The sequence below is a fragment of the Pelophylax lessonae genome, assembly GCF_965119305.1.
Source record: "Pelophylax lessonae genome assembly, chromosome: 8".
In the NCBI taxonomy this organism is placed as follows: domain Eukaryota; kingdom Metazoa; phylum Chordata; class Amphibia; order Anura; family Ranidae; genus Pelophylax; species Pelophylax lessonae.
Window position 1 is genome coordinate 280,516,816 of NC_138775.1, and position 576,716 is coordinate 281,093,531.

General features: G+C 44.3%; 2 protein-coding genes across 7 annotated transcripts in view; one reads left to right on the plus strand and one right to left on the minus strand.

Annotated features, from left to right (window-relative positions):
* The first annotated feature begins 40,885 nt into the window (after window positions 1-40,885).
* Window positions 40,886-300,914, plus strand: KANK4 (KN motif and ankyrin repeat domains 4). 3 transcript variants are annotated; one of them, XM_082265156.1, is made up of 11 exons: window positions 143,288-143,377; window positions 143,833-143,978; window positions 151,211-151,288; window positions 193,418-195,103; window positions 210,416-210,536; window positions 219,951-220,148; window positions 242,321-242,408; window positions 249,608-249,827; window positions 263,941-264,083; window positions 278,549-278,749; window positions 300,287-300,914. In XM_082265156.1, the coding sequence occupies exons 3-11, from the start codon at window positions 151,273-151,275 to the stop codon at window positions 300,413-300,415; spliced, it is 2,802 nt and encodes a 933-aa protein (XP_082121282.1). In that variant the 5' UTR covers window positions 143,288-143,377; window positions 143,833-143,978; window positions 151,211-151,272; the 3' UTR covers window positions 300,416-300,914. The 3 variants fall into 3 exon arrangements, with proteins under 3 accessions (XP_082121281.1, XP_082121282.1, XP_082121283.1); XM_082265155.1 differs by lacking the exons at window positions 143,288-143,377; window positions 143,833-143,978 and adding an exon at window positions 40,886-40,967; XM_082265157.1 differs by lacking the exon at window positions 143,833-143,978 and having other exon boundaries at window positions 143,293-143,377.
* Window positions 300,915-344,931: 44,017 nt separating this feature from the next.
* Window positions 344,932-576,716, minus strand: part of PATJ (PATJ crumbs cell polarity complex component) — a 483,060-nt gene continuing 251,275 nt past the window's right edge. For 3 of the 4 annotated variants that reach the window (XM_082265149.1, XM_082265148.1, XM_082265151.1), the window contains 19 exons: window positions 574,986-575,112; window positions 517,425-517,621; window positions 499,694-499,785; window positions 449,639-449,711; window positions 439,512-439,604; window positions 429,702-429,773; window positions 428,855-428,972; window positions 428,635-428,771; window positions 427,418-427,501; window positions 424,766-424,959; window positions 416,133-416,280; window positions 408,285-408,371; window positions 378,386-378,503; window positions 375,662-375,699; window positions 375,453-375,575; window positions 368,969-369,073; window positions 353,973-354,070; window positions 350,568-350,694; window positions 344,932-345,722 (listed from right to left, as the gene is read on the minus strand). In XM_082265149.1, coding sequence (XP_082121275.1) covers window positions 345,576-345,722; window positions 350,568-350,694; window positions 353,973-354,070; window positions 368,969-369,073; window positions 375,453-375,575; window positions 375,662-375,699; window positions 378,386-378,503; window positions 408,285-408,371; window positions 416,133-416,280; window positions 424,766-424,959; window positions 427,418-427,501; window positions 428,635-428,771; window positions 428,855-428,972; window positions 429,702-429,773; window positions 439,512-439,604; window positions 449,639-449,711; window positions 499,694-499,785; window positions 517,425-517,621; window positions 574,986-575,112 — 2,178 coding nt within the window. In that variant the 3' untranslated portion in view covers window positions 344,932-345,575. The remainder of the gene's footprint in view (window positions 345,723-350,567; window positions 350,695-353,972; window positions 354,071-368,968; window positions 369,074-375,452; window positions 375,576-375,661; window positions 375,700-378,385; window positions 378,504-408,284; window positions 408,372-416,132; window positions 416,281-424,765; window positions 424,960-427,417; window positions 427,502-428,634; window positions 428,772-428,854; window positions 428,973-429,701; window positions 429,774-439,511; window positions 439,605-449,638; window positions 449,712-499,693; window positions 499,786-517,424; window positions 517,622-574,985; window positions 575,113-576,716) is intronic. The other variant, XM_082265150.1, reaches the window with a different exon arrangement.

Consider the following 576,716-nt stretch of genomic DNA (forward strand, 5'->3'; position numbering starts at 1 on the left):
ATCTGGTTCCTGATTTTGGCTCATCTGATTACCTGTTTTGGCTTTCAAACTCTGGCGTCTTTTTTTTGATTACGTTCCTGATCTGTGTTATTTTTGCTAGTACATTAAAGGTGTGATTTAAACTGCATTTCTCTTTCGTTCATTGATGGACACAGCTCCTGATCTTCTTAACCATTGGGTTATACCACCCCCTACAGGAGTAGAACACAAGGCAGAAAAAAAGTCTGACTACGCCTGTCGGCAGTCCCAGCGGGTATACTCCCTCTCTCTGCTATATGTACTCTAGTTGTTTTCTGCCTAGTCAGGAGTAGGGACCTAGTTCCTTCCTAGGATCTCTGGTCCTGGCAATTTATTTCTTTTTAGATAGAAAATTTTCTCCTGTTTTTTTCCCTGTGAGATCTGCAATCAACTGCTGGACTGGGCGACGGGCTGCATAATCTAGATCCCGTGGTCACCCCAGTCTGGCCAGCGAGCGCGCGCAGACCTCAGCTTTGCTCTAGGCCCGGACGCGATATAGCCTCACCGGACGGGGGGCTGTCCTGTGAGTTAAATGCCTCGCAAGGTTGCATACTACTGGGTCTCAGTCTAAGTCGCAGCATTCCTCCTGGCCGACAGCCCCCTATTTCAATGGTGAGGGGTTCTTTCTGGAGCTGTGCCCACCTGGTTCCTGGTATGGTGACTAGCTGTCCCCCCTCTCCCCCCTCTCCCCCTGGAGGGTTTTTCTGTGCGGGGGGGGGGGGGTTGTACCTGGTGGGGGCTCCTGCCAGGGCCCCCCTCCTGCCTGGGCCTGTCCTTGAGGCTCAGGGATCCCTCCTGGGTCCCTGGGAGCCTCATGGTGCCACCCGGGGCCACCATTTTGCTGTAGCCTTGTGTGCTTAATGCACGGTGGCCATGTTCGTGTAATCTGGCGGCCATTTAGTGGTAGTTTGCCATTGAAAATAGGGGCGGCCATGACTGTGGAGCCCTGTGAGCAGCGATTTTTGGCGGTGGGAGCCCCTCCTCATCCCCTGGGGCTGACTCCTGGATCTTTTCACTTCCTGATCGCTGCACGTGGAGTGCAGATTATTCTGGTGGCTGCAGGTGCCTGTTTCTACTACTGCAGAGGATTGCTTGGTGCTTTGTGCCTGGCGATCAGGTGGTGCTGCCAGCGCGGTGGGGGTTGTCCCTTTGCAGTGTTTTACACTTTTTGTGGGGTCCCCCTGGTGACTCATGGAGTCTTTGGAGCACATCTCCCAACCTGATCTCCTTTCTGCATCCATCAATGCACTGACAGCGGTCCTGGAGTCCCTTGTGTCCCGGGTGAAGGTGGCTTTCAGGCGACGGGCTAGAAAAAAGTGCCCCCCGAATCCTGAATCTGATTCGGCCGCCGAGGACGTGGATCACCCTTCTGGGTCTGTGGCCACGTGCCCGGGAATCCTCAGATAATGAGGATGATTCCTCCAAGTCTGCAACCACGTACGAAAAGGCGCTGGTGGAAACAATGATTGTATCTGTGCATGAGACTTTAAAGATGGAGGACGCAGATGCAGCTGCAATGTTCCCTTTGGCACTCACAAGCCTTCCAGAGCAACAATGGTGTTTCTTTTTCCCGTCTATCTTGACAGAATTGTCGCTAAAGAGTGGGGATGACCAAAGCGCCCCCTTGGGGTGCCTAAGCGATTTGCTAGGCAATACCCCTATGAGGAGTCCCTTATTAAGAAGTGGACTTTTCCACCAGCGGTGGACCCTCCGGTTTCCAGATTAAACAAGGCAACCATGATTCTGGTTGAAGAGTCCCTGGCCTATAAAGATCCGACTGACAGGAAGGCAGAGGCTGTGGCCCGCGATATGTACACTCTGGTTGGTTCAGCACTGAGGTAGGTATTCACCATTGCCCTGGTGTCACAAACTCTGACTGAGTGGGCTAAGCTTTTATGCTGTGACCTGGGGGGAGAACAGCTCCCCCCTGCCTTTGCTGAGCTGGCGGACCAGCTGGTCCAGGGGCTGAAGTTTATTTGTGATGCCTCTTTCGATGCAGCTTCCCTAGTGGCTCGGCTCTCTGTTTCAGCAGTGGTCCTTCAGTGTTGTGGCTTAAATGCTGGTCTGCGGACCAGACTTCTAAAAAGCCCTTGGCTGATTTCCCCTTTCAAGGAGATCCCCTGTTTGAAAAAAGTACCTTTCTTCCGCAGGCTACTAAGGGCAAGGACCCCCATCGTAGACTTGGGCCCTCCTTCTCGACTCATAAGAAGTTTTTTCGTCCCTCAGGGTCGACTGACAAAGGCTCAAAGCCTTTCAGGGCCTCCTCTGGAGGATCAAAACGAACCTCATATGGCAAGCCAAGAGTGGACTTCTCCAGACCCGTAGACAAGGCTCCTTCAGTATGAAGGTGCGCCCTCACCCATATCGGAGGTGGAGGAACGTCTTCACTAGTTTTCAGACCCGTGGACTTCCCTGGTACAAGAAAAGTGGGTCCACAAAGTCATTCAGCCAGGCTAGAAGATCGAGTTTTTATCTTTGTCCCCTGGCAAGGTTCTTTTCTTCCAACCTGTGCCTGTCCCCGAACCGCTTACTTCTGACTTCAGAAGGTTTTCAGGGTTTTTACTCAAACCTCTTTACAGTTCCCAGGAAGGAAGGCAAGGTGCCCCCAAACCTGGACCTTAAGGCGCTGAGCGGCTTTGTGCGGGTGCAGAAGTTCAGGATGGAGTCCATTTGCACGGTGGTGGCATCCCTGCATCAGGGAGATTTTTTACCTCTAGCGACATCAAGGGTGGCAAATCTGGTCCCGCAGACAAGCCCTCGTCTGCATGAAGGGGCACCCGAGTCTGGCGGACGATTGGGATCAGTATCAGCTGATTTATGCATTTCTCCCGTTTAAACTTCTGCCCCGTCTTCTGCGCAGGATAGAGGTGGAAAGCATTCCGATCATTCTGGTGGCTCCAGACTGGCCTCGTCGGGCTATCAGGGTTTTCTTAGAGACCATTACGTCCTTCAGAAAATCGGATGCTCTTTTTGTCCTTACGGGTGGACATCGTAAGGGACTGGCTGTGTCTGCTGCAACCATTTCCAGATGGATCAGACAGACGGTGGTACAGGCCTATTCACTGAAGGGTCAGATTCCTCCTTTCCTTTTTGGCTGCAAGCGCTGATCAAGCAAACATTTTATGACAGTCCCATTCAGGAGGAGTTGATCACTAGGGCCCCTTTATCAAGGACCGGATCAGTTTTTCTCAGCAGGAGATCTTTCCACTGCTTCCCTGCTGAGCTGAGGGGAGCGGGCGGATGACAGGTTCATGCCTGCTCTTTTCTATGGGCAGCTGAATGTAAATGGACCAGCTGTATGTTTACACCTGACTGTCCTCCGATCCAGCCAGGCGGAGGGGAAAGGATCCCCCTTCTGTTTTTTTTTCTGCCAAATCAGATCAAAGATAGATGGGTGTAAACAGACAGCCCGTCTGTATAAATGCAGCTGCACATAGATGGTAATGGAGGGTCCAATCGGGACTAGCTGAAAAATGGACAGCCAGACCTGATTGGACCTCTTGTTTGAAAGGGGCCTAAATCAACTTCTCTCAAACAGGGACAGCCATACGTGGATTGAAATTTGGCCAGCTCCATGTATGGCCAGCTTAAGATAAATATAACATTTTTCTTTTGTAATTACAACGTTTGTAATGCACAAAGCAAAGTAGCGCAAAAGCAAGCAAAAATATGTGCTGTGGCTGCCCTGCGCCACCGCATTTCCCGTTTGCCACCCCCGGGAATCACACAAGCTCTCACAAGGGAGAGAGAAGCCTGTCAGCTCCTGTGGGGGAATTCTCCCCCTCCCTCCTTCTTGCATTGTACTGTGTGCAAGCGGCGCTCGCAGAGAGACTGCCCATCTGCTCTATTCCTTCCCCTGCTTCCCTATTGGTAGGGGGAGGTAACCAATGAAACTTGGGGAGTACTGCAGGGGCGCATCTTGGGACATGTAGTCTTCATCACCAAACTAACCTATAGCCTTCTATGGGAACAGAACTGCACACCCCAGCATGCTTTGGGGTAAAGAAGGAAAGTACAAAAGAGGCTGACTGGGAGTTGAGGCGAGAAGACTGGACTTTGGGGGAGAGGTGCGATTCTCCTGAGTGTGTTTGACGATCCTGCCACAGTCCAAGAGCTGGTTGGCCGCGGACATCCCATCTAAAAAAAGGCATCCCAGGTGCATCTCCAGGCTTACCTGAGGACGTGAGGGGCTCTGGTCATGAGGTAGCCAATCAGACCACTTGAAGAACCGGCTAGCCAGGACATTTGTCTGCTGGAATACCATTAAATACACTTTGCTCATGATGCCAAACAAGACACCAAGTGCACCAACGCAAGGCTAGCAGAAGATACCGGACATTTCCATTGCGAGGACCTTGTTCTGTTTTTCTTAATTCAGCAGTAACTCAGTGGAAATACTTATATTCACTAAGGAGGAACTCTAACTCTAAGTGTAATGTTAATAATTCACATTATTGCCTGTTGTATCACGTGTTTACTGCCTGGGTCTGTGGTCTCAAGATTTTAGGGCAATAGACTGACTGTCATCAAGTCAGTCCTGTCTCCTTTCATGCCTGAGTACATTGGCCACATTAGAGCCATTTAAGCCATTTAACTGTGCTATTTGAAATCTGCATATAGTTCTAATTTTTACTGTATAAAACTGAGTTTTTTTTCTATCTCTAATTACTGGGTTACCTTCTTATTGTTTTTTTTTATTGTGGGAAGTCTCCCAGTAAACAAACTTGCTGGTTCACCACAGTTTGTGTCTATTTATTACCGTGTTTGCATTTACACTGTTAGCTAGGTGTGCCAGAGAGGCTGGGACTGTTCTTGGGGTTGGGAGGCAGAGTACATGTAGCACTGTCCCTGCGGGGCCTGCTGAATGATGACTTGACGGGCTCCCCTGATTACCAGCACACGGTTACCTTGAGATATAGTTTGTGGATCCCTCCTTGCTCCTGATGGCTCGTCACACAAAAAAACAGTCTAGGGGTGTTGGTTTTTTTATGTTTATTTGGAACTGAGGAAAGGAGAAGGGAATAGTGGGATACTCCAGTTGAACTATTCACATTAGTTGAGGACTTCTATCTTTAAGCCTTCTAGGTTGATTGGAAAAAGCTAGTTTGCTTAATCCACACTGCCACAAGTGTAGAAAGGGTTAAGTCTCTTGCTTTTTACTTCCTAGCAAGACAACTTAGTGGATGATAACTTATCTTCAGGACACTCTCACTAGCATCCCCTTTCAACCACACCTGTCCACTGACTATCCTAGGAGCAGGGGTGGCCACCCTCAGGTCAGGCCCTTTGACACAAGATTTTGTACTCTCTGTACTGCAAAAATAGATCCTCCAGTGTCTCCCCTCTCAGTCAGCTTCTCTGGACCTCTGGGTTTAGTTCCTCACTGCTGCTCTCCAAGCCCTCAGGACGACCCCCTGAGGCCGCATGGCACCTCTACAGAGGAGGAGGCAGCCGCCCCCTACCTCCGGGACTCCGCTATCCAGACGAAAGACCCCGAGCACATGTGCCCCTGGCTTTTATAGAGTATCCCAAAATGCATCGAGGCACTTTCCCTCTGCCAATCATCAGGACTGTATCAAAAGCCTATGCACCTTTTCGTCAGGTTTCCTACCACTGTCCAACATGCCTCCCTATTGGACCAGTGTAAAACACTCTCTAGACAGAATGAGTTGCATCCTGAGCACAATGAGCTGACCTCACCAACAGATCCTACTTCTATGGTAGGCAGAGAACAATATAGATTTACCTGCAGCCCCTCTGGTAAGCAGACAGAGCTCAAAATTATACTTTCTCAAGAGCTCCTACCTAGGAAGGTGCTACATACAGAACCAAACATATTCAAGCAGCTCCTCCAGGGGTAGCGCTACATATGCACACACCGTATAATATAGTGTTAGAATGTAAAGTAGCAAGGAAGACTTTATAACCGGCTGTCAGAATGGCATGTAGAATGAGGGGCTCTGAGAACGGCAGAGGAACCTGGAAGAGAAGACTTTGAGTAGTGAAATAGAGGTAATGTGCAAACTAGGGGTTGGTTAGGAGGGAGATATATGGAACGACGGGTTAGGTATGGCTTTGAAGATTAGTTTATTCCTTCATTTATTTATGTCTTGAGCTGGACAATCCACAATTGTTGGAGGACCCAGCATGAAGAGGCAGCTTTAGCAGAATCAGAGGACATGTATGAGGGTTCTTCAAAACGTTTCCGCACTTTTTTTAACTCTATTATATATATATATATAAATATGTAAAAGTAAGGAAACTTTTAGAAGATCCCTCATATTTTAAAAGCAGAAATCAGTATGGTCTGTGGTGGGGTTGGACTGTTTGATGGATGAGCACAGGACAGTGTAAGAGTTGTCAGGATCTTAAATAAGAAGAACCTGCAACAACTTTCCAGCTGTACAGTATCATACATGAGCAAAAACAGACATGCGTTACCGATGTCTTCAACTATTCCTCTGTTTTCTAGTCACCCTCATCCTGTCCTTTAAGAATTCTCACAGAAGTATGTTCTGGGACTTTATTTATTGCTAGAATGCTTCGATTATTTTCCACAGTAACACATAATTATGGGTTTCACTCTCGAAAATGTGGCTTGTATTGCAGTTTTCCATAATACTCTGAATTAAGTTTGTGATATTACTGCTTTACCTAAAAATTTCCTTCTTCCTGAATCTAATCTAAATCTAACAAAAATGAAGTTTAGCATTTGAGGAACAAGAGTTAAAGGGAAACCAGAGTTTTATTTTTAGCGAGTATATGTTTTTGTTGTAACATATACCTAAAACTATTTTTTCATGAGGCGAACATTTTTTAAATTCCTGCTGTAACAAACATTAAAGCTGGACCGTGGGCAGATACAAAAATATCAAGCATCATATGATGCAGTAATGTGTTCACTAAAAATTAAATGTATTTCAAATGAAGACGCCATTGTTTTATAGCTACTGTATCTTGGCTATCCACTGCACAGCAGGATTCATACTCAGAAAGGGAAGGAAAGCACCCTGCACCAACCTGAGCACTAAAGCCTCCTTCACACAGCCATTTAGTCGCATTCCAGTGCCAAGAATCAGTGGAATCTTGTGGTTGGATCCACAGGTGCATGCAAATAGTGGCGGACATTCGGAGTACTGATGTGTCCAGGCTCAGACACAGGTTTCTAACCACAGGTGTGTGGCTACATGCGAACAGCGATGGCTGCTGTCAGCCTGCCAATACTTTGTACAGGCTGAGCAGCCATGGCTATATGCATGCAACTGTCATTCCAGTCATAGTGATTATTGCCGCTGGAATCCAGTGTATGCAGGAGGCTTTATACTTTGCATAGTGCTGCCAATTTAACACAGATAACATTCTTGCAAAATGTGTGAGCAAATGTACTGTTTTTCCTTTACTTCCCAATCAGCAGACTAGGGCAGAGAGGTTTATTAATGTAACAAACATGCAGAGTTGTATGAAGTACTCAAAACCCATACTTGAGTAATGCCCCGTTCACACTGGGGCGACGCTACTTCCCGGGGCGACCTCCGAGGTCGCGGCGCGCTGCTCGCACCGCGACCTCGGAGCGGCCGGCACGGACTTCATAACATTGAAGTCTATGCAGGTCGCCCCAAAGAAGCTCCGGACCCTTTTTCTAAGTCGGAGTGACTTGTGTCGCTCCTATTAGAACGGGTCCATAGCTTCTCTATGGAAGGCGACCTACGGCGACCTGTCAGGCGACCAGGTCGCCTGACAGGTCGCCCCAGTGTGAACGGGGGCTAAAAGTACAAGTGCTCGATCAAAAAGTGACTTGAGTAGAAGTGGAAGTGCTCAATCAAAAAGTGACTTGAGTAGAAGTACTAAAGTATTCAACATTTTTTGTACTTAAGTATTGCAAGTAGTTTTTTTTTTTACATTTTGCTACTCAAGAACTAAAAGTAAAAGTACCAGTAGTTTTGAAAAAAAAATTGCTACTCAAGTACTGAAAGTAGAAGTACAAGTACTGTGTTATGTAGTTATTAAAGAAAGAAGTCAAAAGTTTGAACATCATATTGTTTTTTATTATTTCAAATGCAGCTTTTATTTATACATACAGTAGCATTTATTTTCGTATGCGCTGATAATACACATGTTTTGAGCTTCATGAAAGCTGCCATCTACTGTTCTGGCAGTGGTAATTTTTATAATAGTAATGAGTAACTATGCAGCACAAAAAAAAAATATCGGAGTAGAAGTATTGAAATCATCGAAAAAATGTAGTGAAGTAAAAGTGGAAGTAGGAGAAAAAAATTCTACTCTAGGAAAGTACAGATACCACCTTTTGGTACTTAAGTACAGTAGTGAAGTAGTTCTACTTAGTTACTATACATCTCTGCAAACATGTTGCACTTACCTGCTCTGTGCAATGGTTTTGCACAGAGTAGCTTGATCCTCGGTCCCTGGCCAGTGTTCTTGGCTCTTCCCCCCCCCCCCCCGGTTGAGTGCTCCCACAGCAAGCTGCTTGCCTTGGGGGCACTCGTGCATGCTCGCTCCCATGCCCTGCTCGGTGTGTCTAAGCCCCGCCACCCCCACTCCCTCATCACTGGCTCTGATTGACACCAGGAGGAGCCAATGGTTCCTGCTGCTGTATCTGAGACAATGAGGAGCGAGAGAGCCTCTGCTCTCGTGCACATCGCTGGATCGAGATCGGGCTCAGGTATGTATTTGATGGGGGCTGCAGGGGGAGTTGCACGCAAATGGTTATACATGCAGCATGCAGAAAGCTTCTGCCTTTACAACCACTATAAAATTTGTTCTAAAGTCTAAATGTTTTTTACCCTAATGCATTCCCTGCATTCATGTAAAAAAAGTTCCACTATTTGTACCCCTCAGCACTTACCTGACTCCTCCACTAATCCAGTGATGTCCCGTCTGCAGCACCGCTCTCCCCTCTTCCTAGTCTCACATGACACACAAGCAGCAGTGGGGGCCATAGGCTGCTGCTGTCAGATCCTATGAGGAAGGAGTAGGGGGCGTGACTGTGCTGCGCTGTGTGTCTATTGACGCACACAGCCTGGCTAGTGAGCTTGCCTGCACAGGTGCCCCCTGAGCATACAGCTGGCTGAATGGACACTTGGCAACAGAATTTGTGAAGAGCACCGGCAGGGGACTCCAGATGAAGAGGTAAGGGACTGCTCTGTACAGAGCAGGTAAATATACCATCTTTTTTAAATGACAAATGCATTTATTATCCCTTTACTGTGATAGAGAATGTGGTGTCACCCTTCTTACAGTAGCAGTCCAGAGGCAGAAAGGTGACCAAGTTGTGTTAAGTGCATTTGAGAAAATTTAGGTCAGCAACCTGTTTTGTCTGATCACACAAGCATCTTAACCTAAGTACAACTCCTACTGTGTAACAAATCACATCTATGCATTATAATTGTGTATTTAGCCGTTTACCTGAAATTGGGCAGTGAAGCTCAATTCAATTTTGGACAATAAAGAAAAAACTGGATCCCCCAGGATGTTTGTATAATTGAAATAGAGGTCCTGGATTTTGTACTCATCTCTTCTCCGACACTGCCATTCGCATTCTCACCCACCCGCTCATGGATTCAGGGCAGGGTGACACCCAGTGTTATGCCTCGTACACACGCAACGATTATCGGCCGACGGATCGTCCGACTTTTGTCCAAGTTGTGTTTTGTTGGTTGGAATGTGCCTAGACTGCACACGAATTTTCTCGGCCAACAAAAATCTACTTCAGAAGTGATGTCATGTGCTGGTTTACTTTCCGTGTGTTTTTTCTTCTCTGAGCATGCCCAGTCTTGCTCATCAGATTTTTGTCTGCCGAAATCTGTACTGACTGACGGAAAATCGGCCGTTGTGTTGACGGCCAACAAAAATTTTATAGCCTGCACACCAGATTTTTTTCGGCCGAAAAGTCGGAGTCGGTTGTCGGAAGCATCATACTAACAAGCTGAAAATCGGCCGATCGGACGTTGGCCGAAAATTCACGGCCAATAATCGATGCGTGTGTACGAGGCTTTAGTTAGTCCACTTCCTCTGAGCCCAGGATGTCAAGGCTCCACCTCGTTCCTATACTCACAAAGAGACCCCTAACAGAGACGCCTCTTACTGTAGCATTTAGGATTTGCCAACTGCTGGAGGATGAAGAGTACCACTGGACCAGTTTGTATATTGAGTTTTCCTTTTTATATTTCAATCTGTCTGACGTTTCCACCCCCTCTTTCTTTTTTTTCTTTTTCTTTTTTTCTTTTATATAAATTCAAGGGTCCTTCAATGTAGGCGAGGACCTGGTATATCCAGAGTTGGGCTTTAAGAAAGCTATTCATAAAAACATTTTATTTTTATTTTTTTGTAATGTATTGGTATTTATTTTCACTGGCATATCACCATTTTGTGTGACAGCGTTATCGCCGTGAATTTGCAATGGATCTTGTGAACTGAGGACAAGCAAATAATCCTGGCGTTTATTTTGATAGTGTTGCTTAGAAATGGAAATAAATTCTCCGGTTGCCAATGGCAATACCTTTTTTTCTATCCTAGGATAGAAAACATTCTGTGTGTGTGACTAATCACAATCTGTGCACATCAGCAATATGTAAGCTGCAGCACGGCAGGAGCGCAGAGCCCAGTGACAGAAGCATTTATACCAATCAGTGATATAGATTATTGCAAACAGCAAAGGATGCAGAGTCTGGCTCTCTCTCATTACCTATCAGGGTACGAAGCCTGAACAATCACTGCCTCCATTACATTTCTTTCCTCTATTGTTAAGAGTTATCTCTGGCATTCAAAATAAAATAAGTTCGAAAAACTGAAATACAAAATCACTGTAATTCTGTTCTGTATTGGGCAGTTTAATAACTAAAATATAAAATGCACTGGAATAGTGTAGAATGACACCAATTTTACAAAGTATATCTAAAAGTGGTTGTAAAGCTAGAAGGTTTTTTACCTTAATGCATTTTATGCATTAAGGCAGTGTTTCTCAACCTTTTTTCAAACTGGGCGCCCTTCAAAATTATGGACAATCTTAACCACTTTAAGACTGGAAGATTTTCCCCCTTAATGACCAGGCCCTATTTTGCGATTCGGCACTGCGTTACTTTAATGGACAATTGTGCGGTCGTGTGACGCTGTACCCAAACGAAATTTACGTCCTTTTCTTCCCACAAATAGAGCTTTCTTTTGGTGGTATTTTATCACCTGTGCGATTTTTATTTTTTGCGCTATAAACAAAAAAACAGCAACAATGTTGAAAAAAAAAACAATATTTTTCACATTCTGCTATATGACATTATCAAAAAAAAATTTAAAAATCAAAATTTTTTAACATTTTAGGCCAATTTGTTTTCTGCTACATATTTTTGGTAAAAAAAAATCGCAATAAGCGTATTTTGATTGGTTTGCGCAAAAGTTATCGCGTCTACTAACTATGGGAAAGATTTATGTCATTTTTATTGGTTTTTTTTTTTACTGGTAATGGCGGCGATCTGCGATTTTTTTCGGGACTACGACATTGGGGCGGATAGATCGGACCCCAAACTGACATTTTTGACACTTTTGGGGGACCAGTGACATTACTACAGTAATCAGTGCTAACAATATGCACTGTTACTGTAATAATGACATTGGCAGGGAAAGGGTTAACCCTGTATGTGATCAAGGGGTTAAATGTAAGTCTAGGGGAGTGATTCTAACTGTGGGGGGCGTGGCTTGTGAAATGATCACAGAGACATGCGATCTTATATAGCAGGATCACATGGTCTCTGTGATCATTGCATGGAGAAGGACAGACGGCTGTGTTTACATCAGCCGATCGTCCTTCTCTGTCAGCGGGGAGAGATTGAGAGTGTCAGGTGGCAATCGGAGCCGTCTGACACACGTGCCAGCTTGCCCGCTGACGAGCGGGGTTGGGAGCGCGCCGATGGCGGCACGGGTTTGCCCCCTAGCTACCTGCGCGCGACCGACTTAGAGCTACATCGGTCTGCCCAGGAGCGGCTGCCTGCTGCAGTAAATCTGCGACAGGCGGTCGTAAAGTGGTTAAGGCACCCTCTAAAATTATACACCGTCTCGAGGCACCCCATTCTAAAATGTAAAAAACTACTCTAATAGTTTTACATAATGCATCGACATCCACACACGTAGGACACCCAACATTAGAGGTGATGTATTCTTCCAAATCCAATATACTTTTGCACACTGGCACTGACTATTATTCCAATGTTTCTCTTCTCCCTCAATTTTTTTCCATCACTCAGCTAATGTGACCCCAGTGCTGATAGAGAGGGGCAGGGGAGGGTCATTGGTTGTTGGGATGCCAGGGGCTAGAAGGCCATAATAGTGCACAATGAAAACCTGAGGCTTTGTGTAACTTAAAGGCAGGCATCATCCATCTGCTGGCTTATATACAATTTTGGGACAATTTTTAAGCATTTGGCCAAGGCACCCCTGAAGAAACCTCAAGGCACACCAGGGTGCCTGGGCACCCTGGTTGAAAAAGGCTGCATAAGGTAAACAAACCTTACGTGGTCTGCTGTCCCCCCAGCCCCCCTTATACTTACCTGAGCCAGATCTCGATCAAGTTATCTGCACGAGAGCAGTGGCTCTCTCAGCTCTCTCTCCTAATTGGCTCAGAGACAGCAGCGAGAGCCATTGGCTCCTGATGCTGTCAATCATAGCTACTGAGGAGAGGTGGGGGCGGACCAAGCAGATTTTTATGGGGGTAATCGGCAGGGAGTAGGAGCTGGGAGCACTGACGGGGCACCCCAGAAGAGGAGGATTGGGGCTGCTCTGTGCAATCGCAAAGAGCAGGTAAGTATGACATGTTTGTTATTTAAAGAAAATAAAAATTGTCTTGTCTGGAAAATTTTCCTTTACTTCCTGTCCTGTAGTCACAAAGGGAAGTACACAGAATACCTTCCAAAGTGAGAAAAGTGTCTTCATAGTGTCACACTCACCTCTCCTGGGCTCCAGAACCATGTCTCACTCTCCAGCACACGGCAGTGGGCACTTCTGGGTTTTACCTGGAGCTCCAGTGCTCCAGCCATCCGGAGATTTATGCCACTTTAAATTGCAAAGTGACGGGTAGCTCGCCATTTAGGCAACTCATCGCTACACCTAAGTCAAGCCCCCTCGATTGCAGTAACCTTACCTGCCCTCCATGGATGTCTCCAGTTCTCTGTGACATCTTCTCTCTTTGGACCCTTGTCCATCATGACACATAAGCAATTGTTACTAAAAAAAAGTATTCCTATTGAAAGAGTTTCCCTCTTTTCCAGTAACAACTCTGGAAACCGGATTTACCCTTAAAGAATGTGCTTTGCCAGCTGCCAGTGTTTACTGCACTGCCCCTCTTGCCTTAGCATCTCCAGTACACCCTGTGCGCTCCAGTGTCTCCAGTACACCTCTGTGCAGCAGTGTCCCCAGTGTGCTGTGTGCACCCTGTGACTCCAGTTCCTCTCAAAGCATCCTATGTCATCTAGTGACTCCAGTGCACCCCCGTTTCACCAAGTGCACCCCAGTGCGCACTGTGTGATCTTGTGACCCTCTGTGTCAACACGCAGCGTCCAGTTCACTTCTGCGTCATCTGCACAATTCTTCTCTCTGTGGACCCTTGTCCATGACACATAAGCAGTTGTTACTTAAAAAAAAAGTATTTCTATTGAAAGAGTTTAGCTCTTTTCCAGGAACTCTGGAAACTTCGGATTTACCCTTAACCACTTGCCGACTGCCGCACGACTATTTACTGCGGCGGTCAGCCCCTAATGGGGTACGTCGCTCGCCCACGAGCCTCTAGGGGGCGAGCGCACGCCGCCGCCGCGCTCACGCCCCCGCTCGTTCACTAATATCCCCGCACAAGTGACTGGCGGCTCCGATGTCCGCCGGTCACTCGCGATCTCCTGCTGGAGAGGGAGAAAGGCAGACGGCTGATGTAAACACAGCCGCCTGTCATTCTCCCTGGTGTAACTGCAGAGATCATACAATCCTGCTATGTAGGATCGTATGTCTCTGTGGTTACATCACAAGCCACGCCCATTGACAGTTAGAATCACCCCCCTAGGGACACACTTAACTCCTTGATTACTAATAAAGTTAACCATTTCCCTGCCAGTGTCATTTTAACAGTAACAGTGCATATTTATAGCACTGATTACTGTAGTAATGTCACTGGTACCCCAAAAAGTGTCAAAAATGTCAGTCAAGGGTCCGATCTGTCCGCCGCAATGTCGCAGTCCCGCAAAAAAAATTGCATATCGCCGCCATTACTAGTTAAAAAAAAAAAACAATAAAAATGACATAAATCTTTCCTATAGTTAGTAAACGCAATAACTTTTGCGCAAACCAATCAAAATACGCTTTTTGCGATTTTTTTTACCAAACATATGTAGCATAAAACAAATTGGCTGAAAATGTTAAAAAATTTGATTTTTACTTTTTTTTGGGGGGGAATTTCATATAAAAAAATGTGAAAAATATTGATATTTTTGCAAAATTGACGCTCTTTTTTTGTTTATAGCGCGTGATCAAAAAATCGCACAGGTGATCAAATACCACCAAAAGAAAGCTCTGTTTGTGGGAAAAAAAGTGCGTCAAATTAGTTTAGGTACAGCGTCGCACGACCGCACAATTGTCCGTTAAAGTCACGCAGTGCCGAATCGCAAAATACCCCCTGGTCTTTTAGCAGCCAAATCCTCCGGGGCTTAAGTGGTTAAATTCACGCAGTGCCGAATCGCAAAATAAGCCCTGGTCTTTGAGCAGCCAAATCCTCGGGGGCTTAAGTGGTTAATGAATAAGACCAGGCAAAACCTAACTAATGCTAAACCTGCTCTGTACCACCTTCTAAACCTAATCTATCTGTAAAGCAAAAATCACTGTACTTACCTATTCTGTAGCCAATCCGGTCCGGTGGGTGCAGTAGAGGCACTCGACCACTGAAGCCCCATAGTAACTCTATTGTTGAGGTCCCTTCCCATTCATTTCACAGCCGTTGTCGGTTCTCTCCTGCAAACAGCTTCCGTCGCTGGAGACCAGACCGGATCGGCTGCAGAATAGGTAAGTGCAGCGATTTTTGCTTTGCAGGATTAGATTAGGTTTAGAATATGACACAGAGCAGGTTTAGCATTTGTTAGGTTTTGGCTGGATTTATCCTTTACTTCAGTCTGTGTGACATTGGTGTTCAGTGAAAAAATGCACTTGTATTGTTAACCACTTGCTGACCAGCCTCTGTACATATACTGCAGCAGATCGACTCTGTCCCGCGAAACGACATACCTGTACGTAGCTTTGTGGGACCGGCTAGCCACATTCGCCACAGGGGAAGCAAATTTGCAGGCCCGGTGGCTGCGATTGCCGCCGGGCACCGGCGATCGCTCCCCGTGGAGACAGAACAGCGGTCTGCCAGTGTAAACACGGCAGACCGCTGTTCTGTCAGTTATGAACACAGGGATCCTGTGTTCCTCCTATTTAGGAACACAGATTTCTGTGCTCATTCAGTAAATACATCCCCCACACAGTAAGAAAGCACCCCCTAAAGACACATTTAACCCTTTGAATGCCCCTGGTGTTAACCCCTTCCCTGCCAGCACCATCAGTACAGTAACAGTGCATATTTTTAGCACTGATTACTGTAGTAATGTCACTGGTCCCCCCAAAATTGTCAAAAATGTCAGTTAGGTGTCTGATCTGTCCGCCGCAGTGTCGCAGTCCCGCTAAAAATCGCAGATCCCCGCCATTACTAGTAACAGATAAATAAAAATGACATATTTATGTTTATATTGCGCAAACCAATCAATATACACTTATTGGGATTTTTTTCTTTACCAAAAATATGTAGCAGAATACAAATTGGCCTAAAATGATGAAAAAAATTAGATTTTTAATTTTTTTTTATTGGGAATGTTATATACTGTAGCAGAATGTGAAAAATATTTTTTTTTTTTTCAGAATTGTCGCTATTTTTTTGTTTATAGCGCAAAAAATAAAAATCGCACAGGGGATCAAATACCACCAAAAGAAAGCTCTATTTGTGGGAAAAAAAGGACATCAATTTTATTTTGGGTACCACTTCGAATGACCGCGCAATTGTCCATTGTCCACAAGTAATGCAGTGCCGAATCGCAAAATATGGCCTCGGTATTAAGGGGGCAAATCCTTCTGGTCCAGAAGTGGTTAAAAGAGAAGTACAGTCAAATCTTGTGACCGTTGGGGGGGGGGGGGGGGGGTGTCAGCAAAGCAGGGAGCTGAGGGTGGGGAATCCTGGGAACCAAGCGATCTGCAGTGTCTGAGCCAGTGGGGGACAGATGCTGCATCCACCTAGGTAAGTATGATTCTGCACAAAACAAACTCTTCTCTTTTAAGAGCACTAAGTATCATTTCTGTCTGCTGCTTCCTTCCTCTTCTATCAACATGAATCACTTCGGACAAGTTTTCCTGACACCAAGAGAAAATTGGTGACAGGGGAGGAGCTCCAGCAGATTGATTGCCTTAGCTCTGTTTCTGTGTGCTGTGTAGAGAGGGGTGTGTCCTATCCCTCCAATCAGCGCTCAGACCTCTCCTCACTGAGCTCTGGAGAGTGTAACAGCTCTCCGCCCCCTTTCTTCCAAACTCTCAGACAAGCTTTTAAATTCAGCACTTTGATCGAATGTAGAGAAGAGAAAACTACAGATATACAACTTATTTAGAAGGATATGTTTAATTTCTGTGTGTCACCTGGGGCCAGTCACTTCACTGGGTATATGGAAGGGCTTAAAACCACTTTAAGGCACCGTAGGTGAGAATCCGCCGCAACAGTAACTAGCAGGGGAACACAAAATGCGCTCCGACTTTGACAGCACATGTTGCATGACATATAAAAATCAATTGTAGCACCCTCCTAGGTAGGTGCTAGTGAGAGAGTATGGTTTTGAGCTCTGTCTGCTTACCAAAGGGGGGTAAATCTATATTGGTCTCTTCCTACCAGAGAGCAGGATCTATTAGTGAGGTCTGCTCATTGTGCTCAGTATGCGATTCATTCTGTCTGGAGAGTGTTTCACGCTGGTCCAATAGGGAGGTATGTTGGACAGTGGGAGGAAACCTGACGAATGGGTGCATAGGCTTTGATACAGTCCTGATGATTGGCAGAGGGCAGGTTGCCTCGGTGCATGCTGGGATACTGTATAAAAGCCAGGAGCACATGTGATCGGGGTCTTTCGTTGGAGAGCGGAGTCCTGGAGGGAGGGGGCGGTTGACTCCTCCTCTGTAGAGGTGCTATGCAGGAGGTCATTCTGAGGGCCAGAGGAGTGGTTGAGAGGAGCTGAACCCAGAGGTCCAGGAAAGTTGACTAAGAGGGAAGACACTGGAGACCTTTTGGCTGCAGATCGTGAGTGCAGGGGCTCGTGTCAAGGGGCCTGACCTGAGGGGGGCCACCCCTGCTCATAGGATAGTCAGTGGAGGGATGTCAGCAGAGAGAGGATACTAGGGAGAGTGTACTGAAGATAAGATAAGATACGGTTCATCAAGTCCTCTTAAGAGAAAGCAAGAGACTTAACTACCTCCCATCCGCGCTGTAGCCGAAGTACGGCTGCAGCGCGGACTCACATTTTCAGGAGGCCGTCTTTAAACGGCCTCCCAGACACAGGCTCCCCGCGCTCCCGCGAGCGCGCATCGGGGAAAATCTGTGTCGGCCGTGTCCCTTGGACACAGCCAATCACAGATCGTGGTGAATGGCCAATCACAGCGGCCATTCACCACGTGATCGGACCGTCCAATGAGAGATGATCTCATATGTAAACATATGAGATCATCTCTCATCGCCAGCGCTCCTTCCTCACACAGAGACTGCAGTGTGAGAAAGGAGAGAGCCGATCAGCCGTCGGGGACAAAGAAAAATGTAATCAGGGCACTGATTACAACAAAGGTACACTAAACACACTAACTGCCCACCATCAATGCCCACAGTGCCCGCCATCAGTGCCCCCCATCAGTGCCCACAATCAGTGCCCATAGTGCTGCCAGTCAGTGCCCATCAGTGCCTGCTCATCTTGGCACTGATGAGCACTGACTGGCAGCACTATGGGCACTGAGTGTGGGCACTGATGGTGCTGCCTATCAGTGCTCATCAGTGCCGCCCATCAGTGCTCATCAGTGCCACCCGTCAGTGTCAATCAGTGCCACCCGCCAGTGCCCATCAGTGCCGCCCATCAGTGCCCGTTAGTGCCGCCTCTCAGTGCCCAGCAGTGCCGTCTATCAGTGCTCATCAGTGCCGTCTATCAGTGCTCATCAGTGCCGCCTATCAGTGCCGCCTATCAGTGCTCATCAGTGCGGCATATTAGTACCTCCTCATCAGTGCCACCTCATCAGTGCCCATAAGTGCCACCTCATCAGTGCCCATCAGTGCAGCCTATTAGTGCCCATCAGTGCCGCCTCATCAGCGCGCATCAGTGAAAGAGAAAAATTTATTTATTTTCAAAATTTACTCGCAGAAAATAAGAAAAACTTTTTTTTTTTTCAAAATTTTCTGTATTTTTTCTTTTTTTTTTGTAAAAAATAAAAAACCCAGAGATGATTAAATACCACCAAAAGAAAGCTCTATTTGTGTGAAAAAAATGATAAAAATTTCATATGGGTACAGTGTAGCATGACCGCGCAATTGTCATTCAAAGTGTGAGAGCACTGAAAGCTAAAAATTGGTCTGGATGGGAAGGGGGTTTAAGTGCACAGAAGGCAAGTGGTTAACCACTATTCATCTAAAGTGGCCGGATGAATTAACAGCCTGGCTGTTCCATACCTACAAGTGTAGCAGCGAAGATAGAACTCCTCAAATACTGTGAATAGTTAAATTGAAGTATCCCACTATCCCCTTCTCCAATCCCTATCACAAAATAAACAACAAAACAACCAAAGACCCCTGGACTGATTATTGAAGTGAGAGCCAATAGGAAAGTAAAAATTGCATTTGCTTATAGCCGTGTGTTGGTAACCAGAGGGACCCGCAGAGTGAATAAATAGCAGTGCTTATGGGGGCAGTGCTACACAATGTTTCCCTATGACAGCCATCTTAACTGGTCCGACTTTGCACTACTTTGGTCCAACTTCTGTCTGATTTCAGCCCATAGAATTGAATGGAAGTCACATCCAAGTTGTATCCTTATCTTAATTGATGTGATTTGGATCCGACATTACAAGAAGATTACTCGGGCATTCCCTGAAGTTGCTTCTAAGTTGTGTCAAACTTGCCTGGCAAAGTCACGCCACTTTCATGTCAGTGAAGTGTGATCCTGGGTTCAAGGGGCCTTGTTAAATTAATATAGCCAGTGATGAAACCCCTGAGAAGCTCTTATAGAATGCTACAATTTGGAAAGTCCTGCCTTAGACCATATACAGCACAACATGCCCTGTCCAAAAATTTAGATAGCCTTCCTAAAATGTTCATGCCTTTATTATGGAATATACGTTTTTTTCTATGCCACATACATTGACCAGCCCCCCATCTATTACTTCGAAATGTGTGACAGCCATTCTGATTCCATATCAAATAGAGGAATTTGAGACATGATCTCAATATATTGATGCCACATCGCAATAAAATGTATACTAAAGAGCTAAAGTGTCATGGACTTGCAATAGTGTTGGCAAGCTTACCTGTCCCTTCATGTCTGTATTCGAGGTCAGACTGCATTTCTGGTTCCTTTTTATCAGCTCTACTTCCTGTTCCTGCCCCGCCCCAGGTCATCACAGGAAGTCTATATTAACCAGTGCACTGCAGGTCTGCTTTACTGTTCAACAGTGTTTTTTTCCTGTTTCCTGTGTGCTTTATCTACTTTTCTGTGTACCGACTTTGGCTTGTCTCTGACTATTCCTGTTTGCCTGTTACCCTTACCTTTGGCCTGTCCCTTGGTTACCCTCGTCTGCCTGTTACCCCGACCTCGGCTTACCCATCACCATTCTGTGTGTCCTGAGTGGCTGCTTCCCTTCTCTCCCTACGGAGCGTGACCCGGGGGACCCAGGGGCCGCGGCCTGGGCCCAGCTGCAGCCAAGTCCATCCTCACCACTAGAGGCTCTGGTGAACACCTGCTGGGTCTTAGACTCCGCGCCCTGGGGAATCTTGGGCTCACGTTCCGGTCCATCCGCAGCAGTCTGCTATCGGGGTCACTACCTTGCGCTCCAACAGGGTGCAGTCGTCACCTGGCCACAGGTGACCTGACATAAAGGGGTAAGAAATGAAAAAATATTCATCCCCTTAGAAATGGTAGGACTTTATAGGCATCTATTTGACTGATCTCAAGAGGAATGTACACTTGGATAGATATGTATAAAAACAAATTTATTTTGTACTAAGGATTCATAAAGTTTCATAAAAAAAACATTATGCAAGAGTATATTAACAGTCATGTGACAATGTGCTCCTACAAATACTGTAGCATTGGATATATAGAATTCAGACCGTGGAAATGGTCAGACTTAACAGTTTGCAAGGTATGCAGGGTTCACATGTGGTGGGAACATGACCAGAGAATCACTACACATTTCGCTCCGTAGCTTCTTCAGGCAAATCCGTGGAGTTGTAGTGGCAGAAGCGATAAATGTCCTGTATCCCCCTCCCGTATATGGACTCAGAGGTTCGCCAGGAACTTGTGACTGTTTCAGAGGGATTAAGCCTTGTATGTCTCCTCTTGTGTAAAGCTGAAATCTGTCGTATAGAGTGCCGATCCAGGTGAGTAACTGCCAGCCTCTCCGGGAGACGCTCGTGATGTCTCCTGTTCCCTTGATGTAGGATCACATTGTCACATTTCTGTTTATATACTCTTGCATAATGGTTTTTCATGAAACTTTATAAATCTTTTGTACAAAATAAACTTGTTTTTATACATATCTATCCAAGTGTACATTCCTCTTTAGATCAGTCAAATAGATGCCTAAGTCCTACCATTTCTAGTGGGATGAAGATTTTTTCTTTTTTTACCCCTTTAGCTCTTTAGTAGCCATTCTGATTCCATAAAATCCATATATTTCCTTCAAGCTCACAACAGAATCTGCTTAAACTGTGAAACCTTTCGCACTCCTAGGCAATTTAAACGCCCTCCCATTGGATAAAATCTTCAGCTCTTGTAGAGATCTTCCTTAGCTTGGAAAAAAGTCCAGATAGCATTTTCCTAATCCACCTGAGATAATAGTTACTTCTAGCATGCAAATATGAATGCCCAGCGGATAGTTTAATTGAAGTCACAGAACACCTTGTGAAATAACATTTTTTATATGAATGTCGTAAATCCACGCATACTGTTTTATGTATGGGTTGGTATATCCCAGGAGTCAGATGGGTTTACACAGGTAAAACAGCTGACGCGTAAAGTAGCTCTGCACTAATAACCATCTAATGAAATTAAAGTGTTACTAAACCCACAACAGTAAAATCAGTCTCTATTATCCAGTAAAGCATGCTTGTTATACTCACTGTACCACCTAAGGGGTTAAGACGTTTAGAGGTGGTTAAGGGGTTTAGACTCTGCATTGTCTAAAAATGCTGTTTGATCCTGTATGCATAGATTCTCCCCTTTCTCCATCTTCTGATAGTACAGGCCTTGGGGGCACTCTGCACATGCTCAGTTTGGTGTCTATTGCTGGAGTGTTTTTTTTTATTTTTTATGGGAGGGTGCATGTGATCAGCACAGGGGGTCAGGGCTCCTGTAGCCTCATAGGACAATCAGGGGAGAATGAAAACACTGATAGAAGTCACAAGACTGCTGTATGATGCTGATGAGAAAAGGTATTTAGCAGTTTATGATTACTAAAATAATTGCATTTCTATGTTCTGTGTACTGTGAGAGAGCAGATATAATGACAGCAGGATCTAGGTTTAGTGACACTTTAACCACTTCCTGCCCGCCCTATAGGGAATTGATGGCGGAAAGGTGGTTGTGTTATCCTGACACATCATATGACAGCGGCAGGATAATGCGTTCTGCGCGCCCCTGGGGAGCGCGCAGAGTGGCGATCGGTGCTGCCGTGTGTCACTTTGGCACACCGCATCTTCGATCTCGGTAAAGAGCCTGCTGACGTAGGCTCTTTAACATGTGACCAGCTGTGTCCAATCACAGCTGGTCACATAGTAAATAGGAAGTGCCATTGATCGGCTTTCCTCATTTCGTGCCTGACAGGCACGAGTAGAGGAGAGCCGATCTGCGGCTCTCCTGACTGGGAGGGGGGTCTGCACTGGTAATCAGAGCATTGATTACCAGTGCAGACCCTTGGTGGGGAGGTGTGCCACTAGAACCATCAGGGATGCCCACCCATGACCCCACGGATGCCCACCATGGCCCCCCAGGGGTAAAGCCCGCCAAGGCCCTCCCCATCAGTGCTGCTCGCCAGTGCCCTCCCCATCAGTGCTGCCCACCAGTACCCATCATTGCCATTTATCAGTGCTGCCCACCAGTGTCCATTATTGCCCACCAGTGCCGCCCATCAGTGCCGCCTATCAGTGCCCATCAGCGCCACCTATCAGTGCCGCCTATCAGTGCCCATTAATGCCGCCTATCAGTGCCCACCAATGCTGCATATCAGTGCTACCTATCAGTGCCACATATCAGTGCCCATCAGTGCTGCATATCAGTGCCACATATTAGTGCCACCCCATCAGTGCCAGCTCATCAGTGCCTGTCAGTGCGGCCCCATCAGTGCTCATCAGTGCAGGAAAAAACGTATCTATTTACAAAATTTTATAACATAAACAAAAAAACTTTTTTTTTTTTTTTCAAACTTTTCGGTCTTTTTTTATTTGTTTAGCAAAAAAGGAAACACCTTGCAGTGATCAAATGCCACTAAGGGTCCTTTCACATGGCCGCTCCGGTTTTTTGCTCTGCTGCGGGACTTTTTTTTTTCCACGGAGCGGATGACATTTCTGTCATCTGCTCCGTATGCCCGCATATCATCCCATCCGTTTGCGGATGATATGCGGACATAATGTAAGTATATGGCACTGCGGATGTCAGCGGATGACACCGCTGACATCCGATTTTCCTTCCTTTCCGTTTTTTACACGGAAGAAAAAATGGGGTTCTGTTCCATTCGAAAAAACGGAACAGAACTGAAAGGAGGAAAATCGGATGTCAGCGGATGGTATTCCGCTGACATCCGCAGGGCCATTCACTTACATTATGTCCGCAAATCATCCGCAAAACGGATGGGATGATTTGCGGACACACGGAGCGGCCGTGTGAAAGGACCCTAAAAGAAAGCTCTATTTGTGGGGGGAAAATTACATAAATTTGGTTTAGGTACAGTGTTGCATGACCGCGCAATTGTCATTCAAAATGTAACACCGCTAAAAGCTATAAATTGGCCTGGGCGGGAAGGGGGAAAAGTGCCCGGTATTGAAGTGGTTAAGCACTGCCCACTGTATATATACCTCATTACTTTGACGTTATATACTGTTGGTATGGCAGCAGCTAGCTGCCATAACCCCGGTATTTTTTTATACAGTGGGCGATTCGACGTCTGGTAAAAGTGATCCCGGCGGCAGATTCACCATGGGATCACTTTTATAGACAGTGAGTGAGATGCCCCCCCTGCTGCTTCCCGGAGGTTTCCCCACTTACCGGAGACATCAGTAAAGGTGGAAACAATCCGATCCCCTGGAGCAATGAGTATGAAGTCAAGTGAGGGCAAGATGGCTCCCATTCAACTCTATGCCCTTGGAAGACTGGAGAAACGTCTGACGTCACTTCTGCCTAACAGCCTTAAAGTGGCAATTTTTTATTTATCAGTAAAAGTTAGATGACATATTTTTTTTCTTTTTGCTTTTAAGTGTAAATGTGAGATCTGAGGTTTTTATTTTTTTGATCCCAGATCTCAAAATAAAGAGGACCTTTCATGCTTTTTTCTATTGCAAGCGATGTTTACATTCATTGTAATAGGAATAAATACATTTCTTTAGAAAGGCAGTGGTCATCTTGGAGGTGTGTTTGGGGTGGTTATCATGTTGGAAAACTGCCCTGTGGCCCAATCTACGAAGAGAGGGGATCATACTCTGCTTCAGTATGTCACAGTACATGTTGGCATTCATGGTTCCCTCAATAAACTGTAGCTCCCAGACCATGACCATGACCCTCCCACCACCATGCTTGACTGTAGGCAAGACACACTTGTCTTTGTACTCCTCACCTGGTTGCCACCACACACGTTTGATGCCATCTGAACCAAAATAAATGTATCTTGGTCTCATCAGACCACAGGAGATGGTTCCAGTAATACATGTCCTTAGTCTGCTTGTCTTCAGCAAACTGTTTGCGGGCTTTCTTGTGCATCATCTTTAGAAGAGGATTCCTTCTGGGATGACAGCCATGCAGACCAATTTGATGCAGTGTGCGGCGTATGGTCTGAGCACTGACAGGCTGACCCCCCACCCCTTCAACCTCTGCAGCAATGCTGGCAGCACTCATACGTCTATTTCCCAAAGACAACCTCTGGATATGATGCTGAGCATGTGCACTCATCTTCTTTGGTTAACCATGGGGAGGCCTGTTCTGAGTGGAACCTGTCCTGTTATACCGCTGTATGGTCTTGGCCACCGTGCTTCAGCTCAGTTTTAGGGTCTTGGCAATCTTCTTTTAGCTTAGGCCATCCTTACTGTATGTAGAGCAGCAATTCTTCTTTCAGATCCTCAGAGAGTTCTTTGCCACAAGGTGCCATTTCAATAGTAATTTTTAATATTTTTAAAATGACACTAATTGCTATTTGCTTTTATTGTTAAAATAAAAAAGAGGTTATACTTACCTGTTCTGTCCAACAATATTGCACAGAAAAGTTACTTACCTCCTCTTCTGCCAGTCCCCCACCTGTCACCTCTGTCTCCTTTGGGCACCTTCTTATCAAGTTGAGTGCTATGGAGGCACCTGTGCGTGCAGGCTTCCTAGCCGGGCTGTGTGCATCCAGGGACACAAAGAGCACCTATAAGCCCCACCCCCCGCTCCCTCCTCACAGAACTTTGACTGACAGCAGCAGGAGCCCATGGCTTTGGTGCCCTCAGTGTTTCCTGTGAAACCAGGAGTAGTCCTGTGAAGGGAAGCAGTGCTGAAGCAATGACAAGACCCAGGTAAAATATCTCCTAAACAGTGCAAGTATAGGAGATATATACACTACCTATAGGTAGGCCTTATTATAGGCTTACCTATAGGTAAAAGCTAGAGATAGAAGTTTACTTTAACTATGCCTGGATTGCTAACTATCACATTTGCTTGTGTCCTCAACCAAACTGTTAAACCATCAAAAGGTTGGTATCATAAATGATCACATGTGCAGCACCATGGCAGTTGCAGATCAAACAGAAGCAGCTTCATTGCCTAGCAAGGATAGGAGGGTTTAATTCTGCTTTAAGGATGTCAGCAGATCGGCCTCTACAAACTCAGCAGTGCCTAAAAATAGAGAGCAACTGAGCAAGTGCAGAGCAGGGTTAGATAGTGTATTTAAAATCAAACAGTATAGACATTTATTTCTTAATGTTTTACATTCTTAATATGTTTTACCTGCAAAAGGGGCCGGCCTGAAGTCATCTAGCAGGACTTAATTTTCTGACTAAAGTTTGACTTTAATTTTTTTTTCCGGTTACAACTGTTAAATGTTTAAAACAGCATTTCAGTAACAACTGTGAAATGCGTACTGCTCTTGTCTACCAATTGCTGATCGTCTAATGTACATATACTGAGGAAGGTCCGCTGTATTGCGCGAAATCACGTACCTGTACGTCATTTCGTGCAATAGCCTCTAGAGGGTGTGTGCGTGCTGCCGGAAACTCGATCGTGTGATGATTGGACAAGGGGGAGCCAATCAGCGGGTCCTGCAGACCTGATGTCCATCGGCCACCCGCGATCGTTCACATTAAAGGCAGAAGAGCGGTCTGCCTATGTAAACAAGGCAGATCACTGTTCTGTTAGGGGAGAAGATGGAGATCTTGTGTTTCTGCTAAGCAGGAACCCGGATCTCTGTCTTCCCCTAGTCAAACCATCCTCCACACACAGTTAGCAAGCACTCCCAGGGAACACATTTAACCCTTTGATCGCCCCTGATGTTAACCCCTTCCCTGCCAGTGTCATTACTACAGTTACAGTGCATATTCTTTAGCACTGATCACTGTAATAATGTCACTGGTCCCCAAAAAAGTGTCATTTAGGTGTCCAATTTGTCTGCCGCAATGTCGCAGTCCCGCTATAAGTCGCTGATCGCCGCCATTACTAGTAAAAAAATAAATTTAAACAAATTCCAGAAAAATCATTCATCGTTTATAGACGCGATAACGTTTGTGCAAACCAATCAATATACGCTTATTGGTAATTTTTCTTTTTTTATCAAAAATATGTAGCAGAATACATATTGGCCTAAACTGGTGAAGAGATTTGATTTTTTTTACATTTTTTTATTGGATGTGTTTTTTAGCAGAAAGTAAAAAATGTTTTTTCTTTTTTAACCACTTGCCGACCGCTCACTCGAGCTCTACTGCGGCAAAGTGGCTCGTTCCTGTCCAGCGACGTAGACCTACGTCGCTGGACTCCTCCCCTTGTGGGCGGCGCTCGTGCGCCGCCGGATGCTCGCTCCCGCTGTATTCAGTCACAGCAGGAGTCGGGCCAAGGGAGGAGCGGCGGCGATCGCCGCTGCTCTTCCCCGATCGTCGGGGAATCGAGTTTGGAGATCCGCCCGCTTGTGTAAACAAAGCGGGCGGATCTCCTAAGTGACAGGCAGTGACAGATTGCAGGGTTCAGCATAGCTGAACATGCGATCTGTCCCTGACTCACTCAGTCACCCCCCCCCCCACACGTTAGTAAGCACCAGGCATACATTAACCCCTCCCTCTCCAATAAAATTAACCCCTTCCCTGCCAGTGTCATTTTTACAGTAACAGTGCATATTTATAGCACTGATTACTGTAGTAATGTCACTGGTATCCCCAAAAGTGTCAAAAATGTCAGTCAAGGGTCCGATCTGTCCGCCGCAATGTTGCAGTCCCGCAAAAAAAATCGCAGATCGCCGCTATTACTCGTTAAAAAAAAAAACACCAAAAATGACTGAAATCTTTCCCTTAGTTAGTAAACGCAATAACTTTTGCGCAAACAAATCAAAATATGCTTATTGTGATTTTTTTTTTTACCAAACATAGGTAGCAGAAAACAAATTGGCCAAAAATTAAAAAAAATTTTGATTTTTACATTTTTTTTGGGGGGGGGGGGGGGAATTTCATATAAAAAAAATTGAAAAATATTGTCATTTTTTTTCAAAATTTACCCTCTTTTTTTGTTTATATTGCACAAAGTAAAAATCGCACAGGTGATCAAATACCACCAAAAGAAAGCTCTGTTTGTGGGAAAAAAAGGACGTAAATTTAGTTTGGGTACGGCGTCGCACGTCCGCGCAATTGTCAGTTAAAGTCGCACAGTGCCGAATCGCAAAAAGTGGCCCAGACGTAAGACAGCAAAATCCTCCGGTGGTAAAGTGGTTAATTGTCGGTCTTTTTATGTTTATAGTGTAAAATAAAACTACACAGGTGATCAAATACCACCAAAAGGAAGCTCTATTTGTGGTGGGAAAAAAAGGACATTTTGTGTACAACTTCGCACGTCCGCGCAATTGTCAGGTAAAGTAACATAGTGTAATATAGCAAAATAAAGGCCTGGTCAGGAAGGGAGTAAAACCTTCTGGGGCTGAAGTGGTTAATTCAAATTTTATCATGATGCCAAAATTAGAGACAGTAGGAATCGTTTGGGTGTGTTCCTCCCTTTTGTGGTATTTTACACGCTATTAGTGTTATTTTTGTATTGGCAACCACTGGAGGAGATAATGACCTTCAACTGAATGATAACTATTTTAAGGGACTTTTCTCTTTTTGTTGTAGAAATGAAAAGATGAGCTATGGTCATATGTCTGTAACCACACTTCCACATCCTTTATCTGGAAAATAAAAAACAGAACTGCCTAAAAGATGACCTGAATATAAACTCATAAAATTCATTTTAAAAAATCACAAGTATTTATTTTTAGTTCTAAGAGAGATTATCACATGCAAATTAGCAACTCTAATTGCCTCCATGCTAGACAAGACCGATTCCCTGTGCTGTTGAGGCCCCCCCCCCCCCCTGTGTGCCCGGGCCCCCTACAGAAGGACTGTTGGTCCCCCCCTATCAGCAGCCCTGATTGCCCCCCTGCCCAATAGTACCGATTCCCTGTACTGTTGGGGCCCCCCTGTGTGCCCGGGCCCCCTACAGGAGGACTGGTGGTCCCCCCTATTAGCGGCCTTGATTGCCCCCCTCCCCAACAGTACCGATTCCCTGTACTGTTGGGGCCCCCCTGTGTGCCCGGGCCCCCTACAGGAGGACTGGTGGTTCCCCCCTATCAGTGGCCTTGATTGCTCCCCTGCCCAGTCGCAGCTTTTCCCCGTGCTGTTGGGGCCCCCCTGTGTGCCCGGGCCCCCTACAGTGGTCCCCCCTATCAGCGGCCCTGTCTTTGCTGCTCTGTCAATGTTTTAGCTCCCACTCACTCATGAGCGTTTTTCTGTTTTTTTTTCCCTATGTCTGACTACACCTGACTACACTCAACATGCAGAATTCTATTCCTTGTAATTGTCCCTCTTCACATGTGTACACTCAGTCACTCTACTCTCTGATGGCGAACCTTCGTACCCCAGATGTTTTGGAACTACATTTCCCATGATGCTCCACTACACTGCAGAGTGCATGAGCATCATGAGAAATGTAGTTCCAAAACATCTGGGGTGCCAAGGTTCGCCACTACCGTGACTATGCCCTATGTTTAAAAAAATTAGTTTTTTTTTTTTAGCGTATTCAGGCATTTTGTGCCCTATGGACTTTCACAGGCGTGTCTGTAAATGCACAACATGCACGTGTTTATGCATGGAAAATGCTAGTTTTTGCTAGAACTGCTCTACTCCCCTTTGGGACTCTCCATGCACTGAGCAAGTGAGGCTGCCCCCTTATCAATGCAATTGAATGAACAATGAAAAAAGCCAAGCAGTAGTGTGTCAGACGAGAGAATTGTGGCTAAGCAAAGCATTAGTGTGTAAGAGGAGAGATTTGTGGCTGAGCCTGGAGGATATTAAAGCTGCCCCTAGAGCACAGGTGTCAAACACAAGGCCCGCGGGCCGAATCCGGCCCTCCAGGCTATTTTATGTGGCCCTCGCGCCTCTCCTGTAGCTGCAGGAGAGCTCCAGTCCTCCTCCAGACCTTATACTTTCTGCTTTCCAGCAATGCCTCCAGCTTCTTCCCAGCAGCAGCACAACGTAATGCAGGTGCACTGTGATGTAAGGGAGGGTGGGGGACTCAACTTTTGATGGTGGAGAGGCTCTTGACATCTTATGTAAGGGTAGGGGATGCTCTTGACATCTAGTCTAGACAGATACAACCGGCCCTTTTGAGGGCAATCGTAATGCTGATGCGGCCCGTGATTAAATTGAGTTTGACACACCTGCCCTAGAGTATTATTCGTGAGACCCGATATAGACGCCAAGAGGCCTGATACCCACAACACCAGATACAAATTTGGTTGACCCCCAGACTTAAAAGCTGTGGGTCCATTCTCTCTGGTGAGTAGGGATACGAGAGGGGAGTGTGAGACGCGTCACAGCATGTTTTTACATGAAGCACTTCAGCACCTTACTAACGGAGTTTGGAGCACTTGACCACTTTATATGAGAACTTTTGAAAGACTTTGTATATGATTTTTATATATATCTTTTTTGAGCACAATTATGTTTATATGTTTTTATTGGCAAGCCTTTCTTTTCGATCCTCCCCAGACCTCCTGCTCTTTAGCTCCCTTGTCACCTCCTCCTGTGCTTGCCTCCAGGATTTCTCCTGAGCTTCTCTCATCCATTGGAACTCCCTACCCCAATCTGTCTGACTGTCTCCTAACCTATCCATCTTTAGACGATCCCTGAAAACCCTTCTCTTTAACCACTTGCCGACCGCCTACTAAGTAGTATATATACGGCGGCAGAGTGGCTCTCCCAGGCAAAACTATGTATGCATACGTGATTTGCCTGGGAGGAACTAGGGGGCGAGCGCACGCCAGCGGCGGCGCTCTCCCGCCCCCGCTCGTCAGTGGGGAAGCCGATGCGTGTGTCAGGCGGCTCCAATTGCCGACTCACACTCTCGTTCGTTCCCCGCTGAGAGAGAAGGACGGTCGGCTGTTGTAAACACATCCTTCTCCCTGGGATGATCACAGAGCTCATGTGATCCGGCTATATAGGATCACATGTCTCTATGGTCATCTCAGAAGCCCAACCCCCATGCACTCCCCTAGGTTCACATTTAACCCCTTGATCACCTATACAGTTAACCCCTTCCCTGCCAATGGTGTTATTACAATAACAGTGAAAATTTTTAGCACTGATTACTGTAGTAATGTCACTGGTACCCCCAAAAGTGTCAAAAATGTCAGTTAGGGGTCCGATCTGTCCACCGCAATGTTGCAGTCCCGCTAAAAATCGCAGATCACCGCCATTACTAGTAAAAAAACAAAAAAACAATAAAAATGACATAAATCTTTCCCGTAGTTAGTAAACGCGATAACTTTTGCGCAAACCAATCAAAATACGCTTATTGTGATTTTTTTTACCAAAAATATGTAGCAGAAAACAAATTGGCCTAAATGTTAAAAAATGTTGTTTTTTAAAAATTTTTTTGAGAATGTCATATAGCAGAATGTGAAAAATATTGTTTTTTTTTTTTTTCAAAATTGTCGTTCTTTTTTTGTTTACAGTAAACCCCCCTCCATTGCGGGGGTTACGTTCCGGACCCAGCCGCGAAAAGTGAAATTCCGCGAAATAGAAAAATCCTATTAAAATGCATTGTAGGCATGTTTATTTTACTGTCACTGTACGTGTAAAAGCATTTTAAGGTCTTTAAACACACTTTTAAAACAATAGAAACTTATTTAAACACATAAAAGATACTAAGAGACATAGCAAGAGCTATGCTAAACACAAAAATATTTCATTTTTAATGATTTATATAGTAAAATAACATTACAAAAAAAAACGCGAATTACCGGGACCGCAAAAACTGAACCGCGATGGAGCGGGGGATTACTGTATAGAGCAAAAAATAAAAACCACACAGGTGATCAAATACCACTAAAAGAAAGCTCTATTTGTGGGGAAAAAAGGACATCAATTTCATTTGGGTGCAGCGTCGCACGACCGCGCAAATGTCCGTTAAAATAACGTAGTGCCGAATCGCAAAATAGGGCCTGGTCATTAAGGGGGAAAATCTTCCGGTCCAGAAGTGGTTAAAGAAGCCTATCCGGCTTCTAACTAAAGTGGGGTACACACTAGTAGAAAATCTGCTGACAATTCCCGTCCAAGGTAAAATCGTACGATTTTCGGCTAGTGTGTACACAACTTTCAGCAGCCGATGCCGACATTTTCAGCGAAAAAAAACAAAGTTACAAACACCAAAATTTTTATCGTCCATCCCCAGACGACCAATTTTCGTTTAATGTGTATGCAGTACGTCCGCGAAAAATCGGATACGAAAGACCGCGCATGATCTGAAGTTGCTGATAACCCGGAAGTCTAGGAACAAATGTCCCAGAAAAAAAAAAATCGGACGAGAAATTTCGTGAACATTTATGCACTGTCAAAAACGGTAATGAACGCTGAGCAAGAGAGAGAAAAATTGGAGGATATTTCGTCAGATTTCCGTCAAGTGTGTACCTGCCTTAATACCCTGTTTTTTTACTTTCTCCATCAGCTCATCCCTACTGTTATTACGCATTGTATCACTTGACCCTTCCTTTTAGATTGTAAGCTCTAACTAGCTGGGCCCTCGGATTTCTCTTGTACCAAATTATAGCTGTAATGTCTGCCTTAACCACTTAAGCCCCGGAAGATTTTACCCCCTTCCTGACCAGGGCCTATTTTTCGATTCGGCACTGCGTGACTTTAGCGGACAATTGCGCGGTCGTGCGACGCTGTACCTAAACAAATTTGACGTCCTTTTTTTCCTACAAACAAAGCTTTCTTTTGGTGGTATTTGATCACCTGTGCGATTTTTTGATCATGCGCTATAAACAAAAAAAGAGCGTCAATTTTGCAAAAATAGCAATATTTTTCAAATTTTTTCATATGAAAAAATTAAAAAAAAAAAAAAAAATTTAAAAATCTAAATTTTTTAACATTTTCGGCCAATTTGTTTTATGCTACATATGTTTGGTAAAAATAAATTGCAAAAAGCGTATTTTGATTGGTTTGCGCAAAATTTATCGCGTTTACTAACAAAGGGAAAGATTTTTGTCATTTTTGTTGTTTTTTTTTTAACGCTAATGGCGGCGATCTGCGATTTTTTTTGCGGTACTGCGACATTGGGGAGGACAGATTGGACCCTTGACTTGACACTTTTGGGGTTACCAGTGACATTTCTACAGTAATCAGTGCTATGCATATGCACTGTTACTGTAAAAATACACTGGCAGTGAATGGGTTAACTTTTTTTGAGAGGGAGGGGTTATGTGTGTCCCTAGGGGCGTGATTCTAACTGTGATTGGCTGTGGCTTGAGCTGTAGGAACAATGATCAACGGTCCTACATAGTAGAACTGTATGATCTCCATTCTTACACAGGGGAGAATGACAGGCGGCTTGTTTACATCAGCCAACTGCCTTTCTCCCTCTGCACCGTCGATCGCCGAGTGACAGGCGGACATCGGGTCCGCCGGTCACACGCGCGGTGGGGTCCGTGACCACGCGGGAGCGGGAGCGTGCCTCCGGGGGCGCGCGCTCGCTCCCTAGACCCTCACAGGCTAGCGACGTAGATCTACTGCACTCTGCATGTGAGGGGCTGACTGCCGATGTAAATAGTTGTGCGGCAGTCGGCAAGTGGTTAATTTTGTGCAAACTGTTGGTGCTATATAAATCCCGTATAATCATAATAATAATAATACCCCTATTGTAGAGAACACAGATTCTGCATTATAGAACCTATTCAGTAGAGGTCTTTATGTGCGGATATAAGGACCACAACAGGGTTACACAGTTCGTCTCACTGCACTTTTGATGATTCCTTTTTGCACTCAGCCTGACCCACTAAGTTTTCATATGATTCCACAAAACATCATACACTTGACCTTTCCCCAACACAGTTGCAACACATCACATCATCCGAGACAGACGTTTGTTACTGCCGACTGAATCAATCAGTTCCTATTTCCTTTCTTGTATACTGACAAGCAGCTGTACTGACAAAAAGTGATGAAAGAACGTGGAAGATCACCGATTCATCAATTTTTGAATCACCTAGTCTGTGGAGAACGGTGCAATTTTTGGGTGACGTATTGCATTTTTCTCCAATCCTCAGAGATTGTTGCTGACAATATGATGATTAGGGATGGGCGAAAGGTTCAGGCCGAGCATAAGTTCAGCCCGAACATTGCCCGTTCGGGTATTAACAGAACACCCAAATTTTCTGTGCACGCGGCGGGATGTTTGTCTACCAAGCACACAGTCAATGGGTTGATAAGGAGCAGGGCAAGGAAGCTGCGTCCAAAATGGGTCATCAGTCAACAAATGTAAAAAAAACAATTGCCAGAAAAAAAAATCGGGGAACAACAGCATTGCCCCCCCCCCCAATCCATACTAGGCCCTTTAGATGTGTTATGGATTTTAAGGGGAAAAAAAAAACATTGTGGGGTCTCCCTCAAAATTAATACCAGACCCTTATTGGAGCATGCAGCTTGGCAGGCCAGAAAGGGGGGGGGGGCAAGCGAGCTCTCCCCCTCCTGAACCATACCAGGTCACGTGCCCTCAACATGGGGGAGGGCTACTTCACAGCCCCCCACGCCCGAAAAGCAACTGTCCCCTATGTTGAGAGCATGTGGCCTGGTATAGTTCAGGAGGGGGGGCGCTCGCTCGTTCCCCCCTTTCCTCGTCTGTCAGGCTGCATGCTTGGATAGGGGTCTTGTATGGATTTGGAGAAAGGGGGGGCACGCCTTTTTTTTATTTTTATTCTTTTGTATTGCCATCAAGGGCTTGCACCTGTGAGTCAATTTAAATGTAATTTTTTTTCCTTTAGAAATGTCAGTTTTGCTGCAGCAGGTTCTATACACGGTACAGATGCGCTACTTTACAGTCAGACAAAGGGGACCCCCCAGGCTCTATATTTAAAGAAATTTTAATTTCTATTGTTTCACTTTAAGCAATATTGAAATCACTGCTCCTGTAAAAACAATCTTTTTAAAAACATTTTTTTTGCGTTGAAACATGTCCCCCAGGGCAGTACCCGGGCCCCCATACCCTTTTTGTGGCCAAAAACTTGCATATAAGCCTTCAAAATGGGGACTTTTGATTTTTCGTGTTTGGGGCCTAAGGACTTTAACAGAGTTCGCGGCTTGGGGCCAAAATTTTTATAGTGCGAACCGAATGGGGGGAGGAGGGGGTGTTTGGCCTATCACTAATGATGATGAATATGGTCATTTTATTTCTAACGCAAAAATTTATATAGGACACACAACACAAACAATGAAAAAACAATTGCTCTGATTTCTTTGTAACTGTTTTCAAAGCTCATCACTTGTATTTTCTCACTTCTACAGCTATGGGAACAAATATACAAACCATTGTTACATAGTCAAGTTCCCCAAACATTTTACCATATCTTACATAGTGAAGGTTCCTCATTAAAAAGTAGGTTATCCCAGAGGTCTCCAAACCTTCTAAACACAGGGCCAGTTTACTGTGCTTTAGACATTAGGGGGGCCAGTCCATGGCCAATGTCCCATATTTGCTATTAGGGGAAATATTAGTGCCCCATCATTGGTGTCAGTGGGAGAAATAGTGTCCCATTATTGGTGTCAATGGGAGGAATAATGCCCAACTGTTGGTGTCAGTGGAAGAATTAGTGCCCGATTGTTGGTATCAGTAGGAGAGAAAGTACCCCATTGTTGGTGTCAGTGGGAGGAATAGTGCCCCATTGTTGGTGTTAGTGGGAGGAATAGTTCCCCATCATTGATGTCAGTAAGAGGAATAGTGCCCCGTAGCTGGTGTCAGTGGAAGGAATAGTACCCCATTATTGGCATCAGTAGGAGAAATAGTTCCTCGTCATTGATGTCAGTGGAAGGAATAGTGCCCGATCGTTGGTGTCAGTGGAAGGAATAGTGCCCCATCATTGGTGTCAGTGGGAGTAATAGTGCCCCATCGTTGGTGTCAGTGGGAGGAATAGTGCACCATCATTGATGTCATTGGGAAGAATAGTGCGCCATCATTGGTGTCAGTGGGAGGAATAGTGCCCCAATGTTTGTGTCAGTGAAAGGAATAGTGCACCATCATTGATGTCAGTAAGAGGAATAGTGCCCCATCATTGGTGTCAGTGGAAGGAATAGTGCCCCATCGCTGGAGTCAGTGGGAGGAATAGTGCACCATTATTGGTATCAATGGGAGGAATAGTGTCCCATCATTGGTGTCAGTAGGAGAAATAGTTTCTCCTCATTGATGTCAGTGGGAGGAATAGTGCCCGATCGTTGGTGTTAGTGTAAGGAAAAGTGCCCCATCATTGGTGTCAGTGGGAGGAATAGTGCACCATCATTGATGTCAGTGGAAAGAATAGTGCTCCACCATTGGTGTCAGTGGGAGGAATAGTGCCTCATCATTGCTGTCAGGGGGAGGAATAGTGCTCTAATGTTGGTGTCAGTGAAAGGAATAGTGCCCCATCGCTGGTGTCAGTGGAAGGAATAGTGCCCCATCGTTGGTGTCAGTGAAAGGAATAGTGCCCCATCGTTGGTGTCAGTGGGAGGAATAGTGCTCCATCATTGGTGTCAGTGGGAGGAATAGTGCACCAATGTTGGTGTCAGTGGAAGGAATAGTGCCCCATCGCTGGTGTCAGTGGAAGGAATAGTTCCTCATCATTGGTGTCAGTGGGAGGAATAGTGCCCCACTGTCGGTGTCAGTGCTGGAATTATTGCCCCATTGTTGGTGTTAGTGGAAGGAATAGATCCTTGTATCAGTGGAAAGAATAGTGCCCCAATGGCCAGATAAAGGTATGCAATGGGCTACATTCTGCCCCCAGGCCGCACTTTGGCGGCCCCTGGGTTAAACCATACATTCAGTTTAACAAGTTTTTTTAGCTGAAACCTCGATCATAAGCTTTCTATAGCTAAGGCCTCCTGCACACAGAGCGTTTTTACAGCCGCTTTAGGAGAGTCAGCTTAAAAACACCCCTCCATGTTATTCTATGGCCTCATGCACACACAGGTGTTTAGAAGGTGTAAGTGGCATATGGCGTTTTCAAGCTGCCAAAAAACCCAGGGCCAGTGTGTTCTGAAGACCGGCATTACAGCTGTTAAAAAAAAGTCTGACGCTGCTAAAGGCTGCTAAAACAAGCGTGTTTATTTTTTACATTTCAAAATCAATGGTTCCCTATGAGAGCCTATTGATTTGAATGGAAGTTTCATGCAAATCGGATCATGATGATCCAACTTGTGGTGTGACGTGTGCTCTGAGGATCTTGAAGGGGAACCCCATGCCAAAATGAAAAAAAAAATGGTGTGGGGGTCCCCCAAGTTCCATATCAGGCCCTTTAAATCTGGTATGGATCTTGAAACGGACCCCACGCCCAAAAAAAAAAAAACACAGCATGGGATTCCTCCCCAAGACCATACCAAACCCTTCGGAGGACATACATAGCCTGGTCCAGGGAGGAGTTTTTCTCTTGGGACCACGGCCTTCAGCTGAGAGCAGGGACCTGGCCGCTCCAGGGGATGGGCGCCGGCACCACGGCCTAGACGGCATGGAGAGTCTCCAGCGTGTGAGCGAGCAGATCCACCATTTCAGCTCTCTGTCAGCCGAGTGACTGTTGGGGGTCACTCTCATCATCACCGGTACTGACCCAGCTGAATCCCAGAGTCGCTAGGTGCATGGCCAGGCCCCCTTAGTGGTTGCAGATTTTTCAAGAGCCTGTTCCGGGACATCATTTTCCCTTGAACTTTGGTATCATCAGGATTGGTGAGTGGGCAGAAGCCCACCCTGTATACTTCCTATAAAGATACTGCATATAGACAACCCCATCCCATCTCTTTACATTAAAGCCTCAAAAACAAGACACTTTGCACATGCTTTTTTCTGTTGCTGGTCACTATTGCACAGCAATTCTTCTGGGCCCTTCTTGAGCTAGCTGAACACTGAACTACACCACAAGAACTCCTCTACTCTTCTCTTCTCCTCTCATGTAAAGGACTATGTCCACAGTATCTGCCCACTTTAGGGTAACTCTACTCAGAGATTAACTGGTAATGGACCGCCCACGAAGATATTCTACAGTAGGGCGGCCCTCCTGTGCCTGTACGTGACTTCCTGCACTGGGTCTGGGGCGTGCGCACGCGGCCGGCGACCCGCTGTGATTGGACATCAGTGGGTCCGGCAGGACAGGCAGATCATTCTGATGAAAAAGGGTCCCAGGAGTGCAGAACAAACTGCACTCCTGTGATCCATACATGTAAGCCAGTGCCGGGACAAGGCCACCTAGAGCCCAGGGCAAACATGCCAAATTGCCCACCCCAAGATATCTGGGCATTATGTGTCACTGTGTCCCCTCCACAAAAATAAATCGATAATGCTCATCCCCTAAACATAAATTCCCCCTCCTTCCAGTACAAATCTGCCCCCCTGCTAAAACCCCCCTCCCAGCACATACCTTTGCCCCCCGTCCCCCTTAGCTCAAACCCACTCTCTCCTCATATGCCCCCTGCACAAATCCCCCCCAAAAGAAAAATGTCTCCCTCCTAGCACAAATCATCTCCTCCCCCACTCCAAATCCCAAAGTCCCCTCCGCCAATCCCCCTTCCTAGCACATATCCCTGCCACAAATTTCCCCTCCAAGCATAACCCCCCCCCCAATCATAACTACTAGCATAAATCCTCCCCCCCCCCAAAAAAAAAAAACATTTCCTCTCTACTGTTTTACTTTTATAGCACAAACCCCCCCCCCTTCCTAGCGCAAATCCTCTTCCCCCATCCCCCTTCTCAACACAAATCCCACCCACCCATTCTCTTTGTGATGCCCCCCCACCTCACATGATACCCCAGTGCCCAGGGCAGCTGTCCCTCCTGCCCTCCCCTTGTCCCGGCCATGTGTACAGCCAAACGAGCTTAAGCTGTACATCGCCTTTAAATCGTGAATAAAATTTACTCGATTTAAATGAAGTCCACCCTGGCAGAAAGTAAAAAATATTGTTTTTTTTTTTTCAAAATTTTCTTTTTTTTTTTTTAGCACAATAAATAAAAACCGTAGAGGTGATCAAATACCATCAAAAGTAAGCTCTATTTGTGGGGGGAAAAAAGGACATCCATTTTATATAATTACAGCGTCACACGACTGCGCAATTGTCAAAGTAACGCTGTATCGCAAAAAATGGCCTGGTCATGAAGGGGGGTATACCTTTAGGGAGGTGAAGTGGTTAAAGCGGAGTTTCACCCAAAAGTCCTCCCCCCCTCCGGTGCCACATTTGGCACCTTTCAGGGGGGTGGGGGGAATGGGTCCCTGTTTTTGACAGGTACCCTTCCCCACTTCCAGTATGCGGCGCCGTCCCTCAGAAGTTCAGCCCCCTCCCCTTTCCCTCGCTGCCGAGCCAATAGGAATGCGCAGCGCACTTTGCGCATGCGGAGTAGGGACCCGCTCGTGAAGCCTCAAAGCTTCACTGCTGGGTTCCCTTACCGGCAATGGCGGGGGCAGCACTCGACAGCCAATGTTTCCATTGGCTGCGATGCCGACATCGCTGGACTCCAGGATAGGTAAGTGTCCTAATATTAAAAGTCAGCAGCTACAGTATGTGTACAGTATGTGTAGCTGCTGACTTTTAATGTTTGGAGGGGGAGGTGGAACTCAGCTTTAATCTATTAGATTTGCATGTTCTGCTCAATAAATTTTACAGTATTTTTTTTTCGTTGCTGAAAGAATTTACGGTATAAAGCAGGCATGTCCCACCTGCGGCCCGGGGGCCGCATGCCGCCCAGAGCCCCAGGCAATGTGGCCCACTGCCCCCTGACAATTTTTTATTTATTTTTTGATGGGGAAGAAGGAAGTTGGGTCGGGGGCACGGCCACAGCGGCTTCCAACTAACTGTAGGCAGAGGCTGCCTCCGAAGGGATCATCCTCTAGTTGTGTTAAATTAGTGCTGGGGTGGGGGGGCGGCAGCGCGGGAAGGGCGCGGCGGCGTTTTATTACTTATATCCCTTAACTATAGTATATATTTTATATGCGGCCCAAAAAAATTTCTCTACACTCAATGTGGCCCAGAGAAGCCAAAAGGTTGGACACCCATGGTATAAAGCAGGCATGTCCAACCTGCGGCCCGGGGGCCACATGCAGCCCAGAACCCCAGGCAATGCGGCCCACTGCCCCCTGACAATTTTTTTTTCTTGCTGGGGAGGAAGGAAGTCGGGTCGGGGGCATGGCCACAGCGGCTTCCAACTAACGGTAGGCAGAGGCTGCCTTGGAGGGGAGTGGGGGGGGGGGGATGTGAGCATGTGCAGTGTTTCTGACTCCTACCACCATGACCACTTCAAATCACTGAAGTGGTCAAGGTGGTTTGAGTGTTCCTTTAGTATCTCTCAGAAGAAGTAAACCTCCGTATAGTATACCTATAGTATATATTTTATATGCGGCCCGAGAAAATTTCTCTACACTCAATGTGGCCCAGAGAAGCCAAAAGGTTGGACACCCATGGTATAAAGGATCCAAGACGTGACTTTATGTCGATAACAGAAAACAACTGACATTTAGAGACAAATGTGTTTTTATTTGAAATTGCAAAAAAAGGAAAAGAACAGTGAACATCAAACAGAGCATAAATAAAGGGGGGGGGGGCAGTCCCCACTGTAGAATAAGGTTACAATATAAATAACATATATAACATTTGAGGAGGTATCGTAGTAATACATAGAAAAGAACATCTCAGCTCAAATCCTGGATACAACAACTGACATTTAGGGACTGGAATGACTACAGTAACGCTCTACTGTTTAAAGGGGATGCCTTGTGTATAACAGTGTTGTCTTTTTTTTATTTTTTTTCTGTTTTAAGGAAGGACCGGCCAGTCAGAATGCACTGAGCAAGTTTTGCAGAAAGGGGAATTTTTCATACTCCTTAAGAAAGTCATTGTCAGCATCTGGCTGTTGGACTAAGAATGCAGAGACATCCCACTTGCAAGGCACTTAACACACAGCTTCATGTACAGACTGCAAACCTGCAGCAAGCAGCAAGCGAGCCACACTCTCCGACCCCCCCAAGGTAAGGCAAATCAAATCTGCTGCTCCCTGTTTCTGTATCCCTAACCTTATCTGTCATAGATTGGGGACTGCAAAAAAAAAGGGAATAGAAGCTGCTGCAATATGAAGCTGGGATTTTCCTTTGGCGGCTACAAAATATCAGCTTAGACTTCCCAGCTGTTTCCTTGCAGATAAAGCGTCCTCTCTATCAGCCTCATGGTAAATTCCTATGTTCTTTTCCCCATTTGCACGAAACAAAAGCCTCATATCTGCAAATAGGAAAGAATGACAAGCTATTTTGTATTTTTTTGTTCTTATTGGCAACATAACTTTATTTTCTAGAGCTAAAAAAAACAAACAAAAAAAAAAAACACCCCCCAGTCATAGGAAGCTTTGCTGTGTATTGGGAGAAAGTGAGGCTGTGTTAGTTCAGTGGTCTGCTGAATATGACTGAATATAAAGACCTCTTATGGGCCCCTAATAGGAAACATCTGATTGTACGGGGGTCTTCAGCGTGGTTATACCAAACCTGAAAGGAGACAAGGAAAGCATGCAATAAGTACCTTATCCTGCTACGTTTGGGAGAAGAAATTCCTGTGTTTATTCTCTGACCTTCTCTGGCTTTCAGATAAGATTTTTTTTATTTTTTTTTATTTTGTAAAATAAAGAAGGTTTATTGAACCCTGCAGATTCTAACCCCCAGGAATGGAATATTGCTCTGCAACAGAGGTGGGTGTGTGCGCTTGCAAACAAAGAGAGAACTTTGGGATACAGTGTAACCAGTGACTATTGTTTCCCAGCCTTGCCGCTACAATTTGGGGAGTAGCCCTCCAGGTTTTGGTGGGTCGATGAGGATTTTTTTATTTCATTGTGTTGTAGCTTTGCTAGATTACTATTTTTTTTTTATTTAATATACTTTGGAGGATTGTTTAGTAATACAGTTACTATATTAATATATATTAATAATATATTATATTAATATATATATTAATAATATATTATTTATATAATAATATATTATATTAATATATATATATTAATAATATATTAATATATGTTGTTGTTGCTTATGATGCTTTCCCCTCCTTTTTTTTTTTTTTTAGCTTTTTGCTAAAGACTATAGACATTTCTTTAACCACTTCTGCTCCGGAAGGTTTTACTCCCTTAACCACTTAAGCCCCGGAAGATTTTACCCCCTTCCTGACCAGGGCCTATTTTGCGATTCGGCACTGCGTGAATTCAACTGACAATTGTGCGGTCGTGCAACGCCGTACCCAAACGAAATTTACGTCCTTTTTTTTCCCCACAAACAGAGCTTTCTTTTGGTGGTATTTGATCACCTGTGCGATTTTTACTTTTTGCGCTATAAACAAAAAAAGAGCGATAATTTTGAAAAAATAACAATATTTTTCACATTTTTTTATATGAAGTTCCCCCCCAAAAAATGTAAAAATCTAAATTTTTTATCATTTTAGGCCAATTTGTTTTCTGCTACATATTTTTGGTAAAAAAAATCGCAATAAGCGTATTTTGATTGGTTTGCGCAAAAGTTATTGCGTTAACTAACTAAGGGAAAGATTTCTGTCGTTTTTGGTGTTTTTTTTAACGAGTAATGGGGGCGATCTGCAAATTTTTTTTTTGCGGGACTGCGACATTGCGGTGGACAGATCGGACCCTTGACTGACATTTTTGACACTTTTGGGGGTACCAGTGACATTACTACAGTAATCAGTGCTATACATATTCACTGTTACTGTAAAAATTACACTGGCAGGGAAGGGGTTACTTTTATTGGAGAGGGAGGGGTTAATGTATGCCTGGTGCTTACTGACATGTGTGGGGGGAGGTGACTGAGTGACACAGGGACAGATCGCAGGTTCAGCTATGCTGAACCCTGCAATCTGACCCTGCCTGTCACTTAGGAGATCCGCCCGCTTTGTTTACACAAGCAGGCGGATCTCCACACTCGATTCCTCGACGATCGGGGAAGCGCAGCGGCTCCTCCCCTGGCCCGACTCCCGCTGTGACTGAATACAGCGGGAGCCAGCCTCCGGCGGCGCGCGCAGCCGAGAGAGGGGAATGTCTGGCGACGTAGGTCTACGTCGCCAGACGTCATGGAACCACTTTGCCGCAGTAGAGCTCTAGTGAGCAGCGGTAAAGTGGTTAATGACCAGGCCATTTTTTGCGATTCGGCACTGTGTTACTTTAATGAAAAAATTGCGCGGCCGTGCGATGCTGTACCCAAATACAATTGATGTCCTTTTTTTTTCCACAAATAAAGCTTTCTTTTGGTGGTATTTGATCACATTTGCAGTTTTTAGATTTTGCGCTATAAACCAAAAAAAGAGTGACAACTTTTAAAACAAATTCCATATTTTTTACTTTCTGCTATAAAACATTCCCAATAAAATCAATTTTTTTTTTAAGTTGAGGCCGATTTGTTTTCTGCTACATATTTTTGGTAAAAAAAATCCCAAAAAGCTTATTTTAATTGGTACAAACTATAGGATAGATTTTTGGAATTTTTATTAATTCTTTTGGTTTTTATTAGTAATGGTGATGATCAGCGTTTTTTAGTGGGAATGCGACATTGCGGCGGACAGATTGGGCCTCTAACTGACATTTTTGACACTTTTTGGGGACCAGTGACATTAATAAAGTAATCAGTGCTAAATGATATGCACCGATTTTATTATTTTACGTACTTATATAGCGCCATCAATTTACGCAGCGCTGTACATATCTCTTATTCATCTACATCAATCTTTGCCCCCAAGGAGCTTACAATCTAAGGCCCCTAACAAACATTCATACATACACATAGTAGGGCCAATTTAGACAGGAGCCAATTAGCCTACCAGCATGTCTTTGGAGTGTGAGAGGAAACCAGAGTATCCGGAGGAAAGCAGGCACAGGGAGAACGTGCAAACTCAATGTAACAATGATCAGATTTGATCATTGCCCCCCCCCTCCCCCCCAAAAAAATAATATATGTAACTACTTATAAAGTGTGAGCTGAAGTTTGTTGGTTTATCTAAATCTGCTAGTACAACTAACACTCCCCTCCCCATCCAGAGTGGAGGCGCTTTAGTACAGGAGGTGTGTTACTGTCCAGATCACCAGGTGAAAATGGAGAAAAAAAGAAAACGAATGCAGCCACATCTAATGATTGGTAAGCTGCAATATAGTACATTTTTGGTTTAATACTGCTTTAACCACTTTAACCCCGCCCACCGTACATTTACTGCGGCACTCAGCCGCTGCTGGGCAAAGCGATGTAGCTCTACGTTGCTCGCTCAGGAGACTGTAGGGGGTGAGCGCACGCCGACAGCGGCGCGCTCCCACCCCCGCTCGTTCCCTGGGGAGCCAGCGCGTGTGACCGGCGGCTCCGATGCCCACCGGCCACTCGCGATCTCCCTCAGCAGAGGGAGAAAGACAGACGGCTGATGTAAACACAGCCGTCTGTCATTCTCCCTGAAGTGATCACAGAGGCTATGCGATCCTGCTATGTAGGATCGTATGTCTCTGTGATTACTTCACAAGCCACGCCCCCTGACAGTTAGAATCACGCCCCTAGGGACACACTTAACCCCTTGATCACCAGTAAAGTTAACCCCTTCCCTGCCAGTGTCATTTTTACAGTAACAGTGCATATTTTTAGCACTGATTACTGTAGTAATGTCACTGGTACCCCCAAAAGTTTCAAAAATGTCAGTTAGGGGTACGATCTGTCCGCCGCAATGTCGCAGTCCCGTAAAAAAAATCGCAGTTCGCCGCCATTACTAGTTAAAAAAAAAAAACAATAAAAATGATATAAATCTTTCCCGTAGTTAGATAAAGGCAATAACTTTTGCGCAAACCAATCAAAATATTTTTTTTTACCAAGAATATGTAGCAAAAAACAAATTGGCCTAAACTGTTAAAAAATTTAGATTTTTACATTTTTTTTGAGAATTTCATATAAAAAAATGTGAAAAATATTGTTATTTTTTCAAAATTGTTGCTATTTTTTGTTTATAGCGCAAAAAATAAAAATCGTACAGGTGATGAAATACCATCAAAAGAAAGCTCTGTTTATGGGAAAAAAAGGACATCAATTTCATTTGGGTACAGCGTTGCGCGACCACGCAATTATCCGTTAAATTCACGCAGTGCCGAATCGCAAAATAGGGCCTGGTCATTGAGCAGCCAAATCCTCCGGGGCTAAAGTGGTTAAGAAGGGTTTTTTATGAAAAACATTCACAGTTGAATATGCAAGCTACAAAAGGGGAAATTTTCATATGCATGGCTGACTTTTTTTTTCTAAAAAAAAAAATGTAGTAAATTGCAGCTTTACCAGTCCTTAGACTTTTTCCCTTCATTTTCACCTGGAGATCCTGCCAGTAATACATTTCCTGTCCTAGGTGAAAACACTCACTCATTGTACTCATTATACTGTGTCTATGGAGAAAGAGCCTTTTCACCCCAGCAGGGGGAGTCACAGTTCCAGCACCTCCAGCACTGAATGTATGCAAAGGGTACGTTTTTTTTTTTTTTTTTTTACCAAAAATATGTAGCAGAATACAAATTGGCCTAAACTGATAAAAACATTTTATTTTTAATTTTCTTTTTATTGGGAATGTCTTATAGCAGAAAGTAAAAAAAAATTTTGTGTTTTTTTCAAAATTGTCGCTCTTTTTTTGGTTTATAGCACAAAATCGAAAAACCGCCAAATCAAATACCACCAAAAGAAAGCTCTACTTGTGGGAAAAAAGGACATCAATTGTATTTGGGTACAGCGTCGCGTCGCCATTGTTAGTTAAAGTAATGCAGTACCGAATCGCAAAAAATGGCCTGATCATTAAGGGGGTAAAACCTTCCAGAGCTGAAGTGGTTAAGTCAAGCACAGATTTAATTTAGGCCCACATCAGAATAGCTTTTGCTTATATAGTTAACATGAAATGTGGCATGAAAGAACGATATTCTGTCACATGAATGCAGATTATCTCTTTAAGACAAGAGTAATGTGATCTCTATATTCTTTATCACGTTTAAAGAAAAACTTTTCTTAGTGCTACTTACATTTATATATATGTGTATGTATATACTGTGTATATATATATATATATATATATATATATATATATATGTGTGTGTGTATATATATACAGTGCCTTGCGAAAGTATTCGGCCCCCTTGAACTTTGCGACCTTTTGCCACATTTCAGGCTTCAAACATAAAGATATAAAACTGTAATTTTTTGTGAAGAATTAACAACAAGTGGGACACAATCATGAAGTGGAACGAAATTTATTGGATATTTCAAACTTTTTTAACAAATAAAAAACTGAAAAATTGGGCGTGCAAAATTATTCAGCCCCTTTACTTTCAGTGCAACAAACTCTCTCCAGAAGTTCAGTGAGGATCTCTGAATGATCCAATGTTGACCTAAATGACTAATGATGATAAATAGAATCCACCAGTGTGTAATCAAGTCTCTGTATAAATGCACCTGCACTGTGATAGTCTCAGAGGTCCGTTTAAAGCGCAGAGAGCATCATGAAGAACAAGGAACACACCAGGCAGGTCCGAGATACTGTTGTGGAGAAGTTTAAAGCCAGATTTGGATACAAAAAGATTTCCCAAGCTTTAAACATCCCAAGGAGCACTGTGCAAGCGATAATATTGAAATGTAAGGAGTATCAGACCACTGCAAATCTACGAAGACCTGGCCGTTCCTCTAAACTTTCAGCTCATACAAGGAGAAGACTGATCAGAGATGCAGCCAAGAGGCCCATGATCACTCTGGATGAACTGCAGAGATCTACAGCTGAGGTGGGAGACTCTGTCCATAGGACAACAATCAGTTGTATACTGCACAAATCTGACCTTTATGAAAGAGTGACAAGAAGAAAGCCATTTCTTAAAGATATCCATAAAAAGTGTTGTTTAAAGTTTGGCACAACCACCTGGGAGACACCAAACATGTGGAAGAAGGTGCTCTGGTCAGATGAAACCAAAATTAAACTTTTTGGCAACAATGCAAAACGTTATGTTTGGCGTAAAAGCAACACAGCTCATCACCCTGAACACACCATCCCCACTGTCAAACATGGTGGTGGCAGCATCATGGTTTGGGCCTGCTTTTCTTCAGCAGGGACAGGGAAGATGGTTAAAATTGATGGGAAGATGGATGGAGCCAAATACAGGACCATTCTGGAAGAAAACCTGATGGAGTCTGCAAAAAAGACCTGAGACTGGGACGGAGATTTGTCTTCCAACAAGACAATGATCCAAAACATAAAGCAAAATCTACAATGGAATGGTTCACAAATAAACATATCCAGGTGTTAGAATGGCCAAGTCAAAGTCCAGACCTGAATCCAATCGAGAATCTGTGGAAAGAACTGAAAACTGCTGTTCACAAACGCTCTCCATCCAACCTCACTGAGCTCGAGCTGTTTTGCAAGGAGGAATGGGCAAAAATTTCAGTCTCTCGAAGTGCAAAACTGATAGAGACATACCCCAAGCGACTTACAGCTGTAATCGCAGCAAAAGGTGGCGCTACAAAGTATTAACTTAAGGGGGCTGAATAATTTTGCATGCCCAATTTTTCAGTTTTTTATTTGTTAAAAAAGTTTGAAATATCCAATAAATTTCGTTCCACTTCATGATTGTGTCCCACTTGTTGTTGATTCTTCACAAAAAAATTACAGTTTTATATCTTTATGTTTGAAGCCTGAAATGTGGCAAAAGGTCGAAAAGTTCAAGGGGGCCGAATACTTTCTCAAGGCACTGTATATATATATATATATATATATATATATATATACTGGTAACATTGTATATCACTAGTATAATTTCAAAAAAATGACCTTCCTCTGTGGGGTGGTCCTTGCTCCTGAATAGAGTTTTGCTCGCCTAATTACATTCTGACGCACACCCATGGGGCATCCACATAATGGCCTGGGCTCACAGCAGGTTGCACAATCACACTTAATAACTGGTGTGTTTGGACATGGGATGTGTCTTAGCCCCAAACATTACATGCATACAAAAAAAAAAAAAACGCCCAAGGGACTTTGTGAGACACATTAAAATTTATAAATAATATCTTACATTTTACAGAAAATAAACATCTGAAAAATCTCACATCAAATATAAAAACAGAATAAATATGCACTAGGCAATGATGTACATAGAATGGAAATGGTTACACAAGTTTTCAGCATTACACATAATTCATGGTAAATACGTTCTTGCACATATCTTTCGACACGTTACGCAAAGCAGCGCTTGCTTCTTCAGGAGGAAATCTATGGGGAAAAAAGCATATGGTATACCTGCAAATTCACTGAAGTATCAAAAGAAAAACATTTACTGGATGCTAATCCAAGCAGTTAAAATCAATGTAACCCCCCAAAAAAAGGGCAAAAATTAGGTGGGATTTTCCCAGGGCGATATACCGACAAGATTTAAAGGGTCATAGATCTGGTTTCTTTGTTGCGTTCCAATTGGGATGATGTAGGCACCAGGTGAGAAATGTTGTTGTCATTGGACCTACATAAGGCCTTTGATTCTTTATCTTGGCCCTTCCTTTTCTAAATATATTGAGGACAGGGTACTGTGGGCCGAAATTTCTCACTCTCCTAGGTGCGCTATATTCAAACCCTTCGGCTAATATTATTGCGTATGGTCATGAATCATATTTCCTGAAAATTAGAAAGGGGACTATCGCTTCACCTCTTTGTCATAGCAATTGAAACGTTGGCAATAGCCATTCGATCCAACCCTAATATTCACTGCATTACTAGTGGAGGCAAAGCTCATAAATGTGCTTCATTTGCCGATGACCTGTTGGTATTTATCACAGACCCCATTATGACCCTGCCTAAACTATTTGCCACCTTGTCCGACTTTGGGACCATCTCGGGATTATGGGTAAACCAAATCAGAAGCATTAGAAGTAAATCTTCCAGTCCAGTTCTGGCTACGGATGTCTTTTCCTTTAAATGGTGTACACAGGCACTCCCTTATCTCGAAGTTAAGCTTACCTCTGACATCTCCATGCTGTATTGGGTTAACTACGTTCCCCTTTACACTTCAATTAAACATGACCTAAACAACTGGCAGGCCCATGCTCTTTCCTAGATGGGTAGAATTGAGGCCATTAGGATGACAGTTCTTCCTCAAATCCTATATGATGTCTGGTCTCTGTTGACTCCACTAATGTCTGCATTTTTAGGAAACTGCAATCACGGATTTATAAATTCATCTGAGGTACTAGTGGTTGCAGGGTGGCTCGCTCTACTTTTGTATACTTCCAAGTGGTGGGGCAGTCTGGGAGTTCCCCATTTTCGGCGTTATTACGCGTTATTATCAATTTTTTTCAAAGTCAGATCAACCTGATAGGGTTCGGTTGGAGGTACAAGCTAGTACCTCTTACCATGGACCTCCTGTTTTGGCTTCCTCCAAAGGAACGCTGGGCCAATGTCGAGTCCTTCCTTGTCCCACTCTCTAAACCTTTGTGACATAATGTGCTGTGCAAACTATATCCTTTAAAAACTCCTCATTCCCCGGTGGCCCCTCTTTTTACCAATCCACATTTTCCCCTAGGACAGAATACCCAACAATTCACATGGTGGGTCAATAAGGGTCTCTAGACTTACCTTTCTCGAGGTTGTATCAAAAAGTTCCACAAAGTATGGGATATCTGGGTTGAAGCCTCCTCTACTAACACAGACTCAATAGATGAATAACTAGAATATAATCCCTTATTCAACAATGACTATTGAGATCCCATGGATATGCTTGGGATGATAGCAAACCACCTAGATATTAGGATTCTAAATTGATGTCTTAGGTTTAGTTGTATTTACCTTAAACGCATACAATTCTATGCATTATACAATGTACTGACCTTGATGCAATTCTAAAAGTACCGACACATAGAAAGGGGTTTCATTTTTTCACTTTTTTTTTTTTTTTTATTTCTCTTCTTGTTTTTGGTAGTTTTTTTTCTTTTTGAGCCTGGGAATGCCCGATAGGCTCTGTTTTGTACGATCTTAAAAAACCTGAAATAAAAAAATTAGGGTCTCCACAGGATACAATGAAAAGAAAAAAAACAATCGGCACAAACACATAGGAACTAATAAAGTAATTGATTGCCAGCTGAACACTAAGGCCCCTTTCACACTGTAGAGTCCGTCGGCGGACTCCGTTTTTCTCAGCGGGGGATCGATCTGCCGATCCCCTGCTGAGCAGGCGGATGGCAGCTGTGTCTTCGCGCTGTGTGCAGGGACAGAGCTGTCAGGTCCCCGCTGTTCTCTATGGGGGAATCGGATGAGAACAGACCGTCTGTCCGTTCTCATCCGATCCGCTGGACGGATGGAAAATAGGATTTCCATCCGTCCAGATTTGACGGACCGGATCGGATGTCAGCGGACATGTCTCCGCTGGCATCCGATGCCCCATAGCGATGCATGGGGCATCCGTTCAGATCCGCTTTAAAAAGTGACAGGCGGATCTGAACGGTCCGCTAGTGTGAAAGGGGCCTTAAAGGTAATCACAAAACCTCAAATGCAGTCAAAATAAAAAGGAAGTGCAGCACAAAACAGTCCAATCTAAAATACACAAATATTATAATGAAGGTTCACACAATATGGTAAGATGAACCACAAAGCCCAGACAGCAGCAAGAGAGATTCACGTGTGGGAAAACAGGAATTCAGAAACACACAATATGGGTGACAATCCCTCCACCACTGAGATGCTTGCTCACTCACCTTAATCAAGGGACTCCTTGGCTAACAGGGAGTCAATAGCGCGTGTCCCCTTGGGGGGTAAAATAATAGCCAGTACAGCCAGCAATAATCTTCCAGGAATCCAAACAGGCACATGTAAATAAAGGAAGATCTAAGTGCTTTCTGTTTTAGACTAATGCATCTTTTATTAAACTACATCAATATCTACTCACATATAAAATGATCAAAAACAGCTCTGAGACATAAAGCAAAGTAATGTCCGTCTCTCAGGATGGGAGATCAGCTCCTTCCCCGTACGCGCTACGTCCAATAGGTCCCCACTGATGAAGTCCTATTGGACGTAACGGGTACGACGAGCAAGGAGCTACGCGTGGATAACGTCACCCACTGCCATCCTGAGAGACGAAATTACTTTGCCTTATGTCTCAGAGCCGTTTTTGATCGTTTTAAATGCAAGTAGATATTGATGTTGCATGTCTGGTGGTTCTGTTGATTCTGGATTAGAATATAACATTTTGTATACTCGGTAAAGGGACAAAATATACCCAAAAACGCAGAACCAGCGTTGTCCGCTGATGAGATCCCCAGACACTGCCAAACCCAGCAGCTAAAATTACTATAGCGTGAGCATGTAAATCACCCGTGGTTAACATCACGCTGGTTAAACACAAAATATCCTGGATAATAATTGATGCTAAATTGACAGGTATGCTTAGAGACAAGCAAGCTAGGATGGAAAAAGTGTTGAATCCCTGGATTAAATACCTTCAAGCTCCCTAGAAACTGGGATGCTTTGTGATCGGGGGCCTGGATTGAGCGGACCAATTCTTGTCCTTCTTCCACCTTTCTTTCTTTCCTTTACATTCTCCTTTACTTTTCTTATGATTTTATGTTTTTTTTTAATATGGAATTAGGAGAGGCTCTATGGTCCCCAATGGAGGGACCATAGAGCCTTTTCTAATTCACAATATATTTGGGAGCAAGGCACCATGCCTTGAGGCACTGTGAAGATTTCCTGACATTATTGCTCCCACACCTCTCAATGTACTGTAATTGTGTTAACATTTGATCAACTGATAATGTTATGTCCTTATATAGTTATGTCAAGGGCTTTTTTTCTCAGAGAATAGGTACAGGAACGCCACCTTCTGAGCCACCCTTCGTCTGTCTCCACTTCCTACCTATCTCTAAACACCATCCCTTGGTTCCATTTACTACCCACCTCTGAGCGCCATCCCTTGGTTCCACCCCCTACCCACCTCTGAGCACCGTCCCTTAGTTCCATACCCTAAGTACCACTGAACACCATCCCTGGATCCCCCCCCTCCCGACCCACCTCTGAGCATCGTCCTTTGGTTTCCCCACCTACCTACCTCTGAGTGCCATCCCTTGGTTCCACCCCCCTACCCACCTCTGGGCACCGTCCCTTGGTTCCACCCAACCCACCTCTGAGTGCCGTCCCTTGGTTCCACCCTCTACCCACCTCTGAACACTGTTCCTTGGTTCCACCCACTACGCACTTCTGAACACCGTCCCTTGGTTCCACACCCTACCCACCTCTGATCGCCTTCCCTTTTATTCCACACTCTACCCATCTCTGAGCACCGCCCCTTGGTTCCACACTCTACCCACCTCTGAACACTGTTCCTTGGTTCCACCCACTACACACTTCTGAACACCGTCCCTTGGTTCCACCCCCTACCTACGTCTGAGCACCATCCCAACAGCATCAGACCCTCCCCAGCAAAAATAGACCCACCCACACAACAATAGACTCCCCCCCCCCAGCAACAATGGACCTCCCACAATGAAATAGCACCCCAGCAACAATAGACCTCCAGCAACAACAACAGATCTCCCATCAATAGACCTCTTCCTTAAAAGTAGATCCCTCCCAGCAACACTTGACCCTCTAGCAACATAACACCAACTCCCAACCAGCAACAATAGACTTTTACACAATGATAGACCCCAACACAAAAATAGATCCCCTAGCAGCCAGCATCAGTAGACCCTCACACCCATGCAATCTGATTCCTGTCTGAAGTGACAGTTCGCACTGCGATATGCGAACCGATCTGGGAGTGTCATTAACTTTGTATTGACACCACCCAGCGGTTCGCATTTGACAGTGGGAACTGCCTGCAAATTGGGTGCGATGCGGGAACGCAGTGGTTTCCTGCATCGTACCAATGTGAACAACCAAAGTCGAATGTTTGTAACACGGGGACTGCCTGTATTCCACTCTGTCCCCAGCAGGACAAGCAGTAATGACACCTCACATCCAGGGCAATCAGACTTAAAATGCCTGTCTAAGTGACCGGCCAAACCGCCCTCAGCATCACAATGGTGGGAAAAAGCCAGCCAAACACCAGCCAATCAAAGGAGAGTGGCCGCAGTCTTCTTTTTTTTTTTTTTTGGTTACATTGATTTTAACTGCTTGGATCAGCATCCAGTTAATGTTTCTCTTTTGATACTTCAGTGAATTTATAAGTATACCATGTTCTTTTTTTTTTTGTCTCTCTAACGACCTGTTTTTTCCCCGTAGATATATATGAGTTCTCACCTATTTACCATGAATCATATGTAATGCTGAAACTTTTGTAACCATTTCTATTCTATGTACATCATTTGAACAGTGCATATTTATATAGTTTTTATATGTGATGTGAGCTTTTTTAAGATGTTTATTTTCAGTAAAATGTAAGAAATTGTTATGATTTTCAATGTGTCTCACAAAGTGGGCATTGTTTTTTTTGTAGGTGGGTTTCCTAATGTTGGATTGCAGAACAGCAAGTCTGTGGTGGCCAATGCTGGAAAGGAAATTAGTATAGTATAAAGTAATTAGCAGTGAAAGTTACTTTTTCATATTAAACCCTGCTGGGCAATTTGTTTTTCATTGAAATAAAAAAGGTGGAGTTGAGATTCAAAGCTGAACATTAGGCAGACAAAAATACTCAAACAAATGCATCTCTGTATCAATTAATACATCATCAAATACTGTATGTATTGATACACTATAATACCAAAAGTATTGGGACGCCTGCCTTTACACGCACATGAACTTTATCGGCATCCCAGTCTTATTCCGTAGGGTTCAATATTGAGTTGGCCCACCCTTTGCAGCTATAACAGCTTCAACTCTTCTGGGAAGGCTGTCCACAAGGTTTAGGAGTGTGTCTATGGGAATGTTTGACCATTCTTCCAGAAGCACATTTGTAAGGTCTCCGACCTTTTTCATCCCTAAGGTGTTCTATCGGGTTGAGGTCAGGACTCTGTGCAGGTCAGTCAAATTCCTCCACCCCCAAACTCGCTCATCCATGTCCTTATGGACTTTGCTTTGTGCTCTGGTCCAAATCATTTGGTGGAAGGGGGATTATGGTGTGGGGTTGTTTTTCAGGGTTTAAGCTTGGCCTCTTAGTTTCAGTGAAGGTAACTCTGCGTCAGCATACCAAGACAGGAAGAGGTGGCCAACACGTAGAGAATATTTTGTAAATAAAGGTACATTGGCTACAATTTCCCATTTCCCCTATATATGGCGATTTTTGGCTACTCATGCACGCTGTGGCTCTGAGAAGGAGGGTTCTCCCTCGAAACGCGTCAGCCCAGCTAGACATTTGTGGACACCAGCATGTCATCCAACACAGGGGCTCCCTGGCTATTTGGAGACAACCGGTTCCATTGTGGTTTTATGTGCGCTATCGTCATTTGCTTGTGAGTACAATGTATATTGTCTTCGGATTTTAAAGATGTTGTAAACCCTCTCTAAGAACATGTACCTATAGGTAAGCTCAGGGCTTTTTTTCAGCGGGAACGCGGGGGAACGCAGTTCCGGCACCTCCAGAACTGAATGTATGTAATGGCAATGGATGCTCGGGTGTGCTGGTGGGTCTGTTGATGCTGGCTAATAGGCAATCTATTGTTGCTGGAGGGGATCTATTTTTGCGGAGGATGGGGGTCTATAGTTGCTGGGGAGGTCTTCTGTTGCTCATGGGGTATGTATTGTTACTGGGGTGGGTCTTGTGTTGATGGTGGGTCAGTTGTTGCTGGGAGGGATTTATTGTTGAGGGAGAGGTCTTTGCCGCTTGCTGCTGGAGGGTCTATTGATGCTGGCTACTGGGTAATCTAGTATTGCTGGAGGGGATCTATTTGCGCAGAGGATCTATTGTTGCTGGGGAAGTCTGTTGTTGTTGGTGGGGTATCTATTGTTGCTAGGGTGGGTCTTATGTTGCAGGGCATCAATCATTGCTGGAAGGTGATTTCCTGTTGAGGGAGGGGTCTAATGTTGCTGGCTGCTGGAGGGTCTATTGATGCTGGCTGTTGGAAGTCCATTGTTGCAGGGGTGGATCTATTGTCGCTGGGGTGTCCATTGTTTCTAGATCTATTATATTGCCTTTCTTGTTATTGTTAATTCTCTAAAAGGGGTGATACTGGGAGGTGGGCAAGAGGTGAAACCAAGGAACAGTGCTCGGGGGTGGGTAGGGGACGGAGTCAAGGGGTGACTCAGAAGGGAGGAGTTCCTGCACCTATTCTCTGAGAAAAAAAGCCCTGGTTAAGCTTATAAAAAGGCTTACCTATAGGTACTGTAAATATCTCCTAAACTTGCACCATTTAGGAGATATTTAATTTTAATGCAGCCGATAACGTCATTGGCGCATGCGCTCTGAAAGAATGGCCACCTGTGCCGCTCCTTCAGAGCCCTGTGCCGTGAACGGCGACTCCTGCTCGCATGCGCGGGATTGATGTAATCGCGCCTCCGGCCAATCAGATGGCCGGAGGACACGAACCAGGAAGCAGGACGGCCAAATATGTCAGCTGCCCTGGGGGCTTCGTTCTAAGGTAAGTATTTCATAATGAGCTAGTATGCCATGCATACTAGCTCATTATGTCTTTGTCTTACAGAGTTTTTTTTTGGGGGGGGGGAAAGGGGGTTTACTTCCTCTTTAACCACTTTAAGACCGGAGGATTTGGCTGCTCAATGACCAGGCCCTATTTTGTGATTCGGCACTGCGTGACTTTAACGGACAGTCGCGCGGTCGTGCGACGCTGTACCCAAACAAAATTGACATCTTTTTTTTCCCACAAATAGAGCTTTCTTTTGGTGGTATTTGATCCCCTGTGCGATTTTTATTTTTTGCGCTATAAACAAAAAAAGAGCGACAATTTTGAAAAAAATAACAATATTTTTCACATTCTTTTATATGAAATTCTCAAAAAAAAAAAAATTAAAAAATCAAAATGTTTTAACATTTTAGGCCAATTTGTTTTCTGCTACATATTTTTGTTAAAAAAAATCGCAATAAGCGTATTTTGATTGGTTTGCGCAAAAGTTATTGCATTTACTAACTACGGGAAAGATTTATGTCATTTTTATTGTTTCTTCTGCGATTTTTTTGTGGGACTGCGACATTGCGGCGGACAGATCGGACCCCTAACTGACATTTTTGACACTTTTGGGGGGACCAGTGACATTACTACAGTAATCAGTGCTAAAAATATGCACTGTTACTGTAAAAATTACACTGGCAGGGAAGGGGTTAACTGTACTGGTGATCAAGGGGTTAAATGTGACCTTAGGGGCATGATTCTAACTGTAGAGGGGCGTGGCTTGTGAGATCATCACAGAGACATACGATCCTACATAGCAGGATCACATAGCCTCTGTGATTATCTAAGGGAGAATGACAGACAGTTGTGTTTACATCAGCCGTCTGTCCTTCTCTGTCAGCAGTGGGAGATCGCGAGTGGCCGGCGGCCATCGGAGCCGCCGGTCACACACTGGCTCCCCAGCTAACGAGCGGGGGCAGGAGCGTGCCGCCGGTGGCGCACACTCGCCCCCTAGAGTCTCCTGAGAAAGCGATGTAGTACTACGCCGCTTTGCCCAGGAGCGGCTGCCTGCCCCAGTAAAACTGCGGTGGGCGGTCGCTAAGTGTTTATTAAACCTTTTAGTGGTAATGCACAAGGTCGTGCGCCCTTCTTTTGTTGTTTTTCAGTGTATTTTGGATACCCTTGGTCCTGAGGGGGCGGCAAGACCTAAGTGATGCATACAAAAACCATATAAGAACACTTATCCTTTGTCACACACCATCTGAGCGCAGGAGAATTTTGGTATGTTGACTTTTTAAATACAAACCTGCACTATTCAGCAGAAATGGAAGTAGTGTTCACGTTCTAAAATCCACATTTTATAAGCAACAGTTTGCTACATGTGATAGTTGGTGGTTACACCTCTCTAGTATCTCATGTGTTGTATATAGGGAAGCTAGTTAGGACCTGAGCACTCATAATTCCATTTCTACAGCATAGTTAGTAATTAACCACTTTACCACCGGAGGATTTTGCTGTCTTACGTCCAGGCCACTTTTTGCGATTCGGCACTGTGCGACTTTAACTGACAATTGCGCGGTCATGCAACGCCGTATCCAAACGAAATTTACGTTCTTTTTTTTCCCACAAACAGAGATTTCTTTTGGTGGTATTTGATCACCTGTGCGATTTTCATTTTTTGCGATATTAATTAAAAAAAGCGACAATTTTGAAAAAATAACAATATTTTTCTACTTTGACAGTTAAAAAATATCCAATATATTAAATTTTTGTCATATATTTAGGCCAAAATGTATTTAGCTACATGACTTTGACAAAAAAATTCTCAATGAGCGTATTTTTAACCAGCTTTATGACCGGAAGGTTTTACCCCATTCCTGACCAGGCCATATTTTGCGATTCGGCACTGCGTTACTTTAACGGACAATTGCGCGGTCGTGCAACGCTGTACCCAAATTAAATGTCCTTTTTTTCCCCAGAAACAGAGCTTTCTTTTGGTGGTATTTGATCACCTGTGCGATTTTTACTTTTTGCGCTATAAACAAAAAAAGAGCGACAATTTTGAAAAAATAACAATATTTTTCACATTTTTTTTTATGAAATTCCCCCCCCCCCCCAAAAATGTATAAATCAAAATTTTTTATCATTTTAGGCCAATTTGTTTTCTGCTACATATTTTTGGTAAAAAAAAAATCGCAATAAGTGTATTTTGATTGGTTTGCGCAAAAGTTATTGCGTTTACTAACTAAGGGAAAAATTTCTGTCATTTTTTTTAACGAGTAATGGCAGCGATCTGCGATTTGTTTTGCGGGACTGCAAAATTGCAGCGGACAGATCGGACCCTTGACTGACATTTTTTACACTTTTGGGGGTACCAGTGACATTACTACAGTAATCAGTGCTATAAATATGCACTGTTACTGTAAAAATGACACTGGCAGGGAAGGGGTTAATTTTTATTGGAGAGGGAGGGGTTAATGTATGCCTGGTGCTTACTAACGTGTGTGGGGGGAGGCGACTGAGTGACACAGGGACAGATCGCAGGTTCAGCTATGCTGAACCCTGCAATCTGACCCTGCCTGTGGCTTAGGAGATCCGCCTGCTTTGTTTACACAAGCGGGCGGATTTCCACACTCGATTCCCCGACGATCGGGGAAGAACGGCGGTGATCCTCCCCTGGCCTGACTTCCGCGCCGAGAGAGGGGAATGTGCCACTTTGCCGCAGTACAGTCAACGTGACTGGTCGGCAAGTGGTTAAAGAGGGCAGGGATACCAGAAATTGCTATTTTCGATGAGGTTATAAGTTTACGCTTACTGTGCTGTCACACGTTTGTAATACAGGGGATCCTAAAAATCGCCATATATAGGGAAAATGGGAAATTGTAGCCAATGTACCTTTATTTACAAAATATTCTCTACATGTTGGCCACCTCTTCCTAAACACACACAAAGTCTTCTCACCATTCATAATATGGGGTTGTTAATTTTTCCTATGTATGGAGACTTTTGGGACATCCTGTGTGTGTGTTGGATATATGTGTGTGTGTATAGAGCAGCCTGGATCCTCATCTTCTCGGGGCTCTCTTCGGTGCTCTTGACTCCTCCCTCCCTTTGAGTGCCCCTACAGCAAGCAACTTGCTATGGGGACACCCGAGTTGAGTCACAGTTCCATGTATCCATTCAGACGCGGAGCTGAGGTTTGTCCCGTCCCCTCTCTCCCTCCTCATTGGCTAACTGACTTTGATTGACAGCAGCGGGAGCCAATGGCGCAGCTGCTGTGTCTTAGCTAATGAAAAGGGGAGTCCCAGCCAGCTGAGACAGTCGTGGACATCTCTGGATTGAAAGGGGGCTCAGGTAAGTATTAGTGGATGCTGAGGAGGGCTGCTGCACACAGAAGGCTTTTTATCTTAATGCATAGAATTCATTAAAGCCGAGTACCGGCCTCAAAATCGACATAATCGATTTTGGGCCATCCGCTTGCTTTAGGTCACCTGAAAAACAAATGGATAGTTACGATTTTTTTTTTTTGGTGACTTACCTTATTATAGAAGAAAATATACTTACCTTCTTCCACTTCCTCCCTCTGCGGCCGCGGCCCGCACCGTCACTTCCTTCTTGCATTGATTCCTGGGAGCTGAACGTCATCACTCCCAGGAATCAATGTGCCTGCACCGGCCCGCTCGTCACTTCCGGTGCGGGCGCTTCATTCCCTGCTAAACAGCTTCTGGGCATACCCAAAAGCTGTGGAGGGATGATGCGCCTGCACCGGAAGTGACGAGCGGGGCCGGCGCAGGGCATTCTGGGAGAAGAGAACACGGAAGAGGACGCAGAAGAAGACGCGCTGGCAGCGATGGAGAAGACATTTTCAAGGTAAGTATTTCTTCTAAAAGGTAAGTGCGACCCGGGGACAGTTCAGAGGCTATCCATTGTGGAATGTACTAGCCCTGACTGTCCCGGGGTATTTTTAGCTAAATTTCACCCCTGAGGCCGGAACTCCGCTTTTAGATACAAAACTTCTGACTTTACAATCCCTTTGATTAGGTAGCTTGCTTTTATAATTCTTCTCTCTTGTCTGAAATTGATATACAGTATACTTGATTAGCATAATGTGGGCACCAACTTGATAACTTTTTAACAGATCTTTGTGCAGAAATGTTGCAGAAAAGAAGTAACTTGCAGATTTGCATTGATAAATAACAAAGGGAACTGATACAATATGTAGCAAATAGACTGGCTTGATTGACCGATCCAGTTGTAATTTTTTATGGTTACAAAAAAAAAAAGGCTGAAATCAAATTGGATGCCACAAGCAAAAGCCGAGTTTTATCTGAGAGTATTTTAAATATGGGGAATTTTTTTGTTTTATTTGTCTGCATAAATCATAAGCAATGTACCCAAATCTATATATGAAAATCTGCAGAATGCATACTTTCCACATCAGTTAATGGACACTCCTTCCCCGCTCTGGTCCATGTTTATTCTATCAGCCTAAACTGTTTCAGTCGTTTCAAGAAAATAATAAACCTGCCTGTTATTCCAAGGACGATGGAGGGGCCAAGACCGTTTTTACGGATAAGGAAAGAAGATTGTGCATTTTGGCTCCTTGCTCATCCTATTTCCTCTTAACTGGTTAACATGGATATAAAAATAGAACCTTTTTATTTTTCTAATGTCCTCTTTTATCTGATTGGATTATAAATCAAAATTCAGGCCAAATGATAACGTTTGGTTGAAGCGGAGGTCAAGTGTATTTAAGGGATTGCATAAATACTGTCTGTGTCTTATGTTTTATAAGAACTTTTTTTATGAGGCCTTATTCTGCTTCTCCAATACAAATACAGGCTTTTTTTATGTTGGCCAAGAGAAATTGGTCGCAAACTCTCAGATTCTCTGCTAAACAAAAACTTTTCTGTAGTTTCTATTGGCAAACTTCTGCAGATTAAATATATCCTACCAACAAAAACTTTTTTTTTTTTTTTGGATAAAGTGGGAAAGGGTTGTTTGTAAGACATTAGCTGACACTATAGGAAAAATCAAAAATTAAATATATGATACAGTTTGCTTTCTGAGCCTTCCCTCCCCCCTTCCCCGCTTACTTTTATTGCCTGTTGATCCTGCCAGTAAATCAGATTTTTTTTAACCACTTAAGCCCCCGAAGATTTTACCCCCTTCCTGGCCTATTTTGCGATTCGGCACTGCGTGACTTTAACGGACAATTGCGCGGTCGTGCGACGCTGTACCTAAACGAATTTGACGTCCTTTTTTTCCCACAAACAGAGCTTTCTTTTGGTGGTATTTGATCACCTGTGCGATTTTTTTTGATCATGCGCTATAAACAAAAAAAGAGCGTCAATTTTGCAAAAATAACAATATTTTTCACATTTTTTTATATGAAATTCCCCAAAAAAATGTAAAAATCAAGATTTTTTAACATTTTCGGCCAATTTGTTTTACGCTACATATGTTTGGTAAAAAAAAATCGCAAAAAGCGTATTTTGATTGATTTGCGCAAAAGTTATCGCGTTTACTAACAAAGGGAAAGATTTTTGTAATTTTTGTTGTTTTTTTTTTAAAGCATAATGGCAGCGATCTGCGATTTTTTTTGCGGTACTGCGACATTGCGGCGGACAGATCGGACCCTTGACTGACATTTTTGACACTTTTGGGGGTACCAGTGACATTTCTACAGTAATCAGTGCTATACATATGCACTGTTACTGTAAAATGACACTGGCAGTGAAGGGGTTAACTTTTTTTGAGAGGGAGGGGTTATGTGTGTCCCTAGGGGCGTAATTCTAACTGTGATTGGCTGTGGCTTGAGGTGTAGGAACAGTGATCAACGGTCCTACATAGTAGAACCGTATGATCACTATTCCTACACAGGGGAGAATGACAGGTGGCTTGTTTACATTAGCCGCCTGCCTTTCTCCCTCTGTACCGACAATCGCCGAGTGACCGGCGGACATCGGGTCCGCTGGTCACACGCGCGGGGGGTCCGTGACCACGCGGGAGCGGGAGCGCGCCTTCGGGGGGCGCGCGCTCGCTCCCTAGACCCACACAGGCTAGCGACATAGTACTACGTCACTCTGCCTGTGAGGGGCTGACCGCCGCAGTAAATAGTCGTGCGGCGGTCGGCAAGCGGTTAAAAGAGGTGCAGGATTTAAAAAAACAAAACAAACACACATATTCACCTAGGTGGATGCTGCATCTGGCCCCTGCCTCCTCTAAGACCGACAATGGAGTGGTCGCTCAGTTCTCGGTCTTCAGAGAGCTGATGACTGTCAGTCACCGGCTCTCTGCTCTGCCCCTCCAGCACTCACTGGAGGTCTGAGTTCTGAAGGCGGTGGGAGCAGCTGGCTCAGGCTTTTAGCAGCATGCTAAGAGGCCGAGCCAGCTACCATTCAGAAATCTGGGTGGATCCTGACATTACAGTCTGGATCCCTCCAGAGTCTGGGCCGGCTCTGTGACCTCAACCCACAGCGGACTTTAGCGTGCTGTCGGCTGAATACAGGTCACAAGAGAACAGAGCTAAGTGCACTCCCGTGACCCACAGGAGAAGTAGGGCAAAAAGAGTTTTGGCCCTACTCCTTTTAAGATTTCTTTAACAGACCAAGCTATGCGCCAAAGGTAGCAGTTAGAGGGTTAAGACAAATTATTTAACGCTTTGGGGGTTGCTTACGACGGTCAACTTTTATTCACTTGGTAAAATCTTTATTGCAAATAGAAAAAAAAACTGTTTCTGTAACTGCTAAGAAAGTGTTAGCTGGATATAAGCTTTAACTTGTTGGCTCTAACTTGTTGGTCACTTATGTTAAGACCATCTAAATGTAGTAGTCTATCTATCACCACTAACTTCATTGCTCCTCTATAGATAGACATATTTACAGAGGCTAGATTGGTACAAAAGTTAATCTCAGTTAAAGAATAATTCCAGACATTGGCATGTTTTACATAGTTATACGGAACAATGTAACTATATTTATGAAATAATAGTAGTACTGTGTTGCGCTCAACCAATAACAAATAATGAATACCAAATATGAATAAAGTGACTGTGCATAGGACCTTGTCTTACATTAACACCAATGTTCATAAATAATAAAGTGACTGTGCATAGGACGTTATCCTTAGTAACTGTAAACAAGCATAAAAAATAAAGTGACTGTGCATAGGACCTTATCCTTGGTAAATGTAAACAAGCATAAAAAATAAAGTGACTGTCCATAGGACCTTACAAAAAGTAATCCAACATGTTTTTTTTTAGAAAATTAAACATATAATAGAAAGCAGTAGATACTAGCCTCGGAAGACGTCTTTTGATGACGAAACGCATTCGACGGAGCATTTTGCTGACGTCATCGCGTTCCAGGAAGTTGAGGTTACATACCTGCTAAGTGTTTTCCCTACATGCACATTGCTTTAAACGACATGTAAGTGCATTTTCTCATTCAATAAACGTTTTAATAGATTTTTTACACTATGAAGGCCTTTACATGAGCAATTTGGTGCAGAATTTCGCTGTTACTACTTAAGTGTTGGTGTTTCTGACCAATCGAGGAGCGTCCACAGTGGAGATTTGGGGTCCAATACTAATGCCCATAAAAGTGCTTTATGACCACCCTAAATAGGGGGTCATGGGGAGTCGTTAAGCAAGCATTCCATCTATTACTGCTGGTGTCAGTCTTTAGGAATTTAAAAGAGACTCTATACTTGTTTGTCATGCAAAGGGGATTAAGCTTTAAATGGACTCTAATCCATATTAGTATCTACTACTTTTTTTTATATGTTTATTATTTATAAAAAAAAAAAAAAGTTTACTTTTTTATGCTTGTTTATCTTTATCTTGGATAAGGTCCTATGCACAGTCACTTAGGGCCCTTTCACACGGCCGCTCCGTATGTCCGCAAATCATCCTATATTTTTGCAGATGATTTACGGACATAATGTAAGTCAATGGCATTGCGGATGTCAGCGGATGACCATCCGCTGACATCCGATTTTCTTCCTTTCAGTTCTGTTCCGTTTTTTGGAAAGGAACAGAACCCTATTTTTTCCTCCGTTAATAAAACGGAAAGGAATCAAAATCGGATGTCAGCGGTGTCATCCACTGACATCCGCAATGCCCATAGACTTACATTATGTCCGCATATCATCCGCAAACGGATGGGATGATATGCGGACATACGGAGCGGATGACACAAATGTCATCCGCTCCGTGAAAAAAATAAAAAGTGCCGCAGCGGATAGCAGTCCGCTCCATGTGAAAGGAGCCTTACACTCAAATTATGAACATTGGTGTTGAAGTAAGACAAGGTCCTATGCACATTTATTTAGTATTTATTATTTGGTATTGGTTGAGCGTAATACAGTATCACTATTATTGCAGAAAGGATATCTTCTTAGGTGTTTGCTGCTTCACCAATTTATATTCTTTCACTATTTAAGTTTGCACCAATGCTGGGTTTTGAAAGACAAAGGTAAGAGGAGATGCGGGACTTTTAACTGTGCTGATATCTACCAAATAATGAACTCTAACATATACAAAGAGTTAAAATATCTCATATTTATTGCACAAAAGAAATATATATAATACACAATTCTATAAAATCAAAAACACATCATTGTGTTGCAATAAAACATTCTAGAGCTGGAAAGTTGTTTAAAGCAGTTGTATCCTCAAAAAAACCCTGCAGGACAAAGGCATAATGAGCTAGTATGCATCGCATACTAGCACATTATGAAATACCTTAGAACAAAGCCCCGACACGGTGGACCGGACACCGCAGAGGCAGCTGACATGTTCCCTCGGCGTCTGTTCTGGGTTCAGCGGCTCCGGCGCTGTGAGTGGCCGAAAGCCGCGATGACATCACTCTAGCACATGCGCGCGGGAGTTCACTTTCCGGCAAGGAGCTCTGAAGGTCCGGCAAGATACGCCGGAGCTTCAGAGCGCATACGCCGCTGGTGTCAGCGGCTGCATGCAGGGGAATATCACCTAAACCGTGCTGGTTTAGGAGATATTAATTTTGCCTACAGGTAAGCCTTAAAATAGGCTTATCTGTAGGTAAAAGTTAAAAAGCGGAGTATACTACTGCTTTAAAGATTTTATGCGCTCTTATTTCTACATGTTTCGCCGATATAGGCTCCTTCAGAAAATGTGCAATGTCTTCCAACTCTCTGAACAAAAAATATATACAGTATACAGAAATGATTAAGACTTATACATTGAAGGACCACAAAATCAAAGAAGAAAAAGAAAGGGAAAACCCACAAAATGAAAAAAAAAATATATATAAATGACAAGAAATCCACATGCATCCAAGTATCACCCAAAACCACAAAGGAGGATTCCCCCATGGAAATAGATATTGGGCTAAATAGCTGATGATGAGGTAAGGCCCCCTGATGTGTGTGATAAGAAGTCTGTTAACATGGTAGCACAAAGACCCATTTCTAGATAAATTAATAAACAAATAAAAAATTATTATATAGGTCAACAGGACCTAATTCCGGTTGTGACATCTTTGCTTGCATACTGTACCCTCTACTTACTTTAATTATCACAAACAGTGCACAAAAACTAGGGAGCAGGGAAGTCCGCTAAGCAGTCAATCTGGGCCAGTCCAGAATACCTTCCTCCAAGGGAACCCAAGGTCTAATTAATACCCCAGACAAAAGGTCCCATAGACCCCACTGGGCTCTGTTGTGCTGTTAGTTGCTTATGTTTATGACATATAAAACAAAGAAAAAGTGCAGCGCTCACAAAACATTGATTTGGAAGACATTGACATTGAAAAGGAAGAGACAGGTGACAGCGTATCACCTGTCTCTTCCTTTTCCGCCGGAATAGAGATGTGACATATCTTGTGACGAAACGCGTTGGGTGGGACCAGACATGACGTCACCATACTTCTCCGGCTGGCCTTTTCGTTTATGTTTGCTGCAGCTCAGTTCTTCTTCCAGATTTTGATACATGCCTTTTAACCTACGATGTTTATTAGTGCACCTTTTTAAAAATAAATTAATTGGTTTGTACTGTATTACGCTATGACTCTTTTTTATCTACGTCCATTGGAATCCCTATGCCTGTTGGAGACTCGGTGGATTGAATATTGCTGATGTTTCTACATGCTTTGGACATCTACCTAGCGCTTTTGGCTTTCCCATTAAGTTGGGGGCCATTTGATTTTGGTAAGCTGCCATCCCCTTCAGTGTTTGGTGTGGTGTTTGCGCACGTTGGAGTTGCCTTTGGAGATTACCTTTCACGCATGCTGGGACTGGTGGTGCTTTCTACATGCATCTTTGTTTTGAATTTTTCAGCATTGAACTTTTTTGACATTTTCATTTCAATTATCACTTTTGTCACATGTTCACATGGACTCTTCATGATATAAATAATTCACTGTAATTTTAGCATTTTTATGGGATTGATTTGATCACTTTGCACATTATGATTATATATGATTGATTTTTTATTTGTCATTTATGAATCAATGTTTTGTGAGCGCTGCACTTTTTCTTTGTTTTATTGTTAATTATTATTATTATATAGGATTTATATAGCGCCGACAGTTTACTCAGCGCTTTACAACTTGAGGGTTGGGTTTATCTATTGACCTGTGCTAGCTGCAACTTTATTTATCTTTTTACTTTTGTCATTTATTGAGCGCAGGTTTTTTTATTTTATGTTTATGACATATACCTGGTCTTTGCTGCTGAAAGCTGGAAATGAGTGAAGTAGACACTGCTACTCCATTGATCTCCACGTGCTTCCAGTTGGCTTCTGTCCTGCACTGTGAACACAGGAGGGTGGCCACTTGGCATGGGCGCCATTTAGAGAATTTCCTGAAAAAATGCAAAGTGTACTCTTAGAGCCGGTTCACACTAATCTGACACAAAGTCGCCCCGACTTTGGGCGCCTTTGAAGTCGCCCGTGCAGCGCGACTTCATCGTGGCTTGCAAACGACTTCTCATAATAGAAGTCAATGCAAGTCGCTCCGACTTCGCCAAAAAATAGTGCAGGAACCTTTTTTTAAGTCGGAGTGACTTGAGTCACTCTGATTAGAACGGTTCCATTGCACAGCATTGGGAGCTAGCGACTTGGTCGCCTGACAAGTAGCTCCCAATGCTGTGCAATGGAATCGTTCTAATCAGAGCGACTCAAAAAAGGTTCCTGCACTATTTTTTGGCGAAGTCAGAGCGACCTGCATTGACTTCTATTATGAGAAGTTGTTTGCAAGCCGCGATGAAGCGCGACTTCAAAGTCGCCCAAAGTCGTGGCGACTTTGAGTCGGATTAGTGTGAACCGGCTCTAATTGGACAAGGTGGAGAGGCAGGGCAATGATGTCACACTCTCACGCTAACATGTTTCAGGTGCTGCAAGTGGTTTTGCTATAGTTAATCACTGGACCTTTCTAGCAATCAAGAGACAAACTGGGATTTGTAAAATATTATTACAGAACTGCATGCAGCTACATTTCTATTTTGCGGTTGTAATAGAGCCGAAGTCTCTTAGCATTAGCTGTATGTTCCAGTGATTTGATTATTTGGTTCAGTCACATAGATGTGGTGTCAGCAGTCTGCTTAATGACACAGAGTTGGAAGATTTAGTGAGGTGTCGATCTCTATTCTTCTGGGTGTGCGCCGTGCGAAGCTAACATTTATTATGCAGATTATTACAGTGGAGAAATGGAAAGTTAACAAGGAAGTGTGCTAAATCTTGAAAAAGTAATAAAAGCTGTCGGCGCATCTCACCTAAATATTAATCCCCAGACAAATTCAGAAATACTTTTTAAATATTTTATTCACTCTAAATAAAACATTGTCCTGGTAACAGAGTAAGTAATGCAAACAGGAAAACTTAATTTCTCCAAGGGCCGTCCACACTTCTGTGCTTTAAAGATGTATGTCATTTTATTATGAATTGTTAAAAGTATTATTTTCCAGGGTTGCATTGTGTTTCAGATGCAGTGAAGGGTGTCATTGTATACAATTTTACATTTTCTATATTTGCTTTCTAGGAAATAAAAAAAAACATGCTACAGTTACAACCGTTAAAACACGTAAAATGCGTCGCTCACTTGCTTTACATGCACAATTATTTGTTCCTATGGAAGGGGCATTTACATATAAAGTCAATCTAAACGCACCCAATAAATCTCATATAAACGCGTTCATGTTTTTCCAAAAGCTTGTTCCAGTCGTTTCTAATATGCAGCTTTTAATAAAAGAAAGTATGTGAACAAATTGCAGAGCGTATATCATTTACCCCCTTCATGACTAGGCAATTTTTTGCTATTTGCCACTGTGTTATTTTATTTGAAAATTGCGCGGCCATGCAACACTGTACCCAATTCAAATTAATATCATTTTTTTCACACAAATATAGCTTTCTCTTGGTGGTATTTGATCGCCTGTCTAATGTTTTATTATACACTGCTCATAAAAATTAAAGGAACACTTTGAAAACACATCAGATCTCAATGTGGAAAAATCTCATGCTGGATATCTATACTGGTATGGACTGGGTAATGTGTTAGGATCTATACTGATATGGACTGGGTAATGTGTTAGGATCTATACTGGTATGGACTGGGTAATGTGTTAGGATCTATACTGGTATTGACTGGGTAATGTGTTAGGATCTATGCTGGTATGGACTGGGTAATGTGTTAGGATCTATACTGGTATGGACTGGGTAATGTGTTAGGATCTATACTGGTATGGACTGGGTAATATGTTAGGATCTATACTGGTATTGACTGGGTAATGTGTTAGGATCTATACTGGTATGGACTGGGTAATGTGTTAGGATCTATACTGGTATGGAATGGGTAATGTGTTAGGATCTATACTGGTATGGACTGGGTAATGTGTTAGGATCTATACTGATATGGACTGGGTAATGTGTTAGGATCTATACTGGTATGGACTGGGTAATGTGTTAGGATCTATACTGGTATTGACTGGGTAATGTGTTAGGATCTATGCTGGTATGGACTGGGTAATGTGTTAGGATCTATACTGGTATGGACTGGGTAATGTGTTAGGATCTATACTGGTATGGACTGGGTAATATGTTAGGATCTATACTGGTATTGACTGGGTAATGTGTTAGGATCTATACTGGTATGGACTGGGTAATGTGTTAGGATCTATACTGGTATGGAATGGGTAATGTGTTAGGATCTATACTGGTATGGACTGGGTAATGTGTTAGGATCTATACTGGTATGGACTGGGTAATGTGTTAGGATCTATACTGGTATGGACTGGGTAATGTGTTAGGATCCATACTGGTATGGAATGGGTAATGTGTTAGGATCTGTACTGGTATGGACTGGATAATATGTTAGGATCAATGCTGGTATGGACTGGGTAATGTGTTAGGATCTATACTGGTATTGACTGGGTAATGTGTTAGGATCCATACTGGTATGGAATGGGTAATGTGTTAGGATCTGTACTGGTATGGACTGGATAATATGTTAGGATCAATGCTGGTATGGACTGGGTAATGTGTTAGGATCTATACTGGTATGGACTGGGTAATGTGTTAGGAAGGAAAGGATGCCCCATCGTTTGATGGAAATGAAAATTATCACCCTACAGAGGGATGAATTCAAAGACACACCGAAAATCAAAGTAAAAAAAATTAAGCAGCAGGCTAGTCCGTTTTGCTGAAATTTCATTGCTGCAACTCAAAATGGTCCTCAGTAGTTTGTATGTCCCCCCTTGTGCTTGTATGCATGTCTGTAAACATCAGGGTATGCTCCTAATAAGACGACAGATTGTGTCCTGGGGTATTTCCTCTCAGATCTGGACCAGGACATCACTGAACAGACTGATGTGCAACCTTATAGCTTTGGATGGACTGAAACATAATGTCCCAGAGGTGTTCTATTGGATTTAGGTCAGGCGAGCGTGGGGGCCATTCAATGGTATCAATTCCTTTATCCTCCAGGAACTGGCTGCATACTCTCGCCGCATGAGGCCGGGTATTGTCCTGCACCAGGAGGAACCCAGGTTCCACTGCACCAGTTTAGGGTCTGACAGTCAGGGTGCCATTTTCTATCCTGTAGGGGTCTGTGCGTCCCCATGGCTATGCCTCCTTCGACCATCACTGACCCACCACCAAACGGTCATGCTGAAAGATGTTACAGGCAGCATAATGTTCTCCACGGCTTCTCCAGACCCTTTCACATCTGTCACATGTGCTCAGGGTGAATCTGCTCTCATCTGTAAAAAGCACAGGGCACCAGACCTGCCAATTCTGGTGTTTAATGGTAAATGCCAATTGAGCTCCACAATGCCGGGCAGTGAGCACAGGGCCCACTAGAGGTCAGGTTACCCTCATGAAGTCTGTTTCTGATTGTTTGGTCAGAGACATTCACACCAGTGGCCTGCTGGAGGTCAATTTGTAGGGCTCTGGTAGTGCTCATCCTGTTCCTCCTTGCACAAAGAGCAGATATCGGTCCTGTTGATGTGTTAAGAACCTGCCTGTCTCCTGGAATCTACTCCATGCTCTTGAGACTGTCAGGAACGCTCCCTGTGCACACTGAAGTACTGTCATGACTCTGCAACCTAAGGGTTAAACTAGCTCAGACTAATTTCATTAATTGGCAACAGGCTGCCTTATTTAAGCACCTCAGCAGCACAGTGTCTTTGCTGTCTGATCTGCAGCTTCTCCTGTGCTCCTGCACCTGAAACCTGTTGTATCCAGTTTGATTCCTGTTTGACCTCCTGGCTTGTCCCTCACCTCACTTGTCTGCTGCCCGCCCTGACCTCGGCTTGTTTGTGACCACTCTTTTGCCTTATCCTTGTCTCTTTATCTGCCACCGGATCCGGACCTGTTCACCTCCTGGCAGGGCAACCCCGAGGACTGCGACCTGGTGCTATACACGCAGCAAAATCCATCCTCACCATCAGAGGCTCTGGTGAAGACCGGTTGGCACTTATATTCCGCACCTCGGGTTAGCCTGCGTCTTCTGCCTAGGTGACTCATCTGTGCTCCATCCCTCGGTGAGCTAGAGGCTACCCTCTGCACGTCAGGCTCGCCTCCAGAGTCCTGAAAGAGACCTTCTGGAAATGGCACGTATTGATGTGCCATCCTGGAGGAGTTGGACTGCCTGTGCAACCTCTATAGGGTCCAGGTATCACCTCATGCTACCAGTAGTGACACTGACCCTAGCCAAAGGAAATAAAAACAGTCGAAAGATGAGTAGGGAAAAAAAATGTTAGTGGCCTCCACCTGTAAAATCATTCCTGTTTTGGAGGTCGTCTCATTGTTGCCCATCTAGTGCACCTGTTAATTTCATTAACACCAAAGCATCTGAAACGGATTGCCAACCTCCCTTGCTACTTAACTGACCAGATCAATATCCCAGGAGTTTAGTTGACGATGCTATACTCTGATTAAAAAGTGTTCCTTTAATTATGTTCAGCAGTGTATAAACGACCTAGAATTTTGAAAAAAAATATATATATTTTTTCACCTCTGATCTAAAACATATCCCAAAAAAAAAATCTAATCTCTTGATAAATTTTGGCCAAAATGTTATCTGTTACATGCCTTTGGTGCCACTTCCACCATACCACGTGAGATAACACCCTTTTGAAATTGCACTCGCCAGAAGGTGACCCAAAAAGCAATCCTCTCCATTTGGCAGCAATAGGTGATTGTGCATACAGGGGATAGAAAAACCTCACATAGCGTGATTCTCGCCCTGGGGGTGAATCCTGTACCCTGTGTATTATTATTCCGGGGCTCACACACCCTCTACAAATTGAGTGGACTAGTAGTAGTAGTAGGATAATACAGCCTTCAGCCGGGCACCACCATCAGCATCTTCTTCTAGAAGGTCGGCCGGCGGCCACGGAGGACGGCTCAGGAGCTTCTAACCGAGCTTGTCCCTCACACTTTCCATGTCCCTGTGCAGTTCCCTCTTTGTTGCGTTACAGGCAGTAACATAAATTCAGTTCCTCTAATCTTTCCTCATAGCTGAGCTCCTCCATGCCTCTTATTAGTTTGGTTGCCCTTCTCTGGACTTTCTCCAGTTCCCTGATATCCTTTTTGAGAACCGGTGCCCAAAACTGAACTGCATATTCCAGATGAGGTCTTACTAATGGTTTGTACAGGGGCAAAATTATATCTTTCTCTCTGGAGTCCATTCTTCTCTTAATACAAGAAAGGATTTTGCTCGCTTTGGAAGTGCATTATCCAAGGCTGGTTGATATAAAACACTTCCAAAAGCAGTAACAGTGCTTCAATGTTTGGGGTAAAAAAACCCACCTACACCATTTGCAGCATGTATGATGATGTCAGCGTCTGCACCTGGAAGCTCCGCCCAGCGTATCTTATAGTGAAGACATCTGCTTTCGGATGCAGATGGTGACTATTGACTCCTAGGCACCGAGGTCCACCCTTCTGGTTGCTTCAAACTCAGTGGGGATGGAAGATCTGCCACTCGCCGTTGTCTCCCTTGGATTTCACAGCAGGACCATTGGTGGAATTTATACACATGGGACGTTGTAATTTACATATTAAACAGTGGTGGAAGTGTTTTTAACATTTATTTCCTTTCACAGGGGTTTAATATGTGCGCTTCAATTTTTTCACATATATTACTATAGAGACTGACACATACCTCAGGAGGGATGTGTTGGAGGGAGTCCAGAGAAGGGCAACTAAACTGATTAGGGGATTGGAGGACCTTAATTATGAAAAGCGTCTGCAATCGCTTGATTTATTCTCCCTGGAGAAGAGACGCCTGCGGGGGAATATGATAGCAATTTACAAATATCTCAATGGGGATCTCAGCTTAGAAAAAAAGCTGTTCAGTCGAAGCGATTGCATGAGGACTCGAGGGCATACAATGCGATTAGAGGAGAAGCGTTTTAACCTCAGGCAACGTGGGGGGTTCTTTACTGTGAGGGCTACAAGATTGTGGAATTCTCTACCACAAGAGGTGGTTTCTGCGGGTAGTATGGTGGCTTTCAAAAGACTCTTAGACGTACATCTCAAGGATCAGAACATTCAGGGCTATGTGAGATGATTACAGCTACACACACCTACACAGGTTGAACTGGATGGACTATTGTCTTTATTCAACCTCATCTACTATGTAACTATGTAACTTTATATATCCATCTTTTTAACAGCTGCTATTTTATGTGAAAAAAAAATATTGTCAGATAAATTGTAAAAATCTGTAAGATACATTTTGGATGCACATGGTAGCAAAGATATTTAAGGCATGATTTGTATATTCATGAAAAGAATACCTGGTGATTCTGCCATATAATAAGGACCAAGGTTAGGTCCTTACTGGTCCACAGGTCTGATATTAGAGCTACTGCTACCCTGTTTCTACATCTATTCTCTTTTGCGCATATCAAAGTTCAAAACACAGATAGCTGAGTTTTAAATAGATGATGATAACCAATCATTATACAAGCTGTTTTGCGATTTAAAATGTACAGTGGAAGTTATCAAGTGGGAGTTATATATAGTGCATTAAGATGTCTAAATCCCAAGAGGGCACTTGAAGAAGCAAGCTGCATGCAATATTTTGTGTCGGCTACATAAAAGCCACTGATTGTACAATATTTTCAGTGGTGCAGCTGCTTATCTTGTCACGTTATTGGGATCATACAAAATTACAATTAGTGGAAAAACCCTTTAAGGGAAGGTATAGTCACTTTTATTTATTTATTTATTTTTCAATTTTCAACTTAAGCATTTAGAAAACTTTGTTGGAAAGCAAAGAATAGAAAGAAAGGTCTCCTGCAAATCGACACTTTGCATGTCCCTATTCCTATTAGTGCGCAACACTGATGCCATTTTGAAAAGTGTTCTGGCATTTTGCCACTTTGAAAAGTGTCCAGATCCTCCCAAGATGAAGAGGATTAATGGGCACAGCTTGCATATTTCAGTTCCTCTTTAATCTTAACCCCATTATTTATTTTTTAATCAGGATTTATTTTTATTTTTGCTTTCTAAGAGCCGGTTCACACTGGGGTGACTCAAAGTCGCCCCGACTTTGAAGCCACCCATGCAGCAAACGACTTCTCTAATAGTCGCCTGACAAGTCGTGACAGTGTGAACCGGCTCTAAAAGTGTGAAACATAGTTACATAGTAGTTGAGGTTGAATAAAGATATCAGTCCATCCAGTTCAACCTGTACAGGTGTGTGTGTGTCAGTGGCCTGATCATTTCCCATAACCCAGAATGTTGTGATCTGTGAGATGCACGTCCAAGAGTAGCTATACTCCCCCCAGCTACCACTAACTGTGGAGGAGAGTTCCACATTCTCACCGCCCTTATAGTGAAGAACCCCTTACGCAACTTAAAGTGGAGTTCCGGCCTATTTTGCAACTTTAGTGATTCCTGGAGTGCTCCCTATGCTGATCAAAAATTGGGCATTTTCAATTTTTTTCGGGGGTCCCTTACCTTATTTTCAGGGCATTTTTGATTGTACTTCCTCCTTCTCCCCCCACGGCCATCGACATCACTTCCACCTTTGCATTGCATCCTGGGAGCTGTTTGTCATCACTTCCAGGAGGCTGGAATCAGGAAGAACTCCCAGAACACTCCCTGGAATCAGAAAGAAGGACACAGCAGATTACACTGCGGCTTCAGATGCCTACATCCATGATGGCCACGCCCAGACAGCGTTTTTAAAAGTAAGATTTTGACTAAAATCCAATACTGTACACCTTGTAAGTATGAGAATAGCAGTTCTGTAAAGGGCGATGGATTAGTATTATAGGGGTATTTTTCGTTAAAAAAGGTACTTGAGGCCGGAACTCCGCTTTAAGGTTAAACCGCCTCTCCTCTAATCTCATTGTGTGGCCACGTGTCTTCTTGCACTCCTTGAGACTAAATCGTTTTTTACCTATGCTGGGATCACCATTGAGGTATTTGTAAATCGCTATCATGTCCCCTCTCAGGCGTCTCCTCTCCAAGGAGAATAAATGAAGCGCTTGTAATTGCTCCTCATATTTAAGGTCCTCCAATCCCCTTATTAGTTTAGTTGCCCTTCTTTAGACTCTTTCCAGTTCCAGCACATCCTTTCTGAGGATTGGCGACCAGAACTGGACAGAATACTCCAGGTGTGGCCGGACCAGGGTTTTATAAAGTGACAGGATTATAGCCTTTAATCCAATTTTGGTACTTACTTGTACTTGTATAAAATATTAAAAGACTTTAAGACAATTTAAAATTAGCACATGGTAAAAAAAAAAGGCATAGGCAGAGATTATCATCATTGGAAGCTGTATGTGAAACTGATCAGTAGATCTGGAGATATATATAGCTTATATGGAAATCTTGACTTTTTCTGTAAAAGACATAAAGTCAGTCACTAGGCAAAAAGAAAATCCCAAAGTCACTTCTTTTCACTTGCCTAAAACTGCTGACCCTCACTGCTGCCTACCAATAGTGGGGAACAGTTATCTGCTGCTACAGTCCAAGCTCACCATCTGGTCTTTTGCCGCCTCCTCAAGTTGTAACATCGTGATGCAGTCTCTTTAATGATAAAATACCCTTTAAGATGCCTTTGTTGGACTCTTTCATCAGCCAATGTGAAGTATCAATGTAATCCTGGAAGTGGCAAAGGCACTGCAAGAAGGACTCTCCCACACTACAGACCAAAGAAAGAAGAACTTCAACTCGACTTGTTATTTGACTAAAGTTTGAATTAGGGAACCAGGGCTTTTCTTTTACAAATCCAAAGGAATAGACTGACTGCGGTCTGAAGAAAATTAAAATGCTGGTAATTGTATCTATCTGGACATTATGAACAAAGTGTCCATCTGGGACCTCCTATCTGATGCGTTTCACCCACAATCCTGGGCTTAATCATAGAGATGGCAAGAATAAAGTTACCAGCATATGAATTTTCTTTTTCTGATTTTCCATGGAGGTAACCCCATTCAGGTTATACTTTTGTCAAGGGTCTCCTAGTTTCGTTTTTTTTTCTGTAGTGGTAAAAGGTAGGCTTTATTTTTTATTTTTTTAGAGGGGAGGGGGGACCTGGAGATCATCAATAACCCCCACCCTTGTTCTTATTGGTCCTTTAATATAATAGGAAACTTTAATGACAATTAGGGACAATATGGTTAAACTTGACTTTTACAGGAAAAGTTGAGCATCGCACATAACTTGGCTTAGAGGTTAGCACTTCTGACTTGCAGCACTAGGGTATTTGCTTTGAATCCCAACCAGGTGACTACCTGCATGGAGCTTGCATGTTCTCCCTCTGCTTGTGTGGGTTTCCTTTGGGTAACTCTGGTTTACTCTTATACTCCAAAGACATGCTTGAAAGATAATTGGTGGACCTGATGCAGAATTAGTTTCCAAGTTCCCCATCAGGCTCTGCATACCCCAATACTAAACTCCTCAGCCATGCATCTGTCGGCATAATGGGCTGTGGCCGGGGAGGATCACATTGTGGAAGGAAGGTTCAGTATGGACGCTCTGACTTCAGTGTCGGCCTCCGACAGAGGAATCTGGAGCAAACCTTAACAATTTTGGTGGGGAGGCTCGACAGAATTCTAAAGAGGGTTCGTCGACACCCTTTATGAATTCAACAATAAGTGATATCCCGTGCTGAAAGTGTATATCAAAGTGAACAATAAATAAGAATCAATATGACAGTAGCATTTACTGATATTCCAACACTAAATATCCAAAGAAACATACAATCCAAAATATTTGCTGTGCTCTCATTCAAAAATGAATAACTATTTGCATAAATTCTAAATTAACAATCATGTACATAAATATATTCAGCAGTATATATCAAAGTCCACCAGGAGGTTAAATTAATAAAAAGTCCACCATGAATCAAAAGATTCACACCATTAAAAGTGCACCATCCACCTTATAGTCATGCAGCAGCTTACTAAATACTCAGACCCCAACACAAAGGAGGTCTGAAAACACTCTTAGGGACAAATACCAAATGAATGGATCATCACCAATTTCACTCCTTTGCAGCGGGCTATGGCTTGGCTCCCTCTCTCTTCAGCGGCCTACCACAAATCATCACGGATGCACCTCACACAAACAGTACAAAACCACCAACCATACCAGGGAGAAAATGAGGAAGTTCTATAGCAGGGGTCTCCACACTTTCTAAGCAAAGGCCTAGTTTACTGTCCTCCAGACTTTAGTGGGGGGGCGGAATATGGCCAGTGGAAGTAGAAAATGCCCCAGCATCAATGGGAGTAAACAATTCCTCAGACTTGGTGATCAGTAGGAGTAAAAAAATTACAAACCATTTGTGGTTAGTAGGAGAAGGGATAGTGCCCCATCACTGGTACTGGTAGGTGGAATAGAGCTCAATTATTGGTGTCAGTGGGATGAATAATGCCCCACTACTGGTACCAATGGAAGGAATGGTGACTCAACCTTGGTAATAGTGGGAGGAATAATGCCTCATATCAGTGGAAGGAATAGTGAACAAAGGGCCAGAAAAAGAAAAGTAAAGGGCCACATGCAGGCTGCAGTTTGGAGACCACTGTCCTATAGTGAAGTACATTTGAACACTGTTTATTATAAAATCGATATGTACTCAGGGCCGGCCTTAGGTGTTCAGGCGCCCTGTGCGAGCTTATCCTGTGGCGCCCCCCCCCCCCCGCATTTTCTTGCACATTTTTTATGATCACTAATAACTTAGCCCCCTTACATCAGAGACCCCATACACAGAGCCCCCTTTACATCAGAGACCCCCACACAGAGCCCCCTTTACATCAGAGACCCCCACACAGAGCCCCCTTTACATCAGAGAACCCCCCACACAAAGCCCCCCTTAATTTAGAGGCCCCCTACATCAGAGAGCCCCTCCCCCACAGAGCCCCCCTCACTTCAGAGACCCCTCCACACAAAGCCCCCCTCACATCAGAGACCCAACACACACATCAGAGACCCCCACACAAAGCCCCCCTAAGATCAGAGACCCCCCACACAAAGCCCCCCTCACATCAGAGAACCCCCCACACAAAGCCCCCCTCACATCAGAGACCCCACACTCAGAGCCCCCTTCCATCATAGACCACACACACAAAGCCCCCTTACATCAGAGACCCCCCCACACAAAGCCCCCCTCACATCAGAGACCCCCTACACACTCAAAGTCCCCCTCACATCAGAGACCCCCCACACAAAGCCCCCCTCACATCAGAGACCCCCCACACACTCAAAGTCCCCCTCACATCAGAGACCCCCCACACAAAGCCCCCCTCACATCAGAGACCCCCCACACACTCAAAGTCCCCCTCACATCAGAGACCCCCCACACAAAGCCCCCCTCACATCAGAGACCCCCACACAGAGCCCCCCTCACATCAGAGACCCCATACACAAAGCCCCCCTACACACACAAAGCCACCCTCACATAAGAGACCCCCCACACAAAGCCCCCCTCATATCAGAGACCCCACACACAGAGCCCCCTCACATCAGAGACCCCTTACATCAGAGACCCCCCATACAAAGCCCCCCTTACATCAGAGACCCCCATACAAAGCCCCCCTTACATCAGAGACCCCCCACACAAAGCCCCCCTTACATCAGAGACCCCCCACACAAAGCCCTCCACATCAGAGAGCCCCCCTTACATCACAGACCCCCCACATCAGACCCCCCCCGTGGAGCCCCCCACATCACAGACCCCCCACACAAAGCCCCCCTTACATCACAGACCCCCCCACACAAAGCCCCCTTACATCAGAGCCCCCCCACACAGAGCCCCCCACATCACAGACCCCCACACAAAGCCCCCTTACATCAGAGCCCCCCCCCCACACAGAGCCCCCCACATCAGAGAGCCCCCCTTACATCACAGACCCCCCACACAAAGTTCCCTTACATCAGACCCCCTCCATAGAGCCCCCCACATCAGAGAGCCCCCCCTTACATCACAGACCCCCCTTACATCAGACCCCCCCATGGAGCCCCCCACATCAGAGAGCCCCTCCTTACATCACAGACCCCCCCTCACACAGAGCTCCCCACAAAAAGCCCCCCCTTACATTTTTTTAAAGGAGAGAGTCCTCACTTACCTTGATACCTTCCGATCTCTGCAGTTTTTTTTTTTTTTCTTTAAACTTCCCGCCCACACATCCCCGGGAGTGTGGGTGGGGCGGGAGGAGGAGAAGGGGCGGGGTGAGGAGGAGCTGACGATCTCTCCTCTGGCGTCAGTGCAGGGAGGGAGGAGAGATCGTCAGCGTGGCAGCATCAGAGCGGAGGCTGAGCTGTGTGTAATACACACAGCTCGCCTCACTGCATGTACGGGTGACCGAGGCACAGCCGCACAGCGGGAGGTAAGCGGCAGCCGTGGCCTGTGTTAACCCTGTCCAGGCCGCGGTCGCCGCTCACCTCCCGCTGTGCGGCCTGAATCACCTGATCTGCGAGCTGTGATGGCCGCACGGCGCCCTTGTTGCCCATGGCGCCCTGTGCGGCCGCACGGCTCGCACACCCCAAAGGCCGGCCCTGCCCTAATTATTTGGACTATATTTTCACCCAGACTGTTGTATTTTTGTGGAGCACAGAGGACACTTTATTTTTCCTAATATATTTATTTATATGCACTTGAGCACTTTATCTGTCGCTATTACATTATTAGCACTATAAGTGGTGTTTTATTCCTGTATTTATTTATTATTTTTAGAGTGCTGTGTCAATATTGTAGTACTGTGTAATTATTTATTCAAGTACGGATGCACTTTGCAGTTTTTATACATAGCACCTTATTTATTTATTTAATCACCCATACATGCTATAGTTCCCTCCTTTCATTGTAATAGGCAGTATTACTTAGCACAGTTCATATATTTATCTACCCAGAAGCGCAGTACTCCCCACCTGTTTATGAGTTTGACACTGTATGGTTATCAGTTTTGGTACTAGCAGCTTCAGGGATCTACACCAACCCTTGTAAATCGTTCTCCCTAGACAGCGCAGGAATCACTACACTACTATCCTACCTTCACTGCCGCCATCTGACCGGGTTTCCATCTGCACCGTCGCCGTGTGACCGGCTCTCCATTTCTTTGAATCCGGTGCCGCCGAGTACCTGGAAGTGATGTCATGAGATGACATCACTTCCGGGTACTGGCGGCGCCGAATTCAAAAAACTTACAGCATTTAAAACAGCCAAACTTGGCGTTTTGAATGCTTTTAAGTGCAGAGGAGGAGTTTAGGGTCTTTTAGACCCCCAGATCCCTCCACCACAGTACCTGTAGACATTAAAAAAAATGTATATCCAAAAATATCGGCAGATATCGGCCGATACCGATATCCGATGACTAAAATATCAGTATCGGCGGTAAAAAAACGATATAGGTCGATCAATACTCTCCGCACACCTTCCTAATTGTAGTTTGGATAAACAAGCATCAGTACCGAGCACTAATAAACAAAATAGTAATACATGGCGGTAATTAGGGAGTATAATGTAACAATAATCCTTTGACGAGGGAGAAGGACAGATCCAACACAAAATTCCTGGGAAAGACATTTGTTTAAAAAAAGATTGACTTTATCTGTTTCCTGTTAACGTGGGATAGAAAAAAAATTCAGAGGAAGAAAAAAAATAAATGAGCCCATGAAAGATATTTAGCCATCCATACGGCTAATCTTTACTTCTTTAACGACAACACGTTTCACAAAAAGGTGCGGTGCCAATGATCGGCCTATGTTAGGAGCAGCTTCCAGGCTTAGATTTTACATACTGCAGTCAATGTATAAACATTATTATAATGACTATTTATTTAGAGGGTGTTGATGTACACCATGGAATTTTGGGAGCTCAAAGAACAATGACCGTTAGTGAAACTGTCAGCAGATTCCTCTAAACAGTAAGGAAATGAGGCAGACTGATGTGTGTAGCAGAATATTGATATTTCAGGGGCTTTTGAAAGGGGTTCAAATAAACTGCCAAAGTTTCCATTTTTTTCTGTACTTAAAGCGTAACTCCACTTTTGTTGAGAAAAAAAACATTCCCCTCTGGGTGATCTCTGTACATTGCAAGGATTTTAACAAACTTTGTTGCAGATTCCTACCTTTTGTTATTCTGAAGAAATAATTGTTTGTTCCTCTATGCCTCTGTGCTGAGTGGGTCTAATGGGAGTGGTTCCATAATTATCTGTCAGCTGTGGCAGCTGCAGGGCTCTAATGAGGAAATCTGCTGGGCCTGCATCCCTTTAGACGTGTTCCTATTGGGAGTATCTCACCAACAAATGAATTTTTTGTTGCAGGGGATGCCAGAAATCTGACTTGTATCTTAGTGCAGACTTCTGGCAAAATTGGTGAGCCAATCACACAAGTAGGAAATGATTCTGGGGGTGTGGTCAGTATACATTCTGTGTACAGAACAGCTCCAGGCGGCCATATTGCATTTTCAGAAAAGTACAACAGCTGCATATTGAAAAGGAAAGGTCATTTTTAATAACATTCAATTACAATATGATTTGTGTCGCAATTGTATACGCTATATTGTTTTTTCTTTATTTGCAATTTTTTTCCCCACGAAAGTGGAGTTAACCTTTAAGGTGGACCTAGCATCAGATCTATGTTTCCATGGTAACTAGATGTAAATCCAAATAGAATAGTTTGCTAAAATACTTTGGATTATAAATTCATCTTTAAAAAATAACCACTTAAAGCAGAGCTCCACCCAAAAGGTTTTTTGCGCCCTCCACTTTCCCATTTGCCTTTTTTTTTTTTTTTGGGGGGGGGGGGAGGAGGAAAGGGTACCTGGTTTTGACAGGTACCCACTCCCATTTCCAGATAAGATCGCCGCGGCAATCTATGAGTATGTACGGCCCCTCCTCCTTCACACACAGGTCCCAGAAGACAGCGGGACCATTCAGAAAGAGCAGCGCGACTTGTTCATGCACAGTAGGAAACCGGCTGTGAAGCCTAAACCGGCTGTGAAGATGCCGGCGTCTGAACCTAAAGCCGAATTAAGAATCTATTTTTAATAGATTCTTATTCACTGCATGTTTAGTTGTTTTCATGCCACATTATTTACCATATGATTATTCATGATTGCACTATTAGGATTTAGCACCGCTTCCTATTTTCATTGATCATTTACAGCTGGTATCATAGTTGGTTAAGTTTACCTTTTCGTTCTTTTTGCTTGACCTAGCGCGTTTTTTTTTCTGGTTTTAAATTTTTTATTTTTATCTGCAAGCCCACTCCCCCCCCCCTTCCCCCCAAAAAAAGTGCCAAATGTGGCAGTGGAAGGGGGGAGGGTGGGAACAAGCGGAGCTTCCCTATTTGGGTGGAGCTCCGTTTGAAGTTTTTACTAAAACCAGTAATAATCAAATGTTGAGGGAATGATTTAACCACTTCCCGTCGGCGCACTGCCTATTTACGTCAGCAGTGTTGGCAGCTGCAGGCAAAATCACGTTAATAGGCGCCATCTCTCCTGGGAGGAGGTAGGGGGCGAGCGCACACCGCCGGCGGCGCGCTCCTGCCCCCATCGTCAGCGGGGAAGCCAGTGTGGGTGTCAGGCGGCTCCGATCGCCACCTGACACCGGCGATCTTTCCCCTCTGAAAGAGAAGGTTGGACGGCTGATGTAAACACAGCCGTCCGTCCTTCTCCCTGCAATGATCACAGAGACCATGCGATATAGGATCGCATGTCTCTATGATCATTTCAAAAGCCTAACCCCCCCCATAGTTAGAATCACTCCCCTAGGCTTACATTTAACCCCTTGATCACCAATAGTATTAACCCCTTCCCTGCCAATGGCATTATTACAGTAACAGTGCATATTTTTAGCACTGATTACTGTAGTAATGTCACTGGTACCCCCAAAAGTGTCAAAAATGTCAGTTAGGGGTCCGATCTGTCCGCTGCAATGTCACAGTCCCGCTAAAAATCGCAGATCGCCACCATTACTAGTAAAATAAAAAAAAAAAACAATAAAAACGACATAAATCTTTCCCGTAGTTAGTAGGCGCAATAACATTTGCGCAAACCAATCAAAATACGCCTATTGCAATTTTTTATACCAAAATTATGAAGCAGAAAACAAATTGGCCTAAAATGTTAAATTTTGATTTTTACATTTTTTTCTGGGAATGTCATATAGCAGAATGTGAAAAATATTGTTTTTTTTTTTCAAAATTGTCGCTATTTTTTGTTTATAGCGCAAAAAATAAAAATCGCACAGGTGATCAAATACCACCAAAAGAAAGCTCTATTTATGGGGAAAAAAAGGACGTCAATTTTATTTGGATACAGTGTGGCACGACCTCGCAATTGTCCGTTAAAGTAACGCAGTGCTGAATCGCAAAACATGGCCTGGTCATTAAGGGGGAAAATCTTCTGGTCCTGAAGTGGTTAATATGATAAAAAGTAGAAATATTTATATAGTCTTACAGATACAACTGGCCCTTTGGGAGAAACCATACCACCCCTGCTTTAGCAAGTTCCTTGGGAAATGAAAATTAAAAACAGTTCCTTTAGGGGTACAAAGGGTTGAGAAAAGCTGCTAATCTATTTGTACTGCTAAAGTATAACTAAATCTAAATTATTATTTTTTTTTTTTACTTTGGATAGAGTGGGGAGGGATTAGAACACCTGCCAGGTATTTAGGTACCTTTCTGTATCCCCTGCTTACTCCATTCTGTGCAAAGCGTAAGTGCTGTCTCCTTGTCTGGGCGTGATCCGACACTGACCTCAGCCTGTGTAGATGACAGACTTCCTCGGACCGGTTCCTGTCCTTGTCATTATTTTGTCTGTGATTGCCCTGAACTGCGTGCAACCCTTCATCTCTGCGTGCCTCTAGACTGAGTACGTCCTGTATAAATGCTCCTCAGTTGGGCCCTTGCAGCAAAGTTCTGGCTACAGGGTGGATAAAAATCAATGATTATTTTTAAAATAAAAAAATAAAATAAAAATTGGATTTTTTTTATTTATCACAATTATTTTAATAAAATGCTTTTGAAGTAAAAAAATATATAAAGTAAGATACATTAATAATTTAGTCTATTCAGCATGAAATGGAGCTTAGTTATGTAGCAAGAGGCTGTATGTTCTGCAATATTTACATTTTTGGTAAACTCATTCAATGAATCCAAGCTCTGCAAGCTGAGATAACATGCACCGTATTGATGCATTCACACAATTTTACAGTTACCATGAGAGAAAACAAAGTTCAGGAATATTCCTTTATCCCATTGTTTTGCAAATCTATGTACACTACAAACTGTATGATTGAATCGGTTCTGATATCGCTGTTTTACTAAACTGACAGCTTATTATTCTTTTTTTTTCCCAAAATGTTTATTGAAGAAAATAATGGTTAACGAACATTATACAATATGTATGTGTATGGTGTCATAGATACCAGAAGGTAAAAGCATTAACAAAAAGTATGTGTTATCAAACATGTAAGAAAAAGTTCAGATGAAGGCAATAATATTCAGTGCAACAAACAAAAAAGAGTAATTCAATAGTTTTGGGGGTAGCTTTATTATATTGCAGAATGAGATGTAACCTGAGCGGGGGTCAAGGGGAGGTCCCTGTGACCAGCATAGGGACAGTAGAAGAGAAAGGAGAAGAGATAGAAGAGAGGGGTAAGAGAGAGAAAGAATAGAGCGAGGAAAAAATGGGGAGGGGGTGGGAGGGAAGGGAAGGCCATAGGGAAGGGGGATATTATTCTAAATAGGAAACCTTCATTTTGTTTGCATATATTAAAGTTTCTAACTACCAGCAAGAATGAGTCCTTACATTCATAGAGCACCTGTCATTTCAGATCCATCATGGCAGCGCCTGTTAGCAGCACACTTGTATAAAGTACTCAAAACCCATACTTGAGTAAAAGTACAAGCGCTCTATCAAAAAGTGACTTGAGTAGAAGTGGAAGTGCTCTATCAAAAAGTGACTTGAGTAGAAGTACTAAAGTATTCAAAATTTTTTGTACTTAAGTATTGCAAGTAGTTTTTTTTATAAATTTTGCTACTCAAGTACTTAAAGTAGAGCTGCACGATTAATCGTATGAAAATCGCGATCTCGATTCACCCCCCTGACGATCTAAACCTGACATATGCTCGATTCTTTGCATAGCTGAACAGCTGTGGGAAAAAAAAAAAAAGCCTCCCGGCCCCTATCAGCATTAAGCGCCGGTTCACACTACCGCGACGCTACTTTAGGTGGCGACCTCCGAGGTCACGGTCCGAGCAGCGCGCCGCGACCTCGGAGCGGCCGCCACGGACTTCATAACATTGAAGTCTATGGCGGTCGCCTCCTGGTCGCCCCAAAGAAGCTCCGGACCCTTTTTCTAGGTCGGAGCGACTTGTGTCGCTCCTATTAGAACGGGTCCGTAGCTTCCCTATGGGAGGCGACCTGCGGCGACCTGTGAGGCGACCAGGTCGCCTCACAGGTCGCCCTAGTGTGAACCAGCACTAAGTCTCCCAGTAACTATAAACAAAATGATTACATTGTATCTTTTCCTTCCCTCTGCCAGGGAGAAAGGAAGTTTAACCTCTTAAAGACTGGACCTTTTTCTGACACTTGTTGCTTGCAAGTTAAAATCAGTTTTTTTTTGCTAGAAAAGTACTTAGAACCCCCAAACATTTTATATATTTTTTTAGCAGAGACCCTACAGAATAAAATGGCGATTGTTGTAATATTTTATGTCACACTGTATTTGCGCAGCAGTCTTTCAAACGCAATTAATAGACTTTAATGAATAAAAAAAAAAACGTAACAGTAAAGTTATCCCAATTTTTTTTTTGTTACACAGAGAATCGTGAGAGAATCGTGATCTTTATTCCAAGCTAAAAAATCGTGATTCTCATTTTGGCCAGAATCGTGCAGCTCTAACTTAAAGTAAAAGTACCAGTAGTTTTTTAAAAAAATTTGCTACTCAAGTACTGAAAGTAAAAGTACAAGTACTGTGTTATGTAGTTATTAAAGAAAGAAGTCAAAAGTTTGAACATCATATTGTTTTTTATTATTTCAAATGATTAACCTAAAGGACAATCACAATTCCTTTGGCTGTAACTTTTTGTAAACAAAAACAGATAAAGTATGTCCCTCCCTTTCCCCTTTAAAGCATCCCTCCTTCTCTTCCCTGCTTGTTTTTTTCCCCCACAGCTTATTGGTGCGCAAAATCATATATATATATATATATATATATATATATATATATATATATATATATATATATATATATATATATATATATATATATATATTTTTTTTTTTTATATATAAATATATACAATGTGATATACAACAATATATTCCAATAATGAAAACAAAGTAAGTGTATGAAATCAAAGTCAATAAAAAGTCCATATATATAATGCCATAATGCCATAATACCATATATATGTGACAAAACAAGATGAATATATTTTCAAAGGTGCAGGAATCAAACAGGTGCTATTCCAAATAATAGGTGCAGACTCCTTCCACCACCTTGTGGATTTCCCCCTTACCCGGCGGATGAAGGTAAGTGCAAAATAATATCCAAATAGACTCTTCCAGTGAAACAAAACTGCAAAACCTGTGCTCTCAACTTCCAGTGAAAAAAGCAAAATCAGCCTCTTACCAGAAAAAAGGTCTATGTACGCTTGTGACTCTCCTTGGTTGGGGGAGGTTCTCTTTTCCCTTAACAGCAGACATGTAGACCATTTTATTTATACATACAGTAGAATTTATTTTCGTATGCGCTGATTTACACATGACATTATACACATTTTTTTGAACTTCATGAAACCTGCCATCTACTGTTCTGGCAGTGGTAATTTTTATAATTGTAACGAGTAACTATGCAGCACAAAAAAAAAAATATCGGAGTAGAAGTATTGAAATCATCGAAAAAATGTAGTGAAGTAAAAGTGGAAGTAGGAGAAAAAAATTCTACTCTAGGAAAGTACAGATACCGCCTTTCTGTACTTAAGTACAGTAGTGAAGAAGTTCTACTTAGTTACTATACATCTCTGGTTAGCAGCAACCACTCACCTGCTTCCGCCACGTCCCTCACCTTGTTGTGTCACTGCCAGTGTTAATTTTGGCATCAAATTTCGATTTAGTTTTAGTCATAGTCTTTTGACTAAAATGCCATTTTAGTTTTTAAGTCCTCCTTTAGTCTTTTGACTAAAATGCTATTTTAGTCATGGTCATATTTTAGTCATCTGAATTGTTTTAGTTTTAGTCATATTTTAGTCGACTGAAATCTCCAGTACATTTTAGTCAACTAAAATCTCATACATTCTAGTCAACTACAAATCAAATGTTTTTTTTTATGTAAATTGTAATGCATTATTTAAACATTTCTCTAGGATTTCCAAACTAATTATATACTCCTGGAGTAAAAATCGAATAATATGTTATTAGTTCTGATATTAAGGTTTGAACATGCACTACAGACACAGATATAGTCATTGTGATAAATTATGTCTTTATAAATAAAACCAAGTTTCATGAACAAACAAAAATTTAGCTTTTTGACAAACAGAAGTGCAACTTTAAAATATAAAAAAAACTGTAAACTTTATTGGCTGTAATGTCATTGCACATATTACCTGAATATATTACCAACATTAAATATTAAGAACAAATATCAGAAAAGCCTTCAGCTGTTTAGTAGATGCTCCTTACTTATCCTTATGCTGTGGTGTAATACATGTTTAAACTTTATTGTGCGATTTTTACAGGCTATGGATGGAATTGTGTTACCAATTTAGAAATGATCAGCAGAGGAGTGTTAATTTTGATGTCAGTTTTCAATTTAGTTTTAGTCATAGTCTTTTTGACTAATGTCATTTTAGTTTTAGTCGTATATTAGTCTTATAACTAAAATGCCATTTTAGTTTTGGTTGTATTTTAGTCATCTAAATCGTTTTACTTTTAGTTGTATTTTAGTCAACTAAAATAGTGTTTACCACTTAAGGACCGTCCTGCGCAGATATACTGCGGCAGGGCGGCCCTCCTGCGCATATTCACGTATATGTACGTGATATGCCTTTAGGGCTCCAGGGGGTGCGCGCCCCCCGGAGTCGCGCTCCCACTGTGATTAGACACAGCGGGAGTTGGACCGTGGGATGGGCGGGCACAATCGCCGTCGGCCTCCCGCAATCGTCGGCTAGAGAGACAGGAGCTCCGTCTGCCTATGTAAACAAGGCAGACGGCTCAGCTGTCACACAGGCAGAGGGAGATTTCTCTCTGCCTGTGATTGAGTCTCCCCCCCCCCCTACACTTAGAAAGCATACCTTAGGAGCACACTTAACCCCTTGATCCCCCCTAGTGTTAACCCCTTCCCTGCCAGTGTCATTATTACAGTAACAGTGCATATTATTTAGCACTGATTACTGTAGTAATGTCACTGGCCCCCCCAAAGTGTCAAAAATGTCAGTTAGGGGTCCAATCTGTCTGCAGTCCCACTAAAAATCGCTGATCGCGGACATTACAAGTAAAAAATAAATAAATAAATAAAAATGACATAAATCTTTCCCCTAGTTTGTAGACGCGATAACTTTTGCGCAAACCAATCAAAATACTCTTATTGGGATTTTTTTTTACCAAAAATATGTAGCAGAATACAAATTTGCCTAAAATTATGAAAAAATTAGATTTTTAATTTTATTTTATTGGGAATGTTATATAGCAGAAAGTAAAAAATTTTTTTTTTTCTACAATTGTCACTCTTTTTTTGTTTACAGCGCAAAAAATAAAAACTGCAGAGGTGATCAAATTCCACTAAAAGAAAGCTCTATTTGTTGGAAAAAAAAGGACATCAATTGTATTTGGGTACAGCGTCGTACGACCGCGCAATTGTCATTTAAAGTAACGCAGTGCCGAATCGCAAAAAATGGCTTGGTCATTAAGGGGGCAAAACCTTCCTCTCCAGAAGTGGTTAATTTAGTAGACAAAATTAACACTGGTCAGTACCGCATCACCAGCCGTTCCATTAAAGTGAATGAAACTGTCAGTGAGTCTACAGAACATTATCGATTGTTTGCTTTGGGAAACTAGAGTGGATGTAAAGTGCAAGAAAATGCAACAGATTCTAACAGCCTTACTTCTTAGTGCAGCATTATGATAAACTAAAGCCAGAAATGCTTACAGGAGTGCACTGGAGAAACACAGGGACACAGGTAGAATGGGGTGCAGGCAAGTTAACAGTAGCAGGGGCTCAGCTAAGACATAGCGATGCATTGCTGGAACACTGAGCTATGCAATGCTTTTTAATTTAGGATGGTGCCTAAGCAGGAGTGTTTTCTCCTGATTGGCCATGGTGCCTGTTCAGAGAGCTGTCCCCTGATTGGCTGTAGTGCTGCAGCACTCCTAGGGAAACTCAAAAGCATCTGCAGCCATGCACCACAACAGCAGAAAGTGCAGGCTCCCTGAAAGAGCTGGAGGAGCAGAGTGTTGTGGTGAAGGTACCACCAAAAGAGACATGCGGAGGGTTATATTAGTTTTCGACGTACAGAAACCTTCAGGCAAGTTGAGGCTTATCCTGAACCTAAAACCCTTAAATGCCTCAGTTGCTTACAAAAGATTCAGGATGGAGTCAACGTTCTCGATAAGGGCTATCCTTCCCACAAACTGCTTCATTGCCTTGATAGACCTGAGAGATGCCCACCTGCACATTCCCATATTGGAAGGGTGTCAGAAGTTTCTCAGGTTGGCCATAAGGACAGCAGAGGGCACGTTAAATCGAAATTTTGGGCCCATCCCTTCGGCCTGTCCTCCCCCCCCCCCTGCATTTCCACCAATGTCATGGCAGAGGCCCTGGCTTATTTGCGGCTCAGGAGCGTTTCAGTTATTGCTTATCTGGACGATCTGCTCCGGTTTGCCTCTTCTCAGGAACAGTTGTCCAGGGACCTACTTGTGTCAAGACGATTCTTGGAGAGCCTGGGGCGGCTCCTGAATCTGGGAAAGTCCAGTCTATTGTCCACACTAAAGGTCCCCTTTCTGGGCTACAAGTTAGATGCCACACTTCAGAGAATCTTTCTTCCTTTGGAGAAGAGTCAGAAGACAGGTCTATGAGCCTATTACAGAGCAGTCGGCCTATTGTATATCAGTAAGACAGGCCATGTCGGCACTGGGGTTGCTAACAACCAGCAATTCCAGTGGTACTTCACTTCCACCCTCTACGAATGTTCATTTGGGGGTGTGGGGCCGCACTCAGCACTCTCTGGATTCCCTGGTGCATGTACCTGTATGAATAAAAAGATCCCTCTGGTGGTGAAGGGTCTCAAACCTGTCTCAGGGTCTCTCATGGGTCACGTCAGTGTCCAGAGTCATCACTACGGACGCAAGTAGCACAGGTTGGGGAGCACACTTGGACTCCAGATTGGTGCAAGGGTCCTGGAAGAGTGAAAATTCAAAGTGGTCTTAAACTGGAGAGAACTAAGAGCAGTTGAGCTGGCTCTCAGAGCCTTCCAAACAGAACTACAGGGACACAATGTGCAGGTCCGCTCGGACAATTATGCAGCAGTTGCTTCTGTCAACCAACAAGGGGGGACAAGGAGCATGCCTCTGTGGGCTCTGACAGAAGGAATTCTTCAGTTGGCCAAAGCCCAGGTGCTCTCCCTGTTGGCAGTTCACCTAAAGGGAGAATTGAACCAATTGGCCGACTTCCTGAGCAGAAAAACCTTAAAGGAATGCGACTGGACCCTCAATCAGCACATCTTCATGTTGATCACTCAGAGATGGGGGGTGCCGTGCGTGAATCTGTTTGCCTCTTGGCAGAATACGAAATAGCGTCTCTTCTTTTCCCTGAACAGGTGGGACGGGGCGCTTGGAGTGGATGCGCTTGCTCAGAGCTGGCATTTCTCCAGATGCTATGCCTTCCCCCCACCTGTACTAATACCAGTGGTCCTGAGGAAGTTTCAGAAGGAAGACACTATCCTGATCCTCATTGCGCCACATTGGCCCAGGAGACTATGGTTTTGGTCCTGAAGGGTCTGGCCGTCGAACCCCCCCTGGATTCTACCATTTCGGCAGGACCTTCTTTTTCAGGGTCCAGTTTCCTGTCCCCAGGTGGAGCGCTGGAATCTCGTAGCCCGGCTTCTGAGGAAGAGTTGCTGAAAAGCAAAGGGTTTTCAGGTTACTTGATGGGGTCTCTGCTTAGTAGCAGGAAAAAGGAAACGTGGGCCATTTACCTTAGGACCTGGAAGCATTTTAATAGCTGGTGCTCAGAGAGCTCCTTGGATGTAGGCAGCCCAGTGGTAGTGCTGGAATTTCTGCAGAGTGGGGCAGATAAAAGTTTAGCTTTCAGCACCCTAAAGAGTCAAGTCTCGGCAATAAGTGTCTTTTTAGAAGTATCCTTAGCCGAAAAAACCCTTTGGTGATTCGATTCGTTAGGGCCTTAAACAGCCAGAGACCAGTGAGCAATCCCCCTTTTCCTATGTGGGATCTATCCATGGTTCTACAGGGTCTCTTAGGAGAGCCGTTTGAACCTATTAAGTCTTGTGCAGTGAAGTTTTTAACCCTCCAACCAGTTTTTTTAGTCGTGATCACTACCGCCAAAAGGGTTAGTGAACTGGAAGCTTTCTGTTAGAGCTGCTTTTCTACAGTTTTTTTCCGAATCGCATTGAGTTTAGGACGGATCCAGCTTTTTTTCCAAAAGTGGCCTCTAAGTTTCACAGAAACCACAAAATCGTTTTACCAACTTTCTGTTTGAATCCTGTGAGTGAACAGGAGAGTAACTATCATAAGTTATATGTTAGAAGGTGTGTCCTTCAGTACATGGATCGTACAAAGGAATTTAGGAAGTCTGATTCCTTCTTTGTTCTATTTTCTGCCTCTAGTAAGGGTTTTAAAGCATTATTTAGCCAGATGGCTTAGGTTAGCTATTAGCCAGGACTTATGTTTCAAGCTGGAAGGAGGTCCTGGTGGGTATCATGGCACATTCCACTAGGGCTGTGGTGACTTCCCAGGCAGAGTGAGCTGGTGCTACCCCAAAGCAGATCTGTCGGGCAACTACCTGGTTCAGTTTTTTTACCTTCCCCAAGCACTACAGGCTGGACCTGTTGTCTGATAAAGATCAGGCCTTTGTGAACAAAGTCCTTCAAGAGGTGGTTCCACCCTAGGGGTAAGTACTCGCTTATCCTCTCAGACAGACTTGTATAAAGTACTCTAAATTTCTACTTGAGTAAAAGTACAAGTGCTCGATCAAAAAGTGACTTGAGTAGAAGTGGAAGTGCTCACAGAAAAAGTTACTTAAGTAGAAGTACTAAAGTATTCAACATTTTTTTTACTTAAGTATTGCAAGTAGTTTTTTCAAAAAATTTGCTACTTAAGTACTAAAAGTAAAAAGTACCAGTAGTTTTGAAAAAAAAATTCTACTCAAGTACTGAAAGTAGAAGTACAAGTACTGTGTTATGTAGTTATTAAAGAAAGAAGTCAAAAGTTTGAACATCATATTGTTTTTTATTATTTCAAATGATTTATTCAAATGATTAACCTGTGTTTGTTAGTAGTTTCTTGATGCACTTTAAGCGCTGTAGCACCATTTGTTTGTTTCGTATTTTCTTTTTATTGGAAAGATTTGGTATGGCAGCTTTTATTATACACAGCCTTTATTTTCGTATGCGCTGATTTACAAATGACATTATACACATTTTTTTGAGCTTTATGCAACCTACCATCTATTGTTCTGGCAGTGGTAATTTTTTTAAAAGTAACGAGTAACTATGCAGCACAAAAAAAAATACTTGAGTAGAAGTATCGAAATCATCGAAAAAATGTAGTGAAGTAAAAGTAGAAGTAGGAGAAAAAAAATTCTACTCTAGGAAAGTACAGATACCGCATTTCGGTACTTAAGTACAGTACTTAAGTAGTTCTACTTCGTTACTATACATCTCTGCTCTCAGAGGTGGCTTTCCTGAAAGACGGGGAAAAACAGAGTTACTCTTACTGGTAACGTCTTTCCCAGGAATCTTTCAGGACATCACTGTTACCCACCCAAAGAAGTTTTGGACATAAGACGGTCAGAAGAGGTTGGTATGATATGTCTTTGTGTCTCCCCAGCTGGCCAGAGGTACTCATGGAGAACTGAATAGCACTGGCAGACAGGGGGTTTAAATCTCAATGGTTGAGGTGGTGTTTACTAAGAAGGAAGGAGCCAAGGTCCCTCAGAGGTGGATGTCCTGAAAGACTCCTGGAAGAGTAATATAAGTCTGTTTTTGTTTTATTCATGAAACCGTTTTTTTTTTCCAAAATAAAAATGCATTTGAAAAATTGCTGCTCAAATACAATGCGAAATAAAAAGTTACAACGGCCACCATCTTATTCTCTAGGGTCACTGCTAAAAAAAACATATATAATGTTTGGGGTTCTGAGTAATTTTCTAGCTAAAAAAATATGGTGAGTTTTACATTTTGGGTCCATTTACACGGGTGTTCCGCTCGGCGGACTCTGCTTTGCTCAGCGGGGGATCGATCCGCTGATCCCCGCTGAGAAGGCGGATGACCAGTCCTTCTCCGCTCGCTGTTCTGATACAGACCTGTCAGAGCCCTGCTCCCCCCTATGGTAAGATCGGATGAAAACGGACCGCCTGTCCGTTTTTCATCTGATCCCATCCGATCCGCCAGACGGATGGAAAATAGGGTTACCATTAGGGATGCACCGAAATGAAAATTTTGGGCCGAAACCGAAACCGAAAATGCAGGATGCCCTTGGCTAAAAACCGAAACTGAAAATGACTTTTTCCCCCAAATAATTTTAAAATAGATAGAACAGGGGTATACACCAAAAACAGGCAGCGACGTACACCTGTCGCTGCCACCCTGTCACAGTATATGTACTGTGATGGGTTGGCAATAGGTTAATTTAATTACCATTGGTATTAGTATTAATTATGCAGCATGAGGGGTTAATGTATTGTCACTGCTGGTCACTGCTGCATTAGTGACCGACCAGTGGCAGTTAATTAACCCCTTTGTGCTGCATTAGTGCAACCAGTATCAGTGTTAATCATTTTCGGCCGATAATTTCGGTGGCCGAAATTTCGGTGCATCCCTAGTTACCATCCATCTGGATTTCACAGACAGGATGGGATCGGATGTCACCGCTGACATCTGCTGCCCCATAAGGGTGAATGGAGTGTCCGATTAGGTCCACCTGAAAAACTGACAGGCGGACCTGATCGGACTGCATGTGTGAAAGGGGCCGTAGGAGAGAAGTGTCAGAATTGGCTTGGGTGGCAAGTGGTTAAACAAGCTTAAGTTAGAAGCTGATTTGCTACCATGCACAACTGCACCAGATTTTGCACTCTCCAGTTTTAGTAAATCAACCCCCAGGAGTAAAGCCTTGCGGACTAATTTTCGTCCGCTTTTTGTTGCATGCTAGTCCCATATGGAAAGTGAAGAGATTACTTTCATACAAAAATTCTCGTACGAAAGAATTCAACTTGAGAAGTGATGTCATGTGTTGAATTGTTTCGCTTGTATTTTTTCGTCTCCAAGCATGCCTAGTCTTGCTCTTATGATTTTTTTTCGGACGAAAACTGTACTAATTAAATGAAAATCGGACGTTGTGTTCACGTACGATAAAAATTTTATAGCCTGCGCATTCAGCTTTTGTCATACGAAAATTCGTAATCGGCTGTCGAAAACACCATACTAAGGATCCAAGAATCGGCAATTTTAATTCCAATTAAAATTCCAAAATTTGAATTCCAATTTTCTTATTGTGTGTACGGACCTTTAGTAGTGTGATGTTCCTCATTCATTGCCGATGAAACAAGAAGCTGCATAGCGGAGACAGAATGTACTGGTGTCCCCTAACTGGCTAAATGTCAGAATCACAGAACTGGCAATATAGAATTACAAGATCTTTGACAGCTAGAAAAAAAAAAGATACAATATTTCCATTTGTATATTTCCAGTGTTTGCTGTTTGCTTGCAGTTCCAGCTTTCAGTTTAAGGATTGGTGTTCGTATTCTTTGGAGTGAACGTTTTATGTCCTTTTCTTTCTGTTATTTTCCAGCAGGAACAAGCTTGCCTCTGATCGTGTTCTATAAATTATCATAATGCGTTTTTATAGTTTTATTTTTTTTCACGGGGGAATGTTACAGGAAACATCCTGGCTTTGATGATGTATGTTTTGTTTATAAAACCTTCCCTTTGCTTTAAAGTATTTACGCAGCTGCAGGGCTGGCTTAGATGCCAGATATAATCTGTCAGATGTTCAGCATACAAATACATTGTTCCAGTAGTCGTTTTGTACACAAGTGTTTTGGGTTATAAACAAGACGGGACAGTGATATGTAGCAGCTATTTCTAGGTGCAGACGTGGGGTTTTCTCTTGTTGTTTTTGGAGTTAATTTCAATTTAGGAAGCATATTAGGCCTAGTTCACATGGGGATGTACAGGTGTTCCATGCGTCCTCATGCAGTCAGTCCCAATCATGTTAGTTGAGATACAGCAGCTGCATGGACACAGCTGCTGCTCCCAATTTGACAGCCATGGTAGGGCCGGCCCTACTACGGGACCTGCTGGGTCCATTGGACCAAGGCGGAACTTTGAGAGGGGCGGCAAGAAGATTTTTTTTTTCCAGCAATTTGGTGCGCACCACCAGCACCATATAAGATGTACAGCTTTCCTCCACCTGGCCCAGCGGTGCGGCAGGTCTGTCCCTTTCATAATATCACAGCACTCCCCCTCCTCTACCCCATCACGGACCCCTCTCCTTCACAGATCCCCCTACCCCAGACCACCTCATCACAGACCTTCCTTCACAGTCCTCCATCAATATTACAGACTGCCCCTTCCATAAGATTGTAGCACTCCCCCTCCTCTCCCCCATCACAGACCCCTCTCCTTCACAGATCCCCCTTCCCCAGACCCCCTCATTTCAGACCTTCCATCACAGTCCTCCATCAATATTACAGACTGCCCCTGATTGCAGCACTCCCCCTCCCCTACCTTATTTGCACAATACAGAAGCATTGCAGGTCCAGTCAAAGGGCGGAACTTTTCAAAGTATAAAGCATGTGATTGGTTACTAGACAGTGGGGTGGTCTCCCAGCAATTAATCACCTACCTTTCACATGAAAAGTCCCACCCTCTGGACCTGCCTCTTGTGTAAATAAGGTAGGGGAGGGGGAGTACTGCAATATTATGGAAGGGGCAGTCTGTAATATTGATGGAGGACTGTGATGGAAGGTCTGTGATGAGGGGGTCTGGGGTAGGGGGATCTGTGATGGAGAGGGGTCTGTGATGGGGGGGTCTGTGATGAGGGGGTCTGTGTTGGGGTGGTCTGTGTTGGGGGGGTAATATATGATGGGGGGAGGGAGTCTGTGATTGGAGGGGGGGGGGATCTGTGATGGGATGGTCTGTGAAAAGGGGAGTTTGTGGTTTGGAATTGAACATAATGGTATGTCATATAATTTTGCACATAGACAACGTGCTGTTGCATATAAATCAGACTTCCTGATAAATTTAATTTTAGTTTTAATTGTAATTATATAAAATAATGGATGTGGAGACCTTTTGGTGGGCGTGATTTTTAATTTTTTTTTTTGGGGGGTGGAGGGAGCAGCATTTCATTCTTGGACCCAGGCAGCACAATGTCTTGGGCCAGCCCTGTGCGTGTGGGTATGCTTTAAAGGAGAACAATGGCCAAATCCTTTTTGGCCATACTTCTCCTGTGGGTCACAGGAGTGCACTTAGTTCTATTCTTCACACCTGTGACCCAGATTCAGCTGACAACAGGTAAAAGTCTGCTGTTGGCTGCTACCACAGAGCCAGTCCACGCTTTGTGGGGATCCTGACAATAATGTCCGGATCTACCCAGATGCTTGACTGGCAGCTGGCTCAGCCTCTTAGCACACTGCTCCGTCCCCTCCACAGCTCAGTTCTGTTGGGTGTGTGCGCAGGGCCAACCCTACCATGGGTCCTGCTAAGTTCTTTGGACCCAGGCGGAACTTTGAGAGGGGCAGAAAATTGACACCCAAGAAGATTTTTTTTCTGGGATGAGTCACAGAACTGCAGAACGAACTGCACTCCTGCGATCCAAGGGAGAAGTATAGCCAAAAAAGCTTTGACTATACTCAAGTTCAAATATACCGGTCTAGCTAGACTAAACTAGAGTGTTTTAGCAGATCCAGAGGGATGTGGGAGGAATTCTGTCTCTTGAAAGCTTGGTAGTATCTTCCAATGCTTGAGAAAGACATTGAGTAGGTTACATAGTTACATAGCCAGGATGAAAAAAGACACAAGTCCATTTAGCTCAGCGATGGTGATCCTATGGCTCTCTGTGGGCACGCAAACTAAAGTGGTTGAAAACCGCTGTACCTTTTTTTTTTTTCTTACCTGCAAGGCAAAGGCATGATGTGCTAGTATGGCTCACATACTAGCAGATTATGTTTAACTTACCTGAAAACGAAGCGTTCCAGCGATGCGATGCCATCGCTGGAGGCAGCATCCATCTATACCCGGTTTTCCTTCTGGGTTCGCGGCTCCGGCTTGGTGACTGGCTGGAGCCGTGGTGAAGTCACTCCCGCGCATGTTTGTGGGATCTGCCAGTTACGGCACACTGCTCTGAAGAAATGGCACGGTGGTCGTTCCATTCACCAGGGATGTAACTGGCTGCTAGCTCAGTAAATATCTCCTAAACGGTGCATCTTTAGGAGATATTAACACTACCTATATAGGCTTACCTATGGGTAAAACTTAAAGATGGAAGTTTACTTCCTCTTACGCAACCAGATTGCTATCTCCCATCCTCCCCCCCCCCCCCCCCTGGCAGCCAAAACTTCTGAATTTTTTTTATATGCCTCCATATCTCTGCACATCAATGTGTTCCTCCTTATGTATCAGTGCATAATGTCACACGATTTTCCCCTACACAGGGCCGTAGTTATTTTGCCATTGCTTGGCTGGTTACCTGGGAATCAGGGACTGTCTCTACCTGGTGCATGGGGGGGGGGGGCCTTGATTGGCTCGTGTGGGGCCCATCTGGTGGTGTAATTGAGTTCTGCCCGCAGACTGGTGGAGCCGCGTGCATGCAATGGTGGGTATGGAATGCATGGTGCCGCCCTGCGAGCTGTCAGGGCGGCACCAGAGCGCTCCAAGTTTGGTTGGTCCTGGAGCCACATGTGCGGTAATCCCCTGAGCTGTGCGCTGGCGTCTGGCGCCATATTTAGGTCCCCAGGCAGGCTGTATCCACAGCGCTTTGCCTTGGAGGACACCACTGGGACATCAGTAGAAACCATTTCTATTTGCCAACAGGTAATTACCATTTCTATCTTGGATGTAGGGCCCCATGATCCACATATAGTATATATTGATTGCGTGATTTATGAAACGCACCATTGCTCATGATAAAGAAACCCAGTACTGTCAATAGCCCCGCCCACACCTGAGCATTCCGTCATTTGAAAAAGCACAAAAGGTTTTTTAATAATTGTACATTTTGGTCCCTTAGGGCTCATTCAGAGGGGTGATCAGTCCCATCCTCTGTTCAGAGCCACTGGCAGGTTTAATTCAGTGGTAGCACTTTGAATTCAATAAGTTGGTTTTGTGTTGCAGTTTGGGCACTCAGTCTCAAGACTGAAGGTTTGCCATCACTGATCTAGCTCAACCAATAAAAAAAGAAATAAAGAAAAAAGAAAAAACACAACAATACAATTCCATAGGAACAGGCAACAGTCAGAGATGGCATCATGCGGGGGCTTCATGCTCCCCGAACCCTCACTAGTTTAAATTTAATAAAAAATAATCTATTCTAATATAAGAAGTCTAGATGTACTCTCAGGCCAGCAATGAAGTATAAAGAGCCATGACTTCTGTTTGGCAAGGCCATGAGCCAATGTGGCTTTATTTAGTTGGCGTCTCAGAAACCTCCATCAACCTGGCAGCGTATCTAGCCTAAAATGTTACTAAACCCAGGATCCTGCATTCACTGAGGTGTCCATTTATGAAACTGTGAATTTTTTTCACCGTTCACTTCTCGGCAGTTCTCCGGGGAAAATGATCACCTCTGGCACCCTTTTTATGAAGCGGTGAACTTCAGTTCTCACAGGGTGATCCTCGGTGAATGGCCGAGATCTGTATGCAAGTGAATGGGGCCACCTGTAATCTCGTGAGACAAAGCGAGATTACAGTACGTTTAAGAAGCAGTGATAGATTATCACTGCTGAGAACATGTGCGTTCGACCCCCACTAATGTTAATAAAATAATTAGTCCCCCTACATAAATTTACATATATACTGCATACACACACACACACACATACACATACATTTTATATATATATATATATATATATATATATATATATATATATACACACATGAAATATATATATACATGTATGCAGGGCTGCTGATAGAAATCGCGGGGCCCATACAGACTACCTGACAGGGCCCCCCCCTCCCCAAGAAAATATTAAGGCTAGATTCACATATAGGAGTCTCGGATCGCAGGCAGAATTGCAACAAAACATTTGCAAGTTGCGGGACGCCCGTGCAATTCGAAGGTCCAACTGGCCAGCCTGTATATTTTTTTCATCTCATCTTCATTTTTATTTATTAACTCAGTTTTTTCTTTTAGATTTAGCAGGAATTATGGCACCCCAAACGCAGCGCAATTTTGCCGCAGTTGTCGCCCGACGAATCACAGTGAAATCACGCAAACAGAATTGCGGGACACCTGTCACCCATAAAAGTACAAGAGCTTCTTTATACAGGCTGGGCAGTTAGAGCTCTAGGGATCAGAGAGACAGAGGGAGAGAAACAAAGTTAGAGATAAACTCAGGAGCAGAGATAACATTAGAGCCTGGGCTTGGAGGGGGGGCCCACACAGGGTAGGGGATTAGTGAAGGACAACTGTACCTTTCTCAGCAGATAAAAGCTGGCAGCAGGGAGAGAGTTCAGCTTTTAGCTGCTGGAGGAAGAGTTCTGTATTTGTTGTCCATCACTAATCCCCCTCCCTGTGTGGGCCCCCCTGCGAGCTCGGGCCCCCTACAAGAGGACCAGTGGTCCCCCCCTATCAGCGGCCCTGCATGTATGTGTGTATATATATTTATATATATATATATATATACACATAAATATGGCAGGGGGACATGATTACTGTGTTGGGTGTCTGAACGAGGAAGAAGGAAGTCGATAATTTTCCTCCTTCCCCCTCAGTTCTCCCCCGATTCTGTCTTCTCTCCCCGATTCACCACCTCCAGGCTGGTGAATCTGGGAGTGTGAATTCTGACCTAGATCACCAGTGAAGTGCTGAGATCGCAGCTTCATAACCTGGGCGTTTCTGTGTCTGTCAATGACAGATTCTCCTGTGTAGAGATGATCAGCGGAGAACATGTTCTCCCCCGATCATCTCTGTTTCATAAACCGATAAAGATCGGAAATGAGCTGTGATCAGCAGGATCACTGCTCATCTCCGTTTCATAAAAGGACACCTATATCTGCTCTCCCTATATAGCAGTCATGACTTCTATCAGTGTCTGGTTAAAGCTTGTAGGAGGAGTTTTCATTCTCCTCTGACTGTCCTTGAAGGCTGTAGGACCCCTGATCCTCTGTCTGGACAATGCTGATTGGCCCTGCGCTGATCACATGCACCCTCCTAAGAAAAAAAAATAATAACTCTCCAGCAATACATACCACACTGAGCATTTTCCGCTTGCCCCCAAGGCTCTTTTTTTACCAGGAGATAGATTGGGGACAGTGGAAGAAGGGGAGGATCAAACAGCCTTTTTACACAATGCAGAGGATTAACCCCTTAGGTTCCACAGTGAGTACAGCACGCATGCTTTACTGCATATACACACTGATTTTACTGTTGTGGGTTTAGTAACACTTTAATAGAAAGCTGCCCAGTATGGGATTAATCTATTTGGGCGTAATTGACTTTAGGAACATAAAATAACAGGTTGTGGCAGTGCCGCATCAATAAGGAGTAGCCGTCCTATCACCTCCTCATTACAGAACCTGAAACTTGTAGTTAAGCCTTGCTCAGTTTGTTACATCTCTAAAAGCCGCAAATGAACAAGAAAAAAAGAATGACAGTACTGTAGCGTCTTTATTATCCAAATCTGTGCTATCTTAACAATCTTAATTGGAAGTATTTGTGTGAAATGCATTCAGCACATCTTACACGTAGAGAAAAAAAATGTTCTTTTGATAAAACAACCACATGTTATCTTCAGTAAATTATATTTAGCTTAATGCAGCATTCTTTTATTACTTCAACTTTTCATAGCACTTAGTGGTAAAAGCTTTGCTGAAACTGTGTGTGCTTAAAGCTTAACTCTATGCAGATCAAAAATAGATACAATTATTTCAGATCTGTAATCATCAATGCATCATTAAAAACATTTTTTTTTTAAAGTACAAGCAGTGTAAGTACCTAAATTTGAGCCAGGATCAGCTTTTTGCAATCTCTGTACAGCAAAGCTGAAATGTGAGAGGAAAAAGCAGCAGATGGCTATAAGCATGCTGATAGAAGGAGACAGCAGAGTGATAGAGAAATTAGCTAATCGCTGTCCTGCTTCTGCTTTCACTGTTCATGTACAGGTAGGGGAGGGTCTGGGTAAATGCACTGTGTTGCGCTAATCATATAACCAAATGTAAACCATATAAAAAAACAAAAATGGCAAAAAAAATATACATATAATATCCCCACAGTAATGATGCAAGAGTCCACACACTGTGTGAGCATATAGAGATATTCTACTAAAAAGATCTTGGAAGGTGTCACACCAGACAAGGACCCTACACCAGAATGGTCAAAAATTAAGCCTTGCCAAACATATACAGTATGACAATCTTAAAAAATGGCATATGGTAGAGGAATCCACATCAACAGCATCTCCACTAGTCCTCCTTAAGGCCCGGTTGTTCATACAATCTTCCCTTTAAGCCACCAGCCACACATGTTCAGATGGAAGCACAAGAGCAGAGGCTCCACATAGTGTAAAATCCTATAAAAACAAAAAAACAAAAACTATTATTGCTATATAAATTGCACTTACAGGCTTCCACAGATTACTGCACACTAAAATAATAAATCCACCTGCCACGTAGATCGAAATCTGAAATATTTCCGGTTGCACGGTGACGTCAGTATGTAGCTCCACCGTACACGTTTCGTCACCTGTGATGTCTTCCGGGGCATGCCCAAACCATTTCAGGTTGCGTGATGTCAGCATGTAGCTGTCAGGTCACCTGTGGCCAGGTGACAACTGCACCCTGTTGGAGGCAGGGGCGCAGCGCAAGGTAGTGAACCCGATAGCAGACTGCTGCAGATGGACCGAAACGTGAGCCCAAGATTCCCCAGGGCACGGAGTCTAAGACTCAGCAGGTGTTCACCAGAGCCTCTAGTGGTGTGGATAGACTTGGCTGCAGCTGGGCCCAGGTCGCAGCCCCTGGGGTCCCCCAGGTCACGCTCCGTAGGGAGAGAAGGGAAGCAGCCACTCAGGACACACGGAATGGTGATGGGTAAGCCGAGGTCGGGGTAACAGGTAGACAAGGGTAACCAAGGGACAGGCCACAGGTCAGGGTAACAGGCAAACAGGAATAGTCAGAGACAAGCCAAAGTCGGTACACAGAAAAGTAGATGAAGCACACGGCAAACAGGAAACAGGAACAAACACTGTTGAACTGCAAAGCAGACCTGCAGTGCACTGGTTAAGATAGACTTCCTGTGATGACCTGTGGGGGGGCAGGAACAGGAAGTAGAGGTGATAAAAAGGAACCAGAAGTGCAGTCTGACCTCTAATACAGACATGAAGGGACAGGTAAGTTTGCCAACCACAATTGCAAGTCCATGACAGTAGCTCTTCCCTACGCATTTCGTCACATGTGACGTCTCCCAGGCCCCAGGACAGTCTGAGCTAAAAGGAAGTGGGATGAATGATACTGGCCATCAGATTGGTAAGAAAAAGAAATACTGCGGGGGAAAATTCCAGACTAAAAGTGAAAATTGCATGTTATGTTTGTGTTAAGTTTGAATGTCCTCCTGAATGCCTTTTAGCTGCCCCCCCTTTGCCGCTCTATGAAAAGACCAAACAAACACCACGGTTTGCTTTTCACAGACAACGGAAGTGTCAATGAGCCCTAATGGATGCCGGTATTCTGCCTCTTTGACAAGCACTGTTGAGTAATCCCAAGGCCAAGAATGGGGGCAACAGAATATCTCGAAATGCATACAAAATGTAAAGATTAACTTCTTAATGACTATAAAAACAGAGGGCAGCATCACGTGAAATGAAATGTAAATTAGCTGTGCTAGAAGCAGCCATCTGCCACTTACACTTATCCAAAATATGAAGCAAATTTAATCATATCCTTTATGAGGTGGAATTAGACGTGTTACAGAGTAATTAGCACCTCTTTCATGTCTAAAACGTTGATGCAGCAACAGTACCGGAAAGCAGAACTTGCACTTCTCAAGTGAGGATACTATCATGAAGCAGAATTAATAGGCTATTTTTTCCTGCAGCCAATGCCTTGAGGAAACTGAGAGACAATTTACATTTTATGTTTAGGACTGTAGGCATTCTATACTAGATAGTTGAAGAACTGAAGGTTCTTAGCTCTCTTAGCGATCAGTAGTTCGTAACATCATCTTTCACATTATACAAAAAAATTGGACTAACTTTAATGTGTTTTTTTTTTTAAATTAGTTAAAGTTTTTTTTATTTTAAAAAAAATTGCATTTGAAAAACCGCTGCGCAAATACTGTGCGACATAGAAAATTGCAACACCCACCATTTATATAATATATACTGTTTGGGGTTCTGAGAAATTTTCTAGCAAAAAAAAGTTTGTGAATGCTGTGTTCAGTGTTCACTTCCTGTGTTATCTAAAGGAGAGTAATTGGCTCTTCCAGCCCTGCCTCTATGTTTTGGAGATGGGGAGAGTAGGTGGGTCTAAATAAAATGAATATCTAAATAAAAGAAAAATGGGCAAAGTTGGATGGTTGTGTGTTTTCTGGACTTAGTCCGGCCATAGATGGTTCAGCAGGATTCGGCCCAGATTCGAACCATGTCTGGGCAGGCTGAATATACCAAGTTGATTGACCGATCAACTAGGGTATAACCAGCCTGCTGGATTCAGTTGCTAATATCGCTAGCAGCTGCTATATATTACCCATGGTTGCAGGAAAGAAATTCGCACCATCCATGGCCTTAGAAGCTGAGTGCATTTCTGGCAGATCAGCGGTTATTTTTCTGTAATTGCAATTACCCCTTTTAGCGCCACCGTCGTATGCCATATATCGGTGGTGGCGAGGAGTTTTACATACACTGCAGCCGCTGGGAGTGTAAATCTGACAAGCCGACTTTCTATTGTCAGATGGAAGTGATCGGGTGGCTTCCACACCCCCCTCCCGCATAACTGCTGTTTCCCCCCCCCCCCTCCCCAAGCACACCCTGACCATGTTTTTCGAGCTCCATGTGTTCACCAGTTAACCCGGTAACCAGCATAGCGGGTGATGCCAGGTAGAGGGGAAGGAGATCGGGCAGCAAAGAAGCTAATGGAACACGATTTGTGCTCCATTAGCCTTATTGGATGGCAAGTGAGACATCAGGGGACTTTTAGACCCCTGATATCTCATTAATGAAAACCTTTTACCAAAAAAAATAAAAAATCACCTAGGGGACTTTCTGTTCCCTAAGTGATGAAAAAAAGGTTAGTGAAAAAAATGTAAAAATATAAAAGGTACATCCAAGTACTTAACTCTCCCCCCAAAAAAGTTTTGCCCCCCACATACAAATGAAAATGCATATGTTGGGGCACCTATGCACAGAAACATAATTTGCAATACAAATGTTACATATTCCTGTATACACCAGAGTGAGAGCAATAATTGTAGGCCCATTATTCAATGCTAACTCTAAACTGATGACCTTTAGAGGCTTTTAAAGCGTTGGCTATGGAAAATATAAGGTATCGAAGTTTGTTGCTGTTTCATAGGTGCACCCAATTTTAAGTCTTGACATGTTGGGTATCTGTTTACTGGGCACAGCTTCATCTATTATATCTTAAAGCGGAGTTCCACTGGCTTTTGTGTTTATTAAAAGTCAGCAGCTACAAAAAGTGTATCTGCTGGCTTTTATTAAACACACACTCACCTGTCCCATGGTCCAGCAATGCGGCCGGGGGGAGCCTCGGTTTCCTCCGTCTTCTCCTCGCGGCGCCGGCATCTCTAGTGTGGGCACCCGGCTGTGACAACTTGCGGCTTCACAGCTGGGTGCGCACTGCCCATGCGCGAGTCGCGCTGCGCGTCGTGACTGGCCAGGCAATCTTCTAGGACTTGTGATGTGTCCCAGAAGATTGCAGGGAGGGAGGGGGAGAGGAGAACTTCCGCCCGAGCCGTCTAGGAGGCCCGAGCAGAAGTGGGAGTGCGCACCTGTCAAAACCAGGTACCCGCTCCCCCCCCCCCCCCAAAAAATGACATGCCGGCATGTCAGGGGGTCAGGACCACTTAAAGCGAAAGTTCCAGTCTTGAGTGGAACTCCGCTTTAACAAAAGAATGGGTAATATATTGTGTTTATGTGCCCAAATATTAACTTTAATGTCTTTTTTTACAGAATTTTTGCTAATGTTGTGTGACAGAAAAATTTGGAACTACCACTATTTTATTCTCTAAGGTGTCTGATTTCAGGAAGTATATAATGTTCGGGGATTTTAACTTATCTTCGGACCCAAAATTATTTTTAGACATGTACAAAGTGCAAAATCCACTCTGGCAGCGAAAAGTATGGCTAAATATTGGGGAAATGTGCAGGTATTGCAGCAATGTACCACATATTTAAAAAAATTACTAGCCCTGACATACTTCTATTTCAGCTTTGAATAGGCAGATGGATCCACTGGAGACAGCAGATAGATTTAGTTGCATTAGTTTGAGTTTTTATCCAGTTACAAAGGTATCTCCCCCGTTATCTGTTGCCTCATGGTGGATCCATCTGGGAAGCATACAATTGTAATCGCTGCAGAATTTCTGAAGAATCTGGAATTCTGCTGAAGATAAAAACCATCTTATGGTTCAACTTGCCAGCTACCACAGAAAATTAAACATTGATATATGGATAGAGTTGGCCTTTTATGGTGCTGAACATACCTGCCACGAGGTGTGCTGAGTGTGCCAGTTGGCGACTTATTGACCTGACGCTAAAGATCTGAATTCCAATAGAGCCAGCTCAGATCTTGTTCTGCCAGATGCTGCTTTTATTTATTTTAAACACTCCAGGAAAATGATCGTTAAAATGGGATTTGAACAAAGAATATACTGCTTATATTGAAGCACTGTTTTAAAGTGGTGTTATTTTTGAGCTTGGATTCTGATAATAAGACAGGCTGGCAGATAAACAGGATTTGTGAGTGTTAAGAAAAATCCAATGCTATTTTTAGATCTTTCTATAACGTGCCAACTTAGTCTGGCATGGGTAGCTCCCCTTTTTTTTATCCCCTGGCCTTCTCAGAAGTCTTTGAAGTTGCTTTCCATGACATCTGATTATCTGTTGTCCATTTCTCACACTCTGTGAGCAAAAGACTGCTGGTCACACATTTTTACTAGAAGCAATCCTGGTAGTTTTGGGCTTGGGGGTAATTTTATAAAGTATCCATACAGGTTCAGATTTATAAATGATGTTGTAATAATAGACAAGTTCAGGTTTATACAGACAGTCCAGAAGCCCACCTTCTCTAGCCCCCTAATCCAGACACCTCCAACCCAGGTGCTTGATTACCTCCAGCTGATAGCAGAAGCCTCCTCTGGTGTTTAATGATCACACCTGTGCATTAAGCCCTGTAGACCTAAATGGAGGTATAAACCTATGCTAGAGATGCTAGGTGTATGGTCCCATTCAGGTCTAGGGGGATTACTGCACAGGAACGGCCAGCACTGCAGAAAATTTTGGGCTGGAGGAAAGTACAGCCTAGAAGGCCACTGCTGTAAGTCAAAGGTGGGACCTTACAAGATATTCTTTATTTGGCGCACTGTTTACATTTTTTTTCACTATTCCTCTTTTTTCACTATAAAAGTGTAGTTCTACCCCTGAAGGAGCCACTGACGTCTCACTGGTTCTTCCCCAAACAGGACAAAGGCCATCATTCACACAGGCAACAGTGCTCCGTTTTGGCTCAATTTAACATTCTAGGGCATGGTTTCTCAACCAGGGTCCCTCCTGTGGTTGCTAGGGTTTCCTTTAGCAATGGGCAATTTCTGCCTCTCAGATAAGTTCCCAATGACACCATTGTTCCTTTTAGCTATCGGTAAGGGGGTAATTCTTCCCAGTGATGATAAGAGTAAGGAGTATTCTTCCCACTGACTGTCACAATAATGTGTCATGAGTTGTAGATTTTTCATTTTTAGCAGGGGTTTCCAGAGACCAGAAATTTATTTCAAGGGTTCCTCTGTGTTGAAATGGTTGAGAAAGGCTGGTCTAGGGAATGTCTTGTTTGTAGAACCTCAACAAGAGAGGGGTAAGGGGCATGGGATATTCCAAAATGCTTAAGAAGTGTAGACAGAGGACAATCTTCTCTTAATAAAGCTAGGGCAGTTTAACTCTCACAGCTGGGGACCATGAGATGAGCTATTAACCACTTAACGTCTAGCCACGTAGACCTACGTCGGCTGACTTTAAGGGGTTATACCGGGATGATGCCTCTAGCTAGAAGCATCATCCCAGTACCGTGGTTTGAAGCCGACGGTCGGCTTTCCGTCGGTAACGACCGATGCGGCTCGGGAGCCGCTCGATCGTTACCCGGGGGGGGGCGGGAGGGGACGTCCCCCCCTCCCGCCGCCTTCCATGGCTTTGCTCGGGGGTCCCGTCCCACCGGGAGCCCCGAGCACCCAGCCGGCATGTCCGCCGGCTGGATGGAGTCCCGATGAATGCCGGAAACGGCATAGATCGTGTCTCCGATGACGTAACCCGGAGGCGGCGTCCATGACGTCACTTCCGGGTTACTGTGCTGCAAAAGGCGGCAGATTTGAAAAAATGTATGCAAAAATGCAGTTTTCAGCGTTTTGCATACAGGGAAGTGTAGTGGAGGGGTTTGGGGTCTTTTAGACCCTCGATCCCTCCATAAAGTGTACCTGTCACTAAAATATTGGTGTCACAAGGGATGTTTACATTGCTTGTGACAGCAATAAAAGTGATCAGATTTTTTTTTTTTTTTTAAGAAACCCGTAATAAAGTAAAAAAAAAAAGAAGAAATAAATAGGAAAAAAAAAAAAATTTAGCCGCCCCCGTCACCGTTAGCTCGTGCACAAAAAAAACGTATACGCAAGTCGAGCCGCGAATGAAATCGCTGTTCAAACCACACATTTGAGGTATCGCCGCGATCGCCAGAGCGTGGGCAATAATTAAAAAAAAAGAGCTACACTCTAACTCTAAACTGGTAACCGTTAAATAAATTTTAAGCGTCGCAGATTGAGATCTCTATTGACCGTAGTTTGTCGCCATCTCACGGGGGGGCGCAATTTTAAACCGTAACATGTTGGGTATCTATTTACTCGGCGTGACATCATCTTTCACAATATACAAAAAAAATGGGCTAACTTTACTGTTTATTATTTTTTAAATGCAGTGAAATGTGATTTTTCTAATTTTTTCCAAAAAAATGGCGTTTTAAAGACCGCTGCGCAAATACTGCGTGACAAAAATTTTTGCAATGACCGACATTTTATTCTCCAGAGTCTTTGCTAAAAAAATATATATATTGTTTGGGGGTTTTAAGTAGTTTTCTAGCAAAAAATACTGATTTAAACTTGTAAACAAAAAGTGTCAAAAATAGGCTTAGCGGTAAAGTGGTTAAACTCGCTACTCACAGGTTCCAGGGCCGACACCTGGGCGGGCATGACCCATTGATAGAGAAGACCAGCAGACAGTTTAGGCATGCCTCAGGGGCAAGCAGCCCCATGAAGCTTAGAGACCCATCCCTCACGGGGGAAAAAGACAATCTGCCCAGGCCTCAAACCTATTTACCACCTTCCCAGACCACCTTCTGGGCATATCTCTCCAGGGATTGGCCAGGGCATAGTAAACATCCAAGCCAGTTATTTGCATTTTCCGCCCTAAGTTCTAAAAGCTTCTCCTAGAGGTAGGGGAAACCATCAATCTCATAGTCTGTGAAACCATGAGCATACCAAGGCAAACAATTCATGTTCCTGCCATTACAAAGCAAGCCAAAAACGAAATTTAACTGCTGTAGCAATAGCATCTTACAGCACCTAGGAGGATGCTACAAAAGCATAAAGAAAACAAACAAAAAAGGAAAAGAACTAACACAAAATGCAATCCTCATGCTCCTCCTGTTTAAATTCCATTGCATCTTTTTACACAACCTGAATTTTGCCTTCTCCGCTGACTTCAATGCATTTTGCTGAAATGTCAATGGTGCCTTGTAGGTTGCCCATACATCTCTATGGGGGAATCGGATGGGAACAGACCGTCGGTCCGTTCTCATCCGATCCCATCTGATCCGACCCCATCTGATCCGAAAATAGGGTTTCCATCCGTCCAGATTTGACGGATCGGATGTCAGCGGACATGTCTCCGCTGACATCCGATGCCCCATAGGGATGCATGGGGGGACCATTCAGATCCGCCAGAAAAAATGGACAGGCGGATCTGAATGGTCCGTCTGTGTGAAAGAGCCCTTAGGTTTCATTTGTATTTAAAGCTAAAGTTTATGGCTATTATCATTTTTTTTTTTTAGAAACTATACATTTGTTTTTATGGTTGTGAAATTGGCAAATTGGCATGAAGTTGGCATCAAGAATGATGAACACAAAATAATCACAACAATTTTGGGAAGCCAATAGCATACCATTCATTTAATATAAAATTTAGAATTTACATTTTATATTTAAATGTTAACATTTAAAACAATTTCATTCAGTTATAACAGTGCCATTGGGGGTGGATGTGTTTTTGTTTTTTTTTTTTTTTTTTTATTATAAAGTTGTGGTTTGCAGACCTATTTACTGTGCTTTTTGTTTTTTTTCCCATCTACATACCACACCTTACATTATAAAAGCGAACAATTCATAAACACTTCATTCTTCGGTCTAATTGTTTCAAGTCATTTGCTAAACTCATTACTGCCCTGCCCATCGTTGATACTTGACGCATTTTATTGCGTTGTAAAGTTCTAGGGTAGGAAGCGTGTTCTCTTTCCTTTTCACCATACTGCAAACTCGTTACACTGATTTCCTGTGTCGGGGATACAAAAAAAGATCTATTCCCAGTGAGGCCGCAATTATTTCTGGAATTGCAACAGAAAAAAACAGTTTCTGCAAGGATTTTGTATTCACCTCCTTGGTGTATTTACACGCTGCAATTAAGAACAAGCTGGCGGTGTTCTGGAGCATGTCATTTACTTACACTTATCGGCTGTCATAAATTTTAAATTTTATGAGGCTGTACAGCTGTCCCTTTAAGTTATAGTTAAAGGCTTCTTTGTAATTTAAAACAGAGGCGTATAGATTTAGATGGCAGTAAAAAAAACAGAGTAGTGCATATTGGTTTCAGTTTTTAAGGCATGTCATTCTCGCTGACATGTGATTTTGGTGACTGACTCCCTGTTAGTCCATAATGTGCCGTGACGAATTAAAGGGTTTAAAGGGTAACTCCACTTTCGTGGGGAAAAAAAAAAAGGCAAATAAAGAAAAAATAATATAGCATATACAGTACCAGTGGTGGCTGGTGCATTGGGGGCGCAGGGGTGCTGCCCCCCCTATCCATGTGTCCGACCCCCTAATCTACATGCAGGGCGCCGAACGCATGGATTCCAATGGGGTTTTTTTTTTTTTTAAGCACGTGATTAGAGCCAAAGGCTCTAATAGGCTTCAAAAAAGGGTGCGCTCGTGCTCCCTGAGCCCACCCAGTTGTGTGACAATAGTGAATTAATATTCGCTATTGTCACACTGATTCTCCTCCTGGCCAATCGGGACCCGTTTCCCGATTGGCCGAAAGGAAAAAGCCATGCTATTGACCAAGGAGCGGAGGAGGAGGGAGGAGACTGAGGGGGAAGCCACCACCGCTGCCTGCCCAACGTGAGTGAGCCGGCGATCGAGGGGGGGGGCAGTGCGGGCTGGAGCTGGTGGGGAACTGGGGACCGGGGGACAGTGTGGGCTGGAGCTGGTGGGGGACAGTGCGGGCTGGAGTTGGTGGGAGACAGGGGACCGGGGGGTGGACAGTGCGGGCTGGAGTTGGTGTGGTGGGGGGGGGTGTGGTCTGTCTGCCACCCCGACCCATGGAGCACCAGCCACCACTGGCGTAGACAATTGCGACACAAGTCATATTGTAATGGAATGTTATTAAAAATGACCTTTCCTTTTTAATCTGCAGCCGCTGTAATTTTCTGAAAATGCAATATGGCTGCCTGGAGGTGTTCTGTACACAGAATGTAATTTCCTGCTTGTGTGATTGGCTCACTGATTTTCCCAGAAGTCTGCTTTAATGCTGGCCATACACTATACGAAATATCGTTCAAACTCATTTTCAAAAAACGAACAGACTAGAGAGCAGACAATCGTGCCATCATGTAATGACTGATAAGTCGTTCAATGGACATAAATTAATTCTGTAATGGAACCGCACCCCGCACTGTGTTTGTGGGCTTCCGTCAGTATACGGCTTCCTCCAGTCTTGAACATAGGTATCAGATATTCTAGCCGCCCCCCCCCCATTCAAAACTAGACGGAACTTAGCTTGTAGAGAATAGAATTTTTATTAAACAACTCACACCGAATATATACAGGATGAACATCTTCCTCCTGATCAGATTACCCCGCCAGGTCAGGTGCCTGATTACATTATCATATGCAGATTAAATTGTGTACAGAAATATAAATAACCTGAACTAATTATCTAAAGAATAACCAACACAAACGGTATTCTACTTTTCCATCAGTAACTAATAGCTGACAATGATTCAATCAACCTGAGCCAATTAACTAGCAGACTGCTGTCCTCGAGCTCCTGAATTACAATACACATTATCATAAGTGTAAACACAGAATCCACAGTAGATAACAGGTGAGTAAATCAGCATATTCAACAAAGTCTAGAAGACAGGTGGTTGAGCTGTTGATATTAGCATCTACTATGAGTTTTACTGTCTTGGGGAGACATGGACTTGAATCCAAAGTAACATTACTCCAAGGGCCCCATATATAATGTCTGTCTTTCATTGTGAGTACCTCCACAAATCAGTTTGTTCGTTTTTTCACATACATCTAGTGCAAACAGTTTGGATGAAAAACACATTAACCTTTCAATTTATGGTTCATTTGGCAGAAAATTTCCAAACTTGCCCTCCCTTTGTTTTTTCGGCTCAAAAACGTCACAACCGATTACCAATTTGTGCCCATTAATTGCCAAGTGACCAAATTTCGGACAATTTTTCGTATAGTGTATGGCCAGCCCAGCATAAAATACAAGTCAGATTTTAGGCACCCCCTGCAACAAAAATGTAATTTTTGGTAAAATACTCCCAATAGGAACACATCTAAAGGGATGCAGACCAAGCAGCTTTCCTCAGTAGTGCCCTGCAGGTGCACAGCTGAATGATAATTATAAAACCACTCCCACTTAGACTCACTCAGCACAGAGGCACAAACAGGGATTTCTTCAGAATAACAAAAGGTAGGAATCTGCAACAAAGTTTGTTAGAAACCTTGCAATGTTCATAGAGCACCCAGAGGGGAATGTTTTTTTTTCCCTCAACAAAAGTGGAGTTACGCTTAAAAAGGCGGATGTTGTGCACTGGGGATAATATCGATTTAATTTCATGCTTACAGGCCTGCAGAGGATTAGGTATAGTAATATGGTCTTCTAAAGTTCTAAACAAATAGAACAACTTAAAGTTAAGTTGAGCCCTTAAAATATTTTCTATAAAAGGGTTAGTTCACCTTTGACTTTTGCCATAAACCTCTCTATGCATTACAGTGTCCACAATACATTGAAGTGGATGTAAACCTCAGACATGAAAAATGAACAAAGCATATCCCTCTATAGTGTGTACTTGTCTCATTTCAGAGCACTAAGTGTCATTTATGTCTGCTGCTTCCTTCCTCTGCTATCTGTATGAGTCACTTCTGTCAAGTTTTCCTGACCCAAAGAGAAAAATGGTGACGGGGGAGGGACCTGAAGCTGATTGACAGCCCCAGCTCTTTTCCTGTGTGCTGCGTGGAGAGGTGTGTCTCCCTTCCCACTAATCAGCTCTCAGAACTCTCCTTACTGAGCTCGTAGAGTGTAACTTTAGCTCTCCGCCACCTGTTTTCTGACAGCTAAGGCAAGCTTTATAAATTCTGCACTTTATCTGCAGTCTTCTCTCTTCTCAATTAGACATTCAAACAGGTACAACTTACTGTATGTAGGAGGCTTTGTTTAATCTCTATGTATCACCTGAGGCCAGTCACTACACTGGGTAAATGTATAGGTTTACAACCACTTTAACATGCAGCATGTTTTGTAAAAGAATGCTTACTTTTTTAACTTCACATTCTCTTGTCCTCTCCTCTCCATTCTGCAGAAGGTAGGATATACTGAGAGTTGGATGTATGGCCCTAGAAACTCATGGACAAGTACTTGGCTTTGTTCCCTACCCATGCATGCATAGTCCACTCTCGCGCAGCTCAGCGTTCTGCAGAAGTGACCTGCACTTACACGAGTAGGGAAGCAAGTCAAGTGCTTGTTTGTGAGTTTCCAGGACCACGCAACCAACTCTCAGTATGTCCTTTTATCTGCAGGACAGAGGGAGGAGGGCAATGAAAGAACCAGCTGAAAAAGTAAGCATTATTTTACAAAACAAAGTACTGCATGTTAATGTACCCAGGACACTGTAATGAAGGGGTCCCCAAACTTTCTAAAGAAAGAGCTTGTTTTCTGTCCTTCAGACTTTTAGGGGTGACAGGGTGTATTCAGTCAGAGTAGAAAATGTCCCAGGATCAGTGGGAGTAAACCATGCCTAATCATTGGTGTCAGTGGAAGAGATAGTGCCCCATCATTGGTGTCAGTGGAAGAGATAGTGCCCAGGGACAGGAATAGTGTTCCATTGATGGTGTTAGTGCTAAGAATACTACCCCATCGTTGGTGTCAGCGGGAAGAATAGTGCCCCAACTTTGGTGTCAGTGGGAGGAATAGTGCCCCATCGTTGGTGGCAGTGGGAGGAATAGTGCCCCATTGTTGGTGTTAGTGGGAAGAATAGTGCCCAATCATTGGTGTCAGTGGTAAGAATAGTGCTCCATCGTTGGTGGCAATGGGAAGAATAGTAGTGCCCTATTATTGGTGTTAGTGGGAAGAATAGTGCCCCATTGTTGGTGTCAGTTGGAGGAATAGTGCCTCATCATTGATATCAGTTGGAGGAATAGTGCCTCATCATTGATATCAGTGGGAGGAATGGTGCCTCATCGTTGATATCAGTGAGCGGAATAGTGCCCCATCGTTGGTGTCCGTGGGAGTAATAATTTCCCATCATTGGTGTCAGTGGCAGGAATAGTGCTCCATTGTTGTTGTCAGTGGGAGCAAAAGAAGCCCATTGTTGGTGTCAGTGGGAGTAATAGAACCCCATTGTTGTTGTCAGTGAGAGGAATAGTGCTTCGTCATAGGCGTCAGGTGGAGGAATAATGCCCCATCATTGGTGTCAGTAGGAGGAATATTGCCCCATCGTTTTTGTCAGTGATAGGTATAGTGTCCTGTTGTTGGTGTCAATGGCAGGAATAGTGTCCCATTCTTGGTGTCATTGGGAGGAACAGCACTCAATCGCTGGTGTCATTGGGAGGAATAATGCCCCAAAGGCCAGATAAAGGCAAGCAAAGGGCTGCAGTTTGTAGACCACTGTTGTAATGCATAGAGACTTGTGGCAAAAATCCATTAAAGGTGAAAAAATCCTTTAATGTCAATTAATCAAATCCATTATGATGTATTTGTGATTTATCTAATTTTAGATTCCTTGTAATTTATCCAGACACTGGTCTTTTTTTTTTTGGAGTTTGGTGTGATGTTTGTAGCTTGACAGCAGCTGAAAGCTTCTTAGTGGCAGACACCTTCTATGTTGAGTAATCAGTGTAAATTGGCGATGCTGTCTGCAGTTTGAGATGCGTGTCCAGTGTGAGTGACAGGATCGGGACAAGACTTTTCACAGAAAGTTAACCTGACGTTAAGTCAGGAGATGAGCTTCACTCTAAGCTGACAACTAGCCCATCGCTATCCAAGGCTGGAAGGGAAGGATTGGTCATTTTAAAAAGTGATAAGGAAATTGCAAGAAAAAGTATTTGCTGTTCTTTTGTCCTTTGTATGTTGGAAAGGATGACTTAAATCCTGAGGGTGCGTCCAAACAAATTGCATAACATGTTGGTCCCCAATTATTACAAGAAATAAAAAAACAACCACATTACAAACAACAGTAGAACCCCACCAGCAACAATAGATCCCCCAGCAGCCAGCATCAATAGACCCTCCAGCACATCCCATTTACCTTTGCCATTGCATACATTCAGTGACGGCACTGCAATCCCCCACGTTCTCACTGAAAAAAAGCCCTGATTAATGTCCTTATTCTGTCTTTGGAATACGGATATCGGTAAATAGGATTACATTTACCGAGCTTATACCCTTAGTAAGCTGTCACTCCATTTGGTAGGGCCAGCCTGTTTTTTAGGCTTGGTTCCTTTGGGTTTTGCCTACAATAATCCAGGCCCTTGACCACATTTGACAGTCCATCTTTTGACATTTGCCAAATGTTTGTACTATTGTAATTTGTTAAGTCTTTGAATAAAAATCTATTGAAAGAAAAAAAAAGAGGCACAAATGTATACAGTATATGCCATCTACAAGCGGAGTTCCACCCTGAAAACATCTTTTTAGATAAAAATACCCCGGGACAGTCAGGGCTAGTGCATTTAAGCAACAATAGCCTGTGAACTGTCCCCGGTTTCACTTACCTTTTAGAAGAAATATTTACCTTGAAAATGTCTTGTCCAGCGCTGCCATCTCAGGTGTGGGCAGCTGAAGCCGGAGCGTCCTCTTTGGTGTCCTCTTCAGTGACATCAGAGTCCCAGAAAGCCCTGCACTGGCCCTGCTTGCCACTGCCGGTGCAGGCGCGTCATCCCTGCATGCCCAGAAGCTGTTCAGCAGGGAATGACGCGCCTGCACCGGAAGTGACGAGCAGGGCCAGTGCAGGCGCATTGATTCCTGGGATCAATGATGTTAATCTCCCAGGAGTCAATGCAAGCAGGAAGAGACGGCGCGGGCCGTGGCCGCAGAGGGAGGAAGAGGAAGGAAGGTAAGTATATTTTCTTTAAAAACAAGGTAAGTGAATAAAAAAAAAAATAATTTAATTATTCAATTGTTTTTTAGGTACATTAAAGCAAGCAGACCGTGAAAAGTTCATTTTGAGGGTGGAACTCCGCTTTAAGTTAAATTTGTATGTAATCTCGGAACAGGTAAATTCTCTAAGTGTGACTCAAGCCAAAAAAAAAATTATTTTAATGTTTTTTGGATAGCATAGGGAAGGGTTAACACCCTATTGCATTAGGTATTGTGCTCAGCCAAGCTTACCTTCTCCTGGTAGGCTTAAAGTGTTTGTAAAGGTTAGTTTTTTCTTTTCTAAATAACAAACATGTTATACTTACCTGCTCTGTGCAAGGGTTTTGCATAGAGCCGCCCCGATCCGCCTCTTCTGGGGTGCCCTGGCGCTACCTCTGGCTTCTCCTCTTCATCAGGTGCTCCCACTGAGAGCCACTTTCCATGGGGGCACCCGGGCGGGCGCGCTCCTGAGTCCTGCTTTTGCGTCCATTGACACAGACAGCAGGACCCGCCCCTGCTCTCGTGTCACTGGATTAATTTGACAGCAGCGGGGGCAAATGGCTCCCACTGCTATCAATCTATCAAATGAGTACCCGAGACAGCGGCAGGAGCTGCTGGGCTCGTGCTCGTCACTGGAACGTTTGGGTTTAGGTAAGAATAAGGGGGGGTCTGGGGGGAGGGGGGGCAGCGGCAAAAAAAAGAAGGTTTTTCACCTTAATGCATTAAGGTGAAAAACCTTGAGACTCCTTTAATGGTTAGGAAATACGAGGAGAGATTTTAATTTTTATTTCCTGGCTCATCATAGTGGCTCCGCCCCCACAACCTGATAGGACTGGCTAATTATCAATCAATGACAGACTCGACTTTTTGCATTTTTGAAGGCTTGCGTAAACTACCTCTCTTATTCTGGGAGGATGTCATATGACATCACCCCAGTCTTAGTCTGGCGAAAAGGATGCCAGAGCTACAGGCTTTGCACTCGAAGAGCCTCACCCAACGTTCTACTTGGACAGAATGGTCCTAAAACCCAGGGCAGTGCCAGCTCTGTGGACAGCACAGTTCTTAGTGTCCCCTGAGGCTATTTGCAAATCAGTAATATGGTCGTCCCAGAACACCTTCATCGCCCTTAATTAGGTGAACCCGGCACAGCTCACCACAGTAAATTTTGGAAAATGTATTGTGCAGGCGCATACTTGCGCTACTGACCATTACAAATTTCTTCTTGCACCCGTCCATATGGCAAGTTAGTTCCCATTGTTTGCTGCCATGATGCACCAGGAAAACGGAAAATTGTATACTCACCTTTTCATAATTTTCCTTTCCTGACGCATCATACAGATTCCCACCCAAATGGTGAGAGTTACAGAGAATGCTGCCAGCCGGGTTTGTCTTTGATTTATAGTTAACCAGTCCAATCCCAGATAGCAAGGATAACTTACCACAGTGTTCAACTGTAAGGGCCCTTTCACACAGGCGCTCCGTATGTCCGCAAATCATCCTATTTTTTTGCGGATGATTTGCGGACATGATGTAAGTCAATGGCATTGTGGATGTCAGTGGAATACCATCCGCTGACATCCGATTTTCTTCCTTTCAGTTCTGTTCCATTTTTTGGAACGGAACAGAACCCTATTTTTCCTCCGTTCAAAAAACGGAAAGGAAGCAAAATCGGATGTCAGCTGTGTCATCCGCTGACATCCGCAATGCCATAGACTTACATTATATCCGTATATCATCTGCAAACGGATGGGATGATATGCGGACATATGGAGCGGATGACACAAGTGTCATCCGCTCCGTGAAAAAAAAAAAGTGCCGGAGCGAATCGCAATGCGGTCCGCTCCGTGTGAAAGAGCCCTAAGTCTGTTAACTTGCTGAACATTTTCACTGGCATGTTGTACACTTGTAGAGCACTTGAAGAACAAGTTCTAGTTGACACTTTTCCAATTTGTAGCAAATTTGCGTGGCAAGTCTCTAGCAAGAGCAAAGTTGCAGTGGTGAGTCTACAGTAACAGCTCTGCAAGTCTACAGCATGAAAATTCAGCCACAGTGCCTCCTGTGGTGGGATGACTATTGCACAACATAACTGAACCAGAACTTGCAGCAGACGTGCAGAATGTTTGCTAGGAAAGTTGATCTTGAGTCATGCAAAGCAAACTTGCTGCAATTGTGCAACAAACTTGTGAAGCCTGACAAGTCTAGCGATAGCTTAGCAAGTCATTTATAAACTTGCAGCTTAATTTCTTGCCATCTGGAATCAGGTTTTAGGGGCGGAGCCACAACCCATTGTATGCATGCCATGAAGATGCACCGGGAAAATTACGGAAAGGAGAGTATATAATTTTCCGTTTTCTGTGAGTGGCCACTTTTCAAAGCTGGGCAGGTCTGAACAATAAAAAAAAAATGTATTTCTTGGAATGCCGTCAAGGTAATTTGGTGGCAGCAGCTGCATTGTGGTTCATGGGAATGTATACATTTTTTCGTTAATTATAAATGTGTGTTAACCACAGTTTGTAAAGGATGCTGAGTATTAAAATTAGGAAGGAATGCTTGCATTATTTGGTAATGACAAGTACACAAACCACGCAGAATGTATGTACTTTATGCTTCTGGTTTATGACTGTCAGCCTCCACAGAGAAAAGCCTTTATAAAAAGACATCATACACACTGGGCTTAACAAAATGCTGCGTATTCAGCAATTTTTGGGTTTTTTTTGTTCGTAAAAGCACCTCTATGTAGGCTTAGTTAGCTTTTGTGGTCATGCACACATAAGTGATTACAGGCATATTTGAAGAGGAGCATTTACTGGCAGAATAAAAAGAACCAAAGGTGCATTCTGAGAGGAGCTCCCCTCCTCCAGATAACAGAGAGAAAAAATGCCCATGATAACCCCTGGCATGTATGACAGAATTTTGGCCTAGACCAGAAACCAACTGAAAAAATGTAATAAACAAAAAAGTTTAAAACCAGTAAATATAATACACTATATTTCCAAAAGTATTGGGACATCTGCCTTTACTCACACATGAACTTTAATGGCATCCCAGTCTTAGTCCGTAGGGTTCAATATTGAGTTGGCCCACCCTTGGCAGCTATAACAGCTTCAACTCTTCTGGGAAGGCTGTCCACAAGGTTTAGGAGTGTGTCTATGGGAATGTTTGACCATTCTTACAGAAGAGCATTTGTGAGGTCAGGCACTGATGGACAAAAAGGCCTGGCTCGCAGTCTCCACTCTAATTCATCCCAAAGGTGTTCTATTGGGTTAAGCTCAAAACTCTGTGCAGGTCAGTCAAGTTCCTCTATCCCCAAACTCGCTCATCCATGTCTTTATGGACCTTGCTTTGTGCACTGGTCCAAATCATTTGGTGGAGGGGGGATTTTGGTGTGGGGTTGTTTTTCAGGGGATGGGTTTGGCCCCTTAGTTCCAGTGAAGGGAACTCTTAAGGCGTCAGCATACCAAGACATTTTGGACAATTTCATTCTCCACACTTTGTGGGAACAGTTGGAGGATGGCCCCTTCCTGTTCCAACATGACTGTGCACCAGTGCACAAAGCAAGGCCCATAAAGACATGGATGAGCGAGTTTGGGGTGGAGGAACTTGACTGGCCTGCACAGAGTCCTGACCTCAACCCGATAGAACACCTTTGAAATAAATTGGAGCTGATACTGTGAACCAGGCCTTCTCGTCCAAAATCAGTGCTTCATCTCACAAATGAGTTTCTGGAAGAATGGTCAAACATTCCCATAGACACACTCCGAATCCTTGTGGACAGCCTTCCCAGAAGAGTTGAAGCTGTTATAGCTGCAAAGGGTGGACCAACTCCAGTCTTGAACCCTACAGACTAAGACTGGGATGCCATTAAATATCATGTGCCTGTTAAGGCAGGTGTCCCAATACTTTTGATAATATAGTCTATCTATATATCTATGTACTAATGCTAGCAGCATAAGGATTAAAAATTGTTAATGTTGATTAAGAGACTTTAAACTGGAACATAGGCAAGGATTGAAAGATAAGAAGCTGCATAATCAGTAAGTGATTAAATGAGCTGCTGAAAGTGCTAAAAACCGAAGGTTTAATATCACTTTGGGCTCGTTCACTCTTGCTCCAGTCTCTGAAGAGCAATCTGCATACAAATGTCTCTTCAGAGAGCACTTGACAGGAAGTGAGGAGGTGTTGTATTGCCTCCCCACTGTCTACTTTAACCCCTTGAACCCTGCACTAGTGCACTGTAACCACATGCATTGCGCGCAGTTGCAGAGCAACCCTATTCACTTGAATGGGTCACGCTCAGGGGGATTACCGCCCGCTGAAAGCGTCCAGTTGTATAATACCTGCCACAAAGCAAACCATCACGGCTGCAACATGTGTACACCCCTGGCCACTGCCTCTGCAGCTAACGGGGGAGCTGTTGGGGGAGGTAAAATGCAACTTAGATGGAGCATTTTTTCTGCCCCTCAACCACTAATGTAAACTAGGGATGGGCTCTGTGTTCGAGTCGAACGTAAGTTGGACTCGAACCTCAGCTGTTCATGTGTTTGCTGAACACACAAACAAATAAGGAGCTCGGCTGGAAGTTCGCCCGCCGATGAGCGCCCCATAATGCACTGCGCTATTACAGTGCATTGATTGCTGATGATTGGCCAAAGCATTCACCTGACCTGTATGCTTTGGCCAATCACAGCACAATGTACTGTGAGCACCATGATTGGCCAAAGGCAAAGTGCCTTTGGCCAATCATGGCTCAGGGGCTAAGTCAATGCCCCACACTATATAAAACTGTTGCTTACACGGCAGCCGTGTATAGTGTGTGACGATGAAGATTAGGCAGGTAGTTAATGGACAGTGAGGTCAGTTTAGTGCAGTCAGTGTAGTGTACAGGTTATACCCCACTTTTAAAATGTACTTATGAATTGTGAGCAATGCCATGCCAAGTTAACCAAGATTTCCCATAGATGCCAATGTTAAAGAGAGAGAGCAGTGCCATGCCAAGCTGACCAGTATTTCCCATAGATGCCAATGTTAAAGACAAGGAGCAGTGCCATGCCAAACTGACCATGATTTCCCATAGATGCCAAAGGGCACTGAAAGCTGAAAATTGGTCTGGGCAAGAAGGGGGTGAAAGTGCCCTGTATTTAGGTGGTTAAGATGAACCCTATGAAAGAATTACAAAAAAAACTGGCATAGGCTTACCCCCCAAAATCTAAACCAGGCCCTTTGGGTCTGTTAAAATGTTTAAGGGGAACTCCAAAATTAAAAAAAAAAAAAAACGGCGTGGGGTCCCTTCCCAAAATCCATACCAAACCCTTATCCGAGCATGCAGCCTGGCAGGCCAGGAAAGAGGGGAGGACGAGTGAGCACCCCCAAAGCACCTTGTCCCCATGTTGATGGGGACAAGAGGACTTGTCAAAAACTGTTTCCTGTTGTGTTCACTTTTATACACATTTTTGGTGTAATAGAGGGGAAATCTTCCAATGGAGACAATAATTTTGGTGACCTGGGGGTCCTCAAGGACTTCTCCTAATTTTCAAGGATTTCCATTCACTTCCTGTTTGGCTATGGGACAGGAAGTGAAGGGAAATCTCTGCAATGGGACACAGATGAAGTGAAGAAAAAAAGCTGACAGGGGTTATAATCCTCCCTTGCTCTATCCAAAATGTAAAAAAAAAAAAGTTTTGCCTACAGTTCTACTTTAAGTCACACATATATGAATCGTTATCATTGGGAAAACATATACGGAATGACTTGTCATGCGACTTTGATGCTCAAAGACAAGTCACACAAGTGTGAATGGAGCCTATGGGCCTCTCTATTAGATCCTGCCCAAAAAACATGAGTATTCCAACCTCAATGTGCTGGGGGTGTGGACACACACATTTATTTTTATCCACACCTAGGTTTGGCTTTAATGCAGTCAATGCGCACAGGGTGAGAAGCCATAGTGCTAATAAGGCGCGATCTACGCTGGTGAAGCATAGAAAAGTTCTGAATAAAAACAAATGATCACAGCGAGACATTACAGATTCATGGTTACAGCACCAAGCTGAACAAACAATGAACACTCGTCACATTCGCACAGGGTCATGAAATACGTGTTTATGTTACTGGTAAGGTTATGTTGATGCGGACCCAGGAGCAAACGTAATGAGGAAAGGACCCTGTACTGCCAGGGGAAAATAACAAACCCCTGACATTTCCGTAAGGACATCACAAACGTGTGTGGCACTCTTGATGAAAAGGTTTAGTCTAGAAAATAAATAAGCTCACTCCTCCACTGAGCGAGCAGACAGGTTCCTGTAGATCAGGAACTCAATTTAATAGCGGGCCACATCAGCATTATGATTGCCCTCAAAAGGGCCGGTTGTATCTGTAAGACTGGATGTCCAGAGCATCCCCTACCCTTACATAAGAGGCCAGAGGAGAGCCCCCAATGGGACTTTTAAGGTCTTAGACAATCATTTGCTGCTAAAGTAGCAGTGAAAAAATAGTAGTAATAGTTTTATATAAAAAAATATACATTTTATTACAAAGATAATAAAAGAACAAAGAACGCATATATAGAACATGTAAAGACAAAACCATAGGGTGGCTAACCCAAAAATGACCACATCATGTAAATAGGGTACATAATAGCAAAACAGACAAATGCTGTAGGGATAGATACGCTCGACGCGTTTCTGGAGGTTATCCGTCTTCAGGGGTGTTGTATATTATTGTGTGGAGTATATAGTACCTATGGTGATGTTTAGGTCAATTATACGTAGCCCAAAATTAAAAACATATGTACACAGGTCCGGCCTCTGGAAGGTTTTGGAGGTGGTACATCATGATCCCAAACGCAGCAAGGGGGGAGGCACACACAAGAGGTCAATGAGACCACAAAGGGAAGGCAGGCAAGACACCAGGCCAGAGATGTTAATGGGTGCTAAACTCTATTGAATAGCACAACAGCCAAGGCCAAAGGGGGAATCCACAGAAAAAAGGAAACAAACAAAGAAACACCAGGAATGTCAAATCATTTGGAAGATGCAGGGCAAACCAATTTCTACCCTTACATAAGACGTCAAGAGCCTCTCCACCATTAGATGTTAAAGAGGAAGTAAACCCTCCTCTGCAAGTTGTACCTATAGGTAAGCCTATGATAAGGCTTACCTATAGGTACTGTAAATATCTCCTAAACTTGCACCATTTTGGAGATATTTACCTTACATGCAGCCAGTGACGTCACTGGCGCATGCGCTCTGAAGGAATGGCCGCTGGTGCAGTTCCTTCAGAGCTCCGTGCCGTGACCGCCGGCTCACACGCGCGTGCGCGGGAGTGACGTCACCACGGCTCCGGCCAATCAGAAGGCCGGATGCCGCGATCCCGGAAGACGGGCGACTGAAATGTCGCCCGTCATAGAGGTAAGCGGGCGGAACGGCGGGGGCTCGTTCTAAGGTAAGTATTTCATAATGAGCTAGTATGCGATGCATACTAGCTCATTATGTGTTTCTCTTGCAGGTTGAAAAAAAGAAATTTGGGGTTTACAACCTCTTTAAGTCCCTCACCCTCCCTTACATCACAGTGAACCCTCCACCCCCTTATTTTGTGCTGCTGCTGGAAAGAAGCTAGAGGCATTGCTGGAAAGCAAAAAATACAGGGTTTGGAGGAGGACCAGAGCAGGGCTGGAGCTCTCCTGCAGCTGCAGGAGAGGTGTGAGGGCCACTTAAAATGGTCTGGAGGGCCAGATTCGGACCGTGGGCCTTATGTTTGACACATGTGCTGTAGATAGACAGGAGAGTAAAGATGGATCAATAAAGCATGGCAGTGAACAATGATGATGTGCAAAGTACACTGCAATCAGTCAGATTATTGAAAAAATGAATACTGATTGGTTGTGTTCATTATTACACTCTAGTGCAGCAATGGCGAACCTCTTTGGGCAGGCGAGCTAAAGCGGTTGTAAACCGCTGCTCTTTTTTTTTTTTCTTACCTGCAAGGCAAAGATATAATATGCTAGTATGCATCACATACTAGCACATTATGTTAAACTTACCTGAAAATGAAGCGTCCAGCGATGCGATGCTGGAGGCAGCAACCATCTCTACCCAGTCTTACTTTCGGGTTCGCAGCTCCGGTTCCACGCTGGTTCTCACACTGCACAGCAGGGTCCCCAGCCGGCTCATCCATCTGCCCTGCTTGTTTATCACCTGTGATGCTGCTATAGACCTCGGGACCCCCCCGAGTGACTACGGATTCCCTTTCTAACTTATGCCTTGTTTATTCTTACATCATGTTAGTAGCCAATTGGCTGACAGCTTTTAATAAATGTCCTTCTTGATTTTATCTACTACACGTAGTTTGGCGCACCTGGTGATCTTCCATTTGGGGTCACGTTACCTGAGCGATGGAGAAAAACTGAGGGAGAAGAGAAACTCTGGTATACTAGTCAGTACCAGTTTGCAAAATTGTATTTGTTTTGGTAGAACTAATCACCTCTAATGCTGGGTGTCCTACTTGGACTTGTGGCTGTTGCTGCATTATGTATAACTATTAGAATAGTTTTTATGTTTTAAAATGGGATGCCTCAAGGCTATCCATCGTTTTTAAGGAGAGCCTTGACTTAAAAAAGGTTGAGAAACACTGGCCTTGGGGCAGCCCCTGCTGTTGGCCAAACCCCCCCATGTGCTACAGTTAGCTCAGTTCTGGCATCTTCGGATGTGTGCTTTGGTTGCAAAGTATTGCAAATGGCTGTTTAAAGTTTTTTGACTCCCTTGGTGGTCACTGCTTTGGGACATCCCTATGATCAAGATTCTACTGGGCTGTGTCCTTCAACAAAAGCAATAGACAATGTGATTTGTCTCTGTTCACCATAAAATCTCTTTATCTTTTTTCTATGCCCTACTTCTGTAGATGGCGTTATAACTCTCCAGTTAACCACTTGCCCACTGGCCAATACCCCCTTCCTAACCAAGCCAATTTTCAGCTTTCAGTGCTTTTACATTTTGAATAACAATTACTCAGTCATGCAACACTGTACCCATATGCAATTTCAGTCCTTTTTTCACACAAATAGAGCTTTCTTTTGGTGGTATTTAATCCCTACTAGTTTTTTAATTTTTGCGCTATAAATGAAAAAAGACTGAAAATTTTGTAAAAAAATGAATTTTTCTTTGTTTCGGTTATAAAATTTTGCAAATTAGTAATTTTTCTTCATACATTTTGGCCAAAAGTTGTACTGCTACATATCTTTGGTAAAAAATAACCCAAATAAGTCTATATTATTTGGTCTTTGTGAAGGTTATAAAGTCTATAAGCTATGGTGCCAATCATTGAAAATTGATCACGTCTGATGGACTTTTGGCTTGTTGGTATCTCATGTCTTTAGACACTAACAAGCCAGCAAAGTACAAATACCCCCCAAATTACCCCTTTTTGGAAAGTAGACATTCCAACATATTTAGTAAGAGGCATTGTTAGTTTTTTGAGGTTGTAATTTTTTTCCCACAATTCTTTGCAAGATGAAGATTTTTTTTTCCCACAAAATTGTCATATTACCAAGTAATTTCTCACACGCTGTATAGGCATACTTGCAACTCCACCCCAAAACACATTCTGCTACCCCTCCTGAGTATGGCCATACCACATGTGTAAGACTTTTACACAGCCTGGCCACATACAGAGGCCCAACGTGCAAGCAGCACCTCCAGGCATTCTAGGAGCATGAATGACACATATCATTTACTATTTGTTTGTTGCCAAATGATCGCTCCATCATTGGACCGAGTGATCACATGGTAAAGGGCTGCTGTCAGATTTCCCAGAGGCCCAACATGCAAGCAGCACCTCCAGGTGTTCTAGGAGCATAAATGACACATATCATTTCCTATTTGTTTGTTGCCAAATGATTGCTCTGTCATTGGACCGAGTGATGACATGGTAAAGGGCCGCTGTCAGATTTCCCAGAGGCCCAAGATGCAAGCAGCACCTCCAGGCGTTCTAGGAGCATAAATGACACATATATTTTATTATTTGTTTGTTGCCAAATGATCACTCCGTCATTGGACAGAGTGATCACATGGTAAAGGGCCGCTGTCATATTTCCCCAATGGTACACAGGCAGCAAACAAACAACCTTTCAGGCTGGGTTCACACTTGTGCAATTCCAGACATCGCATGTGATTCACAACCCATTGCTGTGCACATCACATGCGATGTCTGTGCGATGCAAATTCAGCTGCTCAGTTTCTATGGCTGAATTTGCATCACATTCTGACCAAAATGGTGCATGACTCATTTTTAGGCTCGCATCTAAAATCGGATCACATCCAATGCGATCCAATTCCTGTCCGATTCCACAGTTTGCACTGCATTTTGCGAACCGATTTGGGGATGTAATTAACTTTACATTGATTATATGTAAATAAACCTTGCGCTAAATAAATCTGTGCCTATACAATATTACCGTTGCTGCTGTTCATTAAATAATAAAAACGAAACCACAAACCACAGTGCAAAACAGTGCCAAATGGAGTGCAATAACATAAGCACATATAAAATTGAAGTTAACATAAAAGCAACAAGCTAGTATCAAGTGACAGTTCATTAACCACTTGCCGACTGCTCACAGTAATCCTACTGCGGCAGTGGGGCTCCCATGGGTCCAGCGATGTAGATTTTCCCTTAGCCTCCTAGTGCTTGGCGCCGTTTTCGGACGCCATCTTAAGTGCGTCCCTTTCAATGCACAGTGACCAGCGTGCCCCCTTTCAATGCACAGAGACCAGTGTGCCCCCTTTCAATGCAGAGTGACCAGCATGCCCCCTTTCAATGCACAGTGACCAGCATGCCCCATTTCAATGCAGAATGACCAGCGTGCCCCCTTTCAATGCACAGTGACCAGCATGCCCCCTTTCAATGCACAGTGACCAGCGTGCCCCCCTTTCAATGCACAGTGACCAGCGTGCCCCCTTTTAATGCAGAATGACCAGCGTGCCCCCTTTCAATGCACAGTGACCAGCATGCCCCCTTTCAATGCACAGTGACCAGCGTGCCCCCCTTTCAATGCACAGTGACCAGCGTGCCCCCTTTTAATGCAGAATGACCAGCGTGCCCCCTTTCAATGCACAGTGACCAGCATGCCCCCTTTAATGCACAGTGACCAGCATGCCCCATTTCAATGCAGAATGACCAGCGTGCCCCCTTTCAATGCACAGTGACCAGCATGCCCCCTTTCAATGCACAGTGACCAGCGTGCCCCCCTTTCAATGCACAGTGACCAGCGTGCCCCCCTTTCAATGCACAGTGACCAGCGTGCCCCCTTTCAATGCACAGTGACCAGCGTGCCCCCTTTCAATGCACAGAGACCAGTGTGCCCCCTTTCAATGCAGAGTGACCAGCATGCCCCCTTTCAATGCACAGTGACCAGCATGCCCCATTTCAATGCAGAATGACCAGCGTGCCCCCTTTCAATGCACAGTGACCAGCATGCCCCCTTTCAATGCACAGTGACCAGCGTGCCCCCTTTTAATGCAGAATGACCAGCGTGCCCCTTTCAATGCACAGTGACCAGCATGCCCCCTTTAATGCACAGTGACCAGCATGCCCCATTTCAATGCAGAATGACCAGCGTGCCCCCTTTCAATGCACAGTGACCAGCATGCCCCCTTTCAATGCACAGTGACCAGCGTGCCCCCCTTTCAATGCACAGTGACCAGCGTGCCCCCCTTTCAATGCACAGTGACCAGCGTGCCCCCTTTCAATGCACAGTGACCAGCGTGCCCCCTTTCAATGCACAGAGACCAGTGTGCCCCCTTTCAATGCAGAGTGACCAGCATGCCCCCTTTCAATGCACAGTGACCAGCATGCCCCATTTCAATGCAGAATGACCAGCGTGCCCCCTTTCAATGCACAGTGACCAGCATGCCCCCTTTCAATGCACAGTGACCAGCGTGCCCCCCTTTCAATGCACAGTGACCAGCGTGCCCCCCTTTCAATGCACAGTGACCAGCGTGCCCCCTTTTAATGCAGAATGACCAGCGTGCCCCCTTTCAATGCACAGTGACCAGCATGCCCCCTTTCAATGCACAGTGACCAGCATGCCCCATTTCAATGCAGAATGACCAGCGTGCCCCCTTTCAATGCACAGTGACCAGCATGCCCCCTTTCAATGCACAGTGACCAGCGTGCCCCCCTTTCAATGCACAGTGACCAGCGTGCCCCCCTTTCAATGCACAGTGACCAGCGTGCCCCCTTTCAATGCACAGTGACCAGCGTGCCCCCTTTCAATGCACAGAGACCAGTGTGCCCCCTTTCAATGCAGAGTGACCAGCATGCCCCCTTTCAATGCACAGTGACCAGCATGCCCCATTTCAATGCAGAATGACCAGCGTGCCCCCTTTCAATGCACAGTGACCAGCATGCCCCCTTTCAATGCACAGTGACCAGCGTGCCCCCTTTTAATGCAGAATGACCAGCGTGCCCCTTTCAATGCACAGTGACCAGCATGCCCCCTTTAATGCACAGTGACCAGCATGCCCCATTTCAATGCAGAATGACCAGCGTGCCCCCTTTCAATGCACAGTGACCAGCATGCCCCCTTTCAATGCACAGTGACCAGCGTGCCCCCCTTTCAATGCACAGTGACCAGCGTGCCCCCCTTTCAATGCACAGTGACCAGCGTGCCCCCTTTCAATGCACAGTGACCAGCGTGCCCCCTTTCAATGCACAGAGACCAGTGTGCCCCCTTTCAATGCAGAGTGACCAGCATGCCCCCTTTCAATGCACAGTGACCAGCATGCCCCATTTCAATGCAGAATGACCAGCGTGCCCCCTTTCAATGCACAGTGACCAGCATGCCCCCTTTCAATGCACAGTGACCAGCGTGCCCCCCTTTCAATGCACAGTGACCAGCGTGCCCCCCTTTCAATGCACAGTGACCAGCGTGCCCCCTTTTAATGCAGAATGACCAGCGTGCCCCCTTTCAATGCACAGTGACCAGCATGCCCCCTTTCAATGCACAGTGACCAGCATGCCCCATTTCAATGCAGAATGACCAGCGTGCCCCCTTTCAATGCACAGTGACCAGCATGCCCCCTTTCAATGCACAGTGACCAGCGTGCCCCCCTTTCAATGCACAGTGACCAGCGTGCCCCCCTTTCAATGCACAGTGACCAGCGTGCCCCCTTTTAATGCAGAATGACCAGCGTGCCCCCTTTCAATGCACAGTGACCAGCATGCCCCCTTTAATGCACAGTGACCAGTGTACCCCCTTTCAATGCACAGTGACCAGTGTGCCCCCTTTCAATGCAGAAAGAGCAGCGTGCCCCCTTTCAATGCACAGTGACCAGTGTGCCCCCTTTCAATGCACAGTGACCAGCATGCCCCCTTCCAATGCAGAGTGACCAGCATGCCCCCTTTCAATGCACAGTGACCAGCATGCCCCATTTCAATGCAGAATGTCCAGCGTGCCCCCTTTCAATGCACAGTGACCAGCATGCCCCCTTTCAATGCACAGTGACCAGCGTGCCCCCCCTTTCAATGCACAGTGACCAGCGTGCCCCCTTTCAATGCACAGTGACCAGCGTGCCCCCTTTCAATGCACAGTGATCAGCGTGCCCCCTTTCAATGCACAGTGGCCATTGTGCCCCCTTTCAATGCACAGTGACCAGCGTACCCCCTTTCAATGCACAGAGACCAGCGTGTCCCCTTTCAATGCAGAGATCATCGTGCTCATTCCCCCTTTCAATGCAGAGACCAGCGTGCGGCGTGCCCCCTTCAATGCAGAGATCATCATTCGTCCCCCCTTCAATGCAAAGATCGTCATTCGTGCCCCCCTCAATGCAGAGATCATCATTCATGCCCCCTTTCAATGCAGAGACCAGCGTTCGGCGTCACGGCGTGCCCCCTTCAATGCAGAAAGAGACCACCATGCTGCGTGCGGTGTGCCCCCTTCAATGCAGAGATCATCATTCATGCCCCTTTCAATGCAGAGACCACCATGCTGCGTGCCCCCTTTCAATGCAGAGACCAGGCCAGCGTGCTGTGTGCGTGCCCCCTTCAATGCAGACATCATCGTGCCCCCTTCAATGCAGAGTGAACAGCGTGCCAACTTGCCAAGCCCTCAGACCAGGCCAGCGTGCTGCGTGTGTGCCCCCTTCAATGCAGACATCATCGTGCCCCCTTCAATGCAGAGTGAACAGCGTGCCAACTTGCCAAGCCCCCAGACCAGCGACTTACCTGTTGTAGACTTGTAGACAGCGGCTTCTGCTCTTCAGTCCCCGCGTCTCCTAGAGTCCTCCCGCGTCCTGCCTCCTCCTGGCCAATGGCATTGGCCGAGGAGGCGGAGGATGCGTGTGACAATAGCAAATTTTCATTCGCTATTGTCACACAATGGAGGGGCTCGGGGCGCACAACTGCTCTGCGCCCCGGGTCCACCCTTTCCTTTCCTACTAGAGTCAATAGGCGGGGAGTCGGGGTCTGTCTTGGAGGCGGCGGCCTGCAGGAGAAATGGTTGACGTCACTGGTTGCTAGACGCTAAGCGGCTCTAGCCTAGCAACCAGTGACTGTGTGTGGGCTCCGGCCACCTCCCTGCAGAGAGACAGCGCCGACAGGGGAGGGAGCAGCAGAGCGATCATCGGGAGATTTTTTTTACAGATCATGGTCAAACTCAAACTCACGGTTCTGCGAACTTGCAAAAAGATAGTAACCGGTTCTATGGAACCGGTGCTAACCGGCTAAATCCCACAACTGGATGTACTCACACCTGCCTGCTGCCATTCCTCAGCAAGCTAAACTGGTGGTGCCCCGATCCTGCAGTTGAATCAACTGTAGGAAACGGTCCTGGCACTTGCTGGACTTTCTTGCCCTGAAGCCTTCTTCACAAATGAAATTTTTTTTTTTTTTTATGGGATTAAGTTCATTTTCATGGCAAAGAGGGACTTTGCAATTAATTGCAATTCATCTGCAATTTCACTTTGTGAAAATTAATATTTGTGTCATTCTTAAAACTTTTGGCCACGGCTGTACAGCTGCTGATTTTCAATTTGTCATTAATGTGGAAAAATATTGTTTTATATGGCATTTTATATGGTTATGTGGTTTTTTTCTTGCTTTTTTTTCTCTAACATTTTCAATAAAAAGCTATTTGGGGAAAAAAAAAGAACTAGTGTACCTTTTGGATGATTTCCCCTCTAATCCACTCAGAATTGTGGATTTTCTTTTACTTTCAGTGATTCCGATCACCAGGACAAATAGGGAGGATGAGTCTCCCTAATGTCTCCCTAATAGGTGCACAGACAGGTGTAATAACCTGACTGGTGTTCTAATCTCTCTCCACTCCATCCAAAACCAAAGGACTCACCATCATAAGCATCCGTCTCAGTTCATGTTCCTAAACAGCTGATGTCAGATGGGCGACTCGACCACCTAGCAATCCTGCTGCTGGTGATTAGTAGCAGTCGCCAGCACTAGGACTGCTAAGAGGCTGTCTGATTGTCCCTATGGAATCTTTACCTTGCTGGATTAGGTAGTGAGATATTGCTCTTATTGCTAGCTATTGCAATTTGGCAGCATTCAGGGGGAGCGATTCCAAAGGGATTCTGATGGCAGGAAGGGGTTAACAGTGTGGGTGTTTAAGGGGTTAAATGTGAGCCTAGGGGAGTGATTCTAACTGTGGGGGACGTGGCTTGTGAAATGACCATAGGGATCTGTGTTCCTATATAAAGAAGGATCACAGGGGCTCTATGATCTTTCCAGGGAGAGGAACGGTCAGATGTGTTTACAACAGCTGACCGTTCTTCTCTCTCAGCGGGGAGCGATCGCGGATAGCAGGCGGCAATCGGAGTCCCCTAGCCTCCTGCGTGCAACCGACGTATACCTGCCCAGGAGCAGGCGGTTGTAAAGCGGTTAAAGTACCATTTTGAAATAATGCTGTTTTTGTTACGGAAAGATGATTTAAATAGTGATTGTAATCATTTGATGAAGATTTTTATTTTGTTTGTTCACTTTGCCACATTCAAATGAAAAAAAAAAGTTTTCGATTCACCCGATTCAAAATTTATCGATTTGAATGTTTCAAATTGAAGAAATCTGTAAGTTTGAAGAAAATTTGAAAAAGACATAACACAAATTTTGAATACGAATTCTGAATACGAATCCCGAATCTGAATTTAACAAATCAACTGAATTTAACAAAACAAAATAACTAGATTACTGAATCCCAACAAAATGAAACAAATTTTTTCTTAATGCACATGTCTAGATAGCAAGAAAAGTAGTAAAATAGATCCCTCACAGCCAACAGAAATAGACCCCCTCTAGTAACAATAGATTTGACCAGAAACCATGGACCCCCATAACAAAATACCACCCCAGCAGCAGCAACCGATTTCCCAGCAGCCAGCAACAATAGATCCCCTCCATCAATAGTAGATCTCTTCCAGCAATAAATTACCCCCCAGCAACAATAGACTGCCACTCAAAAATAGATCCATTCCAGCAACAATAGATCCCCCAGCAGCCAGTATTAATAGACCCTCCAGCCCACCCCAGCACCCCTTGCCATTATATACATTCAGTGCTGGAGGTGCCGGCACTGCGTTCCCCCACGTTCCTGCTAAAAAAAAGCCCTGCCTATGACCGTTGTCGTTGGTATAGAAAATTATGAGAAATCCAAACTTTCTATTTTTTCAAAGGATTTATAAATTTTTTTCTCAACAAAATACAGTGAACACAGATGTTTAAAAATAGAAATAAATACAGCAATAGAGAAGAAAGCGGAACAACGCTCTTATTAACCATGTCAAAGAGAAATACAAACACAAACATAAATAAGGCTTCCTGGGCCGTAAGAGGAGCCATTAAGCCGCAATACGAACATTAATGGAAGAGATTTACAGTCCCATGAGTATTCCTCATTCATAAAGCTTGTCAGTGTCACCCCAGATAGAAAACAATTGTGCTGCAAATTTGAAAATGACTTGCTAAGCTATTGCTAGACTTGCCAGGCTTCACAAGGTTGTTGCACAATTGCAGCAAGTCCTCGTTGCATGACTTCAGATTAACTTTCTTTGCCAACATTCTGCAGGTCTGCTGCAAGTTCTGGTTCAGTTATGTTGTGCTATAGTCATCCCACCACAGGAGGCACTGTGGCTGAATTTTAAGGCTGTAGACTTGCAGAGCTCTTGCTGTAGACTCGCCACTGCAACTTTGCTCTAGCTAGAGACTTGCCAAGCAAATTTGCTACAAATTGAAAAAGTGTCAACTAGAACATGTTCTTCAAGTGCTCAACAAGTGTAAATTTGCCAGTGAAAATGTGCAGAAAGTTTACAAGACATACAATTCAACACTGCCACAAATTTGTTATCCTTGCTATCTGGGACCATGTGGATGGTAGAGGGGAGCTTACGAACTGGCAGTTTGTTGGAGCAATAGGAGCATGACAGATAAAGACAGTAGAAAAAGAGAGAAGACAAGATAGAGAAGGGAGGGAACATATTGTAAGGGGAGGGATCCAGGAGTAGTACTAAAAAGGGAAGGGGAAGGGATGGGTGCGAGGAGTCCCGTGATATCCAGCCAACAGCAGTGTCCTGCTTGCTCATAAATGTCAGTCACAGTGAGAGAAGGGAACGGTCCATGTGTGGAGGCTCATAGTAGTCCGGCCATGGGCCCCCAGACCCTCAGATATTTTGAATGGGCATCATTAAGTATGGAGGTCAGCTTCTCATGCATCATGGTTCCCATTAGCCTCTGCTTAACCTCGGCAAAGTTTATTGATGGATGTCTCCAAGCTTTAGCTGATGTCTGCCAGGAACACAAAACCCGTCAGCTTCCTCTGGTGTTTAGGTGTGGGATGGGGTTGTGTAGCAGAACCTCCCATGGGTTATAGGTGAGTTCGGTATCTAAGACTGATAGAAGCATGTTGTAGACCCACATCCATATCCACGAGTGGCTATGTGGCAGGACCACCAGATGTGCAAATGGGTTCTCTGTTTACCCTGGATATATCAAGGGTTATTTATTAGCGTGAGACTAGTACGTAAGCGTTTTCTTGGGTGAGAACATTGAGTGAACATTTGGAAGGAGAAATCCAAACTTTTTAAAGAAGTTGTAAACCTCAGAAAAATAAAAATAAAAACCTGAAAGACAAAGGCATAATGAGCTAGGATGCATCACATACTAGCTCATTATAAAATACTTACCTTAGAACGAAGCCCCCGCAGCGCTGCCTGCTCACTGGTGACAGGACTGACATGTTCAGCCGCCTTCCTTCCGGGTTTGTGTCCTCTGGCCATCTGATTGGCCAGAGCAGCGATGACTTCACTCCCGCTCATGCGCGTGGGAGCCGCCGTTTACTGCACAGGGCTCTGAAGGAACAGCACGGGCGGCCGTTCCTTCAGAGTGCATGCGCCAGTGATGTCACTGGCTGCATGCAAATTAAATGTCTCCTAAACGGTGCATGTTTAGGAGATATTTACAGTACCTATAGGTAAGCTTTATCATAGGCTTACCTATAGGTACAAGTTACAGAGGAAGCGTCATTTCCTCTTTAAGTATTCATAGGAATGGGAGGTGAGGGGAAATCTGCCAACAGGGAAACCTCCTAAAGTGATGTAACCACCCACGCCATGGCTTACGGCAGGGTGGCTACAGTGACAACCGTGTAAAGATGGCCATAGATGGACCAAAACTTGGCTAGTTCAGCAGGAACCAGATGAATTCTCATCCATATGTACCCCTCCATGTTTTGACAGATTTAATGATCATCTTCTGTCAAACAAATAATTTGGAAAAACTTTGCAGTCAGTGATCTTTGTATTCTCACAGCAGTCAGAATACAATGTCACAGTTGGGGAGCAGTGGCGGAGCTAGACTTTTAAAACAGGGGTGGCAAAGGGGTGGCAAGGTATTATTTTGGGGGGTCAATAATAAGTTGTATTTGGGTACAGCGTCGCACAACCTCACAATTGTCAGTTAAAGCAATGCAGTGCCGTATCGCAGAAAATGGTCTGGTCATTAAGGGGGAGCTGAAGTAGTTAAAGGGTCAGTTTTTTCAGATAATTTTGCCCATTTAAGACTTTTTTCTGAGCGGTCAGGGGATGGTAAAAACAGGCAACTCGAAATCTAGATCACAGCTGGAACCCCTCTACATGTGCCACAGCTGCGATTGTTTATGTTAAGCCTATGTGAAATTTGGCTATCCAGGTCAATGGGGCCATGCCACAAGCATAAGCCAAACACTTGGCTTGCTGTTGTGGCTTATTAGCCCCATAAAAAATCTGCCACTCTGCTAAAAGAAAAAAAAAAAAAGCAGGATTTAGGAGAATTATTATAAATAATTTTGCCCCCTTTAATAAATCATTGTAATGCCACCCATATTCCTGTCCTTTTAAACAGGGTGACTGACAGTAAGCTGACACTAATAATGCACAGGTGTTAGGGTACTTGTCTTTCACCCTGGTAAAAGGGCAAGAATATGGGTGACATGATTACAATGACTTATTAAAGGGGGAAACATTTTTGGTAAGGAGCAGCATAGACTGTACAGGAAAAGGGCAGCCTGGGCAGGCGCTTCTACTACTTGGGCAAAAGTACTGTCCCTCACCTCAGTCACTGCAGGCTGCCCAGGAACTCTCCATTCAGAGCTGATCCATTCCATCCATCCCACACCAAGACAGGAAGACCGCGGGAATCGGGATGAAGATTAAGGCATGTGATTGACAGACAGACAGCGCTTCCGATGCACCCATTGGCTGTGTAGGTAGCAGGAGGCGGTGCAGCCTGCAAGATTTAGGCTGCACCGCCTCCTGCTGCCTCCCCAGCCATGTGTCTTATGGATGCATAGAGCAGTGGCTCCGGAACGAGCATGCAGCAGTACCCCCAGGGCAAGCGGCTTTCTCTGGGGGCACTGCTCGAGGGGGAGGGGCCAGGAGAGCCAGTTGGGGACCCGTAAAGAAGAGAATCGGAGCTGCTCTGTACAAAACCAATGCACAGAGCAGGTAAGTATAACATGTTTTTTATTTTAAAAAAATAAATAAAAAGAATCTTTATTATCACTTTTAGGTGGGATAACAATTTGCTTTAGCCGCCTTTCAGTCCAACTTCGGGGGCAACTTGAAAGAAATCCATGCAGCTTCATGCACATATTTCTATTGAAATATCCCCCGAAGTCACCAAAAGTAGTGCAGGAACTACTTTTGGAAATCAGTGCGGTGGTGCAAAGTCGGCATCGCACCGATTGGGTCACTCCTATTGCCAGCAATAGGCTGCGATTTGACATGCAATTAGACCTGTCAAATTGAATGTCAAATGGTGCCAATGTGAACGGGGGGCTTGGAGAGATTTCCTGCTACTTCCTGCTTTGTCTCTGGGGAAGGAAGTGTGGCGAAATCTCCTTGATGGGTCACAGGCAGAGAAAAAAAAGCCAGACAGAAGTCCTAACATTATCTGGAAAACAAAAACGATATTAATAGACTTTATATTTTGGCTACAACTAATAAAATTGTAGCAATAAATCTTTCAAAATGTACACTGTTTCCAGGTCATAGTCCATCCTAACAATAGTCCACTGAGAAACTCCCAATTGTGAAAGCTTGATAAAGAAGATTTTAAGTATGTTTTTTGCTCCTTATTTCCATTTTACATTTTATACCATTTTTCTTTTGAAGATAAAATACAGCTTCCAGCCAGGCTGCAGCTCCAAATCTGCACTGCATTACTTTGAAGGCATTAACTCCGAACATGAATAATATTCTCAGCATACTAATGTTTGGGGGGGTTACTCCAAGCCAGGCATGCTGTCTCTGGTGATTTTTCTGTGTCTGTACAATGTACTATTATAAATACACTGCGGTCTTGCAGTAGAATTCTGTGTCTGAAGTTAATTATTAAACAAGCCAAGTTTTTTTTTTTTTTCCGTACACAATTTTATAAATTTTCCCATCTTTATTTTCCTGGCGTTTGCACCTACTTTTTAAACCACAGAACACAACTGTTTTTCCTAAAGAGAATATTTAAAAAAAAAAAAAAATGTTGCAAATTTGAAATCCTTGATCTCATTTTGGCATTAATTGTAATCTGCGGGAGTTATGAAGTTTTGGAGTGAATAGTGGGGTCAATGTGATTTATGCAACTTGGGATTTTAGGTTAAAGTTCAATTGAACCCTTGTGATTTAATAATGTAATGCAGTAAGACTGCATATAAAATGATTAAGGATCCTTTCACACGGTCCGCCGGCGGTGTGGCGGACTCCGTGCTGCTCAGCGGGGGATCGATCCGCCGATCCACGCTGACCAGGCAGGTGACAGCTCCCTCTCCGCTCTGTGTGCAGAGAGGGAGGTGTCAGAGCCCCACTGCTCTCTATGAAGGAATTGGATGAGAGCAGACCACCTGTCCGCTCTCATCCGATCCCATCCGATCCGATCCCCTGGACGGATGGAAAATAGGGTTTCCATCCTTCCAGATTTCACAGACAGGATCGGAATCGGATAGCAGCGGGTGTCAGCAGACATGTCTCTGCTGACATCCGCTACCCATAGGGATGCATGGAGGCAGGGGAGGACTGGGCCAGGGGGCAGGGGGGCAATTGCCCCCTGGGCTGCTCTGATGCCCCATAAAAAGACTGCACTGCTTCTTCCAAAGACATGCCTAAAGGATTCCTGGTGAAGAGAAATAAAAAGTCCCTGCCACTGACCTACTGAGTGCAGGTTAAAGACGAGGACAGAGCGAGGGCCTCCCCCTCCCCCCCCCCCCCCAGCATGGATGGTGTAAACTGTGTCTGAGCAGAGGCCAGTTCCATGCCCCACTGGATACTCTTCTCCCCAGGTCAGCCCCGACCAACCGCCCCCTGCTGGCCAGGTCAGGAACCTGGGTTCAGCCAGTAAGTAGAGAGTATCTGGAGCAGGGCCTCAGCTTTGAATGGGGGTCAGGAAGATGACGGGAGGAGAGAGAGTGGGAGGGGGGCCAAGTCGCTGCACCATGGGTCTCTGGTTTGTACTTGCCACCTGGGCCGAAAGTTGCCAGCCTGCCCCTGCATGGAGGATCCGATCAGGTCCGCCTAAAAAACTGACAGGCGGATCTGATCGGATCGTTCGTGTGAAAGGGGCCTTATACGCTTCTCTGACTTTTTTTTTTTTTTTTATAAGGGCTTGTTTACACCTGCAGTGGTCTGTGAAAAGTGACCGGCAGTGGCTCAGAGTGGTGCAGGCACAGCTAACAAGCATTGAGGTTGCGATACTGGTTCCTCCTGAATGCCTTTTTTTATTACAGCCTTTTTTCAATGGGAATACCGTGCTGCAGCCACAAGGCTAGCTTGAGCAGACCACGTGTTCTGAAAGCGATAGGAAGGGTTATTTTTTGACACGCCACAATGCAAAGCATCAAGGCCATGGCATGAGTACAACCCCATCCGGCTGCCTTTGTAGCATAAGTAAGGAACCCTAAAAATGCAGTTCAACCCCCTTTTTTTACTGCCTCCCAACTGCAAGTGTAAACTTAAGTTGGCCGCACATGGATCGAAAATCACTCCCTGTGGCTTTGTAGGCGACTCCCCACTGTGCAAGTGTGAGCCACGCTTCGTTCTATGAATTGCTTCACAGCCTCCCGGGACCTGTGATGTTTCAAAAGAGGTTGCAGGCTTTAGGGGGGGGGGGGGTGAACATCCGACCAGGTCACCTAGGTCTGTGGTCTCCAAACTGCGGCATGGGGACCAGGTGCCACCATTTTCTTGCTTTTATTGGACCCTTGGGGCACTCGTTTTTTTTCACTAATGACACCAATGAAGAGTACATTTCCTTCCCAAAACACCAAAGATGGGGCACAATCCCTCCCAATGACACCAGTGATGGGGCACAATTCTTCCCTATGACACCAATGATGGGGAATGGTTTACCCGAACTGATGCTGGCACATTTTGTACACCAGAGGGACCAAAGTCTGCCCCCCCCCCCCTAAAGTCTGCAGAACAGTAAACTGCCCCTTTGTTTAGAAGGTTTGGAGACCGCTGATCTAAGTGAAAGTAAGGGAGTACCTGTCAAAACGAGGTACCCACTCCCCAAAATACCAAAGTTTACAATAAGGAGAGTGGGGGAGGGGAAGAGGAGGATAAATGAAACATGCCTGTTCAGGTGAGGTTCCACTTTAACAATACAAAGATATTTTATATAATTATGTGCACCAGACCTTGTAGTAACAATTTTGGGGAGATCCTTTTCTGTTCTAGCATGACTGTCCACCGTGTACAAAGCCAGCCCCATAAAGACATGGTTTGATGAGTTTGATGTGGAGGAACTCTAGTATCCTCCACAGAGCCCTGACGTCAACCCTACTGAACACAACTGAAACACCAATGGCAGTCCAATAGTGTTTCAATTGAAATGTTGGCTTTCTGAAAGTCTGTCCATGTACAGCATAGTATGCACTCAATACTTGGTCGGGGGGATGAATTACTGAATCAATGCGGCGTGGCATGGAGGCGATCAACCTGTGGCACTGCTGAGGTGTTATGGAAGCCCAGGTTGCTTTGATATTGGCCTTCAGCTCATCTGCATTGTTGGGTCTGGTGTCTCTTATCTTCCTCTTGACAATACCCCACAGATTCTCTATGGGGTTTAGGTCAGGCGAGTTTGCTGAAAGGAGAACACAGGCGCCACACTAAGTGCAGTATATCAAGATTTATTATAAGTTAGCCAATGAAAAGGTACTCACAAGCGTATGTTTAAAAACAGCATGACAAACATCATAATGAGGATAATGATTCCCGGTGTCCAGATTCATGATGGCACGAGCGGTCTCAGAGCATTGGGTTGCAGCCGATGGACGAACGGTACTTCCCAACTGCGGGGACACAACACTGACCGTCCTGACGTCACTTCCGGGCCACGTGATGGCGTCGGCGACGCGTTGTCGGAGCATGCGCTCCTTCTTCAGGCGATGATGCGCCATTTTGGACAAGGGCTTAAGTAGGCGGAGGGCAAGACCAACTAGGTCCTAGAGTTCACCATTTTTGCCCACTTGGCAAAACAGCTGTAACAGACTGACATAATACAAAACACTTACAATGTGCATTGTGCAGATAATTCAAGCGGTGGTTGAGAAATTGATACAATATAAATAATCATCATGGATCTAGTAGAGATTAACAAGTGCAACTAATGCAAAAAATCATATAAATAAAAATGAAAAATAAAAATTAAACAAAAAAAATATATAATAATAATAAAAATAAAAATAAATAAAAATAAAAATATATGAAATAAAAATGAAAAAATAAAAAATAAAAATAATAGTAATAATAAATAATAATAATGCATTATATGATAAAGTCACGGAAAGTTTAAAAATACATAGAAAATTTTAAAAAAAATATATATGTATATATATCCCCATATGTTATACATATGCAAGAACACATAAGGATATATTATCATTATACTGGCCAATCAAGCACAGTGATACCATGATCATTAAACCAGGTATTGGTAGTTTTGGCAGTGTGTGCAGGTGCCAAATCATCATCTCCATAAAGCTGGTCAGCAGAGGGAAGCATAAAGTGCTCTAGAATTTCCTGCTAGAGGTCTGCGCTGACTTTGGACTTGATAAAACACAGTGGACCAACCCCAGCAGATGACACGGCTCCACAAATCATCACCGACTGTGGAAACTTCATACTGGACCTCATGCAACTAAGATTCTCTGCCTCTCCACTCCTCCTCCAGACTCTGGGACCTTGATTTCCAAATGAAATGCAAAATTTTCCACAGTCAGTGCTGATTTAATTTTCCAGCAGGACTTGGCACCTGCCCACACTGCCAAAACTACCAATACCTGGTCACGTGATCATGGTATTACTGTGCTTGTATGGGCAGAAAACTCGCCTCACCGAAACCTCATAGAGAATCTGTGAGGTATTGTCATTGGTTTTATGTAATATTCAAATTTTCTGAGATACTGAATTTTGGGTTTTCACTAACTGTAAGCCATAATCATCAAAATTAAAAAAAAAAAAACAAAAAAAACAAATGCTTGAAATATATCACTCTGTGTGTAACATATCTATATAAAATACATGAGTTTCACTTTTTAAATTGAATTACTGAAATGATAATGATATTTAAATTTTATGAGATGCACCTGTGTGTGTGTGTGTGTGTGTGTGTGTGTATATATATATATACTGTATATATGTATGTAATGTATGTGTGTGTATATGTATGTAATGTATGTGTGTGTATATGTGTGTATATATATATATATATATATATATATATACAGTGGGTATGGAAAGTATTCAGACCCCCTTCAATTTTTCACTCTTTGTTATATTGCAGCCATTTGCTAAAATCATTTAGGTTCCTCTTCCTCATGAATGTACACATAGCACCCCATACTGACAGAAAAACACAGAATTGTTGACATTGTTGCAGATTTATTAAAAAAGAAAAACTGAAATATCACATGGTCCTAAGTTTTCAGACCCTTTGCTGTAACGCTCCTGCGTTTTTGTAGTAGGCTGGATTTGCAGCTGCAGAATCTCCAGTAGTCATGTAGAGATGTGTTGAATAACCAGATCCAACTCTCCAGACTCATCACTGTGGGCCTGTCAGCTTCAGCATACAGATATACACACTCAATAAGATGTTCCTGGAGTGATAGGATGTATATGATAGTATGAAGATGATGTGCTGAAGGGACAGGTGTGAACAGTGACAGAGATGGTAAGAACTTGATAGAAATGTTCAGGAGAGTATTAGATGGTATTAGGTAGAATGCAGATAGGTTAGTAATCGAGTATGGTAACAGGTGGTAAGGACAGCAGATGACAAATACATGATAGACTAACCCAGTGCAGGGATAGATGGTAGTAGACTCAAGAGCTAGCAACCTATGCAACTGTGCAGATGATAGAATTAGTATGCATAGTAACAGTCCTTGATGTGCAGAAGTAGATAGTGTAAGTAAGGTTATGGAGGATTCCCCTGTGGGGTACTTATCACTAGTAAGGTTAGTAGTAGAAGGGTCCAGTAGTGAGGGAGTGATCCGGTAGCGAGATACAGGGATCAGTAGCGAGGTTCCGGTCTTTTCCAAGTAAAAGAAAGTAGTTGGAGGTTCCGGCAGCAAGACAAGCTTGTAAGCATGTTGACACACAGGCAGGTTGAACGAACAACGTGAGAGAGAACGCCGGCGGTTGAAATAGCCGCTCTGCGGCGCTCGGCGATGACGTCATCCGTCTTAAAGGTGTATGCGTACCACCTAATTAGAAAGGTGGGACGCATATTTGAAAGGAAAATGGAAAATAAGGGTACCAGAGGTACCAGAATCTTACATTTGCTCAGTATTTAGTAGAAGCCCCCTTTTGATCTAATACAGCCAGGAGTCTTTTTGGGAAAGATGCAACAAGTCTTTCACACCTGGATTTGGGGATCCTCTGCCATTCCTCCTTGCAGATCCTCTCCAGTTCTGTCAGGTTGGATGGTAAACGTTGGTGGACAGCCATTTTTAGGTCTCTCCAGAGATGTTCAATTGGGTTTAAGTCAGGGCTCTGGCTGGGCCATTCAAGAACAGTCACGGAGTTGTTGTGAAGCCACTCCTTCGTTATTTTAGCTGTGTGCTTAGGGTCATTGTCTTGTTGGAAGGTAAACCTTCGGCCAGTCTGAGGTCCAGAGCACTCTGGAGAAGGTTTTTGTCCAGGATATCCCTGTACTTGGCCGCATTCATCTTTCCCTCGATTGCAACCAGTCGTCCTGTCCCTGCAGCTGAAAAACACCCCCACAGCATGATGCTGCCACCACCATGCTTCACTGTTGGGACTGTATTGGACAGGTGATGAGCAGTGCCTGGTTTTCTCCACACATACCGCTTAGAATTAAGGCCAAAAAGTTCTATTTTGGTCTCATCAGTCCAGAGAATCTTATTTCTCACCATCTTGGAGTCCTTCAGGTGTTTTTTTAGCAAACTCCATGCGGGCTTTCATGTGTCTTACACTGAGGAGAGGCTTCCGTCGGGCCACTCTGCCATAAAGCCCCGACTGGTGGAGGGCTGCAGTGATGGTTGACTTTCTACAACTTTCTCCCATCTCCTGACTGCATCTCTGGAGCTCAGCCACAGTGATCTTTGGGTTCTTCTTTACCTCTCTCACCAAGGCTCTTCTCCCCCGATAGCTCAGTTTGGCCGGACGGCCAGCTCTAGGTTCTGGTCGTCCCAAACGTCTTCCATTTGAGGATTATGGAGGCCACTGTGCTCTTAGGAACCTTAAGTGCAGCAGAAATCTTTTTGTAACCTTGGCCAGATCTGTGCCTTGCCACAATTCTGTCTCTGAGCTCTTCAGGCAGTTCCTTTGACCTCACGATTCTCATTTGCTCTGACATGCATTGTGATCTGGAAGGTCTTATATAGACAGGTGTGTGGCTTTCCTAATCAAGTCCAATCAGTATAATCAAACACAGCTGGACTCAAATGAAGGTGTAGAACCATCTCAAGGATGATCAGAAGAAATGGAAAGCACCTGAGTTAAATATATGAGTGTCACAGCAAAGGGTCTGAATACTTAGGACCATGTGATATTTCAGTTTTTCTTTTTTAATAAATCTGCAACAATGTCAACAATTCTGTGTTTTTCTGTCAGTATGGGGTGCTATGTGTACATTCACGAGGAAGAAGAATGAACTTAAATGATTTTAGCAAATGGCTGCAATATAACAAAGAGTGAAAAATTTAAGGGGGTTTGAATACTTTCTGTACCCACTGTATATATATATATTTTTTTAAGAATGTGAAAGGAGAGGGGAAGGAGTACGATTATGCAAAATGCTTGCCCAGAGTGGAGATCTCCTTTAATGTTGCTCATGCAATGGCACCTATAGGAAAATCTATAGGCGCCTCATTAAAATGTAAATAGTTTTTTTTTTTTCCCAAAATGCTTGCCCAGGGTGGCGATCTCCTTTAATGTTGCTCATGCAATGGCACTTAAAGGAAAATCTATAGGCGCCTCATTAAAATGTAAATTGTTTTTTTTCCCAATGAATAGCTTGCATTTTTTTTTTCCAGCCGGATTATGGTAAATGTCTGTTTTACATACAAACAGTGCTTACCAGCCTTCATTAGTAGCTCTGCCTGGTTATTACTTTCTCCCAAAAAAGAAAATCTTTTATTTGCTTAGCGCTGAAGGTCACTGGTCACCTGACAGAGCCTGTTAATTGGGAGAACACACATAACAGGCTCTTGTACACAGTCCCCCCCCCCCCCTCACAATACATTGACTTGCCATGGTATCATCTGTATCTGCGAGGGTGACGGCAAAAAATAAAAAAATAAACTCGTCTTTCCCCAGCCGTGCAGGTAGGAGAATGGCAATATCTGTAGGCATTCTAATTTTCTTGAAAATGTGATTTGTCTATTTCCCACCCGAGACCTCCTTCCCCTCTCTGCTCCTAAACTGACTGCATTGCAGACGAAAGCAGACAGCCTCGAGCGCAGCGAGGGTTGCGATCGTGTTAATGAGCAGTTGTTAATGTGTTTTTCTTTCTTTCTTCCTTTGCCTCATTTTAGACTAGATTATGTATTCGTTAGCACACGGGGCAAAGTAATTGCATCTCATTTCTTGTTTCAGTCGCTTTTATGTGGGCTCGTTATATAGGCTATGCTAATTTTTAATGATCTAGTTATGTGACAGCAGGTAGGCATGTTATCCTGAATATCCCATGTGTGATCCTCGGGGGGGTTTGATATTGCAATATGACACAATTTATCTACCGCCACAAAAAGTTGATCAATATTCATTTTACTCCTTTCAGCTGCATTGTTAGGGAAGCCTTGGCGAGCGTGGACTCTGTCATCAGACATCGGTGTGGCTTTCCAACGCAGGTGCAGATGATATCTAAAATACACAGAATTAATTCTAGTGTGTCAGGCTTCCAAGGAAAATAAGGTCGTTCTTTATGTAAGTGCTGCAAGGCTCGCCGGGGGTGTGCGATTGATTTTTGTGCAGATTTGCATCAAAAGGTCAGTGGTCGCTGTTTGTTTCTCCTGCAGGGGCCTAGGTATAAAGGTCTGTCAAATGATTGCTTTTCATTTTGTAGTACCTGGCCCAATTTTGTCGCTACGTTTTGCAGTTTGTAAAACTTTGTTGTCTTTTTTCGACCTCACAAACTATGTAACTATAAAACTATTAAATGGGCACCTTAAAGACCACAACATACAGGGGTATACAATGTACAGTTAACAGCAAACACACACACACACATCGTAGGTTGAACTGGATGGACTGATGTCTTTTTTCGACCTCACAAACTATGAAATGGAAAGTTGGGATTTTGGAAAGTTTGGGGCGGGGGAGATGAGAATAGACAAATAATGCCACAATGAGAAGAAGTTTCCTTTTTGGGTGATAAAAAGATTTACAGCAGGTATAAAGCGGTTGTAAACTAGAGATGGGCTTGTACGTGTTCGAGTTCCCACGTGCCCGATCCCGCTAGGAAGCCCGCACTGCACTCCGCTAATCACAGGCAGTGAGACATTTCCTAGCCCACAGCTGCACAAATCAGGAAATTTCTCACTGCCTGTGATTAGCGGAGTGCAGTTTTGGCTTCCTAGCGGGATCGGGGCACGTGGGAACTCGAACACGCCTGAGCCCATCTCTATTGAAAAAAAACAATACAAAAAAAAAAAAAAAACTGTAAGAGAAAGGCATAATGAGCTAGCATGCTTTGCATATAGGATTGCCACCTCATCCTTTTAACATCTTAACCACTTTACCACCGGAGGATTTTGCTGACTTACGTCTGGGCCACTTTTTGCGATTCGGCACTGTGCGACTTTAACTGACAATTGCGCGGACATGCAACGCCGTACCCAAACAAAATTTACGTCCTTTTTTTCCCACAAACAGAGCTTTCTTTTGGTGGTATTTGATCACCTGTGCAATTTTTACTTTTTGCGCTATAAACAAAAAAAGAGCGACAATTTTGAAAAAATAACAATATTTTTCACATTTTTTTATATGAAATTCCCCCCAAAAAAATGTAAAAATCAAAATTTTTTATCATTTTAGGCCAATTTGTTTTCTGATACATATTTTTGGTAAAAAAAATTGCAATAAGCGTATTTTTATTGGTTTGCGCAAAAGTTATTGCGTTTACTAAGGGAAAGATTTCTGTCGTTTTTGGTGTTTTTTTTTTAACGAGTAATGGCGGCGATCTGCAATTTTTTTTGCGGGACTGCGACATTGCGACGGACAGATCGGACCCTTGACTGACATTTTTGACACTTTTGGGGTTACCAGTGACATTACTACAGTAATCAGTGCTATAAATATGCACTGTTACTGTAAAAATGACACTGGCAGGGAAGGGGTTAATTTTATTGGAGAGGGAGGGGTTAATGTATGCCTGGTGCTTACTAACGTGTGTGGGGGGAGGTGACTGAGTGACACAGGGAAAGATCGCATGTTCAGCTATGCTGAACCCTGCAATCTGACCCTGCCTGTCACTTAGGAGATCTGCCCGCTTGTGTTTACACAAGCGGGCGGATCTCCAGACTCGATTCCCCGACGATCAGGGAAGAGCAGCGGCAATCGCCGCTGCTCCTCCCCTGGCCCGACTCCTGCTGTGACTGAATACAGCAGGAGCCAGCCAGAAGGGGGAGTGTCTGCCGACGTAGGTCTACGTCGTCAGATCTACAAAAGCCACTTTGCCGCAGTACAGCGCTAGTGAGCAGACGGCAAGTGGTTAAAAGGTAATTTCACTTTCGTGGGTAAAAAAAATCTGCAAATAAAGAAAAAACAATATAGCGTATACAATTGCGACACAAATCATAATGTAGTTGAATGTTGTTAAAAATGACCTTTCCTTTTCAATCTGCAGCTGTTGTAGTTTTCTGCAAATGCAATGCAATATGGCCGCCTGCATGTGTTCTGTACACAGAATGTATACTGACCACACCCCCAGAAACATAATTTCCTGCTTGTGTGATTGGCTCGCAAATTTTCCCAGAAGTCTGCACTAAGATACAAGTCAGATTTCATCCCCTGCACCAAAAATGTCATTTTTGGTGAGATACTCCCAATAGGAACACGTCTGGGTGCCGGTTCACACATATGCGATGCGGGAACCCTGCAAATCCACTGCAGGTTCCCGCATTGCACTTGACTCGCAGGCAGTTGACACTGCAATATACGAATCGCTGGGGGGGTGTCGATACAAAGTTAACGACAACCCCAGATCAGTTTGCATATCGCAGTGCGAACTGTCAGTTCGGACACTAATCGGATCGCATAGGTGTGAACACCTATGTGATCTGATTTTGGTGCGGACCAAAAAAAGGGTCCTGTGCGGGTTCGGTCCGAATGCGATGTTAATTCAGCCATACATTCTGTATGGCTGAATTCGCAACGCACAGACATTGCATGTGATTTGCATAGCAGTGCGGTGCGAATCACATGCGATGTCTGACATCGCATGTATGTGAACCGGCACTAAAGGGATGCAGGCCCAGCAGGTTTCCTCATTAGAGCTCAGCAGCTGCCGCAGCTGATAGATAATTATGAAACCACTCCCATTTGACCCACTCAGCACAGAGGAACAAACAATGATTTCTTCAGAATAACAAAAGGTAGGAATCTGCAACAAAGTTTGTTAAAATCCCTGCAATGTACAATCACCCAGAGGGGAGTTACGGAGTTACGCTTAAGGACCAGGCCTATTTCTGACACTTGTTTACAAGTTAAATCAGGAAAATTAATTGGGTACTTGTTGGGTACAATTAAAAAATAAGACTTTACTTCCACTTTAAGGTTGCGTACATTGTTGGCCATTCCATGCTAAACATCCACATAGCTCATGCAAGAACAGAGCAGTGTAGCTCCTATTGCATTGTGGGAGCTACAACTTTTGATCCTGGCTCAGACTTAGTCAGGAGGAAGAGTGGCTGCTTAGAGCAGTTGTCTCCAAACAGGCCAGATGCAGCCATTTGCTGTTTTTTTTTTTTTTTTGGGCCATGGGTGGTCCCACTGACACAAGGCACTATTCCTCCAACTGACACCAATGATGAGGCACTATTCCTTCAACTGACACCAATGATGAGGCACTATTCCTTCAACTAACACCAATGATGGGGCACTATTCCTCCAACTGACACCAATGATGAGGCACTATTCCTCCAACTGACACCAATGATGAGGCACTATTCCTTCAACTAACACCAATGATGGGGCACTATTCCTTCAACTAACACCAATGATGGGGCACTATTCCTCCAACTGACACCAATGATGAGGCACTATTCCTTCAACTAATACCAATGATGGGGCACTATTCCTCCAACTGACACCAATGATGAGGCACTATTCCTTCAACTAATACCAATGATGGGGCACTATTCCTTCAACTAACACCAATGATGGGGCACTATTCCTCCAACTGACACCAATGATGAGGCAACTATTCCTTCAACTAACACCAATGAGGAGGCACTATTCCTTCAACTAACACCAATGATGAGGCAGTATTCCTCCAACTGACACCAATGATGAGGCAACTATTCCTCCAACTGACACCAATGATGAGGCAACTATTCCTTCAACTAACACCAATGATGAGGCAGTATTCCTCCAACTGACACCAATGATGAGGCAACTATTCCTCCAACTGACACCAATGATGAGGCAACTATTCCTCCAACTGACACCAATGATGAGGCAACTATTCCTTCAACTAACACCAATGATGAAGCAACTATTTCTTCAACTAACACCAATGATGAGGCACTATTCATTTCACTGACACCAACAATGGGGCACTATTCCTTCCCCATTTCTCCCACTGACATCAAAGATGAGGCACTATCTATGCCTCTCACTGACACCAATCATGGGGCAATCCTTTTACTGACCACAGATGCTATGCAATGTTTTTACTCCACTAACTACCAAGCCTGAGACAATGTTACACTGGCTCAGACCTAGTTAGGAGGAGTGGCTGCTTAGAGCAGTTGTCTCCAAACTGTGGCCCACAGGCCAGATGCAGCCATTTGCCGTTTTGTTTTTTTGGCTCATGGGTCACTATTCTTACCACTGACACAAGGCACTATTCCTCCAACTGACACCAATGATGGGGCACTATTCCTCCAACTGACACCAATGATGGGGCACTATTCCTCCAACTGACACCAATGATGGGGCACTATTCCTCCAACTGACACCAATGATGAGGCACCATCCCTTCCACTGACACCAACAATGGGGCATAATTCATCATACTGACAACAACAATAGGGTATTATTTCTTCCACTGGCACCATCAATAGGGCACTATTCAAAGTGTATTTTCACAAGTTATAAAAAATTATAAATATAACCCTGCGCTCACAGACAATAATGAAAATACATAGACTGCTGCTACTTGTAAATGTAAAATAGTAATAAAAGAACTCTCACATATAGGCAGTCATGCACACTAAAAGAATTCAGTAGCGCAAGCAAATAAATACATAAATCAATACATGAAAATCTACTGTATATAAAAACTCCTATTAAAATTCATGTGCATTCCATAAAAAATTCATTAAAATTCCACAAGCAGTTCATAAGGAGTCCATCAAAATATAAGGTGCAAAAGACAAATGTCCCAAAGTGACTGGAAGAACAAGACACCACCAGGACCACCACCGATATGTGCTCTCACACCCAATTGTGAGGCCACTCACCAGGGGTTCGGCTCACCAGCGTGGAGAGGGTGAGAGACGCCGGATACACTGGGTTCATGTCTACTAAGGCTATATGACAGTTTTTTAAATGTGAGTGTAATTGATCTGCAATTTGAATAAATACCAAGTGTCAGAACGTTATCACACTATGTGAGATTGTTTTATTTCATATACATCTGTCCTGGTATACTGTGATGTGGATAACGTTGATGAGAAGATCTCACCAGCTGCCCTAGTGGATCAGAGTGTTTTACATAGAGAGCAACTCGCCTTTCCATGAGAATGGTAGGCAATATGTTCGGGTGAGTGGACTCGAAATTAGGTGAGCACATATCGTTGGTGGTCCTGGTGATGTCTTGTTCTTCCAGTCACTTTGGGACATTTGTCTTCTGCACCTTATATTTTGATGGATTGCTTGTGGAATTTTAATTAATTTTTTAACAATATTTTATGGAATGCACATGAATTTTAAGGAGTTTTTATATAGATTTTCATATATTGATTTATGTATTTATTTGCTTGCGCTACTGAACTCTTTTAGTATGCATGACCGCACATATGTGAGAGTTCTTTTATTACAATAGGGCTTCCACTGTCACCATCAATGGGACACCATTCCTTCTATTGAGGCCAACAACAGGACACTATCCCAGATAGCAAGGATAACTTGCCACAAATTTGTGGCAGTGTTGAATTGTGCTTGAAGCACTACAACTCCCAGGACAAGCAGGCATTGTTGGATAGGTAGCAAATGCCCTTTACAGGCAGGGACTAAGGGTCCTTTGTTTGTGTAGCTAAGTCCTAGTGCCAAGCTGTCCTTCTTTGGCTACTTATCCCAGCACCACCTCTTCAGACACTGCCAGCCCACCTGACTGCAGCTGCCCTTTCTCCAGCCTTCTTGGCTAAACTTCCACAGTCCTCCCAGATTGACTTTGCATCCATTTCAGACTGCTCTCACCCAGTTAAAGCTGCCTCTCAGTCCTCTCTAACTGCAACACTCTCCAGCCCACCTGGCTGTATTCCTCCCTGGAGATTTGCCTGGCAGCATTTTCCTCCTGCTGTTCTTCTCCTGCTCCTGTGCCTCCAGTGAGGGTCCCTTCTGCACTGGAGCCCAGGCATGAGGTCCCCCATCCCGGACTAGGGGGTTACCCTCAAGGGTCTCCAATAGCCTAACACTCAATCTCACGCTTCAACCTGAGCTCCACTGCCCCAGATGGGCTTACCCAGAGTATATGAGCGGACCTGCCCCCTGCCAACCCATCTGTTGGGGATTAGTCAGGGCCCTCAGAATACTCCAGACAGCTCCTGCTCACCTCCACTCCCATTCTTCTGGAAATTTCCAGCAAGTTCCAGAAGTAGGGGGAGGTCTCAGAGATGCTGCCTGTGAGTCATCCAGCCCTCCCTGAGTCACTCACTCTGACCCAGATATAAACACAAGCTTGGCTGCCAGCCAAGCCAAACAATTGTCCTACACTAACTAAACCTATGTGCTACACATGGGCTGCAGGAAAGAAAATCACTTGATTCCCCCATCAACAGTCAGTCCTACAAAACTATTGTTTTCTGCCAGCAAGAGGAAGGGGGGGGCATAGCCACTGGCAATAATAATATACAAAAACCCGACGTGCTCTTTGTACCCAGCTCAATCAATGGGTTTTCTTGGGTACAATCAGCCTGCCCATAGATGGTTTGAATCTCTGCTGGTCCCTGCAGACCTGGCTGAGATTTGAACCATCTATGGACGGCTTAAAGCCGAGAATGATGTGACTTGTAAAGCACAATTGGATATGCTGGCTATATACAATCTGACTTGTTTATTCCTTTGACTTTGATTTGTTCATTTATTCTTCTGTATACATCAGGGGTGACACATTTGCCACCGAAGTCAGCTTGACATGAGGGGGCTGCTTAGCTGCTGAATGAAGGCTGCATAAACCCGGACAGGATGTCACAATTCCACGCACTGCGACTGGAACGGGCTGTTCTACCGCCTTTGCTTTATTTTATTTTTTTGTACATAGCAGTTATTTCCATACAATCAGGCACCTGTTGAGCGTTTTATTGCAGGCTTTTCTCCTGGCTGGAAAATATTTGTAGGTGGAAGCTATAAGGACGACCTGGTATTCTATTGGCTGTGTTCATGTTCCATTGTGTTTGAAGTCTTGGCTCTTAAAATATCACCATTGCGTACAAACAAGCGTCATGTGGGCTCAGTCAGTGAGGACAAAGCCAATCGATTCTCCGGGAACAAATGTAACCATGGATAAAAAGTGGAGGGAAGAAAGGTTGTTGCCTTCAACATCCACTTAGAGTTCATCTGTCATTTCTCTAGTGAAGGGTAGAAATGTTATGCCTTGCTGTGGTTAACCCTGGACCTGGGAGAAAGCATGCTTGTACAGAAACCAATGGGGTATAAAAACATTTTTTTTACAATAGGCATTTTAATAAAAATGTTATTTTTAATTCTTCTAGGTTTGATACCACCTACCGTGGATGAAGATTCTTAAATAATCTTGTGGCAATACAGCTCAAATATGGAGACAACAAATGGTATGTGGAATTTGTTTTTGTTTAGAAAAGGAATTTTGTCATATTGAAAGAATGTACATATAAAATGTAGTTCATTGCAAGAAAATAGAAGCTCAACTCCAGGCAAACAGCAAAATACACAAATGAAATACATATGAGGGCTGTTTTACTTGCAAAAGGATTTGCATTTTTTTCTCTCCAGTCCTGAGATTTAACCACTTCCATACAGAGCAGTTTGACACCCTTCCTGCCCAGACCAATTTTCAGCTTTCAGCACTCTCACACTTTGAATGACAATTGCTCAGTCATGCTACACTGTAACCAAACAAATTTTTTATCATTTTTTTCACACAAATAGAGCTTTCTTTTGGTGGTATTTAATCAAAACTGGGGTTTTTTTTTTTCGTGATATATGCAAAAAAAGAGCAAAAATTTTGAAAAAAAAACACTTTTTTTTAGTTTCAATTATAAAATTTTGCAAAAAATTAATTTTTCTTCATACATTTGGGCCAAAATGTATACTGCTACATGTCTCTGGTAAAATTAACCCAAATTAGTGTATATTATTTAGTCTGTGTGAAAGTTATTGAGTCTAGAAGCTATGGTACCAATTACTGAAAATTGATCACACCAGAAGTACTGACTGCCTATCTCCTTTCTTGAGGCCCTGAAATGTCAGGACAGTACAAATACCGCCCAAATGACCCCTTTTTGTAAAGTAGACAGTCCAAGGTATTTAGTAAGAGGCATGGTGGGTATTTTGAAGTTGTAATTTTTTCCCACAATTCTTGGGAAAATGAAGAAAAAAAATTTTTTTTCTTTTTTTTCCCACAAAGTTGTCAATTTATAAGCTATTTCTAACACATAGCATGTACACAGCAAAAATTACACCCAAAAATACATTCTGCTACTCCTTCCGAGTATGGCGATACCACATGTGTGAGACTTTTACACAGCCTGGCCACAAAAAGATACTCCACGTCCAAGAAGCACCTTCAGGCGTTCTAGGAGCATAAATACACATAAAACTTTCTTACTACCTATCACACTTTTCAAGGCCCTAGAGCACCAATACAATGGAAAAGTCCACAAAATGACCCCATTTTGGAAAGAAAACACTCCAACGTATATTCTATGAGGCATTATGGGTCCTTTGAACATGTCATTTTTTTCCACAGGTTTTTGGAAAATGTGGGAAAAAAATGAAACCTTTTTTTTTTACACAAAGTTGTCAATTTATAGGATATTCCTAACACATAGCATGTACACAGCAAAAATGACACCCCAAAATTCATTCTGCCACTCCTCCTGAGTATGGCAATACCACATGTGTGAGACTTTTTCACAGCCTAGCCATATAGAGGGGCCTAACATCCAAGGAGCATCATCATGCATCCTAGCCACTTGCCTAGGCCTATTTTTGACATTTGGTGTTTACAAGCTAAAATCAGTTGTTTTGCTAGAAAACTGCTTAGAACCCCCAAACATTATATATTTTTTTTTAGCAGTGACCCTAGAGATTAAAATGGAGATTATTGCAATATTTTTTATCACACCGTATTTGCGCAGCGGTCTTCCAAACGCAATTTTTTTGGAAAAAATTCACTTTTTTTAATTAAAAAATAAGAAACCAGTAAAGTTAGCCCAATTTTTTTCCATAATGTGAAAGATAATGTTACGCCGAGTAAATAGATACCCAACATGTCATGTTTCAAAATTGCGCACGCTCACGGAATGGCGACAAACTTTGGTACTTAAAAATCCCCATAGGCGACAATTTAAAAATTTCTACAGGTTGCCATCCTTGAGTTACAGAGGAGGTCTAGGGCTCAAATTATTTCCCTTGCTCTAACGATCACGGTGATACCTCACATGTGTGGTTTGAACACCGTTTACATATGTGGGCGGGGTTTCCGTATGCGTCGCTTCTGCGCGCGAGCTAACGGGGACAGGGTGCTTTAATTTTTTTTTTTCTTTTTTTTACTATTTATTTTATTTATTATTTTTTATTTTTACACCGTTTAACAAAAAAAAAAAAAGGATCATTTTTATTTCTATTACAAGAAATGTAAACATTACTTGTAATAGAAAAAGGCACGTCAGGACCTCTTTTTTGTGAGATCTGGGGTCAAAAAGTCCTCAGATCTCACAAGTACACTAAAAGATAGAAAGAAAAAAAAAAAAAAATTATTATATAAAATGAAAAAAAAAAAAAAGGACCTTTAAACCGGTTGCTAGGCAACAACATTTTCCATAGCCCCGGTCCTCCAAGACCATAGAGTCAAGTGAGGGCAAGCTTGCCCTCACTCGACATCCTGTCTGTGAGGATCCGGGACCGGATCGTTTTCCGGTAAGCGGGGAAAAGGACCGGACGCGGCGGGAGGGGGGGGGGTCACCTCTTCCGCCATCCCAGAAGGGTGATCCCACGGCGAATCCGCCGCTGGGACCACCCTTATCGGAAAGCCAACCGTCCACCGTTTAAAAAAATACCAGGGTTATGGCAGCTATCTGCTGCCATAACACCGGTATTTAGGTTTAAACGGAGGACGTATATAAACCTTTTTGGACTTAGACATGGTGGCTGTATGAAGGGCGACAGGTACTCGGGTACTTTGTTGGGCAGGTGACAGGTACTCTGGTACTGATGAGCAGGTGGCAGGTACTCGGGTACTCCGATAGGCAGGTGACAGGTACTCGGGTACTCTGATGGGCAGGTGACAGGCAGGTGATAGGTACTGATGAGTAGTACTGATACTGATAGGTGATACTGATACGTGATAGGTACTGATGAGTACTGATGAGTAGTGATGGGTACTGATGAGCAGGCGGCAAGTACTCGGGTACTTCAGGCGTCAGGTACTCTGATGAGCAGGTGGAAGGTACTCGGGTACTCTGATGGGTAGGTGACAGGTACTCAGGTACTCTGATGACGGGTACTCCGTTGACAGGTACTCAAAGTACCCGAGTATCCGTCATCAGAGTACCCGAGTATCCGTCATCAGAGTACCCGAGTACCTGTCATCAGAGTACCCGAGTACCCGTCATCAGAGTACCCGAGTACCTGTCATCAGAGTACCTGCGTACCTGTCATCAGAGTACCCGAGTACCTGTCATCAGAGTACCCGGGTACCTGTCATCAGAGTACCCGAGTACCTGTCATCAGAGTACCCGAGTACCTGTCATCAGAGTACCTGCGTACCTGTCATCAGAGTACCCGAGTACCTGTCATCAGAGTACCCGAGTACCTGTCATCAGAGTACCCGGGTACCTGTCATCAGAGTACCCGAGTACCTGTCATCAGAGTACCCGAGTACCCGTCATCAGAGTACCCGAGTACCCGTCATCAGAGTACCCGAGTACCTGTCATCAGAGTACCCGAGTACCTGTCATCAGAGTACCCGAGTACCCGTCATCAGAGTACCCGAGTACCTGTCATCAGAGTACCCGAGTACCTGTCATCAGAGTACCTGATGGGCTGGTGACAGGTACTCGGGTACTTTGATGGGCTAGTGACAGGTGCTCTTTATTGGGGGGGGGGGGCAATCAGTGTGTTTGGGGTGCACTGTATTTGGTAACTAGCTGTTACCACACTCTCTTCCTCACACAGGATCAGTGTGTGAGGAGGAGAACACGGTGACAGCTAGTTACCTGTTCTCTGTTGACATTTGTGACCGGCTGTGATTGGACACAGTCGGTCACGTGGTAAAGAGCCAATTTCATTGGCTCTTTACCTAGATCGGGGATCGACTCTGTCCGAGGGACGAGCCTCGTCCCCGATCGCTGCTCTGCGCGCCCCCGGGGGCGCGCATTGCAGAGAGAATGAGCGGCTCGTGCTGGAGCCGCTCATGTGATCGGCTGTGATTGACACAGCTGATCACGTGGTAAACAGCCAATTTCTATTGGCTGTTTACCTTGATCAGGGATGGGCTATGTCCGAGGGACGAGCCTCACCCCCGATCGCCGCGCTGCGCGCCCCCGGGGGCGCGCAGTAGCAGCTAGAGCGGGCGGACGTCATATGACGCCCGCCCGGATCCGTACAACCACCATGCCGACGTCATATTACTATGACTCGGTATGGAAGTGGTTAAGGATCGTTCACACTAGGGGTTGAGGGGCAGCGTTTTTACTGCCCCCTAGCTGCTACCACCTTTAGCAGGCGGATGGGGGTGTACACATGCCCCGGGTGCAATGCTGTGGCAGGAATTATACCCCCCATTACATTTTTGTAATTTTTTTGAGACATATAGAGCTTTCTTTTGGTGGTATTTAATCACCAAAGGTTTTTTTTTTATATTCTTTTTCTTTTGAAATATTTTGAAAAAAAAAAAAAAGATTTTCCTAGTTATAAAATTTTGCAAAACATTTTATTTTTCTTGTCCACTGATGGGCACTGATGAGGCTGCACTGGCAGGCACTAATGAGGAGGCACTAATGGGCACTAATGAGGCTGCACTGATGGGCACTGATGAGACTGCACTGATGAGGCTGCACTGGCAGGCACTGATGAGGAGGCACTGATGGGCACTGATGAAGCGCTGATAGGCACTGATGAGGCTGCACTGATGGGCACTGATGAGGCTGCACTAATGAGGAGGTGCTCATGGGCACTGATAGGCGGTATTGTTGGGTACTGTTAAGCTGCACTGATGGGCATTGATTGGCACTGGTGGGGCTGCATTGATTATCAGGGCACTGATGATGAGTGCCCTGATTATCAGTGTAAACAATGTACTGTCAGCCTTGCTGGTTATTGGCTCTCCTTTCTTCACACGGAGACAGCATCTGAGGAAAGGATTGCCGATAACCGGCAAGTCTGTTTACATGTGACCAGCTGTGATTGGACATAGCCGATCATAACTGAGGGCTTGGGCCCCTGTGATTGGCCCTTTATTACGATCTGTGATCAGCTGTGTCCAAAGGACACAGAGCGCACCCGGTGTGCACCCCAGGGGGCACACGGGAGGCGTGGTTCTGGGGGTGTCCATAGACACCCTTGCAGGACTGGAGAGCTGCGCTGTAGCCATCTTTTGCTGTAGCATGGGCAGGAAGGGGTTAAATAACGCTTTCCAAACACCTCCATCTCAAATGCACTGTAAATTCCATAGGGATGTTTGTGGTGCATTTACATTGACATGAATGGTGGCGCCAGGGGAGCAGTACAGCCAGCCGAACACTACATTTCAGATAAACTTTGGCACGATACACTGTAAAGAGATGCAAACAGGACCATGTAAACAATGCTGTCCACTGCAATGCACCTAATTGACACAGAGCATTGACAGGCATTTGTGAGGCTTCAAAAATGCAGATGAAACGCATGCTTTTGATGCTTGTGTAAACTAAGCTTTACACAGCTCTACCACACAGCCCATTATTGTCCAGCAAGTTTGAGGACCTCATCTTTCTCTGCTGCAGGTTCACTTTCACTTACAGATGTATTTCCCACCCTATACCTGAAAGTAAAATGAGAAGCAACAGACTGATGAACTAAATTCTCTGTCACTCTGCTGTCACTCTGCTCTCTTCCCCTATCAGTATAACATTCTTCTTAATTATAATATCCAGCAGGAACAGGTTCTATTCAACATCTTTTACGCTTGGCACAGCACTGAAAGAATCCTTCAAAAAAGCGTTGTGCCTAGTGCAAAATATGTCAGAATGGAATTTGTTCCTGCTATTTAAAGGAAGGAAGAATATTATTTTGCATCTTGATGTGTGGCATCCCTGGTGCTGACACAATTAATTGCTTCGGTGGAGACAAGCCAGCATCTCCGCTATAATTGTGGAGTGTGGAGCCTGATCTCGCCTGGAGCGGCATGTGAAATATTTGACATTGGATGGAGTTACTGCTTGCATCTAAGAACACATTTAATAATGTCTTAATAACTTGCAGAGCTGTATTTAATTGTGCCTGTAGTTCAGCTTTAAAATTACCCTTAGCTACCCCGAAAGCTGCACTGAGCTCTGTCCTTTATTGCTTATGAGTAAATTGACTGATCCCTATGCCCTTGCAGTACAAAGTAAGAGTTTGCCTAACGACCCCCTCCACAACACCACAGTGTTTGCTTGCATAGTAAAAGTAACTTAAAAATGTTTAAAAAGAAGAAAGATTCAATTTAGGCAATCAGTAGGTTACCAAGGCTTGATAAAGGGGGAGAAGCTCCTCGAAACACATAACCAAGATAACCCTGCAAACTGGAAGAGAGCTTGCCTTGAGTGGTGAGGACTCCATGGGTGCTGTTCTGTTTGAACATCTTCTGGGTCTGGTGAGATGGAATTGTTCTTCTGTACAGGCTCAAGGTACACTGTTTTAGTCTCTAATATTTATGAGTACAGCTTAATACAGCTTATAAAAGTGGCAATATAAAACCTGTAAAAGTGGCTTTGCTTCCTTCCTGACCTTAGCAGCCCAGCATTCCAGGCATGCATGCTAGTATGCCCATGGCAATGACAGTGATGGTGCAACCTTCAGCATTGCAAATACCAACCCACATACCCTTGGTGGAGAAGATTTATGTTTTTGAGGGGTTTCCCAAAAAAAATGAATCACTCCCTCCTAAACCAGCAGTGCCTAATGCTAATCAACTTGGGAAGGGACATTTTAACTGGGTTCCACCCTGAAAAAATATTTTTAGATAAAAATACCCCCGAGACAGTCAGGGCTAGTGCATTCAAGCAACGATAGCCTCTGAACTGTCCCCTGTTTCACTTACCTTTTAGAAGAAAACCTTGAAAATGTCTTGTCCAGCGCTGCCATCTTAGGTGTTGGCACCTAAAAGCCAGAGCGTCCTCTTCGGTGATGTCGGAGTCCCAGAATGCCCTGCACCGGCCCTGCTCGTCACTTCCGGCACAGACGCGTCATCCATGCACAGCTTCTGGGCATGCCCAGAAGCTGTTCAGCAGAGAATGAAGCGCCTACACCGGAAGTGACGAGCAGGGACGGTGCAGGCGCATTGACTCCTGGGAGCGATGATTCTCATCTCCCAGGAGTCAATGCAAGCAGGAAGTGACGGCGCAGGCCGCGGCCGCAGAGGGAGGAAGTGGAAGGAAGGTAAGTTTATTTTCTTTAAAAACAAGGTAAGTGAATAAAAAAAAAAATTTAATTATCCAATTCTTTTTCAGGTAATTTAGAGCATGCAGATGAGGAAAAGTTCATTTTGAGGCTGGAACTCCGCTTTAAGCAAGTCATAGACCAGTGATTGCGAACCTTGGCACCCCAGATGTTTTGGAACTACATTTCCCATGATGCTCAACTACACTGGAGAGTACATGAGCATCATGGAAATGTAGTTCCAAAACATCGGGGGGAGGGGGGGGGCAAGGTTCGCCATCACTGCCATATACAATACAATTTTCTTTCCTTCCAGAAAGGAAATTGCTCGCTTGTGTTAATGGGGGAGTCCCTTCCAGGATGCTATTGTATTCTGCCGATGGGGAGCCTTCCCTATCAGCAGAACACAGTGATCACTGCCAGCTGTTATATCCACCGGCAGTGATTGCATGCAAAAATCCCAACAGGCTGGTTGTACTAAAATCGATTGATGGATCAACATCCGTACAGCCAGCCTGCCCATAGAGAGATCTAATCTCAGCTGGTCCCTGCTGAACCTGCCAAGATTCAATCCATCTATGGATGGCTTTACATTAGCCACTGAAAGTGCATTTCAGTTGTGCTTCAGCACAGCAGATCTAAGCCCTGATTAGCCACTTCTGCACAGAAAGGATTTGCCCTCTTAATGACCAGGCCGTTTTTTTGCGATACGGCACTGCGTTATTTTAACTGACAATTGCGCGGTTGTGCAACGCTGTACCCAAAACAAATTGATGTCCTTTTTTTTCCCCCCACAAATAGAGCTTACTTTTGGTGGTATTTGATCACCTGTGCATTTTTATTTTATTTTATTTTTTTATTATTGCGCTATAAACAAAAAAAGAGCAACAATTTTGAAAAAAATATATATATTTTATACTTTCTGCTATAGAACATTCCCAATAAAAATGTTTTAAAAAAAATCAAATTTTTTCTTCATTTTAGGCAATTTGTATTCTGCTACATATTTTTGGTAAAAAAAAAAATCTCAATATATTGATTGGTTTGCGCAAAAGTTATCACATCTACAAACTAGGGGAAAGATTTATGTAATTTTTATTACATTTTTTTTTTTTTTTTTTACTAGTAATGGTGGCAATCAGCAAATTTAATTTACATTTTTGACACTTTTGGGGCGACCAGTGACATTACTACAGTAATCAGTGCTAAAAATATGCACTGTTACTTTACTAAAAACACTGCCAGGGAAGGGGTTAACACCAGGGGTGATCAAAGGGTTAAATGTATGCCTAGGGGGTGTTTTCTAACTGTGAGGGGGAGGGGCTTATGGAATCAACACCGGGACCTGTGTTCCTAAATACGAGGTCATATACGTGTACGTGTTTATAACATTCTGTCTTCCCAGGGAGTGATTGTGGGTGCCCAGCCGCAATTGTGGCCGCCGGCCCCACAGATCCGCTTCCCCTCTTGCTCCCGAGGAGCGACATATGGGTACGGCAAGTCACGCAGCCGAGCCAGCCTGCCGTATATATCGCCAAGTGGTTTAAAGCGTTAGTAAAGTCTCGATTGGAACATAAAAAAAATGTCTCCCTGCAGGTTTAGGTCATAATGTACTCGTATGCACCGCACACTAGAACATTATGACAGACTTACCTACAAACAGAGCCCTCCTTCGATGCACTGCCAGGACTCTCCCCTGTCCCCGGTGCTTCCATCCTCACCCGGTCTTCCTTCTAGGTTTCGCATCTTCGGCCGCTTGATTGGCCGACTGATGTGACGTCACTCCCGCGTGCGCAGAGCAGGCCGTAAATGTGGTCTGAGCTCATAGGTGTGCGCAGCCTATTGCATTAGGGTGTGCACCCCAGAGTTTAAATACACATGCATGTGTTTGCCTACATGTATATGGCCCCGGTACATTACTCTCCCTGCTGGCAAAGTGAAATAGAAGTGTGTGGCACTTCTCTTATGGCAGAGCAGGTCCGAGGGAGATCTTTCCCATCTCCTCACTAGCAAACAGAGCGATAATGCTAATGTGCCCTAGGTGATTAGGGTGTGCCCAGGCATACCCGGCACACCCTGTGCGCACGCCTATGTCTGAGCTGCGCATGTGTGGCTCAGATTACATTAGTGGCTGACAGGGGGGGTACATGTATGACAGAAGAGACCTCTAGGGTCTCTCTTGTTATAAATGTTTGCCTGTCAGCCGATTTGTACATTGGTGACTTTACTACCACTTTAAGGGGGCTTCTGCGTAACCTTGAAACGTTTGACTACTTTGCTTGTTATAATACATAATGCTAAAAGATTTTTTTTATCTGGACTGATATCCCGGGTCTGGTGTTCTTATGCTTTCATTCTTCTAAAGAGGACACCTGCCATTGTGCTGCCCATAAACCAGTGTGTACCAAAACTGCTGCATGTACGAGTCTAGGAGCACTTCTCCTACACCCAGTGCCATCTTAAGAGCATTAAAGAGCCCCAGGCAATGCAGTGCACTAAGGCTCTGCCTACACAATCACCCACGAGAATAAAAATGCAAATTATCGATAAGGCGATATTTATTGGTACAGCACTGCCAGGCTAATGACAGCTTCCAAGTTTGGCGGCTGGGTCCGGTGAAAACACGCGGACTCGACTGTCCTGTGTGTGCCTGTTCCCGTGGAGGCGGACAGGCATTCCTGAAGTTGTGGGCTCCCCCTCCACGGCCCAAGTTGCCTGACAGCAGCGCAGGGTCGACAGATGCTTGCCACCTGCTAAGTTCAGTGGCGGGATGCACACCAGAATCAGGACTAATGCTTGGCTGGGGCTGGGATTCTGGGCAGGTGGGGGCCCCCCGGGCAAGTGGAGCATTCCCACTTGGTAAGATGGCTCTTCCTACACCGCTCAGCTAAATCCCTCTGCTGGGACAACAAATGGACACTGGGAATACCTTTCCTACTTGTCATGGATTAAAGAGGAAGTAAACCCTCCTCGGACACTTTTACCTATAGGTAAGCCTATGATAAGGCTTACCTATAGGTACTTTAAATATCTCCTAAACATGTACCGTTTAGGAGATATTTACCTTACATCACTGGCGCATTCGCTCCCAGCGCACCAGCGGCCAATCCTTCAGAGCCCCGTGCCGTGACCGTCGGCTCCCACGCGTGTGCACGGGAGTGACGTCACTGCGGCTCTGGCCAATCAGATGGCCGGATGCCGTGATCCCGGAAGACAGGCGACTGGACATGTCGCCCGTCATACAGGTAAGCGGGCGGCACGGCGGGGGCTCGTTCTAAGGTAAGTATTGCATAATGAGCTAGTATGCGGCGCATACTAGCTCATTATGTGTTTCTCTTTCAGGTTGCGAAAAAAAAAAAAAATCTATGGGTTTACAACCAAGTCTAAATCATCTAAAAGTGATACTTTAGTGTTAGGCAGATGCTGACGTGTTACACGCCGGTGGTCCTGGATGAAAAAAAATGTTTCTACACTGCGGCATCCTTGGAGTGCTTTTTGTAAATGAACCTTAAAAATATAAACCAAACCACATTTTATTATCATTAAAATAAACAGTCGTATTTAAATGTTGCATTCATCGCATACCAGGAATACTATCTTGGTTCTTGGTATAAAAGAAAAAATCCATAAGCCTACTAATCTGGCGTTCTTTATTTAGGATTAGTATTTACAATAAATACTTCACTCGTGGTTCTGTTCATTTACATACTAATGTATGTGATGATGTCTCAGTTGCATATTTTTAGAGGTATGTGACATGACTTACAGAAGAATACCTTATGTCTGGTCTTTTGTGGTTTAGAAATAGCTGCTAATCATGTACGCACATCAACACATTAACAACACATTGAATGGATATCTAAGGAGAAGGCAACAATATGCACTTATTCTACACTGCGTGTGTGATTTGTTTTGCTATATTTGCTCTTTCTTTTACTACATGTATGCATATGTAGCATACTGTATATCGTACAATGGTCCTTTGTACTGAGAACGAGTGATGATTGCAAAGCTGCCCTAACTGGGATAAAAATGCAAAGTATCTCTACTGCATGTTTTATGCATTTTTATCCGCCTATCTTTTTCAGCAGACCCGAATGGAAACTCTGTTAATCTTTGAACATCCAGATGTAAATGGACTTGTGACTGTTTACATACAATTACCTGTGAGTTTGTCCAGATCCTAAAAAAAAAAATGGAAAAAGTCTGTGTCCTTTTCTTTATTTTTGGACCAAAGAGTGACAGATTTGAGGTAGTCCGATGTAAACTGGTGCAAGTTCACGGATATCCAACCATCCATAGATTTAACATCGTACCGATCAGCTCTGTATTTTTTTAAAAAAATGCAGCAGAAAACCAAATGTGACATCCATTATGGCAGCCTTTCTCAACCAGGGTGCCTTGAGGTTTCTTCAGGGGTGCCTTGGCAAAATGCCTAAAAATTGCCCAAAAATTGTACACAAGCCAGCGTGTGGATGAAGGCTGCCTTTTAAGTCACAGGTTTTCATGTGTGTTTTTTTGCAAATTACAACCTTCTAGCTGCCGGCGTTCTCATGACCAATGCCATCATCAGTTGATGAGGAGGATGTCAGTCACCTGCACAGCATCTTTGTTTGACCCTCCCTTGCCCCTCTCCATCAGCGGTGGGGGTCACATTAGCTCAGTGATGGAGAAAAACTGAGGGAGAAGAGAAACATTGGAATACTAGTCAGTACCAGTTTGCAAAAATGTATTCGCTTTGGAAGAATAAAACTCATCTAATGTTGGGTGGCCTACTTGGACTTGTGGAAGTTGCTGCATTATGTAAAACTGCACTGAACAAAATTAAATACGCAACACTTTTGTTTTTGCCCCCATTTTTCATGAGCTAAATTCAAAGATCTAAGAATTTTTCTATGTACACAAAAGCCCTATTTCTCTTAAATATTGTTCACAAATCTGTCTAAATCTGTGTTAGTGAGCACTTCTCCTTTGCCGAGATAATCCATCCACCTCACAGGTGTGGCATATCAAGATGCTGATTAGACAGCATGATAATTGCTATGGTGTGTCTTAGGCTGGCCACAATAAAAGGCCACTCTAAAATGTGCAGTTTTACTGTATTGGGGGGGTCCGAAAACCAGTCAGTATCTGGTGTGACCACCATTTTCCCCACACAGTGCAAAACATCTCCTTCGCATAGAGTTGATCAGGTTGGTGATTGTGGCCTGTGGAAGGTTGGTCCACTCCTCTTCAATGGCTGTGTGAAGTTGGTGGATATTGGCAGGACCTGGAACACGCTGTCATACACCGATCCAGAGCATCCCAAACTTGCTCAATGGGTGACATGTCCGGTGAGTATGCTGGCCATGCGAGAACTGGGATGTTTTCAGCTTCCAGGAATTGTGTACAGATCCTTGCAACATGGGGCCGTGCATTATCATACTGCAACATGGGGTGATGGTCGTGGATTAATGGCACAAAAATGGGCCTCAGGATCTCGTCACGGTATCTCTGTGCATTCAAAATGCCATCAATTAAAATGCACCTGTGTTCGTAACATACGCCTGCCCATACCATAACCCCACCGCCACCATGGGCCACTCGATCCACAGCGTTGACATCAGCAGACCGCTCACCCACACGACGCCATACACACTGTCTGCCATCTGCCATGTACAGTGAAAACTGTGATTCATCTGTGAAGAGAACACCTTTCCAAAGTGCAAGACGCCACTGAATGTGAGCATTTGCCCACTCAAGTCGGTTACGACGATGAACTGCAGTCAGGTTGAGACCCCGATGAGGATGACAAAAATCCAGATGAGCTTCCCTGAGACGGTTTCTGACAGTTTGTGCAGAAATTCTTTGGTTAAGCAAAGCGATTGTTGCAGCAGCTGTCCGGGTGGCTGGTCTCAGATGATCTTGGAGGTGAAGCTGCTGGATGTGGAGGTCCTGGGCTGGTGTGGTTACACGTGGTCTGCGGTTGTGAGGCTGATTGGATGTACTGCCAAATTCTCTGAAACGCCTTTGGAGACGGCTTATGGTAGAGAAATGAACATTCAATTCACAGGCAACAGCTCTGGTGGACATTCCTGCAGCCAGCATGCCAATTGCACGCACCCTCAAAACTTGTGGCATTGTGCTGTGTGATAAAACTGCACATTTTAGAGTGGCCTTTTATTGTGGCCAGCCTAAGGCACACCAGTGCAATAATCATGCTGTCTAATTAGCATCTTGATATGCCACACCTGTGACGGGGATGGATTATCTCGGCAAAGGAGAAGTGCTTACTAACACAGATTTAGACAGATTTGTGAACAATATTTGAGAGAAATAGGCCTTTTGTGTAGAAAAAGTCTTAGATCTTTGAGTTCAGCTCATGAAAAATGGGGGCCAAAACAAAAGTGTTGCGTTTATAATTTTGTTTAGTGTATTAGAATACCTTTTACATTTTAGAATGGGGTGCCCTGAGACTGTCCATGGTTTTTAAAGGGTGCCTTGACTGAAAAAAGGTTGAGAAACATTGCATTATGTTCTGCTCCATTTCAGCAGAGAATCTGTTCATGGACCCCCTACTAAGCGGACTGGGTGGTGCCTGTGTGAAAAGAACCTAACTGTAATAAAACGCTATTGCTCAAAGAAGAACTTCACCCCACCTTTACAAAATTAAGTCAGCAGCTACTATATCTATCTATAGCTATAGCTGCCTACTTTTAAAAGCACATAATTATTAACCTATGAAGTCCAGCACTGTCTTCCTTGCTCCTGATTCTTCGCAGGATTTCTGTTCTTCTGTGCTACCATCTTGCATTCCGGAGCCAGCTGTCAATTCCTTGTCACTCAAAGCCAGCTCCCTGCTGAAGTACTGCTGAACGTGCAAGATCACAGCCTGCTGTGCAGACTGTCCTGAAGTGTTACGCTTACCCCTAATGCAGGTGGTCAGGCACTATAGCTAGCTGCTCTGTTCTTCACCTATAGCAGCACCCTTTCCCATAAGGCAAGTAGGCCTACCGCTACTTGAGTGCCCCCAGGTCTTATACACAATCCTAGATTGTCAGACTACCATGCCAGGGCAGGCTTTAACTGAGCACATCACACTGGTACTTGCAGTTTACAGACAGGCAGAGTAGGGCCGGCTCTACCATGGGTCTGGCTGGATCCATTGGACCCAGGCGGCACTTTGAGAGGGGCAGCAAATTGACACCCAAGATTTGTTTTCCAGCAGTTTTTTTGTCTCATTAGTTTTCGGCGCGTTACGGGCGGCATTTCCCCATCTCATACTGCTGCCTGTAGTACAAACTGATGAGTGTGAGGAGGAGGAGCATCTTCTCCGGGGAATATCCCTCACGTGATCGAGGTGTGCGCAATGACGTCAGCGCAATCCATTTCACGCAGGGCAGGCTGGATCTGCTAGGGCGGTGGCAGGGACAGGAATGACAGTAGGACTGAGGACAGACAGTGGATGTTTGTTGGACCGGTCCGTTGGTGAGTTATGGAAGAAGATAACAATATATATAATATTTTCTAAATGCTATATTTATAAAAGATAATGGATGTGGAGGCCTTTTGGTGGGCGTTATTTTTTTTTGGCGGGGGGCAGCATTTTATTCTTGGACCCAGACAACACAATGTCTTGAGTGGTTTAATGGCAATCCAGGTACAAGGCAGGCAAGGTTCAGAATAGTCAGGGTCAAATCCATAGCCAAAAGGTAGGCACAGTTCTGAGCTTATTCAATATCCGGCCTGAGGTCCTCAACAAGGGAATACAATACAAACTAGCACACAGAGCAGACAAACGGGGAGCTTGGAGCACATGTTAAACACAATATCACAAGAATGAGACTGTAGGCTTGGCTGGCTAAAATCAGGTTTGGTCTCCATCCAGAGGTTGGCTACATCAATCACCTTACAGGTGGACAGACAGATAAGGAGAGTGCAAGACAGCCAAAAGCAAGATGCTGGAATGAGACCAGCAGCTGTGATGGAGCAGGAGCGCTACACGCTCCTGAGATGAAGCCTTCTTAGATAAGTGACGTGATATGAGGCTGCAGGCACCGAGGACTAAATCATTCTTGCCTAGGTGGGGAAAGAGGAAGAGGGAGTGAGGACATCCAATATTTGCTTCCCAAAAAAAATAATTACATGGGATTTTTAACATGGAGGGGGGAGAAAAAACAAAAAAAGAGGCAATTAATTTAGTGTGTGAAGGTCTGATTTACACTGTATGTGTTTTTTTTTTATATATACATTATATATAATTACCGCTTCAGCCCAGTGAGATGACTTGCTTAATCTTCTTCTCTTTTACGGCCCAAGGCGACACCCATAACGGGGCCGGGACATAGCACTTGTATTCATACTATACTCTGTCTTCCAGGTACAGTAGGCATCATATAGTCCTGAAGGTTGATGGCAGTTTGTAGCAAAATAGTACAGCACACCAAAAGAGAGTATTGCAGCCTGGGCTGCATTTTTAATTTTCACCCTGCCTTGGGTCCCATTTAAAGAAATTGTATAGAGTTGGGCTTTAAACTTGATGCCTACCTAAACCCTTAATAGCTAAACTGATCCCTCAAATTATTCCTAAAACCTCAACTCCAGGCAGAATTTTTTTTATTTGTCGAGGAAAGAGTGGGGAAGGGTCTGGGCCTCTACTCCCTGTCAGGACAGAAAGTGATGGGAAATCCCTCCACTGGGACCAGATAAAAACAAAGACACATTTGTATAGAGTAGAGTGCAGAAGGGTTGGAATTTGGGGCAACGTTTTTAATGCTGTCCATGTCTCCCTATCCTGATGATGACCACACTGCCCATTTCTTGTATGGGTGTCATAGGGACAGAGATTAAAATCTGACCAAAATTTTGACTCTTTCCCCATTAAACCACAACTCCAAAAAATATGATTTGGTCAGGGGGTTTATAGTTTGTGCAAGACCATGTGTCTTCATATCCACATTCATTTATTGCCTAATGATCTTGTGCACTCATGTTGGGATATTCAGATTGAAGTTTAGGATTTGTCATTAGCACCCCCTTGTATGTTTTGTTGTCTTTCACCATTATAGAGTTCATGATAGAGTTTCATTGTGTCTTTAACAGGTCCATGGATTCTTTTATACTCTCTCCCAGTTTTCATGTCTGATCTGTGAACCCTGCTACCTGATTTTAATCCTTGCCTCTTTTGACTTTTTGCGGATTACATTTTGGATTGGTTTCCTCTTTGGTTTGACTTTAATAATTTCAAATGCTGCATTGGTTTTGTTGCGTAGTTTGTAAGCATATCCAATGCCAAACCATTTTTTTTGCCTTTGGAGTAGGGAAAAATGAATGTTGATTTATTGCATTTTAATTTTTTCGCTGACTGTGTCCCATTGGGGGGAGGGGTAATTTCCCATCTCTTACTGTTTTGGAGATCAAACAGAAAAGTGTAAGGAATTCTCTTCAAAATAATCGAAAATCTCCTATTGGACAGTTGACCCTGGGTCAGATGATCCAATTTGAAGATCTCTGTGACAATGATCACTGGATCAAATAGGGAAGGTGAATCCCCACAGTGAGCCAGCTGTTCACTGTGTTCCGTACCTTTGTAAGGAGGGGTGGGCTTCTTCCAGGCTCACCTGCCTATCCATTAAAATGCATGTGCCTCCATTGTCGAGATTAGAGATCGACTGATTATCGGCAAAGCCAGTATATCGAGGGCCGATATGCACTTTTCCCGATATATCGGAATCGGCCCCGGAGGTTTCCTATATTGCCGATATTTAGGGAATGTGCTTGTACAAGAGTAATGCCTGCAGCTAGAGGCATCATCCCGGTACCAGCGTCCATAGCCGACGGTCGGCTGTCTTGTAATGACAACCGATGCGGCTGATAAGCCGCTCGGCTGTCATTACAAGGAGCGGGATGGGACGTCCCCGCCGGCTTCCACGGCTCGCCCGGGTCTCCCGTCCCACCGGGAGACCCGGGCAACCAGCCTGCATGGCTGCCGAAGACCCGATCAAAGCTGCTCTCCATGCAAAAACCCGGAAGTGATGTTATGAGTGACATCACTTCCAGGTACTGTCTGGTGCCAGATTTAAAAAAATGAAAGCATTCAAAACAGGCAAACTTGGCGTTTTGAATACTTTTAAGTGCAGAGGAGAGGTTTGGGGTCTTTTAGACCCCCAGATCCCTCCACAAAAGTACCTGTCAAAAAAAAAATGTTCCATTTTTTTTTTAAATGTACAAAAATATCGGACAATATCGACTGATACCGATATGCATTGGCCAAAATATCGGTATCGGCAACGAACAACCGATATTGGTCGATCACTAGTGGAGACTCTAAAAAGTTAGAGTTAAGACTACAGCAAATGGGGTGCCTTGATGGGGCTCTGTAACTTTTGTATATATTTGCAAATATGTGCAGACTAAACCCCTGTTTTTAACGCAGGTTAAACCCCTGTTAGACAGGTCAGTTTGGTTGGTCGCAGGCTGGTTGGTAAGTTGAGCTTCGAAATTTCTTTGGTTTTGTCCATTCTATCCCTTCCCTATTCCATTGTAAACCCAAAAATAGACCTTCATTAGAAGGATTTGGTGTGGGGATATGCTGGAGTTGCTGGGCTTCTGGTGCATCCCTGCGCTTTTACTGAGGAATGGACTGCCTCCAGTTATACCTGCCCACTATTATCTATTGCTTTATATGCTCGAAGATGGAGGCTCACATAGATTAAAGTTAGGGACCATACAGAGGGACCTTGATCAGGCAGTGTGGCTTCTACATATATTCAACCAGAACCTCTGTTTCTGACTCAAAATGATTAAACAGTTTAATTTTTTTTGCTGACTAGCTGGTAAAGTGGAACTTCACTCTCTCAATCAACACTGATTATTTTGAATCCTGCTGGTAGCATTAGTAAATAGATAGGAAAGTATATCATATTTACTATATGTGTATATATATATATATATATATATATATATATATATATATATATATATATACAGTGCCTTGCGAAAGTATTCGGCCCCCTGAACTTGCGACCTTTTGCCACATTTCAGGCTTCAAACATAAAGATATAAAACTGTAATTTTTTGTGAAGAATCAACAACAAGTGGGACACAATGATGAAGTGGAACGAAATTTATTGGATATTTCAAACTTTGTTAACAAATAAAAAACTGAAAAATTGGGCGTGCAAAATTATTCAGCCCCTTTACTTTCAGTGCAGCATACTCTCTCCAGAAGTTCAGTGAGGATCTCTAAATGATCCAATGTTGACCTAAATGACTAATGATGATAAATAGAATCCACCTGTGTGTAATCAATTCTCCGTATAAATGCACCTGCACTGTGATAGTCTCAGAGGTCCGTTTAAAGCGCAGAGAGCATCATGAAGAACAAGGAACACACCAGGCAGGTCCGAGATACTGTTGTGGAGAAGTTTAAAGCCGGATTTGGATACAAAAAGATTTCCCAAGCTTTAAACATCCCAAGGAGCCCTGTGCAAGCGATAATATTGAAATGGAAGGAGTATCAGACCACTGCAAATCTACGAAGACCTGGCCGTCCCTCTAAACTTTCAGCTCATACAAGGAGAAGACTGATCAGAGATGCAGCCAAGAGGCCCATGATCACTCTGGATGAACTGCAGAGATTTACAGATGCAGTGAAGATCCGCTTTAGGTGTGCTGGGAAATGTTTGTATTGTTCGTTGTATGCAAAGCGCTTCCATGTGCACCAGTGGCGTAACTAGAACCTTCAGGGCCCCGATGCAAGAAACCATAAAGGGCCCCCCATAAGGGGCCCTTTCCTCCCAGGCTGGTGGCGGAACGCCAGGGCCAGTCGCAAGTGCAATGTTTGTGCCCCCTTTCAATGCAGAGTGACCACAGCGTGCCCCCTTTCAATGCAGACTGACAACAGCGTGCCCCCATCAATGCAGAGTGACCACAGCGTGCCCCCTTTCAATGCAGACTGACCACAGTGTGCCCCCTTTCAATGCAGACTGACCACAGCGTGCCCCCATCAATGCAGAGTGACCACTGCGTGCCCCCTTTCAATGCAGACTGAACACAGTGTGCCCCCTTTCAATGCAGAGTGACCACTGCGTGCACCCTTTCAATGCAGACTGACCACAGCATGCCCCCTTTCAATGCAGACTGACCACAGCGTGCCCCCTTTCAATGCAGACTGACCACAGCGTGCCCCCTTTCAATGCAGACTGACCACTGCGTGCCCCCTTTCAATGCAAACTGACTACTGCGTGCCCCCTTTCAATGCAGACTCACTATTGCGTGCCCCCTTTCAAAGCAGACTGACCACAGCGTGCCCCCTTTCAATGCAGACTGACCACAGCGTGCCCCCTTTCAATGCAGAAAGCCAGTGCACTTACCTGCAGCGGCGGCTTCTCCTCGAGTCCTCCCGCCTCCTCCTCGACCAATGGCATGTGTTTGCCTTTCGTCCAAGACCCAATCAGGAAGCGGGTCTTGGACCCGCTTCCTGATTGGTTAGGAGGAGGATCTGTGTGACAATAGTGAATTTTCATTCGCTATTGTCACACAAATGGGTGGGTCCGGGGCGCACTGCTCTGCGTCCCGGGTCCACCCTTTTCTGAAGCTTTTCTGTGACACACACTGTCAGGACGGAGCCATTGGCTCCTTCTGACAGCTCCACTGGCATACACAGGCTCAGCGGCACGGGGGGGCGGACGCAATGATTGTGCGGGCCGCAGGTTCCCCCACCCCTGCATTAGGGGGTTAAAGCAGGCGGTGAGGAAGCAACATATTGCCTTTTCACCGCCTGTCAAATGCCTCTGAAAAGCGATATGAGTATGGATCGCTTTTCAGAGGAATAGCATTTTCTTGCTGGTACTATGAACAACCTGAAAAAAAAAAAATTACTTCTGATTGTACACATATATGGGGTCAGGATTAAAAGTAATGTGCACACACACACACATAAACGCACATGTACACACATACACACACACATACTCATATATAAGCACATACACACACACACATATATATATAAAAGCATACACTTCCCAGTTGATGTGTCCCACAAAGCTGACAGGCATCTCCCAGCTGATACGCGTTACCCACACATAGCCCCCCTCATATAACAAGCAACCCACACACAGATAATAAGCACCCCACACACAGCACTCCACAGTTGACAAGCTCACCACTCAGAGCATCCCCCCAGGATTGGTGCCCGCACACACAACGCCTCCCAGATGACAAGCACACCACACATTGCTTCCTAGATGATAAGTGTCCCCCACACAACTGGCATGTAAGCACACACACGTACATATATCCATTCACATATAAACACACAAACATACATACATGCACACACATACATATATAGATGCACATATGCAGACACATATAAACACAGTCACACATGCATACACACATACATACATACACACACATACATACACATACACACATACATACATACATAATGCACATACATACAGAAAGCCTTTTAAAAACGGCAGAGAGAGGACTGTACCGACCTGTAACTTCCTGCCGGGTATTGCACTGTAGGGGGAGGCAGAGAGCACAGCACACACTGTGCTTTGCTTTCACTTTCCATTCCAATTTCCAATGTGATCACGATCAGCTCGTTCGGGAGGATCGGGGGAGCTCGATCTCAGCTGCGGTTGCCGATCCTAGTCTCTGTACATACAGGGGGCCCTCTCAGGCCCCCTGCAGCATGGGGCCCGGTCGCCATGGCGACCCCTGCGACCCCTGTACGTCCGCCCCTGATGTGCACCAAACTTTAACATTCTGATTATAAATACCTGTGCCTGTGTGGGTTTTCTCCGGGTAATCCGGTTCCCTCCCACACTCCAAAGACATGCTAGTAGGTTAATTGGATCCTGTCTAAATTGGCCTTAGTATGTATGAATGTGGGTTAGGGACCTTAGATTGTAAGCTCCTTGAGGGTAGGAACTGATGTGAATGTACCATGTATATGTAAAGCGCTGTGTAAATTGACAGCGCTATATAAGTACCTGAAATATAAATATTAAATAAAATGAGTTGCAGCGGTTGCCAATTTTGTTTAGCTTATTTTACAGTAGCCATAATGTCTGAACCAAATACAGTATCTGACATTTTGGTGTCTCAGGTGCAAATATCCCATTACTGCGCCCCTACTAAAGGAACAGATGTGATTTTTTTTTTCAATTGCCCTTTTACCCTGAATACGAAACAGTTTTTTGGTTGCCGTGGCTGTAAATGTTTTCACAAGCATAAAGGTAATTTCTTTTGTTCGCTGTGCTTCACGCTATTTTAAAGTTAATAATCAGTATTAGAAAATGGCATATTTTTGCTCTGTATATTTCATCCTTTGCCTATTTCCTGTATTCCTGGAAAAAATGATCTCACTGAAAATCTTGGAAGATTAAAATGACCACAGTGTTTTTCTCTGACCATTCGATTGGCATGTATTGAGATACTAGGGTGTGTTATGCCTTTCGTTTGTTATTTTATGTTTGTTATATAATATTGGGAGAACTCTGATAAAAGTGTTTTCCTTAGTTGCAGTTTAATTTGCGACTTCTTTCTTGCCTGCAACTTGGACTTCTCCTGAACCTCACTTATTTACAGTACTCTGCAGCAGTGGCGGCTGGTTATTCACGGGCAGACGGACCATACCCCCCTCCCCCTCGACCACACCAGCTCCAGCCCGCACACCATACCCCCCCCATCAATCACCGGCTTACTCACCCTCCCTGGACTGGCAGGCAGCGGCGGCTTCCCCCTCAGTTTCTCTCCTCCGTGGGTCGGGCTTCCCCTGCATCTCCTCCCTCCTCCTCCTCCTTGGCCAATAGCATAGCTTCTCCTTTTGGCCAATCGGGAAACGGGTCTCAGGACCCGCTTCCTGATTGGCCAGAAGGAGAATCCGTGTGACAATAGTGAATATTCATTCGCTATTGTCACACAACTGGGTGGGCTCAGGGCGCAGCCCACCCTTTTTTGAAGCCTAATAGAGCCTCTGGCTTTAATCACGTGCTTAAAAAAAAAAAAAACCCCATTGGAATCCATGCGTCCGGCGCCCTGCATGTAGATTAGGGGGCCGGACGCATGGATAGGGAGGGCGGCGCCCCTGCGCCCCCAATGGACGGGCCACCAGTGGTCTGCAGTCTTTTAGCTTAAAGCGTAACTCCACTTTTGTTGAGAAAGAAAAACCTTACCCTCTGGGTGATCTCTGTACATTGCAAGGATTATTACAAACTTTGTTGCAGATTCATACCTTTTGTTATTCTGAAGAAATCCCTCTGTGTTTCTCTGTGCCCCTGTGGGAAAATGAATCTAATGGGAGTGGTTTCATAATTATCAATCAGCTGTGGCACCTTAAGAGCACTAATGAATAAAGCTGCTGGGCCTGCATCCCTTTAGACGTGTTCCTATTGGGAGTATCTCACCAAAAATGAAATGTTTGTTGCAGGGGATGCCAGAAATCTGACTTGTATCTTAGACAGACTTCTTGGAAAATTGGTGAGCCAATCACACAAGTAGGAAATGTTGTTTCTGGGGGTGGGGTGGTCAGTGCACATTCGGTGTACAGAACCACTCCAGGCGGCCATATTGCATTGCATTTTCAGAAAAAGCAGCGGCTGCAGATTGAAAAGGAAACATCATTTTTAATAACCTATAATCACAATTTGACTTATTTCGCAATTGTATACGCTATATTGTTTTTTCTTGATTTGCTACTTTTTTCCCCACGAAAGTGGAGTTTGACTTTTTAAGTGATTGTAAAGACTTTTTTTTTGTTAAAATAACAAACATGTTATACTTACCTGCTCTATGCAGTGGATTTGCACAGAATAGCCCAGATCCTCCTCTTCTCAGGTCCCCTGCCGGCACTCCTGGCTCCTCTCCCCCCATTGAGTTCCCCTACAGCAAGTCGCTTGATATAGGGGCACTTGTGCATGCTCGCTCCCTAGCCCTGCTCTGTATATTCATAAGACACACAGAACAAGGCTCAGCCAAGCTCCCGTGTCACTGTCTCTGATTGCAGTGACAGCCAATAGCTCCTGTTGCTGTATCTGAGCCAGTGAGGAGCGAAAGAGCAGAAAGAGCCTCTGCTCTCATGCACATCGCTGGATTGAGGAGATCAGGCTGTAAGGTAAGAAACCTTCTGCCTTTACAACCACTTTAACCGCCTCCCGCCTGCTGTATCTTCAATCGATGGGTGGGCGGCGGCTCTCTCGTTCCGGGACGATGTCAAATGGTGTTGTCCCACTTTTGCCGTCGTTGTGCAGCACGGCGATCAGTCGTGCGCTCTGTCCCTGGGACATGGCGCATCACCAATCTTGGTAAAGAGCTGATGACGGGGCTCTTTACCCATGTGATCAGCTGTGTCCAATTACAGCTGATCACATGTAAACAAGGAAATGCCGGTTATCAGCACTTCTTTTCCTCGCACTGACAGCGTGTGAGGAGTGGAGAGCCAGTTAGCGGCACTTCCTCACAGGGGAGATCTGCACAGAGAGTCAGTGCACTGATTATCAGTGCAGCCCTAAGATTGCCCCTCATTGATGCCAGTCAGTGCCCATCAGTGATGCTAGTCAGTGCTGCCTTTCAGTGCCCATCTGCCTGCTCATCATTGCCGCCAATCAGTGCTCATCAGTGAGGCCTACCCATGCTGCCTGTCAGTGCACATATGTGTCGCCTATCAGTACCCATCAGTGCTGAATATTAGTGCCTCCTTATCAGTGCCACCTCACCAGTGCACCATCAGTGCCACCTTACCAGTGCTCATGAGTGCTGTGTCATTAGTGCCCAGAAGTGCTGCCTCGTCAGTGCCCACCAATGCCACCTCACCAGTGCCCATGTGTGCCGTGTCATTAGTGCCCATCAGTGCCCATCAGTGCTGCCTCATCAGTGCCCATGTGTGCTGTGTCATTAGTGCCCATCAGTGCCACCACATCAGTGCCCATCAATGCAGCCTATCAGTGCCCATCGGTGCCGCCTCATCAGTGCCACCTCACCAGTGCCCATAGTGCCCTTGTCATTAGTGCCCATAAGTGCTGCCTCATCAGTGCCCACCAATGGCACCTCACCAGTGCCCATGTGTGCCGTGTCATTAGTGCCCATCAGTGCCGCCTCATGAGTGCCCATCAGTGCCAGCTCATCAGTGCCACCTCACCAGTGCCCATGAGTGCTGTGTCAGTGCCCACCAGTGCCACCTCACCAGTGCCCATGTGTACCATGTCATTAGTGCCCATCAGTACAGTCTATCAGTGCCCATCAGTGCAGCCTCATCAGCGTACATCAGTGAAGGAGAAAAATTACTTATTTACAAAATTTTATAACAGCTACTAACAAAAACATTTTTTTTTTTTTAATTTTTGTCCTTTTTTTTTTTTTTTTTTTTTAGCAAAAAATAAGAAACCCAAGGATGATTGAAGAGAAAGCTGTAGCCATCCCCAAAAATTGTAAAAATTTTGTTTTGGTACAGCATTGCATGACCGCGCAATTGTCATTCAAAGAGCGAAAGGGCTGAAAGCTGAAAATTGGCCTGGGCAGGAAGGGGGCAAAAGTGCTCAGTAGGCAAATAGTTAAAGTAGATTTAAACTCTAACTGGATAGCTTTTAGGCTTGGGCACCTATGCAGTTTGCTTTTGAACCATTTATGCAGTGCTTTTTACACATGCATATTTGTGATCTGTTTTGCATTTTTTATGCTTTTTTTTTTTGGCCAATTTGTTGTTGGGCAGATTAAATAATACAAACTGTGGTAAAATCGCAGCAAAAAACACACTACATGCTTTTCCACAGCTTCTCCATTGGAGTCTATTGAACCAAAAAAGCACCGTTTTGCATTTAAAAGAGTCCCTGACCCTTTCCAAAAACGCAGCGGCTGAGAAAAGCATAGATTTGAACGTGTTCCATAGGAAAACCATGTTACATGAAGTGTGTTTCTGAAAAAAAGGTGTGAGCCGAGCCTGATAGGACGCAGTCACTGTTTTGGCTGAGAATTTCCCACCTTTTTATTGATTCAAATTTCATCTAACTCCAGAGAAACCGGGGGAAATTAGAGCTGGCTATGGCTAGTTTTTACACTAAAGCTGCAGATTTAACAAAAAAAATTTGAAGTAACCTGTAAAATTGTAAAATTTTTATTTGAGATTTTGGCGAGTTGGGTTAGGTCTACTGTAATGATTTTGGTTTGTGACATCAATAAAACATGAAGGTCATTGGGCAGATCCACAACAATATAATATATATATAATAAAAATGTTTATGTATAACCTGTACTGTACATGGATTTCTAAATAGCAATACACAAATGCATTATCATAAATATTGCAGGCAGTGAGATATAAGACCATTTCTGCAATCCTCCTTTAAATCTCCCATGGGGAACATTGACATTTTGAAAATATTATTTATCAGATACACAGCAGTTCATTTGTGGTCATTCTGGCCAGCATAATAAATTGTAGGTGTGTCCCAAAGAAGAAGTAAAAATAAAACACTGCTCCTTAACCACTTGACCACCGGAAGATTTACTCCCCTTCATGACCAGGCAACTTCTTTTGTGATACGGCACTGCTTTACTTTAAAGCGGAGTTCCACCCTGGGAATACTTTTTTTAATACAAATACCCCCAGGACAGTCAGGGCTAGTACATTCCACAATGGAAAGCCTCTGACCTGTCCCGGGTTGCACTTACCTTTTAGAAGAAATACTCACCTTGAAAAAGTATTGTCCAGCGCTGTTATCTCAGGTGTGGGCAGCTTGAAGCCAGCGCGATCCTCTTCTGTGTCCTCTTCCGTCTTCTTCGGTCCCACGATGCACTGCACCGGCCCCGCCGTCATCCCTCCACAGCTTCTGAGCAGGCCGGTGCAGGCGCATTGATTCCTGAGAGCGATGACATTCAGCTCCCAGGAATCATTGCAAAGCCAGGAAGTGCCGCCGAGGGGAGGAAGAAGGAAGTAAGGTAAGTATATTTTCTTCTATACAAAGTAAGTAAAAAAAAAATAAAAAATTGCGATTATCCATTTGTTTTTCAGGTGACCCGGAGCGAGAAGATGGAGGTAAGTATAAATTTAGGGTGGAACTCCACTTTAACCACAAGATTTTCCCCCTTAAAGCGGAATTCCAGCCTCAAAATGAGCTTTGCCCCATCCGCTTGCTTTACATTACCTGAAAAAGAATTGGATAATGCCAATTTTTTTTTTTGATTCACTTACCTTGTTTTTAAAGAAAATATACTTACCTTCCTTCCACTTCCTCCCTCTGCTGCCGCGGCCCGCGCCGTCACTTCCTGCTTTCATTGACCCCTGGGAGATGAACGTCATCGCTCCCAGGAGTCAATGCGCCTGCACCGCCCCCGCTCGTCACTTCCGGCGCAGGCGCGTCATTCCCTGTTGAACAGCTTCTGGGCATGCCCAGAAGCTGTGCAGGGATGACGCGCCTGCACCGGAAGTGACAAGCAGGGCATTCTGGGACTCTGACGTCACAGAAGAGGACGCTCCAACTTCAGCTGCCCACACCTGAGATGGCAGCGCTGGACAAGACATTTTCAAGGTAAGTATTTCTTCTAAAAGGTAAGTGAAACTGGGGACAGTTCAGAGGCTATCGTTGCTTAAATGCACTAGCCCTGACTGGGGGTATTTTTATGTAAAAAAAATTTTTTTGAGGGTGGAACTCCGCTTTAATGATCAGGTAATTTTTTGTGATTCCGCACTGCATTACTTTAATTGACAATCGTGCGATGTTGTACCCAAAATAAAATTGATGTCCTTTTTTTACCACAGATAGAGCTTTCTTTTGGTGGTATTTGATCACCTCTACGATATTTATTTTTTTGTGCTATAAACAAAAAAATAAGGACAATTTTGAAAAAAAAAAAAAAACAACAATATTTTTTACTTTCTACTATATAAAATTCCCAAAAAAGAAAAAAAAAATGTAAAAATCTATTTTTTTCATAATTTTAGGCAAATTTGTATTCTGCTACATATTTTGGTAAAAAAAATCCCAATAAGGGGATTTTGATTGGTTTGCGCAAAAGTTATCGTTTTTACAAACTAGGGGAAAGAGTTATGTCATTTTTATATATATTTTTTTTTTACTAGTTTTTCTTTTTTTATTAGTAATAGCTATCAGCGATTTTTAGCGGGATTGCGACATTGCGGTGCACAGATTGGACCCCTAACTGACATTTTTGACACAGTGACATTACAACAGTAATCAGTGCTAAAAATATGCACTGTTACTGTAATGACGACACTGGCAGGGAAGGGGTTAACCCAGGGGTGATCAAAGGGTTAAGTGTGAGCCTAGGTGTTGTTTTCTAACTGTGTGGGGGGATGGGCTTGTTATATCAAATAGGAGAATCACAGGGGCTCTGGGTGGATAGCAGAGAGAACAACAGTCTGCTGTGTTTAAAACAGCAGACCGCCGTTCTCTCTTCACGAGGAGCGATCGCGGGTGCCCCATGCCCCGGCGCCTCGGCTTCCCCGCTGGCGAGTGGGCGCAGGCGCCTGCCCACAGGATCGCTCCCGCGAACCGCAGTACAGGTGCGGTTATTCGCGGGAACCTGCCGACGTATATTTGCGCCGGCTGGTTGGCAAGTGGTTAACTGACAAATGCGCAGTCATGCAACGCTGTACCCAAATAATATGCGTGTAATTTTTTCCCACAAATAGAGATTTTTTTTGGTGGTATTTGATTACCTCTGCATTTTTTTTTTTTTTTTTTGTGCTATAAACACAAAAAATTTGACAATTTTGAAAAAAACAAAACTAAATTTTTTACTTTCTGCCATAAAACATATCCAATAAAAAAAAAATGAAAAAAATCGAATTTCTTCATAAATGTAGGCTGATATGTATTCTGAGTGTGAAGTAACCTTAATGGGAAAAGTTACCTATAGCGCTTGCTCAATAATAAAGTGCATGAATATTTAATGTAAACAATACTAATATACTTCAAAAATAAATAATAGTGCTTGAAGTAAAGTGCATAAGTGTTGGTGCAAAATCAGTGTAAACAAATTAAGATCAATTCCTATAGCATACATAAACAAAACATATTACCAATACAATAAATTGCACATTGTAAATAGATCAAAATTTCAAGTTCGTATGTAGTGCATGATATGTATGGTAATCTCATAAATGTTCCACACAGTTCATAAATAGAAGTAACTTCTTGTGAAAAATGTTCAAAAGAAATATGTATCTTTGTGCAGTGCAGGAGATAAAGTGCGGGTGCTCAGTGCCAGACTTCCCAATCAGATATTGGTGTCACTTTTGTTTCCACCGTGGCTAGTAGTAAAAAGGCTCACTCACCGGAACAATTGGGTCTTATTTGCCTTATGGCATTAAGACTAAATAGGCTTAATTGGCCCCCCGGGCCGGGATAGGTCCCCTCCGGGTAGGTACCTCCGCTTACTCCAGTAGTAGCTATCGCTCCTCCACTGCCCTTATCCAGCTGTTAAAAGAAGGGAGAGCTCCAGAAAGTGCAGTATCGTTTTAAAAAATGTTATTGCACATAAATCCTAAAAATATATCGCACAATCAAAAGACAAGTAAAACCAAGTAAAAGCACTGTCGCATATGGAGCTGTGGATTGGAGAGCGGTATCTACCGGTTTGCGTTCCACCCAGCTCCTTTTACGTCACGACGTACATTCCAACTTACGCGTTTTGTCATTGGTTGATGTCTTCAGAAAACCCAGATCCTGCAGTCACTATATCTGGTCTCCCACTGTACACAGGCAATCGGATATTCTCTGGATCAACTTTACCTAAAAAATTTTAGTACCCATTTATATTATATACACCTAGGAAAGAATCCAGGCCTTTTTTAAAGCAATCTAGTGAGCTGGCCAGAACCACCTCTGGAGGGAGTCTATTCCACATTTTCACAGCTCTTACGGTGAAGAAACCTTTCCATATTTGGAGACTAAATCTGTTTTCCTCTACACGTAAAGAGTGTCCCCTTGTCCTCTGTGATGACCTTAAAGTGAACAACTCCACACCAAGTTCACTAGATGGATCCCTTATGTATTTATACATGTTGATCATATCCCCCCTTAATCTCTTCTTCTCAAGAGAGAATAAATTCAGTTCCTCTAATCTTTCCTCCATGCCTCTTATCTAGGGGTCTAGGGGTACTGAATTAAAATTCACGGAGGTCCGCTTAGTAAAGTCTTCTTCCAGCGGAGGTCCAAATCACATGTTTGTGGTTTGACTCAGATCTTTTACATTACAGCACCCTCTCCTAGGCATTCCCATCTCTGTAGCCGGGGAACACAAGTGAAATTGCACATGTTCCCGGCCCGCAGAGGAACACGCCACACTTCAGCACATGCGTGTGTGTGCTCCAAACCGCATGGTCCTGCAGCACCATGGAGCTTGGTGCAGCGAATTTAGAAAAAGGCCATGGATTTGTTTCCCCGCATTTCTCATGGGTAGTGCAGCCCATTAAAATGAATGGGCTGACCTACCTGTGGCAAATTAAATGAAAATGAAATGAGCTTCATATCACAATCCCATCCTTACATCAGTTCCACAGTGTCCACTGGACATCACAGTTCCCTTCCCTTCACATCAAGATCCCCCCTTAAGAGTTGTGTTCTCATACCCTCTTGACATCAACACCCTTCTCAGCTCCCCCATAACAGTACTTATATCCTCCCATTACAGTCCACAGCCCCCATTACAGTCCCCAGCTCCCTCGCCTTAATTGTCTTCAGACCCCCCAGTACAGTATTAAGCTTCACTGCATTACTGTCCGCAGTCCCCAATTACAGTCCTCAGCCCCCCTCCCCTAACTATTGTCCTCAGCCCCCACATTACTGTTCTCAGCCCCCCTATTACTGTCTTCAGCCCCCCAATTACAGCACTCAGCTCCCCCACATTATTGTCCTTAGCCCCCCAATACAGTATTCAGTTCCCCAACATTACTGTCCTCAGCCCCCACATTACTGTCCTTAGTCGCCCCCCCCCCACATTACTGTCCTTAGTCTCCCCCCATTACAGTCCACAAGCCCCCATTACAGTCCTCAATCTCCCACATAACTGTCCTCAGACTCCCCCCCCCCCATTACAGTACTCAGTTCCCATCATTACTGTCTTCAGCCCTCCCCCCCCCACCCCCCGACATTACAGTACCCAGCCCCCACACACATTACAGTACTCCTCATTGCAGTATTTAGCGCCTCGCCCCCTTCCCACATTACATCTCCCCTACCTTACACAGACGGAAGGACGCGAGGCACAGCAGGTCTGAATGGAGGACGGAAGCTGCAAGCTGGTGATTGGTTGCTTAGACTGCCCTTCATCTTAGCAACCAATCACTGGCTTGTTTACCTCGGGCAGCTCCCGCTCTCCCTCCAGAATTGTCCGGCCTCCCGCTGTCCCGCTTTCAGCTGTCACGATGAAAGCGTGACAGCTGAAAGAAGAACAAGCTCCTAAATGGCGCGACCGCTGCGGTCCGGGTGGGAGACCCGGACCGGGTTTGGGCCGGACCCTGACCACAGGCTGCCATTTAGTGATGCCTGACATATACCCTCCCAAGAAAAAAAAAACTCTCTAGCAATACACACCAAACTGAGCCGCCTGACTCTATAGACTCTGTAAATATTAGGGTATTTTTTGGAGTCTGTGGAGGAAGGAGATGATCAGAGAAGACAGAATCACACGGCCGTTTTTTACACAATGCAGAGGATTAATCACTTAAGTTATACAGTGAGTAGAACAAGCGTGCTATTCTGCATCTACAGACAGATTTTAATGTTGTGGGTTTAGTAACACTTTATTGTTAAATGAGAGAATATAGTTCCACCTTAAAGGCTGCATGTTCAAAAAAGCAAGAAAGCTTAAAAATATATTAGTTGGTTGTTCTCTGATTAAACAAAGTAGCATCTGCTGGTAGGCTGGAAGGTAAAATGTTTCCAATCTGAAAATAACTCAAATATTGCTCTATGTTTGCCCATTGGGAAAATTCTAATTTCCTGCCATGCCTAAATCTCTGCCCTGGAGGCATGAAAGGAAATGATGAGAAATCCCAGACACCACCAGCAGTAAATAGCTGACAGTGAAAAAGGTTCTACCCCTAAACAAAAATATTTTGGCCGTAATTCCACTTTCAGGATAACACCATTCAAGATCAGATAATATGGGCTATGGGCCTTTGCTACCTATAGTTCACATGAAATTTCTCCTTTAGAGGTCTAGCAGCTCATCTTATACTGGAGGGTTTTCAGAGTGGAAAAATCCTTCTGCCTGCCTCTACACATGTATAATTTAGAAATGAAGGGCCACACCATAATACTCAAATCCAAATGCAAGTTGATAAAATGTTTGCAAAACCAAACACATTTTGGAGGCCGTACCTCCACCCCTTTATCAGGGCTTGATAACGCTGCAATCTCCTCCAGTGTGGAGAACCTTCCCACCTGAGTAATCTCCTAGCTCCGCCCCACATGTTTTGTCAATCACAATGTCATCAGGGGCACCTACATAATCTCCTAGTTCTGGCATATATGTTTTGTCAATCACAACATCACGAGGGCATCTTATGACATCATAAATGACGAAACATTTAGGTTGGAGCTAGGAGAATACAAGGTGGGAAGGCTCTCTACTCTGTCTAGAAGAGATCACAGCATTGTGTGAAAGCTCTGACAGTAGCTATCTGTCAGTGTGGGAGACACTGTAAAGGCTGCCTGCTTAAAATTTGACAGATGAGCCAATGACATTTGAATACATGTAAGTGTAATGCATTTTAAACGTGTTTTACTCTATTTTAAACGGAGAGCACTATGTATTTCTATTGTTTCTTTGGAGCCTGACATCTGGATTGAGACCTTTTAACCACTTTACCCCCAGCCACTGCGCTGCTACTGCGGCACAGTGGCTCGTTCCCGTCCAGCGACATAGACCTACATCGCTGGACTCCTCCCCCTGTAGGCGGCGCTCGCGCGCCGCTGGAGGCGCGCTCCCGCTGTTTTCAGTCACAGCGGGAGTCGGGCCAGGGGAGGAGCAGCGGCCGCTCTTCCCCGATCGTCGGGGAATCGAGTGAGGAGATCCGCCCGCCTGTGTAAACAGAGCAGGCGGATCTCCTAAGTGACAGTGACTGACAGATCGGAGTGTTCAGCATAGCTGAACATCCGATCTGTCCTTCTGTCACTGAGTCACCTCCCCCCCCACACGTCAGTAAGCACCAGGCATACATTAACCCCTCCATCTCCAATAAAATTAACCCCTTCCCTGCCAGTGTCATTTTTACAGTAACAGTGCATATATATAGCACTGATTACTGCAGTGATGTCACTGGAACCCCCAAAAGTGTCAAAAATGTCAGTCAAGGGTCCGATCTGTCCGCCGCAATGCCGCAGTCCCGCAAAAAAAATCGCAGATCACCGCCATTACGCGTTAAAAAAAAAACACCAAAAATGACAGAAATCTTTCCCGTAGTTAGTAAACACAATAACTTTTGCGCAAACCAATCAAAATACGCTTATCGCGATTTTTTTTACCAAACATAGGTAGCAGAAAACAAATTGGCCAAAAATTTAAAAAAAAATAGATTTTTACATTTTTTGGGGGGAATTTCATATAAAAAAAAGTAAAAAATATTGTTATTTTTTCAAAATAAACGCTCTTTTTTTTGTTTATATCGCAAAAAGTAAAAAGCGCACAGGTGATCAAATACCACCAAAAGAAAGCTCTGTTTGTGGGAAAAAAAGGACGTAAATTTCGTTTGGGTATGGCGTCGCACGACCACGCACTTGTCAGTTAAAGTCGCACAGCGCCGAATCGCAAAAAGTGGCCTGGACGTAAGACAGCAAAATCCTCCGGTGGTAAAGTGGTTAATGTATTGCGTACCAGTAGTTATAGCTTTTCCCAGCTTACAAAAAGGAAACATGCTATTTTAGACCTTTTTTGATTGAAATGTCCACCCATCAAGTTGAGCAAGTGTCCACAAGAGTCGGTGGTGGAGTTCACTGGCTTTTGGTGGTTTCGTAATTAAGGCTGAAGCTTTGTACTGTTAAGTTTACACATGTGGATGGACAATTTTTCACAATTTTTCCTTTGAAATGCAAATTTTTGTTGCGTAAACACATTTATACTATAAAATATATTTATATATTTAAGATTGTGTTTAGTTATTGACACAAGATACAAAGTTTTTTAACTTCATCAGTTTATCATATTGATAAGCACGGGACACATTTGTATACATCATTTTTGGGGTGTTTTGCTACTTTTTGGTGCTTGTGGTTGGAATTAATTGAAAGCTCTGTGAGGCCCCGTTCACACAGGGGCGATCCGACTTGGGGGGGGCGACCTCCGCGCCGCGACCTCGGAGCGGCCGCCACGGACTTCATAACATTGAAGTCTATGGCGGTCGCCTCCGGGTCGCCCCAAAGAAGCTCCGGACCCTTTTTCTAAGTCGGAGTGACTTGTGTCGCTCCTATTAGAACGGGTCCGAAGCTTCCCTATGGAAGGCGACCTGTGAGGCGACCAGGTCGCCTCACAGGTCGCCTTAGTGTGAACGGGGACTCAGATAGTGTGAGATATTTTCAGCATAATTATTATTATTATACAGGATTAATATAGCGCCAACATAATAATAAAAAGTAATCAAACAAATAATTGTCTGGGTCTCAGCGCCTGTTAGGTACTGCATTAAAGCAGATCTTCATCCTGAAAAAATGCCTCACCATTAGATATGTAACATTCATATCCAAGGAAGCACTAGGACCATTACAGTCATTCCATTCATTAAGGGAGGGGGCGGTGGTTCTAGCGGCACATCATCTGGAAGCAACCCCTGAACCCGGAAGAGATGTCAGTCTCCTGATGACATCACAGGTGGCAACGTGGGACCCGAGCAGTGGATGCAGAGAAGTGGATCTCTGTAGGACAATGTTGAATTTGCTGGGTGGGTGGGTGAGTATCCTAACTGCACAACCCAGCATCGGTTGTGTAAGCAGGAGATACAAAAGATAAATAAGTGGTGATGGTGGGGTGGGGGAGAAGTTTCTCTTTAACTTCCTACAGATGCAGACCAGTTAAAATAGTCAGGGAGACTGGTGCAGGAGCTGACGTATTTGATCCAGAGAATGAATGCAACACAAATGTAATGGATTTTTTCATGAAGATTTCTTTGCTTTGGGGAAGAGGTCAGTTCCATTCAAGTGCATGTTTGGACTTAAAGTTGCAGCAACTTCAAAGTAGTTCATGCACTACTTGGTCCGACGTTCATCCAACTTGAGGGCCATAGACTTCAATGTTAACCCTCAAAAGTTGCATGAAAGTCATGCCTGAATGTTATACAATGCAACAGTTGTCCATTATAATTGGTCAAAGCCAAAGCTGTATCCAAGTCGCACCCATCTAAAGTTACATAGTTAGTCAGGTTGAAAAAAGGACACTAGCTCAACCAATAAAAAAAACAAAAACATAACCATACATTCCCATATACACAATCCTTTACCCACAGTTGATTCAGAGGAAGGCGAAAAACCCCACCAAAGCATAATTCAATTTGCTACAGCAGAGGACATATATCCTTCCTGATCCCCTGATATTCCCTGCATAAACTTTACTGTATAAATGTGAGAACCCAGTTATATTATGAACACCTAGGAAAGAATCCAGGCCTTTTTTTAAAGCAATCTACAGAGCAGGACAGAACTACCTCTGGGGGGGGGGGGGGGGAGTCTATTCCACATTTTCACAGCTCTTACTGTGAAGAAACCTTTCCATATTTGGAGACAAGATCTCTTTTCCTCTAGATGTAAATAGTGCCCCCTTGTCCTCTGTGATGAACTTAAAGTGAGTAACTCAACACCAAATTCACTATATTTGCATCAAAGTTGCACTCCAAAGTCAGTGCAACTTTGGAGTCATACAGGTGTGAATGGAGCCTTAAACATTTTTGTTTTTACCTGTGGGTGTCTCCTGGAGAAGTCATTTTTGCGGTGCTGTGGGGTGTGGCTCTGACATGAAAGTCATTCTATGAACTTTACTTTGTCGGAAAGTCAAGAGCCACTAAAAAACATATGGCAAACACAAGGCCCGCGGGCCGAATCTGGCCCTCCAGGCCTTGTCATGTGGCCCTCACACACATATTTGCAGCTGGAACGTGGCAGAACCCTATTCCACCACCTCCAGCTCCCACCCTCCCTGCAAGTTGAGGCAGAGCCACCTACACAGGGGGTTACTAGAGCCAGGCAAGATAGGAGAGAAAGATGCGAGAAGCTTCAGGGAGGGGGGTTGGGGTTGCACACTGTGCATAGCGCTACTTAAACCATGCACACTGTACACAGCACACCCCTGAACTCTGTACTTAACACACTCCTGAACCCTGCATTTTGTGCACAGCGCACTCCTGATCTCTGCACTCTGTACATAGCATAATCATGAGCTCTGCACTCCTGAACCCAGTACCCTTTACATAGCGCACCCCAGATACAACCAGCCCTTTGAGGGCAACCATACTGCTGATGCGGCCCACGATAAAACTGAGTTGGTCGCGCCTGCACTGAAACAAGAGAGAAACATGGTGTTACTAATAACTAGAGATTTGGTAATACTGACACGTGCCCTACTGATTCATGTAAAATTTTAAGAAGTCCATTTTTTAAATCCCTGGGGGAAGGGCGTGATATGGGCTGACTGTGGTGGGACTTTGAGCCTGGGAGTGAATTGACCAAATGAGGACGTGATGTGTGTTATCTGCATTGATATTTAGCTCCAAGTCAGCACTTCTCTACCTCTTCGAGTCTCATGACTCGCACTAAGGGGCTACCTCCTCCATAAAGAGAACCTGTCTAATGTAAAGCAAAACCAGCAACACAGAGCAGATTGAAACAATGGATAAATCACTTTTGCTTCCTGAGTAATCAGCAGTTTTCTACTTCTATAGCAAAAAAGAAAACTGTACAGATTCAGGAACCCTGATCGCAGCTCTGGATAAAATTCTTTAATACAATGGACTATGTTTTAGCTGCAGTCCGAGCTGTGAACGACTCAGCGGAAACATATTACTTTAATTAGAAAAATAGCTAAGTGTTGAAACACTTTTTTTTTTTTTTCTTGGAAAGAAATTCCCTTTAATAAGACCTGGCTCTCAAGAGATGCTAACAAAGTGGAATTAGTATCAGCCAATCAGCTAGTCATCGGCAATAATGTGATAGAGCTGAATTATGTGCATTCTGTTCTTCAGCCGCTTATTAAATCTATTTATCTCATTCTTCTGCAGTAAAGCATTTACTGGCCCACGCTACTTTTGATTTTTAAAAGTTTGTTAGACAAATTGCTTGTGTAATGTACTATCCCACTTAACTGCTCTCATAAGAGTCAGTATATGAGCCAACATGTATTGCTAAAGTGTTTTCTTTATTAACTTTTAACTCGCAGATATGGAAATTACTTGTAACTTCTGAGCATAGAAAATCGGTATGAATTCTGCCAAGGAACCAAAATTTCCCAGCAGGTTTCTGGTGACAGTGAGGGCATTTGTATTTTCTCATTGGAAGTACAGCACTACAGCTGCACTGATAATGTATAAAGTGCAAAAAGTTAGAGCAAATGATTAGAAATCCCCTTTTGGGCTACATTCACAAGTCTACACAAGGGCTGCCAGGGGTAGCTGTCACCGGGAATCAGTATATTCTTACAGCCGGTTCTGAATGCAGCCTGCACACACTGTGCAAACAGCAGACGGTGTCAGATATGTACTCTGTACAAATCAATGGCCGCTGCAGTCGCTGCTCACATATAGCTGCATTTCTGAGAGCTTGTATTGTAAATACTAAGTTGAGCGTCGCTCCAAGCACCAATGATATGGCTTTGGTGGACCCACTCTAAAACAGGGTGCAGGCATGGATGCTTGATCTGATGCAGTAGGAATGCGCAAGGCGAACGCCGCACACCTTGGACCCGCTGAAGGTGCAAGGGCAGCTTCAGCCCTGGCTACTCCGGATAAGTCACATCCCTGATGCGTTCTGAATTCAAATGCTGGGGCCTAGTCATAGTCTATGACTCCGTGCCGAGGCTTAGTCATAGTCTATGACTAAGTCCCAGAGGCAGGGCGAAACGTGTCAGTGTATGGCTTATCAGGAGGAGTCGGGGCTGAGGCCGCTTTTTATCCTACCTGCACCTTGAGCAGCTCTGAGGTTCTCTTTGTACGTTCTTACCGCATATCTGAGAGGCTCCATGTAAAAAAAAAAGCCTCCGATTGACCTTCAATGCAGACAATTTGCATCCAGGGTCAGCATTTCTGCAGATTTCTGAACACACTAACTGACTGAACCTATGTGGACATTGTAATGGTGTCGAGTGTTCGGACACCATCTTGTCCTCTCGACATCCATTTTGTTTAGTGACCCAGGCTCCTTGAGCGAAAGTACCCCCCCCCACCGTTCGCTAATCAGTGGAACCAAAAGGCACTCATTCACCCCCACCCCACCTCAGTTAGTGTCACTGAATGCCAGGTTTCACACCTTTAATATACACAAGCAGCTTGACCAAGCAGGAGTTGTGTCTCCGAGGACAGCAGAGGGTCAGATTAGATGTCCAGTGAAACTGCCTTGTAAATTCCCAAAGCCAAACTGTTAAGTTACCTCTCACAATCCGTGCTTAAATCATATCTTTTTACCCGAACATAACATATTAACAAAAAGTAGATATTTGGGTGTCCCATAAAATACCAATCTAATTAAGTCCCAACACGGACACCTTCATGCCTAGGAAAGACAAGCTAGCGATCCAATGCCGTACAGGTCAGAGGTTATTCCAAAATAACCCATGTTTAGTGTCTAAAGATAGGACATTCCAAACCGGACCATGAAATATCGGTTTCAAGCGTGTAACCGTTTCATATCTCCAGATATGAGTGCTTTTATGAATCTGTCAAAGCGGGAGGTCACTTAGCAGTTTATAGACTCAGAGCCATTGGCTGAGTACTTCTGGAACACCCCCTGGAGGGTCAGAGAAAAAGACAGGGACTGAGAGAGTTCTCAGTTCTCATTCTAAGATCGAAGCCATAACACCGCCCAAGGGGAACCAATCATACCTGTTCAACTCTGAAACTAAGATAATACCAGGACCGTTTAATGCAAGTATTTTCATCCTTTCTCTTCATATTTCTCAAAAAAAATTGCTGTATTGTGTCTCTATTTCTTTGTAACCCATTTTTCTGTAAATATTTTTATTTGCATCAATTTTAACCTTTCTTATAATTAAACCTTATTTTGAAAAGTGTTAACTTTGTCTCTAAGCTCTTAAACGTAACTTGACCCAAACGAACCTGCCTCCTGAAGCGCGCTACTGTGTGTTACAGACGGTTATTCTCAAGTCATAATTGATATTTGTATTGTTTAGGCTAACCTATCTGCACCATCCTTGTCTGAGGTGACAGTGGGTGTGTTACAGACGATTATTCTAAAGTCATAATTGATATTTGTAAAATCACGAGCGTCCTCTCCGCTCATCATAACGTAGAGGTGGCGGCAGGAAAGGGTTAATCGTTTAATTAACCCGGTGACAATCGCTCTCAGTCTGCTGGCATCTAGATTGTGGTCCCGCAAGCTGGACAATCTGTGCTGGGTGCAGCTGAGAGTGGCATTGTTACGCAAGTGACGGCAGGGTGTGAGATTGCTTGGTCTTGGGTCACGAGGTGGATGAGAAGGCCAGGGGTCTGATACCCGCCACCGTCACAGCCATAGCACATAGTTTTGCTGCATCCACAGGCAGTGTTTAGCAGCCTCTAAACGTAGCATATAATGTGCCCCAAGCCGTCCATCTTAATGTAGCCTTAAGGAAGACACATATTTTAAAGAGTTTAGAGAAAGTGTAAGCCCCACAAAGTCTTAATAACCTTTTTCAGGGGCCCTAAATTCCCTCTTTATTTGTGCTTGATGAGGTGGAGAATGTACTCTGGGAGCAAAACGAAACCCTTCTATCCTTTGCAGCCAAGGAAGCTGGCATCTTAGTTGCAGTTGTCATAGTTCTTCACATGTGATCAGTTATGACACCAGCCCTTTGATGGCTGGACAATTTGGTTGAGCATAAGCAACTGTGACAGTTCTCATTCACGGCATGCTTTAAATGTACCTGTTTTGGGAAACCATGAAAGCGGAACTAAAGTCCCGCTGTCAAAAATGGCAAGCAGACAGATTCTTTATTGCAGAAGAGATATGCAATGTATCTTCTGCATTAAAAGAAACCTACCTGCTTGCACGCAGTCTTCTTTGAAATGTACACTGAGCTGTGCAAGCTCAACTCACTTTACCTTCCAACACAGCGCCTCTGGGCCAAAATGACTGCACATGCCCAGAAGTGATGTCAGCTCAAGGCAGCCAATGAAGAAGGCCGAAGACCTGCATCCAGCTCCACTGTAAATCAGTGTAGTTTAGTTTCGCTTTAAATTATTCCAACTATGAATGCAAAGGCAACTTCCTCAACAAGTGGTCGTTGTAATAAATACCTGACATGTTTGGAACACTTATATTTTTTTAATTATAAAGCAACTGCTCTGTGGTGGCCGGAGCCCTTGTCCACTACACTGCCTCCATCATAGCTGCCAACTGCCCTTTATTTGGAAGGACTGTCCCTCTTTTTAAAACCAAAGCCATCTGTCCCTCACTCCTCTATAGTGGTCCCCCTCTATGGTCGGATGTCTGGAGCTCTATAAAATACCTACTATTTAACTACCAAAATTGTTTTAATACACGATTCCTTCCATTCAACCTCTAAATTATTGCATTTTTTATGTTGAAAACAACAAAGGTGAGGGCTTTCTGTTTGTACAATAGTAGGAAACAATGCCCCAGACTCCTTGGTCAGTGGTTCATGGAAATATAAAATGCCCCGGGGTTAATTCTCAATGGTAGTAAAAACAATGATCTAGTGCCTGTGGTCCGTGGAAGGAGCAATAATGCCCCATCATTGATATCAGTGGAATAATGCCCTGGGGCTGGTGTCAGTGGCAGGAAGAGTGCCCCATCGTTGGTGTAAGTTTAAGAAATAGTGCCAGTCAAAAATAATGACAGTGTTTATATATATATATATATTTTTTTTTTTTCTTTTATTCATATATAATTGTATTCAACTTTTTAATTAATATCATGAATTTAAATGAATATGAATTTATCGTCGGCCATTAATGGCACCTTTAGCGCAAGAAAAGCTCAAGAAAAATGTATCACATTAAATTTTATGTAGGTCTTCACACTGGTCTGCTGCACTTCTGTTGTGGTGTTAAAAATACTGATTGCTGCATTTTTGGTCAGTTAAAAAAAACACACCTTCAAGCTGAAATGCATTGAAAACGTGGGAAGATTGCATTACTAACGCACCAGTGCTACATTTTTGATGCGGTTTTTGAGTCACATGACCTATGAAAAATAAACCATAAGCACATTAAAATAATGGTAAAATCACGGCAAAATCATGTGGTTTTTGGCACTATTATTGCCAACATTTTCTCTTATTGGCAAAATGCCGATAACCCTATGCTTCGGCCACTGACATTTTGGTGCATCTTTAGTATCAGTGGAAGGAATAGTGCCCCATTATTGGTGTCAGAGGAAGAACGCTGGAACTGGAGAGAGTTCAGAGAAGGGCAACAAAGCTAATAAAGGGAATAGAGGACTTCAGCTATGAGGAAAGACTACAAGCATTGAACCTATTCTCTCTGGGGAGGAAACGCTTGAGAGGAGATATGGTATCAATGTACAAATACCATAATGGCAACCCTAGCATAGGGAACAAACTTTTCAGCAAAAGGGAATATAAAAGGACATGCGGCTATTCACAAAATTTAGTAGAGAAGCAGTTTAACCTTAAACTGCATAAAGTGTTCATTACCGCCAGAGTGGTAAGGATGTGGAATTCTCTTCAACAAGTAGTGGTATCAGCAGGGAGCATCGAAAGTTTCAAGAAACTATTAGATGGGCACCTTAATGACCACAACATACAGGGGTATACAATGTACTATTGACAGCAAACACACACACACACACTCATCATAGGTTGAACTGGATGGACTGGTGTCTTTTTTCAACCTCACTAACTATGTAACTATAAATAGTGTCCCATCATTGGTATCAATGGGAGATTTGTTGCCCTATCAATGATATCAGTGGAAGGAATTGTGCCCCATCATTGGTGTCTGTGAGAGGAATAGTGTCCTGTTGCTGGTGTCAGTGGGGGGACTAGTGCCTCATCAATGGTATTAGTGGAAGCAATTGTGCCCCATCATTGGTGCCTGTGAGAGGAATAGTATCCTATTGTTGGTGTCAGTAGGAGGACTAGTGCCTCATCAATGGTATTAGTGGAAGGAATAGTGCCCCATCATTGGTTTTGGTGAGAGGAATAGTATCTTATTGTTGGTGTCAGTGGGAGGAGTAGTGCCTCATCAATGGTAGTAGTAGAAGGAATAGTGTCCCATCATCATTAGTGTTAGTGAGAAGAATAGTACCCCATCAATAGTTAATTGGATCCTGTCTAAATTGGCCCTAGTATGTGAATGGGAGGGACCTTAGATTGTAAGCTCCTTGAGGGCAGGGACTGATGTGAATGTACAATGTATATGTAAAGCGCTGCGTAAATTGATGGCGCTATAGAAGTACCTGAAATAAATAAATGGTATCAGTGGGAGAAACTGTGGCCCATTGTTTGTGTCAGAGGGAGGAAAGGTGCCCCAAGGGCTGGGTAAAGAGAATGAAGGTAGAGAATAGTGACCATGTGAGTACATTTGCCTGTATATTTTATCCCTAACCTACAATTCTGTAGGAGCTGGAAGGTAGGACTTGCACTACCTGTTATGTCCCACGTGTGCTATATTCTGGGCTGATAACTGTGTTAGAGAACAGGATGTTGCAATATTTTTTTAACTGTACATACTATTTAAAAAGGTAAATTGCAAGTCTACAATTTACAACACTGTAAAACAGTAATAGAATTAGCACTCTTGCTTTATCTGCATGTAGTTTTTACGTTCTTCTTGTGTTCTTACCAGCCTCCCTGTGGTGCTGTAGTCTCTAACCCTATACTGGTAGATTAATATAAGCTGTAATCCATTTTTATTTTTTGTTAATTCATTCTTTTTTTTTTTTTGTCCTTTTCCACATTAGGAGAAAATGCTTCATCAAAGAAGGAGCAGAAAGAAAATCGCATGTCCTATTCTGTGGAGACCCCTTATGGCTTTCACCTGGACCTTGACTTCCTAAAGTATGTACATGATATTGAAAAGGGTAATACCATCAAAAGAATACACATCCACAGAAGAGCCAAACAGTCCAAATTTAGCACTCTTCCTCGAAACTTTAGTGTTCCGGACAATGGCTCTCAGAGTTACTCTGCAGCCTCCAGTAATACTTGGAGTCCCAGTAGATATAGAGCTGAACCCAAGGACAGCGAAATGTTTTCAGGAAGTGATTCTGCTTTACGATTGAGATATGTGCATGAACTAAATTATAGAAGGAAGGATAATATGTACGATGGTCACAAACCCTCAGGAGAGTTGGCCCCTGAAGATTTCAGCAGCTGTAGAGATAGACCCCAATTTGCAAGAGCTTCTAGCCTTCCAGCCAGCCTACCACAAAGCACAACTTCTTCAGACCAAAGTCAGTATTTAAAACTGCCAGAGTCTACAAACACCTTCAGCGAAAGCAGGCTGGAGTTTATGAAAGATCCCACATGCTCCAAACATTCTGATGAGCAGATTGTGGCAGCGTTCAAAAGAATAAAAGACCTTGAAGAACAGTTGAAAACCATTCCCGAACTAAAACAAACTATATCTGCACTTCAAGAAGAAAACAATAAATTAAATTCTCAGCTTGAATCTCTTTCCCAACTTGTCAATAGCAGAAAGGAACAGGAGGCTGTACAACTGACCATTTGTGAAAGTAAGGCCAAAGTTGAGGACATTGAAAATGGAGTACATGAAGCCCATGATCAATCAAGCTTCAACAATTTAAATAACTCTCGGCATTCAGGTGTTAATCAGCAAATTGCAGAATTGACTGAACAACTAGATGACCGTACCAGCGAGGTACAGAATCTCAGGGTGCTGGTGGAGAAACAGTGCAATGAATTGAAGGCAAAGGATGTGTATATTGCAGATCTGACAAGAACGATGGAAACAATGGAAGAAGCCAGAAGGCAATCCATAGACAGACAGAACAAAGATGCGGCAGTGAACACGATGGAAATCGAAACTAAGAAGGAAAGTTTAGACAAAAACACATACGCCAATATCTCAGTTGCAACTCAGTCAGTGGGATGTGGTGTACTGCCAGCAGATCTGGATCAACCTCCAGATGAAAGAAACGATGGCAAGGAAGTGCATGAACATGCTGGTGAAAGATTAGGTTCATTGACTGATATAAAGGTAGCGATGGTCCAGCAGGTTGCCAGATGTGAAATGGAAACAGAGAAAGTTACAAAGACTGGTCCCATGGAAGGTGAAACAGTGCATGAGATGGTGGACTCCCAAACCCATCTGCTTCAAATTTGTGACAGCAAAGCCTGTGGTTATGAAGTTCTGGTTGATAATAAACATTGCTCGGCTGACGGCCCACCTCCCACAGATGCTTCAATTCGACAGTATGTAAAACGGATACAGGATCTTCTGCAGGAGCAATGGACGTGTCTGGAACATGGATATCCAGACCTGGCTAGTGCCCTAAAACAGCCTGCTTCTAAACTCAGTTCCATCCAGAATCAGTTGGTCAACTCTCTTAATCTTTTGTCATCTGTGTATTCTGCCCAGTCAGGACCAGCAAGAGAGACTGAGAAGGCCGAAAGCCAACAAGGGGGTAAGCAAGACTCAACTAAATTTTCTAAGTATCTTTAAACAGTAATAAGCTATTTCCGTTTTGAGTTAAAAATGATCCTTTTCTTTCAACTATTCCTTCTAGGTATACAGAAGGCTCTGTAACAAACCCACGATTTTCATAATGGGTTGCCAAATTAGACTGAAGTATTGTACCCATGTTTATTATCCTCACTTAAGATCCTTAAAACGTACCTAAAGGCAATTTTTTTTCACTTTAGGATAGACTAGAGAGGGATTATAACACTTGTCAGGTATCACTGTCTATGCCCCCTTTAGGGAAATTCACCCTCTCTATTTGTCCTGTTTACTGTCCTCTCTATTTGTCTAATTTACTGTCATCACCAAAAGTAAAAGTGAAAAGAAATTCCACATTTTGGGTTGTCACCAGAACAGGAATAGCGAGTAAAGCCCCGTACACACGCACAGATTGTTGGCCAACTGATCGGCCAACTTTTGTCCAGTGTTGTTTGTTGGTTGAAATGTGCTCTAGACTTGCACTGGACTTTTGTTGGCCAACAAAAATCTACTTCAGAAGTGATGTCATGTTCTGGTGGACTTTCCGTGTGTTTTTTCTTCTCTGAGCATGCCCAGTCTTGCTCATCTGATTTTTGTCTGCCGAAATCTGTACTGACTGAGGAACAAACGGCCGTTCTGTTGTTGGCCAACAAAAATTTTATAGCATGCACACCAGATTTTTTTCGGCTGAAAATTTGCAGTTGGTTGTCGGAAGCATCATACTAACAAGCCTACAATCGGCCGATCGGACGTTGGCCAACAATTTACGGCCAACAATCTGTGCATGTGTACGGGGCTTAAGTCTTCCAATGAGGACATTCATTCTGGTGACAACCAGGGATTCCATCACTTTGTTTCACAAAGAATTTATTAGGTTTTGATGGTATTAAACATCATAAGACTGTGGACTACAGAATATGGAGAGAACCAAAAACACAGCTTTCTCAACTCAAACGATAGTCTGGAACTATGCATAAGCCCTTAATGAGAATCCTGTGTCATTTTCTTCTACATTTTCACAGTGGCAGGGCCCCGCACTGTCACAGCCCATATCAGTAGACCTATGTTTGCATGTATGGTTCTACTTTCTCTTTGGAGTACAAAAAGTGCATAAGAGGTTCTGGGGTATCTTTTTAAGGACAATTAAAAATAGAGGTGTAGCGCTAATCTATAGACAGATGATTTCAAGTCCATGAAAATATGATAATAAAGAGTCCACGTGCAAAAGTATAAATCACACCGGCAGGCTTAATAGTGCAGGAAAGTTGAAATCCACCACCAGGTACTCATCAATATGCACTTACCAGACAAATAGACCTAAACAGGTCATAAATCGCAGGCAATAAGCCATGGAGACCCAGGCTCTAATCCTTAGGGTGAATCTCTCCCAACTTGATAAATCGATCAGTATGTCACTCATTAACCTCTCCCAAAACAAAAGCAAAAATGCCTCTCATGGTGTAATATATAACCACAGGTTTTATTTATAAAAAAAAGTAAGCAGCTTACATGAGTGCAGAGTGGCAGTGGCGTATCGCACTATAGCTGTCCGGCGTGACTTATGCCTCGTACACACGCAACGATTATCGGCCGACCGATCGGCCGTCTTTTGTCCAGTGTTATTGTGTTGGTTGAAATGTGCTCTAGACTGCACACAAATTTTCTCGGCCAACAAAAATCTACTTCAGAAGTGATATCATGTGCTGGTTTACTTTCCGTGTGTTTTTTCTTCTCTGAGCATGCCCAGTCTTGCTCATCAGATTTTTGTCTGCCGAAATCTGTACTGACTGATGGAAAATCGGCCGTTGTGTTGACGGCCAACAAAAATTTTATAGCCTGCACACCAGATTTTATTTGTCCGAAAAATCGGAGTCGGTTGTTGAAAGCATCATACTAACAAGCCGAAAATCGGCCGATTGGACGTTGGCCGAAAATTCACGGCCAACTATCGACACGTGTGTACGGGGCATTAGTTTCTAACCAGGAAAATGGCCGCCGTATTCCCCGATCGCGCATGCGTACCTGGTGGTGGATTTCAACAAGCCTGCTGGTGTGATTTATACTTTTGCACGTGGACTCTTTATTATCATATTTTCATGGACTTGAAATCATCTGTCTATGGATTAGGAGGAGGGGAGAGATTGGCGCAATCAGATAGTCAGAACTGCATGCAGTATCTATGCAAAAAGCAAATATGGCAAGGTTGGCTTCGGTAAACGGAGTCCAGTGTGGCTTGCTATGCACTTTGATGGCCGCCTCCAGTGAAGGGTGAAGTAACCCTGTAGGATCCAAGACAAGAAGAGAGAAGACCGGGCGCCGATCTAAGTGTAGCAATGTAACATTTATTAACAATTAAAGGAGTGCTACTCACAGGAGTCAGATAAAAACAGGCATCTCAACAGAGTGGTGGGTTTGCAGAGGTCGTCCAGGGGGGTCCTTCCGTGATCCTGTCGGAGCTGGTGCTGCGGAGGATGAGCTGCAATCTCCTGGTGTGGGACGCGCTGATCGCTCGGTGGTGGTTTGGCAGCGTGGGTCCGCAGGGAGGAGGGCCGTGATGTCACTTCCTGGAGACACTGTGTACTCGAACGGCGACGCGTTGCGGAGCATGCGCTCCTTCTTCAGGCCGTCTGGATTAGTCCTACACCTCTATTTTTATTGTCCTTAAAAAGATACTTCAGAACCTCTTATGCACTTTTTGTACTCCAAAGAGAAAGTAGAAAGCTACACCTCTATTTTTTTTTTTGTTCTTATTGATTTTTTATTTGGAATCAATTTGTGTTAGCTGCTTTGTTATTTATTAATTATAAGTTTATTATTCGTGCTAAGCGCAGCAATATATATTTTATTTATTTATCTTTTTAAGGAGCTTACCTTTCTGTAATGTTGATGTAAAAAAAAAAAAAAAACCTTTGCGTTTTTATCGTTCCTCTTACTTTATTGGAACTTTCAGAGTGTCCAGGCAGGTATGTTCCTCTAAATATTTTGTAGAGCATTACATGTACTCTGCATTAGCTTATGCTTCCTAAATGGTGAACACAAGTCAGAGCAGAGATATTCCAGTAGAGGAAGGTACTTCTATGAGTACAGGGTGAAGGTATCCTTTTCAGTATAAAAAGCTGATTTTTGTCTTAATAGAAGAGCTATAATATAATATTTCACTTATACCACTAGGGCAAGATAGTACAGTCCATAAAATGATGAAGCTGTGAGTGGGAAATAAATGTCCTTCTGCGACTGCAGACAATAATTAAATAATCCTGAGAAACAATACAAATTTGCAAAATGTAATTGAAAAATTAAATATACCTTTTATTGTGTTTTCGTTATCTCTTGCAATCAAATAAGGAAGACTCTGGAACTTTTTTCCCAACTTTTTTTTTTTTTTACCCCTGGAGGAACCCCCTAAAACAGGTTTTTAGTTTTGGGGAACCCCTGCTAGACTGTATTAGGGCTCCAGCACATGGTACATTAGTGTGATCAGTATGTTTCAGATAAACAAATAAAAGAATAAAGAATGTGATGTACATAGATTATTTTGCAACCAAAGTAGATCACTTGTTAACACCCCTGCTTTGTAGAACAAAATTGTTTTCAGTATTAATCATGGCACTAAAGTTGAATAAAAAATAATAGAGGCCAGAAATAATGCAACATTTCTCCACATTGGTGATCAGTGGATCAATGCTCTCTTATATTGGTGGTCAGTGGATCAATGCTCTCTTATATCGGTGGTCAGTGTAATGCCACCCCTTACGTGATACGTCAGTGATGAAGGGTCACCTTACCTTTGTGTACAGTGAAGTTTTACCCTACATTGGTGGCCAGTAGAGAAGAAAAACCTTACACTGGTGATCCATGGAGAAGAATAACCTTAAATTTGTGGTCAATGGACAAGGGTCACCCCTTCTATTGTTGGTCAGTAAACAAGGCTAACCTGATACTGGTGGTCAGTGGGAAGAATGCCACCGTTAAAGACAATGAGAAAGAACATGGGGGTCAGTGGTTTCTTATCTAAAAGATGAGAGGAGGGGCTTTATCTGTCACACATCACTGCCTCTTCTGAATGACATCAGCTGTGTAACTATTCAAGCATTAAGCAGAAGGTAAAAACTGTCAATGCTGAAGGAACCCCTAGCAACATCTAGACCAGCCTTTCTCAACCTTTTGAATACAGAGGAACCCTTGAAATAAATTTCTGGTCTAGGGGAACCCCTGCTAAAAATTTAAACAACTCATGACACATTAGTGTGACAGGTAGTGGGAAGAATGCTCCTTACTCTTGTGATGATTGGGAAGAATTACCCCTTTACAGATAGCTAAAAGGAACAATAGTGTCATTGGGAACTTATCTAAGAGACAGAAATTTCCCATTTCCCAAGGAACCCCCAGCAACCTCAGGAGGAACCCTAGGGTTCCACGGAACCCTGGTTGAGAAACCCTGATCTAGAGGAACTCTGAGGTTCCACAGAATTCCGGTTGAAAAACTCTGGTGCAGGAAGTAGTGATCGACCGATTATCGGCAAAGCCGATATATCGAGGGCCGATATGCACTTTTTCCTCGATATATCGGAATCGCCCACCAAGGTGACCAATATTGCCGATATTTCGGAAAGTGCTTGTACCGGAGTGATGCCTGCAGCTAGAGGCATCACCTTAGTACCGGCATCCATAGCCGACGGTCGGCTGTCTTGTAATGTCAACTGATGCAGCTGAGAAGCCACTCGGCTGTCATTACAAGGAGTGGGAGGGGACGACCTCCCCTCCCGCCGCCTTCCGTGGCTCGCCTGGGTCTCCCGTCCCACCAAGAGACCCAGGCAACCCGCCTGCACAGCCGCCAAAGGCCCGGTCAAAGCTGCATTTGGCTCTGATCGGGTCTCCATGTAAAAACCCGGAAGTGATGTAATAACATCACTTCCGTGTACTCGGTGCCAGATTTAAAAAAATGACAACATTCAAAACAGCCAAACTCCAAACTTGGTGTTTTGAATGCTTTTAAGTGCAGAGGAGGGATTTGGGGTCTTTTAGACCCCCAGATGCCTTCACAAGAGTACCTGTCAAGTGATAAAAATCAAAAATTTTTTAAATGTACGAAAATATCAGCCAATATCGGCAGATACCGATATGCAATGGCCAAAATATCGGTATTGCCAACTAAAAAACGATATCGGTCGATCACTACTAGGAAGTACATCTGAGTGTTACTTCAGGATTGATCGATGCCTGCATAAAAGCAAAAACTGTGATCTCCTGTCCATTGAGTGTATTTCCATGGTACATTTTAACATTTGACAGAAGTGCATTTTTAAATAATTTTTTCCCTTTTATTGCCTAAAATCTATTCAACAAAACTATCCTGTGACCATGTGTTCATGAAATTTACCAAGAAGAATGATGACTCTTTTACATGGTTATCCTGTTTCTATCATCGTTACATACAAAACTATAAATTCTTATGAACTTGTCCCAGACGGAGTTTCAGCTAATCTTACCCTATAAATCCTACCTGACAGGTCAGCGGCCAGAGTTGTTTGTTAAATGTTTCCTTCCTGGCAGTCCCACATTTTGGGGAGTTTTGTTACAGAGTGAGCAGATAAGCCAGGCATGCCTGTGTGTTTAAAACAAACATTAGTGTAAGAATTTGGTCTATAGATTACATTGTGACTGAAGGGCAGTTGAACTGAAGCTGGCTTTGTTGTATGACTGCAAAACCTGACTGGCACAAAATAAGCTTTTGCACCATTTTCCACACATACAAATAACAGTTAGGAATGGAAGTCGCATGCTTTCCATACACATACACTCACCGCAGAGGGGTAACTAGAACCTTCAGGGCCCCAGTGCAAGGAACCATGAAGGGCCCCCTGGACCCCAGGCCGGGGCCCTTCCCTTCAAGCCTGGGGCTCTTCCTTTTGATCCTGGGGCCCTTTACTCTCGTTACGGGGCCCTTTATTACGGTCCGCAGTGGGACCTTTTCACATGTTCTGCAGTGGGCCCCCTTCCTGCCATCTTGGGGCCTCCCCACGGGGTGGAATACCAGGGCCCGGTCACAAGTGTGACCTTTGCAATCCTGGAAGTTCACCCACTGGTATCGGTAGTTTTTATTTTTTGGTATTTTAATTGTATTATTTTTTATCATTTCATTTTATTTTTTTTACAATGTCACTGACTATGACTCTGTCCATTCAGAAAAGGAAGGAGCTGGTAAATTACATATTTACTGACCCCTTCCTGGTTCTCTATTGTGACACATCTCCCCTGCAGCAGCCGGCAGGAGAGGGGAGGGAGCACAGTGGGGGGGGGGGAGCACGGAAGTGGGGAGGGGGGTGGACCAGGGGAGCACACAGGGGCCCAGAGACAGCAGAACACAAGTGAACTGGATAGGAGGAGTGGCGGGGGCAGCATACAGAGGAACCAATCTTCTCCATTTTCCTCCTGCAACTACAGGAGGAAAAAGGAGGACAGTGATTTCTCTACATGCTGCCCCCGCCGCCCCTCCTATCCAGGTGTACAGGGGAGCCGCACAGGCCCCCTGGAGCATGGGGCCCGGTTGCAATTGCAACCCCTGCAACCCCTGTAGTTAGGCCCCTGACTCACCGGCCATTTTATTATGTACACCTTGCTAGTACCGGTTTTGACCCCCTTTTGCCTTCAGAGCTGCCTTCATTCTTTGTGGAATAGATTCAACAAGGTGTTGGACACATTCCTCAGAAATTTTGATCCATATTGACATGATAGCATCAGGCAATTGCTGCAGATTTGTTGTTTGCACATCCATGATCCGAATCTCACTGTTCCACCACATCCCAAAGATGCTCTATTGTATTGAGATCTGATGACTGTAGGCCATTGGAGTACAGTGAACTCATTGTCATGTTGAAGAAACCAAAGGTGAGATGATTGGAGCTTTGTGACATGGTGCATTATCCTGCTGGAAGGAGCCATCAGAAGATGGGGACACTGTAGTCATAAAGGGATGGACATGGTCAGCAACAATACTCAGGAAGGCTGTAGCATTTATACAATGCTCAATTGGTACTAAGGGGGCCCAAAGTGTGCCCCACACCATTAGTCCTCAAGCCTGAATCACTGATACAAGGAAGGATGGATCCATGCTTTCATGTTGTTTACGCCAAATTTAGACCCTACCATCTGAATGTCGCAGCTGCAATGGCGACTTTTCAGACCAGGCAACGTTTTTTCAATCTTTTATTGTCCAATTTTGGTGAGCCTGTGTGAATTGAAGCCTCAGTTTCCTGTTCTTAGCTGACAGGAGTGGCACCCGGTGTTGTCTTCTGCTGCCATAGCCCATCTACTTCAAGGTTCGATGTGTTGTGCATTCAAAGATGGTATTCTGCATACATTAGTTGTAACGCGTGCTTATCTGAGTTACTGTTGCCTTTCTATCATCTCAAACCAGTCTGCCGATTCTCCTCTGACCTCTGACATCAACAATTTTTAAATTTTCATCCACACAACTGCCGCTCACTGGATATTTTCTCTTTTTCGGACCATTCTCTGTAAACCCAAGAGATGGTTGTGCGTGAAAATCCCAGTAGATCAGAAGTTTTTGAAATACTCAGACCAGCCTGTCTGGCACCAACAACCATGTCACGCTCAAAGTCGCTTAAATCTCCTTTCCTCCCCATTCTGATGCTCGGTTTGAATATCAGAAAGTCGTCTTCACCATGTCTAGATTAGTGATCACCCGATATCAGTTTTTTTATTGCCGATACCGATATTTTGGTCATCGCATATCGGTAATGGTCGATATTGGCCGATATATTTACGTAAATTAAAAAAAAAATTGTATTTTTTTTTATTTTTTTTGACAGGTACTGTTGTGGAGGGATCTGGGGGGTCTAAAAGACCCCAAACCCTCCTCTGCACTTAAAAGCATTCAAAACGCCAAGTTTGGCTGTTTTGAATGCTGTAGTTTTCTTTAATTTGGCGCCGAGTACCCGGAAGTGATGTCATGCATGACATCACTTCCGGGTTTTTACATGGAGACCTGATCAGAACTGAATGCAGCTTTGATCGGATCTTTTCTTCGGCGGCCGTGCAGGCTGGTTGCCCAGGTCTCCCGGTGGAACTTGAGACCTGGGCTAGCCGTGGAAGGCGGCGGGGGGGGGGGGGGGGGGACGTCCCCTCCCGCTCCTTGTAATGACAGCCAAGCGGCTTCTAAAATATTTTTGAATGCATTCTTACTTTGCAGCATTTCTCTACACCTGCTTAAAACATTGGCACAGTACTGTAAATGGTGAGGTGGTCAAGAGTATATTGTCTATTTAGAGTGTGATGGCCAGGAGTATGTCATATACAGCCCAAATTACAGAGTGGAGTTATCAGACGTTTGAAATACACAACATAGTGTATATAGTGCAGGGGTCAGGAGAGCAAAGTGCACAGATCGTTAGACAGATTACAATAAATTTACTTCCTCTTCAAGCCAACCCCCCCTACCCCATACAGATCTTCAAGTACTGATTTTCCACCGTTACAGCTCTCCCCAGTACTGTTGCGCACCCCCTCCCCTCCTTCCAGGTACAGCTGTCCTTGAGTACAGCTCTCGCCCCGTACAGAGCTCCCACAAGTACAAGCCTCCCATGTACATACAGTGAGGGAAAAAAGTATTTGATCCCCTGCTAATTTTGTACGTGTGCCCACTGACAAAGAAATGATCAGTCTATAATTTTAATGGTAGGTTTATTTTAACAGAATAACAACAAAAATATCCAGAAAAACGCATTTCAAAAAAGTTATAAATTGATTTGCATGAGTGAAATAAGTATTTGAAACCTTTGCAAAATATGACTTAGTACTTGGTGACAAAACTCATGTTGACAATCACAGAGGTCAGATGTTTCTTGTAGTTGGCCACCAGGTTTGCACACATCTCAGGAGGGATTTTGTCCCACTTCTTCTTGCAGATCTTCTTCAAGTCATAAAGGTTTCGAGGCTGATGTTTGGTAACTCAAACCTTCAGCCCCCACCACGTATTTTCAGATTAAGGTCTGGAGACTGGCTAGGCCACTCCAGGACCTTTAATGTGCTTCTTCTTTAGCCACTCTATTGTTGCCTTGGCGCTGTGTTTTTTGGGTCATTGACATGCTGGAATACCCATCCACGACCCATTTTCAATGCCCCGGCTGAGGGAAGGAGGTTTTCGCCCTGTCCATCATCCCTTTGATACGGTGAAGTTGTCCTGTCCCCTTAGCAGAACCCCCCCCCCCCCCCAAAGCATATTGTTTACACCTCCATGTTAGACGGTGGGGATGGTGTTCTGTGGAAAATAGACAGCATTCCTCCTCCTCCAAACACGGCGAGTTGAGTTGATGCCAAAGAGCTTGGTTTTGGTCTCATCTGACCACAACACTTTTTCATCCAGTTCTCCTCTGAATCATTCAGATGTTCATTAGCAAACTTCAGACGGGCCTACACATGTGCTTTCTTGAGCAGGGGGACCTTGCGAGCGCTGCAGGATTTCAGTCCTTCATGGCGTAATGCAGTGGTCCTCAACTCCGGTCCTCGGGGCCCACTAACAGGCCAGATTTTAAGTATTACCTTGGGGAGATGCAGACTAGAATACTATCACTGAGCAGCAAATAAGATCACCAGTGATGTAATTTAGTTATCTTGTAAATCTGGCCTGTTAGTGGGCCCCGAGGACCGAAGTTGAGGATCACTGGCGTAATGTGTTACCGATTGTTTTCTTGGTGACTATGGTCCCAGCTGCCTTGAGATTATTGACAAGATTCTCTTGTGTAGTGCAGATTCCTCACCGCTCTCATGATCCTTGAAACTCCATGAGGTAAAATCTTGTATGAAGCCCCAGACCAAGGGAGATTGACAGTTATTTTGTGTTTCTTCCATTTGCAAATTATCGTACCAACTGTTGTCACCCTTTCACTTAGCTGCTTGGTGATGGTCTTGTAGCCCCTTCCAACCTTGTGTAGGTCTACAATCTTGTTCCCGACATCCTTAGACAGCTCCTTGGTCTTGGCCATTGTAACGGATCCGTGACGCCACAACATGTTTGTGGGCTTCTGTCAGTATACGGCTTCCTCCAGTCTGGAACATAGATATTCTAGCCGCCCTACATACAAAACTAGCCGACAACTTAGCTTGTATGTATCTGAAAACAACTAACCACTTTATTGAACAGTCTCACACAATTTATACACACATGAGCACCTCCTCCTCCTGATCAAATTACCCCATCCGGTCACGTGCCTGATTACCTTATCATATACAGATGAAATTGTGTACAGAAATAGAATTAACCTGAACTAATTATCTAGCCATCTGGACAAAAACAACATGTGAGTTCATTAACAATTAACAACGGGACAGACAGGCTTAACACACATCACACCTCAATACACAGACAATAGGAAGAGACCACCAGTGATAGACTGTCCATCTCTGACATTGAAGAACATGGAACAGAGGCCAATGTGACCAGCTCTTTCAATGAACATGTTTAGAATCAAACAGGCTAGGAATAGTCTTCATATACTGTATTTCTTGAGATATATGGTTGATAAATATTATATGTATGGGTGGTTCCTATCTATGGTAGTGTATATTTTTCTTCTTACTGCTGCACCACGGTACTGGTACCAGGAACCAGTTAATACAGGTTAAAATAGTGGGGGTTTGTGGCGTGCTTCAGAAGTGAAAATAAAAATTAATTATAAGACGATGTGAATATATATATGATACTTGAATAAAACCGTGTTCTTTTTTGCTGAAAATAGGTGGTCACTTAAAATGATAACCGTGATTAAATATATTGAGAAATATAAATAAATAAATAATTCCAATATGCCTCTATATTGTGTTGATTATATATGACAAAGTGCTGGGTGCTTGTATTTCAATAAATAAATAAATTCCTATTACCAAAGTATAAATATTTATACTTTGGTAATAGGAATTTATTTATTTATTTATTTCAGCAAAAAAGAACACGGTTTTATTCAAGTATCATATATATATTCACATCGTCTTATAATTAATGGTTGATAAATATTACTGTCCTATTTGAAGTAATTCAAAGCATATTTTTAATTAAGTAGCTGTCTATCGTTTCTTTGGTCACCCAGTGTCCCTAAGAGATACAGGCTGACTTACATATAAGAGGGGCCTAGGGAGCTGAGACAGGGATTTCCCAACCTCTCTAAGGTAAGCTGGACTCCACAGGCCTCCCATCCTATCACAGCCATGGTTGAGAGATTGGAGTCTGATTAATTGATTGCTCTTGTGGACAGGTGTCTTTTATACAGGTAACAAGCTGAGATTAGGAGCACTCCCTTTAGGAGGGTGCTCCTAATCTCAGCTCAGTATCTGTATAGAAGACAGCCAGAAACCTGGGAGCCAGAAATCTTGCTAATTGATAGGGTATCAAATACTTATTTCACTCATTAAAATGCAAATCAATTTATAACTTTTGTAAAATGCGTTTTTCTGGATATTTTTGTGTTGTTCTGTTTCTCACTGTTAAAATAAACCTACCATTAAATTTATAGACTGATCATTTCTTTCTCAGTGGGCAAACGTACAAAATCAGCAGGGGATAAAATACTTTATTTTCTGAATGTGGAGTTCTTAGAATGATGGCAGTTGAAATGTTTTTGTTGCACTATATTTTTGCAACTACTTACCAAATCTATACTTTCAGGAAAAACACACTAAAATGAATTTTAATGCGCACAAACACAGTATAATACCCTTTTTTTTCATTAAAAAAATAAAAAAAAAAGATGAAGTTGCATCGAGCAAACAGATACCCGACATGTGAAGCCTGAAAACTGTATGGGTCCACAAAATGGCAAAAAAATATGGTACCTAAACTTGCCCATTAGAGCCTCTTCTAAAGCTTTTACAGGTCTTCCGTTTAGAGTTAATTGCGATTGCTGGCCTTAGAATTATTACTCTCACACTGGTTCACAATGTGTGTGGCGCAATAACATAGAACTCTTTAAGTTGAAAATCCTTGAGGCTTTACAACTACTTTATTATTACTGCTATCACAAGGGAGGTATCAGGGTATAGACCCCTAATGTCTCCCCTGACCACCGCTCCAGGGAGTGCTTGGGTGCTTGTTTACCCGGCATTTCAGCGGAAGGTGGGTGTAAGCTGCTATAATCTGCTCTTTTTAGGCCTGTTGACCTGTTGAGCCCTTCTGAGCTGTTTGTTACGTGAGCCTGTTGCCATTTGTTTACTGTGTTTCCCACTCCTAAGTTGGTCTGCTTTTGGATTTTGCAGGTGTAACATCTCAGTGTACAGAGTAGGTCAATTTAGTTTAGCTCCTCTATATGCAGCTAGGGTAATTTTTTTATGCTTAGCTGTGCAGAGCTCTAAGGGTTGGGTCTATGCTACCTCCCCCCGGCATGATAGTCCTGGAACTTAGAGGGTGGAGGAGCAGAGGCTAAAGCCTGAGTATCTATGGAGTGTCCACCAATCCCTGGGGAGAGAAGGCCCAGAAGATGGGGTAATAGGCCATAAATGTTCAGGAGCCTGGCAGTGAGGGAGCAAATTCCAGGATCCAGTTGCCTGGAGGGGACCCCTGTGCTGGGGGACTCTGTCCCTGGGCAGAAGGAAGGACAAGACAGAGCAAACGGGTGGAAGAGAGAAGGACCAGCTGAAGGTCTCTCCCCCTTACCAGCTTCAGCTAGGCTTAGATGTAGTCATCCTGACAGGCGAGGTCCAGTCCTGTGTAGCATAAAGCCTGTACAGCAGTCTCTTGAACTTTAAGATTCACCAAAAAATGGGAGTGAGTAACATCTGTTTTGTACCACACCCCAAGCCTGGATAGAAGGGACAGCAAGATGCAATATTTTGCTTGGCCATAACCAAGGGACAGCTCAGAGCTAATACAAAGCTGCCAGAAGCCACCCCACACCTTTAGCTTGGGTCAGTAGCAGCCAAGTGTGATATAATTTCTTTAAAGAGCTGCACCTGCATTCTTCTGTTGGAAATCCTATCACTATTTTTGCTGTGCCGATATTCCTACAGGTGGACAGCGTTGTTGATGTTAATACCTAGCAGCCAGAGAGATAAGCAAGTCCTCACCATTCAATCATGTTCTACAGTACCGGGCATCCCATGCTCTCCCTTTCCTCATCCAAGTTTATACTGTATATAAATCCAAAAAAAGTACCCTGGACTGATTATTGAGCCTGTAAAAAAGTTGAAAAACTCCTGCCTGAATGTGAAAAAGGAAAGGCCAAAAATCCAGCGGCATCTGAGGGGGTAGCGCTAGACATGGTTAAAGACTAAAGATCCTGTGTCCTATACTGTATGACTAATAAAATAGGATTTTTCACTTGCCAGTAAAATCAATTTCTTGAAATGCATACAGGATTGTGTCCCCCTCACAGTTCTTTGAGATTTTCCTACAAAATTGAGGCTAGCAGGAATTGGGAAGGGTTATATATGGGGTGTCCTTGCCGCCTTCTTTTTTCTAAGTGTCCAATCATTTGAAGGTTGCTGTGGTTAAGGACTAAACATCCTGTGATCTGTACTGTACTCTTAGAAACAGATTTTACTGGTAATTAAAAAATGATTTTTTGTGTGACCATGAAAGGTGCTCAAGAAATGTCATGGTTGTTGTTTAAGAAACTTAGTTATATTTTTAGGACAGCCCAAAGATATGGCCATTCCGCGCTGTCAAAGGCCTTGGCCGTGTCTAGGGACAGCAGAGCCCTGCTGCCCAAATTATCCACTTTGGCCTTCATATTGAGAAACAACCTCTGCAAATTTACAGCTGTAGACTTTTGGGGCATAAAGCCGGATTGATTCGGATGGACTATGGAAGAGATGGCTTTACATAGTTAGTCTGGTTGAAAACAGACACAAATCCATCTAGGTCAACCAATAAAAAGAAAAATAATCATAAATCCTATATACTGTGTACACCATCCTTTACCCACAGTTGACCAGAGAAAGGCAAAAAACCCCAGCAAAGCATGATCCAATTTGCTCCAGCGGGGGAAAAAAATCCTTCCTGATCCCCCAAGAGGCGATTGGATATTCCATGGATCAACTTTACCTATAAATGTTAGTACCCAGTTATTGTAATGCACATTTAGGAAAGGATCCAGGCCTTTTTTTAAAGCAATCTACAGAGCTGGCCAGAACCACCTCTGGAGGGAGTCTATTCCACATTTTCATAGCTCTTACTGTGAAGAAACCCTTCTGTATTTAGAGATGAAATCTCTTTTCCTCCAGACGTAAAGAGTGCCCCCTTGTCCTCTGTGATGACCTTAAACTGAATAACTCAACACCAAGTTCACTATATGGATCCCTTATGTATTTATACATGGTGATCATATCCCCCCTTAATCTCCTCTTCTCTAGAGACAATAAATTCAGTTCCTCTAATCTTTCCTCATAGCTGAACTCCTCCATGCCTCTTATCAGTTTGGTTGCTCTTCTCTGCACTTTCTCCAGTTCCCTGATATCCTTTTTGTGAATAGGTGCCAAAAACTGAACTGCAGATGAGGTCTTACTAATGATTTGTAGAGGGGCAAAATTGTATCTCTCTTTGTGGAGTCAATACTTCTTTTAATACAAGCAAGGACTTTGCTCGCTTTGGAAACCGCAGCTTGGCATTGCATGCCATTATTAGGCTTATGATCTACCAGAAGAAATTTTCGGAAGATGACCACTAGTTAAAATGTTTATGGTTTGAATCGATTCCTTTGACTTCCCTTTTTGGTTTGAGTAAGCTTTTCATATAAAAAAAATAGATGCCCTATGTTATTGGCACACTGGGCAGCAAGACAAAAACAGCTGTAGTATTTTGGTTACCTGGACTCCTTATGCTGTGGGTACTTTGACCTAATATTGAAGTTACTGTCTTGGTAAATAATTTCCTTTTTTTTTTTTTTAGTGCAGTTGCCCTACTTGTACCAAACAATTAAATAATCTCCATTTGTCATTAAAATGACAGAACATCACACACCCACCTAGAAGACAGGAAATTTGCCGGCAGCATCCTGCGTCCTCTTGTGTTATGTGTATTCTGACAAATGTCATCCCCAGCTGTGCGGAGACGCAGCTTGCCAGCAACTTCCTTTTAGGGAAGAAAGTCACAATGGATGCAGCGAAATCGAATGCTTCTTTTTTTTTTTTGCTTAACCAGAATGAATTTAGGAAAAGCCCAAATGACAAATTTGCAAATGGCCATCACGAGTTGCCCATTTAAGATATCCATCACTAAGTCATTAAGTTTAATTATGTCCTAATGAATTTTCTATGACTTTTTGTACAGAAACGTCCCCCATAAACAGTCTGAAGTCAATCATGAAGAAGAAGACTAATAGCGGACGCTCGAGTTCAAGTGCGGAAGCTCGAGCTAAGAAGAATCTCCAGTTTGTTGGGGTCAATGGTGGGTAAGCATCAGATCGGAGCCTCACAGTGTTACTTTGTTTCCATTAATTGCATACTAGGGCTAAGCAAAGTAGAAAAAGTTTCCTGAAGCAGGCGCTATTTATAAATCTATTCTATTTAATTCCACACACAACTTTGTTTATTTTTTTTTTTTTTACAGGGACATCAACCAAACACAAATATTAAAATTGAGTGTTGTTGATAAATAAAAATCATCAGTTTTGTTTTGGGATAATTGGGGTAATTTGGGGTAATTGTTGCCTACTTAGTAACTGCAGTGACAATTACTGTAGAAAAATTATAATAATTTTGGGTTACCTAATTTTTTATTTGCTTTTCATTTCCAATATTTTTTATTGAAAAGTATTTTACAAGAGAAAGGTATAAATCACATTATAGGCCATTTTTTTATTGATTTTGAATCTTTGTCTATTAACCACTTCAGCACCGGAAGGTTTTACTCCCTTAACCACTTTACCCCCGCTCACTGTGCCTCTACTGCGGCACAGTGGCTCATTCCCGTCCAGCGACCTAGACCTACGTCACTGGACTCCTCCCCTTGTGGGCGGCGCTCACGCGCTGCCAGAGGCTCGCTCCCGGTGTATTCAGTGACAGCGGACGTCGGGCCAGGGGAGGAGCGGCGGTGATCACCGCCTCTCTTCCCCGATCATCGGGGAATCGAATCTGGAGATCCGCCCGCTTGTGTAAACAAAGCGGGCGGATCTCCTAAGTGACAGATTGCAGGGTTCAGCGTAGCTGAACCTGCGATCTGTCCCTGTGTCACTCAGTCACCTCCCTCCACACACGTCAGTAAGCACCAGGCATACATTAACCCCTCCCTCTCCAATAAAATTAACCCCTTCCCTGCCAGTGTCATTTTTACAGTAACAGTGCATATGTATAGCACTGATTACTGTAGTAATGTCACTGGTACCCCCAAAAGTGTCAAAAATGTCAGTCAAGGGTCCGATCTGTCCGCCGCAATGTCGCAGTCCCGCAAAAAAAATCGCAGATCGCCGCCATTACTCGTTAAAAAAAACCCACCAAAAATGACAGAAATCTTTCCCTTAGTTAGTAAACGCAATAACTTTCGCGCAAACCAATCAAAATACGCTTATTGTGATTTTTTTTTTTTACCAAACATAGGTAGCAGAAAACAAATTGGCCAAAATTTTAAAAAAATGTTGATTTTTACATTTTTTTTTTGGGGGGGGGGGGAATTTCATATAAAAAAATGTGAAAAATATTGTTATTTTTTCAAAATTTACGCTATTTTTTTGTTTATAGCGCAAAAAATAAAAATTGCACAGGTGATCAAATACCACCAAAAGAAAGCTCTGTTTGTGGGAAAAAAAGTACGTAAATTTAGTTTGGGTACGGCGTTGCACGACCCCGCAATTGTCAGTTAAAGTCGCACAGTGCCGAATCGCAAAAAGTGACCTGGACGTAAGACAGCAAAATCCTCCGGTGGTAAAGTGGTTAATGACCAGGCTATTTTTTGCAATTCGGCACTGCGTTATTTTAAAGAAAAATTGCGCAGTCGTGCGACGCTGTACCCAAATTCAATTGATGTCCTTTTTTCCCCACAAATAGAGCTTTCTTTTGGTAGTATTTGATCACCTCTGCGGATTTTAGATTTTGCGCTATAAACAAAAAAAGAGCGACAATTTTGAAAAAAATGCCATCATTTTTACTTTCTGCTATAAAACATTCCCAATAAAAAAAAATTAAAAATTTCAATTTTTTTTATCAGTTTAGGCCAATTTGTATTCTGCTTTCATATTTTTGGTAAAAAAAAATCCCAAAAAGCATATTTTAATTGGTTTGCGCAAAAGTTATAGAGTTTACAAACTACGGGATAGATTTTTGGAATTTTCATTTATTTTTTTGTTTTTATTAGTAATGGCGGCGATCAACATTTTTTAGCGAGACTGCGACATTGTGGCGGACAGATCGGGCCCCTAACTAACATTTTTGACACTTTTTGGGGACCAGTGATATTAATACAGTAATCAGTGTTAAATATTATGCACTGTTACTGTATAAATGACACTGGCAGGGAAGAGGTTAACACTGGAGCTGATCAAAGGGGTTAAATGTGTACCTAAATGTGCTCACTCACTGTGTGGGGGAAGGGTTCTGTGACAGGCACAGAGAGATCGGGGTTGTAGCTTAGCTGAAACTCCTGATCTCTCCCTGCCTGTCTCACAGAAGACTCTCTTGCTTTGTTTACATAAGCAGGTGGGTCTTCTGTCAGTTTATCTGACGATCGCGGGAGGAAGGAGGTGTGTCTAAAGCCCGCCTCCCGCTGTGTCGAAATCATGTGCACGAAATCACGTAGTACTATGTAATTTTGCGCAGCCGATCAGCCCTGCCGCATTAATACTGCGGTGGGCGGTCGGCAAGAGGTTAAGTGTAGCACTACTCCCGTAGGAGTTGCTGATCTCTGTCTGGGTCCCCGCTGCTGCACTGCCAGTCACACAGGATTTCCTTCATTCAATCAAATACAGAAAACAGTCCTTGGCTTGTTTTTGTTGTTTTATTAGGGGGTGATAACTTGGATGGGGTAGGGTATTTATGGGATGCCTAATGTCCAGAACACCAGGGGACAACTTCCTCCCTATTTACAAAGAAATCCTTTTCTTCCTTCCACCTGCACAAGCTTGGTTCACAGCACCTGCTGATCATCAGTAGGAATCAACAGGCTTTTGTCAATTAAGCAGCAGCCCATTACAGGCTGGGAACATCCTGTCCCTAATTTAGCACATTGTGGAGTGAACAGCATCTTCTTCTGCCTCCCTGTAGACACTAATCCCAGTTCTACTACTGCAGAAGACATCTAGCTCATATGGCTGCCACCAGCCCACCTGGCTGCTTTCTTCCCTAGTCCCCCTGACTGGCACACAAACATGGAGACTAATGCCCCATACACACGTGCAGATTATCTGCAGACTTTTGTCTGCAGACTTACCAAAACCATATAATATGAGGTCAAACCTAAACACTTTCAATTTGTATGCAATCCGGCAGGCCCTTGCACTACATAGAAAAGGTAAGTCTGCAGACAAAAGTCTAGGTTAGATAAAGACTTGGCACACCGCGGTCTTCAAGAGAGCACTGTTACAGCCGACAGTCTCTCCCCTTGTCTGTCCCTGCACTGTGATGGTCTACTTACTGTCTCTGCTTGCTCTCTCCCACTGCCTCTCCGGCATGAATCCCTCCCATCTGCCTCCTGTAGTGGAATCCTTTCAGGCCAGCTTTCCCGAGCTCCAGCCCAAGGTAAAATTGCTCCCTGGCAGGCGTCTTAAGGGCCACTCACAACATCTCCTCAGCACTGCTTATCCATCTTCCACCCGACTCCTCTGCTGGCATGACCCATGTCTGTTCATGGGGTTCCTTAGCTCCCTGCCAGGCCCACTCCTGGGGATTGGCCAAGGGCCCGTAAATATTCAAAACCGCTCCTCCTCACCTCCACCCACTAGTTCCAGAATGATCTCCGACACGCTGGAAACGGGAGGCACCAGAGAGCTGCCAGGATGAGTCATCCAGCCCTGGCCTCTAGTAACCCTGACCCAGATTTATTGACTCAGGTCAAACCCAGAGCCAACTATGTTTTTCCTACTCTCAGTTCTAGTAGCACACACTAGAGGGTGCTACATAAGTTTAGACAAGATAAACAGGAAAGGAACAATGCACCAACTTTCGCATTGGTACAAAGTAACAGTGTAGAAAAGCAGGAAGGGGTATAACTTGCATATATTCAAAAAAATTTATAAAGCAGTGAGGGCTGTTTCCAGTAGTAATTCTTATCCCCCTCTGAAAATGGTGCTTTTCAGATGGCTACTGCTGGTGGTATAGCAGCTCGTGGCAGGCATTCAGAAGGCACTACTGTTGCTTCCTGACACCTGTTTTTTTATTTTTTTATTTATTTAATTGCTAATTTTGTATTTTGAGGCTTTACCACAACTGCGAGCCAAGTGCTTGGCTCACAGTTGCGGTTTTGCTCTATTGATCTCAATGGGTGCGTTTGAAAGGCTGTACGGCCTGTAAGTTAATTTTGCTGCAACCGCAAACTGCATGTATACAGCCCTGTCAGTCTTTAATGTTAACATTTCGGTGGGTTCCTGGGTAGGGGGGTGGGTTAAAACCTTGGCTTAGCCCCCTGGCCACCAGTGTGAAAGAGCCTTAAGTCTGGGTTCACACATGCTGTGGCCGCGGCTCACAGCAGGGGTCCGGTGCGTCCCGGTTCACCTTTTCAGGTGTGAATCAGGTCCGAATTTTTGCCTGAATTCGCACCTGAATCAGAACCAAAGACCCTTTGTAAATGCCGACCGTGCTTCTTTGAGACCTGGTCACACTCTTCCAAACCCGCATCCAATTTGCATATGTGTGAACCCAGCCTAAATGTCACTTTTACAAAACATTCACTGGTGAAGAATCAATCACTGTCATTTAAAACTAATGCAGAAGGAAGATTCACCTACAATGAGTGATCGGGGAATGTCAGATTCACAGTTTAATTTTTTTGCATAAAATTGTCTCTAGATATGGCAAAAGTTGTCACATTCACTGGGGTAAGACTTTTGTACAAGGGTGTTTTAGGTAGTAGCAAAAATGGTCTCATGTTGTGCAAATAGGGAGCGGAGAGAGAGAAATAAAGAACAAGTGAAGGAGAACAGAAAACAAAAAGGGGTGGGGGGAGAGGTAGTGGGGCTCCCCTTCTAACTTCACCACAGCCACATCTAAGGCCTGTTTCATGTGGGTTTCAGCTTGTATAAGAGCAGTGTGTACAGCAAGCTTTGACAAAGCATTTGCAGAGCTTTCAGCAAGCTTTGTTGAAGCTTTTACCATACTGAAGCTTTTACTGAAGTTGAAGCTTTTAAAGTACTGAAGTACTGAACACAGATCTTAATGGGAGTGTTGATTGCCACTTTAAGCAAGCTGCTAGCTTTCAACAAGCTTCACGTAGTGCTGAAGCCAAGGAGTGCCGGATCACGTACTCGGTATGTAATCCAGTGCACAGGGGGCGCCCTGCCCCAGGAAAAGTACGTGGGGCCGTCTGCAAGTGGTTAAATGCATGGAGGGGGTTCACTTTTCAGAATTCTTTAACTGCCTCCCTGCCCGCCGTATAGACAAATGACGGCGGAGTGGGGCGGCTCTTGTTCTGGGGTGATGTCCTATGGCGGCACCCTGTTTAGCAGCGGTCGCACACGATCTCGGCAAAGAGCCGCTGACAGAGTGAGGTGAGGAGAGCCAACCAGGGAAGATGTGTATAGGCAATCAGGGCACTGATCATCAGTGCTCTGATCACAATGCAGTCCCAAAAGTGCCCATCAAAGATGCCACTCTGTGCCTATCAGTGACACCACTCTGTTCCCATCAGTGCTGCTCATCATTAGTGCCTATCAGTAGTGCCCATCAGTGCTGCCTATCAGTGCCCATTAGTGCCACTCTCAGTGGCACCTATCAGTGCTGCATATAAGTGCGACCTATCAGTGCTCCTGATTAGTGCCTCCTTATCGGTGCCACCCCATCAGTGCCACCTCATCATTGCTCATCAGTGCAACTTCATCAGCGCACATCAGTGATGGAGAAAAATTACTTATTTACAAAATTTTCAGACAGAAACTTAGAAAAACTTTTTTTTTCAAAAATTTTTGGACTTTTTTTATTTTTTAGCAAAAAATAAAAAAATCCAGTGGTGATTAAATGCCACCAAAAGAAAGCTCTATTTGTAGGATGAAAATGCAAAAAAATGAATTGTGGTACAGTGTTGCATGACTGCGCTAGTGTCATTCAAAGTGCGACAGCGCTAAAAAGCTGAAAATTGGCCTGGGCAGGAAGGAGGTAAAAGTGCCCGGTATTGAGATGGTTAAACTGGAAAATATAAACATTTTAGTATAGAAAACATTGTCCAGCTCCAGTGTGCAAACTTGCCTCCTACGTACAAAATTTGAATCCACACAATTCGGTATTTACCTACATCTCTAATGTAGGAAAATAAATCGTTTCCAGGGAGAAGTAGTTAAAGCTGTAATTTTTCACAAAATGTACCCACGCATAGGTATGATTTTTGTGTTGCATACAGATACAGTACTCTATAGTTTTTGGTTTTGTTAATTCTACAAAGATTAGTTGTTTTTTTTTTTTAACTTCAACCAGCTTTTCTGATGATGTGATTTATAACCTCCAGCTTGAAGGACTTTGAGATATTGTCCAGAGTGTTCTACTAATGAGCTGGCCCTCCTGAACTAATTAAATCCTGAGCTCTTGCTGTGTTCTGTACTTTTAACTAATCATGATAAATGGTGGGCATTATGGATTCTGTGACTCTAGTTGGTAATCTATCTGAAACATCTGAAGACATTTTGTGAATGTATTTGCAACAAGTTGATCTATAATATTTAAAGGATGTTTACTTCAGAGGCCAGTTGCTTTGTTAGGCCCATGTCTCCTAACATGGAGACTTGCCTTGGAGCTGGGGCCTGCAACTGCTTCCCATACAAAACCTGTGTGGCCTGGTTCTAAAGCAGGCATGTCCAACCTGCGGCCCAGGGGCCGCATGCGGCCCAGAGCCCCAGGCAATGTGGCCCACGGCCCCCTGACAATTTTATTTTTTTTTGATGGGGAAGAAGGAAGTTGGGTCGGGGGCACGGCCACAGCGGCTTCCAACTAACTGTAGGCAGAGGCTGCCTCCGAAGGGATCATTCTCTAGTTGTGTTAAATTAGTGCTGGGGGGGGCGGCAGCGCGGGAAGGGCGCGGCAGTGTTTTATTACTTATATACCTTAACTATAGTATATATTTTATATGCGGCCCAAAAAAATTTCTCTACACTCAATGTGGCCCAGAGAAGCCAAAAGGTTGGACACCCATGTTCTAAAGCCTCGTACATATGCACACATGCAATGATTATCGGCCGACTGATCGTCCGACTTTTGTCCAAGTTGTGTTTTGTTGGTTGGAATGTGCCTAGACTGCACACAAATTTTCTCGGCCTACAAAATTCTAATTCCGAAGTTATGTCATGTGTTGGTTTGTTTTCTTTGTGTTTTTTCTTCACTGAGCATGCCCAGACTTTCTCATCAGATTTTTCCCTGTCGAAATCTGTACTGACTGCACGAAAATCGGCCAACAAAAATTTTATAGCCTGCACACCAGATTTTTTTCGCCCGAAAAGTCGGAGTTGGTTGTCGGAAGCATCATACTAACAAGCCGAAAATCGGCAGATCGGACGTTGGCCGAAAATTCCCTGCCAATTTTCGACGCGTGTGTACGGGGCTTTACTCTCCTACCTTTCTCCTCTATTACTGCCCCCACAATGATTTTCGTTAAAACTACCCAGCGCTTAATATCGTTTTATGAAACAGATCTGTTCCTTTGTCAGAGAAAGTGACATGTCTTCTTGACAGGCCACCACCACAGTGATACCTTCACCAAGCTCCTCCACAGCTGCATTTGCTGTTTAGAGCCTTTGGAAACGACCCGTACAGCTATGGCAAAGGGGGAAGCAAGATATCTCCTCCCCTTACCCTCTGGGATGTAGTGTTCACGCCTGAGTGGCCAATCCTTTGGTATATGGTGGGAGAAAAAAGGTCATTAGCACTGTGTAAGCTACTACATAGACCCACATGGAGCTTGCACAGGGATCAGACCCAGAGCTCCAACAGATGGACAGAGCCAACAGGGGAGATCAGCCGAGGTGAGTATCATCCATTGGGGGCATGGCCTGTCAAGTGAACCTCTCGCTTTTCCCTGAATGAACAAAGTAGCAGATTCTCTTAGAATATGAAAAGCCATTTTTAGTTTTGAATAGAGTGGGAAATAGTTACAATCTCTTTTTTATACCATCTGCTTCTCATTTAAGAGATTGTTCTTCACTTTCCAACCAGTAGACGCAACAGGAATTGAAAGGAATCAATTAAACGTCTGGTAAATCTCCTCTTGGAGCAGGGTTTCTCAACCAGGGTTCCATGGAACCCAAGGTTTCCCTCCAGAGGTTGCTGGGGGTTCCTTGAGCAACGAGCAAGTTCTGCCGCTCAGATAACTTCCCACTGACACCATTGATCTTTTTAGCTATCCGTAAAGGGATAATGCTTCCCAATGACTATAAGTGTACAGGGCGTTCTTTCCACTGACCATCACACTAATGCAGTGATGGCGAACCTTGGCACCCCAGATGTTTTGGAACTATGTTTCCCATGATGCTCAACTACACTGCAGAATGCATGAGCGTCATGGGGAATGTAGTTCCAAAACATCTGGGGTGCCAAGGTTCGCCATCACTGCACTAATGTATCAGAGGTTGAAGATACATACATTTTTAGCAGGGATTCCCTGAGACCAGAAGGTTATTTCAAGGGTTCCTCTCTGTGTTGGAAACGTTGAGAAAGGCTGTCTCAGACAGTTGTCACCAGTCCCCAATGGAAGATTTACCCTCTATTCCTGTAAAAAATGTGGATTTCTTCTCACTTCCATCTAAAATAAACAAAAACAGTTTTTTCTTTAGATATACTCTCTCCCCCCACCCCCCTCCTCCTTAAACACTTACCTGAGCCTGAACTTGATCGAGTGCTGTGCTCGTCTATAACAGCTCCTCTGCCCTCTCCACTCTCTTCTCCCACTGCTGCTCTCAGTCAAAGCCTATGAGGAGGAAGCGGGTGGCCGAACTACGCTATGTGTGTCTAAAGATGCACACAGGCCAAGGATTGAACCCGCACGTCTGCCCCCATAAAAAGCACTTTGCTAGGGGGCAGACGGAAAAGAGGAGGAGTGGACAGTGCCAGCGTGGGACCCCAGAAGAGAAGGCTCGGGGGCCACTCTGTGCAAAACCATTGCACAGAGCAAGTAGGTATGACATGTTTGTAAAGGTTCATAATCTGTTTTTAAATACAATCACTTTAACATCAGAAAGCTGCGAGAAGAAGGAAGCTCTGGACACTGGTCCATTTTGGGATACTGGAGATAATTATCCAGGATGTCCGCACCCATTTAGTCAGACAATGTAACATTAATCTGGACACTGGCAGACTTTTACATTATGTAATTACTGATCTACATCATGGCCAAAAATTAGTTTTAAAGGGGACGCATTGCGTCTAAAAGAAGGATTTTATTTAATAATTATTGTTTATTATGCCATGATACAAAAAGAAAGCTGTTCTTGCAGAATACTTACATGTGTTAATAGAGTTTTCTAATTTGTTGTACATTTTCTTTGATCAAATTCTTTATTTAATTTTACATTTTAATTTTCACCACTTTTACAGCAAAACTGGTGCAAATGTGTCACAATTTATAAATTAAAGTATACAGCGGATGCAGACATCGCTCATATGAAGACAGGAGTTGTGTGTTTTTTGTCTTTTTTTTTTTTTCTAGTTGTACTTTGACTTTTAATCTGCTATGTTGCCTTTAGCTATGAAACAACGTCGAGTGAGGACTCCAGCTCCTCAGAGGAATACGGAGATGGCAATAATGAGAAGGCTGAAATATCAACACAAGATGCTGAAAATAACAAGATAGACAATCTAGTTATTGCAGAAACGGGAGACGCAGAGAAAGAATTACAGGAATCCCCAGAGCCAGCAGGATTAGAGACCCAACAGCAGAGAAGGTACAATCTATAGTAAGGGTTGTAGTGTGAAGCCTTCAGGTAATGATGGGGTTGATGCTGGGGTGCTTCCGACAAGGCCCCGGCTGATGCATATGTTGCAATGCCCCCTAGGGAGCTGCTGAGTGTGGATTCCCCTGGGTTACCCATAGCAACAGTCCATAAAATCTATCACTTTAAGGCTTGGCTCAGACAATGAACAGTCCAGGGCAGGGATCCTCAAACTACGGCCCTCCAGCTGTTGCCGAACTGCACATCCCATGAGGCATTGGAAAACTCTAACATGCACAGACATGACTAGGCATGATGTGAATTGTAGTTCCTGAACAACTGGAGGGCCATAGTTTGAAGACCCCTGGTCCAGGGGATTTGGTTTTTGTGTTTTATTTTGGAACTTGGATGGGAGAAGGGATGAGTGGGATACTCCAACTTGAACTATGCACAAATGCTGAGGACACTAACTGTGTAGGCCGCTGCTTCACCTTGACACTGCAGTGAAGATAGTAAATGTGATCCTGTTGTGTTGAACCTTCAGTGTCCTACCTTGGCACCCCCTTTTTCTACTTGCGGTGTGTGCTAGCCCCTGTCCACTGACTCTCCACTGGAGTGGTCCCCTTCCTGGGCAGACCCCTGGCAAGCTTCCCGGTACTCACAGACACAGTTTTTCCCTGGGACGCTCTGCCTTCAGCTCCACTGTCAGTATCCTGGACCTCCTGGCTCAGCACCACACTCCTGTTCACTAGGCCGACTGCCTGTGGCCACCTTCCTTTCTGACAGGAGGAGAGACCAACGTCACCCTCCTCCAAGGACCTGGCTTCCTGCACAAAGACCACCCTGTCACATGTGCCCCTGGCTTTTATAGCCCATCCCAGGATGCACCACTCTTGTGCCTTCCCACTGGGACAGCCACAAAAGTCTGTGTGTCACTGGCCGGGTTTCCTCCACTGTCCAACAGGCTCCCCTATTGGATACAGTGGGGACACTCCCTCAGACCAAGTGAATCACACATGGACACATGTAACAGGAAAAAAACTACTGATCAGGCTCCCCTAATAAGCAGATGGAGGGTGCTACACATATATAATATCTTGGGCCATAGGTCCTGATAAGAGACACTTCCTCATTCAGGCCTCAGCCTGTCCACCTCTGGTGGCTTTGCTATTGTATCCTTGTACTAAGTTAAGATGGCCATACATTATACAATTTTCCTATTCAATATCCTGTAGATTTACTTTCAACTATATAGTGCAAGGGTTTGACTGATTGCATATAAATTGTGTGTTTGGTTTTAGGTGCGTACAAAGGGTTTAGATTTGATCTCATTTTATATGCTTTTGGTAAATCTAAAGAGAATTGTATTATGTATGCCCAGCCTAAGTTTTCTTTGTCCTTTAGACCTCCTAACCCGTGGTTTTATAATCTGTTCTTATTTACTGTTTCAGCAAAATAAGAGCAAAAAACCCCAAAATCAAAGTACATACATGCTCATTTCCCCATAATTTATCTTTTTAACCACTTGCCAACTGCCCGCCGCAGATATATTGCAGCAGGCTGGCTAGGCTGTGCGAACCGCTGTACTTGTATGGCGGTTCGCGGGAGCGCTCCTGGGGGCGCATGCATGCCGCCACTAGCCGGCAGGGGAGCTGATTTATGGGGCCGGCGGCTGCGGTTGCTGCCGGGCACCGGCGATCGCTCCCCGTGGAGAGAGAACTCTCAGGAATCAGCACAGAGCGCCTGTGATCCTCCTATTTAGGATCACAGGTCTCTATATTGATTTCACAAGCCCATCCCCCTCACAGTTAGAAAACACTCCCCTAGGCATACACTTAACTCTTTGATCGCCCCTGGTGTTAACCCATTCCCTGTCAGTGTCATTATTACAGTAACAGTGCATATTTTTAGTACTGATTACTGTAGTAATGTCACTGGTCCCCCCAAAAATATCAGAAATGTCAGTTAGGGGTCCGATCTGTCCACCGCAATGTCACAGTCCCACTAAAAATCGCAGATCTCCGTCATTTCTAGTAAAAAAAAAAAAAAAAGGTAATTTTTCTTCTTCACTGATGTGCACTGATGAGGCAGCACGGATGGGCACTCATAGGCGACACTGATGAGGCAGCACGGATGGGCACTGATAGGGGACACTGATGAGGCAGCACGGATGGGCACTGATAGGGGACACTGATGATCAGTGCTGATATCCCCTTTCACACTTGCCGTTTACCTCTCCCTGTGACAGTGTAAGGAATGGAATGCCGAAAACTGGCAAATGTGTTTACATCTTGATCAGCTGTGATTGGACAGAGCTGATCATGTGATAAAGGGCTGCTGTCATTGGCCCTTTACCCCGTCTGTGATCAGCTGTGCCCGAAGGCAAAAAAAATTCTGTCTGCACCCATAGGCAGTCCCAGGGGGTATACTCCCTCTCTCTGCAAATGTGTTTACACTAGTGGAACCAATTGCCTTCAGAAATCGCCTAATTAGTAAATAGGGTTCACCTGTGTGTAATTTTATCTCAGTATAAATATAGCTGTTCTGTAAAGCCCTCAGAGGTTTGTTAGAGAACCTTAGTGAACAAACAGCATTATGAAGACCAAGGAACACACTAGACTGGTCAGGGATAAAGTTGTGGAGAAGTTTAAAGCACGGTTAGGTTGTAAAAAAATATCCCAAGCTTTGAACATCTCATAGAGCGCTGTTCAATCCATCATCCGAAAATGGAACTGAAAACCTACCAAGACATGGCCGTCCACCTAAACCGACAGGCCCGTAAGGAGAGCATTCGTCAGAGAAGCAGCCAAGTGGCCCATGGGAACTCTGGAGGAGATGTAGAGATCCACAGCTCAGGTTGGAGAATCTGTCCACCGGACAACTATTAGTCGTGCACTCCACAAATCTGCCCTTTATGGAAGAGTGGCAAGAAGAAAGTCTTTGTTGAAAGAAAGCCATAGAAAGTCTATTTTGCAGTTTGGGAGAAGCCATGTGGGGGACACAGCAAACATGTGGAAGAAGGTGATCTGGTCAGATGAGACCAAAATTTAACTTTTTGGTCTAAAAGCAAATGCTAATGTGTAGCGGAAAACGAACACTGCACATCACCCTGAACACACCATCCCCACCGTGAAGCATGGTGGTGGCAGCATCATGTTGTAGGGATGCTTTTCTTCAGAAGGACAGGGAAGCTGGTCGAAGTTGATAAGAAGATGGATGGAATCAAATACAGGGCAATCTTAGAAGAAAACCTGTTAGAGTCTGCAAAAGACTTGAGACTGGGGCGGAGGTTCAACTTACAGCAGGACAACAATCCGAAACATACAGCCACATCTACAATGGAATGGTTTACATAAAAGCATATTCATGTGTTAGAATGGCCCAATCAAATTCCTGACCTAAATCCAATTTAGAATCTGTGGCAAGACTTGAAAATTGCTGTTCACAGACGCTCTCCATCCAGTCTGACAGAGCTTGAGCTATTGTGCAAAGAAGAATGGGCAAAAATGTCCCTCTCTAGATGTGTAAAGCTGGTAGAGACATCCCCAAAAAGACTTGCAGCTGTAATTGCAGGGAAAGGCGGTTCTACAAAGTATTGACTCGGGGGGGTGAATACAAATGCATGCCACACTTTTTACATATCTATTCGTAAAGAGTTTTGAAAAACATTTATAATTTTCCTTCCACTTCACAATTATGTGCCACTTTGTGTTGGTCTATCACATAAAATCCCAATAAAATACATTTACGTTTTTTGTTGTAACTTTACAAAATGTTGAAAATTTCAAGGGGTGTGAATACTTTTTCAAGGCACTGTTTGTAGACATTTCTGCTTCTGTAGAGAAGAAAAAAAAATGTAGTCAATATCTGTATATGGAAAATCTGCCGCATTGCATTTTTCACCTGTAGCACCCTCCTAGGTAGGTGGTAGTAAAAAGCATCCATTGCTCCTTCTGCTTATCAGGGGAGCCTGATCTATTAGGTTGCCTGTTGCATGTCTCCAGGTGTGATTCAGTAGGTCTGAGGGAGTGTCCCCACTGTATCCAATGAGGGAGTTTGTTGGACAGTGGAGGAAACCCAGCCAGTGACACATTGGCTTTTGTGGGAGTCCCAGTGGGAGGGCATTCTTGCAATGCATCCTGGGATTGCTCATAAAAGCCGGGGGGACATGTGACAAGGCATCTTTGGCGAGAAGCAGAGTCCCAGGAGGAGGCAGACGGCTGGTCTCTCCTCCTGCTGTGTATGAGGAAGGTGGTCTTAGGCGGTCAGCCTAGTGAACCAGGTGTGGAGCTGAGCTGCAGAGGATCCAGTGTAGTTGACGGTGGAGTTGCTGGCAGAGTCTCTCGGGAAAAACAGTGTCCGTGAGTATTAAGGGACTTGCCAAAGGGTCAGCCCAGGAAGAGGACCACTCCAGTGAAGTCAGGGGATCAAGGAGCTAGGTCACACAGAGAGAAGTACAGTAAAGGGGTAGCCGTGTAGAACCCTGAAGAATAGGGATAAAGGGGGTGCCTAGTTGGGCCCTGAAGAGCGATTCACAGAGCAATACAAGTTCATTAAATTCTTCACTGCTAGTGACAAGGTGAAGCAGCGGCCTTGCCGCACTCAGTTATATCTAGACATCCCAGCAAATTGTGCATAGTTCATTCAAGTTGGAGTAACCCACTCATCCCTTCTCCTATCCAAGTTCTCAAATAAAACTACAAAAAAAACAAAACCCCTGGACTGTTTCTTGACTGAGCCAAGCACTTTGAAAATGCTAAACCGTGATGTTGTTGCTATGGGTAACCCAGGGGAATCCGCAACCAGCAGCTCCCAAGGGAGTAGTGCTACACACCTATAGGCACTGGCCTAATGGTAAATCCCGCCCACATAACTGCAGTAGCAATGTGACTCCGGGTATTTGTTTTAACATTTGCTGTCTCTGGAGCCGTGGAGGAAATTGTGATCAGGCCTTCTGAAACATCTGTGATACTCCAAAAGTTGCTCAACAGTTAATTTCCCTAAACCCTGAAGACTGACGGTCTAGCATTTAGATTTTGTTTGTATAAATGTTCTCATGGCACAGCCCTCCAATCAGCATTCACCCAAAAATGCACCGGGGCTTAGGAATGATATGCAGATCACATTGCTCTTACCCCCCGCTGCTGAAGACTTGACTGTTCAGCAAATATTTTAGAGTTTCAGAATTGGGTTCGGCTCCAGAATCTCTTCTGAATGGAACTCTCCTTTGTCTTCGGGTTTCAGAAGATGTCTCGTTCTTCTTGTAAAGCCATTAAGTGACATTTTCAGTATTTATTTCAAATTTTCTGCCTTGCATAATCTTTTCCAGATGTAATCTTTTTCATAAACCAAAGCGGGGATAGACGCCCTTGAAAATAATTTATTTACTTGACTACATCATCGTCAAATGTTTCCAAAATCATGTTAGATATGCTGAAAATCATTTATCAGTCAGGGAGCATGTGTGTATAGAATTGTGTTCTCTTTGAAATATAGCTAAAGCCTAAGGCCCATTTGATACTCCTGTTTGAGCATCTAAGTTTTCATCCGTTTTTTTTTTTTTTAATATATATTTGTGCGTATTTTCGCTCAAATGCGTTTGTACATGCGTGCATTTTTTACGCAAATGCGCAGAAACTTATTCTCACATTGGTTGAACTGGATGGACTATTGTCTTTATTCAACCTCAACTACTATGTAACTATGTAACATTCTTTTTCTGCACATTATGTAAATAGCCATTTGCACACATTTGTGCGCAATCGCGCATGTTTGCACACATGCGGTGTAAATGACCAAAAATGCAGATTTTACTATTTTGTTTTTACTTAACAATGGACGGCGCTTGTATACGCGCCTGTGTGCACAGGCACATTACAATTAATGGGCTTTATTTTAGCTCAGTAAAAAAAAAAAAACTATAATATAATACTGAGCTTTTTCAAGCTGCAGTGTGCAAGATGCCTTATAGTGGTTGTAAACCCTTACATATACCAAGAGAGGTGACTGGCCTCAGGTGATACACAGAGATGAAACAAATCCTCCTACATAAGTTGTACCGGTCTATCTGCTGCCTTCTCTTCTCTACATCCGTTCAGTGTGTGGGATTTATAACACTTGTCTGAGCTGTCAGAAAAAAAAAAGCTGAGGCTGTCAATCAGCAAGAGCTCCCTGCCCTGTCACCTTTTTTTTTTCTCCTGGTGTCAGGAAAACATATCAGAAGTGACTCATGCAGATAGCAGAGGAAGGAGGCAGCAGGCAGAAATGACACTTAGTGCTCTGGATTAAGACAAGTACACACTATAGAGGGATATGCTTCTTTTATACTTCATGCAGGTAGGTAAAACTGCGCTACCCCTATATTGAAAAAAAAAATTATATTGCGTGGTGCTAATGTGACAATAGATAAGTCTCAAAACAAATTATGTGTACCATCCATAGGTAATTGGTTTTAAGGTGCAATGAATGAATCAACAGTAAGATATCACCATACATATACCTATTCCTTCCAAAAAATATAAAGTGCAATGTGCTATTATTGATTGCTCAATAAATAGATAATACAATTTATAAAAGTAAAAAAGTGAATAAAAACCAGCCCAATATGCTCTAAAAAATTCCAACGTGAAAAAACATTTTTAAAAAAAATATAAAGTGCAGGGAAAAGCAATGATGTCCTACAAACCAATCATGCATAAAATTCATAAAGTCCGTGCTACAATAGTGCTGATACGAGATAGTGCAAATGTGCAATGAACAAAAGTCTTTTCATGTGACTCTTAAAAGTGCCGGTGCACTTCATGTCTGAGGCTTACAACTACTTTAAAGCCCCACTCCAGAGCCTGGCATTCCCTCCCAGTCTCTTACACACACCCCCCTTCCCCCATCCTTGTAGGCCCTCTTCTGTATCTTATGTTTTATTTTGTTTTATATGTGATGTGATGTCAGTGCTTCCTTCTGCATCATTACAATGTGAATGAAGGACACTGTGGTGATACCCAGGTCCATGTTACCCTGCCCTCACAGTATGTCCTCATTCTACCCTGCACTCACAGTATGTCCTCATTCTACCCTGCACTCACAGTATGTCCTCATTCTACCCTGCACTCACAGTATGCCCTCATTCTACCCTGCACTCACAGTATGTCCTCATTCTACCCTGCACTCACAGTATGCCCTCATTCTACCCTGCACTCACAGTATGTCCTCATTCTACCCTGCCCTCACAGTATGTCCTCATTCTACCCTGCACTCACAGTATGTCCTCATTCTACCCTGCACTCACAGTATGTCCTCATTCTACCCTGCACTCACAGTATGCCCTCATTCTACCCTGCACTCACAGTATGTCCTCATTCTACCCGGCACTCACAGTATGCCCTCATTCTACCCTGCACTCACAGTATGTCCTCATTCTACCCTGCACTCACAGTATGCCCTCATTCTCCTGGGTTGAGTGATGCTGGGTGTCATTCAGCCTGGAAGACTGAGGACAACTTGTGGCACAGAAATACTGCGGGGTACAGCTCCAGATTTAAACTATAACTAAAGGCAAAACTTTTTTTATTTGTTTTAGATAAAGTGGATAGGGATTAGAACTGTCAGTTTTTATTGCTGTTTGCGTACCCATTATGGCGTTTTACCCCTCTCTACTAGTCCTGTTTACTATTATCATTGAAAGTGAAAGAAAAAGAAAACCCCACATTTTGGGTTGTCCCCAAAAAAGTAATAGAGGGGAAATCTCATCCAACGGGGACACTAGTTCTGGTGACCTGGGGGGTCCCCAAGGAATTCCCTTAATTTGCAGGGATTTCCTCTCACTTCCTGTTTGGCTATGGGACAGGAAGTGGAAGAATCCAAAAAAGTAGACCGCACTCGGGAAAGTAAGATGAAAACCGGGCACGGCAATTAACAGCAATCTGTTAATTAACCGGGCACGTCTGTTATGTGCATTGTACTGTCTGTCTGCTACACCGAAGAAGAATAAAGGAGTTTTGATTGTTTTCATCTTACTTTCCCGAGTGCGGTCTACTTTTTTGGATTCTTCATAGCTTGGACGGCGGATCTGACCAGCACCACCCTTTGAACTAACACCTGAGCGGCTCTCTCTTTGTTGTCAATTGTCTACAGGAAGTGGAAGAAATTCTACAAAATGGGACATGGATGGTGAAAAAAATCTGACAGGGGTTATAATCCTCCCTTACTTTATCCAAATTAAAAAATGACCTGGAATTGGGCTTAAAGTGGTCCTAAAGCCGTAAGGTTTTTCACCCTAATGCCTTAAGGTGAAAAACGTTCTGTGCTGCAGCATCTCCCCCCCCCTCCTTATTCTTACCTGAGTCCGATTCAGTGATGTGCATGAGAGCAGCCGCTCTCACCACTGTCTCCCTCCTCCCTGGGCAGATTGATAGCAGTGGGAGCCATTGGCTCCCTCTGCTGTCGATCAAATACTTTGCCTAGTGAGCGATGGGCAAGGCCGAGCCACCCGCTTTGTGTCAATAGATGCAAACAGGGCGGCTCGGTAATGAATAAAGCAGCATTCCACGGGGGCACTTGCTGAAGTGGAGGAGCCTTAAAGGGGGACCCCAGAAGAGGAGGACTGGGGCCGTTCTATGCAAAACCATTACACAGAGCATGTAAGTATAATATGTTTTTTATTTTAATTTATTTTAAAAAAATTAGGCTTTATTATTACTTTAAACTACTTTTTTTTTTTCAGTGAACAATATTTTTATGTGTACAGTGGCTATAAAAAGTCTACACACCCTTGTTAAAATGTCAGGTTTCTGTGATGTAAAAAAAATGAGACAAAGATAAATCATTTCAGAACTTTTTCCACCTTTGTTGTGACCTATACATTGAACAACATACTGAAATCTTTTAGGTGGAGGGAAGTAAAAAAAAAAAAAAATAAATAAAATAATATGATTGCATAAGTGTGCACACCCTTAAACTATTACTTTGTTGAAGTACCTTTTGCTTTTATTACAGCACTCAGTCTTGTTGGGTAGGAGTCTATCAGCGTGGCACACCTTGACTTGACAAAATTTGCCCACTCTTCTTGGAAAAACACTCCAAATCTGTCAGATTGCGATGTCATCTCCAGTGCACAGCCCTCCTCAGATCACCCCACTGATTTTCAATCGGATTCCAGTCTGGGCTCTGGCTGGGCCATTCCAAAATTTTATTCTTCTTCTGGTTAAGCCATTCCTTTGTTGATTTGGATGTATGCTTTGGGTCGTTGTCATGCTGAAAGATGAAGTTCCTCTTTATGTTCAGCTTTCTAGCAGAAGCCTGAAGGTTTTGTGCCAATATTGACTGGTATTTGGAACTAAAATACCAAAGAAAGTTGCGCTGTGTAATATGACAAAAATTGATAAAATAATTCATCATTTTTTAAATAAATGTCCATAAACTGAAAATTAAAACACGATAGAAAAAAAGTCCATATCAACGGATTCAATATGGCTGCATTGGGAGCGTTGGCTGGAGGTTCAAACCGAGGCTTGCTTACCATGTTACCATGTATGGTTTAAATTGCAGTCAGCATGCCGCCCATACCCCAGGATGACGTCATCTGTGACGAAACACGTCAGATCACGATGTGCTGACGTCACCGTGTGATATCCGAAAGGACGGGCGGTGTTGGATTAGCCGGCCAGCTTTATATTTTATGTGTTTTTTCTGGATTGCAGTAAGTGCATTTCTTTATCCTTTAATAAAATTGATACAGTTTACACTATTGAGGATTATTATCTCTTTCATGGGGAGTAATATTAATCGTAGCAAGTAAAGGTGGATGCGGAGATGGACATGATTTCCATAATCCTTTTGGATCCATATTACACGATACTTCTTACCCCAGAGGCCCTGGACTGGTTATTCCACAAATGTTGACGACCTTGATGGTCACGTTTTTCTGGTAAGAGGCTTTCTATTTTTGGTGAAGGAATCACTTTATGCGGTGAAGGGTCTTTCATCACAGAAGAATTGCACAGTTGCATTGTGGCCTAAATTTTTTATGTTTGGACATTATCACTGGTGGTTTTTTTTTTTTTTTTTCACACGTTGATATGGACTTTTTCTCTATTGTGTTTTAATTTTTACTTTATGGACATTTATTTAAAAAATGATGAATTATTTTATAAATTTTGTGTCATATTACACGGCGTAACTTTCTTCGGTATTTTGGTTTGTATTGTGTTTGTCTTGCACTTTAGTTGCTGCTTTTTATCTTTTGATGTGAGCGTAAATTTTTCTTTGATTTTGGGATTTGGAACTGTTCAAAATTCCCTCTGCCTTGACTAACTGTTCCAGCTGAAGAAAAACTGCCCCAAAGTATGATGCTGCCATCACCATGCTTCACTGTGGGTATGGTGTTCTTTTGGTAATGTGCAGTGTTGTTTTTGCATTCAACCTTGGTTTCCTCAAACCAGAACACATTTTTCCACATGCTTTTGGGGACTTCATTTTTGTTTTTGCAAAATGTAGCCGGGCTTGGATGTTTTTCGTGGTAAGAAAAGGCTTCCGTCTTGCCACTCTCCCCCCATAGCCCAGACATATGAAGAATACAGGAGATTGTTGTCACATGTGCCACACAGCCAGTACTTTCCAGATTTTCTGCAGCTTCTTTAATGTCGCTGTAGGCCTCTTGGCAGCCTCCCTGACCAGTATTCTTCTTGTCTTTTCATCAATTTTGGAGGGATGTCACTGTTGTGTCATATTTTCTCCACTCGATGATGACTGTGTTCACTGTGTTCCATGGTATATCTAATGCCTTGGAAATTCTTTTGTACCCTTTTCCTGACTGATACCTTTTAACAATGAGATCCCTCTGATGCTTTGGAGGCTCTTTGCGGACCATGGCTTTTGCTGTAGGGTGCCACTAAGAAAATGTCAGGAAAGACCTACTAGAACAGCTGAACTTTATTTGGGGCTAATCAGAGGCACTTTAAATGATGGCAGGTGTGTACTGATTCCTATTTAACATGAGTTAGAATGTGGTTACTTAATTCTGAACACAGCTACATCCACAGTTATCTTAATTCTGAACACAGCTACACCCGCAGTTATAACAGGGTGTGCACAGTTATGCAACCACATTATTTTAGTTTTTTATTCCCCCCTCCCCACCCCCCAAAAGATTTCAGTTTGTGTTTCAACTGAGTTGTACAGTTTGTAGGTCACATTAAAGGTGGAAAAAGTTCTGAATTTATTTATCTTTGTCTCATTTATTTTACATCAAGGGAACCTGACATTTTAATAGGGGTGTGTAGACTTTTTTTATCCACTGTACATGTATGTACCATTTGGTGTCTACATATTTGGGGTATACTGTTGTATAGTAGGTGAGTTTTTCAGCCTGCGATGCATTTTTTTTTTTTTTAAACAGGGGGGGGGGGGGACATAAAAAAAAAAAAAATAGCTGAAGTTGGGCTTTAACCATAAGAACAGTGCTTGAGCCAGTAAATGCTTCTATAAAGGGCATTCATTTTATTTAGCATTTAACAAGCTTTAAACAGCTTTGTTGAAGCTGGTGGAGCTCCCGTCTGCTTTAAGTCTGGGAGTGCTGAATACAAACCTTAATAGGAATGCTGAGCAGGTAGACTGTGTTTCCTTCTGTGCTTCTATGCATCTCAAATCTTCAAGTTAAACTCCAGGCAAGCAGATAAATACACAGTCTAAAGAAAACCAGTCACCAGTGGGCATAATATGTATTTCCATTCTTGACACGGGGCTGACACATTTCTACTTTTACAAGGGGAGAATACAAGTGATTAACAACGCACATTGAGATTCAAACAGCATTATCGTAACAATATAAGAGTATATATATATAATCCACAGGAGAAGTACAGTCAAACAAGCTTTAGCTGTACTTCTCCTTTAAGGTTACTTCCAGGTAGACCAAGGAAGCATGAAAAAACCTTTGTAGTCTATATTAATTTAATTTACTAAATAAAAATGTACTTGTAGGAAAAACAATTCACAGCATACAAAGCATCACAAAATATGCCTACACCATGCACAAGCTACCTATCCTTCCTAGCAAATAAGCATGTACAATGTATGTGATAGGCATACATTAAATAGTTAATGGAGTCTTCTTCATTTTAACTAGGATCTCCAAAGACTGTTCCCTCTCCAAAGTCTTCCAGAACTGCCATTTTGTTTGTTCCTCAGCACATGGCTTGTTCAAGTCCTCTTTCCCCCCTCCATCCTTCCTGTAGCATCACTTCCTGCCCTGAGCTCATGAACCAGTCCAACAGGTTCATTAGCCTATAAGCAGGGAATCTTAGCTTCCAAACAATACATGGTCTTAAAAAAGTTATTCCCTGTTTATGCTATAAAGATCACTAAACTAGCCATAGCAAGACACCAAGAAGCAGAGAAACGGCATAAGAATTTGAATTGCTAAACCAGAAAATAAGTATGCCATCTGCCTGCCTGGACAGAGGTTTGTAAATCAGGCTGGCTGTACGGAGTTACAAAACTGAAAGCTGACTGCTTGACAAATGCTTTGTGATTGCTTGCTCAACTTGATGCCCCTAAGACAGGAGATTTGTAGGTTCTTCACAGCTGGAGGTCACGTCTCTCAACCCTGTATTTTGGGAACAGTGACACATACTCAAAAAAGTATTTTATTATTTTTATTTTTGGAATGAGAAAAAAACCTTTACTTGGGATTCAATTACATCATTCTATGTCTATAAGGAAGGCATTGTGTTATGGTAATTTCATTAAGATGTATGCGTTATTTTTGATTGCATTTGTTGTCTTGCAACATTTTCACATCAATATGTTTATTTACCATACAAAAATATCCTAGGGAGATGTGTAATCTTTGTTATTTTTCTGCACCTTTTTATAAAAAGGTTATTTTTGATGAATTGGTACTTTTTTTAATTAATGATTGTTTGTTTTTGTTTTTTTTCCAAAAAATGCCTCAATCACAAGCTTTCCTGAATGTTACCTACAGCACATAGCAGCATTTTAAGAAGTACAAAAACCTACACAATAATCCTTAGGTATATAATTTTAGGTACACAGAATTTAAAAGCATGATATGCCAAATGGTAATTGCAGCTGACCCATGCAATAAAGCCTATAGTGAAAGGGAAATGTCATTTTTGATGACAAATGGCACTCAATAAGGAAAAAGTACGCTAGTATGCTCCAATCGTGTGTTACTGTAAATATGGCCAGCCTTCTCAGATTGCTTACTGTACAAATAGTGAATGGGAATGATCTTTGCACCAAATGCCCAGTCCAGCTGGGCTTTCTGTCTTTTTTCCCTTGAAATGAGGAAGACTGCCAGCTATGGTCCACTAAGTTATGTTTTGGAATCTGTCAGTGATACAATTCAAATACCAATGGTCTTTCACCGAAGGGAATTTTCCATTAATGCAGCTTGGATGCAGTGTTAAGAAAACAGAACTGCACATAGAACAAATCTATATTGCAGAAGCTGTTGAACATTGAAAAAAAATAAATAAAACATATATACAGCGCCTTGAAAAAGTATTCATACCCCTTGAAATTTTCTGCATTTTGTCATTTTACAACCAAAAACGTAAATGTATTTTATTGGGATTTTATGTGATAGACCAATACAACGTGACACATAATTGTGAAGTGTAAGGAAAATTAAAAATGGTTTTCACATTTTTTTTTTATAAATAAATATGTGAAAAGTGTGGCTGCATTTGTATTCACCCCCCTGAGTCAATACTTTGTAGAACCACCTTTCCCTGCAATTACAGCTGCGAGTCTTTTTGGGGATGTCTCTACCAGCTTTGCACATCTAGAGAGGGACATTTGTGCCCATTCTTCTTTGCAAAATATCTGAAGCTCTGTCAGATTGGATGGAGAGCATCTGTGAACAGCAATTTTCAAGTCTTGCCACAGATTCTCAATTGGATTTAGGTCTGGACTTTGACTGAACCATTCTAACACATGAATATGCTTTGATGTAAACCATTCCACTGTAGCCCTGGCTGTATGTTTAGGGTTGTTGTCCTGCTGGAAGGTGAACATCCGCCCAGACCTAAGTCTTTTGCAGACTAACAGGTTTTCTTCTAAGATTGCTCTGTATATGGCTCCCTCTATCTTCCCACCAACTCTGACCAGCTTGCCTGTCCCTGCTGAAGAAAAGCATCCCCACAACATGATGCTGCCACCACCATGTTTCCCGGTGGGGATAGTGTGTTCAGGGTGATGTGCAGTGTTAGTTTTCTGCCACACATAGCGTTCTGCTTTTAGGCCAAAAGGTTACATTTTGGTCTCATCTGACCAGAGCCCCTTCTTCCACATGTTTGCTGTGTCCCCCACATGGCTTCTCCCAAACTGCAAACAGGACTTCCTATGGCTTTCTTTCAACATTGGCTTTCTTCTTGCTACTCTTTCATAAAGGGCAGATTTGTGGAGCGCACGACTAATAATTGTCCTGTGGACAGATTCTCCCACCTGAGCTGTGGATCTCTGCAGCTCCTCCAGAGTTTCCATGGTTCTCTTGGCTACTTCTCTGATGAATGCTAGGGATGATCGAACGGTTCGGGTCCACCATCGGTTCGGCCCGAACATTGGGTGTTCGAGGTTCGGCCGAATTTAGAACTTTTTGCCCAAAAAGTTCGGAATTCGGCAACCAGAACCGCCCAAAATGCAATGCTTCAGGAAATGGGCTTTAAAAGCCCGTGATTGGACCAGAACCATTAGCAAAAGCCAATTGAGGGGGCAGGAGAATGCTAGGAATGTGATTGGAGTGACTAGGGGGTCCCTAGACCAATCATTAGTGAATACGCCCCCCAGTATATAAGATCGCCCCCGCCATATTCCCAGCATTGTTATACTGGACATGGAAGAGAGTGGAAGCAGTTCTGTTAATTTTACTTTAAAAGTGTCATTTAGCTATTTTTAGTGTGAGGAAAGGGATATCTAGTGTAGTTAGAGTGCTCCTTTACACTTAAGTTAGCTTCAAAAATTTAGTTTCTGTAGGGAAAGTGTTAAGTGTCAGGGGACCGTAGTGTAGTGTAGGGTTAACTGACAGTGACTGCTATGGCAGGATGACAAAACCCTTCCATAGCAGGGTGACCGCTATAGAGAAATGATCTTTTCTCTGTGTTGCTTCGGGACAGGCATGTGGCTTCTCACCAGCAAGCATTTTTTATGCTGCAGGGGCTGCCACTGCCAGTGCTTTTTTGAGGACATGTTTGATGTCAGACATGACATCTGAATATGTGTATAGGGGGAATATATAGACATATATGTCTGAATATATACCCCTAGACATATATAGGTGTGATAGTAGCAGAAATAAATGCTTGCGCTAATGAAATCATTTACAGTAATATATTTCTGCTACTATCACACCTATATATGTCTAGGGGTATATATTCAGACATATATGCCTATATATACCCCCTATACACATGTTCAGATGTTTTGCCTGCCTCAAAAGAACCCCAAAAAATGCCAAAAAAACGCTAGCGTCAAAAAAAAAAATGCCCAGGTGTGTTTTTGCTGGCATTTTTTGGGGGGTTTTGGAGGCAGGCAAAACATCAGAACTTGTGCACAGTACCACTATACACAAGTTCAGATGTTTTTCCTGACTGCAAAGAACCCAAAAAAATGCCTGCTATTAAACCTGCAAGGTGTTACAGCAGAGAAGCCATATTCCTGTGCTTAAAGTTTTCTAATACAAACGATCTTTTTTTTTATGGTTCTGGACATGCTACAGAGCTGAAACTTCACAGGTACACCTTTTAGACCCCCCAGACACAAAATCACACAAAAAAAAGTTCTTAAAAATTTTCATTTTTGATAAAAAAGCCAATTATTGAAAAATTAAAAAAAAAAAAGAGATTTTTTGATTTTTACTTTGGATTTAGTATCTGGGGGGTCTAAAAAGTGTACATGTGAAGTTTCAGCTCTGTAGCATGTCCAGAACCCCCCAAAAATTAGCATTTTCTTATAATTTTTATTAGAACAGGAATACGGCTTCTCTACGGCGCTTTTTCTTGCATTTATCGGGCATTTTTGGAGGCAGGCATGACTTTTTTTGGATTTAGTGTCTGGGGGGTCTAAAAAGTGTACCTGTGAAGTTTCAGCTCTGTAGCATGTCCAGAACCAGAAAAAAGATAATTTTTCAGTAGAGCAGGGATGGTGGGACCCCTCTTTTACACTTATATGATCTTTTTTTGGGGTTCTGGACATGCTACAGAGCTGAAACTTCACAGGTACACCTTTTAGACCCCCCAGACACAAAATCACACAAAAAAAAGTTCTTAAAAATTGTCATTTTTGATAAAAAAGCCAATTATTGAAAAATTTAAAAAAAAAAAAAAAGAGATTTTTTGATTTTTACTTTGGATTTAGTATCTGGGGGTCTAAAAAGTGTACATGTGAAGTTTCAGCTCTGTAGCATGTCCAGAACCATGAAAAAAAAGATTGTTTGTATTAGAAAACTTTAAGCACAGGAATATGGCTTCTCTGCTGTAACACCTTGCCGGTTTAATAGAAGGCATTTTTTTGGGTTCTTTGCAGTCAGGAAAAACATCTGAACTTGTGTATAGTAGTACTGTGCACAAGTTCTGATGTTTTGCCTGCCTCCAAAATTCCCCAAAAAATGCCAGCAAAAACACACCTGGGCATTTTTTTTTTTTGACGCGCATTTTTTGGGGTTCTTTTGAGGCAGGCAAAACATCTGAACTTGTGTATAGTGGTACTGTGCACAAGTTCTGATGTTTTTCCTGACTGCAAAGAACCCAAAAAAATGCCTTCTATTAAACCGGCAAGGTGTTACAGCAGAGAAGCCATATTCCTGTGCTTAAAGTTTTCTAATACAAACAATCTTTTTTTTTTCTGGTTCTGGACATGCTACAGACCTGAAACTTCACATGTACACCTTTTAGACCCCTCAGATACTAAATCCAAAGTAAAAATCAAAAAATCTCTTTTTTTTTTTTTAATTTTTCAATAATTGGCTTTTTTATCAAAAATGACAATTTTTAAGAACTTTTTTTTGTGTGATTTTGTGTCTGGGGGGTCTAAAAGGTGTACCTGTGAAGTTTCAGCTCTGTAGCATGTCCAGAACCAGAAAAAAAGATCATATAGGTGTTAAAGTTAAAGGAGGGTCCCGACCCACATCCCTGTTCTACTGAAAAATTATCTTTTTTTTTTTTCATGGTTCTGGACATGCTACAGAGCTGAAACTTCACATGCACACCTTTTAGACCCCCCAGATACTAAAAATCAAAAAAATCTCTTTTTTTTTTTTTTTAATTTTTCAATAATTGGCTTTTTTATCAAAAATGACAATTTTTAAGAACTTTTTTTTGTGTGATTAATAGTTAATGGGGCATGACCCAGAACCCTAGGCACTTTTTAGGGGCATTTATTGGGTTTTAGGGCTTAAAAATTGTGTTTTTTGATTACAGAAGTTCGGGTCCCATTGATTTCAATGGGGTTCTGAAATCCGGGCCGAACTTTCGTGAAGTTCGGGTGTTCTGGTCGAACCGAACTTTTCAAAAGTTCGATCATCCCTAATGAATGCTCTCCTTGCCCGGCCTGTCAGTTTAGGTGGACGGCCATGTCTTGGTAGGGTTGCAGTTGTGCCATAATCTTTCCATTTTCGAATGATGGATTGAACAGTGCTCCGTGAGATGTCCAAATTTGGGATATTTTTTTTTATAACCTAACCCTGCTTTAAACTTCTCCACAACATTCTCCCTGACCTGTCTGGTGTGTTTCTTGGCCTTCATAATGCTGTTTGTTCACTAAGGTTCTCTAACAAACCTCCGAGGGCTTCACAGAACAGCTATATTTATACTGTAGTTAAGTTACACACAGATGGACTCTATTTACTAATTAGGTAACTTCTGAAGGCAATTGGTTCCACTAAGGTTTTAGTTCGTGGGGCATTAGAGTAAAGGGATGTGAATACAAATGCACGCCACACTTTTCACATATTTATTTGTAAAAAATATTGAAAACCATTTATCATTTTCTTTCCACTTTACAATTATGTGCCACTTTGAGTCGGTCTATCATATAAAATCCCTATAAAATACATTTCAAATTTCAAGTGGTATGAATACTTTTGCAAGGCACTGTATGTATATAAACTATATAATTTTATGTGTATATATATATATATATATATATATATATACTCACTGTATATAAATTAGCCATAACATTATGACTACTGACAGGTTGGGCTCCATTCACACTTGTGTGACTTGTCCTGCAACTTTGGACATCAAAGTCCCATGACAAGTCTTTCCCCATGTTTTCCAATGATAACTATTCATATATGTGCGACTGAAAGTTGCAGCGACTTCAAAGTAGTTCATGCACTACTTTCTTACGATTTTTATCCAACTTGAGGGCCATAGACTTCAATGTTAACCCTCAAAAGTTGCATGAAAATTGTACCTAAATGTTATACAATGCGACAATTGTGCAACAGTTGTCCATTATCACTGATCAGAGCCAAAGTGGTACCCAAGTTGCACCTATCCAAAGATGCGTCAAAGTTGCACTCCAGAGTTGGCACAACTTTGGAGTCGTATAAGTCATACAAGTGTGAATGGAGCCCAAAGAAAATACCATTGATTATCTTGTTACAATGAAATCTGAAAGTGGGTGGGATATATAAGCCAGAAAATAAACATGTTGTCCCTGAAGTTGATGATCACATACCTAGTTAAGGACTGGAATAATACCACTGGATTGGCGTAGGGCCAATGTGGTGCCTATATTTAAAAAGGAATCAAAGTCTTTGCCAAGTAACTATAGACCTGTTAGTTTAACTTCTATAGTCGGGAAGATATTGGAGAGTTTAATAAAAAATCACATAGATGAGTTCTTGCTGGAAAAAAATATTTTAAGCAAAAGACAGCATGGATTCATGAGAGACAGAAGTTGTCAAACAAACCTGATTTCTTTTTATAAGGAGGTAAGTAAAACCTTGGACAGAGGGGTGGCTGTGGACGTGGTATACTTGGATTTTGCAAAAGCGTTTGACACAGTTCCTCATACACAGCTAATGTGTAAGGTAAAGTCTACAGGCTTGGAAAGATCGGTTTGTAATTGGATAGAAAATTGGCTAAAAGATAGAATTCAGAGAGTAGTGGTTACTGATTCTTACTGTGAATGGTGTAAGGTTATCAGTGGTGTACCCCATGGTTCAGTGTTGGGACCCTTACTTTTTTATATCTTTATAAATGATATCGGGTCTGGGATTAAAATGACCATTTCAGTCTTTGCAGATGACACCAAGCTATGCAGTAGAATAACTTCTTTACAGGATGTCTCCAACTTACAAGCTGACCTCAATGCACTGTTTCATTGGGCAACTATGTGCCAAATGAGGTTTAATGTTGATAAATGTAAAGTTATGCACTTGGGGGCTAAGAATATGCATGCATCATACATACTAGGAGGAGTAGAACTGGGGGAATGCATAGCGGAGAAGGATCTGGGTGTTCTGGTAGATCATAAGCTTAACCACTTTACCACTAGAGCATTTTGCTGTCTTACGTCTGAGCCACTTTTTGCGATTCGGCGCTGTGCGACTTTAACTGACAATTGCGCGGTCGTGCGACGCCATACCCAAATGAAATTTACGTCCTTTTTTTCCCACAAACAGAGCTTTCTTTTGGTGGTATTTGATCACCTGTGCGATTTTTACTTTTTGCGCTATAAACAAAAAAAGAGCGTAAATTTTGAAAAAACAACAATATTTTTCACATTTTTTTTTATATGAAATACCCCCCAAAAAAATGTAAAAATCGAAATTTTTTAAAATTTTTGGCCAATTTGTTTTCTGCTACATATGTTTGGTAAAAAAATTCACAATAAGCGTATTTTGATTGGTTTGCGCAAAAGTTATTGCGTTTACTAACTACGGGAAAAATTTCTGTAATTTTTGGTGGTTTTTTTTTAACGCGTAATGGCGGCGATCTGCGATTTTTTTGGGGGGGTACCAGTGACATTACTGCAGTAATCAGTGCTATATATGTGCACTGTTACTGTAAAAATGACACTGGCAGGGAAGGGGTTAATTTTATTGGAGAGGGAGGGGTTAATGTATGCCTGGTGCTTACTGACGTGTGGGGGGGGAGGTGACTGTGTGAGCCAGGGACAGATCGGAGTGTTCAGCTATGCTGAACACTCCGATCTGTCACTCCCTGTCACTTGGGAGATCCGCCCGCTTGTGTTTACACAGGCGGGCGGCTCTGCACACTAGATCCCCGACGATTGCCGCTGCTCCTCCCCTGGCTCGACTCCCGCTGTGACTGAATACTGCGGGAGCGAGCCTCCGGTGGCGCGCGAGCGCCGCCCAAAAGGGGGAGTGTCTGACGACGTAGGTCTACGTCGTCAGACGATAACGAGCTACTTTGCCGCAGTAGTACTACGGTACTCAGTGGCAAAGTGGTTAATAATAGCATGAAATGCCAAGCTGCTGTTTCCAAAGCAAGCAAAGTCCTTTCTTGTATTAACAGAGGCATGGACTCCATAGAGAGTGTACAAATCATTAGTAAGAGCTCATCTGGAATATGCAGTTCAGTTTTGGGCACCAGTTCTTAAAAAGGATATCGGGGAACTGGAGAAAGTGCAGAGAAGGGCAACCAAACTGATAAGAGGCATGGAGGAGCTCAGCTATGAGAAAAGATTAGAGGAACTGAATTTATTCTCTCTTGAGAAGAGGAGATTAAGGGGGGATATGATCACCATGTATAAATACATAAGGGGTCCATATAGTGAACTTGGGTTTGAGTTGTTCACTTTAAGGTCAACACAGAGGACAAGGGGACACTCTTTACATCTAGAGGAAAACAGATTTCGTCTGCAAACACGGAAAGGTTTCTTCACCACAAGAGCTGTGAAAATGTGGAATAGACTCCCTCCAGAGGTGGTTCTGGCCAGCTCACTAGATTGCTTTAAAAAAGGCCTGGATTCTTTCCATCGGGGGATCAGGAAGGAATTTTTTTCCCCTGCTGTAGCAATTTGGATCATGCTTTGCTGGGGTTTATTTTCGCCTTCCTCTGGATCAACAGCGGGTATAGGATTGTGTATATGGGATCGTATGATAGGGTTTTCAATACTGTATCTTTTTTTTTTTTTTTATGATTGAACCGGATGGACTTTTTTCAACCTGACTAACTATATAACTATGTGTGCATGTGCACCGCCAGCCAGTTGATCTGTGGGTCGATGTCCACTGCCACCGGTGGGTCGATGTCCACTGCCACCCGTGGATCATTCAGCACAGAGGCAGATCAGTAATCCGCCTATGTAAACAAGGCAGATCGCTGTTCTGTCAGTAGGGAAGGCATGGATCCTGTCAACATGGAACATGGAGCAATGCCTTCCCCTAGTAAAAGCACCTGCCCTCCCCCCACAATACACAAACACTATCTAGGCACACCGTTAACCCTTTCATCGCCCCTGATGTTATAAGCCGCAATAAGTCGCTGATCGCCGCCGTTACTAAATAAATAAAAATATCCCCTAGTTTGTAGACACTATAACTAGTAGGATTTTTTTTTACCAAAAATTTGTAGCAGAATACAGATTGGCCTAAATTGATGAAGAAATTCGATTTTTGTATTGGATATGTTTTATAGCAGAAAGATAAAAAATATTTATAGTTCAAACTAGTGATTGACCGATATAATTTTTGTATTGTCGATCCCGACACAGATATTTTGGTCATCGCATATGGGTATCGGCCGATATCTCCCAAAATTTTCGGACTTTTAAAAAAAAAAAAAATGTTTTATTATTATTATTTTTTTTTTTTACAGGTACTCTTGTGGAGGGATCTGGAGTCTAAAGGACCCCAAACCCCTCGCTCTCCACTTAAAAGCATTCAAAACGTCAAGTTTGGCTGTTTTGAATGCTGTCATTTTTTCGAATTTGGCGTTGAGTAACCGGAAGTGATACTTCTTGCTGGTAAGATAACCGTCCCTTGAACGTCAGTGTCATCAGGAAGGTCGATGGCCTGAGGCCATGCTTTGTATTTGGAAGCCTAGTGAGCTGTCATCTACAGCCTATGACTGTGGGGACCACATGGGTACACGTTCCGTAGTTTGCTGGCGCCTGTTATTCGGTATGTTTCATGGGCCTTTTCAATCCACATACTGAAGGCACTTTGTATGTTTTTTCTCTTCTCATAGGCATTCGGTGGGTGATGCATTCCGCAATGAATGTCAGATCCTGAACAGTCATCTTTCAGAACTGAGGACCACCACAGATAACAAACTGGTACGCATCCTCAATGTAGTCTCCTAGCGTTGGTTTCTCTCGCCCCCGGCTAGAGATCACAGCACTGTGTAACGATTGGATTTTTAATTAAAAAGCGCTGTGTTCGCTGCTTGTGTTGCAGGCTAAAGACAAAGGCTTGTTAATAGAATTTGTAGTATAATTAATCTCATAAGGCATCAAACTTCCTGCTCTTGCAGAAGGATAGAAATACCGAAGGGCTAATATAACAGAGCTGTGCAGAAAACACGGTTCACAGTTCAGCTCTGATCGCTGTCGCTGCAGGGCAGAGAAATTGGGTTGCTTTGGTTAATTGTATTTTGCACATGATCACGATTGTAGTTTTGTAAAGTAGATTGATAAAGAGTAAAAAAAAATAGTTTTTATGTTATTTTGATCCTGGCTTTGCCGAGTGTGCGCCAGTGGAAAAACTGACTTCTGTTAAAGCTGAACTCAAGTAACATATAGAGTTCCATGGATAATTGCAGCACTGTATACAGTTATACATAATTAAATGTACTGTGTTTTTTAAACGCATGACCTCACAAATGCCCTTCTGGAAGAATGGTCAAACATTCCCATAGACACACTCCTAAACCTTGTGGACAGCCTTCCCAGAAGAGTTGAAGCTGTTATAGCTGCAAAGGGTGGGCCAACTCAACCCTATGGACTAAGACTGAAATGTCATTAAAGTTCATGCGCGTGTAAAAGCAGGTGTCCCAATACTTTTGACAATATAGTGTATATGTTGTAACCCCTGACATACACCCAGTGAAGTGACTCGCCTCAGGTGGCACACCAAGATTAATCAAATCCTCCTACATATGTTGTACCAGTTTATCTGCAGTCTTTTCTTCTCTACATCCGTTCAAAGTCCAGAATTTAGAAAGCTTGTCTGAGCTGTCAGAAAAAAGGGGGCAGAGAGCTGAAGTTATACTCTGCAGAGCTCAGTAAGGAGAGCTCTGAGAGCTGATTCAAGGGAAGGGCCCCCTTTCACACAGCACACAAGAGCAGAGCTGAGGCTGTGAATCAATTGGAAGTCCCTCCTCTGTCCCCATTTTTCTCTTGGTGTCAGGAAAACTTGTCAGAAGTGACTCGTGCAGATAGCAGAGGAAGGAAGCAGCAGACAGGACCAAAACAACCACTTTAACCACTTGCTGACCTTTAGCAGTACATATACTGCGGCAGGTTGGCTCTATTGCATGAAATGATGTACCTGTACGTCAGTGAGCGCGCTGATTGGCCAGAGGGAGAACCAATGAGTGGGTCTGGCGGATGCGATGTCCGCCGGCCATCCGCGATCGCTCCCCAGAGAGACAGAACGGCGGTCATCCTATGTAAAAAAGGCAGCCTGCCGTTCTGTCACAGATGAATTCAGGAATCCTGTGTTCCTACTATTTAGGAACACAGGTCTCTGTGTTCATCTAGTGAGTACATCCCCCACAGTTAGAAAGCACCCCCTAGGGACACATTTAACCCTTTGATCGCCCCTGGTGTTAACCCCTTCCCTGCTAGTGTCATTAGTACAGTAACAATGCATATTTTTAGTACTGATTACTGTAGTAATGTCACTGGTCCCCTCAAAAGTGTCAATTAGATGTCAGATTTGTCCGGCACAATGTCGCAGTCCTGCTAAAAATCGCTACTAGTAAAAAAAATAAATAAATAAATAAAAATGTCAAAAATCTGTCCCCTAGTTTGTAGACGCAATAACTTTTGCGCAATATACACCTTTCTGGATTTTTTTTAGCTAAAATTAGTGGCAGAATACATATTGGCCTAAAATTATGAAAATGTTTGATTTTTTACATTTTTTTTATTGGATGTGTTTTATAGCAGAAAGTAAAAAATATTGATTTATTTATTTATTTTATTCAAAATTGTCGCTCTTTTTTTGTTTATAGCACAAAAAATAAAAACCGCAAAGGTGATCAAATACCACCAAAAGAAAGCTCTATTGGTTAAAAAAAAAAAAAGACATAAATTTTATTTGGGTACAGCGTCGCATGACCGTGCAATTGTCAGTTAAAGTAACACTAGTGCCCTATCGCAAAAAATGGCCTGGTCATTAAGGGGGTAAAACCTTCCGGTCCAGAAGTGGTTAAAGGGAATCTCCAAAAAGGAATTATTACTGTTACCAGTGCTTGGCTTCACCATCTTGTGAGTGGCTGTTGCCAGTGCTTGGCTTCACCATCTTGTGAGTGGCTGCTACCAGTGCTTGGCTTCACCATCTTGTAAGTGGCTGATGCCAGTGCTTGGCTTCACCATCTTGTGAGTGGCTGCTACCAGTGCTTGGCTTCACCATCTTGTAAGTGGCTGTTGCCAGTGCTTGGCTTCACCATCTTGTGAGTGGCTGCTACCAGTGCTTGGCTTCACCATCTTGTGACTGGCTGATGCCAGTGCTTGGCTTCACCATCTTGTGAGTGGCTGATGCCAGTGCTTGGCTTCACCATCTTGTGAGTGGCTGCTACCAGTGCTTGGATTCACCATCTTGTGAGTGGCTGATGCCAGTGCTTGGCTTCACCATCTTGTGAGTGGCTGCTACCAGTGCTTGGATTCACCATCTTGTGAGTGGCTGATGCCAGTGCTTGGCTTCACCATCTTGTGAGTGGCTGATGCCAGTGCTTGGCTTCACCATCTTGTGAGTGGCTGCTACCAGTGCTTGGATTCACCATCTTGTGAGTGACTGCTACCAGTGCTTGGCTTCACCATCTTGTGAGTTAGCGAATGATAACAAGCATCTTTACCAGCGATGTGGGAACTTCTGACCTGCATAGTATATTTTTTCCCCCACTTTGGGGAGATTACCTCTCTTACTTCCTGTTGTATCTCTGGGACAGGATGTAAGAGGAAACATCTCCATATGGGACATAGGAAGCAATAAAATGACAGAGGTCCTAGATTTTCCCAACTCAATGCAAAAAAAGTTTTGCGGGAGTTCCACCTTAGACTAGGCACTTTGTAAAAATGTAGAAACTTAAAAAAAAAACCTATAGATTCAGGCCAAAAAAGAGACCATATCATCGAAACACAAGGAAGAACGTTCAGTTATGGTTGGTGTCGGAGCTGGTAATGGTGCTTTTCACATGGACGTATGATCAAATTGACAGAATTTTAATCCTTCTATAAACTGAGGTCTGTAAATTAAAAGCCTCTCCTGATCTCTTTCACTTGTTTGCCCTTTTCTGAAGAAATGATGTAACTGGTTCGGCAGTTCATGTGATTAGCAGGGAGAGTTCCTATTAATAGCACTTTCATGCTGTTAATACTCATTATATTTATAATGGAGATAGAGATGCAGTCATCTGAGGAGTAATCTTGTAAGTCCCACTGAGAATCTCTATCCCCCCCGAGTCCTAAATCTTTCCACTGTTCTAACACACAGCCTAAAGCAAACACTCCAAGTTTGAAATGGTAGCCTCCAGTTCAATTTCACCCCCCCCCCCCCTTTTCCTTACCTAATACTATGCATCTTGCCACTGTAAGCCCAACTGTGGGGTGGGAATTGTTGTGCCCCCTCTCCCCAAACTGGCTCCCCCCTCTCTGTTGTTTTTTTGCTATTTATTTATTTTTTAAACTTCCCTTTTTCAGATGTCTTGCAGTGGCCACTGATATGGTCTTTTTAGCTGTCCTGGCAGTCCTCCCATTGATCATCAGCGTAAGGGAGTACTTTTCACATATATAAGTGGCTCTTTTCCCATTGACCATTAATACAAAGGGGCCCTTTTCTGACTGACCACTAATATAAAGGGGTTGTTCTTCCACTGACCACTAATATACAAAGATCATTCTCATCCTGACCAGTAATATAAGGGGGTCCTTCTGCTCCTGACCACTAATATAAGAGGGTGTTTCCCCCACTGACCACTAACATATGGGGATCCTTCTCCTCCTGACCACTAAAATACAGGGGTCATTCTCCCACTGACCACTTTTGTATGAGGCCCCTTTTCCACCTGACTATTAATATAAAGGAGGCTTTCTTCCATTGACCAGTAATATAAGGAAGTCCTTCTCCCCCTGACCAAAAATATGAAGAGGTCCTTCTCCTCCTAACTGCTAATATAAGGGGGGTCCTCTCCCCCTGAACAGTAATTATGGGGTCTTTTCCCCTCTGACCACTAATGTAAGGAGTTTCTTCTCCCCCTTGACTACTAAGATAAGGGGGGGGGGGGGCTTCTACCACTGAACATTATTATAAGGGGGCCATTTTCTGCCTGGCCACTGATATAATGGGATCTTTCTCCCACTGACCAATAATATAAGGAGGTATTCTCCCCCTGCCTACTAATATAAGAGGGTCCATCTCCCCCTGACCATTAATATAAGGGGGTTCTTTTCCCACTGACTACTAATATAAAGGAGTCATTATCCCCCTGCCCACTAATATAAGAGGGTCCTTCTCCCCCTGACCATTAATATAAGGGGGCTCTTTTCCCACTGACTACTAATATAAAGGAGTCATTATCCCACTGACCACTAATATAAGGGGGTTCTTTCCCTCTGTCCACTTATATATGAGGTAATTCTCCCCTTAACCACTGATATAAGGGAGTAATTTTTCTTCTGACCACTAATATAAGGGAGGTCCTTTCCCACTGACCACCAGTATTTTTTGTTTTTTTTCCCCCACTAGCAAGTAATATAAGGGGGTCTTCCTCCCACTGACCACTAATATAAGGAGGTCCTTCTCCCACTGACCTCTAATATAAGGGGATCCTTCTCCCACTGACCACTAAAATAAGAAGGTCCTTCTCCCATTGACCACTAATACTGTATAAGGGGGTCCTTTTCCCTCTGACCACTTATATAAGAAGGTCCTTCTCCCACTGACCACTAATACTGTATAAGGGGGTCCTTTTCCCTCTGACCACTTATATAAGAAGGTCCGTCTTTTACTGTCATCTAAAACCATTGGTCTTTATTCCACTGACCACTAATATAAGGGGGTCCTTCTCCCACTGACCACTAATACTGTATAAGGGGGTCCTTTTCCCTCTGACCACTTATATAAGAAGGTCCTTCTCCCACTGACCACTAATACTGTATAAGGGGGTCCTTTTCATTCTGACCACTTATATAAGAAGGTCCATCTTTTACTGTCATCTAAAACCATTGGTCTTTATTCCACTGACCACTAATATAAGGGGGTCCTTCTCCCACTGACCACTAATATAAGGGGGGTCCTTCTCCCACTGAACACTAATATAAGAAGGTCTGTCCCCCACTGACATCTAGTATATATTGTCATTCTTTCACTGACCACTAATATCATATCATTGGTCCTTTTCCCACTGACCACTAATATAAAAGGTCCTTCTCCCACTGACCACTAATACTGTATAAGGGGGTCCCTTTCCCTCTGACCACTTATATAAGAAGGTCCGTCTCCTACTTTCATCTAAAACCACTGGTCCTTCTTCCACTGACCACTAATATAAGGGGGTCCTTCTCCCACTGAACACTAATATAAGAAGGTCTGTCCCCCACTGACATCTAGTATATATAGTCATTCTTTTACTGACCACTAATACCATTGGTCCTTTTCCACTGAACACTAAAATAAGGGGTTCTTTTCTCCTCGACAATATAAGGATGTCCTTCTCTCACTTAACACCAGTGTACAATGGCACTTTTCCCCTTGCTACCAACAAGAGGACATTTCTCCAATAAACACTGATGTAAGGGGGTACTGCAATTTTTCCTAGGTGTGATTTGTTTTTGGTTATTATTATATTATTTTTATTATTTGTTATAATGTATCAGGTTCTGTGAATCAGAAAAAAAAATCTTTCAAGGGTTCTCCTGTGTTTAAAAGGTTGAGAAAGACTAAAGCCCCGTACACACGTACCGATCGTCGTCATACAAACGTTCGTCTTTTGTCCCCGGGATGTCGATGTCTGTTGAAAAGTGCAAAGACTGCCCAAGAATTTTGTCCGCCGACTACAGCCGACTGCAGAAGTGATGTCATGTGATGGTTAACTTTCCCTGTGTTTTTTCTTTTCTGAGCATGCCCAGTCTTGCAAATCTGCGGTCTGTTGGCAGAATTCTGTACTGACTGGCGAACAATCGTCCGTTCTGGTGTCGGCATACAAAAATTTTTATGTTTGCAAGAAAGACTCTTGTCCGCAGAATGTGCGCAGACAGCTGTCGGAGGCACCATACTAACAAGCGTAAAATCGGCAGATCTTTCGTCCGCCGACGTTTGTATGCCGACGATCGGTACGTGTGTACGGGCCTTTAGATGATGTTAGATGATGCTGGATGTCCTCCAGCCAGGAAATGTATCAAGGCCCATACACACGTACCGATCGTCGGCATACAAACGTCGGCGGACGAAAGATCTGCCGATTGTACGCTTGTTAGTATGGTGCCTCCGACAGCTGTCTGCGCACATTCTGCGGACAAGAGTCTTTCTTGCAAACATAAAAAATTTTGTATGCCGACACCAGAACGGACGATTGTTCGCCAGTCAGTACAGAATTCTGCCGACAGACCGCAGATTTGCAAGACTGGGCATGCTCAGAAAAGAAAAAACACAGGGAAAGTTAACCATCACATGACATCACTTCTGCAGTCGGCTGTAGTCGGCGGACAAAATTCTTGGGCAGTCTTTGCACTTTTCAACAGACATCGACATCCCGGGGACAAAAGACGAACGTTTGTATGACGACGATCGGTACGTGTGTACGGGGCTTTAGACTCTGACTTGCTGCAGCTTCTAATGCACATTGTGTGAAGCTCACAGTGTGCAGTGAAATCAGATAAAGCAATTTTAGTCCAGGAGAGGAGCTTGTACAACTGTGCAAGACCGAAAAGGAATGCTGGAGTTCAACCTTAACTTGACTGCTCAAGAGGCAAAGAATTAGCAGTTATACTCTCAGAGCATTTATTTACATAGTGCTTAGTGTATAAACCAAGATTAATAGCCTTTTAGAGCCAAGGCCCCCATATGCTCCAAATCTCTGCAGCGACCTCATCTCACACCTATTCCCTCTGAGCTCTATAAAGAATCTCAGTATAAACATCTGAATGAGCCCCAGAGAGATGTGCACCACAGATGCTATAAATATTTGATTGATGGTGAATCTTTTAGAACTCTGTGCTGCGGTTATTGCTGTGGTTATCTTAGCATTGTTTGGTGATAGACATCATGGTTTGGCCGGAGTCGGTAACTAATAATAACCTTTGCAATGTTGTAGCGGCAAACGCTGTACACCGTCTGCCAAGAATGGTTCCAGGTCTCCAGCCAGAAGTCGTCATCCCCGAATCTGGTGTCTGTTTATCTAGACGAGTTCAGATCGATCAGCCCCCAGCTGCTGCAGATGGTGGTCAACATCGCAGACGAGAACGGCAACACCTCTATGCATTACAGCGTATCGCATTCCAACTTCGCCATCGTTCGGCTTCTACTGGACACAGGTGAGACTCATTTTCCTCCATGTAATTAAAGTGGACCTGTAATATTCAGTGGCACCATTAAAAAGTTATACCAGTTATATTATACAATTTATTCCACTAATATACTGATGGAAAGAGGACATAACTCTAAGCCTGGGTTCACACTGATGGGTACAGTCAAACAAAGGAAAGCCGCTCAAGGTGTAGTGATGAGCCCGGTGCAGGTCAGATCCATCATCCGCAATAATAAAAATCCAAGAAGTAGAACCGCACTCAAGGCAAAGATTGAATTTAATGGTATCCTTTATTCCTCATAGATAAATTCGTACAGACTGTGCATGACAGACATGTCAGGTTGATGCGTTTCACGATACGAATGATCGCTTACTCATAACCACACAACAAGACAACGGTAGTCGGCTTTTCACACTGATGGGGTTCACACTGATGCGGTGTGGGAGACTGCATGTAATTCGTACAGGAATTGCAGCACATTCCTGTGCGAATTCCATGTGGTGTCTCTGGGGTACGATTTGAGCCATGGATTTGTATGGCTCAAATCGCACCGCATTTGCACCAAACCTGTGCAGGACCCTTTTTTTGTCCACACCAGAATCGGATTGCATGTGAACCAATTTTGCAAATTGCACTTGCATTTTGCACACCGATTTCAGAGTGGCATTAAGGTAAAGTGGTTGTAAACCCTCACATATACCCAGTGAAGTGACTGGCCTAAGGTGATGCACAGAGATGATACAAATCCTACATTCGTTGTACCTGTTTATCTACAGCCATCTTTCGCCTACAGCTATTCAAAGTGTAGAAATTACACAGGATCCCTCAGCTCTGAAAAGCAGGGGGGGGAGAGCTGAAGTTATATCAGTGTGGAGAGCAGATTGGAGGAAAGGAATACACCCCTTCCACACAGCACACAGGAACGGAGCTAAGGCTGTAAATCTGCTGGAGGTCCCTCCCCGTCACCATTTTCTCTTGTGCTGATAGCAGAGGAAGAAAGCAGCAGACAGAAGTGACTCTTAGTCCCCATTCACACTAGCGTGACTTGTCGCCTGACAAGTCGCGGTGGGTCGCCTCCCATTGATTTACATAGTTACATAGTAGGTGAGGTTGAATAAAGACAACAGTCCATCCAGTTCAACCTGTGTAGGTGTGTGTGGCTGCAATCATCTCACATACCCCTGTATGTTCTGATCCTTGAGATGTACGTCTAATAGTCTTTTTTGAAAGCCACCATACTACCCGCAGAAACCACCTCTTGTGGTAGAGAATTCCACAATCTTGTAGCCCTAACCGTAAAGAACCCCCCACGCTGCCTGAGGTTAAAATGCTTCTCCTCTAATCGCATTGTATGCCCCTGAGTCCTCATGCAATCCCTTCGACTGAACAGCTTTTTTTCTAAGCTGAGATCCCCATTGAGATATTTAAAAATTTCCATCATGTCCCCCCTCAGGCGTCTCTTCTCCAGGGAGAATAAATCAAGCGATTGCAGACGCTCTTCATAATTAAGGTCCTCCAATCCCCTAATTAGTTTAGTTGCCCTTCTCTGGACTCTCTCCAGCTCCAACACATCCCTCCTGAGGACTGGCGAACAGAACTGGACAGAATACTCCAGATGCGGTCGGACCAGAGTTTTATAAAGTGGAAGGATTATAGTCTTATCTCTGGAATTCATCCCTTTCTTTATGCATGCTAATATTCTGCTGGCCTTGGCAGCTGCCGCTTGACATTGCATGCTGTTGCCTAGTCTATCATCAACCAAGACTCCCAGATCTTTCTCCATTTTTGATTCCCCCAAGGGTTCCCCTCCTAATGTGTATTGTGCTTTTATGTTTCTAGTCCCCAAGTGCAAAACCTTACACTTCTCCACGTTAAACCTCATTTGCCAAGTCGTTGCCCACTCCGTTATTTTGTCCAGGTCATCCTGTAGGATATCTGCTTCATGCTGTGCAGTTATTGCACTGCCCAATTTTGTGTCATCTGCAAAAACTGATATCGAACTACTGATCCCGTCCTCAATGCTGTTTATGAATAAATTGAACAAGGTTGGTCCCAGGACTGAGCCTTGGGGGACCCCGCTTACCACCTCAGACCAGTCTGAGTATGCGCTGTTTATTACCACCCTTTGGACACGCCCTTTTAGCCAGTTCCGTATCCAAGAGCAAACCCTGCTGTCGTTACCTGCAGACCTTATTTTATAAATTAAGCGCTTATGGGGAACTGTATCAAACGCCTTAGCGAAATCTAAGTACACCACATCCACCGGTCTGCCCCTATCTAGCTCACAGCTCACCTCCTCGTAGAATGTTAAGAGATTGGTTTGACAAGAACGCCCATTTGTAAACCCGTGCTGGTTACTGCTGATGATGCTGTTGTCTTTAGCAAACTCTACGATATAGTCCCTTATCATCCCCTCCAGAAGTTTACATACTACTGATGTCAGACTGAGAGGCCTATAATTTCCCGGTATATGCCTCTGACCCTTTTTGAATATCGGAATCATGTTAGATTTCCTCCACTCCCCTGGTACATCTCCTGTCTTAATACTGTCAGCAAAGATCAGGAACAGCGGTCTAGATATAACTTTACTGAGTTCCTTGAGTACTCTCGGATGTACGCCACCCGGGCCTGGTGATTTGTTTGTGTTAAGTCTATCCAGCCTTTCCCTGATTTCACCCTCTGTTAGACATGGTGGCAAGTCCTGTGTATCACTACTAACCATACAGTCATGGTCAGTGTACCCCTCCGTTTCCTGTGTAAAGACTTCACAGGTCGCCCCGGCAAGTCGTGTCGCCCCTGTGTGAATGGGCTCTTAGTGCTCCGAATTGAGAGAAGTACACACTATAGAGGGATATGCTTTGTTCATATTTAAAGTCTGAAAGGTTACAAACACTCCACAATTGGTTCACATAAACAGGTTGCACTTTTGATACAGTGCAGAATCCAACGTAAATTTGCATTGCAACTAGTGTGAACCAAGGCTCCCTCTTAAAACAATCAACAATGGAACTAAGGAGCTAAGTCCAACCCCTGAAAAACAACCCCACACCATAATCCCTCCTCTCCCCCTTGCACAAAGCAAGGTCCATAAAGACATCGATGAGCGAGTTTGGCCTGCTTGTCTTCAGCAAACTGTTTGCGGGCTTTCTTGTGCATCATCTTTAGAAGAGGCTTCCTTCTGGGACAACAGCAATGCAGACCAATTTGTTGCAGTGTGTGGCGTATGGTCTGAGCACTGACAGGCTGACCCTCCACCCCTTCAACCTCTGCAGCAATGCTGGCAGCACTCATACGTCTATTTCCCAAAGACAACCTCTAGATATGATGTTGAGCATGTGCACTGAAATTCTTTGGTCGACCATGGCGAGGCCTGTTCTGAGTGGGACCTGCCCTGTTAAACTGCTGTATGGTCTTGGCCACTGTGCTGCAGCTCAGTTTCAGGGTCTTGGCAATCTTCTTATAGCCTAGGCCATCTTTATGTAGAGCAACAATTCTTTTTTTCAGATCCTCAGAGAGTTCATTTCCATGAGGTGCCATGTTGAACATCCAGTGACCAGTATGAGAGAGTGAGAGAGAGAACACCAAATTTAACACACCTGCTCCCCATTCACACTTGAGACCTTGTAACACTAACGAGTCATGTGACACCGGGGATGGAAATTGACTAATTGGGCCCAATTCTGACATTTTTACTTAGGGGTGTACTCACTTTTGTTGCCAGCGGTTTAGACATTAATGGCTGTGTGTTGAGCTATTTTGAGGGGGTAGCAAATTTACACTGTTAGACAAGCTGTACACTCACTGCTTTACATTGTAGCAAAGTGCAATTTCTTCAGTGCTGTCACATGAAAAGATACAATAAAATATTTACACAAATGTGAGGGGTGTACTCACTTTTGTGAGATACTGCGTATGTATGTGTGTTTATATAGATGTAACACCCTCCTAGGTAGGTAGGTGCTAGGCAAAAGCATCTGTTGCTCCTTCTGCTTATCAGGGGAGCCTGATCTGTTAGGTTGCCTGTCACATGTTTCCAGGTGTGATTCACTGGGTCTGAGGGAGTGTCCCCACTATATCCAATGAGGGAGCTAGTTGGACAGTGGAGGAAACCCAGCTATTGACACATTAGCTTTTATGGGAGTCCCACTGCAATGCATCCTGGGATTGCTCATAAAAGCTGAGGGGACATGTGACAGGTCATCTTTGGTGGGAAGCAGAGTCCCAGGTGGAGGCAGATGGCTGTCTCTCCTCCTGCTGTGTATGAGGAAGGTGATCCTGGGCGGTCGGCCTAGTGAACCAGGTGTGGAGCTGAGCTGCAGAGGATCCAGTGAAGCTGACGGTGGAGCTGCTGGCAGGGTCTCTCGGGGAAAACAGTGTCCGTGAGTACTAAGGGACTTGCCAAAGGGTCGGCCCAGGAAGGGGGACCACTCCAGTGAAGTCAGGGGATCAGGGAGCCAGCTCACACAGAGAGTTACAGTAAAGGGGGTGCCGTGTAGAGAACCCTGAAGAATAGGGATAAAGGGGGTACCAGGAAGGGCCCTGAAGAGTGTTCTACAGTACAGTACAGCTCATCTAATAGTTCTTCACTGCATAGTCAAGATAAAGCAGCGGCCTTGGCGCATTCAGTTATTCAGCAGTCCCAGTAAATTGTGCATAGTTATTCAAGTTAGAGTATCCCACTCATCCCTTCTCCTATCCAAGTTCTCAAATAAAACTACAAAAAAAACAAAACCTCTAGACTGTTTTCTGACTGAGCCAAGTACTTTGAACATGCTTTATTGTCAAGGGGAATCCATAATCAGCAGCTCCCAAGGGAATAGTGCTATATATATATATGCACAAACCTGATTCCAAAAAAGTTGGGACACTGTACAAATTGTGAATAAAATCAGAATGTAATGATGTGGAAGTTTCAAATTTCAATATTTTATTCAGAATACAACATAGACGACATGTCAAATGTTTAACCTGAGAAAATATATCCTTTTAAGGGAAAAATAAGTTGATTTTAAATTTCATGGCATCAACACATGTCAGAAAGTTGGGACAAGGCCATGTTTACCACTGTGTGGCCTCCCCTCTTCCTTTTATAACAGTCTGCAAACGTCTGGGGACTGAGGAGACAAGTTGCTCAAGTTTAGGAATAGGAATGTTGTCCCATTTTTGTCTAATACAGGCTTCTAGTTGCTCAACTGTCTTAGGTCTTCTTTGTCGCACCTTCCTCTTTATGATGTTTTCTATGGTGAAAGATCTGGACTGCAGGCTGGCTATTTCAGCACCCGGATCCTTCTTCTACGCAGCCATGATGTTGTATTTGATGCAGTATGTGGTCTGGCATTGTCATGTTGGAAAATGCAAGGTCTTCCCTGAAAGAGACGACGTCTGGATGGGAGCATATGTTGTTCTAGAACTTGGATATAGCTTTCAGCATTGATGGTGCCTTTCCAGATGTGTAAGCTGCCCATGCCACACGCACTCATGCAACCCCATACCATCAGAGATGCCGGCTTCTGAACTGAGCGCTGATAACAACTTGGGTTTTCCTTGTCCTCTTTAGTCCAGATGACACGGCGTCTCAGCTTTCCAAAAAGAACTTCAAATTTTGATTCGTCTGACCACAGAACAGTTTTCCACTTTGTCACAGTCCATTTTAAAAGAGCCTTGGCCCAGAGAAAACGCCTGCGCTTCTGGATTATGTATAGATATGGCTTCTTTCTTGGTCTATAGAGTTTTAGCCGGCAACGGGGAATGGCACGGTGGATTGTGTTCACCGACAATGTTTTCTGGAAATATTCCTGAGCCCATGTTGTGATTTCCATTACAATAGCATTCCTGTATGTGATGCAGTGCCGTCTAAGGGCCCGAAGATCACCGCCATCCAGTATGGTTTTCCGGCCTTGACCCTTACACACAGAGATTGTTCCAGATTCTCAGAATCTTTGGATGATATTATGCACTGTAGATGATGATAACTTCAAACTCTTTGCAATTTTTCTCTGAGAAACTCCTTTCTGATATTGCTTCACTATTTTTCGCCGCAGCATTGGAGGAATTGGTGATCCTCTGCCCATCATAACTTCTGAGAGACACTGCAACTCTGAGAGGCTCTTTTTATACCCAATCATGTTGCCAATTGACCTAATAAGTTGCAAATTGGTCCTCCAGTTGTTCCTTATATGTACATTGAACTTTTCCGGCCTCTTATTGCTACCTGTCCCAACTTTTTTGGAATGTGTAGCTCTCATGAAATCCAAAATAAGCCAATATTTGGCATGACATTTCAAAATGTCTCACTTTCAACATTTGATATGTTATCTATATTATATTGTGAATAAAATATAAGTTTATGAGATTTGTAAATTAGTCCATTCCTTTTTTACTCACAATTTGTACAGTGTCCCAACTTTTTTGGAATTGGGTTTGTATATATATAAATTGTTCTTCTTGGTGCACTATAGTTTGATTGGGATATAGTGCATAGACAAATCACCAGTCCAATACATTAATTAATGTAAAATAGGTGAATATTGTCAGCCTAGGACAGGAAGTGTTTCTGTCAGGATCACCAGGTGAAAATAAAGAAAAGCGAAGCCTAAAAAATAAATACATAAATTCAGCCAGCACATCTGAGGACTAGGAAGCTGCAATATATGACATTTTTCTTACTAGGTTTAGATACACTTTAATCAAAGCTGCAGATTGAAAACAAAAATTGAACACAGCTCCTGAAATTACATTAACATAAAGCTTTAATGCGATTTTAGTGTTTGAGTTAAAATCTACTTTAACAGAAGGACAAACTCCTTGTTTTTTTTCAGACTGATGAAATTCATGACATGTAATTACTTTGTGTTTCAAGGGGACTTTGGGGAAAACCTTGAAAGCTTAAAATTTGCTTCCTAGAAAACAAGCAGTCTTTGCAGGGAAGCAATTTGATATTTTGCATATGATCACATTGAGCGTTTATCTCCCGTCATTGCCACTCAGCATTTATAAACAGCCAGCCTTAATTGAAGCATTTAGCATGATTGGCTGTAATTCCACAATGACGAAGTGTCTGCCAGTGGCAGGAACCCCTCAAACTGACATCTGTGCTGGATCAGGTAACAAAACTGAGAATCGCAACTGAGATGTCAGATTGTACTCTGGCTGCAAACTTGTTCACTAAGAGATAATGGGCTTCCTTCTGCGTTTTTTTTTTTAACATGTCATTATTAACCCTGATATGTTCCTGGATATACAGTATATGTGAGAAGGCCTGGAAAAGCCATTAGTCTGCTCACCCCCCAGAAACGCGGAGAGCTGCGGAGGAGTACCGGTCATCGTCTGTTCCGTTGGCCAGTACTTTAGGTCAGGCGTGTCATATTTAAATGGAACAGAGGGATTAACGGAGTCTACTGAGGGCTAATTCCAAACTGTATTTCAGCACTTTAGTAATTACCATAACAATAAGAGCAATCTTCAATATTTTATCCCAAGAGGAGAAAGCATATTGTGAAATATTCAACTGCTAAATTATGTAAGGAATTATAGACTTTATTAATTATAGTGTGACCTGCTAACTCATTGGAGTTCTTTATATGAACCAAGGAATATCCTGATAGCTTACTTCCGACCCCTTCTTCTTTTATATCCTCCATGTTTCCATTCCTCCTTTCTCCCCCACTCCATCTTTTAAACTAAATTTCTAATCCTTAAACCTTTTTTTGTATTTTAAATGCATACTAATACTGCTAATCTCATGATTTATTTGTGATATTACAATTATTCCAATAAATTTCCATTAAACACTGCTAAAAATATTTAAAGGAACACTTTGAAAACACATCAGATCTCAATAGAGAAAAATCTCATGCTGGATATCTATACTGATATGGACTGGGTGATGTGTTAGAAACTAAAGGATGCCACATCGAAATTAAAATGATTAACCTACAGAGGGCTCAATTCAAGGACACCCCGAAAAGCAAAGTGAAAAAATTATGCAGCAGGCGAGTCCAATTTGCTGAAATTTCATTGCAACAACTCAAAATGGTCATTTATATGGCCCCCACGTGCTTGTATGCATGCCTGACGACAGATGGTGTCCTGGGGTATTTCCTCCCAGATCTGGACCAGTGCATGACTGAGCTCCTGAACAGACTGAGGTGCAACCTGGCAGAGTCAGATGGACCAAAACATTAATGTCCCAGAGGTGTTCTATTGGATCTAGGTCAGGTGAGTGTGGGGCCATTCAACGGTATCAATTCCTTCATCCTCCAGGAACTGGCTGCATACTTTTGGCACATGAGGCCGGGCATTGTCCACCAGGAGGAACCCAGGACCCACTGCACCAGCGTAGGATCTGACAATGGGTCAAAGGATTTCATTCCGATACCTAAGGCAGTCAGGGTTCCATTGCCTAGTCTGTAGAGGTCTGTGCAACCCTCCATAGATATGCCTCCCCAGACCATCACTGACCCACCACCAAACCGGTCATGCTGAAAGATGTTATAGGCAGCATAGCATTTTCCACTGCTTCCCTAAACCCTTTCATGTCTGTCACATGTGCTCAGGGTGAATCTGCTCTCATCTGTGAAAAGCACAGGGCGCTAGTGGCAGATCTGCCAATTCTGGTGTTCAAATGCAAAGGTCAGTCGAGCCCTATGGTGCTGGGCACTGAGCACAGGGCCTCCTAGAGGAAGTCGAGCCCTCGGGTCACCCTCGTGAAGTCTGACTGTTTGGTCAGAGATATTTCAACCAGTGGCTTGCTGGAGGTCATTTTGTAGGGCTTTGGCAGTGCTCAGCCTGTTCCTTCTTACACAAAGAAACTGATTCCAGTCTTGCTGATGTGTTTAGGACCTTCTAGAGCCAAGTGCATGCAGCTCCCCTAGAGTAACTTTGGGGATGGCCCCTTCCTGTTTCAACATGACTGCACACCAGTGCACAAAGCAAGGTCCATAAAGACATGGATGAGCGAGTATGGGGTGAAGGAACTTGACTGGCCAGCACAGAGTCCTGACCTCAACCCAAAAGAACACCTTTGGGATAAATTAAAGTGGAGACTGTGAGAGAAGGGTTAAAGCTGTTTTAGCTGCAAAGGGTGGGCCAACTCAATATTGAACCCTACGGACTAAGACTGGGATGCCATTAAAGTTCATGTGTGTGCAAAGGCAGGCGTCCCAATACTTTTGACAATAGTGTGTTTGTTTATTATTACACTGTAGCATTATTTGCATTGTATTATTATTTAACATTGTATAATTATTTTTGTTTTTACATAAAAGGATAAGTTTACTTAATAAACCCACCCAGCCTTCCTCTCCAACCCTTCTATAGTGCACAATCCAGACTAGAATTAGTAGAATTCCAGGCTACAACCTATCTAGTCTTAAAAATGCTCCCTTACTAACCCCTATAAGAAAGATTGCATATGCACCAATTTTCAGCCCGCTCCAGTCCAGTCACGTGATCTCTTGTCAGCCAGCAGCACCTGCAGGGGAGAGGACAAAGGGCTGGAATTCCTGGGAGCAGTGATGTCACCTTTAGTCTTCCTATGGCCCATCCGTGGTGAACGGTCCCTCCTCTCCCTTGCAGCCACCACTGACACAGGGGAGCTAGTTCAGGCTAAAAATAGAAAATGATGTACATCTTTTTTACACAGGTGAGTCAGCATAGGTATTGGGATCATGTTTAAAGTGGTTCTAAAGCCTAAACATCTTTTACCTTAATGCATTCCTTGCATTAAGGTAAAACATGTTTAGGCATTGAGCTTGGCCCCTCACCACCCCCCCCTCCCCTTACCTTATACTTACTTGAGTCCTTATTGGATCCAGCACTGTGCACGTCTACAGCTCTTCTCCCCCCTCACTTCCAAGTCTCACTGGCTTTGCTGGGGCACTGGGAAATATTGGCTCCCAGTGCTGTCAATCAAAGCCAGTGACAAGGCTGTGTGGGGCAGGGCAAAGTCCCATTGTCTGTGTCAATGAATGAAGCACCCACAGGGGAGGTTTGGAGTCACTCTGCACAGAGCAGGTAAGCATAGAGATGTTTATTACTGTATTATTATTTTTTTAATTCCTTTTCAATCATTGTATGCCTAGTTAGCTTTAGCCTGGAATTTAAAGAATATACAAAGTCCCAAACAGTAAAAGCTTTAAAGTTAAACAAGTCATCACTGAATTTTCTACCCACTTGAAATGTGAAGTTATTTATTCTCTAAGATTCTCAAATTTTACAACAAAGACTCTAAAGTCAGTTGGGGGGGAAGAGCCATGACTTCAGATTCTCTGTTGTGAACATTAAAGATTAATTTTCCCACAGCCTACAGCTACAGTGGTTAATGAGGGTTGTTTTAAAATGTGTTTTCTACTTGCTTAGTATGTTGATATACTACTAGTGTACATAATCTGGACATAGGTTCAGTTTAACTAGGTTAAGATGACGTACCCACCCCCTCCAGGTGCCTATGTGCTGGGCTAGGTTAAGAGGACGTTCCCACCCCCTCCAGGTGCCTATGTGCTGGGCTAGGTTAAGAGGACGTTCCCACCCCCTCCAGGTGCCTATGTGCTGGGCTAGGTTAAGATGATGTACCCAACCCCTCCAGGTGCCTATGTGCTGGGCTAGGTTAAGAGGACGTTCCCACCCCCTCCAGGTGCCTATGTGCTGGGCTAGGTTAAGATGACGTACCCACCCCCTCCAGGTGCCTATGTGCTGGGCTAGGTTAAGATGATGTACCCAACCCCTCCAGGTGCCTATGTGCTGGGCTAGGTTAAGATGACGTACCAAACCCCTCCAGGTGCCTATGTGCTGGGCTAGGTTAAGAGGACGTTCCCACCCCCTCCAGGTGCCTATGTGCTGGGCTAGGTTAAGATGACGTACCAAACCCCTCCAGGTGCCTATGTGCTGGGCTAGGTTAAGAGGACGTTCCCACCCCCTCCAGGTGCCTATGTGCTGGGCTAGGTTAAGAGGACGTTCCCACCCCCTCCAGGTGCCTATGTGCTGGGCTAGGTTAAGATGACGTACCCACCCCCTCCAGGTGCCTATGTGCTGGGCTAGGTTAAGATGATGTACCCAACCCCTCCAGGTGCCTATGTGCTGGGCTAGGTTAAGAGGACGTACACACCCCCTCCAGGTGCCTATGTGCTGGGCTAGGTTAAGATGATGCACCCAACCCCTCCAGGTGCCTATGTGCTGGACTAGGTTAAGAGGACGTACCCACCCCCTCCAGGTGCCTATGTGCTGGGTTAGCTGCCTCTGCACACAAGTATCCTGTAGATTTGAATGAGGCATTGTTCCTGCAGTACTTTTTAAAGTTTATGGGGCTTTAATGCGCAGACACAGCCACTAGATTTTTTATGATTCACTTTAAATATAAATGTTTGCAAACGTTGTACCATAAAATGTGTACATCTCCCTAGTCTGGTATTTGTTCATTCATGTATAGGTTTTTAGGCTTTTAACTGAAGTAAGACCCTGGTAAAGTCAGCGGGAATGATGTGAAATGCAATAAGAAGTGTTTTAGGGGGAAGTCAATATTTCAGGTATTGATCAGAGAAGCTAGGTTTAGAAACTTGTTTGGTTTAGTCTCTAAGTGCTCAGCTGTATGCAACCACCTGCCTTGAAAATCAATATATTGCAAAGGAAGCAGTTGTTAGCAAGGAGTTAAAGAACAGCTATCACCAAATACCATGCTGTCAAGTCATATGCACCAGGTGTTTTAATCTCTATAATCTCTATATTATTTACTGTAGAGTTTTTTTACTTTTGAAATATGAATGTCCAAAATGTTTGTACAGATTCTGCTTGGAGCAAGCATTGTTTGCAAAGAAAGATGGTGCCAGTGTGTAGGCAGGTGTAGTCCACTTCCTCCACTGTGGGTGGCACTCAACCGGAGCAGTACTGCAGTTAGAGAAGAAGTCAGGAGAAGCCTGGTTTTCTATGATTTCCTGGTCCCCAGAAGCAGCGTTCTGGTTGGTTACGCTGCATCCAGGTGACCCCTGGCAGCCATCTTGGGTCAGCAGAGTCTTTTTAAGTCCCTGCTCCCAGGTTTTGGCATGCATTCTGCGAAGTGGATAAAAAAGGGAAAGTGCACACAGCTGACAGAAAGAGAGAACAGCGGCAGGGAGATGTTCCTGGCGAGGAACAGGTTAGGACAAGATTTCTCAACCGTCTTACCTTTGAGGAACTCCTGGCAAAAAGTCTGAGATCACGGGGAACCCCTGATATTAATTTCATATCTACAGCTCAGGGAACATTGGTATGATCAGCTAGCTGTTGATATAAGAACAATTCATTTTGCTAATAGCATTAAATAGAATGTTAAAAATAATATGAAACTTGTGCTTGCTTTATTTTTATTTTTTTTGCACAGATTTTCTATTCTGGGTCCAACTTGAGATTAACAGTGTACAGGGGTCAGGAGGGCACAGTGAAAAGGGGGGGAGGGTTACACTTAATGGGAGCAGGGCACATTGTGGGGCACACCCACATGAGGACAGACTGCAGGGCACACTACTGTACCGGTTTCCTTCTTATGCAAAGGTGGCTATTCCCAGTCCTCTAGTGGTGAACTTTTCCTCACCGGCCCCTCTCCCCCCCGCTGTCCATCCTAAATTATGTCATAGAAGCACCTGGGATGGACAGGAGAGGCCGGCAGGGAACAGCGGGCCACAACCAATAGTATCCCAGCCACCTCCCTGCCCATCTCTGCATGTGTGAACAGAGGGGATGGAATCTACCTGTCACCTGCCTGCGAGTGATAGGTAGATCCCTGCAAAACCTCGGTTAGGAAACACAGGGATAGGGACACACCCTCCTACTGCGGAAGCCTCCCTATTGGGTTCAAACCTGCCAGGCCACATTTTTCTCTCTGAGACAGACGCCGTCAGTGCATCCGAATCTGTGTTCCCAAGTTACACAGAAATGTGAGTGTTTCCCCTGGCATGGTGCTCTTCTAGTTGTCTGTTGAGTTGAGCCTTTCCTTTAATGCAAGTTCTTGCTCCAACAACTAGACTCTGTGTATTTACTTCCTGCACCACGCTGCACCTACCCACAAGTGATAGGAAATCACCATAGGGTAAAATCACTTACCATTTTGTATATGATGCATTCCTTTTTGTACTTCCGGGCTCAGCACCATATTTGCTTTAGATCTTTGAGCACTGAAAGGTATATTGCTATATAATAATTCTTCTTTTAAATATCTTCAGAACAACCCAAACCCAGGTGGTCTACTATGCAAATATCAACAACCGATTTTGTGGTCAAGTTCTGGTCTGCCTCCTTCAATTCCCTGACTACTCTTTTTGACCACCACATATAAGTAGCATATTTACCTAAAAGAATAGGTGCATAGAGAGTAGGAAGATGTTGTCAGAGCTCAGACATGGTAGTTATCGTTAATACTTGCATAACAGAGCATCTAAAGGTTTTGAGGCTCTTTGAAGGTAATGTGAGCAGACACCTGGACCTTCTTAGAGGGTAAGGTAAACTCCTGGGTTTAAGTTGCTTTTTCAATTCCTTTCTTTTCTTCTTCCATTGCGTTTCTTAACTAGCAATGGAAACACAACCTGACCATAGGCCAACTCAAGCGTGGCCTGCAAAAATTGGGTCATGTGTGACTTCCTAAGGGGCAAAAAGTTACTTGGCCCATTTGGAAGAAGATATTACATTTTATCTTTTCACGATAGGCAATTTATCACCACACCAGCAAGATTTTAATCCACATTGAGGAGGGTGTGAGAATGGGCAGACGTCGTATTACCTATCTGTGCATACTGTTAACGTTTAAATATCCTGGATGGCCCTTTACAATGAAGAGTTCAAACAAGACCAAATTTAATGTCCGATTCTGCTTTTATAGGGCTCTGTACATGCTAAATTATAGTGTAATCTCTTCCTGATAGCATCATCTACCCCATTTTGATCTAAAATACAGATACACCATACTCCCCATCTAAGTCTGTCCTCACGACAAAATATTAGAAACTGACGCCTACGTGGGGCAGATTGTGCTACATTTGTGCATCTTGATTTAAGAATGTACAGTATTACCCAGTAATGTAACATGAGCAGGGTGATGAGTAGGTTTCTGTATAGCAACACTGACCATAAGAAAATCTCTCATTCTTCATACTAGGAGTGTGTGACGTTGACCATCAGAATAAGGCGGGGTACACTCCCGTGATGCTTACCCCTTTAGCATCAGCAGAAACAGAAGAAGATATGCAAGTTGTGAAAGCTCTTCTCAGTCTTGGCAATGTCAATCTGACTGCCAGTCAGGTATGTCAACAACATACGTGTATCATTGGACATAAAGTGTTATCTATGTATATATTGTTATACTGAATTGTAGAGCTGCACGATTCTGGATAAAATGAGAATCAGTATTTTTTGCTTAGAATAAAGATCACGATTCTCGAAAAAGAAGGGAATTTGAAGTAATAGCAAAAGAAGATGTTATATTGCATATTAAGATGGAAAAGTATGAGATATTGAAAAAGCTATGTGTATTTTTTATAAATTCCTGAATAAATAGTTATTTGAAAAAAAAAAAAAAAATCACGATTCTCAGCGTAATATCATCTTTCACATCATACAAAAAAATTGGGCTAACTTTACGGTTTCGTTTTTTTTCAATTCATTCTTTTTTCCCAAAAAAGTGCATTTGAAAGACCATTGTGCAAATACATTGTGACATAAAATATTGCAAAGTCTGCCATTTTATTCTCTAGGGTCTCTGCTAAAAAATATGCACCATATACAAAATAGTAAATGATTTTACCATATGGTGAATTTCTATCACTTGTGGGTAGGTGCAGCGTGGTGCAGGAAGTAATTACACAGAGCCTAGTTGTTGGAGCAAGAACTTGCATTAAAGGAAAGGCTCAACTCAACAGACAACTAGGAGAGCACCATGCTAGCGGAAACACTTACAGTTCCGTGTAGAATGTTTGGGGGTTCTAAGTAATTTTCTAGCAAAAAATACTGATTTTTAACTTGTAAGCAACAAATGTCAGAAAAAGGCTTAGTCTTTAACCACTTAAGCCCCGGAAGATTTTACCCCCTTCCTGACCAGGCCCTATTTCGCGATTCGCACTGCGTGACTTTAACGGACAATTGCGCGGTCGTGCGACGCTGTACCTAAACAAATTTGACGTCCTTTTTTTCCCACAAACAGAGGTTTCTTTTTGTGGTATTTGATCACCTGTGCGATTTTTTGATCATGCGCTATAAACAAAAAAATAGCGACAATTTTGCAAAAATAACAATATTTTTCACATTTTTTTATATGAAATCCCCCCCCCCCCCCCCAAAAATGTAAAAATCAAAATTTTTTAACATTTTAGGCCAATTTGTTTTCTGCTACATATGTTTGGTAAAAAGAAAATCGCAATAAGCGTATTTTGATTGGTTTGCGCAAAAGTTATTGCATTTACTAAGGGAAAGATTTTGCAATTGCGCGGTCGTGCGACGCTGTACCTAAACTAATTTGACGTCCTTTTTTTCCCACAAACAGAGCTTTCTTTTGGTGGTATTTGATCACCTGTGCGCTTTTTACTTTTTGCGCTATAAACAAAAAAAGAGCGTAAATTTTGCAAAAATAACAATATTTTTCACATTTTTTTATATGAAATTCCCCAAAAAAAAAAATGTAAAAATCAAAATTTTTTAACATTTTTGGCCAATTTGTTTTATCCTACCTATGTTTGGTAAAAAAAAATCGCAAAAAGCGTATTTTTATTGGTTTGCGCAAAAGTTATCGCGTTTACTAATAAAGGGAAAGATTTTTGTCATTTTTGTTGTTTTTTTTTTTAACGCGTAATGGCGGCGATCTGCGATTTTTTTTGAGGTACTGCGACATTGCGGCGGACAGATAGGACCCTTGACTGACATTTTTGACACTTTTGGGGTTTCCAGTGACATTTCTACAGTAATCAGTGCTATACATATGCACTGTTACTGTAAAAATACACTGGTAGTGAAGGGGTTAACTTTATTTGGGAGGGAGGGGCTGTGTGTGTCCCTAGGGGCGTGCTTTCTACTGTGATTGGCTGTGGCTTGAGCTGTAAGGACACTGATCAACGGATCTACATAGTAGATCCGTCTGATCAGTGTTTTTACACCGAGGAGAATGACAGGTGGCTTGTTTACACAAGCCGCCTGACTTTCTCCCTCTCCCCCGACGATCACCGAGTGACCGGCGGACATCGGGTCCGCCAGTCACACACGCGGGGGGGGTCCGTGACCGCGCGGGAGCGGGCGCGCGCTCGCTCCCCAGACCCTCCCAGGCTAGTGACGTTAATTAACGTCACTCTGCCTGGCCGGGGCTGACCGCCGCAGTAAATCTACTTGCGGCGGTCGGCAAGCGGTTAAGGCCCCTTTCACACTTATGCGACGCGATTTTACCGCAATTTTGCGCCGCGATTTTGAGCAATGGCTCAGGGCTATATACCTCAAAACGCATTAAAATCGTGCCAAAGTAGTGCAGGAACTACTTTGAAGTCATTGCGACTTCAAAACGCACTGATATGAATGGGGTCCAAAATCGCGGGACAAGTCGCACTAGTGTGAAAGGGGCCTTAGATACATTTTAAAAATGACTACAATGCAGTAGAGCCGCACGATTAATAGATAAAAAAAAAACTATGATCTCAATTCAACCCCCCTCAGGATCTTAATCCAGCATTTCCACGATTCAGTGCAGCTGTTCTCTGTACACTACAACAACCCCAAAGTGAGGATGTATATTAGGTGAAAAAAGAGCTGGCATTGTGTGTTGAGGCATGCTTAGTCCTAAATAAGAAAATATGACAGTAAGGGCAGCTGTTGTAAACCTTACATATACCCAGTAAAGTGAATGGTCTCAGGTGAAACACTGAGATGAAGCAAATCCTCCTATACAAGTTGTACCTGTCTATCTGCAGTCTTCTCTCTTCTGCATCCCTTGAAAGTTCAGAATTTATACAGCTTGTCTGATCCGTCAGAAAACGGAGCAGAGAGCTAAAATTATACACTGCAGATCTCAGTGAGGAGAGCTCTGAGAGCTGATTGGAGGGAAGGGACACACCTCCTTCACATAGGAACAGAGCTGAGGTTGTCAATCACAGGCTGTGTGCTGAAAGCTCCCTCCCCTGTCACCTCTTATCAGTAAAAATTGTCAGAAGTGACTCATGGTGATAGCTGAGGAGTGAAGCAGCAGACAAAAATGACACTTAAGCCCCGTACACACGTACCGATTGTCGGCCGTAAATATTCGGCCGCCGAACGATCGGCCGATTGTCGGCTTGTTAGTATGATGCTTCCGACAACCGACAGCGACTTTTCGGCCGAACAGAATCGGGTGTGCAGGCTATGAAATTTTTGTTGGCCGTCACCAGAACGGCCGATTGTTCGCCAGTCAGTACAGAATTCGGCCGACAAACAGCAGATTAGCAAGACTGGGCATGCTCAGAAAAGAAAAAACAAACGGAAAGTTAACCACCACATGACATCACTTCTGCAGTCGGCTGTTGTTGGCCGACCAAATTCGTGTGCAGTCTTTTGCACTTTTCAACCGACATGACAGCACCGGACAAAAGACAGCCGATTGTTCGGCCGATATTCGTTACGTCTGTACGGGGCTTTAGTGCTCCTAATTGAGACAAGCATACATTATAGAAGGATATGCTTTGTTCACATGTTAGGAAACACTTAATCAATTTTACTATGTATACATAAATATGTTGGTTTTTATACCTTTTTAAACAAAGTTGATCCATACATGTGTACTTTTTTGGTTGCCAAAGTCCCATAAGAGGTGCTTATTAACCACTTCTGGATTTGCCCCCTTAATGACCAGGCCATTTTTTGCGATTCGGCACTGCGTTACTTTAACGGACAATTGCGCGGTTGTGTACCTAAATAAAATTAATGTCCTTTTTCCCCCACAAATAGAGCTTTTTTTGTGGTATTTGATCACCTCTGCGATTTTTATTTTTTGCGCTATAAACAAAAAAAGAGCAACAATTCTGAGAAAAAAAAAAACAATATTTTTAACATTCTGCTATATAACATTCTCAAAAAAAAAAATGTATTTTTTCATCCTTAGGCCAATTTGTATTCTACTAAAAATCCCAATAAGTGTATATTGATTGGTTTGCGCAAAAGTTATCGCGTCTAAAACTTGGGGGAAAATGCGATTTTTTTTTTTTACTAGTAATGGCGGCGATCAGCGATTTTAAGCGTGACTGCGACATTGCGGCGGACAGATCGGACCCCTAACTGACATTTTTAACACTTTTGGGGGGACCAGTGACATTACTACAGTAATCAGTGCTAAAAGTATGCAATGTTACTGTAATAATGACACTGGCAGGGAAGGGGTTAACACCAGGGGGCGATCAAAGGGTTAAATGTGTGCCTAGGGGGGGTGATTTCTAACTGTGAGGGGGATGGGCTTATGGAATCAACATAGGGACCTGTGTTCCTAAATAGGAGGAACACAGGAGCCCTGTGTTGATTGCTGACAGAACAGCGGTCAGCAGGAAGGTGTTAACCTAGGGGTGACCAAAGGGTTAAAGCGGAGTTCCAGCCATTTACTCACCTGTCCAACGGTCCAGCAATGCGGCCGCCGGAAGCCTCGATCCTCTCCCTCGGCGCCGGCATCACTGCTGTGGGCACCCGGCTGTTACAGTTTGCGGCTTCACAGCCGGGTACCCACTGCGCATGCGCGAGTCGCGCTGCGCGCCGTGATTGGCCGGCAATCTTCTGGGACCTCTGACTTGTCCCAGAAGATTGCAGGGAGGGAGGGGGAGAGGAAAACTTCCGCTCAGGGCGCCGCGGCGCTCCGAGCGGAAGTGGGAGCGGGTACCTGTCAAAACTAGGTACCCGCTCCCCCCCCAAAAAATGACATGCCAAATGTGGCATGTCGGGGGGTCAGGACTCCCTAAAGCGGAAGTTCCACTTTTGGGTGGAACTCCGCTTTAAGTGTGAGCCTAGGGGAATGTTTTCTAACTGTATGGGGGAAGGACTTTTGAATTGAACACAGAGACCTGTGATCCTATATAGGAGGATCACAGGCTCTCTGTGTTCATTTCAGAGAGAACAACAGTCTGCTGTGTTTACAACGGCTGACCCTCGTTCTCGCTAAGCGGGGAGTGATCGCGGGTGCCCGGTGGCAATCGCAGCCGCCGGTCCTGTGGATCTGCTTCCCCACTTCCTAATGGGGGCGGGCACGCATACTGACGTACCCATATGTCTGTTCGTGCAGCCGAGCCAGCCTGCAGCAGTATATCTGTGGTAGGTGGTTGGCAAGTGGTTAACATAGTTATTAGTAGGGATGGTGGCAACCAGGACCTACAATTGAAGTGGCGCTATTCTTCTGCTATGTTCATATTTTATGTCTGAGGTTTACAACCACTTTAATTAAAATGGACATGTGCATATATATGGTAAATGAACTGTTTTTGTATACACATTAGGTAACATAGTACTTATTTGTTTGCTTTATTACTGTTCTTTTATTTTACCATTTCCATCAAATTGCTGCTGAACTAGGACATCGCAGAAACAGATTTAAATATTTTGAGACTTGAATAATTCACAGCTCTTCAATGTTACATTTCATCCCAGCTGAAGTACAAATAGTGATTGTGATTTTACAGAGTGAATTCCTTCTCCAGACACAGAGTTCTTGTGTTTTTTCATCTCATTTATATGAATATATTCAGAATGGCGTCACAGAAAAATGTGTTCAAAAGTGCCACACAACTGAAGTTTCCTATTGTTCCTTCCACTGGAGCATGGGAAAGTCTTCTGACATTATAGGTATCCTGTGCCATGGGCAGGCACAATCCCAAAAAATGTATAAACTAATACAGATATAAACATTTGCTTGTTAGAAACGCTTCCCAATTCTCCTGCCCCGGCGTTTCCTCTTCTCTCCCTGCTTTACCCTTTTTCCTGTCCCCTTCCACACTTTTTATTTTATTTTCTCTTGTTGGTTCTCATCCTTTAATGTTAATCTTTTTTTAGTGAAAATTGGTAAAGGTTTTGGAGAACAACATACAGTTGATAACAAACTATAAAGGTTTTCTGATGGCTCTAGTCTTACAAGCATTTATTATGAAGAGCGTCTGCAATCGCTTGATTTATTCTCCCTGGAGAAGAGACGCCTGAGAGGGGACATGATAGCAATTTATAAATACCTCAATGGTAATCTCAGCATAGAAAAAAAGTTATTCAGTCAAAAGGATTGCATGAGGACTCGAGGGCATACAATGTGATTAGAGGAGAAGCGTTTTAACCTCAGGCAATGCAGGGGGTTCTTTACCGTTAGGGCTACAAGATTGTGGAATTCTCTACCACAAGAGGTGGTTTCTGTGGGAAGTATGGTGGCTTTCAAAAGACTCTCAAGGATCAGAACATTCAGGGGTATGAGAGATGATTACGGCCACACACACCTACACAGGTTGAACTGGATGGACTATTGTCTTTATTCAACCTCACCTACTATGTAACTATGTATACTGTAGTCAAGAATAGAGGTCTTTTTCCTCCGAAAAAGAGCAATACAGTAAAACCGTGAATTGAAAGTAACTTGGTTTGAGAGCATTTTGGAAGACAAGCAAAAATGTTTTTACATTTTGACTTTATGAACAAGCGATGTTTTGATATACAAGTAGCGTCACGTCACAACTGAGTATAAAAGAGAAGAGAGGCGCCTCTTAGTGTAGCAATATGGTTACATTTAATGAAGGTTCAACATTTAGCAACTCACATGGTTGATGATTAAACCAGGCACATCTAAGTATGCAGACATCTGGGGTAAAGATGCCCACATAAGACCGTCCTCTGCGCCGCCATCAATGTCATCCCTTCCACGCTGCGCTCCATGAGCGCTTCCAGCCTCGTTTTCAGATCGCTCTACTGCAGGGTAGTCTTCCCGGTCACAATTGCAGACCGACAGCGGCGAGAGCCAACAGTGAGGAGGACATGCTATGTGAACAGCTTTACCCTGGATGCCAGCATACTTAAATGCACCTCTTTTATTCATCAACCATGTGAGTTGTTAAATGTTGAACCTTCATTAACCGCTTGCCGACCGCCGCACGACTATGTACTGCGGCGGTCAGCCCCTCACAGGCAGTGACGTAGCGGTACGTCACTAGCCTGGGAGGGTCTGGGGAGCGAGCGCGCGCCGCCGGCAGCGCGCTCCCGCGCGGTCACGGACCCCCCCGCGCGTGTGACCGGCGGACCCGATGTCCGCCGGCCACTCTGCGATCGGCGGGGGAGAGGGAGAAAGTCAGGCAGCTTGTGTAAACAAGCTGCCTGTCATTCTCCTCGGTGTAAAGACACTGATCACACGGATCTACTATGTAGATCTGTTGATCAGTGTCCTTACAGCTCAAGCCACAGCCAATCACAGTAGAAAGCACGCCCCTAGGGACACACACAGCCCCTCCCTCCCAAATAAAGTTAACCCCTTCACTACCAGTGTATTTTTACAGTAACAGTGCATATGTATAGCACTGATTACTGTAGAAATGTCACTGGTAACCCCAAAAGTGTCAAAAATGTCAGTCAAGGGTCCGATCTGTCTGCCCCAATGTCGCAGTACCGCAAAAAAATCGCAGATCGCCGCCATTACGCGTTAAAAAAAAAACAACAAAAATCTTTCCCTTTGTTAGTAAACGCGATAACTTTTGCGCAAACCAATCAAAATACGCTTTTTGCGATTTTTTTTACCAAACATAGGTAGCATAAAACAAATTGGCCGAAAATGTTAAAAAATTTTGATTTTTAAATTTTTTTTGGGGGGAATTTCATATAAAAAAATGTGAAAAATATTGTTATTTTTGCAAAATTGACGCTCTTTTTTTGTTTATAGCGCATGATCAAAAAATCGCACAGGTGATCAAATACCACCAAAAGAAAGCTCTGTTTGTGGGAAAAAAAGGACGCCAAATTCGTTTAGGTACAGCTTCGCACGACCGCGCAATTGTCCGTTAAAGTCACGCAGTGCCGAATCGCAAAATACCCCCTGGTCGTTTAGCAGCCAAATCCTCCGGGGCTTAAGTGGTTAAATGTAACCATATTGCTACACTTAGAGGCGCCTCTCTTCTCTTTTATATTCTGTAGCTCATGCTGGATTTTGGTTCTAATCCCCTTGTGGAGGCGCCATTTGTGGATGGACATTTAATGGTTACACAACAATCACATTGCTAGAAGCTTTTTATATGGATTATAAACTGAAGGATTTGTGAATAAATGGTTGTGGAACGAATCATCTGAGTTTCCATTATTTCTTATGTGGAAATTTGTTTTGATATACGAGCGCTTTGAATTACAAGCATGTTTCCGGAACGAATTATGCTCGCAAACCAAGGTTTTGCTGTATATAGGCGGTCCCCGGGTTACAAACATCTGACTTAAAAATGAATCCTAATTACAAAGGGAGGGAGACAACAGGAAGTGAGGAGAAATCTACCCCTAGGAAGGAAAATTCACTTCTATAAAAGTTCTCATGGGATAAAGGTGTCTCCACTGAAGCTTTTATCACCAATCCTTGTTTCCACCACAACCCAAAATTTTCAAAATCCAGTTGTCATAGGGACAGAAAGTGAAAAAAAAGACCTTTTTCCATTTGCACTACTGATAAAGTTACTGAAAAGCCTAAGTCTAAAGCTGGATACACACTATACAATTGTCTTTAGATTTTTTTCCTTTAGATTTACCAAAACCCTATAATATGAGGTCAAACCCAAACACTTTCAATTTGTATGCAGTCAGGCAGGCTCTTGTACTACATAGTGTAAGGGATTAGCTCGGTGGTAGGCGTATGGGTGACCCCTTTGGGGGTGCGTTTTCACAGAGATAGCCGATTAGAGGTTGAAAACAAGACTGATTTATTCATGCAATTTACTTAACACAATTGCAAGCATCAAAACAGCCAAAATAAAATAAAAGACAAAATAAATCCTTGCCTCTGTGGGCGGCTACCTTCTCACAGCTGGAACCTACCTAAGAAGTCTTTCCAACCTACTGTTGGGCCGACACTGCTGATCCTACAGCAGACACTCAAATGTCCATTTGTTTGCTTTTCACACAGCACAAACATTGTCCATTGAACATGTCCCTTTGTTTTCTTTCACACAGCACATGTTCATTTATAACAGGATCCTTTACTCTTCAGATTCTTCACATTGAACACAGTTCATTTAACAGGTCCCTTTACTCTTCACACTCTTCACATGGAACACTTCTCTTCACACTCTTCACATGGAACACTTTGTCTTCTCACCTTTGAGACGTCTTCACTCATGGTTACCCTCCTTAGCTTCACATCGCTTTAGGGGGTCTTCTCCCATGCTCACCAGCTTGTCGGGAGGCACACATCCGACTGTCCCCCTCTCCCAGCCCACACGGCGACAGGCGGCAGCAGTCCTTCTCCCATGCCCACACGGCGTCGGGAGGTACACGTATGTCTGTCCTCCTCTTCCCAGCTCACACAGCGACAGGAGGCAGCAATGCATAAACTTTCTTTGGACAAATTATAGAGGCCTTAATTTCCTCATTCCGAACAGCTGAATGCCTTTCAACCTCCTTACACCTTCCTGCTGCCTTTGGCAGCCGACACCCTATAATAATTAGTGAACTTTTCAAAGCAGGTGGGAATGTGTCTCCTCTCAGTGACTACATTCCCAGATTTACCTGACTTCCTGTCACATACCCCCCCCTCTTGTTTCAACCCTAGGGTTGGGACACATATTTCCAGGCACGCATGTGTCAGGCACTGCTGACTCACTGATAAGCCTCCTATTATCCTCAAGCTTCCGGATGAAACTGTTTCTGTCATCTTCACTGACAGATTTCTCATAAATGCCACACAGTTTGTCTCTCATCTCATATACACATTCTTCAACTGCATTTTTGGCATCATTTTGCTCCTTCTCGTTTCTGTCATCTTCATTGACAGCTTTCTCATAAATGTCAGACAGCTTGTCCCTCATAACCGTCTGTCCAATCCACCATGGAGGACCGTGATCCATAGGCAACTCAATTGGGCTAGTCTTAATGTCTTCAACATTCTTAAGACGCCTCTCTCTGCAATCCATAAATGTTTTCCACAAAACTTTGAGAACCTTTGCTTCACTAAGCTTTGTTCCAAGTAGGGACTCTTGACATCCCTCTGTGACTTGAGTTGCCTCTCCATACAGCTGTACACAATCATTGACTCTTTGTTGTAAAAGGGAATGATCTTCCTTCTTGAGCTTTGCTTGCTCTAAGATGCTGTGCAGAGGATTTTCCAATTGAGACAACAGGCTGTCACACATTTCTTCAAAGTGACCCCTGTTCCTTTTCCCAGAGATATCAATATCATTCAAACATTTCATATTCATAGGCAGATCTGAAGCATTTGCACTCATCAACTTCTTAAACTTTTCGCCCTCCTGAGCGAGTCGCAGTAAAGGCCTACTATTTGATTTGATATTCAGTTTATATTTCTTGCCAAACTCTTCACAGAAGTAGCCAACCAGAACATCATCAACTTTCCTTCCACCAACATATGGGTCAAAGGCAACAACACAGTTGAACCCAGCGATCTGGGTGGTATCCATTATAGACCTCCTCTCTGCATCAGTGAAGAAGCATGGAACTGCAACACATTCTTTTACAGGTTTCTTCAATGCACTTTCTGCTGAACTATTTGACCGCTCAAGGTCACCTAGTTCTTTTTCTCTATCTGAATTCCACATGGAATGCATCTCAAGATCACGATCAAACTTCTGCCACCCGTCTTTCACCAGTTCCATTTTGGAAACACTCCCTGAAAGGCACTTATTCATTTGCTTCATGTTTTCACCAACAGCCTTAGTTTTCTCCACTAGGTTTTCAGCCTGAACTGAGAAATCACCACATTTCTTACTCAGCTCCTTTGTTTGCTGAAGTTCTAATGATACATTTTCCAATGCTTGAAGTTTTTGAAGGAACGGTTTATTCCAAAGGGGTGATTCAAGCCACATGTCGTCACATTTCTGAGGCTCACTCAGGACAGACCCCAAAACACTGATCCTTTTAAAAACTGCATCAGGCACACTATCCCCTCTTTGGGACAGATCCTCTGTTGCCTGGAATTCCTCTTCCAGTTCCTGCAACGGAATCTTCATCTCTTCTACTTGCTGTTCTAAGGCTCGCTTAGACTTTTCTAGCTCCTGAACGCTTTTCACAACATCATCCTTGGAGCTGACCAATTCTTCCATTTCTGTACGCAGCTGTTTAACACTTTCTAGTTCAGCCTTACACTCTAGAGCTTCCTCCAAAGAGCGAGCCAAGAACAGGGCTTTGCTCTCGTTATCACGCACCTCCGTTTCTGCACGTGCGCGTTCTTCTGCATATTTTGCAGACACAGTCTTCTCTTCACCAAGCATCTGATCAAACTTCTTTTTCACATCTTCAACACACTGTAATGAACCAACGCTTTCTTCCATGCGTTTTTTCATATCCGCTATCTGAGCTTGCAATGTTGCGACTTGCTCTGATAGGTTTTTCTTTGCTTCCGCCTCCTCTTTTAATTGTTCCAGGAAGCCATTTTTCTCATCTTCCATTTGTTTGAGCTTTGTGCTAAAACTCAGCCTTTGACACCTCTCTTCCTGTAAGAGTTCCTGCGTGTCTTGCAGCTGCGATTCCAAGATAGAAAAATCTTCCGCAATTTCTCTAGATTTGCTGTCTGCTTGAGAAAGCTGATTTGTAACATTGTCCAACTCAACCTGCAGTCGGTTTGCCTTCTCTGACAGCTTAGCACACAATCGGTCACCTTCTGACACCTTGACTTGCGATTCCAGAAGCTGTGCCTCTACTTTTTCCCTCTTATGTTCACAATCTCCTTTTCCCTGCATAAGAGCCTTCACCTCATTGGCTAGCATCTGGGAATAAGAATGTAATTCTGCCACACAGGCTTCTTTCTCCTTTAACTGCTGCTGGAAACGTTGGGCTTCACCTTTCCAACTTTCACAGTCTGCACGTAATTCATCTACCACATTGCTCAAAGTGGTGAGCTCATACACAGTACTCAGTAATTTAGCCTCTCTTTCACTTTTCTCGTTGTCGCTGAGAGACAATGTCGTTTTCAGAGCGACATTCTGTTCCTGCGACTCCTGCAGGTCTATTTTTGTAACTTCCAAACACTGAAGACTTTTTTCCAGCTGATTACTCAACTCCAACATTTCACACATGCTTTGCTTCTGCAAAGTCTGAATTTCACTTTCCTTTTCCATGAGGATGGTATCTTTCTCCATTATAGTCTCTCTGCGTTTTTGCAACTCGACCAAAAGAAGAGCAGTGGATTCTTCCCACTGTGACACATGAGACTTGAGTAGTTCATTCATTTCCTGCAAGTTTCTATGCTCCATTTTAAGCAATTCCAAGGCTTGTTCCTTTTCTTCCATTTTCCGTTGCAAGGCATCCAACTCAGCCCTGCACACATACTCGGTTTCTTCCAAACCGATGGCCTCCATTGGCTGCTGGCGTCTCTGTTTCCAGCCTGCCATGCTCTCTTGATGAGCCTTTTGTTGAGCTGCAAAGCTCCGCTGAAAATCCGCATTTGCCTGCTGTTGAGCTGCATTTGCCTGCTGTTGAGCTGTATTTGATATAATCAGTTGTTTCAACATCTCCTCCATTTTGAGCTTACTTTTCATCTGAGCACACTGCGTCTCCATAGCAGTTTCATCAGTGTTGCTAGGGACAACAACCTTCCTCTTTAGTAGACTCTCTTTAGGCATGGATGGGGCTGGTTCAGACGGTAACATCCCCTCCATCCATAGAATCCGGTCTCTCATTTCATCTATCTTTGCATTCTTCAGGCGTTTTGAACGCCCCATCTTCAATAACTCCACAAACAAATTTTTCACAGTCCAGCAAAAATTTTCAGACCACTGTCTCTTTAACACATGTAGTTTTTCTCTCTCTTGCAAGATCTCTTTTCCTGCACACACAGTTTGTGCAGTCACTTGCACCAGACACAACAAAGTTCATCAAATAATTTTGAGACCGCTGTCTCTTTAAAACACTTTTTTTTTTCTGTCAGGATCTTCTCTCCTGCACACATAGATTGTGCAATCTCATGCACCAGATAAAGTTCATCAAACATTTGCACTTCCTTGCAGGGATCTCTGCTTATGCCCACTGCATACCTCCACCATATGTGAGGGATTAGCTCGGTGGTAGGCGTATGGGTGACCCCTTTGGGGGTGCGTTTTCACAGAGATAGCCGATTAGAGGTTGAAAACAAGACTGATTTATTCATGCAATTTACTTAACACAATTGCAAGCATCAAAACAGCCAAAATAAAATAAAAGACAAAATAAATCCTTGCCTCTGTGGGCGGCTACCTTCTCACAGCTGGAACCTACCTAAGAAGTCTTTCCAACCTACTGTTGGGCCGACACTGCTGATCCTACAGCAGACACTCAAATGTCCATTTGTTTGCTTTTCACACAGCACAAACATTGTCCATTGAACATGTCCCTTTGTTTTCTTTCACACAGCACATGTTCATTTATAACAGGATCCTTTACTCTTCAGATTCTTCACATTGAACACAGTTCATTTAACAGGTCCCTTTACTCTTCACACTCTTCACATGGAACACTTCTCTTCACACTCTTCACATGGAACACTTTGTCTTCTCACCTTTGAGACGTCTTCACTCATGGTTACCCTCCTTAGCTTCACATCGCTTTAGGGGGTCTTCTCCCATGCTCACCAGCTTGTCGGGAGGCACACATCCGACTGTCCCCCTCTCCCAGCCCACACGGCGACAGGCGGCAGCAGTCCTTCTCCCATGCCCACACGGCGTCGGGAGGTACACGTATGTCTGTCCTCCTCTTCCCAGCTCACACAGCGACAGGAGGCAGCAATGCATAAACTTTCTTTGGACAAATTATAGAGGCCTTAATTTCCTCATTCCGAACAGCTGAATGCCTTTCAACCTCCTTACACCTTCCTGCTGCCTTTGGCAGCCGACACCCTATAATAATTAGTGAACTTTTCAAAGCAGGTGGGAATGTGTCTCCTCTCAGTGACTACATTCCCAGATTTACCTGACTTCCTGTCACAATAGCTGAAAGTAAATATAAAGGAAATCAAACAACAAAAGTTGTATAGAGTGTATCCAGCTTAACTATTCTTAAAAATGACCCCCACCCCCACCCCCACCCTCCTACCTATCCTGCATAACAGAAATGTGTACTTACCTATTCTATTGTTAATCAGCTCTGGTCTGGTTACGTGATTCCTGCAGCTCTAGCTCCCCTGACAACGGCTGGGCCATGGGAGCCTACGGGTGATTGTATGGCTCCCGCTATTCCCAGCAGTTGTTATGGGCTCCCTGAGCCGGAGCAGTGGGATCATGTGACCGGAGCGGATTAAAATGAGGTAAGTACATACATTTTTTTTTAAATACAGTATAGGTAGGAGGAGGAGGTGGAGGGAACATTTAAAAAAAATAGTTAGACTTAGGCTTTTCTAAGTGACCCAGACTGTATGAACTATATAGCGTCATGCCCATCCACTGTTGGGCTCGCACAGTGTAAAATGCTGTACAGTTGCCAGATGTGAAAGACAGTCAAAGATGGAAGTTTTCCAGACCTTCCTTAGATCCCTTCCTCAGGCTTTATACAATAAAACCCAAAATGGTTGTTGAAGCGAGGTTGAGGGTATAATGGGGTAAATGATGTGAGACCTGATCTTGGGATCTCTCTTCCAGGGCGGGCAGACAGCGCTGATGCTTGGTATTAGCCATGGCAGGTCCGACATGGTAAAAGTTCTGATGGAGTGCGGGGCAGATGTGAACCTGCAGGATGAGGATGGAGAGTCCGCTCTGATGATGGCCTGTCAGTTGGGAAATGTGGAAATCGTCAAGCTGATTTTGGCTCAACCAGACTGCAATGTGGAATTAACGGACAAGGTAATACTGCAATGGTCTGAAAGCAATTCTTGTAAGAAAATCAATCTTTATTGTCATTTCTCTGCTAAAGTTGGGAAAAAAAATCTAAAAATTGTATAATTGTATAACTTTTCAACTTCTTCTAAAAACATTTCAATGAGATGTGCTTACATATACTCACCCAGCCACACTTCATTGCCACCTCCCCTCACTGCCAAAGTCCTCCCTTAACAGAGCAGGTCATCCAGGTATAGGGGATCACATGATCTCCCTCATGTGACAATGCCTGGACCTGGTCAGCCAGTCACTAGTCCTAAACATGGATGCCATGATATCATCCACCTACCCAAGCTCCAACAATGAAAATTAGACAGCCAGGCTGCATCAAGCTGGTGAGGGAGCCTGGCTGGGTAATTATACTTGGGAGGGGGGGCGCTATGTGTCTCTTTAGGTTATCAGTGATGATTTATTAATTGCTGTACAGATTGATGACCTCTAGCAATAACGGCAAATCAGTCTGTTTAGCACAAGTGCAATTTTTTTAATTTTAATAAACTTACCTAAACCCCCAGAACATAATTATTATTATTTTCTGAAAGCAGAGACCCTTAAAATAAAAAGATAATAGTTGCATATTTTTTATGTTGTACAACTATTTAGGGAACGTAAGTTTTCAGGTACAGATGTAATAAAATACATTTTCATGCAAACACACACAATATAATACACAGTTTTTTGGTAAAGCATAAAAGACGGGGTTGCGTCGAGTAAATAGATACCAAACATGCCAAATCTTAAAAATCGCAAAAAAAAAAAAAAGTACCTAAAAATTTCCATAGGTGATGCTTTAAAACCGTTACTGCTTATCAGTTTAAACTGTGAGCTTTGGCACAAGAATAATTGCTTTCACTCCGAGGCGATACCTCACATGTGTGGTGCAGTTGCGGTTTACATACACATGTGCGCACATTGGGCATGCGTTCGTATTTGTGGGTGTGTGAAGGGGAACAGGGATTATGGTTATTTTTTTTTTCCTATACAATTTATTATCATTTAACAAATTTTTTTTTAAATGTAACTTTAGTGCATTCTGACATGAATTTGTTAACATTGACTGCTCAAGTCATGAAGAAGAGGGAGGTTTTTTCCCCCCAAAAATGCGTTGATTATATTTGATGTTCTTAAAGTGGTTGTGTTTTGGGGGGATGCTGCACACAGAAAAGCCTTCTGTGTGCAGCAGCCCCCCTAATACTTACCTGAGGTCCATCTAGATCACAGGTGTCAAACACAAGGCCCACGCGCGAAATGCGGCCCCCCAGGCCATTTCATGTGGCCCTTGCACCTCTCCTGCAGCTGCGGCACCCCCCTTGTCTCTGCTCCCACCTTGTCTCTCTAGTCGACAGAAAAGAGGACAGAACTCCTTTGCCAGATCCTGCACTCCTCTGTGCAGCTGTAGAAAGGCTCGTCTTTGCCTCCCCAGGACATGGGGTGCTCTGGACATCTAATCCTACAGATATAACCGGCCCTTTGAGGGCAACCATAATGCTGATGCGGCCCGTGATGAAATGGTGTTTGACACCCCTGATCTAGACCAAGCGATGTGCACGAGAGACTCGGTTGTCCGGGGCTCCCCTCCTCAATGGCTGAGACCGCAGCGGAGAGCCATTGGCTCCTGCTGCTGTGGCTCGGTGTCTGAATGGACACAGGAAGCTGCGGCTCCGGTGCCCCCATAGCAAGCTGCTTGTTGTGGGGGCACTCGGCAGGAGGGAGGAGCTAGGAGCGCCAAAGAGGGACCTGAGAAGAGGAGGATCCAGGCTGCTCTGTGCAAAACTGCACAGAGCAGGTAAGTATAACATGTTTGTTATTTTTAAAGAAAAAAAAAGAAGACTTTAGTATCACTTTAAACATAAAACCTTTCAAAAAGACCTTCAAGTGAAATGACATTTGTACCAGATGCTCCTCAGTACACATCCAAGAATTCTCCTGTTGAGCGCTCCCTTTATCACAATCAGAGAGGTAGCAGCCTAGGACCAGGACAAGGTCCACCAACACCATATTTTCATCATGGATCTTCCGGTATATGCGTCAGAACCAATTTTAACTTCTATTGGCCCAGCGCTATCACACACATCGTGCATCTAAGAGCTTTTAAAGCTGACCACATTTCATGTTACACCCATGAGACCAAGGTATAGACCTGGGCCGGAGGATTAGTCTGCAGGAACCTGGACATTGCACCTACGATCCACCCATCATGCTTGCAATGCATTTGCGGGCTCCAATGCAAAAAAATAATAAATACACATTTTTTTAATACACAGGGCATTAAATAATATTTTACAAAAGGTGAAATTGGAATTTAAAGTGTTTGTAACCCTAAAAAAATAAAAAAAAGACATCATGTTCCCTTATATCAGATTAAACAGCACAGTGCTTGTGCTGTCTAACCTGCCCCTCTCTAAATGGTAAAAAACCTGGCTAATCCTGCCTGTTAATGTGTCCTCCTCTTTGAGCTGACCTCCATAATCATGGCTGCTGAGCCCCGTATACCGTGGTCTGCCTGCGTGCCTCCATCATCCGCAGCTCCCCTGTCACACCTCCTGTATTCCCTATAAAAAAAACCTTTATAAAATACCCTGGCAGCCCCTCTCCTTTATCTGGCGATAACTCACTGTATAAGTGTTTGTTTAAATAGATGCCTCTAAATACCTTTTTCCAGGTATCTTCAGGCCAGTCACGTGACTCCCAGCCGCTACTCCGATCCAGGGCTACAGTGGGAGGTGCCGAACCACCAGCACAGCGGTCACATGACCTCCCAGCCGACGTCAGAGGGAGATCTCGGCTCATTGGCCACTGGAACGCTTTCATAAGCAGCAGGGGGAGGGCAAACCCCCTCGCCGGTGTTTCTCGGGCTTATTGTTTTTACAGGCACACTTGAGAAATGACCCGACAGTGCAGCGGGCTGGTCCCAGAGGCGAACAAAGACCAGTACATGTTTGATTGTCTCTATGGCCTTGGAGGACAGGAGCGATGTCATGACGTCACTTCCGGTCCAGGGTGCCAACAGAATACTGGCATGAATTAAAAAGGGGATTTACTCCAGAGATAAAATGATAATTCCCCCATTCTACAAGAATCTGGTGCTGCTGCATCTTGAATATGCCGTCCAGTTCTGGGCACCGGTTCTCAGGAAGGATCTGCTGGAACTGGAGAGAGCCCAGAGAAGAGCAACAAAGATAATAAAGGGAATGGAGAATCTCAGCTATGAGGAAAGACTACAAGCATTGAACTTATTCTCTCTGGAGAAAAGACGCTTGAGAGGGGATATGATATCAATGTACAAATACCATACTGGTGACCCTAACATAGGGAACAAACTATTCAGCGAAAGGGAATTTAAAAAAGACACGTGGCCATTTACTGAAACTGGGAGAGAAGCGGTTTAAGGGCTCTTTACTGTAAGAGCAATAAGGATGTGGAATTCTCATCCACAAGCAGTGGTATCAGTAGGGAGCTTCGATAGTTAAAAAAAAAACATTAGATGGGCACCTTAAAGACCACAACATACAGGGGTTTACAATGTACCCTTGACATAAACACAAGCGCACTCACACACCACAGGTTGAACTGGATGGACACATGTCCCTTTTTCAGCCTTACCAACTATGTAAGGGTGGAAGTAAACAATTTTTTTTTTCTTTAAAGCAAAAGATCAAAAAATATTTTTTTTATATTTTGTTTTAAAGGTAAAGGATTTAGGGGGTCTTTTAGACCCCAGATCTCTCCATAAAGAGGACCTGTCATCCTTAGTTCTATTACAATGAATGTTTACATTCCTTGTAATAGGAATAAAAGTGATCAATAAAGATCTAAAGGGATAGTGTAAAAAAAAAAAAAAAAAAAAGTAGTAAAACACCCCATCCCTCTGCGCTCGCGTGCAGAAGGGAATGCATATATAAATGGTGTTCGCACCACACATCAGGTATCACCGTGAACGTTACAGTAAAAACAATAATTCTAGCACTAGACCTCCTCTGTAACTCTAAACAGGTAACCTGTAAAAAAATGTTTCAAGATTTGCCTATGGAGATTTTTTAATTTTCGCTATTTGTCGCCATTCCTCAAGCGTGCACAGTTTTAAAGCGTGACATGTTAGTTATCTATTTACTTGGCGTAACATCATCTTTCATATTTTACAAATCAATTGGGGTATATAATTTGTTTTAAAACTCATTAAAGTATATTTTTTCCCCAAAAAATGCGTTTGAAAAACTGCTGCGCAAATACCGTGTCACATAAAAAATGACAACGATCACCATTTTATTTCCTGAGGTGTCTGCTAAAGAAAAAAAATATATACATACATACATATATATATGTGTGTGTATATATATATATATATATATATGTTTGGGGGGTTAGAAGTAATTTTCTAGCAAAAAATACTGATTTAGGCTAGGTTCACACATGTCCGGCTGCGGTTTGCAGTCTGATGCGTTTTTTTTCACCCGTTCAGGTGTGATTTAGGTGCCAATGTTTACTTCGCGCCTAAAATCGTATCCAAAATCTCACAGGACCGTTTTCAGAAAGGGACAGCAGCCACCCCGGACATGTTTGAACCACCTCCATTGAAATCCAGTCCGATTCACGTGTTATGCGAATCAGATGCAGTTAAAAATGCATCGGATTCACATATATGCGAACCGAGCCTTCAAACTTATGAACAAAAAAGTGCAAACGGGTCTTGCGTTCCAGGCAGAGCCCTACTGCAAGGGATAATGTTTTATCTGCCACGGAGTTGGTCTTTAAATAGTCTTTTCACAACACATAGTTGTTAGCAGGGCCGTCTTTAATACAGGGCAAAAGGGGCAGCTGCCCCAGGCCCAGTCATTGTTGTGGGGACCAAAGCAGCAGCCCCTTGAGCCCGCACTGCCTGCAAAAAGGTAATAAGTGGATTTATTTGCTCAGGGCCCAATCAATATTAAAGATGGCTCTGGTTGTTGGTTAATGCAAAGAAGATTGTACAATCGGATTGTAAGGTGCTGCCAGATTTTTCTTTCTGATTTGCATTTTGAGTGTTATATTATGGGGAATACATACATGCTGGGAGGTGGCGGTCTTGCTGCTAAGATCCTCAAAGCCAAAAGGTGATTCATCCATCCAGCATCCAGCCATAACTGATATCCATCTTTCCTAGACTGACCCTATAAATAATGTGTTGCAAAGTAAAAAGAATAACACAGCAGTACATGATCAGAACACAGAAGAAGAATGTAACACAATCTCCCTGAGAATTGCCTCAAAGTTTACAAAGCCGATGCCACGGAGATCTGCAGGCAGTAAGACACTGGAAACAAATTCAATTACATGCAAGGCTGCCTTAACATGTATAACCGAATAATATTTATTAGGAGATTTAATACACACTGCAAAACATCTTGGCAGAAAATATATGTGATTAAGTGGAAAATTAGTTTAGATCAGTTTCTGAACAAAGTCCGGTTTTCTTGGGGAGAAAGAACTGGAATGCAATGTGAACTCCATCAGTCAGGCCATGCAGAAATTGGGTTTACTTTTTGGCAAATGCCAAAGACAGAGAGGAGTTAAAGGACCTCACTTCCCACTCCTTGCGTGCAGCCTGCCTGGTAAAATGTTCCCTACTTTCCTCCATGCTCCTACCTGGCCCTGCACACCCTTTACACAGATACTGTCCTGCCTCTGTCCTTTTTCCATAGCTCCCAGCTGTCCCTGATTTCGTGGGACTGTCCCTGATTTCGTGGGAACGTGCCTGATTTCGTGGGAACGTGCCTGATTTCGTGGGAACGTCCCTGATTTCGTGGGACCGTCCCTGATTTCGAGGGACCGTCCCTGATTTTGTGGGGCCGTGCCTGATTTTGTGGGGCCGTGCCTGATTTTGTGGGACCGTCCCTGATTTAGAGGGACCGTCCCTGGTTTCAAGGGGCAGTCCTTGATTTCGAGGGACCGTCCCTAATTTCGAGGGACCGTCCCTAATTTCGAGGGACCGTCCCTAATTTCGAGGGACCGTCCCTAATTTCGAGGGACCGTCCCTGATTTCGAGGGACCGTCCCTGATTTCGAGGGACCGTTCCCCGATTTTGAGGGACCGTCCCTGATTTTGAGGGACCGTCCCTGATTTCGAGGGACTGTGCCCGGTTTCGATGGACCGTCCCTGATTTGGAACAAGGTCCCTCTGCCATCCTCATTTGTCTCTCATTTTGGTCTGTTATACATAAAGTGCACTTTTTATCTTTCAAAAAATATCTCCCAGTGCTAAACCTATCATCCAAATTCTAAATTGCTGCATTTGTAAATTTCAAAAGCCACTATAAAGGAATAGTAGCGGTTAAAAAAGAAGCACTTGTGGGCAATGTTCCCTCTAATTTTTTACTGTGCTGAGCAAATAAAAAAATTTCTGAGCGCAAACCTTTAGATTGAGCAATGGGGGGGGGGGGGGGGGGGACGTCAATGCAGAGTGACCAGCTTGCCCCAATCAACTGCAGAGTGCCACAGCAATGCCCCCAATAAACTGCAGAGTGCCACATCAATGCCCCCAATAAACTGCAGAGTGCCACAGCATTGCCCCCAATAAACTGCAGAGTGCCACAGCAATGCCCCCAATAAATTGCAGAGTGTCACAGCAATGCCCCCAATAAACTGCAGAGTGCCACAGCAATGCCCCCAATAAACTGCAGAGTGCCACAGCAATGCCCCCAATAAACTGCAGAGTGCCACAGCAATGCCCCCAATAAATTGCAGAGTGTCACAGCAATGCCCCCAATAAACTGCAGAGTGCCACAGCAATGCCCCCAATACATTGCAGAGTGCCACAGCAATGCCCCCAATAAACTGCAGAGTGCCACAGCAATGCCCCCAATACATTGCAGAGTGCCACAGCATTGCCCCCAATAAACTGCAGAGTGCCACAGCAATGCCCCCAATAAACTGCAGAGTGCCACATCAATGCCCCCAATAAACTGCAGAGTGCCACAGCATTGCCCCCAATAAACTGCAGAGTGCCACAGCAATGCCCCCAATAAATTGCAGAGTGTCACAGCAATGCCCCCAATAAACTGCAGAGTGCCACAGCATTGCCCCCAATAAACTGCAGAGTGCCACAGCATTGCCCCCAATAAATTGCAGAGTGCCACAGCAATTCCCCCAATAAAATGCAGAGTGCCACAGCATTGCCCCCAATAAACTGCAGAGTGCCACAACATTGCCCCCAATAAACTGCAGAGTGCCACAGCATTGCCCCCAATAAATTGCAGAGTGCCACAGCAATGCCCCCAATAAACTGCAGAGTGCCACAGCAATGCCCCCAATAAACTGCAGAGTGCCACAGCATTGCCCCCAATAAACTGCAGAGTGCCACAGCAATGCCCCCAATACATTGCAGAGTGCCACAGCAATGCCCCCAATAAACTGCAGAGTGCCACAGCAATGCCCCCAATAAATTGCAGAGTGCCACAGCAATGCCCCCAATAAACTGCAGAGTGCCACAGCAATGCCCCCAATAAACTGCAGAGTGCCACAGCAATGCCCCCAATAAAATGCAGAGTGCCACAGCAATGCCCCCAATAAAATGCAGAGTGCCACAGCAATGCCCCCAATACATTGCAGAGTGCCACAGCAATGCCCCCAATAAACTGCAGAGTGCCACAGCAATGCCCCCAATAAACTGCAGAGTGCCACAGCAATGCCCCCAATAAATCGCAGAGTGCCACAGCAATGCCCCCAATAAACTGCAGAGTGCCACAGCATTGCCCCCAATAAATTGCAGAGTGTCACAGCAATGCCCCCAATAAACTGCAGAGTGCCACAGCAATGCCCCCAATACATTGCAGAGTGCCACAGCAATGCCCCCAATAAACTGCAGAGTGCCACAGCAATGCCCCCATTACATTGCAGAGTGCCACAGCATTGCCCCCAATAAACTGCAGAGTGCCACAGCAATGCCCCCAATAAACTGCAGAGTGCCACATCAATGCCCCCAATAAACTGCAGAGTGCCACAGCATTGCCCCCAATAAACTGCAGAGTGCCACAGCAATGCCCCCAATAAACTGCAGAGTGCCACAGCATTGCCCCCAATAAACTGCAGAGTGCCACAGCATTGCCCCCAATAAACTGCAGAGTGCCACAGCAATGCCCCCAATAAAATGCAGAGTGCCACAGCATTGCCCCCAATAAAATGCAGAGTGCCACAGCATTGCCCCCAATAAACTGCAGAGTGCCACAGCATTGCCCCCAATAAATTGCAGAGTGCCACAGCAATGCCCCCAATAAACTGCAGAGTGCCACAGCAATGCCCCCAATAAACTGCAGAGTGCCACAGCATTGCCCCCAATAAACTGCAGAGTGCCACAGCAATGCCCCCAATAAAATGCAGAGTGCCACAGCAATGCCCCCAATAAAATGCAGAGTGCCACAGCAATGCCCCCAATAAACTGCAGAGTGCCACAGCAATGCCCCCAATAAATTGCAGAGTGCCACAGCAATGCCCCCAATAAACTGCAGAGTGCCACAGCAATGCCCCCAATAAACTGCAGAGTGCCACAGCAATGCCCCCAATAAATTGCAGAGTGCCACAGCAATGCCCCCAATAAATTGCAGAGTGCCACAGCAATGCCCCCAATAAAATGCAGAGTGCCACAGCAATGCCACCAATAAACTGCAGAGTGCCACAGCAATGCCACCAATAAAATGCAGAGTGCCACAGCAATGCCACCAATAAACTGCAGAGTGCCACAGCAATGCCCCCAATAAATTGCAGAGTGCCACAGCAATGCCACCAATAAAATGCAGAGTGCCACAGCAATGCCACCAATAAACTGCAGAGTGCCACAGCAATGCCCCCAATAAATTGCAGAGTGCCACAGCAATGCCCCCAATAAAATGCAGAGTGCCACAGCAATGCCACCAATAAACTGCAGAGTGCCACAGCAATGCCCCCAATAAATTGCAGAGTGCCACAGCAATGCCCCCAATAAATTGCAGAGTGCCACAGCAATGCCCCCAATAAATTGCAGAGTGCCACAGCAATGCCCCCAATACATTGCAGAGTGCCACAGCAATGCCCCCAATAAATTGCAGAGTGCCACAGCAATGCCCCCCCGCGACCCCGTGCACTTACCTCACGGACGGTCACGGCACTCTGTCTTCAGTCCCCGGCTTCCAGCTTCCCGCGTCTCCATCCTCCCGAGTCCCGGCGCCTCCTCCTCGGCCAATGGCATGAAGTTGGCCTTTCGGCCAATCAGGAAGCGGGAGGACCCGCTCCCTGATTGGCCAGGAGGAGGACCCGTATGACAATAGCGAATTTTCATTCGCTATTGTCCCACGATGGGCGTGCTCTCGGGGTGCACGCTCTGCTCCCTGGCCGCTCCGTCTGCGGCTGCGCCGTCTAACTAGGTGCTTGCGCGGGACGTAATTTCCACTGCGCGTCCGCGCACGCGCGCACCTTAAAGGGAACACTGCTTGTGGGTTTAACCATTTCTGGACCGGAAGGATTTACCCCCTTAATGACCAGGCCATATTTTGGGATTCGGCACTGCATCACGTTAACTGACAATTGCACAGTCGTGCGACGCTGTACCCAAATAAAATTGATGTCCTTTTTTTCCCCACAAATAGAGCTTTCTTTTGGTGGTATTTGATCACCTGTGTGATTTTTATTTTTGGCGCTATAAACAAAAACGGTGACAATTTAAAAAAAAAAAAAAAAATGTTTTTTTTTTCTTTCTGCTATAAAACAATAATAAAAAAATTTAAATCAAATGTTTTCTTCAATTTAGGCCTATATGAATTCTGCTACATATTTTTGTTTCAAAAAAAAAAAATCTCAATAACCGTATGAACTATTTTGGTAGGTTGGGGGCCGCCATGTTAATGGCTCACCCATATCACTCATGTGCACTAGGAAGAGGAGCCAGCTGGGCTTTCCCCTTGCAAAGTTTGTGCAGGGCCCCACAGTGAAGATTGCTGGAGTGGGGAGGAAAGTATTTTACCAGGTGGTAAAAGGGCACCCTCGCTAAAAGTAACATTTTCCTTTAACCAATTACATAGTAGATTTACTGCTACAGGGTGGTCCTCCTGTGCAGAATCATATATATATGTGATTCTGCACTTCCGCCTACAGGGGGCGCGTGTGCACCACCGGCGTGCCACTTCTGCTGTGATTATATACAGCAAGAGCCGATCTGCGGGTGCCGGCCACTGGATGTCCGCTGGCACCCACCGATAGCCAGGCAGAGACACAGAACGGGGCTCTGCCTATGTAAACAAGGCAGATCTCAGTTCTGACAGGGGGGAGGGGATGGATTTTGTGTTCCTGCAAAGCAGGGATTAAAAATCCATTACTTTCCCGAGTAAAATCAGCACATACATGTAACACAAACACCTGGTTAGGCACACAGTTAACCCTTTGATTGCCCTAGAGGTTTAATCACTTCCCAGCCAGTGTCAGTACAGTGACAGTGCATATTTTTTTAGCACTGATCACTGTGTTAGTGTCACTGGTTCCGACAAAGTGTCAGAACGCCGGTCGCATTATTTGCTGAAAGTTGCTGATCGCCGCCATTACTTTACTATATAAAAAAAATATATAAAATAATAAAAATTCCGGTATATATCCCATAGTTTGTAGACTTTTGCACAAACCAGTCAATTTACACTTATTGGGATTTTGTTTAATCAAAAATATGTAGCAAAATACACATTGGCCTAAATTGGTAAAGAAATTGGATTTCTGGAAGTTAAAGCCACCAGCAAGGTCCATAAAGACATGGATGAGCGAGTTTGGGGTGGAGGAGCTTGACTGGCCTGCACAGAGTCCTGACCTCAACCCGATAGAACACCTTTGGGATGAATTAGAGCGGAGACTGCAATCCAGGCCTTCTTGCCCAACATCAGTGCCTGACCTCACAAATCTGGAAGAATGGTCAAACATTCCCATAGACACACTCCTAAACCTTGTGGACAGCCTTTCCAGAAGAGTTGAAGCTGTTATAGCTGCAAAGGGTGGGCCAACTCAATGTTGAACCCTACGGACTAAGACTGGGATGCCATTAAAGTTCATGTGTGTGTAAAAGGCAGGCGTCCCAATACTTTTGACAATATAGTGTATCAGTTTTGGAAAGTCCTAATAAGCTTTTAAACAGTGACGATAGCCAAATAAAGTTTGAGCCAGAAAAGCATTACTCCGGTCCATTCTTTGGCTGATGTGCTACCAACAATCCTAATATATAACTGATCCTGGCCCAGAAAGATTTTGTCCATTAACATCAGTCATTAGGCTGAATCCACATCATGCCCCTGCCTTTGGCAGTCATGCTCCTACCTGTGAGCCTTGCAATGCCTCATGGGACTTGTAGTTCTGCTACAACTGAAGCGCCACAGGTTGACTAATTTTCACGTTAGATTGGACACAGCTGAAAATAACAGCGACTTTTCTATAAAATATGGATCCTCATTCTATTGGGTCGGCTTTGTGAATTTTCCCACTTGTCTCTCTGACCTTCTTCTTGGTTTATCCCAGTGCCGCCATTCTTTTTTTTCTGTCTTTTGTTATATAAATAAAACCGCCTTGCTAGTAATTGCAATCCTACTGCTGATTAAGCTTAATTCACTTTTAATTAAACAAAGCCACAGGATGCGGCCCTGAATGTGGTCGCAGGGTGTTTTTAATTTTGCGACTCAGCTGTTGCGGTAGGCAGTGTATAACGGGCGCATCAGACTTTTTATTGCTGATTTTTGTTTGGGAGCAGTACGCTTATTGGGATTTTATTTTTTTTTTCCAAAAATATGTAGCAAAATACATATTGGCCTAAATTGATGAGGAGATTTGATGTATTTTCAACTTTTTTTTTCTTTTGGATGGGTTTTATAGCAGAAAGTAAAAAATTATTATTATTTTTTTTTAAATGTCTTTTTTTTTATTTATAGCGCAAAAAATAAAAGAAACGCTGATGACAGTGATCAAATACCACCAAAAGAAAGTTCTATTTGGGGGGACAAAAAGGATATACATTTCATTTGTGTACAGTGTTGCACGACCGCGCAATTGTCAGTTAACCACTTAAGCCCCGGAGGATTTGGCTGCTCAAAGACCACGGCCTATTTTGCGATTCGGCACTGCGTGACTTTAACGGACAATTGTGCGGTCGTGCGACGCTGTACCCAAATGAAATTGACGTCCTTTTTTTCCCACAAACAGAGCTTTCTTTTGGTGGTATTTGATCACCTGTGCGATTTTTACTTTTTGTGCTATAAACAAAAAAAGAGCGACAATTTTGAAAAAATAACAATATTTTTCACATTTTATTATATGAAATTCCTCCCCTAAAAAAATGTAAAAATCTAAATTTTTTAACATTTTAGGCCAATTTGTTTTCTGCTACATAATTTTGGTGAAAAAAATCGCAATAAGCATATTTTGATTGGTTTGCACAAAAGTTATTGTGTTTACTAACTACGGGAAAGATTTATGTCATTTTTTTTTTTTAACTAGTAATGGCGGCGATCTGCGATTTTTTTAGCGGGACTGCGACATTGCGGCGGACAGATCGGACCCCTGACATTTTTGACACTTTTGGGGGTACCAGTGACATTACTACAGTAATCAGTGATATACATATGCACCGTTACTGTAAAAATGACACTGGCAGGGAAGGGGTTAACTTTATTAGAGATCCAGGGGTTAAATGTATCCCTAGGGGCGTGGTTCTAACTGTAAAGGGGCGTGGCTTTTGATGTATCCACAGAGACATACGATCCTACATAGCAGGATCGTATGATCTCTGCTGTTACACCAGGGAGAATGACAGGCGGCTGTGTTTACATCAGCCGCCTGCCTTTCTCCCTCTCCATCGGAGCCGCCGGTCACTCGCGCGGTGATGGCAGTGAAAGAGCGGGGGCAGGAGCTCGCCCCCTATTGGATCATGGGCGAGTGACGTACCGATATGTCACTTTGCCCAGGAGGGGCTGACCGCCGCAGTATATGTACTTGCTGCGGTCGGCAAGTGGTTAAAATAATGCAGTGCCGACTAGCAAAAAACGGCCTGGTCATGAAGGGGGTTAAATCTTCTGGAGGTCAAGTGGTTCTAAAGGCAAGAAATGTTTACTCGAATGCATTTTCTGCCATTAAGGTAAAACATATCCTAGTAGTTGTATTGGTGTACCCTCCTGCCTATATATCAAATTGAGTCCTATCTAGAGCCAGCGCTGTACTCATCTGCAATGGCGCTGCTCTCTCTCTCCTCACAGGACACAAAGGCAGCAGCCAGAGCCATTGGTTGTAGCTGCTGTTAATCAGGAGGGGGTGGGGCCGAGCCATGCTATTTGTGTCTATAGACACACAGCAGGGCTCAGGAGGAGCATGCCCACACATATGCCCCCATAGCACACAGCTTGCTATGGCGGCACACAGAAAATAGGAGGGACCAAGACAGGGTTCGGGGCTTCTTTGGGTCTTGCTCTGGGGTGTGCAGTCATGTTGGAACAGGAAGGGGCCATCCCCAAAGTTCCCACAAAGGTGGGAGCATGAAATTGTCCAAAATGTCTTGGTATGCCGACGCCTTAAGAGTTCCCTTCACTGGGACTAAGAGGCAAAGCCCAACCCCTGAAAAAGAACCCCACACCATAACCTCCCTCCACCAAATGATTTGGACCAGTGCACAAAGCAAGGTCCATAAAGACATGGATGAGCGAGTTTGGGGTGGAGGAACTTGACTGGGGTGGAGGAACTTCACTGGCCTGCACAGAGTCCTGACCTCAACCCAATAGAACACCTTTGGGATGAATAAGAGTGGAGACTGCGAGCCAGGCCTTCTCTCCAACATCAGTGTCTGACCTCACAAATGTGCTTCTGGAAGAATGGTCAAACATCCCCATAGACACACTCCTAAACCTTGTGGACAGCCTTCCCAGAAGAGTTGAAGCTGTTATAGCTGCAAAGGGTGGGCCAACTCAATATTGAACCCTACGGACTAAGACTGGGATGCCATTATAGTGTATATGCGGGGCCGGTTCCTGTGCAGAGTCCGGTGCGATTTCCATTCAGTGGTTCAAGTGTGAATTTCAGGCTCGGTTCACATTTATGCAAATTGGATTTGGTTTGAACTGCATGCAATTTTTATAACATGTGAAGCAGACTGGCTGTCAATGGAGCCGGTTCACATAGATGCAGGTCTGCTGCGGTGCAAATTAAAAAAGGGTCCTGTGCGTTTTTTTAGTCTGGTTCAAGTGTAATTTAAGTGTTAAATTTGCATCTAAATCGCTAAATGGGAACCACACCAGACTCTGCACAGAAACCAGCCTCACATGTACAGTGCCTTGGAAAAGTATTCATACCCCTTGAAATTGTACACATTTTGTCATGTTACAAACAAAAAGGTAAATGCATTTTATTGTGATTTTATGTGATAGACCGACACAAAGTGGAACATAATTGTGAAGTGGAAGGAAAATGATAAATGGTTTTCAAAGTTTTTTTACAAATAAATGTGTGAAAAAAGTGTGGCCTGCATTTGTATTCACCCCCCTTTACTCTGATACCCCCAACTAAAATCTAGGGCAACCAATTGCCTTCAGAAGTCACCTAATTAGTAAATAGAGTCCACCTGTGTGTAATGTAATCTCAGTATAAATACAGCTGTTCTGTGAAGCCCTCAGAGGTTTGTTAGAGAACCTTAGTGAATAAACAGCATTATGAAGGCCAAGGAACACACCAGACAGGTCAGGGATAAAGTTGTGGAGAAGTTTAAAACAGGGTTAGGTTATAAAAAAAATTTCCCAAGCTTTGAACATCTCACAGAGCGCTGTTCAATCCATCATCCGAAAATGGAAAGAGTATGGCACAACTGCAAACCTACCAAGACATGGCCGTCCACCTAAACTGACCGGCCGCGCAAGGAGAGCATTCATCAGAGAAGCAGCCAAGAGGCCCATGGTAACTCTGGAGGAGCTGCAGAGATCCACAGCTCAGGTGGGAGAATCTGTCCACAGGACAACTATTAGCCGTGTACTCCACAAATCTGCCCTTTATGGAGGAGTGACAAGAAGAAAGCCATTTTTGAAGAAGGTGCTCTGCTCAGATGAGACCAAAATTGAACTTTTTGGCCTAAAATGAAAGCGCTGTGTGGCGGAAAACTAACACTGCACATCACCCTGAACACACCATCCCCACTGTGAAACATGGTGGTGGCGGCATCATGTTGTGGGGATGCTTTTCTTCAGCAGAGACAGGGAAGCTGGTCAGAGTTGATGGGAAGATGGATGGAGGCAAATAAAGGGCAATCTTAGAAGAAAACCTGTTGGAGTCTGCAAAAGACTTGAGACTGGGGCGGAGGTTCAACTTACAGCAGGACAACGACCCGAAACATACAGCCAGAGCTACAATGGAATAATTTACATCAAATCATATTCATGTGTTAGAATGGCCCAGTCACAGTCCAGTCCCAAATCCAATTGAGAATCTGTGGCAAGACTTGAAATTTGCTCTTCACAGACGCTCTCCATCCAATCTGACAGAGCTTGAGATATCGTATTTATCGGTGTATAACACGCACTTTTTCCTCCTAAAAAAGGAGGGAAAAGGAGCAGTGCGTGTCATACGCCGATATGAAAAGAAAAAAAGTCCAGGAAGCAGCGCCGAGATGTAGGAGGGGGCGGGCTGGGCAGAGGAGAAGAAAGGACGCGCTGTCCTCGGAAGTCCCGCCTCCTATGCCGACATCTATCATAGGCGCTGGGACTTCCGAGGACAGCGCATGCGTCCCTCCTTCTCCTCGGCCCCGCCGGCCCCCTCCTACATCTCGGCGCTGCTTCCTGGACTTTTTAAAAAGTGATCCAGATAGAATCAATGGCGCTGACGAGGCTGCAATTACTGGCACTGCGTTGGCGAGGCTGCAACTATGGGCACTGCGCTGGCGAGGCTGCATGTATGGGCACTGCGCTGGTGAGGCTGCAATGATGGACACTGCGCTGGCGAGGCTGCAATGATGGACACTGCGCTGATAAAGAGGCTGCATTCGTGGGCACTGGTGAGACTGCATTTGATTAAAAATAAATGTTCTGAGTTCAAAGCGGTTTATTTTAAATTTCAGCTTTTTTCCTGAAATTTCCCTCCTAAAATTTAGGTGCGTGTTACACGCCGATAAATACGGTATTTTGCAAAGAAGTATGAGCAAAAATGTCCCTCTCTAGATGTGCAAAGCTGGTAGAGACATCCCCAAAAAGACTTGCAGCTGTAATTGAAGCAAAAGGTGGTTCTACAAAGTATTGACTCCGGAGGGTGGGGGGGGGGGGGGGGGGTGAATACAAATGCACGCCACACTTTTTGTCCACATATTTGTAAACAATTTAAAAAAAACATTTATCAATTTCCTTCCACTTCACAATTATTTGCCACTTTGCGTTGGTCTATCACATAAAATCCCAATAAAATACATTTACATTTTTGGTTGTAACATGACAAAATGTGTAAAATTTCAAGGGGTCTGAATACTTCCTCAAAGCGCTGTATGTGAACTCAGTCCCACACGTAAATTGCTCCTGAACCGAACTGAAACACGCACAGGACCCTTTTTTAATTCGCAACTGGCTCCCATATTTGTGAACCGCCTCCATTGAAAGCCGGTCTGGTTCACATGTTATGCAAATCAGATGCGATTCAAAACACATCCAATTTGCATATATTGTGAACTTGAGCCTTAACCACTTTACGACCTCCCATCGCAGATTTACTGCGGCAGGCAGCCGTTCCTGGGCAAACCGACGTAGTACTACGTCACTCGCTCAGGAGACTCTAGGGGGCGAGCGCGCGCCGCTGGCGGTGCGCTCCCGCCCCCGCTCGTCAGTTGGGGAGCCAGTGCGTGTGACAGGCGGCTCCCATGGCCGCCAGGCCACTCGCGATCTTTCCCTGCTGACAGAGAAGGACGGACGGCTGTGTTTACATCAGCTGTCTGTCCTTCTCCCTGAAGTGATCACAGACGCCATGTGATACTGCTATATAGGAACACAGGTCTCTGTGATCGTCTCACAAGCCACCCCCCCCCCCCCCAGTTAGAATCACTCCCCTAGGCTTACATTTAACCCCTTGATCACTAATAGGATTAACCCCTTCCCTGCCAATGACATTAGTACAGTAACAGTGCATATTTTTAGCACTGATTACTGTAGTAATGTCACTGGTCCCCCCAAAAGTGTCAAAAATGTCAGTTAGGGGTCCGATCTGTCCGCCGCAATCCTGCAAAAAATCGCAGATCGCCGCCATTACTAGTAAAAAAAAAAACACAATAAAAGTGACAAATCTTTCCCGTAGTTAGTAGACGCAATAACTTTCGCGCAAACCAATCAAAACATGCTTATTGTGATTTCTTTTACCAAAAATATGTATCAGAAAACAAATTGGCCTAAAATGTTAAAAAATTTTAATTTTTTATTTTTTTTGGGGGAATGTTATATAGCAGAATGTGAAAAATATTGTTTATTTTTCAGAATTGTCGCTCTTTTTTTGTTTATAGCGCAAAAAATAAAAATATAGCAGAATGTGGAAAATATTGTTTATTTTTCAGAATTGTCGCTCTTTTTTTGTTTATAGCGCAAAAAATAAAAATCGCACAGGGGGATCAAATACCACCAAAAGAAAGCTCCATTTGAGGGGAAAAAAGCACGTCAATTTTATTTGGGTACAGCATCGCACGACCGCGCAATTGTCCATTAAAGTAACGCAGTGCCGAAGCACAAAATAGGGCCTGGTCATTGAGCAGCAAAATCCTCCGGGGCTAAAGTGGTTAAACAAGGATGAGGACATTTGTTGTCAACCATGTGGATTGAAGTTTTCAAGTAGATATAGGAGGAGTCCCTTGTAGTGCAGTTGCACATCTCTCTCAGCAAGGAGTGTTGTCTCCAAGGGTTGGAGAGGCTGGATTCACCCCTTTTTTATGGATAGTGTAGGACCCACTGACAATGGGGTACTTTGACGCAGTGGTGGGCTTGAGCACGATATGGCCATATGGTGGGACCAAATCCCCATTTTTATTTATGGATTGTCTCCATATTTGATAGTCATTTCTTTAGCATGTGTGCGCTATTCTTTTTTAATATAAATAAATAAATATATATATATATATATAAAAAGATCTAATTTAAAATTTATGGTCCTTTAGCGTTTGAGGAGCTACATATTCTAGTAGCGGGCTTTGTAGTTCTTCAATGCTTAGAAACCATATGGCTAGTTTATATGAGATTTTGATTGACATCCCTGTTTCCCTGGACCTCAAAGTCTCCGTGTTGTATATGCGACCACCCAACCTGGACCTGGAAATTGCATTCCAAGCAACCAAGGAGGCCATTCCACCCCAGTAGCCCCTTCTATAGGTTTAATATTTCCCTTCCTGTGAACTTTTCTACTTCATCAAATGTGACACAAAGAGCAGCATTGCTTTGCACAGGATGAAATTCCATATTATTGCTAAATACCACAACTCCCACAGCAACAGGCTAGTCTATGATATTGGGCAAGCCTCGGGCTCCCCGAAAAGAAAGCGGTAGGCCCCAGCATGGTGTAAACCTTTGTGTCTCCTGTTTGTATTACCTTATTGGCCATCTCACAGTGTACTCTTTTCATGTTCAGGTATCCCTGCTGCAAAACATCTCCCTTTATCAGTTACCTGGTGTATAAATCTTGTTAGAAATAGCTCCGCTATGCCTGGAATGTGGCAGCTGGCAGTTACAGGGCACAAGCTGTTATTCCTCAGCTATCAGAGCCAAAGTAAATATGTCACTGCTGAGTTCTGTCATTACCTCCAAATGCTTCCTTCATTTAGACAAGCTCTTACATTGTAAACTGGGCCCTACGCAGGGGGAGCTACAGAAAGAATGCAGCGTTTTTTTATAGACTACATTTCTCTAGAGGTGATATTACTACGAGTTTTATGAAGCTCTTAAAACATGTTGACTAAACAGTTTCTATAAACTGCGTTATAGCAAGAAATGCAGATCCATTGATTAGATCACCCGGGGTGACCTCTACAAATCCCAACACACATCCTCTGGATTGATTGCCTGCAGAGCTTGTGGTTTAAACATTTGTTGGAAATTATTATAATACAGTAGTTCTGTTATATTCAATATAAAGACCCAATTACTGGATATGACCATAATACAATTCTATTACACTCTATACCTAGAACACTACACCCCCAACATGACCAACCACTGGACATAATGATAATACAATTCTATTACATTCTATACATAGATCACTACACCTCCCAACATGGCCCACCACTGGACTTTGTCATAATACAATTCTATTACACTCTATACATTGGGCACTACACCCCCAACATGGCGACCACTGGACATGATCATAATACAATTCTATTACACTCTATACATAGAACACTACACCCCCAACATGACCCACCACTGGACATGATCATAATACAATTCTATTACACTCTAAACCTAGAACATCACACCTCCCAACATGACAGAATTGCATTATGATCATGTCAAGTGTTCAATTACACTTTATACATAGAACACTAAACCCCCCACATGGCTAGCCACTGGACATGATCATAATACAATTATATTACACTCTATACATAGAACACTATACCCCCAACATGGCCCACCACTGGACATGACCATCATACAATTCTATTACACTCTATACATAGAACACTACACCCCCAACATGGCCGACCACTGGACATGATCATAATACAATACTATTACACTCTATACATAAAACACTACACCCCCAACATGGCCGACCACTGGACATGATCATAATACATCTCTATTACACTCTTTACATAGAACACTACACCCCCGACATGGCCCACCACTTGACATGTTCATAATACAATTATTTTACACTATATACATAGAACACTACACCCCCTAACATGGCCGACCACTGGACATGATCATAATACAATTTTATTACACTTTATTTATAGAACACTACACCCCCCCCCCCCAACATGGCAGACCACTGGACATGATCATAATACAATTATATTACACTCTATACATAAAACACTACACCCCCAACGTGACCCACCACTGGGGAACCCTTGATGGAATCAAAAATGGAGAAAGATCTGGGAGTCTTGGTTGATGATAGATTAGGCAACAGCATGCAATGTCAAGCGGCAGCTGCCAAAGCCAGCAGAATATTAGCATGCATAAAGAAAGGGATGTATTCCAGAGATAAGACTATAATCCTTCCACTTTATAAAACTCTGGTCCGACCGCATCCGGAGTGTTCTGTCCAGTTCTGGTCGCCAGTCCTCAGGAGGGATGTGTTGGAGCTGGAGAGAGTCCTCCCTGGAGAAGAGACGCCTGAGGGGGGGACATGATAGCATTTTATAAATATCTCAATGGGGATATCAGCTTAGAAAAAAAGCTGTTCAGTCGAAGGGATTGCATGAGGACAAGAGGGCATACAATGTGGGGGGTTCTTTACGGTTAGGGCTACAAGATTGTGGAATTCTCTACCACAAGAGGTGGTTTCTGCGGGAAGTATGGTGGCTTTCAAAAGACTCTTAGACGTACATCTCAAGGATCAGGACATTAAGGGCTATGTAAGATGATTACAGCTACACACACCTACACAGGTTGAACTGAATTGACTATTGTCTTTATTCAACCTCACCTACTATGTAACACTACAACCCCGACATGGCCCACCACTGGACATGATCATAATACAATTCTATTACACTCTATAAATAGAACACTACACCCCCCACATGACCGACCACTGGACATGATCATAATACAATTCTATTACACTCTATACCTAGAACATCACACCCCCCAACATGGCCAACCACTGGACATGTTCATAATACAATTCTTTTACACTATATACATCGAACACTACACCTCCAACATTACCGACCACTGGACATGTTCATAATACAATTCTATTACACTCTATACATAAAACACTACACCCCACAACATGGCCGACCACTGGACATGATCATAATACATCTCTATTACACTCTTTACATAGAACACTACACCCCCGACATGGCCCACCACTTGACATGTTCATAATACAATTATTTTACACTATATACATAGAACACTACACCCCAACATGGCCGACCACTGGACATGATCATAATACAATTTTATTACACTTTATTTATAGAACACTACACCCCCCCCCAACATGGCAGACCACTGGACATGATCATAATACAATTATATTACACTCTATACATAAAACACTACACCCCAACATGACCCACCACTGGACATGGTCATAATACAATTCTATTACACTTTATATAAAGAACACTACACCCCCAACATGGCCGCCCACTGGACATGATCATAATACAATTCTACCATACCTGATCTACTTATACTAGGAATACCTGAACAGATAAATGAAACCTATATTTTGTTTAAAATATGACACCATTAATTGTTCTTTGACACCTCTGTGATGTAACTGCTACTCCATAAACCTCTATCCATAATGAACCTACTGCTGTATTGTCTCTTTGGAACAGGCTGGCAATTCTGCATTGTCCATTGTTGCTGAATCCGCCCCCAGTGAGATTGCAGAACTCCTACAAGCCCACACAGAACACCGGCGTTCCTGCCCTGCCGCTGACACGGGAAAAGGAGGCCCATTGTAAACAAGGATGGAGGACAAAAGACTCATTCTTCTCCAAGTTAACTGCTAGAGAGCGGATACCATCCATCTCTGCATTGTCTTCATTACACAAAATATTCCAAATATGTGTATACATAAGCCAGGGGTTTTTTGGACAAGTCAGAGGCAAGTCTGTTCTATTGGTTGATGTATATTGACTTGAGAAGAGGGTCGTATTCACAAACAGTATTAATTGCAAAGTGTAGCCTCCTACCTGTCCAGGAATTATAAGTCCCAGCATGAGGAACTAACTAATCAGCATGCCCTGATACCTTTTGAGAGGACCATGGCAGGTAATGCTTGGACTTCTAGTTCCAGAATAGATGAAGAACCGCATGTACAGTGTTTATATAGAGAGGGCCTGTCTACCAAAAACAGTATTTCAGGTATGAGTAGATACAGAACCGTTCCCCCAGCTCCTTCTTGGGAACTCCGGGTCTAGATCTTGGAATTTCAACCCTTTGGATTTATTTGTAAAATAAAAGAAATCCAAAAAAAAGGGAGTGAATTACTCAATACTGGGTGGAGTTGCTGGAATCGTGTTGAGATTATATATATATATATATATATATATATATATATATATATATATATATATATATATATTTATTTATTATGATAATTATGAAGCCAGTAGCCCATTAAATTGGTCTGCATCTACCCAAAACTGAAATATAAATTTTGAAAAGGGTGACCTTTGAAGCAGTCTAGAAAGTGACCTTTAGGAAGGAGTGATGTCATGGAGCAAGAGTGATGTCACAGAGCAAGAGTGATGTCACAGAGCAAGAGTGATGTCACGTCCGCACTCCTCCTTCCCAATTATTACAATATAAATGACAGGATATATTTCAGTTTAATCCAACAGCCTCTTTTGTATTATATATTAGAGTATAGAAAACCGTTGTTGTCACTTGTGTGTGTATATAATATCTTAAGGAATGTTATTTTTTTATATTTCCTGATAGCAGGTCTGGTTGATGAGCACAAAGCGCTGTGATGCAGGGCTAGGACTGACCTCTGCTTCATAGGCCAGGAAAAAAAAAAATTGCTTCTTTTTAATAAATCATGGGGTTTTGCTCTTGTACAGAATTTTTATAGCCTGACGGAAAGCACAAAAATAATTTGAAGTTAGCACAGAATACATCTCTCACCCTGCCAAGGTCCCGTCTAATGTCATCTGCTGTTGCAGAATATTGGTACAAAGGCCTTGAGGGCAAAAGATATGTTATTGGCCAAATCAACTTAGATGTTAGTCTCTTAAGAATGATGTGCGCTCCAGTATTTTATTTTTTTATTTTTTCCTAATTGGCTACCTCGCCTGCCTTTTCTCCTAGCAATTGTTTGATAAAATACAGCTGGGCTCTGTAGACTCAGATGCCGCACTCCACTCCCAGTAGCAACCAGCATCAAGTATGGAGAATGGTTGCTGGTATCACCATGAATTCCCGAATCACCTGCTGGCACCCAACAGGTAGGTAATCGGTCACAGCACAACAAAATGATAGCAGTTTGCTAGAAAATTGGTTTGCATTTGGTAGCTACTATATTTAAAAAAAGTGAAGTTGATTTTCATGGGGGGGGGGGGGGGCAGCTAAACTCCAGGCAAACAAATATACAGATGAAATACATATACGGGTGATGGTTTACCTGCCAGAGGCTTTGTATCTCTGTCAATTAAGTTCTGGGCTCTGCCATACAGATCAGCCTTATCAGTCATTGCAGGAGACCGGATTCTTCTCTGCTGTCGTTAAAGCAGAACTAAACCTAACCTCAGAATCTGTGAGCAGGCAGCTCTTTACTGCAGGAGAGACATATGAGGGGGGAGATTTACTAAAACTGGAGAGTGAAAAATCCGGTGCAGCTCTGCAGAGAAACCAATCAGCTTCCAGGTTTTTTTTTTTTTGTCAAAGCTTAAAGCGGTAGTAAACTCCACTTTGTGGTATTTACTAGTGATCGACCGATTATCGGCAAAGCCGACATTTCGAGGGCCGATCTGCACTTTTATCAGAATCGACCACCAAGGTGACCGATATTGCCGATATTTTGGGAAAGTGCTTGTACCGGGGTGATGCCTGCAGCTAGAGGCATCACCCTGGTACTGGCGTCCAGAGAAGTCGCTCGGCTGTCATTACAAGGAGCGGGAGGGGACGCCCCCCTCCCGGGACGTCCCCCCCCCTCCCGCGGCTCCCCTGGGTCTCCCGTCCCAGCGGGAGACCCGGGCAACCATCCAGTACAGCCGCCGAAGAGAAGACCCGATCAAAGCTGTATTGGGATGTGATCTGGTCTCCATGTAAAAACCCGGAAGTGATGTCATGACATCACTTCTGGGTATTCGGCGCCAGATTAAAAAAAATGACAGCATTCAAAACAGCCAAATTTGGCGCTTTTAAGTGCAGAGTAGGGGGTTGGGGTTTTTTAGACCCCCAGATCCCTCCACAAGAGTACCTGTCAAGTTATAAAAATAAATACCGATATGCATTGGCCAAAATATCAGTATCGGCAACGAAAAACCGATATAGGTCGATCACTAGTATGTATCTACAAGTAAGCTTATATTAAGGCCCGTGTGAAAGGGGCCTTAGTTTGCAGCCCCCCTTATACTAACCTGAGCTCAGTCTAGTGCCATGCCCAAGAGCAATGGCTCTCTCCTCGCTCTCCCTCCCCACTGAAGATTGAGGCAGCAGCGGGAGCCATTGGGGAGAGCCAGTGAGGAGAGAGTGGGGGACGGTTCCAAACTGCACTGTGTTTTTCAATGGACACAGAGCGCAGCTCTGCAGTGAGCCTGCACATGTGCCTCCATAGCAAACACCTTGCTATGTGGGCACTCGGGAGGTAGGGTGAAGCCAGGAGCGTGGTGCAGGGGACCCCAGATGAGGCAGATCGGGGCTGCTCTGTGCAAAACCATTGCACAGAGCAGGTAAATATAACATGTTCATTATTTGAAGAAAATCCTTTAGAATCACTTTAAATAATGAATACAGGACTGCATTCATTTGTGTCTTTTATCTGCCTGAAGTTCAGCTTTAAAAGGAACCTGTCACTGCCAGGGCTTCTATTTATTATTAGGGCTGCTGTGGTCCATCTTCTATATGGTAAAATGATCACACACAGTGATGTGGATGTCCCACAGTTCGCATTGCCTTCAGAATTTGGACAACAGCAGAGCCTTTAGCCTTGGTTGGAAGATTTGCCTGCTCTTTTTTTTCTCTTTTTAATTGTCAACCGTATTGACATCAAGCACAGATAATATGACAATAGGCACAAAGTAATATCAACCTAACAAGCTTTTTATTTTAGTACTGATAATTCTTCAGTTATACTGTATATTCCATCTGAAGATATGTAAGATTTTTTCAAAGCCCTTTATTTCCCCCCAAGAGTATATTTATCTAAACTTCCCATTACCATTAGCAATTCAGCCAGATAGAATATTGTGGCCTCTATTAGTGGGTTACATTGAAGCATACCTAAAGTCAAAAGTTAAAGTAGAACTATAGGAAAAAAAAAAAAATTTAATTATTATTTTGGATAGAGCAAGGGAGAGTTATAAACCCCTTTTAAGTTTTTTTTTTCCACGATCTGTGTCCCATTTGGAAGATTTCCATTCACTTCCTGTCCAACAGCCAAACAGGAAGTAAGAAAAAATCCCTACAAATTAAGGGAATTCCCTAGGGACCCCCAGGTCACCATTGAAGATTACTTTTCTGGGGACAACCCAAAATTTGGGATTTTCTTTTACTTTCATTGATAATGGTAAAGAGAATGCGTAGAGAGGGAGAATCTCCATAACGGGAACACAGACAGCAATAAAAACTGACAGGGGTTCTAATCCACTTCCACAACTTAAAAAAAAAAGTTTTTCTTTTAGTTTCAACAAATGTAGGACTAGTGAGTTGCAATATATTACATTTTTGTTTTTGGGTTTAAAGGCTACACATTTTAGCCTTGCGTGTCATGTAAAAATCCATTTAAGATTTGGGGTGCTGCAGTATCTGCACACGGAGAGTCATAACTTTCATGAACCGTTTTATGGTTCACTACATTAAAGCACAAATACTATAACAATATCTTATAATCTGGAAAAAACGAAATACTGGTAAGGCCTTTTAATTGAGGTATACGTTTATGCCCCTATTGTTTCCACCAAGTAGGTGATTGTCTGCTTGGCTCAAACCATGCACAAAAAACTCTCCTGTATAGAACACAGAAAGAGAGAGCCTTTTGGAGAGATAAAAATGATACAGTAGGGTTTTATGGTTCACTACATTAAAGCACAAATACTATAACAATATCTTATAATCTCCCTGCCCCGTACAGAAGATTGTATCGGTATCAGGGGTATTGGTGTCACTTCGCAAGACTGGGAAGGCAGGAGAAATACTGAATGAATTTCATGTACATGAGATACTCTTTATCAGTGTTACTAAAACCCATTAGGAAGGGGTTCTGTATTCTTGTTGTATTTTCTTGTACAGGTAAATCTTGTTCAGTGAGAATGTAAAACAATGTTCCATTCACACCTTTTCTACCTACGGATGTATCCAGGTTGGGGTAAATCACGGGCCTTTAAGAAGTGACCTGCCCTCCTGTCAGTGCTGATTGTAGATTTCCTAGATCAGTGTTGAAAATCCTCAAATAAATAAATCCTCATTCAGGATTCACTGGCAGAAAACAACCCATAAAGTCTAGTTATATATGGCAGCCAATCAAAATTTATTGTTCTCTGATCTGACCTAAATAAACTGAAATGTGGCTGCTGTTTAGGCCCCTTTCACACTGTCCGCTCCGTCGGCGGAGATGGAGCTGTCAGATCCCTGCTGTCCCCTATGGGACAGCAGGGATCTGACAGCTCCAGCAGGGAACGGACAGTCCCCCCTATGGGACGCCTGTCCGTTCTCATCCGATACGATCCGCTGGACAGATGGAAATAGGGTTTCCATCCGTCCGGATTTGACGGACAGGATCGGATCGGATGGCAGCGGGTGTCAGCGAACATGTCACCACTGACATCCGCTGCCCCATTGAGATGCATGGGGCATCCGTTCAGATCCGCCTGTCAGCTTTTCAGGCGGATCACCGCCTGCATGAAAGGTGCCTTACACTGTATTGGAGAAGACAGGGGGGTTGTTTCAAATAAGCACAAGTCCTTTACAATTGCTAAGCAAAACCAAAATTAGGGATTAGGTATAATAAAGTAAAATTACCAATGTCCAAACCACATAGTGGTGTCCCGCTATTTAACCAAAAACAAAATGAAAACACAAAATCGGATAAATCTGGGGGGGGGGGGGGTTAGGGAATTCACCCCCCAAAAAACCAAGTGGTTATTTAGGCAGACACAAGACTTGCTGGTAATGATTCCATATATTTATTATCAAACGTAGTAAAATTGTAATAAAAAAAGTGTGTGCCACATGCACTCGAACAAGTGTCCCCTTACCGCCCAAAAAATATATGTCACCATTGATCGTCTAGACCCAATTACAATTTACACCCCTTTACAATTGCTATCTGCTATGACTAGGGCACAGTCATTGCTGGGACGAGGTCACCCAGCGCCCAGGGCAAAAAAGCCAAACTGCGCCCCCCCCCTTCCCTTAGGGTTAGGATCAAGGTGCCCTCATCGCTGCGATAAACCATTGCAACCAGGGCGGCTTCCCCTCCTGCCCACTCCTTGGCACAGTATAATTCCTGATGTTTAGGAGAGAGCAGATTCTAGGGAGAACGCATACACCGCCAGATAAATGTACCAATTTGTAGCATGTGATAAGAGGGTTGGTTGTGAATTGCATGGGAGAGGGGGGAGATAGCCTTAGCCCCCAACTTGTCCTTCATTCGGAGGCCTGATCCTCCTAGATGATGTCACTCTGTCGCTCTTTCCTCCTCAATTATCCCCCATTTTCATCTGATGTACAGACCTCTATAAATATTTGCTATTCACCTGCCTAAAGGGTTCTACTACAGAAAAAGTTTCAACCAAACTCTTGGGGCTCTTCCAGACAGGCGGCTGGGGATGTGGCTGGGCCCCCCGGTTTGGCTGCCCACCCAAACTGTCACAATACAGCCATACAGGGCTATACACATGCCATGGTTGCAATGTTTTCCTTTGTGCCATTTTTAACATGGGATGCAGAGTGCAGAGGGATGCACCGCTTGGCAAAGTCACCCATTGAGTTCAATGGGGCCACACCGCCACCACGTGCAATGCACCCAGTTGCGGCATTACAGGGTTAATTCAGGCATTGGGGAGGCAATATAATGCTGAACACAGGAGAATGGCCACTCAGCAGGTTCAGCCAGAGAACCTTTCGCATTAGTTCACAAAATGCAAAACGTTCTCTGCAGCAGGAAAGCTGCCAGGCGCAGGGCCCCGGAAGTTAGTTGAGAACTCTGGAGTAGCGGCATCTACTTCAGTGATTTCCAGCTTCCGGGGGCATCGGTCAGGTATGGTATATGCATAGTTACATTGTTTCAGCTTTAACCAATGTAACTATGGGTAAATTACCCATACCCGACGTTACCCCTTCCCAGCCAGTGTCATTAGTACAGTGACAGTGTCTAGTATTAGCACTGATTGCTATATTAGTGTCACTGGAGATGTCAGTGTCAGTCAGTTTCTACCCAGTGTCCCTTAGTGTCAGATTTTCCGCCACACTTGCCAGAAATTCAACTCCCAAAGAGGACCGAGCTCACAGTCCCACTTTAAGATGCTGATCACCGCCATTACTAGTAAAAAAGGAAATAAATAAAAATCCAATATATATATATATATATATATATATATATATATATATATATATATATATATATATATATATTAGAGAGAGAGAGAGAGAGAGAGAGAGAATCTCACAAAAGTGAGTACACCCCTCAAATTTTTGTAAATTTTTTTTATTATATATTTTCATGTGACAACACTGAAGAAATTACACTTTGCTACAATGTAAAGTAGTGAGTGTTCAGCTTGTATAACAGTGTAAATTTGCTGTCCCTCAAAATAACTCAACACACAGCCATTAATGTCTAAACCGTTGGCAACAAAAACAAAAGTTAAAATGTCCAAATTGGGCCCAAAGTGTCATTTTGTGTGGCCACCATTATTTTCCAGCACTGCCTTAACCCTCTTGGGCATGGAGTTCACCAGAGCTTCACAGGTTGCCACTGGAGTCCTCTTCCACTCCTCCATGATGACATCACAGAGCTGGTGGATCTAAGAGACCTTGCGCTCCTCCGCCTTCTGTTTGAGGATGTCCCACAGATGCTCAATTGGGTTTAGTTCTGGAGACATGCCTGGCCAGTTGATCATCTTTACCCTCAGCTTCTGTAGCAAGGCAGTGGTAGTCTTGGAGGTGTGTTTGGGGTCGTTATGTTGGAATATTGCCCTGAGGCCCAGCCTCTGAAGGGAGGGGATCATGCTCTGCTTCAGTATGTCACAGTACATGTTGGCATTCATGGTTCCCTCAATAAACTGTAGCTCACCAGTTCCGGCAGCACTCATGCAGCCCCAGACCATGAAACTCCCACCACCATGCTTCACTGTAGGAAGACACACTTGTCTTTGTACTCCTCACCTGGTTGCCATCACACACGCTTGACACCATCTGAAGCAAATAAGTTTATCTTGGTCTCATCAGACCACAGGACATGGTTCCAGTAATCCATGTCCTAAAGGCCCGTACACACGTACCGATCGTCGGCATACAAACGTCGGTGGACGAAGGATCTGCCGATTGTACGCGTGTTAGTATGGTGCCTCCGACAGATGTCTGCGCACAATCCGCGGACAAAAGTCTTTCGTGCAAACATGAAAATATTTGTATGCCGACACCAGAACGGACGATTGTTTGCCTGTCAGTACACAATTCGGCCGACAGACCGCAGATTTGCAAGACTGGGCATGCTCAGAAAATAGAAAACACAGGGAAAGTTAACCATTACATGACATCACTTCTGCAGTCGGCGGACAAAATTCTTGTGCTGTCCTTGTGCTGTCTTTGCACTTTTCAGCAGACACCGACATCCCGGGGAGAAAAGAGGAACATTTGTAAGCCGACCATCGGTACGTGTGTACGGGGCTTTAGTCTGCTTGTCTTCAGCAAACTGTTTGTGGGCTTTCTTGTGCATCATCTTTAGAATAGGCTTCCTTCTGGAATGACAGCCATGCAGACCAATTTTATGCAGTGTGCGGCGTATGGTCTGAGCACTGACAGGCTGACCCCCCCACCCCTTCAATCTCTGCAGCAATGCTGGCAGCACTCATACGTCTATTTCCCAAAGACAACATCTGGATATGACGCTGAGCACATGCACTCAACCCCTTTGGTCGACCATAGCGAGGCCTGTTTGGAGTGGAACCTCTGTATTGTCTTGGCCACTGTGCTGCAGCTCAGTTTCAGGGTCTTGGAAATCTTCTTATAGCCTAGGTCATCAGGCAACAATTTTTTTCAGGCCCTCAGAGTTCTTTGCTATGAGGTGCCAGCTTGAAATTCCAGTGATCAGTATGAGAGAGTGAGAGCGATAACCCCAAATTTGACGCACCTGCTCCCCATTCACACTTGATATCTTATAACACTAACGAGTCACATGACACCGGGGAGGGAAAAATGGCTAATTGGGCCCAATTTGGACATTGTCACTTAGGGGTGTACTCACTTTTGTTGCCAGTGGGTTAGACATTAATGGCTGTGTGTTGAGTTATTTTGAGGGGACAGCAAATTTACACTGTTATACAAGCTGTACACTCACTACTTTACATTGTAGCAAAGTGTAATTTCTTCAGTGTTGTCACATGAAAAGATATAATAAAATATTTACAAAAATGTGAGGGGTTTACTCACTTTTGTGAGATACTGTATATTTATATATATATATATATATATATATATATATATATATATATATATATATACCCCGTCATTTTTAGACGCTATAACTTTCACGCAAACCAATCAATATACACGACTATTACATTATTGGGATTTTTTTTTATTTTTTTTTTTTTTAACCAAAGACATGTAGCAGCATACATTTTTGCCTAAATTTAGCCAGAAATTAGATTTTTACATTTTTTTTTTATTGGATAGGTTTTATAGCAGAAAGTAAAAAAAATATTTATTTTTGTTTACAGAATAAAAAAAAAAAAAATGCCCCAGTGGTGATCAAGTACTACCAAAAGAAAGCTTTATTTGTGTGAAAAAAATACATAAAATTGAATTTGCATACAGTGTTGCATGACCGCATAATTGCCAGTTAAATTAGCACAATCAATGCTCTACTTGTTAAAAAAAAAAAAAAAAAAAGTGTAGTGCAGTGCTGAATAGCACACAATGCTCTGGTCATGAAAGGGGTAAAAAATTCCAGAGCTCCAGAGGGTGTGTATCCCTTCAGATTGGTGCATTACAATAATGTGGTTTACTGCAACGCACAGTTATATATGCATTGGGTTGCAGTGAAATTGGGAACAGCATTCCATTAGTTGTAGTTTAGTTACAGTGCCGATTTTTAATGGCACCCCAACACAAATATACAGAAGGTTAAAACCCACCTACCCTATACTGTAATGCAGAGCACGCGTGTAAATACATATGTTGCCAGAGAGAGTGCAGGTCCATGTGTTCATGCACAGAGGGGTTTCGACAGCCCAAAACGAGTAAGCTACCGCGACACAACCCATTTAAAACCACAAAAATGCAAACCACTTCAGCCCCGGAAGATTTGCCCCCCTTAATAACCAGGCCATTTTTTGTGATTCGCCACTGCGTTGCTTTAACAATTGCGCAGTTGTGTGACTCTGTACCCAAATACAATTGATGTCCTTTTTTTTCCCCACAAATGGAATTGGATCACCTCTGCGGTTTTAAGATTTTGCGCTATAAACAAAAAAAGAGCGATAATTTTGAAAAAAAAAAACAAAACAAAAACAATATTTTTCACTTTCTGCTATAAAACATTCCCAATAAAAAAAAATTAAAAAAATCTAATTTTTTTTTATCAGTTTAGGCCAATTTGTATTCTGCTACATTTTTTGTTAAAAAAAAAAAATCCCAAAAAAGCGTGTATTAACTGGTTTGTGCAAAAGTTATAGCGTTTACAAACAATAGGATAGATTTTTGGACTTTTTATTTGTTTTGTTAATTTTTTAGTAATGGCGGCGATCAGCGATTTTTAGTGGGACTGCGACATTGCGGTGGACAAATCTGACACTAATGTCTCGTTTCCACTGAGCGGATCGGTTCGGGTCGGTTCGGTACGGTACGCTATTTTGAGTGTTTCCATTATGAAAGTGGCCCATACAACAGAACCAAACCGCACCATTCCTGGTCCTCCTTCAGATGCAGGGCCATAGGAAATGGTACGGTACGGTTAGGGTGGAGCCACTGGCGTCACACGATACATTCAACTGATTGGTGGACAGGGAAAAAAGTCAATGCTCACGTCAAACGAAAGCACAAAACAAACACCACGTTTGGTGTGAACCCTGCATGGCCCCTGGCGTTCCGACTTGCAGTGGAAATGCTCACCTGAATAGACCGGACCATTCTAACCCTTCCAAACTGTACCGACCCGAACCGAACCGTTCCGCTCGGTGGAAACTAGGCAAAAGTGACACTTTTTGGGGACAAGTGACACCAATACAGTGATCAGTGCTAATTAATATGCACTGTTACTGTATAAATGACACTGGCAGGGAAGGGGTTAATACTGGGAGTGATTTAAGGGGTTAAGTGTGCTCCTAAATTGTGCTTACTGTGGGGGGGGGGGGGGGGGGGCTTTGTGACAGGCACACACAATCTCATTGTGCCTTTCTGACAGGAGAGCCGCCTGCTTTGTTTACATAGACAGATGGTTCTCCTGTCAGTTTCCCTGAAGATCGCGGGAGGCTGGCGGCGATCGTGCCTGCTCCTCCTGCGGTCTGGTTCCCGCTGTGTCTAATCACAGCGGGAGCGCGGCTCCGGCGGCCTGCGTGCGCTGCTGAGACTGCGTGCACATAATTACGTAGATCTACGTGATTATACGCAGCCGATCCGCCATGCCGCAGTAAATCTGCGTGGGGCGTTGGGCAAGTGGTTAATGTTGCACGCCTATAAGTGAATGGGCCCTGAGCCTAGGTTCACACTGAGGGCGGGATTGAACTTGCGCGATTTCAAACCGGCATTTTCAGTCCGACTTCGGAGGCGATTTGACAGGTTCCTGCACCGATGTCTATTGAAATCTCCCCCCAAAGTCGCCAAAAGTAGTGCAGAAACTACTTTTGGGAATGAGTGCGGCGCCAACACCGACAGTGCCGTTGTCGTCAATAGGCTCCGATTTGACATGTGAATGGGCGGGCTAAGAGATGCATCTCCTTGTTGACAATTGCTTCACTTGCAATACATTGGTCAGCAAGGAATTACATCTATTGCTAGCAAACCAGCCCCATTCCATGTTGCCAGGCAGCTAGTTCACCATTGGCAACTCCCCCCCCCCCATATTTCCCTTAAGAAAAGTTTCCTTCCAAAGTGGAATTTTGGCCTAACCCTTTATTTCCATAGAAGGAACAAAGACAACGTTGTACTGATACGGACAAGTCTTGCCATCACAAATGTTTCTGAGCTGATTTCAGCTCAATTAAAACACTTCCTCCTCCCAGCCAAGACAGAAATAGACTCACACATGGAGAGCAGCCTGTTCTCCAAGGAGCTGTCATCATTTTAATTAGTTCATTTTAATATTTAAAACAAGATTAGCGCTTTAGTCGGGGGCATCATCAATCACACGGGGCAGGAAAACCCAACGAGTCAAAAGATGAATGTACCTGTGTAATTCATGAACAGCAGAGGATAGGAGTTGAATACTTATGTTTGTTTACTAGACAAACAGTACCCTGATACCCCATGAAGCATAAAGTGGGGCATGGGGGTACCAAGGCATTGGGAATGCTGCACACAGCTCTTGGCTTCTGTCTCTTCTGAGAGAAGGTCTTCCCATGGGGGAAAGAACATTTACTGAACTGCAGCATATCCAGAAATACCCCAAACACCTGTGTGTACTGAGCCAGGTACAGAACATTATTGCACGGGGCAATTTTAGTAGTTCAGTCACTCAGTCCTACAATCCCTAGCAATGAGTCGCTAAGAGTAGCGATCAATCGCTACACAGATGGAACCAATGGCACGAGCAGCATGCAGGAGCAATCAATCACATACTTTGTAGCATTGGGCAATCTTGTATGGATGGACAGATTCAAAGGATTAGTACAATTGAATACTCCCAAATTTGTTGCCAAAAATGTGGAGATTGTCAAAATGTCACCATTTTAGCAATGGAGAAGGCATATTTAATTTGTGTTTAGTCAAGAACAATTTTTTCCCTGTAGCTGTAGGCACATCACTTATCTCTAATGAAGTATTTCCTACATCATGCAGGCTGCTGCTTCATGTAGAAGTCTTATCTGCAGGGTGCCTGGTGGTCTTCCTGGTGCTGAACTTCTAGCACTATACAGGTTAAAGTGTTACTAAACCCAGGGGCCTGCATTCACTATATCTGCTCTCCCCAGGATCCTGCATTCCCTATATCTGCTCTCCCCAGGGGCCTGCATTCACTATATCTGCTCTCCCCAGGAGCCTGCAGTCACTATATCTGCTCTCCCCAGGAGCCTGCAGTCACTATATCTGCTCTCCCCAGGAGCCTGCAGTCACTATATCTGCTCTCCCCAGGAGCCTGCAGTCACTATATCTGCTCTCCCCAGGAGCCTGCAGTCACTATATCTGCTCTCCACAGGATCCTGCAGTCACTATATCTGCTCTCCCCAGGAGCCTGCATTCACTATATCTGCTCTCCCCAGGAGCCTGCAGTCACTATATCTGCTCTCCCCAGGAGCCTGCAGTCACTATATCTGCTCTCCCCAGGACTCTGCATTCACTATATCTGCTCTCCCCAGGATCCTGCAGTCATTATATCTGCTCTCCCCAGGAGCCTGCATTCACTATATCTGCTCTCCCCAGGAGCCTGCAGTCACTATATCTGCTCTCCCCAGGAGCCTGCAGTCACTATATCTGCTCTCCCCAGGAGCCTGCAGTCACTATATCTGCTCTCCACAGGAGCCTGCATTCACTATATCTGCTCTCCCCAATAGCTTGCAGTCACTATATCTGCTCTCCCCAGGAGTCTGCATTCACTATATCTGCTCTCCCCAATAGCTTGCAGTCACTATATCTGCTCTCCCCAGGAGTCTGCAGTCACTATATCTGCTCTCCCCAGGACTCTGCATTCACTATATCTGCTCTCCCTAGGAGCCTGCAGTCACTATATCTGCTCTCCACAGGAGCCTGCATTCACTATATCTGCTCTCCCCAATAGCTTGCAGTCACTATATCTGCTCTCCCCAGGAGTCTGCAGTCACTATATCTGCTCTCCCCAGGACTCTGCATTCACTATATCTGCTCTCCCCAGGAGCCTGCAGTCACTATATCTGCTCTCCCCAGGAGCCTGCATTCACTATATCTGCTCTCCCCAGGAGCCTGCAGTCACTATATCTGCTCTCCCCAGGAGCCTGCAGTCACTATATCTGCTCTCCCCAGGACTCTGCATTCACTATATCTGCTCTCCCCAGGATCCTGCAGTCACTATATCTGCTCTCCCCAGGACTCTGCATTCACTATATCTGCTCTCCCCAGGATCCTGCAGTCACTATATCTGCTCTCCCCAGGAGCCTGCATTCACTATATCTGCTCTCCCCAATAGCTTGCAGTCACTATATCTGCTCTCCCCAGGAGTCTGCAGTCACTATATCGGGTCTCCCCAAGAGCCTGCAGTCACTATATCTGCTCTCCCCAGGAGCCTGCATTCACTATATCTCCTCTCCCACAGTACACAGAACATGGAAATGCAATTATTTTAGTAAATATAAACTGCCTTTCTCATCAGCAGTATATAGCAGTCTTGTGACTTTTCAGTGTCCGGCAAAGCAGTGGTAAAGCTTGTAGGAAGAGTTTGCATTCTCATTTAACTGTCCTATGAGGCTGCATGACTCCTGACCCTCTGTCTGGACAGTGCTGATTGACCCCTGTGATGATCACATGCACTCTCCCAAAAAATAAATAAATAAATCTATCTAGCAATACACACCAAACTGAGCATGTGCAGAGTGACTCCAAGGCTCTGTTCTATCAGGAGATGGATTGGGGGCTGTGGAAGAAGGGGGAGGTCAGATAAGACAGGATCAAACAGCCTTTTTTCATAATGCGGAAGATTAACCCCTTAGGTTCCATAGTGAGTATTGCAATCATGCTTTTACACACTGATTTTAGGGTTGTGGGTTTAGTAACACTTTAATTTCTTTGGAGTAAGCAGCATTCAAGATGGTCCAGTGAGGACCCCCCTCTCCTCTGCATTGTTTACATTGAAAGTAACATCTGAACAGCTATCTCTGAATATGGGAGAGTCAGATGAATGACAGGATTCTCTCCCCTGTTCGGGGATTGTGTTGCATTTTAAACAATGCATGGGATTTTCTCAATGGATGAGAAGGGGGTCCCGATCAGACTATCCTGAATGTATCTGAAGACGCAAAACTAAAACCTCCCCATGGTGCCTGAAGTTCAGCTCCCAAAGTGGACCGGGCTTCCTGTAGAGAGGATTTCGATGTGAAACAGTGGCCTGAATGATGTTAGACTGCAGTTATAAGGGGGAAAATAATGTTTGACTAAACTTCAGCTTTAAGGTGGTTCTGAAGGGCTCCTGAGGGTTTCAAAAACTGGACCTGCTCTTATGCCAAAAACAGTCCCTCAAAATGTTCCTCAGAGCCTCAAAAGTCTCCATATTTTTAGCCTGGGCCTAATTTGTTTCAAAAAAAGTCCCTCAAAAAGTCCCTCGGAGCCTCAAAAGTCTCCATATTTTTCAGAAGTGTGTCAGCCACACCACTTTTAGAAATGAATTTCTAGTGATTATAGTATCAACCCCCGAATTGCTATCCACATGTGCTCTTACTTTTATGAATAGCAGATCAGATGCTTTCAGAGTTTCTTCCAACAGAGCAGGACTACAGAAATTTACTCTAGATCATGTTTTCCCGCTACATATGCCTACGCAGTGCTTCATGTCATTATATTGCTATCTGCACGCCTACAATGTATATATACACTGTACAGGCTCACTGTGGCTATGTGAAGATATGTGAAGGCATAGCCACTACCTACACCCAGCTGCCAAACTTTACATTCTTCACGCTGCCTATAAACAATGCACTTATTTTTGTGATCTTCCATTATTTTACTTGTTCAGTTTTGTCATTTTGCTTGTTGTTCAGTCATTTATATTGTTATATAATCCTCTGCCAAACAATCAATAAAATATATCTTTTGTTGTCTTATGTCCCATTGATTATTTCCAGTATGAATTCAAACCTGTTTACAATAGAACTTTTGTTGAACTTTTTTTTTCTTCCTAGGGGTCCATTACCACCCAAAACTCTATGCAAATGTAAGCGCACCCCCCCCCCCCCCTCCAGCCAGGCACACTTAAAGGCCCGTACACACTAGACGGAAATCGGACGACATATCCGACGATTTTTCTCTCTCTTGCTCAGCGTTCATTACCGTTGTTAGTTGACAGTGCATAAATGTTCACAAAATTTCTCATCTGATTTTTTTTTTTTTTTTGGGGGACATTTTTTCCCAGACTTCCGGGCTGTCAGCAACTTCAGGTCATGCGCAGTCTTTCGTATCCGATTTTTCACGGACATACTGCATACACATTAAAGGAAAATTGGTCGTCTGGGGACGGACGATAAAAATTTTGGTGTTTGTCCCTCTGTTTTTTTTCGTTGAAAATGTCGGCATCAGCTGCTGAAAGTTGTGTACACACTAGGCGAAAATCGGACGATTTTACCTCGGACGGGAATTTTCAGCAGATTTTCTACTAGTGTGTACCCCACTTTACTCAGAGAACAGTCCGTGACTTTGTTGTTTTATTGAGAGTTAATACCTTGGATAGGGATAGGAGATTACGGGATGCCTACACTTCAAGGACAACTCTTCCTATATACAACTCTATGTACAGCTCCACTTCTTCCTCCAGCACTCACTTGCTTACAGAACCCAGCTGGAACAATGTGATTTATCCAACAGTCACTTAGTCAGATGAAGTAACAGCCCATTACAGGCAGGAACCAGAGGCCCCTTTGTTTTGTAACAGAATTTTAGTGTCCAGCTTGCATCACTCCTGTGGCTACTGATCCCAGCCCCACCTCTTCAGGCACTGCCAATCCACCTGGCTGAAGCTGCCTCTGTCCTAGACCTCCGAGGCTAACTCCTCCAGACAAACTCACCAGCCCACCGGCTGACTCTCAGGAGATATCCCAGTAGTGCTGACCATCTCCTGCTGTCCTCTCTCCTTGCTCCAATGCCTCCAGGAAGGGCTTCCTGAGTGTGTTTTTGGCAGGATCCTTCCAGCACCCGAGCCCCCGCCAGAGGTCGCCCCCCCCCCCCAGACAAGGAGGTACCCCTGAGGGCCATCAACAGCCTTCTCAGCACTCCATCTTCCACCCGACTGCCCTGCTGGCATGACTCATGTCTATTTATAAAGGGGCCTGCCCCCTACCAGCCTCTCTTTGCTGGGGATTGGTTGAGGAACTCCTAAATATGCATGGCAGCCCCTCCTTACTCCCACCCTCCAGCTCTAGAAGTTTCTACCAACTTCTAGAACAGGGGGAAGTGCTAGAGAGAGCTGCCAGATGAGTCATTCAGCCCTGAGTCACCAAACCCTGACAGCCCAAGCTTGGCCCTCAGCCAAGCTAACATTTTCCTATACCAACATTACTTCTAGCGCACACTAGAGGGTGCTACATGAATAAAAATATAAAGGAAAAGTCCCAAGTTGTACCTTCCCCACACTCCAGGGCTGTCCCTGACTTCCTCCTCTGTCCAGCGGCAAAGGACCTCTTCATCCTCTTCAAGGTGAAATGACATTCCGTCCGCCCAGCGCGGCCCATCGTTTACCTGCCTCCTAGGGTGTGTTAGCAAACAGACTGGGTTCACAATACTCCAGGATTGAGCACCACTTAGTCCTGGAAGAAGGCACCCCCCGCTAATGCTGGATTCTGGAAGATGGGGAAGAAGCTGCAGTGATGATGAGAAGACATCACAAAGAAAAAAAAGTAAAGTATGTGGGTTTAAAAAAAAAAAAAAAAAATAAAAAAAAAAAAAAAAAAAAAAGAAGAGGCATTAAGGCAGGTGGAGGACTGCATGGAAATCCTGGAGTTCTGCTTTCACTAGTATATTGAGGAAGTTTATATTTGACTGTTTTGGGCTTATCATAATGACTGCGGTTTGTGCCTCATCTGTTACTACATAGGCTGTTTTCACTCTGTTCAGTTGCAAAAAGCGGTAAAAACACATATCCATTTTTGAAGGGTTTTTGATGCGTTTCTGGTGCATTTTCTGGGTGTTTATTACCTAGCATGCACCTGTAAAACATGGACATATGACTTTAACATACCAAAATTGCAAAGCAGGTGCAATTTTTTTGCATTTTTGCTGCCATTTCTATTCACTTCCTGCGTTTTTGTTTCAGTTTTGAAAACCACACCAAAGATGCAGTATACAGGACTTTTCAAAACAAACCGCACATGCAGTGCAGTGGCATAAAGAGACCCATTGGTTCTAAAAGGATTGTGTTTTTGTTGCATTTTTAGCAAGGTAAAAACGCATTAAAATACATCAGTGTGAAAGCAGCCTTAAGCACAGCCCCTTCAGGAAGTTAGAGAGTCAGGGAGGGGGGGAGCTGAAACGCTGCACCAGCTTAGTACAGGTCAGGCAATGAGAGAAGATGTCCTAGTTAACAGAGGTAGGTGGTTCTATTAGGCATTGTAAGGGAAAGCTGGTTTTAGATCAGCAGAGCAGACTGTAGCTTTCCATTAACAAAGTAATATACCGTATTTTCGCGACTATAAGGCGCACCGGATTATAAGGCGCACTATCAGTGAATGGTAAATTTTCAAACTATTTTCATATATAAGGCGCACCGGATTATAAGGCGCACCTTTTTTTTTGGAACGTTGATCCGCGCGAGGTTTACTGGCTGGTGCTCATCGCAAACCCTCGGGTGACAGTTCTGGCGGATACTTTATGCCAGGCATTCACTATCCACTGGTACACAGTTGCATAACTGGCCCGGCGTTGCCTTCCGGTCTTCGTGAAGGAGTGCTCTCCTTACTTCATCCAGTTTTCCCACGTGATTTGCAGTTTCGCCTTGAAGGAACGATTGACACATATGTCCAGTGGTTGCACCCCTTTGGTCGAACCATCAAGTAAACGGTAAGTTTTCAAAATATTTTCATATATAAGGCGCACCAGATTATAAGGCGCACTGTCGGTTTTTGATCAAATTTTAGGATTTTCAGTGCGCCTTATAGTCCGAAAAATACGGTACATGCTTTGTCCAGGTTCCGCAATTTGCAGCGAGGAAATGGGTTACAAACTTAAAGTAGATGTAAACTGTACCTGGATGATATTTAGTTTGCTAAAGCCTTGTGTATCAAACAATTACTACTAAATAAAATACACATTTTTACTTTTTCATTATTTTTTTTCCATTTCTTGTATCCTCCGTCTTCTTGTCTGCATGGGGGTAGGGCTTAAACAACGTACCTGAAAAGTGGAAGAAGTCAATATACATTGGTCCTTAAACTTTATATTGTAGAAATTAAATGATCACAGAAACTAGGTAGTTTACGCAAAGGCCATCACATATGTTGCGGGTTGCACACTTCTTCAAGTGGGAAGGTAATGCCCGTCAACAAGGCACTTTTTCAATGGCAGTACAGTATTAGATTACAGACCACAGAATGTCTGAGGAGCACTTCCTTTGTAGAAGCTAATGAGCAGGGCCCTCGGATTCCTCCTGTATTGAATTGCATTGTACCTGTACTGTTTGCCCTACCGTAAAATGTGGCGCAAACTGTTGGCACTATATAAATCCTGTATAATAAAATATAAGAAGGTATCCAGATTACTACTTTACTGGGTTTACCAGATTACTGGGTTGCCATGAGATCCCCAAAGTTCTTGCAGGGCCACCGACCGGGGGCTCCTGTGCGGGGCCCGGCAGCAGGGAGAATAAGATGGTGTACAGGAGGGGTTGATTGATATGGCGGGGGGGGGGGGGCGATTGCAGGAACTGATCCCCTATATGGCTCCCTCTGCAGCAGCTGAAAACTGGTGGGAAGGGGAGGGGCCTCCTTACGCTCTCACTTGGGACTCTATCTCTTATTTACTCCCAGACTGAAGGCTCATCAAATGATGCAGAAACTGTTTTACGCACTTCTGTCAAAATGGTTACCCAAATCTTGCAAGATTTCGGCAGCCAATAGGTGATGCCAGCCGCCTCAAGATGGCCCCATGGCTTCCTGCCTGCCTGAAAAACCGGCACAGTGCCACCCTCAGATTGGCAGACAAACTGAAGCCCAACACCTGCCTACATGCATGCACTTAGTGAAGGCTGCACATCATTACTCTAGACCAGCCTTTTTCAACCAGGTGCCTTCTGAGTTCTTCTGGGGTGCCTTGACAAAATTCCTAAAAATTGCCCCAAATTGGCCAAATACTGTCAACAAGTGGGTGGATCAGGGCTGCCTTTTTGTTAAAACAAAGCCACAAGTTTTTATATTGCATCACTAGAACCTTGGGCACTGTGTGGGTCAGATGCCATCATCTAGGAACCAATGACATTGGTTGATAAGGTAGATGTCAGGTGCCCGAGGACACCCTAGTTTGCCCCTCCTCTGCTCCTCTCTTTCAGCACTGAGTTTAAATTAGAGAGAGGGAGGGAGAGAAACAGGGAAGAGAAACACTAAATACCAGTCTGTACCAGCGCGCAAAGGTGTATTTGCTTTGTAAAAATAAATCACCTCCAATGTTGGCTGCCCTAAGTGTTTGCTGCGAATGTAAGAATATTCAATTCTTTTTTTAAATTTTAGAATGGGGTGCCTCTAGACCTCGTGCATAATTTTATGCACAAAGTCTCAACTGAAAAAAAGGTTGAGAAGCCCTGCTCTAGACCGCCCTACTGATGATGATAACAGTGGAACAAGGCTGTGCATTGTGTGTGTCAGCACTTAAAGTCTACAATGGAAATGTGCAGGACAGCATAGGAGAGCAATTTGTAGTCACCCCATACCAGAAAGTGCCTGTACAAAGGACCTTTATGGCAGGATCACCAGGTTAATTGTTGTAATGAGAGCTGCAGGTTCAAAGTGATTGAAAACTTCTGAAATTATGCTATCATTTTAAAAACTAAGATTTTAGTGATTGTGTTGAAATTTACTTAAAGCAACATAAGAACAGTTAAGCAACCAGGGGCTGACTGGCAATTTTCGGCCCAGGGGGCAACTACAAACCAGAGGCCCATGGTGCAGCGACTCAGCCCCCCTCCCACTCCCCCTCTTCCTGGCCTTCTTCTGACCCCCATTCCCGGCTGAAGCTCTGCTCCAGGTACTCTCTATCCAACCAAATCCGGGTTCCCGACCTGGCCACTGGGGGGGGGGGGGGGGTTGGGGGGAGCTAGGACAGCTTGGTTGGGGCTGGTCGGGAGAGGAGAGTCTCCAGTGGGGCATGGAACCAGCCTCGGCTCAGACACAGTTTACACCATCCATACTGGGGGGGAGGCCTGTGCTCTTTACTTCTCTTTTTACTTCTCTTCCCCAGAAATCCTTTAGGCATGTCTGTGGCAGAAGCAGTGCAGCCTTTTTAAGGGGCATCAGAGTGGCCCAGGGGACAATTGCCCCCCTGCCCAGTCCTCCCCTGTAAGCAACTATCATGTCACAATACAGAACGTGTCTCTGGTCTTTACTCAGTCTGCCTCTGTGGTACCAGGAGTTCCGCCACGCGTTCCAGGCTCAGCACTATAAATAAGCAGCTGTTGATGTTTTTGTCCCTGGAGTTCAGCTTTAAACCTGCTGTATGGAACATTACTAACTGCAGCTATTCCGGGTAATAGAATGGACCTAAAGGTGTCAGCACATACCGCTACCTTATTGAAACTCCACCTTTGCATACCATGAGAATGGCAGTATGCAAATCTTGACTTACAAGCAGATAAAGACATTGTCAGGGGGAGTACTGCATGGGTAACAGCTGATTTACAAGCTGTACAATTTCTCTGTGAACGGAGAACCCTGCGACGTGGATTGTATTTTTTTTATTGCCAATCTCAAGGACCATGTAAAACGTGACCTGAGACTTCCTCCCCCGTGTGTGGTGAGGCAAACCAGAACTAATCCTCGTACGGTAAATCGAAAAGCTTTCTGAATGACTATGTCCTTTTCTAATGAAGCGCTTGCTTGTCTGGCAGCCTGAGTGTTAAACAGCAGCAATAATTGCTCTGAATTTTTACACAATCATTGTATAGTGTTTACCGGGCCATGTCCATAGGAGATGAGGTTTTACCCGTAAACCCACTAAGCAGAATTTCAGTAAATCAAATAAATTAAATGACTTTTTTCTTCCATTTTTTTCCTACTGAGCCGTACCAAATCTAAACACAAAATTTGTTTAATCTAAAGTGACCATAACTAGAGACCCTAATGCCAAATGTAAAAAAAATTGCAGGAGACCAAAATATTTACTTGTAATGAGTCCTTTAACTTGCTAGAAAATGTGCCTACTCCAGAAGAGGCAATTCCCTACTACAGCCCCTTCCCACCTTGTATGTCATAGGTCTCTCTTCATCTGGGAGGGCCTAAATACTGTCTATCTTGGCCCAGCTCCTCCAACCCTTTCCCTAATTCCATATACTTTGTATAACATTTTATGTAGCTACTTGGGGGGAGGGACACCAAAGATGGACAGGTATGAGTCTGCTGGGGTTGCTGATATCACTCAAGATGGTAACACCCAGCTGCCCCCCTTCACCCTGTCCTACTTACCTCCATAAGTAGGTAGCCAGAGATGCATAGAGCCGGAACCAAGCACATGAACACAATGGTACCAGAGCAGGTTGCAGAAACTAGGTTGGGGTCTTTGGTGCAGATGGAACAGTCAGGCAGTGGAGTTACCGGTTCAAGAATACAGAGGCAGAGTTGAGGTACGAACCAAGGTCAGGAATAGCCAGGCAGAGTAGTACCAAATCAGGAGGCAAAGACAAAGTCCAGGAAACAAGCTGAGGACAGTAACAGCTGGGCAAACAAAGTATAAGGCAGAAGACAGAGTCCAGAAGGCAGGATGAAGAGGCAAGTTGGAAGGCAAGCGGGGTCATTTACGATAAGGCAGGGTCAGATCAGGTCTTAGGTAAAACAGAGAAAAGCTGAAGATCACTCAGGAACTTCATTTTGCAGTGCTTTAGATTATATAGGGCAGCTTGGCGCCAATACCAGTGCCAAGTGGGCATGCTAATTTTTGAGGTATGGACAGAGGTATGCACATGTGCATAAGACTGCATTGGTTTCTATACAGGGACGTGAATCTGTCCTTCCTTATATTTATAAGCACGTACAAACCCTAAAAATTATAAATGGCCTGGTTTAGACATATAAAGCATCAGCACTTATTGCAGAACTTGCGTTTAGTGATTACTAAACACAAAAATATAAACATGTGTACAGCTAATTTTACCACAAGGAATCCCCAATGTTATGTAGAGGAAAAAAATAAGCAGAAGAACATACACATAGCGCAACTACCAAGCTTATGTAATACCTGGAAATAGCTTCCAAACATGGCGGGGACATTATCCATCAACATCCATGTGATGGTCGAGTGACACAGGATGGCTTGTGCAGTGTGTGACACCCAATGTCTGCCACACACACGATATGTGGCCCACCAATCTTGACGTAAACATTGATAACATATGAAAGTGATGTATTTATGCCACGATGTATGCTCCATAGTGCTGAGCATGCTGAACTTGGCATCTACAACAGGACAGGCTAAAAGCAATGTCAGACAGGCGGTAGACAAGCAACCAAGGAGGCAGATAGCAAGCATCAGGGTTGTGGTTTGGAGGCAGGCTGAGGTGAAACCAGGTGGTCAGTAGAATTGTGGTTAAGAGGTGGGCTGAGGTGATGGTCAAACCAGGAAGCCAGTACAATTTTGGTCAAGATGCAGGCCAAGGTCCCCCCAGGAAGCCAGTAGAATCATGGTCAAAAGGCATTCCATGGTCACAACAGAAAGCCAGTACAATTGTGGTCAAGACGCAGGCCAAGGTCACACCAGGTAGCCAGTATAATCATGGTCAGGAGGCATTCCATGGTCACAACAGAAAGCCAGTATAATCATGGTCAAGACGCAGGCCAAGGTCACACCAGGAAGCCAGTAGAATCATGGTCAAGAGGCATTCCATGGTGATACTGGAAAGTCAGTAGAATTGGGGTCAAGAAGCAGGCAAAGATAACACTGGGAAGTCAGCAGAGAGGAGCCATGGTCAGGAACCAACTGAGTTAGCAAAAAGCCAGCAAACAAGGATAGAGTGAGTATCAAGCCGAGTCACAACAGAAAATCAAAGCAGAGATAATTCCAGGGGCAGTTACAGTCAGGAATGGGTAAGCAAATAACAGAAAACAGATGCTGGTTCAGGTTGTAGGTTAACCGCTGAAGACCATCCAGTAAATTCCTGGCTCAGATCTGTTCTCTAAATAGGTAATCTAGTGGAAAGACTGGGATTAGGTGTGTGTGTGTGCCTGTGCATGCACACACATCCAAGCAGCGTGTCTGCATGAATTATGAATTAATGTGCTTGCGTGAACTAGCATGTTCGCCTAAACCTGCTTGTAGAAACAGCCATCTGGCAACCCTGTTCTGTACATTGGCGCACAAGCATGTCGTCTTCTGATGCCATCCTAACAGAACATTCGATCCGAAGAGAAAATACCTTGAGAACATTCAATCAGAAGAGAAAATAAATGTAATTTACATTTCATTGGATGAGCTAATATTTACAAAACATTGGAATTAGTTTCATTCACCCAACACCAAAGTTCTCTCAGAAACCAAAGAGCATTTGCTTTTGCCTTAATCACTGCCACAGTTTTATACATTGTGTGAAAAATCCCCAACACTAATGAGTGAATGCAGTTTTTAATTGCTGCAGAATAAATTTATCTGTATTTTCGCTGGAGGAAAAACTGCTAATTTTTATAAACAGACCCTACTGTGTTTCTGCACTGCAGCTTACAAAGAGCAGAATAGGGGCCAGTCCTATTGCATCATGGGTATAGAATTATTATTTTTTCTAGTTACTATTAATCTGATCTGTTGTCATGCTTATATGGTACAAATATGGTCCTATTTGTTTAACCTTTTCACCAATGACTCACTGTTCGATGACGGCTGTAGGTCTATTAATGTAGTATGAGTCTATATTCATAATTGATTTACAAAGAACTTGGTATTAGTTTTTATTAACTATGATAGTTAATAAGGTCATCACTTCTGTATATATATATATATATATATATATATATATATATATATATATACACACACATTTCTGTATAATGAATAGCTCTGCCATTCCTGCATACATTGATCTTCCTGACCTCACAGATGGTCACATTGTTTCGGGACCGTTAGAACTGGATAAAACCAGGTATTGGCTCCTTTTTTCACATATAAAATACAATACACGCTTGAGATTAAATTTGAACCTCTTCCAGGACGAAACGAGTGTGCCTGGATATAGCAGAGACGGTCGATTCCAGGACTTTCTGATGACTCCAGAAGTTGAGGGGTCCCCTGGATTGAAACTGAAGTTGAATTTATCTGTATTATCATCTGTATTCCATCTTTAATCGAAGCTAAGTAAATCTTTTTATTAAAGATTTGCTCCTGAAGACGCGTGGGACGTGAAACGGCCGTAGAGCTATTACCTCTATACCTAAGGTCCAGCCAATGCTTCAAATTTTGAAGGGGTGGCTTTTGATGCAAGTCTTTTTTTTAATATTATCGTTTTATCTTATGTACACTGTACTGGTTCTTTCAGTGTTACAACATTTTATCAAAATACATTTCTTTTGGTGGTATTTGATCACCTGTGCGGATTTTATTTTTTGCGCTATAAACAAAAAAGAGCAACAATTTTGAAAAAATAATATTTTTCACATTTTTTTATATGAAATTCTCAAAAAAAAAATGTAAAAATCAAAATTTTTTAACATTTTAGGCCAATTTGTTTTCTGCTACATATTTTTGTTAAAAAAAAAATCAGCGTATTTTGATTGGTTTGCGCAAAAGTTATTGCGCTTACTAACTACGGGAAAGATTTATGTCATTTATTTTGTTTTTTTTTTAACTAGTAATGGTGACGATCTGCGTTTTTTTTTTGCGGGACTGCGACATTGCGGTGGACAGATCGGACCCTTGACTGACATTTTTGACACTTTTGGGGGTACCAGTGACATTAGTACAGTAATCAGTGCTATAAATATGCACTTACTGTAAAAATGACACTGGCAGGGAAGGGGTTAACATTACTGGTGATCAAGGGGTTAAGTGTGTCCCTAGGGGCGTGATTCTAACTGTTAGGGGGCGTGGCTAGTGAAGTAATCACAGAGACATACGATCCTACGTATTAGGATCGCATAGCCTCTGTCATTACTTCAGGGAGAATGACAGACGGCTGTGTTTACATCAGCCGTCTGTCTTTCTCCCTCTCCTGAGGGAGATCGCGAGTGACCGGCGGACATCGGAGCCGCCGGTCACACGCACTGGCTAGGCAGGGAATGAGCAGGGGCGGGAGCGCGCCACCGGCGGTGCACGCTCGTCCCCTACAGGCTCGTGGCCGAGGGACGTAGGGCTACGTTGCTTTGCCTGTAGGAGGCTGACTGCCGCAGTAAATAGTCGTGCGGCAGTCGACAAGTGGTTAAGATATATCCTCTCACTGGGATACTTCGAATTAACTTTTTATGAACATTTATTTTTGATATACCCACCATTGGGACACAATATTTATTGTTATATATATTGTTATGCGCTTCAATTCGCCTGCACTGTAGCATATTTGAGCGCTTCAATTTTGTTTCACTTTAAAATCTTTTTATTACTTTACTACTTGCGTGTGTTCTTAATTATTGTACTTCATCCACAATCTGAAAGGGTAAATATATTGAACCTGCCAATTTATGAATATATGTAACATGAAAATTAACACTTTGTTACACTGGCATATCCACATTTTTTGTCTGAAATTGTAATGAACAAACTCTTTGTGGTCGGTGGTGAGATGTGATTATATACCGTAATTCTCTGTTGTTCTATCCTTATGAGGGAGATTATGAAGTACAAAGTCACAGACATGTTGGAAAACCATCCACTGTACGGTAATAGCTTTATGCACTGATAATGTCTTAAAACAATCTCATATTTAGATACAGTATTAATGTTATCAAAGAATCTGCCGTGTAAACCAAGATGTCATTACTGACCAATTATTACTATTATTGCACACACCTGTGTCTGGGCCGTCCCTCTGCTCATCCTCACACCAGGCCGGCCATTGATTTTATCTCTTGTTTATGCTGGTCGCAGCATGACAGAGCAATCGATGTGTTACTGAGAAGGCCCGATCATTAACGTGGATGACAAGTCACTGCTGCCACGAGAACGATTGCAAAACTTAACTGAGCATTATAATGACAACGATGGAAAATGAAGTCAATTCAAGGCTTTCCCTAGTAAAGATCACATTCTGCATGTTACCAGCTGTACAGTTTTATATATCACAGCCAATCATTTTCCCTTATGTTCCCCTCTGGAGCTGGCCCTTGACTCAACCACATGCAATTCTTACACTTTGCCAGGGCTGGGAGGTTCAGAGAGTGATGCCAGCATGATGATACATGTGCCTTTTCTACATCAATGTACTGTGAGCACAGGGTACTGTAGTGACAGCCCCACAAGGGTTGGGCCCATGATACCCTGAACTCACAAGAAATTGATTGTAGATCCTGGGGCCAGAATGTTACATGCTTCTCCTGCAGCCCCCTGGGAAACCCCCATCACATGGACTGTGGGAGCCCATTCACAGACAGGAGGCAGAGTTGCCGCGTCATTTGGGGCTTGGCTGACTGAACCCGGAAGAGGCAGCTGGCTGAAGAGGACCCTTATATTGCTGTTCAGTAGAAGAAAAAGATGGCCGTTGTCTCTGGCCAACAGGAGGGGAAAAAATGACTGGTGTCTGTAGTCAGCAGAGCAAGATGCCCAGTATTGGTGGTCATCAAGGATGGGCTCTGGCGTGTTCGGTTTAAGCCCACCAGGAAGCCATCACTGTACACCGCCAATCATAGGCAGTGAGGCATTTCATGACCATCAGCTTCACATACACATGCTGTCTATGATTTGCAGTGTACAGTGTCGGCTTCCTGGTGGGCTCGATCTGAACACACCAGAGCCCATTGCTAGTGGTCAATGATCATCAGAATCATCACGGACTGTGGAAAATTTAGCATTTCATTTGAATATCAAGGTCCCAGAGTCTGGAGGAAGAGTCCAGAGGCACAGAATCCAAGTTGCATGAGGTCCAGTCTGAAGTTTCCACAGTCGGTGATGATTTGGGGAGCCATGTCATCTGCTGGTGTTGGTCCACTGTGTTTTATCAGATCCAAAGTCAGTGCAGCCCTCTACCAGGAAATTCTAGAGCACTTCATGCTTCCCTCAGCTGGCCAGCTTTATGGAGATGCTGATTTCATTTTCCAGCAGGACTTGTCACCTTCCCACACTGCCAAAAATACCAATACCTGGTCACATGATCATGGCATCACTGAGCTTGATTGGCCAGCAAACTACCCTGACCTAAACCCCATAGAGAATCTGCGTGGAATTGTCAAGAGAAAGATGAGACAACAGACCCAACAATGCAGATGAGCTGAAGGCCACTATCAAAGCAACCTGGGCTTCCATAACACCTCAGCAGTGCCACAGGCTGATCGCCTCCATGCCACGCCGCATTGATGCAGTAATTCATGCAAAAGGAGCCCCAATCAAGTATTGAGCACATACTATACTGTACATAGTTACATAGTAGGTGAGGTTGAATAAAGACAATAGTGCATCCAGTTCAACCTGTGTAGGTGTGTGTGGCTGTAATCATCTCACATAGCCCTGAATTTCCTGATCTTTGAGATGGAGGTCTAAGAGTCTTTGGAAAGCCACCATACTACCCACAGAGACCACCTCTTGTGTTAGAGAATTCCACAATCTTGTAGCCCTAACAGTGAAGAACCCCCCACGTTGCCTGAGGTTAAAACGCTTCTCCTCTAATCGCATTGTATGCCCTCTTGTCCTCATGCAATCCCTTCGACTGAACAGCTTTTTTTCTAAGCTGAGATCCCCATTGAGATATTTATAAATTGCTATCATGTCCCCCCTCAGGCGTCTCTTCTCCAGGGAGAATAAATCGAGCGATTGCAGACGCTCTTCGTAATTAAGGTCCTCCAATCCCCTAATCCAGGGGTGGCGAACACGCGGCTCTCGAGCCGCATGCGGCTCCCGGCCGAACTGAATGCGGCTCTTTGCCTCTTATGGTATACTGTGGCTCGTGAAGAATAGATGAGATTTAAAAAAAAAAAAAAAAAAAATGTAAAATTTTCGCCCATTGGCGGGCGCCATACTGTGTCCTGGGTATGGGGGGGTGGAGTCAAAAACCAGCAGGGGCGCCGATTGGCGCTCTTCAGCGGGACACTCCCACTTTTATGATGTCCAGGCTGTGATTGGTCCAGACTCCAGCCTGGACCAATCACAGTAGGACATCATCTTCCGCCTTCCTTCCCGCCCGAGCACAGTGTGCGTAGCAGCGGAGAGAAGAAGACGTCGCAAGTCACCAGGAGGACCAGAGCGGACGGAGATCAGGACTCGGCGGGAGTCGGCACTGCAGAGAGACCGGATCCAGACCAGGCCGCAGGCGCAGCGTGAGGAGGTCATCTGGAACCAGTCAGTCAGCAGCCCGGTAAGTGAGTCCTCCTCCTCCTCATGCCTATTCCATCACCTGTGCCATTATTATACCATCTGTGCCATGCCATACCATCTGTGTCATACCGTCTGTGCCATGCCTGTACCATCTGTGCCATGCCATATCACCTGTGCCATGCCTGTACCATCTGTGCCATGCCTGTACCATCTGTGCCATGCCTGTACCATCTGTGCCATGCCATCTGTGCCATGCCATACCACCTATGCCATGCCATACCATCTGTGCCATGCCATACCATCTGTGCCATGCCTGTACCATCTGTGCCATGCCATACCATCTGTGCCATGCCATACCATCTGTGCCATGCCTGTACCACCTGTGCCATGCCTGTACCATCTGTGCCATGCCTGTACCATCACTTGTGCCATGCCTATTCCCTCACTTGTGCCATGCCTATTCCATCACTTGTGCCATGCCTATTCCATCACCTGTGCCATGCCTATTCCATCACCTGTGCCATGCCTATACCATCACCTGTGCCATGCCTATATTCCATCACTTGTGCCATGCCTATTCCATAAGGACATTATTGTGCAGGGGTCTCTGATGGGGGACATTTATGTGTGTGGGGGTCTCTGATAAGGACATTATTGTGCAGGGGTCTCTGATGGGTGGTGTGGCTCTCTGACTCTCACAGTTTAAAATTTTGCCTCCTTTTGTCGAACTTGTTCACCACCCCTGCCCTAATCAGTTTAGTTGCCCTTCTCTGGACTCTCTCCAGCTCCAACACATCCCTCCTGAGGACCGGCGACCAGAACTGGATAGAATACTCCAGATGCGGTCGGACCAGAGTTTTATAAAGTGGAAGGATTATAGTCTTATCTCTGGAATACATCCCTTTCTTTATGCATGCTAATATTCTGCTGGCTTTGGCATATGCCGCTTGACATTGCATGCTATTGCCTAATCTATCATCAACCAAGACTCCCAGATCCTTCTCCATACATACTTTTCACTAAACCAACATTTCTGTATTAAAAACCCTTATTTTAATTTTTTTTTTTATTGGTCTTATGTAATATTCTAATTTTCTGAGACACTGAATTTTGGGTTTTCACTAGCTGTAACCCATTATCATCAAAATTAAAAGAAATAGATGCTTGAAATATAACACTGTGTGTAACACATCTATATAAAATATATGAGTTTTACTTTTTTAATCGAATTACTGAAATAAATGTACTTTTTGATGATATTTTTAATTTTATGAGATGCACCTGTACATTAAAGGGAAGCCACAACTCACATTCAGTTATTAGAAATATCTTTTCTTATCAAAATCTTGAATTTTTGATGTGCATTTCATATTCACTTGCTTGCTGTGCCAACGTTTCAGGACTTTACTCAGTTTAGAGATTTGTAGATTCCTCCCCCTAATGGTCATTTGTATATAAAGCCTCGTACACGTACCGATCGTCGGCCGAACGATCGGCCGTCTTTTGTCCGAGGGCTGTCGTGTCTGTTGAAAACTGCAAAAGACTGCACACTAATTTTGTCGGCCAACAACAGCCGACTGCAGAAGTGATGTCATGTGATGGTTAACTTTCCGTGTGTTTTTTCTTTTCTGAGCATGCCCAGTCTTGCAAATCTGCTGTCTGTCGGCCGAATTCTGTACTGACTGGCGAACAATCGGCCGTTCTGGTGTCGGCATACAATCGGCCGATCGCTCGTCGGCCGAATGTTCGGCCGACAATCTGCACGTGTGTACGGGGCATAAGGCAACCAATCCAGCAAGCCAATATAAGGCAGCCAATCCAGCAAGACTGCTAAACAACTGCTGAAAAAAAAAAAAAAAAAAGTTTGCCAGTCTGAACTGAGAGTTGTGCCTAGCAAAGAACGGCAAATCACAACCACAGTGCAGCCATACCAAGCAGTGTGCATTTATAAATGACTCCATAAATACAGAGTTATAAACAGGATTTTGTAAAGCATTATTGCTTATTGATACTTTAATTAAGCCAATCACATTCCTATTTGCTTTAACCACTTCCAGCCCAAGCCAATTTTGCTGGAAAATTACTCAGAACCCCCAAAACATTATATGTTTTTAGGAAAAAAATGGCGGCCATCGCAATTTTTTATGTCCCGGTATTTGCGCAGCAATTTTTCAAATGTGATTTGTTTGGTAAAAAACACATTCATAAATTTAAAAAAAACAAACACTAAAGTTAGCCCACTTTTTTTGTATAATGTGAAAGATGATGTTACATTGAGTAAATAGATACCCAACATGTCACACTTTAAAATTGCACACACTCGTGGAATGGCACCAAACTTTGATACCTTAAAATCTCCATAGGCGACAAATTTTTTTTTACAGGTTACCAGTTTAGAGTTACAGAGGTGGTCTTCTGCTAGAATTTTTGCTCACGCTCCAACGTTCGCGGCAAAATCTCACATGTGTGGTTTGAACGCCGTTTACATATGCGGGCGAGGACCTACACATGCGTTCGCTTCCTCTTTGCGAACACCCGGGGATGGGGGTGCTTTAAATTTTTTTATTTTTTTAAGTGTACACTTTCCCTTTAAAAAATTTTTTTTATCACTTCTATTCCTACTACTGGGAATGTAAACCTCAATTGTAATAGGACTAGGGCATTACAGGTCCTCTTTACAGGGAGATATGGGGTCTATAAGTTCCCACATCTCTCCTTTATGCTGGAAAGCCTGAAATTAAAAAAAAAAAGCGATCTTGGGCTTTCCAGCTAAAAAAATGGCAGTGTTTACATCGGCCAATGTCATGACATCGCTCCCAGCCTCCGAAGGTCATAGAGATGGCCGGGGACCATTTGGTCCTTTGTCAGCTCTATGGTAAATGGTTGCCACCGACTAATTCATTCTCTGGCTTTTAGAACGCTCAGGCGAGCCAGTCGAAGCAACAGGGGGTGGCGGGAGGGGGGCGTCCCCTCCCACCACCTATAAAAACAATTAAGTGGCTGAACAGACGCTATGATTGTTTTTACATTGCAGGGAATTGCCTGCTAAAGAAAAACAATATCTGAATGATGCCTGCTGCAGGCATCACCCAGATTTAACCACTTAAAGTCGAGGGGGGTTATATGATGGCCACCTAAGAAGTTCTTAAAGTGTGACTCCACTTTTGTTGAGAAAAAAACATTCCCCTCTGGGTGATCTCTGTACATTGCAGGGATTTTAACAAACTTTGTTGCAGATTCCTACCTTTTGTTGTTCTGAAGAAATCCCCGTGTGTTTGTCTGTGTCCATGTTCACAGTGAGTTTGAGAGTGGTTTCATAATTATTATTCAGCTACTGCACCTGCAGGGCTCTAATTAGGAAAGCTGCTGGGCCTGCATCCCTTTAGACATGATTTCCATTTGGAAGTATCGCACCTAAAATGACATTTGTGTTGCAGGGGATGCCAGAAATCTGACTTGTATCTTAGGCAGACTTCTTGGAAAATCAGTAAGCCAATCACACAAGCAGGAAATGATGTTTCTGGGGGTGTGGTCAGTATACATTCTGTGTACAGAACAGCTCCAGGTGGCCATACTGCATTTTACAGAAAATTACATCGCTGCAGATTGAAAGGGAAAGGTAATTTTTAATAACATTCAATTACAATACGATTTGTGTCGCAATTGTATACGCTGTATTATTTTTTCTTTAAATTAATATTTTTATTCCCCACGAAAGTGGAGTTACCTATTATAAAAATGGGATTTTTGTACTTACTGTAAAATCCATTTCTCGACGGACACAGCGCTCCATAAAGCATAACTACTGGGTTATATTTCCTCCTCCAGGAGTAGGACTAGGCAGAACAAAAAACACCTGGCTACGCCCATGGGCCGTCCTCAGCTTGATATATAAACCCCCTCTCTGCTCTAGGTAATCAGTTTAGTAGCACGCAGTATTAGAAGTATCAGAACTCCATAGAGGGGTGGGTGCTGTGTCCGTCAATGAACTCATAACTAGTGGGATGTCCAAAAGCAGTGCCAAAAGAAAAATGAGGGGTGGGTAAAATAAACTAAGGCTAAACATAAGAGCCTGTAGCCGGGTCACAGGAGCCTCGTCTGTAAAATAAGGGTTTAAAGAAAAACACCCCTCAAGAGCGAACAGCCCCTCTTAAACAGCAGGCTGCAAAACCTAGCTGCCAAAGGAGGCATCCGCAGATGCCAAAGTATCTACCTTATAGAGTTTTGTGAAGGTATGCACCAACGACCAGGTGGCCACCTTGCAAACTTGCGATATTGAAGCCTGATGATGGAGGGCCCAAGAAGCACTTAGCGCCTGAGTAGAATGCACCAGGGAAAGGTGGAACCTGACCTTTATTGGAATAGGCCTGAGTCACTGTCTGTCTGATCCATCTGGAGATGGTAGCCATAGAAGCGGCCAGCCCTTTTCTTGGTCTGTCCGTACCAACAAAAAGCGAGTCTGAACTCCGAAAAGACTTAGTAGCTGCCAGATACACCTGAATCGCACGAACCACATCCAAGGTATGCAAGGCAAATTCCTTGGGATGAGCCGGCTTGGGACACAAGGAAGGCAACACAATGTCCTCATTCAAATGGAAATCAGAGACAACTTTGGACAGGAATGATGGACAGGAACGAAGAACCACTTTATGCCTATGGACCACTAAATAGGGATTGCAACAGGATAATGCCGCCAATCCCGATACCCTGTGGGCCAGGGTAATAGCCACCAAGAAATGTCACCTTCGGGGATAACGTAGGCAAGGGGATCTCTCGAATATTCTCAAATGGACGTTTCTGGAGAACAGAAAGTACTAAATTTAAACCCAATGGCAGCAAAAGAGACTGTACAGGTGGAGCCACGTTTCGAACCCCCTGTTAGTTCGTACTTTATTTCGTACTGTTTAGTACGAACTAAATAGTGCGTGGCTAGGGGTCACTGAAAGAAGATTGCCAAGGCAGACACCTGGCCCTTGATGGTACTCAAGGCCAACTTCTGATCAACACCCCGTTGAAGAAAGGTTAAGATCCGAGCCACAGAAAAGGATCGAGTATGAGCGCTGACCAACTCACACCAAGAAATGTACGCTTTCCACGTATGATGGTATATCTTCCTGGGAGAAGACTTCCTCGTCTTCACCATAGTAGAAATCACTGATCCAGACACACCTTTATCCCTCAATACCTGGCTTTCAATAGCCAAGCCATTAAAACCAGCGACTGTAAAGCAGGATGGTAGATCAGCCCTTGGGACAACTGATCTTCTCTGAGAGGAAGCCCTCAAGGAACGTTTACGGCCACCAGGATGATTGGAAGATCCTCGCTTTTAATTCCAGGAACTGCTGAAGAAGCCTGAGCTGAGGCTGATACTGGCCTTATCGTGACCCTTGGGCGCCTGCGGCGTCTGTCAGAGGACCCCGTGACCTCGTTGCGAACTTCGGTGTCCTTCTGTGGAGCTGAACCTGCTAAAGGAGCTGCATGTAAGACTGTGCAAGGTGGATACCACCAGACTCAGAACCTGTATGCAAACTAAACAGATTAAAAGTGATTACCTAGAGCAGAGAGGGGGGGTTATATACCAGCTGAGGATGGCATGGCGTAGCCAGGTGTTTTTTGTTCTGCCTAGTCCTACTACTGGAGGAGGCAATATAAGCCACTAGTTATGATTTATGGGGTGCGGTGTCCGTCAATGAACGAAAGAGAAAAACTGGTTTCTTGGCTGTCATCCCGTCTCTTCAGTACTTTGAGACTTCAGAAATCTTTCATCCTGCCTGCAGCAGACTGATGACATCATCTCCGCTTATATTGAGGAGAGAGGAGCGTCCGATGAGTGATAACACACTTCAATAAAGGTAATAGTCATTCATGGAGAGTCAAAAATGTACAAGTCAATCCAATGTATTTCGGGTATTATGCCTCCCCCTTCCTCAGGGATAAAAAAGAAAATAGCCAAAAACATGAATATAAAAACATAAGAGGTGTGCAGTCAGCAATTGTTGCAGGGATAAGACCAGAGGCTTAACTAGAACCTTCAGGGCCCGGTGCAAGAAACCATGAAAGGCCCCCCGGACCCCTGGCCAAGGCCCTTCCCTTCAAGCCTGGGGCTCTTCCCACTGATCCTGGGGCCCTTTACTCTCATTGCGGGGCCCTTTATTACGGTCCCGCAGTGGGACCCTTTCACAAGTTCTGCAGTGGGCCCCCTTCCTGCCATCTTGGGGCCTCCCCACGGTGGTGGAATGCCAGGGCCCGGTCACAAGTGTGACCTTTGCAATCCTGGAAGTTCACCCACTGGTGTCAGTAGTTTTTATTTTTTGGTATTTTAATTGTATTATTTTTTATCATTTTATTTTATTTTTTTTACAATGTCACTGACTATGACTCTGTCCATTCAGAAAAGGAAGGAGCTGGTAAATTACATATTTACCGACCCCTTCCTGGTTCTCTATTGTGACACATCCCCTGCAGCAACCGGCAGGAGAGGGGAGGGAGGAGCCCAGTGGGGGTGAGGGTGGGGGGGACCGGGGGAGCACACAGGGGCCCAGAGACAGCAGAACACAAGTGAACTGGATAGGAGGAGTGGTGTGGGCAGCATACAGAGGAACCAATCTCCTCCATTTTCCTCCTGCAGCTACAGGAGGAAAAAGGAGGACAGTGATTTCTCTACATGCTGCCCCCGCCGCCCCTCCTATCCAGGTGTACAGGGGAGCCGCACAGGCCCCCTGGAGCATGGGGCCCGGTTGCAATTGTAACCCCTGCAGTTACGTCCCTGGATAAGACAGAATAATATAGAAATCCATATATACAGAGAAAATTTTTCCCGTATAGATTGAAAGTGTTACAGACAGCTGGCAGGGAGAAATGCCAGCTGCTGCAGAGGGGAAGATCGCAGCACCAAGGACCAGGGGGCACTCTGCAGGGCAGGTTCCCCCGGGTGCCCAGCGCTAGCACACCCCAGCCATGTGAATTTGTGGAGCCAAGTGCTGGAAATTGAGACTTAGGCCGGATTTGTGGGATGGTGGGATTTTATTAAAATTCTGGCTTGGTCCCGCAGAATCCGGGATGGTTGGGAGGTATGATTTTACACCCGGGGCAAGCGCCCACACCAGGGGCGTAACTACAGGGGTTGCAATCGTAACCGGGCCCCATGCTCCAGGGGGCCTGTGCGTCTCCCCTGTACACCTGGATAGGAGGGGCAGCATGTAGAGAAATCACCGTCCTCCTGTAGCTGCAGGAGGAAAATGCAGGAGATTGGTTCCTCTGTATGCTGCCCCCGCCACTCCTGTTAAGTTCACTTGTATTCTGCTGTCCCTGGGCCCCTGTGTGTTCCCCTGGTCCCCCACCCCCACTGTGCTTCCTTCCCTCTCCTGCCGGCTGCTGCAGGGGATGTGTCACAATAGAGAACCAGTAAGGGGTCGGTAAATATGTAATTTACCAGCTCCTTCCTTTTCTGAATGGACAGAGTCATAGTCAAGGCCACACTTGCAACCCGGCCCTGGCATTCCACCACCAAGATGGCAGGAAGGGGGCCCTCTGCAGAACCTGTGAAAGGGTCCCTCTGCGGGACCATAATAAAGGGCCCCGCAATGAGAGTAAAGGGCCCCGGGATCAGTGGGAAGAGCCCCAGGCTTGAAGGGAAGGGCCCCGGGCAGGGGTCTGGGGGGCCCTTCATGGTTTCTTGCACCGGGGCCCTGAAGGTTCGTTACGCCTCAGGCCCACACTACGCCACTAGCATTAGTAAAGGAGCCCTTACTGCAAGGTCTGTCTTTAGGAAGGATGTCTGCTCTCTAACAGTATTATCGCATGTCAGTCAAGTCCTTATAGATACATTGTAATATGGACCCCCCATCAAGGTACAGTAATGCTCTCTCTGTTCTTGGTTAGCAGGACAGACATTTTGCAGATACAAAGTCATCTCCAGCTTGTGATTACTCCAGGCTTTGTAAGGTCAGAGGGTTCTAAGCATTATTTAAAAATGCATTAAATAGATTTGGAACATCAATTAGCGGCCAGAGAATAAATAACGAGTCAGTGCAGATCTCACCTACAGAGGAAATTTAAATGACCTTGGAAACTGAAGGACTAATTAAAAAATAATAACTAGACAAGTCTGCCATCTAGTGGACAGATAGTGATACAACATGTTGATTTTGGCTCATTAGTAAATTCATTTTCCTTCTAAGATTTTAAACAGATCTATAGAATCTTTAACCATTTTCTATATCTTACCTACAATATATACATGAATATGATCTAATGTACATATTATTATTGTTTGCTTACCATTCAAGAGCGCTGCTTCTTTGTATGGCTTACTGAATGTGCCTATTCCAGCATTTGTTAAACTATGAGCAAAATAAAAATATGACATGTAATGCATTCTGTTGGTAGCATTAATGCAGCAACCTTTGTTTTCCTGAGTCCCCTCTTGAACCACTTAAGGACCGGAGGATTTGGTTGCTCAGTGACCAGGCCCTATTTTGCGATTCGGCACTGCGTTACTTTAACGGACAATTGCGCGGTCGTGCGACACTGTACCCAGACAAAATTTACGTCCTTTTTTTCCCCACAAATAGAGCTTTCTTTTGGTGGTATTTGATCACCTGTGCAATTTTTATTTTTTGCGCTATAAACAAAAAAGTGCGACAATTCTGAAAAAAATTACAATATTTTTCACATTCTTTTATATGAAATTCTCAAAAAAAATAAAAAATTTAAAAATCAAATTTTTTTTAACATTTTAGGCCAATTTGTTTTTGCTACATATTTTTGGTAAAAAAAAAAAAAAATCGCAATAAGCGTATTTTGATTGGTTTGCACTAAAGCTATTGCGTTTACTAAGGGAAAGATTAATGTCATTTTTATGGTTTTTTTTTTTACTAGTTATGGCAGCGATCTGCGATTTTTTTGCGGGACTGCGAGATTGCGGCGGACAGATCGGACCCCTAACTGATATTGATACTTTTGGGGGTACCAGTGACATTACTACAGTAATCGGTGCTAAAAAATATGCACTGTTACTGTAATACTGACACTGGCAGGGAAGGGGTTAACTCTGTTGGTGATCAAGGGGTTAAATGTAAGCCTAGGGGAGTGATTCTAACTGTGGGGGGGTTGGGCTTGTGAAATGATCACCGAGACATGCGATCCTTTATAGCAGGATCGCATGGTCTCTATGATCATTGTAGGCAGAAGGACGGCCGGCTGTGTTTACATCAGCCGTCCATCCTTCTCTGTCAGCGGGGTGAGATCGAGAGTGTCAGGCAGCAATCGGAGCCGCCTGACACACGCACCAGCTCCCAGGCAAGTTACGTACTGATACGCAACTCTGCCTGGGAGAGCCACTCTGCCGACGTATATATAAAGTATACGGTCAGCAAGTGGTTAGTGTTACTAAACCCACAACAGTAAAATCAGTCTGTATATGCAGTATATGCTTGTTATACGCATTGTGGAACCTAAGGGGTTAATCCTCTCCATTGTGTAAAAAGGATGTTTGATCCTGTCTTCTCTTCTCTTCCCCTTCTTCAACTAGCCCCAATCCATCTCCTTATAGAACAGAGCATTAGGAGTCAGGCTGCACATGCTCAGTTTGGTGTGTGTTGCTAGAGAGTTGTTTTTCTTGGGAGTGTGCATGTGATCAGCACAGGACCAATCAGCACTGTCCAGACAGAGGTTCAGGGGAAAATTAAAAAATTCCTCCTACAAGCTTTAACCAGACACTGATAAAAGTCACATGACTGCTGTATGATGCTGATGAGAAAAGGTATTTAGCAGTTTATATTTACTAAAATAATTGCATTTCCGTGTACTGTGGGAGGCCAGATATAGTAATTGCAAGCTCCTGGGTTTAGTAACCCCACCGCCCAACCAATGACTGCAGCCTACTTGATAAACTTACCTTCCTCCCCTTTCCAGAATACTTTATTGTTCAGTTCAGACTTTTCAAGGAAAATATTATGACCCGCATCTCTTTCTATTCTACAGCAGCCCAATTCATTCCTTTGAGTTAGGTGTACTTCTCTGGAAAGCCGGATGCTGCCATGAGCTTGGCTCATTACATATACAGGCCCTGCTTAGTAGTTCTGCACTGTGCACTTGTGTCTTGCTGATCAATTTACCTGTCAGGAGCTGTGCAATTAAGAATTAGTAAATAAGACACGCTGCAGTAGTTCATGATATGAAATGCCTACAATGCTCCCGGTAGTCACATGCTTTGACTATGGGGCTGAGAGAAAAAATGCCTAATCTGCCTGCCGTACAACACGGAGACCCAGTCATTACATTATTGGGTCTAAAAATAAGGTGATGAATGTGGAACGGTTTATTTAAACATTTAACCACTTGCGCCCCGCCCACCGTACATTTACTGCGGCACTGCTGAACAAAGCGACGTAGCCCTATGTCGCTCGCTCAGGACACTGTAGGGGGTGAGAGCGTGCCGACGGCGCCCCCGCTCGTTACCTGGGGAGCCAGCGCGTGTGACCGACTGCTCCGATTGCCGCCAGCCACTTGCAATCTCCCTCAGGAGAAGGAGAAGGACAGACGGCTGATGTAAACACAGCCGTCTGTCATTCTCCCTGAAGTAATCACAGAGGCTATGCGATCCTGCTATATAGGATCGCATGTCTCTGTGATTACTTCACAAGCCACGCCCCCTAACAATTAGAATCACGCCCCTAGGGATACATTTAACCCCTTGATCACCAGTACAGTTAACCCCTTCCCTGCCAGTGTAATTTTTTACAGTAACAGTGCATATTTTTAGCACTGATTACTGTAGTAATGTCACTGGTACCCCCAAAAGTGTCTAAAATGCCAGTTAGGGGTCCGATCTGTCCGCCGCAATGTCGCAGTCCGGGAAAAAAAAAAAAATCGCAGATCGCCACCATTACTAGTTAAAAAAAAAAAACAATAAAAATGACATAAATCTTTCCCGTAGTTCATAAACGCAATAAATTTTGCGCTTATTGCGATTTTTTTTTAAACAAAAATATGTAGCACCAAACAAATTGGCCTAAAATGTTAAAAAATTTAGATTTTTACATTTTTTTTTAATTTTCATATAAAAAAAATGTGAAAAAGTAATTTTTTCAAAATTGTCGCTATTTTTTTGTTTATAGCGCAAAAAATAAAAATTGCACAGGTGATAAAATACCACCAAAAAAAAAGTTCTGTTTTTGGGAAAAAAAGGACGTTGATTTCATTTGGGTACAGCGTCGCACGACCACGCAATTGTCCGTTAAAGTCACGCAGTGCCGAATCACAAAATAGGGCCTGGTCATTGAGCAGCCAAATCCTCCGGGGCTAAAGTGGTTAAGGAGCATTGCAATGAGAGGGGAAAAGAGAAACCAGGGGAGGTAAAAATTAAAACAGCACCACTCCGGGCAATTTTTTTTTTTTTTTTTATAACAGTACCTCCCTTCCTTCCCCTTTTAAACCATCCTAATAGTCATTTTAGCCCAATTAACTGGTGAAGGGCAGATATACTTACTCTGCCATCAGTTCACAATTTGGCACGTTCCCCCTGGGCTCTCGCTGACCTTGTCCCGGCACTGATTGCAGCATCAGATTTTTATCAGAGAGCAGCGAGGGACACACCGCACACACCGCACTATAAGCAACTATTTTTATTTGTAGTGCATAATAAAATATTCACTTTGTTTACAGAAATGTAAAATCCAATGAGCTCGGCCCTTTTCTGCTGAAGAATTTTGATAATAAAATAAACTTATATATGCAAATAAAAGAATTTACCTGAGCAAAAGATGAACAGTGATTTCTTCACATCCTAAATATGCTAAAATTAATTTTCAAAAGGGAAAAAAAAAAAAATGTTATCTGACAATAGATGTGACGTGGTTTGGCAGCTATTTACAAGTGCAGCTTTAAGACCCATCTGCTGCTGTGTGCGTCCAAATCAGCACCATCTCAGTGTGGTGAAAAGCGACCTGCTAAGGATCATAAGCATCAAATCTGCAGCATGCAGCGGTTTTGTAGCCTGTGGATGACGCAGCATACAGCATTTAATAACATTGGCACCACATTCCCCTCTATGCTGTATTTGGGGTGCATGAAGCACACTGGAGAGAGGAGTGAACGGCTCCTCGGGACACAAAGCTGCATTTCCAGAATGCACTCCCCTCACTGCAACGTGCACAAGGAGGTTGGCTCCATGGTGTAGGCAAGCAGACCATGGTATAACCTGGGAGCACAATTGGGTGGGGTCGGGGGGGGGTCCAATTCTTCTCTATGGTGTAAGCCAAGAAGCCAAGGGGGTAGCGTCAGGGGACTCCTGCTTACCCCTACTGTGTAGTCAAGCAGACACCTGGGAAAAAGGGATCAGAGGCTTCTTCTAATCACCTTTATGGTGCAAGGAAGTTTAGCCCAGGGGAGGAGTCAGAAGGCTCCTTACCCACCTCTATGTTGTAAAAAAAACACTAAGGGGAGGAGTCAGGAGGCTCCTTATTCTCATCTATGGTGTAAAAAGAGCTCGGCGAGGAGGCAGGGGGCTCTTTATTCACCTCTATGGTGTAAACAGAGCTCAGGGGAGGAGTCAGGATGCGCTTTACCTCGATGGTGTAAACCGAGATCAGGGGGAGGAGTCAGTAGGCTATTTTCTCACCTCTATGGTGTAAACAAGGCATGTCCAACCTCCGGCCCGGGGGCCGCATGCGGCCCGGAACCGCAGACAATGCGGCCCACTGCACCCTGACAATTTTATTTTTTTTGCTGGGGAGGAAGGAAGGCTGGTCGGGGGCACAGCCACAGCAGCTTCCAACTAACTGTAGGCAGAGACTGCCTCGGAAGGGATCATCCTCTAGTTGTGTTAAATTAGTGCTGGGGGGGGTGGGGGGAGTCTCGGCTGCGTTTTATTACTTATATACCTTAACTATAGTATATATTTTATATGAGGCCCGAGAAAATTTCTCTACACTCAATGTGGCCCAGAGAAGCCAAAAGTTTGGACACCCATGGTGTAAACAAAGCTCAGGGGTGGAGTCAGGATGCTCTTTATCCACCTCTATGGTGCAAACAGAGCTCAGGGGAGGAGTTGGGATGCTCTTTATTCACCTCTATGGTGTAAGCAGAGCTCAGGGGAGGAGTCAGTAGGCTATTTACTCGCGTCTATGGTGTAAACAGAGCTAACGGGAGGAGTCAGGAGGCTCTATTCACCTCTATGGTGTAAAAAGAGCTCAGGAGGAGGTCAGTAGGCTATTCTCTCACCTCTATGGTGTAAACAAAGCTCAGGGGTGGAGTCAGGATGCTCTTTATCCACCTCTTTGGTGTAAACAGAGCTCAGGGGAGGAGACGGGATGCTCTTTATTCACCTCTATGGTGTAAACAGAGCTCAGGGGAGGAGTCAGTAGGCTATTTACTCGCCTCTATGGTGTAAACAGAGCTCAGGGGAGGAGTTAGGGAGCTGCTAGTCACTTCTAAAATATAAGCTAGGAGAGTCCAGGCATTCCTATTCACCTCTATGCTGTAACAAGAGCCAAGAGGGGGGGTCAAGGAGCACCCATATAAATATTAAATTTGAGAAACAGACTCCATTTAAATAAATACGGCAGATGGTCTTTGATCTACACTGAAGGAATGGCTGAAAAACCTCTACGGAGAATATACATGGGCCGTTACTAAACTCTCCTTTTGAAAATGCTGGTTTATTGGCTGTTATAAAAACACAGAATTACTGAGTTGGAACAAGCATGTAGATCAAGGGATCCAACTTTCCTTCGACTTCACTAGCTGCATGCTTGTTTCAGGTCAGTGACAAAGTACTTTGGCCAGTAATAGATGGGAAAGTTGCATTTCCATGAAGCCATCAGTGGCAGTCTCTGTAGAGGTTTATTTTAAAGGTCTTTTTATTCATCTTGTGTGGCCCCCTTTACTGTAGTGGAGTTCCTAGTTTACATTATAGTGTTAACCCAAAACTGAAACATGCCCTGCACCCTCCAATGTGTATCAAACCCACGCCATCAGGCGCTCTCTTTCTCTCACTACACGTCTAATGCATGAGCCTTTGCAGGTCAGTACCAGTGCAATTCCACTTTCCACCACCAGAGGGCCTAAAAAATAAACTAGCAGCAAAAAAAAATTACCCAAACAGTGAATTAACATAGCGGATACAATTCAATTTCTTCCATCTTAAATAGAATATATCTCTATCCATCCATACATTATATACATATATTGAAGTCTACAAGAAAAGTAGAAATGATTACCTAGCAGCACAGTACAGTTCATCTGTACACATTGTGCAGTTTAGCAGAACAGAGTAGGAAGACGATAGGGATTTGGGGGGGGGGGGGGTGCTGACTACATATATAAAGGGAGATCTTTCCCACCTTCCCGTCGCCACACAGAGCAATAATGCTATTGGGGTGATTAGAGTGTGCCCAGTCACATCCGGCACACCCTGTGCATATGCCTATGATTCCACTATATGAAGAACTCACTGAACAAGTGTGATGTCATGCTTTGTTTTTTTGGAACTGGGGGATTCTGGTCATCATCGCATTCCATCAGAGCTGGCCTAAGATTCGGCAAACCAGCAACCACACAAACATGAAGGCTGCCATTGCTGAACCTATTCGGAGAGTTTGTGAATCACTGGTCAGAAGAAGCATGTACCCAGTAAAGTACTGAAATAGTGACTAGGAAAGTGCTGAAGTCATTGCATCAGCTTGGCAGTCAGGCAATTAGCATCTCCTGAAATGGAAGCATGAGTTTCCTCTACAGCTGAACTCCAGGCAGATATAAAAGATGTTAATGAATGTTGCTCTGTAATAATCTTTACGACCGCCCCACAAATAAGTGCAAAGGCAAAAGAGTGGGCTTTACGCCCACACACCGCACATATACTCTGCTGGGCGGCCAACGTTTGCACAAAGACGGCTGTCAAAGATGGCAAGATCGGCTTCCAATCGTGACCACTGTGACAGTGGTCACAAGATCGGCAATCCGTTATATTCCCTGCGAGTGCTCTGAACTGTTTAAAGAGACGCTGGGATTAACAGGAGGGGGTTAATGCATTTTTTTTATACTTAAGCAGTGTAAGTACCTGGTATCAGCCACTTGCAGACCTCAATAAAGCAGAGCTGGAGTGTGAGGAAGAAGCAGCACAAGAAGCCAATCAGTTCATGCGCTGACAAGAGGCATTCTGATTGAGGATGGGGGTGTCTACATATACAAGGGAGATCTTTCCCACCTTCCCGTTGCCACACAGAGCAATAATGCTAATGTGAAAAAAAAAATGCAGAGAGATGAGCTCATCGCTCTGCTGCTTCTCCTTTCACTGTCCAGTCACAGGCTGGGCCAAGCCCATAATCATATTTCGCTAAGTAGAAGGAAGTTGAAAAAAGCTGACTCTCAGTTTGAGGACATCTAGTGGCAGAAGGAAAGTACTGCAGAGGAAATCTCTGGATTAAAGCTGACTTTTACAACAAAGGCTGGCCTTATTATTACAATGGGCTGTTAATTTTTATATCTTGTTATTTTTGCCTGGAGTTCTGGCTTAAAAGGGACTAAATATGGCATGAGAAGCCTTCAGATGTGCTCTCCCGGGTAGCACAAGAGTTCCACATGAGCTACTCCCAGGCAACTAACATTTTCAGGAGAGGCTTTAAACCCCATACAAGCTTAGGGCACCCAATAATCCTTTGTAATCATTATTACTGGGGAGTAAAGGAAGCTCTCAGCGCCATCTTTGGACAGGTCATGGTTCCTGTTGAAAGTGCTTTTAATAGCAGAGGCAGATTGCAATACATTAATAGCTGGATATTTTGGCTGACGTCCGGTATGACTAATAATGACCTCCAGAGCTAAAAATGACTAAATTATACATCAATGACTTTGAACAAAATAGGAAAGAGTGAGGATCGGATTCTGCAGCATGTGGGAGAAGGAACACACAATGTTACATTAGATGGCTGGAAGACTTATCAGCTATTAAGGTAATAAGGTGACGATGCGTTTCATGTGCTTTTATATTGTACACTGAAGTCAGAGATGGAGAAATTATAATACGGCGAGAAGCGGAGACACAGACCAGAAGCAACCTGCAGTTCTCAAGCTGCTGGGCGAACTATAAGTCCCAGCATGCTTTGCACAGTAGTGATATTGCACTAATGGTGAACTGTTAAGTCCCCTCATAATTCACAAATAGTCACTTTCCCAGTCTGCCCTGACAGCAGCTCAGGTTTGTAATCCCACCGCAGCAGTCCCATACAACTTCTTATGTCTCCGCAGCCCCTTCATCGCGGCTCCCTGTTACGATAACACGGTTAAAGTGACGTTGCCTTTCTGCCGCTTTAAGATGGCCACCGCCTCTTCATGGTTGACGCCTTCTAGGCTCTCATCATTAACCGCCAGGATCTGGTCTCCTCGTTTTAATCTGCCATCAACCGCAGCAGCTCCCTAGGGAAGCAATGTTAATAAAAGAAAAAGTCAGGGCTTTAAATATTTAAATATGACAAAATTTCCAGAGAAATACATTTCAGAAATACTGAATTTCATGTGCTTGTCTGCAGTATGGACACAGAGAGGTAAGTAGAATACACATTAATGCTGCAATCGCAAAACAACAAAAACATCCAAAAATGAAACTCTTGTCTCTGGTAAAGAGGACCTACAGATACGGCTCCTCACTGCGCATGCGCGAGCTGCTCTGCACTCAAAATGGCCTGGCTGCCTTCTGGGACTTGTGACGTGCAAGCAGGGAGCGGGGGGGGGGGGCAGAAGTGGGGAGCGGGTACCTGTTAAAATGAGGTGCCTGTTGCACCCCCCCCCCCCCCACTAAAGAAAAAAATAAAGAACTTCAGACATGGTATGTGTGGCTGGAAGGCAGCTGGTAGAAAAGCAGAAATTCCCCTTGGTGTGAAGTTCCACTTTAAAAGCTGGTACACACTATAAAAAAATCGGGCGAACATTTTCGTCCAAAGAATTTTTGTACGATTTTCGTATAGTGTGTACAGAACTTTATACAGAGGATTCAGAATTTCCATCCGAAAATTCTCGAAGGGACAAACTCCAAAATTTTTCTCGTACGGGGAAAAAACAAACGATTTTTTTGTTTAATGTGTACCGTTTTCGTTCAATTTTTGTACAAGAAAAATCAGAAAAGACAGACTGCGCATGATTAGAACCCATAAACAACAAAAAAAGCCTTTGTCATACGAGAATTTTCGTACAAATTTTAGCAACTATAAAGCTGCAACTCTTCTGGGATGTTTCCGGTCTGCAGTGGTCAGGACTGACCAAACGTGGTCCAGGAAGGAACACCAGCAAACTGGAGACAGGGTTATGAGCGGCCAAGGCTCATTGATGAACGTGGTGAGGGAAGGACAGACCATGGAGGAGCTACTGGAGCTCAAATGGGTGAAAAATGAACTGCTGGTTCTGATAGAAAGGTGTCAGAACATACAGAGCATCTCAGTTTGTTGTGTATGGGGCTGTGCAGCCGCAGACCAGTCAGGGTGCCCATGCTTACCCGTGTCCACAGCCAAAAGTGCCTACAATGGGCATGTGAGCATCAGAAATGGATCACGGAGCAATGGAAGAAGGTGGCCTGCTCTGATGAGTCACCTTTTCTTTTAAATCATGTGGATGGCCGGGTGCGTGTGCGTCACTTACCTGGGGGAGAGATGGCACCAGGATGCAGTATAGGAAAAAGACAAGCCAGCGGAGGCAATGTGATGCTTTGTATAGTGGAGTCCATGCCTTGATAGACCAAGGCTGTTTTGGTAGCAAAAGGGGGGCCTACTCAATATTAGGTGGTGGTCATAATGTTATGGCTGATCAATGTACACTCTGTCAGTGCGCTTATTTGGGAGGATCTGCCTACTACAATCATGATTGGACTTCGTCTATCAAACATTGCACGTCTCTGGCATTCTTTGGAAATATCCGATCCTCAGAAACATTCAGACTCACAGTGCAGGACATTGCAGGGGATGCCTCTAATTCAGTTACAAGTGCCGTGTAAACTCCTTGGTTAAGCAGTGAGCAGATTACAAGAGCAGGAGCAATGAGATCTATCTACAAATTGTACTGCTGCTCTGAATGTCACTGTTTATATATCCTGCCACTTCCAGATGATATGCCACTAGCTTTCCTGAGGGCCTATGTGGGCTATTGCCATTCCCATTTGCTAAGGCAGAGAAGTGTGACATTTAGGCCCTGTTCACAAAGGTGTACTTAAGTGCCATGTTTGCCAGCATGCGGATGTATAGGTGTTTCATGCATCCTCGTGCAGGCAGTCCCATTCATGTAATTTAGGATAAAGGCGTCTGCACAGACACAGCCACTGTTCCTAAACGCAGACATGTGACGTGTGCCCTCCTTACAGTGGTGGCAGTGGTGTATTTTGGTTTTGTGCTGCCCTAGGCAAGACTAAAATTGGGCGACCCCTTTCCGACTCCTATGTAAATTTTCCCCACTCCTTCCTTTTTAACGGATGTGACGGACTCCAGGTCCCAGCATGAACCCCTGAGATCTCACGAGAGGGGGGGGGGGGTGAGAGGGGATGGGAGAGAGAGAGAGGGGGGGTGGGTAAGGGAGGGAGAGAGAGGGGGGTGGGTGAGGGAGGGAGAGCGAGAGGGGGTGGGTGAGGGAGGGAGAGCGAGAGGGGGTGGGTGAGGGAGGGAGAGAGAGAGGGGGATGAGAGAGAGAGAAAGGGGGGTGGGTGACGGAGGGAGGGGGATGAGAGAGAAGGGGGGAGAGAGAAAGGGGATGAGAGAGGGGGGATGAGAGAGGGGGGATGAGAGAGAGAGAGAGAGAGAGAGGGGGGGATGAGAGAGAGAGAGAGAGGGGTAATGAGAGAGAGAGAGGGGGTAATGAGAGAGAGAGGGGGGGTGAGAGAGACAGAGGGGGGGTGAGAGAGACAGACAGGGGGGGTGAGAGAGAGAGGGGGGGTGAGAGAGACAGAGGGGGGGTGAGAGAGAGAGACAGGGGGGGTGAGAGAGAGAGGGGGGGTGAGAGAGAGAGAGAGAGAGAGAGAGAGGGGGGGATGAGAGAGAGAGAGAGGGGGGATGAGAGAGAGAGAGAGAGGGGGGATGAGAGAGAGAGAGAGAGGGGGGATGAGAGAGAGAGAGAGAGGGGGGATGAGAGAGAGAGAGAGGGGGGGATGAGAGAGAGAGAGAGAGGGGGGATGAGAGAGAGAGAGAGAGGGGGGATGAGAGAGAGAGAGAGGGGGGGATGAGAGAGAGAGAGAGAGGGGGGATGAGAGAGAGAGAGGGGGATGAGAGAGAGAGAGAGAGGGGGGATGAGAGAGAGAGAGGGGGATGAGAGAGAGAGAGAGGGGGGATGAGAGAGAGAGAGGGGGGATGAGAGAGAGAGAGGGGGGGGTGAGAGAGAGAGAGGGGGGATGAGAGAGAGAGAGGGGGGATGAGAGAGAGAGAGAGAGAGAGAGAGAGAGAGAGAGAGGTGAGAGAGAGAGAGAGGGGGATGAGAGAGAGAGGGGGATGAGAGAGAGAGAGGGGGGATGAGAGAGAGAGAGGGGGATGAGAGAGAGAGAGGGGGATGAGACAGAGAGAGAGGGGGTAATGAGAGAGAGGGGGGATAAGAGAGAGAGGGGGGATAAGAGAGAGAGGGGGGATAAGAGAGAGAGGGGGGATGAGAGAGAGAGGGGGGATGAGAGAGAGAGGGGGGATGAGAGAGATAGAAAAAGAGGGGGGTGAGAGAGAGAGAGAGAAATAGGGGTTGAGAGAGAAAGAGAGGGGGTGAGAGAGAGAGGGGATGAGAGAGAGAGAGAGGGGGATGAGAGAGAGAGGGGGATGAGAGAGAGAGAGGGGGGATGAGAGAGAGAGAGGGGGGATGAGAGAGAGAGAGGGGGATGAGAGAGAGAGAGAGGGGGTAATGAGAGAGAGGGGGGATAAGAGAGAGAGGGGGGATAAGAGAGAGAGGGGGGATAAGAGAGAGAGGGGGGATAAGAGAGAGAGGGGGGATGAGAGAGAGAGGGGGGATGAGAGAGAGAGTGGGGGTGAGAGAGATAGAAAAAGAGGGGGGTGAGAGAGAGAGAGAGAAATAGGGGTTGAGAGAGAAAGAGAGAGGGGGTGAGAGAGAGAGGGGAGAGAGAAAGGAGGGGTGAGAGAGAGAGAGAGAGAGAGGAGGGGGTGAGAGAGAGAGGGGAGAGAGAAAGGAGGGGTGAGAGAGAGAGAGAGAGAGAGAGAGAGAGAGGAGGGGGTGAGAGAGAGAGGGGAGAGAGAAAGGAGGGGTGAGAGAGAGAGAGAGAGAGAGAGAGAGAGAGAGAGAGAGAGAGGAGGGGGTTAGAGAGAGAGGTGGGAGAGGTGTCTCTAGCAACCAGAGGCCAAAAGAGTCTCAGGTGGAGGGGGGGGGGGGCTTTTTTGCTGCCCCCCTGCAAAGTGCTGCCCTAGGCCTGGGCCTTGTTGGCTTAGGCCAAAATATAGCACTGAGTGGTGGTGCAAATGCCACCCTTAGAGACAGCTGAAAAGATCTCAGGGTCATGCCACTTGCTCTCCCAAATGGCAATGAATCAGGAATCATACCAACATCATCAATCAAATGGGATTTCAATCAACCACATCTCAAGTAACCCTGAAGAGTCTGAGGGAACCTTAAGGTTCCAGTGAACCCTGTTTGGGAACAGCGGCTTTAAGCATTATTGAAATCGTATTTTTCCCCCAATTTAGAAAAAAATCCTATATCCTGTATGTTTGCCCAATATGCAGACACCCTTGCCAATCCTTACAGTGATGTTTACCTAACTCAATAATAAAGCTGAAGGCAATCCTAGATCACTGAATCGTGAATCGCTCAAAATAAAAGCGGGAGCTTAGAATTGCAAATTTATATTGAGTTGCTGTTCTGCAATACTGATCTCCAACATTCGTGATTAATTCCCTCAGTGTGAAGGAAACACTTGGTGGCCCCGTCCCTGTATCACACCACTTTGACAAGCTGCAGATGTCCCGAATCTGACAAGCTGCGGATGTCTTAATGTCAGTTCTTGTTTCCAACCTGTCTGGACAGATCGCAGACAGGATCACAGCAAATTGCGCTGGTCCTTTACTTGCTATTCCTTTGCTTTTTTTTTGCAAAATTTTGGGAATTTTAGGAAATTTAGAATGGTGTTCCTATCTCATATGCATATGATTGCACAAAGCAGCAGGAGTATGTCTGTACATTTTGTGTATAACTCGGTAAACTGCCTATTTTGTGCAGGAAGACACCATGCAGCTCTAAATGTATCTCCATTGATGCTCTAACACACATCTTACATCTACAGATGGATAAAAAACTCACCTTGGTAAATACAGTCTTGACGTAGATTGGCAGATCTCCATGAGGGCTTCCGTACCCTCCGACGATACTAAACCCGAGCCCGTCCGCTCCCTTCTCCAGGAGGATGACCTTTGGCACAGGGGATCTGCTGAATGACAACAAAGAATGAATGAATCATTACACTTTCAGTAAATGGCCTGCCTGACAAGAGGTTATGTACCTTTTTTACTGGTATCTTACCTGCTGGACCATCATCATCCCTGCACTAAGTTCCCGGATCTGTATGCCTGCTGTGCCCATTATGAAGGGTTCCCACCATCCCTTTGCGGAGTTCCCGGGTCTGTACACCTGCTGAGCCCATTATTAGGGGTTCCCACAATCCCTGTGCTGAGTTCTCGGGTCTATACATCTGCTGTGCCAATTATGAGGGGTTCCCACCATCCCTGTGCTGAGTTCTCGGGTCTATTCATCTGCTGTGCTTATTATAAGGGGTTCCCACCATCCCTATACGGAGTTTCTGGGTCTGTACACCTGCTGTGCCAATTATGATGGGATTCCACGATCCGTGTGTGGAGTTCCCAGGTCTATACACCTGCTGTGCCCATTATGAGGGGTTCCCACCACCCCTGTGCTGAGTTCCCAGGTCTGCACACCTGTTGTGCCCATTATGAGGGGTTCTCACCACCCCTGTGCTGAGTTCCCAGGTCTATACACCTGCTGTGCCCATTATGAGAGGTTCCCACCATTCCTGTGCTGTGTTCCTGGGTCTGTACACCTGCTGTGCCCATTATGAGGGGTTCTCACCATTCCTGTGCTGAGTTCCTAGGTCTATACACCTGCTGTGCCCATTATGAGAGGTTCCCACCATTCCTGTGCTGTGTTCCTGGGTCTGCACACCTGCTGTGCCCTTTATGAGAGGTTCCCCACCATCCTTGCTGGATTTTAAAGGCTAACCTAGCTCAAGCTAACAGATAGGTGCAAGAATTATAATCACATTCACTGGTAAAGAGTTATATAAGGACTTAAAATATAGAACAGCAATACAACTGGGAAAATATTTTTTATGAATGTTACATAGATAACTTACATTTATGGATTATTGATTATATCATATAATACAGTTTAGATTCCCTTTGGAAATGTTTACAGTCAGAAAGCACAAATCCGACAGACGAATAGAGTTTTCTATTTAACTCCATATATATTTTCTATTATTGGCTTAAAATAGAACTATATATTTTTATTTTGTTAAGAGCAACGGAGGGTTATAACCCGTCAGATTTTTTTTCGCATTCTGTGTCCCATTGCAGAGATTCCCCTTCACTTCCTGTCCCATAGCCAAAAAGGAAGTGAGAAGAAATCCCTGCAACTTAAGGGAATTTCTTGGGGACCCTCAGGTCCCCAGAACTAGTGTCCCTATTGGAAGATTTTCCCTCTAATACTTTTCTGCGGACAACCCAAAATTTGTTTCTTTTTTTTTACTTAATTTACTCAATAATAATGGTAAACAGGACAGAGAGGGAGAATCTCCCCAATAGGGGGACCAACAGTAATAAAAACTGATAGAGGTTATAATTTCCCTCCACTCTATCCAAAACTAAAACAAAAGTTTTGCCTTTAGATATACTTTAAATGTGAAAGCAAAAATCTAAATGGCTATTAATCGAAATATGTTCTGAGAGAAATCCAGAGGCTGGCCATTGCTCATATTCTCCTGAAAATGCTTAATACTCAACTCCTATTGGTTACAAAGACAGTTTAAAGTCATAACAAGCAAAACTGGCTGCAAAAAAATCACCTTAACCTGCAGCTGTCAACCGCATTACTTCTTTTCTGCCACAAGATGTCACCCAACCTCACTAATCCTAAAGACTGATGACAATACTCTTAATGCAGTGGGTCAGGAGCCCGCCACTGAGGGCATGTCAGCAGGGCCCCTTCATTCACAGTAGATTTATTGATGCAGACAGTGGCACTGACATCATCGGCATCTTCACCTGGAGGAAACTCACCATCAGAAGACTAAAAAGGGATAGGCCCCTCTGTGTCATCATTAGACCATGGGCATAGCAATAGGGGGTGGCAGGGCACGCATGCTTCAGGGGGCCCGGGCAGAAAGAGGCACAGGGAAAGGAGGGGTGGCAGGGGCAGCATTTACTAGAACCAATTAGCTGTATTTTCCTGCAGCAGCTGAATGCCAGCAGGAGGGGGGAGGAGAAGAAACAGGTTTTCAGCTGTTGCAGGAAAATACTGCTGATTGGTTCTAATAAATGCCGCTCCTCCTGTCCTTGTTCCTTTTGCTGCCAAGGCCCCCCTTTGTACTCCCCTGGTCCCCCTCCTTCAGCGCTGCAGGCTCCCCTCCCCTCCTGCCGGTTGCTGCTGAGTATGCTTTCAGGGTGGAGAGCGGTGGAATGGGGCTGGTAAATGTATTTACTGGCAACTTCCTTTTCTAAATGAACACAGTAGGTGATCAGTATCAATCACTTGTGTCCATTCATAACTGAAGCATAGTAAACTGTGTCTACTATGCTTCACTTTGTGAATGAACAGGAAGCTGCTCAGCACAGAGCACTTCACGATCATTCACTGTCCAGTGCAGCTAAGGCTGCAGAGAAAGAGACTGGGGAATCTTTGTCATCAGTCCCTTTCTCTGTCTGAAAAGCGAGACATCAGAAGTCTCTTTCGGGATATTTCACCAAAGAAAAAAAAATAGTTAAAAAAACAAATGTAAACAATAAAAAAGTAAATAAATAAAAATAGAAAAATCTATTGACACCATCCTCTGCCCTACCGACGCCGTCCTCTGCCCTACCGACGCCGTCCTCTGCCCTACCGACGCCGTCCTCTGCCCTAGAATCTGCCCTAGTGAGCAGTAGAGTGCCTGGTCGAACCCCGGTGATCTTATTTTACACTGTGTCGTTTAGGAAAAGCGCTTGCCGAGCCACCCAGTGTAGTGAATCAAGTGAACTCAGAGGGCCTGGGCCAACAGGGTAGTGGCCCACCCAAGCCTGTCACAGGTCCCCTGAGATTCAAGGGGGAGTTCCGGAGTCCCACCCCCCCATCCCCCAAGTAAATTTTTGCATCGGGGTCCACAAGCTTAAAGCTACACCTCTGCATTTGAATGGTCTGAAGACTGAGGAACGTAAGGATATTCCAAATAAAAAGCATAACATACAGATTTTGGAATTGGGGGTGGGGGCAGGGGGCTGAACCCAGAGTTGGGCTTTAATTGCCTATCTTTCTAAAGCCAGGACAAACTCCATGTTTTCCTAGGTCAGTCACTAGAGATCAGCAATGACGACCTCCATATAAAGCAGTACAGGTTTCCCTGAAAGGCGCCACCACTCTTTCCAGTGAGGATGGGGCTCTCTTGTGTAGGCCCATCACCTGCTGCATGCGTTGCAAAGATTTACGCCATGTACTCACTCTGCCTCTTCACTCGGGTGTTCAGAAGTCATGCTCTGGCTCAATGACATGCTCTCCAGTTGACTAGCGATGGCACTTATATTCGTATCCGCTACAACCTAGAACATAAAAAAGCACATAAAGCTTGACAGCACAACACCACAATCCCATTTACCTGTGTATGCCCTCTCCCCCCATCCTTCCTGAGCAGAATAAATAAAACCAACAACACTCTCACTCTATACAGAGAGGAAACAATCTGTTTAATTGAATTGTTCAGAAGAGGTATGGGCCATTGTACCGCAGCCTTTCCCTAGGGGAACAGAGGCCTGTAATAAAATGCTATAGCTAAACCAACATCTTCTAAAGATACCCTGTTACCACAAGTTAAGGTTAAATGCTCGTTAAGTCTAGGGCAGGGGTCTCCAAACTTTTGAAACAAAGGGCCAGTTTACTGCTGTTTAAACTTTACAGGGGGCTGAACTGTGGCCAATGGGAGTAGAAAATGCCCTGGCATCTGTGGGAGAAATCAATGCCATAGGCTTGTAGGTCAGTAGGAGTAACAAAAATGACATCATTGGTGTCAGTAGGAGGAATAGTGCCCCGGTGTTGGGGTCATTGGGAGAATTAGTTCCCCATCTCTGGTGTCAGTGAGAAGAATAGTACTCCACTGTTGGTGTCAGAGGGAAAAAATGGATTTTTGTAAAATCTTACCGTAAAATCCTTTTCTCTTAGCTCATTGACAGACGTTGTCCACGGTGATACAGCACCTTCGGGTTTTGTTGCCTCCACAGGAGTAGGACTAGACAGGAAATGAAAAATGCTCTGGCCACACCCCAGGGGCAGTCCCGAGGGTATATCCTCTCTCTCTCCGCCACAGCAAATCAGTTATGTCACAAAAGCAGTGCTTAGAGAATTTAACCCAACCCAACTCAAAAACAGAGTGGCGGGTACTACGTCTGTCAATGAGCTAAGAGAAAAGGATTTTACGGTAAGATTTTACAAAAATCCATTTTTCTCTATCGCTCATTGACAGACGTAGTCCTCAGTGATACAGCACCTTCGGGAAGTCCCAGAGCAGTATCACAAATGAGGGGTGGGAAAATGGAAATCAAATCCAAATCTAGAAGGCCCAACCGGTGCCAACTAGAAGTTTACAATGCTCATCCTTAATGATGAGACTCAACAAAAAAATTTTCAAACAGAAAAAAACCCTCGAGGTAGACCACCGGTCTCCTCAAATTGCGGCCTGCAAAACCTTGCGGCCAAATGAGGCATCCGCCGATGCCATCACATCAATTTTATAAAATTTTGTAAAGGTATGTACCGACGACCAGGTGGCCGCTTTACATACCTGGACCACTGACGCCTGATGGCGAAAGGCCCAGGAAGTACTGAGCGCTCGAGTGAAGTGCGCCCTAACAGGGAACGGAGGATTCCGACCCTTAATAGAATAAGCCTGTACCACCGTCTGACTGATCCATGTAGATATGGTCGCGGCAGACACAGGCAACCCCCTTCAAGGGCTATCCGTGATCACAAAAAGTGAGTCCGTCTTACGAAAACCACTTTAGGAAGGAAGGATGGATTCAGAAGAAGAACCACCTTATCCCTATGAACCACCAGATCTGGGGAACGACAGGATAATGCGGCCAGTTCTGACACCCTGCGTACAGAAGTAATGGCCATCAAGAAGGCCACCTTCTGGGAATGTAAGCAAGGGAATCTCCCTAATATCTTCAAAGAGAAGTTTCTGAAGAACCGACCACACTAAATTAAGATACCAGGCGGTAAGGGTGCGCGCACTGGCGGAGCCAGATGTCGCACCCCCTGGATGAAATTCCGCACCAAGGAATGATTAGCCAAAGGTTTCTTGAAAGAAGATTGCTAACGCCGAAAACCTGACCCTTGATCGTGCTCAAGGATAGTTTCTGCTCAACCCCTTGTTGCAGACAGACCAAAATTCGGGTCACCGAATAGGTATGTGGGGGAAATCCAATAGATTCACACCATGCAATATAAGACTTCCATGTGCTGGAAGTCGCTTTCCTTGCTTTAACTGGAGGTAGGAATAACTGAAGCTGACACTCCCTTGTCCTTCAGTACCTGGGTCTCAATGGCCAGGCCATTAAGCCAGCGACTGTAAAGCAAGATGGAAGATCGGTCCCTGAGACCGCAAATCCTCCCTGAGAGGAAGTCTCCAAGGAGCGTCCGCGACTAGCCTCGCCAAGTCGGCGTACCAGGCTCGACGAGGTCAATCCGGAATTTCCAGAATAACTGGAATTCCCTCCACCTCTATCCTGCAAAGAAGTTCCCGCAGCAACTTGAGAGGATGGAAGGCATGCCGTAGCTGATACTGCCCGCACGGGGCGATCAGCGTTTCTGCTGCATCCGCTAGAGGATCGTGGCGCGAGCTACAAACCTCCGCACCTTCCTGTTAGGCCAAGGTGCCAACAGATCCACATCCGGGATGTCCCAATGAAGGGACAGCTAGGGAAAAACCTCTGGATGAAGAGGCCATATGCGATTGGATCCGAATCGGGCTGCTCTAGAGCTGCTCGATCCAGTAAATCAGACAAAATCTGATCGCTCTTGGTTCCGATACCCTTATTGGTAATCTGGATACTGTCGGAAGAAATGACTTCCCCTGGTTGAGCATCGGAGACTTCCTGGTCCGCTCGCTCAACCGGATCCGATTGTCCAGGGAATCGGAATTCTGATTCCATTAAAAAAGAATCTCCTTCAGGAGAATTCGGGTATGAGACTGGGTATACGGTACTGCCTCTAAGAAGGCCACCATCAGTCCCAGCCAATTGACGGACAGCAACATCCGAATCGTTGACTGAACCTTCTGGAGTTTCCCAGCAAGGAGAAACTCTCTTGCCCAGGATGTATCCAACCTTAGGCCCAGATAGTTCAGTCTCCTGGTGGGAACCAGGGATGATCTTTGGGAAAGCGAAAAAACGCTGATGTCCTGCGATGATGGGGATATAAAGATAGGCATCCTATATGTCTATGGACGCCAGGAAATCTCTTTGATCCAGGGAGGCCACCACTGTACGGATGGACTCTATTTCTTCCCAAGTCCAGATTTGGACGCACCTTGCCCTCTTTCCTGGGCATTGTGAATAGGTTTGAATAGAACCCCTGAAACCGTTCAATGTTAGAAGGGAAGAATCGCACCGGTGGAAGTGATCGAAACTCGATCCTGTGTCCTCCAGAAACCGGTGAAGACATCCCCCCCCCCACCCCAGAGATGGGTAGGGGCGCATCAGGCTATATTCTTCAGGCTTGGCTGAGCCGGACTCTTTGTTTACCCGACCAGCGCCCTTTGAAACCCCTCTAAAGGGGCTTTGGAGGGTTTCGCCTTATCGCCCGCCCTCGCGGAACGAACAACTCTATATGAGCAGAAAAGGAAGGTCCTCGTTAGTTACGAGGTCTTTTTATCCTAATAGTCTGTGGCAAGACAGCAGGTGGTACCGTCTATCCTATAAAGAGGAATTCCTCAAACGGATAGCACCTAGCCATGCGTTTGGAAATAACAGGGGTTCGTTTCAAAACGACCCCATTTGGGTAAAGGAAAATCCTTCGCCCTTTTGGTAGGCTAACAAGTACCAAAAAGGAATCTCAGTCTCAGCTACCTCTGCCGGTGTAACCTCAAGACTAAAGGTTTCCCGGACGGACACAACTAGTGCATCCACCACTCTTGTGCTATGGCGGAGGCAGAAACGTGCTCCTCACTGCTGAGGAGATATTACCTGAGACAACAGCCCCCTAAGAGGGACCTGCAACTGCATTGACCAGCTCCGAATCCGTATCTGAAGTATCTGATAAACAATAGGGGTAGGCGGGGGTCGCTACTTGACCCCCGTCCCTGACAGGCCACCTCCACCCGGGATACCAAAGACTCCAAAACTGCCGATAATGCATTAAAAACAAGTGGGGTACTGGAGGGTCCTGCGGCCACCTTGAGGGGATCAGGTGGGGATACCTATGCGGCAGGGTCAAATGATTATACAAGACACTTGCCAGCGACAAAAAATGACAAAGTAAAAAAAAAAACTTTTTTTTTTTTTTTTTGTGTCCCCCAGTCGCAACAGCGCCACTCAGTGTTACCTGCCTTTTTGGACCCCACAGAGAGAGAGACAGACCCCAAGGCTCATCCCTGATGCACAGAAGTTTTCATCAGCTTGCTCAGTGCTTGTCTTGTTACAGACAGGAAGTCTTTGGCCCTATTTCCTGGGTAAAAGAGGCGGCTCCGCCCCTTAACACCCCTGCCGGCTCCTCCCCCTGGCTCCATGAGGTGTTTGAGTCACCTCAAACATGGCCGCCCCCATGCTGGAGACACGAGGCTACACCAAAATGGCGGCCTCGTGCGATCTACCAGACAATGACGGCGGCCTGCACAGAATAGCGGCATGTCTGCAGAAGGATCTCGGCCTCACAACCCTTCACCCTCATGGTGGTCAGCGTGGTCGGAGGTACCGGACCCTAGCGGGCCGTATGCGGTCCGTGGCCGTCGGGAGGCATCTGCTTAGCTGGAGGAATGATCTGGAATGCAGTATACATGTATAGACATCGCCCTGTGGCTACTGACAGGTAGGATACCTTATACTATCACAGTAAAGTTCTAGTACTGCCACTGACTACAATCATTTTCACATTTTTACAATTAGATTGTCAGCTCCCAAACCAAGCCTCCTGGCTTCTTGTACACAAAAATCACACTCAATTAGGGGGATCTGTGACATGTTGTAGGATAGAGGGGAACCCATCCTTACCATTACAGAGAGGGGCCCGCGTTCACCACAAGACCCGTCAGGGGGAAAGGGGGAACATACTACTCACCATACCGGAACCAGGCGGGCGCCAACTCCTGACAGTACCCCTCTCCACCGAGGTAGGAGGGCTGTCGACCAATACGGGCGCCGTGACTCATGGTCTTTGGCGTTTCAGCGAGACGTTTAACTCGCAGGGTCAGTCCCCGTCCAGTGGGACTATGTCGCGGCCGACCCAGCGCGGAGCTATGGCCTGCACGCGCTCGTAGGCTGAACTGGGGTGACCACTGGATCTCAACATCCCGCCCGTCGCCCAGTTCAGCTTTCTTGCTTGAAGATCTCACAGGAACACTGGAGAAAAAAAGCTGTCTTAAAAAATTCTTTTCTAAGAAAAAAATCCTGCCAGGACCGAAGATCCCAGCAAGGTATCTAGGTCCTTACTCCTGACTAGACAGAAAAAAACTGATTTGCTGTGGCGGAGAGAGAGAGGATATACCCTCGGGACTGCCCCTGGGGTGTGGCCAGAGCATTTTTCATTTCCTGTCTAGTCCTACTCCTGTGGAGGCAACATAACCCAAAGGTGCTGTATCACCGAGGACTACGTCTGTCAATGAGCGATAGAGAAAATAGTACCCCGAGGGCCAGATAAAGGCAAGCAAAGGGCCATATCCAGCCCTGGTGCCACAGTTTGGAGACCCCTGGTCTAGAAGTTAGTGGGATAAGCTGAAATAGTTGCTTTGGGCACATACTAGCATAGTGTGAAAACAGGAAGCACACATGTGCACGTGTGTTGCCATCAGGACAGTCCATTAATTTTTAATGGGTTGCCCTACGTATACAAAGAAACTTGTGTACCTTCCTAAAGTTTTTAGTACCACACCTTCTTGCATGTTTTTTTAATGCACAATAATGCACTTCTTCCTTCATGTGCTTGGATGGCAGTGGATGACACCTGAAGCTGACAAGAGTTATTTTGCACATTTAACATTAGGGATGATCGAACGGTTCGGGTCGACCATCGGTTCGACCCAAACATTGACTGTTCGAAATTCGTCCGAATTCCGAACTTTTTGCTGAAAAAGTTCGGAATTCGGCAACCAGAACCGACCAAAATGCAATGGGACAGGAACTGGGCTTTAAAAGCCTGTTATTGGACCAGAACCATCAGTAAAAGCCAATTGAGGGGGCAGGAGGATGCTAGGAATGTGATTGGAGTGACTAGGGGGTCCAGAGGCCAATCAGTAGTATATAAGATAGCCCCGCCAAATCTATAGCACTGTAATACAGGGGCTGTGGAAGAGAGTGGAAGCAGTTCTGTTACTCCTGCTTCAAAAGTGTCATTTAGCAATTATTAATGTGAGGAAAGGGATATCTAGTGTAGTTAGGGTACTATTTTCCACTATAGTTAGATTCAAAAATCTAGTTTCTGTAGGGAAAGTGTTAAGTGTCAGGGTGACTGTAGTGTAGTGTAGGGTGAACTGACTCTGACTGCTATGGCAGGGTGACCAAACACTTCCATGTCAGGGTGACCGCCATAGAAAAAAGATTGTTTGTATTAGAATTGCAGTAGAGCAGGGTAGTGGCTCCGCTACATTTACACCTGGCCGTTTTTGTTGCAGGCGTTTATTGGGCTTTTTTGTGGACATCTTTGGAGGCAGGCATGACATCTGAACTTCTGTGTAGGGGTATATATATATATATATACACACACACACACACATATATGTATATATACACATATATAGGTGTGAAAGTAGCAGAACCCTATGCCTGCGCTAATGAAATTATTTGCAGGCATAGGGCTCCGCTCCTATCACACCTATATGTGTGTATGTGTATATATACATACAAGTGTGTGTGTATATATACCCCTATACAGAAGTTCAGATGTTATGCCTGCCTCCAAAGACGCCCAAAAAATGACCAAAAAATGCCTGCAACAAAAACGCCCAGGTGTGTTGTTGCAGGCATTTTTTTGGGCATTTTTTAGGCGTCTTTGGAGGCAGGCATAACATCTGAACTTCTGTATAGGGGTATATATACACACACATATATGTATTTATACACATACACACATATAGGTGTGATAGGAGCGGAGCTCTATGCCTGCACATAATTTCATTAGCGCAGGCATAGGGTTCTGCTACTTTCACGCCTGTATGTGTATATATACATATATGTGTGTGTGTATATATACCCCTACACAGAAGTTCAGATGTCATGCCTGCCTCCAAAGACGTCCACAAAAAAGCCCAATAAACGCCTGCAACAAAAACGGCCAGGTGTGAAATTAGCGAGCCACTACCCTGCTCTACTTCAATTCTAATACAAAATCTATTTTTTTCTGGTTCTGGACATGCTACAGAGCTGAAACTTCACAGGTACACCTTTTAGACCCCCCCCCCCCCCGACACTAAATCCAAAGAAATCTAATTTTTTTTTTTTCAATAATTTTTCAATAATTGGCTCTCTATCAAAAATTACAATTTTTAAGAACTTTTTTTTTGTGTGATTCATAGTCCCTGGGGCATGACCCAGAACCCTAGGCACTTTTTAGGTGCATTTATTGGGTTTTAGGGCTTCAAAATGGTGTTTTTTGATTACCGAAGTTCGGGTCCCATTGATTTCAATGGGGTTCTGGAATCTGGACCTGAACTTTCGGGAAGTTCGGGTGTTCTGGTCAAACCAAACTTTTCAAAAGTTTGATCATCCCTAGTTAACATGTGTGAAGACTTGCACTATCTTGTGTGAGTTAGTGTGCTACATCAGTGTGAAAGGGGCCTTATTCCGGCATTGCGGAAAACTCCGCCCACTGAGATAGCCCTGGTGTGCTATTGGCTGGGTTTCCTCCACTGTCCAATAAGAACCCTCATTGGAAACAGAGGGGAGACTCCCCAGGCTCAACAGGTCACACCTGGAAGCATGTGACAGCCTAACTATATGATCAGGCCCCCCTGATATGCAGACAGGGCAACCCATATGCTCTTTCCTAGTACCTACCTAGGAGGGTGCTACATGTGCAACAGATTCCCCAAAATATTTCTAACATTCACACATTGACATCAAGTACAATGCAGGACCAATAACCCTGCATTACACAAGTATTGTGAGGGACTGCGCATTGTGAGAAGCTCACAGTGTGCAGTGAAATCAGAGGAAGCTATTTCAGTCCAGGAGAAGAACCTGTACAACACTACAAGACTCAAGGGTGTGCTGGAGTTCAGCTTTAAAGTGAGTGGCTTTCCAGTCTTTAGCAGAGGATCAAGGATTTCTGGATTGAATAATCAGTTCACGGATTTGTTTAATTTGTTGTCTATAGTTGCTCTTTGAAGGGTGATTGGTTGCTTAGATTCATCAGCTCCACTTTTACTCCAGTTTTATATCAGAATTATGGGGTTCTGAAGAGAACTGCACCCTTGTGCAAACCAGCAGTGAATAAAATAACACGCTCCATCTGATGGATCTTAGACATTGTTCATTTCCGTATCCCTCACCTCGCCAGTCCGTACCGTGTGGCCGGTGATATTGAGCCGCATATCATTAAAGATAAAGTGGAATTTTTAAAGAGAACAGTAATAAAACATTTATCACCCAAGAACAAGATGGAAAGGAAAGAACGTGTTCACTTCTGTATTTGAACTTGTAAGGTATAGTGGAGAGAAACTGTATCCTTCTGCAACACCCAAATAAGAAATGGGGACTGTGGGACAAAAAAAGTGGACCTGTCTTGCACGCGCACAAGTGGTAACCGTGTTGTGGGCACAGCAGAATGTTTGTTGTGGTGCAAATGCTTCACAATCAGTAAGGGAACATATGATGACTACAATATTGTTGCCACTGATGACTCGATGGAAGGTGGGTGTTTACTTTTGATTATAATATATTACTGTGTGAGATTTATAAAAAAATTGTTCTGTCTAACGCATTTAGAAGACTGTAATGGCTGAAACACATAAGTATCCTTGTTGGCCTGGATTTTAGCCATCTATAATAATAAATTATATTTGAGGATCCTTACTGGAGTGCGGGTCCCAGTTATTAGGGAACTTTGGATCTAGCATAGCTTGCAGAGGCTGAGACTGTGCACCGCTGTCCCTTTTCAAGTCATTTAGGTGAGGCGGTTGAGCATAGTTTATTCCTCTAGCAATTGTCACAAAACATTAAGTTATAAGGAATTAATACACAGAGCAAGTGCTGACAATCATTTGGGGTACACAAACAATACAATATCAAGTGATGACAGGAGGAGGAAGAACCTGCAACCTAATAAAGGCATAGTACATGGTATTTCAGTTACAGGTGCTCTTACGTCTTCAGCAAAGAGACCTCCCCAATACAGTTTTCACCTCTGTTACTGCTTACTTTGAAATCATTATCTGCTTGCAAAGACTGAGCTGATTCTAAATGTTTTCTTCACTTCATTTTTGTTTTCCAGGAAAATAAAAATTAAAAAAAAAAAAAAAAGGCCAGCAGGAAGAGTAATGGACATACCAGGCAAAACTATGTGTAGATCTGACCATCACACCTCTCTATATGGCCCATAGTGTGTATGAGCTGTGTTCAGCATGGTGCACCAGCAGCAGAAAACACACAGGCCCAAGTAAATTAAAGCAATGCATTGAGGCTGACCGGACCGGAGCCACTTACAAACCATAGCAGAAGAATGTTCTCTTGCTATGATGCCAACAACTTCTGCAGCAAGGAGCGGTCCCAAAACATATATGGGAGGACTCCTGAGAGCAGATAGCGTGGTCCCTGCACTTTCCCTACACCTCTGGAACCTCTCCCTGCCGCTATGCACTGTCCCTGACTGACAGGGGATAACTGTCCCTACACGAACCACTCGCACAATGCACGCCAAAGTTAGGGAGCCAGGGCCTTAAATAAGCCCTGCCCTCACCCAAGATGACTGCAGAGGTCATGAGGGGCACCAGCGTCCAATCGGACAGCTATACCCCTGGTGACTGTAAGAAATCATATAGGAACCAAGTTGCTCACAACTTCCTCCCCCTTCTGTATTGCAGCTTCATTCGAACTGCACCAACAGAGGAGGGGGGGGGGGTGGGGTACAGACTGCAACTCCCAACACATGGACCCCCAATCTAAATGTTGGAGTTCCGGTGTTTCCAGTAAGGGGTACTGTTAATACAACAATATGTCTGACAATTGTGCTCTTCCAACCTTGTGGTTCTGTTCCAGAATGACTGTCCCCCTGTGTACAAAGCCAGCTCCATAAGGAAATGGTTTGATGAGTTTGGGGTGGAGGAACTTGTGTCCTACGCAGAGCCCTGATCTCAACCCAATAAAACAACTTTGAGATGAACTGAAAGCCTAATTTAACCCAGGTCTTCTCATCCAAAATCAGTACCTGACCTCACTAATGCTTTATTTGGATGAATGGGGACAAATTCCCACAGACACACCAAAATCTTGTAGAAAGCCTTCCTAGAATAGCCGAGACGGTTATAGCTGCAAAGGAGGACCAACTCTATATTAACGCCAATCATTTTGAAATGAGATGTCCACCAATCTCATGTAGGTGTGATGGATAGATATCCACAAACTTTTGGCCATATACTATATGTTGTCAGATAAGTTGTTCTGGGAATAGTAATTCCTAAGCTGAGTGAGTAATAAAGCACCGCTGACCAGGCACCAATATTAGCGTGTATTGTCCATAGCTTCCTGTCACTGTTTTAACTTGTCCTAGGCAAATAACAGCTTTGGCAGATTTCTGTGGGCAACGTATGGCCCATTTCAGACATTTGTGACACCTGAAGCTCAACATCCACCATTATCTTGCCCAGAACATCTGTGACTGACGGATTAGGCAGTGGGGGGGGGGACACAGGAGCAGAACACCGAGCTCCCAGGAGAAGCTAATCTTCAGTGTTCACGCAGCATGTGTCTAGTAAGAGAAGCGTGAGCTGGATGTGGAGATAATAAGACTTTCTACCCTACTGAACACAATTACCTGACCTTTCACTAAACTGTACTGCACCGCTCAACTCCGATAAGGTACAAAAATACTCTACTCTGCACCTGTCATGATTATCGGATGATAACGCAGACTATTTGCAGCTATAAAGATTAGACGATTTCCCTTAAAACTACCAAAAAAAAAAAAAAAAAGTGAAACTTCTGCTTTATTGGAAGAAAAAGAAATATCCCTTTTTTGCCAGCAATATACACAGCAAGGATTTTAGCAAATGTATTGCTTAGCTCCTTTTATTCTCTACGTACTTCCATAGGTGTCTTCAACAGCACCGAGGGCGTCTTTTAAAATCAGTGTCGAGGGAGGATATTCCTTTTCTATTATTACATGATAGGTGCGTTGTAATAAATAGGCCTGCTGGATTACCAATTTTTTAAATGTCTGGAGCTGTGCATTACACTTTTGCCCACATAACATATATACATACTTTAACGGCCACATGCCGCACATACATATGCTACCATCGGTCAGTAATTCAGTGGCGGCTGGTGCTCAAATTTTTTGGGGGGGCGCAAAAAGAAAAATGTAATAGGTATTGCTTCGCGCCAAAAAACGCAGTAAAAAAATTGCGTGACTTTGAAGCTGTGCCCCCTTCAATGCAATGAACACTGTGCTGTGCCCCCTTCAATGCAATGAACACTGTGCTGTGCCCCCTTCAATGCAATGAACACTGTGCTATGCCCCCTTCAATGCAATGAACACTGTGCTGTGCCCCCTTCAATGCAATGAACACTGTGCTATGCCCCCTTCAATGCAATGAACACTGTGCTGTGCCCCCTTCAATGCAATGAACACTGTGCTGTGCCCCCTTCAATGCAATGAACACTGTGCTGTGCCCTCACAATGCAGAGTTCAGCGTGCATGCCCCTTTCAATTCAGAGCGCCACAGCATTGTCCCCAATCACTGCAGAGCGCCACAGCATTGTCCCCAATGATTGCAGAGTGCCCACAGCATTGTCCCCCAATGATTGCAGAGTGCCACAGCATTGTACCCCAATGATTGCAGAGTGCCACAGAATTGTACCCCAATGATTGCAGAGTGCCCACAGCATTGTACCCCAATAAATGCAGAGTGCCCACAGCATTGTACCCCAATGATTGCAGAGTGCCCACAGCATTGTACCCCAATGATTGCAGAGTGCCACAGAATTGTACCCCAATGATTACAGAGTGCCACAGAATTGTACCCCAATGATTGCAGAGTGTCACAGCATTGTACCCCAATGATTGCAGAGTGCCCACAGCATTGTACCCCAATAAATACAGAGCGCCTCAGCATTGTACCCCAATAAATGCAGAGCGCCACAGAATTGTACCCCAATGATTGCAGAGTGCCACAGAATTGTACCCCAATGATTGCAGAGTGCCACAGAATTGTACCCCAATTATTGCAGAGTGCCACAGCATTGTACCCCAATGATTTCAGAGCGCCACAGCATTGTACCCCAATAAATGCAGAGTGCCCACAGCATTGTACCCCAATGATTGCAGAGTGCCACAGCATTGTATCCCAATAAATGCAGAGCGCCACAGCATTGTACCCCAATAAATGCAGAGTGCCCACAGCATTGTCCCCCAATAAATGCAGAGTGCCACAGCAATGTACCCCAATAAATGCAGAGTGCCACAGCAATGTACCCCAATAAATGCAGAGTGCCCACAGCATTGTCCCCCAATCAATGCAGAGTGCAGCGTGCGTGCTCCCTTCAATTTAATGCACTTACCTGGCGGCGGCGGGTTCTTCCCTCCTCGATCCAGTCCGTCCTCTCTGCGGCGGCGGGAAGGAGAGCGGCTTCTCCCTCGTCCTCCGAGCGGTGGTGACGGTGAGTGACTGACTCACGCACCGGCACCGCCCCCATTGTGATGTCCTGGATGATGATTGGTCCAGGCTGGAGACTGGACCAATCACAGCCAGGATATCCGAAAGTGGGGGTGTCCAATCGCAAGGACTTGCGATCGGGTTACGCCCCCAGAAGGCTGCCGATCGGCGCCTCTTCTGGGACGTAACCCCACCCCCCCCCCTAGCCACCACTTCCATTGCAAAGGCCGGCGAACCCAAATTTCTTTTTTTAAAAAACTTTATTTGTTCGCTGTCATTTTTTTTTTTCTTTTTTTTTGGGGTAGGGGGGCGGCGCCCTGGTGCCCGCTATGCACAGGCCGCCACTGCAGTAATTTATGTACCCCCACTGACCACCAATCCAGAGACACTGTTTACTCCTACTGAAGCTGGGACATTTTGTACCCCTGCTGGCCAGAATTCGACCTTCCTAAAATCTGAAGGATGGTAAACTGGCCCTTTGATAAAGTTTGGAAACCCCTGATCTATTATGAGAAAAACTGACCACAACCTGGCATGGCATCGCACAATTCTCTCATTTTCCTACTGGTCTGTGGGTTACCCATCACTCTTTGAGAACACCTGAAAAGTAAGGGAAGCGAGATCCACCACGAGGTCCAGACCTGCCTTTTCAGGAGAAACCAGGGCACTCTGCAAAATGGACTGAACATGTGTCAAGACACCTGGAAGTACTTTCTGTATTAGTAGATCTATCAAGCCCACAAGTTCCTAGAATAGATGTAAATGCTGACCACTTACCTTTTATTGCATCGCAGTGCTGCTGATCTCATGCATTCTCTTTGCAATCAGTTCACATAAGCATGCACTCCATCGATGGCTGCATGCCATTTCTTAGGGTGGGATTTCTCGGATAACAGCATGCCTAATGGGTGCTGAAGTAGCCACTTGTAGTCTCCATCAGGTGCTCATGTGCCAAGGTGACAATACGGATGCACAACTAGGAGGCAGGAACAGAGCATTGTCACCCAATTTCCCAACAGGAAATTCCTGAACAAGGACATTTATGGCAGGATCAGAATCCATCACAAATACCTTATTTACACAAGACGGGAAGCATGGCAGGTCCAGGCAAAGGGCAGGACTTTTTAAGTTAAGAAGCGGGTGATTGGTTACTAGACAGCAGGGCGGTCAAAGCAATCAATCACCTGCCTTTCACATGAAAAGTCCCGCCCTTTGTCTGGACCTGCAATGCTTCCCGTCTTGTGTAAATAAGGTATCTGGGATGGAGAGGAGTCTGTGATTTTTGGGGGGGTATGGAGTTTGTGTTTTGGAACTGAACATAATGGTATGTCATATAATTTTGCATATAGACAAGGAGCTATTGTATGTAAATCTGACTTCCTAATTAATGTCATTTTTAGTTTTAATTATCATGATACAAAATAATGGATGTGGGGGCCTTTTGGTGGGCATGATTTTTTTTTGGGGGGGGGGGCAGCATTTCATTTTTGGACCTAAGCAGCACAATGTCTTGGGCCAGCCCTGGGCAGAAGGGAGTGTCTGACAGCAAGCTGATCATTCTACTTCCCTTTTCCTTACCTATGGTCATATGCCCTATTCAGATTGCAAGTTGCTCTTCCTCTGATATCCTATGCCCACAACTAATCTGTTTATTGTACTAAATGTAAAAATGTTCATGTGTACTATATATGCTCTACCTTGTTGCAAAACATTACGTAAATTATTTGCTTACTGCGTTATAGTTTGGTGTTTGCACTGTTACAGCCAGAAATGTCTGAGCCAAGAGTGTCAGAAGGGTCAAGGAACTTTCAAGGTCAAGGCAACCACTGGGGTCAAGCATCTTTAAGTGGCCCTTACGGGGGTAAGGCTACATAGGATTTTAGTGAATATGTTACAATCTACTTTAATGGGGTCAAGAAGAGCAGAGGTGTGTATATATCTGTGCCTCAGCAATATCCCTCACTACTAGGGTATGGACAGGCAGAACACTGGGGACTGGAACCACATTTGCAGGATAAATACCACTTGTGCCCGTGGAGTGAACAATCTCTGCACACAGCTGTCAGGAAATCATGGCTTTCTATCAACACACAAATATATAAAACAGCAGTTTAAATATTGCCTCAGATGGAATCTGGGAGGTAGTAATCCATCACAGCTCAGTGAACTGGAAGCTCCTCGTGCAATGCGGCTAATAAACCGAATGCCAATCACGTAGGTGGCGCGCTGCAATTTTCAGATGAGTGCTGGAAGCGGCAGGTTTACTTATCAGCGGTTACACAGGGACTTTGTGCCGCTGGTTAAGCACACTAAGGTGTCAGGAATAAGCACACAATGGGACAGCGCAGCCCGTGGTCAGGGACGCTGCATGGTTTATTGGTTATTATCTATCATTTACAGGTGTGCGTCACACCACTCAACCTACCTCCAAGGTAATGGCTCCGAATGCGTTCTTCAGGATGTTAACCACTTCGGCGTGAGTGAGGCCGTCCATAGACTGCTTGTTAATACTGACGATCCGATCTCCAACCTGGGAGTAAACGTATGTGTTATGGAAGATGCTTTACAAGATAACTCCATCCAACACTGAATTTTATTTTTCAAAAATTGCAGCAAAAAGTGAGCTTGCAGTGAGTGAAGAAATGGATTCAAGTAGTCGCCACACACATTTCAGCCTGATCATTTAATAATCCATATTTTTTGATTATTGCTTTTGATTGAGGTTTATAAGATCAGAGGGAAGATGAGAGAATCCACAGGCTGGAATATTTTTGTTGACCTGAGGGAAGGTATGAGAGCAGGCAGTATGTGTAGGAGAGGAGTGGGGAAGGTACAGACTGGGGGCATAAGGAAAGCAGAGAAGTGTGGGGGGTATGACAGTGTGCAGTATGCGCAGGAGAGGAGTGTACACTGAATGAGCGCACTTTAGTCGGGGGCCGCGCTGGCAGGGGCAGACTGGGCCAGGGCTGCATGTATTTGGCCCGGTGCTCCTTGGGCCGGCGCCACTCTCCCGGCCTCTCCGCGCCGGCCCGAGTGTGCTTTGTTGCGGCGGCCTATTAGCTTCCCCTCTGATTAGGTGCAATCTGCAGCATCCCATTGGCCCTCCCCCTGCCCCGGGAACCCTCTGGTGTGGAGAAAGGTGGAAAGGGAGGGGCAGTGCAGGGTGCCGATGCCATGGTGGAGTGTAGGTACAGCAGCTGCTCCTGGAACAGCAGAAGATACCGAGGATCAGCTGGGTAGCTGGAAGAGCCTGAAAGCCATGGAGAAGTAAGGAGGATTCACCGAAGTACATTGTACTAGGGAATGGAGGGGGGGGGGTAATGTTGTGTGAGGTCAGTGTAGTGGTTAGGTAGGTCAGTTTAGTGGTTAGGTAGACCACTAGGTTGCCAGACTAATCTATTAACCTTCTATGATGAAGTGAGCTGCCATCTAGATAAAGGAAGGCCTGTGGATGTGGTGTAAATGGACTTTGCAAAGGCATTTGACACCGTTCCCCACAAACGCTTACTGTACAAACTAAGGAAGATAGGTATGGACCATAGGGTGAATACCTGGATAGAGAACTGGCTCCAGAGGAGAGTCCAGAGGGTGGTGATTAATGGGGAGTACTCGGATTGGGCGGGTGTGGAAAGTGGGGTCCCCCAAGGTTCTGTCCTGGGACCAATCCTGTTTAATTTATTCATAAATGATCTAGAGGAGGGGATATCGAGTACAATCTCAGTATTTGCGGATGATACTAAACTAAGCATGCCAATATCTTCTATGCAGGATGTGGAAACCTTACAAGCGGACCTGAACAAAATAATGGGGTGGGCAACTACATGGCAGATGAGGTTTAATGTTGAAAAATGTAAAGTAATGTACTTGGGCGTTCGAAACACAAAAGCAACTACTCACTAGGGGGGGAACCTCTGGGTGAGTCTAGGATGGAAAAGGACCTTGGGGTACTGGTAGACAACAGGCTTGGCAGTGGCATGCAATGCCAAGCCGCTGCAAGCAAAGCCAACAAAATACTGGCATGTATAAAAAAAGGATTCACTCCAGAAATAAAGAGATTATTCTCCCACTCTACAAGACTCTGGTCCGGCCACATCTGGAGTATGCTGTCCAGTTCTGGGCACCGGTCCTCAGGAAGGATGTGCTGGAACTGGAGAGAGTCCAGAGAAGGGCAACAAAAATAATTTGGGAAATGGAGGACATCAGCAATGAGGAAAGACTACAAGCATTGAACCTATTCTCTCTGGAGAAGAGACGCTTGAGAGGGGATTTGATATCACATATGTACAAATACTGTACTGGCGACCCTAGCATAAGGAACACATTTTTCAGAGAAAGGGAATACAATAAGCAGGGGCGTAACTACAGGGGTTGCAATTGCTACCGGGCCCCATGCTCCAGGGGGCCCGGTAGCAAACCAGTGGGTGAACTTCCAGGATCTCAAAGGTCACACTTGTGACTGGGCCCTGGCATTGCACCACTGTGGGGAGGCCCCAAGATTGCAGGAAGGGGGCCCACTGCAGAACTTGTGAAAGGATCCTGCTGCGGGACCATAATAAAAGGCCATGCAACGAGAGTAAAGAGCCCCAGGATTAGTGGGAAGAGCCCCGGGCTTGAAGGGAAGGGCCCCGGCCAGGGGTCTGGGGGGCCCTTCATGGTTTCTTGCAGCGGGGCCCTGAAGGTTCTAGTTACGCCTCTGACAATAAGGCACGGTGTCTTTCACTAAAACTAGAGGAAAAACGGTTTAACCTAAAAATACGTAGGGGGTTCTTTACTGTCAGAGCAGTAAGGATGTGTAATTCTCTTCCACAAGCACCTTAAATACCACAACAAAAAAGGGGTATACAATGTACGTTTAACATCAAATCACACACACACACACACACACATACATCATAGGTTGAACTGGATGGACTGATGTCTTTTTTCAACCTCACAAACTATGTAACTATGTAAGGTAGGTCAATTTAGTGGTTAGGTATGTCAGTTTAGTGGCCAATGTAGTGGTTAGGTAGGTCAGTGTAGCAATTACAGTTAATCAGTTTAGTGGCCAGTGTAGTGATTAGGTAGGTCAGTGTAGTGGTTAGGTAGGTCAGTATAGTGGCCAGTGTAGTGATTAAGTAGGTCAGTGTAGTGGTTAGGTAGGTCAGTGTAGCGGTTAGGTAGGTCAGTGTAGCGGTTAGGTAGGTCAGTGTAGCGGTTAGGTAGGTCAGTGTAGCGGTTAGGTAGGTCAGTGTAGCGGTTAGGTAGGTCAGTGTAGCGGTTAGGTAGGTCGGTGTAGCGGTTAGGTAGGTCGGTGTAGCGGTTAGGTAGGTCGGTGTAGCGGTTAGGTAGGTCAGTGTAGCGGTTAGGTAGGTCAGTGTAGTGGTTAGGTAGGTCAGTGTAGCAGTTAGGTAGGTCAGTGTAGCAGTTAGGTAGGTCAGTGTAGCGGTTAGGTAGGTCAGTGTAGCGGTTAGGTAGGTCAGTGTAGCGGTTAGGTAGGTCAGTGTAGCAGTTAGATAGGTCAGTGTAGCGGTTAGGTAGGTCAGTGTAGTGGTCTGTGTAGTGATTAGGTAGGTCAGTGTAGTGATTAGGTAGGTCAGTGTAGCGGTTAGGTAGGTCAGTGTAGTGGTTAGGTAGGTCCGTGTAGTGGTTAGGTAGGTCAGTGTAGTGGTTAGGTAGGTCAGTGTAGTAGTCTGTGTAGTGGTTTAGGTAGGTCAGTTTAGTGGCCAGTGTAGTGGTTATGTAGATCAGCGTAGTGGTCAGGTAGGTCTTTGTACAAGTACCACAGAAAAGCGCCTCTAAGTGTAGACTTTTTATTATAACAGCATGTAAAAAATTACAACTCATAGAAGCCAGCTAGCAACAGGCTATTGTAGTAGTGCAGTAATATTGTTCCTCCTGGTGAGTGGTCCGCCCAACCCAATCTACCAGCCAGGGGCACCGTAGTCTGTAGGAGGAGATAATGCCGGCAGTCTCCTGTATAGCGTCCGGGTCCCAGGCGGAGGCCGTGAAGGGATACAGAGCACGGGGGAGTCTACGGGGGAGACTACGGTACCCCTGGCTGGTAGATTGGGTTGAACGGACGGATGGACCACTCACCAGGAGGAACGATATTACTGCACTACTACAATAGCCTGTTGCTTGCCTTGTTGGCTTCCGTGAGTTGCCATTTGTCGTTTTTTTACATGCTGTTATAATAAAAATTCTACACTCAGAAGAAGCTCTTTTCTGTTCTTCTTGTATATCCTCTTCAGATTTTACCTTCACTTCTGAGAAGAGCTGCCCAAATTGAGTGCAACAAGCTAACTACCATCATCAGCTTTTCAGGATATACTTTTTTTAACCCCTCATGGACTAATTATTTTTATTTCTTGTACCAGAGACTCCTATCTGTTTTACCCGAGCACTTTATGTATCTTGTCCTTTAGGTAGGTCCTTGTAATCTCTACCCCCGCCAGCTCCACCGTATACATGGGCAAAGCAAAGGGGGCGGAGCCAAATTGGGTAGCGGCAAAATGAGGTTTGGCCTGGGTGTCAAAAATCCTTGCACCAGCCCTGGAGGGTATTATGTGTAGGAAAGAAGTTTGAAGGGTGTGACAGGGAGCAGTATGTATAGGAGAGTACAGGGGAGGGTACAGTGGTAGGCAGTATTTGTAGAATAGGTTGTGGAGGGTGTAATGACAGGCAATAAAAGGAGAAAAGAAGTACTGAGGATATGCCACGGGGCAGCTTGTGGAGGGTATGATGGTGGGCAGTGGGTGCAAGAGAGAAATGTGGAAGGTATAATGGGGGTACCAGGAGAAGAGTGTGTAGCATATATAATTGCAGGCAGTATGTGCTGGTAAGAGTGTGGAGAGGAGGACAGCAGATAGTATAAACATGAGGAGTGCAGAGGGTATGATTGGATGGCAGTGTGTGCAGGAGTGGAGTGTGGGGGGTATGATGGTGGGGGGTGTAGAAGGTATGACAGTGGGCAGTATGTGCAGGAGAGGAGTGTGGGGGGTATGATGGTGGGGGGGTGTATGAAGGAGAGGAGTGTGGGGGTATGATGGTGGGGGGTGTATGAAGGAGAGAAGTGTGGGGGTATGATGGTGGGGGGTGTATGAAGGAGAGGAGTGTGGGGGGTATGATGGTGGGGGGTGTATGAAGGAGAGGAGTGTGGGGTTATGATGGTGGGGGGTGTATGAAGGAGAGAAGTGTAGAAGGTATGACAGTGGGCAGTATGTGCAGGAGACGAGTGCTGAGGGTAAGACAACTGGAATTATAAGGAGAGGCGTGCCTAGGATAGGACTACGGGCAGTATGAGCAGAAGAAGAGTTCATACAATGGAAGCACTTAACTTTTTACTTTTTTTAATTTTCATATTACTTATTTTTCCCCCTTTCCTTTTGGTTTCTTTATTAATGCCTATTGTGCTTTAACCACTTTAAGACTGGAAAGATTTGCCCCCTTAATGACCAGGCCCTATTTTGAGATTCGGCACTGCGTTAATTTAACGGACAATTGCGCGGTCGTGCGACGCTGTACCCAAATAAAATTGATGTCCTTTTTTTTCCCACAAATAGAGCTTTCTTTTGGTGGTATTTGATCACCTCTGCGATTTTTATTTTTTGCGCTATAAACAAAAAAAGCGACAATTTTGAAAAAAAAAAAAAAATATTTTTCACATTCTGCTATATAACATTACCAAAAAGAAAAATGTCAAAATCAAAATTTAACATTTTAGGCCAATTTGTTTTTTGGTACATATTTTTGGTAAAAAAAAAAAATCGCAATTAGCAGATTTTGATTGGTTTGCGCAAAAGTTATCACGTCTACTAACTACGGGAAAGATTTTATTAGATAAATAGTCCTGCGCAAATAATTAAATAAATGATTAATAAATTATCAAGCTATGAAAAATAATCAGTGCCAAGTATATATAAATAAATGACATGTAAATAATTCATAAAAATATATGTGCAAAATGGTAAAATGAAAATTGCAGAATATAATAATATATGCAATCAAATATATATAAAAATATATTAAAAAAAGTGTAAAAAATAGAAGTATGTGCAAAATAGCAAAAAAAGTCCAGTGATAAATAGTTCCCGTGAGTAAAAGCGATGAAATAATAGTCCTAGGTAGTGAGCTGGTCAATTGAAAGTGGCTAGTGCTTCCCAATGGTGAGTGACCAGAGTGTCACAGTAAACATCAACCGTGCACCCCCTTGTGAGTGGGTGCTCACCTTAAACATATACGATTGAAGCGTATATATACAGGAGAATCCATCAGGAGGTTGCTCGCAGGATCTTTTTTGTTAATTTCTTTTTTGTTAATTTTTATGTAATTTTTATTGTGTTTTTTGTTACTAGTAATGGCGGCGATCTGCGATTTTTTGCGGGACTGCGACATTGCGGCGGACAGATCGGACCCCTAACTGACATTTTCGACACTTTTGGGGGTACCAGTGACATTACTACAGTAATCGGTGCTAAAAATATGCACTGTTACTGTAATAATGACACTGGCAGGGAAGGTGTTAACCCCGTGGGTGATCAATGGGTAAAATGTGAGCCTAGGGGAGTGATTCTAACTGTGGGGGGCGTGGCTTGTGAAATGACCATAGAGACATGTGATCCTATATAGAAGGATCACATGAGCTCTATGATCATCCCAGGGAGGACGGGCGGCTGCGTTTACAACAGCCGCCCGTCCTTCTCACTCAGCAGGGAATGATCGCGGGTGTCAGGCGGCAATCGGAGCCGCCTGCCCGCTGCATTGGCTTCCCCGCTGCCGAGTGGGGGCGGGAGTGCGCCCCCTAGCTTCCCGCGTGCGCGACCAGCGTAGATCTACGTCGGATTGCGCTCGAGAGCCACAATCTGTGGCGGGTGGTCGGGAAGTGGTTAAAAAAACATTTATGACAATAACAGCAATTCAACACTTACTTTCAGTTTTTGTGTGCGCGCTGCAACTCCGCTGGCTTGTATCATAGCGATGAACACAGGAATGTCTCCCAGCGGGCTTCCCTTTCCACCTGCTATGCTGATCCCCAGAGCATCACTGGGCCCCTGAGGATTTAGAAACAAGATAAGAAAGATTTACATCTGGTGCACCGAGAAGGCAGCAAATAATATGTTTGTTCGTTTCTACTCACTCTGTTAATTTCCACAATCCGAGGCTCCATTTCCATACCTACAGAGAGATGAAGGAGAGTTCAGAAGAGGACCCGTCTGTTTATACAATCTTTACAGTACTAAAGACAGCCAGAGAGACTTGCTCTGCATCAGAAACTGTGGATAACCACTAAAACACACACATACAGTATCTCACAAAAGTGAAAAGACCATAGAGACATGTGATCCTATATAGAAGGATCACATTAGCTCTATGATCATCCCAGGGAGAAGGACGGGCGGCTGCGTTTACAACAGCCGCCCGCCCTTCTCACCCAGCAGGGAATGATCGAGGATGTCAGGCGGCAATCAGAGCCGCCTGACCTGTGCCTCAGCTTCCCCGCTGCTGAGTGGGGTCGGGAGCGTGCCCCCTAGCTTCCCGTGCGCGACCCCTCAAATATTTGTAAATATTTTATTCTATCTTTTCATGTGACAACACTGAAGAAATGACACTTTGCTACAATGTAAAGTAGTGAGTATAGCTTGTATAACAGTGTAAATTTGCTGTCCCCTCAAAATAACTCAACACACAGCCATTAATGTCTAAACCGCTGGCAACAAAAGTGAGTACACCCCTAAGTAAAAATGGCCAAATTGAGCCCAATTAGCCATTTTACCTCCCCGATGTCATGTGACTCGTTAATTGTTCCATGAGTGACGGCTAAGCAAGCCTGATGTCTTCAGTAACAGCCAATCCTGATACGTTTCGTCATCGGCGACATCCAGGTGCAGGCCGAACGTCAGATACCATCATACCAGCTGACAGTCTGCTTGTTTTTTATTTGTTTGTGCCTGTTTACAACTCATCGAAGGTACTTTAGGACTTAACTGTTAGCAGGCTTCACCATGCTTGTTCATTTTTTTTTATTCCCAATGCATTTGGAGCTGCTGCTGCCGAGCAGCCACTGCCCATCTTGGATGCCGGGTTATTTTGTGCTTTTTATGACCATTATAATTTATGGTCTATGCTATCTGGTAAGAAGTGTATGCTAAATGTTGGTGCTTGGTGGTGGATTTCATCAATCAATGTTACCTTTACACTTTTTTGCACTTTATGGACACTCTTGTTTAATATTGAAAAGGACTTTTATGGTTGCACTATTAGGATTTAGTGGCGCTACTTATTTTTATTTACCCTTACAGTGAACCCGGCATTTAGTAAAAGCACAGGAAGACCCCCCCCCCCCCCCATTCCCTAAAAACGTATCTGCTGCTACTACATGTCACATGATCAACTGAAGAGATGTGATCAGACTGCAGCATTGCAGGATGAGAAGCTCAAGCAAGAGCGGATATGCGTGAACACAGGCAGGACTGCACAGGCACCAGGATTTACATGATTTTATCATCTCTAACTGAGCATCTCAGTACAGGAAATAGGCCTAAATAAACACGGTGCTCTAATTCTGGAGAGAAAAAGAGATGCAGGCATTGTCAGGGGAAGTACTGTGATTTCTGTGAGAGGTAATATATACCTAGAAGCAGTACGGGACAGGGTAGTCCAACTCCCAAGGCAAAAATTCAGAACTTTGCCATCCTCCCCTAATGTTAATACATGGCGTGCAATGGGTGTAGATCTGCGTCCATTCTTTGCCCCCCTTCTTCACTGCAGCTGCCCCTCCTGCCCAACCTGGGATTGGTACGATTACACATTACTTAGCATGCTGCAGCTTGAGAGAATAGATCTGATGCTTGGTTTACGGAGCCCTTGTTTTCTTCTAACCATCTATATACACTGAACAAAATTGTAAACGCAACACTTTTGTTTTTGCCCCCATTTTTCATGACCTGAACTCAAAAGATCGAAGACTTTTACTATGTACATAAAAGGCCTATTTCTCTCAAATATTGTTCACAAATCTGTCTAAATCTGTGTTAGTGAGCACTTCTCCTTTACCAAGATAATCCCTCCACCTCACAGGTGTTGCATATCAAGATTCTGATTAGACAGCATGATTATTGCACAGGTGTGCCTTAGGCTGACCACAATAAAAGGCCACTCTAAAATGTGCAGTTTTATCACACAGCACAATGTCACAGATGTCGCAAGTTTTGAGGGAGCAATTGGCATGCTGACTGCAGGAATGTCCACCAGAGCTGTTGCCCGTGAATTGAATGTTCATTTCTCTACCATAAGCCGTCTCCAAAGGCGTTTTAGAGAACTTGGCAGTACATCCATCCGGCCTCACAACCGCAGACCACGTGTAACCACACCAGCCCAGGACCTCCACATCCAGCATCTTCACCTCCAAGATCTTCTAAAACCAGACACCCGGACAGCTGCTGCAACAATCGGTTTGCATAACCAAAGAATTTCTGCACAAACTGTCAGAAACTGTCTCAGAGAAGCTCATCTGCATGCTTGTCTTCCTCATCGGGTCTCAACCTGACTGCAGTTCGTCATCGTAACCGACTTGAGTGGGCAAATGCTCACATTCTATGGTGTCTGGCACTTTGGAGAGGTGTTCTTTTCACAGATGAATTCCGGTTTTCTTAGATCTTTGAGTTCAGCTAATGAAAAATGGGGGCAAAAACAAGTGTTGCGTTTATAATTTTGTTCAGTATATGTGTCCAGCCATGGTAGTAAGACAATGCAAAACCCAATGTTGTGCAGTGAATGGCACTAGCCTGCCCTATACCATAAAAGACACCATTTCTAAACGTCTCAGCTTGCAGCATTCCACACAAGGACAGGAGAATCTTACCGGAGTTCCTCTGAGAGGAGGGTGCCGACGATCTCTTGGAGCTTGCGTAATTCTGTGAGCTGGAGACGACAGGGGCGTGCGCGGCCGGCGCGGCGCTGTGAGAGCTGTTCTGGCTGACCTGGAAGATTTGCAGAGTAATTAAATTCTCGTACATTCATTCGTTTCATTACAATTTAATTACAGAACTGCGGAAATCGTTATTAGACTCAATTCCCAGGTCCAATAGCATTGTTTGGCTTGGTGGGAAAGCGTGACAAGGAACTGCCAAGCTCGCGTCTGTTCTCATTTTAACTGTCGGAATCGCAATTTTATGTGAAAAGGATTTCTTTTTTTTTTTTTTCTTATGGCTACATGCTGTGAACAATTAGCAGGCTGTGACATTTAACATTTACTGACTTCAGCTGCAAATGAAGCAAAGCCGACAAAATGAAGTTTGCTGCGATAATCTGGAAGTTTAACACTGAACTCAAAAAAAAAAAAACAAATTGATGCAACTCTCTATTCAGTAATACATCATTAATTTATTCATATGCAAGCAGTATAAGTATCCGAATTTGGCCTGTATCAGAATCTTTCTGTCCCTGTATAGCAGAGCTCAGATTGGGAGAGAGAGAAACAGCATAAGGAAACAAGTGCTATGGTGCTCATGTGTTAAAGAGGTAGTAAACTCAGCCTTGCAATTCCTGAAATTCAATACAGCCAGGACATAAATGCTTTTTATACCGTTACAACTCATTTATTATCTTCCTTTTACTTTTCTGGAGCCAGTTTTATTTTCTATGCTTCCTGTCTAAAGCCGGCACCAGGTTTACTGTTGTTTTCCACATCAATCCTAAAAATAACTCCCACCCTTTTCTGTAGAAATGGCTGGAATCTTTTGCATGCACATTGGGGTGCTTCTGGAAGATGTGCATGGGGCCGTACTCTCGCAGGAGTGGATGCCGGCACGGCATTCCCCGGAATAGACTAACGGCACATCGAGCATGCGGTGAATCGCCTCATATGTGAGCATGTGCCTGTGATGTCTCGAAATTGCGCCTGGCTCGATTTCTACAAAGTGGCAAAGGTTAGAAAGAATGCAAACAGCACCAGGTACCCCACCCCTTCGTTTATTTTGCAGTAGGAGACGGCGGAGCGATCATTCGGCAGGAGCCAAGTGTTAGTGCGGGTCAGGTTTTTATTTCCTTTTCGTTTGTGTTGGTGGCCAGTGTTCTGCCGAAAACTCCAGCTTGCCAAAATCTCCAAAGTGGCAAAGGTTAGAAAGAATGCAAACAGCACCAGGTACCCCACCCCTTCGTTTATTTTGCAGCAGGAGACGGCGGAGCGATCATTCGGCAGGAGCCAAGTGTTAGTGAGGGTCAGGTTTTTATTTCCTTTTCGTTTGTGTTGGTGGCCAGTGTTCTGCCGAAAACTCCAGCTTGCCAAAATCTCCAACCACCTCACTTCCATCGACTCTCCAGAAGCAATAATTGGAGATTTAGAGTTGCTGTGCTCACAGAACACCAGCAGCGTATACAATACGGTGTTCCGTGAGAATTACCTACCCGTGAGAAAAACCTACCCTCGTCACTTCCGGTTGCACAGCAGTGTGTGTAACGCGAGCAGTTACATTAAAACAGCTGTGCTGCACTATGAGTCATCTCCGCTCCTGTCCCTGTCACTTCCCTGATCTTGGCTAGTAAATATAAAAGCGGCGGCGGGTGTATGAAAAGATAAATCATGGAGCCGAGAGCCGCTTCTATATTTACTAGCCCAGATCAGGGTAGTGACAGTGACAGGAGCGGAGATGACTCGTAGTGCAGCACATCTGTTTTAATGTAACCCCCGCGCGGGTAGCTTTTTGATCGTTTCCTACTAGTGCGCATGCGCACTAGTCTGATCCTCAGCTATTCCATTAGGTATCCGGGCCTGTTAGCATGCGCACTGCTGCGCAGCTCCGCTGTTCCTGGCCGGAAGTGACGAGGGTAGGTTTTTCTCACGGGGTAGGTAATTCTCACGTTACAACGGTACATGACGAGGTTGACAGAACACCGGGTAAGTAGGAAAAAACTGTCACCACCTTAGAGGCATGTTTTTGGTTAGTAGCGGTCGGACTAGCAATGTCCACTCATTATATTGTGTATCGTAGTGTATATACGCTGCCGGTGTTCCGTGAAGACAGCAACTCATCGAAATCTCCAATTATTGCTGCTGTAGAGTAAACAGAAGTGAAGTGGTTGGGGATTTTGGCGAGTTGGAGTTTTCGGCAGAACATGGGCTTTCATTGTTATTACGTTGGATCTACTTCAGGGGACTTTTTTGTGGGGTTGTGTTTGAATAAAGGACCCCAGTCTCATTAACTAAGGAAGGGTAAGCGCAGACCCCCACAGCCTCCACCCAAGGTTATGGGGAAGAGGCTTTTATTCCTGTCAACACAAGTGACAAGATGCTTTGGGGAGGGAAGAGTCCCTCCTCTTCCTCAAATGCACACCCCCCATATTGAGGGCATGTTGCCTGGTATGGTTCAGAAATGGGGGGATGGTGGTGACTGGTCTCCAACCCTTTTCTGGCTTGCCGGGCTGCATGCGCGAATAAGGGTCTGGTATGGATTTGGGGGGAGGGCACACCATGTTCCTGAAGGACCTGGTAAGGATTGAGGGGACCCCTACGCTGTTTTTTGTAAAATCCAGGCAATCCCTTTGTTTACATTCCGTTGCAGTGAGGAACTTCGCTGACAGCAGAATCATGGTTGTTAAGGATGCCAACTCCTTAATCATGATATTTACTGGTTGTTAAAGATGCTGATGGCTGCCCGCTATTTACCAACAAGCTATTTACTGGTTGTTAAGGACGCCGGCGGGTACTGGCTCCTTAACAACTAATGCTAATTGAATATATTTCTTGAATAACATTTGGCTAGACCACAACTTATTCACCTGTATAATAATAATAACAAATATATTTATATAGTTTAGTGAATTTAGAATCAGTTTATGCAGTATTTACCATGCAAATTTTACTAGTGAGGTAAAAACAGCATAAACGAACAGTGAATTCACATTCTGAATATCGCATTAGATAATTGTAAAAATGTGTAATTTGACTGTCCAAAGACTGACGGCGGTGAGAGATGGCAGTGTGGAGGACGGGCAATGTGGACAGCTTTACCCCGCATGCCTGCATACTTAGATGTGCCTTGTTGAACAACTTCAGCCCCGGAAGGTTCTACCCACTTAATGACCAGGCCATTTTTTGAGATTCTGCACTGCGTTACTTTAACAAAAAATTGCGCAGTCTTGCAACGCTGTACCCAAATAAAATTGACGTCCTTTTTTTCCCACAAATAGAGCTTTCTTTTGGTGGTATTTGATCACCTCTGCAGTTTTTAGATTTTGTGCTATAAACAAAAAAATAGCAACAATTTTGAAAAAAAAAAAAAAACGCCATATTTTTTAATTTTTGCTATAAAACATTCCCAATAAAAAAAAATTAAAAATTTGATTTTTTTTTTGATCAGTTTAGGCCAATTTGTATTCTGCTACATATTTTTGGTAAAAAAAAAAAAAAAAAATCACAAAAAGCATATTTTAATTGGTTTGCGCAAAAGTCATAGCGTTTACACTACGGGATAGATTTTCGGACTTTTTATTAATTTTTTTGTTTTTATTAGTAATGGCGGCAATCAGCGTTTTTTAGCCGGACTGCGAGATTGCGGCGGACAGATCGGACCCCTAACTGACATTTTTGACACTTTTTGGGGACCAGTGACATTAATACAGTAATCAGTGTTAGATTTTATGCACTATTACTGTATAAATGACACTGGCAGGGAAGGGGTTAACACTGGGGGTGATCAAAGGGGTTAATGTATGCCTAAGTATGCTCGCTCACTGTGGGTGGGGGGGGTTATCTGTGACAGGCACAGAGAGATCGAAGTTTCAGCTTAGCTGAAACTTCTGTTCTCTCCCTGCTTGTTTCACAGAAGACTCGCCTGCTTTGTTTATATAAGAAGGCGGGTCTTCTGTCAGTTTATCTGACGATCGCGGGAGGAAGGCGGCAATCGCCGCTGCTCCTCCCACGGCCCGCCTCCCGCTGTGTCTTAACACAGGGGGAGCGCTGCACAGTACTACTACGTGATTTTGCGCAGCGGAGCCGCCCCGCCGCAATAATACTACGGTGGGCGGTTGGCAAGAGGTTAACCATCAACCATGTGAGTTGCTTAACATTGAATCTTCATTAAATGCCACCATACTGATACACTAATGGTGTGAATACACGATTAGAATATCGCCCGATCATTCGACCACCGACTTTTGAAAGAGTATTTGTCGGTCGAAAACGTTGCCAACATACACAGCCCGAATATCGCCCGACAGTTGCCCGCCGACCATCGAAACAGTGTTCATCATGCATGCGTGATGAGGTTAAACTGAACGACCTCAACACCAACGTATAGAATATCGTTCTTTCGCAAACAAGACGACAGAATTTTTCGGGTTTTTCAAACTGTATTTTTTGTTCACAATATCGATATCGCTCATTGATGGCTGGGCATTAATGAGTAGAATATCGGCCGATCGCTCGCTGAACGGAAATTTTCGTCTGATTTTCTTATCGTGTATTCCGGCCATTAGCGGCGCCTCTCTTCTTTTTTATACTCTGTAGTTCCTGCTGGATTTTGCCTCTAATCCCCTTGTGAAGGCGCCATTTGTGGATGGACATTTTATGGTTACACAGCCTATCACATTGCTATAATCTTTTATATGGACTATAAACTGAATGATTTATGAATAAATGGTTGTGGAATGAATCGTCTGAGTTTCCATTATTTCTTATGATGAAATTCGGTTTGATATACGAGTGGGTTGGATTACGAATTATGCTCGCAATCCAAGGTTTTACCGTATTTCATTCTTGAACTATGCTAACAATCTGTACATTATTCTTTTTATATTGCCTGGCTGGCCAAAAGTTGCAGTCATCTTTTTTTACCCATATTCTCAAATAAAAAATACTGAAATTTACTTTTGAAATGTCATAAACATGTTTAAGCATCTTAGTGATTGAGTTTACCCTTTCACATTGCGTGTGGAGTTCTGTGATATCTTTAGGACACACTCCGATGGGGAGAAGCTACACTGCCGTCTGTATTTAATTTGTCTGTCTGTGGAAGGATGAAAAGCATGGCCTTTAGAAATGTCTTTTGTAGCCGTTTCCAGCTTTCTTCAGCTCCACATTTCTTTTTCCAAGTCCTCTGAAATTGCTTCGGATTGTTGCACAGTTCACAGATCTTCCATGAAAAGGGTAGACTCCAGCTAGTACTCAGCAATGGAACCTTTTTATAGGGCATGGCACATTCAGAGCACACAACCAACTTCATCTCACTGACCCTAATCACCGTCTCCAATTACCCGCCTCGTAAGATAGGATTTTTCCAGCAGTTCACAAGTGTGTTGTGCCCTCAGGACAGGAAATGAGAGAAAATCTTCCCAGCAGGTGGTATCGAAAGAAATAAAAATACGATGTTGGTTCTAACCCTTCAACCACTCTACACTTTACACACCCTACTATTGATCATATAATTAGGTGAAGATCAAACCTCAATTAAGAAGCCATTTACAGTGCTGTGAAAAAGTATTTGCCCCCTTCCTGATATTTGTGTTTTGTTTCTGTTTTTTTGCATATTTGTCACTCTTTAACCACTTAAGCCCCGGAAGATTTTACCCCCTTCCTGACCAGGGCCTATTTTGCAATTCGGCACTGCGTGATTTTAACGGACAATTGCGCGGTCGTGCGACGCTGTACCTAAACAAATTTCACGTCCTTTTTTTCCCACAAACAGAGCTTTCTTTTGGTGGTATATGATCACCTGTGCGATTTTTACTTTTTGCGCTATAAACAAAAAAAGAGTGTAAATTTTGCAAAAACAACAATATTTTTCACATTTTTTTTATATGAAATCCCCCCCCCCCCCCCAAAAAAAAGGAGAAATCAAAATTTTTTACAATTTTTGACCAATTTGTTTTCTGCTACATATGTTTGGTAAAAAAAAAAAAAAAAAAAAAATCGCAAAAAGCGTATTTTGATTGGTTTGCGCAAAAGTGATTGCGTTTACTAACTAAGGGAAAGATTTCTGTAATTTTTGGTGTTTTTTTTAACGCGTAATGGCGGCGATCTGCAATTTTTTTTGCGGTACTGCGACATTGCGGCGGACAGATCGGACCCTTGACTGACATTTTTGACACTTTTGGGGTTACCAGTGACATTACTGCAGTAATCAGTGCTATACATATGCACTGTTACTGCAAAATGACACTGGCAGTGAAGGGGTTAACTTTTTTTGAGAGGGAGGGGCTGTGTGTGTCCCTAGGGGCGTTATTCTAACTGTGATTGGCTGTGGCTTGAGCTGTAGGAACAGTGATCAACGGTCCTACACAGTAGAACCGTATAATCACTGTTTCTACACAGGGGAGAATGCCTTTCTCCCTCTGCACCGACGATCGCCGAGTGACCAGCGGACATCGGGTCCGCCGGTCAAACGCGCGCGGGGGGGGGGGGGCGGGGGAGGTGACCACGCGGGAGTGTGCCTCCGGGGGCCCGCGCTCGCTCCCTAGACCCTCACAGGCTAGCGACGTAGATCTACGTCACTTTGCCTGTGAGGGGCTGACTGCCGACGTAAATAGTCGTGCGGCAATCGGCAAGTGGTTAATGATTCCGATCATCAAACAGAGAACAAAAGAGTAGTGCTACTGAAAGACAATAATTATGGTACCTTCGTCCTGGTTGGAAGTACAAGAAAAAAAGGACAATTTGGGGCGCAAAGGACTTTCATGGTACCGTATAGACAGTACCATGAAACAAAATCTTGTTTAAAAATATTACATAATTTTATTTTATACATTCATCATTAAAAAAAACCACATACACAATTATACAATGTTTCTAGTGGTAGGCGGTTAAAGGAGCGCCCAAAATCAGCAATAAGAATCCTACTTAGATCAACAGATCGTCGTTTTATTGGTAGCAGAACATGTTAAAGCCAACGCATTTCAGGGGGAACAGAGACCTGGTTATGCTGTCGGTTGCAGATCCGAATGGCAACATTTACGCCTTGAAGAAGGGGGGAGTCTCTGTTCCCCCAAAACGTGTTGGCTTTACCGTGTTCTGCTACCAATAAAACAACGATATTTTGAGCTAAGTGGGATTCATATTGCTGATTTTGGGCGCTCCTTTAACTGACTAATACTAGAAACTTTGGAAACGACCACTAGGCCGTATCTTAAAGTAGCAACCCAGACCCCTTAACAAGGGTCCACTGCCTTTTTTCATCCAGTCGGGCCAGATTAATTGGGAGTTAATTTCCCTCTCTCACCTACCACCCACCCACAGACCCTCTATCGAGCAGGTCAGTCCAGCGCAGCCATCAACTTTAAAAAAAAACTACAATTATACAATGTTAATTCTAAAAGTACAGGATTACTAATAAATGTGCTAAAGTCACAACATATGATTTTTCCAACATTAGAGACAACCTCCTCAATAACTCCCCATTCCAAGGGGATCAAATATGGAGGGAGAAGTCATGTACAATCGACATGTTTCGCGGATGTACTGCTTCTTCTGGAGTATAATAGGAAAAAGGTATCGCAATTGTCCGCAATTTTCTCTCTGCCTCCCTTAGGATAGAGGCAATGGCTCGGGGTTTAATCATTTTTGCTGGACTTCTTTAGTCCTGTGTTCTATGGAGCATTAATATAATAATTATTTGAGCTTTAAGATTGTTGCTGTTTATTTGACATTATTCTACCTCCACGCCCCCTGATGACGTATTCTATTACGAAACATGTAGGGAGGAGCTGGCTCTACGTATGGCGTCACACCAGGAAGGTCCGCCGCTGTCAAGGAGACATCGGATGCCGGTTGTATTTCATTTCACTGCCGTATTATGCTGCACATTCGTCATTCGGTGAGTGGCTTTTATCTTGCACAATAAAGAGGACTTTTTAAAATACTACACCATGAGCTCTTTTTTCATTTTGTGGTGAAATCTTCCCCCTGCCGGACGATACTGAACCATCTGTCTGCCTATTGTGTGGAGTCCATCATATATATCCCAGGCCGTGCGGTCTCTTCCCTATTGGTGAAAAAGCGCTATTGATCATTGTGCAAACAGTGATCCCATCCTTTCGGTAAGAGGCAGTGTGTTCTATGTGGAGATGGTGTAGCTATATCAGGATCACCCACTGTTGGTCTACCTCTCACACATAAAGGTAGAAGACTCTTCAATTCTGATTGAGACTTTTTTTCATGGACTTATTTATATTTTTAAGTGCCTCATTTTGTATTTTATTGTTTTATTACTGCTTGGTAATTGATGCTGGCTGCTATCTTTTGTTTTGGAAGCGCGTTTTTTCTTAATTTTCTATTATTTTTCCCGGTAAAAAATATTTTCTTCTCAAAAGACAATACAATTCTTTCCTACTATACTCCTGAAGAAGCGGTACATCCGCGAAACATGTCGAGTGTACATGACTTCTCCCTCCATATTTGATCCCCTCGGGTTGGGGAATTATTGAGGAGGTTGTCTCTAATGTTGGAAAAATCATATGTTGTGACTTTAGCACATTTATTAGTCATCATGTACTTTTAGAATTCACATTGTATAATTGTGTATGTGTTTTTTTTAATGATGAATGTATTAAATAAAATTATGTAATATTTTTAAACAAGATTTTGTTAATGTTTATACGGTACCATGAAAGTCCTTTGCGCCTCAAATTGACTTTTTTCTTGTACAGATCAAACAGATTTTAATATCACACAAAGATAACCCGAAACAAAACTACAAAACAAAAGGAAAAAAAAAACCCTCCAAGGGTGGGACTATTTGTAGGCATAATTGGACACCATAAAAAGGTTGACAAATATGTAAAAAAACTTTTCCTTCCTTTGTTACAAAATGGCAGTATAAAATGTCCACAACTAAGTGGAAATGCAGGCTAAAGGGGTATGGGCATAGTAGAAAAGTACAAAAAAGAAATTTCTACATGGAGATAAGACATCCGACACGTTTCGAGACTTGATATTGTGCTCTTCTTCAGGGATGCTCATGTACAGTCATAAACAGAAGCTCCAAAACACAAACAACAATAAATACATAATATGTAAAAACCAACATAGAGAACAGTGCATGAAACATACGGTAATGCATAGCATGAGATGACCACTGACCAGATTCCAAGGTGGTGCCTCACTGTCAGAGAAAGCCCTATATATATATATATATATATATATATATATATATATATATATATATATATATATATATATAAGCACTTCTACCAAGTTTTCTGTGCTGATCCTGGATCCTTGGCTCATCAAAAACGTAGACGCATGAGGAGTCCCCCACTTGAATGGATAATGCCACTGGGGGTGCAAATGTTGAGCCAGAGACCCAAAAAATATATATTTTTGGCTTTCTCGGACAGTGGGGCATCACCTTGGAATCTGGCCAGTGGTCATCTCATGCTATGCATTATATTTTTTGCAGTGTTCTATATGTTGGCATTTATATGTTATGTATTCATTGTTGTTTGTATATTAGAACTGCTATTTATGACTGTACATGAGCATCCCTGAAGAAGAGCACAATATCATGTCTCGAAACGCGTCAGCCGTCTCATCTCATGTGTCCTCCTTCATGAACAAACCCCTTTAGCCCGCATTTTACACTTAGTTGTGGACATTTTTTTTACTGCTATTTTGAAATAATGGAAGGGAAAGTTTTTTACAGATTTGTTGATATTTTTTGGTGTCCGATTATGCCTACAAATAGTCCCACCCTTGGAGGGTTTTTTCCTTTTGTTCTGTGATTGGGATGATGGCATTCATGCAGCTCTTCACCACCTCTTCCTCTTTTTCGAGTGAATACAAAATGCAGTTTTTAATCATTTATTAACCGCTTATGGACTGCCCCATGCAGATATACTGCGCCAAGGTGGCCCTCCTGCATGAAATCACATACGTTATTTTGTGTACAGGGTCTGGGGCGTGCGCCACTGGCGACGAGCTCTTCCTGTGATTGGACACACAGATTGTTCACAGGAGAGGCAGAACAGCCTGGTTCACATAGGCTCTATCAGAGAGGAAGGAGGAGATCTCGAGTTTCTGCTAAGCAGAAACACGGATCTTGGTCTTCCTCCAGTTAAGCCATTCCCACAGTTAAAAAAAAAATAATAATAATAATAAAAATATCCCATAGTTTGTAGATGCTATAACATTTATGCAAACCAATCAGTATTCACCTATTGGGATTTTTTTTTTTACCAAAAATATATATAGCAGAATAAATATTGGCCTAAATTAATGAATAAATTAGATTTTTTACATTTTTTTTTTATTGGGTGTGTTTTATAGCAGAAAGTAAAAAAAAATCATTTTTTTTTTCAAAATTGTCTGTCTTTTTTTGTTTATATCGCAAAAAATAAAAACCGCACACTTGGGCAAAAACCACCAAAAGAAAGCTCTATTTGTGGGGAAAAAAATAATTTTTTTGCTATTCAGCACTGTGCTACTTTAACTGGTAATTGCACGGTCATACAACACTGTATCCAAACAAAAGTGATATTTTTTCACACAAATAAAGCTTTGTTTTGGTGGTATTTGATCACCGATGTTTTTTTTTTTTTTTTTTTTTTTTTTCGTGATAGAAATGAAAAGTCTGAAAATTTTGAAAAAAAAACATTTTCAACTTTCTGTTCAAAAACATACCCAATAAAATAAAATTTCTTCATAAATTAAGGCCAAAATGTATTCTGCTACAGGTCTTTGGTAAAAAAAAATCCCAATAAGTGTATATTGATTGGTTTGTGTGAAAGTTAAAGTGTCTACAATGGATGGTTAATTTACTGGAATGTACGCAGCTATGACACTACTGGTAATGGCAGTGATCAGCAACTTATAGCGGGACTGTGATAGTGTGGCAGGCAATCTAGCGCTAGCCCATGCTGGCTGGGAGGGACACTAACTGACACCAATAGTGACACTAATACAGTAATCAGATATAATACTATACACTGTCACTGTACTAATGACACTGGCTGGGAAGGGGTTAACATCAAGGAGCAATTAAAGCCTTTAACTGTGTGACTAACAATGTGAGTAATAAGTGCTGTTTTTACTTTACTATCTCTCTCATGTGAAAAAAATAACTTTTGTTGAACAGAGAAAGCTACTGTAGTGCTGCCCCCCGCAGGAACTGCTGGAAATTGCCTTGCCGGGCTCCCCTGGTTACCAGCACACACCAATTAGATCAAACTCCTGAATCCCTCCTTGCTCCTGTTGGCTCTTCACAGATATAAACAGTCTAGGAGTGCTGGTTTTGTTTGTTGTCTATTTTGTAATTGGGATAGGAGAAGGGAATAGTAGGATACTCCAAATTATTCACATAGATGGGGACTTCTACCTTCAGAACTTCTTTAGTACTTCGGAACGGCCAGGCCTTTAATCCACACTTCCATAAGTGTAGATGACAAGATGACTTGGTGATTGATATCTTATCTTCAGGACACTCTCACTAGCATCCTCTCTCCGCTGACACCCGTCCACTGACTATCCTAGGAGCAGGGGGTAGCCCCCCTCAGGTCAGGCCGCTGGAAACGAGAGTTCCTGTACTCACGATACTGCAGAAATAGGACCTCCAGTTTCTCCCCTCTCAGTCAACTTCCCTGGACCTCTGGGTTCAGCTCCTTTCGACCACTCCTCCGGCCCTCAGAACGACCTCCTGAGGCCGCATGGCACCTCTACAGAGGAGGCGGCAGCCGCCCCCTCCCTCCCTCTGGGACTCCGCTTCCCAACGAAAGACCTCGAGCGCATGTGCACCTGGCTTTTATACAGTATCCCAACATGCACCAAGGCGTCCTGCCCTCTGCCAATCATCAGGACAGTATTAAAAGCCCATGCACCCATTCGTCAGGTTTCCTCCCACTGTCCAACATGCCTCCCTATTGGACAAGCGTGAAACACTCTCTAGACTGAATAAACTGCAAACTGAGCATAATGAGCAGACCTCACTAACAGATCCTGCTCTCTGGTAGGCAGAGAACAATATAGATTTACCTGCAGCCCCTCTGGTAAGCAGACAGAACTCAAAACTATACTCTCTCACTAGCACCTACCTAGGAGGCTGCAACACTACACACAGGGGTTGATATACTAAAGACTGTGCACTTTGCTATGTGCAGTTGCTCCAGAGCCTAGTAAATGTGCAGAAGCTCTTCTGACATCCATCATCCAATCATGTGCAAGCAAAAATTCCGTTTTTTTTAAATTTTCCTTGCACGTGCTTGGGTATTCTTTGCAAAGTGAAGCGTTACCTTATTTAAGAAGCTCTGGAAAAACTGCACTTTGCAAACATCACAGTCTATTTGCCTTTAGTAAATCAATTCCACAGATGTCCAGTTTCTGCTAAACAGGCCAAATTTTGATCTGTGCATACCCAGCTTTATGGGTGTCTCCTTTACTTCTTCTTCTTCTTCACCTAGCCAGATACAAACAGGGAGATGGGGGGCAGGGGGGTGCTGGTTAGGGGAGCAGCTATGGAGGATAATTTTGTAAGGAAGCACACTACCAACTCCCTCGAGGATAAAAAAAGAAAAATGGGTTTAGTATCACTTTACGATGCTCCCCAGGACAACCTTTCCCTAGAAGTCAGCTGCAGAGAGGACCGCTGTGCTCCATGGGGTAGTAGCGGCCCGTCTGCAGCGCTCCAACTAACAACCCGCACTGACACAGCACTAGAGCTTTCCAATCAACAGGGTAATGTGAGCGAAACTGATCTGGAGCTCCAGCGGTTACTTTGTGGAAAGTCTCTCCACCAAAACCCCCACTGAGTGCCATGAGGTCCTCTCTGAAGCTGAATTTCAGAGCAGAAGAGAATCTGGACAAGTGTGATGCTTGGGAACAATTAAATTAAAGTAAGACTTTTAGTCCCCGTTCACACTAAGGCGACATGTGAGGCGACCTGGTCGCCTCACAGGTCGCCGTAGGTCGCCTTCCATAGGGAAGCTGCGGACCCGTTCTAATAGGAGCGACACAAGTCGCTCCGACTTAGAAAAAGGGTCCGGAGCTTCTTTGGGGCGACCTGGAGGCGACCGCCATAGACTTCAATGTTATGAAGTCCGTGCCGGCCGCTCCGAGGTCGCGGCGCGCTGCTCGCACTGCGACCTCGGTGGTCGCCCCCCCAAGTCGAATCGCCCCAGTGTGAACGGGGCCTTACAATTTAGGTTTTTGTTGCTGTGTACATAAAAAACTTCACTTGGGCCTTAAAGCACAAATATTTTTTTAGTTAAACACAGAGACAGTTTTGGATTCTAGCCCAGTCTTTGCTTTGTTAAAAGATTTATAATTCTGTCATTGAATAAGCAATCTTTTTTCTCATCTGACTGCTGCAATTGATGCTCTGATATGCTGCATTGGTAAAGAATCTGGTTATGCCATTGCACTAAGGATCAGGTGGCAAGCAGTTTCCCAAAAATAAAAAAAAGCCTTTAAAGCAGAAAGAAAAAAAAAAAACATCAATTAGGCCCCTTTCACACATACGGACCGCTCATTTCATCAGTTCAGTCACGTCAAAATGGATGAAGTATTCATCAGTTTTTAATCTGTTTTTTTTTTACATCCACTACCAATGCAAAAATGGATGAAAAACTGACCGTTTGTCAATTTACATCCTTTTTTCATCCAATCCGTTTTTTTAACCACTTAAGCCCCGGAAGATTTTACCCCCTTCCTGACCAGGGCCTATTTTGCGATTCGGCACTGCGTGATTTTAACGGACAATTGCACGGTCATGCGACGCTGTACCTAAACAAATTTGACGTCCTTTTTTTCCCCACAAACAGAGCTTTCTTTTGGCGGTATTTGATCACCTGTGCGATTTTTTGATCATGCGCTATAAACAAAAAAAGAGCGACAATTTTGCAAAAATAACAATATTTTTCACATTTTTTTAAATGAAATTCCCCAAAAAAATGTAAAAATCTAAATTTTTTTAACATTTTAGGCCAATTTTTTTTTTTATCATATGTTTGGTAAAAAAAAAAAAAAAAAAAAAAAAAAAAAAAAATCGCAAAAAACCTATTTTGATTGGTTTGCACAAAAGTTATTGCGTTTACTAACAAAGGGAAAGATTTTTGTAATTTTTATTTTTTTTTAACGCGTAATGGTGGCGATCTGCGATTTTTTTAGCGGGACTGCGACATTGGGGCGGACAGATCGGACCCCTGACATTTTTGACACTTTTGGGGTTACCACTGACATTACTACAGTAATCAGTGCTATACATATGCACTGTTACTGTAAAAATGACACTGGCAGTGAAGGAGTTAACTGTATTGGAGAGGGAGGGGTTACGTTTGTCCTAGGGGCGTGTTTCTAACTGTGATTGGCTGTGGCTTGATGTGTAAGATCAATGATCAACGTTCCTACATAGTAGAACCGTTTGACCACCATTCTTACACAGGGGAGACTGACAGGCGGCTTTGTTTACATCAGCCGCCTGCCTTTCTCCCGCTGTCACGGACGATCGGGTCCGCTGGGCACACGCGCGGGGGGGGGGTCCATGACCGAGCGGGAGCACGCATCCGGCGGTGCGCGCTCGCTCCCAAAACCCTTACAGGCTAGTGACGTTGCCCTACGTCGCTCTGCCTGTGAGGGGCTGACTGCCGACGTAAATAGTCGTGCGGCAGTCGGCAAGTGGTTAACAGAAGAAAAATAGGGCTTTCATCCGTTCAAAAAAACGGATATTGACGGAAGTAGATGAAAACGGATGATTATCCATTTTTCCATAGGAATGTTCGTTTTTCATCTGTCAACGGATGGATGAAAAAATTACAACCGGTTCGTACGTGTGAAAGGGGCCTCAGGCTTTACAATTATGCTACAAAGAAACCACTGGTCCAAGAGAAATAATTGGAGCCCAGAAGCCCAACTCCATCCAAAATGTTTTTGTGTTTTTTTGCCAAGTTTTCAAGTATGTAAACAGTCAGAATTATTATAGAGCTTTTATTGTCATCTGTGTCCAGTGACACCAGAACAAGAAAGATGAAGGTGCAGGTGTCACTAGGACAAGAAGACAGAAATAAAAGACTTAAAGGGGTTTACAGTCAGGTCCATAAATATTGGCACATCGACAAAATTCTAATCTTTTTGGCTCTATACACCACCACAATGGATTTGAAATGAAACAAACAAGATGTGCTTTAACTGCAGACTCCCAGCTTTAATTTGAGGGTATTTACATCCAAATCAGGTGAACGGTGTAGGAATTACAACAGTTTATATTTGTGCCTCCCACATTTTAAGGGACCAAAAGTAATGGGACAATTGGCTGCTTAGCTGTTCCATGGCCAGGTGTGTGTTATTCCCTCATTATTCCATGTACAGGGAGCAGATAAAAAGGTCCAGAGTTCATTTCAAGTGTGCTATTTGCATGTGGAATCTGTTGCTGTCAACTCTCAATAGGAGATCCAAAGAGCTGCCACTATCAGTGAAGCAAGCCATCATTAGGCTTAAAAAACAAAACAATCCCATCAGAGAGATAGCAAAAACATTAGGTGTGGACAAATCAACGCTTTGGAACATCCTTAAAAAGAAAGAACGCACCGGTGAGCTCAGCAACACCAAAAGACCAGGAAGACCATGGAAAACAACTGTGGCGGATGACCGAAGAATTATTTCCCTGGGGAAGAAAATACCCTTCACAACAGTTGGCCAGATCAAGAACGCTCTCCAGGAGGTAGGTGTATGTGTGTCAAAGTCAACAATCAAGAGAAGACTTCACCAGAGTGAATACAGAGGGTTCACCACAAGATGTAAACCATTGGTGAGCCTCAAAAACAGGAAGGCCAGATTAGAGTTTGCCAAAAATCTAAAAAATCCTTCACAGTTCTGGAACAACATCCTATGGACAGATGAGACTGAGATCAACTTGTAGCAGAGTGATGGGAAGAGAAGAGTATGGAGAAGGAAAGGAACTGCTCATAATCCAAAGCATACCACCTCATCAGTGAAGCATGGTGGTGGTGGTAGTGTCATGGCGTGGGCATGTATGGCTGCCAATGGAACTGGTTCTCTTGTATTTATTGATGATGTGACTGCTGACAAAAGCAGCAGGATGAATTCTGAAGTGTTTTGGGCAATATTATCTGCTCATATTCAGCCAAATGCTTCAGAACTCATTGGACAGCGCTTCACAGTGCAGATGGACAATGACCCGAAGCATACTGCGAAAGCAACCAAAGAGTTTTTTAAGGGAAAGAAGTGGAATTTTATGCAATGGCCAAGTCAATCACCTGACCTGAATCCGATTGAGCATGCATTTCACTTGCTGAAGACAAAACTGAAGGGAAAATGTCCCAAGAACAAGCAGGAACTGAAGACAGTTGCAGTAGAGGCCTGGCAGAGCATCACCAGGGATGAAACCCAGCGTCTGGTGATGTCTATGCGTTCCAAACTTCAGGCTGTAATTGACTGCAAAGGATTTGCAATCAAGTATTGAAAAGTGAAAGTTTGATTTATGATTGTTAATTTGTCCCATTACTTTTGGTCCCTTAAAAAGTGGGAGGCACATATACAAACTGTTGTAATTCCTACACCGTTCACCTGATTTGGATGTAAATACCCTCAAATTAAAGCTGAAAGTCTGCAGTTAAAGCACATCTTGTTTGTTTCATTTCAAATCCATTGTGGTGGTGTATAGAGCCAAAAAGATTAGAATTGTGTCGATGTCCCAATATTTATGGACTTGACTGTATTTACTAAAGCTAGAGAGTGCAAAATCAGTCATAGAATGTGTCGGCAGATAAGAACCATTTGGCCCATCTAGTCTGCCCAATATATCTGAATCCTCTGAATAATCCCTGGCCCTATCTTATATGAAGGATAGCCTTATGCCTATCCCATGCATGCTTAAACTCCTTCACTGTATTTGCAGCTACCACTTCTGCAGGAAGGTTATTCCATGCATCCACTACTCTCTCAGTAAAGTAATACTTCCTCATATTACTTTTAAACCTTTGCCCCTCTAATTTAAAACTGTGTCCTCTTGTGGTAGTTTTTCTTCTTTTAAATATGCTCTCCTCCTTTACCGAGTTGATTCCCTTTATGTATTTAAAAGTTTCTATCATATCCCCTCTGTCTCTTCTTTCTTCCAAGCTATACATGTTAAGGTCCTTTAACCTTTCCTGGTAAGTTTTTTCCTGCAATCCATGTACTAGTTTAGTAGCTCTTCTCTGAACTCTCTCTAGAGTATCTATATCCTTCTGGAGATATGGCCTCCAGTACTGCGCACAATACTCCAAGTGAGGTCTCACCAGTGTTCTGTACAGCGGCATAAGCACTTCTCTCTTTCTACTGCTTATACCTCTCCCTATACATCCAAGCATTCTGCTGGCATTTCGTGCTGCTCTATTACATTGTCTTCCCACCTTTAAGTCTTCTGAAATAATTACTCCTAAATCCCTTTCCTCAGATACTGAGGTCAGGACTGTGTCAAATATTCTATATTCTGCCCTTGGGTTTTTACGTCCCAGGTGCATTATCTTGCACTTATCCACATTAAATTTCAGTTGCCAGAGTTCTGACCATTCTTCTAGTTTTCCTAAATCCTTTTCCATTTGGCGTTTCCCTCCAGGAACATCAACCCTGTTACATATCTTTGTGTCATCAGCAAAAAGACAAACCTTACCATCGAGGCCTTTTGCAATATCACTTATGAAGATATTAAACAAAATTGGTCCCAGTACAGATCCCTGAGGTACCCCACTGGTAACATGACCTTGTTCTGAATGTTCTCCATTGACTACAACCCTCTGTTGTCTGTCACTCAGCCACTGCCTAATCCACTCAACAATATGGGAGTCCATGCTCAATGACTGCAGTTTATTGATAAGTCTTCTATGTGGGACAGTGTCAAAAGCCTTACTAAAATCTAGATATGCAATGTCTACTGCACCTCCACCGTCTATTATTTTAGTCACCCAGTCAAAAAAATCTATAAGATTTGTTTGACATGATCTCCCTGAAGTAAACCCATGTTGTTTTTCATCTTGCAATCCATGGGATTTAAGATGTTCCACAATCCTATCCTTTAATAGGGTTTCCATTAATTTGCCTACTATTGATGTCAGACTCACTGGTCTATAGTTGCTCGATTCCTCCCTACTACCTTTCTTGTGAATGGGCACGACATTTGCCAATTTCCAATCTTCCGGGACGACTCCTGTTACTAATGATTGGTTAAATAAATCTGTTAATGGTTTTGCCAGCTCACCACTAAGCTCTTTTAATAATTTTGGGTGTATCTCATCAGGACCCTGTGACTTATTTGTCTTCACTTTAGACAGCAATCTTAGAACGTCTTCCTCTGTAAAGACACATGCATCAAACGATTCATTAGTCATCCTTTCAAGTGGAGGTCCTTCTCCTTTTTCTTCTGTAAAAACTGAACAGAAGTATTCATTAAGGCAGTCGGCTAGCCCTTTATTCTCTTCTACATACCTTCCGTCCTTTGTTTTTAATTTAGTTATTCCTTGTTTTAATTTCCTTTTTTCATTTATATATCTGAAGAATGTCTTATCCCCCTTTTTCATAGACTGAGCTAGTTTTTCTTCTGCCTGCGCTTTAGAAGTTCTTATAACTTGCTTGGCCTCTTTCTGCCTAATCTTGTAGATTTCCTTATCTTCATTGCTCTGGGTTTTTTTATAATTACAAAATGCTAGCTTTTTATTTTTAATGATTTGGGCCACTTCTGCTGAGTACCACAGTGGTCTCTTCCTTTTTTTGCTTTTACTGACAAGTCTAATGCAATTTTCTGTTGCCTTCAATAATGCACCTTTTAAGTAGTCCCATTTCTCCTGGACTCCATGTAATCCGTACCAGTCTGATAAGGACTCATTTATGACTAATTTCATTTTTGAAAAGTCTGTTTTTCTAAAATCTAAAACTTTTGTTTTTGTGTGGTGTGACTCTTTCACAGTTCTTATATTAAACCACACTGACTGGTGATCACTGGATCCCAAGGTTTCGCCTACAATGACATCATATACCGAATCCCCATTTGTGAATACCAGATCCAAAAGGGCCTCCCTCCGGGTTGGCTCCTCAACCACTTGTTGCAGAGACAACCCCAGTAGGGAATTTAGAATATCTGTACTCCTGGTAGAACTTGCTATTTTGGTTTTCCAGTTTATATCTGGAAGATTGAAATCTCCCATAATGATAACTTCTCCTTTCATTGTCATTTTAGCTATTTCTTCAACTAGTAGATCATCTAGTTCTTTGACTTGACCAGGTGGTCTATATAGTCACACTTCTGCAGAGAAACCAATCAACTTCCAGGTTTTAGTGCCAAAGCCTAAAGTGACTGTAAAATCATTTTTTTTTTTTCTAATAAAATAACAAACATATTATACTTACCTGCTCTGTGCAGTAGTTTTGCACAGAGCAGTCAGATCCTCCTCTTCTCTGGTCCCTGGCTCGCTCCTGGCCCCTCCCACCTGTTGAGTGCCACCACAGCAAGCAGCTTGCTATGGGGGCACCCAAGCTGAGCTGCAGCTCCGTTTATCCATTCAGACACATAGCTGCCAATTCAGTCCTTCCCCTCTCTTTCCTGATTGGCTGAGTTTGATTGACCGCAGTGGAAGCCAATGGCACCGCTGCTGTGTTTCAGCCAATCAGGAGAGAGAGTCCCGGATGGCTGAGGCATTTGTGGACATTGCAGGATAGAAGGGGGGGGGGAGATAGCTCACATAAGTATTAGGGGGACTGCTGCACACAGAAGGCTTTTATCTTAATGCATTGAATGCATAATTAAAAAAACCTTCCCGACTTTACAACCACTTTAAATAAACAAGATGAGGTTAGAAGCCGATTGGTTTCTCTGAAGAAGTGTGACTGACTTTACACTCTCTAGCTTTAGCAAAAAAAGAAAAAGTGTTACTAAACCCACAACAGTAAAATCAGTGTGTATATGCAGTAAAGCATGCTTGTTATTCTCACTGTGGAACCTAAGGGGTTAATCCTCCACCCTGTGTAAAAAGGCTGTTTAATCATGTCTTCTCTATTCCTCCCCTTCTTTTACTGTCCCCAATCCATCTGCTGATAGAACAGAGGCTAGGGGACAAGCTACACATGCTCAGTTTCGTGTGTATTGCTAGAGAATTTTTTTTTTTTTTTTCTTGGGAGGGGGCATGTGATCGGCACAGGGCCAATCAGCACTGTCCAGAGAGAAGGTCAGGGGTCATGCAGCCTCATATGACAGTCAGAGAAAAAGAAAAACTCCTCCTACAAGCATTAACCAGACACTGATAGAAATCCCAAGACTGCTATATACTGCTAAAGAGAAAAGGTCATTTGCAATTTATATTTACTAAAATTGCATTTCCGTGTTCTGTGTACTGTGGGAAACCAGATATAGTGAATGCAGGATGGTGGGTTTAGTAACACTTTAAAGTATATTTAAAGGCAAAACTTTTGCTTAGTTTTGAATACAGTGGAGAGGGCTTAGAACCCCTGTCGGTTTTTATTGCTGTGCCCCCGTTACAGAGATTCCACCTCTCTTTTTGTCCTGTTTACCATTATTATTGAAAGTGAAAGTAAATGAAAACCCCCAAATTTTGGTTTGTCCCCAGAAAATTAATAGAGGGGAAATCTTTCAATGGAGACACTAAAACGTAAAAGTGTAGCGCTAAAGAAAAAACATTGATAATCATAAAAGTAATAAATTAGTGTCCAAATGAATAAATCACTAATAATCACAATAATGTGTTTAAAAATGTCCAATTGAGTGAGTCCCCAACAAAAGAACTGATGTGGAGAAAAAACATATATCCGCAAAGTGCAATAATCCAAGGGGGGGAGGGATTCTTCCCGGGACACCAAGGGTACGTGAAGGAAGGGAACACCTCTGTGATGAAATATGATAAGCAGCTTACCAGATTTCCATGGCTGCTCAGATTAGTGAGTCAGCCTCTCCCAGCTGTTTAATCCAAACCACTGAAGGTCAGAAATTATATAGGTACTTTGTCAGCTCCAAGGAACCACCACTCAAGATACAGGAGGATCAGTATAGGATTGGCACTCATCAATATATGTCATCAGTCATAAATGAATATGTGAAGAAAAGAGAGGCAAAGCCCATAGCGTAATCCCGTTTAAAACTTGAAATCTTGTTTATTAAAAGTTATACTCACAGTGTTTCATAAAATAACAGGCATATCAATGGCTATGTCAGGGATAAAGATGCGGCGTCCCGCAAGTGGTCCCAAATAGTAGATGATGAAGGCCGGCTAGTTTCAGGGGGCGTGTGGACGTTGCGTCTGGAGTCGCCAACGTTTCGTCTCAATAGACTTCGTCTGGAGACACTAGTTCTGGTGACCTGGGGGTCCCCAAATAATTCTCTTCATTTCTTCTCACTTCCTGGTTGGTTATGGGACAGGAAGTGAAGAGAAATCTCCGCAAAGGGATACAGATGGCGGAAAAAAATCTGACCGGGGTATAACCCTCCCTTGCACAAAATTACAAAAAAAAAACATTTTGCCTATAGTTCTACTTTAATAGAAGTTCTTAGTACTCCACACTCTACTAAGTAGATCCTCTTTTTGCATTTTTGACCACATAAGAGAAATGTATTATCGCTTCCTTTTTTTTTTTTTTTAGAACACCCTTTCACCAGGACAGGAAATGGGAGGATATCCCTCAAACAAGGACACCGATAGCAATAAAAACACAATGGATGTTCTAAGGTCTTGTCTCCAGGAACGGCAAACAGGATAGGTTACATGCATCCCCCCCCCCGAAATGCCCAATGACCGCTTTGCATGATCACGATGATGTTACAATTATGTGATAGTATCTACAGAAGTGGCAGTATTCCATCTGAAAAACTGTACTGTGCAGCATTTACAGGTAGAAATGCAGAAAACAGCTTAAGGCTTAACACACTTGACGGAAATCGGACGAAATATCCTCCGATTTTTCTCTCTCTTGTTCAGCGTTCATAACCGTTTTTAGTTGACAGTGCATAAATGTTCACAAAATTTCTCGGCTGATTTTTTTTTTTTTTGTTTGGGACATTTGTTCCTAGACTTCCGGGTCGTCAGCAACTTCAGATCATGCGCGGTCTTTCGTATCCGATTTTTCACGGACGTACTATGTACACATTAAACGGAAATTGGTCTTCTTGGATCGGACAATAAAAATTTTGGTGTTTGTCCCTCCATTTTTTTTCGTTGAAAATGTCGGCATCAGCAGCTGAAAGTTGTGTACACACTAGGCGAAAATCGTACGATTTTACCTCGGATGGGAATTTTCTGCAGATTTTCTACTAGTGTGTACCCCACTTTACAGAAGTGTGGGAATACAAAAAACATACATACCTAAACAATGCAGCATTGGCTCTAAGACCAAGAAGTGAGAATTACATGACTGCTGATAGCTTAGGCCTTTGACAGCTCTGAGCAGAGAGCGGTCAGTCACCGCTCTCTGCTATGCCCCTTCAGGATTACCTAGAGCACCAGGCTGTGGAGGGGCTGGTAACAGTCGGCTCAGGTTCTCAGCAGCATGCTGAGAGGCTGAGTCAGCTGTCGATCAGCCGTCTGCATGAACCCCGACATTATTGTTGGGATCCTCCTAGAGCCTGGCACGGCTCAGTGATGTCAGTCAACAATGGGGTTTAGACGGGGTCACAGGACAGAACAAGTAAATGTACTTCTGTGATCAACAAGAGAAGTATGAACCAAAAAAGCTTCAACCCTACTTCTCTTTTAACAACACTTCCATAGAATGAAATGCCTTAAAACCCTTTGCTGTAAAAAATATAGTGTTTCTTTTGGTATAATTGCATTTCTAGCTTTCATTATTTGTTTTCTGGGTTATTACCCAGAATGCCTGTAAGGGCTGTTACATGTATCTTGCTGTGCATAAAAATGACCAAAAATGCTTTAAAAGTGTTTCCAAGTGAAACATTTTTAATACTCATACAAAGTATGACCCTGATCCTTTCTTGTGCAAAGAAAAATAGTTTTGGCTTTGAGGAATACAAAAGTTAATTTTTTTTTTCTTTTTTTAAATCTTGATTTCTATCTATGAGAACATCTGCCAACTTTTGGTCAGCATTGGCATCTAACAATACAAAGAAAATAATCATCTATCAGGTACACGGGCACTCAGCGGGAATGTAGACCTAGGTGGCTCTATTGATCTGATTTCTATGGGAAGAAAGAATTTATGTAATTGATTGCAATTAGCACTTCATGAAGACAGCGGTTATTGAGAGCTCCCCTGATGAATTTTACTATCTCAGCCCTTCAATAGATCTTCCTGGGGATAATAGTGTATTGTGCTGCTTCTGTGGCAGATCAATATCAGTCAGATGCACAGCCTCCAACTGGTATAAATGATGATCAATAAGATTCAGACAATGAGAAAAGGATGAACAAGGGCTTTCATAACAAAGGTGAGTTTACAAAAAACGTGTTATAATAAAGAGGAAAAAAAAAGGGTGTTTGCCCCACCGGGACAGAAGCCGCCAAAAGACCAGAAAGTAATAAAGCATAGACCCCTGGTGCCCAACCTGCGGCCCTTTGGTATATGATGTATGGCCCTTGGACCACAGCAGTCTGTAGAGGGAACATTGGTTATAGTTAGGCAGGCCATATACAGAGTGAATTTCTTTTCTGCAACCACAGGTTGCAGGAAAGAAATTAGCTCAATTTACCCATTAACAGAGAGCGTGTTGATGCTGGAATCCCTCCTGGCGGCCATTGTCTTCTCCCAGCGGGGGAGGGCAGGGAAAGCCGCCCCCCGCTGGGAGAAGACAATGATTATTGCTAGTAGCTATAGCAGCTGCTAGCAATAATCGCAAGAGAATCCAGTAGGCTGGCTGTACCCAAGTTGATTGATCAACTCGGTACATTCAGCCTGGCCATTAAGGGTTCAAATCTGAACCGCTCGAGATTCAAACCGTATACGGCCAGCCTAAGGGATGCACCGATATAGAGTATTTTCATGAGTACTCATACTTGTGAAAATGCTCCAATGCCGTATGTTGAGGATATTCTTTTCCATGTCACGGATGCCCTTGTCTTGCTGCCTGCCAGGTCTCCAACTTTAAGATCAATTACCCTAAAGCTGAGATTTTGCCAATTACCATCCCTTTGGCTCTTACCGCCACGCCAAGGAGGGCTTTTTCATCTATGTGATACCTGGACATTCACCTTACTGATCGTCTGGACACCCTCTACACACATAATTATGCACCCCTTCTTAGGAACATTCGCCGCAATTGGTCGTACGCACCATGGGTTCCTTCGAGGGATAGGGACGCCTCAGATTAGGTGTCCCCGTTGACCATCCACAAATTAAAAGTATGGGATAGATTGAATATTTTCTTGGCCCTGTCGCCTTACACATCATCGCTAGCACCAGTGGGCGGCGTCCCTTTGTTTTACCCAGGTGAACAAATGTCCTTTCTTGGGCGAAGGACAGGGACGTTCGCCTATTGCACTTCAAAGATGGTCAAACATTACTCCCAATAGCAACTATTCGAGAGCAGTATGGAGGCTTCCCTTTTGATTTTTGGAGGCGTCGTCAGCTTGCCAACTTCATTGCCTTGTACTTCGCAGATTAGACCCACCCTGAGTTTGAACATTTATGGGCTGCTAAAGACCCCTTACCTCATATGATCTCGGTGCTATATAAATTGCTTGATTCAGTCACCTAAACCTTAAACCTAAACCTCCTTATATTAGAGAATGGGAGCGAGATCTACAGTGTGAGTTCACTGACGAGTAACTGCAACAATTATATCACCTAACACACTCTAGCTCTGTAGATTCCGAGATGCAAGAAAACAGTTATAAACTGTTTTGCTAGAATTTACCCCACTGCCTCTGACTTATGCTGGAGGGGATGTGGTCAAAAGGGAACACTTCTGCACACATGGTGAAACTGTCTATTGTTGTCACCCCTTTTGCACAACTGTTCATAAATATGTTTTCGATAGGCATTGCCCTTCCTTTCCTACCGAAGCATTTTTTTGCTCCATCTCCCTTTCATTCCTTGCTCACGCTAGAAGCGTAGCGCTCTCCCTCACCTTCTTAATGCTGCAAAATGTCTCATTCCAGTTCACTGGAAGAGCCCATAAATCCAGAGCAAGCTGGATTGGATTGGAAAGGTGACAGATTATAGAGGCTGAGGAATGGATTGCCACTTGGCGTCCACCAGAGGATTCCATGACTGATGAAACCCCTCCGGATGAAGGACCACTCCCCTTCGTCCAACACCTGCCAACTGAGGTAATCCGCCTGCCAGTTTTCCACCCTGGGAATGTGTATGGCGGAGAGGGCTGTACCGAACCGTTCTGCCCACCTTGGAATGGCTGCTACCTCCAGAGCCACCAGGACACTATTTGTGCCCCCTTGGTGAGTGACATAGGCCACTGCCGTGGCATTGTCTGAATGAATGCGCACTGGACATCCCTGAAGACAATCCGTCCAATGGTCCAGGCACAGTCTGATCGCTCAGGGTTCCAAGACATTGATCGGTAGTCTGGACTCTTCCAGTGTCCAGATCCCCTGAGCAGAATGCTTGCCGAGGATGCCTCCCCAGCTGGACAGGCTGGCATCCGTAGTGACCACTGTCCAATACAAGGGGAAAAAGGATTTGCCCAGCCGAAGCGCCGGAGAACGAAGCCACCATATCAGGGACTCCTTCATTCCCTGGATGAATTCCAGCCGGATCTTATTGTCCAGAGACGGCAGAGTCTTGTCCATTTGGCCAGAATCTCTCTTTGCATGGACCTTGTATGGAACTGTGCAAACAGAAGGTAGACACCATAAGGCCCAGCCCTCACATGCAAGTCCGGAGGGATGACCATCTGCTGGACAGCAAGAGACTAATTGCAGCCTGCAATTTCTGGAGTTTGTCCAGAGGAAGGAGCACTCTGGCCAGAATCAGGCCCAGATAGTCCAGCTTTGTGGATGGAACCAGTGCAGACTTCTGAAAATTCAAAATCCAGCCAACTCCTGCAGAGTTCGTATTGTGATCTCCAGGTTTTCCATGAGAGCAGTAGGAGACTTTGCTCGCAGAAGGAGATTGTCCAAGTAGCCCAGCACTGTGATCCCCTGTTGGCGTAACAAAGCTAGCACCGGGGCTACCACTTTTGTGAAGACCAGAGGAGCAGAGACCCTGTAAGCGGTCCGAGGACAGGTGCAAGTTGGAAGGAAAGAACCCTGCCGGGGGACAAGAGTAAAACTCGAGCTGGACCGAATAACTTTGTGGACCCACTTGTCTTGTACCAGGGAAGTCCATGGGTCCGGAAACCAGCGATGACGTCCCCCCACCCCGAGATGGATGAGGGCGCACCTTCATGCTGAAGGAGCCTTGTCCGTGTGTCTTGAAAAGCCCACTCTTGGTTTGCCAGACCAGGTTTATTTGGATCCTCCAGAGAAGGCCCTGAAAGTTCTTGTCGGTCAACCCTGAGGGACAAAAAAACTTTGAATAAGCTGAGAAGGAAGGCCCACATTGACGACGAGGTTCCTTGTCCTTAGTAGGTAGAAGGTAGAAGAAAGGTACTTTTCCCCCCTGTGAGACTTTTTATGATTTCATCCAGGGTATCTCCAAACAGGCGATCTTCTTGAAAGGGAAGATCAGTCAAGGCCTTTTTAGAAGTCTGGTCAGCAGACCAGCATTTGAGCCAGAAGACATACCGAAGGACCACTGCCGAAACAGAAAGCCGCACCACAAGGGGAGCCACATCCAAAGATGCTTTCTTACCTTCAGTGTTGGACCTTTAATATTATAAAAGGTCAAAAGCGCAAGGTCCCTTTAAACAGCCAGGATGGGCTCTAGTAGAATATTAAACTCACACTGTCAAAAAGGTCAGCACCAGGAACCACCCAAGCACATGTGTGCACTGGTAGAATCAGGCCACAGCCTCCGCCTTCAGCCGGATCCTTAAAGGCTGTAGACTCTACAACTGGAATCATGGTTGCCTTGTTCAATCTGGAAACCTGAGGGTTCACCACCAGTGGAACAGTCCACTTCTTAGTTAGAGACTCCTCATAGGGGTAACGCCTAGTAAAGCGCTTAGGGACCCCAAGGGGACGCATTGGTCTTTCCAACTCTTTAGCGACAATTGTCAAAATAGGCAGGAAAAGGAAACACCTTTGCCACTCTGGATTGCTTGTGAGTGCCAAAAGAGAACCGTCGCAGCTGCATCCTCTATCTCCAAGGTCTCACGTACAAATATAATTGGTTCTTCCACCAGCGCCTTTTCGTGCGCGGTTGCAGACGTGGAGGAATCATCCTCACTATCAGAGTATTCCAAGCGCGTGGTTGCAGACCAAGCAGGGTGACCCACGTCTAGGACGGCTGATTCAGATTCAGGATCTGATGAGACAGATGAGGCAGGGGAAGGCGGGGGCACTTTTTGCAAGCCCGTCGCCTGAAAGCCACCTCCACCCAGGACACAAAGAACTCCAAGACCACCGTCAGTGCATTGTTGGATGGTTGGGAACCCGGAGGGCCCTGCAGCCTCAGAGAGGGGATCAGGTGGGGAGATGTGCTCCAAAGACTCCATGAGTCACCAGGGGAACCCCACAAAACTGGTGTAAAACACTGCAAGGGACATCCCCACCGCCCTGGCAGCACCACCTAGTCACAGAGCACCAAGCGATCCTCAGCAGAGAGGGAGAGAACCCCACCAGACTCACCACCCAGCAGAAACAGGCACCGCACCAGCAGCCAACAGGATAATCTGCACTGCATGCGCTGCACTCAGGAAGTAAAAGGATCCAGGAGTCAGCACCAGGAAATGAGGGGCTCCCACCCCCCCAAATAGTCGCCCACAGAGCTCCACTGTCATAGCCACTGCTATTTTTAATAGCAAACCACTGTAAAATGGCCACCGGACTACACAAACATGGCCACCGTGCAGAGAAACACACAGGCTACAACAAAATGGCAGCAGCACGAGGCTTCCAGGGACCCAGGAGGGCTCCCTAGGGCTCAGGGACAGAGCCAGGCAGGACAGGGGGCCCTGCCAGGAGCCCCCACTAGGTACCCCCCACACAGCCGTTCATCCAGTCGTCGGCGGTGCAGGATAGGGGACAGATGAAAAGGGTGTGAGAGGGAGAGGAGGTACAGTTAATCCCCATACCAGGAACCGGGTGGGCACTGCTCCAGACAGAACCCCTCTCCATTGTAATGGGGGCTGTTGGGCAGGAGGAACGCTGCGACCTGGGCCAAGACCCGGTCGTTTGCGACCTGAAGAAGCATTATCTCGTAGGCCAGACCCTGTCTAGTGGGGCTATGTTACGGCCGACCTAGCGCAGAGATGAGGTCTGTGAGCGCTTGCTGGCCAGACTGGGGTGACCACTAGATCTAGATTATCCAGCCTGTCTCCAAGTCTGTCAGTTGATTGTAGATCTCACAGGAAAAATCCAGGAGAAAGAAATTTCTATCTAAAAAGAAAAAAATTGCCAGGACCAGAGATCCCAGCAAGGATCTTGGTTTCTTACTCCTGACTAGGCAGAAAAAAAACTGAGTACCTATAGCAAGGAGAAGGAGTATACCCCTGGGACTGCCCATAGGTGTAGCCAGACGTTTTTTCTGCCTAGTGCCTACTCCTGTAGGGGGCAGTAGAACCCAATGGTTAAGAGTAGGAGCTGTGTCCCTCAATGAACGAAAGAGAAAGTGACAAGGACACGGCATTTCTAGGAAAAAACAACAGGTATTTTCTGTGCTCGCTGAAAATGTTCTTGGCCCAGAAAAAAAAATCCAACACAGCCAACACATCTAAGGACTAGTAAACTGCCATAGATTACATTTTTGAGTTTGGATATAGATATTTTACACACTGCAACGGTCCTGAGAAATGCAAATGAGTATTTACGGCTGCAGTAGAATTTAGACCCCCTTTCACTTTCAGCAGGTGCTAAAGACCGCCAATCACAACCCATTTAAATGAATAGGGCCGCTCTGCAAGCACCCAGCAACTGCATGCAATTATGGCATGCTACTGTGGGGTCCAAGGGGTTAAAGCAGGCAGTGCAGAGGCGATATGTCGCCTCCTCACCACCCGTCAAACACACTCTGAAGAGAGATTTGAACGAGAAGCGCTCTTCAGGGACCAAAGCAGGGGCGTAACTACAGGGGTTGCAATTGCAACCAGGCCCCATGCTCCAGGGGACCTGTGCGGCTCCCCTGTACACCTGGATAGGAGGGGGCAAGGGGGCAGCATGTAGAGAAATCACTGTCCTCCTTTTTCCTCCTGTAGCTGCAGGAGAAAAATGGAGGAGATTGGTTCCTCTGTATGCTAAATCAGTTCCTCTGTATGTAAGGTCACACTTGCGACCGGGCCCTGGCATTCCACCACCGTGGGGTGGCCCCAAGATGGCAGGAAGGGGGCCCACTGCAGAACTTGTGAAAGGGTCTCGCTGCGGGACTGTAATAAAGGGCCCCACAACGATCAATGGGAAGAGCCCCAGGCTTGCAGGGAAGGGCCCCGGCCAGGGGTCCGGGGGGCCCTTCATGGTTTCTTGCACTGGGGCCCTGAAGGTTCTAGTTATGCCTCTGGACCAAAGCATGTGCGAACGAGCTCCATTAGTGCTAAAGTAGCCTCTTGAACTGCAATATTTCACGTAATGTGACTGCTTGAGAGGCTAATTAAGCATGCCTATTACTTCATGATTCTGGACCACGTGCGGAGGCAGCCTGGTCTACATCCTGCAGATTTCTAATATTACAATGTGTGATTTCTGGTACTATAAGATGCGCTCGGCAGAGTAATGGCTGCAGAACGTGCAGGAGTTGTAAATAAAACCTCATCCTATATCAGCCATAAGCAGAAAACACGTACCTGACTGCTCGGGTAAGTTTTCCTGGATGACGGCCAAGAGCCGACTCTCAGCCTTCCAATCTCCAGATGAACAAGTCCTTGAGCGCACTGAGGAGAAAATACAAGTCTATTGAACATCAGAGCAACAGGGAGCTCGGGCATTACCAAACATAACATCCTAATACGCCACAAACTACGATTCCGACACGCTCTGGCTTAGAAAACAGACAGAGAAAAAACAAAATCATAGTGTGTGTGCTGCGGGATCCCGGCGAGACCAATAAAGCTTTACAAGTAGCAAATGGCCGCGTCACGGTAAAGCGCGTGGAAAATACGACAAGTTTAATCAACGCAGGCAAGGGGCACAGCAGGATCTGTCGATGGGGGATTTAGAAGCACACACATTATGACAGGGAATACAATCAGCTCTATGCATTTAAAAGGTAACTCCAGATTTATAGCTCTACTCCAGCTCTTTCTTCATTCTTGCACAGTTGTACCGGCTCCTCTCCTGGACTGAATTGGCTTACTCTGATTTCACTGCACACTGTGAGCTTCTCATAATGTGCATTAGAAGCTGCAGCAAGTCAGATGGAGCCCGCCTCATTTCCTGGCTGGAGGATGTCCAGCATCACCTAACCCTTTCCTCCCCAGCCTGACTGCTCCTGTTTGCATTTCCTAGAGCAGTGGTCCTCAACCCTGGTCCTCAGGGCCCACTAACACGCCAGGTTTGCAAGATAACTGAAATACATCCCAGGTGATATAATTTGCTGCTCAGTGATTGCAGTACTCTAGTCTGCATCTCCCCAAGGTAATACTTAAAATCTGGCCTGTTAGTGGGCCCTGAGGACCGGAGTTGAGGACCACTGGCCTAGAGCACAGAGACCCAGTAATGTCATCACTGGGTCTATAATAAGGTGTGTGTAATGAAAGCAAAAAAGATTTAGTTTAACCTAATTTCATCAGCCTGTTGATTTGGGGGGAGGGAGGAACCAGGGAGGGGCAAAACATACACAGAAAAAATATATATGAAAGAAATGTTTTCCTGCCAAAAATAACTGTACATCGTACATACTGCACGTGCCCCCCCCCCCCCCCCAACTATCACTACTGATCAGCTTTAGAGCTGCGGGGGGTAAAATGTTCTTCAAAGGGACAATAAAGGGAGGGGCTAAGCTTGACTTTTATAGGAAAAGTCAAAATGTCAATTTCAGTTGTCAAAAGCTGGGTATACACTGTGGGTATAAGGGTTGAAGGCTGATATATGTGGAATGTGTAGGCGTCTCCGTCCCAAATTTTGAACACAGAAACACAAGGAATGGCCCACGGGACTTTTAAAGAGACAGATACCCAATATTAAAATTAAACAAATTTATTGCACATCATAATTTAAAAACAATGATAACATGGTGAATTAATCAATAGAAAAAACATCAATAAATAATGAAATACAAATTCAAACTATATATAGCTTCATGTGTGGATAATGATTTGAATTGTATAGATCCTGTTGTACACAATATCGTATAGAAGCGACAGTCTGTGCTGCATGAATCTCAACGCGTTTCGCAAAATATTAGATTCGCTTCATCAGGAGAAGCACAGATGTGTATAAATAATGCAGCAATACGGATCGTTGCACATGACCAAACAAGGGTCTAAAATATTCCAACGATCATTTCATCAAAAGAAGTTGTCAATAGGTTTACGGAAGAAATTCCCCCCAAAAAATATAGAGGTGCATGTATCTTCCCCTTTAGGAGTTGGGGAGGGGAGGGGAGGGGAGGAATGTCCGATCACAGGCAAATCTCCAGCATTCCCTGGGAATCCCAGGAAGATGTCACAGTCTAAAAGGGTCAGAACAAAATGACCGTTCATTTAGTTCTGACCCTCTTAGACTGTGACATCTTCTCGGGGACCCCTGGGGAATGCTGGAGATTTGCCTGTGATCAGACTTTCCTCCCCTCCCCAACTCCTGGGGGGGGGGGGGATTCATGCACCTCTATATTTTTTTGGGGGGAATTTTTTTCGTTACCTCTATCGACAACTTCTTTTGATGAAATGACCGTTGGAATATTTTAGACCCTTGTTGGGTCATTTGAAACAATCCGTGTTGCTGCATTATTTATACACATCTGTGCGTCTCCTAATGAATCGAATCTAACATTTTGCGGAACGCGTTAAGATTCATGTAGCACAGACTGTCGCTTCTATACGATATTGTGTACAACAGGATCTATACAATACAATTTATTATCCACATATGAAGCTATATATAGTTTGAATTTGTATTTCATTATTTGTTGATGTTTTTTCTATTGATGAATTCACCATTTTGTTATCTTTGTTTTTAAATTCTGATGTGCAATAAATTTGTTTAATTTTAATATTGGGTATCTGTCTCTTTAAAAGTCCCGCAGGCCATTCCTTGTGTTTTTTTTTATACACTGTGGGTTTTTTTTTTTTTTTGCTCAACCAGCGGGCTGAATGAAATAAAAATCACAGATCACTGCATCCGCACAAGCAATGTGGATGCAGGGATCTTCCCTGCTGTGCTATTGTATTCTCAAAGCGGGAGCGGAGATCTCCTAATCAGCTGGCATGACATCAACACTGCGCATGTGCAGATCGTCTGAGGCATTATGCGACAATTTTCAAAGCGCAGAGAGAGATTCTAATTGTCAGATTCTGCCTCGCTCTCTCGCATTCGCAAGACGCCATAGGCGGAGTCACAGGCGAAATACAATTGTTGTTGGGCAGATTTTTGGTGTGTCGCAAGGTGGATGTTGCAGTGCAGATGTGTGTGTGTGTGTTGCAGGATTCATCCTGCAACACACCCAAATCTGCCCTTCAACACATCAAAACCCACCCTGCAACACACCCAAATCCGCCTGTCATGTGATCGGTCAATTATCACGCATGAGCAGAGAGCCAGCCAGAATCTGACGATTGTTCTTCCTTCGGCGCTTTGCTGATCATCGGATAATGCCTCAGACGATCTGCGCATGGACAGTGTTGACGTCATGCCCAGCTGATCGGGAGATCAGCTGGAGTGACGTTGCATACTGCGCATGCGCAGATTGTCAGAGGCATTATCCAACGATCTGCACTATTCGATAGAACACCAGTCTAATGATTGGCTTCTGTTGAACAGAGAGGTCTTCACACAGATTACAATTCAGGTAATTCCTGCTGAACCAGCCAAACTTCAATCTGTGTGTATCCAGCCTAAATCTCTGTGTCTACGGACTATCGTGGCATACAGTGCTGTAAGAAAGTATTTATCCTCTTTCTTATTTTTTTTGGAAATTTCAAACACTTAAATGATTCAGATCATCAAATAAATGTTATTATTACACAAAAAATAGCCTGAGTAAATACAAAATGCAGTTTTTAAATGATGATTTCATTTATTGAGGGGAAAAAAACTGTCCAAACCTGCCTGGCCCCCTGTGAAAAAGTAATTACTAAATCATGAATGAACGGTGATTAAACACTTTTTTTGGGCAAGCTGAGTTACATTTCACTTGCCACACCCAGGACTGATTACTGCCAGACCTGTTGAATCAAGAAATCCCTTAAATAGAAGCAGTCTGACAAAGTGAAGCATGCCAAAATATCTCAAAAAGCAACACATCATGCCACCATCTAAAGAAATTCAAGAACAGATAAGAAACAAACTAATTGACATGTATCAGTTTGGAAAGGGCTACAAACCATTTCTAAGGCTTTGGGACTCCAGCGAACCATGGTGACAGCCATTATCCAAAAATGGAGAAAACGTGGAACAGTGATAAATCTTCTCAGGAGTGGCCGGCTGACCAAAATTTCTCCAAGAGCACAAGGACTCATCCAGGAGGTCATAAAAGAACCCAGAACAACATCTAAAACCTGCAGGCCTCATTGCCTCAGGTAAGATCAGTGTTCAGGATTCAACAATAAGGAAGAGACTGGGCAAAAATGGCATCCATGGGAGAGTTCCAAGGCCAAAGCCACAGTTGACCAAAAAGAACACAAAGGCTCATCTCACATTTGCCAAAAAACATCTTGGTTATCCCCAAGACTTTTGGGCAAATATTCTGTGGATTGAGGAGACTAAAGTTTAACTTTTTGGAAGGTGTGTGTTTCGTTAAATAAGGTGTAAAACTAACACAGAATTTTAGAAAAAGATCATCATACCAACAGTCACACATTGTGGTGGAAGTGTGATGGTCTGGGGCTGCTTTGCATCTTCTGGACCTGGACGACTTGCCATGAATTCTGCACTCTATCAGGAAATCCTGAAGGAGAATGTGTGGTCATCAGTTCCTGACCTTAAGCGCACTTGGGTTATGCAGCAGGATAATGACCCAAAACATGCCAGCAAGTCCACCTCTGAATAGCTCAAAAAACAAAACGAAATGAAGGTTTTGGAGTGGCCCAGTCAAAGTTCTTGACTTAAATCCGATGGAGATGCTGTGGCATGACCCTAAGCAGACCGTTCATGCTGGAAAACCCTACAATGTGGCTAAATTAAACCAATTCTGCAAAAAAGAGTTGGCAAAAATTCCTCCACAGCGATGTTAAAGACATATTGCCAGTTATTGCCGCCAAAGGTGGCACAACCAGTTATTAGGTTTAGAGGGCAATTACTTTTTCACATAGAAAGAGAAAGAAAAGCGCTCTAAGTGCAGACAATATTTTGAAACAAAGGCATAAGTTGTAGCAACTCACTAGACGTCAGGATAAATGAGCTCTATCGGTTCAAAAGATGTATGATGCTCCTCTGGGGGGGTGCCATCCATCCACACATGAGGCAGTCCATGGCTCGATCGTCAGTCACAGGAAGGAAGGACGCCGGCTAACTCCTGCAGCGGTCAGCGTCCGGAACAGCCGATACGATGTGCGGGTGAGTGATGGTATGCGGCCACGTCACCAGGGAATGTAAGGAATGCACGGCATGCACGAAGCGTTTCGGAGCATGCGCTAGGTCCTGTACGGACTCGCGCGCTCTTTCATCAGCACCTGAAAGGCGTCGTGCATACCGTGCATTCCCTGGTGACGTGGCCGCATACCATCACTCACCCGCACATCGTAGCGGCTGTTCCGGACGCTGACCGCTGCAGGAGTTACCCGGCGTCCTTCCTTCCTGTGACTGACGATCGAGCCATGGACTGCTGGATGGCACCCCCCAGAGGAGCATCTTACATCTTTTGAACCGATACAGCTCATTTATCCTGACTTCTAGTGAGTTGCTACAACTTATGCCTTTGTTTCAAAATAAATATTGTCTGCACTAGAGCGCTTTTCTCTCTCTTTTTGTCGTTTCACTTCAGAAGTCCTCGTTTCTGTGGAGAGCAGCTCAATGCCTTTGAACATTTAAATCCAGGACTGTCCATTTATGAATTTTAGGGTACTTTTTCTTATTTATGTATATGATTTTCCTATTTGCCTTTCTCTTGGGATAGTTCCCACCCCCCATTTCCCTCTCCCCATTTTAATTGCTCTATTCACCCTCTATATGCTGGTGGTTTTTAGCGCTCTAATATTGCTGTTTTTTCTGTACTTTTTCACATAGGGCCAGGCAGGTTGGGACAGCTTTTTTCCCTTAATAAATGAAATCATTATTTAAAAAACTGCATTTTGTATTTACTCGGGCTATCTTTGTGTAATATTAAAATTTATTTGATGATCTGAATTGTTTGTGTGTGACAAATATGCAAAAAATAAAAAAATCAGGAAGGGGGCAAATATTTTTTCACAACACTGTATATGATTTTCACTAAGCGTAACCTCGGTTAAGGCATATATTCTTCAGGTGCACAGTTTCAATTGCCCTGGTTTGTGACAGATCCACTTTAACTTCCTACTGCAAAGAATAATGTATAAACTGCTGTTACCCAGAGCCATGCAGAAATTTCGTCATAGGTTTTCAAGTGGAAAAGTCTGCAAAATACTTACCTCTGCATGCATCAATGGTCTGACACCCGCGAGGTTCCTTGTTGGCTCTGGCATCTTCTCCTTGGCTTCTTTCGGGTGCTGGTCTTCGGCCATCTTGATTGACCAGCGCAGGATGATGTCACTACCACACATATGCAGGAGTGCAACCAAACCTGCACATAGGCACATTGCCAGAATCCAAACCGAGCTGCACACGTACAGCTCAGTACATAGTCTACTGATAACTGGAAACAAGCAGACAAGTTTATTTTATTGCAAAAGAGACACATTGCATGTCTCCTCTACAACAAAGAGCCTGCCTGCTCGCAGTTTTTTTATTTGAGACTTTAGTCTCACTCTAAGTAGTTTGATGTAAACCAGTCCTGAGATGAATAGGAGGGATGCAATTGTTGACCTCTTAGTGGAAATGCTGATCCTCTGGCTAGAATACTTTAAGTTAGCAGTCCCCAACCTTTTTCTTACCAGGAACCAGTTTTACGGCAGCCAATTCTTTTTCCAGGGACAGACAGTTTTACAACAGAGTTCCCCTTTAAAGCAGTCCTACTGTGTCCTCCGTTCCCTTTCACAGCCCCCCCTTTTACAATTCAGTCCTCTTTACATTATTGTAACAGGGGCTGCACTGTATAGGGGCATGGTAATGTAACGGGGGCTGCACTGTAAAGGGGCACGAAGATATAATGGGGCTGAACTGTAAAGGGACACAAAGATGTAACAGGGGCTGAACTGCAAAAGGGGCACGATGCTGTAACAGCGACTGTACTGTAGAGGGACAATTACTGCACCTTGTAAGGGACATTACTGCACCTTGAAGTGATTATTGTCGCATATACTACTACACCTCAAAGTGATTATCACATTTTATATCAGGGTTTCCCAACCAGGGTTCCTCTTGAGGTTGCTAGGGGTTCCTTGAGCAATGGGCAATTCCTGCCTCTCTGATAAGTTTCCACTGACACCATTGTTCCTTTTAGCTATCTGTAAGGGGGTAATTATTCCCAATGATGACAAGAGTAAGGAGCATTCTTTCCACTGACTGTCACACTGTGTCATGAGTTGTAGATTTTTCATTTTTAGCAGGGGTTCCCCAACACCAGAAATTTATTTCAAGGGTTCCTCTGTGTTTAAAAGATTGAGAAAGGCTGTTTTAGATCTTAACTTCGGACACTTGATTGCTTGGCCTTTTTTTGAGCATTTATTTGTACATATCTAGTGCGCTACACTGTTTTTATTCTTGTATTACTTTATGTTGGTTGGGTACACCACTGTAGTGTTAGCTGTCAATGGCATTTTTCCACTGCAAGTACCGGCTCGGTTCCACTCGGCCCTGCTTGGCTCTGTTAGGTTTTCCACGTACCGCATGGTACGGTGTTGGAACAGTTCGGTACGGTTTGCTTTTCCACTAAAGTAAAATGGGTGGGATAACAACGATTCTCTGACCAATCAGTGGCTAGTAGTGATAAACAGTCAAGGCTGCATGCAAAGGATTTTGGGATATGGTACCGGTACGGCCCTCTTGGAACCACAACCGAGGTGGTACTGTTTAAGCGAGCCGTACTGTTCGGTTCCATGTAGTGGAAAAGCACCGCTGTACCGTACCGAACCGTTCCTACACCGTACCATGCGGTACCATGCAGTAGAAAAGCGCAAAAGCGAGCCAAACCGTTCGGTTCCATGCAGTGGAAAAGTGCTAAAATTCTAACACACAGCGCAGAAATATTGTTAGTGAACCTTTTCATTTTTCTGTAAAGTTGAACACATTAAGTTTTAAAGTCAGTATAGAAGCATTACCGCCATATCACTAGCATTTCCAAGAGGAGAGGTTGCCATCTTTATTTGAACTAATGAAGAGTGAAATTAGCTCATTATCCTTCTTATTCACTAAATCAATTTAAATGCCACTTCAGCTCCCCAGCACCACACAGCTCTCACCTTCAAAATGGTAGCAACGACTTCCTGGGATGCGTTACGCATGTCCTCGCCGTTGACTGACAAGATCTGATCTCCCTGCATTAATCTTCCGTCATAGTCAGCAGCCCCCCCTTTCACGATGTCAGATATGAAGACTCCGCTGCCGGTCCTGGAAGATGATGCATTACACTTTATATTATGCAGGAACTTACTCAGCACATCAATCAACCCGCCACCTTCCACGCAGCACTGAATTCCGGTTATCGTTTACATAATAGTAAGGACTATGACAGCGACAGTCCAGGAGGAATGCTCAATCACCATACCATTGTAGACGGGGTGTATTTAATTTACACGGAGACAGCTTTGTAAGAATTTCAAAAGAACCAGCCATGACTGGGTTTGTGTAAGGATCTGAATGTGAAAGTAGATGTAAACCCAATTATTACCACCTCATATAAGCTTTAACATGATAATGTAATTTCAGAAGGAATTTTCAATATTTTAAATCTGCAGCTTTCATTAACCACTTGACCTCCGGAAGATTTACCCCCCTTCAAGACTAAGCAATTTTGTTTCGATATGGCATTGCGTTACTCTAACTGACAATTGCATAGTCGTGCGGCACTGTACCCAAATAAAATTGATGTCCCTTTTTTACCACAAATATATATTTCTTTTGGTGGTATTTGACCACCTCTGTAAAACACTGCAAAACACATTCTTCTTCATAAATGTAGGCCAATATGTATTCTGCTGCAAGTTTTTGTTAAAAAAAAATCCCAATAAGCGTATATTGATTGGTTTGCGCAAAAGTTATAGCGTCTACAAACTATGGGATATTTTTTTCTTAGTAATGGTGTCAATCAGCAACTTATAGCGGGACTGTGATATTGCGGTGGACATTCTTTAATATGGAAGAAGTGGAGACGCAGTATTACATCCCTTGGGACTGTGTCAGGCAGGTAGGACGGCTTGGGGAGGCGATGGATCCTATCAATGGTGACATCTAAATCTGTGGCCTCCGGAAGGAGAGATTGGAACAGATCAGTAGCAAAGGTGCGGAAATCCTTCCCGGATTTTCAAATTATTGCGTCTTGCCCTTTACTCCATATCAGCCATTTTGGCTTTCAGTCTATCCATCTCCTCATCCCTGCTGTCATGTACATCAATCAGCTATTTTTGTTTCAATGTGCTCCACCCTATTTTCCACTGCCTTGAGATCTTTACCAAACCTGTGCATACATGAAGCTAAGTCAGATTGCAAAGAGCTTCTCAAGGACATGAGCATGTACTTTAGGACAGTGTCCGGCACGGGTTGATTAGCGGTTAGGAAGTTGTTAATAGAATCAGGGAGAGCCCTGGTGTCCTCTCTATCATCCCCAGCAGGACTCACCTCCAGGCGGAATCTGGCAGTTTCTGGGCTCACAGAGGCCGGTGTAGAGCTGTAGGGCAGCCTGTGCTCCTTTGGATGAGCGTCTCTGCGGCTAGGAGAACCTGTCTGGGCAGAGGGAGGAGGAGAGCGGTCGGGCCGCGGCCGGAGCTGACTGGCGCCATCTTGGACAGCAGCGCGCCGCGGGGAGCAAAAAAAAGGCCGTCAGCTTCTGTGGCTTTGCCAGGCGCCTTCTTCCGCTTAGGCATGTTCCCGGGCATCCTCGGGTCGGTTTCGCCTGATTAGGGTGCAGATGCGGCTTGCTAGTAGCCAGGATGGAGCCAGATTAACCCCGTAGCTCGCTACAGACCTGCGGTGGACAGTCTGACACTAACACTTTTTGGGAACCAATGATACTAATACAGTGATTAGTGCTAAAAATATATGCACGTTCACTGTACTAATGACACTGGCTGGGAAGGGATTAACATCAGGTGCGATCAAAGGGTTAACTGTCTGCCTAACCAGTGCTTTACTAAACTGTGGGAGGTGTTTTTACTAGGGGAAGACAGGGATCCTAGTCTCTGTTTTGTAGGAACACAGGATCCATGCCTTCCCTAATGACAGAACTGCAATTTGCCTTGTTCATATAGGCAGATTGCAGTTCTGTCTCTGGCTGATGATCGGCAGGCTCCCGCTGTGTGTAATTACAGTGGAAGTGGACTGCTGGAGGCGCGCATTTGCACCCCCTACCCAGAAGTGCAAAATCACATATATATTAGAGCTGCACGATTAAACGTTAAAAAATTGCGATCTTCATTCACCCCCCCTCGCGATCCTAAAACTGCATTTCCTCGATTCATACAGTGCAGAACTGTTCTCTGCTCACTCACAGCAGTAAAAAAAAAAAAAGTGGGAGTGGTGTCATCGTGCCCTGGCCTATCATGTGGCCTAAGGTGCGGGACCCAGTAAGAAGATCGAGTGAATATGGAACCGCCGGGGACCCGCCGGATTGGACACCATATGACAGACAAGTCTGCCATAATGTACTAATATGCTGTGCATACTAGTACATTATGGCATAACTCACCTGGGGGGCAAAAAAAAATAGAGCAGACTTTACTTCTGCTTTGAGAAAGACCGATGCGCTCACCCACTAAATCAGTGATGGCAAACCTTGGCACCCCAGATGTTTTGGAACTACATTTCCCATGATGCTCCACTATACTGCAGAGTGCAGAGCATCATGGGAATTGTAGTTCAAAAACATCTGGGGTGCCAAGGTTTGCTATCACTGCACTAAATCAACCATATATATACATAAAATCAAGAAATGGCATCAATATGATAGAAACAGGGCTCAAAAAAAAAAAAAATGATATATATATTATATATATATATATATATATATATATATATATGTGCAAATCCATATAACTAGGTCCAAAACAGTGAAACAAAATTATATATAATTATTATATTATATATATATATATATATATAACAAAATGGCCAATAAAAAAGTACAGAAAGCATGTAACCCAATCACAAAAAAAATACAATCAAAACATGAATAAACTCACATGTAACATAGTCCCACAAAATAAGGTGTAAAGTCCCAATTAATAATCAATGAAATCCAGTGATGAAAAGTGCCAAAAATAAAAAAAAAGGTCCAATAAAGCGCTCCAGTGCTTGAGTAAAACCAGACATACAAAGCTGCCTACCAAATATAATAGATCTTAGCACTGGAGACATAAATGCACTGATGAGAAAGGTAGCTCTCAGGTAGCTTGCTCAAAGGACCATCCATCCAGCATGGATCATCAGTGCAGACTATCGTGTGTAGTAAAACCACTCCACTCAAAGCGTCATCCACCTAGCATGGATCATCAGCATAAGCCCTCTGATCCCTCCTGTATTGAATTGTATTGTAACTGTATTGTCTTCCCTCACATTGTAAAGCGCTGCGCAAACTGTTGGCGCTATATAAATCCTGTATAATAATAATAAGACTAGATTGGCTGTGAATACCATTCGGTGTGGTCTTCTGCTGATGATCCATGCTGGGTGGATGACCTTTTGAGCGGAGTGGTTTTACTACACGACAGACGGCACGGATGAATGCATTAAGGTAAAAAAAAAAACCTTCTGCCTTAAGAACCACTTTAAAGTAAGAAACCATTTGTCTTTTAAACCGCTTTAAGTCTTACTATTATAACCATGCAGGTCTACCTGTAAAAGAAAAGTAATTGCCGCTATATCTTTAGCCTATAAACCTGGTTCTTGGCCTTCTCCTGAGATCAGACAATTGCTGCCCTGATAATTGCCTGACTTCAAAGAGATGTAGGATTCTTTCTTTTTTAAGATTCATACTTAGGTGGATGCAGCATCGGTTTGCTGCACAGATGGATGAACCTCCTGCTAAGGGTATGGTATCCTAACAACCTGCACCGCCAGTATAACTAAAGGCAAAACTCTTCTTTTTTTTTCGTTTTCAATAGAGTAGAGAGGGATTAGTACGCTTGTCAGTTTGTATATCCGTCTATCTGTCTGTGCCCCCGTTAGGGAGATCCACCACTCTATTTTTCCTGTTTACAATGATCATTGAAAGTAAAAGAAAATTCCAAATTTTGTGTTGTCCCCAGAAAAATATTAAGGAAATCTTCAAATGGGGACACTAGTTCTGGCGACCTGGAGGTCCCCAGGAATTCCCTCTCACTTCCTGTTTGGCTATGGAACAGGAAGTAAAGGGAAATCTCCCTAATGGGACACAGATGGCAAAAACAAATCTGACGGATTATAATCCTCCCTTTCTCTATCCAAAATGAGAAAAAAAAAAAAAAAAAAATATAAATATATATATATATATATATATATATATATATATATATATATATATATATATATATATATATATATATATATATATATATATATATATATATATATATATATATAGTTTTGCCTATAGTTGTACATAAGAATACTTGAACAGTGCCTGAATCTACTTGGAAGCAGGTGCTGCTCAGGCTGCCAGCTCCTTTGACTTTTCAATTGAAGGATTGTCAGACGGAGTGGTGCCAACAGGGCCACTCACTGATTGAATTTCAGTCAATTCATTAGGAAGTGGACAACGTTCACTCAGTGTCAAGCCAGCCTAAAAGATGTATGCCGATCGCTTGGTTCTCACAGCATTGTGAGCAAAGAGCTGCTAACTTTCAGTCAGCAGTTCTCTGCTCTGCCCCTCCCCTCCCCCCCACTTTCACTTGAGCATTGGGCTGTGAAGGGGGTGGGAGCAGCTGTCTCAGGCTCTCAGCAGCTTGTTAAGAGGTTGAGTCAGGTGGTAGAGTCAGGTGGTAGAGTCAGGTGGTAGAGTCAGGTGGTAGAGTCAGGTGGTAGAGTCAGGTGGTAGAGTCAGGTGGTAGAGTCAGGTGGTAGAGTCAGGTGGTAGAGTCAGGTGGTAGAGTCAGGTGGTAGAGTCAGGTGGTGGAGTCAGGTGGTGGAGTCAGGTGGTGGAGTCAGGTGGTGGAGTCAGGTGGTGGAGTCAGGTGGTGGAGTCAGGTGGTGGAGTCAGGTGGCAGTGCAGGCATGTGGGCAGATCCCGACTCCATTGTTGCGATCTTGCTTGAGCCTGGACCGGCTCTGTGACGTCAGCCGACAGTTGGCTTCAGCCCGCTGTCTGCTGAAAACAAGTCACAGGAGTGCAGAACGATCTGCATTCCTGTGATCCACAGGAGAAGTACAGCCAAACAAGCTTTGGCTGTACTTCTCCTTTCACGTTCATGACGCACACCATCTCCCAGCCCTAAGAGAGTAAACCACTCTACACGCATAGATTTTTTTATTCAGCCTGCTGGTAGAATGAAAGAAATCTATTAGATTCCTCCATCTGTGGTAGGAATTTTGTACTAATATATAGCCAGCTTAGTGAGAGTTAAGTGGACTTGCGGTTTTGGGCACATCTGTGGCACCAGATTAGCAGTCCTAGCAGGTAAAAATGGCATCAATAAAGGACGTGGATGGTGGAAGAGTATAATTTGCTTCAGCGGGTAAGAAAAAATAAACACCTGACAGGATGGGTAAGAGGGGGTGGGAAGGTGATAGTTTTTGCCTGGAGTTGGACTTTAAAGTGGTTCTAAAGTCAATAGTTTTTTTTACCTTACTGCATTAGGGTAAAGAATGCCCCTCTAGCCAACTATCCCCATAAGCTCCTGCAGCAGTCATTGGGTCCTGCTGCTGTCAGTCAGTCAAACTCCTGTGAGGCGGGAGCGGGGGCATGGCCGATCAGTACTGTGTGTGTCTATAGAGTCTCACACACAGCCTGGCTTGGGAAAACAAGCGCATTGGTGCCTCTTTAGCACTTGGCTTGCTAAGGAGGCACCTAGAGGAGGAAAAAAGTCCCTCCCTCAAATCCAGTGGGGGACTGGCAGAAGAAGAGGTAAGTGGCCTTTCTGTGCCATATCATTGCACAAAGCAAGTATAACATCTTTTTTTTTTTTTCTATTTTAACCCCCCCAAAAAAAAAATAGCCTTTATTATCACTTCGCACTCCCACCTAGCAGCACTGGGGTCGACTGTTCTAATTCCAACCATAGCACTACCTGCATGCAGTTTGCATGTTCTCCCTGTGGCTGTGTGGGTTTTCTCTGGGTACTCTGGTTTCCTCCCAAACTCCAAAGAGATGCTGTTGGGTAATTAGCTCCTGTCTACACTGGCCCTGGTATGTGTGTGTGTGTGTGTGAGTTAGGGACCTTAAATTGTAAGCTCCTTGAGGGCAGGGACGGATGTGAATGTAAATTGTATGCTCCTTGAGGGCAGGGACGGATGTGAATGTAAACTGTATGCTCCTTGAGGGCAGGGACTGATGTGAATGTAAACTGTATGCTCCTTGAGGGCAGGGATGGATGTGAATGTAAATTGTATGCTCCTTGAGGGCAGGGACGGTTTTGAATGTAAATTGTATGCTCCTTGAGGGCAGGGACGGATGTGAATGTAAATTGTAAGCTCCTTGAGGGCAGGGACAGATGGGAAGTAAATTGTAAGCTCCTTGAGGGCAGGGACGGATGTGAATGTAAATTGTATGCTCCTAGAGGGCAGGGACAGATGGGAAGTAAATTGTAAGCTCCTTGAGGGCAGGGACAGATGGGAAGTAAATTGTAAGCTCCTTGAGGGCAGGGACGGATGTGAATGTAAATTGTATGCTCCTTGAGGGCAGGGACATATGGGAATGTAAATTGTAAGCTCCTTGAGGGCAGGGACGGATGTGAATGTAAATTGTAAGCTCCTTGAGGGCAGGGACAGATAGGAATGTAAATTGTAAGCTCCTTGAGGGCAGGGACGGATGTGAATGTAAATTGTAAGCTCCTTGAGGGCAGGGACGGATGTGAATGTAAATTGTATGCTCCTTGAGGGCAGGGACAGATGGGAATGTAAATTGTAAGCTCCTTGAGGGCAGGGACGGATGAGAATTTAAATTGTAAGCTCCTTGAGGGCAGGTACCGATGGGAATGTAAATTGTAAGCTCCTTGAGGGCAGGGCCAGGGACAGATGTCAATGTACAGTATAGAAGTAAAGCACTGCGTAAATGACAGCACTATACAAGTACCTCAGGAGCTGAAGGACAGCATATCTTTGAGGTCAGGCAGTGGACAGGGCAGTCAGCAGCCATCACTCCCCAAAAGATCTGTATTTACCATTCCCACACTGGAACTGAAGGATGCTTTAAAGGCTTCAAAAAAGCTGTTTGAAGCTTGATGAAAGCTTTGCAAATGCCATGCAGACAGGTTGTATGCACTGTTCTATTGCAAGCTGAAGCCTATGTAAAAAAAAAAAAAAAAGGCCTTACAATATGCTTATTCCAGGTCTGTGGTTCAAAATTGCTGAAGCCAGGACATGGCCGGGTAACTAGTCTAGCATTGTCAGATTGAAGCAACAGCAGCACTCGTACTTTTGTCATGACAAGTGGGTGAAAGCAGGCATATATCCCAGCTGCAATTGTATATTCAGACCCACTGGTTTATTGCAGATAAAGACATTTATCCAACTCTTATACATCAGATCAGGGATGCAAAGTAGCCAGATGGTTAACATTATAACTGCTGGTGTACTCTATGGAGTCTGCATGTTTCACTTTGTGTGAGATTGATTCAGACGCACAGATAGCCTCTCACGACTAAAAGACAAGCTAGTAAGTGTACAGGCTTCCAACAAACATGACCCTTGGGTCAGTTCCCTGCGTAGAGCAAAGGCCTGCCAATCTACATCTGCATCTGTATCCTGCCAAAAACATCTAATAATAGTCACAATAAAACAGTTATCCAAAGAGTTGGCATGAGACTGCTCTGACTGCTGGTGCTAGACAGATACATCTGTCCACAGACTGATGGCTCCCGTTAGACCCGTGGATTGTATGGATGGACTAACCTTGGCCATACAAGTTGCAATTGCAATTTGGTGGGGCAGACCAACTTTTGATGCCATTATTGACTAAAATTTAAAAACAGTAGAAGACATAAAATGGTGGATTTTTTATTGACTGCAAGGAGATTGGATCCAAATTGTCCCAATAGTGAACCCAATAGAAAAATCTGAAAGAAAGACATGGTTTTGTTTTTTTTTTACAGGTTTTGATTAGATAATTTTTTTTTTTCTCTTAACTAGGTTTTGCTCTTGGAATTGCATTTTGTGTTTGATGATGTTTGTTTGTATTGTGTTTATTTTATTTGTCTCCTTTGAATATACCCTTGTTGACAGTAAATTCAGACATTGCTGTGGATCCTAATTCAGTCACTGACATAGATCCTGAAGAAGTGATGTCATTGCGAAATGTGTCGATTGCATAGACGCCGCACATTGATAATATGCAAGTGCAGGTGCGCTAAATCTGAGGGGAAGCTCTGCTGATTTCGGTCATTCAATCATGTGCAAGCAAAAATGCTATACTTATATTTTCCTTGCATGTTTGGCATCAATTTGGCACGATTAAGTGGTTTTCTATAGATTCCTAAATTAACTGCATTGAAGCTATCAATTTATTGCCCGCTTTCGGCTTTACAATCAGCTGAATTATGGCAGTCCGTCAAAGTTGTGGGTGGTCAGTTTCTGGCAATTAATTACGACAGTAAGACAATACAGTGCTCTATATACTTGTTACAAAAATGTTATGTCTGCCAAAAGCTTTTAAAAGCAAAATAATTATTTTATAACTGCCCTCCTCAAAATCAGTTCAGAAATGACCATGGTTGCAGCCACAGTGATAGATCAGTAGCGCCCACCATACCTTTTCCCCACAATGCTCAGCCCCAGACCTCGCCCACTTTTCTTTTGCAGCTCCACATAGAATATATCCAGATTTTCTTCATCTCTGTACTGGGCCTCATCCCGAAACACCACCAGCTGCACCCTTTGCGGGGTCTGACGGAGGGCTGTGATGGCTTCCTCATGGGAGGCGTTCCGAAGATCTACGCCATTGACCTGCAAAAACAACTTGATGGTTAGCAAAACCCCTTCAGATCAGCAAGTGTATTCTGAGTATCTTACAGAAACATATCACAGAAGCCCATCAATGGAGTATTAAAATACACATGGCAGCATTATATGACCATATTATTATGTTAAACAAAAATGTCCAACTTGGGACCTCACAATAGCTTAGTGGTTAGCACTGGAGTCCTCTGTTCGAATCTCAGTCAGGACACTATCTGCATGGAGCTGGCATGTACTCTCTGTGGTTGCGCAAGTTTAGTCCAGATACTCTGGTTTCCTCATACACTCCAAAGACCTGCTGGTAGGTTAATTGGCTCATGTCTAAACTGGCCCTAGTATATGTGTGCAGTCCAGAAAATCCAATTTCAGCCTCCTATTGTAGATTCTGGTCACACCCTGTTGAGTAGATAATCCACCTATGCTATATATTTGAGGCATGGAGCCACAGAAAAAATAAGGTTCCAAGGTTTGAAGTGAACCAAAGATGGCAATACAGTGATGGAAGTAGGTATGGGATGTTCAACTTTTGAGCCATGAACGGGAAAAAAAAAAACTGCTGCCCCCCAGCTTTCTCGTGTGACCTAAAACCTAGGCAGAACCACAGACTGCACAACTGTAGCACTATGTATATTTGACGTAATTGCAGACTGCCAAGAGCCTATCGCTTTTAGACACATCCTGTCTGGAAGACTTGCAATAAGACAGATGGACCATTAAGGCCAACTTCGCTCACTACTGCAACATTTTCTTATTTTGACCCTCCTACTTCCTCTTACACAAATTGTAAACTTCCTGGTTTCCAGCCTAGACTGGGCCCCGCTGTCTACTGGGGTTGCTATGTCACAGCGATCCCAGGAGGCAGTACAGTTAACAAGATGTAACTTTGTGGAGGACTTCCATGCATGTGCACAAATCCAACAGGGATCCAACATGCGTGCACAGATGCACCGCTGGATTCTCCTAGGTCCCAAATACTTGGAAGGGACTGGCAGCACATGCACTGTATTTTGTACAATGGCAGCGCAGAAAGGAGTGGGGGTTCATTTAGCGGTTAAATTCCACTTTAAGTCACAACTGTGTGCAGCACTACTAAGCAGGAAAAGAACACACAGGGGGCGCAAACACCTGGTGCATTACCAAGATTTATTATCAAAGGAAAAAACAAATAGCGAATTGAATACTCAAAAAGGACAGAAGTAACATGCAGAGTTTGCACTCCCTTACCAGAAATTCTGGGAAGTGGTACAGAGCAGAGGAAGCAGGAGGATATGACTGGTTGTAAAAGTAAAGGTAGCCAGGGATGCAGAAATAGCTAGCCAGGCAAAGATATCCACCCAATCCCTCCAGAACTAATTCTATTGCTGACAGTTAAATCCTTAGAAATATTGAAGGAGGGATAGGGAGAAGTGTTGATCCCAGGAGCCCCATCGAGGAGTCAACTTTTGTTTATCATTGCTAAGGATTTAATTGTCAGCAATAGGATCAGTTCTGGAGGATTGGGTAGATATCCTTGCCTGGCTAGCTATTTCTGCACCCCTGCCTACCTTTACTTTTACAACCAGCCATATCCTCTTCCTGGTCAGGGTGTGCAAACTCAGCATGTTACTTCTGCCTTTTGTGAAGATTCAATTGGCTATTTGGCTTTTTCCTTAATAATAAATCTTGGGTAATGCACAAGGCGTTTGCACCCCTGTGTGCTTTTTTTCTGTTTAGTAGTACTGCACAACAGTTTTGCCTTAAAGCAGAATTTAACCGCTAAAAGACCACCCCCCCCCCACCACCCTACTCCTTTCTGCAGTGCCATTGTATAAAATAAAGTGCATGCACGGATGCGCCGCCAGTCTCTTCCAAGTATACATATACTGTTCTTTTGCAGTACTGCATATGGTTGGATTACCCTGCCTGAGGAGGACTGCACCGCTGAACAGGGCCCCCATCAGGGGGGTAAAGCCCATACAGATGTAGGGGGCCCAGGCATCAAGAGGGGCCCAGTCCCAAGGGATGCCCGGGCTCCTGACTCTCTGCCTCCCACTTGCCGCCACTGTCAAAAGTGTTGGTTGCTAGGACCCCCTGGCATCCTAGCATTCATTCATATGCATCCACAGGCCCGGGCAGAGAAGGAGGATTAACTTGGTGATCAGGCCTGGGGGGCCCAGGCCTAAAGCTGTGTAATTTCTGATGGCTGCCCTGCCGCTGAAGCATTGTTCCAGATAAAATACAGACCACACACACATCTCCCTGGTCTGGTGATTACCCTTTTGAGTGCTGGAGTTGGCTGTTCTTTTACTACGAAGCAGGAGGCAAAACCCTCATGAAAATAAATGTATAGCAAAAACTTTTGAGTATAGTTTACAAGTTATACACAGAACTTTAAAACACATATCAATAAGATAATTAACAGCAACAAAAGTTTCTGATAATTAAATCAGTTATTGATCCCACTTACTTCAAGAATCTGATCACCTGCCCAGAGTCTCCCATCTCTAGCTGCAGCTCCTTCTTCATACACTTCATGTATTACCACCGCCTCCTGCAAAAAATACACAGCCAGTCCACAGATGTACAGCAGCAGCATATTACAGTAACTAGTCCTCGTGTGCAAAAAAAAATAAATACATGAAAATTCTGAAAGGGAAACTCCTGTCCATTGTAAAATAAAAACTGAATGTTTCCAGAGCTTGCCAACGACACAGCAAATATACAAGGGCAAAACCAATGTCTATCCATCTTTTACTGGTCAGATTTTTACAGAAAACAAGGCGTGAAACATAAAAGATTATCACTTGGGTTATGGCTCATTGAAATACCACTAGATACTATCCGGCAATAAAATCTTCAATGAGGCGTGTATTGAGGACAGCCGGAAAAGGAGCTGTTTGATGCGGTGCTAGAATACTTCACAATGCTTCTAGGGGGTAAAACATCATCCATCAGTTGGGATACTTTTCTTTTTTTTTTTTTTACACTTTGGGCCTGTACAAGCTGCCTGGTCTGTCAGTTATGTTCTGTTAGATCAGGGTTTCTCAACCAGGGTTCTTGGGGTTCCCTGAGCAATGGGCAAATTCTGCCTCTCAGATAAGTTCCCAATGACACCATTGTTCCTTTTAGCTATCTGTAAGGAGGTAATTCTTCCCAATGATGAGAAGAGTAAGGAGCATTCTTCCCAGTGACTGTCACACTAATGTGTCATGAGTTGTAGATTTTTAATTTTTAGCAGGGGTTCCCCGAGACCAGAAATTTATTTCAAGGGTCCCTTTGTGTTGAAAAGGTTGAGAAAGGCTGGGTTAGATGTTGCCCAGTAGTCCATTACTTTAGCTTGGAAGTCTGGTCTTACATCATTTTTGCAATTTTTGTAAAATGTATGTCTGGAGTATCGATATTGGTACCTGCATTTTAGCAGGAGTGGGTATTGATTTTAGCAGGACTGGGTATCGATGGACACAAATAAACCCTGTGTTTTATACAGAGATTGTTTTCCTGCTTAAATGGCTCTCAGAGAATTCTGCCTTTAGCAATGCGTCTTTTTTTTTTTAATTCTCCTGCCTGACTATCAGAGCTTATCCATTTCACTCTCTGACACACGCCTTTTTCCATTTTTATGACTAAAATGTGACATGTCCATTGACACCAGCGTGCCTAGTGTGCCCATGGCTAAAACCTTACCAGCGGAGTGTCTTTCCCACCCACGATGCTGAGTCCAAGGCCCGATCGACCTTTGGAGATCTCGATGGTCATTTCCTGCCCTGGTATAATCGGACATGTTGCCGGGTCAAAATGTACTACCGGAGACGAGATGTTCCCTAAAGAAAGTTAAGGAGGAGTTAGGATAAGTGAAGTATGTCAAATTCATTATGGCCAATTTAGGCTGGCACTGTCCTCTTACTCTGGTTAGTGATCTCTGGATCCGGAATTATGTAGGCTGGTGCCGGGGTCAGCGCTATGTCCTGGGCACTGTACGGTATCTTGGGACTAGTTTTAGCTTGTTTCAGCTGGCTGATGAGCTGCACACACATGAATAAAAATTTAAAAAAAATACTACAGAGATAAAGATCTCTATTAAAAAAGTACAGCTTTATTGAAACACATGTAAATTATCCTATAAACGTCAAAACTAAGAAGACACCACTCCAATTTAACCAAGCTTCCCATTTGAAAGAAAAAAAAAAACATGCCTAAAGCCTCGTACACACGATCAGATTATCGGAGATCTTTCATCCGTTTTTTGTTGCATGCTAGTCTCATGTCGAAAGTGAAGAGGTTACTTTCATACGAAAATTCCTGTAGGACAGAATTCTACTTCAGAAGTGATGTCATGTGTTGAATTGCTTTGTATGTGTTCTTTAATTTCTGAGCATGCCTAGTCTTGCTCTTACGATTTTTTGCGGACGAAAACTGTACTAATTAAATGAAAATCGGACGTTGTGTTGACGTACGATAAAAATTTTATAGCCTGCACATCCAGTTTTTGTCATCTGAAAATTCGTAATCGGCTGTTGAAAGCACTATACTAACAATCCGAAAATCGGCAGATCGTTCGTCGGACTAAATTTTACTTCCGATTTTCGTATCGTGTGTACGGGCAATAAGAGGCATCTGGTACAGGCAACTAACTCTGTCAATGATTTATTTATTGCAATTTGGAACACAAATTGGTGGCCATTATATAAAAATCCATGGAGGATGTAAAATAGCAATATTCAACAAAACATCTTTATATGAAGTTTACAGACCATTTCGTGATCGAGTACATTCTTCTCCTCAACTGCCTCCAGGATCTGCTCGCTGAACTTCACTTTATTTTCCTGGAAAAAAAAAAAATCCCAGATTATCCTTATTTCTGACAAATTGGAGATGAACAAAACCCAGTCATGAAATGGTACCTTTTGCCAGACAACTAGTGTGAGGGCCTACCTAAAGAATCTATTCAATTTATATCTATTCAGGTAGGTTCTCACACCACATACAATATATGACCTGAAGTTTGAGGCCACCCAACCATCACATCAATTTGAGCTTGTTGGACATCCCATTCCACACCCATGGGCATTGCCTCTTCAGCCAGAAGATTGTTAGGTGAGGTTGAGATGATGTTGGGTGAGAAGATCCGGCTCACAACAGGCCTTCAATCTTATTCCAAATGTGTTCAGTAGGGTTGAGGTCAGGACTCTGTGCAGGACACTCAAGTTCATCCACACTAAATTCACAAAACCATGTCCATGTCGGCTTTGTACATAGGGGCACAGTCATGCTGGAACAGAAAGGGTCTTCCCATAACTGTTAACACAAAGTTGGAAGCACACAATTGTCTAAAATGTGTTTGCATGGTGTAGCATTAACCAGTTGACAACCGCCCCATAGCAGATTTACTGCTACAATGTGGCCATTCTGTGCAGAATCCCATATATATTTCTCTCTATATATATATATATATACACACACACATATCTATCTATCTATAAATAAATATCTATAAATACATACATATATAATGTGTGTGTGTGATTTTACACTTACTGGTAGGGGAAGCTAATCAGCGGGTGCCCGCCAATGGATGTCCACCAAAAAAAAAAAGCATAAGAAGAAAATCCATCATACCCCATAGTGAAAGCGCCACACACATAGTACACATATACTGGTTGGGCACACATTTAACCCTTTGATTGCCCTAGATGTTTACCCCTTCCCAGCCAGTGTCATTAGTACAGTGACAGTGCACATTTTTAGCACTGATTACTGTATTAGTGTTACTAGTTACCACTTTGGGAGGAACGACGGACAGGGGCGAAGAACCACATTATCTCTGTGAATCACCAAGTAAGGTGATCGACAGGATAATGTCGCCAGTTCTGACACCCTGCGTGCAGAGGTGACAGCCACCAAAAAAAGCCATCTTCTGAGATACCATAAGCAAGGGAATCTCCCGAAGATTCTCAAAGGGAGGCTTCTGGAGGACCGAAGGCACCAAAATGAGGTCCAAGGCGGCAACAAAGACAGCACTGGAGGAACCAAATGTCAGGCACCCCGAAGAAATGTACGCACCAGGGAGTGGGTGGCCAAGGGTCGTTGGAAGAAGACTGCCAAAGCTGAAACCTGGCCTTTGATGGTACACACGGCTAACTTCATGTTAACCCCCCGTTGAAGGAAGGTCAAGATCCGAGCCACGAGAAGGAGCGAGGATGAACCCCAAGAGACTCACACCACACAATGTACGTCTTCCATGTACAATGGTAGATCTTTCTAGAAGTAGATTTCCTAGCTTTTAACAGCGTTGGAATCACTGACTCAGATAAACCTCTATCTATTAACACCCACGACAGCAACCAGCCGCAACAGATCGGTGTACCAAGCCCGACGAGGCCAGTCTGGAGCCACTAAGATGACCGGATTCCCTTCTGCCTCAATCCTGGATAAAAGTCTTGGCAGAAGCTTGAGAGGAGGGAAGGCGTAAATCAGACGATACTGACCCCACGGGGCCACCAGCATGTCTATGGCGTCCACCAGGGGATCTTGTGACCGAGCCACAAAGTTCTGCTCCTTTCTGTTGAGCCGAGATACCAACAGATCCACCTCAGGGATGCCCCACTGAAGAAACAGCTGATGAAATGCCTCTGGATGAAAGGACCACTCCCCTTGGTCCAACGCCTGCCGACTGAGGTAATCCGCCTGCCAGTTTTCCACCCCGTGAATGTGTATGGCGGAGAGGGCTGGAACGAACCGTTCTGCCCACCTTAGAATACCGGATACCGGAGCTGCCAGGACACTTTTTGTGCCCCCTTGGTGATTGACATAAGCCACGGGCGTGGCATTGTCCGATCCGTCCAATGGTCCAGACACAGTCTGATCGCTCGGAGTTCCAAGACATTGATTGGTAGTCTGGACTCTTTCAGAGTCCAGATCCACTGAGCAGAATGTCTGCCGAGGACGCCTGCCCAGTTGGACAGGCTGGCATCCGTGGGGACCACTGTCCAATGCAAGGGAAGGAAGGATTTGCCTAGCCAAAGTGCAGGAGAGCGAAGCCACCATACCAGTGACTCCTTCGTTCCCAGCTCAGCCGGATCCGATTGTCCAGAGAGTGCGACTCTTGTCCCATTTAGCCAGAATCTCCCTTTGCAGGGACCTCGTATGGAACTGTGCAAACAGAACCGCCTCAAAAAGGTAGACACCATCAGGTCCAGCACCCGCATGCAAGTCCGGAGGGATGACCATCTTCTGGACAGCAGGAGACAAATTGCAGCCTGCAATTTCTGGAGTATGTCCAGAGGAAGGAGCACTCTGGCTAAGGCCTAGCCCAGAGTCAGACCCAGATAGTCCAGCTGTGTGGATGGAACCAGAAAGGACTTCTGAAAATTCAGAATCCAGCCGAACTCCCTCAGAGTTTGTATGGTGATTTCCAGGTTATACACCCGAGGTAGGAGACTCCACCCGCAGAAGAGGTCGTCCAAGTAGCCCAGTACCGTGATCCCCTGTTGGCATAACAATGCTAGCACCGGGGCTAACACTTTTGTGAAGACCGGAGGAGCAGAGGTGAGACCAAAGGGTAACGCCCCAAACTGATAATGCTCCTCTCACCCGGCAAAGCGGAGGAAGCGCTGGTGACCAGCACATATTGGAATCTGAAGGAATGCATCCTTGATGTCCATAGATGCAAGAAAATCCCCCTAATGCAGGGATCCTGCGACTGTGCGAATGGACTCCATCCTGAACTTCTGCACCAGCACAAAGCAGTTCAGCACCTTGAGGTCCAGGATTGGAAGCACCTTGCCTTCCTTCCTGGGCACTGTAAACAGGTTTGAGTATAAACCCTGAAACAGTTCCGAAGTTGGAACTGGGACAATTACCCCTCGGAGCAGCAGGTCTTGTACCGCCCCTGACAGAACCTGTAAACGTTCCGGGGACAGGCGCAAGTTGGAAGGAAAGAACCTTGCCGGGGGACAAGAGTGAGACCCGATCTTGTCGCCAGACTGAATGACTTTGTGGACCCTCTTGTTTTGTACCAAGGAAGTCCACGGGTCCGGAAACCAACGAAGATTTAACCCCCCCCCACACCCCTATACGGGAGAGGGCGCACCTTCATGCTGAAGGAGCCTTGTCCGCGGGTCGGGAGAAGCCCTCTTTTGGCTTGCCAGACCTGGTTTGTTTGGATCCTCCAGAGGAGGCCCTGAAAAGCTTTAAGCCCTTGTCAGTCGACCCTGAGGGATGAAAAACGTTGAATGAGCCGAGAAGGAGGGCCCACATCTACGACAAGGTTCGTATGAACATGTTGCAGGCCACAGCCTCGGCCTTCCTGTCAGCCGCATCCCTAAAGGCTGGGGACTCTTCAACCAGAATCATGGTTGCCTTGTTCAATCTGGAAACCGGAGGGTCCACCACCGGTGGAACAGTCCACTTCTTAATAAGGGACTCCTCATAGGGGTAAACCCTAGTAATTCGCTTAGGGACCCCAAGGGGACAATTTGGTTGTCCCCACTCTTTAGCAACAATTTTGTCAAAATAGGAGGGGAAAGGAAACACCTTTGCTGCTCTAGATGGCTTGTGAGTGCCAAGGGGAACCTGCGCCTCCGTCGCAGCTGCATCCTCCATCTTCAAGATCTCACGCACAGATACAATCAGTGCAGAGGTATAATATACTGGGTAAAGTATATCTCCCGCGCCAATGGATAAACCTATAAACTAAAATTATCCAAATAAATATGTGAATATATAAATAAATAAATTAATTAAATTAAGGGGGTGAGATGCAGCTGCTATAGTAAAGTTCTAGTGACTATGTGTAAAGTAATTTTTGTAGAGGATTACCTATAGTGCTTGCTTAGTAATAAATACAAAACATATGTTATAAATGATAAAACAATCCTATAGTATTACAAAATATTCCAAAATTATTAAAGTGCATATAGGTGTGCAAAGAGCCACGTGAACAAGTATAAGTGATATACAAAAAACAAAATTGCTCATTCAAAAGATTTCACACTAAAAGTAAAATATATAAATTCTCTATAAATATATAATGGAAAAAATCAAATTCATAGGTAGTGCATGAGATATATGAATAATCTCATAAATCCTCCATACAGTTCATGTGCAAATGTGACTTCTTGTGACAAAAAGTTCAATTATATTAGATTAGTACAGTGCACAGTGAAGGTGCTCAGTGATAGGTTTTCCAATCAATCCCTGGTGTCACTCTTTATTTTCCACCGTGGCTAGTAGTAAAATTACTCACTCACCAGACCAAGTGAGTCTTATATGCCTTATGGCACTAAGGCCACATGAGCTTTAGTGACCCCCCAGGCCCGGGATGGATTCTCTCCGAATCTATGCCTTTTCCAATGGTATCACTCCTCCACTGCCCTCCTCCGGCCGGGAATGTATAAAAAAGGGAAGGTCAAAATAGTGCAGTATCGTTTAAAACAGATACATTTATTGCACAGAATCCAAAAAACAATTTACAGGGTCATAAATGCAGGAACGAGACAGAAAAAGGTAAAAAACGCAGTCACATAAACGAGCTATGGAGTGGAGAGCTGTACTTCCGGCTTGCGTTCCACGCAGCTCATGTGACGTCACGACGTGCGTTCCATCTAACGCGTTTCGTCATTGGCTGACGACTTCAGAGGTGCACTGTACTAATCTAATATAATTGAACTTTTTGTCACAAGAAGTCACATTTGCACATAAACTCTATGGAAGATTTATGAGATTATTCATATAGCTCATGCACTACCTATGAATTTGATTTTTTCCATTATATATTTATAGAGAATTTATATATTTTACTTTTAGTGTGAAATCTTTTGAATGAGCAATTTTGTACAACTATATGCACTTTAATAATTTTGGAATATTTTGTAATACTTTAAGATTGTTTTATCATTTATAACATATGTTTTGTATTTATCACTAAGCAAGGTAATCCTCTACAAAGGTTACTTTACACATAGATACAATCAGTGCTTTCACCCGCGCCTTTTCGTGTGCGGTTGCAGATGTGGAGGAATCATCCTCACTTCTTGAGGATTCTGGGCGTGTTGTCACAGACCCAGCAGGGTGTCGGGATTCGAGCCCGTGACCAGCCACATCCCAGGCGGTAGCCCTGCTTACTAGGCTACCGTCCTCTCTGGACATTCTTCCCTGAAACCTATTATTTTAACCTTAGTCTTGCCAAGCCTTGCTCATCACCCTTGATTCCCCACACCTGGTACTTCCCTATACAAGTCCAGCCCCTTGCACTCAAGCTTGCTGATTATTGAGCTCCTGAAACTTGATCAAGCTTCTCCTCATCTGCTGCTTTATCTACTACCACGAATCCACTGCTGACCAGGAACTGACTACCGACTACTCTTCTGCTTTGTCCCTACCTACTGAACTGCTACCTCCGTTGCCGATCCGGATTGTCTGACCACGCTTACTGCTGCCCGCCCCAACCTTTGGCTTGTCTGACTTCTCTCTGGTTGTCCCTTGTCTGCTTCTCCACCTCCGGACCGAACCTGCTTTCTGACTGGCTGGGTGATCCTGGGGACTGCGACCTGGTGTTAGCTTGCAGCGCAGTCTATCCCCACCATTAGGGGCTCTAGTGAAAACCAGCTAGCACTTAGTTTCCGCACCTCAGGTGAACCCGTGTCCTCAGCAGAGTACTACCTGGTGTCCATCCGGCATCCAGCACTGCTACCACCGGAGCCTACCCGGATTGTCTGACCACGCCTCTGCCAGACTTCCACCACCTACTACCGCGGCCTGCGGTCCTTGCCACTGGGCTCCACTCCTACCTCTGGCCAGCAGTCCTCTGACTCAGGAGAGCCTGTAGGATAGTTACACAGGGTAATCAAGCAAAAAATTGGGGGAGCAAATCCTGAACATGTATATCTAAAGCCGGTGCAGCTATGGACCAAGCAACATGTATATGGACCCCCCACACACACCTGTACTCTATCAGAGTCCACCATCAAGTAGATACATGAGGAATCCTTTGTAGTGCATTAGCACAGATATCCCAGCAAGGAGTGTTGTCTCCAAGGGTTGGAGAGGCTGGATTCACCCCTTTTTTATGGATAGTGTAGGACCCACTGATAATGGGGTACTTTGACGCAGTGGTGGGCTTGAGCACGATATGGCCATATGGTGGGACTAAACCCCCATTTATATTTATGGATTGTCTCCATATTTAATAGTCATTTCTTTTGCATAGTTACACAGGGTGACCTATGTCCACAGCGGCCGGATCATTTCTTCCCAATATTCAACCTTTTTTGAGCTACACCACAGCATTTCATCCTTCCTTGTCTAGGCAAGAAGGACGTTTTCCCCCGCTGCCTCCTGGGATGTGTGATTTGCTGTTGGGTGCACATGCTTCGAAATTCCATGTGCACACGCATGCCACAGGTCTGTATCTGGTCAATTAACATAAAACAGCAGCATGTGCACAAGCACGTGTAGATGTACCAAAGATCTGTGCCAGGTCCCTGTGAAAGAATGACTTTGGCCCCTGCTGCCTCCTGGGAGGTCTACGTCACAGATCCCGAGACGCAGTGTTTTGCTGTTAGGTACATGCACACTGCGAAATTCCACATGTGTGCATACATGCAGTAGGTCTATATAAGGTTCAATAACAGAAATCAGCAGCGCTACGCGTGTGCACATGTGCCACCGATATTTTTCCCATGTGAAATTTGCTCATGTGCCATACTTTCAAATAGGAGTGAGGAACAGATGATATCCCCTGGATGAAGTTACTCTTTATTAATGTCACTACTCCAAACTACCCACCCAATGAAGGGGCACACGTTTGCTAGGCTGTTATCAGTAAGGTTGAATATCGTTCTTGTACTGATTTTGTTTTCCAGTAAAACCAGATTTCTCTAATTAAGACTTCCTGTACCTGCTCTTTGCAGTCATAAAGGGCAAAAGGAGCTTCAATCAGCCCCCATATCCCTGGTGACTGCAGAGGATAATTGTGTGTATTCTCACACTATCAGGAGCCATTGAGCGACATTTATAGGTCCCCAAGGAGCAGCTGGAATCTTTTATTATACCGCCCACAATGCGCCTCACTGTCATCTTCCTACCTAGATTACTACCTTGCACAAGTCATTTGTTAAATTAAAGGGTGCTGGAATGGTTTAATCCTTTATTGCACCATCAAGATTTGTGGCTTAATTCTGAAAGAATATCTGAAAGGTCTTCATTGAATTACATATTAAGGCTTACATAAAGCTGAACTTTAATCTACTTATATTTTGCCTTTACTGGTTCCTTCTTTATCACCTCATGGTCATGAAAAATGTAGAATCTTTTCCATTTTCACTGCATGCCTTATTTTAGACCCAGCGACATCACTGGGTATCTGTGCTTTACTATGCAATGCAGGTGTTCTACCAGAATACCGCTACCTATCAGATTCTGCAACCGGAAGTGACTTTCGGACGATAACAACTTACTGCACATGCGCCATGCGTTCTAACATGGCCGCATTGCGTTCCAATAGGTTTCCTAATGTGACAGAACACGCAGCAGAGGCAGACATCTTCTTACACCCACGCAAGTTTTGAATTTTACATTTATTTTAGCCGCAAACTCACCTCATATACTAAAATAGAATATTTCACCGCAAACGAGTGAAATTGTCCATTTCACTATATAATCAGTTTGTCGCTGAGCAGTACGGGGTGTACCAAGATGGCCGTCGACCCCTTTTACCTGTAGGTTTCTCGCTATATTTACTAGAATAGAATAATAAAACAAATGTAATATGTGTGCATGAATTCAGAAGTTTTTTTTTTTTTTTTTATCTTAATGCATTAAGTCCACCCTAACATTTAAATTGCTACATCTATAAACATCCACAACCTAAAGCTAATCTATCTAACCATGTAAAGAAGAAATCAGTATACATACTTTCTTTTTAAGCTTCTCCGGTCCGGTTTCCAGCGGCAGAAACTCTGCAGAGGAGACACAGACAACAGCTGTGAAAATAATGGGAAGGGACGTCACCCATAGAGTTACTATGGGGCTTCCGTTGTCGGCTGTGTCCTCTGCACCCGCCTCCACAGTGAAGCCGCGAATGACAGCTCAGCGCGGGATAGGGTCAGATCGGCTTCAGAAAAGGTATGTATACTAACCTCTTCCTTACAGGGTTAGATAGGTTAGTCTTAGATCGTGGATGTCTATAGATGTAGAGATTTTAGTGTTAGGCCGGACTTACCCCTTTAAAAAAAAAAATGTAACTTTTGGGTGAAGCAGCCCCCCTTAGCCCCCCTGATACTTACCTGAGCCCCCTCTCGATCCAGCGATGCTGCATGAGAACCTCAGCTGTCGGGGACTCTTCTGATTGGCTTAGAGACAGCCGTGGCGCCATTGGCTCCCGTTGCGGTCAGTCAAAGTCAGTGAGCCAATGAGGAGAGAGAGAAGTGGGGCCGATCAACAGCTCAGTGTCTGAATGGAAATACAGAGCAGCAGCTCTGGATCCATTATTACATCATTAAATGTAAAGGTTGTAAATTAAAACAGAATTGGTCTCAGAATTTGACTTGGTATCCACCACTTGCAATCCAGGTACAGAAGATCGGACTGGGAGAGGGAGAAGCAGCACAAGGAACCAATAAACTGTGTTGCAGTGCTCATGTGCTAACAAAGAAAATGCTGATAGGAGGAGAGAGCAGAGTGACAGATGAGCTTCTCATTCTGTGGCTTCTCATTTCAGTGTCCAAACACAGTCAGTGGGGGAGGAACAAGACTTGTAGGAGAAGTACAGCCGAAGCACGTTTGGCTGTACTTCTCCTGTGGATTATGGGAGTGCAGTTCATTCTGCACTCTAGTGACTTGTTTTCAGAAGAGGGAGGGCTTAAGTGTGCTTTCTGCTGATGTCACAGAGTAGGGTCCAGGCTCAGGCGTCATCACAACCATAGAGTCAGGATCCGCCCCCATGCCTGGACCGGAAACCAGGCTCAGTCTCTCAGCATGCCGCTGAGAGCCTGAGCCGGCCCCTCCCGCCCCCTCCACAGCCCAGCACTCCAGTGAGCGTGGAGGGGGCAGAGCAGAGAGCTGCTGACTGACAGTCAGCAGCTCTCCACTCAGGGGACTATGAAAACCAAGCGTTCTGAGGTGTTCAATTGCTAGGATCTCTGGGTTAGAGGCGCCAGGGGACAGATGCAGCATCAGACTGATACTGAATCCACCTAGGTAAGTATGAATCTAAAAAAAAAAAAAAAAATAACCCATACATCTCTTAACAGCAGTAGCAAAAAAAAAAAAAATTCAGATCTTCTGCCCTGTCTAGGTCTGTGGTGTGTTCAGGATAGACCATATTGTTTCTAGTGCAAAAAAAAAAAAAAATGATGCCAAGTACTGGTGCCAACAGCTAACGTACTGAAATGAAAATACTCAACGGGGACAAGACTGACACTTCAATGCTTCTCTCCTGCATTGAATATTTCATAATTCAGAATTGGTAAAGCTTGCAAAATAGAAATACCCACCCCGAAGCCTAAAAAACAAACATCGGTTAATGCAGGGATTTTAGAAAGTAGAATGCATAAAACACTCACACTTGTTTTGGTTTCCAAATCAGTGTAACTTCTCCTGGGTTCAACCAAGTCACCGTCATCTACTCTGCTGGATACGGCGACTCCGGGCGCCTCCTGAAAATGAAATCACCACATTGACCTTGAGAACAATTCCCGGCAAGAGCAAGCAGATATGAAATCCAGGAAACATCTCATAAGAAAAACAGTAAAAGCCCTTCTGTCTCATGAAACGCATAAATGCTCTAGTTATTAATTCAGAGCAGGAGGACAATGTAGAAGGGGAGTATGGAGGAAAGTAAGCTCTATGCATTAACTATGAAGTTTATCAATGTGGTACAAGGAACAAGATGGCACAAAAATTATGCCGGTCTACCAGTGAATTTTCTTGGCTGTATTCATAAATTCCAGTTTCTCAACAGATATGAGGCATGGATAAGGCAAAGTCTCTCTTACCAGGAAAAAGATACACTATAATGACCAGAAGTTTGGGAACACCTGACCATCACCCCTACCTGAATCACCAAAAAACACTCCTCTAAATGAACAAGCTCAAGTGTTTCCAGTGAAGGGTGCAGTTGTGGGCTTCCAACCTTGTGATAAAAGTTTGGGGAAGGCCCTTTTCTGTTCCAGCATGACTGTACCTTGTACACAAACCTAGGTCAATAAGGACATGATACGATGAGTTTAGTGTGGAAGAACTCAAGTGGCCTTGACAGAGGCGTGACCTCAAGACCACTAAATACCTTTGAGATGAATTTAATGCAGATCACAGGCCAGGTCTTCTAGTCTAACATCTGTACTTACTGCACAAAAGTCCTTTTGGCTGAATGGGTACAAATTCCCGCAGACACATTACGAGATCTTGTGGAAAGCCTTCTCCAGAAGAGTGGAATCTATTATAGTCACAAAGGTGAGGCCTACTTTATACTAATGACTATAGTTCTGGTATGATATATCAAACAAGCTCATGTAGGTGTGATGGTCAGGTTCTCACAACATTTTGGCCATATACTAAGAGTATATAAGAGTGCCCAGTTCTGACACTTCTACGAGGGCATGAGTCACTTGCCTTTCTGATAGCTGGTGCAAATAAAGGCTGCAGTGTATAGGCTGGAAGACTCCAGTCCATCAACCTGCAACCTTTTGCCTTATGGCCTCTTACACATGTAGTATCCAGTGTTAAAGTGATACTAAAGTCTCTTTTTTTTGTTGTTAAAAATAACATGTTATACTTGCCTGCTCTGTGCAGTGGTTTTGCACAGAGCAGCCCCAATCTTCTACTTCTCGGATCCCTCTTCGGCTCTCCTGGCCCCTTCCTCCTGTATAGTGCCCCCAGAGCAAGCAGCTTGCTATGGGAGCACCGGAGCCAAAGCTTCCCGTGTCCATTCAGACACAGAGCAGCCCTGATCCTTTTCATCTCGGGTCCCTCTTCGACTCTCCTGGCCCCTTCTTCCTGTTCAGTGCCCCCAGAGCAAGCAGCTTGCTATGGGGGAACAGGAGCCAAAGCTTCCGGTGTCCATTCAGACACAGAGCCGCGGCCCAGCCCTGCCCACCCCCTCTCTCCTCAATGGCTCACTAACTTTGATTGACAGCAGCAGAAGCCAATGGCGCAGCGTTGCTGTCTCAGCCAATGAGGAGGGAGAGTCCCTGGCAATGGGAAGTATTAGGGGGGCTGCTGCACAAAGGCGGCTTATCCTAATGCATAAAGATGAAAAACCTTCTGCCTTTACAACCACTTTAAGTTTGGTGCAAATTTCAGTTTAGTTTTAGTGAACAGCCAGAAGCAATCAACCCCTGCTCTACTGTTTACAGAGGCGCTAACTAAAATTGCCTAGCAGCCTACTCTGAATCAGGAGGGTGCTACACATGGGGGGGGGGGGGGGGGAGTAACATGCTGCCCCAATGCTTGGGGAATGCTGGCAAGATGAATATGAGAGTTTGTGGAAGGAGGGGGGAGCTGAATGGGTGTCAGCATCTCTTTGAAGTGGTTGTAAACCCCCAGGTAGTGTTTGTAACTATAGGTAAGCCTATGATAAGGCTTACCTATATGTACTGTAAACATCTTCTAAACGTGGACAGTTTAGGAGATAATTACATTGAATGCAGCCAATGACCTCATCGGCTCCTGCGTTCTGAAGGAACGGCCGCCTGTGCCGTTCCTTCAGAGCCCTGTGCAATGAACAGCGGCTCCCGCGCGCATACGCAGGAGTGACGTCATCGCGGCTCCGGCCAATCAGATGGCCAGATGACGCGAACCCGGAAGACGGCTAAACATGTCGGCCGTGTTACCAGTGAGCAGGCGGCACTGCGGGAGCTTAGTTCTAAGGTAAGTATTTCATAATGAGCTAGGATGCAATGCATCCTAGCTCATTATGCGTTTGTCTTCCAGGTTATTTTTTTCCCCCTGAGGTTTACAACCTCTTTAACCCCTTCCCGCCCAGCCTTTAGTCAAATGACGCAGGAGCACTGTTGCTCTTGTAGGCAGGGCAGCCATCAGAAATTTTGGGGCCCCTTACACAGCTTTAGGGCTGGGCCCTTCCGGGCCTGACAACCAATATTCCCCAGGGCCCGCCCTCTGGCCATCCCACCGAATCCGCCCACTGGCCATCCCACCGAGTCCTTCAGTGCACACCGAGTCCTTCAGTCCCTCAGTGCACACAGTTTTATTTTAACACTCTTACAACTTAATATATGAAAATTAATCCAATCCAGCAAAGATACAGCCCCAAATATTCAGCAAAGAGACATCCCAAGCCAACAAAGAGATGGCCTCAAATAGTCAGCAAAGAGAGACAGCCCTTCAGCTGCATCGGCTTACTCTGCGGCCACCCTGCTTTACCCATTGCTAGTTACTACAACAGCAACAACTCAATCTGGTTTGTTGGGGGCTGGGCCCCTCAGAACCCCCGGGCCCCCTACATGTGTATGGGCTGTACCCCCCTGATGGCAGCCCTGCTTGTAGGACGTCATAGTGTGTGAAAATAAAAATCCTCATCACCTCCCCAGAGCAGTACAGTGTTACAGTGGTAACACTGTATTGCTCTTGTAACTGTATGTAAAAACAAAAAAAATTTCTATAAAAAAAAAAGAAAGAAAAAAGGTTTGTAAAAGTAAAACATTTTAAAAAAAATTATTATTATTTTTTTTTTTTTTTTTACACACGGTCACAAGTCAGCACCATTGATATGATGATATTGTACTGCACTAGTGACAAAATGTTAAAAAAAAATTGTAAAAATGTAATTTCTTTTTTTCCAAAAAATTGTGTCCAAAAAAAAAAAAAAAAAAAAAAAACCTCGCCATGCCTGTTACTAAATACCTTGGACTACCTACTTTCCAAAAATGGGGTCATTTGGGGGATATTTGTACTGTTCTGGCATTTTCAGGTCTCAAGAAATAAAATAGCATGTCAGTAGATAATCGATTTTCAGATATATATTCCATAGTTTGTGGATTCTATAGCTTTCCTACAGGCTAAGCAATATACACGGATTTGTTATTTTCACCAAAGAAATGTAGCAGAATACATTTTTGCCTACATTTATGAAAAAGATTACTTATTTGCAAACTTTTTTTAACAAAAACAAAGAAAACGCTTTTTTTCCCCCAAAATTTTTCGGTCTTTTTTTTTTTTTTTTGCAAAAAATTAAAAAGCCAGTGGTGATTAAATACCACAGAAAGAAAGCTCTATTTGTGTGAAAAAAATAATTTCATTTTGGTACATTGTTGCATACCTGCGCAATTGTCATTCAAAGAGTGTCAGTGCTGAAAGCTGAAAATTGGCCTGGGCAGGTAGGGAGTAAATGTGTCCGGTATTGGCGTTATTGTGCATTTAGCCACGTTTAGCAGCGTTAGCGTTTAGCAGTCTTTCTCTGCCCTCTTCTATTTTCCACTCTGAAATCCAACTACTACAGCTTAAAAATGCTTGGCGCGGCTTAAGTCTGTATACAGCATTAACACGCGTCAGGCATTTTTACAGCCTAACGCTGTTGCTCCAGAACGCACTGGCCCTGGGTTTTTCTTAGAGCTTGAAAACACCTATGCCACTTACAGCTCCTAAAAGCCTATGTGTGCATGAGGCCATAGAATAACATGGAGGCGTGTATTTAAGCTGCAAAAAAAGAAAACATCTGACGCTCCTAAAAGCGGCTGTAAAAACGCCCTGTGTGCATGAGGCTGAAAAGTTTCATTTTAAACACTGGCTCTTTATACACAGACATAAATTAACCTCTTCAATACCGGACACATTTACCCCCTACCTGCCCAGGCCAATTTTCAGCTTTCAGCGCTGACCTGCTTCCTGATTGGCCAGGATTGGTCCTGATTGGTCTCGGACCCGCTTCCTGATTGGCCAGAAGGAGGATCCATGTGACAATAGCGAATTTTCATTCGCTATTGTCACACAAATGGATGGGCTAGGGCGCAGTGCTCTGCGCCCCGGGTCCACCCTTTTCTGAAGCCTATTAGAGCCTCTGGCTCTAATCAGGTGATTAAAAAAAAACAAAAAACATTGAACTCCATGCGTCCGGCACCCCGCATGTAGGATTAGGTGGCCGGACGCATGGATAGGGGGGCGGCGCCCCTGCGCCCCCAACGCACCAGCCGCCACTGGTCCATCCAGTTCAACCTGTGTAGGTGTGTGTGGTTGTAATCATTTCTCATACCCCTTAATGTTCTGATCCTTGAGATGTACGCCCAAGAGTCTTTTGAAAGTAGCCATACTTCCCGCAGTAACTACCTTTTGTGGTAGAGAATTCCACAATCTTATAGCTCTAACAGTAAAGAACCCCCTGCGTAGCATAAGGTTAAAATGCTTCTCCTCTAATCGCATTGTATGACCTTGTGTCCTCATGCAATCCTTGCGACTGAATAGCGTTTTTTCTATGCTGAGATCACCATTGAGGTATTTGTAAATTGCTATCATGTCCCCTCTCAGGCGTCTCTTCTCCAGGGAGAATAAATCCAGCGATTGTAAACGCTCTTAGTAATTCCCTTAATTAATTTAGTTGCCCTTCTCTGGACTCTCTCCAGCTCCAACACATCCCTTCTGAGGACTGGCAACCAGAACTGGACAGAATACTCCAGATTCGGTTGGACCAGAGTTTTATAAAGTGGTACTGTAGGGGTCAGCTCCAGATTACAGGTGAACATTGAAGTATAAGGCTGGCCCATACATGGTAAATTTTCTTGTACATTTTTCCTTTAGATTTACCCTAACCCCTTGGTGCCGGCTGCCACTGGCCCTTTAAGGGGTCTGCTGAGGCGGGGAGAGGCTTATCGCCCCGTGCCCGACATGATTGGCTGTCATGGCAGTCACATGATTATAAAAGTCCCAGTCGCAAACTGTGATCGGGAACATTCCATGACCCGCTGTTTACTACTGCTGCTCTCAGCACAGCACTGCCGGCGCTAATGTACGCAAATGTGCACCCGCTTGGCGCCAAGGCGAGGCCACATAGTTGTATGCGCTCTGCACCAAGAGGTTAAACTGTGTAGTGCAAGGGCCTGCCTAAATGGATACAATCGAATGTTGTTTTGTTTTGACCTTGTTATATGGTCATAAAAGTGCAGATCAATATTTGCAAATGAAGCAAAAATTGTGCAAACATGTATTAAGTGCATTGTGACATAAACGTGCATATAAGTAAAAAAATAATGATTGAATGCATATAGTCCAGCCAGTTTAACCGGTTTCGGACCGCCCACCGCTGATTTTCTGCGGCAGGGCGGCCCTCCTGCGTGAAACAACGTAGACCTACGTCGGTCGCGCGCTCGCCCCCTAGCTGCAGGCGCGCGACCGACGTAGGTCTACTTCGTTTCGCGCAGGAGGGCCGCCCTGCCGCAGAAAATCAGCGGTGCGCGGTCCGAAAATGGTTAAACTGGATGGACTATATGCATTCAATCATTATTTATTACTTATATGCACTTTTATGACCATTATGGTTTATGTCACAATGCACTTTAATACATGTATGCACAATGTTTGCTTCATTTGTACATATTGATCTGTACGTTTTGAATCTTACTTCACGTATTTATTGTCATTTATTTATTTCCACATCACCAGCGCTGCAATATTTTTTTATCATTGCACATCTTTGGCCATCAGTGATATTAACACACCTGATAAGCTAAGATTTACTAACTTGGCAGCAAATCGTTCCTGGAATTTGTTGTCTGTTGTTTACTACGCTGTACCCGCTCTCACCCACTGACAAATGGATTGTAATGGCGAACACTTAATTGATTTGATAGCTGTAAGCCTGATAGATCATATTTCATGCTTTTTTGTTTTTTTCTAAAGAACTTCATTTTGAATATGAAGCCACATAGCAGCAAATTAATAATTCATCACTGAGAATTGTCTGGATGTCAAATCTTCCCAATATTCCACGGCACCCAGAAACAGTCTGGTAAACACTCGTGTTCCTGCTAATAAGCACGTACTTGTGGGCGACTACAGAAAACGAGGCTTTTTGTATGCTCAGGCTCAGTAGAGGAGTGCGGCCCGTCCTTCACCAGCAGCCTTGATGTACCGGGTGTAAAAGCATTACAGCTATAACCAAGGAAATATGTTCAAGTAAAAGGTGTCAAGCTGTTTTTTTATATTTGTGCATCAGCATTCTAGAAGAATGGAAATAATGCATGTTGTGCTCTGTGTGCGTCTCTCCGGGGCGATACAGGAGAAGAGCTAACAAACAAGCAAAGAATTTCCCATCCACAGGCTTTGTATGGCATTCAGACACATTATAAATTAGCTGAGAGATAATGTAATAATTCCTCAGGGACACTCTACAAGAAACGTAACCATCAACAAAAAGTTACAACAACTTTATGTTTTTACCATTAAACACCAGGGGAAAAAAAAGTAAGAATAAAAATAAAAAAAGCAACTCAGTCTGGCCATACATGTTCAATTGTCTCGTACAATTTTCCTTTAGATTAGCCAAAGACCATATAACAAGGTCAAAACTAAACAACTTTCGATTGTATCCAATAAGGCAGGCCCTTGCACAACACAGTTTAACCTCTGGGTGCAGAGTGCATGCAACTATGTGGCCTCGCCTTGGTGCCAAGCAGGCGCACATTTGCGTGAGTTAGCGCCGGCAGTGCTGTGCTGAGAGCATGCTCCATGGAAGGGTCCGGGCACAGTAAACGGCGGCTCACGGAATGTTCCCGATCACAGTTTGCGACTGGGACTTTTCCAATCATGTGACCGCCATGACAGCCAATCATGTCGGTCACATGGCCATAAGCCCCTCCCCGCCTCAGCAAACCCCTTAAAGCAGTGCTCCCCCCCAAGCTTTTTATCGCCGCGGACCAGTAAACGTTTGATAATTTTTCCATGGCCGCTTGTTTTGATTTAATAATTTCAATGCACAGAGACCAGCGTGTCCCCTTCAATGCAGAGATGCCAGCGTGCCCCCTTTCAATGCAGAGATGCCAGCGTGCCCCCTTTCAATGCAGCGATAACAGCGTGCCCCCTTTCAATGCAGACATGCCAGCGTGCCCCCTTTCAATGCAGACATGCCAGCGTGCCCCCTTTCAATGCAGACATGCCAGCGTTCCCCTTTTCAATGCAGAGATGCCAGCGTGCCCCCCCCGCGAGACCAGTGCACTTACCTCAGGCAGCGGTGGCTTCTCCTCAGTCCCCCGGCGTCTCCTCGAATCCTCAGTCCTCCCGCCTCCTCCTCGGCCAATGGCATGGGGTTTGCCTTTCGGCCAATCAGAAAGTGGGAGGACCCGCTTCCTGATTGGCCAGGAGGAGGATCCGTGTGACAATAGTGAATTTTCATTCGCTATTGTCACACAATGGGTGGGCTCGGGGCGCACTGCTCTGCGCCCCGGCGCCCCCAACGCGCCGGCTGCCACTGCCGAGACAGTAAAATAATTTAAAGTTCCTCGGGCGGCCCGGTACCATTTGATCCACGGATCGGTACCGGTCCGCGGCCCGGGGGTTGGGGAACACTGCCTTAAAGGACCAGGGGCAGCCGTCACCAAGGGGTTAGGGTAAATCTAAAAGAAAAATGTACAAGAAAATTTACCATGTATGGCCAGCCTTATACTTCCATGTTCACCTGTAATCTGGAGCTGACCCCTACAGTAACCTCATTCACCACTAGGTGCTGTTAGTTTTCGGGGATGTGTTTCACCGCACTTCCTAGGAGAACAGATTGTCATCGGCCCACTCCCTGGCAGAATCCACCATGCTGGCCTAGGCTCAAAATACTACCACTCATTACATATGCACCGTACACTTCACACACTTACCCATGCAGGGCAAAGGGTGATATTTAATACCCCCCCTCCCCAGCACTTGCCTTTTTTTACCTCCCCAGCCTCAGCTGCCTTGAGCAGAGAACACTTCCAGGCATTTTCCCTACATTTGACACCACTGGTGTAGATCACATAGTGTGGGGGGAAAACCCTAAGCTCTTTGTTATACTGTGTTTACACAGGGCTGAATCTCTTTATTCCTGGTGGCAGAACAGAGCAGCAGATGGTAAGAATGGGCAGCAGGGAAGGGGCATTGTTACTAAACCCAAGACCCTGCATTCACTATATCTGGCCTCCCACAGTACACGGAAATGCAATTATTTTAGTAAATAAAAAACTGCAAATACCTTTTCTCATCAGCAATATATAGCATTCTTGTAACTTCTATCAGCTTCTGGTTGAGGCTTGTAGGAGTTTTCATTCTCCTCTGACTGCCCTAGGAGGCTTCAAGGCCACTGACCCTTTGCCTGGACAGTGCTGATTGACCCTGTGCTGATCACATGAACTCTCCCAAGATAAAAAAAAAACAAAAAAACTCTCTAGCGACACACACCAAACTGAGCATGTGCAGAGTGCCGCCAAGGCTCTGTTCTATCAAGAGATGGATTGGGGATGGTTAAAGAAGGGGAAGATCAGAGAAGACAGGGTCAAACAGCCTATTTACACAATGTGCAGGATTAACCCCTTATGTTCCACAGTGAGTATAACAAGCATGCTTTATTGCATATATACACTGATTTTACTGTTGTGGGTTTAGTAACACTTTAAAGGGGTTGTAAAGTCAGAAGGTATTTTATCTTAATGCATTAAGATAAAAAGCATTCTGTGTGCTGCAGCCCCCCCCCCCCCAGCCCTCCTCTTACCTGAGCCCATCTTTATCCAGTGATGTCCACAAATGCCTCAGTCATCCGGGACTCTCTCTCCTGATTGGCTGAGACACAGCAGCGACGCCATTGGCTCCAGCTGCTGTCAAACTCAGTTAGCCAATCAGGAGAGAAAGTGGGTGGGCCAAACCGCAGGTCTGTGTCTGAATAGATACATGGAAGTGCAGCTCGGCTTGGGTGCCCCTATAGCAAACCACTTGCTGTGGGGGCACTCAACAAGAGGGAGGGGCCAGGAGCTCCAGCAAGGGACCTGAGAAGAGGAGGATCCAGGCTGCCTTGTGCAAAACCAACTGCACAGAGAAGGTAAGTATAATATGTTTGTTATTTTAATACAGGGATCCTCAAACTACGGCCCTCCAGCTGTTGCGGAACTACACATCCCATGAGGCATTGTAAAACTCTGGCATTCACAGACATGACTAGGCATGATGGGAATTGTAGCTCCTGAATACCTGGAGGGCCATAGTTTGAAGACCCCTGTTTTAATAGAATAAAAAAAAACAAGACTTTACAATCATTTTAAAGTTGACCAGTTGCTTTTCCCTGTGGTAAAACACAAGTTCACTTTAGGAGGCACTCTTTCCCTGATTTAGAGATGACCACAAGAGGAAGCATTTTAAAAAAAATCTGTAAGAGTAATACAATAAAGAAAATATGGGACAGCAAGTATGTCAAAAGTGATAACTCCACATCAAACATTGATTTTTGGCAAGCTCTACTAGAAGCATTTTGTACTCAGTAATGATAAGCTGCTTTAAAGTGATTGTCCACTTTTTGTTAATTGATTTGTCAGATGTAAAATCTGTTCTTATCCTGCCCCTTGCTCTATCTACAAGAATACAGCAGCTTTCACCTGCATCATCGTTAGCATTGCAATCTATCCATCTCCGGTAAGCTCCATTAATGGTGTAGCCAGACCTCAGCTCAGTCCTACAAGCCCCAGAGATTGCCAAGGCACCAGCTTTTCTGCTAAGCATGCTTGCTCACCTGATTGGAGAACTGGGAACTTGCTGGCAGCGGGTAGGGGCCGATGGCCATCTGGTGAGCCGCATCTTTATTCCTGATGAAAGAAAATAAAATCATCTTTGTTATCGTCCACAAAAAACATGACAGCAGCTGTGTGTGCTTTTCTCACTGGGAAGGACAATTCCAAGAGCTGTAGTAGGCTGAATCTGTACAAATACAACACTCATCAGTCAGTACAGTGAAAGAGGACACTTGATCAGTTGCTATAGAATATGATGTCTTTCCCTTGTTAAAAAGGAGTCAGTCTCCGAAAAGCCATGTTTTCGTTTTGGACAGATGTGGGAAGGTTAAATTTCACTCAATTTCTTAAAGAGGAAGTAAACCCTCCTCTGCAAGTTGTACCTATAGGTAAGCCTATGATAAGACTTACCTATAGGTACTGTAAATATCTCCTAAACATGTACCGTTTAGGACAGGGGTCTTCAAACTACGGCCCTCCAGTTGTTCTGGAACTACAATTCTCATCATGCCTAGTCATATCTGTGAATGTCAGAGTTTTACAATGCCTCATGGGATGTGTAGTTCCTCAACAGCTGGAGGGCCGTAGTTTGAGGATCCCTGGTTTAGGAGATATTTACCTTCTATGCAGCCAGTGACATCACTGGCGCATGCGCTCTGAAGGAATGGCCACTGGTGCCATTCCTTCAGAGCCCCATGCCATGACCGTCGGCTCCCGCGCGCGTGCGCTGGAGTGACGTCACCGCGGCTCCGGACAATCAGATGGCCGGATGCCGCGAACCCGGAAGACGGGCGACTGAACATGTTGCCCATCATACAGGTAAGCGGGCGGCACGGCGGGGGCTCGTTCTAAGGTAAGTATTTCATAATGAGCTAGTATGCGATGCATACTAGCTCATTATGTCTTTCTCTTTCAGGTTGAAAAAAAATAAAACATTTTTTATGGGTTTACAACCTCTTTAAGGGGAATATGCAATATTTTTAAATGATGTTCATTTTTATTAAATTTTTTTAATATTTGTCTTTTTTGTCACATAAATATGAAAAATTGCATATGAAATCACTCATATTTTATTTTCCAGAACCTAGATTTCTTTTTTAGGGTTAAAAATAATTTTTTAACCACTTCTGGACTGGAAGGATTTGCCCCCTTAATGACCAGGCCATATTTTGCGATTCGGCACTGCGTTACTTTAACGGACAATTGCGCGGTCGTGCGTTGCGGTACCTAAATTGATGTCCTTTTTTTCCCACAAATAATAAATAAATACATTTCCTTTGGTGGTATTTGATCACCTCTGCGATTTTTATTTTTTGCACTATAAAAAAAAAAAAGAACGACAATTCTGAAAAAAAAAAAAAAAGAATATTTTTCACATACTGCTATATAACATTCCCAAAAAAAAAAAAAATTAAAAATCAAAATTTTTTAACATTTTAGGCAAATTTGTTTTCTGCAACATATTTTTAGTAAAAAAAATAAATAAAAAAAAAAATTGCAATAAGCATATTTTGATTGGTTTGCGCAAAAGTTTTGGCGACTACAAACTACAGGAAAGATTTATTTTTATTGGTTTTTTTTTTAATTAGTAACGGTGGCGATCTGCAATTTTTTGCGGGACTGCTACATTGCGGCGGACAGATCGGACCCCTTGACAGACATTTTTGACACTTTTGGGGGGGCTAAAAATATGCACTGTTACTGTAATAATGACACTGACAGGGAAGGGGTTAACACTATGGGTGATCAAGGGGTTAAATGTGTACCTAGGGGGGTGTTTCCAACTGTGGGGGGTGTGGCTTGTGGAATGACCATAGATACATGTGATCCTATACAGAAGGATCACAGGCGCTCTGTGATCATTCCAGGGAGAAGAACGGTCAGCTGTGTCTACAACAACTGACCATTTTTCTCTCTCAGCGGGGAATGATCCCGGGTGTCAGGCGGCAATCTGAGCCGCCTGCCCGCTGCATCGGCTTCCCCTCTGACGAGCGGGGCGGGTGCGCGCTCGCCCCCCTAGCTGCCTGCGCACGACCGATGTATACCTACGGCGGTTCACGCAGGAGCGGCTGCCTGCCACAGTATAACTGCGGCGGGCGGTCGTAAAGTGGTTAAATGCTTTACTGAAAAAAAAAATGTTTATAGGCTATTAATAGTTAAAACTCAGATACACATGTGGCTAAATAGGAAGAGAACGCCCTTACCCACTACCTGCTCTGTTTCAATTCAGATTGATAATGTGAAAGAAAGCAACTTCCTGCCCATTGTTTTCTTTACTGGAACAGCATGTTTACAGGGCTCAATAGTTGAAACTCAGTTTCCACACACAGCTGAATGTGAAGAGGATACCTTACTCCCCCCACCTTCTCTTTTTCAGTTCTGATTGATGGTGTGCTTGTTCCCTAGAAAAACCAAAGTGTTCTGCCACCAGTGATATTTGCATCCCATACTACACATATTTAAAGTAAAGATTTTAAGCAGGGAAAAAAAAAAACATAAAACATGGAAAGGCTCTAACTTAAATTTATGTCAAGTTCACACAGCAATACACTGCCAGCACATTGGACAGAGAAGTCAGGGGAAGGGGCACATACATGGGGGAGGAAATATTTTGAGCTTGGTTTTGGATAGGTTGAGTTTGAGGAAGTGGTGCGACATCCAGGCTGATATGTCAGTTAGTAAATTTGTGATACACGAGGAGACTGATGGAGTGAGCTAAGGGGTTGAGAGATAGATTTGGGTGTCGTCAGTGAACAAATGATACTGAGAGCCATAGGAAGCAATCAACTGACCCAGGGAGGAGATTGAGAATAGGAGAGGTCCAAGAACAGATCCTTGGGGGACCACAATAAAGAAAGGAAGAAGAGAGGAGGCAGTAGAATTGTAATTGACACTGAAGGTGCACTGGGATAGGTAGGATGCGAGCCAGCAAAGAGCACAGTCATGGGGACCAAAGAGTCCTTTCACACGGGCGTTCAGCCCAGCAGACTCCGCTTTACTCAGCAGGGATTGATCTGTTGATCCCCGCTGAGCAGGTGGATGACAGGTCAGTCTCCGCTCTCTGCGCAGAGACGGACCTGTCAGAGCCCCGCTCTGCTCTATGAGGAGATTGGATGAAGATGAACCACCTGTCTTTTCACCCAATCCCATCCGCCAGACGGATGGAAAATAGGGCTACCATCTGTCAGGATTTCACAGACAGGATCGGATCGTATAGTAGCAGGTGTCAGTGGACATGTGACCGCTGACATCCACTGCCCCATAGAGGTGAATGGAGCTTCTGATCAGGTCCGCATGAAAAACTGACAGGTAGACCAGATCAGAAAGACCGTGTGAAAGGGACCAAAGGAGTAACATTTTTTGAGGAAAAGGGGGTAGTCAACCATATCAAAGGCAGCCGAAAAGTCCAGAAGAAGGAGTACAGAATAGTGTCCATTGTTTTTTGCGGTTAGTAAGTAGTTTGAGTTTTAAAAGACTCGTTTCTGTGGAGGGTTAAGGGAGAAATCCAGACTAAAGGGAATCAAGAAGGTTATTCAAAATGAGGTGGTCACTCAGTCGGTTGTAGATCAGGCTTTCAAGGAGTTTGGAGGAAAAGGGGAGCAAAGAGCTGGGGCATAGATTGTTAAGATTGGTAGGGTCCAAGGAAGGCCTTTTAAGTAAGGGGGTGACTAGTGCATGTTGTAGAGAGTTGGGGAAGATGCCAGAAGAGAGGGATAAATTGAAGATGTGGGTTAGAGAGTATAGGATAGAGTCAGAGGGTGACCGCGGTATTTGATTGGAAATTTGGTCTACGGGACAGGTGGGTAGGTGGGCGTTAGACATAGGCGTGCGCAGGGGGTGTGCCAGGGCACACCCTAATCACTAAGTGTGGTGCAAATTCCCCCTGTTGCCAAGGCATCCCCCCGTTTTGCCCCCACCCACCATACAGTGCTGCTGGCATCCCTCCTCTCCTCCCAGCTGCTGCAGGGGATCTTTCAAGATAGAGAGAAGAGAAGGGGCTAATATATATGTAATTTACTGGCCCCTTCCTTTTCGAATTGAACACAATGTACACACTCACTCACTGTGTTCATTCATAACTGAAGCATAGTACACTGTGCTTACTATGCTTTGGATTGTGAATGAGCAGGAAGCCGCTCATCACAGAGCACTTCCCATTCATTTACTGTCCAGTGTAGCTGAGGCTGCAGAGAAAGGCATGTGTGTTTGCGCTTTGGGGTGCACACCCTAATGCAATAGGCTGCGCACACCTATGGCGTTAGAAATTAGTTTGGCAACCTCGTCTGAAGTAGCAAGGTTGAATAAGGGGAGTGTTGATTGTACCTGTAGACATGGGTTAAGTGGGGGGGGGGGGATACCTATAGAGTGGAGATTTCATCATGAACTGTATCAATCCTATGTTTGAAGTGATTAGCGATCTCCTGGGGAGAGAGTGAATTGGTGGGTGGAGGACGAAGTAGAGGTAAAAGGTAGAGAAGAGTTGATGAGGACCAGATGAGAAGATGGTAATGAGAGTGATAAAATAGGTCTGCTTGGCAGTGTGAAGGTAAGAATTGTATTTTTGGAGGGCAGATTTATATTGGTTGAAGTCTTTAGGAGATTTAGTCTTATGTCACAGACACTCAAAAGAGTGGCTATGTTTTTTTGAGACTACTGGCATCATCTGTTTGCCAGGGTTGTAGGGGGTCAGGACCTGATTTTGTGTGTAGTAAGAGGGATGAGCTCGTCTAGGGCAGAGGACAGGGATCTGCTGTAGACAGAAATGGCTAGATTGGGGCAGGAGAGGGGTGAGATTTTGTCATAGAGGTAGTCAGTAGCACAAGAAAGAAGAAAAGAGTTCTCAAAATATCATTCTTGTCTGGAATAGCACCTTAAAACTATTATAGTTTCCATCTAAAACTGTGCTATTCAGATGCTACCACTTACCTGTGACAGGTGATGAGCCAGTTTAATCAAACAAAATGTAAATTTTCCCTAGATTAGACAGAATCGCAGGAAAATGTAACACATCACTTATGGCACTTTTCCACTGCAAGTACCGGCTCGGCTCTACTCGGCCCTGCTTGGCCCGGTTTGCTTTTCCACTGCATGGTACCGCATGGTACGGTGTTGGAACGGTTCGGTACGTTACGGTATGGTTTGCTTTTCCACTAAAGTAGATCTAAAGTTAAGTGGGTGGGATAACAACGGGGTGGGTGGGATTCTCTGACCAATCAGTGGCTAGTAGTGACTGCATGCAAAGGATTGTGGGATATGGTACCGGTTATGGTACCTGTTGGAACCACAATCGAGTAGGTACTGTTTTTGAGAGCCGTACCGTTCGGTTCCATGCAGTGGAAAAGCGCCGCCGTACCGTACCGAACCGTTCCTACACTATACCATGCGGTACCGTGCAGTAGAAAAGCACAAAAGCGAGCCGAACCGTTCGGTTCCATGAAGTGGAAAAGCGCCATTAGCAAGTACAGCAATGTAATTGCTTCATGCTTCACCTGTCAATGAAACACCTAATGTAATCATGGCTAAGTAGTAAGAGGATGAGAGAGGGATGGGTGTCACAGGGACACCTGAAACCTTCTGGCTAACATTCAGATCATGCAATGGTGAAAGCATGAGAAGCCAAGGACACCTTCACCAAATTGGTACATAGGCTGGCATAGTGTAATCATCCAACCCTGGGAGCATGGATCACACAGCCTGATGTGAATGGTCATTTGCAAAGCTCATTTCTGATGCCACCTTGCTTGCAGCTGTGACCTTTACGAGATAGTTTAGTTTCCATGTGTTTTTTTCAGACTGCAGCAAGTCAACTGTGATTCCCCTTGCGAAGGCTGCCTGACATGCAAACACAATAAAATAGCTCTCAACTGTCCCTGATTTTGAGGGACTGTCCCTGATTTTGAGGGACTGTCCCTGATTTTGAGGGACTGTCCCTGATTTTGAGGGACTGTCCCTGATTTTGAACAAAGTCCCTCTTTCCTCCTCATTTGTCCCTCATTTTGGTCTGATCTATATAGTTGTATATAAAATGCACTTTTTATCTTTCAAAAAGTGTTTATCAGTGCTAAACCTTTCATCCAATTTCTACATTTCTGCATTTTTAAGTTTCAAAAGCCAATATAAAGGAATAGTAGTGGTAAAAAAAGCACTTGTGGGTTTAACTAATCATTTTTTTGTTATGTGTGGCAGGGGGTGTGTCCTATGCCTACATACTTTTGCTAAAAGGTGTCCCTCGTTCCCATCTCAAAAAGTTGGGAGGTATGCAATACACCTACCTAAATATTTTTTTTATCATAAAAGTTCCTTCTGTAGACAGCAATTATGGATCGTGTTTATATATGGGGTGGTAGGGGAAGCTCAAAATGAACCCAATACCAGAATAAATGGTGAGAAGAGGGGGCAGCAATAGGCATCTGAGGCTTTAAACAATGGCCTAAAAGGTGTCTATAGACATTAAATGTACTGATATGTTCTCTGTGTTTATGTGACACCATCACAGTCCATGGCAAGCAGCCATCAATCTATATCAGTCGGCGAGTATTTTTTTACCCCATAGCTGCTCTGCTCTCTCATTTTATTGAAACTATGAGCCTGGAAGAAGGGCACACAGATCCCCAACATCGAGTTGGCCTCCCTACTGATTCTTTAATAGAGATGGGCTCTGGCGTGTTCGGGATCCTAGTCCCAACCCTGTCAGGAAGCCGACACTGCACACCGCCAATCACAGGCAGTGAGACATTTCCTATTTTTTGTGTAGTGTCGACTTCTTGGCGGGATCGAGCAGGTGAGAGGCAATGGAGAGAGCCGCTCAGGTGAAGATAAACAATCAGAGGTCGGGTGCATGTCAGATCCGCAGCCCAGGCAACGTATATTATGGGCTCTTACACACGGAGCGGACTGCATTGCGATCCGCTCCGGCACTTTTTTTTTTTTTCCCACGGAGCGGATGACAGTTGTGTCATCCGCTCCGTATGTCCGCATATCATTCCATCCGTTTGCGGATGATATACGGACATAATGTAAGTCTATGGGCATTGCGGATGTCAGCGGATGACACCGCTGACATCCGATTTTGCTTCCTTTCCGTTTTTTGAACGGTTCCGCTGACATCCGCAATGCCATTGACATACATTATGTCCGTAAATCATCCGCAAAAAAATAGGATGGTTTGCGGACATACGGAACGCCCGTGTGAAAGGGCCCTAACAAAGGTAAATAGACTGCACTCCGACATGAAAGAATGAATCAATTTATTAAATAAGTTGTGAATCTTTATTATATTTTTCCTTTTTCCTCCTAGATTGTTTTTCTTTTCTTTCTAAGCTCCATGAGAATTCATTGTTCGGACTTCGATGTCCTAAATAGAGAATATATAATCATTCTTAACATATGTTATTAAATATGTATCTGGATCACGATATATATATATATATATATATATATTCAATTGGATGAGTACTTAATTGCAATGACATAGATTTTTTTTTTTTATTCTATATATGCAAAATTGTTTATATATATATAACTTCTTCCTTTGTTCTCTTTTTACACTCCCTCCATTCCCCCCCCCCCCTTTTTTGTTTCAGCATAATATATTTTTTCTTCACCTATGATTTTATCTTATTATTTATATATTTTGCTGGCTTTATCTCTTTCCTTCTATTTTCACATAGTAGTTTTGTGTTTTTCTTTCTTTGGCTTTTTAACTACTATCATTTATTATTTTTCATTATTGTATTTTTTCATCAATACTTTGTGTTTCTAAGTGGATAGAGAAGGAAGCTTTGCTTCAATGGATTTTAACTGCATGAAGGGGACACGGCACTAATTGGTCTCTTTTTCCCAATTATATTAAGGATATTCAGCTGTTCTATCCCTATTTATGTAGTCTATCCATGTGTATGTCTCTAGTTATGATTAAGCGAATGTGATTCGTGAAACGTGTCAATTGCTTCTTTTGTCGACCTGTCCATGATGTCCTATGACTGTTGCGTTGGAATGTTCTTTATGTGAATAAATCAATTGATTCTTTCATGTCGGAGTGCGGTCTATTTTTCTTTATGATTACACATTGTAGGGATCTAGCAGATGGGTTGGGACTAGGATCTCGAACACGCCAGAGCCCATCTCTACTCTTAAACATATATTTCAGATTGCCTCAAATACCAGCGTCCTTTCAATTTTTATCTTATTTTGATAAGGGTACTGCCCTACTTGTTATTTGAGGGTTTTTAAACTTCTAATATAAAGGAAAAGTGTGGGAATAGAAAATAAAACAAATACACATTCCCCCATTCTGCAACATCGGTCTGATGCTGCAGCTCTCCCCTGCCAGGTACAAGCTGAGAACTGAGTGATCACATGACCGCTGATTGCTCAGTTCTTAGTCTGCCTGGAGCTGAGAGCAGTGACTGTCAATCACGGACTCTTTACTCTCCCCCTCCAGCACTCACTGGAGCGCTGTCTGGGAGCAGCTGGGTGGATCTCGACATTACCTTTAGCCAATGGTCTGCTGTTTTTAGGTCACAGGAGAGCAAAAGAAAGTGCACTCCTGTGACCCAGGAACAAGCTTTGGCCATACTTCTCTTAACTCATAACATGACAGGCCCCCTAGATTATACAATATAATGTCTATGAGCTTGTAGGTGGAGTGTAGCAGCGGCAAGACAACATACTCCAAGTGAAAGAACTATTGTATTGAAATATAGCAAAGACCGTTCACAATAAACCCAGCCAGGAACACTCACAGATCCAGCAGCATGTAGATAGCAGGTTTCAGCCGAACTGACAGCTCCTGTTAGGAGAGGCAGAGTGCGCCTGGCCATCTTGCATTCGAACGGGAAGAGGTCAAGAAAAGTTCCGAGCCCTACACTTTCCCTCCTCGTCAGGAACCTTTTCATTGCTGCTAGTTCTGTCCCTACCAGGCAGGATACCTGTCCCTACTTAACCCACTTGCAGAATGTGTGCGATGCTGGGAGTCAGGGCCTTAAATAGGCTCTGCCTGACCCAAGATGGCTGCCAGAGTCACATGGGCTGTCAGCATCCAACTGGATAGCTTCCCCAGTGACCCAGGAAACCATAGAGGAAAACATGTTCCTCTTGACTTCCCCTCCAACTGCAGCGCCACTGTAGAAGGGTGCTACCTGCAGCGGAGAAAAACTGAATTTTTGTACTTGTACCGTAAAATCCATTTCTCTGAGTACATAAACGTACACAGCGCTCCATAAATCATAACTACTTGGTTATATTGCCTCCTCCAGTAGTAGGACTAGGCAGAGCATAAAACACTTGGCTATGCCCATGGGCCGTCCTCAGCTGGTCTTTAAACTCCTCTCTGCTTTAGTTAATCAGTTTAGTAGGAAGCAGTATTAGAAGTATGAAAAATTCCCTAGAGGGGTGTGTGCTGTCAATGAACTCAGAGAAATGGATTTTACGCTAAGTACAAAAATTCAATTTTCTCTTTTGGTCATCGATGGACACAGCTCTCCATAAATCATAACTACTGGGATGGTAGAGTTGCATCCTGCTGCTCACAATCTTAAGGCTACGTTCATATGTCGGCGTAGCGATCGCGGGCAGAATCACCGCGATTCTGCCCGCGATCCGGAAATCATTGCAAATCACGGGACGCCTGTGCGTTGCCCGTGATTTGCAATAGCACCCATCGCGGGACGCATGACACCCAAAAAAGGTACAAGAGCTTCTTTGGGGCGTCATGCATCCCGCAATTTTTTTTGCGCGAGGTTACCGCAATTCGGCAGGTGGAAATCGCGGCAACATCGCACAGCGTTTGGGGTGCTATTGCAAATCACGGGCAACGCACAGGCGTCCCGCGATTTGCAATGATTTCCAGATCGCGGGCAGAATCGCGGTGATTCTGCCCGCGATCGTTACGCTGATATGTGAACGTAGCCTAAAAAAGCATGTCCTCGATTCTTAGGGCTCTTTCACACGGCCGCTCCGCTTGTCCGCAAATCATCCTATTTTTTTGCGGATGATTTGCGGACATAATGTAAGTCAATGGCACTGCGGATGTCAGCGGAATATCATCCGCTGACATCCGATTTTCCTCCTTTCAGTTCTGTTCCGTTTTTTGGAACGGAACAGAACCCTATTTTTTCATCCGTGTAAAAAACGGAAAGGAAGGAAAATCGGATGTCAGCGGTGTCATCCGCTGACATCCGCAATGCCCATAGACTTACACTATGTCCGCATATCATCCGCAAACGGATGGGATGATATGCGGGCACACGGAGCGGATGACAGAAATGTCATCCGCTCCGTGAAAAAAAAAAAGTCCCGCAGCGGACCTTTCACACGGAGCGGCCGTGTGAAAGAAGCCGAAGGCTCGGTTTCCACTAGTGCGACTTGCGGTGCGACTTGACACATGTCAAGTCGCACAGCAAGTCAAAACCCATTGTTTTCAATGGGGCACGTTTCCACTGCCGCGGCTTCAGTTGCCGCGACCTCAAAAGTAAATCGTGTACTACTTTTGAGCGCGACTTCCCTCTATATATGAGGGAAAAGTCTAACTGAAGCCGCGGTTTACTTTTGCTACGAAGTCGTGCTAGAAGTAGCACGACTTCGTAGCCGCACTAGTGGAAACCTAGCCTTACAGAGCCTTCTCTGCTCACTCACAGCTATCAAAAAAAAAAAAAAGAAGAGCCCTGGCAAATGTTTACCAACATTGTTAAGGCTGCTAGATAACTATAAACACAATGTTTTACAATATATCTTTTCATTCTTTTAGGTCGGATTGGATTTAGACAGAGTTGTGCTTAAAGTGGTTTTAAACCCACTTTAATTACTCTTACCTATAGTTAAGCATATATTAAGGCTTACCTATAGGTGCTGTAAAAATCTCCTAAACTTGCACCGTTTAGGAGAGATTTGCAGTGCATGCAGCCGATGACGTCATGAAGAACAGGCGGCCGTTTCTTCAGAGCCCTGTGCCGTGACTGGCGGCTCCTGCGCGCATGCGCAGGAGTGACGTCACGTGGCTCCAGCCAGTAATACTGCTGGAGTCCGCAGACTTGGAAGAAGACGGGTAAACATGGATGTGGCCAGCAGCGGGTCGGGGACATTGCGGGCTTCGTTGGAGGGGGTCACATAATGTGCTAGTATGCAATGCATACTAGCACATTATGCATTTACTTTGCAGGGAAGATAAAAAGAAAACAAATCTTGAGGAGTTTACTTCCTTTTGAAACCGTTTGTTTGTACCTTGTACTGGGAGATCTTCAGAGTGGCCAGGTGGGGCTGGTAGACAAGCAGCCAGGTGGGCTGGTAGTACCTGCAGGCAATGGAGCTTAACCACTTGCCGACCGCCGCACGAACATATACTGCGGCGGTCAGCCCCTCACAGGCAGAGTGACGTATCGGTACGTCACTAGCCTGGGAGGGTCTGGGGAGCGAGCGCGCGCTGCCGACGGCGCGCTCCCGCGTGGTCACGCACCCCCCCGCGCGTGTGACCAGCGGACCCGATGTCCGCCGGTCACTCTGCGATCGTCGGGGGAGAGGGAGAAAGGCAGGCAGCTTGTGTAAACAAGCTGCCTGTCAGTTCTCCCTGTGTAGAGACACTGATCATACGGTTCTACTATGTACCTGGTTTTGACAAGTACCCGCTCCCACTTTCGGCTCAGCCAGAAGTTTCCCCCCTCCCTTCCCCTGTAGCCATCTGGGACACTTCACAGGTCCCAGCAGATTGCAGCCCATACACAAAGTGCAGCGAGATTCACACATGCGCAGTAGGAAACTGGCTGTAAAGGTGCACGGCTTTACTGCTGGTCTCCCTTGGTCAGGATGGCAGTGCCAACACCCGATAGCCGACTGAAGAATCAGCTCAGGTGGGGACACCAATGGATGCCTGGACAGGTAAGTGCAGCTACAGTATTTGTATTTAATAAGGCTTGTCCCCAGTTGAAGGCAGGCTCTCTCTAAGCTGTCCACGTTCTAAACCTCCTGGTAGGTAAGGGCTACGCTCGGTCTGGCCATTGGGCCGGGGTAGAAAAAGCCCGTAGTGTATGTGCCCCTGGGGTGGCAGCCCAGGGGTGCCTTAATTCTCACTGGTGAGGGGCAGCTCGCCTTGAGTTTTTCGGCACCATGGTCACTGCACCTACACACTTTTTTAAGCACCTGCCTCTTGGGCAAGGCCTTTTGGCTTCGACCAGAGGAATTTATATTCCGGCCGGAAGGCCTGCCTTTGTTTTTCACTTAGGCACTAATTCACTCCTCCACTTCCCCTTCCCCACCTTTTTGTTTGTGTGTATTTTTCTTTGTGGTGTGTCACTTCACTTTCACTCTTCTCTTCCTGCACGACGAGTACGGTGTGGGTCTCTGGGCCTACCTTGAAAGTCTTGGGAGGGGGTGGACATGGAGTTTTGGCTTAGTGCGCCCTCTCTCATGGGGGTCTCCCTTCGGGGGAGCCCCACCCAGTACTTGGGGTGGGCTGTGTCGGCAGTCCCCCTGGAGAACGGGGTTTGCCAGGTTTCGGCCAGGCAAACCATAGGAAGTACCGCAGTCCCTGTCAGGAGTCTTGCGCCCCGGGGGATCAAGGTATAGGTCCAACCTCTTCGGAGGCCAGACCATTTCGCACACCCTGTGCAGTTTTTGTGTGTTCACGTTTGCGTGTGTGCACTTTTTTATGCACCGGGTGCTAAGTCTTTTTTGAGTGTGATTCACATGCTTCGGGCTTTAAATTTGTATTTAATATTGTCTCGCTTCTCTGCCTTTTTGCCAAGATCAAGTGTAGTATCTGTTCTTATCACTGTTGGTATGGAACCGGAAGGTTAGTATCGGTGGTGGCCGAAGTTAACCGGGGCACTCTGGGCGTAACTGGAGGACCGGAGTAGGCCAAACCAGAGAAAGCCGGATGGTTCCAATGCCTTCCTGATTTGAATGGGTCCGCCCCTGTCAGTTTGAAGGGAGCGAGAAAGCCGGCGTGGTCAACCGGTTAGTACTGCTCCTGGATGTAATTGGTGGGAGTGCGGATGGTGAGGGGAAGGGCCCTTCCTCCTGGGTGAATTTGGCTGAGAAGTGGGCCATTTTCTATACCTTTCGAGGTTGGGCTCTCCCTGAGCTGTCTGCATTCCTGGCCTCCTGACAGGAAGGGCTACACTTGGTCTGGCCATGGGCTGAGTCCGAAAAAGCCCGTGGTGTACGTGCCCCTGGGGTGGCAGCCCAGGGGTGCCTCAATTTCACTGGTGAGGGGCAGCTCACCTGAGTTTTTGTGGCACCTTGGTCACTGCACCATCACACTTTTTCTGCACCTGCCTCTTGGGGTGGGCCTTTTGGCCAACACCAGAGGAATTTTTTATTCCTGGCCGGGGGGCCTGCCGAGGTCTTGCACTTAGGCACTACCCAGCACTTCTCCACTTCCCCTTTCCCCACTCCGTTTTTTCTTTGTTTGTGTGTTCACGTGTGTCCCTTTTTGGTTGTATTGTCACTTGCACGATGAGTATGGCGTAGGTCCTCGGGCCTGCCCTGAAAGACTTGGGAGGGGGTGGACATGGCCTTTTGGCTTAGTTCGCCCTCTCTCATGGGGTCTCCCTTCGGGGGAGCCCCACCTAGTACTCGGGGTGGGCTGTTTCGGCAGTCCCCCTGGAAAACGGGGTCTGCCCGGCTTCGGCTAGGCGGACCTAAGTGAGTACCTCAGTCCCTGTCAGGAGCTTCGCGCCCCGGGGGATCAGGGTTAGGGCCCTTCCTCTTCGGAGGAGGGCCATGTGTGTACGCCTTGTGCACTTTGTGTGTCTCACGTTTGCGTGTGTGCACTTTTTTATGCACCGGGTGAAAGTCTTTTGAATGTGTTTCACACGCTACGGGCTTAAATAATAAAAAAAAAAATTTGGATTTAATATTGTATTTAATTATGGAGGAGGGGAGCCTGTAGCTCCTATAAGGACTAAGGTTGTCCAGGAAGGGGAACAGTCATGGATCTCAACATTGTACAAGAGGAAGGAAGTTGTCCCTATTCTTTGTTTTCAGTCAAGTCGGCATCCCATAACCCCTCCACCCCATGCAAGTTGTTATCCCAATAAAAAACAACAAAAACAACCCAGGGACTGATTTCTTGTGTCCAGATGTGGAAAATGCATGTTGCCTGGCTGTGGAAGAATAGGGGAGGCAATTAGCAGTAGCCCTTGCGGGGGTAGTGCCACACACCCGTTTTCAGAAAGTCATCCAGCCATGGTTTCGGAGGATGGAACTATGGATCACAAAAGTGCAGCGTGTTAGAAATGAAGAGTCCATGCATCTCCATCCATCTGGTGGGAATTAGCACAGAGGAGGGAAAGGAGCTGGCATCGCTCGTTGTTTGGCTGCTAGTTCTGCAGTCTCAGGACAGGCACACCAGCTTTGTCCTTTCCAATTACACACTGCATTACTTAAACATTATAAAGCTGCAATACACCAAGGGTGCCTGGCAGGCAGACCTTTGTGCATGAACGTATCACCAGATAATAAATAATATGTAATCCTGGAGCTTTTAGCTACCCTCACAACCCTCCAAAATAGAGGATTACAAAACACTAGATTGCAAATGAGAGGGCAGACATAGAATGGGAATAAAGGAGAGCAAACATATCACAGCGAGAAAGACAACACAAAAGACAGCAGTGCAATTTCAGGAGGCTTTTCATTTATTCCTATTTTTTCCTTAAATACAAATTTAAAATCGTGCAATCCATCGCATGCGCTGTGCGAATTATAGACTAAACTAAAAAAACATAAATCAAGAAGAAGCATTGGAGAAGGTGAAAGCGTGGTGTGAGGTTATCTGTGCGCAAATCAATCAATGTCTTTTTTGTTGGCAGGCATAGGGTACAGTAAAGGGCATTCCCTTCACCCCATTTCCTATGTTTTCAGACACACGCCACTGTACAGGGATCCCCCGCACTCTGCCTTCGGGCACACAGTACAGTACGGTTGTTATCTGCACCGTTTCCTATGGCATACAGTACTGTACAGGCATCCCCTGCCCCTATTCCTATTGCATACAGTACTGTACAGGCATCCCCTGTCCCTATTGCATACAGTACTGTACAGGCATCCCCTGCCCCGATTCCTATGGCATACAGTACTGTACAGGCATCCCCTGCCCCGATTCCTATGGCATACAGTACTGTACAGGCATCCCCTGCCCCGATTCCTATGGCATACAGTCAGGGCTTTTTTTTTCTCAGAGAATAGGTGCAGGAACTCCCCCTTTCGAAATTACCCTCGTCTCCGCCCCTACCTTCCTCCTTTCCTTTCCTGGATTCCACCCCCTTCCCACCTCCCAGTACTGCCCTTTTAGAGAATACAGAACCAAGTATTATTTTGTGATACTAGGTAAATTGTATAGAAAGCGTTAATAATACCAAGAATAGCAGTATAATAGATTCCCTGCAGCCAAAAACAAAGACCCCATCAGCAACAGTAGATCCCACTAGCAACAATGGACCACCCCCAGCAACAGCAACAACAACAACAGATCTCCCTGTAGACAGCATCAATAGACCCACCAGAAGCCTGACACAATAAACTGTTCCCTCAACAGAAAATCCCTCCCAGCAACAATTGACCCCCCAGCAACATAAGACCAAACCCAGCAACAATAGATCTGCCAAAAGCAACAATAAACCTTCCCCCAGTAAAAATAGATCCCTTCCAGAAATAATAGGTCCACCAGCAGCAACAGTAGACCCCCCAGCAACAATATATCCCCTCCAGCAACAATAGATCCTTCAGCATCAACAGACACTGTAGCAAACCCAGCACTCCTTTCTATTACATACATTCAGTGCTGGAGGTGCCGGAACTGTGTTCCCCCGCGTTCCCGCTGAAAAAAAGCCCTGCATACATCACCTGCACAGATACCCAAAGCTTACATTACTGTATGTAGCACCCTCCTAGGTAGGTGCTAGAGAGCGAGTATAGTTTTGGCTCTGTCTGCCTATCATAAAGGAGCAGCAGGCAAATTCTATATTGCTTTCTGCTTAACAGAGAGCAGGATCTGTGAGTTAGGTCTTCTCATGGTGCTCAGTGTGTGATTCATCTGGTCTGGGGAGTGTTCTGTGCTGGTCCAATGGGGAGGCACATTGGACAGTGGAGGAAAACTGACCATTGGGTACACAGGCTTTGATACAGCTTCAGTGATTGGCACAGACTAGTGGTATTGGTGCATTCTGGGATGTGGAATAAAAGCCAGGAGCAGGTGTGCTACGGGGTCTTTGGCTGGTGAGCAGAGTCCCGGAGGGAGGGTGACGGCTGTCTCCTCCTCTGCATTGGTGGCGTGTGGTCACAGGCAGTCGGCCTGGGGACCAGTAGGAAAAGAGCTGTACCCAGAGGTTCAGAAGAGCTGACTGGAAGAGGTTGAGACACTGCAGACCCTCATAAAACAGTATCATGAGTAAAGGGGATCATGTCTAGGGGCCTGACCTGAGAGGGGCCCACCCCGATGCAGGATAGTCAAAGGACGGGTGTCAGTCGGTGGAGTGAAAGGGGATACTAGGCGGGTATCCTGAAGATAGTCTTCCTTACAAGTGATTTTACAGAAACCTAATTATGATTCATCTAGTGGCAAGGTGGATCTGCAGCCTGGCTGCATCTTCAGACAGGAGTCCTCATCCATTGTGAATAGTTCAATTAGGAGCATCCCACTCTTCCCTTCTACCATCCCTAAATTAAATAAAAAAAAACACAAAAACAGCTACAATCCCTAGACTGTTTATTGACTGAGCCAAAAAGTAAAGAGTTAAATGTGAATGCTGCAGTGGCTAACGGTAACCCAGGGGGATCCCAAGGTGAATAATCCAGCAGTCCTCAAGGGGGCAGTGCTACATGTATAACATATAAGCATACTCTACATCCAGTCTCCGACATTGGTAGGCACACAGTACTGTACAGGCAAACCCTGCACCCTACTTTCTATAGCATACGATACTTTACAGACAATTTTTGCACCCTATTTCTTGTTGCATACAGTAGTGTACAGGCATCCCTTACACCCCATTTACTGTGGTATACAGGAATTTCCTGCGCCTCATTTCCTTTGCTCCTGGTGGGATGGGAGACCCGGCGATCTGCGGAAGGCGGCGGGAGGATGTCCCCTCCCGCTCCTTGTAATGACAGCTGAGCGGCTTCTCAGCCACGTCGTTTGTCATTACAAGTACCGGGGTGATGCCTCTAGCTGCATTCATCTCTCCGGTACAGCACTTTCCCGAAATATCGGCAATATCGATCACCTTAGTGACTGATTCAGATGTATCGGGCAAAGTGCATATCAGCCCTCGATATATCGGCTTTGCCGATAATTGGTCGATCACTACTATGTAATACTGTACAAGCATTCCCTGCACCAGATGGTCTCCTGAGCTAGCAGGCATTTAAGAGGTAACCCCTGCACCACATTACCTCCCTGAATATTTAACAATGCATGACACAGTACAAGTGTCCTCTGCACCCCACTGCTTACCTTGTATAGTAAAGGTTTCGGGAAGGGGCAAAGTTAAAGTAGAACTTAAAGGTAAAACTTTTTTTCTAGTTTTTGATAGAGTGGAGAGGGATTTGAACACCTGCCAATTTTAATTGCTGTCTGTGTCCCCATTAAGGAGATTCCCCCTCACTGATGGTCCTGTTTACCATTATCATTAGGGAGATTCCCCCTCACGGATGGTCCTGTTTACCATTATCATTAGAAGTGAAAGTAGGAGAAATTACCCAAATTTTAGGTTGTCTCCAGAAAAGTAACAGAGGGGAAATCTTCCAATGGGTACACTAGTTCTGGTGATGGGTGTCCCCAAGAAATTCCCTTGATTTACAGGGATTTCCTCTCACTTCCTGTTTGGCTATGGGACAGGAAGTAAAGGGAAATCTCTGCAATGGGACACAGATGGCAAAAAAAAAAAATCTGACAGCGGTTATAATAAGGTGACCAGATGTCCCTGGTTTCCGGGGACAGTCCCCGGACTGAGGACACTGGCCCTGGACCAAGTCTGTCCCCGGATTGCAGGCATTTGCCCTGTTGGCCGGGGCCGTTGGGTCCAACTCCGGACCACGGTCACTGCTTTTCTCCCCCTGCCGTGCCCATCCAGTCCCGATCCCCCCCTGAGCGGCGCACAGTGATTGCACTCACACGGCTGTGCTGGCCACTCTGCTGAATGAAAGGAAGGAGCAGGGAGGGGAGGGGGCGGGGCCCAAACTGACTCGGGGAAGAACTTCAGGGGTCACACCATGACCGACCTTTGGCTGCAGCCTGTAGAGAGACTACACATGACCGGCGGAGAGCCAGAACCACATTGTTGAGTTACAGAGAGAGCTCCAGGGGGTCCCGATAGAGAGAAATAGATAGATCTACTATACATAGAGAGGGAAATACAGTATATAGAGAGAGATAGATCTACTATACATTTGAAAGGGAGATACAGTATTTAGAGATGGGTACATATAGTATATAGAGGGGAAAATACAGTATATAGAGAGATGTAGATACACTATATAGAGCGAAGGCAATACAGTATATAGAGAGGGAAATACAGTATATATAGAGTGAGCAAGATACATTCTATAGAGAGGCGCAAGTACAGTATATAGAGAGAGGGAGATACAGTATATATATATATATATATATATATATACAGTGGGTACGGAAAGTATTCAGACCCCCTTAAATTTTTCACTCTGTTATATTGCAGCCATTTGCTAAAATCATTTAAGTTCATTCTTCTTCCTCATGAATGTACACATAGCATCCCATACTGACAGAAAAACACAGAATTGTTGACATTGTTGCAGATTTATTAAAAAAGAAAAACTGAAATATCACATGGTCCTAAGTATTCAGACCCTTTTCTGTGACACTCATATATTTAACTCAGGTGCTTTCCATTTCTTCTGATCATCCTTGAGATGGTTCTACACCTTCATTTGAGTCAGCTGTGTTTGATTATACTGATTGGACTTGATTAGGAAAGCCACACACCTGTCTATATAAGACCTTCCAGATCACAATGCATGTCAGAGCAAATGAGAATCATGAGGTCAAAGGAACTGCCTGAAGAGCTCAGAGACAGAATTGTGGCAAGGCACAGATCTGGCCAAGGTTACAAAAAGATTTCTGCTGCACTTAAGGTTCCTAAGAGCACAGTGGCCTCCATAATTCTCAAATGGAAGACGTTTGGGACGACCAGAACCCTTCCTAGAGCTGGCTGTCCGGCCAAACTGAGCTATGGGGGGAGAAGAGCCTTGGTGAGAGAGGTAAAGAAGAACCCAAAGATCACTGTGGCTGAGCTCCAGAGATGCAGTCAGGAGATGAGAGAAAGTTGTAGAAAGTCAACCATCACTGCAGCCCTCCACCAGTCGGGGCTTTATGGCAGAGTGGCCCGACGGAAGCCTCTCCTCAGTGTAAGACACATGAAAGCCCGCATGGAGTTTGCTAAAAAAAACACCTGAAGGACTTCAAGATGGTGAGAAATAAGATTCTCTGGTCTGATGAGACCAAAATAGAACTTTTTGGCCTTAATTCTAAGCGGTATGTGTGGAGAAAACCAGGCACTGCTCATCACCTGTCCAATACAGTCCCAACAGTGAAGCATGGTGGTGGCAGCATCATGCTGTGGGGGTGTTTTTCAGCTGCAGGGACAGGACGACTGGTTGCAATAGAGGGAAAGATGAATGCGGCCAAGTACAGGGATATCCTGGACAAAAACCTTCTCCAGAGTGCTCTGGACCTCAGACTGGGCCGAAGGTTTACCTTCCAACAAGACAATGACCCTAAGCACACAGCTAAAATAACGAAGGAGTGGCTTCACAACAACTCCGTGACTGTTCTTGAATGGCCCAGCCAGAGCCCTGACTTAAACCCAATTGAGCATCTCTGGAGAGACCTAAAAATGTCTGTCCACCAACATTTACCATCCAACCTGACAGAACTGGAGAGGATCTGCAAGGAGGAATGGCAGAGGATCCCCAAATCCAGGTGTGAAAGACTTGTTGCATCTTTCCCAAAAAGACTCCTGGCTGTATTAGATCAAAAGGGGCTTCTACTAAATACTGAGCAAAGGGTCTGAATACTTAGGACCATGTGATATTTCAGTTTTTCTTTTTTAATAAATCTGCAACAATGTCAACAATTCTGTGTTTTTCTGTCAGTATGGGGTGCTATGTGTACATTCATGAGGAAGAAGAATGAACTTAAATGATTTTAGCAAATGGCTGCAATATAACAAAGAGTGAAAAATTTAAGGGGGTCTGAATACTTTCCGTACCCACTGTATATATATATATATATATATATATATATATATATATATATATATATATATATATATATATATATATATATATAGAGAGAGAGAGAGAGAGCGATAGAGGGAAATACATTATATAGAGAGGGAAATACAGTAGATAGAGAGGGAGATACAGTATATATAGAGAGGGGGATACAGTCTATATAGGGAGGGAGATACAGTATATAGAGATGTTAGCACCCTCCTAGGTAGGTGCTAGTGAGAGAGTATAGTTTTTGGCTCTGTCTGCCTATCAGAGGAGCAGCAGGCAAATCTATATTGCCCTCTGCCTACCAGAGAGTAGGATCTGTTAGTGAGGTCTGCTCAGTGTGCTCAGTATGCGATTCATTCTGTTTAGAGAGTGTTTCACGCTGGTCTAATAGGGAGGCATGTTGGACAGTTGGAGGAAACCTGACGAATGGATGCATAGGCTTTGATACAGTCCTGGTGATTGGCAGAGACAAGTTGTCTCGGTGCATTCTGGTATACTGTATGAAAGCCAGGAGCACATGTGCTGCAGGATCTTTTATTGGAAAGCAGAGTCTTTGAGGAAGGGTGGTGACTGCTTCCTCCCCTGTAGCAGTAGCACATGGAATCAGGAGGTCGTCCTGAGGGTCAGAGGAATGGAGCTTAACCTGGAGGTCCAGGAGACCTGACTGAGGGGGGATACACTGGAGACCCTGGAAAATCAATATCATGAGTACAGGGGATCATGTCAATGGGCCTGACCTGAGGGAGGCCATCCCAAGAGTAAGATAGTCAGTGGACGGGTGTCCGCAGCCAAGGAAGAGGATACTAAGGACAGTGTCTTGAAGATAAACTTTGTTCATCAAGTCATCTGGAAAAGAGACTTAAAGCTAATTTCACCTCAGTGGCAAGGTGCATCAACAGCCTGGCTGTACCAAGAGATAGAAGTCCTCAAATCTTGTGTATAGTTAATTTGGAGTATCCCACTATTCCCTTCTCCCATCACTAATTTATCAATAAAACACAAAAAAACAACTACATACCCCTGGACTGTTTATTGAATGAGCCAAGAAGGAAAGTGAGAGACTATTAATGTTAAGGTTGCTAATGGTAACCCAGGGGGACCCGTAAGTGTGAAACCCTTCCTTGCTCCATCTTTTGCCTATAGTCCTTCTTTAAGTGGTGGGGTCAGATAAACCATCAGTGGTAGGAATTTACTCACACTGTTTACGTCTTCATTTGATTTCAGCCTTAGCCCCGTGCCAGAAACAAATACACAGCCATCTAACAGTTGTTCCAGCTGAGCTATCAATATTTGAACACACAAACACAAATAAATATCAGGGAAGTAAATTGCAGCCACACAGTGGGAACTCGTTAACTCGTCTCTTTCCTGGGGCCCAATGTTTGTTTTCCGATGTTTGTACATTTATTTCTAGAGGCAAAACCTAATGACACTGCAGGGAGTCACTTCCATGGCCATGTTCAAAGGGAACTGTCAGTGCCAGGAGCGGAATCACACTAGCGGGGTGTGCGGGACATCTACACAGCCGGTGTGACTACACTAAGAATACAAAAGTGCAGCGCCTAAAGAACAATTGATTGTGCTAAATGAATAAACAAATAATCATCAAGACATCATCATAATAAATAAAAAACATATGGCGTAACTCTCATGAAGGAGTCCATTTGATGGAAACACAAAAAAGAGGACAGCCACGAACGTGGCTAAACCACAGTCTCTTGATAGAGAGCCCCGGGGAAGTGGATATATCGGAGGATAGCCCCCTTATATGCTGCCTTGCTACGGGAGTGATAACACATGCTTGTTTGACCGCTCATTAATTTGAGGGTCCACTCAGTCCGGTAAGAGTATACTTACATCAAACACAGTGGTGGACTGTTATCCTGTGTTGGGAGCGGCTTCCTTTTTTCACTTCCTCTGTTCACACCAAACTATCAAGAGACTGTGGTATAGCCTCTTTTTTGTGTTTCCATCAAATGGACTCCTTCATGAGAGTTATGCCATATGTTTATTTATTATGATGATGTCTTGATGATTATTTGTTTATTCATTTAGCACAATCAGGGTCCATTCACACTAGCGCGACTTGTCGGTCGCTCGCCATTGAATAGTACAGGACCCGTTCTAAAAGGGGCGACACAAGTCGCTCCGACTTAGGAAAAGGGTCCTGTACTACTTCGGGGCGACCTGGAGGCGACTTGCATTGACTTCAATTATATGAAGTCCGTGCAAGTCGCGCCGAGGACCGCGACTTCACAGGTCACCCCACAAAATCCTGTCACGGCAGTGTGAATGGGCTGTCAATTGTTCTTTAGGCGCTGCACTTTTGTATTCTTTGTTTATTTGTGGATTTATCATATCCTATTGTGCTGCCTGCCTTGTCTGAATATATTTATTTATTTTTAGTTGAGAGATGCTGGTCTTTGGCTGGTCCTCTATTCATACATAATTCATTGCGAACTAGCGCGGCTCTTTATTTCTCTCTTTTTTCTAGGTGTGACTAGACTGCACACTTCCTGCGTTATCTTAACAACTCTCCAGAGATGCTAAAATCGGGTTCAAGTTTAGGCTTTCGCTGGGTCACTCAAGGACATTCACAGAGTTGTCCCATAGCCACTCCTTTGTTATCTTGGCTGTGTGCTTAGGGTCGTTGTCCTATTGGAAGATGAACCTTCACCCCAGTCTGAAGTCAAGAGCGCTCTGGAGCAGGTTTTCATCAAGGATGTCTCTGTACAGTGCGGCATTCATCTTTCCCTCAATCCTGACTAGTCTCCCAGTTCCTGACGTTGAAAAACATCCAAACAGCATGATTCAGCCACCGCCATGCTTTACTGTAGGGATGGTATTGACCAGGTGATGAGCAGTGCCTGCTTTCCTACAGACATGATGCTTCCCATTCAGGCTAAAGAGTTCAATCTTTGTTTCATCAGACCAGAGAATTTGGTTTCTCATGGTCAGAGTCCTTCAGGTGCCTAGGTGGGCTGTCATGTGCCTTTTACTGAGGAGTGGTTTCCATCTGGCCACTCTACCATACAGACCTGAGATGGTTGTTCTTCTGGAAGGTTCTCCTCTCTCAGAGAAATGCTGGAGCTCTGTCTGAGTGACCATCGGGTTCTTGGTCACCTTCCTGACTAAGTACTTCTACCCCTGATTGCTCGGTTTGGCCGGGTGGCCCACTCTAGGAAGAGTTCTGATGGGTCCAAACTTCTTCCATTTACGGATGATGGAGGCCACTGTGCTCATTGGGACCTTCAATACTGTAGAAATGTTTCTGTACCCTTCCCCAGATCTGTGTCTCGATACAATCCGGTCTCAGAGGTCTACAGACAATTCCTTGGACTTCATGGCTTGGTTTGTGCTCTGACATGCATTAACTGCGAGACCTTATATATGGCACTTTTCCACTGCAAGTACCGGCTCGGCTCCACTCGGCACTGCTTGGCCCAGCTCAGCTCATTTTGCTTTTTTTACTGCGTGGTACGAGTCGCCACGTTTCAGCAATGTATAGGCTCTACTCGGCTCGGTTTGCTTTTCCACTAAAGTAGTAAGTGGGTGGGATTACATGATTCTCTGACCAATCAGTGGCTAGTAGTGACAAACAATCAAGGCTGCATGTAAAGGATTGTGGGATATGGTATAGGTACAGCCCACTTGGAACCCCAACCGAGGTGGTACTGTTTAAGGGAGCCGTACTGACGCCGTACCATGTAGTGGAAAAGCGCCGCTGTACCAAACCGTACCGAACCGTTCTAACATGTACCATGCGGTACCATGCAGTGGAAAAGCACCATTAGACAGGTGTGTGCATTCCCAAATCGTCTCCAATCAACTGAATCTACCACAGGTGGTCTCCAATCAAGTTGTAGAAACTTCTCAAAGATGATCAGTGGAAACCGGATGCACCTGAGCTCAATTTTGAGTGTCATGGCAAAGGCTGTGAATACTTATGTACTTTCTTCTTTTTAATAAATTTGCAAAGATTTCAAACAGACTGGTTTCACGTTGTCATTATGGGGTATTTTTTGTAGAATTCTGAGGAAAATAATTAATTGAATACTTTTTGGAATAAAGCTGTAACATAATAAAATGTGGAAAAAGTGAAGCGCTGTGAATACTTTCCGGATGCACTGTATAATGTATGGTTTAACACTCCCCCACCCACCCAGAACTGCTGGCATAAAAAAATGCGCTAAAAGCCACGTATTGCACATGTGTTTATGTGCATTTATAGGCAAATGCACATTTTAAACTATTAAAGTGATTTGGACTCTTACAATTTTGTTCCGGCGCTCCGCCTGCTGGTTTATACCCTCACTGCAGAATAAACAACATGATTACCCGCTTACAGGAACTGGAAAAATGCAGGATCTACAGGCAGGATCAACAAGTAGTACAACTATGCTACAGTGCAGACTGTTTTACTGCAGAGGGCTGGCTCGGCTGCGCGACCTACGTTGGCTCGCAGGAGCAGTCCTGGGGGCGAGCGCGTGCCCGCCCCCACTAGGCAGCAGGGATGCCGATGCATGGGACCGGCGGCACCGATTGCTGCTGGGCACCCGCGATCGCTCCCCGCTGAGAGATTACACCGGTCAGCTGTTGTAAACACAGCAGACCCTTCTTCTCTCTGAAATGATCACAGGGCACCTGTGATCCTCTTATAGAGGAACACAGGTCTCTGTGATCATTTCACAAGCCCCCACCACAGTTAGAAAACACCCCCTAGGCACACACGTAACCCTTTGATCACCCCTAGGTTAACGCCTTCTCTGCCAGTGTCATTATTACAGTAACAGTGCATCTTTTTAGCACTGATTACTGTAGTAATGTCACTGGTCCCCCCAAAAGTGTCAAAAATGTCAGTTAGGGGTCCGATCTGTCCTCCGCGATGTCGCAGTCCGGCTATAAATTGCTGATCGCCGCCATTGCTAGTAAAAAATAAAAATGACATAAATCTCTCCCCTAGTTGGTAGACGCGATAACTTCTGCGCAAACCAATCAAAATACATTTATTGCAATTTTTTTTTTAGCAAAAATATGTAGCAGAATACAAACTGGCCTAAACGGATAAAACATTTATTTTTACATTATTTATTGGGAATGTTATATAGCAGTAAGTGAAAAATAGTTTTTTTTTCCCAGAATTGTCGCAAAAAATAAAAAAAAATAAAAATCGCACAGGTGATCAAATACCACCAAAAGAAATCTCTATTTGTGGGAAAAAAGGCCATCAATTTTATTTGGGCACAGTGTCACACGACTGCGCAATTGTCCAATTAAAATAACGCAGTGCCGAATCTCAAAAAATGGCCTAGTCATTAAGGGGGGCAAATCCTTCCGGCATATATATATATATATATATATATATATATATATATATATATATATATATAAATAATTTTTTTTTAAAGATGAACTCCGGGATAAGCAAACCTTATCCAAATCCATTCATCATGTGTATTCTTCTTGAATCTTGGTGTGCTTTGAGTATTTCTTCCAGATCTGTGCAGTAATCCAGTGTGAGACTTCCTGTAATAAAGACAGCTCACTGCTGCTCTCTCTCCTTGTGCAGGGTGACTGGTCTTGTCTCCGCCCCCTTCTGTAGTTTTCTGCAGGCAGCCTGTAGTGGGTGGAGCCCGCTCACGCTATGTACAGCACAGTGATGATGTCACCACCACTTTTTTTTTTTTTTTTTTTTTAAAGGTAATATCTGGGTTTGCAAAGGCATTTAACACACACAAAGTGGGTTTATATCATGTGGCTAAAAGAATATATTTAAATGAAAATGTTTGTGCCCAGAGTTTAGCTTTAAGTAAAATTGGACATTCTTGAATGTAACTGATCAGGTCCCTCAATGAGACAAATAAATTTCTTTTTTTCATAAGGTCCATTAATCAGCAGAACCGCAGAAGGTCGTCCACAAACTGAAATATGCCTCTTCTGGTGTGTAAACATACCAGGAACCTTCATTCCTCATTTATAATGGCTGAAGACAAAGGAGGACATTAGAAATGGCATTCGATCTCTTGGCAGCTGGCAGGTCCTGCCATCACACCAGCCATGTACAAGATGAATTATCTCAGAGGGACACGAAAGGTGGCTTGCTGCCAAAGATGTACAACGCTTATAAAATATAAAAAAGGTAATCACATGTAAGAAAATTTAGCTACAATATGATCAAGGATTTAAAAAATGATAAAGGTTCACTGAAGCGGACCTTGCATAAAAATACCAAACTGATTGTGACAATCATCCAGTGAAGCATGGCATTGTGGCACCACCTTGTAAAGTGCAATTCCACAGCATCCGAAAGCCAGGACTCCCCAAATGCTGTCCAGAAAAGAGTTTTCTTTATTATGAGGAACATACAGTGCAAAAGGTTAAAGTGGTTTTAAAGACTGAAGGTTTTTTCCCTTAATGCATTCTATGCACAATGGTTAAAAAACCTTCAGTATGCAATTCCCCAGCAGCCCCCCTTAATACTTAGCCAAGCCAGTTCGCAATCAAGCAATGTGCACGAGAGCAGCTGCTCTCCTGGGTCCCTGCCTCCTCATTGGCCGAGAGACAGCAGAGGCAGCCATTAGCTCTGGCTGCTGTCAATCCCAGCCAGTCAGGAGGGAGCAGGGGGTGAGGCCAAGCCCTGTTCTGAGCAGGGGAGGACTGGACCAGAGGGTAGGGGGACATTTGCCCCCTGGGCCGCTCAGAGGCCCTGTTAAAAGGCTGCACCGCTTCTGCTACAGACATGCCTAAAGGATTCCTGGTGAAGAGAAGTAAAAAGTCCCCACCACTGACCTACTGAGTGCGGGTGGAAGACAAAGACAGAGCGCAGAACCCCCCCCCCCCCCCCCGCATGGATGGTATAAACTGTGTCTGAGCAGAGGCCGGTTCCATGCCCCACTGGAGACTCTTCTCCCTTTGACAGCCCTTACCGAGCTGTCCCAGCTCCCCCCAACCGCCCCCTGCTGGCCAGGTTGGGAACCCGGATTCAGCCGGTAGGTAGAGAGTATTTGGAGCAGGGCTTCAGCTTGGAATGGGGGTCAGGAGGGAGATGGGAAGAGGGAAAGTGGGAGTGGGGCCGAGTTGCTGCCCCATGGGCCTCTGGTTTGTACTTGCCCCCTGGGCCGAAAGTTGCCGGTCTGCCTGTCATGGTCTTACCTTCTTGCTGTTCTCCTTCGTTTGACATGTGCTGGCGGCCATCTTGGTTTCTGGGTTTCTTGTAGCCTCCCACCCTGCGGCTCATCCTTCCAACTGGGAGGAGCTGGATGCTTAGCTCATATATATAGGAGGTCTGTGGCTTCAGTTCCCTGCTTGGTCCTCCTGTGTTCACATGCTTCCAAGACTGCTGCTGCTTCTGGTTCCTGTTCCTGGCTTCGTCTGACTACCCTGCTGGTTCCTGATCCTGGCTTCGTCTGACTACCCTCCTGGTTCCTGACCCCTGGCTTCGCTAAGACTCTGCTCGGTTTTGCCATCCGTTTGGACTTTTGCTTTATAGCTTGTTTTTCAATAAAGCTTTCTTATTTTCACTTATCTGTTGTTGTACGTCTGGTTCATGGTTCCGTGACATTAGGACCAAGCCATGAATTCTGACGGTACAGGGCCATCCTCGCTACCCACGCTGGTTGCCAGACTTGATCAGCAGGATCACCTGTTGGGTCGGTTCGCCGTGGCGTTGCAAACCCTGCTTGAACGCACGGTACCACAGGCCATGAATTCTGACGGTACAGGGCCATCCTCACTACCCACGCTGGTTGCCAGACTTGATCAGCAGGATCATCTGTTGGGTCAGTTCGCCGTGGCGTTGCAAACCCTGCTTGAACGCACGGCTCATTTCGCTCCCGTTGCCGATGGGTCGGTTGTCGCTCCTGGGCCCGCTCCTACTGCCGCTCCGGTTGTTGCGCCAGAGTCTACCCCGACACCTGTTGTTGCGCCTGCGGTGTTTCGGGGTATGTCCGGTTCTGCCCCCCTTCCACAGCGCTTTGGGGGAGAGCCAACTCAGTGCCGAGGTTTCCTTAACCAGGTGGGCATTTATTTCGAGTTGCTGCCACATGCCTTTCCTACTGAGAGATCAAAGGTGGGCTTCTTAATCTCGCTGCTCTCGGACAAGGCCTTGGCCTGGGCCAGCCCTTTATGGGAGAACAACAATCCGGTGGTTGCCGAGTTTTCCGGTTTTGTTGCTTCTCTTCGGAAGGTATTCGATGTGCCGGCTCGTGCTGCCTCTGCTGCGAAGCTCCTTATGTCCATCAGACAGGGTTCACGATCCGTAGCTGAATACGCCATTGAGTTTCGTACCCTGGCAGCAGAGGTGGGCTGGAATAATGAGGCTCTGGTCGCTGCTTTCTCTCATGGTCTCTCGGATGCCTTGAAGGATGAGGTTGCAGCTAAGGACCTACCAGTGGAGCTCGAGTCTCTTATTTCTTTCCTGATTTTGATTGACACCAGACTCAGGGAGAGACCTTCCTTTAAGGAGAGTCTGCGGAGGCCTCCTAACAGATTGGCGCCTACCTTTGCTGTCCCACCCGTGCCTCCCTCTCCTCCCACGCCTCCTGGGGATGACTTGTCTGGGGGTGAACCCATGCAGCTGGGGTTTGCTCGCCTGTCCGAGGGGGAGAGGGTACTCCGGAGACGCGAGGGCCGATGCATGTACTGTGGTCTCGGTGGGCATTTTCGGTTGGCATGTCCGAACCGTCCGGGAAACGCTCGCACCTGAGATCCTGTCGGGGGCAGATCTTGGGTGGAGTCTCCTTGTCCCCGGTTTCCCGTGTTGACAAACCACTGATCACTGTTGTCCTCTCCTGGGTCGGGGGCTCGGTGACGACCCAGGCGTTGGTGGACTCTAGTGCTGGTGGTTTGTTCATTGATAGTGTGTTCGCTGCCGCCAATTCCATTCCTCTGCAGGCTCGAGGTTCTCCTCTGGCTCTTGAGGCGATAGACGGCAGACCCCTTCTGCCGCCACACGTGACTCATGAGACCCTTCCAGTGGGGTTAGCCATTGGTGCCGTCCACAGAGAGTCGGTCTGCTTCCAGGTTATTTCGTCTCCACACTACTCGGTGGTCTTGGGGTACCCCTGGCTCCAGAAGCATAATCCGATTTTCGATTGGAGATCGGCCGAGATCCTCTCGTGGTCACCGCAGTGTGGGGCTAGTTGCATCCATGGGCCTGTCAAGTTGCTGTGTACTTCCTCGGACTCTCTGTTGCCTCCTGAATACGAGGAGTACCGGGATGTATTCGATAAGGTGCGCGCGGTTGCCCTACCTCCGCACCGCCCATACGATTGTGCCATCGAGTTACAATCTGGTGCCATTCCTCCTCGTGGCAAAGTCTATCCACTGTCGGTATCGGAGAATGAGGCCATGGAGGAGTACGTGAGGGAGGCGCTTTCACGCGGACACATTCGCAAATCCTCGTCCCCGGCAGGGGCTGGATTTTTCTTTGTGAAAAAGAAGGGCGGTGAGTTGAGGCCTTGCATCGATTACAGGGGTCTCAATCGCATCACGATCAAGAACGCTTACCCGATACCCTTGATTTCCGAGCTGTTCGATCGCCTTAAAGGGGCCACGGTCTTTACCAAACTCGACCTGAGGGCGGCATATAACCTCGTAAGGATCAGGGCGGGCGATGAGTGGAAGACCGCGTTTAACACCAGGACCGGTCATTATGAATCCTTGGTTATGCCCTTTGGGCTGTGCAATGCGCCCGCAGTCTTTCAGGAATTCATCAACGATGTTTTCCGTGACCTGTTGCAGCAGTGTGTGGTGGTCTATTTGGATGACATCTTGGTATATTCTGAGTCCATGGAGACCCACATTCTGGATGTCAGACGAGTGTTGCAACGGTTACGAGAGAACAAGCTGTTCGGTAAGCTTGAGAAATGCGAATTTCACCGATCCCAGGTAACCTTCTTAGGTTACATCATTTCCGCTGAGGGGTTCTCCATGGATCCTGAGAAGGTTTCGGCTGTCTTACAGTGGCCCCAGCCCAGTGGTCTTCGCTCCCTGCAGCGCTTTTTGGGCTTCGCCAATTATTATCGGAAGTTCATCAGGGACTTTTCCATGCTAGCCAAGCCTCTCACAGATCTGACCAGGAAGGGCAGTAATTCCCAGGTCTGGCCGCCCGAGGCCATCCGAGCTTTTGAGGCTCTAAAGTCCGCCTTTGTGTCGGCTCCGATTCTGTCGCATCCCAACCCTGGGTTGCCCTTTGTCCTCGAGGTGGACGCGTCTGAGACGGGAGTAGGCGCCCTTCTGTCTCAGCGTAGAACACCAGAGGGTCCTCTGCTTCCTTGTGGGTTTTACTCCCGGAAACTGTCTTCCGCGGAGTGCAACTACCAGATTGGTGACAGGGAGTTATTGGCCATCGTGCAGGCTCTTAAAGAATGGAGGCACTTGCTCGAGGGTTCGGTGGTTCCGGTCCTCATCCTCACGGACCACAAGAATCTGACCTACCTTTCTGAGGCCAAGAGATTGACACCACGTCAGGCCAGATGGGCTCTGTTCTTGTCACGTTTTAATTACGTGGTCTCCTACCTACCCGGTTCCAAGAACATCAGGGCGGATGCCTTATCACGGCAGTACTCCGACCTGTCCAGGGAGGAGTCGATTCCGACTTCGGTCATACCTCCGAATCAGATCCTGGCCGCCATTCGCACCAGCCTGACCTCTCCCCTGGGTGAGCAGATTTTGGCGGCTCAATCTGGTGCTCCCTCTGGGAGACCCAACGGCAGATGTTTTGTGCCTGAGGAGTTGCGCACTCGGTTGTTGCGAACCTACCATAACTCCAAGACCGCGGGGCATCCTGGAAAGAATCAGCTGTCCTGGGCTGTTTCACGTCTGTTCTGGTGGCCTTCCCTACGTTCCGACATCGCCGCATATGTAGCGGCATGCTCCGTTTGTGCCCAGAGTAAGTCCCCTCGGCACCTTCCGTTGGGCCTTCTGCAACCCTTAGCCACCGGGGAGCGCCCATGGTCACACCTGGGGATGGATTTCATTGTGGACCTCCCTGCATCCCGAGGCCATACGGTCATTCTCATGATTGTGGATCGGTTTTCCAAAATGTGCCACTGTGTTCCTCTCAAGAAGTTACCCTCTGCACAGGAGTTGGCCACGATTTTTGCCAGGGAGGTCTTCCGGTTGCACGGTTTGCCCAAGGAGATTGTGTCGGATCGGGGGAGTCAGTTTGTGTCCAGGTTCTGGCGCGCCTTTTGCTTCCAGTTGGGGATTCATCTCTCCTTCTCCTCGGCCTACCACCCTCAGTCCAATGGGGCCGCAGAACGATCCAATCAGGCCTTGGAGCAATTCCTTCGTTGCTATGTCTCCGATCACCAAGACAATTGGGTTGACCTCCTGCCTTGGGCTGAGTTTGCCAGGAACACGGCGGTGAACTCTTCCTCTGGGACGTCTCCCTTCATGGCCAACTATGGGTTCCAACCTGCCGTGTTACCGGAGGTATTCTCTCCCCAGGATATTCCGGCTGTGGAGGATCACCTTTCCGTCCTACGTGCTTCTTGGGTACAGATCCAGAAGTCCCTTGAGGTCTCTGCGCAGCGCCAGAGACTCCAGGCTGATCGCAGACGAGCGCCTGCCCCTTCCTACCAGGCCGGAGACCGTGTATGGTTGTCCACCCGCAACCTCAACCTTCGAGTGCCCACTCCCAAGCTGGCGCCTCGCTTTGTTGGTCCCTTCCGAGTGCTTCGCAGGGTAAACCCGGTAGCCTATGCCCTTGCGCTTCCTCCTGGCATGCGGATCTCCAACGTGTTTCATGTCTCCCTGTTGAAGCCACTGGTGTGTAATCGTTTCACTTCCTCGGCCTCGTCTGGTCCAAGTGGGCAATCGTGAGGAGTATGAGGTGAGCAATATCCTGGACTTACGCCTGGTCCGCGGTCGGGTGCAGTTTTTGGTTCATTGGCGTGGTTATGGTCCAGAGGAGCGTTCCTGGGTTCCCTCCGCAGATGTCCATGCTCCTGCCTTGCTCCGAGCCTTCCACGCACGCTTCCCTCAGAAACCGTTCTTTACTCCGCGGAGGAGGGGCCCTTGAGGGGGAGGTACTGTCATGGTCTTACCTTCTTGCTGTTCTCCTTCGTTTGACATGTGCTGGCGGCCATCTTGGTTTCTGGGTTTCTTGTAGCCTCCCACCCTGCGGCTCATCCTTCCCACTGGGAGGAGCTGGATGCTTAGCTCATATATATAGGAGGTCTGTGGCTTCAGTTCCCTGCTTGGTCCTCCTGTGTTCACATGCTTCCAAGACTGCTGCTGCTTCTGGTTCCTGTTCCTGGCTTCGTCTGACTACCCTGCTGGTTCCTGATCCTGGCTTCGTCTGACTACCCTCCTGGTTCCTGACCCCTGGCTTCGCTAAGACTCTGCTCGGTTTTGCCATCCGTTTGGACTTTTGCTTTATAGCTTGTTTTTCAATAAAGCTTTCTTATTTTCACTTATCTGTTGTTGTACGTCTGGTTCATGGTTCCGTGACACTGCCCCTGGTTCCGAGTGTCTTATGGACACACAGAGCGGGGCTCAGGAGCAAGTATACTAAAGTTCCCTCATGCTAAAGGGGGCACTCAGAGAAGATGAGGAACCAGGAGGACCTGAAATTCCTTTTTTTTTTTTTATTTTAGTTCTGTAATATTTTATTGTATTAAAAGTATTTATCTGGGAGGATGCTTCATATATTTGCTAATAGGGCGCTCCATTAATGGCATATCTATTCTTTGGGAATGCTTACTGATATTCTTCCATTAGAGGGCGATCAGAGCAGGCCGGGCGATGCTACTAAGCACTTTAGACAACATTTACATATTCAGTATTTGGAACCTTCCATTTAGAGCAGGAATATGCAAACTGTGGCTCTCCAGCTGTTGCAAAACTACAAGTCATGCCTCTGGGTGTCATGCTTGTGGCGGTCAGAGAGTTGCTATGTCTCATGGGACTTGCAGCTGGAGGGCCACAGTTTGCATATCCCTGCTTTAGAGGATTGATGGTCCAATCGTTGCAATCCTCTCGGGTCTCCAACTGTATATATTAGCGTGGTAAGGGCATGTGTGCGTGCCCCTAAAGACTTCTCGTATGTCAAAACGCGTCGAGAGGAGCTACACACACGTGCTAACACACATGCGCGGTCAATGTCGGCTATTTTGCTTCCTGGAATGACGATCAGCTGAACATACATAAATGCTTTAAAGTTTTCTATGTGAGTGTTACTCTCTTTTTTAAATAAACCAGCCCAGCCAGTATTGCGCTATGTTGGTTACCCTTTTCATGCCTGGTGATTTGAGTTCATCTCAGTGGGGGAATCACGTACAGAGGGCAGTATCCATCCGTCCATGGTGCAATTCACCCTGGCGTAGGGTAGGATATTTGAGTGATTCGGATCTCTGGTTCCATTTGTAGCACTACTCCCTTGGGAGCTGCTGGTTATGGGTTCCCCTGGGTTACCATTAGCAACTGCATGACAGTTCAACATTTTCCCAAGTGTTTTGGCTCATCAGGAAACAGTCCAGTAGGACTAACCCATACCCATACCCATACCCTACCCATAGTAAGCGTGGTGTGAAATCACTGGCTGGTGACACCTCTGCTATTTTACTACTGTCACGTCATGTGGGACTTCTCATCTTAAATGCTTTGAAGTACATTTATGGGACTGTGTTTATATAGAATTTTAGTAAACTCAAACAATTTCTGTTTATCTAGCGCTGCACTATTTGTTTTTTATAACATGTTTGGCATTTAAAAAAAAATACCTTTAACCACTTCTGGACTGGAAGATTTTCCCCCTTAATGACCAGGCCATTTTTTGCAATTCGACACTGCGTTACTTTAACTGACAATTGCGCGGTCGTGCGACGCTGTACCCAAAAAAATTAATGTACCTTTTTTTTCTTCAAAAAGAGCTTTCTTTTGGTGGTATTTGATCACCTGTGCGATTTTTAATTTTTGCGCTATAAACAAAAAAAGAACGACAATTCTGACAAAAAAATATATATTTTTCACTTTCTGCTATATAACATTCCCCCCCCAAAAAAAAAAAAAATGTAAACATCTAAATTTTTCATCATTTTAGGCCAATTTGTATTCTGCTACATATTTTTGGTAAAAAAAAATTTAATAAGCGTGTTTGGATTGGTTTGCACAAAAGGTATCGCGTGTTTTTTTTTACTAGTAATGGCGGCGATCAGCGATATTTAGCAGTACTGCGACATTGCGGCGGACAGATCGGACACCTGACATTTTTGACACTTTTGGGGGGACCAGTGACATTACTACAGTAATCAGTGCTTAAAATATGCACTGTTACTGTACTAATGATACTGGCAGGGAAGGGGTTAACACCAGGGGTGATCAAAGAGTTAAATGTATGCCTAGGGGTGTGTATTCTAGCTGTGGGGGGTGGGCTTATGGAATCAACACAGGGACCTGTGTTCTTAAATAGGAGGAACACAGGAGCCCTGTGTTGATTGCGGACAGAACAGCGGTCTGCTGTGTTTACAACAGCAGACCGCTGTTCTATCTACACAGGGAGCGATTGCGGGTGCCCGGCGGCAATCGTGGGTACCGGCCTGCTGATCTGCTTCCCTGCTGGCAAAGGGGTGCACGCGTGCTCCCGCGATGCGCCGTACGGCTCTTCGAGGGAACCTGCTGCTGTATATCTGAGGCAGCTGGTCAGCAAGTGGTTATCACTTTAATATCTCTTGACTAACACTGTCATACCCAACCTTAGTCATAGCCACATCACTTACCAAGTAAAGACTTCTCCAATACCCACCGCCAATGTGAATAAAACAAGTATACATTTTGGAGTGAACATTACAATTTATATAGCGCAAGACTGAAAGCATACATAAATCATGATAAAATCATACAAATAAAACATGTGAAGGTCCACAGGCAGCTCACATAAAACCCCTATCTATTCATTAAATATGTCATCTATTATATAGTATACTATAATAAGCAAGATGCCGATGGGTCTTAACATGCAAAGCCAAAATCCCATCTATGATTAAGCCCACAGGGAACTTTAGTTCTAAACTTAAAAATCCATGAGGCCTCTTTCTTCAAACGCAACCATCTCAGATATTCTTCTCTCCAAGACAAAAACACACGTCTCCTGCATGTATACCAGAAAAGTGTCAGAGAAATTAGAGTGCTACAGGGATTCTGGGCTCCACAATATTGCTCCCCAATCCTAACCTCATAGGGGGAATCCTACAATGGGCATAATGGATCGCACAATTGGAACAACCAATCATGTAGACAACATTATTTCTGTTACAATTCATAAGCTGTTCAATGGGGAAAGCCTCACCTGCTGTGAGTTCTACCCCATGTGTTTTTATGTGAACTCCACAATAATGGCAGGTCTTATAACCACACTTAACGTGGGGGTAAACCTTGAATGTAAAATATGAACAAAGCATATCCTTCTATAGTGTGTACTTGTCTCAATCCAGGGCACTAAGTGTAATTTCTGTCTGCTGCCTCGTTCTTGTGCTATCAGCATGAATCACGTTTAACAAGTTTTCCTGAGACAAAGAGAAAAAAGGTGATAACCGCACACAGCCTGTGATTGACAACCTCAGCTCTGTTCCTGTGTGCAGTGGGGGGGGGGGGGGGGGGGGTTGTCCCTTCCCACCAATCAGCTCTCTCACTGAGCTCTGCAGAGTGCAATTTCAGCTCCCCGCTTTCTGGAGGCTCAGACAAACTGTATGAATTCTGCACTTTGATCAGAAGTGGAGAAAAGAAGACTGCAGATAAACAGGAACAACTTATGTGGGAAGATTTGTCTCCTGCATATCACCTGAGAATAGTCCCTTCACTAGGTATATGTAAGGGTTTACAACCACTCGCTGACAGCCCTATAGCACTTTTACTTCTACAGGGCAGCAGCTGTTGGCAGAATCAGGTATATATACGTGATTCTGCATTTGAGTCTGCAGGGGGAGCGCCCGCACCACTGGCAGGCTGCTTCTGCTGTGATAAATCACAGCAGAAGCTGATCTGCGGGTCCCGGGACTCTATGTCCTCTGTCACTCGCCGATCGTTCGTAAAACACAGAGAACTGAGATATTCCTATGTAAACCAGGCTTATCTCAGTTCTGACAGGGGGAGAAGGGACGATCCTGTGTCTCTGTAAAGCAAAGACTAGAATCACTCTCTTCCCTTAGTGAAAGCACCTCACTATGTGCACAAAAACACTGGCTAGGCACACATTCAACCCTTTGATCGCCACAGATGTTTAGCCCCTTTCCAGCCAGTGTCATTAGTACAGTGACAGTGCATATTTTTATCACCCTATTTTTATCACTGATCACTGGTTCCCGCAGTGTCAAAAGTGTCAGTTAGCCCGTTGCAATATTGCAGTTCTGCTATCAGTTGCTGATCACCGCCATTATTAGTATATAAAAAAATAAATCAAAATTCTGCAAATATTTTCCATAGGTTGTAGACGTTACAACATTCATGTAAACCAATCAATATACACTTGTTGGGATTGTTTTTTTTTTTTTTTGCGTGGACCTGCAACGCTGTACCCACATAAAATTGATGTCCTTTTATTTCCCCACAAACAGAGCTTTCTTTTGGTGGTATTTGATCCCCTGTGCGACTTTTTATTTTTTGTGCTATAAACAAAAAAAGAGCGACAATTCTGAAAAATATATATATATATATATATATATATATATACTGTATATCTTTTTCACTTTCTGCTATATAACATTCCCCAAAAAAATGTTAAAATCAAAAATTTTTAACACTTTAGGCCAATTTGTATTCTGCTACATATTTTTGGTAAAAAAAAACAAAAATCGCAATAAGCGTATTTTGGTTGGTTTGCGCAAAAGTTATTGCGTCTACTAACTACGGGAATGATTTATGTCATTTTTATTGTTTTCCTTTTTTTTTTTAAAAAACTAGTAATAGCGGCAATCTGCAATTTTTAACGGGACTGCAACATTGCGGCAGACAGATCGGACCCCTAACTGACATTTTTGACACTTTTGGGGGGACCAGTGACATTACTACAGTAATCAGTGCTAAAAATATGCACTGTTACTGTAATAATGACACTGGCAGGAAGGGGTTAACCCTGTGAGTGATCAAAGTGTTAACTGTGTACCTAGGGGAGTGTTTCTAACTGTATGGGGGAGGGACTTGTGAAATGATCACAGAGACCTGTGTTCCTATATAGAAGGATCACAGGCGCTCTGTGATCATTCCAGAGAGAAGAACGGGTTTACAACAGCTGACCGTCCTCCTCTCTCAGTGGGGAGCGAATGCGGTTGTCAGGCGGCAAAAAAAAAAAAAAAAACAAGGCAGAGCCCTGTCCAGTAATGGATTTTATTCCCTACTAGGAATGGACTCGGGCGTGTTGGGGATCCCACCTGCCCAATCCTGCCAGGAAGCAGACACTGCACATGGCTAATCACAGACAGTGAGACATTTCCCAGTCCGCAGCTGCACAGATCCGGGATGTCTTAGTGCCCATGATTAGCGATGTGCAGTGTCAGCTTCCTGGTGGGATCGGGCAGGTGGGACCCCGAAGACGCCCGAGTCCATCTTTATTCCCTGCTTTGCAGGGAAAGAAAATCTATTACTTCCCCTAGTAAAAGCACCACACAAAGTACACAAAAACACTGGCTAGGCACATATGTAACCCTTTGATCGCCCTTGATGTTTAACCCCTTCCCAGCCAGTGTCATTAGTACAGTGACAGTGCATATTTTTAGCACTGATCACTGTTTTAGTGTCACGGGTTCCCAATAAAGTGTCAGTGTCCAAATATCTGCCGCAAAATTGCAGTCCCGGTATAAGTCCCTGATCGCCGCCATTACTAGTAAAATAAATAAAAATTCTAGCAAAAATCCCATAGTTTGTAGTTTGTCGATGGTATAACTATTGGGCAAACAAATCAATATAAGCCTAATGGGATTTTTTTTTACCAAAAATATGTAGTGGAGTACGTATTTGCCTAAATTTATCAAGAGTTTTGATTTTTTTCTTTATTGGACATGTTTTAGAGAAGAAAGTAAAAAAATGTTTTTGTTTTTTTTTAAATTTGTTTAGAGTGCAAAAAAAAAGCAAAGTAGTAATACCACCAAAAGAAAGCTCTATTTGTGGGAAAAAAAGGACATAAATTTTGTTTGGCTACAGTGTCGCACGACAGCGCAATTGTAAGTTAAAATAACACAGTGATTTTAACAAAAAATGTCCTGGTCATGAAGGGGGGTAAATCTTCCGGAGATCAAGTGATTGAAGCACCTTTCACACCTGGGTGACTCAGAATTCCTGAATTGCGCTATAAACATGCCTAATCGCCCAATTCGAGTTTGTGTGCTCTTTGTGGTTAATGGCCCTCCAAATGAGTTATAGAAAAGGATTTTTTTATCGTTCAACAAAACGATCGAAAAATGCGTAAAAAAGCACTATTTAAAAATACACCAAAGTCGGTTCGAAAAAAAAGGGTACAGGAGCTACTTGGTCACATTTTTGGTAGTGGAGGGAAACCCAGTTAAGTTTATGATAAAGTCACTTAAAAAAGTGATAAAAAACACAAAAGAGGTTGAAAAACGCGACTTTCCCGTGTTGCTCAGATGGGAATTAAGCTTTAGGCTACGTTCACATCTTGGCGTTGCTAATTACAGGTGTTTTTTAGGCGTTTTTAAGCAGGCATTTTTAGGTTGACTAGTGACCAAAGGAAAAAAATAAAAACGCCTGTAATCTGCCCAAAAAAAAGCTCATGTACTTTTTTGAGCGTTGGGCATTTTGCTTAACCACTTACCGCAAAGTGATGTACCGGTACGTCGGCTGACTTTGCGTGGTTATACCGGGATGATGCCTCTAGCTAGAGGCATCATCCCGGTACCGTTGTTAAGAGCCGGCGGTCGGCTTTCCGGCAGTGATGACCGATGTGGCTTGGGAGTTGCTCGATCGTTACCCCGGCGAGCGGGAGGGGATGTTTACATTGCTTGTGACAGCAATAAAAGTTTTTTAAACCTGTGTTAAAATTAAAAAAATAATAAAAATAAAATAAATAGGGAAAAAAAAAAAAAAAAAGGAGCCGCCCCCGTCGCCGTTAGCTCACGCACGAAAGAAAACGTATACGGAAGTCGAGCTGCAAATTAAATCGCTGTTCAAACCACACATGTGAGGTATCGCCGCGATCGCAAGAGCGTGAGAAATGTAAAAAAAAAGAGCTAAACTCTAACTCTAAACTGGTAAACATTAAAAAAATTTAAAGCGTCGCCTATGGAGATTTCTATTGACCGTAGTTTGTCGCCATTCCACGGGTGTGCGCATTTTTAAACCGCAACATATGGGGTATCTATTTACTCGGTGTGACATCTTTCACAATATACAAAAAAAAAATGGGCTAAGTTCAGTTTTTTTTTTAATGCAGTGAAATTTGACTTTTCGTAATTTTTCCAAAAAAATGGTGTTTGAAAGACCGCTGCGCAAATACCACGTGACAAAAAATATTGCAATGACTGCCATTTTATTCTCCAGAGTCTTTGCTAAAATATATATATATATATATATATATATATATATATATATATATAATGTTTGGGGGTTCTAAGTAATTTTCTAGCAAAAAATACTGATTTTAACTTGTAAACAAAAAGTGTCAAAAATAGGCCTGGGGCTTAAGTGGTTAAAAAGTCAAAACACTCAAATGTGAACAGGGGCCACTGAAATGAATAGGATTTGTCTTGTTGGGCATTTTTTGAGCTGATCCTAGAGCAGAAAAAAAGCCCCAAAACGCCTACATGTGAACTTAGCCTTAAGGTTAGTACTTCATAACATAACTCTAATAAAGGAACAGGAAAGGAAAGGATTTTACAGGTGGGAGTTGGTTACGTTGTGTTTTTTCTTATCCTGGGGTTTCCATTGTAAGATGATGAAATAAGTCAGCAGTCTGCTGCGATTTGGCACAAGACAGCTGACAGCGAGGAGCTGTGGAGATAGCGCTTCAGGCGGTGGATATCTGCATGTTACGTGACACAGGGACAAGGACACCAAATGTCACTGAAACAAATTCCGTTGTGGAAGAACCTCGTCAGATCAATGACATGAATTTCCCGAGTCAATTACAAGAGGGGAGGTTTCAAGGATTCATCTCCTTGTTAAGCCCAATCCACCCTTGGCGGCGAAAAAGATAAATCTAATGACAATAGCAATGTCCGGCGACTCGGGAACAAGACAGATACTGCGCACGGGGGAAAGATTTAATGCTGGAGATGTAACACAGATGTGTGGAAGGAGTAGAGAGTCATGGAAGGAAATGAGGAGATAGAAAAATGCTCATAATACATAGCATTAAAGGGGAACTCAAACCGCTAAGAAAGCATGGAAACCCCGTTATACATATGCTATTATATTGTATCAGGGCTTTTTTTCAGCTGGAACTTGGTGGAAACTCAGTCAGAGGCGTAACTAGAACCTTCAGGGCCCCGATGCAAAGAACCATGAAAGGCCCCCCAGACTCCTGGCCGAGGCCCTTCCCATCAAGCCTGGGGCTCTTCCCACTGATCCTGGGGCCCTTTACTCTCATTGCGGGGCCCTTTATTACGGTCCCCGCAGCGCGATCCTTTCACAATTTCTGCAGTGGGCCCCCTTACTGCCATCTTGGGGCCTCCCCACGGTGGTGGAATGCCAGGACCCAGTTGCAAGTGTGATCTTTGCGATCCTGGAAGTTCACCCACTGGTCCTGGAAGTTCACCCAATTTTATTTTTTGGTATTTTAATTGTATTATTTTTTATCATTTTATTTTATTTTACAATGTCACTGACTATGACTGTCCATTCAGGAAAGGAAGGAGCTGGTAAATTACATATTTACCGACCCCTCCCTGGTTCTCTATTGTGACACATCCCCTGCAGCAGCCGGAGGGAAGAAAGCACAGTGGGCGGGGGGGGAGGACCAGGGGAGCACACAGGGGCCCAGAGACAGCAGAACACAAGTGAACTGGATAGGAGGAGCAGCATACAGAGGAACCAATCTCCTCCATTTTCCTCCTGCAGCTACAGGAGGAAAAAAGGACAGTGATTTCTCTACATGCTGCCCCCGCCGCCCCTCCTATCCAGGTGTACAGGGGAGCTGCACAGGCCCCCTGGAGCATGGGGCCCGGTTGCAACTTCTGCAACCCCTGTAGTTACACCCCTGAACTCAGTTCCACCACCTCCGGCTCAGACCCTCTGCTCCCCGCTCACCACTATCACATGTAAATACAGAAGTACAACTTGTCTCCCAACAGATGCAGGTGCCTGGGGTAAAGTGCAGATGCCTACACCCCTACAGAACGATCTCCCTGCAAGTGAGAGAGGTGGAGCCTCCTACAGTGTAAGGGGAGGTAATAGAGCTGGCTGAGTGCTTCAGCTTAATAAAGAAACAAAAGTAAGACGTAGATGTGGAAGACGGTAAAGGAAGGGTGGAGCAGATGGGGCAGTGGAGGTGGGGTTGCATGCAGAGGTCAGAGTTGAAAAGGGGTGAAAGTGAAATGTGGATAGGGGATACAGCTGTGGAAGAAGGCTGAACTCTGCAATCTGCATGCAGTGCACTCCTGAATTCTACACTATGTACATAACGCACCCCCAAATTCTGCATGTAGCACACCTCTGAACTTTGCACTCTGTGTGTAACCCCCACCCCAACTCTGCACTTGGTATCTAATGCAATCCTGGCATTTAGCGCCCCTTCAATTTCCTCCCACTGTTAGTGAAATTTGACTACAGCCACAATTTGATGAAGTTTGTAGTGTGTTTTTATGTTGGGGGGGGGGGGGGAGCCCTGTGTATTATTACCCCCCGCTGAACTACCTGACAATGGCCTGTCCTGCAGGCTATGTTTTATGGACTTATAAGGGTCATTGGACGTCCAACCTCTCCGTTTGCCTTCCCCTCTTACGCCGTCAGCCCAGTTTCAACTTTCAGCTGGTATATGGAAAATGCAATAGAAAGACAGATTCAGGTGATTAGGTTTGGTAGCTTAAAAAAAAGAATTTTAATGGAACTGAATCCTACAGAACAGTCATATGATGGCACCGCAATCGTCTGATAGTCAGGGATTACGGGAAAGAGAAGCTGCTGTGACACATTGGGCACACACATGTGCGCATAGTTTAGCCCATAGAATTGTACACAGGCGCACACAGTCGCAGGAGTCCACATGCGCAGGATTGCGTGCACTTACAGGAGCGCGTCCACAGTCTCCAATGGCGCCAGACATTCTATTTAAAGGATGCTTAGACTCCTGCTCAGCACTGACTGGTCTTCAGTTGTTTCCTTGTGCCCTGCTCGAATTCTGTATGATATCCGTTGCTGACCGGTCTTGTTATTGACCTGACCTTGGATTCTTCCGATCATCAGTTCCCGACCTCGGCTTACTCCTCACCTTGCTCCTGTCTGATGCTTTGGTACCTCACTGCTTGCTCACTGCCAACTCCAGCTATCCTGACTACACTTGTCTACTGTTTGCCTTCACGTTACCTCTGAGTGCCTGCGCTGGCTGCCCCTCTTTCCAGCTCCAGCAGACATGATGTGCTCCTGTCTCAAACCTGCTGGGAGCTCCGGCAAGTTACGTATCCTGAACCTGCAATCTTAGTGGAGTGCCCCTTTAACCTCGGCTGAGCTATCCGGCATTGTCTCAGTTCCTGACCTGATGTTCTGTCTGACCCACCAAGTCTACAACTCCAACCACAAGCTCTGCAATCAACACTTGCTGGCACTTGTGTTTCTCCTGTCCCTTGGCACATCTCTTGCACTCTGGGCTGGAGGTACAAGAGAGGCCGACCTCGTCAATTCAGTATCCCACCACGTAGGCGAGAGCCACAGTTGCCATTACAGTTCAGACCTTTCTTCTCTTTTATGATAGCAATGACAATGGATGTAGGGAGATCTAGGAAATAACGGACTTGTGATATTTCTGAAATACAGCTGCAAGAAAAAGTATGCAGTTTGTGCAGAAATCCATATCATTCCAAAGGGTTCACATACTTTTTCTTGCAGCTGTACAAATCCTCTCTATTCAGCGACTTGCATTGCTGATTTTTTTTAAGCACATGCAGCACAGCAGGAGGTGCTCTTCCCCAATCAGTGCTGGCTCTCATCCGTGTCGCTGAGTTCTCCCCCTTGTCATAATAATCTACCAATTATTAGAGGATTAATGCAGAGCAATTTTCAGAACAGATGAGACAGGAGAGAGAAAAATTCAGTAACACATTGCAAATAGCCCAATATAATTTTACTGGAGTCAGATCAGTGAAAAAATTAACATTAAAAACTGCGGATGTCTTACTATGGTAACTTCTATAATGTACTTCTTTGGTCACAGTTATGTAAAAAAAAAGAAAAAAAGAAAAAAAAAAGGAATTCTAAAAAAGAAAATAAAATGTTTTTTTTCTCTTTTTTTACATACTGTCACCAGTCAGTGTCCCTGATCACTGCTACACCAGTTACAGGCAGTCCCCCAGTTATAAACATCCGACTTACAAACAGGGGGAGACAACAGGAAATGAGAGGAAATCTCCCCCTAGGAAGAGATATTCACTCCTGTAAGAGTTCTCATGGGATAAAGGTGTCTCCACTGAAGCTTTTTCACCAATCCTTGTTTCCACAACAACCCAAAATGTTCAAAATCCAATTGTCACAGGAACAGAAAGTGACCCGAAATCTTATGAACAGGGGACAGCAAAACAAACGATACAGGGGTGTTAACCCTTCCCTATGCTATCTAAAATAACTGAAAAATAATTTTTTTGGACTGGAGTTACACTTAAAAAATATACTTGTTCCATCGTACATACAAATTCAACTTAAAGCGGAGATCCACCAAAAAGTGGAAGCTCTGCTTGTTTGCTTCCTCCCCCCCGTCTGAACTTCAAGTGATTTTTCCCAGCAGCGACTATAGGCGCTAGCAAATAATCACTGTGTGTTCTCCCGGCAGGGGCAGCGCCACGTGTCCCCCTGCCAGAAGAAGACAATAGCTCCACTGGAGGGATTCCCCCATCAACACTGACTGTTGAAATCAATTTTCTTTCCTGCAACCAGTGGCGGCCCGTCTATTGGGGGCGCCGCCCCCGCATCCATGCGTCCGGCCCTCTAATCTACATGCAGGGCACCGGACACATGGATTCTAATGGGGGTTTTTTTTTTTAAGCAGGTGATTAGAGCCAGAGGCTCTAATAGGCTTCAAAAAAGAGTGGGCGCGGGGCGCAGAGCACTGCACCCTGAGCCCACCCAGTTGTGTGACAATAGCTATTGTCACACGGATCCTCCTCCTGGCAAATCAGGAAGCAGGTCCTGAGATCCGTTTCCCTATTGGCCGAAAGAAGAAGCCATGCCATTGGCCAAGGAGGAAGAGTTGGGAAACGCAGGAGACTGAGGGGAAGCTGCCGCTGCTGCCTGCCCTCCACATGGTGAGTGAGCTGGAGACTCGGGGAAGGGTGTATGGTGTGCAGGCTGTTGTGGTCCGGGGGGGGGGGGGTATGGTGCGGTCCGTCTGCTGCCTCCACCCCCGGCCCATGGAGCACCAGCCGCCACTGCCTGCAACCCATTAATGACCGGCTTTACCCCTGACCTCTGCGTTACAGTCTAATGATCTCTGAACTGTTTCAAACTTCCTTACTGTTTAATAGGGCCGTACATAGCATTGCCTTAATAAAAAGAAAATAACAAAAAATGTGACCAAGGCGGCAGGTTCTGTTTGAACTATTCAGCACTTTCTTGTGATTTAGCTAATGGGCCATACACACTATAAGATTTTCTGAAGACTTTTTCCTTTAGACTTACCAAAACCATATAATATGAGGTCAAACCTAAACACTTTGTATGCAATCTGGCAGGCCATTGCACTACATAGAAAAGGTAAATCTGAAGGAAAAAGTCTTCAGAAAATCTTATAGTGTGTATGGCCCTTAACCCATATTCTTCTCATTAAGTTATTTTTATAGATCAAGCACTCAAATGTATTGTATACAGGTAGATGAAGATTGATGGAAGAACCTGTAACCTTCCCTATAAGAATTTTAGAATTCTGCTCTACAAACGATTATCTGGGTGATTTTTCTGGAAGAGGTTATTCCTCCCCGGCGGTCAGGCGGCTCCATCGGGCCATCATGTGCTGTTGAAGCACTTAATCATTTCTCCCCTGCAAACTCGAACATCCTCAGTCTCCTACAAAGTCAGCTATGCTAAGATATGCAAATAAAGAGCTGACTAAGGCGCTTACTTAAACGCTAAATTATTTCTTTTGATCTCTCCCAGCAAGACGTTTTAATATTAATCTCCACACAATGGAGAGAAGGTTTTGAAAGGAACGGAGAATTGAATGTTTTCAGATCTGTAAACGGGATTTTTTACATCAAGTAATTCCAGAGTTAATTAAATTAAAACTTTATAGTGAAGTCTCTGGTGGGTCCTTTGCTCAACCTAGGTAAAATGGCAATTAAACAGCCCATTAAAGCTGCATAATGACCTAATTTTGTTACATGAGGTGGAGATAAGCCACATCAGTGCAAAACAGTCCAGAGAAGAAGCCTCACCTGCATGGTGGGAGCCAGAATTCAACCAACAACCTCAAAAGATCTCTATTTAACAAAGATGCACAGTGTCTGTAGACTTTGGCTAATTTCTTCGGGGTGTAGCTCTCTATCTACAGTGGGGGAAATAATTATTTGAGCCCCTGCAGATTTTGTAAGTTTGCCAATTACAAAGAAATGAAGGATCTATAATTTTTTTTTATCATAGGTGTATTTTAACCACTTGCCAACTGCCTAACGACGATTTACGTCGGCAGTCAACCCCTCACAGGCAAAGCGACGTAGGTCTACGTCGCTAGCCTGTGAGGGTCTAGGGAGCGAGCGCACGCCGCTGGAGGCGCGCTCCCGCTCGCTCACAGACCCCCCCCCCCCCGGGCGAGTGAATGGCGGACCCGATGTCCGCCAGTCACTCGCGATCGTCGGTTACAGAGGGAGAAAGGCAGGCGGCTAAAGTAAACAAAGCCACCTGTCATTCTCCCTTGTGTAACAGCAGAGATCATACGGTCCTGCTATGTAGGACCGTAGATCTGTGCTGTTACACAAACAGCCACATCCAATCACAGTAAGAATCACGCCCCTAGGGACACACTTAACCCCTCCCTCTCAAATAAAGTTAACCCCTTCCCTGCCAGTGTCATTTTTACAGTAACAGTGCATATGTATAGCACTGATTACTGTAGTAATGTCACTGGTAACCCCAAAAGTGTCAAAAATGTCAGTCAAGGGTCCGATGTGTCCGCCACAATGTCGCAGTCCCGCAAAAAAAAAAAAAAAAAAATCGCAGATCGCCGCCATTACTCATTAAAAAAAAAAACAATAAAAATGACAAAAATCTTTCCCTTTGTTAGTAAACGCAATAACTTTTGCGCAAACCAATCAAAATACGCTTTTTGCGATTTTTTTTACCAAACATATGTAGCAGAAAACAAATTGGCCCTTTTTTTTGGGGGGGAATTTTATAAAAAAATCTGAAAAATAGTTATTTTTGCAAAATTGTCGCTCTTTTTTTGTTTACAGCGCATGATCAAAAAATTGCACAGGTGATCAAATACCACCAAAAGAAAGCTCTGTTTGTGGGAAAAAAAAGGACGTCAATTTCATTTGGGTACAGCATCGCACGACCGCGCAATTGTCCGTTAAAGTCACGCAGTGCTGAATCGCAAAATAGGCCCTGGTTAGGAAGGGGGTAAAATCTTCCGGGGCTTAAGTGGTTAAATGATAGAGGCAGAATATTAACCAAAAATCCAGAAAAAACACATGATACATGTGTACAATGTAAAAAAAATTAGTTCAGTGAGTAAAATAAAGTATTTGATCCCCTACCAACTAACAATAATTTTGGCTCCCAAAGACTGGCTAAAGTATGTGCTCGTGTGGTTCACAGTTTAGTTCTGTCCATTTAAGAAGGTGCTCCCAACGACAACTCATTATGTGTATAAAAGACACCTGTCCACAGAATCTTTCTTCTATTCAAACCTCACCATCATGGGCAACACCAAAGAGCTGTCAAAGGATGTCAGAGACAAAGATTGTAGACCTGCACAAAGCTGAAATGGGCTACAAGGCCATCAGCAAGAAGCTGGGTGAGAAGGAGACAATTATTATTATTATTTATTAATATTACAACTATTGAAATAATTTTTTGCATATGGAAGAAAAACAAAATAACAATTAAAACGCTCTCGGTCTGGAGCTTCATGCAAGATTTCGCCTCATGGGGTAAGGGGGATCATGAGAAAAGGAGGGATCAGCCCAGAACTACACATTATGGAGCTTGCGATTGATCTGAACGCAGTTGGGACAACAGTCACCAAATAAACCATTGGTAACACAATACGCCGCCATGGATCGAAATCCTGCAGCACCTGCAAGGTCCTCTTCCTCAGGAAGGCACATGTACAGACCTGTCTAAAGTTTGCCAATGAACATCCAATAGATTCAGAGAAGTGCTCTGGTCAGATGGGACCAGAATTGAACTCTTTGGCAATAACTCGCGGTGTTTGGTGCAAGAAAACTGACAATATGACCCTAAGAACACCATCCCTACAGTCAAGCAGGTGGGAACATGATGCTTTGGGGCTGTTTCTCTGCTAAAGGTGCAGGACGACTTTGCCGCATTGAGGGGCCAATTGGGGGGACCCATTTATTGTAAAGTCGGAAGATAACCTTCTTCCCTCAGCCAGAACACTGAAGATGGGTCTTCCAGCATGACAATGACCCAAAACATACCTCCAAGGCAACAAAGGATTGGCTCAAGAAGAAGCACATTAAGGTCATGGAGTGGCCTAGCCAGGCTCCAGACCCTAATCTTATAGAACATTTATGGAGGGAGCTGAAACTTTGAGTTAACAAGCGACAGCCAAGAATCCTTAAGGATTTAGAGAAGATCTGTAAGAAGAGTGGACCAAAATCCCTACTGAGATGTGTGCAAACCTGACAACCAACTACAACAAACGTCTTACCTCTGAGCTTGCCAACAAGGGTTTCTCCACCAAGTAATAGGTCATTTTTTGCTTTGGGGATCAAATACTTTTCTTACTCACTGAACTGCCACTAAATTTATAACATTTCTATCATGTGCTTTTTCTGGATTTTTGGTTGATATTCTGTCTTTATCATTTAAAATACATCTATTTAATCACTTAAGCCCCGGAAGATTTTACCCCCTTCCTGACCAGGGTTTTTTTTGCGATTTTTTTACTGCGTGACTAACGGACAATTGCGCGGTCGTGTGACGCTGTACCTAAACGAATTTCACGTCCTTTTTTTCCCACAAACAGAGCTTTCTTTTGGTGGTATTTGATCACCTGTGCGATTTTTTGATCATGCGCTATAAACAAAAAAAAAAGCGTAAATTTTGCAAAAATAACAATATTTTTCACTTTTTTTTTTATATGAAATTCCCCCCCAAAAAAATGTAAAAATCTAAATTTTTTAACATTTTCGGCCAATTTGTTTTATGCTACATATGTTTGGTAAAAAAAAAAAAAAAAATCGCAAAAAGCGTATTTTGATTGGTTTGCGCAAAAGTTATCGCGTTTACTAACAAAGGGAAAGATTTTTGTCATTTTTGGTGTTTTTTTTTTTAATGAGTAATGGCGGCGATCTGCGATTTTTTTTGCGGTACTGCGACATTGCGGCGGACAGATCGGACCCTTGACTGACATTTTTGACACTTTTGGGGGTACCAGTGACTTTACTGCAGTAATCAGTGCTATACATATGCACTGTTACTGTAAAAATGACACTGGCAGGGAAGGGGTTAACTGTATTGGACAGGGAGGGGTTAAGTGTGTCCTAGGGGCGTGTTTATAAATGTAGTGGGACAGGTCTTCTATTGTAAAAACAGAGATCAACAGTTCTACATAGTAGAACCGTCTGATCTCCATTTTTACACAGGGGAGAATGACAGGCGGCTTGTTTACATAAGCCGCCCGCCTTTCTCCCGCTCTACCGACGATCGTAGTGTGACCGGCGGATATCGGGTCCGCCGGTCACACGCCCGGACTCCTCTGTGAACGAGCCAAGGCAGGCGGGCGCGCACCTCAGCGCGCCTCAGGAGGAACTATCCCTCCTACTGACACCAATGACAAGGCACCATTCCCTCCACTTACACCAACAATGGGGGAACTAGTCTTTCCATTGATACCAACGAGGCACCATTTCTTCTACTAACACCAAGGATGGAACACTAATCCTTTCACTGGCACCAACAATGGAGCACACCATTGCTTTCACTGACATCAACAATTTGAAGTATTCTTTCAACTGGCAACAACGAGGCACCATTTCTTCTACTGACATTAAGGATGAGGCACGATTACTTTAACTGACAATGAGACACTACTCCTTCTAATGACAACAATGGGATACTATTCTTTTCATTGACACCAACAATAGGACACTATGACACCAAGGACGAGGCACTATTCCTCCCACTGACACCAACAATGGGACACATTTCCTTCCATTGACACCATTGTTGGGGCACTATTCCTCCCACTGTCACCAACGATGGGACACTTTTCCTTCCATTGACACCAGCGATGGGGCATTATTCCTCACACTAACACCAACAACTTCCACTATTCCTCCTACCAATACCAATGAGGGGGCATCATTACTTCTTGTACTGACTACATGCGCTATGTAATTTCCTTACTCCCACTGACAACCAAATCTGCATGGACAGTAATCTGGCTCTTTGTTTAGACGATTTGGAGGCCCCTGATTTACACCATCAGGAATAAATCCAGCACATAAACTCCTCTAATGTCTTACCTTATAAGCACAAGCTTCAGTTTGGAAGGGGCAGTCTTGATAATGGCAGATGCATTCTGATGGCTTTTCCCAAACAAAATGTTATTGTTCAGCTAAAAAAGAAAAAAATGAAAAAAGAAAATTTAAAGATAGTAAACATATCGTTGGATCAAATAATTTTTATGTCAACTGATTCACATGGAAAAGCACACAGTAGCTTCTTTTGAGTGAGTGTTAATCAACCCTGGAAGACTAAGTCCCAGTTCACACTGGTGCGATGCGGGAAATCCTGCCAATCAGTGTCGGTTCCCACATCGCACAGTGGTTCACACTGAGAGCTGCGAATCGCTGGGGGTGTCCATGTGCAGTTAAAGACACCCCCCGATTGGGGGAACTGTGAAAGGGTGCAGGAATCGGATCGCATAAGTGTGAACACAATGCGATCCGATTCCAGTGCGAACCAAAATAAGGGTCCTGCACCATTTTGGTGCGAATGCAATGCAATTTCAGCCATACATTTTTTATGGCTGTAATCGCATCGCACAGACATCACATGCAGTGCGAATCGCATGCGATGTTTGGCATCGCACTAGTGTGAACCGGCACTAATTGAGGACTTTAATGTCTTTTACAGTCTAGGCACTGCTGGAAATATCTGGGCTACACAAGGTATAAAACAGACTAAGAACCTGTTTACACCATTTGCAGTAACACATGTGTTGCTGCAATGTGGTGCCATTCATAGCAGGTGCACAGGAAGAGGGGAAAGAGTAGAGTGCTGGGGCCAGACTTAAAGAACTTAAGTGCTTTCCTTATGAACTTTATGCATGAATTGTTTGGCATTGCTTTCTGCTACAAAGGTCAGACGGTCGCACACCGCTGGTATCACTCACAAGATACTTTATTGGAGACTTCAGACAGAACACCATGGCATGTTCTCTCTGAGCAGTCTCCAGTAAAGTTTCTTGTGGATGATACCAGCGGTGTGCGACCCTCCTTTTCGGACTTGCGGTAGATACATTTATATAATCTTACAGATACATTCGGCCCTTTAGAACCATATCAACCAGAATGCTGATGCAGCCCTCAATGAAATTGAGTTCGACACTCCTGCTCTATAGCTAGGTTTTTGGCCTTTTGACAGGCCACCACAAGAAAGAAGGTATCTGCTGTGAAGGAACGTATATTCTTCGTACTGTTATATTTAAAGACCTTAAGGTAGAAAGTTGGCCATTGCACCAAGGACAAGTTTTTTTCTGACCCTTTGGGCCCACTTTAAATGGACAGTAACAAGAACTTTGCCAGGAAAGTTCAGCTGCAGATTTTTTGAAACGTTTTGAAAATTGGTCGTTGGATTGGAAGAAAAGTTGCTCAAGTCATGGTTTAGGTGCATTGGAATAATGGACTCAGTTCCTGGATCCCTTTCTGCATGGATCGTACCTTTTCTTATAAATGTATTAAGACTTCTTTGGGCTTCCTCCAAAAATATAATAAAAAAAAAAAAAGTCTGTTGGATTCTTTGTAAATATCAGAGACTTCAGGGTATGGGATAACATGTGACCTTCTACCCTTCGTTCCAGGATGCAGTGCTCAGGTCAGAGTGGCCAATTGGCAGGCCTGATTATGGTTACATGCATGAGGGTAGAAGGCAAAAGCTCTGACACAGCCTGGCACAAAGGGACTGGATCCCAGGCTCTCGCAGACAAATGGAGACTGGATCCCAGGCTCTCACAGACAAATGGGAGCAGCGGGGGAAGAGTGACAAAATGTGAGAATAAAGTATGCTGGAGAGTTGGCATTTCAAGAGAACCGGTCACTTCTGGGAGTTCTTTTTTAGTTTGTAAATTTTACTTACCTTTATAGATCTGAAGTTCCACTGCCTGCACACTTATTAAGCTCTTGCCTGAGGGCGCTGGGTAGTCAAAATATCCCTGATCCAACATCAATTTTATCAGTGCAGTGCACAACACTGGAACCAAAAGCAGGCAGAAGTGTGGTGTAGAGTCTAGACTGTATGGTCATTTAGGGTTAATATATGGGCAGCACAGTCATGAGTGCCCAGCTGTCCACAGAACTTTTTTCAGGGGGGGGCATCATTTTAAGGTCACCCATGCACCGCCCCTTTTCAACAATGTCATGAAGGGGAGGGGCTTAGTCATATTTATTTTTGAGTATTTATTTTTAAAGGGGAAATGGCAGAATTTATTTTTAAAGCGTTTGTTAACCTAAAAAAAAAAATAAAATATTGATCCTGTTCCCTTAAAGCATGTTATACAACACAGTGCTTGTGCTGTGTAATTTGGGCCCCTTCCATCACCTAAAATACCTGGCTGATCCTGCCTGGCTATGTCCTCCCCTCTGTAAACTGACCACGGTATACCATCGCTGCTGAGCCCCGACACCATGGTCAGTGACCGTGCCTCCGTCATCTGCAGCCCTCCTGTACTCCTCTGTGCTCTCTCCCCCCTCCGTGCTCTCTCCCCCCCCCTCCCTGTCTGCTCCTGAGTCAGTGCCCGTCCCCTACCCTCCTGCTGTATTTTCATTTAAGGTTTCATATCCTGTCTACAGTCTGTTTAATAATCCTGTGTGCTCGTGTCAGGGTTTTATAAAAATAAGCCATTCTTTACCAGTTTTCAGAGCGCCGATTGCCGCTCACGTGACCCGCCGCCTTTCTCCTCCTCTCGGCCTCTCCTCCTCCCCTCCTGACTGACGTCAGCGGGGAATCCTTGGCCCCATCTCCTGCAGGTAGTTTGTCAGACGGGGAGAGGAGGGAGTAGGCGGGTCACGGGCAGCCAATCGGCGCTCTAAAAACTGGTAAAGAATGGCTTTTTTTTTTTAAATACATAAACAGTCACAGGGGACACCGGATAAACAGACCAGACAGGATGGTATAAAGTGGCTTACCAACCACTTTAAAGGGGAAGTTGAGATTCTGGGGGGGGGGGGGGCACTTGCCCCCCCCATGCGGACGCCCATGAGCACAGTGGTTAAGTGGTTAGCACTTCCGCCAACAGCACTAGGGTCATTGGTTTAAATCCCAAACATGGCACTACCTGCCTGGAGTTTGCATGTTTTCCCTGTACCCGCGTGGTTTTCCTCTCACACTCCAAAGACATGCTGGTAGGTTATCTGTTTCCTGTTTAACCCCTTGACCTCCAGAAGGTTTACCCCCTTTCCTGACCAGCCAATTTTTGTGATACGGCACTGTGTTACTTTAACTGACAACTGCGCCGTCATGCTATGCTGTATGAATTTATGTCAAATAGAGCTTTCTTTTGGTGGTATTTGATCACCACTGTGTTTTTTTTTTTTTTTTGTTTGCGCTAAAAAAGAAAAAAAAAAGTAAATTTTGAAAAAAAAAAATATATTTTTTACATTCAGCTATAAAACATACCCAATAAAAAAAAAACTTAACAAATCTAATTTCTTGATAAATTTAGGCCAATATGTATTCTGCTACACATTTTCGGTAATATGTATATATGGATTGGTTTGTGTAAAAGTTATGGCGTCTACAAACTACAGGATATATATGCTAGAATTTTGATTTATTTTTTATTTTTTTACTATTAATGGCGGCGATCAGCGACTTAAAGCGGGTCTGTGATATTGCAGCGGACATTCGGACACTGACACTTTTGACATTTTGTGGGAACCAGCGTTTCTAATGGCTCGTTTCCACTGAGCGGTACGGTTCGGTACGCAATTTTTGCCGTTTCCATTGTGAATGGTACCCTAATTCCAAACCGTACCACTTTTTTGGGACCCTTTCGTTGGGGTACCAAGCACATTAGTACCGTACCAACAGGGTGGAGCTACACTCTGCAGAACTTTGATTGGTTGACAGAGAATCTCCGATCACAGCTTTCCTGCTACACCATGGCTATCACGAAAGGGTACTATTGGCAGTGGAAACGCAAGGTGTACCGTTCCGAACCGTACCGTACCACTCAGTGGAAACGAGGCATAATACACTGATCAGTGCTAAAAATAGGCACGGTCACTGTACTAAGGTAATATGTACCTTACTTTATATTAAATGTACTATACTGTTGACAAATACATACTTTTTTATAAAATATTTTTGTATATCACTTTTGAAACTATAAGACCCCGTTCACACTGGGGTGATCCGACTTGCCGGGGCGACCTCACAGGTCACGGCGCACAGGTCGCACCGCGACCTCGGAGCGGCCCGGCACGGACTTCATAACATTGAAGTCAATGCAGGTCGCTCCTGGTCGCCCCAAAGAAGCACCGGACCCTTTTTCTAGTGTCGCTTTTACTTGTGTCGCTCCTATTAGAACGGGTCCACAGCTTCTCTATGGCAGACGACCTACGGCGACCTGTCAGGCGACCAGGTCGCCCCAGTGTGCACGGGGTCTTAAACACTGAATTGTAATGGAAACATTGATGACTCTTGTATGCCTTTAAAGTCCCATCGCAAAGGGGGAAAAATTTGTGTTTTGTCACTACTACGGACACTGGCTGAGAAAGGGTTAAACATCAGGGGCGATTAAAGGGTTAAATGTGTGCCTAGCCAGTGTTTAAGTGTACTGTGTGTGGTGCTTTTACTAAGGAATATGATGGATTTTATCCCCTGCTTTGCAGGGAAAGAAAATATATTACTTCTCCCACTGACAGGACAAAGCTCTGCCTGGTTTACATAGGCAAGGCTCTGTCCTGTGTAAATTTACTGACGAGTGGGCCAGCAGTAATCCATTGGCCGGCACCTGCTGATCGACATCTGCTGTGTTTAATCACAGTACAGCCGGGTCACCGGCGGTGCGTGCCCCCTACCCGGAAGTGCCAGATCACGTACCTAGTACATGAGCTGGCACATCTGAGCCATCTTTCCGCCATATAAATGTGCTATATCGGCGGCAAGCGGTAAATTGGACCTAGTATATTTGTATGAATGTGAGTTGGAGACCTCAAATTGTAAGAAACTTGAGGGCAGGGATGGATGTTAACCCCTTGGAGTCTAAGCCTTTTCCTGACATATGTTGCTTATACAAGTTAAAATCATAATTTTTTGCTAGAAAATTACTTAGAACCTCCAAACATCTATATATTTTTTTTGGCAGAGAATAAAATGGCGATTACTGCAATATTTTTTGTCACACAGAATTTGCGTAGCGGTCTTCCAAATGCAATTTTTTGGGGAAGAAACACACTTTAATGAAAAAAAAAAAAAACAGTAAAGTTAGCCCAATTGATTTGTATAATGTGAAAGATGATGTTATGCTGAGTAAATAGATACCTAGTATGTTATGCTTTAAAATTGAGCATACTTGTGGAATGGCGAAAAACTTCGGTACTTAAAAATGTCCATAGGCGACGATTTAATAAATGTTACGGTTACCAGTTTAGAGTTACAGTGGAGGTCTTGTGCTAGAATTATTGCTCTCGCTCTACGATAGCGTCAATATCTCACATGTATGATTTGAACACTGTTTACATATGTGGGCGCGACTTGCGTATGGTTTCGCTTCTGCGCGCAAGCACAGAAGGACAGGGAGCTTTACATTTATTTTTTTCTTAATTTTTTTTTTTTTTTTTACACTGCTCATTTAAAAAAAAAAATGCTTTTGATCACTTTTATTGCTGTCACATCCCATTTGACAGTAATAGGCAGTGACAGGTACTCTTTATGAAGGGATCTGGGGTCTTTTAGACCCCAGATCCCTCCTCTGCACTTCAAAGCATTTAAAACGCAAGTTTGGCTGTTTTGAATGCTGTCTTTTTTTTTTTTAAATCTGGTGCCTTTAAGGCTCCAGTACCCGGAAGTGATGTCATGACATCACTTCCGGGTTTTTACATCGGAGACCTGATCAGAGTTTAATCCGGCTTTGTTCGGGTCTACGGCCAGCCGGGAGACGTGCCGGCTGGTCACTCAGGTCTCCGGGTGGGATTGGAGACCCGGGCAGCAGGATGGGGGGGGGGGCATCCCCTCCTGCTCCTTGTAATGTCAACCAAGCAGCTGCTGAGCCGCATCAGTTGTTATTAGAAGAAAGCTGACCGTCGGCTCTAAACAACGGTACCAGGGTGATGCCTCAAGCTGCAGGCATCACTTCGGTACAACCCCGAGAACCCGAGGCCGCATATTTGCGTTCCATCAGTATGAAGTGGTTAATGTACAATATATAAATAAAGCACTGAGTAAATTGACAATGCTATACAAGTACCTGTAATAAATAATAAATACGTACGATGTAGCAGCAGCATCAAGAATAGTTGCGGTGTACAAGGTGATATCAGCAATCTGGATGTAGACATCTCAAGGCGAGCCGATGCATTAACAGATTGCTGCTTTCAATGGGAGAAGACTATTATAAAAGGTACTTGAAGTTGTTAGGAGACACTTACATAGCTTGGGAATATGCCGATTATACCTTGTTATCAGAGAAAAGGAAACTTGCAGCCTTACTGAACAAAAACTGGAATGTGTTCAGGCGTTATTGAACGTCAACAGCTATTTTCCCATGTCATTACCACAAGCTCCATTTATAAAAGAATGAAAAAACAAGAAAAATATCTCCTTTTGCTTTGCAACACTTTACACCATCTCACCACTTCAACTCTGATTATTGTCATTTACAACTCAATAGTGGAAATGAAAGTCGAAATTGGAAAGCTCCCTTTACAAAAATGTCATCGATTTAAAATAATGGGTGAGTGCGGTTTAGGCTGGCATCATTTATTGGTGACATTTTGTGTTTTTTCTAAATTGGTAAAATTGATTTTGTTGGGCTATTTTAGTCTCAGCCAAACAACAAAAATAACAAGAAACATAAGCTCAGGGCAGCTTGAGACAGCAGAAAAATAAAAAAAAAAGGCAAAAAAAAAAAAAAAACCCTTCCCTGTTAAAGCTGAACTTCCAGAGGATCTAACATACAAATTAAAGCGGTATTAAAGTGTTACTAAACCCGGAAGCCTGCATTCACTATATCTGCTCCCCCCAGGAGCCTGCATTCACTATATCTGGTCTCCCCAGGAGCCTGCATTCACTATATCTGCTCCCCCCAGGAGACTGCATTCACTATATTTGCTCTCCCCAGGAGCCTGCATTCACTACATCTGCTCTACCCAGGAGCCTGCATTCACTACATCTGCTCTACCCAGGAGCCTGCATTTCCTATATCTGCTCTCCCCAGGAGCTTGCATTCACTATATCTGCTCTCCCCAGGAGCCTTCATTCCCTATATCTCCTCTCCCCATGAGCCTGCAGTCACTGTATCTACTCTCCCCAGGAGCCTGCATTCCCTATATCTGCTCTCCCCAGGTCCCTGCATTCCCTATATCTGCTCTCCCCAGGTCCCTGCATTCCCTATATCTGCTCTCCCCAGGAGCTTGCATTCACTATATCTGCTCTCCCCAGGAGCTTGCATTCACTATATCTGGTCTCCCCAGGAGCCTGCATTCCCTATATCTGCTCTCCCCAGGTCCCTGCATTCCCTATATCTGCTCTCCCCAGGACTCTGCATTCGCTATATCTGATCTCCCCAGGAGCCTGCATTTCCTATATCTGCTCTCCCCAGGTCCCTGCAGTCACTATATCTGCTCTCCCCAGGACTCTGCATTCGCTATATCTGATCTCCCCAGGAGCCTGCATTTCCTATATTTCCTCTCCCCAGGAGCCTGCATTCCCTATATCTGCTCTCCCCTGGAGCCTGCATTCACTATATCTGCTCTCCCCAGGAGCCTGCATTCACTATATCTGCTCCCCCCAGGAGCCTGCATTCACTATATCTGCTCCCCCCAGGAGCCTGCATTCACTATATCTGCTCTCCCCAGGAGCCTGCATTCACTAGATCTGCAATTATGTTAGTAAATATAAACTGCCAAATACCTTTTCTCATCAGCAGTATTCTAGACGTTTTTTACTTCTATCAGTGCCTAGTTAAAGCTTGTAGGAGTTTTCATTCTATCTTGAGGCTGCATGACCCCTGATCCTCTTTCTGGACAGTGCTGATTGGCCCTGGGCTGATCACATGCAACCTCCCAAGAAAAAAAACAAAAAACCCTCTAGCAATACATACCAAAATGAGCATGTACTGTAAAGCCTGTCCCCTGGCTCTGTACTATCAGGAGAGGGATTGGGGACTGTAGAAGAAGGGGAGGATCAGAGAAGACAAGATCAAACAGCATTTTTACATGATGCAGAAGAGTAATCCCTTAGGTTCCACAGTGAGTATTACAGGCATGCTTTACTGCATTTACACACTGATTTTACTGTTGTGGGTTTAGTAACACTAACTACTTCTGGACCGGAAGGATTTGCCCCCTTTTTGATCAGGCCATTTTTTGCGATTCAACACTGCGTTTCTTTAACGGACAATTGCGCGGTCATGCAACGCTCTACCTAAGTAAAATTGATGCCCTTTTTTCCCCACAAATAGAGCTTTCTTTTGATGGCATTAGATCACCTGTGCGATTTTTATTTATTTGCGCTATGAACAAAAAAATGGTTCTATATTTATATAGAACCTTTATCCCAAAAGGAATAAACAGTTTGAAGCCAGAATCCAGCTAGCACCTTATAAGCAGCTACAGCAATTTGTTAGTGTACCTAGATCTGCTAGCACATCTAACACTCCCCTTCCCCCAGACTGACAATGCTGCTGTCCAAAGGTGCCCCCTGTGCTCCTTCATCCAGAGTGGGGGTGCTGTTATACAGGACGTGTGTTACTGGCCAGATCCCCAGGTGAAAACAGAGGGAAAAAACTAAAAAAAAGAAAACGAAAAAAAAAAATAACAGGTTTGGATTTGGCTTTAATACCGCTTTAATATATCATTAAAGTGGAATTCAAGCCTAATGCTAACTATTCTTAAAAATATTCCTTTCCCCTCATCCTTCCTATCCTGCATGCCCTGTGCCCGCTCCAGTCCAGTCCAGTCCAGTCACATAATTCTGCAGCTCCAGCTTACCTGTGTCAGAGAGTGGAGGCTGCAGGGAAGAGGAGGGAGCGCTGTCAATAGCTGGGCCATGGGAGCCTATGGGTGATGTCACAGCTCCTCTGTAGTTCTGGCTCCTGGGAACTCATAGAGAGGTACCGGGAGTAGTGCAGAGAACAAGAGATCAAGGGGGGGGGGGACTTCCAATGGAAGCACTGATCAGACTATGGAAGGGAGCACTGAGCTCGAGCACATGGCTGAACAGGGAGGTGAGATGCAATGAGGATTCTGTGTGATTCAGAGTACAGGGGGGCAGAGAGCCGGAGCATTGTGTGTATAAGGCAGCAGTGTGATCCAGGGGGAGAGGGCCAGAGAGCCGGAGCATTCTGTGTATAAGGCAGCAGTGTGATCCAGGGGGAGAGGGCCAGAGAGCTGGAGCATTGTGTGTATAAGGCAGCGGTGTGATCTAGGGGGAGGGGGCAGAGAGCTGGAGCATTGTGTGTATAAGGCAGCATTGTAATCCAGAGGGAGGAGGGCAGAGAGCCGGAGCATTGTGTGTATAAGACAGCAGTGTGATCCGGGGGGGGGGGCATAATCCTGGAGCACTGTGTGTATAAGGCAGCAGTGTGATCCAGGGGGAGGGTGGGCAGAGAGCCAGGGCATTGTGTGTATAAGGCAGCAGTGTGATCCAGGGGGGGGGCATAAACCCGGAGCACTGTGTGTATAAGACAACAGTGTGATCCAGGAGGAGGGGGGCAGAGAGCTGAAGCAGCAGTGTGATCCAGGGGGGGGGGGGGCAGAGAGTCAGAGCATTGTGTGTATAAAGCAGCAGTGCGATCCAGGGGGAGGGGGGCAGAGAGACAGAGCATTGTGTTTATAAGGCAGCAGTGTGATCCAGGGGGAGGGGGGCAGAGAGCCAGAGCATTGTGTGTGTATAAGGCAGCAGTGTGATCCAGGGGGAGGGGGGGCAGAGGGCCGGAGCATTGTGTGTGTAAAGCAGCAGTGTGACCCAGGAGGAGGGGGGCGGAGAGCCGGGGCATTGTGTGTGTAAAGCAGCAGTGTGATCCAGGGGGAGGGGGGCAGAGAGCCAGAGCATTGTGTTTATAAGGCAGCAGTGTGATCCAGGGTGTGGGGGCAGAGAGCTGTGGCATTGTGTGTATAAGGTAGCAGTGTGATCCAGGGGGAGGGGGGCAGAGAGCCGATGCATTGAGTGTATAAAACAGCAGTGGGATCCAGGGGGAGGGGGGGCAGAGAGCCAGAGCATTGTGTGTATAAGGCAGCAGTGTGATCCAGGGGGAGGGTGCCTGAGAGCCAGAGCATTGTGTGTATAAGGCATTTTAAATTCATGTTAGTGGTCCTTGAAATTCAAAATTGTGAGTTTAGTGGTTCGTGAGAGCCGAAAGGTTGGGGACCACTGGAGGAATGAAGGAATGGTGGACAGGATTACAAATTTTTTGCCAGAAAAAAATGAAAAACATAGAAACTCACATTTTATCTGTGTGATTAGCTATTTTCTTGGCGTTCAGCTTTAAGACAACCTTTTAACCTGAAACAGTGGTTGTGGGACATGGTTCCCAGGAGCCCGAGGGGTCATTTTGCAGACCAATTCTGGCACTTAAGCCCAGCAAACACAGACTTGACTGATAGCCTGGCTTCCCAAGAGGCCCCTGTGCAGCAGCGACCTGTATGTGATGGACAGGTACTCTTTCTAAGTGCAGTAAAGGTTCTCCAGCACCAGGGGAGAGATTACCCTGCTGCCACAAACTAAAGCACAGGTTAATAATGGCACGTCACATTTTATTAACTTTAAAGGATGTATTTGTCTGAACGCATCACGGGTCCAATCATACAGCCAGGCTGTATGGGAGTCTGGGAATAGAGCTAGCATTAACCGCTTGCGGAACGTACAGTGGGATTCCATCGCTGATACATAATGTATTTTCTGCTACCCGTCAGAGATGAAACAAGCAAAGCTTTATCCAGTTTGATGCTGTCAGTGCTCACATTGCAATAAATCTGCAGAATAAAATATTTTGGGCAAACCATGAAAAAAAGTTGCTTTTTTTTTTTTTTTTTTGCTATTTTAGTGTCTACAGAAATCCAATCTAAATCAGAGAAATATTAAAAGCTATCCAATAGCTGTCCAGCTTTTTTGCCTTGATAGAAGACCTGTACTGAGGAAGCTGTGCCCACAAAAAACGCAAGCAGAGAACAAAGGACTAGAAAACAGTGTTGCCTATAGCAGTGTTTCTCAATTTTTTTGTTCAGTCAAGGCACCCTTTAAAATCATGCACTCAAGGCACTTCCTAAAATTATGGACAGTCCCAAGACACACCATTCTAAAATGTAAAAAAAACATTCTTATTGTTTTACATACACATGTAGGAACAGTGCCGGGACAAGGTCATCCAGCGCCCAGGGCAAGGATGCTAAACTGCGCCCCCCTTTCCTTAGGTTTAGGATCAAGGCGCCCCCCCCATCCCTGCAATAAACCATTCCGCCCAGGGAAACCGCCCCCTCCTGTCCACCCCTTGTCCCGACCCTGCATAGGGAACCCAATGTTAAGAGGTCATTTATTCTTCCAAATCCAATACACATTTGCACACTGCTACTGACTAGTATTCCAATGTTTCTCTTCTCCATCAGTTTTTCTTGTTCACTCAGCTAATGTGACCCCCCAACGCTGACAGAGAGGGGCAGGGGAGGGTCATTGGTTGCTAGGACGCCGACTCCTAGCAAGTCGTAATGGTGCACAATGAAAATCTGTGGCTTTGTGTAACTAAAAGGCAGCATTATCCATCTGCTGGCTTGTATATAATTTTTTTGCCAAGGCACCCCTGAAGAAACCTCAAGGCACCCTGGTTGAAAAAGTCTGGCCTATAGTCCTCCTGTACCTGATCTTTTCTCCATTACTGACATATCAGGTTTTGTTTTGTATGGTGTCTCTCTGTGTGAAGCCAGCAACAGTAGTAGAGGAGCAGGGCATGGTTTCCTCATGTTACAGCTGGCCCTTGATGATTAAGGGGTAATAGTCATACAGGAGAGGTGAAGATGGCTCAGATCCACAGAATGAATGAAGCAGGAGTGAAGAGATCCTTGCACTGAAGCTCCTCAGTTACAACTTCCTCTCCGGCAAGGAAAACAGTGAGAAAAACTCAATCCAAATCTGGCGAGACTAGCAGTCAGACAGCAGTGCCTAACATTAGTGTTTTACATGTTTTCTGAATTTTCCAAAATGTTTGACTAAATAGCGGTCAAAAAAAAAAAAACAAATCAATTGACATTGATTTAAAGCACTTGTTCAAGGTGAAAGAAAGCCTGAAAACGACCTGTTGGGGGTAACTTGAGGAATGAGGTTGGGAACCCCAATCAGAGATGATCCAATACTGAAGACACATAGCTATGAAACTTTCAGAAAGGTGGGCCTAGGCACAGGCACCCCCCAGGGCCGCTAATAGAGGGGGACCACCAGTCCTCCTGTAGGAGGCCCGGGCACACAGGTGGGCCCGAACAGCAGAGGGAATCGGTGCGCTCGGACAGAGGAGCAATTACAGGATGCCCTGTGTGGCTCTCTGCAGCAGCTGAAAACGTATTTCTCTCCCTCCTGCCGGCTTTCAGCTGATGCAGGGAGCTCCTATATAGAAGGATCACAGGAGCTCTATGATCATCCCAGGGAGAAGGACGGTCAGCTGTGTTTACAACAGCTGACCGCTTTTCTCTCTCAGCGGGGAGCGATCACAGGTGTCAGGAGGCAATCAGAGCCGCCTGCCCCGTGCATCGGAGTCCCCGCTGAGAGAGAAGGATGGTCAGCTGTTGTAAACACAGCTGACCGTTCTTCTCCCTGGGATGATCATAGAGTGCCTGTGATCTTTCTATATAGGAACACATGTTTCTGTGATCATTTCACAAGCCCATCCCCCATACAGTTAGAAACACGCCCCTGGGTACACATTTAACCCGTTGATCACTTACTGTGTTAACCCCTTCACTGCCAGTGTCATTATTACAGTAACAGTGCATATTGATTACTGCAGGCGCGCGATCGACGTAAATGTACGTCGGTTCGCGCAGGAGGGCCGCCCTGCCGCAGTATAACTGCGGCGGGCGGTCCGGAAGCGATTAAAAACCCACTAGTTCCAGCCAGAAAACCCCTGCCAAAAACTGCTGATAACAGCCCGTGTGTGCATGGACACATAGGATAACAGGCTGGGGAGTTTATGGGCTGCAGAAAAAAAACGCCAAAAACAGCTGCTGTAAAAATATCCAGTGCGCATGAGGCCTCAGAATAATAACATAAGATATAACAACATACCGAACTCACACTACAAATAAAAAAAAAATGCACATGCATAGATGGACCTTTGAAAATGATACCCCTGCAAGCTGGCTATAGGCTACTTAGGCCTTTACTTCTGGCTGTCCTTATTTTACAAGAAGATAAGCAGTCCCGTTCAATCACCAAACCCTATTATGCGGCTATCAAGTTTAAAAGCGTTTGCTACAAAAGTAATTTCGACAATCCGATCTTAAGCAGCGATGTGTCATTAAATACATACATTCGGCTCGATGTTTCAGCAGGGGAAAAAAAAAAAAAGAAAAGCCATTTTAATATCAAACACTTTCCATGCAGAACCCAGAAATACAGGAGCGTCTGCTGCAGAGAGAAGTAAAATATCTCATTTGCCTCTGTGATCACAGAACGGTATTAAGATTACACTCCTAGAGCCCAATTACTGGCTTAAAACGCGCAATATGTGCGCTATGATGATGCGGGGAGTTTATACAATTATGGGAAATCAGCTCGCGAGGCTCCCATATGTAAAAGATTCTGAGTGTCTATAAAAAGTCAGCAATTTAAATACTCGTTTGGAGTCTCGAGACGGCAGGGAAGCATATTTTATGGGGAAGATCTCATGAGGGGGAAAAGAAAAACTGTAAGTGTTTGGAGGTTTCCAGCCACGAAAACCAAAAAAAAACTGTCTGTCGAAACGCAATTAAGAGAGATTTATCAATGTTGCCGCACAGCAAGGAAGTGCAACCCCATCACAGTGATATTTTACAAAAGAGATTTGTTATAAGATCTCGTCTTGATTCATAAATTCCCTTCTCTGCGGCTCAGCAGTAGCAATGCGTCCATATGAAACCGACCCGTGACTACTTGTGTTTTAAAGAGAACCTGTACAGAAAAAAACAGTTTTAGCTTAAAGGGGTTGTAAAGCCAGAAGGTTTTTATTTTTATCTTCATGCATTCTATTCATGAAGATAAAAAGCCTTTTATGTGCAGCAGCCCCCCTAATACTTACCTGAGTCCCATCTCTAACCAGCGAAGTGCACGAGTGTCTCGCCCGTCAGGGACACAGCAGTGACCCTATTGGCTCCCGTTGCTGTCAATCAAACTCAATTAGCCAATGAGGAAAGAGAGGGGGTGGGGCTGAACCATGGTTCCTTGTCTGAATGGACACACGGAGCTGCTGAGGATCCAGAATGCCCTGTGCAAAACCACTACACAGGGCAGGTAAATACAGTGGCGTCTCCAGCTTTTATATTTAGGGGGGGTACAGGGACAAAAGTAGGGGGGGCCAACTATAAAACGCTATATATATATATATATACACACACACTATCTATCTAGAATAGAATGTACTCCAGAGGCCTTGTTACAAATTCACTTTGTTTTATTTGTTGAAAATACAATACACATGAGCGTCAACGTTCCAATCTGACTAGGGACTTTAATCTAGAGATGCTAAAAAGTCCTTAGGGCTCTTTCACACGGAGCGGACTGTATTGCGATTCCGCTCCGGCACATTTTTTTTTTTTCACGGACACGGATGACACTTGCGCATTTTATGAATTAAGGTAAAAAACCTTCTACATGCAGCTACCAGTCCCCCACTGAATACTTACCTGAGCCAGATCTCGATCCAGCGATGTGCACAAAAGCAGAGGCTCTCTCGGCTCTCTCCCTTCTCTCTGGACAGAGAGGTGGCAGGGGGGTGGGGGCAAGCCACGCCTCATTGACACACAGAGCAGGCTCAGGAACAAGCACGCACAAGGGCCCCCATAGCAAGCAGCATGCTGTGGGGAGCACTCCAGAAGAGGAGGATTATGGCTGCTCTGTGTAAAACCATTGCACAAAGCAGGTAAGTTTGACATTTTGTGATTTTAAAAAATTGTCTTTAGAATCATTTTAACCAGAGTCAAGAGTACAAAGCAGATCAAGATATAACACGCCAGAATAGATAGATGCAGGATGTAATAATGATGGAGTGTGTTGGAAGAGATTTTCTCCTCTCTGAACGGATGAACAATGGGGAGATGCTACCAATGTTAATTAAACAGAATCAAGACGGATTTGATCAATGAGTAACTCTTTACAAGACTGCACACATAAAGAGAAGGCAAATCGCAATTAAAAAGCTTTATTGTCACAAGATACTAAGACGACTTTTTATTAATTTTTTTTTTGCATAATGGGTTTTCATTTTCAAAAATTGGATTGAGGTTACTTTATCTCATTTTTAATTTTCAGGTCCACATCCAGATTTCAACATGGACTGGAAAGATGGATCAGCCACTTCTAAAGAGTTTTTTTTTTTTTTTATATGATGAAGCGGACACCTTGTTTTCTTGACCATATTAGAGGCCCAGGGATGTCATACAACAGGTAACCAAGCTCAACCCTCAGGACCTTGGCTAGTCGTTGAGCATCCTGGCATCCAATTTGCTTTCCTCTCTTTAACCCCTTTTCGATCGATCGCCTAACACATATCTACGGGGGCAAAAGGTTGGGATTTAATGCCTACATGCCACACATATGCATCCCTGGGCGGTCGATGTTTCTGTGCTGAGAACATGCTCTCCCAGCACAGAGACTGAGATGCGAAGGACAGCTCTTGGTTCTGCTAATGCCCGTTAGCCGGGACTGGCTTTTAAGTGACCACTCTGTCAGCCAATCACAGTGGTAGCGAGATCAGCTGATCTTTCCCACCCCTTGGTGGGACGCTGGGTGGAAAGGGGTTAAAGAAAAAAAAAATCATAAAACTTTCAGTACATCTACGCAATAAATGCACATTTTCCCATGTTTTATTCCTTTAATAATGTTGGAGGAACTAAAAAATTACTACCAGATGTCCAGGGAGCTCCTATCTTTCTGTTTGGGCTAACAAAAAGGGCTTCTGCTGCACTGAAATCCCAAGCAGTGTTGTCAGTCCTGCCTGCTGGACTACAGAACTCTACCTATCCTCAATCCTCTGTCCTTATCCCCGCTCCTCCCTGTCCCTATCCCCGCTCCTCCCTGTCCCTATCCCCGCTCCTCTCTGTCCCTATCCCCGCTCCTCCCTGTCCCTTTCCCCCGCTCCTCCCTGTCCCTTTCCCCCGCTCCTCCCTGTCCCTTTCCCCCGCTCCTCCCTGTCCCTTTCCCCCGCTCCTCCCTGTCCATATCCCCGCTCCTCCCTGTCCCTATCCCCGCTCCTCCCTGTCCCTATCCCCGCTCCTCTCTCTCCCGTTCCCCACTCCTCTCTGTCCCTTTCTCCATGCATACATGGAGTTCTCTTTCTGCCATTCATGGAGTTCATTTCTGGCAAAACAACGCTGCTGCCTTGGCATCTAACAGTCTGCTCAGTCACTATGTAGGAAAAAGGCTATTTGGGAGATGTAAGTCTGGTGGTCGTGTACTTCTAAAAGGAACTGAGCTCCCAGCAAGAATTTTAAACGCTGGATGATGAGGTCACAGGGTATAAAAAAAAACAAACAAAAAACATTTCTTACTATAAGGCTCCGTTCACATGTAGGCGTTTTGGGGCGTTTTTGGGGAGTTTTTCTGCTCTAGGATCAGCTCTCAAAACGCCGAACAAGACAAATCCTATTCATTTCAATGGCCCCTGTTCACATCTGAGCGTTTTGATGCTGTATACAAAACGCCCAACGCTCAAAAAAGTACATGAGCTTCTTTTTGGGCAGTTTACAGGCGTTTTCCATTGGTCTCTATTCAATCTAAAAACGCCTGCACAAAAATCGCGGTAAAAATCGCGGTAAAATCGCGGTAAAAACCGCGCGAAAACGCTACGCTCAGGTGTGAATGTAGCCTAAGACAAAGGTAGAAGAAAAAAAAATAACATGATGCTGGGACATGAAACTTCGGTAGCCGCTTCATAACCTTTAATTGCAGCACATAATTTTCAGCCTGGGTTCACATTTGTGCGATGCAGACACCACATGTGATTCGCACAGGAATCGCACAGCATTCCTGTACACATCACATGCAATGTCTATGCGGTGCAATTTGAGCCATACATTTTGTATGGCTCAAAACGCATCACATCTGCACCAAAATGGTACAGGTCCTTTTTTTTTCTGCACCTGAATTCCAACACATGGGTGTTCACACCCATTGGGATGTGATCCTGGCAATCGTACTGCATTTTGGAATCTGTTTCGGGTGTCGTTAATCGAATAATGACACCTCACATGGGTGTCCTGCAATGACAAGGCGGTTCAGGAAACGCACAGTATTTGCTGCGTTTCCCGCATTGCATAAGCGTGAACCCGGGCTGAAGGTTGAGGGGCATAGTCCACCAAAGTTCAGCAGGAAAACACACACAGTCCTATCAAGCTGCTTATCATGGCTGCACCCATCCTATTGTTATGGTCCTCACCCTGCATGAGCTGCCGTACTTTGGTGTTGCAGAAAACCAAAGCCCGATGGCATTTCAGAAAATGATAGTAGCTACCTAGTTTGTCTCTAGTCTAGCCAATAGGCTATTGTACAGCAATCCCATGGAGAACACAGAGCAAGACAACAGCCATTTTAGCAGCACAGCCTGTATTACCATATATATCTATCAAGAGTTACCTCCAATAATTCATCTCCAACTTGGATTCTCCCATCTCTTCCAGCCGGTCCATCTGGATTTATGGCTACCACGAAGATACTCATCTGTGATCGGTCCTTATTCCCCGCCAAACTGAGGCCAAGTCCATTTCTATCCTTCTCCAGCTCAACAATGTGCAGCTCCCCCGGAAGGTCAGCATATCTCTGCCTAATTTTCTCTAGGACATAAAAGAAATAGAATTAATCATAAGAATACGGTATATAGGACATAAAAGAAATAGAATTAATCATAAGTATACGGTATATAGGACATAAAAGAAATAGAATTAATCATAAGTATACGGTATATATATACCGTATATATATACCGTATATATATACATATATATATATATATATATATATATATATATATATATATATACATATATATATATACATATATAAATATATACATATATATATATATATATATATATATATATATATATATATATATACACACACATGCATACATACACACACACACACATACATACATACATACATATACAATATCCAATGGCTGCCACCGCACACAGATCAGGGAAAAAAAAAAATGGACCCAGGTGCACAGCAGAGACTGCAGCGCATATATACCAAAAAAGAGAGCGGCACTCACGGGTCTTGAAAGGGGAACGCACAAAGATGGTTTAATCTACTTTTTGTCGAAGCAGAAGCTCGTCTTCCTCAGGAAGACTTGTCGAAACGTTGATTACATGTTGACAGACATCTGTACAGGTTCATGCACAGATGTCTATTGAAATCGCCCTGAAGTCGTCAAATGTAGTGCAGAAACTACTTTTGGGAAACGATGCAGCGCCGCAAAGTCAGGGTTGTACCAATTCGGACAGTGACGTTAATGGCAATAGGCTCTGATTTGGCAAGCAATTTGACATGTGAAATCGCATGTCAAATCTGCCCGATGTGAACGGGGGCTTAATGTTCCACGAACGACTCCCCGAAACAGATTGCAAAATGCAGTGAGCTTGACAGAATTGCATGGCATGGGTGTTCACACCCATGCAATGTGATTTTGATGCGGGGAAAAAAGGGTCCATATTCGCACCAAAATGTTGTAGGACCCTTTTTTCCCCGCACCTAAATCTGGTGAACACCCATGCCATGCAATTCTGGCAAGCATTGCATTTTGGGAAAGTCTAAGTTACTAAAATAGCAGAGAGGTGATTTTTAGCTTAAAAACACAAAAAAATACTCACGCCAATGCAAAAAAGCTAAAAAACTCTGAAAAACTCACTACAAAGCTACTGGCATTTTTAGAACGTCCAAAAAAAAAAGAAAACATAACTTCTATTTTAACTAAAACAACCAACTGATAATTTATCTCAGCATCTCAGCATCAGTGAGGGACTTCGCTAAAATGCCAATATCTGCTAATTGGAGAAATGATTAGCTATATAGGAAATACAAGGGGAAGAAAAACGTCCACTTATCAAATGAGATTGTTGCTAGTATGGTCACGCAGTATGTCACCCTGACACATGACAGCCACCAACTAACCATTCACCTTGTGCCTGCAAAGAACTAAAGCACTGTAGAAATTTAGAATTCCTTTGGATCAATATCCTGGCTAGTCACAGCTGCCAATAAATGCCATTTAACACTACTCAAGGTCTCTTACAAATGGCCGTTGCTATGGTTATGGAGGCTGAACGGGTGAAAAAAAATAATATGTTGAAGGATGAAGGTAGTAAAACGGTGAGAAGATGTAATTTTCTGTTATATTAAATGCTGTAGTCTCAGGGAAAGCAATACTTTCTATTCTTTACTGGACAAAGAATTGACATTGAGCATGAAAGGCCCTTTGTGGCGTGTCATATGGGGTTATAAAAGGCATGTGATGTAAACAGAGGCAGAAATGCAAGATGGCAGCCAGTGTACAATAATCCAATTTCCCAGGAAGGCCTCATCAAGGCCCATACTAAACTGCAGATTGGCAAGAAAACTGCACAAGGTGCAAACATGTGGGGATTCTCAGATCCTGATGCTAAACTCCAGACAGATATAAAAGGCATGGATCAGTCTTCACAGCAAACTCCTCTTATCCAGATATTTAGGCACCCCTAGGTTCAATTGGTCCCATCAAGATGTGTAGAGGCGGGGCTTTTTTTTTCAGAAAAAAGGTACAGGAACTCAACCACGTCCCCGTGTTTACAAGTGATAGTGGTGAGCAGGGAGCAGAGGGCCTGAGCCAAAGGTGGTGGAACGGAGTTCCTCCAAGTTCCAGCTGAAAAAAAGCCCTGTGTAGAGGTATAGAGAGGAAGAGAGGAGGCTACCATAGCGTAGTAGATTAAAACCGCATTTATTAAAAATAATATCGACTTACATTTCCATAGTATATAACCAGCGTGGTGGAAGACGAGCAGTATGTCAATCTGGAACCGGAACACGCTTTCGCGTTCCCCAGACCGGAAATGATGTAACGGCGTTCCTATACTTAACGCATTTTGTCAGCACGTCTGACATTATCAAGAGTCGCCTAAGTGACTCTTGATAACGTTAGACGTGCTGACGAAACGCATGGAGTCTAGGAATGCTGTTATGTCATTTCTGGTCAGTGGAACGCGGATGTGTGTTCCCGGTTCCAGATTGAGATACTGCTCGTCTTCCACTAGGCTGGTTATATACTATGGAAATGTAAGTCGATATTATTTTTAATAAATGCAGTTTTATTCTACTACACTATGGTAGCCTCCTCTCTTCCTCTCTATACCTCTACAAATCTTGATGGGACCAAATGAACCACATTAACCTGTGATATGGGATTGAGTAAGGGGTGCCTAAATATCTGGATACAAGGAGTTTGCTGTATAGACTGATCTATACCTACTGCCAATGACCTTAAGGCATCTGGTAAGTGGGCTGTGCATGTGGTGTCGGTGGAGGAGTGCACAAACCCACGTTTGAATTAGAGGCATTAAAACGGATCCACCATACTTATTCCAAAGAGCTTTTTTGTTGACACAAGCTTTTTATGGAAACTATTCACATTGTATTGAGTTTTTAGAGCGTGGTCTATATAACCTTTGGACACAATTTTTAAGCTTTTTAGCTTTTTGGGACGAGCCACTCATCACAATTATTTTTGCTACTATTATTCACATTTTATGTACTTATGTAATTATTCACGGAATATCTATTCACGGAATTGTCTATTGAGATTTATTGATATTTTATTCACTATACGTATTTATTGATTACGTAGGCCCTCAGTAGAAGTCCAGTGCAGACGAAACGCGTCAGGGCGTGAGCACGCGGCCATTCAGTTGTATACCAAGGACATCCCAGGGGATCCCCAGTTATAACGCCCATTGAGTCCGGGCAACGTCGCGATCAGGTGGCTGGATCACCTGTACCGTGTGGCTCAGTGGGGACAACGTTTGCAGCGGGAGGACCGGGTTTTGTGCCTTGGACATTTGTTTCGCTTGACCATATCCGATTTCATGTGAGAGGAATTTTAACCTTTTAACCACTTAAGCCCCGGAAGATTTTACCCCCATTCCGACCAGGGGGTATTTTACGACTCGGCACTGCGTGACTTTAACTGACAATTGTGCGGTCATGCAATGTGGTACCCAAACGAAATTTACGTCCTTTTTTTCCCACAAACAGAGCTTTCTTTTGGTGGTATTTGATCACCTCTGCGCTTTTTATTTTTTGCGATATTAATAAAAAAAGAGCGAAAATTTTGCAAAAAAATGACATTTTCAACTTTGTCTTTTAAAAAATATCCAATATACTCAATTTATGTATTTTTTTTTGGCCAAAATATATTTAGCTACATGTCTTTGACAAAAAAAAATTCAATGAGCGTATTTTTATTGGTTTGCGCAAAAGTTATAGCGTCTACAAACTATGGTGTAAATACAGAAATTTACGCAGCTTTAATTTTTGACTGCCTATCTCATTTCATGAAGTGCTAAAATGGCAGGGCAGTACAAAACCCCCCCAAACTACCACTTTTTGGAAAGTAGACATCCTAAGGAATGTTCTGAGAGGCATGTTGAGCTCATTGAATATTTCATTTTTTTGTCACAGGTGTTTGAAAAATGACTAAAAATTTTTTTTTTTTTTTTTTACACAAAGTTGTCATTGAAATGATATATTGCTCACACATGCCATGGGTATATGTGTAATTACACCCCAAAATATATTCTGCTGCTTCTCCTGAGTACAGGGATACCACATATGTGGGACTTTTTGGGAGCCTAGCTGTGTACGGGACCACAAAAACAAATCCCCACCATCAGAATTTCAAAGGGCGTACATTTTTCATTGCATTTTCTCACTACCTCTAACGGTTTAGGAGGCCCTGAAATGTCAAGATACCACAAAACCCCCCCAAATGACCCCATTTTGGAAAGTAGACACCCCAAGCTGTTTGCTAAGAGGCATGGTGAGTCCATGGAATATTTTATATTTTACCACAAGTTTTGGGAATATTACTATTTTTTTTTTTTTATTTTTTTTTTTTACACAACGTTGTCACTAAAAGATAAAATTCTCACACATGACATGGGTATATGTGGAATTACACCCCAAAATACATTCTGCCACTTCTCCTGAGTATGGGGATGCCCCATGTGTGAGACTTTTTGGGAGCCTAGCTGTGTACAGGACCGCGAAAACCAATCAACACTCCCAGGTTTTCTAATGGCGTAAATTGTGCATGTCACCTCTGCACTACCTGTCACAGTTTCGGAGGCCCTAAAATTCCAAGATAGCACAAACCCCCCCCAAATGACCCCATTTTGGAAAGTAGACACCCCAAGCTATTTGCTGAGAGGCATGGTGAGTCCATGGAATATTTTATATTCTGCCACAAGTTACGGGAAATACATATATATATATTTTTTTTTTTTTTTTTCACAAAGTTGTCAGTAAATGAAATATTGCTCACACATGCCATGGGTATATGTGAAATGACACCCCAAAATACATTCTGCTGCTTCTCCTGAGTACAGGGATACCCCATGTGTGAGACTTTTTTGCAGTCTAGCCGAGTACAGGTCCCCGAAAACCAGTCCCCACTTTCAGGCTTTCCAAGGGCGTAAATTGTTGATTTCACTCCTGACTACCTATCACAGTTTCGGAGGCCCTAAAATTCCAAGATAGCACAAAACCCCCCCAAATGACCCCATTTTGGAAAGTAGACACCCCAAGCTATTTGCTGAGAGGCATGGTGAGTCCATGGAATATTTTATATTTTGCCACAAGTTCCGGGAAATATATATATATATATATATATATTTTTTTTTTTCACAAAGTTGTCAGTAAATGAAATATTGCTCACACATGCCATGGGTATATGTGAAATGACACCCCAAAATACATTCTGCTGCTTCTCCTGAGTACAGGGATACCCCATGTGTGAGACTTTTTTGCAGTCTAGCCGAGTACAGGTCCCCGAAAACCAGTCCCCACTTTCAGGCTTTCCAAGGGCTACCTATCACAGTTTCGGAGGCCCTAAAATTCCAAGATAGCACAAAACCCCCCCAAATGACCCCATTTTGGAAAGTAGACACCCCAAGCTATTTGCTGAGAGGCATGGTGAGTCCATGGAATATTTTATATTTTGCCACAAGTTCCGGGAAATATATATATATATATATATATATTTTTTTTTTTCACAAAGTTGTCAGTAAATGAAATATTGCTCACACATGCCATGGGTATATGTGAAATGACACCCCAAAATACATTCTGCTGCTTCTCCTGAGTACAGGGATACCCCATGTGTGAGACTTTTTTGCAGTCTAGCCGAGTACAGGTCCCCGAAAACCAGTCCCCACTTTCAGGCTTTCCAAGGGCTACCTATCACAGTTTCGGAGGCCCTAAAATTCCAAGATAGCACAAAACCCCCCCAAATGACCCCATTTTGGAAAGTAGACACCCCAAGCTATTTGCTGAGAGGCATGGTGAGTCCATGGAATATTTTATATTTTGCCACAAGTTCCGGGAAATATATATATATATATATATTTTTTTTTTTTTTTTACACAAAGTTGTCAGTAAATGAAATATTGCTCACACATGCCATGGGTATATGTGAACTGACACCCCAAAATACATTCTGCTGCTTCTCCTGAGTATAGGGATACCCCATGTGTGAGACTTTTTTGCAGTCTAGCCGAGTACAGGACCCCGAAAACCAATCATCGCCTTCAGGCTTTCCAAGGGCGTAAATTGTTGATTTCACTCCTGACTACCTATCACAGTTTTGGAGGCCATGAAATGCCAAGACAGCACAACCCCCCCCCCCAAATGACCCCTTTTCGGAAAGTAGACACCCTGAGCTATTTGCAGAGAGGCATGTTGAGTGTTTTGCAGATCTCACTTTTTGTCACAAAGTTTTGGAAATTGAAAAAAGAGGAAAAAAAATGCATTTTCCTGTTTTTTCTTCATTTTCCAAAAAAAATTAGAGCTGCAAAATACTCACCATGCCTCTCAGCAAATAGATTGGAGTGTCTACTTTGCAAAATGGGGTCATTTGGGGGGGGTTTGTGCAATCTTGGCTTTTTATGGACTTCAAAACTGTGATAGGTAGTAAGGAGTGAGATCAACAATTTACGCCCTTAGAAAGCCTAAAGGTGCGCATTGGTTTTCCGGGTCCTGTACGCGGCTAGACTGGCAAAAAGTCTCACACATGGGGTATCATTGTACTCAGGAGAAGCAGCAGAATGTATTTTGGGGTGTCATTTCACATATACCCATGGCCTGTGTGAGCAATATATCATTTACTGACAACTTTGCGTAAAAAAATAAAAAAAAATGAAAAAATTTTTTTTTCCTCGAAACTTGTGGCAAAATATAAACTATTCCATGGACTCACCATACTTCTCAGCCAGTAGCTTGGAGTGTCTACTTTGCAAAATGGGGTCATTTGGGGGGGTTTTGTGCCATCTTGAAATTTCAGGGCCTCTGAAACTGTGACAGGTAGTCAGGGGTAAAATCAGCAATTTACGCCATTAGAAAACCTGAAGATGTGGATTGGTTTTCGGGGGCGCGTACACAGCTAGGCTCCCAAAAAGTCTCACACATGTGGTATCCCTGTACTCAGGAGAAGCAAAAGAATGTATTTTGGGGTGTCATTTCACATATTCCCATGGCATGCATGAGCAATATATCATTTAGTGACAACTTTCTGTAAAAAAACAAAAAAAAAAAAAAAAAAATAATTTTCCCGAAACTTGTGGCAAAATATAAAATACTCCATAGACTCACCATGCCTCTCAGAAAAAAGCTTTGGGTGTCTACTTTTCAAAAAGGGGTCATTAGGGGGGTGTTTGAACAGTTCCGGCATTTTATACTCAATCTTATCCACACATCACCCACTCTTCTAACCACTTGAAAACCAAGCCTTTTCTGTGCCTTTTTGTTTACATGAAAAAATATTTTTTTTTTACTAGAAAATTACTTTGAACCCCCAAACATTATATATTTTTTTAAAGCAGAGGCCCTATAGAATAAAATGGTGGATGTTGCAAATTTTTTTGTCACACGGTATTTGCGCACAGATTTTCCAAACGCAATTTTTGCGAAAAAAATACATTTTTTTTTAATTTATTGCACAAATACACTATATAATTCCAATTTTTTTGGTAAAATTTAAAAGATGATCTTATGCCGAGTTCATAGACACCTAACATGACATGCTTTAAAAATTGCGCATGCCTGCGCAGCGACAAAAACGTATGTACATTTTTGAAAACCTTTAAAAGTCTCTACAGGTTACCACTTTAGACTTACAGAGGAGGTCTACTGCAAGAATTACTGCACTCGATCTGGCGATCGCGGCGATACCTCACATGCATGCTGCAATTGTGGTTTACATATGACACTAGACCACCGCTTGCGTGCGCCATTGCGCGCAAGCACCGGGGGTAAGGGGGGGGGCTCAATTTTTTTTTTTTTTTTCTTTTTTCTTTTGCTTTTTTATGTTATTTTGACACCTTTCCTTTAATTTTTTTTTTTTTTAAATCATTTTTATTGTTATCATAGTGAATTTAAATATCCCCTATGATAGCAATCTGTAGTGACAGGTACTCTTTTTAAAAAAAATTGGGGTCTTTTAGACTCTAGATCTCTCCTCTGACCTTAACGCATCTGACCACACCAAAATTGGTGTGATAAAATACTTTCCCAATTTCCCAATGGCCCTGTTTATTTCTGGCGAAACAGAAGTCATAAAATGCTCGTAGCCTCCGGCATCTTAGGCCATAGAGATGATTGGAGCCATTCTCATCTCCAATTAGCTCTATGGTTAGATAATTGAACCACCGGCTGCACTCTCGGGTTAACCGGTGGGACAGGAGAGCCAGAGAAAAACCATGGAAGGCTGCGGAAGGCGGCGGTGGGGGGGGGGGGGAGGCCCCTCCCACTGCATGTAAAAGCAGTCTAGCGGCCAATTACCTGCTAGAATTGCTTTTACATGTAAGCCGACCGCTGGCTGTAAAAAACGATACCAAGATGATGCCTAAATCTGCAGGCATCATCCTGGTATAACCACTCAAAGTCCAGCAACGTACCAGTACATTGCTGGTCCTTGTTTGGCATATAGGTTTTTTTTTTTTTCATGCAGCCTGTGGGCTGAACGGAAAAAAAGAGAACCTATCAGAAATCAGCACAGGAATAATGCGTAGTATTACTCATCATTAACCGCCCAAACAACCACCCACTGAATTTAATGATGGGTATACACGACACTATCCACGTATACCAAAATAGGATTTTAACTGCAGTGCTGAAATCAGAAAATCACCACAGCTGCTATCAGCAAAGGTATCCATATATGCTGAGCGCAAACGCTGTTTGTGTCAGAATATATAAAATCAATGCGTGGTAGCCGACGAGGGACCTGCAAGAGAAACAGGTCACAAAAGAATGAAAAAACAAACAAAGGACATTGAAAAAAAGTATAGTAGGAAGGAGTAGAAGGACATATAAAATTACTGACACCACAACAGTTTTTGGATCCTTTTATTTTTCTTTCTAACTGTTCCTTTACTTCTTGATTTGGGAGGGACTGCGATCATCTGCGATCTTCTCTTCCAGCTTGGGTCTCTCAAAATGTCGATGGACATCCAACATCCTTCGAGACCCTGTGTTTATGTGCCCTACACTGTGTCGTGCTGTACCCTACGCTAATAATCCACTAGTGTATGGTAGCGCTCGAAACATTCCCCGATGCAGAGACCAGGTTGGTCAGGACATTTGGGACAATAATAACGGGTGTCACGCCTAAATCCGCGCTTGCTACAGACACGACATCTTCTTTGGGGCCATCTTTGGGTAGGGGTACTCGGGAGGACATGTGAAAAATGCCTCTCATGCAGCCGGCTCACTGCATCTGGAAGGGGAAGTTGGGCAGGCATGCCTCCTGGGTACAGGTAGGCAAGGATGATCTCTTCCTGGAATTCCCGGAAAGATCCAGTTCGTCCTGACGCCCTGTATAGGACAAAGGCGTTCAGCATAGCCAATTGGTATAGGTAAACAGACACTTTTTTGTACCAGCGTCTGGCTTTACGGGCAACTAAATACGGCGCCAAAAGCTGGTCGTTAAGGTCCACCCCTCCCATGTTAAGGTTATATTCGTGGACACAGAGGGGTTTCTCCACAACGCCAGTTGCCGTAGGAATTTGGATCGTCGTGTCTGGGTGAAGGGAGGACAGAACATAAACATCCCGTGTATCCTTCCACTTCACCGCAAGTAATTTGTCCGTTTTCAAGCAGGCTCTCGCCCCCCGACTAAGACGGGAATCTACAAGCCGTTGGGGGAAGCCCCGGCGATTAGGTCGCACGGTGCCACATGCGCCAATTTGTAAATCAAGAAGGTGACTAAATAGTGGCACGCTTGTATAAAAGTTGTCCACGTACAAATGGTACCCCTTTCCGGATAAGGGTGACACCAAGTCCCAAACGATCTTACCGCTGCTCCCTATGTAGTCTGGGCAGTTGGGGGGCTCCACACAGCTATCTTTTCCCTCATAGACCCGGAAACTAACTGTATAGCCTGTGGCCCTGTCACACAATTTATACAGTTTGACCCCGTACTTGGCACGCTTGCTGGGGAGGTACTGTTTCATAGCAAGGCGGCCAGTAAATTTAATCAGGGACTCGTCAACGCAGACAACTTGTTCGGGGGTAAACAAGGCTGCAAACCGCTGATTGAAGTGGTCTATGAGGGGCCGAATTTTGTGGAGCCGATCGTATGCAGGGTCTCCCCGAGGACGACAGAGTTCATTGTCGCTGAAATGCATAAATCGCAGAATTTGCTCGTATCTCGTCCTGGACATAGAGGCAGAGTACATGCGCATATGGTGAACTGGGCTAGTGGACCAATATAGCCGCAATTCACTCTGTTTAGTTATGCCCATGTGGAGGGAAAGGCCCAGAAAGATCTTAAATTCGGAAACCGTTATAGGTTTCCAGCCGAATTGTCTGGCAAGGTGTGAATTTGGGTTGGCGGCGATGAACTGTTGTGCATATAAATTTGATTGATCCACAATAGATCTGTAAAGATCTTCCGTGAAGAACAGCTCAAAAAAGTTCAGGGGCGTAAAACCAGCTGTCTCCACGTGGATTCCAGGTTGGGCGGTGAATGGGGGGAAGTACTGGCGCTGTAGTATCAGTGGGTTGCCAATTAGGAAATGCCAGCGCATCAGGGAGGGCACTATGGGCTCTACGGGCCTGTCTTCGAATACACGGTGGCTGCGGGCCACTACTTGTGCTAGCCACCGCACCAGCTTCAACTGCACTTAGGGGATTCGCCACGTCACCAGGTCTTACTGCAGTGCTGGTTGTACTAGGTCCAGGTTGTACTAGGCCGCTGGCGCTTGCCAGGTCGCCAGAAGGATGAGCGGCACTAGTACCCACACTCTGCTCCATACGAGCACCCTGCGATTCCTGCATCACAACAACTTCAGAATGGGGTCGGGTACGCCTGGGTCTAACAGGGACCCATCTGTCGTCGGAGCTATCTGTCAGGGAGCCGCTGCCGTCATCAGGTTCATATACTGACACTAATTCGGTCATTGTAGCTTCCCCTTCGCTATCAGATGACTCGGTCAGCATATAACTGAGAAGCTCTTCATCCCTGTACGAACGTTTGGTCATTTTGGCAACTAAATTTACTCGTACAGTGATGCGACTCACAGGTAATAAAAGCACCTGGTTGTCGAAGATTATTTCAAGCGCTACAAAAAAAACTGCTAATGCTAGCAGGGATCAGGCCTTACTCTGCTAACACAGCGGTTTTGTGTCTTGTGTTTTTTTGCAAGTGACAGTAATCTATTGATTACTACACTTGCCTGGGTGAAAGGGTTAAACGCAGGTGCTGGCCGGAATCAGTACTGATCGTGCAAACACCGCATTTTGGGAACCCTAAACTATGGGGGCGCTAGTATAGTTCTGATCAGATCAGATATTGATCTGTTCAAACACTATACTAGAAATGGAAGTGTAGGTGCGTGCGTGCGTGTGTGGCAATCAAGGGGTTACTTCTAAACTATGCGCTGGGGATCTGGGGGGGGTGGCGGGGACCCTAAACCTCCTTTGGGAAAGAAACTAGCTAGCTAGCGCAACCTCAAGTCACAATGACACCAATACAAAATACAGTAAAAACAGTATATTATGTGTGTATTAGTGCTAATGTGACAGAGGGTGTAGGGGTTAACGGGATGTGATCAGGGGGGGATCAGGGGTTTAAATCTTTATTGGAAGGGACTGGCGGGTATCCTAAGGATAAAAGGAACGGTGGCAAGCGCTAAACCTGGTCACAAGTCACACTTATACGGGTATATAGAAAATGCTATATACTGTATACAGTGTGCGTTGTGGCAGGGGGTGTAGGGGTGATCAGGAGGGGATCAGGGGATTAAATCTTTATTGGGCGGGTGGGGGGGACCCTAAACCTGCTTGGGACACAAACTTAGTCGCCTGCGCTAATTCTGATCACAATGACACTAATACAAAAATACAAAAACACAGTATATTACGTTTGTATTAGTGCTGATGTGACAGAGGGTGTAGGGGTTAACTAGCGGTGATCAGGGGGGGATCAGGTGGGATCAGGGGCTTAAATCTTTATTAGGGGGGGGGTGGCGGGTAATTCAAGTGGAAAAAGGGGGGTCGCAAGCGCTAGACCTGACCACAAATCACACTTATACGGGTATATAGCAAAATGCTATATACTGTATACGGTGTGTGTTATGGCAGGGGGTGTAGGGGTGATCAGGGGGGGGTCAGGGGCTTAAATCTTTATTGGGCGGGTGGCGGGGACCCTAAACCTTCTTGGGACAGAAACTTAGTCGCCTGCGCTAATTCTGATCACAATGACACTAATACAAAAATACAATAACACCGTATATTGCGTTTGTATTAGTGCTGATGTGACAGAGGGTGTAGGGGTTAACGGCGGTGATCAGGGGGGGTTCAGGGGGGATCAGTGGGTTAAATCTTTATTAGGGGGGGGTGGGGGGTAATTTGAGTGGAAAAGGGGGGGTCGCAAGGGCTACACCTGTTCACAAATCACACTTATACAGGTATATAGGTATATGCTATATGCTGTATATAGTGTGTGTTGTGTCAGGTGCTGTAGGGGTTAATTGGGGGGGCGATCGGGGGTGAAATGTGCCTATCTAACTGTGTGTGGGTGTGCTTGGTGCAGTACTCACAGTAAGATGTGCTCTCCTCTCACGCTGGATCCAAAAAGACCGTTGTGGGGGGAGGGCACATCTCCTCTAAGCCTGTGTTTACATTTCACAGGCTTAGAGGATGATCTGATTGGGCAGGACCGATCAACAGGTCCAGACCAAAAATGATTGGCCTGGACCTGATGACTGATCGGTTCTGAACCCAATCGAGTCATCATCGGCGGCGGGGACGCGCGGGAGCGCGCACAGGGCCGGCAAATTGTGCTGACGTAGGCCTACGTCAGTTTGCCTGGCCGGGGCTGAGTGCCGACGTAGATCGTCGTGCGCCGGTCGTAAAGTGGTTAATAAAGCCTTGTTTGTACATATTACACTATGGGTCCCTATTTGTCCCCCTTTATGTGAGAGGAGAGGAGGAGGTGCTGTTCATATCTCTACTGGTTGGAGTGGAGTCCTGAGGGGATCGCCATCTGGGAGTGGAGGATCATCTGTTAAACAAAGCGCTAGACCCTAGCGTTAAGGGTACGTGTTCACTCTCAAGGGGGGGAGCACAGTGGTGAGGTGAAGGATACGGTAGTCGCAGTGTGACCAGCAAAGAAGTTCTGTTCAACACTATATAACATGTTTCCTATGCACCCTATCTTTCGTGTGACTTCACCCTGAGAACACCAAGGACTTATGAACTTTGGCTTTATTATAATCACCATTTTGCCATACACCCTCAACCCGGTTAGAGGTTGTTTGCTAGCGCTGCTAGTGTTTATGTGGGCTGGGGCTCCTATACGCACCTTTTTACATGTCATGATCTGAGTATAGCGGCTGCTTTATTGGGTATACTGGCACATGAGAACTTACATCTGGCTGTTTGGCTAGTTGTATATGTTGGATCCTTTGAGGATTGCACCACTTAAGCGCTGAGTGGGTGGGATAAGGAACTATTGTTTCTTTCTTGCTCCTTTTGTGGTATTTATTGATTTATTTATTTAGATTTATTTAATATAATTATTCACGCCTATGCGCAATTGCACTGGTGTATGTAATATACACTGCACTCTACAGATATAAACGGCACAAATTATCGCAGTGTGCAAAAGGGAAGTCAGTTTTAGCCTCTAAATGTCTTGTAAATTGTGAGAAAGGGTATTTTTTGTTTTAAACCAAAAGAATACCCAGGTTTCAAAATATATATGGGACATGCGGGAAAAAAAGCAAAAGGCGACACAAAACACAGCTTTAAAAAAAAAAAAAATAAATAAATAATTTTAAGTTTGTATTCTTAAAGTGGTTGTTAACCAATTCTGGACCGGAAGGATTTGCCCCCTTAATGACCAGGCCATTTTTTGCGATTCTGCACTGCGTTACTTTAACGGACAACTGCACGGTCGTGCGACGATGTACCCAAATAAAATTTACTTCCTTTTTTTCCCCCACAAACAGGGCTTACTTTTGGTAGTATTTGATCACCTCTGCAGTTTTTTGATTATGTGCTATAAACAAAAAATAAAAAAAAGACAATTTTGAAAAAAAAAAAGCTGTATTTTTCACTTCCTGCTAGAACATTCCCAATAAAAAAAAAATTTAAAAATCTAAATTTTTTCATCATTTTTGGCCAATTTGTATTTTGCACCATATTTTTGGTAAAAAAAAATCCCAATAAGTGTACTGTATTTTGATTTGTTTGCGCAAAAGTTATTGCGTCTACAAACTAGGGGAAAGATTTATGTCATTTTTATTTATTTTTACTAGTAATGGCGGCGATCTGCGTTTTTAGCAGGACTGCAACATTGCGGCAGACAGATCGGACACCTAACTGACATTGATCACTGTTTTAGTGTCACTGGAAAAAGGTGCATTAGGATCAGATTTGTCCACTGCAATGCTGCAGTCCTGCTAAAAATAGCTGATCGCCGCCATTACTAGTATAAAAAAAAAAAAATAAGAAATAAAAGTTCAATAAATATATCCCATAGTTTGTAGACGCAATAACTTTTGCATAACCCAATCGATATATGCTTATTGGGATTTTTTTTAACCAAAAATATGTAGCAGAATACATATTTTCAAATTCCTAGAGAGTTCTTTGCTATGAGGTGCCATGTTGAACTTCCAGTGACCAGTAAGAGAGTGAGAGCGATAACACCAAATTTAACACACTTGCTTCCCATTCATACCTGAGTCCTTCTAACACGAACGAGTCACATGACACCGGGGAGGGAAAATGGCTAGATGGGCCCAATTTCGACATGTTCACTTAGGGATGCACTAACTTTTGTTGCCAACGGTTTAGACATTAATGGCTGTGTGTTGAGTTATTTTGAGGGGACAGCAAATTTACACTGTTAGGCTTCTTTCACACGGTCCGATCCCCGCTGAGCCGGCGGATGACAGCTCCGTCTCCGCTTGCCGAGCAGAGAGGGAGGTGTCTCAGCCCCCGCTGCCCTCTATGGGGGATCGGATGAGAGCGGACCGCCTGTCCGCTCTCATCCGATCCGATTACTGAACGGATGGAAAAATAGGGTTTGCATCCGTACAGATTTCACGGTCAGGATCGGATACGGATGGCAGCGGAGGTGTCTCCGCTGACATCCGCTGCCCCATAGAGCTGCATGGAGGATCCGATCAGATCCGCCTAAAAAACTGACAGGCGGATCTGATCGGACCGCCCGTGTGAAAGAGCCCTTATACAAGCTGTACACTCACTACTTTACATTGTAGCAAAGTGTCATTTCTTCAGTGTTGTTACATGAAAAGATAGAATAAAATATTTACAAGCATGTGAAGGGTGTACTCACTTTTGTGAGATACTGTATATATACACAGCTCAAAAAAAAAAATGAAAGGAACACTTTGAAAACACATCAGATCTTAATGAGGAAAAATATACTGGATATCTATACTGATATGGACTGGGTAATGTGTTAGGAACCAAAGGATGTCACATCGTTTGTTGGAAAAAAAAAATCATCAACCTATAGAGGGCAGAATTCAATGATACCCCAAATATAAAAGTGAAAAAATGATGCAGCAGGCTAGTCCATTTTGCTGAAATTTAATTGCAGCAACTCAAAATGGTACTGAGTATTTTTTATGGCCCCCACGTGCTTGTATGCATGCCTAGGGGCATGCTCGTAATAAGATGACAGATTGTGTCCTGGGGTATTTCTTCCCAGATCTGGACCAGGGCATCACTGAGCTCCTGAACAGACTGAGGTGCCTCCCCAAACCATCACTGACCCACCACCAAACTGTACATGCTGAACGATGGTACAGGTAGCATAACGTTCTCCATGGCTTCTCCAGACCCTTTCACGTCTGTCACATGTGCTCAGGGTGAACCTGCTCTCATCTGTGAAAAGCACAGGGCAGTGGTGGAGCTGCCAATTCTGGTGTTCAATGGCAAATGCCAATCAAGCTCCATGGTGTCGGGCAGTGAGCACAGGGCCCACCAGAGGATGTCAGGCCCTCAAACCACCCTCATGAAGTCTGTTTATGATTGTTTGATCAGAGACATTCACACCAGTGGTCTGCTGGAGGTCATTATGTAGGGCTCTGGTAGTGCTCATCCTGTTCCTCCTTGCACAAAGGAGCAGATACCGGTCCTGCTGATGAGTTAAGTACCTTCTGCGGCCCTGTCCAGCTCTCCTACAGTAACTGCCTGTCTCCTGGAATCTCCTCCATGCTATTGAGACTGTGCTGAGACGCATAGCAAACCTTCTGGCTATGGCACGTATTGATGTGCCATCCTGGAGGTTGTGGACTGCCTGTGCAACCTCAATAGAGTGTGGGTATCACCTCATGCTACCAGTAGTACACACACACATATACTGTTAGCTGTAAGAATTTCAACAGTGAAAACCTGAAAACAGTCTACGGTATCTTTCTATTTTGACAAACAAACTGAACTGGATTTTGGCTAATTTAACTTACAATTAACCTAAACTAAATTTAACAAAATGTGGGAACAGTGGATTTATTATTATTCATGGGACCTTTGAGACGTAGGAAGACTGTCGCCTTTTTTTTTTTCTTTTCCCCTTGGAGTTGACCCAAGTCCAGACCTAGAAGGGAATCAGCCTTCCTATCTTGGATTCCTATCTTTCTCCATACTCTTAACAAGTTGGAACAGTATGTTTATCTAGTCTTTGGAAATGCAATCTACCTGATGATAAAGCGAGGTTGATTTACTAAAACTGGTGTACACCGAATCTGGTGCAGCTGTACATAGTAACCAATCAGCTTCTAACTTTAGCTCTTACCTGAGCCTGATGTCCACGAGAGCAGCAGCTCTCACCGCTGTCTCCCTTCTCATTTGGCAGATTAATAGTAGCAGGAGCAACAGGCTACCTTTGCTGTCAATCAGATGCTGTGATAAGGGAGCAGGGGGTGGGACTGAGCCGCCCACTCTGTGTCGATAGATGCAGATAGGACAGCTCGGGAGTGAGGCTACATGGGTGCCCCCATGGAAAGCAGTTTTCCACGGGGGCACTTGACAAAGAGGGGCCTGGAGTGCCGGCGGGGAACCCAGAAGAAGAGAATCGGGGCTGCTCTGTGCAAAAGCATTGCACAGAGCAGGTATGATTTTTTTTTTTATTAAAATAACAAACAAAGGTTTAATGTCACTTTAAGCTTTGACAAAAAAACTTAGAAGCTGATTGGTTACTGTGCATAGCTGCGCCAGATTCTGTGTGCACCAGTTTTAGTAAATCTCCCCCAGAATGTTTATTATAGCACATTACTTGGTGTTTATGCAAATGTTTAGAAGCATCTCCAAGAAACAGAAACAGCAGCGTAATTATGACTTTTCATTAATGTATTTATGTGAATGACACAGGTGTGTGCCAGGGCACAACCTAATCACTCTGTGTGATGCCGACTCCCCCTACTTCCCAGGCTCCCTCCCACTGCAGTTCTGCTGGCTTCTCTTCTTTCAGCTTCTCTCCCCCGGCTGCTGCAGTGGATGTTTTAGGATGGAGAGTGAGGGAAGGTGCTAAACAATATGTAGTTTACCGGCATTTTCCTTTTCTAAATGTACATAGAGAACACACTTCCTTCCAATGTTCAACCGCAACTAAAGCATAGTAGACAGTGTTTATTATGCTTCAGTTTGTGAATGAACAGGAAGCCGCTGAGCACAGAGCACTTCCTATTCATTCACTGTCCAGTGCAGCTGAGGCTGCAGAGAAAGGCATGTGTTTGAGCTTTGGGGTGCACACCCTAATTCAATAGGCTGCACACACCTATGGTGTATAATGACATTTATTCCATATGTTTGCAACTCTGTATCATAAACTCCCCATTTGCAAGATTAGGGGCCCATTCACACTATGTGCAGTGATCTGCACCTGATCAACTCCAATCACCAAAAATTCACATATAGAAAACAATTGTTTTTTATGTGCCTTGTTCACCCTAAATTGCTGCTTCCAGGGATGTCTGTATTTTTCAGCAACACATTTAAACCTTGCCTGAAGTCACCATCTGTTTTCATAAGAATGAATGAAATGTCACTTTGAAATTTCAATAAAGATTTAAAAAATAAAAATACAAAAAAAACTGTGCATCGAGATGGAACACCCCCCACCCCCAGCACAGAACAGACAAGTCAAAGTGAGACGTTATTTATAAAAGTAAAAAAACTGCTCGAAAGATGAAACATTTAGGTATAAAGCTAAAGAACGGAATAGAAAGATTTAGGGAAAGAGGCCATAGGGATAAAGATCTTAGGAAGGCTTAAAAGAAAACTAAAAAAAAAAATGAGACAGGCTTAGAGAAATTACCTTGAGTACAGTACGAGACAAGTGAAAGCTATTAGATTCATTACAAGGTAAACCCAGCAATCTGCTGAGGTTAGATATAAAAAGTGGAGCTCCACCCAAAACGGGAAGCTCCGCTTGTTCGCACGCTCCATATTTGGCACTTTTTGGGGTGTGGCAATTTTGGCTCTGAGGAAGAGGGTTCTCTCTCGAAACGCGTAAGCCATACCAGGTTTTTGGGGACGCCACCACGCTATCCAGCAGTAGAGAAGTGTTCTGGAGGCGAGTGGTTCCCATTTCCTACATGCTTGTACATATCCTATGTTTTTGAGTATATTGTACGCTACCCATCTTTAATTTTAATAAACTTTTTAGTGGTAATGCACAAGGTCGGTGCGCCCTTCTCTTGTTATTGTCTTGCAATGTTTTTTGGATACCCTTGCCCCCTGAGGGGGCAGCAAGACCGCCTTATCTGTGCCTAAAAAACACCTAGAACATTCATCTTTCCGCATACCACTTGAGCTCAGGAGAGATACTGTTTTTTGTACTTTTTGGGGGGGTACCTGGCTTTGACAAGTCCCCACTTCCCGGTAAGATCACCGCACGGCGATCTACCTCATGTCCGGCCCCCTCTCCTTCCCCCCGCTGCCTTCGAGGCCTTCTATGTGTCCCAGAAGACAGTGGGACCATTCAGAAAGCGCATTGCAACTTGCGCATGTGCAGTAGGAAAAAAAGACTGTGAAGCCTAAAGGCTTCCCTGCCGGTTTCTCTTACTTGTTATGTCGCCATCTGCAACCTAAGCCAATGGAGGAATCGGCTCGGGTGCTGACATTTTGGGATCCCTGGACAGGTAGGTGTCCTTATACTAAAAGTTATCAGCCACAGTATTTGTAGCTGCTGACTTTTAATCTCTTCTTTCCCCAGACTGGAACTCAGTTTTAAAAGAATAACTAGTAATTTGTGAAATTGCTAGCAGACTTTTGTATTTTTGCTACACCTTTTTTTTTGCATGTCTGGTGCTTACAGATTTGGAGATGCTCTGACCCAATCGTCTAGTCCAGCCTTTTTCAACAACGGTGCCCAGGCGCCCTGGGTGCCCTCAGGTGTCTTTAGGGGCGCCTTGGCAACATGCCTTGAAATTGCCCAAAAACTGTATACAAGCCAGTGGGTGAATCAAGTCTATCTATTAGTTACATAAAGCCACAGGTTTTCATTCTGCACCATTACAGCCTTCCAGCAGCCAGTGTCCCAACAACCAATGACATCATCAGTTAATAAGGAGGATGTTGGGCACTTGCACAGCATCCTTGTTTGCTCCTCTCCATCTCTGGGATCACATTAGCTGAGTGAGGGAAATAAACTGGAGATGAAGAGCAACATTGGAATACTAGTCAGTACCAGTGTGCAAAGCTGTTTGCTTTGGAAGAATAATCTCCTCTAACATTGCGCATGCTACCTGTGTGGTTGTTGCTGCATTATTTAAAAACTATTAGTTTAGTTTTTAAACTTTAGAATGGGGTGCCCCGAGATTGTGCAGAGTTTTAAAGGGGGCCTTGACTGGAAAAAAAGGTTGAGAAACCCTAGTCTAGTCATTACAATTTAGCCCTGGTCTCTCAAATCCTTATGCTTGCCCATTTTTTCTTCCCACATCGACTTCAGGGCCAACATGTTCACTTGCTGTCTAATATATCCCACCCACTTTCAGCTACCATTGTTACAAGATAATCAATAATATTCACTTTACCAGTCAGTGATCATAATGTTATGGCTGATTGGTGTACACGGACCAGTACGTAAGAGGTTAAAGGAGTTGAGATTTGTATATATACATCAGCTGCCTTTATCGGAGTATCTGCTGATCATTTTTTCCAGGCAGTAACATTTACTGGAGCATTTTTCATCATCTGCTCAGTCTGAATCAGCCAGGTGTGTGACGGGTTTACTTGAAGATATTTCAATGGTAGCAGTGACAAATGATTCTGTTGTGATTTTATAGAAGGTCCATAACACATGACAACAGCCACTGAAGAAACTTTATTAAACCCGCGGGTGGCCGCAGCAGCACAAGCGGCCAGAAGGAGACTACGACAAAAGTGCTGAGGCACTGCAGTGCTGGCCGCTAACAACTTGTATAGGATGGGAAAGGTTAATGTCCACATTAAATACATAATGGCAGAAAAACCGGCTTCTCACTGGAACAAGAGAAAGGACAATTGGAGAGCAAAGTGCTTGGCTCAAATGATTAGATAGAATGGAAGGGGACAATTTCACTGCTGCATATGTCCATTATACAGAATTAGAATAAATCCTTGTCTTTCAATGTACCGTGACATTGATGCAAATATTACAATGCAGCCTTTTTACTAGAGAGCAGTGACATCACTGAGAATGCAGCCTATCCATTTACTAGAGACCGGTGACATCACTGAGAACGCAGCCTATCCATTCACTAGAGACCGGTGACATCACTGAGAATGCAGCCTATCCATTCACTAGAGACCGGTGACATCACTGAGAATGCAGCCTATCCATTCACTAGAGACCGGTGACATCACTGAGAATGCAGCCTATCCACTTACTAGAGACTGGAGACATCACTGAGAACGCAGCCTATCCATTCACTAGAGAGCGGTGACATCACTGAGAATGCAGCCTATCCATTCACTAGAGACCAGTGACATCACTGAGAATGCAGCCTATCCATTCAATAGAGACCGGTGACATCACTGAGAATGCAGCCTATCCATTCACTAGAGACTGGAGACATCACTGAGAATGCAGCCTATCCATTCAATAGAGACCGGTGACATCACTGAGAATGCAGCCTATCCATTCACTAGAGACTGGAGACATCACTGAGAATGCAGCCTATCCATTCACTAGAGAGGGGAGAACATCACTGAGAATGCAGCCTATCCATTCACGAGAGACTGGTGACATCACTGAGAATGTAGCCTATCCATTCACTAGAGACCAGTGACATCACTGAGAATGCAGCCTATCCATTCACTAGAGAACGGTGACATCACTGAGAATGCAACCTATCCATTCACTAGAGAGGTGACATCACTGAGAATGTAGCCTATCCATTCACTAGAGAGCGGTGACATCACTGAGAATGCAACCTATCCATTCACTAGAGACCGGTGACATCACTGAGAATGCAGCCTATCCATTCACGAGAGACTGGTGACATCACTGAGAATGTAGCCTATCCATTCACTAGAGAGCGGTGACATCACTGAGAATGCAACCTATCCATTCACTAGAGAGGTGTCATCACTGAGAATGTAGCCTATCCATTCACTAGAGAGCGGTGACATCACTGAGAATGCAACCTATCCATTCACTAGAGAGGTGACATCACTGAGAATGTAGCCTATCCATTCACTAGAGAGCGGTGACATCACTGAGAATGCAACCTATCCATTCACTAGAGACCGGTGACATCACTGAGAATGCAGCCAATCCATTCACTAGAGACTGGTGACATCACTGAGAACGCAGCCTATCCATTCACTAGAGACCGGTGACATCACTGAGAATGCAGCCTATCCATTCACTAGAGACCGGTGACATCACTGAGAATGCAGCCTATCCATTCACTAGAGACCGGTGACATCACTGAGAATGCAGCCTATCCACTTACTAGAGACTGGAGACATCACTGAGAACGCAGCCTATCCATTCACTAGAGACCAGTGACATCACTGAGAATGCAGCCTATCCATTTACTAGAGACCAGTGACATCACTGAGAATGCAGCCTATCCATTCAATAGAGACCGGTGACATCACGGAGAATGCAGCCAATCCATTCACTAGAGACTGGAGACATCACTGAGAATGCAGCCTATCCATTCACTAGAGACCAGTGACATCACTGAGAATGCAGCCTATCCATTCAATAGAGACCGGTGACATCACTGAGAATGCAGCCTATCCATTCACTAGAGACTGGAGACATCACTGAGAATGCAGCCTATCCATTCACTAGAGAGGGGAGAACATCACTGAGAATGCAGCCTATCCATTCACGAGAGACTGGTGACATCACTGAGAATGTAGCCTATCCATTCACTAGAGACCAGTGACATCACTGAGAATGCAGCCTATCCATTCACTAGAGAACGGTGACATCACTGAGAATGCAACCTATCCATTCACTAGAGAGGTGACATCACTGAGAATGCAACCTATCCATTCACTAGAGACCGGTGACATCACTGAGAATGCAGCCTATCCATTCACGAGAGACTGGTGACATCACTGAGAATGTAGCCTATCCATTCACTAGAGAGCGGTGACATCACTGAGAATGCAACCTATCCATTCACTAGAGAGGTGTCATCACTGAGAATGTAGCCTATCCATTCACTAGAGAGCGGTGACATCACTGAGAATGCAACCTATCCATTCACTAGAGAGGTGACATCACTGAGAATGTAGCCTATCCATTCACTAGAGAGCGGTGACATCACTGAGAATGCAACCTATCCATTCACTAGAGACCGGTGACATCACTGAGAATGCAGCCAATCCATTCACTAGAGACTGGTGACATCACTGAAAATGCAGTCTATCCATTTACTAGAAATCAGTGATATCACTAACACTACATATCCATTCACTAGAGACCAGTGACCTTGAGACTATAGCCTATTCCTTCATTAGAGACCGGTGACATCTCCTAGAATGCAATCTATCCATTTAACACACATATACACTTTTATATTCCAGTGGCGTGTTTAGCTGCTGGGCTGGGGGGTTTTTGTTAAAGTCTTGCTCTGAATCCGCAATGCTCAGGTAGAAAGATTAATGCTAAAACAATTCCGAGTTCCGTATTTCTCAGCATGATTTATTCCCCTCCTGCATGTGCGAAATGCAGAAATGTAATTTTATCTCTGTATTATTGATGATAGTCTAAATAACTGCAAGCGAACAGCCCTGCCACCCGCGCGCGCACACACACACACTCCATGCAGTAAAAGTGCCACATTGCAGAAGCAAACCCCCAGATTATTAATGAACGGGAAGAGTGTGTGGGGAGCACCTGTCTAACGTGTCTATATTCCTCCGAACAAAGATGACCTGACAGCCATAGGACAGCAGTTTCTGGAGCTATAATAGGCAGTGCATCATATTGTAACAAGATAATTAAAGCCTGCAGAGGACTGGACAGTTTTTCACGCTGTCTGCGGAGTAATTTGTGATTTCCGGGCCCCAGAGGGGATAAAGGCACAAAGCTGAGCTCTATTGATCTCCCAGGAGAGAAGCACAGAGGCGAGGAGAGGTGACAAAATCCTTATTTTTTTTTCCTACCTGCGGTCAGAGCCGCCCCGGTGCTTAGCCTGAGGTCCTACACTGCGGGGACTTAATCACTTCTGTGACTTGGAAAACTACTGCGTGCGTGCAAGGGATTTAAAGCACATTTCCACGTTTGCAAAGCAAGCTGTAATTGCGGAACAGGGCCCGGGGGGAGTCACTTACAAAATAAAACCCTTTCTGAAACATGAACCATATCCTACATGCATACAGGTTCACATATAAAGCCTATAGGACACAGCTGAAGTTTCTAAATCCAGGGCACCATTTCAGTCAGCTGTCCTGGCTAGGCTACCAGGATACCCTGATAAGTCTAACCCCATTCCAAACTTAAAGTAGAAATATGGGAAAATAGAGTAAGGGACGGGGGCAGATGGGAAATTGCCCCCCAGGCGTCTCTGATGCCCCGTAAAAAGGCTGCACCGCTTCTGCCACAGACATGCCTAAAGAATTCCTGGTGAAGAAAAGTAACAATTCCCCACCGCTGACCTAATGAGTGCAGGATGAAGACAAGGACAGAGTGCTGCCTCCCCCCCTTCCCCCCACCCCCAAGCATGGATGGTGTAAACTGTGTCTGAGCAGAGGCCAGTTCCATGCCCCACTGGAGAATCTTCTCCCCCCGCCAGCCCCGAGTTCAGTCAGTGAGTAGAGAATACCTGGAGTGAAGCTTCAGTGTGGAATGGGGGGTCAGGAGACCAGGAAGAGGGAGAGTGGGAGGGGGGCCGAGTTCCTGCACCAAGGCCTCTGGTTTGTACTTGCCCCCTGGACAGAAAGTTGCCAGTCAGCCCCTGGTAAGGGAGAGTTATAACCCATCAGAATTTTTTTTTTGTCATCTGTGTCCAATTGGGGATATTCCCCTTCACTTACTGTCCCAGCAGGAATACAGACAGCAATAAAAACCTGGCAGAGGCTCTAGGGTCAGATCGGCTCCAAAACAAGTATGTACACCGATTTCTTCTTTACAGGGCTAGGTTAGTGTTAGATCTTGGAGGTCTGTAGATGCAGGGATTTCAGTATTAGGGTGGACTTCTACTTTAAGGCAAAACTGTTTTTTTTTTTTCATTTTGTATGTAGAGGAGAGGGATTAGAACACCTGTCAGTTCTTATTGCTGTCTGTGTCCCCGTTAGGGAGATTCATCCTCTCTAGTTGTCCTTTGTACCATAAAGCAGAGCTCCACCCAAAAGGGTTTTGATAGGTACCTGCTACCACTTCTGGCTGACTTTGCAGCGATGAAGTCATCCAGAAGTTCAGCCCCCCATCCTCCTTTCCATGCCCCTGGGCCATTTACAAAGCTCAGGGCACTTTGCGCATGTGCAGTAGAAAACAGGCCGAGATGGCGATTGAAAAATCAGCTCGGGTGCACTCCAGGCATTGGAAGCCCACCCTGTAGCTGTCTTTTGGACTTTTTACTTTTCTTCACCAAGAATCCTTTAGACATGTCTGTGGCAGAAGCAGTGCATCCTTTTTACAGGGCATCAGAGCGGCCCAGGAGGCAATTGCCCCCCTGGCCCAGTCCTCCCTTGTTTGGGGCTGTACATCTGCACCCATGCACCTGTTAAATTAGGACCTGAGGCTGTGTTTGAACAGCTGCTGCATCCCCATAGAGTAACATAGGCTACCTGCACACACACTAGCCACATTAAAAAAAAAAAAAAAAAACACTGATTCACACTGCACAGGCCCATGTGATTGAGCCCTAAGACCTCATTTGCACACAGAACTTTATTTGTTAACTCAATACAGTTTTATCTTTTAGATTTAGCAGGAATTTGAAACGAATTCCAATTTTTAAGAAAGATTAGAATTCGGATCAGTCGAAAAATTAGCAAGGGCCCCCCCCCTCCTGAACCATACCAGGCCACATGCCCTCAAAATGGGTGGGTGTTTTGCGCCCCCCACCCCAAAGCACTTTGTCCCCATGTTGATGGGGACAAGGGCCTCTTCCCGACAACTCTGGGCTGTGGTTGTCGGGGTCTTCCGGCAGGGGCTTATCAGAATCTGGAACCCCCCCTTAAAAAATAGGGACCCCAGATCCAAACTCCCTATGTGAATGGGTATTGGGTACACCGTACCCCTACTCGTTCACCAAAAAAAAGTGTCAAAATGTAAAATGGAAAAATAGGGTCCCTCAATGTAAATCCATCATCAATCACGATGCCTGCTGGACCAAAAAAATAGAAAAATAAAAACACTCCGCCTCCTGCCGTCTGCCTCCTCTCCACTTTGACAGTTCTTATATAGGCAAGGGGCGGGGCAATGTCACCCGGTGGCACCACCCCTTCTGATGTCACGACGTCTCATAACGTCAGAAGGGGGCGGTGCCGCAGGGTGACTTAGCCGGGTGCGGAAAAAAGGAACATCCGTTTTATTTGTGTGCAGTGTTGCACGACTGCGCAATTGTCGAAAAAAGTTAACAGTGCCATATCGCAAAAAATGGCATGGTCATGAAGGGGGGGGGGGGTAAACCTTCCGGGGCTGAAGTGGTTAAAACAAAACTCCTGCCTTACACTGCGTTTACAAATGTCCTCTTTCCCCTCCTGATACATATGGTGCCTACCCTGTGTAAAAAAGAGGTGTACGCTTACTTGTCTTTAGTCCGCTCTGGTCAGGTGCTTTGCAGCTCCCACTCTCGGGACAGTCAGGAGGGTGCACAGGACATGCGAGCCTATGAGTGACGTCATGGCTACCAGAATTCTTGATGCAAGAAGAGGAATCACCGCTCCAAGTGAGACAGGGAAATCAATCTCGCAGCAGGTAATCCCAACAAGTGCTGACCCCGGCCCACCACCGCGATACACAGTGGAACTCGCAATGGACAGCTGCACACCTCATTGGGATACCAAATGTGAACTTCTTTATTGTAGTGTAGACAGAAAAAAAAAAACAGCTTACTTGGTTTACTATGTACAGCACCTGCTGCTCACTCCCGTGGAATTAACAATATTTTTGTCAATTCAGCAGCTATCTATTACAGGCTAGGAACATCCAGTCCCTTTGTGGATAAGTTAGCACATTGTGGAGTCAACAGCATCTTCTTCTGCCTCCCTGTAGACACTAAGCCCAGTTCTACTATTGCAGCAGACTACCAGCCCACCTAGCTGTCTGCTTCCCCCAGTCCTCCTGACTGGCACACACGTATGGAGACTCCCCGGGGCAAGGTTATTTAAAGGCTTGGCACATTGCGGTCTTCAAGAAAACACTGCTACAGTCACTCCCCTTGTCTGTCCCTGCACCGTCCTGATCTTCTTCCTGTCTCCGCCTTCTCTCTCCCGCTGCATCTCCATCATGAATCCCTCCAACTGCCTCCTGTGGTGGGATCCCTCCAGGCCAGCTTTCCCGAGCTCCAACCCAAGGTTAACCGACAGCCCCCCTCAGCACTGCTTCTCCATTTTCCACCCGACTCCCTCTGCTGGCATGGCCCATGTCTATTTATGGGTTTCTCAGTCCCCTGCCAAGCCCACTCCTAAGGATTAGCTAGGGGCCTATAAATATTCATGGAAGCCCCTCCTAGCCTCCACCCACTAGTTCCAGCACATTCTCCAATGCTTTAGAAACAGGGGAAGGCACCAGAGAGCTGCCAGGATGAGTCATACAACCCTGGCCTCTAGTAACCCTGACCCAGATTTGATACCTCAGGTCTAACCCAGAGTCAGCTATGTTTTTCCTACTCTCACTACTAGTAGAACACACTAGAGGATGCTACACCTATGTAAGAAAGGAAAGCGATGGAAGGCTCTATGTTGTCTTAATAGGGGTTTCCTTTAATGTAAAATCATGGAGGTAAATTTCCCCGATACTTCCTTCAGTAGCCTACCAAGAAGATCCCTTTAATTACTTGCCAGTACAGAACTCGGAATACCAGCAAACCGTTACTTTGCCAGTACTTGCCAGTTTGAGCCTCACCCTTAGTAGTCACACAGAGGTCACGCTTCAAATGACTGCGTTTAGGTGTTTCCAGTGAAGGGTACCGTTAAAGCTAAAGCATACAAATACATTTTAGATAATCGTGTGCTTCCAGCCTTGTTGACATAGTTTTGGGAAGACCCGCTTGGAGAAGACCCTGTTCTGTTCAAGCATGAATGTGCCTTTCTGTACAAAGCCAGCTCCATAGACATGGTTTGACAAGTTTGGTACAGAGAAACTCAAGTGGCCTACACGGAGCCCTGACCTCAACCCTACTGAACACCTTTGGGATGATCTGGAACGCTGAGTGCGAGCCATTTCTTCTCATCCAACATCAGTACCCAACCTCACAAATGAGCTTTTGGTTGAATGGGCGTAGGTGTCCACAGACCAACTTCAGAACCTTGTGGAAAGCCTTCCTAGAAGAATGGAGGCGGTTAAAGCCACAAAAGAGGGCCAGCTTCATATTAATGGCCATGCTTTTGGAATGGAATGTCCAACTGGCTTTCTAAAAACCTTTGGGATACATTGTAATGCCCATTGTTAGCAAGGGCTTCTCATCTAACAATACCTGACCCCACACATGCTCTTTTGGAGAAATAAACCCAAATTTCCACAGAGAGACTCCAGAATCTTGTGGAAATCTTTCCCAAAAGGTTGGAAAGGGAAGCCAAGTCCTTATCATGCCCATGGTATTGGAATCGGTTGTCCAAAAAGCTTTTATTTAGTAGATGTGATAGTCAGATGTGGACAAACAAGTAGCCACATAGTACGGATGTAGAAGCAGCTGATTGTCGGTTTCTGTAGGGAGCGTGGTCTTCCCAAAAAGTGAGAATTGGAGGCGTTTTGGTGGCATTTATTAACAGGCAGCAGCCAGGAGAAGCAGGGAAGATGAATGTCTACAGAACATTTAGTTCCATTTTAGGAGTCATACATTGGTTGTATCAGCAGAGTAACTTTATATGTAACCCTTTCACATCGGACTGGAATATACCCTTTAGAGGGTGTGCATCAATCTACAGCACATCCTTAATGGGCATTAACATTCTCCCAGAGCACTTTTATGCATTTACATAATTTAAAGCACTCAAAATAATCCTTCACAAGCATAAACCCCCTTGAATGTGTGAAGATTTACCCTAGGGATTTCATGCACTGCAGACACAAAAATTTGAAAGCATTTCCAAACGAAAGTCTATTTTGTTACCAACTCTCGGCTACAATTCTGCAAACATTTCTTGTGTCGCGTTACACGCTAATCAGATTGCATCTAGCACAAATTACATTCTGTCCCTCCACACATTTAAAGCAGGAGATTGGTTGGCAATGAATGTCTACACCGACTACACACTCAGCCACAGGGGAATCTTGAAAGGCAAACAGTTTTTGGGACATTTGTTTGAAGAGCAAGTCCTGGCAGCAAGTACAATACACTGAAGTGCTAATGCTATGGAACACGTTGGTCAGAATGAACACAATTCCCTGGAACCACCCAGACTGAGACTGAGGAGGGTTTTCATGGTGCCCAGATGGAAGTATATTTTACACTACATACAGTATTAGGCAGGAAGAGCAACTGCCCTGGACACTGTGGTATCATGTGAGGTGGGATGGCACAGTGAGGAGATTGAGGGGGGAGGGATCTGAGGGCAGCAAGGGGTAAGAATTGTTCTAGGAGGGGGAATTTGGGCGTGTGTGATAGGAGTGGTGATTCAGGGGGATTTGTGTTGGAAGGAAGGATGGAAGAAGAGGGTTTGTGTTAGGAGGGTCAATTTGGTGGTGTGTGTGATAGAAGAGGTGATATGGTAGAGGGGAGGGAAGATTTGTTCTAGGAGGAGATTTTTTATTTTTATTGGGGGGGGGGGGGGATATTTGTGCTAGTAGGGATGATTTGGGGATATTTCTGCAAGGAGGGGGATTTGGATTGGGGGAGAGAGAATGTGTACTTGGAAAGGAAATTTGAGGCGTGGAGGATTTGTGCAAGGAGGGGTGATTTTGGGGGCTGGTGGGCCTTGGGGGACGGGGGGGGGGCAGAAAATTGTGCTGGGAGGGGGGATTTCAGCAGGGGAGTGGATTTTTACTGGAAGGAGCTTATTGGAATTTATGGTAAGGGGGTAATCATGCGGATTAGGGCCCATTTTTTTTTTCTTTTTAAGTGGGTGAGGATTTTCACTGACAATGCAAACTATACCTGATTTCAGAGCGCTACTCGGCGCTCGTGTGACTGGCTGGCTCTCCCCTCTCCTGATCTGACAGCTAGAGCAGGAGGGGCCTAAAAGTCCCTGCTGACGTCAGTCAGGGGGAGAGAGGAGGAGAAAGGAGGAGAGAGGAGAAAGCCGGCCCGGCACATGAGAGCTGGTATTTCGGTAGTCAGCGTTTTTTTTTTATAAAACACAGACACTGGGGTACACAGGATTGTATAAAGCATTAACAGTGATTTCAGCAGTAGGACGGGGGGCGGATCCTGACACGGAGCTGACAGGCAGGGAGGGGAGGGGGGGGTGTAAAACACAGGAGAGCAGGGCTGTGGATGACAGATGGACATAAACTGACCACGGTGTCAGGACTCGGCAGCCATGATATACTGTGGTCAGTTTACAGGGGGAGGGCGGAGCCAGGAAGGATAGGCCAGGTATTGCAGATGATCAAAGGGGCCAATTGACACAGCAGAAGCACTGTGCTGTTATACATGCTTTAAAGGAGCAATATCCTTTATTTTTTTGGGGGGGGGGGGTGGGGGGTAACAAATGCTTTAATGGATGGCCAGCATTAAGCTGGCTTCACATCTCTGCACTGCAGTAATGCAAAAGGGGCAATAAAGTGATATTCATTTTATTAAATGGCACCCAGATGCACATGGTTTGTTGTGCTTTATGATGTGTTGGCAGCCCAGTTTAAAACTCACAACCTTGCTCTCTCTGGAAGCAGTGATCTCTTTGCAGAGGTCTGACACTTCCCCTACTGAGTCAGAGCTGGAGCTCTCAAATAAGCATTGAATATGAGCTTTACTGATGCCCATGTCAGACCTTTGCAGAGAGACTACTACCTCTACAATGGAGCAAAGCTCATTTTCTGTAGTATGCTGGCAGGGGACAGGCTTTTCAATTTTTTTCTTTAAGTCTGTATGACTTTTCACACATTTTTTTGATGCACCTAAAATGTATTTAACAGATTTAAACAAAGTTTACCTGGGCTTTATTTTGACGCATGTAACTATGCAAAATACTGCACATTAACATGCAGATAGAAATGCACTGCAATGCACAGCTGTGAAGTCACAGCTTTCATAAACATTTGTGAAAGGGATTGTAAACGATCACCTTGTAAAACAACCCATTCAGTTTAAAATAGAAATTAAAGGTAAAACATTTTTGTATAGATAAAAAAATACAATATAAATCCCCTTCTTTTTATAAGTGATCACATTCCCTCTGTTCTCAGCTGCATAAGAGGTGGGGGGAGGTGAGGCAGCAGCACACTGAGCTTCCCAGTGAATGGCTGTGCAGAGGGGCACGTCAGGGCAAGTCTGATCATTGGGAGGAGAGCATAGTTGCCAACATTTGAAAAAAAATTTCCAGGGACACTTTGCAGCACAGCCATCAATTACTTACCACACCCACTTCCCTGAAGCTCTGCCCACTCTGCATAATTAATCTCCGCCTACTTATCAGATTATAGGGTCTACTCAATTAAGAGAGAATTACAGGAAATTGAAAAGGGAATTTCAAACTTAAAGCGGAGTTCCAGCCTCAAAATCGATCAAATCGATTTTGGGCCATCCGCTTGCTAAGGGGAATCTGTAAAAGAAATGGATACTGGCGATTTTTTTTTTGTGGTCACTTACCTTATTATAGAAGAAAATATACTCACCTTCCTTCCACTTCCTCCCTCTGTGGCCGCGGCCCGTGCCGTCACTTCCGGTTTGCGATGATTCCTGGGAGCTGAACGTCATCGCTCCCAGGAATCAATGCGCCTGCACCGGCCCCGCTCGTCACTTCCGGTGCAGGCGCGGCATTCACTGCTTAACAGCTTCTGGGCATGCCCAGAAGCTGTGCAGGGATGCCGCGCCTGCACTGTAAGTGACGAACGCGGCTGGTGCAGGGCATTGTGGGACTCCGATGTCACAAAGAGGACACAAAGAGGGACGCTGCGGCTTCAGCTGCCCACACCTGAGATGGCAGCGCTGGAGAAGAAATTTTCTAGAGAAGTATTTCTTCTTACAGGTAAGTGCGACCCGGGACAGTTCAGAGGCTATCCATTGTGGAATGTACAAGCCCTGACTGTCCCAGGGGTATTTTTAGCTCAAATTGACCCCAGAGGCCAGAACTCCGCTTTAAGGCCAAAGTAGCAGAGTTGGACTAATTCTCCCATTCAGCTGCACTACTTCTGCCTAAAGTTTAAAATTCTCATCACAATTCCCTGCAATTCTAAAGTGTGAAATGTGCTCAGGTGTGACCATAGAAAAAATGTAATATGGAAATATAAATAAAGTGCAAGGTGTAAATAAGTACGATAAAATCTAATTATACTATCTGGTATAACGGTCACACCTGAGCACATTTGACACCTTATTCACATGTCATGTTATCAGATATTTTTGCACATAAGATTGTTACATTCCTCCTACCTACCTTCATGTCTGTGAATGTGTCTTTACTCTCCAGGGGTCCTTCTCTGCTCTGCTGTGGCGGCCGGCGACGGCGAGACGCTGCCGAGAATGAGTGCCTTTAATTTAAAAACGGCGCCATTACGTAACTGTTTATGCGCCCGCCTGGCCGAGCCTGTATGATCTTTTCCGAGCCCGGCAGGGGTCGGAACGGCGCATGCGCAGTTATGATGTCGGCCCGCAACCATTTTATTTACGGGCACCGGCTGCCTGTAATGGGCATTTATGAGCAGCCCAATTAACAGGCACTTGCCGGGACAATGTAAATTACTCGGGACAGGCTCCTATTTGCAGGGACTGTCCCGACAAAAACAAGACAGTTGGCAAGTATGGGAGAGCACACTGAGTTCCCATCATAGCAAGAGAACTGACCACCGTGTGTTCTCCTGCTGAGTGTGGTCAGTTTTTAATAGGAAAGCAGGGGCACTGGCAGGAACACCAGGGATGTTACACAAAGGAAGCAATACAAAGAGAACAAGAGACTTTCTCATACAAGTACATGGTACAGCAGAAACGTATAAGAAATATTACATTTTGGGGTAACAAACGCTTTAAGTTTCTAGGATTAAAGCATCTCAAAATCTGAGGTACAGTAAACAGAAAAACAGTGCCGACCCCGAAGAATGCTGTGAAATAAACATTTTGTATTCAATCTAGAAAAGTTGCCCAGGGTAGAACAATAGGGATATGAATCATTTTTTTGCAACATACATTATTCATATTTATCTATTTAGGCGCAGAACGTCAAGTTACAGAACGGTCCTTTATCCATGACAGGTTCTGAGTAATCAGGATTATAGATAAAAGTAAGATTTTGTTTTTTTCTTAAGCTGATCTGTATGCCAGCCAATGCCAGTCATTTAATCTTTGGGGGGGGGGGGGGGGGGGAGAAGTAGCGAGGGTGTCAACAAGCAATTTTTGTTTCCAGCTGCCAGCTGAGTCTGAGATAACACCACAGCGGGTCAAAGTGGCGTGGCGATGTGATCGAGTACAAGCAGATTGCTTTCTGTCTGTCATTTCCAGACATCTAATCATCCATGGTCAGCTAAGTGTCAGGAAAAGGCAATCTGTATCTCTTCAGCCGATGAAGAACTCCAAGGCTCAGACAACCCTGCCTACTGGGGAACCCCAAATCCCCCCCCCCCCGAGCCTTGCCTTAGGATAGCATAACATGCTTGGAGTTGTTCCTCAACAAATGGAAATTTACAAACTGCTCCTCCTGCTCAGGGCAGCAAGCAAAGCTCAGCAACAAAACAACAACTCACCCTAGACCATCGCACTGTGAGAAGATAAAGAGCTAAGTGTTGGTGCTCAGACTGAACGTCCAAACCAAATGTTATATGAATAAAGCCAGCACACAAAAACGCTTCTTCCAAGTAAAATTCTTTATTCCAGCATGGATAGCAGTGACATCATGACAAATGCTGACACGTTTCGGCTTTACGCCTTCCTCATAGCATGCTATGAGGAAGACGTAAAGCCGAAACTTGTCAGTATGAGTCATGTTGTCACTGCTATGCAAACTGGAATAAGGAATTTTACTTGGAAGAAGCCTTTTCGTGCGCCGGCTTTATTCATATAACAAAGCTCAGCAACAACCCCCTACCAGCACCTGTGATGGAGCTGCTATTTCCAGCGACTGCCTACCCCAACTCTGCCCATGCAAGGGGCCAAAGCTTTCCAAACGCCTTTACTCAAAAAAAACAGCAACATGGAACTCAACGGCTGTCTGGCAGCAAAGGACCAAATGATCAAAACTGCGATGAAATTCGGTGGAAACCACTACAATGAAGCTCTAGGGTTCCTCCAGATGCTGCTAGGGATTCCTTGAACAAATTATTTCTGCTTCTCAGATAGCTAAAAAGATCATTGGAGTCAGTGGTTATTTATCTGCACAGAAAATTCTTCCCACTGAACACCAGTGTAAGGAGGTCCCTCTACCAATGACCACCAATATAAGGGGCCCTTCCCCAGTGACAACCAATGAAAAGGGGCATTTCACTGACCACAACTGTGAGGGAAATGAATGGCTTTCTGTCAACAAAATTATCAACAGACCAAAATTGCAATGAAACTCATTGCAAACCATTATGGTGACAGTTGTGTCAACCCACCGACACCTCAAATTTGCTGTGGTTGTTTACAAACGGTCATTAATTTTTTTCACAATCCAAAGAAAATGAAAACCTTCCAAAGTTTTATATATAGGATTTATATTATATACACATATACATACACAAACATACATATATACACACACACATATATATATATATATATATATATATATATATATATACTGTATATCTAGTATAGTAAATATATAATTTGTTTTAAATGCATTTATAGTCATCAGCCTTTCACAACCAGGGTTCAGTGGAACTCAGGTTTGGGGTTCCTCCAGAGGTTGCTAGGGGGTTCCTTGAGCTATCCATTTCTGCCTCCAAGATCAATAACCACTGTCACCAATGATCTTTTTAGCTATCTTTAAGGGGAAATCTTCCCAATGACCACCAATATAAGGGGGGCCCTTCCTCACTGACCACCAATATAAGGGGGCCCTTCACTGACCAACAATTTTTACTGCCTGCATTTATTTGCTGGCATTTATTATCATCATCATTATGTCATTCAAAATGGTATTATTAATAATGAAAGTAATATATTAGCAGAGGGTTGTTTTAGAGTTACTTCAAGCGTTCCTCCTGGCTAAAAAAAAAACAAAGCTAATTATTTGTATCTTACAGATACAGAGAAAATATTTAGGCACTTCTATAAAACACAGACAATTTACTCGGCACTTCACACATTTATTGTACATTCACATCAGTCCCCTCCCTCAAGGAGCTTACAATCCAAGGTACCTATCACATATCCTACCGAATGACCTGGACAAAATAACAGAGTGGGCAACGACATGGCAAATGAGGTTTAATGTGGAGAAGTGTAAGGTTTTGCACTTGGGGACTAAAAACATAAAAGCACAATACACTTTAGGGGGGGGGGGGACCTTTGGGGGATTCATACATACATATACTAGGGCAGGGTTTCCTCCTGAGGTTGCTGGGGGTTCCTTGAGCAATTTCTGCCTCTCAGATAAGTTTCCAATGACACCATTGTTTCTTTTAGCAATCTGTAAGGGGGGAATTCCTCCCAATGATGAGAAGAGTAAGGAGCATTCTTCCCACTGACTGTCACATTGTGTCATGAGTTATAGATTTTTAATTTTAAGCAGGGGTTCCCCGAGACCAGAAATTTATTTCAAGGGTTCCTCTGTGTTGAAAAGGTTAAGAAAGGCTGTACTAGGGCCAACTGAGACAGGAGACACTTTGGAGAGTGGGAGGAAACCGGAGTACCCGGAGGAAACCCACGCAGGCACAGGGAGAACATGCAAACTCCAGGCAGGTAGTGCTGTGGTTGCGATCCAAACCAGCGAACCTAATGCTGCTAGGTGGAAGTGTTGGTGCTATTTAGAATAATGACTGATGATTGGAAACATGCAGTGAAGAAACAATCTCATTCTTAAAATGAATGTTTTTTTCCTACCTTTTCCCAAATTTCAAACCCAGGCACTTTCTCAGCAGACCCCTCTAATAGTACACCCATTTATTATATGACACATGCCCCATGAAACACAGCTATTCCAAATCTCAACTATATCTGATTTTTGCAAAGCTCTTTTCAGACATTTCCCAGCATGCGGAATATTCCTGACTGATACTAAAGCTTTCTGCTGCAATGTATTCCACATAGAAACATCACAGAAACTTCAAGGTTTTCCTATGTCAGTCTTTTCTATCAGGATGTGAGACAAGGAATGTAAAGCTGGTACCTGGGAATCCTGCTTGCACCATGGTTAGGTTAGAAGCACTTCATAGGAGGCAAGCACAGCCGAGAAGAGACTCCTCTACTCCGCACGGAGCTGAAATCTTGGCTCTGCACGCATCTTCAGGCAGGATTTCTTCCGATGACCTTGGGGCCTTATTCACGTTCCCCAGGACGGTGCCTTGCTTGTACTGCGGGATGTGATCAATGACAAGGGATGTGGAGCGGAGAAGCAGGAGCTGAGGCTCACATCTGTCAGCAGATGGGCTCTGACTATTAAACTACGTGTGAATAGAGAAAGTGGCGAGGCACACAGGCTGCGCTCTGGACTGGCATTGTGTGCTAGCAGGACATGGACATCCTGAAATGGGTTACATTGTAAATACCAGAAATACAGCAGAACCAGGGGGGGGTTGCAGAAGTGGGATTTGATGAACTAAAGATTAAGCATATTATTTATTTTTAAAGTCTTTGTTATCTCAATAATTCTACTTCTCCCTGGAACTGGGAAGAACTGTGCCTTAAAGTGACACTAAATAAAATAAAATTCTTATTTTACAAAAATAATGCATACACATCCACTACTTAAAGTGGAACTACACTGCATCTGAGCACGAAAAACTAAAAACGCCATTTCAAATTTTTTTAACCAGTTCTGGACCAGTAGGATTTGCCCCCTTAAAGAGGTTGTAAACCCACTTTGTTGACATTTACCTATAGGTAAGCCTATATTAAGGCTTACCTATAGGTGCTATAAATATCTCCTAAACTTGCACCGTTTAGGAAATATTTACATTGCATGCAGCCAATGACGTCATTGGCGCATGCGCTCTGAAGGAACGGCCACCCGTGCCGTTCCTTCAGAGCCCAGTGCCGTGAACGGCGGCTCCTGCGCGCATGCGCGGGAGTGATGTAAGCGCGCCTCCGGCCAATCAGATGGCCGGGGGATGCGAACAAGGAAGCAGGGCGGCTGGACATGTCGGCCGCCCTGTCGCTGAGCGGGCGAAACTGAGAGGGCTTCGTTTTAAGGTAAGTATTTAATAGTAAGCTAGTATGCAATGCATACTAGCTCATTATGCCTTTGCCTTTACAGGTTTTTTTTTTTGTGTTTACTTCCTCTTTAATGACCAGGCCATTTTTTGCAATTCGGCACTGCGTTACTTTAAACGGACAATTGCGCAGTTGTGCGACACTGTAGCCAAATAAAATTGATGGCCTTTTCCCCCCACAAACAGAGCTTTCTTTTGGTGGTATTTGATCACCTGTGTAATTTTTATTTTTTGCGCTATAAACAAAAAAAGAGCAACAATTCTGAAAAAATAAATAAATAAAATATATTTTTCACATTCTGCTATATAAAACATTCCTGTGACGGGAGTCACTTTGGGCATGGGGGTTGTGGACCCCAAATTCCTTTTGAGAGGTTGGGGGGCACCATGCCCAGCCTTATGGGGCTCTCTTATGTTTAAGTCACCCTGCATCTGTTATGGATGCAGGGTGACCAGGAGGGTGGTGAACACTGAAAATATGGTTTGGACTACTAAAAATGGGACAGTCATATTCAGGAATAATGTCGCCCTTGTAATATGAAGATTTGTATTCCCTGTACAGCATGAGGTCTCTGAGCAGGAAGTCCACTCCTAATATGGTCATTCCAGGAAGTTCAATGGGGAGACGGGCTGGCTAACAATGTTGCTTTTTGTCTGAGGGGGCTTTCCATTCACCTATTGTCAGGTGTGCTAATGAACTCACCTGTTGTCTGCTAAGGGATGTATTGACACTCAGAGTAATGTGTATTGAGGGCTCGTTAGGGAACCATTGTTCTGTGTCTGACTATTGTGTACAGTGATTGCCCCCTGGGGCTTCTGTCTCCTTGCATTGGTCAAAGCTATCTGACCAATCCCTGTTGACTCATTTTCAAGTCCTCATTTGCATGGCAGTCCTTCTGGTCAATCTATCTGACCAATCACTGCTGACTCATTTTCAATTCCTCATTTGCATGGCTAAAAGAGGACCTGAATGGGAACTGCAGGTACTTTGCAATTGACCAATGGGAAAGTGGTTGTTGGGGGAAGGATGTTCCAAATTCTGTATAAAAGTGTGCTGTGTTCTTCCAATAAATGTCTTCCTGTTTGAACTTACATACAGCTTGCTTGGTGTTTGTTCTAATGGATTCCGGACGGCACATAGCTGTAGTTCGGATCCCGGATCCTTGGTTGACCGAACCTTCAGACGTTGCGATCTGCAAGCTGACTGACTAGAAACAGAGGAGTGTCGGGAGAGCGGACAGAGCGAGCAAGGGTCTCGTCACAATTCCCAAAAAGAAAAATATTTTAAAAATCTAGTTTTTCATCCATTTAGGCCAATTTGTGCTCTGCTACATATTTTTGGTAAAAATAAAAAATCCCAATAAGCGTATTTTGATTGGTTTGTGCAAAAGTTATCGCGTCTACAAACTAGGGGAAACATTTATGTCATTTTTATTCATTTATTTGTTTTTTACTAGTAATGGCAGCGATCAGCGATTTATAGCGGGACTGCTACATTGCAGGGGACAGATCGGACCCATAACTGACATTTTTGACACTTTTGGGGGGGACCAGTGACATTACTACAGTAACCAGTGCTAAAAATATGCACTGTTACTGTAATAATGACACTGGCAGGGAAGGAGTTAACCTAGGGGTGATCAGAGGGTTAAGTGTGAGCCTAGGGGGTGTTTTTTAACTGTATGGGGGAGGGACCTGTGAAATGATCATAGAGACCTGTGATTCTATATAGAAGGATCACAGGCGCTCTGTGATTATTTCAGAGAGAACAACGACCTGCTGTGTCTACAACAGTTGACTGGTGTTCTCTGCCAGCAGGGAGCGATCGCCGGTGCCCAGCAGCAATCGGTGCTGCCGGTCCCGTGCATCGGCATCCCCGCTGCCTAGTGGGGGTGGGCGCACGCCCACAGGACCACTTCCACGAGCCGATGTACCCGAAGTCGGTTTGCGCAGCTGAGCCAGCTTGCTGCAGGAAATCTGCGGCGGGCAGGCAGCAAGCCGTTAACCACACCTACAGGGCACTTTTACCCCCTTCTTGCCAAGGCCTATTTTCAGCTTTCAGCACTGTCACAATTTGAATGACAATTGCGCGGTCATGCAACACTGTACCCATATGAAATTTTTATAATTATTTTCCCCACACAAATAGAGCTTTCTTTTGGTGATATTTAATCACCACTGGGTTTTTGTTTGCTAACATTTTGAAAAAAAGTTATCAAAATTTCATAGTTTGTTATAAAATTTTGAAAACAGGTAATTTCTCACCTTCACTGATGTGCGCCTATGAAGCTGCACTGATGAGCACTGATAGGTGGAACTGATGGGCACTGATGAGGCTGCACTGATAAGCAGCATTGGTGGGCACTGCTGGGACTGCACTAATAATCAGGACACTGATAAGTCAGTGCCCTGAATGTCAGTGCCGATGTCCCTTTAACATAAGCCGGTGATCGGCTTTCTTCTCTCCTCACGCTGACAGAAAAGCAGATAACCGGCTTGTGTTTACATCCTGTGATCAGCTGTCATTGGCTGACAGCTGATCACGTGGTAAAGGGGAGCTGTGAATGGCCCTTTACCTCGATCAGTGATCCAAAGGACTCAGGGAACACAGAGCTCGCCGACTGCGCGCCACAGGGTCCATGGACAACCTTCCGGCAAACTAAGCCCATGCTGTAGCCGTTTTTCAGCTATAGCACAGGCAAGAAGTAGTTAATATTCAAAGCAAGTATATCATTTACTTCCTAGAATCCATTGGCCTTTAGCTCAGGCATGCAGACAAGAGGGTGAGCTTAAAGTGGTCTTAAAGGCTGAAGGTTTTTCTATGCATGAAGGTAAAAAAAAGAAACCTTCTGTGTGCTGCTCCCCCCACAGCCCCCCAGATGGTGTGAGTAGTTGGAAGAAAGGGAAGGGAAGAGTGTCAGGCAAGAGGCCCAGAAATAAAAAAGGTTAAGTGGAGAGGCGAAGAGGAGGAAGGAAAAGGAACGTCCCGCAGGCTGAGCGTTTGGGGTCAAGTTCCACTTTAAAGGGTAACTCTACTTTTGTGGGGGGGGGGGATCAGCAAATAAAGAAAAAACAATATAGCGTATACAATTGTGACACAAGTCATAGTGTAATTGAATGTTATTTAAAAAATGACCTTTCCTTTTCAATCTGCAGCTGTTGTAATTTTCTGAAAATGCAATACAATATGGCCGCCTGGGGCTGTTCTGTACACAGAATGTATACTGACCACACCCCCAGAAACATCATTTCCTGCTTGTGTGATTGGCTCACCAATTTCCCCAGAAGTCTGCATAAGATACAAGTCAGATTTCTGGCATCCCCTGCAACAAAAATGTCTATTTTGGTGAGATACTCCCAATAGGAACACGTCTAAAGGGATGCAGGCCCAGCAGATTTCCTCATTAGAGCCCTGCAGCTGCCACAGCTGATAGATAATTATGAAACCACTCCCAGTTGACCCACTCAGCACAGAGGAACAAACAATGATTTCTTCAGAATAACAAAAGGTAGGAATCTGCAACAAAGTTTTTTAAAATCCATGATACAGAGATCACCCAGAGGGGAATGTTTTTTTCTCAACAAAAGTGGAGTTATGCTTTAACCGTCCTCCCCTTCTGAAGACTCCTGGGATGTATGATGTAATTTGCCTAGACCAGAAACCAGGAAGTAACTGAAGAAATGTAAAAAACAAAAAAAAAAGGTAAATATAATATACCTTCCTATCCATTAAAGCGGTAGTATACTCCAAAAAAAAAAAAAAAAAAAAAACCCTGCAAGACAAAGGCATAATGAGCTAGTATGCATCGCATACTAGCTCATTATGAAATACCTTAAAACTAAGCCCCGACACGGACCCCCAGACAGCGCTGTGGGAGCAGACATGATCCCTCGACGTCTCTTCCGAGTTCGGCGGCTCCGGCGCTGTGAGTGGACAGAGCCGCGATGACGTCAACCGGCGCATGCGCATGGGGTTTTAGCTTTCCGGCAAGGAACTCTGAAGGTCCGCCGGACCTTCAGAGTGCATGCTCCGCTTGTGTCAGCGGCTGCATGCAGGGTAAATATCTCCTAAACCGTGCAGGTTTAGGAGATATTAATTTTACCTACAGGTAAGCCTTATTATAGGCCTTATTATAGGCTTACCTGTAGGTAAAAATCACAAAAATCGGTATACTACCGCTTTAACTAATGCTAGCAGCATAAGGACTAAAAAAATAAATAAAATGTTGATTGCGAGAGAAGTTCTGATTTAATGAACCCGTAATCTATTTTCTTAAAATTATTACTTATTGTGTTTTTCTGCCTCATTGTAACATCATGTGTACCCCAACACCCACCCACCCCTCACTTGTGCTTGTTTTGAGCAGGCAGTGTATGTTAGTTGTGGTCATGTGCCCTGTTCTATGCACACTACAAATCCAATTGCAGATCTCACGAGTGAACAAGAGAGGAAGGCTACGTTCCTACATCGTGTGACCATAGAGAACAAACATAGCCACACTAACAGGAAGTCAGATCACTGCAGCAAAAAAAAAAAAAAAAAATTGGGAGATTTGGAGGAGGCCAAGAACAATAGAAGGGATGTTTTTTGAGGACTGGTTCACATTTCTGCGAGTGCAGCGATCGCATGTAATTCGGAGCGCACTGCTCCTTCATTACACGCGATCGGAGGTGCGGATGCAAATTCAGCCATACACTTTGTATGGCTGAATTCGCACTGTATCCGCACCAAACACGTACAGGACCCTTTTTTCCAGCCGCATCAGGATCGGATCACACAGTGGTTCACACTTGTGCGATCCGATCCTGTGCGAACTTTTAGATCGCACTGCGATATGCGATCAAACTGGGGGTGTCGTTAACATTTAATTGACACCCCCTGCGTATCGCATATGGCAGTGTGAACTGCCAAGGGTGCGTTTGCAATGCGGGAACAGGCTGCGAATTCGCAGCCTTCCCGCATCGCACAAGTGTGAACCGGGACTCAGTTAAGAAATCATATCTGAATATAAATTTTCCTTTTTAAACCAAACCAGAGTTTAGCATTGATTTAAAGCTGAACTCCATGCAAACAACTAAATAGAGAGAGGAAATACACACAAGGGCTGTTTTACCAGTCCCTACATCATGAGTCTATTTCAGCATGTGGAAAAACTTTATAAGATCAGCACTGCATAATAAGCTCACTCTCATTGACTACTATACCTATATCTACAGAACAGAAGCAATCAGAATATGCATTGAGGTTAGTTGAAATATTTGTAATGTATATAATGTCCTACAGAGGATTAAAAAAAAAAAAAAATATTTAATACATAAGGCCCCTTTCACACGGCTTTCCGATATGGTCCGCCTGTCAGTATTTCAGGCAGACCTGATCAGATGCTCCATGTACTTCTATGGAGCAGCAGATGTCAGCGGAGACATGTCTACTGACACCGGCTGCGATCTGATCCTATCTGTGGAATCCGGACGCATGGAAACCCTATTTTCCATCCGTCTGGAGGATCGGCTCGGATGAAAACAGACAGGTGGACCGTTTTCATCCGATCTCCCATAGAGAGTGGGCTTTGACAGTTCCATCTCTGCAAAGTAAGCGGAGATGGGGTTGTCATCCCCCTGCTCAGCAGGGAACAACGGATTGATCCCCACTGAGAAAAACTGAGTCCACCGTGCGCACCGCTCGTGTGAAAGGACCACAGGGGTTTCAAGAACACCGAGTTATCTATTATATATTTTTAGTAATCATCAACCTGTGAAAAAGTCACCGTCATGCTAATTTGTGCCCTCACCAGCCTGACTTAATTGTATCTTTACCTAACAAATTATTATTAATATACAGGATTTTATATAGCACCAACAGTTTGCCCAGCGCTTTACAAGGGCAAACAGTACAGTTAAAAAACAATTCTATACAGGACGACTGAGAGGACTCTGCTCATTAGAGCTTAAGGTAAACCAAATTTTCTGTCAAACATGGTGGTGGCAGCATCATGGTTTGGGCCTGCTTTTCTTCAGGAGGGACAGGGAAGATGGTTAAAATTGATGGGAAGATGAATGGAGCCAAATACAGGACCATTCTGGAAGAAAACCTGAGGGAGTCTGCAAAAGACCTGAGACTGGGACGGAGATTTGTCTTCCAACAAGACAATGATCCAAAACAAAGCAAAATCTACAATGGAATGGTTCACAAATAAACATATCCAGGTGTTAGAATGGTCAAGTCAAAGTCCAGACCTGAATCCAATCGAGATTCTGTGGAAAGAACTGAAAACTGCTGTTCACAAACGCTCTCCATCCAACCTCACTGGGCTCGAGCTGTTTTGCAAGGAGGAATGGGCAAAAATTTCAGTCTCTCGATGTGCAAAACTGATCGAGACATACCCCAAGCGACTTACAGCTGTAATCGCAGCAAAAGGTGGCGCTACAAAGTATTAACTTAAAGGTGCTGAATAATTTTGCACGCCCAATTTTTCAGTTTTTTATTTGTTAAAAAAGTTTGAAATATCCAATAAATTTCGTTCCACTTCATGATTGTGTCCCACTTGTTGTTGATTCTTCACAAAAAATTACAGTTTTATATCTTTATGTTTGAAGCCTGAAATGTGGCAAAAGGTCGCAAAGTTCAAGGGGGCCGAATACTTTCGCAAGGCACTATGTATGTATATATATATATATATATATATATATATATATATATATACACACATACACACACACACTATATTGTCAAACGTTTTGGGACGCACATGAACTTTAAAAGGCGTCTTAGTCCGTAGGGTTCAATATTGAGATGGCCCACCCTTTGCAGCTATAACAGCTTCAACTCTTCTGGGAAGGCTGTCCACAAGGTTTAGGAGTGTCTCTATGGGAATGTTTGACCCTTCTTCCATAAGCGCATTTGTGAGGTCAGGCACTGATGTTGGACAAAAATCTGGCTCGCAGTCTCCGCTCTAACTCATCCCAAAGTGTTCTATCGGGTTGAGGTCAGGCCTCTGTGCAGGACAGTCAAGTTCCTCCAACTCAAACTCACTCATCCGTGTCTTTATGGACCTTGCTTTGTGCAGTCATGTTGGAACAGGAAGGGGCCATCCCCAAAACTATCACCACAAAGGTGGGAGCATGAAATTGGGGCATTGATCTCTACTAGCCTCATGTAACATGTTCCCAGTTTTATATTGTCTTCTGCAGCATACCCCCAGCCAACAATGTATCCTGTCTTCACCCCCTGACCCTCATTTCCTCTATTAGGTCTGCCGTTTTTAACACTGCTTTCAAGCATTACATATATTGAACACTATTTTGTGGCCCTTTGGTGATGTCAGGGGCTGCATTTGAGGCCCCCTATAGCTCATAAATTGACAACCACTGCATTAGAGTAAACTAAAAACACTAAATGGTGTATTGAGACATCACAAAAAACAATAAAATGTGCTTTGAGACTCAAGGGGACTTAAGAAGGAAAAAGCCTGGGGATTCAAGTGTTTAACAGATTTTTCCACACCTGGCATAACAAGCCCAAGAACAGAGAGCAACCATTTACTCTGCAGGGATGCTGTCCACTCAGATGTTAGTCCAGTCGAATAATAAAACAATCGTTGCACAATGTCTCCATCTTCTGGTGTACAGTATGCAGATCTTGTGCAGCCTTTCTGTTGTGTCCAAAAACACTAGAGCCAAATGTGGTGGTGGGAAGGGTTGGGCTATGGCTATGACCTTAAGGTCTGACTAAGGCTCCATGTACACGGGACGTTGTTAAAAGTCCCTTTGAATGCTGGAATTTTTAGGACGTTTGAAACGTCCGTTCAGTCGCGTTTGTACCCGCGTTTAGCGGGCGTTTAGCAGCGTTTGCGGGCGTTTGCGTTTAGAAGCGTTCCTAGAGGTCAAAAAAATTATTCCCCTTTAAAATGGAAAAACGCGAACGCTAAACGCGGGTCATCGCGTTCAGACGCGTTCGGACGCGTTTAGACGCGTTCGGGCGCGTTTGTGCGTTTGAAACGTCGGGAAACACACGTTCGAACGCAAATAATTGCGTTCTAAAAACAGTCCCTGAACGCAACTGCCTGCAAATGACTGTAAACGACCTGGTGTACATGGACAGATAAGATAAAATGTAGATGGGTTCAGGGGCTTCTGAAAAAAATGCCCAACTGCTCCTAAACGGCCATTTCCAGCGTCCCGTGTACATGGAGTCTAAGACACACTCTGTATGTAAATTATATATTCTCCTTCCTCACCCATAATCTGATCCCTTGGCACTCCCAGCAAATCAGCACACTTGGTACTGATGTGATTTCAAAAATTGCTATTTGTATTTGATACAAGTGACAAATCAGCACTTTAGCATGCCCTTCAGTTCTGTGTACGCTGAAGTTTATTTACAACAAGTTTAATCTTTGGATTAAAGAACTATATTTTAAATATTAGGAGCTTATTCATGGTATCATTTGAGACTTTGTTACAAGATAACAACTTTGAATCTTAAAAATGTCAAAATAGAGCTGGTCTTCTAATATACAGAGATGTATTTATCAGAGGTAGATGTAGAGGGCAGTTGGTGGTACCCCCACCTCCTCTCCCTGTTAGAGATTTAGAGTTTATTATTATTTTAAAATGATAAAAGTCTCTGAAATATATATGAATGTTATAATGTAAGATGTTCGTTTTTGAAGGTTACTTCATTTTATCTTTGTGAAGGACAGAGAAGCCATTTTACATAGTTACATAGTTACATAGTAGGTGAGGTTGAATAAAGACAATAGTCCATCTAGTTCAACCTGTGTAGGTATGTGTGGCTGTAATCATCTCCCATACCCCTGAATGTTCTGATCCTTGAGATGCTATATAAAAATTTCTATTCTGAGTTTCTATCTTAGTATGTTAGGTGGAGTTATGTCTTACATATATATGCAAGGGTGGGTGTTACTTTTATATTTAGAATTACTACCTTTTTGGGACACACTTTTTGCGGACATTGTCTTTACATACAGTTTAAAAATACACTATGTTAGACGTTTTAGAGAGAGAAGAGAAAAGAACATCTTATACTCTGAAGACACGTAACATCTCTCCCCTTCTGTCCATTTTTATTTTATTCTGTTTCGTATGTTTTGCATTACAAAATAAACCACTTTCCTGAAGTATCGTGACAGCTGAGAAGTTGTTTTCGAACATTCCCTTCACACTTTTTCATCTTCTTTTCTCCTCCCCCTATTTTTTGTCTTTAGTATGCTACCTGCCTGGCTTGTGCATTGCAGTGTACACTTCCAGCATCTGTAAGATTCCGAGAATGAAGCAAGATGATGGCATGATGCAACTCCAGAGTGCATTCAAAATGAGTTACAGCATCAGTGGATGCCTAAAAGGGAAGACACTGGACCTCGGAGAAGATCAGTATGAGATGGTAGGGTCAGCAGATGGAGGGACGAGGGGAAGTGTGGACCCCACATCATTGGAGGAAAGCAAACTAAGAAGTCAGTCTTTTATATTGTGCTAATGTATACTTGTGCATTATAGCAAATATTCTAGAGAAAGATTCTTTTTTTTTTCTTGAAAAGTAACAGGTTCTCTTTAGAAAATGCAAAATAATTTGTTCAACTATCCTGTGCTTGCCCGCCTGCCAGTTCTACTCTCTGAAATTCTGAGTTTTGGCTTAGTCAAACTACACCTGGTGTGTGCTTAAAGGGTAACTCCACTTTCAGGGGGAAAAAAATAGCAAATAAAGAAAAAAAACAATATAGCGTATACAATTGCGACACAAATCATATTGCAATTGAATGGTATTAAAAATGACATTTCCTTTTCAATCTGCAGCTGTTGTAATTTTCTGAAAATGCAATATGGCCGCCTGGAGCTGTTCTGTACACAGAATGTATACTGACCACACCCCAGAAACATAATTTCCTGCTTGTTTGATTGGCTCACCAATTCTCCCAGAAGTCTGCATAAGATACAAGTTAGATTTCTGGCATCCCTTGCAACAAAAATGTCATTTTTGGTGAGATACTCCCAATAAGAACACATCTAAAGGGATGCAGACACAGCAGCTTTCCTTAATAGAGCCCTGCAGCTGCCAAAGCTGATAGATAATTATGAAACCCCTCCCATTTTACCCACTCAGCACAGAGGAACAATGATTTCTTCAGAATAACAAAAGGTAGGAATCTGCAACAAAGTTTGTTAAAATCCTTGTTTGGTACAGAGATCACCCAGAGGGGAATGTTTTTTTTTTCTCAACAAAAGTGGAGTTACACTTTAGATATGGAGAGGGCACCATGTCCCCTCATACCACTAAGTCAAGTTTGTTTTTTCAAACAAACTTACTTTGTCTATCTCTGCCAGAGACAGGCTAATACGGATTAAAATTCTCCACAGAATCGACCCTACCGCTGTAGGTTTACACAGGATATACAATTCTGTCCCTTCTGATTGCTGGAGGTGTAAGGCAGCCTCCGGGGACTCCATTCACATTTTTTGACGGTGTTTACATATTCAAACTTTCTGGATGGCCATAGCCTCCTTCATGCTTTCAGTGACAACTATTCAGGTGCCGCTGATGTTGGACGCGTGTCTGCTGGACCCTCTGGAGCATCATAGAGCTTTTAGAACTCTCCTGGGGCTACTACTGTTTTGTGGCAGGAAAGTGTTTGTGCTCAAATGAAAATCTCCGGCCGCCCCTACTCTCGACTTTTGGAAAAGACTACTGGTAAAGAGACACTTTTATAGGCCGTCAGTTGTGACCAGGGCCGCTGATAAGGCAGTACAACCAGCCCTCCTGTACTGGGCCCAGGTCCCATCAGTTCAAAAGGGGGGCCCAGGCACCTGCTGAGCAGGAGGGCCGGCTGTACTGTCCTATTGCAGACACCAATCCTCTTCTGCCTCCTCCTGCAGCACTGCCGGACTTTCCTCATCCTTCTCCCTCCAACTGCATTGCAGGAGGATTGGTTCTAGCATATGCACCCCTTCCATCTGCTGTCTGGGCCTTCCTGTGTGCCCTTTTCCCCCACAGCACTGCCAGCTTCCCTTCTTTCCTCTCCTGCCAACAGCTGTTGCGGGGCACACAGGGAGATGTTTCAGGATGGAGAGCAGGGGGAAGGGGCCAGTAAATATATACATTTATTGACCCTTCCTTTCCTGAATGAACACAGTGAGTGATCAGCACCAATCACTCCTGTGTCTATTCATCACTGAAGCATAGTAAACTTTGCTTCAGTTAGTGAATGAGCAAGAAGCCTTCAATTCATTCATATATGCAGCTGAGGCTGCAGAGAAAGGGACTGATCTATGTCATTAGTCACTTCCAGCCGGGGGGCCCTTTCAGGTAGGCTGTATGGGGCCCCGTGATTTCTAACAGCAGCCCTGGTTGTGACTGAACCAGCTGATATTGCTTTGCACTGACATGGGGCAGGATTGCTTTCTAATTACCGATAGATTTCAGCTGGTGTCTTTCCATGCCTTTTTGCATCTCCCTTTCAATACTTTTTCCCATGTCATTTCATTTTATTACACATAACGTAGTTTTGGAACTTATTTGTTTTGGTTTCTTTGTATGTATGGATTGCATGGGTTGTTACCAACATGTGGTGAAAAATTTATGTCAATAGCACCTTAAGAGCCGGTTCACACTACTCCGACTTGGGATACGACTTATGTGCCCTCAAGTCGCCCCAAGTCTCTTGTCATTACAAATTCAATGTAAATGAATGAGAGCCGTCTTAATATGCACTACTGAAGTCGCTCCAACTTCAGAAAAGGTTCCTGTACTACTTCAAGGCGACCTCTATCAGACTTGTGCACATAGACTTCAATGGGAGTTGCCTCTAAGTGGGATCCTGATCTATTTTCAAGCGACTGTGATCAGACTTTCCAGGAAGAAGAAAAAGATTAGCCAGGCATTCCCCACAGATAAAGTCGCCTATCATTTAAGTCTCTTACAAGTCAAGCTAAAAAGTCGCTCCTTCATGGGGCGACTTTCTGGTCGCGGTAGTGTGAACTGGCTCTTAAAAATGTATTTACCAAGAAAAATGGTGACGTGTTCAATACTTATTTTACCTGCTGTACATCTATATCCATCACACTGCTGAAGGAGGAATTCAGCGCAAAATGCATTGAATCAGTCCAATGCTTGGGGATGATTTTGACAATTGTTACACTTCGGACATGCTCTTATAAGTTCCCCAGCTGTGGACGGTCATGTGGTTATCATGAACATTTGTAACTTTCCAGCAAATGTGTAATTTTTTTGGTCAATATGCAATTGTGTGCTTTTTATACATACAACTGTTATATATTTTTTTTATACTCCCATTGATTATTGTTCATTGCCTTTAAAGTCCCATGGGAACCTACACTTTTTGTATGCATACCCCTAAGCTATGGGAATTTCTACAAGCTCCCACAGACGACTGGACAGCATGGTAATTATTAGAACACAAGTGACAGTCAACAATGCCTCCTGCAAAGTAAAAAAACATAAAATAAAATAAAAGGGCCATTTACAGTGAGGGAAAATGTATTTGATCCCCTGCTGATTTTGTACAATTGTCAACTGAAAAAAAAAAATTCTATCATTTTAATGGTCGGTTTATTTTTACAGTGAGACTGAATAACAAATAATCCAGAAAAATGCATTTCAAAAAAGTTATAAATTGATTTGCATTTTAATGAGTGAAATAAGTATCTGACCCCTTCGCAAAACATGACTTAGTAGTTGGTGGCAAAACTCTTATTGGCAGTCACAGAGGTCAGACGTTTCTTGTAGTTGGCCACCAGGTTTGCACACATCTCAGGAGGGATTTTGTCTCACTCCTCTTTGCAGATCCCCTCTAAGTCATTAAGGTTTCGAGGCTGACATTTGGTAACTCGAATCTTCAGCATCTTCCGCATATTGGATTAAGGTCTGGAGACTGGCTAGGCCACTCCAGGACCTTAATGTGCTATTTCTTGAGGCACTCCTTTGTTGCCTTGGCCATGTGTTTTGGGTCATTGTCATCTTGAAATACCCATCCGCAAACTATTTTCAATGCCCTGGCTGAGGGAAGGAGGTTCTCACCCAAAATTTGACGGCCCTGTCCATCGACCCTTTGATGCTGGGAAGTTGCCCTATCCCCTTAGCAAAAAAATACCCCCAAAGCATAATGTTTCCATCTCCATGTTGTTTGATGGTGGGGATGGTGTTCTAGGGGTCATAGGCAGTATTCTTGCTCCTCCTCCAAACACGGTGAGTTGAGTTAATGCCAAAGAGCTCGATTTTGGTCTCATCTGACCACAGCACTTTCACCCAGTTCTCCTCTGAATCAATCAGATGTTTATTAGCAAGCTTCAAACGGGCCTGTATATGTGCTTTCTTGGGCAGGTGGACCTTGTGGATGCTGCAGGATTTCAGTCCTTCACGGCGTAATGTGTTACCAATTGTTCTCTTGATAACTATGGTCCCAGCTGCCTTGAAATCATTGACAAGATTCTCCCGTGAAGTTCTGGGTTGATTCCTCACCGTTCTCATGATCATTGAAACTCCACGAGGTGAGATCCTGCATGGAGCCCCAGACCAAGGGAGATTGACAGTTATTAATAATCGCACCAACTGTTGTCACCCTCTCACCAAGCTGCTTGGCAATGGTCTTGTAGCCCATTCCAGCCTTGTGTAGGTCTACAATCTTGTCCCTGACATCCTTGGACAGCTCTTTGGTCTTGGCCATGGTGGAGAGATTGGAATCTGATTGAATGATTACTTCTGTGGACAGGTGTCTTTTATACAGGTGTGCTCCTAATCTCAGCTCTTTACCTGTATAGAAGACACCTGGGAGCCAGAAATCGTGTGGATTAATAGGGGATCAAATGCTTATTTCACTCATTAAAATGCAAATCCATTAATAACTTGTTTTAAATGCGCTTTTCTGGATATTTTTGTTGTTATTCTGTCTCTCACTGTTAAAATAAACCGACCATTAAAATTATAGACTGATCATGTCTTGGTCAGTGGGCAAACGTACAAAATAAGCAGGGTATCAAATACTTTTTTCCTCACTGTATGATCAATCATATTATTGTGCAGTGGATTAAAGCAAACCTGTACTTTGCTTTTACTGAGCAAAGTACAGGTTTGCTTTAACTCAATCCATAATCTATAATGTTTACTAATCCGCTCTTTTTTTTTTTATATATATAGTGCAGTTTGTTTCTGTCCGAGTCGCTTTTGTTAGTGCTGTCTGCAGTGACATCTAGTGGTGATATCAGAATTTGCACAGTTACAAACACGGCTTATTTCAAGAACAGGTGTACCTTTGTGATAAAAATACCGTTCTGTCACTTTTCATACCTGGCTGATCCCATGCCAGCAGTCTGTTCACTATTCTGATTCAGCATGTGCCTTCAGTAAGAGTCTGGACACATGCAGATAAGAGGAGGTGCAGAGGATAGGGGAGGAGAGACAAAAAAAATAAATAAAATGTATGGAAGAATGCATACCTTTAGATGTACACATTCTCTGCTTATCCATGCCAGCCAATCCTGAACTAGTCAGGGGAGCATACACATTTAAACAGGGACATGTCTGATAACTCCATATCGAGAGAAATATTTACCTGCAAATTACTTTGTCAGAAAATGGAAGGAGTATTGTGCAGGTATCACCTGGTTGACCCCAGTACTGTTTTTAAAAGAAAAGCATGGGGGAAAAAAAGGAAGGGGGGGGGGGAGGTAAAAAGCAGCAGACTTTTTTTTATTTGCCTGGAATAGTAGACTTGTTTTATTTGACTGGAAAAGTTAAAGTCAATTTGAAGACGTCAGACATTTACAATAAGAAAATGCGTTTCTTCTTTTTCTTGATTAATAAGTGTTGTTGCAAGCGATAAAATACCATGTACTAGACGCACTGCTGTTCTCACAAACATAACACCAAGATACTCCGCTGCACAGTGCTCCAATCAACAGTTCAAAGGATTGTGTGTTGTGTTGACTGGATCGCTGTTCAGGGGGTGCATCATAGCGCTGGAGACCTGGGCTGCTGCATTGTGTATGTAAAGGTGGTAGGAGCCCCAACCATTCCGGCCCCTGTAAAGTATTTTCCCAAAAACTCGTTTGGAGACACCACTTGGTCCAACCCAAGAAATGTAGAGTAGTGGATGGTGTCAGTAGACCAGTGGATGGTGTCAGTTTTTTAGGTTTAGAATGGTTTTACAATTTTAGGTTTTATTATTTTTTACTATATTTCTTTTTTTTTTTTACCAGTCCTGTTGGGGGGCTTTGGTGAGATATCAGGGATCTAAATAGCCCCCTGATGTCTCCCTTTTGAGACAGAGAAAGGAGGTTGAGGACACAGCCCTCAATCTCTATCTCTGTAGCCTCAGCTGCACAAAATAAATGAAAAGGAATAGCTCTGTCGATTTTAGTTTTTTTTTTTTTTTTTTTTACCAGCCCTGTTGGGGGGCTTTGGTGAGATATCAGGGGTCTAAACAGCCCCCTGATGTCTCCCTTTTGAGACAGAGAAAGGAGATTGAGGACACAGCCCTCAATCTCTATCTCTGTAGCCTCAGCTGCACAAAATAAATGAACAGGAATAGCTCTGTAGATTTTAGATTTTTTTTTTTACCAACCCTGTTGGGGGGCTTTGGTGAGATATCAGGGATCTAAACAGACCCCTGATGTCTCACTTTTGAGACAGAGAAAGGAGGTTGAGGACACAGCCCTCAATCTCTGCCTCTGTAGCCTAAGCTGCAAAAAATAAATGAACAGGAATAGCTCTGTAGAGAGCTTCCGGTTTATTCACAAATGAAGCATAGCAAACACATGCTTCAGTTATACATGAACACAGAGTGATCGATAGCGATCACTCACTGTGTTCATTCAGAAAAGGAAGAGGCCAGTAAAATGACACATTTACCTGCCGCTCTCCCTGCTCTCCACCCTGAAACATCCCTCACAGCAGCCGGCGGGAGAGGAGGGGAAGGTGTCAGTGCTGCTGTGGAAGGGGAGTGGGGGGCTGGGCTACCAGCGCAGCACACAGAGGGGTCCAGGCAGAAAAAAGGAAGGGGAACCTGGACAGGAGAGGCAGTGGGGCCGGCATTTACTGGAACTGATCCCCCTTTCCCCTGAAGCAGCTGAAGGAGAAGAGGAGAAGCCAGTTTTCAGCTACTGCAAGAGGAAAAGGGGATTAGTTCCAGTAAATGCCACTTGTGCTTCTGTCTAAGTTCCGAGGGTTGACAAGAAGGGTCACGATCTACCCATCACCTTCCCACGATCGCTGGGTTGCCGAACCCCAATGTAAAAACTTTATGTGACAGGGAGGCCGCTGGAGCATGGGCGGGGTCGCCATTGCGTCCCCTTAAGCTCTGCTCATGGGAACAACTAATCTATAGTCAACAACCCATTTGATGGATATCTCACATTTGGGAAGTTTCTATCAAAAGTTAAGATAAGTTTGTTCTATAAGATCAAAAGTTATGAATAATATTCCTGTTTCCAACATGTAATCTCATAAGCTGATCAATCGAAATATGATATTCGTGAACATAGTAGCTCGGTGATGCTGATTGATGTAAATGTTTGAAAGTATGATATATATTTCATACTTTTTTGTAATATTTAAAACCTATGCCTGTTGTAATCATTTTGCAGTATACCAGTGTCTGGACTCCTGCCGAGAGAAGAAGCTCAAAGAAAGGAGACAACACAGAACTGAAGGTCACAAGTTTCTCTAAAGGAATACAAAGTGAGCCATTAAGATTCCTGAAACATATTCGGCTAACCTGTCCTAGCACAGGGCCAAAACAAGCATTGTCAGACCTCATTTACATGTCACAGTAACACAAGAAACAAACACAGTGACATAACTCATGTATATCCCCCAACCCAATATCAAAAGTCTACCAAATGTAAGAAAAAAAAAAAATACCCCTAATATCGGTCCTTCCCCTCCTATTAAAACTAAATAAAAGTAAATTTTCCCATCTGGATTACTATAACCTTTGTAGTTAATAACAAGCTTGCCAGTCACTAAATTGGCACCACTTCCCTCTATCATGGATGCAGGTACTGAATTTGCCATCTTTGCCAACTACTTTGCTAATGTCTCCAGCAATTCAATTAATTTCTAAGATTCTACAGAAATGTCCAATCCATTCTCCAGAGCCCTCCATGTGACTTCCTCTCTTGTTGCAGTAGAGATTTCCACACAGGTTCTCATATCGAATAGAAAATACCAACGTTGTCGTGCTGCAGTGGCGGAGCCAGAGGATTAGCTGGGGTGGCAATTGCCACCCCAGACGACGTCCTTGCCACCCCTGTTGCCACCCCGATCCTGGGCGGGTGCATGGCAGTGGAGGAATCACAGGGGATGGCCGTACTATGAGAGCTCATCGCTGCAGAGCAGAGGGACTCGGGAGGCGGATGGGGAGCTGGTAGGCAGAGGGAGGGAGGACTCGAACCTCAAATACCCATTGGCTGGGGAGGCAGTGCAGCCTAAATCTTGCAGGCTGCACCGCCTCCTGCTACTTACACAGCCAATGGGTGCATCGGAAGCGCTGTCTGTCTGTCAATCACATGCCTTAATCTTCATCCCGATTCCCGCGGTCTTCCTGTCTTGGTGTGGGATGGATGGAATGGATCAGCTCTGAATGGAGAGTTCCTGGGCAGCCTGCAGTGACTGAGGTGAGGGACAGTACTTTTGCCCAAGTAGTAGAAGCGCCTGCCCAGGCTGCCCTTTTCCTGTACAGTCTATGCTGCTCCTTACCAAAAATGTTTCCCCCTTTAATAAGTCATTGTAATCATGTCACCCATATTCTTGCCCTTTTACCAGGGTGAAAGACAAGTACCCTAACACCTGTGCATTATTAGTGTCCGCTTACTGTCAGTCACCCTGTTTAAAAGGACAGGAATATGTGTGGCATTACAATGATTTATTAAAGGGGACAAAATTATTTATAATAATTCTCCTAAATCCTGCTTTTTTTTTTTTAAGCAGAGTGGCAGATTTTTTATGGGGCTAATAATCCACAACAGCATGCCAAGTGTTTGGCTTATGGTTGTGGCATGGCCCCCTTGACCTGGATAGCCAAGTTTCACATAGGCCTAACATAAATCATCGCAGCTGTGGCACATGTAGAGGGGTTCCAGCTGTGATCTAAATTTTGAGTTGCCTGTTTTTACCATCCCCTGACCGCTCAGAAAAAAGTCTTAAATGGGCAAAATTATCTGAAAAAACTGACCCTTTAACTACTTCAGCTCCCCTTTAATGACCAGACCATTTTCTGCGATACTGCACTGCATTGCTTTAACTGACAATTGTGAGGTTGTGCGACGCTGTACCCAAATACAACTTATTATTATTGACCCCCCCCCCCCCAAAATAATACCTTGCCACCCCTGTTTTAAAAGTCTAGCTCCGCCACTGTCGTGCTGTACAAAAACTTAATTCATAAACAAAGAATTAAACATAAAAATAAATCTACATTATCACCCAAAGTGTCACAGTGAACTTTTTCTTCCCCTAATACCAACAATCGGGCAATACACCAATAATAGGGCATTTTATACTCACACGGGCCACAGTCTGGCCCCCTCAAAGTATGAAGGACACTAAACTGGCCCGTTGTTCAGAAAATTTTGTAGATCCCTGCTCTAGATGCTGCAGCTCAACGGCTACTTTGTCCTACAGAACCTGCTGGTCCGTTATTATCTCTCTGTGCAGAACCTCTGCCTCTCAATTTAGGCCAGCCTGACATCTTATTAAAGGGGATTGCCTAAATTTAATGGCAGCTAAAAAAAAAAAAGCCCCAACAGAAAAAAATCAACCCTGAAAAACCAGGACCCTTTTTTTTTTTAACTTAAATAAATGAAAAATGGATAAATGTGAAATAAAAGAAAGCAAAAAAAAAATACACCCAATAAAAAGACACTGAAAAGGCAGCAGCTGAACAGCAACTGCAGTCAGAGGCGTAACTAGAACCTTCAGGGCCCCGGTGTAAGAAACCATGAAGGGCCCCCCAGACCCCTGGCCGGGGCCCTTCCCACTGATCCTGGGGCCCTTTACTCCCGTGAGCGGGGCCCTTTATTACGGTCATGCAGTGGAACCCTTTCACAAGTTCTGCAGTGGGTCCCCTTCCTACCATCTTGGAGCCTCCCCATGGTGGTGGAATGCCAGGGCCTAGTTGAAGTGTGACCTTTGTGATCCTGGAAGTTCACCCACTGGTGTCAGTAGTTTTTATTTTTTGGTATTTTAATTGTATTTTTTTTTTATCATTTTATTTTATTTATTAACAATGTCGCTGACTATGACTCTGTCCATTCAGAAAAGGAAGGAGCTGGTAAAGTACATATTTACCGACCCCTTCCTGGTTCTCTATTGTGACACAGCCCCTGCAGCAGCCAGCAGTAGAGGGAAGGGAGCACATGTGGGGGGGGATGCAGCACAGTAGGGGGGGACCAGGGGAGCACACAGGGGTCCAGAGACAGCAGAACACAAGTGAACTGAATAGGAGGGGGGGCAGGGGGCAGCATACAGAGGAACCAATCTCCTTCCATTTCCTCCTGCAGCTACAGGAGGAAAAAGGAGGGCAGTGATTTCTCTACATGCTGCCCCCGCCGTCCCTCCTATCCAGATGTACAGGGGAGCCACACAGGCCCCCTGGAGCATGGGGCCCGGTTGCAATTGCAACCCCTGCAACCCCTGTAGTTACGCCCCTGACTGCAGTTGTTGCTGGCATACACAAAAAGGTATTTCTAAAAAGGACTCTAGGGTCTCTAAACTGTGGGAGGTGGGTAAGGGGGTGAGTTATAGAAGAATATGTAGCAATCCACAGTAATATAGCGAAATACAGTACAGCATAACATCTAACGATCCCTACAAAGACTTCCTAAACTACTCCAATGCTCACTGACAAATGACTAGTAGGAACCCACATTTTATGGTGAGGTGGATGGCACATAAAGCCCCTACTGGTCCTGTCAAACAGGCCTAAAATCAAAGGCCAGCCAGTGCATTATTGGTTACAAAATACTCACTTCCTCAAATTTCATCATAAATTTCCCTGAGGCCACAAACCTGGAACACACCCGGTTCGCCTCAAATCCACGGCAGAGGAGAACCTGAACCTCAACTCTAGTAAAAAGCAGGATGTGAAGAGGGGTGTGTACTGCTCCTTCAAGGTCCGGTCAGGAGGCTGGTTGAAGTTGGGCTGCAACAGCATTGGAGGGCAAGGAGCTGTCTGGCATCTTTCTAAATCTCAAAACTTTCTGAATAGTATTACAATTCTATTGATCTGTATATGTAAAACAGCTTCCATATATGTACTTCAGCGGTGGTTTATTTTAGTATTTGCATAAGCATACTTCACTATAAAATAATCATCCCTTACCATCGCTGTCTTCCTCTTCTCCATTAAACCCTGGCATCTCAGAACTTGTGCTCTCTTTGTATGGAGGGGGCAGCTTCATTGGTGGTGGCGGAGGGCCAGCGGGCACAGGAGACACAAGAGACACGCTCTGTACAGGGGAAGAAGAAAAAGTATAGGTTTTAATGGGAAAGTGGAATGTGTTTTACTATATTATATTATATATAATCATATAATATACACACACACACACACACACACACACGCACATTTATATATATATATATATATATATATATACACATATACAGCACATTCATAATTTTATATACAGATACATAAATGTGATTATTACACAGTTCAATCAGCATCCACGCTGAATAACCACCAAATATGTTGTGTTACAGGCAGTGTTAATTTCGTCGACTAAATTAACACAATTTTAGTCGACTAAAATACGACTAAAACAATTCAGATGACTAAAATACGACTAAAACTAAAATGGCATTTTAGTCAAAAGACTATAACTAAAACTAAATCGAAATTTGCTGCCAAAATTAACACTGGTGCATGCTCAAAGCGTAATACCATAAATAATAACATATTAGATTTTTCACTCCAGGACCAGCAGTAGTATATAATGAGATTGGAAATTGTAGAGAAATGCCTAAATAATGCATTACAAATTATAATTGAACTACACCTATTCGATTATAGATGATTAAAATGAGTTTTAGTCAACTCAAATGTACTGGAGTTTTAGTCGACTAAATACGACTAAAACTAAAACACTTGCAGAAGACTAAAATGGGACTAAAACTAAAATGCCATTTTAGTCCTAAGACTAAAACTAAATTGAAATTTGCTGCCAAAATTAACACTGGTTACAGGATGAGCCACTTAAAGATTTCATTGTTTTTGCGATGAGTGTATAAAAATGCACATGTATTAAAGTGGTTGTAAAGGCACAAGGTTTTTTTTTATGCATTCAATGCATGAAGGTAAAAAACCTTCTGTGTGCAGCAGCCCCTCCTAATACTTACCCGGGCCCCTTTCGATCCAGTGATGTCCACGAGAGCCTTGCTTCTCTGGAGACTCGCACTCCTGATTGGCTATTGGCAGCAGTGGGAGCCATTGGCTGCTGGCAATCACAGCCAGTGAGCCAATCAGGGGATGGGACATAGCAAGCTGCTTGCTGTGAGGGCACCCGACAGGAGGGAGGAGTCAGGAGTGCCAGCGTGGGACCCGAGAAGAGGAGGATCCGAGCCACCCTGTGCAATACCACTGCACAGATGAGGCAAGTATAACATGTTCATTATTTTAATGAAAAATAAAAAAGCTTTACAATCACTAACAGATAAACAACTGTAATTTCCCTCATGTGCAGAGCTACAGCGATAACATATCTGGTTTACATGCACTTTTCTACCTGCCTTATGGGAGTATTTTTTTTTTTTTTATCTTAATGGTGGAATTTTATACTACACTACACTATAAGTCCTTTCTTTCCTTTATCCCTTCTTGAGTTTTATCTGTGAACTGTTCTGGTTATTTTGGAAATCCCGTTCCAGAGTCCTGGATTGTGCCATCCATCCACTCCAGTGGGGATCTCTCCCAAAAAGTGCAGCCAGCCCTCCTTCTTTGAGGTCTTACCTGTTGGTAAGCAGCTTATGAGTGGTGCCATAGGTGTGCATACAGGGTGTGCCTAGGCACACCCTTATTCCCCCCCCCCCCCCCCCGTGGTGCAGATTTGCT

What these genes read in the sequence shown, in the direction of transcription:
- KANK4 (XM_082265155.1), top strand. An exon ending in TTTGTTGGGGTCAATGGTGG is followed by an intron (nt 210,537 to 219,950) that starts GTAAGCATCAGA and finishes TGTTGCCTTTAG; the next exon opens with CTATGAAACAACGTCGAGTG. An exon ending in CCACCACAGATAACAAACTG is followed by an intron (nt 242,409 to 249,607) that starts GTACGCATCCTC and finishes GCAATGTTGTAG; the next exon opens with CGGCAAACGCTGTACACCGT.